We start from the raw sequence: 576,716 nt of genomic DNA, 5'->3' as shown, positions 1-576,716 counted from the left end.
AGCAGTCTTTGACATTAATCAAGGAAGAGTCAGCGAGGCATCGCTCATTAACAAAGCTCATCTTTCATTGCTTCTGCCCTGTCATAAATTCCACTTTATGTTCATGCAAAGAGTATGCAGCAGGTTCAGGTACAAACATGGCTTAGAAACATCAACTGGTACTTATGCCTTCAAGAGGTATTTTTTACAGTGATTTCAGCCAGGGAAGCTGATTTTCAGAAAGCATAATAGTTATGGCTGACTCAAGTGATGAAGACATAAAGAGCATTATGCAAGAGTGTGAAAGCACAAGGATGTCAGAAACACTATAACAAACTGTTCCAACTCTGCATTTAGATCAATCTCTTCAAAGGAAGAAAAGTAAAATTAATGCTTTTATACCCCTCAACTGGTCACCAGGAGACAGAAATCCCTCTTCTTCTGCATATTGGAGGGACAAAAGGAGCTAATAAACAATAATTTATGGAGCTATCTGTAACCAAATTATAAAGTTTCAGCACAATATTTCTGTCTACAATCTGGTAACTTGTGTACCATTAAACATCTTCCAGAAAAGTTCACTTGTATCAAGAAGTGGTTTTTATCTACATTTTCAGGCTTGAGCCTTTTGAAAAAGTAAGAAAAACAGTTCAGTCACACATTGGCTATAGGGATTTATGTCCTACAATTTTTAGTTGCATTTGATGTCTTATTCTTCCTGGTCCAATAAAGCTACACTGCACTGTCAGAGAAACATAAATTGGTCTTAAAGTGACACTTTTTGGCAACAAGGGATTGATTTTAAAAACCCCTTTGTCTAGTTGTTTTCCCAAATTTAGGTGTACTTAGTCCAGAATTTAAATGTGTTTTTAAGCCCCTGCTAGGCACATACTTGCTTTAGGACCAATAACCCTGCAGATTAGGGCAGCTTTACAGGGGCTCAGCCTCAAGGTCAGTTTGGCTGCTCCTGGAAATCTCAGGGCCAAGAAAAGAAACTTTGAGCAATCTTTGCCTCCAGCTGCAGTTCTGCCAAGGCTGTGAGGCTATAGAAATTTTCTGTTTCTAAAAAGCTAGGACTAATAATACTTTAAAAAATTACCTATACATTTCAGGCAAATCATATTGCACTTCTAATTGAATAATTAGAAAGCCCATAGTGTTTTATTTGAGGTACAGGTTGTATGAACCAGCTAAATTAAATTCTTTGAAAAAACAAACCATGGAAACTAACAGCAAACAGTACCTTATCAGAATCTATGTGTTTAGAGAAAAATTTAGGTACCAAATCTTGACATCAACATTGACCTTATGTTTCCCATTTATCAACAAAGTTCATCACTGAATTATTAGGGTGTGATTGAGATACGTATTTCAGATCCCTCACCAACTATAGTCAACCATCTATAGATGTAGCTCATCTGCTTTACAGAAATTCATTATCATTATAAAGTAAAACAATAAGAAAAATGTGGAAATGACAGTTTGGTCAGAGAAAGAGAAAGCCAGATAAGCTTTCCCATTAATTGGTCTGGGGAGTTTTAGGGAGGCAGAAAGGTTCACAAATGGTAAACTATCTGCAGGTAGTGTTTGTCATAAGTTGTTTTTCTTATGTCTACCAATGGGTGTCTTCTTAATTAGCCAATCATGTGAAATGTGTTGATTAAATGACCAATCAGGTCCATCTGTATCAGAACAGTTATAAAAGAAGGGGTTCCAATAAACTGACCTAGCATCTGTGTCATCTATTGTCTGTTCCTGACTCAACAGTGACAGAAAAATACTTCCAATGGCTGAGATAGTGAAGGACTAAAGCAAATGGAAATTACAAACAGCGATGCTACAAATTTAAATTTGTAATGGAGAATGCATAATGGAATATGGGACAAAGGCATTTTTCTGGGATCAGACAATAAAAATTCTGAGCATTTTGTTTGAAATTCAGTTGTTGAGACACACAGAAGATAACAGATACCTTATATGAAGAGGTCACACTCTTTTTTCTCCAAAGAGCTGGTGATCACTAGCTTTCTTCATGATTGTGCTAATAATTCACATGCTCTTAGGATAGTGAGAGGGCTCATGTCTGAAATTCAAGCTCACGGATAAGGTACAAGAGCATGGATACAGCCTACAGCTCTGTGTTTGCCACTTTGGCTGAAGTCTTGTACAGCTGCCTGACCTCCCCATGAAACTCAGCACAAGGGCTGGAGGCATGGGACTGCCCTGCTTTGCTTCTAAAGGAGCAGCTGCCACTCCATGGTGTGGCAATCAGTCACTTTTTCCTCAGGTGAACAGGTATATTGGACCACAGTCCAGGCTCCAACTGACAGTCTGAAGGCATGCTTAAGTAAATTTACAGGATCAGAGACAGCCTGAACAAAACTGAGCAACATCTTGAGCCAGAGTTGAGGCACTTCACAGGAAATCCTGAGGTCTATTTTTTTTCTTTTACTGAATTGCTTTTTATCAGAGAATTTGTTACTATGTAATATACATGCAGAGCCTGGAGCAGAGACAAGATAAACTTAATCTTTCCTCCTCCCCCGTTACATTTTACATCAAATGACCTGATATGAGGATTAATATTCTCAAAAATTGTCAGGAGCTCTGATACTGCAGTGACAAGGCACCATAAATACTGTAAATAATCCTCCATTTCTTGTGAAATTACTGGATTCTGAAAGGATAAAATTGGTAACATTTAACTAATATAATTAATTTGTACTGAATTGTTTGGCTAATTGTTAGAAGAATAATGTTAATAGAGAGTACATGAGGATCTCTATCAATATTGTTATAGATGGGAATAAAACCCTCCTGATCAGAACAATCACCTCACTGCTGTATGCAGTCTGAGTCCTCCCAGGTGTCCCAGAGTATTTGATTTAGCTTTTGAATCTCCAGTTGAGCTGCAAGATGTGTGAAAACTCAGGTACTCAGACAGTTTTCTATTAGCTCTACATCTGAGAAGACTCAAGAGTATAAATTAATCCTTTCAAAGTCAATTGTAACTTACCTTCATTAAATTGGCTCAGGATCATTGTGCTTGACAAAATAACATATGACTGACTTATTTAAACTTTTTGCTAAACACTGATTTTTTCCCTTACCTCCTCCCTTAAAAATCTGTTTGCTTTTGACATTGACTGTCAGAGCTGAAAGAATAGGCACATTTCAGAGTTTTGATTTCTGAGAGGGGGACGAAACTCTGATGCACATGAATGTGTGATGTACTACTATATAAATACCTGATCCTGAAGAGTCTCTCATCTGACTGGAAGGAGAGGAATCAATGCAGAGGAAACAGCAAAGTGGAAATTGCTGTGTGGCCTCTGGTGGCTCTCTACTTTCTACCAATTTAAAAAGTTTTTCCTAGTATTTTATGCCCTCAGAGCTCTCAGTTTCCCAAGGCAGTGGCAGAATATAATCACTCACATCTTTGTGAGGGCCAATGCCAGTAGAATGAGTTCTGCTGTGGAAGCAGGTGAAAACAAGCAGTGCTGAGGTACAGCAGAGTTCTTTTCATCTTTCCTTCAAACATTCTGAGCTCTTCAAGATCTCCTTTACTCAGTGATTTCTTTCTCCAAACAAGTTCATTTAGAGGAACATCTCTGAAGGGCAATGAACTTTGAGGGGCTGTCCTATAACTACTACTTGGTCTGAATGGATTGCTATGTAGCATAAAGGTAGCATCAAGCTTTGGAAACTTGAGGAATTGCAGAGGCACATTTACTGCTGATGCATTTGGATGAATCACCTTATTCAATTCAGTGAAACAAAATGTCAGTTTCCAGTCAGTCTCATCCATATAGATTTATTGTACTTTTTACAGTAAAAATGCCAGTAATACACAAATTAGATGAGAATGAATTTAGCACCTTAACTTTCCTAATACCTCACATAGATGATCTTTCTTGAGATAACCTTTTCTTACCTTATTATTGTCTAGTCTCAAATCTTTATGACTTACTGTAGAATCAGCTTTTAAAGACCAGTTCATTTTTCCTTTATTTTCTGTCTTGAAAATATAGCTATATTTTTTGATCAACATCCGTTAAACTTCCAATGTCTATAACTCAGAATATTATTTTTAAGGAGTATCTATTTGCTGTAAAGTGCTTCTTCATTCCAAGAATTCTGGAAGAGGACATTCTGGATCACTTTCTTGAAGGCATGATCCTATTTCCAATTAATCCTACCTGAAAGCCTGTTCATTCTCAAAAAATAACCCAATTTAAACAACTGGTATATATTTCCCATTTTGACAGCAGATCTCAAAACCAAACAGGTTTCAAAAGAAAAAGCTTCAGTGTTTTAGTTAATGTTTAAATTAATCAAATGCAATCATATCAAGTAGGAAAAGCTTACACCAAGTTATTGAATGCAAAATGGAATTGATTTTTTAAATACCTTAATTTATATCTTCCCATCTAAACTGTAATAGAAAGATATATGGGTATCAAATTTCTCACACCATCAGTTTTCCACACTGGAAAAAAAAAATTACAGTGGAATATGAATTTTTGTGCATTACCAGAGTACAGTGCCCTGGTAGATGATAAAAATTCTCCAGAAGTCATGGAGAGAGAGAAACAACCATGCAACTTTTGACTTGAAAATGGTGTAACACCAAGTAAAATCTTCTGATCATTATACTGATACCATATGAGTGTCTGGGGGGAAAAGGAAGTATGCTTAGAATTTAATGTCAGAGTTGGAGTCCTTATTCTTGCCCTTTTTCTTGTTTGGATTTCCAGTTCCTGCTGCTCAGTACTGACTTCAGTTATCTCTTATCCTGGTTCTTTGGAATGTCTCACCCTGATTTCAGCTTCCCAACTTCAGCGTGTCCTGCACTGACACTGGCTTTCTCAGCTGAGCCTTCTTCTGAGTGTGACTCCAAGATCCTGTAACCCTGCTCATGACTGTGACACATGCTACTCAAAACTCCATAGGTTGGAGCACCTCAGATGTGTCTAATCTCCCTCTTGTGTTGGTAGAACAGGGGACCAGACAAAAAACAAAAAAGACCAGCTCTTTTTTTTTTTTTTAAGGTGAACTTTCTATTCTTTGAGTATTTAAATGACCCAGTAAATGACTCAGTTGCAGGACATAGATATGGTATTTTATTTGTAAAGAAGAGCTCTAGTTCCAAATGTAAACCTACAAGCAATTTGGCATCTTGGATGTGTTGGTATCTGCCTTACTTCTGGCTGTCTTCTATTGATAAAAGATATATGGAAGCCATGGAATCCAAGCTTCTGCAGGAATTTTGAGATCATTTGAAGGGAGTTCTATATATAGGAGTTCAGTTTATCCTCAATTTTCTTTACACTTTTGAAACAAACGGGAAAAATCATTGATGAAACACTCTGTTAAAAGCTTACAGAACACAAACATTTCAAGAGGATAACAGCAACAAAAAAATTGATTTTTCCTCTAATAATGCCAACGCCCTATTTTTTTGCTGGAAATTGTGAAGGATTTACGGCTCATAAAAAAACCAAAAAAAACCAAATAAAACCAAACAAACTCACAAGGATTTTTCTTAGTAACTCTCCACAATATGCTTTAATTAGATAAAATAATGTAAGATATTGATGTTGGCATAATCTATATAAGCTTTAAAAAGTCTCTATATTTCTTGCTAACTCTCTCAAAATTTAAATATCTTCTCATGGTGCAATAAATATTTTAAATGGAGCAGAAAGACATAAACATAATTAAAAAGTAGTCTTGCACCATCTCCTTATAAATATCTTATAAGTTTTTACATTAAAATAATATGAGTCTGAACATAGTGAATTAGAAGGGTATTAGAAGCATCTGCTGAATACTTGATAAAGAACAAATTGAATTTCATTGAATGATAATTTGGAAAGCACAATACAAATCTTTGGATCATAGGGCATATTTCAGTGTACTACATTGTTTTTTGTACCTCAAGGAGATAAGGATGACTGTTTCATTTTGTTCTGTAAATTTCCAAATTCATTTTGTAGGAAGTTGTCACTTTAAATTTTATAGGCAAAAATTGTACATCAAGAAGAAATTATTAGTGTACAATTTAGGATGGTGTGTTTGCATACAAAACACTCAAACAACTATGCATTAGGTCTTTCTTTGGGTAATTCCATCAAACAATTTACTTTTGTCATAAGGAGAAAGACATAGCAAAATTTACAGTGTATTGCACAAAACCCCTGACTGTTGTAAAATCTAAAACCAGAACAGGTAGAAAACCTATTAAGACTGATTTTCAAATGTTCTGAAACCCTAGTTCCCATAAATTGGTGTCAGCACACTTACATACCAAATGTAGTGTGTGAACATCTTAAATATGAAGAGAGTCAAATAACCACTCTGATGTAAATCTAATTATGCAACTGTATAAACAAATACATTGTGTTTAAACATGATAAATAAAGAGACACAAAAGACTATGTTAAGGGCATGGGATTCTTATATACATGTTCTACTGTTCCAGTCAAGAAATTAATTCAAAAGGATCAATGAAGGTGTACTTTCTAGTTACAAGTCCACTTGGTCATTTGTTTCAAACAAACATCAGGAAGAGGTGGTCACCGTTTAATGAATAGTATTTATTTCATTTCACTTCCAAATGTAGCTGGAGGACATCTGGTATGTTGGACAGCCCGTTTCATTTAAGGCATTTTTCTCTGGTGTGGAAATGAAGAAGGATCTGTTGGAAGCATGACTTTGGAAAATTTTCTCTCAAGGTAAGTTCTTTTTCCAGTATGGTTTATTAAGTGTATGTGTGTCTAAGGTTGTAAAGAGCATACTTCAGGGTGTTTCACACAGCTCTTGGCTTTATGTAGGTGTGCTGTTGTGCAAGTTAACAGTAACCTGAAAGTTATAATTTCATGTATGCTGACCACTATGCCTAGGAAAAATATATAACACATACATTAAATTTTCATAGAGGTATAATGGTCAGTAAATTCTGGCTGCAATAATAGACTTGCAATCCAAATTTTATACAAAAGATAAAGAAATTTTGCTGCTGCATTGCATCATGGACTTTATGGTAATTTACTCAAATATCTTTTGAACGTATTCAAAAATCCCTTGATCAAAATGACTTATTAAAATTTCAGCACATGATGAGACAATCAGTTATCTGTCATAATCTGAAAAAATGTGTTGCTGTGAAAAGTAACTTTGACATGGATAAGGATGAAATGAAGGGGTTTAGCATTGTAAGAATCTCCACACAAGATGTGATTGACAGCATCACAACCTGAGTACCTGAGGTACAAATTGTTCTAGACCATCCTGATAATGAGAGAAAGATGTATTTAGTTGAATGGTTTTTACAGGAAATCTGATCTGCCTCACAACAAACCTTTTTACTGCTCTTTCAACTCCAGAGGGTTTAATAGGAGTTTTGTGAGTCCTGCTAATTCTTCATGGAGAGTATAAAAGTGGGCTACTAAAAGCTTACTACTTCTTGAGAAATATACTATCAAATGCTATATAGGAAATAGGAATGTGGGATTGTGTAATTTTCCCCACAGTATTAGAGGAAAATATTGGATATTAACACTGAACTGTTCTAGAGCTCCTTATGAAAAATTGCTATAAGATGTTGACATGCAGAGACAGAATATTTATCTTAAGTTTTCTTTTCTTAATTTGATTTTTTTCTTCTTCATTTTTCTAGTATACTAACATATTTCATAAAACCCTTGGCATGTTTCATGAATGTACTTTAATCTGTAGTTGTATCCTTTATATCTGTAATTTTATAAAGGGGACACAATTTAAAAATTTGTTAAAAAATTTGGAATTATAATAATGTCCTCAAATTGCTACCAAAATCCTCCAAATGAAAGCATATAAATCTTATAAATCTTATATTAAAACTTTCTTATCTTTCAAAATTAAAACCACCTCATGAGCTTTTCAATAAATTCCGGTCCACTCATATAACCTACTTATAGTCTTCATTGATTTTTATATTCCTAACAAAGCAAATCTATTTATTTCTTATGTTTCATATGAAAACTTATAGCAATTTAAACCAATCTGTTTCCTCAAACTGTCCTCCTGCTTAAGATACTATGGTGGCAAAGATCTTGGAGTAGTCCATGTTATTTGTGTGGATATTTCCATGCAAAATTTCAATGACACACAGCCACTACTTTTATATTTTAAATGAAGGCCATAACAAATTTTACAAAGCATGAGAAACTATATTAAACAAGAAAAACAACAACATTTAGTGTTTTGTGATACAAAACGTGAGATTGGGCACATCTAACACACAGGGAGATCTGATAGCTAAACAAAGGAGAGAAGGAAGGAAATAATTTCATTCTAAGTGACAGATTTGAGCTGAAGGAATTCTTTACCTTATTTCTTCATCCATTTTGCCACCCCATAGCTTCTGATTAGCTGCCATCAGACCTTACTAATTGTTCTGTTGCAGTAATATTTGGAAAGAAAATCTCTTAAGCCCAGTCCAGGTGCAGCACACAGCTCTTTTGCAGCCTCTGTTCCTCTTTTCTCACATTTTATTTTTGCAGGTTCTCTATATTCAGCACTGTTTACATCTTTTCTTTTGTGAAAAGAATTATTGTGAACTATTTGTGAATAAGCTAGGTTTCTATTTAAAAATGTAACAAGGTCCTTGTGCTACAAATGATCTGTAACTTAAAACTTTATGTGCCAAATTTCATTCTTGAGGGAAGTCACTTGATACTGCTGCTTGACGCCCCTCAACTGATAAATTTCTCATTAAATTAGACACATCACAGATGTGAGAATTGGCTTTTATGAGTCTACACCACATTTTTAAGTATAAGTGCAAGGAGCAACTATCTGTTAAAAATTATTCTATAAAACATGACTAAACTCTGGAACCAGGATAAGGATTTCAGACACTACAGGATAAAAGATAACTGTTTTATCCGAAGGACGTTTATTTTGGTAACTACTTCCTGGATAAAAATACCTTGTTAGACATTTGATAAATATTTTATTGAGTGTTCAGTTCCTAGAGTACATGAAGTACAATTGCACCAACTCGAATGAAAGCAATTTCCCTGATAGCACGTAATATTAAATATTGGATTATTTTGTTCATAGTTGCATCATCAAAATAAACTATCAGATGAAATAAAGTTAAAGAATTCCACTGTCTCTGAGTTTTTCTGTTGGCAGACCAGAAAATGTGTTCTGTCTGTCACCTCTGTAAGGCAGTCAAATATTCAGCTACTAAATTTTGGAAGCAAATTTACATGGAGACCAAAAGAATCCCCAAAAATTCACATTTGAAAAAAAAAAAGAAAATGAATCATTAACTCCCTACTTGATATAAAGACGAGAAAGAACTTGTATTAAATTAAGGGAAATTAACACTATCTTACAGAATACAAAAATAAAAATCAATCTGCATATATATGGCCTTACAAAACCTGAATTACAGAGAGCTATGGCCTATATCATTCAGAAAGATCTGTAAAATATTATAAAGTCTGACGATAAATATTTATCATTCCATGTCACCTGAGAATCCTGTAAAGAGTTGTCTGCCACCTGCAACATCCCTTAACATTTTCAGTAGCCTGCTGCAATCCTTAGCAGGGACAGCATTTCCATCTGCTAAGATACCCTGCCTTGTTACAGGTAACAACGCTATCTCATTTGAACTGGTCCATTAAAAAATCCAGCAAGAATATCTGCAGCACCAAGAAAATATGGACGATCTGTGGAGAGTGAGGGTTCAGTGAAGTAATAATAAAGTTGGAAATTTAAGCTCTCATGGCCAGTGATACCCTGCTGGCTTGCATCTCTTCAAGGTCACATGAGTAAATATTTTTTTTTCTCCATCTGAAATCTCTGGTACAGTCTCTTATTCACTGACTATCGGTGCTGCAATATAGTTATATTTCTTACAATTCTGAACATTAGAAGGATTATCTAAATATTTTAATATTTATTATTCAAATTAAATATATATAAATTAAATTACTCGCTTGCATACCAGAGTATGTAGGCAATCATTACTAAAATTCACTCAAAGACCATTTTCAAGCCACTCAGTATCTTCCAAAAGTTCATCATATTATTTAATTTATATTGGAAATAATGGTTTCAATCCTTTCAGGGATTTGAACATTGCACAGTACTGTCAGCTTACCATGATTAATGTGGGAATTGTGGAATTTTATCAAGGTTGTCCTGAATCCTAAGTTTTCCAAAGTGAATGAGAAAAGCAAAGGAGCAATTAACCTTGCAATATGGAATTGTTAAGGGAAAAAAAAGTTCAAACATACAGTAGCAGTCTGACAGGAGATAGAATTACATCACTATATGCTTTTCAATTACATGACCACTGAGTAAAACTTTGGCTATAGACATAAACTTTATGTTGTTTGTCTTTCCTTAAGACATTTTCTTTCCTCTACAAATATTTTTACTAATTCTATTGTTTGCCTCCTTTTTTTTACTTTTTTCTCTATAAAACATCTAACTTTGCCAAGTAAAATGATTCATCTTCTGTAACAGTATGCCTAACCTACAGCTAGGAAGGCAATATAAAATCAATGGTTTCAAAATTCCATGACATAAAGTTCAATTATTTGAGCAACAGATAAGATGATATGTCAGTCTTTTTCCTCAGCAAGGATGTGTGGGAGAGTAGAATTCAAGAACAAAATTATCTGCTTTATCTTTTCTTACGTCTTTTAATTTCACATGTATGTTTTCTGTTGGGGAAAGTAGCATCAGGCTTCAGAATACTTTGTTTTTTTCTTTGAGCATAGTTAGTTAGCATGTTAAAGTGAAAGAGAAAACAGGACTGTTTACATTAGATACATAATTAATTTTATAATGCTGTAAGCAGGTTTTTTTCTCAATTCTGTGTCTTCACAATAGCTAAATTTTTCTTTTGTTAATAATGACATTTGATACAATGAGGGATACCTAGGGATGTCTTGATCTGAAGAGGAAAAGTATAAAAAAAATTATTGTTACGATTATGAGTAGGAATTTTTTCTTTTCCTTTTTCTATTTGTTTTAATTACCATCTCCAACCCCTTTCCTTCTTTTTTTAACCAATTGCTAACTCTTTCAATCAAATTACAGAAATTTCTTCTCTGAATAAAATCTTCTCTCAGGTAATTTCAAGTAAAATATGTCTTATACAGCATCATCTGTAAATTATATCTGTTAGAGGCAGAATAAACCATCTGGACCATTGGGGCAGCATAGCACAGGTTTTCTTAATGTTATGAACATAAATATCTGTTCAGAAATCTTTAAACACTATTTCAGATTGAATAAAATTTCAAAATAAATAGACTACCTAAAAAATACATTTCTGCCTTTCAAAAGATGAATTTACATGTGCTCTGACTCAAAAATATTTTAAGACAAAATCTATTTCAAAGATTTACTAAGTCCATTTCTGAGTCTAATTTACTTGTGAGAAGTCAAAACCCCCCAAAGATTAAGATTTGGCTGAAAAATTAAGTAATCTAGGAAATTCCTTTTTTTTCTTCCTGTTCAATCTGTTCTCCCCCTCATGCCCTAGTTCCTTCTTCTCATGTAAAATAGAATTACAGTTTTAAAATCAAAGGATCGAGGTATGTCAGACAATCAGCTCTACACAGGATAGAAGAAGAATTTTTAAACCAGCAAACAAGTTATAATTCATGCGGAGAAGTATGAGTTGTTGTTGGATAAAGCTGAAATTTTTCTATGGAATAAAAAAGGCTTGGCAGTGATAGTTTTCATTTCGTTTTACTATGCACACAGATTGCCACAAGCTACAGGGACTACCTACTCTTCAATAATATGCACTTGGAGGTGGATTAGGGATATGTTTACAGTCTTACTGAGTATATATTCTCATTTTGCATGCTTAATTGGACAAATCAAATCCTAGGAATGTTGATTTGCATACACTATATGTCTGATAACATAAAATAGATAAATCCCAAAAACATTCATGAGGAAAACAAACTTCAATCACTTTAAAGTTCATCAGCCATTCTATTTTTTTTTTTTTAATTTTTAAATCAATGCCTCAATTTCTTTTGTTTTGGATCTGCAAGCAAACGTTTTTGTTTAAAACATTTTGAAATATTCCCTAGTTTCACGTCATGCTTGTCTTGGTTTCTTGCAAAAATTATAATGACACCATAAATATTCAAAGACTCTATACACCATTGCATGGCTTGTTAATTAAACCTTGATATTTCTCAGGTGCTGACGAAACTTCAAACATCAATCTTCTGCAACACTGTAGTTTTGCATGATTTACAAATAGCACACTCATTTTATATTTAGACTCAAGCCCAATTAAAGAATTCACAAAGAATGTGAAGAGTCTTCACTTGGATGCTGCAGACAATGGAAAACCTAATGCCCTGTAATGAAAAAACCTAGTACACAGTTGGAGAAGATAGGGAAATTACTGCCATGATACCAGTCCCTTCTAGACAACTGTGCAAGACTGTACACAATCCACCACTTTTATTATTTTAAAGAGAATTTTAGTCTGTAATTGTCAGAATAATGGCATTGTGTAGTCAAAAGTGCAGTCAAGTCCCTGCTCTTCCATATGTTCTGGTTTTGAACTCCTCAGGGTCAAGAAATTCCTCCCAGCAAACCATCTTTTATACAACTGCAAACAAATAGCTCTGCTTTACCAAACAATTCAGCAGGCAGATGAAGACATTACATTAATTATTACATTTAATTATGTATATGTATATGTATATGTATATGTATATGTATATGTATATGTATATGTATATATCTGTTCATACAGGTGAGATTATGAATCAGTGACTATGACTAAGAGGGGAGAGGATTTGCTTTAGGATTCAACACTCATTAACTTCCAGCAAATCACTCTGACAACTGCAGGCTGTGTTCCAGGGTAGGGACTTGGTAGCTATCACAGAGAGTGTCTTGGTCCTGCTATTGAAGCCACATGCAAGCTACTAAAATAGCTCAAATTACGAAGTTCACTAGTAAGCACATACAAAAATTAAAGCACACAGGTTATAGCACATTTGCAATATTCCATCTTGTAATCATCAACGTATTTTCATGTCCAGACAAGGCCTTCAACCTCAGTAATATGAAAGGAGAATTTATTACTGACTCCATACGTATCTTTCAAAAGTTCTAAATAATATTTTTCTGTCCTCATGGAGGAAAGAGAAAAATACCCCTCAGTCTGGAATTCTGATCAGTTTATTCTCTGAATACTAGAAATGTCATTTTTTCTCAAAGTTAATTTCACTTGTTAAAATGTATATATACACACAGGTACACTGTAGCCCTATTTTACAGAGATCTATAGCTACAGCAAAAATTTATTATTTTGATTTTTCTAATCCAGCTTTTGCCACCTTTTAATTTTAAGCAACTTCAGGACAACTGAGTATACAATATTTAGGCTTACATCCAATGTTAGATAAGGAATGATGATAAATCAAAAAAAATGTGGACAATTGACAACATGGAAAACTTGTATGGAGCATACCAAACATATCTATAACGAAATATTTTCAGATTATCCCTTTGTTGCATGGGATCCATTAGGAAACTATTTCCAAAATGCCTCCATTCTTTTGTGGATAGACATCTGCAGCTCCTACAGCTGAGTTAAACAGAGTTAAATTTTCTTTAATACTGTTCATGCAAAATGCATCTCAAAGCACTTTATAAGGGTGCAATAGCAGACAGAATGAGAAATTAAAATGTAGTTTTACAATGAAGTGACTATGAAATGGTTCTGTGGGGTTTTGTGTTTATTGCATCTCACTGATCCCAGAGCAAATTTGCTTAGCTTAGTTTGTGGATAATATATTGATTTATTTATCAACTACTGTGCTTCAGAATCCACCTAGCCCTGCATTTCAAATCAAACTGAATTATTTCCTGATACTCATTCTCAAGATTAATAAAGCATTTTACAAAGGGAAAAAAATTGTGTTCAAAATGTAGCCTCACAACTCAACAACTGGTCTTTAACAGAGGTGGGAAGAAGTGTCTGCATTGTTTCACTGGTCCCGTTTTACTCAATGTCTATTTCCATCTTGATTTAGCCTCAGAAATTTTCAAAGAGAATTTCCACTAACTGCAGATTATTCTATTAGGTCATAAATTTATTTTCTGCAGACAATGGATGTTAAATCTCTTCCTTTTTAACATTACTAAGATTTTTTTAAATAGGATGTACAAGCCTCTGGAACTTCAGTTTAGCAGAAACTGTTTTCATTGAGAAAGAGAAAATTGATTATTTCACTAAATCTTTAAGTCTAGTAGGTACTATGTAAGTAATACAAAGCAGGACTTAGTTTCAAAAGTCATACAAAATAATTGTTAAGGTAGGCAATGAAGGATAGAGCTAATATAAGGTACAGCTAGAAAGAACCCTGCTCTAAAAGCTGAAATAATGACAGGGTAGGCACCATCTTTCTGGCAGACAGCATGACAGGCGTGATTGTTCCACAGGTATCTGAGACACCTGAAGACACATATAAGTCAAACGTAGATTTTGGCATGACATGGACAACCTGAAAGAACCATAGGTATGATAGTGAAAGAAACATAAAGAAGGTCACAAAGATGTGGTCATTAACAGCAGATTCAGACATGACAGAAAGTTGTCTGATCAGTGACAGAACTGGGGCATGCAGGACTGTTTTGAAAGCAAGACCAGGGTGTCTGTGTTAGGTCAACTCTACAAAGTCCATCACATTCCCAGCTCTAACTGTTGGCTTTATCACTAACACACAGTGTGAAGTACTTGGTATTTTTATGCTCTTCACAGGTCAGAAATGCAATCTCAGAAAATTGGAATTTCTTTCCAAGGATATTAAATAACAAATTGAGGCAGGATCTTTCTCTTTTTCTTTTTTTTTCTTCTCCTTTCCTTTTCTTTGAAAAAAGAGCCGAAGTCAATCAAAGCCAAAATACCTTGAAATAAAGTTTTCAGGTGTGTTCTTGCTGTTTGTTTTGGGACTGTTTGCAGGTTTTTTCCTTTTATTTTTGTATTTTCCATGCTGTGTATATCAACAATAATTAAGGTACTTATTTTGATTTTGTTAGTTAAAACTATAAATATATTTTCATTTACTGCTATAACAATAAATTTTAAAAGCATTGCTGTGAATTAAAAATTTCCATCCTCTAATCAGTCAGCAGAAATTTTACAGAATTCACCCCCACTCAACAATTCTGCATTAAAGATTTTAGATCAACAGCCCCTTAGTCTTCATCTAGAATATGTATCAAAGACCATACATCTTATTGAGCAGATGGTGTACAGGAAACCATTGGAAGAGTTTCATTCTTCCTTCTATGAGAAAGTGTGGGCTGAGAAGGAATTTTTTTAAAGTCCAAAGACTTTTACTGTTATGAAAACTCTCTGAACAGAATCAGACCTGAAATGCGGAAGTGTGAAAGACTCCCCTGAATCAACACTGACAAGAAAGATTGTTTGCAAGGCAATTTGCTATTCACAACCTGCCCTGCCAAAAAAATAAAATTTGATATGAAAGAGGTACCATGTGCAAAATATTTTTTGGAAAGGGCAGTACTGAAATAAATAACATTCCATACCAATTCACATTATCAGCATATGACACTGTAATGCAAGGCTAGTGTATAATTTAGCTTCCTGTATTAGATGTCAGTCTTATAAAATTCCTTTTAATGTTCCACATGAGAATGCATGAGTTGTCACAGGAGAACAGACCAACACACTCCCAAACAAATCTCACAGAGGGCAAAATGATGTATGAATACATTTGTGAAATTTGGCTCAAGATAGAGTTCTGATGCCTGTTGTGTTTTTTACTTCTTTCTCTTTTTTTTTTTTTGTTTCCTCAAAGTATTTCCATTCTCCTATGTGCTTCACTAGAATAGAGTTTTCTTACCGAATGCAACTAGGAAGAATTATTTAATACCAAATCAAATGGTTTTATTTTCTACATAGTGACAAATTATATCTATTTGTTCTAATTACACTGTAGAATATTAAAGCGTTTCTCGTGTTGCTACAATGACTTTTGGGTTTTGGGATAGTTTTATTCTGTTTTTGGGTTTGATATTACTTGTTTTTATCTTTAGTTTTTGAGTAACGCACAATTATCATAGAAGTATACACACTTGTTTGTTTTACTACTATGCATCATTAATGCAGAAATAGTTCTAATTAAAGGTCACTGAATGTAAAATATGAATAAAACTTTATTCCAATCCATGATATTTGGATTATGCTGTAGAAGATTTTTTTATGTGTTTGACAGCATTTGGGTATGATCAATAACAATCCATCCTGACTTTTTGAAGCACTCACATAGCTTGTTGTTGTGTCAGTTACCTCAGAAAGGCACTTGTGTTACTAGCATTGGAAGCCCGGGAGTCATACAGAGCTTTCCTAAATAAGGTCCACCACGGAATACTTTAAAGTAGCCAACATTGTTTTCCTTTTTTATTTTTGCCTGACTCTTGCTTTTGTAACTAGTGTCTTTAGGAAGCGGAATGTATCACCATGGCTCATCATCATATTATATTTTATAAATAAATAAATGCAGCAAATTACTAAGGAGAAATTTCAAACCATTTCACTGAAGACATCCATTCAGTATATGGCAGAAATAAAAAAAGTAAGTTGATATGGCGTTTAGAGGAAAAGGTGTAATCTTCACTTTCTAGAATAAAGAGTTTGAGAAGTGAAACTAGAAGATCTTACTCCAGTGGATTTGGTCACACGAGTTTTTGTTTTCTCTTTCACTAAATTTGAGAATCTTCTAAACTTGATTGTATTGTTGCTCAGCTTCAGAAAACTTTAGATAGGGAAGATATTACAATAATCTTGACATTCTATATCCTTGAGGAAGATCTGATTTCACAGGTCTCCAGATGAGAAGGGATGCAATAATGAGTTCTTTAAGAAGCCAACTATCTATGAAGTGGGCAGCATGACTCCTGGTGAATTATCTAAATGCAATGGTGTTGACCTTTGTTTTAGAGGGTAAGGCAGAAGGAAGAATGCTGGTACCAAATGGTGTCCAGAGATCTATTTAAAAATCAGTATAACTTCAATTATCACATGATTCTACAGTTAAGTTGTCTCAAAATGAGTGCACAAGTCCTTTGCAAGTTATTGACACATAATTAGCATTAGAAGCACAACTAAAGTTAAAAGCTCTTTGTCTTGGGATAAATGAGTAGAAATTTCTGTATAGAAATGTTGTGTATAGCCTTTTGGCTGGATGGAGTCACCCATATCAGAAATAGCATTGTTTTTGAGCAAGATCAGAGAATATTAATTCCTATATTCTTCCTGCGAATCACAAGCGGGAGGGTGTGGATACTGATCCACATTACATTTACATGATAGTGGGTACAGATATTGGTTATGTTAGACCTCATGAAAAAACACCTGTAAGTGAAGAAAGCTTTTGCAGCATTTCTTGAGCACTAGATCAGATTCCTATAATGACTCGACTCAGATGCCTGTAATGAATTAATTATCTGAGGAGCTAAGTGTGGTTTCGTACTTTGGCTGTTACCTGGGGTTATTTTCAGCTTAAATGGAAATACAACTTAAATTGCAACTCGATGACTACTTTTCATTTTGTTACACTTCTTCCCAGAATCTTATTGATGCTCATGATCAGAATGAGTATCATGCTAAATTGGGTTTTACATTTTGCAGTACTGTGCTTATGATTTAAGTTTGATACATTCAAAAGCTAAATATTACAGATTGAGAGTTTGAAATTAAAAATACATCTTTATGTAGTTGTTTTCCAATAATATTTTTTGGGGATGACAGTGCTCAGTTTGGCACCATTTTTGCCACTGAGGTTTTTCCTTATACTGTGAGACAACATGGAAGACCATCAACTCTGTTCTTATCCATCTAATGACTAGAAAAAACTCTACACTGAAACTGAAATCCCATCCAAATATCATGAGAGAGCCAGAATATATTTTCATAAACGTGATATGTAGACATTTATATTTCTCTCCTAGATCATTCTTCAAATCTGTTTTCTACGTCCATAGTTCCATTACATAAGAGTAGGTGTTATTAAATGATTAAAAGCGAAGAGAGCTGACCGTTACAGGAAAGCACTGCAGTTTGTCATTTTAAAATCTTCCTCAGAGGAACATATACTTTATTTGACATTCATTCCTTCCATCTCCTTAGATTATCATGTACAGTCTAATAAAGAATACCTTATAGCTTTCTAAGCTGCTTTAAAAGCATGGTGTACAAAACAGTATTTTCTATCATGCAACCATAACACAACTCTGTACTCCTGCTTTCCTACTCTTATCTGTAAGATACCAGGCCTCTTGCTGAGTTATGTTTAGCAGTTTCATTTTGTACCCTTAGTGGAAGAGAGGTACAAATGAAAATGCTGTCCAAAGATATCAGATAGAGGCACTGCAATGCCTCCAGATCAGGACTGAGGTATGGAAGAACTTCTAATGAGCTTCAGTCTGTTGCTCTGGTAATTGCTACCTCACTCTCTGTTTATAATGTGAGGGATGGCTCAGCTATTGTCATCTGACCAACTATACCTTCCAACAAGAGAAGAGGAGACTGGAGGATGATTTTATCCCTCTCTACAACTACCTGAAAGGAAGTTTTAGCCAGGTGGGGGTTGGTGTCTTCACCCAAATAACAAGTAACAGGAAAAGACAAAACATCCTCAAGTTGAACAAGGTGAAATTTAAATTCGATATTAGGAAAAGAATTCTTCAGTGAAAGTGTTGTCAAGCATTGGAACAGACTAATCAGAGAAATGATTGAGTCACCATTCTGGAGGTATTTAAAAGATGTGTAGATGAGGACTTAAGGAAATGGTTTAGTGCTGAATTTGGCAGTGCTGGTTTAATGGTTAGAGTCAATGATCTCAAAGGTCTTTTCCAAACTAAATAATTCTATGATTTTAATCCCCTGACCATCATTTTCTTGTTTCAAATGAGATATTTTTCCTATTTAATCATTCACAGGGTACCTATTTAGATATTAGGCAACAGAGATATTGTAGTACATTTTGATGCACTGGTTTATTTTACAGGTTTTAATCCTCTGAAATTCACAATAAAAAATTGTGAGAGCCATTTCTGTCTTACTCCTACTGAAAAACAAAACTGTAAATAACAACAAGATGAGGTACTTTATTACACTGTGATTCAATTTATAAGAGGAGAGGAGTCTTTTTTTTTTTTACATTCATAATATCTGTTTAAAAATATAAAGATATGGGATCTTGGTCTCTGATTCAATATTGGTAATAAATGGGGAGAGGGGGAGAAAATGCTGCTGAGGAAATGGGATATGAATGGGAGTGAACAAAATACAGCATAACCAATAGGGAAAACAGCTCTGTAGAGAAGGACTTGGAGACCCTGGTGGAGCACAAGCTCTCTGTGAGCCAGCAGTATCTCCTTGTAGCTAGGGAGGTCAAGGGAATCCTGAGATGCATTAGGAAGAGCATTGCCAGCAGGTCAGGAGAGCTGATCCTGCCCCTCTACTCAGCCCTGGAGAGGCCACATTTGAAGAACTGCCCCAATTCTGGGCTCCTCAGTACAAGAGAGATGGAGCTTCTGGAGCAGGTCCAGTGCAGAGATGCTAAGATATTCAAGGGTCTGGAGAATCTCTCTTACAAGGAAAGACTGAGGGAGCTAAGCCTGTTCAGTCTCAAGAACAGGTGACTGAGAGGGGACATCATTAATGTGTATAAATGTCTAAAGGATGACTATCAAGAGAACGGAGCCAGGCTCTTCTTGATTGTGCCAAACCATAGGACAAGAGGCAACGGGCATAAAATGATACACAGTAAGTTCTACCTGAACATGAGGAAATTTTTTTTTTGTGGTTTGAATGACTGAGCACTAGAACAGGCTGTCCAGAGAGGTTGTAGGGTGTTCCTCACTGGAGACATTCAAGAGCCATCTGGACACAATCCTGTGTCCTGTGCTTTAGGATGGCCCTGATTGAGTGGGGAGGTTGCACAATATGACGCACTGTGGTCCCTTCCAAACTGACCTAGTTTGTGATTCTGTGAAAGTTTTCCCTTTTAGGTAGAAAAAAACCCCCACAGAATTCAATAAATAATGTATTATAGGTCATAAAGACACTAAAATATTTTCATTCACCAAGGAACTTTAGTTGTAAACTGGGAGTAGATTTAAAAATATGTTAAGTGCATAGTAAAAAAATGCTATTTCTTGATGTAAAACTGAGGCTCTGGAGGGTAGTTTCAGCTTTCACAAATTCTTCCAGCTTTCCTTTTAGGAGCAAAATCATGGGGACATCAAGGCACTTTTTCTCTCTTCATCAGTCTATTTGACTTTCCTAAAGAAAATTCTTTTTTTTTTTTTTAATTTCTGTAATATTTGAAGTTCTTTGTGTGTCATAGAAAAACAACATAAACAGCTAATCTTCTAAAATGTTTGAATTTTTTTGGCTCACACTAAGTCCTCCTACATCACTAAGAGGTACAGCTGATTCTGCGCTTCTTCATAATCAGTAGTTGGAAACTGGAAATATATATCTCTATAGTAGTTGCTTAGGATGCAATTTTTGATAAAACAATGAGAAGAAAAATAAACTGCTTCAAAAAAAGAATCCAGCTTCCAATTAAGAATTCCCCTGTCTGGGAGATCCTGAGCCAGTGAATACATCTGCAGATTTGAATGACTAGAATCCTTTCAAGACAAAGAGGACATAGTTGGAAGCCTGTTTCAATGACCCTGAGAGATGACCAGGAGAGACTTTTCTCCTAATCAAACAGAAATTTCATTGCACAAAAACTAAATCAAGATTAAATCCTTTGTTGTGCAGATTTAATGGGTAGCAGAAAGTTAAAATCTTCTCTTGGTGACAGCATAATTTATATAAACTCTGAAATAAGCCTTGGGAAGACAGAAATAACGCTACTAGGAAAAAAGCCCAATGCAAACCCAAATATTAAAAAAAAACCAAACCAAAGAATGCCCCAAACCACAAATAAACCAAAGCAAAAAAAAAAAAAATCTAACTGTTCCAACAAAGAAAGGTGTGAAATAGGAATATAGCATGTTTTGAAATTGTCAAATAATAGACCTTGAACATGTACCCTTTTCATAACGAGAATTCTGAGAAAATAGGTTCCTCAAGTTCAGAAGGTCTTTGCTATTTAATGGAAGAAAATAGAGAAGATATTTTACAAGAATCAAGGATATGAGGAGCAGTTCTAAAATTTGAATGTGATTGGCCTTGATTCCATCAGGAAATTCTCCTAAGACAAAAAGCCTAATGACTCTATCAGTTTTGGGTTTACTATCATTGCATATGCAGATACTCTTTTGCAGTAACAAATCAAAACTCAACAGGAGAGAAAGAAGAAATACAGAGGCTGGCTAAAGAGCATTAAGTAGTATAAGACCTAATTTCAACATCCCTAAAAAATAGTTTGGCACTCGGCATGGGGACAACTTCTGGCACTGATTTACAGAAACAATCTCTTGATGCCTCTCACTACCAAAACAGTGTCATATAAACTCAGCATAATGATCAGCATGGAAGCATCTTAAAAGTATCTGGATTATGATCCATGCATCCCCCTACTGGATTACTAGTCTAGAATTTCATAAACACTTTTGTGAGAGACTTTATTCTAATTTCCAACCTAATTTTATTTATGGACATGGAGCACATAAAGTATATCCATAGGAAACAATTTAAAAATGTTCTGCCATAGTCAAGAAAAATGCGTATTTGCTTCAAGAACAGCAAAAAGTTGCTTAAAAACCAGATGAGGTTCACAAATCTGTTTCTTATTTATCTCTGTATGATTTCTTAGCAAAATTAATACAATTCTGCCTTGTGCAGTCAGGGCACAGATACAGAAAATGCACTTAGATAAAAGAGATTAATCTAGTTAGCACCTCAGTCAGTAGCACAGAATTTAATGTTATTTAATGTAAGTAGCATTCAAACTAAAAGGTTTGAAGCTTACATGGACTTAATATATTTTAAAATATTTTTAATTGATTGGAACTTAGTAAATTATGCATCTTATTCTATTTTTATACAGATGGCCTTATTACTGACACAAATACTTATATCTATGCTCCAGTCTAAATTCTGTATTACACTTTGTAGAAAAATAATGTCTTATAATTTCATGTAAAGACATTGTAATTTGGATGAAATTAGAATATTTGCTTCTCCCTGCATTTAATTATTTTTCTTCACATTATTTCTTCTCCATACTGTTTTGTTATTTTACAGCTATAAATTTGCCATATCAATGTTTTCTTTTTTCTCTTTTTTTTTTTTTGTGTTTTTCTGCTGAATTGATAATTTCATATTGCATTTGATAGCTCCTTAGAAGAACTATGTTTTATGAATTATCCCTTTGGTAATCTCCTAGAGCCTTGATTAATATTTAAAGAACTTACTGAGAACAGCAAAGATATAATAGACTTTAAACTCTGTAGTTATCCTATTTCACTGCTTGATATATGCTATGTGGCTATGAGTTTAGGTATTGAAGTACACAAATGGCTGAAACTGAAAGTTAGGGATTTACTTTTGCTGGTGAGTGCCTATGACATTGCAATATCTCCAAAATATTTTCAATGTCTGGAAAGTGTGTTTGAAATATGATGTCTCAATAGATAAAATTTCAGGCTATATGTTTCAGGGTGTTTTTATGCAGAAAGAGCAAGTATCACTTGGATAACTCTTAGTTTTGGAACTGTTTGGGTCATCTTCACTTCTTAAGGACTGCTGCAAAGCACATCTGGAAGGAACAACATCTGCAGTTTGAGATCTAAAACATAATCTTTACACCTACCCCTGAGAGGATTCCCATGTGCCGCAATTAGTCACTCTTTGATTGCATTATTTACTTCCTGAAAGCACCTCCTTTTCAAGTTCCTCTATGTCTGATAATTCCTTCTGAAATTCTTTCTTTTGTGACCTCATTATGTCTTTCTGAGAAAGACACTCTGGAGACTTATGTTCAAACAATCTTTCATATTAAAAGAAGAGTTTTCAACAGCCATGTACAATGGCAGCTCTTGTTTTTCATGCTTTGTTGAGGGAATTATCTGTGGTCCTTTAGGGTTGCAAACAATTTAACAAATATTGTAAAGCTGAGGTATTTGTCTCCCAGAAATAGGATTAAACTACTGTCTCTCTTGTTTTCTTCTGCTTTACTTTGGTGATGTCCTTATTTTAAATATGTTTAAGTACTGTACCTTCTCAAGTGCTAATTGTGCAGTTCTCCAGAATAATGTGGCCTTAGTCTATTTTTTTTTAAATAGTAATAGCAAAAGAAAATAAATGGGCATAATCATGTATTGAATGATCCCTGCTGTTGCTGACTTAAATGAGAAAAGAGTTAAACAGACAGAAAAAGCAGAGAGGGAAAGAAAAGGAAGGGAAGAAAAGTTCTTTCTCACTAAAGAGCAGCATGAATTTTTGACCGTGAATCAGCAGACAGGAAATGCACAGGTAAAGTGTGATTTATATATAGTATTTTCTGAACTATTGTGTATCAAGTCTCAAGAATATTTCAACCTACACTTTGTACTGGAGAAGAGTTTGGCAAGGCACTGGGACAACCTAGGGGCAACCAGTAGCACTCTGGGAAGGCAGTTTATCACCTACTGGTAGATGCTTTGATGCATCAAATCCAAGAGTGTTCATCCACTACTTCACTATCCATGCTCAGTAGGCATGGAAAAAAACTACAGCCTGGAGCAAGGACCACAGAGAAGATCTGATACCCTCAGTCAACCCCTGCCAACATGCAGCAATTTCAGTGCACTTTCAGAGAGCATTTGATGTAATTCTGAGATTTTGCTTAAAATAAATCTAAACGTATATGTCTTTATAATTAGTTTAACACAAGTCTGTGTGATAACAAAATGCCATCAAAATATACATCCTGTCGATTGAATGTGGGAGAACATCAGGGTTTCACACAGAAATCAGAACTCATTCTAATAAAACTCAATGGGAAGCCAATTCTAATCACACGATTTAATTTTGGTCCTGAGATTAAAAACGGGGGGAAAACTCACAATTCATTAATTCCTACAGGAAATCAACTCTAGATTTAGGAAGACAAAAAAAATGAGATAAAGAAAATATCTGAAATCAAATATAAATTGCACATTTGTATTATAAATACTGATTTTAAAAATAAATGTTACTTTCTACTTAATGTCAACAATCCTACAGCTCCAAATATATTTACCCTAACAGACTGAAAAAATCAGATACTATTACACAAAGAACTTTATTCAGTACTTTTAAAATGACCTGTTGCTTTAATGGCTCAAGCTGACACAGAAGTTATGAAAGATATACATAGAAACTCAAATATTACTTGATACCTCACATGTTGAAAGGTTAAGATAAAAATATATTCACCTTGCTTAGTTTGGGAGGGCAGAATTTTCTCTTGGTTTTTATTTGTTTCCTTATGACTTTCTTGTAGTGTGTGGTTCAAGTGAAACTTCAATCAGTGTTCAGAGATTTTAGTATGTCTGGGAGGTTAATCCTACCAAAATGCACTGACAAATATTTGGCAGCTCTATAGATTATGCATTTTTAGCTGTGTATAAACAAAATCACAAAATGAAATGTTATAGAGTTATTCAAGGATGAAACCTGCACAGTATGCACAGTATGTAAGCAACAAAATCCTTTTCTCATGTTTGACAAAGATCAGAAAGCTTCTGCTACATTCTATCCCAGTTTTTATATACACAAATATAAAATTCCAAGTATTTTTCATGTGGTTAAAGACCTCTCACCAGAACATTTTTACTTGTTTGTCATGTGAAATGGGGAGATTTCTTTGACCCTTAGTGTGGGGAGATTTCCTCAACCTTTAGAGTTGGATTTGTCTGTCAGTGCCCCAGGAAAGATGTGACTTGTGCCCAACCAGTCTGTCAGTGTCCTGTTATGGGGACACTGTACTGAGCAATTCTGTGCTAAAATCCTAATCATCATCTAAATCCTACATCATCATCATCTGAACAGGACTTGTGAATCAAGAAATAAATGGTATAAATAAACAAGATTATTCTTCTGTGAGAATACAACACACAAGATAAACTTCTTATTGAACAGTGGCCTGGTGATGTGGTCTTTGTTTCCATGACTGCTTCTGCTTTTTAATATTTAATATAAAATATATTCATCTGTCAGGGATTAGCATCTCAAATGCTTCTTCCATTCTCTTCCAGTTGAAAGATTCCCTCTGGCAGCAATTCAAGCAGCAAATTGTAAAGGTGGCAAACCAGTATGAGAGGGACAGTGATCTACCTAGAACTCAGTCCAACAGTTTCTGCTGCTAGTACTGCTGAGAGCAGAAACACATCGACTTTCTTGTTCTCTCTTTCTACAGGTCCATCCCTGCTGGTCCTTCCATTGTCCTGTAGGCTCTGAAAGCCTTGGTTTAGATTGTGCTCTAAACTCCAGCAGTAGGAGATTTTTGTCCATGACCATCAAAGTTCTTGCATAAACTGCTGTCCAACAGGAAGCTAGGATTTCCAAAATAATGTAAGATATCTTTGCCTGCTGATAGTTGTGCCTTTTTTTGCAATCGCAGCTCTGAGGCTTGTGCATGAATGAAGGGTAACTGACTGATCCAATGTATCACATAAATTCACCAGCATGATAACCTCACAAATCACAGCATTCCCAATGTAAATAAAAATTTTTTTTAAAAAACCCAAAAACAAAAAACCAAAACCATAAAATTAAGAAAACCCCAATGAACACACACCAAAACTCAAACCAAACAATGAAACCCAAATTCTAGGATTTTCCACACATCTCTAATGAAAGCTCAAAACACCCTTACCCAATCTTCTGTAGAGAGAAAAATGTTTTTCAAATATTCAGGAAAGACATTCAGTGTAAATCACAGAATGATAGGATAACTCAGATTGGAGAGGACTTGAGTCAAAACTCCTCAAATCAGGGAAGAGTTGTGAGATCAAATCAGATTGCTCAGAGATTTATATAGTTGGGCAAACACCTAAGGTTGGAAACTTGGTAAAAAAAATCTTTCTTTGGACAACCTCCTTCAAGGCTTTATTATCCACATTTATTATTTATTATTACAAATGTGAAAGCATTTATTCTTGTATCTGATTAGACACTCCTGTTTATGACAACTCTTATTTAAATGAATATCCATTGTCTCTTCCTCTCCTGCCTTCAACTGCTGTGATGAGCCTGGCTCTGTTTACTTGGTGACTTTCTCCCTAATAGAAAAGTGCTATTCAGCTCCCTTAAAGCAGCATCTTTTCTCAGCCAAGCAGTCCCTCAACCTCTCCTCATCAAATGTTATCCTGTTAAATTCACAAATAAATGACGGTTTTAATTCTTCTGGAGTTGTTGTGTTTAGAGCATCCATTTTATATTCCAAAGTTCTCTTTAGGAGAATATGAAAGCTAGATTAATGATAAAATTGAAAATTAGAAAGATGTATAAACATACATGTTCAGACACTGTGATTTGATCAAAAAAAAAGAAATTGAGTGATTGTCTAGAGTCGACTTAGTAGTCACGGAACTTTTCATGCTTCAATTCTGTGGCTTGTCCTTATTTCTAATTTAAGTTAATAAGTAATGAATTATATCAAGTTTTCCATGATGCTCTTCCAATTAAGTTTATAAAAGAATCATGATTTCATCTTTTCTCTTATTCATGGTCATAAGTATGTTCTAGTTCCTCTTGTGCAAAAATATTCAAAAGGTCTGTGGTTTGCATGAGCCCTTTTAGCACTTTAAAGTTCCCTGTCTTCACCCTTACTTGCCAGTGAGTGTTGGCTTTGTCTGAAATAGGGCTAATTTTTTTACAGTAGCTAGTATGGCTCTGTGTTTTGGATTTGTGCTGGAAATTATGTTAGTAACACAGGGATGCTTCTCTTATTGCTGTGGAGTGCTTGCACAGAGTCAAGGCCTTTTCCACTCCTCACCCCACCCTGCCAGCACAGCAACCAGGATTGCACAAGGAGTTGGGAGGGGACACAGCCAGGACAGCTGACCTCAACTGACTCAGGGGATATTCCAGAGCATGTGGCATCATGCTCGGCATATAAATCTGGGGCAAGAAGAAGAAAGAGGAAGAAATTCTTCCCCAGTGAGCATCAGGTGTGAAGGAGTCCTGGTTTCCTGGGGAGGGCTGAACACCTGTCTACCCATGGGAACTGGTGAATTAATTTCTTGTTTTGATTGGCTTACACACCTAGCTTTTGTTTTACCTGTTAAACGGTCTTCATCTCCACCTTGAGTTTCCTCACTTTTGCTCTTTGCATTCTTTCCCCCTCCCTACCAGTCAGGAGTGATCATGCAGCTGCATGGTGCTTAGTTGCCATGGAGAATCCAACCACAACTGAGAGAAGGGAAAATACTTAATACCACTAACTTAAAATTATTTTAAAAGCTACGCTTTTGAGATTGCAAGATTCTGTAAGACATATCAGAGTAGGATGAGACTGCACCTAACATTTCACCCCTCATCTCATATCTCTGTATATTTTGTGCTGAGAAATGGATATAAACCCATTCATTTTAGGAATAAGTGCATCATTTATAAAAAAGCCTGGCTGCATCTACATTTAGTAACTGTGTTGTGAAATTCCTGATAGTTAAAGGAAGTTCTCACAGACAGCTGAGAATGAATCATAAGAGAAAGTCTGTAACATTCTCCTGCCTTTGAAGACTTTATATTCTCCACTGGAAATGCTTTTAGCCAACATAAACTGTCAATTTCTGATTTTAAACACAGCCATCCAGCTGAAAGTGCATTCAAAACATTGTTCAAAAAATACTCCCTTTTTGCTTTGCACTTTCAGTTTTAAAGGTGTGGGTATCAAAGGAGAAAGAGCCTACAAAAGAGCCCTGCAAAGTGTGTTACACAGTAAGAAGCCCATACCTGAAGGGAGTCAAGAAGAATCCTATAGGTGTTCTTGATCTACAGTTTTAGTGAAGGGAAGGGTCACACTCTGGAAACATTTATAGTTCTGACACCCTCTGGCTAGAGTCATATGGTTGCTAGGGTTGTTGAACTGAGTAGACCAAGAAAACCAAGGCTGATTCAGCTCCAGAAGCAAGACTGGGCACATTTTCTCAGTATGCACACAGACAATTGCCTGTATTTTATACACGCATTTTATGTATCCCCCTGGCAAGCCACACAGATCAGCACAGGCAGAAAACACAACACACATGCAAGTAGAAACAGCATCAGTAGCCTTATCTATTTCCCTCACAGGCTGAGCAGGCTGAAGATGCATTAGTGAGAAACATGTCTATGTACATCTCTGTGGATATTGTGTCTATATCTGTGTGATACACATCTCCCCAGGAGCTGGCCTTACAGTCTATGTGCTAATTAGAGCCCTCATGTCTTCACTCTCCCAGCTGCTGGCACCCAGGCTCTCAAAGCCCCAAGGCACACAGATACACACACGTGTGTAAGCCTGCACTGCAGAACACATCTGGCAGGACCTGTGGCCTCCTGGACTGAAGGGCCCATGCTGGAGCAGGTTTGCTCCTGAAGGTCAGCACCCTGTGGAAGGGACCCAAGCTGGAGCAGTTAATGAAGAGCAGGGTCTGTGGAAAGGACTTGTGTTGTAGAAGTTTCTGATGGTCTCCTACAGGATGAACCCCATGCTGGAGCAAGGGAAGAGTGTGAGAAGTCCTCCCCATGAAGAGGAAGGAGTGACAGAGATAATGTATTATGGACTGATTGCAGAACCCATTCCTCATCTTGTGCTGCTGGGAAGGCAGTGCAGGTAAAGAAAACTGTGAGTGAAGTTGAGCACAAGAAAAAAGTAGGGATGAGGGAAGGTGTTTTTAAGATTTATTTTTTACTTGTCATTATTCTATTCTGATTTGATTGGTAATAAATTGCATTAAATTCCCCAAGTCTGTTTTGCTCATGACAGTTACCACTGAGTGATCTATCCCTGTGCTTATCTTGACCTGTGAGTCTGTTTCCGATTGAGGAGGGAGTGATAGAGCAGCTTTGTCAGGCACCTGGCATCCAGTCAGAGTCAATCCACCATGCTCCCCCAAAGCATGCTGCAAAAATATTTGTACATTCCCAAAATATTCTTCCTCTGGATTCCATACTGTGTTCCATATACCTAGGCTGTCACCATGGTCAGTGTGAAAGGTGACCTGAAGAGAAGCTCCCACTGTCTTATGGTGGTGAGTGTAACCTGGTCCATGGGAAGGAAACTCTCCTGAGATGCACTTGGAAATGTGCATTCCCAGAAAGGTGCATTTCCATTCCCAGAAATGGAAATTTTCTCTGACTGGTTTGTCGAGTTACCCCCACCTGTCTTTGTGTCTCTGTATGCCTCTGTGCATGTAGATCAGAATCTTTTATCATAAAACTTGCCACTGCAAGGACCTCAACCGAAATTGAGATCCCCTAAAAGACATTTTGCAGCTTCCTCTCCTCCTAAAACACCTAAGCATCCATCTGATATTTCAATAAGGGCTTATGTCTTTTTTGTGTTCATAGACATGCTGAAACATCTGCCTATTGAAACTGTGGAATGAGTGGCTTTATGGTTCTCAGCAACAGTCCACCAGGTTCACAAGTAAGGCATTCTTCATCCATATTACTTTCACAGTAGACAAAAGAAAACTTACTGCTAGTTCATTTCTCCTTATTGGCTAAAATAGGAAATCTAATTGGTTAAAAAAGGAAATCTAATTAATTAATTTAGGAAATCTAAATTAATTTTCCCCATTGTGGTAGGATTTGAACTTAAAGACATCTTAAACTCAGAGACAAAGTATCCCCCAAAATAATTACACTGAAGAATAAAATGTATGCTAAATATACATAGTCAAGAACACAACCAACAGAAACATCACCCCTGTAAAATAACATAAGGGTTTGCTATCATAGAAAATGAAAAATTTCAAGCTACAACATTTCTAGAAGAGAAGTTCATGTACCCTTATCTATACTTTGTGTTCCCCAAATATGTCACTTCAATGATCTGAAAAATAGAGAAGCCTTTTTTTGCTCTTTGGATTGTCAAAACTCCAGTATTAACTTAAAAAAAAAAAATAAAAAAACCAAAATAAAAAAAAACCCAAACAAAACCAAAAAAACCCACAAACAAACAAACAAATCCTAACTACAAAAGCATAGAACATGCAGACTCTCCCAAGAATGAAATTGAATCTGGGTTATCCACTTGGTCAGCCGGGGTTTTTTGAGAACTCTTAGCTGAGTAAAAATCATCCACTTTTTAGGCAGATACTAATTTCTTTATATTTTCCTGTAAGAACATGTAGTTAACAGTTCTGTTTCCCTAAAAATTGCTTTAATATAGAGGTGAAAAATAATTAAATCATAAAGATTAAAAAAGAATGTATGACTTTGACTTCTTACTATAGACTTTGTAGGCATCTGAAAATGTCTTAAAACTGTTTAAAGACATAGTGGAAAGGGAAAAGGGGCATAATAAAAAAAAATTAAAAATCCAACACCCTACTGTCTTGTCTTTGTCCTTTGAAGACAAATAACGAGACTAAACTTTTCTTTTGGATATGGAAAGAGAAATGGGAAAGAAAACTTATGTATCTATCAATAATGAAGTCACCAGATAGATGGCTTTTGGGTATTTTTAACAGAGTGCCGGTAGGGAGAGGAAGAGGGAGAGGGAGAAAGAGAGGGAGAGGGAAAAAAAAGGAAGAGGGAAGAAAAGGGGAAAGAAAACGAAAAAAGATAACAAAAAAAATTGAAAACACAGTGATTTCTGAATTAATAGAAGCGGAAGGGACTTGAGAAAAGAAAAGAATCATTATATCAGTGTTCATCTTGTTCTCAGTACAAAACCATCTTAATGATACATCCTTCTTCTTCAAACATGACATATTGCTCATCAATGACTGGAAAAATCAGGGGTTAACGTTTGCTGTTAGAATTATTTCAGTTCTAATATTAAACTCCCATAATATATCAAATAGAGATGTTATTTTGTATCAATACACTTTTTCTTCCATTTAGGCTTTTTTTGTATTGGCTGAGCTGGAGCTCATTTTCCCCAGCAGCCCTCACAGTGCTGTGCTTTCCCTGGTAGCTGCAGAGGAGCTGATAACCCTCTGATAACCCTGCAGGGCTTTGGCTGCTGCTGGGCAGGGCTGGCACAGCTCCAGCGCTGGCTCCCAGCATCCCGGCACCATCGGGGGCTGCGGTGGGAAAGGTCCTGGGAGGGGGCACAGCCAGGCCAGCTGGCCCAAACCAACCAAAGGGCCATTCCACACCTGAGACAGCTCAGCTGTAACAGCTGAGAGAGGAGGAGGAATGGAGGGGTGTTTGTTATCGGCAGTGTTTGCCTTCTGGAGTGAGTGCTCCATGTGCTGAAATCCTGCTGCTGGGGAAGTGGATGGACACCACTCACTGATGGGAAGTAGAGAATAAGCTTTTTTCTCTTCGTTTATCCCAGTGCAAACTTTTGCTTTTTTGCTTTTGTGAACTACCTTATCTTAACCTACAAGTTGTTTTCCACTTTATTTTCTCCCCTCTGTCCAGTTGGTAGGCACTTTGCATCCAGGCAAGGTCAACCTACAGTGTAGTTCAGCCTGGAAAGACAAGTATTAGCACAAGTTTCCTTGTTTCAAGCTGCTGAATTCCTAATAAAACATTATATCCATTTTGTCACAGCAATATGGCTAGAATTTCTCAAATTTAGTACCTTGAGTACACCAAGAACGCAAAATCTTAAAAATCCTAAAATACTTCAGTATTTTTAGGCTTTCTTTTCTCCTTTTGCCTTCAGTCTCACAAAGCAGAATGACAAAGACAAAATACATGTGGCAAATACATTTCACTTAAATCTAGAAAACAAATCAGAAATCCCCTCTCCTATTCTGTTTTTAATTCTGTATTTTTGTGGTCTCCATATTTTCTATTGTGCAGAAAGCTTGTATGTGTTTCTGTATTCCACATAAATTCAGAATAATTTTTATCAAAATCTGCTTTGAAATATTCATCAAAATGAGGCAGTCACAAATTTCTAGGTGAAGAGGGAGCATTGTTGAAATTACTTGGGATGCCTTGGAAACAGACTGTGGTATGAAAGAGAAAGGATTAAGAAAAAAATGTTACTTCAAGTAACCAAGTAACAGGAAGTGGTCTTTTTTTTTTTTTTTTTTTTTTTTTCTGAGCACAGACAGAGATGTCAGGAATTCTGATTATATTGTTGTGGAGCATTCATAGCAAACAAGATATTTCCTCTGAACAAATTGACCAAACCTGAGATTTTTTGCCTTGTAGAAACCAACAGGGAATCAGAGGGCCTCAGGCATTTCATAAAACTATCTTCTTGTTATGGTGATTGATTGACTTAGCAGAAATTTGAACAGCTTGCAAATCTGCTACAGGGTAAACTCCCATTTAATGAAAGTTTTCTGGAGTTATTGGACCAAGATTTTCTGGCACAATTTTGCTGAAGATGCACCAACACCAATGAAGTAATATTCTGTCTCTGTGTTTGATTTCTAATGAAAATACTAACTACAGGAAAATGAAGAGCATGCAAGAAATAAAGCATGTGAAAATGAGTCTCATAGAACACAAAGAATTAGTGTAGCTTTCTTCCCAACTCAAAATCTGCTGAGATTATTTATGCTACTGTTGTCTTTCTATCTACTTCAGCATATGAGAACAGAGCTGATTCTCTGCAGAGATATCCTAGAGATGTCCTAGGGATAGGATCTCCTAATGACTGTCTTGTGCAGTAAATTATTGTGAGAAAATAATTTAACTGGTGAATTACCATGATGACAGCATGATGTCATTAAGCTACCCCTGTTGGCTACTCCAGCTTTAATACTTTAGAAAGAGTCTCTAACTTTCATTTGTCTGAGCCCTATAAGCAACAAAATAAAAATTCACAGCATCTCTACAAACAAAAATTTTGAGTTTGATGCATCCATGCAATAGCATGTGCTTTCATTTGCAGTAAGAACAGTCCTCCATCCTCCAGCAGGAAGACAACTGGCAGCACACTATAAATGAGAATTTCTTCTCATCTGTCTAGTGAACCACACCTCCAAGGAACCAAAGAAGTCAAGCTATGCTATTTGTCTATTCCCCCCACCAAAAACAAATATGTAGATATTTTTTTTCAACCCAGTGACTTGAGTTGAGATCCTAAAACTGTTGTAACTTACCAATATGAAAGTACATCCAAAAAAAACTATATTGTAAATACATTATTGAAGCTGCAAAAGCAAGTGTTGAAGTGCTAAGAACCAGAAGATTCCTTTTCCCTGTAGAAACTAAATTCAAGCTTCTAGCACATTTCTCCTACAATGTGAGTAAAAGAACCCCTTTAGGGAAGCAGTATCCTCCCATGTAATCAACAATCACTTGAGAGAAAGTGATGGCTCTGAAACTGCAACTCCTGCACATAACTAAACACACAAGCACACTGCTCCATCCTTTCCCAGGCTTCTGGGGTGCAGCAGCTCTCACATACAAACCCCAACACTCAGGGTGAGGCAGTAGACAGTGTGTCCTAACTCTGACAACTCTTTGTAGACTGGGTAAGAAAGCAGTGCTTTACTCGTGTATTTGCCAATTATCAAAGCAAAAATCACAAATAATTGTGTTTTTTAGGAGCCTCACTCTGAAGCATCTGTACGTTAGAGATGCTAGATCCCACCCAGTTTCAGATAGCATGTTGAGGTAACTAGATACTGGCATTACAAAAAACCCAAACAAAGGATTTTTGCCCTTATTTTAATCACAGCCATGGGTAGGAGATAATTCTGTGTCCATTGCCAAAATGAGCCTAATGGTTCAGAGTTCACTCTATTGTGTAATCCATTATTTCTTCTGTACTAATGCAGTGGCTTAACCTTTTTGCACATTATCAACTATGAAGAAATCTTAAAAGACTTCATCTCTATTTCATATGAAAGTTAATTACAGTTTGGAAAAGATAGGAAAAAAAGAGAAGAAAATTAAATTACTTGTGACAATGTTGTGACAGGCTTTTTGCATATGATGATTTGCAATAGCCTTTGAGTCCTGGGTGCAGCTAGATGATAGTAATGTCAAAACTATCTTGAATATGCAAATGTGCATATCTATAACAAAACTATTTATTTTCTTGTTGTTACAGGTGCAAACAGTAGGGATAAAACAATTCCCTGGAGTTTTCATATCTCTGATGACGATCCCAGACATTTGAAATTCTGAACTAAAGTATCTTCAATATTTCTAGGATAGCTACTTATACAGTCACAGCTACTTTGTAAAAAAAATTAATCCTATTAAAATTCAGACAGAAATATTGCTCTTTTTCCTTATTTTTATGTTTTGATTTGGAATAAAAAGAACATAACATTTATGAGAACACTGTCCATAAGAAATGTATATGGAAATGTATATTTTTAAAGAAATGTATATTTTTAAAGAAAATAATTTCTATAACATATAAGCAGTTAGTTTTTTACATACATAAATTTTCTAGTTTAGCTTAATTTTAAATATTTAAATGTCATAAATTTGCATTTATTAAATTTACCATTTGCCAAAGGTAAAATGAAATCAACACAAAATTCCAGTTCATAATCAACTTAGTGAATATTTTTATTGAGACTATATCAAGGAAAGGTCAACTTTTACACATGAATAACTTGAATTTGTATCTCAGATTCATATGCTTTAATCCCTACAGCAAAACTCTCAACTGAGCAGAAAATATTTTTTCAATGAGCCATTTACTAAAACAATCACATAAATGTACTTCTAACACTGCATGAACTACCACTGTGACAATTTGCCATGATTTAACTTTCAAATTTGAAATTGCTGACATGACGACAAAAAAGACAAATAATGAGAGCAAACACATTACAGGAAAGGGCACATTTTTTTTTGTAATTGTCACAGAATTGTGTCAAAAGGACACATAGTTCCTGTTGTGGTAAATAATCTTGTATCTTTGTTTGATTCCATTTTCATACTGTGTATAATAATTTACAGCTCTTGGGGAGCAAGTGTCATCTACACAAAGCAGTGCATTTCCAGTCTTAAAAGCTTCTTCATGTTATTGCTTAAAGTTTTCATTCTCAATATTGTGTTTTGCATATCAGTTGCTTTTTGCAATAATTTTTTCTCTTTATACTTACAACGTATTTCTAAATAAAACAGCATTTTATACCCTCAAAGTATTAGCAATTTCTCAACTTCTTTTTAAATATTATTTTGAAAATGAAGGAATAAACAATTCTATAATATCTTGTTATTAATGATCATTTAAGGATGTCTTAGTATTAATTAATTTTATTCAGTAAAAGAAACTATTGACTTAAGAGACTTTTCCACCGATATAATGAAAATAAAAGAATGTGTGTAGCTTGCCCCAGAAACAGGCAATCTTACTGTTGTGAGATACAATTTTGCCTTCACAAAGAACATGTCTGATTTCATAGAACTGCAGATACATCAACAGAGGATCTAAAGACATGACATGCTTTATGAACTACTAAAAGCAATTGTTTGCCTGCTATTAAATCTTATTCTAAATACACTTAAAAGCTGCTCAAGTTTATTGGTAAGGGTAGATTTTTTTTCTTCATGAAAGACTGTACTTCCTGAAAAGAATTTACATGATTTTTCTTTTCCATTTTCAAAGTCATAAGGTAATCAAACCATTTTTAAATAGTTTTAAAAGAAATTTTATCAAAACTGCCTTGTTCTGAGGCTTATGAAAACAAGACAAAAATGATCAAACAAGTTAGTTCATTACTCAAAAGTGAATTTGGAATGCACCCAACTCACCTAAGAAAATAAAAGACCTTACAACATTGAAAATTTTCCATTTCATTGCTATTTTGCATAGGATAAAAAAATAAAAGAAGGGTTTTTTTTAATAAATGGATTTACATGCAAAGATTATCTTTGATAGAAAGTAATATGATATAACTATTCTTGACAATAAATATGCATAGAAAAATTTGATATTAATTGAATATTTGAAAATATTAATTGCTGGATGATTTTTTCAAAAATTCCTGTTTAGTTACTTATATATCGTAAATGTTTTTTTCAAGATTTTCTTTCTTTCATGCAGTTTGCTAAACATTAAAAACACAAGAACATGGTTTTGTTATTCATGAAACTAGGTAGAAATAAACTTTTAAAGAAATTGATCTTACTGTGATATTCACCTTTTTTCAGTTTATGACAATATAATGATGAATTGTCTTGCAGTAACACTCACTGAAGTCATGAAAGGTTAATAACTCATTTAAACATTCATTACATGTCCCTATCAAAGTCATCTTAATTTCACAAAGACATCTAAGTTTCTCTTTAGGGAAACACTCTCTCAGGATTCAAGTGTGATTCTTTATTAACAAAATGGCAAGTGCAAAGTTACATGTCAAAACCCTGACTGATGATGCTGCAAATTGGTTCTTCCACCAAAGCAGAAGAGTTTAAATTACTGCTTTTTAAAGGTGTGCTCCCTCAAAGGCAATTAATGTGTCAGTTGTCAGTCAGGATTATTTAATTTCCCAGTGAGGGCTAAGAAAATGGGTACAGCAGATTGATGAACAGAACGTGGTGATGCCCAAAAGAGAATTCTAATAATGCTGGTGGTTTTCCGCCTTTATTTGGTCTCAGATTTAAGAATTGATAGTTGTGTGTCAAGTAGAATTTGGAAATTTCTTTTAATACATTCAAAAGCAAAACCAAACCAACCAAACAAAAACCAAGCAAAACAAACAACAAAAAACCCAAAAGCACAAGAAAACCCATATAACAAACCAAATCATCACAAGGACATGAGCTTTCAAGGAACATGTTCCTAGGCATTCATAACTTTCCCCATGCAAGTCATAAACAAGCATGATAAAATTTCTATTTCCAGTATATCTGTTTTGTTATTTATCTTGTTGACAAGCTATGTCCCACACAGCCCTATCTCAGAATGAGCAATAGCTCACCTAAATGTTGTAGAAAGACTTTAAATACTCTTTATTCTGTGATTCAGGACAGTGATTTTCAGCTGATGGCCTATGATTTAGGAATGTCATCATGTTCAGAATTCAGGACTCTGCACCTGCGTTACTAATTCTTCCTGGTTGAAATCAAAAGTGTTCTCCAAAAGTGAATCTTGAAGTTAAATACGCTTATATACTGTTCAGCTCACATTGTGGACCATTCTTAGACTACATCAGCTGAATTTCTTGCAAATGAAATTGAATTGGAAAATGCAATAAATCCAGGATTATGAATCAGTCAGCTCATGAGTCTGTACTGAAGTCAGCCTGGAGTACACTCTCAGAAATTACATGCACATGAGATTCTCAGCACCAAGCAATCCACTGCATAAATCCATTCCAACTCAACCACATCATTTGCTGATGTATACATAGCTCAGATCTCCTCTGCTGGTGCTTTTCCACTTGTCATCATGTAGTCAAACTTCCAAAATATAAATATTTCTGTAGGAAAATATTTCTGTAGGAATGCAACGAACACTTGAATTGAAATCAATTCTGAGAATTTGAGAAGCAGAGGCCATGCAGAAGAACTTCAGTGTGGAAACAGTCATCCCAGTTATGTTTTGTTCTTTGCAAGCCCTGATGCCTCAAAAACAAACAGCATAAAAGCATGATCCTGCCTTTCAATAAGATAAATGTTTGCTGTGTATACAGATGGGATTTGATAAACCCAGAATGGTAACATACAGATAAATACATGACTAAGTTTTCTGGAAAAATGAGGCCATATGCAGTAGATTTTCATTCTCAGAATAAGATCATCAAAATTGCTGTCCAGATATTTGTCATATTAAAGTTTGCAGTAAGTGATATTACTTACATCTATCATTTTTCATTTTATTGATTCAGAATTAATTTTTTTCAATCTTTCAGTAACAAAATGCAGTGTTTCTAAAGATAGCATATTTAAGTAATTTCCCTTTAAGCATGTAAACATGTTGAGTTGTTTAAGAAATCATAATCAGAAGAGCAGAGTGTTCCCTTGAAACTGAGGCTGTTGCATAATGGAGTGTAAAAAATATGGTCTCTTCATAGATTCTGCTCAAAAAGAGATTTTTTATTAGAACAGGGACCAGAAAATCCTACATGCTTTTTTTTGCATGGCAAGTTTTTACCTAAGAAATGACATGAAACAATTAAATACGTATGGTATTATTACTTATTTAATATAACATTTAGAAAATGCTTAGGGCTGTCAATTGAAAAATAGATAAGACAATTTGAGTTTAAGTTTTTACACTGGAGCACTTGTGTTCTGCTTGACAGACAAGTAAAAGAAAGTAACATTTAGTTTTCTAATTTATCTTTTCAAAGACCTCTAAGAAAAGAAGAAACCTTGAATATTTGAAATATAATGCAAATGGCAGAGTTTTTGTTAATCCTTACAGAATTTCATATTGTCATGAAGAAAGAATGTCTTATCTTTCAATAATCTAATCCAAAATGCTTGTGATGCTTTTACAATCCACACAACATGAGCCTTTTAGTTATTTAAAGCTGTAGGTATCACTAGGCAGCAGAAATAATGACCATGTAGCCAAGGAAATGTGTAAAACCAATGCTGATAAGGTATCTGTACCTTAAGGATAGAATCATAGCATACTTTGTAAAATATATTCATTTTCTTTATTAAGTATTTTAAATGTGTTTTTGAGTGTGAACAACAGGAATGTATACAAGACACAATTCATTAGGGAAATATTTAACTGAAGAGTAATATTTCTGTTTCATTAATGCCAATAGCTTTTGTTTTCTGAAAACTTCTCTGATTTACAGATTTGATTGAAAGGTCATTTTTTAACTTTAAAATTAAATCCAGTTTCATAATCTTGTATTAATATTTATGTTTAGAATGTCTATTGTTATGAGCATGTGAGAGTACTTTGATAGACTTTGTATTTCTTTTCTAAAACATGTTTGACAGGGACTCAAAGACACTCAATAAACTTAGCCACATGTATTAAAATATTTAATAACTGGAAGACACATTTGAGGAAGTACTATATTCTGAATCATCTACATTATGGCATCTGGCTTGCTTTAAAATTCATTTTTATCTGAGTCATCTTATTCTTTTTTGCAACTTGACAGAATAGCTTGACTCATTTTTAAAGATACAAAATGTGCTTTTAATTCCTCAGCATGCGAAAAGCTCTTTGACTGATAATGTTTTCCCTCATTCTTTTCTTCCAGTATTAGAAGTTAGCTGGTTTTCACTGCACTAGTCTGTACACATTTACTTTAAAAAAGTCAACCAGATTTAAAGCTCTTTGACAAGAAAAAGAAAATCCCTGACTTCTGCACTTAACAGGCCTCTTTCTTGTGGGGAGTCTTTGTGCCGTTCCCTTTCTGAAACGTAAAATTTGCTTCATGGATCAACAAGAGGAGAAAACTTTCTTTGCATAAAGATGGAGCTGAAGCAGACATCAACTGCAGTCTGAAATCTAATGGATGGAAGGATCTTCCCTCTGTTTCATGACTATGTAAAAGATTTGCATATATTTAGAATATTGTGAAATCATCACAAGTCAGGCAAAAAGTTTTGGGAAAAAAAAGTTTATTCTGAAGAGGGTTATGCAACATCCTTGGGCTGGGGTGATATTCTGCCAGTGATTCTCCAGAATTACATGAATGCTGACAATTTTTATCTTATTCCAGGGAAGAAACTTGCAGGCTTGATACATCTTTTACATTTAACAGCATTCCTGAAATTCTACCTGTTAGTTTAACTTATTCCAAAGATATGCCATTCATGGAAAAATTGTTCCTTATCTTAAAATACATGCCTAAGTGGAAAGATGGCAGCTGGCATAGAAGAAAGAGCAAGACAATAGTAAAAATAATAAAAAATTTTAAAAAAATCATACATTTGTATAAATTGAGTCTCATAAATATATATTTATTATATATTTATAATGTTTATGGTTTTCCTTTGGAAAAAAATGGAATGCTCTCCAACCCGTTGACAAATAGATGACGGAGGTTTCCACACTTCTGCTTAGGAAGCAGGTTTTTGTTCTGAACATTGGGATTAAGGATGCTGTAGCATAGTTTGCTTACAAACTTTTTCCTGCCACCAAAGATGAGACACAGATGACCTCCATGACATCTTTTCTGGTCTGTTATCTCTGACTTTCTGTCTGTCCTCTCAGGACTAAAATGAATTTCTAAATATTTCTAAAATATTTAATAAATATCTAAAATATTTCTGAAATGGATAGTGCAACCATTCACAGAAATATGGGTATATATGGAGGACTAAGTAAATTTTCTTTCAGCATTCTAAATGCTTTGTGTATTTCATTATTTTGTGTATTTCATTCCATATTCTATTCAAATGTAGGAAAAAAGTTCTGATCCCATTTAAACCAGAAAATTATGTTTCATTAGTTTCAAAGAGAGAAGAAACGGCAGGAGACAAGACAAGAAAAGGGAAAAGGAAGGGAAATTATTTTGTTACTATTCAGACACAAATATTAAATGAAAACTATGAACATTCCAGAGGGAAGCTACTGCTGGGAAATCAGAAACTATGCAAATTAAAATGTATTTGTTTAAATTGCCTAATTTCCTTGGCATTTTTTGAAGAAGAGCTAAATCTTATTCTGAGAACACAAACAGGACAGCCCTCAAGGATTTAATAATGAAGCACACTTTCCCTTCAAAAAATGTTACAATTTGCATAGTGCAAAATGTATATGTGGCTAAGTTTTAACATATTGCAAATAGGAATGACAGAAATGCCAAAACTACAAATAAAAAGGGCTATTCCTTTACTGAAAATAATTCTCTGAGGACCAAAGATGAAGGAAATAATAAATTTTGTAATCATCTTGCCCCTTTCCATTAGCATCACCAAGGTCAAGAAATAGTAATATGCATAAGAAAACACATAATATGCTTCTCTTTTTTCTCTTCTCCTGTCTGAGAAGTGATGGATCCTTACAAATATTTTTAAAAGGAATCCCACATCTTTAGCCAATGATCATTACACACATATGATTATTAGTCTGATTATTGCCTTTTCACCCAAATACTTGTTGCTTAATTCTGTGCCTTTACTTTGCCAGTGAGATTCTTTTTTAAGAGCAAAACTACCTAGCAGTGAACTTGAAATTTAAGAAATCTTAACAGCTCTGAAAACAGCCTCCACTGACCCAAAGAACTGGAAGAGCAGTCGTTACCAGAGAACTGTACTGTTAAATTGTTAGAGCGGATGCATAGATGTATAGCTGTGGAGCAGAAGAGAACCAGAATCACTGAATGGTTTGGGTAGGAGGGGAGGTTAAAGACCACTTAGTTACAAACCTCCTGATGTAGCAAGGGACATCTTTCACTAGAAGAGGTGGCTCAAAGCCCCAATAAACCTGGCTTTGAACACTTCCTGGGAGGGGTGTTCATATTTCAAATATTTCAAAACTGAGTGCCAAGATGGTGCCAGACTCTTTCAGGGGTGCCCAGTGACAGGACAAGGAGTAATGAGCAGAAACTAAAATACAGAAATTTCCACCTCAACACAAGGAAGAACTTATTTACATTGAGGTTGGCAGAGCACTGGAAAAGGCTGCCCATGGAGGTCATGTTGTCTCCCTCTCTGGAGACATTTAAAATTCAATGATCAGTTGACATTCCCATGTCAATTGATCAAAACTCATCTGTCCCCTTCCTTGGCAGGGGAGTTGGACTAGATGATTTCTAGAAGGGCCTTTCATGAATAACAGTTCTGTTTTTCTCTGGGAAACTTGTTCTAGTATCTCACCACTCTTACAGTAAAGAGTTTCATCTTAATATCTTATCTAAACTTACTCTCTTTCAGTTTCAAGCAATTTCCCTTATCCTGAGACTAAATACCCTTGTGAACAATCCCTCTTCAGTTTTCTTGTAGGCTCTCTGGAAGCTCTCCCTCTAGACCCTTCCCTTTTTCAGGCTGAACAACCCAATTTTGTCAGCCTCTCCTTATGGGAGTGGTACTCCATCCCTCTGACCATCTTTCTGGCCTTCCTTTGGGCTCACTCCAACAGGTCCATGTCCTTCTTGCATCAGGAGCCCCAGATCTGGATGCAGTACTCCAGACAGAATCTTACATGGGTGGAGTAGAGGGGAAGAATCACCTTGCTTGTCTTGCTGGCCACGCTTTTTTGGTGCAGCGCAGAATACATTTGGCTTTCTGGGCTGCAAGTGCACATTTCTGGGTCATGTTAAGCTTTTTGTCAATCAACACCCCCAAATCCTTTTCCTCAGGGCAGCCCTTGATGCATTCTCTGCCCAGCCTTGGGACTTGGGACCACTCTGGCCTACACGTAGGACCTTGCACCACTTGGCCTTGTTGAACTTCATGAGGTTTGCACAGGCACAAATTCCAAACCAATCACAGTCCCTCTGGATACAATCTCTTCCCTCTAGCCCATTAGATATTCCATACAGCCCGATGTTGCCAGCAAACTTGCTGAGGGTGCCCTCAATTCCACCTGTTTTGTGAGAGGAAGTATGTCATGAAGAAGAAAGCAAGTCATGAGAATGATGCAGAGACATGAGTTGAGTGCCCAACAGCCTTAAGTGTTCTAACACTGGATTATTAGGTATTTTGATGTGAGACTTCCTAAATTCTTCTTGCAAAACAGTTCTGCTCATAAAATACATAAAGACCCTTTCTCACTAGTACTTAGCCAGACCACTGGAGTATGATAAGTATTATAGATTTTCATTGAATATTTATAATGAGCTGAATAAACCCTTTATAGATTTGTGCCTAAAATTCATCTAAACCTAACCTTTTCCCCTGAGTGCTTTAAAAAAAATAGCAACAGGAAAACCTGTTCCCATTCTGAAGTGCTTCTTATCCTCATAAACAATACAGTAAGCTTAAATACTTAATTTTATCCTGAAGGTTCAGCTAGGAGGTGAAGAACCTCACTCAAATTTTACATAAATATTACCCATGCCTTAAGTATTGCACTGCACCAGAAGGTTTATGCATATCTCACCACTCACTTCAAATCCCAAACCAGTTTCAGTGCAGCGCAGCGTAAGCTATATGTGTACCTCTTCTTTAGATAACACAAAATCATTGAGAGAATGAACAGACACAAGTATTTTAAAGAAAATATTGAGAGAAGTACAAAAAATGAATCACTATATAGGAAACTAGTAATTTCTTTTAAAGGTGATTTGGGAGAATTTTGATAATATACTTCATCACACATTTTTCAGGTATAACACCTTTAAAGTTATCAGCCATGTAGATCACTCCTTCACATTCATTATGCATAGTGCCTTAGTGCCTGTGTCTTTTAAGTTGTAGAATGCAAGATGGCTGGAGGTTAATATCAGGTTTCCTAGGCACACTATCTTTGAAACCAGCATGCCGTACCCATTTATGATTCAGCAAATTGAACAGAGCACAAAAAGTGCTTTACATATATTAACTCAGCAACTCTACAACAAAATTCACTTGTAATGTAAGAGGAGACAAATATCCGCATCACAATTCAAGTGAAAGCTGATGCAGGCCTTAAATCTGCAAGCAGGAAGGATGGTTTAAGGCGTGGAGTCTAAAGAAGAAAGGATTTAAGGAGGATAAAGTGTGCTCAGAAATGAAAAGTAGTACAAGTAAGACTGAAAGCAGAATGTGCTACAGGGATTGTCAAGCAAAAAGCAGAGTGAACCAAAGTAGACAACAGTAAAGAAAGAACATTAAATTTGTATATAATGCAATTATATCTGTATATTTTTAAATACAATTTACAAATTGTAATTTGTAAATTACAATGGCAATTATGGGTAGGATCAAAATACGCACATGATGTGTGCGTTGTACATCCAGCACCGGCCTTCGTAACGAGGGCTCACAGCTCCTCCTTCCAGATATGGCACAGATGCCTTCAAATCCTAATGTCTTGAATGTGCTCCTTTAAAGCCCATGTATAATCCAGCCACAGGATGTTTCCATCTGTGTTCTCTCAGCCCTGATACAGCTCTGCCAATGAGTTTCACAAAGACAGAAAAAGGTGAAGGATGCCTTGTCAGAAGAGGAGCATCTAGGGCCACAGATAGGCAGGAATTCAATGCAACCACAGGGTAAATTTGGGAGGAAATCGGTGTATTTACAGCGTGCATGGCTGTACTTTGAGGCCAGGTATCTGAGTAGGAGAGGTGTGAGGCAAGAAAGTTCCTGGAATCCCTCCCTTCATCCACCCACACTATGCCTGATCGGGGCAGGACTTTTCATGAAGGACCACAGCCTACTAAAAGGGCATGCAGAACATATCCAGGGATGCACAGGAAGAAGCCTAAAGTATTTCAGAAAAGATAAAGGCAGAAAATGCTCTAAAAAATCAGAACTTTTTTTGAACAGTATTTCTTTATTCACAAAACCACCCCAGTTTAGTGGAGCATGTATTTGACACAAAATCCAATACACTTCAGGCAGCACTACAGTGTCCCTCAGATGAACTACTAGATAAGATCTATATATTTGGTGATTATAACTAATTTATAGCATTGGTCAACAAGGATATTAGAGGAAAGGAATTTTTTTGGTATCTTCTAAAATACAGCAGTAACAGAAATATTTTCTAAATGTGATTAGTTTAGCAGTACTTTTTTAAAAAGCATATTCTTTATTAGACAGACTATTAGACATATAGACACACATTCCTGTAGCATATGTGACAGATTAAATATTTCAAAAAAATTTTTTAAAAATTCATTTTTTTACTCAGGGTAATATTTTTTACCTTTTTTAACACAATGTAGTCTTTAATTAATTTTAATTTTTATCATCTGAAATACTTTCTCATGGAAAATTTGAATAATGTGTACCTGCAGTAATTTAAATTATGACACCATGTAATCCCAGTTCAACTGACCCTTAAATTGAGTTGCATCTATATTCATATAAAAATAATTTAGAAAACTCACAGCCTAAACAATTTAAAAATCAGTAAATAATAAAATGTGAACATACTTATAAAATATCAAAAATTTCTATTATCCTCTGTTTTTGCAGGCAAGATTTTCTTTGGTTTTTTGCTATGTGCAATTGTGAATTTTGAACAAATATAACTGCCTCAGATGTTGACTCTGAATTAAAATGGAATGTGGTATGGACAAACTGAAATGTTTTCCCTGTATGCAACTACTTATTTCCTCAGCCTAAATAAAGATATTTAGCTGACATTATTTCTGCAAACTTTATATATGTCATTTATATGAAACCACATAGAAATTTCCTAACAGTGTTTTCAGTAAGCTGGAGGCAAAATAATCCCAAGATGATACACAGGGGAAACATAATACATGAGAAAAAAATCTGTCATCAATGTTAAACAAATTAACTCAAAGCAGAAAGTAGAATATGATAAAATGGAGCTGAAGTGTGTTTTTTAAAATGATTATTAAAATAGATACTTACCTTAAAATGCTTAAATAGATCAAATTAAAATACAGGCTAATAAAAAATGAAATTAGACAACACACAACATATCTAAAGAATGGATTAGATATGAATTTAATTAATTTTTATGATTCATTCATATTTGTCTTATGAATGTAAAATAAAACATGTACAACATGAATGCTAAGCAGATTTTATTTAGACTGAGTAATTGACTCATGCAAAGTGAAGCAATGTTGTAGATTATAATAATACTGCATGTATGAACACCCTTAAAGATGTTTGGACACCACTGCTCCTAAATGAAAATGCACACTGTTTTCCTACTCACTTTCTCCATGTCATATCAGTAAAGTTCAATGCAAAACTACAGACAACAAAAAACACTCTATTCTTTCACGTTTGAAAAGCCAACCACCTGGAATGAGATAAGCTGGGGCTTATCTCATATACATACAGTATCGCTAGTTTCCTTATGAAACTCTTTCATTTCTTCTATTAAAATATTTGAACAGAGAATACACTGGTGTTATTTCAGAACAACTTTCTGATGCCAATTCTCAGCTTCACTATGTATTCAACACAGTTATCAGCAGAGTCATTTAACCCCTGCTGTCAGGAGGCTGGGTTTATTAATATCAATAGAGATGATAATATGTGATATAAACCTCAGCAGTACCAAAATAGAAGGGGTTTCCTTGACAAAACAGAGGGGAGCAAAGAGGCTGTAAAACATTATTAACTTTTAATGAGGAATAAGCTACAGCATCAGGATAAAAGGATGAAAGGATAAAGCTTTCAGAACAGACATTAGGTCAAGTTAACTGAAAAGAAAAAAGTCCCATTCATTAGTAAGGAGAAAACTCTTATCACATGTTACAAAGAACTTAATACTGGGTTGTTAAAGAGAAAAGGATGCATAGTTTTCAGAATCAGACATATTCAATCGATATAAAAATCTTTGCTTGCATAACTTTTTCACAGAATCCACTGGAACTTTCATATTCAGAGACAGTTTTAGATTTAGATTATATTGCATTCACATTTACATTTCACAGACTGTAAAAGAAGAACTAAATAAAGTAAAATGATATGCCAAATCCTGCACTAAATTGAGCCTAAAAATTAAATCATCTTTCTCTTTTTAGCCAATTATATTAGAAGAAAAATATTATTTCTCTGTTTTTTCTAATAATTCAGCATTAGGCAAAACTTGCCAATAGAAGCACCACTTTCTGCCTCATAAAACATAGTACAATATTATGAAGCCAGTAGGATAGCTGGACTTGGTTCATTTTTTAAAATAGATGGATAATTGCTTTCCTATTGAAACTCTCTTTGGACTTAGTGTGTGTTCCCACCTTTCATTGAAGGCGGTAGTAAAACAGGAAAGACATGGGAGACAAGACCATGCATCAGCAGTGACTGTGCTTTTCCTCAATTCTATTTTCTCTCTTGTTTACAGATTGTGTAGGGAATGAAGAAGACAGAAAAAAAAATCAGTACAGAATTAGGATTTTTCTCAATTACCTGCAAACATGGTGGAAATCAAACAATAAAACAAAACAAACAAATGAACAAAAAAAAGTGAGTGAATAAAACAACAAAATCACCCAAAAAACCTCCCAAACAACCAAACCAAAGAAGATGCAAAAGCAGAAAACCCAAATTACTCTTTTTTAAAAATAATCACATTATTTCTTTCTCCATTGCTAAAGCATTTGCTTGTTTCTATAACTGTTTATTGAAAATTATATTATTGTATCATTTAGATACTAACACATTTACTTCTTCAACTCTATTGCAAAATATTTCCAAAATGGTAGATTATTAAGAAAAAAATAAATGAAAGTGCATGAAGTTCCAGACTCAAGAATCCTTCAAACATTCAAAGCCCTAAAGGCTCTTTAATATGCAGTAAGAAAAAAAGCAGTAAGAATACAGAAATTAGTGGTCTTGTCTTTCAGATATTTCTTTTACTTTTGTGAAAAGCCGCAGCTCAGAGTTCTACCTGTGACCCACTGCTTGTCCAAAACTACCCAAAGAATTTTTCTGGAAATATCTGCAGTTTTCAACAAATTGTGCTGTTTTTTAGAGAAAAGTAATTTCAAATATGCCTTCAAGTTTTCTATCTCAAAAACACTTCATAAAAATCACAGAGCTATGAGAAACTATTACCAATTTGGTTAAAAGCAAGGGAACTGACAAAATAAGTGACTTTTTTAATTCTATGATTCTTCATGAGTTATCTATGCATCATTTTTGAGAACATGAAAATCACAGAATCACAGAACTGGTGAGGTTGGAAGAGACCACTGAGGGTCATACAGTCCAACCTCTCTGCTTAAGCAGGGTTGTCCTCGAGCTTGTTACTCAGGTTTGTGTCCAGGCAGCTTTTGAACATCTCTAGTGAGGAGGACCCCACAACCTCTCTGGGCAATCTGTTCTAGTGCTCAGTCAACCACATAGTAAAGTTCTTCCTCATGTTCAGTTGGAACTTCCTGTATTTCCATTTCTCCCTGTGGTCTCCTGTCCTTGGCACAAACAAGTGGAGCCTGGCTCCATGCCCTCGACACCCTCCCTTCAAATACAGACATTGGTGAATTCCCCTCTCAGTCATCTCTTCTCAGGGCTCAGCAGGCCCTACTCTCTCAGCCTTTCCTCATAAGAGAGATGCTCCATTCCCCTAGTCTTTGTTGTCTTCCCTTGGACCTTCTCCTGGATCTCCATGTCTCTCTTGTCCTGAGGAGCCCAGAACTGGACACAGCACTCCAGGTGCAGCTTTACTAATGCTGAGTAGAAAGGCAGGATCTCATCCCTTGAGCTGCTGGGAGTGCTCTTCCTAATGCATCCCAATGGCATTCCTGGACACCAGGACACAATGCTGGCTCATGAGCAGCTTGTCATACACCAGGAACCCCAGGTTTTTCTCTTCAGAGCTGCTTTCCAGAACAATAAAAGAAATAAAACTAAGTGATCTACATTCCTAAACCAGTAATTTTAATATCATGTCTTGCTTTATTTATTTCCAAACTTACGAATTCTCTTTTGTCATTAAATGTAATGACAAATACAAATAACTACAAATTCAAAATGTAATGTGGTAGCAAGGCACCCTATGCTGCAGTGCCAAAATCAGCATGAACTTTATGCTGACCTGTAAGTAGAAGTATCAATATTTAGTCTTAATGCAGTTTACTTGGTAACAAAGCTTGCTTCAGATTTTTAGCCCTGAAGTCAGAAGGTCCAGAGAGGTTTTTATTGCTATTTTTTGAAAAATTAAAAGTATTGCTCCACAGAATTTAATTTGTGTAATTTCTCCAGGGAGATTTTAAGTATAGAATGTAAAGGAGTAGAAGAGACCCCCCAGAGTGTTGTTAGCCTAGGCAAGAGCTCTATTCTTGTGCTAAAGGGTTTATTTCCAAGCAGTAATATTTTTCTCAGAGGCCCTAAACACTCTTGTCTCCAAATGTACTCTGTGCCAGAACCTTTCATAAAGGTTTCTCATGTGACGTATTTGCTGTAAGCGCTGTCATAAAAATCATGTGAGAAATAACACAGTAGAAGAGCTAGAGGACTTCCTGAGACCCACTTTCAATGCTCATCTTTCTGAAAAGCCAATCAGTTGGTCTAATTGAACACAGATTGTCTCAAGGACATTTGGCAAGTGTTTTCTTGAGGTCTAGAGACTAATCCACAACAGAATATTTGATAATACTTAATTTAACCTGAGAGTCAGGTCTAGTTACATGACATAGAATCTTCAGCTGTTTTCTCCCATGTTTATCATGGTATTTTCTCACTTTATATCAATATCCATCTTTATAGTCAGTCTTTTTTCAGGACTTGTGAATGAGAAAGTTAGGTGTCTTAAAAGAGCTAACGAATTCACACTCATACTTTTGAAGCTTATCAATGTAAACTGAAGATATCTTTCTAATTGTGAAGAGACAATTAGTTATATCGACCTTTGTTGCTGAGAATAAGCAAAGGATTATGCCCTCACATTTTCTCCTTTCCTCCTGTGTTCAGATTGCCATTTACTGCTTAACCTAAATTCACTCTTTACTGTAATATCCCTTACAAAGGAAAAGAAAATGTTGCAAAAGTGGTTCATCTGCTTATTTAATCTTCTCACTTATAATTTCTGCTAAACCTTGATTAGAGTGAAGTTTTTTCAAGGTTTTTTATTTGCTCTCTCTAGTGGGTTGACCCTGGCTGGATGGAGGTACCCACCAAGACACTCTATTACTCCTCCTTCCCAGCAGGACAGGGGAGAAAAAAATAAGATGGACAACAACTTGTAGGTTGAGATAAGCAAAAAAATCTAGAAAATGTATAAGAAGCAAAAACCCACAAAAGCTCGCACATGCATAAACAAACAGAAAAAAAGTTGAACCTCTACTTCCCATCAGTGAGAGAAGTTTATCCACTTCCTGAGAAGCAGGTCTTCAGCACATGGCACAGTTACTCCAAAAGGCAAACATAAAATAACAATTATCCCCTCCCTCCCTTACCTTTCATACCTCAGCTGACATGGAATAGCCCTTAGATTAATTTGGGTCAGCTGGCCTGGTTGTGTCTCAGGTTATTGCCCTCTGCCAGCCCCCTGATGGGAAGGGAGAGGAAGGGAGATGGTGCTGTGCCAGCCCTGCCCAGCAGCAGCCAAAACACTGGAGGGTTATCAGCTCCTTTCCAGCTACCAGGGCAAAGCACAGTGCTGTGAGGGCTGCAGGGGGAAAATGAACTCCAGCTCAACCAGACCAGATAGACCCTCATTGTTGGAGCTTGCCCTTGTAAAAAAAAAGTTTAAATTAACCTCATATTTTGTCACATACCAACGTTAAGCTGTGATAGTGCAATAGGTATTGCCTACAAATTAGACATTTAAACATGATTTTTTTTCTTACTATTTCTGCCAATACCCAATCTGTGCGCAGGAAACAATACAGAAAATTCCATAGCCATGGGAATGGTTAGTGGTGCCAATTTTCAATGACCAAGTTTCTCTGGCCATAATTTAAAATAACATAAACTTCTTGACAACATAGAAAAAAAATTCCTTAAAGATTTGAACTATTTTTCAACTTAAATTTAAAAGTAATTCCTACCTTTGCCCATATAAAGCAATTCTTTCACACATCTTGGCATGCAATCAAATCAAATCATACATATATGAAATAGGTTGCACCATGATAGACTTTTGGCATTAGTGATAAATGGAATTCCTCTCATTCACCTTAGACTTTTATATCTGCTTAACAGTGGAGATCAAAAGGCTTCTTAAGGGAGCATTTCTCAGATGTAATTTAAATATTCTCTCTTGGAACCAGATCTTGATCTCTAGCTATTGAACTCTATGTTTCATGGGCTTTTCCCACCCCAGATGGATCAAGATTGCAACAATCACTTTGACAAACAGGCATTAAAAGTGCAACTCTTAAATCTCATTGCTAGATCATGGTTGGTGACTACCTTTATGTATCCTTTTCCTCTCTCTTTCTTCTCTTATCTTCGTCTCAAAACATATTGTAAGCAAGGCTAAAAAGTTACAATGTCTTAGTAAGTGCATTGGTCTTTGGATAAGTTAAACTTGGCAAAGTATAAATTTGGTAACTTAAATTTTGTGAAATGCCTTATTTTGTCTGGGTGTTGTTTTAAAACTTGCCAAGTGCCTAAGCTAGCATAATGTTCTAAAGAAGTGTGGTTTTGAACCCCTTGAGAATTTTGTTGTTTCTTCTGTGCACAGCCCAGAATAAATCAACCAACCTTCCCCTAAAACTACCAAGAAGACTGGGGCATAACATTCACCAAGAACACCATACCATTTTACAAATTGTTTACCAGTGACTTTTTCTATTTTCCAGATAATTTCTTTCCCAACTTAGCTGCAATCATTAGCAAGTAAATTATGGTATCCCAAAGTTTGTTTGGAATAAAACTCCAGATTTTACCTGCCAACTTTATATGTGTGAATAAAATTGGTATAGTAAGAAGAACTGTACTGGATGAATTGTAACTCATTTTTTCCCTTCCTGATAAGATCTTGGCTGTCTTCTTAAGTTTTTATAACAGACTAATAAAAAAGCCATCTTCACAAGCTACTAAGTGATAAACAGTTTTAAACAAATCTACATTCTAACTCTGCCATTAGCTATTTCAATTGCATTTTCTAACATTTCAAGAAAAATTCTTGTGGGGTGCTTAAAATGTAGGCTGATAACAAGCATAAGCTAAGTGTGGAATATGCATATACTCATGAGTTACCACGGTTAACATTCTCTGTGTTATCCACAAAACACAGAATTGTAGGCAAGCTACATTAACTGAGAGAATCTAGTCCCACATTCTTACAGTTTCCACTCTGAATACTCATTTTTTCTGAAACTGAACTTGGTTATATTATCTCAAATTATGCAATACCTTAACTCTGGTATATTAAGAGTTTTCTACTGAAGTGCTGAATTTCCAGGCAAAGGACTAGATCTATTAAATGTCTCTGTAGAAACATTTCACACCATAAACATTAGTGTTAAATTTATAACAAAATTCAGACACTTCTAACTGCCATTACTCATTCAAATATTCCTTCAGCTTCCATGTTGCAGCTCATTTTGCAAGTAAAGACTTGAAATTCTTGTGTATATGCATACATTTTATTTCCATCACCTTCACAGCTTCAAATTATTCAAGGTAGAGTAACCTCTTGAGCTAAAAGTAATTTCTTTGTATTTTCTATCTCTCAAGGTATTTTCTTTCCAAGTACTTCCTCAAAAGCAATAATTAAAAAAAAAAAAAGCCAAATTGGAGGTATTGGGTATTTTTCCCTTTGGTGAATCTATATAAGCAATATTTAGTAATTTTAAAAGTAATTCTATGCATTAGATTTGTACTAGAAGCCAAACTCAGAAGCATTCTTAATGGTCACAGCAAAGAATGCTGTAACAACCTTTTCTCAAGATCTTATGTTTTGCAGATCTTGTTAAAATAAACATAAAATTATGGTTTTCACCTAGGAATTTACATTCCACTGAAGTATAAGGAACTCAACAGATTTCCTTAATGAGGTTTTAATTCTTCCATGTAGTTTGAAACTACCAAATTCTACTGATTCCAGCAAAATTAAGACAATGATCCCTTTGAAAAAGGTAACTAATCTGAGGCTTAGTATGATTGACCAAGATTCCTACTCTCCTTCTGCAGTCTCCTCCAGAAGGCAATACAGAGAAGGAGTTTATCTGTGGTGTTCCAAATTACCCCGTAGAGGAGCCAATTTCTGAAATTGGACAACTCAGAAAAGAACATCATAACAGTTGGAAAATAACATCATAACATAGACTCGTAAATCTTATTTTAAAAATCCTCATACAGATGAATGCATTGCCAGAAAACATTTAAAAACAAGTAATCTTTAGAAGGAGGACAGCGAGGGAAAATAAATGATCACAAGTTTTATTTTTTTAACTTTACATTAAAAAGTAAGCATAGTGAAATATTGGCACATATGGCAGTGCAAGCAGGTAGTCTTCTTTGTTCTAGGAAATGTGTTCATGTACATCCATGTCTACATATGGGAAGAGGAACAGAATGTAAACACAGAAGGATTATTTGGAGCAAGTAGAAAGTAAGATAAATATCTCCTCAGCAAGCTGCCACTGAAAAGGACAAGGATTACCAGAATTCAGTTTTTAACTGGGTTTGACAGACTTTTGAGAATGGGAAGCATCAGCACTATAGCTGTCACCATGTTCAGGAAGCATAGCCAAGAAACAATAATCTCTGAAAAGCATTAGCATTTTCTGAGGCTCTCCAGTTTTGACTTTTGATAGAACTGAGCATCTCCTGTGATTCTGAGGATTCTGTGCTTCCACTCTGCTACCTAATAATGAAAAAGTACCTGGAATGGAAGCCAGGGATGTGCTTTATTACTTTTATTCTAGGGAAGCTGTTGTTGTTCTATCAAAATTTACAGTACTGCAAATTCATTAATCTCAGCATAATGAAAGGCTGGGAATGAAATCACAAGACACACTCCTATAAGAAATCCCTGTTAAAAGGTCCGTCTTAAAAGGCTTTCCCTAGTGTAGTCCTAGCTTGATATTGAATTTGTATGGGTACCTTTGTATGGTTGTCTATTTTATGAAATTGTTCATAGAGACTAACATGATAAATTAAGTGAAAACTTTGGAGAGAAAATATTTTTCCTGTCATTCTGAACACGGCACTTAAAAGAGCTGTTACCTGGGTATAATATTAGAAGGGGAAGAGATTTTGTGCCATGTCACTTGCATGTATTCAGCCAGAGAAGCATTCCAAAATTAGACTAGATAGTTTGGAGCATAAAAATAATAATTCCCTTGATAATTAAATACTTAGCACTTCTTAATCACCAGTCAAATTTGGAGATCTTCATTCACTTTCACTTGGGCTTGTGAACACTAAGATCTCGAGGATTAGCTGGAAGCCATGTGAACTGTTCAGCTGTTAGCACAGTGTGTAGCACCCAAGCAATATAACCAGGTACAGAACCTAAGAGGGGAGAAAAAGAGAAAAAAGGTTGCTGTGTTATTTGCATGCCTCACAGGGAGTATGAAAGGTCTTGTGGATGGGACTAAAGCTCTACAGCTCTCATGATTGGTTGTTGCAAAATTGGGTTTTTTTTCCTCAGGAGATGAAATGTTCACATCTACCTGGTTAAGAAGACACCATTTTACTACCTATATAGACTTTTGAAACAAATTTATTTTATAATTCCAATTTTGAACAGCAAGTTCATATAGCCAGTCCTCCTGATAGTAAGGAAAGACAAATTTATGAGAACAGTGCAGCATCCTTTGTGATCCACAACTGTTCCAAAACCAAATGCTAGCTCTTTTACATCATCTACTTATTCTGACATAGCTGCAATCTCCTGAAACTCTCTTTTTTGTAACTGATTTAAAAGCAAACTCTTCCAGAATAAAAATATGAATAACATACTCTATTCACCAAAAAGCAGAAAGGAAAATGTCAAAAATTCAATAAATATTTTTAAATAATTTTTTGTACTTTTTATTTTATTTTAAATTCACAAAAATATGTAAATGACATAAGGACTTATTTTCTATAGTTGAGCACACATCCTTAAGGTTATCCTTTACATCTCCTCAGTTGTATCTTAAAAAAGGTCCCCAGAGTTCAATAGTGGAGCAGTGAAGCAGCAGGACATCTTCACAAAGCCATGTGACTGTCCTCGTAAAAGTTCTGTGTTCATTCACACAGTGAAGAGAATCATTATTGTTACTAAAGCTGAGAAAAAAGTACTTTAAGGTAAAAAGAAACTTACTTTATTCATATAGAATACCTCATTTCCCACTGCTGGTTATTAGTACTCTTTTGCTACTGCCTACAGCTTGTCTATATTCACTTTCACCACAGAAATTTTAACACCCTTTCATCCCACTCTAATTTTCCTTCTTATTCCTCATCTTCAGAAGATTTTAGTCAGACCACAATATTTTCTAACACCTAAGAAGCATTTAATACAGAACAGACAGAAAGATTGTTTGGCAAAGAAAGCACACACACATACACAAACACAACTATTAGGATATTTCTTGCTTTCATTTACTTTTCTCATAAAGATTATATGTTAATATCTTCTTTTTCAAAATCTTAATCTGGTAAATTGCTGGAAATTTTGTCTGTAATCAAACCAAAGATACAAGCACATGCTTAGCTAGAAACTTATAAATCCATTTCTTTGAAGTCACCCCACAGAATTCTAAAATGAAAGTCTTAAATACTCTGATGAAAAGGGAGCAGAAACAAACTTACAGTTCTTATTTCTAGAAGAGAAAAGACAAAGTACCTTCTACATGTCATACCTCTGATCTTGCTTGTGTATATACATATATATATATATAGTTCTATTTACCCTGATAGTTTGATACAAAGAAAATCAACGGCATACGATTTCAAAGTGATTTTGTTTTGTTGTTGTCAGGGTTTCTTGGTGGGTTGGTTGGTTGGTTGTTTTTTTCCGTGTGGTAACTCTCTTGACAATTTCAATTATCTTTCTTTAGAATTTCCTCAGCATCATTACTCATCATATGAAAATTTACTCATGACTTCACACAGTTTGTAAAGCAAGAAGTGCATTGTGGAGAGTCACTGCATTATGCTGGTTTGGGCTGATACGTACAGCAAGTCACAAAATTATTTTTATGTATTCCTGTAGAACAATAGGAGTAAAAAGTGCTGTAGATTTCTAACATTGTGTTTTCCAGGAATCAGGAATATTCATAATGTATACAGTTTTCCTCTTCAGTATGAAAGACATGAAAGAAAAATACCCATTATGTATAGAGAAGATTTTCATGCTGAATATAGTTGTAAAGGATATACACTAGTAACTAATAAAAATACAACACCCTAAATTGTGACTTTTAACAGTGGAACCAGGGATAACATAATGATGTTTCTCATTGCACATTTGCTTATGCTTTGGTTTCTAAATCATACGTCTCACAATTTTATTAATGCTGCATCTAGATGTTTATTAGCATAAACCTATTGAAAAAAAAGCCAAACTTTTCTTTAGCTACTCTTACCTCTTTCTTGAACTTCCTTACTCAATTAGTTTTCAGAAAAATACTAACAAAATACAGGTAATAAACAACAGGCAAGTAATTTTCACAGCTAACTAGTATTTATATATATATAATTCTACAAATTCTAAGCACAAATTCTCAGTCTTTAAATGTGAATTTTGAAGAAAGAACTGTTTATATCCAGGGTATAAACAATTTCTTTCCAGGGTAGAGATGTTGAAACAGCCTTGTTATTCCAGTACACACTGGAATAACAGAGCACCAGATTAAATTTTTTAGATCAGGTGACTTTGAAGAAAGAGGTTCCCTGACAGTAAGTCTCGTCCCCCATAATTTTAACGCTTTATCCATTTTGTACATCTAACCCACAATAGAATGAATTTCCTCATACAGTCCAATGATCAGATATGTATCTTGGAATACCCAGGAAAGCTAATTATTCTGAGCTAGATCTTAAGCCAAAGGAAAGATCTGAAAAGCACTGTCTACTTTTCTTACTTCTACCCCCTATCCTTTCTTGTTGATTACAATGATAGGAATCTTGGCCAGCCATAAACACTTACACAAACAATAAACACACCTACACAAAGTTTGCAAGCAGAGAAAGACATTTAAGCTAAGTGACCAACTCATTCCATTTTCTGTCATTTGCACGATGCCTGCCCACATGAAATGTCAACTCTAATCCATTTTCAGATGTGTCAACTATCCAGTCTAAGTTCTGCTATCTTAATATGGTACATTACAGAAATTAACTAATGTCTGTTAAACTCATCATAGTCTTTGTATGGTCTACAGAAGTATCACAGTTTGTCACAATTCAATGGAATTCCTCTTCCAAATGAATATAAACTGCCATGAGCTTCAAATCACAGCAGAGAAAGAAAGAAAGAAAGAAAGAAAGAAAGAAAGAAAGAAAGAAAGAAAGAAAGAAAGAAAGAAAGAAAGAAAGAAAGAAAGAAAGAAAGAAAGAAAGAAAGAAAGAAAGAAAGAAAGAAAGAAAGAAAGAAAGAAAGAAAGAAAGAAAGAAAGAAAGAAAGAAAGAAAGAAAATTTGAAATCCATTATTACTTGCATATCCTTCACGTTTGACTATAAGCAATTATTTAGCACATTTTTGAAATTTCAGTTTAGCACTGCTTGGTGTTTAAAAACAAAACCCAAACATCCAATGATCAGTCAGAAGCGTATAGAAAAAACATACAGCTTTTCTTTTTCATTCTATGCGAGTTCATTCTGTTGGATCTCATATTCCTGTAATAATTTTGGTCACAATGAGAAAAGTCACACCTTTTACAGCTTAATTTATGAATGCACTATCTAAAAGTTTTATAAAGCATCTTGTGAATTTCATATTCTATCCTTTTAATACAAAACAACAATAATGAAAAAAAAGAATACTAAAGCTTTTTCCTCTAAGCTCATGCAAGTATGCCCAGCTTTAAACCAAAAGAAAGATGTCATTACGGACTGGTAATGTTTTCAGAGAGGATGCATTAGCATTAAAAATAAATATTATGCATTGACATAAAAGCAGAGATCTCTCTACACAGTAAATCACACTTTTAGATTCGTGATATTCAACAGCATGCAAAAAAATGGTAAGAAAAAAGCTTTTACCATATATATATGTATGAGTACACAATGCACTTAGTACTTTTAAGAAAAAAAGATGCTAATGCTTTAGCAAAGTGGGATGCAATTAAATTCAAGGAATGTTGTTCTTTCACTAATGTGGAGTGTGGCTAACAGACCACCAATTTACTGAATTAGGTCCATGTGAAAAACAGCTTAGTAGTATGTGTTCATCTATTCCAGGAACTCATCATTAAAATATATTTAAATACAAACTATCATGCTGATGAATGTTTTTTCTAATAGGACTTTTTACAAGAGTGTAAGATGTGACTTTGCAAATATTTGATATAAAAACAGATGAGAAAAAAAAAACAAAACAGAAACCTCCAGAACCCAAAACCAAATAACATTTTTTTCTATGGCAAAAATTGTAACACAATAAATTCTATTTTTTTTTTTTTTGCCATTTCTAGTAAAAGGCTTTAGGCTGTTCCCTGAGCTCACAGCACCAATCTCAGGGCTGGCTTGGGCTCACCTTGGCCAAAGCTGGGCTGGGCAGGTTACAGCTCCTATTTCAGGTCCAAGTGCCTGTTTCCTCCCCTGCCTGAGCCTGGACTGTGCCAGTGCCTCCATGGGAAGGGTCTGGCAAACCCAGAGTGTTCCCATATCTGAGCATGGGGAAATGGTGAGGGTTATGCTCATCCCTCATCTAGGATCAGCCAGGAAGCATCAGCCAGAGGTAAGGAAGCATTTAAAAATAAATACTAGCATATCAAACTGGAGAGGAAAGACGCACCCCACCCTTGCACACAAATCTCACATGCACTTCATAAATTACCTATTCCTCCTGAAGAGACTTTTGATGTTCCAAATCCATTAAAACCTTTCCATCCTGCAGCTCATGAGGCATAATGAAGTCCTGACCACAGATCCCAAAGACATACTGAAAGGATGAGAGTAAGGCCAAGTAAAAGGGGTAGACCCTAGCCTGTTCACATACAAGGCCTTAAAAGTATTATTGCTATTTTGGATTGTTGGATTGTTAAATAGTTAACTGGATTAGCAATAGGATCATACATAAATGTATATTATGTTCATTTTTGTTTTTAAAAGATTTTGAATGTAATAGATAAACTGCTTGAGAACAAAGCTGGAGTTTTTTTACTGTTTTCACACTTTGACTAAAATAATCTGCAACCATAACATGAAAAATTAAAATCTTGGAACATAAAAAATAATTAAAGTCATAGTTAGGTAATAGTGCAGCTGTTTTCTTTAGCTTTGTTCTCATGCACTGCCTGTACCAGAAAATTTAGCAAAATTTTTTAATTATTTTTGTCAAGAAGGGCTGTCTTCCCAACACACACTGACCACTCAAAAACAAAGTTAGGAAGGCAAATAGATAAGATATCTAGGTCGATAGAACATGCATATGGCATCACAGGAGCAAATGTGTACCTGTGAATGAACTTGACTATCTGCTTGTCCCTTAATACAGGGTAGAGGAATCTGTCCATCATTACCCTTAATAGCTTTGCAGAGACTTCTTTCACTGGAAGGAAAGAAGGGAATTTTACAAAAGAGAAGAAAGGAAAGAAGGGAGGATGGAAAGATAGGAGTTTTGTGCAGCATGTGATGATTCACTGTAACATTGTTATGAGCAACCTCACCCCATTAATAGTCTTCCTAAGCCAGAGGTCTCTTGGTGAATATTCTGTAGTGATGGTAACAAGAAGGTTTAAAAGCACTTCTCTGACATACCTACACAAGATTAGTCATATGTACTGCAGGATATTCAGTAGTGGAACTTAACAACAATGAACTTTATATGTCACAAGGGACCCGCATAAATCCACTTCAGCATGAATCAAGCCCACAGTTTTTATTCTAGTCTTAAATACTACTGTAATAGTTTTCACCTAGAGTGCTCTAATTCCAATAAAAAGCATGGGAAGTTGTGTTTTGTGAGGGATGGTGCTATTATTGCATTTGTTTTAAATGGAATGGGTGAATGCAAGATATTAATAGACATACTTATCTTACCTATTTTTGTCTCCCACTGCATGCAAAAATTCACGTCTTATCCTCTTATTTTTTGTGAATAGGTATACCCTCTTAAAAGCCCCTCTTTACAAACTATTCCCAGTGGAATCTTATGACTGAAAAAAAAAACTACAGACAGAAACAACTGTATATGCTTTAACTAGACTGGAATAATTCCACTACTATTTAACTGTTTATTAATGTCATAGAGTTAAGCTCTGTTATCATTAAATACTTGTCATTATAATGAGACTTTATGGAAAAACAGTTGGACATTCAAGTCAGTTTTTTAAAGTGAAACTCAGATAGAGGATAGGCTTTGACAGAATGAAAAAGAATTATAGCTAAAATTTCACAGGTTTTGGAAAAATATCTATCTGTCCTGTTGTTTTGCTTCCTTCCTTTCATGAGTTTGATTATTTAAAGACAGAATTTTAACATAAAAATTCTTTAAAAGAAAAATAAATCAGAAAGATAAAATTTTCCCAATCGTGAATTATGATACAACCTGTAACTTAATGATTATATTTGCTGCTGCTGTCATTGTGTGTTATGGACAATGTCCATTAAATAGTAGGTATGCAGTTGCTATCTATTTGTGTTCACGGCCTCTCACTCTCTCAATGAGATTTGGATATCTATATTCAAAACTAGGTTTGAAGAGACAATTCTTAATATATCATGGACATTCTTTTGCCCCATATAAAGATAAATTTTCTCTGGTTATAAGTGACTTTATTTCATTGCTGTCTTATGAGAGAATGTGAGTTATTTCAATTTTACAAATATAGAATGGGTACATATGGATGTTAAGGTTTACATATTCATCAATGACATATCAGGTAATAAATGTCATGCATGAGAATATATTTCCAATTACTAACAAGCAAATTATTGTTACTCTGTACTGTATGCCAAACCCTGCTATCAGTCTCTTATCTGGCTTTTTGCCAGTGCAAGTGCTTACTTTCTAGTAAGGTATTCAGTCTACACCAACACAACATATTTCAAATAGCTTGATCATAGTTGCATATGCTGTGAAGTAGCAAATAGAAATAAATATTAATTAATTTTGTAATTTCTGTGGATAACACACTATAGCATGTGGCTGTATTGAGCCTTACATAACAGGTCCTCATTCTCAATGCAAATCGCAAATTCTGTGGAAATACAAACAACAGTATCATGTTTGAAGCCTGAGAGGTTGCACAGATAAGAATACATACCCAAAAATTAATGAACTAAGCATGAGAAATTCAAGGAGTTGAACAGTTTCAGAGCAGTCAAAAAATCAAAAGAAATCATGCAGGCGTAAACCTGATACTTGATTCAACAGGGAGATGAATGAAATCTCAGTTCTAATTCTATTTGTGTTTTACAGTAAACATTAACTGGATTTTAAAGAATTGGATTTTAAAGAAAATTAAGAGTAAAGCCTAGAACCTTGATTATTTCTCAGCCTCTAAAGGCATGCTAACAAGTCAGAAGACTATATTTATTCTTCTATCATTTTCCAGGCTTGTAAAGTCTCTGCCAAGGGATGTTCAGAGGAGCTGAAAGCACCAGCTTACCTCTGATAAATAGGAAATTTCCACAGAACATGAGATATGTAGATCAGATGTGAGTTTACTAATTATTACAAAAAATTTACTATGTGAATTTAATAACCACTGGGTTAAGGGAAATATGTCTCCTTCGGCTGCATGTCAGAGGCAGATCTGTAACTCCTCCTGCTAGAACTAGAATTGGCTTTTGCCCTTAGCAGAGGGCTCTGTGTGCTCACCTCTTACACAATTTACTACAACTTTACACCATGCCTCAGGAGGGTGACCCCAGGACAGAGGATGAGAGTTAGACCCAATATGAGGCACCTAATTCATGCCCTACAAGAACCTTTAGAGTGTAACACTCCTCTTTGGTTTCCTGTTTTAACTCTTTGTCATTATCTAGTCTAAAACTGAAATCAGCAATTTTCTGCTCTGCTGATTTCAATGTGAATAATGCCTAGTGATCTATAACCCCAGTCATGGGCTTTTTGAAGACTTTTCATCAGTTTCAAAAATTTGGGTTCATTCAATTTAGAAATCATTTTCAATGAGGTATACAAGTCTGCATAAGACCTTCATTGCACAATGGTCTGAAAATCCTAAGTGCAAAACTTGTATGAAATATCCAGTCAGAAATCAATATTCTGCATGTTATGTAATAAATAGTAGTATTGTGAAAATAACTTAAAAATAAGAAAATAAAAAAGATAAAAAAAAGCTTTGTGTGTATAAATTTGAGACCAATGTATCATGAGCTACTGCTTTTATTGACTTTACCTGTAACATTTTCAATACTGCCATAGAAAGCATACTAAAAGAGAAAAAGATTTCTTAAGAACTTAGGGCCAGATTCCAAATATTTTTCATTTTATAAAGTTGTTTATAATAATCCAAAGGGCAGAATTATACTCAGATTTTAGAAGTAGTTTCTCATTGAATTATTGCTTAAATATTATAGATACCTATGGTTGAATAGAAAATAAATATTAAAGCCGCACTTCTCATCCTTTCCACAATTCAAGAGGCATTGCCAACAGATTATTTCAGAATTAATTATTTGAGGCTCATACAAAATAACTTAATGAAACTAGACCCTTTTTATCTACTCTTTCTGAGATTATTTTTTCCACCAGGAAAAACAATTTCTCATTAGTGAGCTAAGTAATAAGCAGTGCTCAGATTAAGAGGAAATAGTGTAAAAGGCTTTCTACATATCTTACTTCATCTTTCTTTTTTATGTTGATAACTTCAGTTTAATGATACTTTGATATAAATCATGGGGCAAAAATGTCCGATCTGACAAACAGCAGGAAGTATTAATGGGCCTGCTATTTAGTCGCAGCAACAATTCTCTATAAATGACCTTTTTTCACATGTTGGGAATTGAGCTCTCAGTATGTCCTTGAGAAATGAAAAATACCTCTGGCATGAGGAGACCAACAGGCAGCGCCTCAGATATTTTAAATGATAATTGCTACAGCAGGCCATCTTACAACAGAATGATGACCAAAATCTGTAATCAGTTTTATAAACAACATGTTATAAGGGTATTTCACAACTACTTTTATTTTAGCACTTCATAAGAATCATTTACTTTTATTAGATAGCTCTCTTCATTGGGTAAAAAGGGAAATCCAGGTCTACAACTCCATCATTCTTCTTTTGAAGCCACTTTAGATTAATAGGACCCTGGTGATTTCATATAATTTACCCATCAGCCACTGGTAACTTTATAAGAACTTCTCCCTGGGGGCTGCTGGGTGCTGAACTGCTGAGTCTGATCACTAACAATACATTACTAAGTGGCTGAAAGAGGTAGAATTAGATGAGAGCATTTATGACACTGCTTGGTCCTTGCTGTTTTCCAACAAGAATCCCTGTTGTGCCCACTGTCTGAGATCAGGGAGAGAGAAGATACAAATTTATAGAGTGACCTGTTCATTCATGAGCCAGTGTTACTACCTGCATTCCTATCTGAGGAAAAAATACTCATCAACCACAACATTCTAGGCTTGTAAAGGCTTGCAAAGGTGGTGAAAGAGCAGAATGGATTTTACTTTCTGACTTTCATGTCAAGAAAGATTAAAAAAATGAAGACTGAGAAATGTTATAACTTATATGTGTCTGTAAGTCTCTGAATATAATAATTTAGACACAAATTTGATATAGTAGTGGTTATTTCAAAAACATCATATAGAGAAGGAAGGAATCAGGAATCACTGAGCGTTCATGTATTTCAGAAGATATAATCTTAATCCAAATAAAGCAGTGTCTTTAAACCTGTTCAGTTCATAAAATGTCACCTTTGGCACTTGATTTCAAAATCAACTACTGGAATCCTTCCCTTTCCAGTGCAGAACCATTATCTTCAATATTACATAGAAAAAGAAAAAAGAAGCTTGTTTAAGCAACAGCATCAAGTTGTTGAGTGTGGGGATTTTTTGTAAATATTTTCTGTGATCTGTATCATTGATCTCAGTCATTAGACTTGTGGATGTTAATTGCATTATTACTCTGAAATTAATAGGCTCGAGTCAAGATTTTTATATGTCGCTTCCTTAAATTGGGAAGATTTATTTTGGGTCTACAAAACTTCAAAACTCTTTACAGAAATTGCAACAAGTATATTATATCATAGGTCTATGGTCTGCAGCCCTATGTCACATTTCTCATTAATCTTACCCATTCCTTTTAACCATGAGAAATGATCCATGTTTCTATTTGACTGGGAATTTTGCCCAGCATCTGTGGTGAAAATTCCACAGCATGTGAGCTTTTATTTTTTAATCTTGTCTGTAAGTTAATGTTGGAAGTCCCTAAAGCAGGACAAAGAACTTGTGTGGAACACATGATGTAAGTACATGCAGGTTAGAAATGGAAACAAGTTGACATGATCTTATTGACCAGAAGCCTCTGCCACCATGATATATAGGCTTTAGAATTGAACTCTATAGATCATCTCAATTTCTGTCACTGGGCAGTTCAAAGTTTTGCAGGTCTCTTGTGGAAAGAAAGACATAACCCCTTAAATCTATGTAGTTGAGACAGGGATGTTTCTCATTCAAAAAAATGACCCTCGGATAAAAACAAAAATAAGATACAACTGCTCATCTCAAGAGGTTATCTCAGCGCCTACAAAATGAAATAGATTTTTTCAAATTTTTTTTTGCTAAAAAATAACAATAAATTTATTAGTACACATGTTTTAATGAATTTATATCATATGTTATTTATATAACTCCTATTACAAACAAAATTAAGGGCAAAAGTGTTGCAAGAAGCCTTCTCATTCAGATTAGGGAAAAAAGCATCTGTGACACTGCCCTTAAAAGCCTTATCACAACACTAGTGTCACAAGCTCAAGCTTGGTGTGTGCACAAAAATATCTCATAATAAAAGTTTCCAAACAGCAGGAATTTGAGACCTGCTCACATTTTTTATTGTTCGACCATTATCCAACACATTTTTAGAATGAGTCTTCATTTTTGCTGATTTGTTGTTTTAATAAAGTTCCAAAACCTGGGAAGAACTGATCTCTTTGGTACATCAATCCATATATGTGAGTTACAGACATTTTGCCACCAAGAAATTGCTCGTTTTGTCTGATAGGCCTCAGTAAAGTAACGTAAAGTTTTCTGATATTAGCTTTCATTTGGATATGATCAATAAGAAAAATTCATTTGCTCTCCATAGCTGCCATATTTCAGGTAGAATGCAACAAGCCCATGATTTACATGCATGCTCTAATTTCTGAATAGTGACTTAGAATTATTAACTCAAAACCAGTGCTAAAAGGGATAGCACAGCTTTCCCCTTCATGTGCTCTTTGGATCAGCCCTACTTGCACTAATATCAACATCAAAACTCCTGTTGATTTTCCTGAGAGAGAGATGGGGCCCATTTACTGCACACTCAAGACCCTAAAGGATCTTTTAAAGCCTTCAATAAACCAAGCCCCTGTTGTACTGTGGCTGTTTAATTCTGTTAGAATTGCTCCCCAAGTAGCACTGCACTGCAAAACATCTTTTTTTTTTAATTTCAATTTCTTTTTTCTCATACCATTTTATTGCTTTTAAACTTAAATTCCCTTTTCTTCATCTTTCATAATCAGCTCCAATGTCTTCTTAGGCTAGGACTCAAATTTACTGAGAGGGCAAGCAGCAGGCAGTGAAACAAGGGCAAACAAAGGAGTAGAACATGGGAATAACTGGGAAAAGACATACTAATTCAAATAGTTTTAAGTTATTCAGATGCATCTACTTTCATTTTTGTCTGGATCTTGACACTAAATACTTGACTTAGCTGAATATTATGGTCATCTCACTTTCAGTAGTTTAATATACCTTAACAGTGATATCATTTCCCCTGAGAGGCACAAACCAAAACCACACAGAGATAAATCACTGAAGTTTGGAAATAATTAATATTTTAATGTTTTTATGAAACAAAATTAATCTTCAAATATACACATTTTATCAAGCAAAATAAGTATTTGTTTATATTTACCAAATCTTATTTCCTCCCCTATATTGATTAGTAGCAAAGATAACAAACAACTCATATATACCCAGGCACATAACTGTAAAAACACAAATGAGCATTTGTTGAACCACATGTGTTGTGTATGTATATACATTCTGTCCCCATAATGCTCCTTCCTTTGCAGTTTATAGCTCCATCTGCAAATTGTCCTCCAAATACACAGTATGTGGCACGACATAACTGCCAATTCTCTTCTCCAGATGCTCAGAAAAGAGCAATGAATACTGGAGAGAGAGTCAACTTGAAACGCCTAAATTCCTTTGGAGGAATAAAACAGAAAGGACTTGACAGTACATTTCTGATTAGACCTTTCCACCTGAACCCATTCTTCATTCTCTTTCTGCTGGCATCGGGTTTTATTGTAAGGGGATAGCTTTGTGCAGGCTACTTTGTAGAGCTAGTGAGCAACTAAGGCAAGCTGGGCAGCTACTGTGAAGTGCACAAATTACAGTCTATTAAACTATGTCTCCATATGGGATTAGCTGGATGATAATTAAGCCTTCCCTGCTTCTAGATGACAAAAACCTGTCAGCAGCTCCGGATCACTATTTTTAAAGTGGTTTGTAGTGTCTAGAGCTGACAGAGCTCCATCCTTTTGTGAGATGCATTCGTTTCCTGTCTGGATCAGGGATCAGGGACCTGGGTCACTTGCATTGAAACACACACTGTATTGGCACTTGCAATACTTTTTTTCCAGACACAGGGTAAGACCTGGAGAGATAGTTAGTAAATAGAACACAAAACAAAGCCACACAGCAGGAATGCTACAAAGCATTCCACAACTTCATGAAATACAGTTGTGCTTACCAAGGCGGTCTGGCAGGATGAGACTGCATGTTACTATGGGAGTATTTCAGAAGGCATATATCAGTCCTGTGTTCTTAGGTCATCTGCTCTTACTCCTCCACTGTGCTCCATAAAAAATGTTCCAAAGGGTAGCCAGTTTTTCAAATATACCTTAGTTTAACTTCAAATGCAGGGAATGGCAACCACCTGTGTGCCACTGCTCCAGCTGAGGCATTTAACCTGGAACCACAGTGACTGACAAGGGGTGAAACTATGAGAGTAAAGTCCTCAAATAGATGCACCTAGTCCTGAAATCTGTCTCTGACACAAGCTGCTGCAATAACCAGTGGCTTAACTTTGTTTAGTTCAAGAACAAGAGAAGTCATTGCCTTGAATATTCTTTGACATTACAGGATATAAGAATAACCCATCCTAGGAACTGAAAGCTGGTTTAGAGTTTCAGCTGTGATAAGTTTCAGTAAGGCCATAAGGTGTTGTTGGGTTTTTAGCAATTTTTGTTTTTCAAAGCATTTTATTTTCTTGACATATCTGCTAAGATTTTTTTTTCTCCATTTCATCTACTTACACTTCAAATGAAATTCTCCTTTAAAGGAAAATGCTTCTGAAAATTAAATAATATTTTATGACATAAACCCTGATATCACTCATTTACATCACTTAACAAAGTCTTATGCAATTGGAACCACTGGATCTGAGAGGAAAATCCAAGTCAATGTCAATGATTTTCTTTCTACTCAGGCTTCAACAATTATCTGAGTTTTTGCAAATATAAAGCTGACTTGTTCTTCATTATATAATGTCCAAGTATTCTCTTCAAAGATTAAGAATAAAATGTCCTGAAACTATCAGCAATCTGCACAAAGTACTGTCACCACCAACATGTGATGAAATAGCATGATGGGTCAGTATTCAGGTTTGACAGTTTTGATTGTTATCTAATGTAATTTGTCTAAGTTTCATGCATATTTGAAAGCTTGTTTATATTTTCTGCACCATATTATTAGTGAATCTATTTTGAATCTTTAAAATCTTGGGTAATAGTTATCTTAATTTTATGATGATATTTATTTGAAAGATTGTGATAACAAAGAAACAGTAAACCAAGCTATTTTTGCATAGCAGGTGAAAACACAAGGCAAAAAATAATGTGATGCTTCCTTTGGGATTGGTGTGATAGTAATTGCACTCCCATAAGTTTAATTTTGGGAATCCTTTCAGTCACTGCAATTCACTTTAACAAGTTCATTCATTCAGTCTTAAATGTTCCAGTGCTCGATGCCCTGTGATTAGCTCTGCTTTTTTGTGTATCCAAAGGGGAAGAGCAGTCAAATAATTTGAAGCAGGCTACAAGACTATTGACATATGCATTGATGTTACCCATGACAGGATAGGCCCTAGTGATGGTAATCCACAGGAGGCAGCACACAGCCCTGAATACCATAAACCCACTAAGCTGAAAACAGTGTTAGAATTCAAACCAACCTAATTCAATCAAATACAGCTGTGCTACAGACTGTCCATAGACCATCTTTTGGAAGACTCATTAGAAACAAACAAAATTATGGTGATCATTCATTTTATTTTACATTTGATTATGACAGTATTCATATTATGAATCAATCATGTATATTATATAGTTTTTAATAAAAATATAATGCCAAGAACACCTGAGGGAAGTTGAAAATACATGCTGCTTTTTGCAATATATGTAACAAAGTGCTGTTTCAAACTGTAAATACTCAAGCTGGATTTCAGAGCTGTTTCTCAAGAATTAGAAAACCTAAAAAACCTGGAATGCCTTACTGTGAAGAAAGAGAGAGAAAGAGAGAGAGAGAGAGAGAGGAAGGAACAGACAATTTTTCTCCTTTCCTGTATGAGAAATGTTCCCATCTACCAATGACAGATATGTGCATTATGGAGAAACCCAGAGCACATGACCTGCTCCCAAATGTCACAGTCAAACAGAATTCAGTATTATATTCTCATTTTTGACCTTAACTCAAGGTACATCCTTGAGGATGCAGTATGACATTGATGGTAGTGATAGAGAATGGGGAGTCTTAAAAAGATTTGTTAAGATGATTTGGTCATGCTTGTCAAATCTCAGGCATCTCTGACTCACTTCATTATTTTTATATTTTACATTTAAGCCTGGCATGTTTTATACTGAATGCTAGGATGGAAGACTATGATACAAATTTAACCTTGTGCAAGATGGCCCAGCCCTGCAGAGGTTGGCAATGGTTCCTGATCCATGAATGTGTATGTGTGATTGGTACTCACTTTGCCTCATGATGCTGTCAGTTCTCCAGTACTGCTCAAGTGTGACTGCAAAATCTGTCCTAAAATTTTGGAGAAATAATCTGTGCATGTGCAAAAACATGTGGAAAATCAAGAACTAAATCAAACTGTAAGCCCTCGGAACCTTGTCACCAGCAACAGATATTTGGTAATTCATATGAGTAGAGAATTCATTTGTTTTGGCAGTTAATTTGTGTGGTAGTAGAAGAAATTGCATAATTGCATTCAGTGTCTCCCAAGCTATTTACTGTTGAAACAGATTTTTTTGTAAATATCAGTGTTTTCAGATGCTATCATAAATTAAGTATTTAATAACACACAAAAAAAATTCAAATGTTAAATCTGTTTAATGTAAGCTTAGTATATTAATTGAATAGAATTTTCATCAGTCAGTATTTTCAAAAGAAAATAAAATCCTGCCAAATGTAAGCAGTATAGGATAAGATATACTTATACAGAAACAATTTTCACATACCTGTCTTTAACATTCATGACCTTTCCCTATGAGCGTCTCTTTATTACAGCAAAATAGATCATAAACAGACACTATTTCAGCCTTACTCAAAAATCATAAAAAATTGGTTTAATCAAAATCAGCCTTCCGTAACTAAAGAAGGAATATGAATCAGTGTGGTGGGTTAACCTTGGTGACTGCCAGTTGCCAAACCATCCGTTCTCTCTCTCCCCTTTATCAGCAGGACAGGAGGGGAAAAAAATGCGAAAAGGGTCACGGGTTGAGTTAAGGACAGGGACATCACTCACAATCTACTGACTCAGGCAAAACAGACTTGGGGAAATGTATTTAATTTATCATAAATTAAAAATAGAGTAGAATGATAAGAAACTAAAATAAAATTAAAAACACCTGATTTCAGCCTGCTTTTCTGCTCAGACTCAACTGCATTCCTAACTCTTCTAAGTCTCCTCCTAAGTGGCACAGGCTGGCAGGTAATTGGGGTTCTAGTCAGTTCATAACCTTTTGACTCTGTTTCTCTTTCCTCGTAACACTCTTCTAATCCAATGTGGGTTCCTCAACAATGGGAAGAGTCCTTCATTAACTTCTTCAGTGTGGATCCTTCCCATCAGCCTCATGAACTTCTCCAGAAAGGTCCTTTCCATGCACTGTTCTTCAGGAATGGTGTAGGTTCCCTACAAGACTATAGCTCCTGACAGGAGACCTGCTGCTCTGTTCCTCCATGGGCCTGGTCTTCTCCACAGGTTGCAGGAGAATCTCTGCTCTGGTACTTGAAGCACCTCCTCTCCCTCTTTCTTCATTAACCCTGCTGTCTGTAGGGCTGTTCACTTATTTTTCCTCTCTCACACAACTGCTACCCAACATTTTTTCACCCTTTCTTAATTATGTTATGACAGATGGGCATCAGCTCGGATCATGGGCTCAGTTTGGTCCAGTTTTGGGGTCTTTCAGAGCTGGCTGGAACCAGCTGTGTTCAACATGAGGCAGCCCCAGGCTTCCTCTCACAGAAGCCATTCCTTCAGCGGCTTCCCTTGCCACGTCATCCCAATACAATGAGTTTAACAAGAAAAGAAAACACAAGGCATTTCGCTAAATCCAGTGTGACACTCTACAGACTTTTTCATTCTGCACTTTTAGAGTTGAGAGTAAAGCATCAGCAGAACTGGCAGTGGCAACAGCAGTAGCCAAATTTTCTGTGTAAAAGATTGTTCAAATTGCTATTAGTAGTATCAAAATTATTATTACAAAAGTATTTATTTAATTTATTCTTCTTTAGAAAGACAGAAAAACACACAAAAAAAAGAGGTAAATTGGTAAATTGCTCTTCTGGAATGAGCATGCATCACATCTTTTACTTCTCTTGTGGCAATATAAAAAATATGGAAATCTCAATGCCAAAAAAAGCCCAAACCAAAAATGTAATAAAAAATATATAAGTGACAAATAAAGAATGAAATTCTTTCTTACATATCACAATAGATATAAGAGAATCATCCACCTAATATAAATGCTCTTTTAATATTAGAATGCTCAGCATCTTTGGACTAGTTGTTTAAAGATAAAAGGTCGTAAAAAAAAGGATATTCTGTCAGATTTCACAGAAGCACAGATACATAGCCAATATTTATCTGAATTCTAAAGAAATGCTCCAATCTGTCACTTATATTTCTGCTTTCCTTCAGTAAGTCATACTCCTGTTTTTGTTTCTAGCAAAGAATAACTTTTTAGAGATAATTTCTGTGCTATCTATATGGATGTGAGTGCACCATTCCTTACTATAAAAAAATATTCAGAGGTCTTGGATCATGTTCTTTTAAAACAACTTCTATATGAAGAATATTCTATTGAATTCAGAGCAAGGATGTTATTGTCCAGTTTTAGAGTGACCCAGAGCAGCCACAGGACTCTAAGAAAAAAATTAAGAGTCCTTTATTTTGGATTTAGAAAAAAGAGAATAACACAAACCTTCCATCAGATACAGGTATCTACTTTGGACTACAGTTTTAGGTGCTTTGAAAGCAAACAGGCTGCTACTTACTGAAGCATCAAAATCTGTGTTTGTTTTTGAGTCAGTATGAATAAAGGCCAATTTCCATACACCAGTTTTAGTTGTATCAAGAACAGTAATTTATGAATTTTTGCAAATACTCTGGAATTTTCCCTCTAAAGAGTATACCAGTCATAGAAGTCTGCCATCTCTTTTTTAAAAAAATCAAAGTTCTGGATAAAGCATCTAAAAGGGTTGTTAAACTAATGTTTGGGTAATATTGGACAGTATCTATGAATACTTTTCTGGGAGGCTACTTGTATAAACCTAGTGAAACCTTCCTGGATTCTACCTGTTCAGATCTCCCTATTACAGTGTTTGCCTCCAACAGATGGTAGGAGACAATTTCATGTTCAGCCTCCAATGATGCTCTTCCAATGAAAGTAGAAAATCATACTCAAAGTGAAGCGGTCCAGGTGGAGAAAGATTGTCCTTCTCGGATGTCCCGGCTGGCTGTCCAGCACCGCTAGCAGTACGGGGGCACTATCCCCATCTCCGTGGTTCGGGACAGCGCCTGAGGCAAACGCTCTGTGCTGTGACAGCAGCGCTGACCTTGTGGTAGGACGTGGCTTGGCTTACGGCTACAGTCAGCAGAAACAAGAGAGAGAGCGCTCTCCAGCTGTGATGAATCCAGGTTTATTGGGTCCCAGGGGAACCGACAGCCAAAGAGACAGAGGGGGAAGTTGCAGCAGCTTTTAAGGACGGAGGGACACAGGGGAGGAGTCAGTCCTTGGACGAATAGGGTTTCAGAGGAGAGTGGGAGACAAAAGATTGAATTAAGGAGAACACCAATGGGGATAACTTGAGGGTGGAGCCCCAGTCCCTGAGCCAAAAAAATTATTTGATCCTACACAGATAAAGGAGAAAATAGAGGAAAAAAATCCTTCCTGAAAACATTTTCATTGATGTTCAATTACCAATGAATGAACAGACCTTTTAATGCTGTTTTTTCTGAGATATGAAACACATCTGAGAGATGTGTTTAATTGAATTTAAATGTGATGCCTTAGTCATCAAGCTGCACAGGTAATACGCTCCCTTGGCCAATAGCATCTCAGAAAATGTCATGTGATACATAACAAGGTCAAATATTGTTTCTAAAGCAGACATTATTTTAAAGAATTGTGGTATTTATTCAACCATTCTCTTTAACAGCAGAATCTGTTTCAATGATAGGATCTTCATTTCAGGGAGTTCAGCAGTATGAAAGCAAGCAACTCAAAGAATTCTGTCCTTCCAATCTGTGCAAGATATATTTCTTATGTGTTACCATTTAAAATGGTGAAAGATTCTGCTATGAAAGCTAAATGATTTATTGCCTTGATATGGAGCACAGGTGAACATATTTCTTCCTTTTTCACTGATACCATTAAAAAGTATTGCTTCATTTGTCTTATATATTCTACCTTCATTTATCTTACATATTTTACCTTCAACACTTGTTAGCAAGCTGCAATACAAACTTCCTAAAGAAATTTTTGATACTGAAATAATGAGAGTCCTCTGTAAAAAATGCAGTTCCAGAGACTCTGGAACACTGTTCTTTTCACTCCTTCTGTAGGAAGAATATTTAAAATAAATCAAAAAATAAATTACTGAAAAATCTTGAAAGAAAAGAAACATTAGGCCCCATCTTACTAACTATCCTTTTATATGTAAATAAACTAAAAGCATTTTTATATGTAAACAAACTTTAAAATTTCTTAGCTGTGTAGTTTATGATAGTAGGTGAAAATATTTCCTACTTCAAAGTTTTGCTACTGAATGAGAAATTACATTATTTATTGATTCATATGGTGAATAAATCAACTAGATAATTAGTAGTACAATTAAGCCATGAGAAAAAAAAAATCAAGAACGTCAAAATTAGACATTACAAGAACTGTTAGAGAAAAATATTAAGAATCTAATTTTTAAATATGAGAAAGGAAATCATTCTCCTCTTGCCTCCCCCAAGATGTCAAGAACTAAGCTCCCTGGGGCAATACTTCAAAACTCAGCAGAGATTGGTTTACATAAAACAAGTGTGTACCAGGCTGGAAGATATTCTCTGCACATTTCTATGAATGGCTTTCAGTGAAGTTCCAATAATAGCATACATGGGAGACATGCAGCTAAGACATCCAAGAGGGAAAAAAGGAAATATATATATTAGCTAATGTAAAATCTGCTAGCTGAAGTAAAACAAATTGTACGATCTGCCTTCTTTTCCTAGCTTTGTCACAGGAGTCATGACAATCTGTGCAAATTAATTAAAATATAATTGGTTCTACTATTGAAGGCAAAGTCTGAAAAACCAAAAAATGTCTTTTAAATAAAGTAGTGTTTCTCTGGCCATTCTTCCATGTTACTTCTGTTACATAGCAATCCTAACTGTCACTGAGCTTCTAGGTATTCCTGGTAGTTCTAACCAATAACAGTCTATATGTCTAACAAAGTGTTTCTGCTTCATTACAGAGTCATCAAACAATATTTCTCAGAGGAACCAAGAGCTTTTCTCTGAACTACCTCTTCTATGTTTTTTACCTGGAAAAAGAACAGCATGTGTTTCTTTTCATTTGGATGTGTCATGTAAGTTAAAACAATATAAAAATATTACTATGACAAAAACTATGCTACTTGCAAATTTTGTTTCTCAAACAGTTAAGTGATTCCAAGCAAGCGACAGCCACACTTCTGCTGTGCTTATGATGCTTTCCAGGAATTGCTGTAGAAAATAACTTTTAGCAGAGAGTCTATTTTTTTTCAACTGCAAGAACTCTCATGCACATTATGTTGAGGAATATATCTGGTCCAGGTAGCTGGGCTTGAAAGCTGCAGATGGAGATGCAGATTGGGCTTGGGTGGGAGTCTGACAAGAGGCTGTGAACCGTCAAACTTTGAGATAACAAAGGTCATGAAATCTGGTGACATCAACCAGGTGAATGGACACTGGGACACACAGCTGGAGCTTGGAGTTGCTGAAGAGATAAAAGGGAATGAGCAGCCAGTGAGCTGGTTGGACATGGAGAAAGGCAGGAGCAGGGCCCCAGGAGGAAGAGCAAGACTTGCAGACAGACTGTGAGGATGTAAAAGCCATGGGGTTCATTTGTTGGGGGTCCCTCCTCAGCAGCAGCAGCTGGAGCTGTTTCTGTGTCACTGCCCTGTGAATAAATGGCTTTACAGAATGAGACATCTGAGACTCTGCAATGGGAACTTGGGGGTCAAAGGGGTGAGGGAACCTGGTCTGCCTGGCTGGGAGTGGGGAGTGCAGGGAGTCAAGGGGGCTCCCCTCAGGCCCTGGAGCTGCTGCTGCCAAGGGACTCCTGTCCCAGCAGTGAAAGTCTCTGGCCTTGGGAGTGTGACTGCCAGAGAGGCTCGAGAATGGTCACACTGGGCTGTTTCTTTAACAATTTAAAATTTCCATTTTAATTTCATTTTAATTGAAATGTTTCATGTATTCACACATTCATTAAGAGGCACAACATCCCCACTCCATAAAAAAAAGAACCACGATAGCAGAAGAGCAAGACACAAAAATATACACATAGTTTAGCCCACAGAAAAAGCTCAAGCGTATTGCCAAGGTCTCTGCTATAGTGGAAAAATTAATTAATGCAAAATGACCCCAACAAGTGAACCATGTCCTCTGCTACAGAGAAATGGCATATTGTATGGAATATCACTTTTGGTGAGTTAGAAACAGCTGTCCTGACTGTCTCACCTACCAACTTCTCCAACCCCAGCCTGATGGTGAAAGGGGGCAATGCTGGTGAGACAGTGCTGATGCTGTGCCAGCACTGTTCAGCAGCAGCCAAAATGCTGGTGTGTTATCAACACCTGTCCAGCTACTAATACAAAGAACACCACCATCTGGGCTGTTACATTGAAAATCTTAATCTCAACCAGACTAAATTCACACCTCTTCTCCCAAAATCTTAGGATAAATTATTACTCTCTCATTCTTCCTACACTGAGTTGGGTTCATCATCTCTCTTTTGATATGACTGTGATTATTTTTTGGAAAACAGAAGGTACTGCTTGGACTTATACTGAATCAGCATGCTAGGTTCATTTACCTCTTGTATTATGAGCAGCAAGGATTTAAATTAATTTTTCACCCTGAAAATTGCTAATTTTTATTAAAACATTAAAGCTGCCACTACCTGACAACTGTGTCTGGCTTCTGCATACATGAACATGACAAGCAGCTATTTTTTTATATAAGAAGTGAGTGGAAAATATATATATAAAAAATCCACTCTTTTTTATGAAAAACAGCCAGAATGTTTGTAGAGTTAAATCTCTCACTGTGAAAATGCAAAACCTTGGCTCACTCTATATGTGGCAAACCTCCAGAAGTCAACATTCTCTTTGGAGGTGAACCCTTCAAGCTTAGCTCCTTGGTATTGATTGTGACATTTTCTTGTCAGTACGAACATCCAATATCCAACGCAGGCAATATTTCTCATTAAGTTGTATAGACTATGGACAGCATAAACTTAAACAAATGTGCAGTGTCAGATCACAGGCTAAGTGTAGCACCTAGTTTTAATAAACTGAAAACAATCCAGCTGACAATATTCCCTAATTTTACCTTTGACTTTATGTTTTGTTCCATCCTGCATTCCTCCTTTCATCATTACTTTAGCTTCTGCTTTTGTAATCTTTCTTTTTTTCCCAAATGAGTGCATTCATAGACAGCTGCTTCACCGAACTCAGCAATAATCCTCTCATTGGCAGCAATAGTCCAGTATCAAGCTCATCTTCAGCAAAGTAAAATTTTTATTGCTATTGCTCTGTTAAGGGCTGAATACTCCCATCTAGCAGTATAATTCAAGTATTAATTCTTCACTAGACTGACGGATTTTAAATCATGAAGAAATCAACAAGATCAGCTAATCTAGTACGTTGCATAGCATAAAGCATATAATTTTGCTTCATTTTTTTAATGCTTTCATTACTTTCAGCCATACTATCTCTTTCCAAAAGTCAGTTCTCTTGAATGAATGACATCATATAATACAGAATGTATCCTGGTCTTTCATAAGTTATTGCAATGGCTCATTAAATCACAAACGAGTTATACTTCAATTTTCAGTATGTTTCATTTATGATGAAGTCACCTCTGAAGTTTCTCTTGAATAAGCTGAAAAGCATGTGTCTGTTTAGGTCACTGTCAAACCATGAATACCTTTATCTGTGTTTTATGAAGCTGTTTCAATCTTTCAATCTTCAAGCGTTAACATTCTTCCCATTGTTTCAATCTGCCATTTTTGCTCTAAAGAGCTTTACATAGTCAGTATTCAGGCAATGACCTCACTAATGTGGCAATACAATTTCCCTCTTTCTACTCAACAGTCTTTTGCTTATTGACACTCAATAGTCTGAAGATATTGTCTGCCATAGGTATGTTCAAAGTGCTTTCTGATTACTCACATTTCAAAGATGTTTGAGTTTTCCCACATTTTGTTGGTTAGTTAGCTTGTTTTACATTTAACTTTCTTAAAGGACAAGTGAATTTGGTTGATGAATAGCACAGAGTTGTCTGTTTAAGAGCCAATATTTTTGTTACCCATTTAGTTCACTAGTAATGACTTTGCATTTTCCTCTAGAGACCTTCCAGCTACTTGAATATTGTCTCAGAAGTTTCTGAAATTGTGTAAAATGGCCTCTTTTTTTCTTTGTTTTGCTGTTTGTTTTGGTTTGATTTGTTGTTGGTTTTTGGGGTTTTATTTTGGTTTATTGGTCAATATAGGGAAAAACCCCATCCTCTAACATGTATTCTTATAGAACAGCCTACAGCTTTCTTTAGTAGAACTCCCACTATCAGAAATACAAGAAATGGGGTTACTGTGGAAACAGTAAAATCAAAAAGACCAAGTGCAGGAAGCTGTAATTATACAGTCATTTTGGTGTCAGAGTCTCTGTGTTCAAATGGAGATAATGTGTCTGGGGGGGACAGCCTAGGCCTGTCCTGTGATCTCAGAAGCTTCTGATAAACCTTGACCAAGTTGACTGAACAGTGAAGCATCCCTTGATTGGATCAGCTGGGCCATGAGTCACTCCCTGATTGACCAGAAGCTCTTACATGCTAAGGGTGGAAACAGCCAGAAACATCAGCTGCCCAATCAAGCTGGAAAACAAAGGATTCGCAATTATCCTTAGTTACCTTGGTAAACCATTTATCTGAATTGTAGCCTGAGTGGTATGGTACCCTTGTGAATTGTAGCCCCCGAGGAACAGTATCATTGTTACTGTGCTTCGGGGGGAAAAAAGCCCAATAACAGCCAATTTGCATTATAGCCAGGATTGAAACTTACTGCTGACGGAAGTTGTTAGTCACCTTGGGACCACAGGAGGCTGTGCCACCACCTCCCTCTGAGTGTGACACCTCTCAGAGCTCTCAAAGTCAGTTGTACTTGGAGGCCTGGGCTGATGGTTCACACCCTCATCTCCACACTCCTTGGTGTCCCCCTCTTGTCTGTGAGGAAACACAAACAGATTTGAGTGAGGTGAGTGTTTCTCTAAACATGAGAAGAATTTTTGGTAGGTACATTTCCACACATAGAAATAACTGTATGGATCATTTTACCTCTATGTGTATGAATTGATTATTGTGTGAATGTGTGCTGGTTTTGTCTGGGTTAGAGTTAACATTCTTCCCATTGTCTGATATGGGTCTGTGTTTTGGATTTATGCTGTAGACAGGGTTGATAGTACAGAGATATTTTTGTTATTGATAAGCAGGGCTTACACAGAGCCAAGGCCTTTTCTGCCTCTCCTACAGCCACACTGGTGAGGAAGTTGGGGCTGCGTGAGAGACTGGGAAGAGACACAGGCAGGATAGGGAACTCAAATTGATCAAAGGAGTATTCCAGATCCTATGACATCATGCCCAATACATAAAGGGAGAGGAAAAAGGAAGAAAAGAGGGAATGTGTTGAGTGATGACATATGTTTCCCCAGGAATGTTCCAACCATTATGCGTGATGGCACCCTCGTGTCCTGGGGATGGCCTGCCCATTGGAAACAGTGAATTAAGTCCTTATTTTGCCTTGTTTGTATGCATGGCTTTTGATTTCCATACTGAACTGTCTTTATCTCAATCTAGGAGTTTTCTTTTACCCTTTTGATTCTCTCCCCAGTTTCACTCGTAGGGGAGTGAGCAAACAGCCACCTGGGGCTGGGTTGACAGCAGAGGTTAAAACAAGACAGAATGTTACTATTTCAAACCCATAGTTAAGTCATTGTTGTAACTGTAATGAAATCTACTAAATCACTTCGTAAATGTTAAAGTACATAATGGTTAAGAGCTACTACACACTTTTGTACCCTTATCTTTCCATCCAAATCCTTTTTGCTCTTACCTACTTTTGCATTCCTGGATTCCATGTAAATACTTCAAAATTACTTCTAATTTGATTTTCCCTTGTATTAGTCTTTGTAGTAAGCAATAGAGTGAACCTTGTCATTTAACTGTGTAAAACTGTATTTTCACAAATTTGTAGTAAACCCTGCTTTTGACAGTACCATTGACAATGTTTCTTAAAATGGCCAAGCAACTCATCCACAATGTTTCAAAACAAGTTTTTGTTGTTGTTGTTGTTTGGGTTTTTTTACTTTTGTATTTAACTTTGTTAATAAATATATCAGATTAGACCTTGCAGAAAGCACAATCTGATCAATTTTACTTACCAGCTTTGAGGTATTAAACACAACTAAATTTCAGGAATCCTGTGTATTCTTTGCACAGAGTTAATCTGCGTTTTCAAAGACACAGCAAATTAGGCATGTAATCACAGTTTACCTAGCAGAGTCACAGAATTATTTTCATAACTTTAGATAAATTTCCAAAAGCTTAGAAGACAATATCCAATATATATATGTCAAGGAAGAAAAAAAAAGATGAATAGAAGAAAAATGATAGAGGGAAAACCCTAAAAACCAGAGAAGTAATTTGAATTACAGCATTAGGAATGAGGGAATAACTTTATGGTTTTGTGAAAAAGTTCAACATTGTAGTTGGATGAAATTTAAATTGTAAAAGGCTTTCCATTTTAATGGGAAATAACAAGGTTGCTAAATAACCATATGATAGATGTTAAATCAGCAGGTCCAGATAACTTTGCCTGCAAGTGCTGTAAAGAGTCAGCTGAGCAGATCTCTTGATCATCAGTGATTATTTTCAATAAGTCTTGGAGCACTGGAGCATTTCCAAAGGGTTGGAACGAAGCTAATGTTATGCCAATATCTTAAAAGTATAAATGGGACATCTAATTATAGGCCTGTCATTCTGACATTGATCCCAGACAAATTATGGAACAAGAGATATGGGATTTGATGAATAACCAATTAAAAGAGGATAATATAATTAATGGCAATCAGCATGGGCTTACAGGAAAGACATTCTTTTGAACTTGCTTGTATGCTGATCAGGAAAAGTTATCAATGAACTTGTATAAGGATGATGCTGATAATCTTGTTTTACTTCTATAGGTCATTTCCTTTCATACCGAACATGCTGATTAACAAAGAAAAAATTGCAAACACCAACATTATACATACTAAACTGAATAAAATGTTCTAGCATGTAGGTTTTAATATACTGTATTTAAAGATTTATCAATGGGTATGTGTTCTAAAAAATGCCAGAGGGCTTATTTTTTGCCTTATTTGCAGCCTCAGTATAACAGCGTTATTGCTGGGGAAAAAATAATGCATAACACTGCAACTGGAGGAGGGATAAACGAGCAAAAGGAAAGATTGCTGACAAGCAGTTGGAATCCACCAAATATCAGGTATAAACAATTATTTATTATAGACAATGAAAATTATGTATCTTGGGACAACAATGTAAAGAACACTTGTAAAATGGGACCTCTATCCTAAGAATTAAAACTCTAAAACCTTGGGGATGACAAACAGCAACCTACTGTGCCTGGAAGAGCCTAATACAGTCCTGGCCTGTGTAGGATTCAGTCTCTCTTTCTTGGAATATGAAGGCTACTGCTGTACTCCTCAATTAAAGAATGGCACTCATATATTGAAAAACAAGTACTGAGAAACATTGCAAATGTATCTAAGCATCAGGAAATAAATGTTACACCTAACCTAAAGGAACTGTTTTAAAAATTTTCTGGTACAGCAGTTCCTTTGCCTCTTTCAGCATAGAGAGCATAGCAACAATTCTAGTAAGTCAGCTTTCATGACTATTCCCAAGAAATTCAATCTGCTTAAGAATTACAAAAGAAGGTAAAGGATTCATTTGACCATAAGCTGTCTGTACTTACATTCAGAACAGAAATATGATTGTGGAAAATGTGATAACCAGAATCCATTTACTAGACACTAAAGCTTCTCTTTCTTTTTCCTCTAAAATCATACACTAATTCTAACAAAGTGTTGTTATGTCATTAATTGTGGGCTTGTTTGACTGTGATAATTTGACTTCCAGAAGTCAGCACTGAATCATTCCCACAGATTTTGCTTTTGCTAGGTGCTGTCCTGACTCATATTTAATTCAATAACATTTATGAGATTTATGGTTGATGACAATCCACTGTATAAACCCAAAGTTAAATACCCAAATTTGAATGAATTATTTCCCTGCCCTTTATATCTTCTTACTCGTCAAAAATAGAAAAGAGAAAAAGGAGGAAAAAATATTAAAACAAAAAAAACCAAACAAAAACAACCAAAAATTAAAACAACAGCTAAACAAAACCCCACAAATAATCTACAGAATAATCCTGGGCAGTAGTAAAAGAAGTAACACAGATTACTTCTTGAGAAACAGGTATTAAGAGTGTGACATGTAAAGTCAGAACTTGCTACTCAGTTCAGCTTTTTTCATTCCGCTTGTTACATATTTCCCTTCCTTTGGAATGAAACACAAGAAATATTATATTCTAAATGCTTGTTTTGAATTCTAGAGAACATTATGTGTTTCTGTATTTTACAAAAGAAATAATAGGTGTTCCTCTTTATTATAATAAAATATAATGCTATGAAATTATTCAGTTTCACCCGGCTGTCTATGCAATAACCTATTTGGAACTCATTCTCTAAGACTTCAGATCTTCTAGCCTACAGTAAAATGCAGCAGTTGTTTGAGAACATTCCCAGCCCTTTCTGAGAATTCTTGTGAATAAAAATTTACATATTATAACCATGAAATTTTACTTTAATGGGTACTGACCATATCAGTTTCCATTGAATTCAACATGATATTAACTAAAGCTCTCAGTCAGGAATGTCAAGGAGAAACGTGATTCCATAATGCCAACAAATTCAGGACTTTTCTGCATAGAAAACAAAAAAATACTTGAAGAAATAGCTGCTTCTTTCAGTGCTGATTGTTCCACTGCTGTCCTTTCATTTTGAAAACAATAGGAATCTAAAATCCAAACTAAAGAAATCTTCAAAAATAAGAATATTTTGAAAATCAAGCTTAGCATAAAAATGAGCTTGCTTTGCAGCTCCAATGCTACCATATTGCACCAGTACCAGTATGACAAGTGAAGTTCATGAAAAAATTTATTGGTTCTCCATGCAAGGAGAGCTATTCTTAAAAAGAGTAATTAATAAAACTCTTATTTATGAAATACTGTTTAAAAAATATAAAATAATGTCAAAATGTGATAGAGCAGTTAAGGAGCAGAAACATACATAAGAATATAATTTTCCAAAGATGCAATACCAGAGTTAAATTTTCACCGGAGAATTATTTTATAACAAGCAAAAAATACTTTATCCTGCAATTAATTGATTGGCAAAAACCGGCATAATGACTATGAATATAACAAATTATGTGGTTCCTAAGTGTTTCACAGATGCACACTGCCAAGGTACTGGAGTGTGAAATTAGTGAAGTACTTATGTAATATACAGGCATTGTGAATATGATTATATCTAAGAGATGATTCTAGTAATGATTACTTGAAGTTCACACTAGAACAATTACTCATTTTCATCAGGTGATAAGGGTGACAGTTTTAATGTTCAAGGTCTTTATCTTGATCCCCCCAGCATCTGTACTGATGTAGCCAATGCAGCCATGCAGTAGTGTAGAAACAATTTATTTTCTGGTGAGAGGGATAACCTTATCTCAGTTCTGTGTGGTGTTCTTAAGGCTAAAGAAATTTCAGTGTGGTATGCAGAACACTAAGCTATGAAATATATTTAAAGAATAGGATAGAGTAGAATAGTTCAGTTTGAGGGGAGCTACAAAAGTAATTTAATCCACCTGCAATATTTTGCTCATGTATGTGACAGGCCAAAAGCTACTATTATATGGTACACCGACTGCAAAATTATAAGGTGGGTCAAAATTATGCGTGGTCTAAAATAATGCAGTAAAGTGTATGAAATGAGAAAAAACATCTGGCTAAGGCTAGATACTGGTCACAAAGTGTCTATTTGGATACTTGGGGTGCACTACTCATGAATGCAAACAGATTGTGCACATAATTCAATACATGGAAATGTCACTGTTGATCAGCAATAAACCAAAACCATTTGTACTCAGGAAGGAGTTAAGTTTCTTTCTCTTTTTCAAGGGGATCATTCTGGAAGATGTAGGCTCTCCACCCTATCAGTAAAAGCACAGCAAGAAAACCTATACCGACAATACTCTCAGGTACATGGTATGACTCTTGGGGTGTTCTGCAGGGGGGCAGAAGCTGAAGTCAGTGATCCTGATGGATCCCTTCCAACTCAGCATATCCTATGGTTCTATGAATTGAGACCTAGATTAAAAGATTAAAAAGAAACAGCATACGTATGAAGATGTATCTTGAATTTTGCAAAGGAGTTTTGACCTTTGTTACAAACTCCAGAATAGCTCAAGTATGTATTCAGTGTGAACTGACAGTTCCTTGAGCAGTTGAACGTACCATCAAGCATTCCTAGAGCTCCAGTAGACAAAGTCTGAGCTTTAAAAGAATCCCATTCTCTTGAAATCTATAAATTATGAAAATGCACGATCACAGTATTTAAAGTTGTTTTTATACAGTGACTGAATTGACTAACCTCTTATTCTGTCACTAAAGCCAATTTGCATAGAGTTTCTCAAGCACTAATGTTTGAAAGGAAGAAAGCCTCCAACATTTATTTGAATATGGGCCAGAAAATATCTTGTTTTTCAGGCAAACACAATCACAAATACGCAGAGGTGGTTGTCCTAGGCATCCTTAAATTTCTACTCCTTTGTATTTATGTCCTAAAGCAATAATTCTTAATTTCCTTTTTGAACATATTACCTACTGAATTATGAATCTAGAAACACTGACAAGTAGCCTGAAGTAATATAATCTGAAACTTTTATTTGGAACCTATCTTCCTCCAATGGCAATATAACCACCAAGACAATTTGCATGATTAGCTGGAAAACTCTTTCAATACTAAACATGAATACATGAAAACCCATGCTGGTTTATTTTTTTCTGTATTTGAAAATGAAACTAAACATGGTCCTTCCTTATTGAACATAAGAAGCATGAGTCTACAGAGTAAGAAAATTTTTAAAAAACATATGAGGGAGCAGATGGCTCAGGTATTTCTGTAGCTTTCATCTTTCCTCAAAATTTTAATAATAAAAGTGGGTTGGATCTGTAAAGGTCTCATTCCAACAACTGTCCAATTCTGTGGCTTTAATATGAGCCACAGAATTAATATCTGAGAAGGTAATATATTGTTTCATTCTAAGCTGACCATGAGCTCCAATAACTCCAAGAGTTCCAGCTGATGGAATTGAAGGTCCTTGTCATCCAGTTAAAGACTCAGGCTTTAAGGCAAATTGTATCATATTTTGGAAATCCTTACTTTCTTACAGTTGCTTTTACAAGAATATGTGTGCAAAAATCCACAAGAACACATGTGCAAAAATCCAGAATGCATCTGCAAATATGACATTCAGATACCCAGATTTCCTGGTTGACCTGACACAGAAGATGCAATAATTTGTAACAAGACTTTAAACAACATAAAGAAAGAAAATGTTCACTGAAAAAAAAAATATTTGTAGGTCAGATACTGGTCTTGCCCTCAGGAGACCAGTATTCATTTCCTGATTCAGTAAGAGATTCATTTTATAATACTGAGCAGATCTGTGTCTCCATTTTCCACTTTCAGAGCAAAGATAATGCTGTTTAACACTCTCTGACCACAACATCCCAAAACCTGCTTTGAGTTGTTGAAGCTTTCTAATGATTTAATATTCACAGATTTGTCTGTACAGTCTCTCTTAGGAAGATGTTGAAGGGAAGGAATAAATCAGCATCTCCTTTCACACCAAAAATTTCCTTCTCCTGTGATCATCTAACCTGACTGGTTTTCTTACCATCCAGATGGTCTCAGTCTTGGCCTTGTCTTTCCTGGTAACCCATAGTCAAACTCCAAGGACGTTACCACTTTGGGGAGTCCTTCAGCTTATAGATTGTTTTGTTTATTCTTGCTTCTACCAAGAATATCACATTCTCTGTGGCTGTAAATTCTAGCTTAAAGGAAAGTCAGAGATGTAGGCAAGTGTGTGTAGCTACATCCTTAGAAACAGTTTGGAGCTGAACAAAAACCCACCAGAAAGCAACAGAATAGGTTTGATAGGAAGATGTGGACAAAACACTACCTGGTGCTCAGCAGACAGTCTACCTCTGCCCAACACCCTCCCATAACTCATAACAGCTCTCGTTAATTACTTATTGCAATTTGTACCAGAATAACATTCCATCTGAGGCTATGACCAGAAAAAAACCCAAAATATCAGTAAGTGACATCTTTAAGTACAGAAATAATGTTTAAAAAATACTGCTTCTAAAAAAATGTTTTTATTTTATTTAAGCAACAGTGCAAAAAGACCATTTCTACACTAAATTATCTCAGCTGGATGTCTAATGTGTTCTAGTTTTGAAAAAGTGATGCTCAACTGACGCTATAAATTTCACACAAATGTTCCAGTTATTTACGAAATGATTAAAATCAAATATATTATTGTCATATTACAGATTTTTTTTTTCTGGAATCTTAAAAATGCTGCTTCAGACATGCCCTTTACTACTATTCATCAATCCAGAAAATGTTTTATTCCCATATGGCAATGGTGGAAAGTTTTATGAGTCAGCAGTGCCCTGGCAGCCAGGAGGGCCAAGCGTGACCTGGGTTGCATCATGCAAATCATCACCAGCTGGGCCAGGGAGGGGATTGTCCTGCTCTGCTCTGCAGTGGGGCAGCCTTGCCCCAAGTCATCAGGGCAGTTTGCAGTGCCACAGTGCAAGAAAGACATTAAACTATTAGAGAGTGTCCAAAGGAGTGTGAGAAAGATGGTGAAGGGCCTTGAGGAGAAGCCCTGTGAGGAGTGGCTGAGGTCACTTGGTCTATCCAGCCTGGAGGAGACTGAGGGGAGACCTCACTGCAGTTCCTCACAACTTCCTCATGAGGGGAAGAGGAGGGACAGACCCTGATCTCTTCTCTGTGATGACCAGTGACAGGACCTGAGACAGAGGCCTGAAGGTGTGTCAGGGAGGTTTAGGTTGGATATTGAAAAACAGTGGGTAGTTGGGCCCTGGAACAGCTTTCCCAGGGAAGGAGTCACAGCACCAACCTGGCAGAGGTCAAGAAACATTTGGACAATGCTCTCAGGCACAGGGTGAGATTCTTGGGAATGGTGCTGTGCAGGACAGGGAGTTGGACCCAATGGTCCTTTTGGGTCCTTTCCGATTCAGCTTATTCTGTGCTTCTACGATAATTTTTCTCATAAAAATGTTCTGAAAATGTATTCACTTTAATAATTTAACAATAGTACTGATAATGTAATGTTTTAAGTGCCTATTTCAAAAGCAGTTTAGATTTTTTTATACTGCAGATTTTTATTATGGAATTTTCTGAGGTGGGGAGATTAATTTTTTCCACTCAAGCTTTTTTAAATTCATAAATGAATTTATATTGATAGAAAAAATTTCATTGCAGGCAAACTCACAATGTCAAATAATTAGTGTTGAATTGCTTTCTTTCTTCAGTTGGATAAGATCTCCAAAACTAACAAAGCAAGTTTGAATGTCGTTCTTTTCTTCTGTCTCAGATATCTGGCTTTGGGTGAGAAGACTTTCCTTTGGGAAGTACCTGTCTTTTTCATTTGAGTTTAGAGCTTCTGTAAGGGGACAAGGACTCCTTTGTCAATGTTTTAAGTCAGAAATGAGAGCCAGAAATTGCAAGTCCATAGAAGTGAGTGCCATTTTAAGTACTCTGTCTCTGAGATACTCCTTCCCTTAATTTAGGACACATGGGGCGATCTATTATCTAAATATCAATAATCTAAACAAATCAATGATCTAAATAAATAAAAAAAATTATGTAATGGGACTTTTTAATATTTTTGTATTTCAAATGTCTTGAGGAATCAACCTTCTGTTGCCTGATCCAAATCAAATACAGGGAAATGTGAGTTCTTCCATTAAATTCCAAAGCATAACCATCAAGCTACTGTTTTCAGGTGGCACACAACCTCTCTTTCGTGAACTGACTATTAGCCTTGATACACCATTGATGTATTTTACTCAGAAACATAGCAGAGATGATTTTCTCTTCCCAGAATGCTAGTAAGTACTAAGTACTTAGCACTTCCCAGTACTAAGAAAAGCCATCAAGTTCTTCTCAGCAATTTCCTTCTTTATTCACTCTTTTGAAATGTCAACATGGAAAGAAATTTAAATTCTGAGGATGTATCATTATATGCATTTTAAGAAAAAACACAAGTACCAAAGTGGTAAGAAATGCATTATTTGTAGGAGAGGCTTTTCTTGTCATGCTCTTGTCATCTGTTAATGTCTGAATTGAAGTAATTCTTAAATCTTAATATTACTGTAAGCCAATACTATACTGACAGGTACTGCATTCTCTAAGTGTGTGCACCTGCTTCAAATGGACATCTCATTGACTGGACATGCAGAATCAACTCTTCCTGTAGGTTTATGTGACAAGCAATAGAGGTGAGTATAGAAGCACCTGTGTTTTACAGTAGCTGCAAAGGATGGGCAGGGTAACACTTTTATATCTCCAACAAATTGTACTGAAAATCTGTAAAGCTGATCAGAGAATTACATCTCAAATAATGTCAGTGGCAAGAACTGATGCTATTGAGAATTCCAGTTTGAACATTTTTCTAAATAAATCGTTTAGCTACACATCCGTGTGAATGGGGGTGTGGGGAGGTGGGTGGTCATTTTTCTGCTAAAGGCACCCTGAACTTTTCTTCCTGGATCTTTTTCTCTAATTTATTTAAGTTTCATAAAGCTACATGTTCATTGCAGTTGGTCTCCGCAGCATTAGAAAGTCTAAACTTCAAACAGAATATTTAAAAAAAAATTCTAGAACCAACCAAGCTAATTAAAGTCTCAAATACTCTCTCTTTAGGTAGCAAAACAAAACAAAACAAGACAAATAAATAGTGTTAAAAATCAGGCTGCCCTGCCCTAAGTAAAGAATAAATATTTTTTTTATTGTGGAAGTGCTGACACACTTCATTATTTGTTAACCTGATCCTTCCTAACTCAGTGGGGCACAAAAGTGTAATCGATGAAGCCCAGATGTGTAATTAGAAGATGAAGTGTGGGGCAGACAAATCTACTATTACATGCTGGAGGCTGCTGAGAAGCCATCACAACTGCTCACTAGTGTCAGAAAAAGTGTGTTGAGGTGCCTGATCAGCAAGGTGAAGGGAGAATTTTATTTTTCCTTTCCCCCAGCATCAGGGTGCATTTGTATTGTCAGAATAACTGAATAAAGGTAGTTTCCAAAAGAAAGAACCCTCAGAATTCTTCATACTGATCTCAAAGGATAAAGGTGCTTTACTCTGAGCTCAGGTGTATCTTCCACTCACACTTGAGGTAGAGTGCAAGTCCTGTGCACTGACAAAGGCTTCCAGTGTCAGGGCTTTTCCATAAAAGCTGGAAATTAATCTGAAGGATTCACATGTTTTAGCTGAAAATGCTACTGCATGATAATCTGCTACTTCTGTTCCTTTCAGAAAAGCGAAAATATGCAATGGCACATCTGTAGCTATCTATATCTGTATCTATATCTATCTATATCTGTAATCTATATCTATATATGTAATCTATATCTATATATCTATAGGTGTCTCTCAGAAAAAATGTTCTCCCTTTATGTCAATTTGTTGCAACATGAAGCGAAGACATACCTGCTTCTTTTTAAACCATGTTTCAGATAAAACAGTATTTTGGTCAAATGGTCTATGAATTTATTATTTCTCTTTGAAAAGTAATCTCTTTGTCAATATGGACACATTAGCTGTCCATCTGTGCCAGAAATACCCAAGCAAATTCTATTGTGTTTTGCAACATTCCAGAACCCACTGAAATGGAAGTAGATCAAAAATAAAGACTTCAAATTTATTAGGGCTGATCAGAAAATGAAAATCTGCTATGGAAAAATTACTGAAGTTTGCAATTTACTCAGTGTAAATACTGTACAAAATTGAGAAATTTCAATTTTTAGATAAAGAAATGCATGTGAAGATATATATATATATATATGTATATTAATAAAAGACATGGTCAAACTTGTACTCTAGATGTTCTAATTGAAGCTATTGGATGCTTGAGGGTTTAGGCTCAATCTATAATTCTCATTTATTGTGGCTAGAAAATGCTTTCTTAAAAAGAAAAAAAACCTCTTGAATTTTATATGCTCCCACTAACTTTTTCAGTCTGAATTAATAGATGTGTTTTGACAAAATTTATTTCATCACAAATTCCAAGCTGTTCTTTCTCCAATGTTCTCAAATTTTAGTGATTTAGATAAAACTGAATGTAAATCTAGATAGTATTCATTTCAAGATCTAATCCAGATAAACCAGTGTTGACCAGAGTGAAAATAAAAGCAGAATACAATCTCTTTAACAAGCTGTGGTCATAATAGGCTTAATCGCATCAGAAGGTTAAACTTAGAATTCTGCTTCTTGATTTCTAGAGTTCCTGCATTCTAGAAACTGAAACTTAATTATAGGCCCTGCCACACACTCATACAGTTAAGACAGATGAGACTAATAATAGTTTTTTTTGCTTGATAGCCTGCTAATGAGATTGCATGTGCCATCATGATTTTCCCACTGCCTCTTCTCTGAGGGAGAGGATACTTGATTTGTTTTATTTGTATTATATCCCACTTTTAAAAAAGACATTAAATCAATTTAATTTTAATAAAATAATATTGCTGAATGGAAATGTATTTTATTACTCTGTATCATTTGATTGGTATTGATTTAAGAGGTAAAAATAGATACAATTCAAATATTATATGATTTCAAAAAAAAGAAATCAGAAATCAAAATTCAATTCTCACATATGAGATTTTAATCAAGTAAACATACAGTGCCATATCATATACAATTACCAAGAAAGTTTTATTGCCAGCAAAATATAGAAAGAACACAGAGTCATGAACCTGTAACACACAATCATTCAAATATGAGCACAGCAAGCCTGAAATAATGCACAGATTTCATAGGGTCAAATGTAGACAGTCTGTTTCCAGTGTTCCAAGGGATTCCAGTTTTTCTTTCAAGCACGTGTGGCTCATTATTTTTTAAATGGAGCTCTTGTCAAGCACTTAAAATAAATAGATTCATCTAACTCTTTCTCTTGACAGTCACTCTCTCAGAGGATGAGCTTATATTCTTTAATTCCTTGCTTTATTTAACTCTTTCAGTGCCATATGATAACTAAGAGAAAAAATAACTTGAATTTTGAAAATTATGGAATCTGGTGCAGAGTCTAATACTTTCAATGGTATTTAAAACTAGGTCTCCCACTGCAATGCCTAACTATGCTAGACATTCTCTCACTTTATAAAGTATGAAAATCTTGTATATTTTGTTGAATACAAATAGTTATTAAAGACTATTTTAAATATATAAGCTCTATTGTATGTGATTGAGAAAAATCAGATGTATGTAAAATCTGCTTATGTGCTGTTTTTTATCCAGTTGTTCTGTAAAAAAACATATTGTTAAACTCAAGAACATAAAAAGTTATACCAGGCCCAAAGGTTCAGAATTTAGGATATGTTCCTATAATAAGGTGTTTGGAATGAGGGAAGCCTTGGTAAGATGTTTGATAATATTCATGGCTATGGTCAAGATTTTGATCAGCACACAAAAGAGAAGCCTTACACAGCATAGGGAATTTGTTTGCACAAGTCAAGGACAGCTTACATGCAGGATTGAGGTAGTTATCAATGAAAGCTGGTGTCTTAACTTCAGGATGAAAGAAACAATAGTAAAAGCTTAGCATTCAAGTTCAGTGTCATTTATGATCCTGCAAGGTTATTCTGATGCACCGTTTACAGATGCAGTGCTGCACCATTTGGATGTAGGCATGAAAGGACATGTAGTCCACACAGTGAGGAATGACTCTGAGACAATGCATATTGCAAGCAGGATAATTCTGGTAATAAAGGAAAATAAAAATAAAACAACCACTAAAACAGATTTGTAAAGAGAGATTATGTAGGGAATTTCTTTCTTTTTATGATCAGTGTCTCAATTTTCTACTCTAAATATTTTGACCATCCTGTATGAAAAGACATTACCTTTGACTTCACCCATTACAGTAGAGAAACAAAAAATCAACTTTTGTTTTGGCAGTCACAGATAAAAATACTTTCCAGAGGAAATGCCTCTTATGGTCACAATTGAAATTTTTGCTGCACACACTTATCTCCATGAGTTACAGTATGCTTGCACACCCTCATTTGATGATGGTTTCAGGATATCCAGGAAACGTTTTCAACTATCCAGGAAACATTTTGATGATCTACAGAATATAGCAACTTCTGTATCTTCTGTAAGGAATGTCTTGGTTCAACCCTAATCAGCCACCTGCTCATTTCCCTCTGGTGCATTTCTCCACTGGTAGAGAGTTACAAGAGTAAAAGTAACTCCAGCCAGCAACTCCAACCATTACCCGATCAGGATTTTAAAACCGGAAAGACGGAGGAAAAACAGTATACTACATAATGAAACCAAACACATTCATTTGAGATCTGAACAAGGTACATTTCCAGTTTAAATGTATTGAGCTTCTTATCATCTATATATACACTGAATCTTTCCTTTGGGGGCAAAAAAAAAAGTATGAGCAAGACCAGTGTGGGAGAAAAAGCATCAATAAATACAAATTCTTCCTACTTTAAACTGTTAGGAATATGTAACAAATACATGTTTCTCAAATATGAACACAAATAGAGGAATCTTGTAGTTCTGTGGCTCTTGAAAGAAGGAAATGAAGATGGAAGAACAGCTCCTGAAGCTGCATATTCCAGATTAATATCAAGTTGCTCCTAGTGAAAAGAAGAAAAATAATGTAAGATTCAAATAATGGAAGTTATGCAGCACCTTTTATATTTTAACAATTCTTCATAAGTAGTTCACCAGTGAAATTAAGTCAGTTTGGTTTCAGCAGTGGTGACAAAGGTTTCAACTTTAATTTCATGGTCATAAAAAAAAAAAGTAAACCAAAAATCTTAGGATATAGTGTTTTTAAACTAAATATTAGATGGGCCTCTGGTCTCGTCTCTGAAACTACATGTTCTTAGTTGTTCTTAATGAAGACAGGATGACAAGGGGTGGAGGAAATATAACTTTTAAGAGGTGATTTTTTTTTGTCACCTAAAGACAGAGTGATAGAATAGTCTTGCAAACATTAGTATGTTAAAAACACCTTTGCAATACACAATTTATCTTAATGAAACTGCAACAGTTACAAAAGTTCATGAAATCTTCATTACTTGAGATGACTCTTCCCCATCAAAGTGTTCCTGTGGGTTTCCAGCACATGGTGTACATAATTTCATGTCAGTCCAGCATTTACAGCTGAAGCTGTGGTCAAACACATGACATCTAACCAATATATGCCTCTTCAATGTCTGTATTAGGTGTACTTCCTATTATAATTAACAGGGTTAATTAATAACACATACATGTAAATCAGTATCACTCATAGCGTGCTCTTGCAGTGTTTACTATTGACCTTATAATTTAACTGTTAAGAGGTCAAGATCCTGAAGGTAATATATACTGCTAAAAAAATATGCAGCTTTGCTATTCAATAAATCCTGTATTAATATATATATATAAACTATTACCATTATGATTTCCTGTATCTTCCATTTACAATTATTGTTACTTGTAGGAATTCATATAATAGCTGTTTTTCAGGGGAAAAAAGGTCTTAAATTGTCCATAATTTACATTAAACTCTGTTTATTTTTAACTGTTGTTTATTTTGAATTTATACTTATAGCAGGACCAAAAGTTTCAACTTGAATGGTGTCTCAGAAAGCAAATAATATTTCACAAGAAGTAAACATACAAAAAGGAGAAGACATTGGATAAATACAAAATTTACTTATAAAGAGAGTGAGTAGCCTTGTTTAACTAAGTCACTTTAGGACTATAAGTAATACCTAACAGGAGTGCTTGCTAGTTTTCTCATTCCACTTTGGAAATTTGAATTATTCTGCATCCTGTCCAGTGACAGAGTTCCCCTGGCAGCCAACTGAGGTGACCATGGCATGGCAGCCTGAAGTGAATATTCCATTTCAAAGCTGAAAGCTATGAACAGCTACAAGCTGCTCTAACGTTTCACTTCAAAAAAAGTTGGTGTCCTTTTCTCATAACAGTGTTCCAATTTTCTTTTTTTTTTTTTTAATCTAGGCGGAAGAAAGGTACTTCAGTAAACACATGGGAACTGTTTCATCACAGAGATTTAAATGCATGCTAATTAAATCAAAATTCAATCTAATAATTCTTCAAAGTGAAACTGAACAGAAAATGCTTTTCTTCCTTGGAATTTCCTGCATTAAATACATGATGAATTAATTTTTAATTTCATCTCTAATTTTGTGGAAATCATATTTCTTTGACTTAGGAGCCTCATTCTTTTCTGGGTCCTCTATCATGAATAACACTGTTATATTTTTATTCTGTGTTGTGCATATTTTGCAATACCTTTTCATGTCAAGCCTGGAAAGCCCTCCCATTTTTTTTCAAGTATTGATATTTAATGTATTTTGCTTCAGATATCTGAAGAGAAATTTTCTTTTTTTCACTCAATTTAAATTCTCAGTAAGAGAATATTTATCTTCCTGAACGTATTTCACTGGAGATACTTTTCTTTGGTAATATCCCTGGCTGCAGCTTTTTAAATAGAGACACACCCTAAATTTTGAAAATATTATGGAAGGAATTTTGCTTGAATAAGCCAAAGACTTGTTGACAATGATTTAGAATTTTCTTTAAAAAAAAGAGAGAGGCCAGAGCCATAATTAGCAGGCAATAGACTGCAGTGTAAAATCAGCAGATAATTATTATTAGTTATTTACTTCCACACTTTCCAGGTGGCTTTAGTCAGCAAAAACAATTTGTTAGTAACAAGCTTATGCATTTTCATAACTCTGTATAATACAACAAACTACATATCTTCATGGAAAATTTTGAAATAAGGAAATTCCAGACCATTCCAATTTTATATGCTTATTGTTTTGAAAAAAAATTTCCTAAGTAGACGGCCAGCTATCTGCAAACAAACTACAGAATGTTTTGCAAGAGTAACATTTTTCCCCCCCAAAATAATAAAATTGGTATCAGAAAAGCACATGTTTAAAGTGGTATATATGTTACAAAATATTTTTTATTGTCTTTGTCTATAAATATGCAAGCACTTAGGTAATAGGAAAGACAAACAACAAAGAAATAACCATTATAAAAATTATAATTTTGTCTATTTGGGTTCAAAATTGTGAAGTCTGGAATTTCTGGTAGAAACTGTACACACACAGTGCATTGTAAAAACTCTATCAGTTAGAAGGTCCTTTAAACTGGGAGGAAAACTGAGATACAAGAATATCTTTTGAAAGGGCAGAATCTCACTCCCTGTATTGAAACAAAAAAAAAAAAAAAAAAGGAAATTAGACCTTAGAAAGGTAATGGAAGAGAGTACAGAGAAGATACAGGGAAGTCATAGTCATAGTCATAGTAGAGGATATACTGAATCATTGTAGAGGAAATGCTTATAGTACATGTCTTTAACCACCAGTTCTTGGGATATTTTCTTTTCACTACTATTTTAAATTACCTCTCTTCAGGCTGAGAAAATTAGTAAACTGAATATAAAGTTTTCCACTGAAGTGACTTTATGCAAATGATTCATTAATGCAGTCTCCAGGATGTTGTCAGCCCAATCTGTTTCTATCTCAGCATTAACTTCATAACATATGTTTGCATCTATTTTATGATACTGGTAACACTTCTATCATGTGAACCAGGAATTGGCCCCAAAACTTCTGAGTAGTAGCAGCTTGCTGTACAATAGAGGAAACTGTTGTGCAGATCCCTTAAAAATTATTTAAAACATTCCCAATACGTCATTTAAATAGATTGCTCCTTTAAAGAATTATAAAATAAGTAGATAAATTGGTTCTATTCATTACACATGCTGGTGAGTTTTCTACTTTGTCTCCTTACTATTTCAGATTTGATATGCTGTTACTGAGACTAATGCAACCTTACAGGGCTTAAAGAAACTTATACACCAGGAATCAATAATAAAGGGTATCTCTGCTTTGGTTTGTACACCTTTATTTATTTAAAACAATAAAAATATCTTTTTCTTAGTAACAGAGACTATACTTACTAGTACCTATTGGATATTTTTTAAATAACCAAGAGCTACAAAAAGTGAATAACTGTTCTAAATAATATACAAATGAAAATATTTTTCTGATTGCAGTCTTTAAAAAAAATCCTTCTTTAACTGACAAAAACAGATATTTGTACATAAATAGCCAACAGCAAGCTGATATGGTGTCTCCTGTGCTCTCAATAAGAATGAAAATTATAACCCCAGAAAGCTTTCTTTTTTTGGAACTATTAAAATTTTGATAGCTGCCTTTACACTTCAGTTTGAAACACTGTCTGAATGATTTCAAATGAATTTTTTGAGAGTAGCAGGTTGCAAGAGCTCAGAAATTTTAAACTGTTACCAGTATAAAAGGCATTAACATCCCACTGAGCAGGGACTGAAATACTGGGTGACTTCTTAAGCTGTCTCATGAGTTTTTGAGTGAAGAGTTATTTTTCTACTGCAAGAAAGAAGACCAAGGGCCGGGCCTGTTATGCCACAGAAATGACCTAGTGGATGTACAAAGCTCGTGGTTTCCAGAGCACAGCCAGGGGGAGAAGGATGAAGAAAGAACTGACAGCTTCAGAAGGGAGGGTCTTCTCCCTCTGCAGAAGCTGTTGTCCCAGCTTCTCCTCTTGGAGCTGGCAGCAAAGGGAGCCCAGCTTTTCACAGCTTTGATACAGCAGGAAATGAAACGGTGCAGTAACTGCTGTCTGTGTCCAGCAAAAAGCTGGCTTGGAAACCAGTACAATCAGAAGCTGATCAGCCTTCTTCCTAAGTTATCATTTGTAACAATTGCACTTCAGCTACGCTCCCACTTTGTTCATTTTTGCCCTGATCTCATGAATCATACACTTTGATTTGCACAGTGATGCAGCTTTGTTATATAATTAGCCTATAACAAGTGGTCATGGTGAGATATGGATCTGAAACTGCTGGACTGAAATGGATATTTTATCTTTATCACCAATTTCTTGCATGATTCATAAAACTCTCTATATAAAGTTGGCAGGAAATAGTGGCCCGTGGGCAGTAATTTATTATAGATACTCAGATAGTCTACAGTCATTTCTTTTTAATTTGATGAGCATATCTACCTGCAGATATGGCAGAGTCCTGAGACTGAAAAGCAATAGGATTTCAGGTACTAACTCTCTGTTCCTCCATATTTCCTAAATCCCTAATCAACACATGTGTATTTTGAAATATCTAATTTCTCTATGCAATGCACAGGCTTTCCCATTCACACATTTGACTTCTACTCAAATAAAAAGGAGGCTCTAATTTACAGTTCCTAAAAAAGTGTCAGCTCAAGAATAAGTGTGGGAAAATTTCCATTTCTAACCTCATTGCAGGATCACAGTTCAAAGTAATAAGAGGTTGCCTCATCTTAATTTCTTTCAAGCTACAAATTTGCATCCGGATACTTTAATATTCAATATTTGGGGCTATAATGTCATCCTGGATTTTTCTCATTGACCTGTCTGTGGTGGATTTCATCCTTTTTCCCTACAAGTTTTCAATATTGCTATTGTTGCTATGACTGATACTATTTTTTCACTGATAAAATACAAAAGCAAAACAGATATGCTCCAAGTTTAAATGAAATAGTCACCAGGGACATCACTATAAGGGGCATAACTAGACCCTTGGGAGCACAGCAGAAGATTCTGCTTCTGAAGTTATAGCTGTGGAAAAGAAAATAACAATCTATATAACAGTGAAATCCAAGAGTAACAGAAGAAAGCAGAATGAAATGAGGTAAAGAGACTCATTAAAGGTATTCTTTAAGGAACAAATTAAAGACTATATCAGAGATCAGAAAACAAAAGAAAGTTACTGTTACTCTGCTTTATCAACACTTAAAGCATAAATGCATTTTTATTCCCTAAATGAGAATATTTAGAGTAGATCCTTGCATGAGCAGGAGCTCACAAGGTTACTTTACAAAGGTGATTTTTTCTCCTAGGTTTGAGTTTCAAAGAAAAATTCCTATAGGAAATAGCACAATCTCTTTCTGACATAATTACTTAGTCATAAAAGACTATTGAAAAATAAATATTGGCTAAGCATTTAAATTTAGAATTGTATGTTTAAATATAAATATAAACTCTGGGTTTAACCAACTCTATATATTGTGTATTAATGTACAGCTGTGATTTTAATCTTTAAGTGCAGCCCTTCTAGTGCTCTTCAGGAGTTTGCACATATGAGAAAGAATGAGTTCATTTGAGAGATTTAACAAAGGAGTTATTTGAAAACCTTTCTAGAACTTCTTCCTCCTCTGTTTATGGTATTCCTCCTTATGCATCATTAACTCTAGGATGATTCTGCTTTATATAAGATAATATTAATTCAAATTGTTTTCATAAAAAGACATCTTCAATCACATTCCCTCCTTGTGTTTCATCTGGGGTTTTTTGTCTTTTTTTTGTATTATGTGATTTACATGTGTTTTCTCCTCTGAAGCAGCTTTAGTGTGGTTGAAAATAATATATGAGGGTAAGTGTAAGGGGCTTGTCTGTGCCATTAAGGTTATCTGGTCAAAGGAGCCATAAACAAGAGCACACAGAGACAAACCTGACCACACTGACAGCAGGGGTTCTGATACAAACAATTGTGGTTAATCACCCAAATCACTAAGGGCATATGGATGGTGAGAATGTTCCTCTATTCAGTTGGAAGGATAAGGAAGGAGAGGAAGACAACACACAGACATAAAACCTGAGCAGTTAATGTTTACAAAGAGAACAGGAAACATACCTGGTCATTAGCACTAAATGATGTGCTCTCAGGAATCTGTAGGCAAATCAGAACACTGGTTTTTGGTACACGAGAGGAGGTCAGTGGGACTATGGCAGCTGGTGAGGCAATGTGCAGGGCCATACTTTTCACATCTCTAACATGGCATGTATGCGGTTCAGCAGAATTTCTTTATTAAGCTTACTGAAGGAAATACTACACCCTTTAAATCAGTGCAGTTTTTAGTTGAAAGACCTGTATGTTGTTAACATGTATTTGTAAGTGATGCTGCAATACTTACCAATAAGTGTTTATTAATAGGCTCCTATTAAGATATAAAAGAGTCTTAACATTGTACCTGAAGCTAATAATGTAATTTTAGCCTTCTCTTTTGTCTCTCAAATAAAGATTAAAAGAACACAGTATGATAAATTGTTTGCATATGTCGAACTATTTTTTTAATCTCTATTTTGCTATGAAAATATAAAATTATAGACCTTTTGTGGATAAAAGATTGTTAAACAGCACCAGTCTTGATATTCAGTCTGTAGTGACATATAAGTCAATGAGCCTGTTATTGTAAGGCTTTTGAACCAAGGAGCCAAACACATGTCCAGACTCTGATTTGATTCCAAATCAAGCTGTTCATTTTCTTTTCAAATTTGATTTTCACAATATGAAAATGAAAGGAACATAATATAAAGGCAAAAATATTTCTAGATATTTAAATGCATTCAGTACAAAAATAGGTTCATGATGCTATTTTCAGTGACAAGTTAAGATTGTGTCTTTCTTCTTATACTTAATTAAGTATCTGTCAAATTTCCTTTTGAAATTGTGGAAATCCACTGGATAAATAATTTTTGTGTAACTTTAACCTTAGAGCAAAGACCACCTGTGTATTGTTTTTGAATGGCTCAGATTTGTGTAGAAACTAAATGTTCATTTTATGAAATAAGGGAGTATTTAGTTAGAAAGCTGATACTTTTCCCTTAGGTGCAATCTAGGAAAAAACTTATTTCCAAAATTGCATTAACTATAAAAAATGTGCATGGTTTGGTGTCTTATGTAGACCATACAAAGAGCATCTCAAGGAACCTGCAAATGTAAGGATATAATGCAAATGCCTATCAGCAAGACAATAGAACATTCTCTCGTGTTAGGACCAGAATGTCTGTGACCTGCTGAAAGACTTCAGGAGTGGAAAAAGGAGTTAAGATGTTTCTAAGTCACATTTCACCTTTCTGAATCCCTCATCTTGTCATTCATAAAAGTTGCCCAGAATAATTTTGTTTGGCAGAGCAGTATAATTCCTTTTTTCTTTTTAGCGATTCCTCCATTAAGGAAAAAAAGTATATATATAAATATTAGAAGTTATAAATCAGAGTAAATGATGCTCACTAGGTGGATCTAGACTATCAGAAAACAAATTTCTTAATCCTTCCAGCATTTGTCAGCTCCTCCCACTCATCAAAACAGAAGGTGGGTGTTCTGAAACTTTCATGATCTTCAGAGACTTCAACAAAGCATAAATAGTGTATGTTGCACAAAGGGAGTCACAGCAGAGAAGCAGGACTTTTTCCAACAACTGTTTGACTCAGGGCATGGATTCATAAGCTAATGCCAACTAAAGACATGCACTGTTTGGTGTGGAATCACATTTTTTAATCAGCATAAGGAAGAGGGAGCTGAGCCAGTGCAAAATAAACAACCCCAAAAACATTTCAGGGATAATGCAATCAATAAATCTCAGTCTGTGTCAGGAGTCTGATTAGCATACCCCAGATGTAGTGCAAAGGACATACAGGGCACCAATAAAAAGGTCAGAATACAGCATACAGCAGTAATTGTGTGCTGCTTATAAAGAACACCTACAGGGCTGTGTACTGCCCTCAGTGAAAGATTGAGAGAACTGAATGTAGGCATTTTTAATTTAAGAAAATCTAAAGTACAACCTCTTTTTCCTTTTTTCCTTAGAAAATAAAATTAGCAATTTACAGAGCTACTTAACAAAAACAAACAAACAAAACCAAAGGAATCGCCTCCCCCAATAAAATTCTAACTCCCAACAAGAGCTGATATCTGATCATCTATCTAAATATGTGTTCAGATCTTAGGTCTTCATCTCCAAATTATTATTTCTGTTGAGGTTTAACTCTAAATATTAAAATAGATGAGCCAATTAACTATGTTAGATTGGTGTTAACATCTGCTTTAGTTCTGTAATAGCACTGTTATTTTTAATAAATGATAAACAGTATAGTGTTCCTCAATCTAAGAATAATACAGTTTAGATTTATGTACCAGTTTAAAGATTACTCTGTCTTTACCACTATTGGAACAAAATAAAAACTGCAGTTAAAGAGAAAAGGTATTGTGAGAGACTGATAATATAAGCATTCTCTGGCTGCAGGTCAGATGAAATTAGTTTACACACCTTCCTCTTGTTGAAAGGAAGTCATTCACTAAGAGTTTCTGGCTCTTAATGTATCTGTAATTTTTAACATAAGAAGCCAGTATCAATCTTCCAGATAGAAAATTGAGAATATGAGAAGGAAGAGGTGTTTTTCTGCCTGCATTCAGCATAGCTGGTAGTCTCCCAGTCATTCGTGTCTATACCTGCTGCTCTAGAAGCATGCCAGCATAAACATAGTCTGCAAAGTCTCATCCCAAAATAACTGTGTAACGATCCCTGTGTTACTGTGTTCTTTTTCTAAACTAATTATAGAAGTCAGAAGAAACTGATAGGGACCTAAGGAAAAAAAATTACATCTTTCATTCTGTATAATATCTATGGATCAAAATCCAGCCTGTTCTACGGGAGAGACGTAGTTGAACCGTTGCAACAGACTAAATGAAATACCTGTGTGAGAGTTTTTCTGGTCTGAAACCAAATCTTACCTGAGTCTAATCCAACATGTCAGCTTAGTACCTATGCAAAGGAAAGAGCCATATTTATGGCACATATGTTAACTATAACCTGTGACCGTGGTCACAGGGGTTTTCAGGTGAAGGAAGAGACGAGAATGTTGACTCTATGTTTAGAAGGCTTGATTTATTATTTTATGATATATATATATTATTACTATACTAAAAAGAAAAAGAAGGACAGGGTTTTCTCAGAAACTAGCTAAGCTAAGAATAGAATAAGAAGAATGACAACAAAGGCAGCTCTCTCACACTCTGTCCGAGATAGCTCAGTCCTTGATTGGCCATTAATTATACACATCCAAGATGGGCCAATCACAGGTGGACCTGTTGCCTTCCACAGCAGCAGATAACCATTGTTTACATTCTGTCTCTGAGGTCTCTTAGCTTTTCAGAAGGAAAAATCCTAAAGAAAGGATTTGTAATGAAAAGATGTCTGCGACAATAACCTTCTTTCTTTTTATTGTGTTCTACTGTCAGAATCTCAAATTCCTCTCCTTTGGGACATTAGCTCTTTTGGTGCCCACTTTTCAGCCAGTAGCAGAGGTAACATGAAAAATTAGTCCCTAGTGAATTAACAGTGAATTTCTAACATTTGTATATCTAGGGCCTGATGTTTCAGTACTGACTTGTAGGTTCCTTGTAACTGCTGTAACTATTTATAATGAATTGATTAATGCAAGTAAAAACATAGCCAACAGAATATGTAGCATTTGTAAAGTATAGGTATTCAAATATACAACTAAATTCATGTCATTAACGTAGGTAAGTGATTTGGCTCCTTCATAGTGATTCTTCCAGGCAGAGCATATTGAAGAACATCACAGAGTTTCTTGTGTAAAACAGAAGCAGCATGTTCACACATCCTAGCTGGCTGCAATTGCATGCTGAGAGTAGTATATGTGCTCACTGGTGAGGGAGGCTGGCTACAGCCCAACAGACATCTTCTTCTTCCCTGTTTAGATATAATGTACATATTTGTAAATCTGCCTACCATGATTCCTAAAACACTGCCTTTACTTAAGGAAAGCTTAATCCTGTTGAACATGCCACAAGAGAATAGGCTTGCATAAGCACAAAAACACACAAACAAAACCAAAAAAAAGCTCCTTACTTTTCAGAGGAATTCTATTCCCTTATTAACCTCTCACAAGTAGCAAGAATTCATATTTGCTGTTTGCCTCAGGGAAAGAGGCCTGTAACTATGGTTGATATGGAGATATGGTTTCTACTGTAGCCTCACATGCAAGTAGATTTAGTCCTTTCAACTCATAGTAGAAAGGAAACATTTTATGCTTTCCTCTCCATTCCACTCAGACTTTAGTAAATGGCAGTGATATTGTCCTTGTGTTTTATAGAAGGAGGTACAGTAGCTCATACACAGCCAGCTACAGCCATTTTTTTGTCCTATGATGACTCATATGTTAATATGAAGCTTTCAGACACAATCCAGGAGTTTCAGGAGACTAGCAGTCTTTTGAAGAAGCAGCTGGAAGCCAAGAGAGGGAGGCTAGGGCATACACCTGGCTAAAAAACAGAGTAGATGGAAGAGGGGATTCTGAACACTTTGAAGTTCATTTCTAGATCTGCAATTCATGTGCAATATGAACACAGCAACTGATCCTACATCCCTTTAAAAATTAACTTCCACCTTTGACAGCAGAGTAACATAGCATTCCTAAACTGCTGCATTTTCTTCCACCTTTCTACACACTGGGAAGATTTGGGGTAAGGATTGAACATGCACATCTGTATGCAGCCTATAACTCTCTTCAGACAGCAGTTGTATGCCTGTAAATGTATTAAAAAAAATAAGTGAACTAGTTTTACTCTTAGTTTTACTCATAGTTTTACACTTGTTTCTTGGGGGATCACACTCCACATCTAAAGACAATATCTCTTTCTTTCTATTGTTCTGAGGATGACAGCATGCCCAACAAATGAATGATGTGGTCCCTTTTAGGAAGGTTCCAAGTCAATCAGAAGCACAAGGGGCATATGATTTGCCCTCTCCTGCCTTTACCAGAGTTTAATTCACAGGTATTGCATAAGAAAAATAAGTCGGATGAATGAGGCTGGAAATGTGGTTAAATTGTTTGACTTTCTGTCCTAAAATATTTCGTATCACACACATTTTATTTTATCTTTCAGGATGTCTTTCTTTTTACACTCACTACTTTGGCATTCTGAAGGGCAATGCTCATTTTAAAATATGTATTGACTTCATTTAAAATAAATGAATCTAAAATCCTCTGGGGCAAAACCACGTTTGGTGTAAGTCAGCTAACTTCAGTGGAGTTACACCAAGGTTGAATCCAGGCCTACATCCTCTCATCATGAGCTTAGAGAAAAACAAAGAGACACCATTAAAAAGATAAGGTAATTTACATTCTCTCATTCATTGACTAGCTTTGTTTTATGGCCTTAATAAAACCTTATATTAGTGGGATTTCACACATTTATCTTTATGTTTGATATAGTTTTTGAGCACTGTGATAAAATCAACAGAAATTAATGTAATTGTTTCCAGCCATATTCAATAACTCTAATTACCAGCATTTCTAGTCCAACTGCATAATATGCTTAACTCTCCTATGTACTGAAGAAAATTTAACTACTGCTGACTCAGTGTTCTTCTATATTTGTATAGAGATAACAATCAGAAGAGTAAATAAAGAAAAAAATGTATTTGCAAATTTCTGTTCATCATAGAGCTATCATTATTGCTGAGCTCCATAGAAATATATGAAAAATCCAATCAGGAATCTTTTTTCATGGTGCATTTACAATTAGAGAAAATTATATGAACCATTATATGAAGAGATGTGGCAACACAGTAATGCATTTTTAAATTGAAGAACATCTATGAGATCCTAAAATAGCTAACTCTTTCTGGTATGATATAATCATGACTGTTTTTCTACACTTTTACATCCTTATTTTTGTGTTCCTCTTGGCTGAAAATTTCTTCAATAGTATCATGTGCTGAAAACAACACAAAGAAAAAGATTGAGACCTGATTATTTATCTGAATTTGATCAAGAGAAACAGAAGGAATTATAACCTACTTTTATGCAGAAAAATTTTAAACACACATCCATTTAAATAATATTGTTGCTAAACTGTTAAAAGAAAAAAAATTGGTTTATCACTAATTTATGGATATTTTGGTTTATGCAGATATTTCTAGATGCTTTCATCTAGAAAATACACTATAAAACACAGGCACAGGATATGGGAGTTGCTGGCATTTTTTACCTTATCACAGCTGACTCATGTGACTCTAAACAGTATATCTACAATATTTTAAGTTACCAAGTAACTAATAAGGGTGGTATCTCTGTTACCTTAAGAGGACAGACTGAGAAGAAAGACTGAAGAAAAAAGATCATAACATTCACTTGTATGATCAGCAGAGATGGAGGAAGTCACTACCCTACCATATGATAGATAAGCAATATACCAACTTCTTCCCACTGAAAATTCAATTATTTATATTTCAGAGACAGTCGTGATCTGGAAAATGCTTTTGCATTTTCTATGCAAATTAAAGTGTTTAAAGCTTGTTGTGGATATGGAATTATAATTAATTCTTCTCAAGGCTGCTAATACACTGATTCACTGAGTTTATTACATGGGGCTCAACAAACCATGAGATTCAAATATATATGCATCACACTCTACCTACATTAAAATAATCATTGCCATTATATGATAAACACAAAGTGTAGATTTTTTTTTCTAAAATCTCATTTTCTATGAGGAATGTTTTCTGTTCATTCTTGAACTTTCCAATGTAAGTTTCCTATGCAGTATCAGAATACACCCTAATTCATTTTACTGCCTATATGTTCCAGCAGTGTATTTCAATGTGCATCCCTATGGTGTTCACTTTTACTTGTCCACAAACCCAGCTGAGGCATAACAAAAACACAAAAATCTTCAGATCTTGTATAACATACATATCCAGAAGCTCAACTATCCATGACTGTTTATTCTGAAGCAAATATAAGGGAGAAATTCCCAGTTAGTTTGACAAGCTCATCACATCCTTTTTTTTTTCTTGAATTGAAAAAAATAATTTCTCTGCAGAGTAGTGGCATAGCACCTCTACACTGCTCACATTGCTCTAGATCCCTGATCTTTGTACTGTTCCTTTTCAAAGTCATCAAATTTATCAAATTGCAGGACTGGTAAATAGTTAACAGTCCTGAGTGTGTCATTTTTAGAATGACATGCTAGGTCATGTTTATGTTCTCAGCTTGCTTTGCCTATTTTGGTTCTTCTCCTACTCTGGCCTGCTGCTATATTTTGTTTACTGGTGCTTGTGCCAAGCCTATTTTTTTCCTGTTCACGTGGAGACCATCACCTTTACAGTGACTGTGATGATTTCAGTAAAATCCAACATCTCAAGGAATCAGAACACTTGGTCTTCTGTAGCGTTGCAGTAAACATTCAAGTTTAATGATGTAATTAATATTTTTTTAATTAATTTATTTAAAGAACAATGACCAGATTCACTCAAGGAGATGCAAGGAGCCTCAGTAACTCTGAACATCAAAGCTTAATTTAGTTCTAAAACTGCAGAGTGATACAGTGCCCTAAGGAAGGTCAAACTACCTGGAAAACCAGGCTCCCTTTAGTAGAGCCAAGCTGCATATGTTTATTTTTTTTTATGTTCAGCACTCTAAGGCTTCCTTTAAAATAATAAAATATTATTCCCTAATAAAAATATCCCCGATATTTATTTCCATAAAAATGTTTACTTCAGTAGGTATTTTTTTGAAAATCAATGCTTCAAAAAGTGCTTTAATATAATTTGACCTTGGGTTTGGTTTTTATCTTTGTAGCTAGCTACGATTTTAGTACCAGCCTTTTGATCCTGGTCTTGATTTTTTTATCCCTTATTAGAGTTGCACATCCTCATCTGAGCTGTGTCAGACAGAAAACACAACTGTAGGTATCACACAAAGAGCACAGTCTCAGCTGCTGCTCTAACACCCTTCAGATTGCTGAATATATACAGTAATGGTCACTAACAATGACAGTGCACAACTTTACATAGATCAAATTGCATGCTGTAGAGCTAAGGAAAATAGTGATGTTTCACTTACCTTTTGGATTCTGCCCTTTTTAGTTGCAACCAAGATTAAAGATGAGGAGAGGAAAATAAAGTAGCAAAATTGCTCCATAAGGAAGTGTAAAAGTTATTGATGATTCTAATGAAAACAAATTTACTATAATACCTAGAAGCTAGTAAAACCAGGAGGAGGATTTCTTTTCTTTCGAGCAAAGTAATTATTAACAGTTCATTCATAGATTATATTGTCAGAGGTGTTATGTTTTTAATAAAAAGAGTTGAGCATTTTTGCCCAGATGTAGAATACAAGTGCTTTAAAGCAATACAAATACTTTCAATTTTATTATTTTTTCTCACTGAATTTGTTGGGGGCTTTTTTCCCAGTATTCAAACACTCTGATATTATTTGCCCTCCTTCAAGGAAAATGTTTTAAATTACTACAGACCCAGCAGAGTTCTTTGTGCATCCGTCTTGGCATACTTCCCTGTGCTCTTCTAGCCTCAACCCTAAGGGCAGCCAAAGGCAAAAGTATTTTCAGCAAACTAAGAAACACTGTAAGCTTCAGGGATTTCTGGATGACAGATTTTAAACTGTAACCAAAGTAGAGGTGTGATTAAAAATAATGAGCTAAAGCCTCTCTCTAAATTGTAAAGGGAAGTGTACAAATTTATCATTCCTCAACATTATAACTGATGACTGAACAATTTCTAAGTTATTCACAAAAGTTAAAACCAGAATCCATCTATAGGCCATTTGAGCCATGTTCTTAACAAGCAGTAAAACTTTACATTAAATTTTGTCATCTTTTTTTTGCTGTCAGAATTCAGGTGTTTTGAAAATGCCCTTGCTGTATATAAGGTGCTGATGTCAAATGTCTGTGCTTCTCTGGGCTCTTAAAGATTTTCATTCCTTAAAGTCTGCAGAAATATCATTGTTTAGTCTGGAGAAAAAGAGGCTCATGGGGTACCTCATTGATCTTTCTCAACTATCTGAAAAACTTCTGCCTAGTCTCAAGTAAAAACACAAAAGGAAATGGCCTTAACTTGTGCCAGGAGAGGTTGATATTAGATATTAGATTTATTTTTTTTGTCCACTAAAAGTGTGGTTAGACATTAGAATAATTTGCCCAGGGAGTTGGTAGAGTGTTCAAGAGAGGTCTGGGCATGCCTTGGGTACATGGTTTAGTGGTGATTGTGGTGGTGCTGGGTTGATCATTGGCTAGATGATCTTGAAGGTCTCTTCCAATTTCAATGATTTGATGATTTTTTCATTCCTAAAGAGTGTATAATCACAACAATAAAAATTTTCGTCTTCTATAGCTACCTCGGTCTAATTAGCAAAGCTACTTTTAGACAGGTTATGGAATTAAAATAAGGTAAAGTCGGGAAATTTATGGAAGCATTTGTGGAATTAGGAATTAATTCAGTGTAAAAAAATCTTTATAGTTACAAATTTGAAATATATTGTGCACAAAAACCCAAATCCATCTGAGCAATTGTATATATGCTGAAAATTCTGCCACACATCTTTAGAGTAAGTGTGGTAGAAGAACATGGTACATTCAAATTTATAATAAAGTTTCCTATTCCAGACAAAATAGCTGTCAGGTGTTAAAAAATCAGGAATCTTACGATGAATATAAAACAAAACTGGTTGTATTTTAATCCAAGTTCTCTGTTTCCTGTCTTTGCACATAAAAAATTTAAACCTCTTCAGCAGGTCTTGCACCCAGGATTAGACATGAAGAGTTCTTGCTTTTCTTGGGTCAAAAGGTCCTGACTCACCAACTCACAAAATATTGTTCTATCCCAACTCTACATCCAAAATAATTTGATTGGTTAAGATTAAGACGTCTTTCCAAACATTCCTCATTCAACCAAAGTGGGTCTTTATTTTCTTATTTTTCTTTGTCACTTGTAGAGTGTAATAGCTTTCCTTTATCCAATCCCTACAAGCCTTTCCCATTGAAAAGTATCTTAGGAAGAAATTGAACTCACTTTAAACTCAAAGTCAACAACATATCTGTAGTGTTAGATCTAACTAACCAAAGAATTATTTCTGCTCCAGGTATAATGATACTAACAATTATATAACAATTATAATTCAAAATATGTGACTTTAAAAGGATAAATACTAACTGTACTCGGTGTATTGCTCATCTATTCTATGCCCATCTGTATAATTCAATTTCACTGCATAAGGCAGAAAGAGAATAAAAATATTATTATATATTATATTATATTATATTATATTATATTATATTATATTATATTATATTATATTAATTATGAATTCTCAGGTTTTTTGAGACTATGATCGTAGTCTTGGTGATTTCCTTTTTACCTCTGGGAGTTCCTTAAGAACATTTTTATATTTTATATTTTGACACCTTACTCATACTTCAGTGGTCTGCAAGTCTACATAGATGTGAATTTGTTGTGTATGATGTGTTTCTCTTATGTTGGATACATGTTCTTTGTTGTGTTACCACACTGCTCCAATGATAAGAGGTGGTTGATCACTGATAGGTGGTTTATGGTTTGGAGCCTCCATATTGTCCTGTGCCTGGTTTTTCAAGATCCTTAAATACAAGTATCACATCACCAAGTCTCCAGCAGCCTCTGCAGAAGGGTACAGACTGATTTACTACTTCTGTCATGTCTGCCAGACAGAGTGTCTAAAATGGAGCTACAGGTTTAACCTGGGGCAACTGAATCTCTTCTAAAGTTCATATAACTTTTGTGAAAATCTGTAGTCTAATGAAACAGGTAATAAAAATACAGTAATTCCCCAATTGGCAAGAACCTATAGAACTCAATGCTTATTTGTCCAGAACCTGTTTGTGAGAGTATGGTCAATCCCACACCAAGGTCAGAATCAGCTCTAAGAGATGTTGCCATTTACTCTGTTATTAATATTAGGTTGCCAAAAGGAGATGAACATACAGCTGAGGAGTTTTGTGGGGATTTCTCTTTTTTTGTCTTCTGCTTCTGGAATTCCTGGTTATTCCTGAAGTGATTTATGTAACAATAAAATTTGCCTTGCATGTGTCAGAAAGATGACTTTGGTCCTGGCTTAGCACCCTGACAGCCTTGAAGGATTTGTTCATGCTGATCCTCTGGAATTAGACCTGTTCCTCAAAATGATTCTGTCCTTCAGACCATTATTCCTTTTCATTTCATCAATTAAGCTGTCCAGTTCTCGCAGTTTCTCAGCTATTCTACCTACTTCACAGATTCCATTTTTATATGTAAGTCCTACATCAATCACTTTTTCATCAGCTGGTTAGTGGTGGATTCACTTCTCTTCCCCACCAAATTTTCCATTCTGTCTCCCAGAGTCAGGGGCAGAAGGAATTGCTTACAGCAGGACTTTCTTGGGCTCTGATCCAAGACGGAAGGAAAAGTAAGAAGTTTCAAAGCCTTTTGATCACCTTTTCCTTTTCCTAGGGAAGAGCTGCAAGGATGTGGAAAGAAAAAAGAGAAGGAGGAAATATCTTTGTACTAAAAGGACAAAGAATCTGTCCTAAAAATCTTGTTATTTCTGTATCTTCTTTCCCATTTACTTTAGGCAACAAAAACTTCATTGTTTATACCACAAGAAGATAGGTCTGTTAAAAAGTCTTTTTCTCCTCCAGAAAACTCACTGATTAGACAAATTTCCTAGGTTACTGAAAAATTCCTAATAGTCCCTGAAAAAATGTTATTATTAAAATTTTTATACTGTTGATTGGAAACATTGTCATGGTTAGAAATATATTATAGGTAGATTTCTTGTACATTTGCATTTATGCAGTAAGCAACAACAATTTTTCATTTAGTTATAATTATTATTATAATTTTATAATTATTTTAAGCCTCCAATTTTAACCAGATAATTTTAAAATATACCATGTTTCCTTTCAAGACATTAAGAAATTTCTGACACAGAAAACTGCAGCAGTTGTAATTCACATATTTTAGCTTTATGGTTTTTCTTTTATTTTGAATGCATCTCTGGACATATCTTTTTCAAAGTAATAATAATTATATGCTAAATATATAAGTATTGCAACTGAATGTATTTGTCTATAGGTTAAGATTTGTATCAGTTCAGGAATTGGAAATTGTATTGGGAGTGATGCTAAGACCAAAAAATAACAGGTCTGTGGAGTTTTTTTCTGCATTGTTAGCAACAATAGCTATGGCCCTTGGTGATGCTAAGTTCCTGTAACCAAGGTGAGCAGGCTTAACAGGTCTTTGACATAAAAAGTCAGACAATTAAGTGGAACTGTGATCTTTCTCCATCTTCCTTACTTATTCCAGATGCACTTATACTACTCAATCCTCCACTCCAAGAGGAGCTTTTATTTGCTCCTTATGCTGCTGTTTGTTTGTTTTTCTTTTCCCAGTCATCTTCACAGACTTAGTAATAAGTGCTGCTTATTCACAGTCTTTTGTGCTTACCTTCTTCATTGTTCTCTAACTTGAAAGAACACTGATTGGATACTTCCGAGGACCAACTACACAACTATTCATTTTTCTCTCTATGTTGACACATTGCATATGTATTTGTGCAAAACATCTATACATTTTATTTGGCTATGTCATCACAGTACTACAAAGTACCTATATACTGTTATACACTGTCATATAATTACTATGCAACTTTTGAATAATCTCATTCTTGGTAGTCTGGACTGTTCCCACTTATGATCAACAGATGAATTTGAAAATCATTGCTTTTGTTTATTTATTTATTTATTTGATTTTGGTATTTAACCATTTAATACAGATTAGGATTTATCTGAATCTTTTTGTGTACGATGTTGATCATTCTCACATATTAATGGATCAAATTCATGTCACTTAATATCTGTGATGAGCACAAGCCATCAGTCACATTGCCACGTCATTCTACACCAGACCACAATGGAAATACTCATCCTGTGGGAGGAACTGTTTGCAGCATGTTCTATGCACAATGGCTGGGTTGCATCTTGCTTTCCTGAAGATAGCTACAGTGCAGAATTCTATGCCTCAGCTAATTGCCTTAGGATTTGGTTAGTCATTACCTTTTGTGAACAAAGAATAGATGTTTTTAGGGTGTCATTCAGCTGATGAGATGAGGCATAACATGCCATGCCATTTTCTTTCCATTGCCTCTGAAGGTGACTAGCTGAGGTACCTGCATTAGCAAGACACCCAACTTGATGCCTAATACAGCATAATTGCAGAAAGTCCCCCAAACTGAAATAGTGTTGCCTGCGTGTCAATCTATTTTTCTGTGTAGCTGAGTAATAAGATTCTAACATCTCCATGTTTAACTTGAAAAATGCAACTATACAGCAGGTAGTAAGTAAATGGCTGAAAATCCTGACCAATTAAGATTGGTAGAACATTGACCCTATATTCATTGTCTGTAGGGTCAGAAAAAAAGGCAGATACATTTCTTTTCTGCAGAAGTAGCTGTAGTAGAGTTATTCAACTCTTTTCTGCCTTTTTGATTAAGTCAAAGCCAAAAGTGGTCTTGTCTTCCTTCTTTTGCATCAGCTTGGTAAGCTATATTTGCTTACATTACTTATCTTGTCATTTAGAAAAAGGTGTTACTAAAATAGCATCAGTTTATAATTTCTGTCTATTTTAAAATTTATCTTCTATCCTAAATTTATCTCATATTTGATCTTTCTTGTGAAAATAGATCTGAGTTTAAAAATGTGGGAGTATATTTCTTTTAAAATGCTATCTTTGCATTTTGCCTAAATGCTACTTGGAAAGACTCCCATGAATTTCAGATTTGTTTTAGGTCTTTGTTAAGGAAAAACATTCTATTTTAAGAATTCTATGTTACCAGTTACAATATTTTCATATGGAAAATAATTTTCAATTTAATTTTTAAGTCAGCATGACACATAAACATATGACAAACATAACAAACATACAGAGATGTATACAAATTGGAAATCCTTTATAAGCAAATATGCCAAGAGCAAGTATTAGAATATATAATTTACATCAGTATGAAAGCTGATGTGACTTAAAGCAAGAAGTAAAAATAGATGTCTGAGATAAGAGTGATTGAAAATTTGATAAAAAACTGATATGATTTAAGTCCAGAAATTGAAGCAGATGGTAAAAATTAAGAAATTAAAAAAACTGATGCTCTAAGTAAACAATGGAAATAGCGAGTTAATTAAACTTGAAGAGTCCAGAACCTGTTTGTGAGGTTCTGGAAACTTGAAGAGATTTAAAATGTGAAGCAGCTAGATGCATCTGAAAAATCTATATGACTTAAAGAGAAGACTGAAAGAGAGGACTTGAAGTAGAATTAACCAAAACACTTACTTAGGTGGAAGTGAGAAATAGAAATAATCAGCTGAATTATGACTGGTAAATTTCAAGGAAGACACAGTATTAGATCACATGCTATGTCCTTGTTGAAGTACAGGATATATTCTACTTTAAACCCATGCCAGCTTCCAAATATAAATGCCAAATGCTTTTATGAGAATTTTCTTGGATTTCTTTATCCTTTGCATTAATTTTTTTTTACCTTGCAGTTTCCTGTGGAGCCTCATATGCTTCTGCCTTGTGGCTCCTTCATTTTCCAATGCAAGATTTTGACTCAAGCACCTGTTCCTTTTTATGACTTAACCATGGCTTTCATACCTACATTATGGTCCATGCTCACCTCTGTTTCTCTGCACCCCAAAGTTTTAGAATATTATGTGACTTTGCAGAAACATGCTGGTTTCCTTTTTTTTTTTTTTTCCAGTTAGGAACTTTCATGGACCTTAAGTGATATCTTGTGTTTTGAGGACAGGGATATGAAGTATGAGTGAATCCAACCTTGGCACTAACTTTGGCAGCTCCATGGTACTGGAGAAGACACTTCATGTTTCTTCATCAATTTCTCTTTTTGCAAAGCTGTGATATAAACATTTCTCTGTAGGCTGTTTCAGTGAATAATTGAATTTTTAGGTGTTCAGACCACTATTTCTGCCAGTTTTTTGTCACAAAAACTTAATGATGCTGGTGCTATGAGAAGAGTGACAGGGAAAAAAGGGGCATATGGGAGTGGGGTTGGGGCAATAAGTCTGACCCTCATTACTGGATAAAACTCTTAAATGTCCTAGGAAGGACAATATCAGTGGTGTGATTGGAACATGAAATAAATCTATTATTGAAAGAAGTGCATATATTGATATTCTATGGGGTAACATCAGATTTTCTAGACCTTGGTCCCCAGTTATTTCTCTCAAAATCCTGCACATTGCATGTATCAACTGGTGAAGTTAATCTCTGCAGCTTAGTGTCCCATCTGAGTTTTAGGTTCTTATGTATCTGCAAATATAATTCTGACTTAGAAGAAATTTGACATTTTGAATCTTTTACTACTGGACACAGATATGACTGTTCTGGTTATGATTTTAACTCATAAATAAGCTGTATCAGGATTAAAAGCACGTAAGGTAAAGGGTACCACAGCAGTAAGGGTGGAACAAGTACTCACACAAGGCACATTATTAACTGCAATTCACTTTCCTTCCCTGCTGTATTATCAGGAGGAAAATAAAGTGACCATCTTACTTAGGCTGCCCTGTTCCCAGCTGCACTTCACAGCACAAGTTTCTGTAGTTTTCTGTGGAGAGTTAAGCAGTGAAGGAAATCAGGAGAAAGGTAACAGTAAAAAAGATTATTTACTCATTCAGATATTTGACTGAAAATCCGGGGATAAAATTTCATAATTCAGGAGGTTGACTTGAGTTTGGGGGGAAAAAAAAGAAAAATATTTTCTATTCAGGAATTTATTTCTTTTATTCTATGAAACAAATTATGAAAACAAAGCTCAAAGGAACTTAGATAAATTCTGTAACTCACTACTGTCAAATGAGTAATCTACTCATATGGCTGACAATTCCAAGTGACAACTTCATACAAAGTCAGACTTCTAGCCCTTATGCAAACACTATCTTTAACCAAAAGTATATGGATTAGTAGGATGGCAGACATGTTTTACATTCAGGAATATATAGAAGCATTTTCAGCAATAGGGCCGAATAAGTAAATAATACACTAAATCTGAAATAAAATAGTAATTTATCATATTTTTTATGCCGGGGAAAAGGTCTCTGTGAATTTGCATACCTTATTACTAAATCAAAATGTAAATTCTATTCCTCCTTTGTCTACTTTTGGTACTGCTTTGAAGATAATGTTGAAGTAGTAAAATGATGATTAACTTTGATATTAATCCAAGAATAAGATCCATGACTAGGGTAGGGAGAAAAGATTTAATGAGCATCCAGCCTGTTTACTGGTGGATATATTTTTGTTGTTAGTACTTTTTGACGGCACTCTGCCTCTTACTTAGTTCCACTAAAAATCCAGATATTGATGACAAACCAGTTACAATGTTAGGAGCTCCTTCTGAGCCATACAGTTTGAGATCAGTCAAACCGTTCAATATCTAGGCATATATTTGTGTGTGTGTATATGTGTAGTCATCATTTATTGCTTTGACAGAAAATTACCCAGCCAGTGTCTTAGGTTGTTCTTTTCAGGTAGATCAAACAAAGAAATTGCAATTTAGTGTACTTGAGACTTAATTTCTCTATTTTCTTCAAGGTACATAACAATAGGAATGAAATTCCAAAGACCTGGATCCTAATTCCAGTTTTACTATTATTAGGTTGCTCTGCTGCTTCTCCAAAATCACTAAAATGTGCTCAAACTTTAAAGGGAATCTGGACAAGTATGAAAGATCACTGGCTGGGACTCTGGCCTTCAAGGACCTGCTCAGTAGCAGGTCCAGTATCATTAAGGACCTTAATGATAGCTAAAGGTCCTTCCAAATCTCACTGAATTCAAGGCAATCACTTCCTTCGCCTGTGCTGGAAAGGAGTAAGAATTAAGCAGAAGGGAACTGACATGGCAAAAGACTATAAAGACAAGTGAAGATAAATCTGAATGAAAGGAAAGCAAAAGCAGATAATTAAATTAATAAGAAAAATAGCTGAATGAACAAGAAGATAATGAAAGAAATGAGAACTGAAGTATATGAGGCACATAACCAATAGAAGGTACAACACAAAAATTAGCTTGAAGCAGTTAAGGGAAAATTGTCTTTTAAAGAGAAATCTGAAAAGTGCAACAAAATTAGAAGGATGAAGTATATAATTGACTAAATCTTGCTTAAAAAATCTTCCATGGGTTCATTACTGTTCCTCTTTCCCGTCTCCTCATTTTTCTGATTCTTTCAAAATTCTGGTGCTTAATTTTCTTTTGCAGTGGTCAGCAGTCCAGGAAAGTAGGAGGAGAAATAATGTCACTGTCTTAACATTGTTATAAAACAGGAAACCTTTCCCTATTTTTATTCATTTGCACTTTCAGATGAAACATCAATTGCTTTTGTGAGGAAAAATCATGTCAGTTATATTATATTTACTTTGACTGACACACTGCTTGCATATATAAATATACATAAAACATTAGGACTCATTTTAATGGCAATTTTCAAATCCAAATTAAGTGCTTTCTCGGCATAAGTCACCAACTACTGATAGACTGATACCTCTGATTATTTAAGTACTCCAAAGCCAGAAATCACATTTTCAAGAATACAAATGCATCATGCAGCCCAGAAGAGATACATCATAAATGGTGGCATTTTCCTTCTCTGACTCTAAGCTAAATTCTTACATTTTCCAGAGACTGAAATCTAAAATACAGACAGGTGGCACTCTTAGTGATATTCAGCTGGCCTTTCCCCAGCTTCTTCCAGGAGATATTCATTGTGTTATAAAACACCTTTTTATTTTATTCACTCCTTCTTGGTGAATAGCTAATTTCCTTATTGTGAAAGATTGGTTAGTAATATATCTACAGCATTATGCTATTATGCAACTGTCTCTCTTTCTTGATTTAGAAGAAAGAGGGTGACCTCCTAATATAGCTAATTTAATCTGCAAAAATAATCTTGCAAATTGACTTGCCAGAAACTAATATAAGATGAAATCTTTGTTCTATTGAACCTGAATGTCATTTGTGATTCTCCATAAAAGGCTTAATCTGCAATTTTAAAAAATCTCTACTAATGTTGTCAGGTTTCATAAAATATCTATTCTATTAAAGAATTAGTGATGCTGATTCTGGTGGATTTGCAATATTTGGGTAGAAAACTTGGATGTGATTCAGATTCAAATCACCTTTTTGTATTAGGGTTTGGTAGAGCTGTAAATGTGTTGCAGTAGTTAATGTTGGGATAAGTCAAGAGCATATGGTTTAAGAAAATGCTAATTCTTCTAGGAATGTGAAGCATTTTTTTTTTCTATGATAAAAGAAAAGTTAGATCATTCAAATCTTTTTCAGCAATGCCCATTTGTGCCTGCAATTTTCTTCTTACCTAAATAACTCTACTCTTTGTTTTAGATTCCCTATTTTACCATATAGGAACAATTAATCTTCACAACAAAACAAATATGTGATGGTGCTGCACATTATGGGTAGTTCTACAAATTTCAGTATTAAAGCAGCAAATCAATTTGAAATAGATTTTATAGCTAAATATATTTAACTTGGCTAAATACTCAAGCAAAGATACCACAGCTCTATGGAAAAGATAAAATTCTTTGTGCATATCTGGAAAAACCCCTAAAATCATATAAAGATGAGGATAAATAGGAAGATGATTCTCTAATGCCTAGGCTGTGCAGTGTTTGAAGTGATCTCCCACCAGACAGGGTGAAATGCTAACACCTTTTCATTTAAAATTAAAATGCATAGATCAAAGTTATAGAGAAAAATAAAGCTTTGACTGGGTGCAAAATAGATGGGACTAGCTACTTGTGACTTTTCTATTATTCTTTTTACTTAGAGATAATGCTATGAATTGCATGAGCACAAAGAGTATTAATTTTTTAAATTTGAATATAATGGAGTGTATTACACTAGTGAACAGACTGTTCTGTGAACTAACCAATGACTATATGTATGCTCTGTACACAGGCATATATTTTTTGCTACATCAAGATTGGAGGCAAAAGACAGGTTTTCACAAATTTTCACAAATTTTTGAACATGAATTCAGTTTAAAATTCAGAGCTAGATGTTAGAACTCTTCCTTCTAATGCTCCATTGTATAGTACAAGAAAGTACTGAACTTCATCTGAGGCCACAGCAATATCTATATCTGTATGTATGTATGTGCATGTCTACATATTTTTATATGTCTTTCCAGAATTTACCTGGCTTACATTTTGAATCTAACCTCCTGCTTAAGTACTGTTTTCAGTATGTTTGAAGAGTGTCATTGGACTTTTGTCTGTCACATCAAGATACACCTAAGCATGAAAAATACAAAGACTTATATTTATCTGAAGTGTGTATATATATATATATTTACATATACTGTTCTTTATAATACTTCCATTTTTAATGCTGTCAGTATATGATTATACAAAAACATGCAAGCAACAAGATACATATAGTTGGTTATGTCTGCAAATAGCTGTGTCAGCACCAACAAATTGCATGTATGTATTTATTAATATCCTTGTACAAAATACAACCAGGTGAGTCTATTTTGTAGCTGCTTAGAATTACAATAATATTTTTAACATTTAAGTCCTTAAAAGCTACTCAGTAAAGCCTAATTTTGGACATTAGGCTTATAATAATGGATCAAACTATCATACTGTCATTTCTTTTCAAATTTAATAAGTGAATTCAAAGGTGATATTTATTTTTAAATTAACTGCCAACATTGTATAGAATAAAGAAACTATTTTAATAGAGAAGAAATAGTAGCAGGCTTCTGTGCTGATATTACATAGAATGTGAACAACAAATAGACATCAATTCCAAATAGGCCATAATAATTACCCATTTGAATTGCAATGTGTTTTATGCATCATATTAAATAAATAAGCATTCTAATGGGCCAAATAACTTGTGTTCATATGAAAAAAAAGGTCATCTGTCACAGTGTATGCTAGCACTTTCCATTGTTTCCTATATGCCTGGATTGAACTTGGGCTATAGTTATGTATGTTTTATATACAAAACACCATATTTAATTAGCTTTTAGCAATCTCACGTTTTCCTGGTAAAAAAAAAAAGCCACAGTAGGAACATCAATGTTTCTCTTGACAGTATCTTTTCATAAAATGATACAATCAAAGGAAAGCAATTTGCATCCTTATAGCATGTCTATCTGAATCAGGATAGTCAGTACATTTCTCAGATATTATGAAAATTTCCACCCTACAGTTAGAAATTATTGTTTAAGAGAAAAAGCTTTCTTAGGGAACAATGTGAGTCTGAATATGAAATGAACTACAAAAGGATCCTGGGACCTTATCATTTTGCTATTGCTGCTTGTTATGGTGACTCATTCCAGTGGGCTTTGTTTCTCTAGCAGGCTGCAGCTAGGTCATCTGGAGAAAGTCACACATTTTGTGTGCTTCAGCTGTAGCAGTCTGAGTCACCCAAATCCTCCAGAAGGTGGAGGTGAGAGAGGAGCTGTTCACATTTGGAAAATGAAAGGGTAGGACAAGGAGATGGAATGACAATAAGGGTAGAACCTGAAGCACACAGAGAAAGGTGGAGTTTGCTAAAATGAACCATGGACTAGGCTCAGCAGTCTGGGGTTGAGTAGGGATTATGTAAACTTCGTTGCAAAGCAGACACAGCTGGAAATTTTTGGGCTAAGCCTTCAGGCTTGAAAATATTACATCCAAAATTTTGTCATGGTAAAAGAAAACCAGATACATGGAGCAAGGAATATTGTCTGTTAGTGTTTTAATGGTCCAAGAGAGTAAATTATCATATTGTAACAGAAAAACTATATTAATAATTCAACTAGAATTGTATGTTAACAACCCACTACTGTTCCTGGTTTATATTGACCTTTGCTCTAGATCTTGAGTGTGAAATTTTCTATCTTTCTGAAAAAGCACTGGGTGTCTGTAAACAGATGATGCATGCTATGTCATCAAAATCTAAGAATTTCACAGGGAGGAATATGGTGCTCACGGTGAGAGGCCCCTCCACTGAGCCTTGGGGGGTCCTGCTCAGGCAGTTTCTATGTTCTTCCTTACCCTGGGCTCCTGCCTTTTGGCTGCTCCCAGCTTGTGCGTGAGTGTGGCCCTGCAGCCTCCCCAGGCTCAGCCACAGGGGCTCTTCTTATTTGAGTAATGACCCCTGGCCTGGCTCTGGCAGAGCTCAGGCTCAGGCAGGCGGCTCCAAGGCAGGAGCTGAAACCAGCCCAGCCCAGCTCCTGCTGAGGTGAGCCCCAGCTCTGAGACCAGCACTTGCACCTCAGGAGTGTGTGATTTCTCAGCAGGACTGACAAACCTTATTGGTCAGGCTATGCCAGGTATATTTCTTAAGCTCCCCTTGCACTCCTTATGAATTGCTGAGATCAGAGACAAAGAAAAAGACCAAGGATGTTTAGGGATCAAGCATTGCCCATCCAGAGGTCTTGCCTTAGACTCCCCTCCCTGCATCAAGTTGCTCATAAGCACTTATGTACCAACTTATTGAAGGTGGACATTTTTACGTTCATTTACCCAGGCACTTGGTAAAAAATGTAGGTGCAAAATCACACCCCACTTACCACAGAATTATTCATTCTGCACAGGAAATTCGTAATAATATGCTAATTCTTCATACTATACAGCTTCAAATGTACCCAATCTTCATTTTCTTGAGAGCTTATTAACATAATATAACTACACATCAACACAAACATAGTCCTACCATTAAGCTCAGAAGAAATGTGCACAAAAGGAAAAATAATACGATAATTAGGGAAGAAAATAAGGGAGGAAGAAGTTTGACTAAGATCATCAAAACATCTTCAAGAGGCAGGAAGAAACCTAAAGCTTTTTCAGAAACCAGCAAAAAACCCCATCATAACTACTAGTCCTTTGAATTATCAACTAATGAACAAAGGAATCAAAGCAAGGCAAAATGAAAAGTAGCTTTCTACACTCATATTTGCTGTGAAGGGCAAAGAGGAAATTTCTTGAGTCAAAGATAATTTTTATAAGGAGTTAATGAGTGGACTTAACAAAGGTTGATGCCTCTAAGAAAGATGTTATTGAGCAACTCAAAAAAAAATCCAGGGCAGTAAATCACTGGGACCAGATGGTGCTGATGAAAGAATTCTGTAGGAACTGAAGTGTGAAATAGCTGAGGTAGCAATGAAGATATGCAATAGATCCTTAATAAACCACACACTGTTCCCAAAGATTGGGAAGTTGTTATCTTAGGTTAAAAATAAAATAAAAAAAGCCATATATGACCCTTGGCATTACAGACCAGTAGGTCTCATATTTGCTCCAAGGAAACTGGTTCCAAATTTAATTAAAGACAGCATTCATGCAATTATAGCCCAATAGGGTATGGCTTCTATGAGGGCAAACCTTTCAAACCTCCTAGAAGTTTTAAATGACAGTGGAAAAAAAGATTTTTACTTCTTAACTGACCAGAGTAATAATGTTTTATAGGTTCGGCATATTGCCAAACACGTGGGGATTACAGTAAACAATCTAATAGATAAAAGTGCAGGAAAAGTACTTCATTTTACCTTCCCTGGGTTATGGTGTCAGAAGAGGCAACTGGGTGCTTCTGAAGTGGTATAATTACCATCTGAAATGAAGATGATCTCACTTGCCTGCTCCTTAACACTGTAATCTCAGGAGAAAGTATTGTCTGACAACCTTTCCAGAATTGCACAAGTAAATTGACTATTGACTTCTCACTGATACATATTTGAACATGTTTTACAGCAACTGTAAGGGAGATGATAATGAAAATTTAATTTTGAATAATCAGACATGTACTTAGAAAGGCTGAAATATGTTGCTTTAGGGGAACTAATAACAGTTTTTTGTTATGGTCTCTTTTTTTCATTGCCAAAATTCTCATCTTCTACCTCAGAGCTTGAAAGAAGGTAGCTGCTAGAGGCTCTGAGGTAGCAAGAATTCATCATAAACCTTCCCATCATTTCATCTTTCTTTCTATTCTTCATACCTAATTAGAACTGTGCAGAGATGGACAATTGCATTTTATCAAAGAATGTATATTGTGAAATTATGTTATGGAACAAAAAACACAACCAAATAACCATTTCTTTTGGGGGAAAGAAAACAGAGCCCTGTTAAAAGAGTGGAAGATGTGGGTTGTCTAAAAAGTTTGCATCCTAGAAGTCCCAGAATCCATGTTTCTGGGTTCAACCCACATGGTTCAAGACTAGAAAATATGGAAAAATTGCTTGGTGTTACAATACTAAGGTGGGATCCTATGGGATCCTCAGCCCTGTGGCAATCAAAGTGTCTGGCAGCTGCATCAGCCAAGTTATCTCCCTCAGCAAATCTATCTCTGAAATGCCACCAGTGCACACTGGAAGACCATGCAGATACATTAGCACAAATCCCAAAGCAATATATTCAAAGTTATATTGAATTCATTTTGAGGTCTTGCTTGTTCAGCACAAGAGCATGGCTCTGGGCACCATGCAGAGCCACTCTTACAGAACTGCACTCCTAGGAAGCCAAAACTGCTGATGGATTGTGCACCTAAATTGCCAGGAGCCTTAACACGCCATATATTTAGGGCTGATTTACAAGACTTACAAGGTTTACATCAGATTATTTTCTAATAGAATTCCTAAAATTCGAAAAATAAAAATACTATGCTTGGGATAATATGACACCAAATTAGTATGTACCTGATGCTTTGGTTCAACCTGCTTCTATACCTCAAAGCCCTCATTGGACTTCCATCTCCTCGCTCCTCTATCATTTTTCTTTTCAAATAAATACTATATCATAGAAGGTGGAATTCTATTTTATACACCCTATATTGCACTGAGTTCTTGTACAGGCAATACTTTGATACGTATGTTGAATAGCAGTAACAAAGATTTCATGCAAAATACAATTATGTCAGAAGAAACTTGAGTTCTTACTGGAAAAAAGATTATATATTTTCTTGTTGTATGACAGGTTCATTTTTTCTGTCTTGTAAAATAGTTATCTGGTTCAAATGGTCAATATGTTTTCACATTCATATTAGCCTCCCTTGTAAATCAGTAGTACATTTATAAATGTTTATTTTTGACATACTGAATGTTATAGCTTCGAAACAAATTATTTTTCAGCATGGTATAAACAGAACAGGGGAGTTAGTTATGAAGGCTGTTGAGTTTCACAGTAATAACATATCTGTCTTCATATCACTGTTCTATTGTACAATACTCTTTTGTAATGCAAATACCAGAATAGTGTAAGCATAATGCTAAGCTTAATTGCCTTACAAAATCTTTATCCATTTCTCAATATGCATTTTAGTCATTCAGCTATTCATTAACAGATAGTTTGCTTTGTGGAGATGATATTTTTAATATGTAAGGCAATTTATAGAGTATAAGAGTGCTTACACTACAGAGCTCTTATACAGGTCATTGACCTGTAAGGAAATTAATGAAGAAAGCTTCTTAACTTAAGACTGCCAGTGAAAAAAATGAGACATGACAGCAATGCAAATACATAACATTTATCTATGTAAATCTCTTCTATATACATGAAATCCTAGAAAAAAAATCAATAAATTAGACTCTTTTTTCCTTTTTCCAGCAATCACTCTGGAAATCATTAACCAAAACAGGGAAACAAGAAAATGATCTTCAAGTATTATTCATTATTATTTAGGGTAATATTTGAAAATTAGGATCTACCAGTCATGAACCTTCTAAAACAACCCTTGCACATAGATTCAAGTGTAATTAAAATCAGTATCAGATCTTGGTTCTGAGGTCATCCTAATTATGTCTTAATACTAAGACAGGTGCAGGACCTTGGACTTATTGAACTTCATAAAGTTCATATAGGCTTATTCCTCCAGGCTGAAAAGGTCCCTCTGGATCCTTCCTTCACATGAATCAACTGCATGGCTCAGCTTGGTATCATCTGCAAACCTGCTGAATGTCCACTCAATCTCAGTGTCTGTTAATAAATATATTGGTTGATACTGGTTCCAGTATAGACGTCTGATACCACTTGTTACTCATCTCCTAATGGACAAAGTGCTGTTGACTGTAAGTCTTTAGAAGCTTCTATCTGTTCAATTCCTTATCAATTTTATATTTTATTCCATCCATCAAACCCATATCTCTCCCATTTAGAGACAAGAATGTTGTGTGGGAACACTTCAAAGGCCGTACAGAAGTCAAAGTACATGACATCCACAGCTCTTCCCTCATCCACCAATGTGGTCCAATCTACAACGGACTGATTACACCAGATTACTCAGGCACAATTTTCCCTTTATGAAAACATTCTTGGTGTTTCTAATCACCTCTCTGGCATTCACATGCCTGGACATAGATGCCACAAGAATCTTTTCCGTGATATTACTGGAGATAAAAACAAAGCTGTTCAGACAGTAACTCCCATGAACTTATTTTTTATATAGATTACAAATTTTGGACATATGAATTCATTGGACATATGAATTACAAATTTTTGAAATGCTAAGCATATACACAAATGCTACTAGTATTTTATTTAATACTTTTTGACACAGGTGTTGTGGAAAGTACTGTATACTTTTTTTACAAGCATACTTTAGATTTCAGAAGAGTCCGCTAGCATGTACTGGCTATTTCAGTGATTGATACTGTGCTGTTTCTTGGCACTAAATTAATCTGCTTTCTGCTTTTAATTTGTGTTATTTTCATACATTTGAAATACTATCTGATTCTGTAGGACATCTGTAGAGTGTTTAATGAGATTTTTATTTTCAGGGTTTCTCTAGTGTTTTAAGTAGTTGTAAATAGGTTATAATGAAATTCTTTGAACTACTTTATAAAGCCAGTTAGTTAAGCCCTTTATTCTAAAGCTTTGAAATAGGGTTTCCAAAACTTGTCTCACTCTTATAGCTCTTTTCAAATCCTGAAATATTTTTCTATATACTTTAGAGGAGTGGAAGTCAGGAGCAAGGAAGCAAGGATTATCAGGTGATACATTGAAAACCTTGCACCAGGTGAAAATCTGTATCTGCAGATGTATGAAGTATTCTTGAACATCTGTAATCATTCTCAGTCTTTGCAATCTCTGTATTCACACTTAGTATCACCATAGAGTTGTGCAGCATCACTTTCAAAATGCATGATAAACGAAGCTGTTTATTATTTCTGCTTTTGCAAAATAATTTGCTTTTTGTAATCCTCTCCTTGTAAGTGTAAAGCAAATGCTACCTGTGTGATTCAAGCCATTTAGCATGTCCTGTAGAACTGACTTTTTCCATTTCAACTATTTCTAGTGAGTTCTTCAGAGTGCAAGACTATTCATAGTAATCTACTCAGCTTTTTTAAAAATCAAAAGCATTAAGGATCTTATTTTCTCTTAGAATTGTTAGGAATAAGTTATTCAAACCTGTAGATCTAACAAAAAATAGTTTTCCATTTAGAATTTGCCTAAATATTTCTGAAACAGAAAATATGTCTTTTTGATTGAAACTATGAATATGTCATCAAACTCTCCTGCAGGTGCAGTAGAAAAACATTTGTTGAGCATCTTATGCACCTTCCCATGCCCTTATTAATCTTCTACAACCCTTATTTAAAGAAAATTGAAAACAAGAATCTGCAACACAACAGCATCACACTTTCCCATGTTTAAAGTAGTATTCTCTTCCTGTACTCACTTATGCATTGTCTTTTGCATTCCTGGTTGAATACTTAAAAGCATTTCTTTCATTGGCACAGTCACCTCTACTTGTGATCTATACAAATATAGCCAAAGCCAGTGGAAAAGTGGATAACACCTACATGCTCTAGATTCCTTGTCTACTGTTGGCTCTGTCAGCAGACCTCATGAAGACTTGTCAATATGATAAGGATCCAAGTACATAGAAATTCAGGGTTATAACAAGGGAAAGATGAATTTTGTGGTAGCTTTCTTGTCATTGCTGTTGGTACTGTCACATAAAAAGAAATACTGAAGCTTTACAGACCCATGGTTGAAAGAAAAGGCAAGAAAAACAAAAGGAACAGAATACTGTATAAAAGACTGTAGGAGTATTAATCCTAAGATTTAAGATTACATTTTTATCATGTGTTCTCCTTGTTATGATGGAGATTGTTTTCTTTAGTTATGTTAAATTCAAAATTTTAAGAGACAGTTGAAAGCAAGCAGATTATCACCCCCTGTTTCCAGAAGGAATACCTGCATAAAATCTTCTGGCAGCTTTGTAAGCAGAAAGAAACTGATCACGATTGGCCATTTCAGCACTGAATTCATGCATATTTCCCTCAATATTCGCAGTTCCCATCCCTAATGGGAGCTGACAGAATGTAAATGAGTTCCTAAAGGAACCAGCAAAAGTGGCAATTTTTCTCATTTAATCTTCAGATGAGCTGTCTGTCTCCCAGCTGCTGAGCTTCATTAGAATTCTGAAACTAATTTCACCTATCAACACATGATTATTGGTTTGAGTGAGGGTTTTGGGATATTCTGAGTAAAAATCACTACAACGCAGAGTTGGCTCAATAAAAAAAAAAAAATAAAGGATTTGAATAAAACTGGCAGGCTTCAGAACAGTCAGTTCTTACCCTGAAGAAAACTTTTGTCCATCTTTGGAGTCTGGGAAAATTTCATCCTATACAGATCAGCAAAGTAAAAAAATTTGATAACTAGGAAAGCTAGAAATAATTACACTTTATTTATAGCATAAAACAAGTTAGAAATTATTAAAATATTCTGTCCAATGACAAAAAGTATTTAGCAATCACTGTTGTGTTTACCCCAAAAAAATTACAAGTAATAATGAGATTTAAATGACAAAGAAGTAGAATATACTGAAAAAAAATAGAATTACAAATTGATTCTTTTCTGCAAAGTGAGAAAGTTTTCAATATTATAATCAGATGAATGTTGTCTTTTCCACTTCTTCCCTGAAGTCATGCTTTGGTCATCTCCAATATTTGTTTTCTATCAGTCGTTCTAAATCAAGCAGTCAGGTGTGTCTGTTTATCTGTTTCAAGATCTATGATGACCACTAATGTATTCAAAAATTAGTCATAAAACTGTATGTATACAAAGCAAGAAATAAAAAATAATTACTTTTGTACATTTTAATTTTTCCAGAAAATTATATATGTCTACAAGAGATGGATGTAATTGTTACCATGACTGTTTGTCCTTGACACTGGACAACGGTGTTTTGCTGTGATTGCCTTCCCATTTATTACCAAGAAATCTGTTCTCTGTCATCCATTTACCCCTGCGTTTTGTCTTTATGCTCATAACAAGATGTATTTCATTTCTCTCACTGTTTTCATTTGGGAAGTCAAGTTTTCCCTAATCTTGCAAACTATTCAGTGCTCTCTTAAAGTACACAATAATTCAGCTTCGACCTAGTTATCAGTTACATCACATATAATTTGTCTCTGTTGGTCCATCTGTTATCTGCACAGCTTATACGATTTAGCTTTATTATGTAGGGGTAACAGAATGGCTAATAGTCTCAACTGGCAGCCTGTTTCTTGTAAAGAAAATTCCTTTCCCCTGTGATATTATTGAATGCATCACAGCGGTCTTGAAATTTCTAAGTGACTTTGCCTAGTATTTTACATTCCTTTTCTTTCTCCCAAAAGAGCATTGCTCTCAGCTTGCAAGACAACATTTTGATTGTTTCCAATTCGGATTTCTACACTATTACCCATTTTAACTTGATGCAATTTTACACCAGGAACCCTGTGACACATGTGTTAAAGGACCATAGAAGCACTGAGCAGAAAGTACAATGTTGATTTCTTATCCCTCAGTCCAATGGCATGGGGCAGTTTGCAGAAAGATAAATATACCACAACAGAGATTAGCATAACCTGATACACCAGAGATGCAGTACAACAGAAAAGGAACAACTATCTCTAAAAAAGAGAACCTGTTTTTCAAGGTCAGATCATTACATTCTTTTTAGAAATCAGGATGTCCCAGAAAATGAAAATAACTTCTTCAATACAGGAGACGTGGAGTTAAAATAGCTTCATGTTCCCTTTTCATTTCTAAGGACAATGAAGTAAAAGGATTTCTTGCAAATATAAAATTAAAATAAATTAAAATACAAGGAATAATCATAGATACAACAGTAATTTGTATTTACTAATTAAAACTCAACAGGCACTTTCCATAAAAGTACTTATAAGAAATGAAAAGTAAAATTTCAACTATTTCTAATTCTCGTGCACATACACAGGCTTGAGAGGTGGGCTCCTGCAAACCTCATGAACATCAACAAGGCCAAGTGCAAAGTCCTGCAAGTGGCTTAGGTCAATCTAAAGCACAGGCACAGGCTGGGCAGAAAATGGATTGAGCCCTGAGGAGAAGGACTTGGGGGTTTTGATTGATGAGAAGCTTGACATCACCCAGAAATATGCAACCACAGCCCAGAAAGCCAAATGTATCATGGACTGAATAAAAAGAATCATAGGGCCAGCAGGTTGAGGGAGTTGATTATCCCCCTGTACTCCACTCAAGAAAGGCCACATTTGGAGTAATGCATCCAGCTCTGGGGCCACCAACGTAAGAAGCGCGTGAACATGTTGGAGAGAGTCATGTTCAGTCATCAGAGGACTGGATCTCACCTTTCATATGAAGACAGGCTGAGAGACAGTGCTGTTGCAGCCTGGAGAAGGCTCCAGGAAGATCTTACAGCAGCTTTTATTACCTGAAGGACACCTACAGGGAAGCTTGAGAGGGCTTTGTACAAGGACATGTAGTGATAAGAAAAGGGGTAGTGACTTCCAACTGTGAGTAAGTACAGATTAAATACCAAATAAAAATTCTTCACAATAAGGGTGGTAAGGCACTAGAACAGGTTATTGTCCAGAGAATATTGGTTATTATCCAGAGAAGTTGTAGATGCTCTGTCCCTGGAAGTGTTCAAGTTCAGCTTGGATGGAGCCGTGAGGAACCAGGTCTAGTAGACGGTGTCCCTGACATTGTAAGGGATTTGGAATTAGATGGTCTTAAAGGTTCCTTCCAACCCAAGGCATTCTCTGATTGTACATCACAGAATGCATGGTCAGTAAGCCATGTACTATGTGCAGATTCACATCACAGGCTTAAAAAAGACAAGTCTGAAAAATACTACAAGAGAGATAATTGCAGTATCCTACATTTGGTATGAAAAATCTGTAACTCTCTCAGAGATACTTGTCATTTTTCCAAACTAACATATGTAAGAATTATTTATTACACAACTGTACTTTATGAATTTGTAGTTCTTTATGGGAGGTTCTGCAGGATAACTACAGAAAGTCATTATTATTCCATACATATCAAGTGACTTTACAGGACTCTTTTTCATTTCTCATATTCACACATTTTGTATAGCTAATAACCCATAAAGCACCTTTACAGTCAATTTAACCTGCTTTAAATTTTATTTATCAACTGTACAACACACTCCCACTTGCTGCAGTTGTTTCAACAGGTTACCACTATACTAATACATTGAAACAACCTTCTGGGACCTACACAGGGCTTGGAGAAAATCTGAATAGGAACTCTGTAGAAGGGTATGTAGTGACAGGACAAGGGGGAATATCTTCAATAAGAGAGAAATTTAGATTATATGTTAGGTAGAAATTTTTTACTGTGAGAGTAGCAAGGCACTGGCATAGGTTGCCCAGGGAAGTTGTGGATGCCCTATCCCTGAAAGCAATGGAAAACTGGGGTGGGTGGGACTTTGAGTAACCTGGTCCAGTGGTGGTGTCCCTGCCCATGACAGTGGGCTCAGAACTTGATGATCGCTAAAGTCCCTTCTAACCCAAACCATTGTTTGATTCTGTGATTCTATATTACAATAAACACAATGGTAAAGGATTTGACATATCATAGGAATGAATCTTAACAAAGTATTATCTGTGCTACCACAGTGTCTTTCCTGATGAATGCCCTTCTTTTTTATTGTTTTACTGCTTGCTTTAATTCTTTTAGTAGGTGTAAAATGAACAAAACTCTTCTTTGCAAAAGATTTCATAACTAGCTAGAAATGGCAATTTTTCAACAGGTTCAGTTCAGAGGCTCTCACTAACAGGATTTCTGTTCCTTGTAGATAAGTCAATGATTCTTAATCTCATAATGAAAAAAAACAGGTCCTGGGAATAGATATTGTCACACAAATTATTAATATGTGTACTGTGTGTTATAGAAAAAAAATATCTCATGACAATTCTCTAAAAGGTAATAATTATTGTAGGAGAAAAAGCAACTCATTAAATAATGCTGAAATAAAAAGCACCTTGAATTGGACAATCAGCTGAAGATTAGACAGCTGAAGATGAGCAGCATACAACATTTGTATCATAGGAATACAAATTCAAATTTTCATTTCTAATAACTTACTTTTACCTTTTCATATGATTTTGGCTATCTGAGTGGTAGTTCTTTTTGTCTTATCTACATATAATATTTTTTAAAGAAAGCCAGAGTGTCAAGGGTATGTACGGGAGAAACAGGACATTAAAAAAATTCCTGCAGTCTCAGGGATCACTGCTATTTCCCTAAACCCAAGGAGATGACTTATGTTGTTTCCAAAGCGGACAAATCAATCCTAGAGACCTTTAATCAGACAAAGCTGGAAAAATGCACCTGAGATTTTATTAAATGAGTCTGAGTTGCTTTTTTCTTGTTCTTTTTTTTTTTTTTTTAATGATGAGAGGTTTTGGTTTTTTTTCTAGGGAGGTTATGCATAGATTTTTGGACAGTAAAGGAAAAAACAGGATACAGGTATTATGGCATTCCACTTACTTTTACAAAGGGACATTCAGAAAGAGCATGAGTCATTGCTACATTCTTCTGCCTGTGAAATGGCTGATATTAAGAAAACCTCAGAAGCGAAATAACCTTATTTCAGACTTCTTTACCCCTTGTCATCTTTATACACACAGAGCATGCATTATACCGGGCCACTGCCCGTGGTAAAATTTCATTTACATAAATGTGCTTCGTGAATTGAACTTGTATTTTTCCCATCCTTTTTTTCTGGTTTTCTAGAACTATTAATATGGATATGAAGGTTTTTCATAGTGTCATTCACAGTGGTAGGTTATACTTATTCATTTGCTTAATTAGTTCATTTATCAAATGGATGTGCTCCATTGTAGAGAAGGCTGATTAAAAGCCTGTCTTTTCTGTTGGTTGGTTGGACTCCAGCTTGGCTGTGAGTTGATTTCACTAAAACCATCCAAAAAGTTTATAGAATGAAGACATGAGCCTGATCGATCTCCAGTTCCTCCTGTTGTGTTCACAAGAACATTAATAACAAGTATTTTTTCTGAAATTACAGAAAATGAGGAATTTTCTGTCATTTGTGTGCTGAAGACAGAGTTAAAATTGGCCTTATTATAATTATTATTTATATTGCAGTAGTTTCATTGTGCATGCTACAAATGTGTAATACACTCTTTTGAAAACCCTAAATTCTAAAGAGAAGAGACAAAGGGGGAAACAAAAAATGGAGACAGAGAAAGGTGAAGTAGCTGCTCAGAGACCACACAGCAAGTCACAACAAAAACAAAAATAGAATGTCTCTTGTCTTTCAGTTCACATTGTCTGCAAAATCCCCAGTAAAAAATCATAAATTCTCTGAAATAAGTTCTCTACATGTTGAATATCAGTTTTCTTGCTGTCGATTGAATGAACATCTGCTGTTTGCTTGGCAACAGTTCCAGCCATTTTGAGGCACATAATATGTTTTGTTCCTTTGCAGTATTCATCATGGTACCTCACAAAAAATAAATATAATTTAAATTATGCTAACATATAGAACATATATTACAATATGTTTCACCTAAGGGTTGACTAGAATCGGCACAGGAACAGATCAAATTTTACACGTGCATTTGTTATATTTTATGCCCATTTTTTGTTGAAAACAATACACTTTAAAGTAAAAAAAGAACCATATTTATGCTGTGAAACACAAGAGCAAAACAGTACTAAAAGATAAAGAATTCTCTCACAAATAGCTGCATTTAGTTGACTTTGCATAAATAAATTTTAATCAAACAATCTGAGTGATTTTGACAAGATAGGGAAGTTTGCTCAAGAAATTGTATATTTTTAATTAAGCTGATGGTTGGATCTTGCTCATCTTTCTTTTCCAATGTAAATGATAGTCTAAAGCAATGGCAGTGCAAAACCATTACATAAAAAGCTTGAAAGAGTCTTGGAGTTTGGTCACTGTTTTAGTTGTATCCCTACCCCATATAAAACCGAGATTGAAGTCTTCCTATCACATTTCCCATCCAAGACCTTCATTTCCCTGGGAAATAAATCTGGAAACACAGAACAGTAGGAAGGGAGGCAGGTTTGAGCTGGTTCCTGGTCAGCACACAGAAGATATAAGGCACTCCACAGTGTGCACCAAAGGGCAGAGAAGGAAGCTTTTGTCCTACTGGTTTGCTTGCCAAACTAGGGGCTCAAAAAGCTTGAATATTAAGACTGTAGCCAACTCCTATGAAGTTTCCTTTCACTGAATTTTTAAAACTTGGGAGTTTAGGTTTTGGTGACATTTTTTGGGGTGGGTTTTGGGAGGGTTGGAGAGTTCTGGTTTGTGTCTTTCAGGGTTTTTTTTTTGGTTTATTACAGGATGCTTCCTAATAAATAGGCACAAGGCCCTATTTAATTAATATAGTGTGACATTTTGAGCTTAAACATGGCACAAAATGGAGATATAACAGTACATGAAGATGAAAGTGGGAAATGAGAAACAGCTTAAGGTAAAAGTCTCTGAAGCCACTTAAACTTTGTTGATAATTTTAGCCTAATTTTAACCACCTCCAAACCAGTCATGTAATTGAAACTAATCTCCACAGTTCCAGCCACAGAGAAGTGAGAGTTTGACATCCCCTCATTCACTGTTAATTTTGTATCTTCATTATTTTAAGACAGAATGAAATATTTTCTAACACTTTTCCACTGACATTGACTCTGGATGGAATCCACATCTGTGCACCTAAGGAAGAGCAAATGCACCTTAGAAAGTTATTTCTCTCAATCTGATGTTCTCTGAAGGTAGAAGGAGCATCCTAATGCACTTGTTGCTCAGTCAGTGATTTATAATCTATTATCAATATATATTAAGATTATTGATAGCTCATCTCCCTTCTTGATTAGCCACAAAAATTGCTGAACTTTGAATTAGTAGAGAGGGGTGTACGATAACTAAATGAAAAATAACTACCGTAACCCTTGCAAATGTCTTCAGTTAATAGAACAGGATCTCAGATAAATACCTCAGCAAAGAATAAAGCATCACATGGGCAGATTTTATACACTTCAAATTTACTTGCATATTCACTAATGTTGCTGATGTAGTTGGGCACAAGGCTTGCACAAAGAGATGGACTCCCTTGTTATTCTAAAAAGAACAGATTTCTTCCCTTATCTTTCAATCTCTTCTAAATAGCATCGTAATTTCTCTACTTAATTTCAGTTATCTTCTCCACTTCAGGCTTCTTGAATTTAGTTTCATTGCATTTGGCTAAACTCACAAATATCTTCTTTTATAAGTTTCCTTATGAGTCCTTAGTGTTATTACTCTTCAATGTCAAATTCAGTTTTGTAACCCACATTGCTATGTTGTTCCCTGCTGTTCAGCAATTTCAGTCAAGTGATTTCTATTCAAAGCTAATAAAAAATTGTTTGGCATCAGCTAACTATAGGTAAAATTGTTTCTAGAGAAAGACAGACAGCAAGATATGCATATACAGTTTTAATTTTTTTTTAATAATTACTTAGTCTGCTAGATTTTTAATTATGCCAAACACAGCTTCTTATAAGCCTAAGGCCAAAATTATTTCTTGCCCCTTACTTGCTTTCATTAACCTAGCCAACAAGATGGACACAAATGAGCATTAGATCATCTACTTAGACAAATAATTTTTCTTTAAAAAAATCTATAAATAACAATCTAGATAACAAAGATAGTCCAATTATTAGGATGCTCATCAGATGATAGAGGAGATGTGGATTACCTACAAGCAAAAACATACACCATCATCACAAATGAGTTCTACAAACATCAGGTTCTGAGGTAAACCCCTTCAAAAATCCTATCTTTGTGAACATATGTTACTTTTTTGAAGTACAGTACATAATTATCAGACTGAAAAGACTGAACAACTAAGCAGATAGTCCGGTGACTTGGCTATGATCAACTTTTTACATAAACAGGACTTGTATGAAAGAGTGAAGAAAAGCCACTACAGGATTCCCACTAGGGTGGTAATAGCATAATCAGAAAGAATTAAGAGCTTGAATGCAGATGCCCCTTCTGTTGGGTCTGGGGTAGCCACACTCACCTACTGGGCTGTGCATGCAGAGTATGCAAGAACATTTGCAACAATTTCATCAACAGTCACTAACCAGTTTGAACTGATAGCAAATTTAATGTCTTTTTTTTTTTTTTCACGTGTCTAAAATAACTTATGGACTGGTGGAATATATTGTTTCTAGTAACTTACAGCAGCTCTGTCAACTTTGGTTAAAAAGATCAAACAAGGGAGGTTGTACCAAGGACAAAGCAGGACAAAGTGTCAGGAATAAAAGACTCATGGTTTCTACTAAGAATGATGGCATGAAGGTGTGAGACATTGAATTCACTTAAAATCTTAAAGCTGTGAAAGAAAAAGACTTAAAGCAAAGAGAAAAGGGAATGATACAAAGCTCCACAGAACAAAATTGGTGAAACATGAGAGCTCCATTGCAGTGAGGGGTTACAGTACAAAGACTATATAAGACACTACTATCCTTCACTTCATGGCAGAATGATTTGAAATAGAGAAATATATATAGTTGTTAGGAAATACTGTTCCCTTTATGACCCTATGTTATTCTTATTAATTTCAAACAGATCTAAGCCAGTTGTGATAGCTATTGTAGATTATTTTCATGCAACATTTGTTCCTAAATCTTCATTTTATTTATATCCACAAGGATTCAAACAAAAAATTAAACAAATCATTATGAAGAGCACATTTTGTAACATGTAGCAAGACTACAGTCTCTCACATCTCTTTACGTACTTCTAGTGAAGAAAGCATGGGGAGTATGTATATATACATTTAGTTTTCACATATATATAATTTTTAACAGATAAAAGCTGTAGTTTTGGCATAAGCTTTCTAGCTATGCATATAGTACAAAGCATTTTCAATACTCTTTATATCTTTTGGATCCTGTGACACATATAGAACACAATGATTGCATAGCTGTAAATGAAATGTTGCTTTTAAAGTGCACTAAGATTTTTTCTCAGATAACTGAAAAGACAGATAATTCTAATGGATTTGGAGAATTGTTGCATTGTCTTTAAGTAATATTTATAATATTTCATGCATCTTTGGCATTTCTTCGAGGTAGTGTCTCCCTATAACTAGTCTGACACAGGTTTTTAAGGAACTTGGAAAAGCACATTTCATTATTTGCTTCAAGAATTTTGGCTTTAAGATCACCTACTTGAAGGTAGTATACTTGAAAGAGTATTCACAATTTAGAATACCTCTGAAGCTCATCCAGCTTATGTCCAGTATAGGCTTGACCCATCAGCTCTCTGAATACATGCTAATAAGGCCAGCTATGTTGTCAACTCCCTCCCTTACCCGTGTGAAACGAGCCGAGTGTGCACAAGAAGGCATGTTTGCACACCCCATTATGTAGTTTCATGTCATGTTCCAGAAATATCTCGGTAGTTCAGTGTTTAGGAATTCACTTCTCATTGCTTTCTACAGCTGATTACACATATAAAGACTCTGCTATTGAGCACACAGTGCAAGGGACTGTTTTGTTAACAAATGTTCTGAGCCACGGATGAGATGGTACATAATTACAAAAACACAGATCTGCTTTTCCTTTTGTTATTTTGTGAATACCTGTTTTAAAACAAGCAGTGAAACATTTTTATTCACAAAATTATTTTCTGCAGCAATTTAACTTCATTTCTAGAGATTAACATTTGTGGTTTCTATAGTTTCCAGCTGTCAAATAGTACTTTGAAGAATGTATGATCACACCTTTTGTTACAGCAAGTCCTTCTTCTCATAGCACCATAGCTGTGTGAATAGCTGAGGATACATTCAATCTTTAATAATCCTCAATAGCAGCTTAATGTGGATATATAGCTTTCAAGACCAGAGCAGACATCTTGTCATGGAGCTGTGCTAACCCAGGAGATAGCTTAGAGCTGAATCTAAAAGGCCTATATAGAGCGCTCTATTGATATGGCCTTCTTTTTATTTTGGCTTCTCTTAAGTGTGGAATGAAATTCATAGGAACAACTCTAGTCTACAAGAGGAAACATATATCATATAAATACCTTAAGAAGATAATTGTGAAATAAATGTCATGTATATATTAAATCTCTATTGCATTACATTGTGATACTGAATTACTTAACTTCAGAGAGCAGAGCAGAACAGATACACCTAATTGAAGTACCATGCTCTAAACTGTCCAGTGATTTTGACTCCCTAAATAAGCACAAGAATGTGTAAGTTCCTCTATTGACCAAATCTTGACTTCACTCACAGTCAGACTGTTGGTCTAAGATACACCTCAGTGTGAGGTGTACACTGTGAGCAGCAGAGAGGAGCTGATCATTCTCCTCCCACCAGTGTTGTGCTGCTTGAGGGGACAGCGGAGGAGATAGAGTTAGGAAGGAACGAGTGAAGGTGAATCTGAGAAAGATGAAAGTGTTTCTTTAATTTTGTCCTTGTTTCTCACCATCCAAGTCTATTTTAATAGGCAAGAAATTAAATTTGTTTTCCCAAGTCAAGTCTGTTTTGTACATAACAGAAATTGGTAAGTGGTCCACATGTCTTTCCCTTGACCTACAAGGTTTTTTTTATCTTGTGTCCTTTCCTGCTGAGGAGGGGGAGCAAGACAACAGCCAGGGCATCTGGCAGTTGGCCACAGGTCAATTCACCACAGTCAGTAACAGAAGAACAATCAAGAGCAATCACAAACACAAGAATATCATTCCCAATTTCCCAAAGAATTTTTTATGTAATTTCCAGGGGTAAACATATATCTAAGGAGAACCGAAATAAGTTCTAAAATAATTAGGCAAATTATTTGCATGCTAAGAATCACATTAGTGAACAGGAGCCCTCAGAGTTCTTTGGATCTTTCAGGTCAGCAGCTTTAAATATTACAAGTTCTTAATAAACAAATTTATAATATGTTATTATATTTCCCTGATTGCACTTAGTAATTCAATCTGACTATTTACAAAGTTAATATCTTGGAGCCTTATCATAGTAAAATTAGACATACTTGAAAGGCATCACACTACATACACATTTTCAATAAAATATTTTAAAGATACAACTTCATCACTAGAATAATGGCATTCACCTCTTCCCAATTTATTTCCATAGAGATATCCTAAATATGCTTGAAGGTTAGAAATATTTTACCTCTTTGCCTTTAAATTGTGTCTACTTATAATTAAAGGAATGAAAAAAAAATCTGTTTCTTCTCTTAGTCCTGCTCTGGTTATTTTGTCTGTGGATAAACACCTCGAAGACCCAGAATGTTTGAGATGCCTGGCAGCAGATTTCAGCAGTTAATCGGACGCCACCCAGCGTAAGAAGAAGAAATCGCTACTCCCTAGTTCCACTCCAAAATAAGATGGGCACTGGAGAGTGAGACAAGAGGAAGGTTTACAAAGAAGGTCGAATTGCATTTTATTTTTAAAGTAAAATTTTAACATCTGCTTACTGCTGCTGTGCTATTAAATGGAAATAAAATTAGATAACAAATAGAAGAGTAGACAAGAAAAAGTGGGGGAAAGAAGTTTAACATTCAGATTTTAATTTTTAATTTGAATATCTATTTCAGGTAGTGTTGATCTAACATGTAATACTGAATGCATTAACTAAGAATTAAAAAAAAAATCGTCAGTGTTAGCCCACATTATATAAAATTCTTTCTGTCTTTTGAACAATAGTAGCTCTTAAGAATTAATGGATATTAGTGGAGACAATTTTGAAACTGTGTCTTGAACCTCAGACATATATTCTTCAAAAATTAGCTATATTATTTTAAATTTGAAACAAAACAAAACAAAAAAAAAAAAAAACAAAACAGAAATAAAGTGCCGAACTATTACATAGTTAAAGGAAGTGTGTGCTGGAAAAATAATTATATCCATGAAACTCAGGAAGTTTCTGAGAAGAATAATCAATACAGAGATATAAAAAGCAAGAATTTTGAACTCATTTATGGACATGCCTCATAAAACATGAGAGAAAGGCAACAGAATATTTGGGGGTGGAAGGAGGTATTTTGCCTTCAGACACTCATGTTTTGAATATTTGTGACTTATAACTCATTTGGATGTTGCTTCTTTTCCTGGTCCCAAACTGTTGGTGAGCAACTCATGATTGTTTCACTTCAGTTTATTTTTTGCTGAATGACTGCTGCTATTGGTTGATCTCTTGGTTGTTCACATTCACTTTGTTACTCTTGATTCTAAATTAAAACCTGCCTTCACTACCCACGCAACAAATCATCATGAAAGCAGAGAGCCAAACCCAAACACTTTGCACACTGTGCAGTACTCAGTAACAGAAAATGAAATATCCAAGAAAGCAGTGAAATTTACTTGGTCGGTTTGGGGTATTTTATATATTCATGTGAATATATAATTCATTTTATTATTCAGTTTATAGTAGTTCATTTTTATATTCATGTGAATACTTGTGCTGAAATCTGAAATCTTTTTATACACTTTAATTCACCACTAGGACAAAATCTTTCTCTAAGAAAGTACATGTGTCTACTCTTCACTTTTCTTACTATCATTTCCTAAAAATGATTGCTCAGAGCTCAAGAAAGAGGGTTTTATATATTATTTTATACTATATGAAAAAAATAAGTCTATTCCCTCAACAATATGCACCTAGCAGATTTGATAATCACCATGCCATATCTACTGTAGTTTACATATGCTGACAATGTAAGACATTTCTTAATGCCTTTTTTAGCTGGTGTATGAGGAAATAGAACAATGAGTAGTCCTTAGAAGCATTTAGAGGAAAAGTCAATTTTCATGAGACCTGTATAGGCCAATTTTTTACTGAAGCTCCTAAGGTTATTTAACATTTCAGTCCAAAACCACCTTTTTTCAGTAGTATATAAACAACCCTTTTTATGAGAACAATCTCTGCAATTATATCATCACTTTGTAATAAAGGCTGTTGAATTCTTAATTCTAGTATTGTAAGTGAATATAGTGGGTACCTCAGTGAATGAGAATGAAAATCAACAAGCTAGAATACATTAAAAAAAAAAAAAAGAAGCTGAACTTATATTGAATTTAACAGTTTGAAAGGAAATTCATACATTTTGTAGGACAAATCAGAGCCTCTGCAATCTGCTTTTTCATGATGGTAATGGCTACCTAAGAAAAGTGAATATTCTTCATAAGCCAATAAACATGATGCTTAAAACCCATTTTATTGTTTTTAATTTAAACTTCTAGAAGTTGTGGAAGAAATGTCAAAGACACTACTGTTTGCCACTAAAGAGATTCAACATTTTCTAAGATGCTGTAATTTCAGCATATAGTAGCACTTAGATTTGCATTTACACAAATGCCTGCACTATAAAGTCAAGATGGACCCCAGATGCAAATGTAAAATTAGAACTAAATCCAAAGTTTTTCAAAACAGGCCTCAGGGTTTCGGTTGAAGTTTAGCCTGCTTTATACATAGCACATTTGTTCACATAAACATATTTTATATCCCAAAAAGAACAGACAAATATATACTCATCATCATTTTCTATTCTAAAAAACAGATAACTGACAACTGTAACAAAACCAATTTTTTTATATTGCTATGACCATAAAATGTAGCTGTACTTCCCAATTTAAAGGAATGGGAAATAATGAATGACTGCTTTTTTGCAGTGTTTTTCTATTTACTTAGTATCTTCTTCATTAAAAAAGTCCTGAACTGATCAAAATAAAAAAGTAGTTCAATTATTATCAGCACTAAAAAGAAAAATAAATCTGAGGGGTGGGATATATCTATATATAGGGTTAGCAAAGCTAATGTTCTTTAATAGGAATCTCCTTCAACGGGATTTACTCTGAGATGACGGGGAAATAAAACCAGTAATTAAATGAGTTTATGAGGCAGAAATAAAATAATAATATAATAATAATAATAGTAGTAGTAGATTAGTCATTATTTAAGCAAAATATTATACCAAACTTGCCATGTTCATCTTTTATTCCAAATGCCATGTCCTTAGCAAGGAAATGCATCTTAGGGTATTTTTTTAGATTTATTTGTAGAAACTATTGTATTATTTGGAAATACAGTATCTCTATATTTAATATATGGATTTTTTTCCCTTTAAGAGTGGAACTGGTTAAAACTTAAATGATAGAGATTAAATATATTTTCTTCAACAAATTTTCCATTTTAATGAAAATAGAGCTCAGGAGAATACGTGTCATTACAATTGGGTGGGAATTAATCACATCAAAATAGTCTGCTTAAACCATAATCACAAACACTTTAGTATTTATTTATGAGACCAGAAAATAGATGCAGTCATTATAATCTGTGATTTGAATTGTTCTCTGAGTCTGTCTTTCTCCATTGGTACTGAAGAAAACTCAGTTCAGTGATGATGGTGCCCTGTTAGGGCACATGGGTTTCTGCAGTCTGAGCTCATAAGAAGAAATACAGAAGAAGGGAAAAAAAATAAAAGGGAAAAAATAGTCTACAACAAGGAAAAAAAAGTGAGATGAACGAGGTCTGGATTCATTCCACTTAACTTGAGATAGCCTGCTAAGTTAGGACTATCAGTCACTCTAGGCTCCCTGCACAGAAAAACAAATTAGAGATAGGAACCTTCAGAAGGCAATTTGTCCCACCTAAGAACCAAATCATCTTCTGGTGGTTTGTCTCACACTGCTCACTACAGGGACAACCCTTGCTCCCAGACGAGGTATGCCACTTTATTCCTATAGGTGTCCTTGAGCTTAAGAAAGAGACTACAAAGTGAACAAGAAAAGATTAAGCACGAGCTAATCACCAGGGAAGAGAAAAATTGCAAAGAGAAAACTGAAGAACCAAAGAAAAATGCAACAAATTACAAAGAATTCAAAACAAGAAAAAGCTTTTCTTTCTATTTATAAATTCAAATGAGCAGAGATAATACTGCTGGTTTTGAATTAAGAGGCTGTGTTGCATTTATTATGTTTTATATTATTTTTATGTTGCAGTAGGCTGGAATTTCTCTAGCCAATTGGCAAATCTTTGTCCACACGTGTGGTTTGATGAGCTATAAAGGTGATGATGATTTCAAGTATGCTGGGACTTGTAATATTTCAAACATCTCAAATTACAGCCAAAGAAAACTACATCCATCCAGATAGGCAAAAATTCTCTAAGCACCCAGACCCTACTGAGAAATTCAAATGAATAACCTTTGTGAAATATTTATATTCACTCACTAAGAAAGGGGTGGGGAGAAAAGTGTTCATAAAATGAAAAAGCATCTTGAACTAATTTTTAAGCCATCTATGCTAACACAGGTTTACAAATAATTCAATGTCCATTATTTGTTGAGCCATGTACATCTTGTTAACTAGAAGGATAAAATACTCTACTTCCCCCATTGAGCAGAACACTCTCTTTGACTTGGAAGTTGGGCAGCTACTAAACCCATTTAATTTACACAGGCTATATAAGATGTTAAATGAACCATAAAGGGCAGATGACAGAGACAAACAACCCTTTTCCCTGAAAGTGCCAAGTTTCAGGGCCCTGGTCTCCCTTTCACACTGATGCAGTGTGTGACACTGGAGGACGTGGCTATCGCTTTCTATAAATGGCTTAACCTTCAGCTTTGTGTGGTCTGTCTAGTACTATACCCTGACAATTAAAGAAAATCAATATCTGGCACTTCGATGCTGAAAACATGGAACCCACTTTGGAGGTAAATAATTAGTTCAGAAATGCTTCAGGCAATAATTAACTAAACTAGACTTATTAGGAACTCTTGCTTAAAGCATTTTTCCTTTTCAGAGGTGTTTAATATCCATAACTTCTAAATTATTTAAATTTAGGTATTTCAGCTCTTAACAGTGTTATAATTAACATTGTTTGACTATTTACTCTTTTACACAATAAATTATTCTCAAATCACCACCTTAGCTTCACATTAGTGAAGCTTTTGACCTCATGCTCATTTATTTCAGTTTTCAAAGATAAAAGCACAGAAGTTATTTGATTCAGAAGCCTCTGATTTACATTTCTATTTAATACTTATGGAAAGGGGGGATTGTTTTATATTTTTCTGTTTGAATCTTAGGTTATACATTTGATTATTACAACACATTTGCACAAAGAATTCACATGTAAATCACTGACCATGAAAGTGAAAGGCTAACATCTTTAGTTGTCTGTGGGATCTTTTCCTCTGCCTTTAGAAGGAACTTATGGAAGACTCTTATGATGAAGTCCAGTGATGTGTCCAACATATATCAAGTTTACCTCATTCAACTCAGAAAAAAAAATAGTCATTTCTTTTGGCTAGATATATTATGGCTCAACAGCTGGCTGGAAATAGAGAGTGGGAAGAGGTAACTTTTGTCAGACTAGATGCTTGTTTTTTCATGATCAGCTGTTGAATTCTTATCCAGGTTAAGTCTTAGCAATTGCTCAATTTTGAAAACATTTCTATTGAAGTCAGCATTGCTTCTAAAGTTAAATAACACATGTAAAAATTTTCAGGATCTGGGCCCCTAGGTATGTTCTGCTGCTATTATATCACTGGAGAAGTAACATTTTGAAGGCAAAAAAAGACACTTCATGCTTCTGGGTGCAGTGGTTCTGTGGTATCCTCACAATCTAAGCTATTATCCTACCATGATTCTTGCAAGTAACAAGAACAAAACAAGAGATTTCACAAGGCTGGGCTTGGGGCTTGTATGTGTGTGTGTGCATGCACATGTGCATGCGGCTCAGAAATCCATCCTTCACCTTCAGAATTCTACGGAAAAAACTTATACTAGAACATTTAAACTAAAAAAAGGAAAGAAAAATCCTAAAGCCCAGGTTTGTGGGCCTAAAGCTAAAGAAATCAGTCACCCACAGCCCCTCAGAGATCAATGGAAGGAGTTACAGAATCTCTATATAGAATACTACTCTTTTTTCTCCTCTAATTGAACTGCTTGATGGATAAAATTAGTATTGTATATAATGGATCTTCTCCAGTGCCTCATGAATTTAATGGGTACAAAAGTACACTTCATCTTACACTGCTTTAAAAAACCTAAACACTGTAGGAATTAACAGTCATGGATTACTTTCTATATTATATATCACCATTATAACAATTTAAAGGTGACTAGTTGGGAAAGTCAAACACAGAATCATAAAGTTTTACCTTATAAAGCAAAGTGAATATTTGTGGAAATTGAGACACTCTAACGCAGAAGAGAATTGTCCTGTTTTATTTCACCTACCAATCTTGAAATGCAGAAGTACAAATAATGCAAGCAAGATATCTGATTTCAGTAACACACTTATGCTTCCTGTATAGTCTCTACAAAGAGATTCAGTTCTCTGACCATTGGCACATATTCTACACTAGAATACATAACTTATCTTCTGGAGTTGATATATTGGCTGTAAAAGGGTTATAAACAGCTTATAGTATGGGAAAATTGTGACCTCATTTTAGTAATATAGAATGCAAGCAGCTACATCTATAGGTTTTTAAGCTCTCATAAGTCAACAGAAATTAAGTTCATGATTTATAAGTTGTTCAGAGGGCCAAATGCTTGTGCCTCCCTTAGGATAAGGTAAATTGCTCTCAGAACACTATTAAGAGTACTTACAACTTCTCCACAAACTATATAGAAGGTCTGAGAAAAGTTGCCTGTGCTTGAGGCAGTTAAGGCCAAGGCAAAAAATTCTATTCAAGACTTAACTTTTAGGCATACAAATTTAGGTAAGACAAACTTCTCTCCCCACTATCTTGTAATTTTTTATATGACTGTCATATAACGTGATTCCTATTTTTGCTTATTTCTTACAGTTTTATATCACTGATACATCAACACTCACATTATATTAACAGTGTGAATGTTTAATCTTCTTTCCATGTGTTTAAATTTTAAAGCTTAATTCAGTTACAATACTTAAGGCTACATCCATAAAAGGTTTAATTGAACACAATTTATTTCAGAGTAGTATTATTTGAGTGATTTTTATTTATTTTCAGAAATTGAGGTATAACAGGAACAAAACTTTAGAAAATGTCAATACCTACTATTTTTTTAAATAAAAATTCCACCAAGAGTGTAAAGTATTCATTTAGTCAGTATGTTCTATAGATACTTGGGGAAAAAATCATAAGGTGGGTATGCACTTGCCTTTTCTAAGACTATACATTTGACTTCAGTATAAGAGTAGAAAATATTAAAAATAAAACATGCAGTCACCTGAAATTATTGTAAAAACACTCCATGGAGGATAAAATAGGTTTGCAAATAAGTTGTTATAAGGTTTTTGTTGAAGGCCAGGGTTACAAGAAAATAAAGTCAAATGGTGCATTTTATTATTTCATACCCATTACAACCTCATGGATAGATGAGGTTACTGTGAAAACAGATTGATTAATTTTCCGTATACTCCTATATTTTTATATTGATCTTCACCTTATTTGTGTTCTTTTGCCTTTCATGGATTGTTTACCACAGAAAGTTTGGCAGACCATTTTTAGTGCTACTCCCATGTTCAGTGTAGAACTTCACTATGACAAGCATTTCATTCTGGTTGTAATAATTCAAGGAAAGTCTAAACTGAAGAATGAAATCCTGGCCCTTTTCAGAATAATTCATCTGAAGCCTTAGACATTTTAGACACAGTCAGCCAGCTTCTACAACATTTGGTTGGTTTCCATATATTTTTTTTATTTCTTTTCATTCCTCCTGCCCTCAAGGGACATTTTAATTCTCAGTAAACATTGCATCTCATACAAAAATATTTGCTCTGTTGTGTTGAAAATAGTGAAATGTTTAACACAGAACAAATGGAAACATTGACAGTCTAGAAGTAGGATGCCATTCAAACTGAAGGAGCAGGAGGAAACACAAGTGGAGGAAATAATTCTAAAGCAGGTAATATTTCTTGTTTCTGTATGACCACAAGTCATCCTCAAAAGCATTTTATCATGAAACAATCATAAAAACCTCTTCCCAATTGGGATAAGAGCTCAGTCTAACTAAAATGTACATTAGCATGAAGGAAAGTTTAATTACCACTCTCAAGACTGTCAACTGCAAGTTTTTTGAACAATAAAGATTATGTTCCTGTCTCCTCAATAAACTCCCTGCTGTACTACAGGAAGATTTCCACTGGAGTTTGTCTAGATTTATTGTGAAACTACATTCATATAAATTTATTATAAAATGACAGCATTTAGATGTCTTTAATGTAAACACATCCAACAAGTATTTAATGACTGAACTGTCCAACATTTTCCCAGACATTCAGGTGGTGTTTCTGTGCTTGAAATCAAAGATGTATTTTTATTTAATGATATTCCACAGTTAGTACTAAAAATACATTTATATTTATATTTACATTTATATTTTTATTTTCTGTCATATTTTTGAACATGCTGTCACATGCCCAACTAATTAAGGAACTAAATGGAGAATTTAGAGCATCCTATATCTCAACTGACCTTGGGTATGTCAGTGGAAAAGCAACAGAACACATGCATGAGATCAAATTATTGGCTCTTTCTCTGACATGTTAGCAGTGATGAGGAAAGCAGATGGAAAAAAATATTAGATATTGATCTCTTTCTCATTCCTGCATACCCTTTAATTAGATTTAGATTGTAAATAATGCTATTGTATCTTGTGACAATATACATGAAATGATGGCCTGAACTGTATCTATGTATATTTTGAGATATGAGTCAAACTGAGTAATTGGGAATTTTATGCACTAGAAACATGTTTTTCGTGACATTGCAAATCTTCTTAAAAATTAACATTAAAAAAAATAGAATGCACTGTTGAATGCATAATCAGGAAATGGACAATGAAAGCTAACCAGGACACCAATATCGTCAGGATTTGTGTCCTTTTGTACATGCCATGGCTGTCAATGCATCAGCATCTATCAAGCCAATACCATGCAAACATGCAAACATGCCCCTCCATTTTACACACACAGTGGTACCTCACTCACCAAATTATCCTTCACAAATCTGATGGGAGTCCAGCAGAGTTTTTCAGCTTAGATCTGTTGTCACATGGGGACTGCTCTCTGACTGTAAAACAAGCTCTCTCCTACAGTAGACCACATCAACAGCCTGATCACAGGCTCCTATGATTTGCCAGAACAGCAGCACACCTGAGCAGCTGAGCAGTCTGGATAATTCTCCTGCATGCTTTGAATTCTGGATGGGCTTATTAGCAAGAGATCTGTGTTATAAAACTGCAATTACACGTCACAGGGTGCTCTGCTAGTTCCTGGCACAGAGGCGACCCCAGATATCTGTTAAGACAAGCTAAATTCAAGAGTTTGGTGCAGAGAGACAAGAATTTCATACAGGGACAATTCTATATTGGTTCACTTCACATTGTTATGCTCTGTTAATCTCAAAACATCATCACTTCAATGATATTAAAAACAAATACATGAAAGTATACACCTGAAATGAAATATAGAGCATGTAATTAAAGTTACCAATTTGGAGTTCCCATTCTGTTAGATAGTGGTGCAGAGTAGCAATGAAGTACACTCTTCTCAGTGGTGGCAAACAGGACAAGAGGCAAATTGAGGAACATAAAATTCCATATAAAAACAACAATTTCTCTTTTACTATTACTTTTTAGTGGTAGGATCATCAAACAGTGGAATAAATTGCTGAGAGAGGTTGCATTGTCCAAAGCACTCAAACCTGATTGATCAAGGTCCTGAGAAACTTGCTTTAGTTGACAATCTCCACCAATCCCTGCCAAGTTCAACTATTCTGCCAAAAGATATACTTTAGTGAATAAGTCAGCTGCTTTTTTAAGATATAATTTTATATATATATGTACTCTTTGAAGAGATGTTGCATGAATGTGCTGATGAAAGACCTTCCAAGTATTTTCTACTAGGGGATCAAAACTTAATTAAATATTTACTTTTTTAAAAAGTGGGTTACAATCCCCCAGATCAAAAAATTCAGGACAGATCAAAAAATTCAGCATGCCACACATGTTACAAAGCTTCCCATTTAACACCATCGAGTTTAAAAAAAAAACAAATAAAAAAAACAAAAGAGTTTCTTGAGATTTAGCGAATCCCTTTTTGTTTCTTTCATTTAAAATACTATTCATTGCACTCCATTCCACACGCCATGCAATCTACTTCTCTGTTCCTTCCTCCCAAAGCACCACCAAACCTAAGTTATAGGAAGGATTTTGGAGGAGGGGAGGACACGGAGAAGAAGATCAAAAGAGGTTCATCCAGCTGTTTCTCTTATGGACTACCTGATGCTAGTGACTTCTCAGCATATGGATACAGCAATGGGCAGAAGTGCTGAATCTTAAAATAAACTCAGTGAGATGGTTTGAATGGAATAGTCTTAATGCGGTGGCTCTTCTTCAGTAAACATAAGCCACTGGGAAGTCATGGATTGCATTTGGGTATTAGTAAGTGCACTACAGTTCTCCATGGCCTGCGATGTTCTGTCAAAGTAATTCCAAAGCCTCAGATATCTGGAGCTGGTTGCAAACAGGAGACAGCCATAAATACAATGTCAAAGGCATTTCCTTTTCCTTCTTTAATCCACTGAAAATACAATTATCCCCAGAGACAGGAGTTGAAAGAGACTTGGGAAAAGGGAATTTTTCTCGGTCCAACAGGAGATTGTCAAGAAGGGTGTCTTGTCAGGCTCTGTTGGCTTTACTAATTTACTTATTTCCTGATTTCCTTCGGGCCTCATCACCTTTGTCAAGAAACAGTACTCTACTTTTTTTAAACTTATGTCTGTAGTTTGAAAATTAATTTTTTAAAAGATAGTTAAGTGGCTTTGAGGATCAGTGGAATTTTGGCTTGGGTTTTTTGGGTTGTTTGGGGGGGTTTGTTTGTATGGTTTAGGTTGTTTTGTTTTTAAAGACAGCTGCTAATAAAATGTGCTGGATTAGAGACTAAATCCCTTGCAATTAATAAAGAAACATGCTAGTGTAAAACCCCCAAACAATTACAAGTTAAAAAGAAAAGCATCTGCCAGGGACCTCATTGAGGAGGATCAGGGCTGCCCTAGGCCAGCTCCACCCAGCTTGGCGAAGTTGAAAACATCAATGGAAAAACAGATTTAACAAAGGTCAAAACACTGCACAGCAGTGAAAAGTGAGGTAAAACACTGGGAGAAATAGTCCTGCAGACACCCAGATCAACAAAGAAGGAGAGGAGGTGCTAGAGATAAGATTCACCTGCAACCTGTGGAGGAGACCATGGTGGAGCAGGTGTTTCCTTGCAGCCCTTGGAGACATACTGCTGGAGCAGATATCCACACTGTAGCCAGTGGGAGATGACACATGGGATGGTGGAGGTGGATATCCTGGTTTTGGGCAGGATGGTGAATTTTTCCACAGTAGCTGTGAGGGGGCGGAGGCTGAACGCATGTGGATGTGTGGAGGTTGTTATTCTACACCACTCACTTCACTGCCAGGGAGAGAAAGGAAGGGATTCTCACTTCCGAGGATGGGAGTGTGACTGGTACTTGTAAAGAACAAGATGGCCTGTGGAGGGTCTGCTGCCATTTCATTCATTGTCTCAGGGGTCATTAGGTGCTGGATTGGTCAGTGAGCATCTTTTGCGTGTAAACCACCCTCATTTTGTATACTTTTGTTAATAATATTGATTCTGCTTCCATTTGTTTTCTTGTAAATGATTCTTATCACAACTCAGGATCTCTCTTTTGTCTCTCTCACCAGAGGGAATGAGAGAAGACGAGAAGCTTGTGGTTTGCTTTTTAGTGGAAGAAATTAATTAGGGAATATCATTCCTAAACCACCACAGTGGATATGGTCTGAAGGAACTGTGGCATGTGGCAGACCCACACAGAATAGCTTTCCCTTGAGGACCGCAGCCCCTTGGAAGTAACTGTGCAGAAGCAAAGAAAAGTCTCAGGAGGCAAGAGCAGCAAAGAGGCTTTTATGGACTCATCACTATTCTCCCACTCCACATCCTCCCTGTGCCTCCTGAAGACAGGAGGAGGAGGAATTTGGAATGAAGTAGTGAAGTTGAACTTTGGGAAAAAGAGGGGAGAATAGGTGATCTTTAAATATTGTCTTTTTTCTTACTATCAACACCAATTTATTGTCGATACCTTGGACAAATCCTCCCAAGTTCAGTCTGTTTTTCTTTTAAGATTAATTCATAGGTTATCTCCCTGTGCCTGTCTCATTTTCTTCCACTGTCCTGTTGAGGAGCAGGAGTGAAAGCAAGGCTGTGTAGGTATCTGGCTGCAGGCCAAGGTTAATCCACCTTGGTATAAAATCCAAAGAAAGTTACCTTGAATATCAGGAGCAGCAATATTTTTAAATTCATATTCAACATGTAGATAGATTCTGTGAAGAATTTGTAGCCTATGAATATATATATATGCATAGTATATGCAGTACAGGAAGAATCTCACTAAAAGTACCCAACTTTTGTTAACAGTCCCATAGAAGATGTGAAGACAAAGTTTCTGTTGTAAAGATCAGCATCTTCAAAAGGCCAGAAGAACCCTCACATATGGAAGACTAAATATTTCTCCCTCTACCACATAAGCTCTACAGACTAAATCTTTAATTTTTTTTACCAATGTTGCTGTAATAACTCCTGAGTGTAACATCTATGAGAGCAAGAAAGACAATAAGCTCAAACCAGAAACAGTGTACTTCACTATATATGGAAACATACATTTATCTAATATATTTAAGATAACTTTATCATTTTATTATTAATTTTTTTCATTTACCTGTGCCAAGATTATCCCACAGGGTTTTTTTTTCCTCTTAATTACCTATTTTCATATGATTTTAACCCAAGAAAGATCTTGTATTGAGGGCCTTGAAATAGGAAAGAGTATTTGGTCTTTCAGTCAATTTGACACATGTTTAATATCTTCCCACATTTTCAGGTAGCAGAGGGATCAAGGTGTCTCATTACATTAAGAGCATTTTGATATTCTAAAATGGTCCTGCAAGGTGTAGCATTTCAATACTTGTCCACTTTTAACTCACACTTATTTAAGCCCTGCTAATGGAATTAGAGAGTTATGATGTTTCCTCGCAGTAGGTATATTGTCCTGTAGATTTTTGCAGAACTTCCATTATCATTAAAGGGAGTTACACACTAGAGTACCAATGTCTATTAATACAAATAGCATCTTCCACAAACAGTCTTTTAAACAGCAATTTGAGTGTCCTAAAGCTCTCTAGTCATTCAGGAGGAATTACTCTGATGTCAACACTTTAGCAGCAAAGAAACATCCATTCCTCTATAACCACTCACAAGAGACTCTCAAGCAAGACCTTTTTTTTTTTGTTTTAGTTAGTGGAAATGTCTTCTATTCTTGAGCCTATTAACTTGTAACAATAGAAATAATAGGAGCTGAGACAGGTGTAGAAAGTTTAATTCTCTTCTCTCTTGTGAGCTTCAAATTCAAAAAGGGAGTTCAGAATTAATGATAAAAAAGGTTATTAAAATTCATGAATGCCAGTATAATATAATTTTGATCTGCACAGTTTTTCAGGGATTGTTGTCAGTTTCTATTCCACTGTTAGCCATCATTAACAGCAAATATGACAGATACACTAATGAAATCGATTTGGTCATGTTATCAATTTAATTCAAAAACGTAACCCCATTTTATTACCGTGTAAGTTATAAAGGCTTATAGGCTAATGTCATCTGTCACTGTAAGAGTTCTCTGCTGGACTTCTTAATAAATAAATGTATGCTTATTTTATTTTTTTTTATTTTGAATTAATTACTTCAGTACAGCAGTAATGCTGGTTTAGCTCATAGTAGGACTGAAATATTGGTCAATGCACTCTAGTAGGGGAAACCTTCAGTAAAATGAAAATAGCAATAGAGTATTGCCTTGGAGCCTTGCTATAGCTGAGCAATAGATCACTGTGCAGCAATATTCCCTGCAGCCAATTCACTGTCTAAGAAATTAATACATTCTTCATACTCCTATAAGAGGTGTGCCTTGTTGTAAGGACATTTTTTAAGGTACAGTGAAAGCAGGACTGTCCTCATACACATACCTCCCTCATTAATAACATTAGAAGGCTCAGCAAGATATTCCTCCTTATATATGTCAATATTTCTTTTAAGCATTGATTATCTGATGAAGCCACTTTATAGCTTTTTTATTTGTTTGGAAAAATAACAGACAAGGTTAGCTATCATTATGACAGGTGTTACGAGATGGCATCATTAGACACAGACCTCTGAAATATTTCACTGAGTAACCAAATGTTTAAACTTGGGAAGCTTCTCAATTATGAAATAAGCTAAGGCATTATCTTAAAAACTAGAATGAATAGCAATATTTTTACTTCTGGTTCAAGTTTTTTCTTCAGGAAAATTGGTTTTGGAGCACAGAAAAGTATTGTTGGATGTAAATAGCTGTTTTACAAGCTGATTGCCTTGTTTCTAGACCAAGACATCTTTACAAGTAGAAAGTGAACAAGCTTTACTGTGCATCTATCTGGACTTTGTACTTATAGTACTTATAATTCTTGTACTTATAATTCTTCACAAGACAGTAAAAGAATGATAAAAGACTTCTGAAAAAGCAAACATTTTTAACTGGAGAGAGATCCTGAAGAAATCTTTCATTCCTGTTCATCTCAGAAAGCTATTCAAATTGCAGTGGTTTCATATTATGCAGCCTATACAAAATCCCCTCAAGAGTAACAAACCTGAGGGCCAGTGGCCACCTGGCATCCAAGTGCTCAGCTAGAAGCAACTAAAAACTGGCCTTTCAGTTGGTACTGCATCAAACACTGCCAAACCCACACCGGTAGCCAAATCCGGATGACCAACCTTAAAATAATTCCTTTAGGAATTCTGGTTACCATTGCAGTGGGTATGTCTACACAGCACTACAGGGTGCAAGCAATGGGAGAAAAAGGAGAGGAGAGGAAGCTTGCTGAGTTTGTGAAAATGCCTAAGGTGACTGCCTACAGTCACCATCTAAATAATACAAAATGGCCTTGCCATGGAGTCAGACAAGATTTCTTCCAGTGATACTTTGTTAATCCATGAAGAACAAGTAATAAGTATAGGGAACATTAACCTGTAGTGTACAATTAAACACAAAGATTTCACAATAACTGTTCCCTCTAACTTGCTTTATTTGTCTTTGGGTTTAGACAGTTTTCATGTGTTCCTAGTTTGGAAGAAACTCTACAGCAACACATGTAGGTTCCCAGGAAAGCCTTCGTCTCAAGAAAAAGACGTGGCCATTTGCTCTTCTCAAGAACTCTCCGTGTCATTTTCAGGGGTGTGAGTTTCCTGTGCACAATGTGGTCATTTTTATTTACTTAGCTAGAATTTTAGCCAGTCTAGAGCTCACCTCCAGAGCTTTGATTTGTCTTGCATGAGCTGAAATTTACATTATCACTCTCATGTTGTGCTGTTCAATATTCTGAGAAGAAATAAATCTGTCTGTGGAGAAAACCAAGTGTTTCATGGCTTCATTGAGGCAGAAATTTTAAGTTGCGTCAAATTGAATATAATTATCTTCAAGCACCAATGAACATTTTTGTTTGCTAATAGCATGCTATTTAGGCATATATGTTTTAAAGTTGCCATCCATGTAGAATTTCTGCTTTGGAGTCTGCTTAAATACATCTTTGTAGAAAGTGTAGACAGAAGGAGCCACATTAATTTTCATCTATCCAGGTGGAGATTGTCTGCTTATACAGGAAGAAATATATGACCCTTGCACTTGCACCTCCTTTAGTCTTTGCGCTGGGAAGGCCCTCTTTACTGCCACTGGGAGTCTGTGAGCTGTTTTGTGCAATGTGTTTGTACATTAACACAGCCAGGCTGTTAATGTGCAAACACATTAACAAACACATCAGGCTTCTACTACCCACTTTTTGTTAGCACCTTCACCAGGTGTATTGCTATACCTGTGTGAGAACCCATACTAAAGCATCTGCCTCTCTTCTTGGGAACATAGAAATGCATACATCAGCTTCTTCCAGTGCAGTAAAGGAGGACAGACACAGCTCACAGTGCTTTATACAATGGTTTTGAGGTAGTGCTCAAGCTCCTTAGATAATGTAAACTGCTCTCTGTATATGCTAACAATGTTCCTTCTGTTATGTCAGACTCTATACTAATATAAATACCTTTGGAGTATTTACTCCTAAACAAAGATCTTTGCAGAAATATTCCTTTTTCATTCTAGATTTTGGTGTGGGTTTTGTTTGTTTGTTTGTTTTCTTTTTTACATTAACAGTCCTTAGGCGTGTTTGGGATTTTACTGAAGCTGTTCTTTGCATGCTACTGGTGTTTTTGTATCACTGCAGCACAATATAGTGTTTTAGTGTCACTTTCACTAGCCTGATATTGGCAACATCAAACTTAGAAAATTGTGGGCATGGTCTGTGCAAGCCAGATGTGGAGGACATCAGTGCCATGAGCACATTGTGCTTTGTGATTACAGATGCATATTGTAAGGGTACTCCAAAGGCTTGCTGGAGCTCTGAAAAGGCATAAATAACAGAGGATTACCATATGAAACCAGTGACTTGACCTTGACTGAGTAGCTTGAAACCAACATCAGTATCTATTTCAAGAGCAGAAGTCCTTTTTCACATATTTCCAAAATCTGACATAGTTGAGACTATAATTACTTTGATGGTGTAAGAAATGATAAATTGACACTCCCGATTTTCATTTTTCCCATTTTCTGCTAATATTTGGTGATCCATTTTGTCTCTGCATGTCTTCATATGCCTCCCATATCATCACTAATCTGTGTAATTTACTGATACTAACAAACTGTGCAATCTCAGTACTTATATTTCATTCACAGTCAGAAGCAGTACAGGAACTTGTGTCGATCCTCCCACAGAATGGCTCACTATTAGTCACTATCTATTCTGGCTTATTGTCATTTCCACTTTTTAGTTTACTTCCCAGTTTTTCATTTATTTTTAATCAGTGACAGAATTACCTTTTATATATTACCCATGGGTCTCTAAGTTTAATGGGATTTATATCTCAAAAGAAGACAACAACATTATCAGTAAAATTCTCATCTCTGCAGTTAAAATAATGTTTCCTTTCTTATTTCCCTGTTTCAAATAATACTCCTTTTGACTCCCCTACCATGTATTGAATACTAAAAAGCACTTATTAAATCCTACATACTCTGAAATGAAAAATTTTATTTTTCTCTGGTCTTGGTTGTTTTTTTTCTTCAGTTTCTTTCTTGACCTCCTTTCTCTGCTCAAGCCCCAGTCTGAAAGAAGTAGAATATTGTGATTTCTGTCCATCTTTATTTGTTTACACCCAGTGTGAGAGATTCATTACTTCAATGTAGGATCAATTCTGTGATGTCAGAAAAAAAAATAGTCAAGTCATTCCTCATGTCTTTGTCTGTTACTTATGTATATGTGATTCTTGGTATACATCATACAAAGTTGTTTAAAGAGAAATGCATTATTATGTATTTTTTTAATTGGAAAAGATATTGCATATATCTAGGTTTATGTGATGAAAGACCTGGTTCTGGGTGTGATTAAATATAATAAATATTTCAATTTTGGTTTGGGGTTTTTTTGTGTTTTTTTTTTTTTTTGGTTTGGTTTGTTTTGGTTTTTTTGTTGTTGTTCTTGGTTGGTTGGTTAGTTTTTTGTTTGTTTGTTTGCTGTTTGTTTTGGTTTTTTGCTTTTTGGGGTTTTTTCTGGGCTTCTTGTGCTACATCCACTGCTGGCTTGTTCATTTTTTCTTTCCACTAGTTCAGTTCCCCAGGCATTCAGTGCTATGATTTTTCTGTCATCCAATCATTTACCACCTTCTAGTTCAGCTGTTCCTCACAGCTATAGAGGCTTTTCAGACACAGTGTTGAATTCTTTATTTTCTTCTCGAAACTCTAATTAGTAATCAGGATTGTGATGAGTAGGCTATATGAGATAGTAACTGCCTGGCTTAAAGATTTATGCAACAGCACATGGGTACAATTTCAGTAAACAAGTGAATGATTGAGAATACCACATAAAACCTGAGCTGCAGCTAAGAAAATGAATTGGCAAAAGAAAAAAAAAAGGCTAAAAGCATAATTATGAAATTGGTGAATGATGTGTCACATTGATTGCTATAGTGTGCTAATGTTTGCTCCATTTGATATCCCAGATATTAAAAGCAGTACTTAAATGTGTCCTTGCCCAGGCTAACAGAAAGCTAGAGAGAAGCTTTTTTCAAAAAATTTTTGAAGGTTTACTGCATTTCTGGAGGTTGTTTTTATTAGTCTATTATGTATTTTTATGTATTATTCTATTCCTTTTCAAGCATGTTTTGAAAAAGTTACTTGTGTGCAAGCTGAGAAATGATGGATATTTAATAGCATTCAAATAAGACATTACCCTCTGTGTTTCAAATTCTGCTTTGGAAGAGGCACATAAAATACTTTCAGAAACAAACAATTTTTTTATGTAACTTAGTCTTGTAAAATTAAAGTTCACAATATTCTGAAAACATATTGTTCCTGAGAGAGAAACATTTCACCACTGCTCTTAGAGTAGTAATTCACAGTGACAAAGGCAGCCAGTATATTTTGTTTGTTTAAAACTATACATTCTGGGGGAGGACGGAAATGCACAGAACACATTTTAAGTGCCTTGAAGTGTCTGTTGTACACAAGAGACACAGAGACTAGAACGCATCTCTGAAGAGCAATCAGAATCTTTTTTCTTTGATAGTTCTCATCCAGAGTAGACCTTATAACCATGTACATCTACCCTTTTTTGAGTATATAACGTAATTAGAAAACAAAGACATAAGGTTGCATATTCAGAACTGATTGGACTGTATGATTCTAGATGTAAATATTTCAGATGTCCATTCTTAGATCCTCTTGTTCTTAGAGCATCCGTTTTCCTGAAAACAAATGACCGTAATATGATCTATAACTGAACACACCAAAATGAAGGTACCCAAGACATGAAAATGGAAGGGTAAAACTTCAAAACACAGTTCATGTCCTCAATTTCCAATTCCATCTTCCTCTCTGTGTTCCCACATTTCTTATCATCTAGTGAAATTCCTTTGGTGATGTCATGCTCAGGGAACAAGTCTCACTTATAAAAGGATTTTCTTTATTTTTCATAATTTAGCTGAACCAACACAAAACTGAATACTGTAAAGCAACAAAAATGATGCAACATCTTTCATTTTTTCTGTGTTTACTAGATAAGGCTACGAAGCTCCCTTTAAAATAAATCAAAACAGAGAGTTGGTAGAGTGAGGGATCTGGCTCTTGAGGTCTACATGTACAGTAAATCTATTTACCATCATTTATTGCATGACATTTTAAACCTGACATTGGTCATTTATAGTGCACTCAGTCCATAACACTTTACAAGTGGCTGGGCTTTAATTGCTACTTTGATACTGGTCAAAATCCTATGATTAAATAAGAATTTTGTATATATTTATTTTGCTTGAAGACAAAATGATCCATAGTTCATATTTTCCTGCAACCTCTGCATTATATAAGCCTCAGTGTTTGAGTAGGCTTTAAAAAAATTCTTTAATCAACTTTTTGTTTTTGTATCTTTCATCTATGGTCACTTGAATAATCTCTATTTCTTTTTCTTTAGTAGAATAGAACTAGCATAACACTAAAAGTTAATTGGAGTATTAGGTAGTATACTTGGAACCGTAATACATTTGCCAGGAAGAAATTAAGCTCCCTTGTTGATTGTATCATACCAGTATGTACTAAACTTATATGCCAAAAGGTACAGTAAAAAGAACAAGGTTTTGTTTTTGTTTTATCATAATTTCTCCCTTGTCTATGCTGTCTTTGCTAAATTTTCACTAACCAATAATGCTGAAAAAGAGGGCTTTCTAACAATGAGGTAAAACACTGAAAACGGGATCAAGGAACAGGCTTTAAATTGTCCCTTACATAAAAGTAGGGAAGAGAAGAAGAGAAGGAAGAGGAGGAAGAGGATGAAGAGGAGGAAGGGAGGTAGGGGGTACAGGGGGATGGGGGGAAGGGAGGGAGGGAGGGACAGAGGAAGGGAGGAAGGGAGGAAGGGAGGAAGGGAGGAAGGGAGGAAGGGAGGAAGGGAGGAAGGGAGGAAGGGAGGAAGGGAGGAAGGGAGGAAGGAAGGAAGGAAGGAAGGAAGGAAGGAAGGAAGGAAGGAAGGAAGGAAGGAAGGAAGGAAGGAAGGAAGGAAGGAAGGAAGGAAGGAAGGAAGGAAGGAAGGAAGGAAGGAAGGAAGGAAGGAAGGAAGGAAGGAAGGAAGGAAGGAAGGAAGGAAGGAAGGAAGGAAGGAAGGAAGGAAGGAAGGAAGGAAGGAAGGAAGGAAGGAAGGAAGGAAGGAAGGAAGGAAGGAAAACCTTGCTATGAAGAGCAATGAGTAAAATATTTTACACTCTATTTTTATCAGTACATAAAGACAAAAAAAAATAAAATTAAAATAAAAAATGCCTTCCAACAGTGCAATGGTTGAATGCATTTATGTAATATAAACAACATTATTCTTTGCTTTTTCTACACAGTCCTCTCTGGTCATGCTTTACATCCAGAATGTCCCAATGGAAGAAAGCAAACGACACTGGTCACTTCAGAGACAACTGAAGTAATAAAACACAACTTAACTCTGAACCACTTTTCATGACTGTCAGAGTTATCACGTTAATTGTTAAATAGGATTTTCTACAAATATACAACATATAAAAACTGTTAAATATATAACTTTAGGCTTTTCAAAATACATTTAATGATCTCTTTCAAACAAGTGTTACTTTTGTTTTCTCTTTAATTTGCTTTCTGGTGCTAAATGGTGTATCAGATGAGACATAGGCCACAGATGACCAAACATGCTCTTTGCAAATACTGTATTATCCAACTTTAACTATCAAAAATGGAACTGTAGAAGAGGCATGTTTAACTGGTTAAAACGGAAAATGATTTTAGTACGAGAAAGTCAATCTAAGTACAGAGGAATAAAGGTGCTGTGTAGACAGTTTGTGTTCTTTTTGTCCAAGTTTTTCAAACATAGGTCATTTTCTCTCAGTGCTCCGTTATGTTCTCTTGAACATGGCATTTCAAGAGCAGGTCTCTGAGTTAGTTTTTACTTCAGCTTTCCATAAAGACTTCTGCTGGACAACATTTCAGCTTTGTGAAAGCTGGAATCATGTCTTTGTGGAGACCTTCATTTTAATGACATAACTCTCTTAAGAGTAAGATTGTGTCCACTTTAAAATAGATTTTGCTCTTTGGTCTATTGTAAATACTGAAAGTATAAGAAAATAAAAGCAATTCAGACAGTTTAGGGCACAAGAAGAGTTTCTCTTTTGCACCTCAGTGTCCTCCCATAGGCAAAACAGTCTTCTCTAAGGCTGATTGGATGATACTCTTCATTGTAGCAGACTCTTCAGATTGAAACATGTAGGTAACAGCAAGTCCAGTAGTGGTGTATAACGCAGATGAAACGTTAACCATGAACTTTTTTGTATTGCTAATGCCCAAGCATATCTCTTTTTCTATATTCCTTAGTCCAGTGATCCTTAGAATGGTAGAACAAACTTTAGCTCATAATGCAGAGGAATTATGCTGTCATTCATGAGATACAGAGAAACAGACAGTTGAGTTGATGACATATAACAGATGATGATCAACAGCAGTGAAACTTGACTAAGTTAAGTAGCTCACAGAGAGCCTAAACCACTCCTACGAGGATTCTGTGTTGCTGCATTTGTCAGGAGACCTGTAAATCAATAAGAACAAATGAGTCAGTGTTTTAATTTACAATTCTGCTTGTCTTTGCTGTCCATTATCATAAAATATACTGTACTGAGGTTTTTCAAGGAGACAGTTAATGAATTAGAAGATATTTATTTTGCACAGCATTTTCCCTGAGAAAAAACATATTAAAAAGCATATATTTTATTATAAAAACTTTATGCTTTAATAATTATTTCTAATAATATATAGCTTACAATAACTTCAATGCCATCTAATTTCTACTAAGTTTCATGCATATTCCTTCTCATAAAAATCACAGAATATTCTTTTACACACATTAAAGTTACAAATAACAATGCCAAATATACATGGTGATTAAGATTACTTTTACTTTTTATGTTCAGGATGTAATGAAAAATGGACTTGAAAGCCATGACCGCGTATTAAAAATGCAAAGATGTTTCTACTGGAGGCTTTTCTGCAGTTGAGTTTCCAAAGAGCACTAGAGTGTGCCTAATTTAATCAATACTGCCCTCTAGCGATGCTATTACAAGTGCAAATTAATGTAAATAATGGCCATTAATAGTCAATTTAATCGGAAAATTGTTTTAGTTACGCACCAGAAAAAAAAAAAAAGAAAGAAAAAACCTCACAAAACCCCACAGAATATAATAAAAATGGGAAGAGTACTGCCCAATGAACCTGTTGCAAAGAAAATTGAATGGAAGTAGCATTTCTAAAGAGAAGCAGAACCAAAGTTCACACTATTAAAGAAAACAAGAGTACTGGAAGACAGCACAAACACAAATGAGAAAATAATGAGTTATTTATACAACAAAGAGCTAGCTACTCATGCTTACCCAAAATATGAGTTTAGAAATGGTTCAAAAATTCCACAGATTCTGTATACACCAGAATGTTGTGGGGTGTATTAAGCAAGCATGATTGTTACAAAATGCTGTTTGCATTTTCAAACACTATCTTCTGCTTCGGCATTGTTCTGTCTCCAAGTAGTCAGAACTGTTATTACTGATGGAAATACCATGCAAAACTCCATAAAATACTGAACAGTGAATGTAAAAGAGCAAACAAATAAGAAAACACAATTCAATTGGTTTAAGCCATATATTGAATTTTTAACCTAATCTTCAGAGCAGTACATGAAAGAAAAATCTGCCTCCAAATCAATTTTGTGACAGCTTGAAACATATGGATCTCTATATATATGCATGTAGAAAGAAAGAAAGAGAGAGAAAGAGAGGCAGATAGACAGATGAATAATTTCCTTACAAGGCATAAAGTGTACGTCATAGATTTCTGCTTTTGTCCTCTCACCTTTTCCAGGAAAAAACACCCCGGAAATCTTGCAAACAGCCTTTCCTTTTCGGACTAGTGATCAGATCTCCAAACCACATGGCCTCAGACAGGCTGAAGGCAAAAAACCTGGTTGATTATTGTGATATATTCCCCTTCTTAAATATACTTTCAGCAAGAGAAATAATGTTTTGCTTCTATTAATTGCCCTCTTTCCTCTTTAAACTCTTTCTTGACCTTCCTGCTATGCCCCCTATTTTCCTTCCCATTAGAAAAGAACACAAATTTTAAGGTAGTAATACTTTTTAGGTTGCAAGACACAAAGCAAACAATTCATGATTTATTAGGTCTGAAAGTAAACTACTATGTGCTAAGAATTAGCTTGACATAGCTCCATCTTTCCTTTATAATGCCAGAATGGCCCACAGCTAAAAGCAACAGTGTAAACTGCTGATGGACTGCATGTTCAGTGTTTTCACAGTGTGCTTCTCTACCATACTGGTCCCAGGAAGAAGAGAGAGTTCAGGTACAACAACATACATTCAGAGATAACCTTCTGCTTTGTCACTCTATGGGGATAAAAGCCTCCTTCTTTCCTTCCTTGCTATCCCTGTCTCCACCTTGAACACCCCTGCTGCATGAATATGAAATTAACACTTTAAAAGAAGACGAGAAGAGGGGAGAAAATTATGCACTTTAAAAATGCTGAGGAAGGGCATAGAGCAGGCTTGAAATAAAGTGATGACAGGAAGAGGAACAGATTAGAGAACAGGAAGTGAATTTACAACTTTGGACAATGACAGGAAAAAATGAAATGAAAAGGGGGAAAACGTATGTTAACGCATATGTTAGCGAGGGAAGTATAAACATCACTTATTAATGAAGGCATGAAAAAGAAGTAAGATAAGTAATAAGATTAACAGATAAAAAGGAGAGAGAAGATGATAGGAGAGAGCATGATGAGTCCAGAGAAGAGGAAGAGAATGCACACCTACCCTCCCACCTCCTGTTTTTTCCCTTTCGTTCCTCATTACAGGTAAATTAATCACTCCCCAGAAAAACAGACAGATCAAATAAGAGAAAAGAGGGACTCCTAAAAAAAATAAAAAGGACTATTTTACTATTTATAGTAATAGTTCAATCCATAGAATAGAATCATACAATCAGTTAGGTTGAAAAATACTTTTAAGACCATAAAGTCCACCCCAGCACTGCCAAGTCCACCACTAAACCATGCCCATAAGGACCACCACAAATATTTTAAATACTTCAGGGATGGTGATTCAATCACTTCCCTGTGTAGCCTTTTCCAAATCTTGACAACCCTTTTAGTGAAGAAATTTTGACTAATATCCAATATAAGCCTCACCAGTGCAACTTGAGGGTAATATCACTCATTCTGTCACTTGTTACTTGTGAAAACAGACTGACCCCCTTCTGGCTACAACCTCCTTTCAGAGCAATAAAGTGTCTCTGGTCCTCCTTTTCTCCAGGCTAAACAACCTCAGCTCCCTCAGCCACTCCTCAAAAATCTTCTGCTCCAGACCTTTTCCCAGCTTTGTTGCCCTTCTTTGGATATGCTCCAGCACTTTAATGTCTTTCATTTAAGTGAGAGGCCCAAAACTGAACACAGGATTTGAGATGTGGCCTCATCAGTGCCAAGCACAGGGGGAAAATCACTACCCCGTCCTGCTGACTATTGTGGGTGCAACCAAGGATTCCATTGGCTTTTCTGGCTGCCTGGGCATAGCTGGCTTACGTTCAGCTACTGTTGATCAGCATCTCCAGTCCTTTTCTGCTGGGGTGCTTTACATCCACTCTTCCCCCGCCCTCTAGCACTGCATGGGGTTGTTGTGACCCAAGTGCAGGACTCACCATTTCACCTTGTAGAACCTCCTATACTTGTCCTCAACCCACCAATCCAGCCTGTCCAGAGCCCTCTGCAGAGTCCTCTACCCTCCAGCAGATAAACACTTCCATCCAACTTGGTGTCATTTGTTAACTTGTCCAGATCATTGATTAAGATATTAACCAGAACTGGCTCCAATACTGAGCCCTGGGGAACACCAGTAGTGACTGTCTGCTAGCCAGATTCAATTCTATTCACCACAACTCTCTGGGCTCAGCCACCCAGTATTTTTTTTTAATCCAGTGAAGGGTGCACCTATCAAAGCAGCCAATTTTGCCAAGAGAATGCTGTGGAAAACAGTGTTAAAGGCTTTACTAAAGTTCAGGTAGACAGCATCTTCAGCCTTTCCCTCATTCACTGAGTCGGTAGCCTTGGCATTAGATGAGTTTGGTCCAGCAGGTGAATGCCTTTCATAAAGCCATGCTGGCTGGGCCTGATCCCCTGAGCATGTACCACAGGATGACACTCAAGATGATCTGCTCCACGACCTTCCCTGGCACCAAAGTCAGGCTGAAAGGCCTATAACCTACCCCATGGAAGCCCAAGGTGGCAGTTCTGCTGACCTCCCTCTTTACTTCTCTAAGAATTGAAAACGTGAATTGAAACACATGAAAGTACCACTTCCCTAACAGGCAAGTTTAAAGTAAAATGGTGCTCTTGATGGCTGTTTGGCATTAATTTTTAGAATATTAATTAGCTGATCAGCTTGCAATAATAACTGTAAATTAAATAACTACTACATAAAACTGCTTCAAAGCCTGGGAAATTGGTTTTTACATTGATTTGGTTACTTTTTTCTCTTCACTTAGGAAATTTGTAGCAGCATCAAATTAAAGAAAGGCTACATAACTATCACATAGAACAACATTTCTTCTGTTCATACACAGAACTCATGTCATATCTAGGTACCAAAGCACAGGTCTGTTTGTCACTGACTTCAGTGAAGTCAGAATTTCTTCCCAGCTCTTCAGACAGCAGGTTCTGCTTCCTTTGGAAGGAGACAAATATTTGGGCTGTTAGTTTGAGTTTCTTCAAATTTGAGGTACTGAGTGTGCATCTAGTACCAGAGATTGAAATACTACTGTATGTTTTCTGACTGCTTACATGGGGGAAGTCCAAGCCCCTGTGTGCTCCAAGAGAAAAACAAATTCCCTGAGTGTTCAAGAGGAAAACAAATTTTCCTGCTAATAATCCAAAACATAAGAAGCAATACAGTTCACATGACCATATGTATCTTACTGTTGTTCTTGGGTGGCTTGAATATGTCCCGAGAGTGTTTGGCTTATTAGAGCAATTATAACACATTCCACTTAATTGTCTTACTCTGGAGGAAGTAGAATAAAGGTCAGTCTAGCCCCAGTTGTGCCCTAATGGCACACAAAATATTTTATTTCTTCATTTTTATGGTCAAAACAGAGGAAAAAAAGTTATGCAAGTCACCTTGAGAAGATAAGAATATATGACACTTTGCTGACTTACACAGGCTTTCTATCAAAAGAAATCCCCATAAAAACCTCTCTTTCAGTGTAGTATATAGGATTTAACTGAGTGACAAAAATGTTCGAATTTCTCATCACAACCAGGAAGTTGAGCCAGGCTTACTGCAAGTGGCAAATATTTTCAGTTAGGATTGATTTTCAAGTATGTCTTGACCTTTCACTTTATATGGAATCCACATAAATACCAACAATTCCATGTCAAGCCTGATAAAACTTTAGCAGTTTCACCTGTTTTCACTCTGTTTTTAGAATAAAGAGTTCACCAAAGTTCTGGTTTTTGCTACAGTAGCCAAGTGCTCTTACATGACTATCTATTGCAGTCACATTGGCACTCTTTGATGACAATTCTATCATGTTTCCAGAACTGATTTTTGGAAATTATCTGGATACCTACAAAGTAATTGGTCAAAGTAATTGGTCAGTGTTGCTTAAGAGCTGAAATACTTGTTTAAATTGTGTGTTTTGCACTTTCAACTACAGTCTTCTCCCTCTGTGAGTCTTAGGATTCTGTGCAGCATGAGTGCAAACAGCTTTTTTTTGTTTGGGTTCTTTTAACCTAAGAAAATTCACAGAGATGAATGCTGGTTGAACCAGCCTCTGACTCACAAATCTACTCATAATAGAAACAGTTCCAAACCTTTTACCAACTGACTGCAAGTCAGATAAACAGCATGTCTTTCCCCTCTGCTTCTGTGGCTCTCAGTTCTAGGTCCCTAAACAACTAAGCATATATGATGCAGAAAGAAAGATGTAAAAGCATTAAAATGCCCTAGGAAAACCTTACACTGCCTTGCAAGATACCTCCGGCTTTATGGGAATAAAAATGTAAATTTCTGGTGATGATCCAAGGAGCAGCAATGATCTGTTTCATTCATGAGAACTCCCATAGTCCCTTCTGAAAATTTATTTTGTTTCCCTCCCTTCCTCTCCTTTTCTCCACGCTGTTCATAAATGCAAACTGAATTGCTTAGTCTTCAGAAAAAAAAGACAAGTTAATCTAACTCTAAAGTATCTGAAGCTATTAGGAATAAGAAAAAGAAACATGAAAGCTATCCTACTTAATGCTGTATTCTGTCTCACTGAGCTAGCCACAGGAAGAGACATTTCAGAGTTCAAACCACAGCACCTACAGAATTAGGAGTTATAAGATTGAACAAATTTAGTGTCTGTGCTTCTGGATGAATATTTATAAAAAGAAGTCTAATGTATTAGGTAGTTTATATGCAGGTATATTTTCCTGTGCTGCACTCCAACAAAGTAGCATTCCTGAGTTACAGATAGCAGAATCCCATTATCAGTGCCCTTCAAAAAGAAGATGCCTTTTAACATACATCGTATGTTTCTTTTCACTTGCACTATTCAGCCTGACACAGAAAGAAGTGTTTATTCCCAGTCTGAGACTCTTTGCATGTTTTTTCCCCAATAACTATTTTAATACCAGTCTGTCTCAAAAAAACCCCAAAAAGTCTCATTTCCCCTGAAATAACACTTCTAGTCCTATCTTCTCAACTTCCCCTGACCATCTGTCAGGACTATCATCATGATCATTAATTTCCTTTTCTGTTAGAACTCTTTTTGTCTCATAGTACCTTTTTTTAACTTACAAGATCTTGGAATACACTGGGTCATATCGTACACTCCTTCTGAATTGCCTATTACTTCATAAGCAATAGCAGTGAAGGAAGTGGGATTGCTGTTATAATTAGATAATCCTTACAATGACTGAAAATGTTAGAACCTCATGTTGTAAACAAGCTGAAATACATTTGAACCTGGGTCATGCAGGTAGCCCTTGTTTAGGAGCTCAGCCTTAAGCATGTATAATTACACAAGTTTGGTTTGTGGCATCTGAACACATTCTAAGGAAAAGCAATAGAGGGGGCAGAATCACAGACTCATTTAGGTTGGAAAAGGCCTCTAAAGGTCATCAGCTCCAATCTTTCATCATCACCTTGTCAGCTAGACTATGGCACTAAGTACCACGTGAAGTTTTTTCTCAAACACCTCCAAACATGGTGACTCTACCACCTCCCTGCACAACCTGTTCCAGTGCTTGACAACCCTTATGTGAACAAATTCCTCCTGACAGCAAACCTGAGCATCACCAGGTGCAGCTTGGAGCTGTGTCCTCTCCTATCACTAGTTGCTTGAGAGGGTGATCCCTACCTTTCTACAGCCTCTTTTCAGGTATTTGTAGAGAGCAATAAGGTCAATCAGAAGCCTCCTTTTCTCCAGGCTAAACACCCCCAGCTCCCTCAGCTGCTCCTTACAAGGAGCTCCTTGCGCTCCAGCTCCTTCACCTGCTCCATGCCTTTCTCTGGACATGCTTCAGGACCTCAATATCTTTCTTGCTGTGAGTGGCCCAGAACTGAACACAAGATTGAAGGTATAGCTCATCAGTGCTGAGTACAGGAGGACAAACACTGCCCAGATCCTGCTGGCCACACTATTATTGACCAGGGTGACACTGGCCTTGGCCACCTGAGCTCACTGCTGACCCATGTTCAGCCAGCTGTGGACTTGCATCCAAGGTCAACATTGGTCCAGAAGAGAAAGACAGCAGCAAGAATATCTCTCCTCAGAAGATTCAAAACCCTTGGATACAAAGGTGATCATGGGAGATTTTTGCTCACAGTAGCATTTAAAACTGTTGTGGATAACAAAAGAGCAAGGCAGGCCTCATTTTGCCCACTGTGAAAGTCTAAAATCAGCTCCTTCAAGCAACATAGGTGGAAAGAGGGAAGGATGAAGAGGACCACACATCTTATAAGGCACAATAATGAAAACAGTATGTTTTCATCTCTCACTAAAAGCTAAAATGGCTAAAATGTTAAATATCCTTAAAATAACTCCAGATAAAGGACTTGAGCAAGTGACTCAATTTTATATGATTTCTTTCTCCTCTTTTAAGTTGGTTAGAGCTGTGCACATATATGAAGGTTAACAGCAGATGAAACTAAGGGAGATTTGTAACTGGTATGGAATTGTAAACTTGAAAAATTAATACTTCTCTGTCACCCTTTAACTCTTTAAATAAAAAACAACAGCAATATTAGCATGATTAAAAATGTCTAAGAATAGCCATGGGCTTTCCTCAGGATACTGAAAAAAATAACTGGAATTGTTTTATATTTATATATTTATTTAAATTTATATGTAAATTTCTGACACTTTGAGGTAGGAGCCAGGTTCAGATAAAATTACCAATGTATCTAAGAATTTTTTAAAATTAATTTTAAATAAATTTTTAAATGCAATACTTACTTTTTACTGAATTCTGAATGTTCATACATATATATCTATATTCAAAGCATACCGTTTATAGACTAACAAATCTTAAAGTTTTAAGCTTAATTAAATTAAATCTTGTGAAAAAAATGATTTAAATATTTCTGTGTGCTAATAAATCTATGCAATACAATTATATTCCATAAAATAATGCTTTTATTGAAACAATAGAAGAGTATTTTATTAAGAGGGCGATGTGATTTTCATTATAAAGTTTAAAAAATAATCTTCTCTATAGTTAAATTTACTAGTCTATGTCATGGGAAAAAAAAAAAGGAAAAAATATGAAGAAGACCATCAGCCAGCACTGAAGTCCACACACAAATAAAAATTTAATTTTTCTTTTCTAATTAAAAGAAGAAAATTGTTCAAGGACATCTGGGAGTACTATCTGATTGATAGTCTTGGTTCAGCCAACAGGTGGTTGGGCTGAAGCAAGGTTAGTCTCATACGCAGTAAAAACTGGAACAGTGTTTTACTAAGACTGATTGTGAAAAAAGTTGAATAATACATCAAAAGTGCAACATGCTTTTAAAGGGAATATTTAGGATATTTCACCCATTAAAAGAGCTCGTTCTGACTTTAAAAGCATGAGCTTTAAACTGGAAGTTCAACTGGTAGTGAAGGAACTGCATAGTCAATGTTCACCAGTGAGATACTTTGTCTGCTTTATGTACTCCATTTGACAAATGATTGTTTAGGAAAGCAGTCATGTTTCACACCATTCCAGAAAGCAATGCAGCACTGTAAATTACTTCCAACAAGCAATCCTTATAAATATTTTGTTTATCGGAAATAAATTTTTGGCCTTTCTCTAGAACTTGAGGAGAAAGTCATTAGTGGACAATTATGGGAAATCAGAGTAGAGGAAAAATATATATATGTGATATAAGAAGAATGAAGGAGGGTTTTTATTGTTTCAGAGACATGTTTGAAAACAAAAGCAGGAACATACACAACATTTTTCTGTGGAAATAACACACGGACATTCACTGAAAACAGAACAGCAAGTATGGTCTTCAACACAGCTCACATGTAGGTAGATAAGTAAACAGATTAGAAAAGAAAGTCTATTACTGCTCTTAGTCCTTACATTCTCTGCAAAGGGTAAGTCCTCTGAAGGTAAAATTTTCTAAAACTGAATTATTAGACAGTCCTCGAATATGTACATGGAAAACAAAAAAAGCATATAATAGCATAAAATAGTTCAATTTTTTAAACCTTGATCCTATTCACTTTCAGTGAAAAACGAAAAGGTCTGGGATTAACAGATTGTTACATCCTTGTTATCAGGTTTATGAGGTTTAGTTCCTGACCCTAAAGATGATTTTCAAAATAAGAAAAAATCTTTCCCTAAAACACCTCACCACAGAAACAGTGAGGTTCTTCAGGAAAGTGAAATGGATATTCTTCAAAAAGTCAACTAACATTTTGTATCAGATTAAAGCCAAGCTTTTCTTTCTTCAATCCATCATTCAACCATGGACATTCTGAAAGGACGGTGGAAAATGTAGTTACAGTGGTTTTTTGACAGTTTGAGGAGGGAGAGAATATTTCTTGACAGGGTAAGGGGAAAATTGACAGATGTAGGGGATGGTGCATACAGCAATATATGCTGATCTTCTGTTTAATGACAATGTATCCATACTTTTAAGTCCTAGTTTTCTTCACTCCAGGAAAAGTTTATGTTTGTTTTGTGATATATTCTTATAATCCCCAATAAAATGTCCTTTTGCACACCTATGCTCATCCTCCAGTTTTAAGTTGTGGATGACAATGGCAAAGAAGTGGGAAGAAGGATGAGACAGGGAATTTAAGGATCATTATCCCAAACTAGCCAGTTAAGGCTATTTGATTCTCCTAGAGTGACACACTTAAGCATAACAGACACCTAAATGCATTATACTGTGGAGCATTCTGATTGACAGTGCAAATATATTTAAGCTTAACACAGGTTATGGATGCAGTGTCTCAGAAAGAACCAGTGTTTCAATGACTACTGATGCAGAGCACTCTGTGCACTGTGCAGCATATTGGATCAAAATTCTTTGGCAAGATCACCACTACTCTCTCTACCCTGTTTCTGTGCTATTTTGGCAAGCGGTTCCAGTGATCAGATTTCTGCAGTACCCTGAAAACAAACAACAAAAGAGGAAAAATAAACTGTAGCAAATTTCAAGGAATTTTCTGTAATTTGCAATAAATTTCTACAGACAAAACACAGAACTACATAAAAGTAGCCTCAATAAAACTTTTGGGGAGCAGAAGAGGAAGCAAATCTTATCCTCTCTCATGTGCTTTTCCTAGAAGTGGGATGAATCCCCTACCTTGTAAAACCTTTCTCAACTAGATTTTAGATATGCCTAATGCAGTGTCTCTTCCATGACAGCCCTTAAACTCCCCATTATTAAGGATCCTTGGGTCAAATTCAGAGGTTATGACACCTGTATGTAGGTATTGTATGTGATGATTGTGATCTCAGTCAGGATCAACAAAATCTAGAGCTCAATTCTACGTAAGCATAGGTGCTCTGTGTCTATTGGACATGCTTGGGTATGTCTCTTTTTCTACAGATGCTACTTAAAATCCCTTGTTGCACTCCTGAATATATCTTAGACTTCTGGAACATATAGGCTGCCCTGGACATATGAATTAGGGGAACAGAATTCTGCCCTTACTCTCTTTTCACAAGCCAACAATTCCAAGCAGCTCCTGCTTGTGGCTCAGTGAGCCTCCTTTAGTCGTGAGTGACCCACTGCACATGCATCAATGCCCAAACCATGTCCTTGTGACTGAGCATTTTGTCTGGGTTGAATGATGCATGACAGGGAAGAAGAAGATACCAATCATGATCAGTCACTATGTTGAAGAAGCAAGTGATTGTGGTTCAGTTAGTCAACATTATGAGACAGACCATGAAACATTTCTGTGGGTCCATCCTTAAGAAAGAAATGTCATTAGAGCAATCCCACAGGATCAGGAAGATGAGATCACAGATAAGTGTCTTATTACACTAAGCATAAGTATTATAAGAGCTGTCAGTTTCTTTTTTAAAAGCATTTATCTGACCTTTATTATCTTCCAAGCTTGTTTTCACATTTATAAGAATGACAACTAGTAACATCAGAACCTAAGATTATTTCAAAAGTGACTGAGCTATTTGAGAGATACTTCTGGGTTAAATCACAGTAAAATGCTTGTTCCAGTCATACATGTGGAACAGAAGTTGTTGGTTCATAAAACAGTTACTCAGATGAAATGCAATGAACCTGAGAAGGAAATAAGCTTCAGGTGAAGACAGGGATCAAGCTATAGTGTTGACAGTGTCATCAGTGAATCCATTTTAGTGGGTCACACTGTTCCTGTGCTGGTCATCAGAGTACCATCTTGGTGTTCATAATCTAATGCAACAAATCAGCTTCAGGAATCACTGGCATGAAACTTATTTTTAATAAAATATTTTATGCTTTAGGACTTTCAGGCCTTTCATTATGGTAAGATTTTTGCTGCTGAGAATTCACAGATTTCTTTTTCTCATCATAGATTTTCCCAGATTTGAAAAAATATAGAAGTGATCTGAAAGAGTTCAGCTGCTGGCAGTATCAAGCCCTTGGTTCCTCTGGTATGTCTGGGTATATGAGGAGGAGGTTCTTAAGACAGAAGGAAGAGATATCACCATGTTTTAGCAGTTACAAGAAAGTACATCAAAGTTAAGGGGATAGGTCCTAAAATATTAACTATAGTCCAGATGGCCTGCGTGGGTGAAACTTGAGAATGTTTAATGAGAAATCACATAAAACTCAGATGCTATAGAAACAAGAGACAAAACAGGAAAAGAGGAAAATGTATTACTGACTCTGCCAGACATGCTAGGCACCATTTCATAAATATCAGATGGAAGTCATGATCAATCTTTCCCTTGAGGTCAGGAATAACATGCCATGTAGAACAGGACTGGTGCACAACTGACATTGCATGTTATGAGTGTCTGCTGTAGAAGGATACTGGTATATTGTCCTCATACTAGGTCTTGGCTTGGGCTGAGTTTCTTGGATATCAGTTGTATCAGAGTTAATTAGGAAGGAATAGTTTGTGTTTCTCTAACACTGGCCATTTTTCACTAATTAATCAGAAATGAAAAAAAAAGGCACCTTTTATTTTTTTCCCAAGTGGCAGCAGAAATCTGGTCTGTGTAGGAGACAATGTGGGTGTGCTCTACAGATTCTGCAAGATTCACAGGGACCACTGTGGGAATGACAACATAGACAGGAAAGTACTACTGAAAGACAACCTTGCAAGGTAAAAGTATGTTTGTCCCAGCAGTCACATCCCTTTGGAAAGCTTAGCTGCAATTCTTTTCTATATGCAATTAATAATAACTGATCAGAAAATATTTATCACTCCTAGACACGATAGGTACAAGAACAGTTAAAAACTATTTTGAATAATTTTGTTTAAGAAAAAAAAATTCCAAAAAGTTAAACTTCCATTCTAAAAGTTACATAATTAATTTTTAATTTTGCATTCCAGAAGTAGTAATATGCAATAAGATATGAGTTGATTTGAAAAGTAGACAAAACTTCCAATAGAAAAATAAAAAACCTGGTCTGCAAATATTATCCTATTCACCTCTGGGCATTTAAAAGCCCAACTTACAATTTTGTTGGTCTCATTGACTACAGCAAATCTTTTCTGAAGTCATGTAGGTGTTAAATGCCTTATAAGGAAAAATGAATCTGGATGTCACAGATTGTTTCTTTGATATTTTAAAAATCATATTCCTTGGTTTTATTTTGTTTTTGTTGGTTTTTGAAAAAATAAAGAAACCACAGCAAAAAATACACAAAAACTCCCAACTGCATGCTATGCAACTTCTAAAGATAAGATGACATTTTCATCTTCCCAGCAAAAAATTATTTCAAGCTAAGATATTAACAAGAAAACAGCTGCCTTTCTAATTAGTACATTTGATGCTAAGCTTCTTTTCATTACAGCACAGACAGGGAACACTTTGATCTAAATGTTTTAATCAGCTTTAAGTAGCATCAGGCCCCAATAATTTAAAAATTATATATATATTTATATGAACATATATATGTATACACAAATAAATGCATATACATACATATATATATATATATATATATATATATATATATATATAAATTTTATGAACACCTAAAAGTTGATCGGATCAAGACATTCCCTTATAACACATCAGCAGGAATTGAGAACATTATAAGTGCTATGGATAGGCCATATAACAATGCCTGAACTGTAATGCTAATGAGAAACATTGTGATAGAACTGAAGTTTGTTTTGGGTTCTGAAAGTAAAAATACAAAAAAAAAAAAAAAAAAGTAAATATACTTAAATATCAAAAAAGAAGAGAAAATTCTAAGTTGTACCAAATATGGTTAGTTGTTCATCTGACTGTTTGTTGATTTAACATTTGGGCAGAAAAATTTGAAATTATTCCCGAATCTCCTCCCTTTCTTTTTAAAAATTCCATACCAACACACCATCTGACTAAAAGGTAGGGGTCAGGAGGGTTTACTTTTTTACAATATATGCATTATCAAGTCTTTAAATTTACTCCAATAAAGTGTGCTTAATTAACCAGTGGTACTTATTCTTCATACAGACTTACAAAATGCAGAACAGCTATATCAATGTGTAATAGAAGACATTTTCACCGTAATTTTCTATTTAAAGGTGCACTTACATTGATATTTGATTACACTAGTGTTCTTCTATAAATAGCAGAGTATCTGCATATTCCCCCAACAAGCTCTGCTCCCGGGAATTTTTGTTCAAAATCTGGCATGATTGTAAGTCAGAGCTTTGACATCTGGAGCACTTTGGGCTACCTCCAAATGGAAAAAAAATAAATCGATATTTGTCAGAGGGCGTCTTTCTCAAAGATGGACCAACTAACCTTGGCCAAAACCCTATAAACAGAAATTGAACACCTTGCCATCAAAATTAACAGAGCAACTTGAAAATAATGCTGTCACTCCTAGCAATGACACTGCTTTGATCACTTTTTAGATATACAGTACCCTGATAGGCCAAAATGACACAAGCTCTGTGTGGACAAAATTGACAATAATTATAAGTAGACATAATTCAGAAGCTACAGATTTAGACCTTTATAATGTCCATGAAGAAAGAAATACATTTTCATTTAAAGCTTCATACATGGTTTGATCAGAAAATAGTGCCAAGATTCATCAAAAGCTGTCAATTGCCATTTGCTGGGCTAATTCGAGACATTCATGCACTTAAATATACATTTTTTTGTTTTACAGAAATCCTGCTGATTCTCCTGAGACCATTATAACTGGCTTATTTCCCAGACATATCTGTAAAGGGCATTTGGCTCATAGAAAATATAACATATAGTATCCTAAGTGAAAAGTGTGGTAGAACACTTCTGTCTGTCAAGTTTGTGAGTTAAGGGAAAGAGCTGTTCCAATCTCAAGATTCGAAAGGTAAACTGAACTCTTGGCTATGTCCTTAAAGCTTAAAAAAAGACAAGTAAAAAAAGCTCCTTGGTCCTTTTGCCAAATAAATATAATGATTTATTGTCAATTAAATCCCTGCTTTTTATTATCTATAATATAATTTATGACCGGTCAACTGTACAAACAATAACTGTAGTTCTCACAGTTTGGTTCCTACTGCAATAAGGCACAGAGTCGGATGTAATATCTAAAGCACTGGGTAACTGCCACACTTTACCTTAAACATAGCTCACAACTACCACCCAGAAAGTGAGAAGAATGTTATTCACTGAGATTCTGAAGACAGGATAAGGTATACATATCTGTAACACTTTCAGTCACAGAAAGAGATAAGGGGACTAAGGATATAATTAGTATATCAGTATCTGAAAGCAGTATGGCCGTTAGCACAGCAGAGTTATTAAATTTTATAACATCAGAGAAGCACTTAGCTGAATTGTATGAATCTGCAGGTTCTGGTTACTGTCTCAAAGCACAATGGGAACCTGTTCACAGATTGAGGTCTATTTTTAATCAGATGATGAGTAAAGAACTACTCAAATAGATTTTTGGTTTTTTCTTTCTACATTTTTTTCTTCCTAAGGAGCCATTCAAAGGACTGTCTTCTTTGCTAGATTGCGGTTCCAAATTCTCCCCCACTCCTTCCAGTGTTCCTGGCTGCACTGTGGTACATCTACACAAGAAAGATTCAGCATTCATTTTCTCCCTTTTCTCCTTATCTATAGACTAGAGACCAAGTAGATTTCAATTCCTACACTGAAAAGAGAGCAGAACATGAGTTTCTTTTCTCAACAGTAATTATTTTCTATTTGGTCTAGCCACTAATTCTATGGGTTCAGTTCATTAACCCCAACATGCCATGTTTAGATGCCTCAGTGTATTGAGTGCTGATGGACCTGGTCAGGCTACAGTGACCATGGATACCTATATTTCATGGATACCTGCCTATATTTCTTCACCAAATACTGTATCTCCTAGTAGGAAGACAGGTAGGCAGCTGTGGGAACTACCTCCCATAGGAATAAATTACAGCAAATGAGCCACTTCCTTGAAAAAATTCAATTTTGTACAATCTTCTGCCTTACACGTGTGACAAAAAGTCTGCACAGGGAGAAGTAGAGCAGAATACCTGACTTCTGATAAATTGACTCAGTAGAAGTTTGGACAGCACCAAACCTCAGAGGTTTCTAGAACTATTAGTCCCCAGGCAGGTAACTTGCAAAACAATGCTCAAACTCCATGAAACCTCTGACAGATTGGGTCCTGGTTTTCACTCTGAGTCCTCCGTGATATTGTTACAAAAACACAGCTGGTGCATTTTTCTCTTATTCTAGTTTTTGAGAAAACAGCTTTTGGATCCAGTCCTTTGTGCAGTAGCCCAGAGTACCAATATGCACAGGATCACTTCAGAATTAAGCCAGGGAACTTGCACTTAGAGGATATCAAACATGCTTAACCTCAAGGCAGCACTAAATTTCTCCATTTTGCCACAGTAGCCAGACCTCGGGGTGCATGCAGAAGTGAAATTATATGCCTCTGTGTAACGTTACTGGAAAAGAATGTGTTGTTTATAAAATTACAATGAAAAAGATACTAGGCAGACCATGTATCGAACACCATCCTGGATTTAAGACTCATCAATAAAACAGGAACAGCATGAACACAAATATATTGCACTAGAGTATTCAAGTAGAACATGGTTCCATTCAAGAAAGCCTATTTCCCTGTATTCTGTCTCTGATAATCTGTTTCCATTTACATTTGTGCCTTAATCAGCATACCAAATGTATTGGAAACCATTTTTGAGCTCACCTTTTGAACTCCCTGTTAGAAAACTCTCACCTCAGTATCTACCATGGGCAATATTCCTGAGGAATTATCAAAAAGAAGTCAGAGTAGATAAAGCTGAGTGGTTTCGAGTCCCCATGGGCTTTAAATTGCTTGTGAAAATGATCCTGGACATTTTGAATGCTTTGGCATAGTAGAACTTTTATTCAGTAAATATCAGTCAGATGCCTTTCAGTGGAAATATGATAAATACAGCATCACAAGACTCGAATCAATGTCTACTCTAGGGACAAGGAATGCTGACAGGCTTTTCACATGAGGGAGCAGACATCCTACTGCACATCTCTTCATCCTCACTATTCACCAGTCTCACTCTCCATGTTGTCTTTGAAGGATGTCTCCACCAACAATGTTTCTCCCAAAGAATTAATTCTGAAGCAGACCTAGTTTCCTTTCTTAACAGAGTTAAGTTGCTTTGGAATTGCTGTAGGATGCAGAGCAGAAATCAGTAATGCCACTCAGCAGTCTTTTGTAAAAAGGTTGCACTGTGGGCATGCTGGACTAACGGGAACACCTAAGGTCAGACCCTCCCTTAGAGCTCAGCCAGATGCTCTCAACAAACTCTATAAGATGTTCTGGAAACACTGAAATGTGACAACAAAAATGATAGAAACTTTCATAAATGTATCAAACTGTCAGAGGACTGCACTAATGCATACTCTGTAATATTGCTAGTATGATCCTGATGTTTTTTAGATCCAAAAAAACCCCATATATTTTTAGTACTTTTTGTGTATTACCTCTATTCATGAAAAATGAATACTTGACAATACAAAGGAAAGGGGCAATAAAAAGAAGTGCTGGCAATTTCTTGTTCTGTCTTTTCAAACAAATATATTTTAAAATTCCCTAACCTCTACTTCTTTCCACTGGACTGTATGTAGCATCTAAGATCTTATTTTGCATTGCAACATCAACTAGCAATGGGTGATACTTCACAAAAGGAGGTGAGTATTGTTCTGTCTCATACAGCTGCCTGAAGTACTGCCTGTCTGTGGTCCACCCCAGGGTCACAAGGAGTTCATGTGTTTGTGGCACATCTCTTCTTATAGCACCTTCCAGCTTTGTACAGCTTCCCCTCTCACTGAGGCCTGTTTCATATTACAACACAGTCAATTCCCAATTTATTTCTAAAGCTAATTTGGGCCCAGTACTGCCCATCAGTTTAATGCCCATGAAGTGTATCAAATATCCCCAGTCAACAGGACAGATAGGGGATGACCGAAAAAAAACCTATGGCCCTGAAAAACACCTTCACTCCAGCCACTGCATCAGCCCATGGTTGGTTTGGGGAAGCAAATGGAAGTCATATAACTCCTTATGAAAAATTAAAGTCATAAAAGGTGCATGACTGACTGACCACTAAGACAAGCTTAAAAAATCTTAAAAAGGAAAAAATCCCAAATTTAAAGCCTTCTCCTGTGCTTTAAAAATCTATTATCTTAGTTTCAGAGGCACACTAATCCATTTATTTTCCTCTTGGAAAGAAGAAAGGTGAAATTTAAGGCATTTTTTGTGGGTGAGTAGCTATCAAGGCAGAGTACCAAAAGTTTCTCAGTGTTTTTGGATGTGGTGGGGGATCAGTCTCTTCTCCCAAATAACAACTGACAGCATGAGAGGAAATGGCTTTAAGTTGCATCTGGGGAGGTTTATATAAGATGTTGGGGAAAATTTCTTCACCAGATGGGTTTCAGGTATCGGAGGAGGCTGCCCAGGGAAAAAGTTGAGTCACCAGTCCTGGAGGCATTTAAACAATGTGTAGATACAGCACTTAAAGACATGGTTTAGTGGTGGACTTGGCTGCTCTGGCTTATGATTGGACTCAAAGAACTTTTTCAATTTAAATGATTCTATGTTTCTATGATCCCTGATGACCATCAGAATAACTTGGGCCAAACTTCCTTACTCCTAATAAAAAATCAGCCGAACTTCAGTTGTAGGTGAAAATAAAAGAGACGCCAAGATGGCACCCAATGGTTGTCCATTGATTCTTGTACCAGTGAGGAGCTGTGTGTTGAGCTTTCTAGTCAGATCTGAAGTTTTGTTGATTCTGACTTTGACTGTAAATGGGAAAAGGTTCTGTACAAACATGTTGTCATGTGCTATGCACTGAAGGATCAAGATCTACAAAACCTTCTATTGGCAGAGGAATATGTACAATATTGACATCAGTAAAATTCATGACACTGACCTAAGGATATGTCACAAGGATATTAAGAAGGTTTTTTTGGTATCCACAAACAGCGACTACAGTGCCTATTACCATTAGTGTTGATTAAAAATTCAGGAAAAAGATATTACAAATATTCCTTTTTAAAATCAATTTCATAGAGAAAATGCATTCGTTCTATAAAATAAACCTTCCAAATGTTCTTCTTATACAGTCTCTTTCTCAGACTTTCATGTTGTCTGGATTTAATTTTGGTTTCCATCTTAGACAAGAATAATCCCCACTCATTCTTGGGTATTTTTTCTGTCAGAATTAAAAAAGTTATATTTCTGGAGAAAGTAGATAACTCTGTCATTCTTAGTGATGGTATCACCACAACAACATTTCAGGCACTTTGAACAGCACTCGTGAAGATTATAATGTATTTCCATTCCACTGTGTACTCATGGCCTAAACAGAAAATTTCAGTTTCCATTCAAAAGGCAAAATTTTTGAACTTCTTAAAGCATTGGAACTATATATATACATCATATTCAAATTTGAATACAAAGATATTTTTGTAATAACTTTTTTGGTGTTCCTAATATGTTAAGAAAACACTAAAAAAAAATCAAAAATATCTTCACAAATCTAAACAACATTAGCATACAATAAATTCTTTTCTGTACATCAGTTGATTTCATCTCTCTTCATTGCTTCTCTCATGCTTTGTCACACAAGTGGAACAGTGAGATAAATCAACTGTTTATTTGTTTTATTGCATAAATCTCACAGCAGTAAAACAGAATTGATCACATAAGGAAGTTTAAGATGGGTTTCAGTGAATCCTTGAGACACTGTAAATTAATCATGCACGTTGAAATTGTATTTCCCAAGGGAAATATATTTTAATAGACATTTTCCAAACATTTTCCTCCTTTAATATATTTATAAATATTGTTACTACTCTTGTTTTTTTCTAAGATGATTAAACCATTATTTTTCCCTAGTCTTGTGTATTGAAAAACAAGTCAGGAAAATATCTTTATTACTTATAAAAATATGCAACAAAATAACAGGGAGATTTAAAATGAAGGCATGTATATATCTTCAGCAGCAATTATGTATTCCTAGCCTTTGTTTAGACCAAAATAGATGACACTGCAAGAAGATCCATAAAAATGGAAAGCCACACTATATGTAGCATGTAATACTACCCTGAGACGAGTTTTAAAGAAATTAAAGAAAATTTAACTAGTCAATTCATCCTTTGCATTGATTGATACTGTCCATAATATCACATTTTAAATAATTAAAATTTTATTTTTAATTAATAAAAGTTAATTTCAAAACTTCTTGATTTATAACACTAGAAAATATAGTTTTAATTCCCATTTGGAAAGTACGGATTAATGATTTTATGTGCAAGAATATAATTTAAAACAGGACTGCTACTAGCTCACAAATAGCTACTGTGTGAATGTTTTCAGTACATGATCATCTTCATTGCCATGTCTTCCTTCTTCAGGGACCTGAACTATGAAAGTGCAGTCTCTGCTTGCTCTTGAGAGCCTGTACTAAAACCTTCCAATGTCTACTGATTTCTGCAAATCATAATAATTTTGTTCTAAAAGAGAAGACTGAAACGAAGCATGAACACTTTTATACTTGTCCCCACAATGCAAATTGACATCAGCAAAAGGAGGGAACTGGGTTAAACTAGGACTGGAAATTAAAGCAGTTTCCCTATCCCCAGTGTTAAACAAATTAGTAAATCTGCCTAGCTTATTATGGAAATACAGTGATAGACAAAGTAACATTAATTCCTTTGATAGTCCAAATATGGTTTTAGTTTGCTCAAAGTCTAATAGCTCTACAGTAAGAATGAGCACATCTCCTTGGCTCTTAACCATCAGCAATAAAAAGGAAGTCTGGTGATAACGGTTGTTGTTGTTATTGTTATTGTAATTGTTAATAATAATATTAATAATATTAATAATAATAATATTTTCCTTTTTAACAGATTTAGAAAGGAAAGGTTAGCTAGCTGGTAAATTTGGGTTGAAACACAATATTGTCACATAGCCAAAGTCATCTTAAGGCTGATTCACCAGGAAGTGATTTATGTGAATGGAAATCATGCATGATTTTTGTCATGGAACAAGGCCAGAAAACTTTGTACCTGATTTCAGAGTACAAACTAAGGGCTACTTGTGACCAGAGATATGGATAGGGTGGAATCTAAGACATTTTTGAGACAAACTAGTAACACCATGGAAAATAACACTGAACTTTGCTGCACAGGGTTGTTGTTGCCAGTAGGATTTCTACAGGATCCTGCAACAAAACCATTATCTTTATGCTTCCATAACGTGTTTTTGTTTTCAGTGTTATTGAAAGGAAATCCAAACAGATTAAGGGTATGGTAAATGTTTGTTGCAGTATTTTGCCTTGTTACCATAACTTGAAGTGAGTGATCCCTCACCATCTTCAGACAAAAGAGGGCACATGTAAAATAAAACAAAAGGATGAAACAGGGCAATTGATTGCAATAATAAAGCCATTGTTAATCTGCTAACTCTTTCACTTTGATTAGTAAGCTTTCCAGATATAGAAATAAAGGTGTGGTTTCATTATACTCTATGCCATAGTTCACTCTTAGTCTATTCAATTCTTCGCCAGCTTTCTTGCACCATACACAGTTGCTTATCCACTTGTTTCAAATCTAATTATGGTGCAATCAAAGAAGGAAGTGGAACAGTTCAATGATCTGATAGAAAATTAACTCATTAAAAAAAGGGGAAAAAAGACTTTCTGTCAGAGCAGTGAGCTCAACTGATTTATGCACACAATTGCTAGTTGCAAGAAATGGACATGAATTTCCAGCCAGGCCTAGGGAGCCTACTTTTCAGGGGCAATGTATAGCTGTACTGAATCAGGTACAATCTCACAGTAAGTCCTGAGAAAGATAAAAATAAGGCTAATGACTAGATGTGATATGATAGGAAAACTTAGTGATTAGAAGTTATCTTGATGCTTTGACATACGCAAAATACAATGATTGCTTCTATAGAGACTTTGAATACCCAGGACTCAAAGTAGAAAATTTAATCAGGTCTGTAGGTCTGCCATATTTGAATTGGGCTAAGAACCATAACTTTAAGCAGAAGATTTTACTATATTTGAAGTATTTATCATATGATTTCAAACAATGCCTTTTCCATGACAGCTGTGGTTCTCATCTTCCCAGGATCAGCCAGCTATATGTTTCATAGTATAATCATTACTTAACTAATATTAACTCAACTCTACAAAGGTAAGTGGTCTTCTTAGCTTCACTTATCTCCTTTTTTTTCTTTATCTGGCAGATTGCTTCCCACAGATTTGAAACTGAAAGTTTTGAAGACAATAATATCTCATGTCATATGTGTACAAGAGCTGAAATAACAGTTGAAGATCATTTTAGATTATTTGTATATAAATCTGTGCTGATTTTGTTTGTATTAATAGGAAAAGCATCAGCTGATACCAAGGTTCAAGAAGGTAATTTGTAATTTTAAAAAGGATTCACAAGTTGTCTACCATCTATGCAACATGTTCCAAATAAAATTTAATGATAAATATAGGTGTTGGCCTTCAGCCCTTTTTATTTAATGAGCTAACAATGCTTCAATTTGCTGGCCAGCTCTGAGAACATTTTGATTTAAAGTAGATAAAACTGGATAAAATATTTACAGTTTAAGCTGGAAAATCTTTCTTCAGAGACAGACTAACCATATCCAGCTCCTGGCTAAAGAATTTTTAATCTATTTTCTTATCAGAGGTCAAGCTTGTCAGCTATTTTTGCAATGGCTCAACCTGTACTGCAGTTTCCACAGCACCTGGAAAGAAAGGATTAGTGAATAACCTCTTTCCACTATGGAGATCAAGAGTCAAAACACTCTGACAGTTGCCTCTGAAGTTCCCTCAGATTATGATCAATGAGTTCATTCTAATTTCCTGATGGCTCTTCAGTTCTCTCACTATAGGTTGAGCTAAGAGAAGCCCATAGTTTCTTTGCTCTAAAGAAAACTAATTTCCAAGTAGTTTGATGGCTACTACAGTTTTGCTGTACAGCACACCCCACTTCAGAGTATTTGTTCAATCAACACAACCAAGATATCTGGGTAAACACACCAGATGAATAAAGCAGCAAAAAGAAAGGGAACATGGCTGATCAAGCATGAAAATGAACATTTCTTCCCTTAAAAGTCTTTGTGTTATCTTTACATTCAAAAGAGGCATTTCTATTGGAAAAGACTCTTGTCATGACAAAACAATAAATACAGTTAAGAATACATCACATAATCTTTAGCGAAGTTCATTACTTGTCTCACTACAAGGAATTAATACTGTGAAATAGGAATATGAATGACCATTTCAAGTCTTCTTTGGATTTGCTTAGCACAAAAACTTGGTATTACCTCTGGAAGAGATGCTTTTTAATACATGTAATCAGGTTACTACTCATACATGCTACTATTTGGGTACTAGTATACATGTACAGAAGAATTTACTGTCATATCACATAAAGACACTAATTTTTTGCCTGTTAGTTGAAACATTTCACTTGTATTTTCTTCCAAAAAAAGGAAACTGCTTTTAAAAGAAACTTTAAATGAGAACTTTGGCTCTAAGTTTATTCACTGAGTTTACTCACTGAGTAGTTTCACTACTATGAAACTAGCTTCCATGCATACAAGATCAACTATATTTTCCTTCTATGCCACAAAATATTGTTCTTTAAAAACTACACTGTTCTTAATTCAGCAGCTGCTTCAGGCTGTAAAAATTTAGAAACCATTCTACAGTGTGAGACAGGATGGACTGGAATGGCACATGCCTTACATGAATGCCATACATAGACACACCAAAGAAAATACCTGAAGCACATTTGTGTTGCCAGTGCCAGTTTAAATAATTAAATCTTGTTGTTCCACCAAAAATGAAAAATATTGAGGATATTTTTGTTTTGTTTTCTGTCAGATGTCTTTTTTTAAATACAGTGATAATGCTGAAATCTCCATTCTTTCAGAAGCTGGCAGGTCTGAACATGCTACATACTGTCATATTGAAGTGACTGAAGCAAAGCCAAACATCATATTTGTCATCATATTCCTGCATTTCCATTTTTTTTCCCCTGGCCTATCATTGGAACAATTTGTCTTTGTCTTTTTCAGAAAACGCTCCCTTTCCAAATCACCCCTCAAACAGAACAACCTGCCAGGAAGACTGAAAGGCACATACAACATGGTCATGATAGGTTGTAATGAGTGCTGTGGGTATTAGACACTACAATGGGTGCTTTTGCTGATCCACTTCAATGGTACTTTTCAAGATGATGTTTTTACAGATGGTTACTTCCAGTCTATATTGTACATCATAAATAAGGATTTTCTGGGAGGTATATTAGGCATGCTGACCGAGGAGGTACAATATTGTTATATTAGCAAGCCTCTGTTACCATTCATTTCTGTGTCATTTCACTACTGTTTTTTCCTGCATTTCATTCAGATTGCACTAATAGTTGAGGTGACATACTCATTTCTATAGGTTACATATCTCTACCATATATTGTATGCCAGCATCCCAACAAAGCCACTCAGGCTTCTTTAGAGATATTTTAGAAGGTTTTTAGAGGATGTAATGTGCATATCTAGATTTAGCATTTTTAATGTGCTCAAAGTAGTGGATTTACCCAGGTAACAAACATTTTCATCACCCCAGTATCTTTCTAGTTTGAGGGAGATATCTTGGTTAGATACATGCATGCAGACTGTGCGCTATAACCATGTTAGGAATTACAGAAGTGCTGCTTTCCACATTTCCCATGTCTAATAGAAAAACACCTTTCACCATTCCAGTGGTGTAAGACTGTCACCTGTGACTCCCCCCACTCAGAAGGTGCTCTCTGGCATCCCCTCTGCTTAGTCAGAATCTGGGTCAGAAGCTCTTGAGGAGTACCTCAAGAACAGTCTGGTGTACTGGTTCCACTTCTCCTCTGACTCTCCTGTTGGGGGCTTCCATATGGCATTTTTTCACAAAGAAGCAGGGGAGTCTCTGCCTCTGCATGGATTACAGGAAGCAGAAGGACATCAGAGTGAAGAACCGGTACTCCTTGCCTCTTACTCTGAAGTGCTCTGACCATCTGCAGTGGGCTCTGCTGCCCTCTATGGTGGATTTATAAGGGGCCACTATGAGCATCCTCTGATGCCTTTCAGCCTCTTCAAAATTCCAGTATTCTGTAAATGCTGTTCCCAAGGGCATTCTTCATAGTTTTGCTATGGTATACCTGTATGACTTCCTGGTGTTCTGCACCTCTAAAGAGGTTTATTAACAGCATTTTCAGTGACTTGCAGCAGCACTGGCTGTGCTGATCAGAAGAAATGCTGCTTTGACCAAGAGAGGGTAGAGTTTCTGGTGTAACTGGGCAACCCTGAATTGCACATAGACTCCAAGGAGACTGATGACATCACAAGTTGGCAGCACCTTCTAGCACAGGTGCAATGGTTTTCAGGATTTAGCATGCTCTAAAAATAGTTCAGCAGTGGGACTGTCGGTTTGTAGCTGAAATAATGGCACTCACCTAAAAGAAGGCTTGACTTTTATGGATGCCTGATGCACAACTAGCTTTTCAAAAATGGGTATTCACTGTAGTTTTTATCCTATACTCATTCTTTTAGTGTAGGACCAGATGCTTTAACCTGTACCTGCTTCTCTGGGTAACTCACCTCACTAAGATGAATTATGCCTGAGATAATGAGCTCCTGCTAATCAAATCTAACTTTGAGAACTGACAGCACAGCTGTGAGAGGGAGCAGAAGGACAGAAAATGGCGATGACCAGCCCCCCAGCCTGGAAGAGTATTGAGGGATGAAGTGCATCTCTCTCTGCTTTGTGTCCTGGCCTTCTTTTTTTTCCTTCCCTTTCCCTTTGTCATCTAGGAAGAGAATTTCATGGCAGGTGCCCTGTCATGGAAAAGCGACACAGATTTGAATGCACACCTCATACACAGACCTTGTTGTCTTTTTCTCTGCTTCACTTCAGCTGTGGCAGAGGATGAGCCCATGGCCAAAATACACCAGGTCATGGCAAACAACATGCTTCTGGCTCGGCATTGTGATGGCACAGCATCAACCAACCTCAAAGCAGGAAGGGACATATCTCACAGGGACAGCTGAAAAGATGGCTCTTCCATTGATGCCACATTGTATCTGAGGACGGAAATGAGCTTTAGCGCTTTTGTATCCAATCCTGTAGGTAATGCATTGTATGCAGAGGTGTGGTTGATTATATTTGGGTCTGTAACATCTGTAATTGGACCAAAAGGCTTCTGCAAAGACCACATCATGTTGTATAGCCATGGTAAGAAAGGGAGGCAGTGGTCCCTCAATGGTACCTTAAGATTTGTCACTAATCAAGCTAAAAATGTAAGCACCTGTATTGTTCTCATAGCTCTCATTGGAGGAGGTGGAAAGACAGATCAACATTTCCATGCCTCCTTCTCTCCATACCAGATCATGGATACAAAGGAGAAGAAAAGAACTTTCATTTCCATGCTCCAGGTTCTGGGTTAGAAAATGGCTGTGTGCCATTTCACTGGTGGTTTGAGTAAAGGGTGCTATAATGAGAAAAGACAACTGCCATGGAGCCTTTTGATAGATTTCCTCCAGCAGTGCAGATTGCTGGCCAGAGAGCTCCTTCTTACTTTTTTACTGCAGTCTTAATTTTTGAAATTTTGTTATCTCTCATCACTATTTCAGTGCACATAAGGTAAGCAGAAAGGAAGAGTCATCAAAATGTCTGTTGCATAAGCACACACAATTTTATGGACAGTTTCTTCTTTCCTTTGAATGTGAGATGCTCTATTCAAAACTAAATTTTAAACAGTATATTTACATAGCAAATTTATCTCCACACATTATTACTTTTATATTATTCAGTATTAAATTTATAATTTCTTTTAACAATTAAATATTTTTTCCATGGGACCTTCTTTGCTTTTCTTGATATCATGACCTAATGTAAGAGAAAAATCTTTGTGCAACACAGTTTCTATCAAAGCATCATAATTAGCAATAAAAGTATCTTAACAATCTTTATTCTTCATAATGAGCCTGTACCTTCTAACAGTTTTGTTGGCTTGCATACTCCCTTCATTCTGCATTGCTCTTTCAGACTTGGTCATATTATTTTTCTAACTGGAAAAGTGCAAGCTGCCTAGTGCATACTCCATTAATTACTAGTTTTAGTCCACAATTTGCAAAAAAGTCTTGGCAAATTGTCAATATAGAAAAAAATGTCTATAGTAAAAAAAAAAAAGGATAAAAGGTTTTCTGGTGAATTTCCTTTTGATCAGTCTGTGATGTTTTAGAATTTTGCACAATGGAATATCTCTTAAGAGAACATTAAGCATTTTGGTTGGACTATAATTTCTCTGGAAAGGTCATATACACTTAAATTAAAAAATAGAAAAATCTTCACAGTTGCACACAGAAAGTGTAGAAACACAATATGAAAACAAAATTATGGAAGAAATAAACTAGATATGAATATGCAAAATAACAGAGATTTTAATAGCACCAGCTTTCTGTAATTCAAACTGTGAGGTGCTATTCGCAAAGTGAGCAAAGGTAAAAAGAACACTAATATTGTAAACATAGAAAAATAAAGAGATGATGGGAACAGAGTAGTAAGAAAAGAACATAGTTTTTGGGGTTTTTTTGGAAGCTCAAGTCATGACTTTTCTAGGAATATTGGTATAGAATACTGTGGTTGTGCCTAGTCATGTGGAAATTTGATTACTGCAATGACCATTTATGATTTCTGCCCTGCCAGCCTGACAGTGTCAGCTGTTAAGTGTACAGGTCCCTGTATACATCACTGAGATTTTGACCACACAGCTTTGTTGTTTCTGTTCTTACACTGCTCAATGGCAACCTCCTGAGCTTTGGCTCTGCTGCATTTTGTACTGTAACATTTCAGGCTGACATTTCTGCTATGGCACCTGATTCACTGCTCCTGCAGACAGTACACCTGAGCTTCCTCCATGGGCAGAGTTTTCATGGTGCTGCTTCCCTCTATCAGCCTGCCAGCCTGCCATTGAGCCCAGATGGAAAATAAGCACTATTTAGCCTCTCCCTCATCCCCCTCTCTCCCTTGCTGTTGTACCAATTGCTCCTCATTATGCCCTTCTGACATAGTAGGGTGCTAGGGATACCAGTCACTGTCAGCTGAACCACTACCAGACCTTATTCCCAATTCATAGAATATCAGATGAAATTGGAGAAAAGCTTTATATTTCTCTTAATGCACAACAGTAATTTCACTCTGTCCTTAAAATGTCCCCACAGGCTTGAAAAAATCTGTAAGCTTTCCATTTTCCACATGTATCCAGATAATATAAAATACATTCTGGCATGTAAGAATAATTTTCAACTTTTAGACAACTGGATTTATTAGATATGCATAGGGAGAAAGATATTTGGCATGCACTGTCTGTGGCAATGTCTCATATAGGGCTCTCCTGGATACATACATACCATCCTGCAAGCCCTATTAGACTGAAAGGAAAATATTTAGGTCTGGGAGCCAGGTTCAATCTAGACTTTGTGCTCTATGTCAGAGAGCTCACTTTAAGCACCATCTGTACCTCAGCTATCTCCAGACACAGCATAGGACATTTTCCCTTGTTTCTCCAAGGATTGAATGACCTTCTGCGTTACAGTCATTCAACTGATTCTTTTAACGTTTTGGTTAAATGCAAAACATTTCTCAGAGTTATTTCCCACTTGATACTATCCACAAGGCTACATCTGTTATTCTTTCCTAGTATTGCCCCCTGGTACATGAAGGACAGATGATAAATCTGGGCTAGATTGCATCTGGCTTTGCATGGGCTTGCAGTGAATCAGACAAAAGGATACAAGGATCTCCTGCTTTCTTGAGCATTCAGTCAAGGGGCAGACACAAGACACAATTTCATCCCTGATTTAGTAGAGCTCTGAATGTGCACAACTTTTGTATTTAATATTTATAGAAACACTGAGTGCCAAAAAAGGATCTAAGGCCATGGTCAGCAGTGGAGTTAAGCAACTTTTTTTACTAATTTCACTCAGAAATACAATCCAGAAGAGAGCAAAAATACTAGGATAGGTACTTTGGATTTCTTGACTACATTTACTCCACACTTCAAAACAAAAACACCAAGTAAAACATTTTCCTTCTCCCTCAAATAAGAATAATACAATGGCAAAAAAATTATTCCATTTCAGTTGTCTCTGTGTCTTGTTTTTTTTCAATTTGACTAGAAAATTAAAAACAAAACAAACAAACAAAAAAAAACCCAAAAAAACCCAAAACCCCAAGCCCACACAACTTTTTTATGCAGTACAGGCAATGAGAAAGGCCAATGTTTAAGGAAAACAAACTGTACCCTTTAAAAAGAGCAAAGCAATACAGCACAGTAAAGGTCCACCACACCCCTGATTATATAAATTTCATCCCTATCATACACCAGTAGCACCAATCACAATATATATCAAGATTCATTACATCATCTTAGCTTCGTTTTCTTATTAACAGGCTAATCCAAAGCCTGCTTCCATTATTAATCAAAACATTTTAATTTTAAGATCTCAATTGTCCATGGCTACTACTATTATCCAGTTGATCTTGTACCAGTGTAAACAATTCTTTCCCTTTGGTGTTTACTTTCTAGCCTATGCCTATCTTGCAATCATCTACCTTCACAGGCTTGTTCTCCAGACAGGGCCAAAAAGCACAAAGTCTCTTGTATTTTTTTTTTTTTGCTGGAGGGGCGGGGGGGGGGGGGCGGTTGTTCGTTTTTGTTTTGGGGTTTGGTTTTTTGGTGTGTTTTTTTTTTTTTCTAAAAGGAAAAAAAAACCAGTTTATTTTACAAAAGTGCTTTAATCTGATTATTACAGTAGCCCTCTTCTTTACATGCTCAACTTTGAAATAACCTTGAATGGTGAGTAAAACTAAACTTAGGATTCTACATGAAGTTTCATTCGTGTCTTATACAATATATTATTACTCCAGGATGTGGTTCTTCTGGTGCTTCCAAGGGCTGGTAATATTTAACTTATCACAACTCACATTTGTTGGCAGGCCCGATGCAGAAGTGATGGAGTTAATAACAAAGAAAAGCTTAAGAACTGAGTGTACTCCTGAGGAGTTAGAGGAAACTATTATAATAAGACTATTAACTTTGGTTAAAAGAAAAAAAAAACCAACAAATAAAAGACAAATGATGTTGGTAAGGCTTTGGGTCAGATAATCTAGATTAAAATAATATTTGTTTTAGCCTTGGGAAAAGACAACTAGCAAACTGGGAAATAAGAGTTATTACAGTTAGAAATGGATAAATATAAAGAAGATTAGTTGAATAGTTTAAACCAAATAATCAAGGATGGAAACATTTCTGCATTGTGTTTATGAGGATATAACTGAAAGCAGGAGTTAGAAGTTCTTTCCTTAGTGTCTTCCAATATGCTCGTGGATTGATTAGCCACCAGTGATTCTAATAAGAATATAGTGCTCACTAGAGTTTAACTTCATTTCTCAAACAGAACAATTTGAGCACATAAAGCTTTCTGTCTGGACACTGAAACTTTGAGACATATTACCATTCCTCTTCAGCATTACTTGTGCTGAAATCAAGGCCAAAGTAATTTAATTTGAGGGCAACAGTTGTAGTAGTTTGAATGTCCCTATAAATGGGTGGTGTTTTTTCACTTTTCCTTATTTAATTTTGTAATTGCATGGTCAATAAGCACATTGTCAAACTTAATACCCCATAAAAGTTTCATTTCAGTTTGCTCTCTGGAAATCTTGATTTTATTCTAAAAGAAGTAAGGTATTGCATCCTTTGCAGTTTTCCTGTTTAATCTTAATGTTTAATTTGTATTGGTTATTTATCCATTTTTGAGCTTTTGAGAAGACATTTCTGCAATGTCTTCGACCTCTCTGCTTGGGATACGTGTTCAAGAACATTTCTGGACATTCAAGACAAAGGACTTCCAGGCCTCTTTCACATCCAAGTCAAATATTAATCTGAGTTAATGTATGAGTAACTAATAAATTTTGTTTTTCTTAGTTTGCCTCTTCAAAACTGATATCCTTTACTACATGCCTCTATTTACTCTTTTACTTAAATGATTGTCAACTGCCATATGACCATGCAATCCAAGTCTATTTTCTACAACTGACATTACTTAAAAATCCAATTTTATAGGCAAATGAGCTTTGCTGTTTCATTGGTGGAAGCAACAAAATTCTGTATTCTGAGGGAGCACATGCTTTATGAGTAGCTTGTGGTCAGCAGCTCTAGCCAGGAAAACAAAATCTGCTGTACCTGATTTTCCAAAGGTACACACTTGACAAGATTTTGCATATTTACTCTCAAGAGTGTGGTGACATGAAACTCTTTCAGGACAGGTAACCTCCTTTGAGGCATCTGCCTCACAGACAAAGCTCTGGAATACTCCAAGGCAGTGGAACATCCTGGGATGCTCAGAGCAATATTGAAGGGACTCTACTTACACTGTTCTTTCACAACCAGGCACAGTTTCACTTCTATTACATTTTGCTTCTTTATTTTTTTCACACTGCAAATCAAGAACATGTTGATAAAGCAGGTATGTTCTCCCCATTGCTATATTTTTCTTTCATTTTTCCATTTTTCTTTTTCAAACAATGAAAACTGATATGTTTGAATAAACTATAAAATATAACTCTGAGTTTTAATTAATAAAGACTATGGAAATAATCAACTAACACAAATGAATTATCAGCTTTTTACTAGCCATTCTGTAACAAAGTAATTTCAAAGCTGTTTCAAATTCCCTCACATTTGAGATGAAACTGGGTATTAAATAAAAAGGCACTGGGTGCCTGTGAGATGCAGAAGGAGTGGCAGTAATACATTTGTCTTACTTATTTTCATACTAGGCTTACACAAAGGAGGTCCTCTAGAACTAATTTAACAAATGTTCTGCTCTTTTGCATTGCTTTGTAATCTAAAAGGAAAATTTCTATTATGCTCTTTCTGCTCTTTCTCTGAGGGTCTTTGTGGTTTCAGCTAAATAATTTTTCTTTGGAAACCATGACATTCTTTCAAAAAATTCAGTCAGAGTCAGGGAAGATCCCATTATTGTTCCATGGACTGTGTGGCTTCATATATTGGTACTGAATGAAAGACTCCCTGCATTTCATCAGTATGAGAGAACGAGTGCTTTTTAGGACAACACTGGGAGGTCATACCTTTGTAGGGGACACTAGCAATGTTAAGAAGTATTCAAAATGGATTAAAACCTACTATCCAAAGACTACTTTTTGCACAGTGAATACACCCCCTTTCATTTTCATGGATCCCTTCATACTGACTGAAAAAAAGAGCATAGAAGCACATACTCAGTTTTCTGTCAATGTGCATGTAGCAGTCTGAAAGCAGGACAGTGAATCACATTTCCCAGAATTAGTTAGTGGTGACTGTTATGTGGGGGCATTGCTTCACTGTAACTCCATTTCTTTTCTCATATGGGGTCCTGATTTATATTTCTGTAATTCTAGTGTAGCACTCAGTCTTTCTAATGAGATTTCAGCCCAAGTAAAATCATGCACAAGCAGATTTTTATCTTCCTGTAAATTAACAATTCTGCAAGAAAGTCAAATGGTTCTGCTAAACACACAAAACTGGCCATGCTTGAAAATTAACTTTCTAGTCATTGCTCCAGCCGATGTGGCAAGCCCACTTGACAAGTGCTATAACACTCAGAAAAAACCATGTTAATTATCACATGACTATTATTTATATCTCTATTTCTTGAAACACTATTCAGTTATTAAAGATAGTGAAAAATGGCACAATCCAGAATGAATATGAAATGAATATTCATAACACAGCTAATTGTCACTGACATCTCAAATTTCATTATAATTTCTGTTTTGCTTAGCACTTTCTCACACTTGCAATAAACCCGTCACTGTGCTATTCAATTACCGACTATAACACAAGTCCAGACAAAATTACACATACACAGTAGGATTCTACATTTCACAATCAGCAATATAGTTAGGATGGTTAGAGAAATGCTTCTTATATAAGTATAGATGCATATATGTAGCATACCAGATCTCAACTTGCTCCACAGAATCCCTCTTTTTTTTTTTAAATAGTCATTGTGTGTTTTAATTCACAGCAAATCTAATAATTCAAGAGTTCTTACACTTGTTAGTGTAACTAAAATCAACTTCTCCCTACTATTGGGACATTTTAATAGGCTATACTTATTTACTCAGTGCATTTCATCACTTCTTTGAATGTGCAAGTAGGAAAATGAAACTAAACAAAAAGGCTTACAAGTGAGCCATACTAATGTTTATCGAGACCATTATTTTTCTTGCAGGCTTGTTAAGCTCTTAAATATGCATTTGTATCAAGCTAATGTAGCCCATGCTTTTTGTGTAATATAACCTGCTTCACATACAGATAGACAATAAGGGAGCTTAATTTAAAAATTACTGTGGTTATAATGCTGGCTATACAAAGCCAAAGGGAGATTATTTTAGCTTTAAAAATTGACTTGGGGAAAATTAACACAATGAACAAGCATATTAAATACTAACTGCTTCAAACCATACTGATTTTTGCTGCTGCTAAAGAAAGGGTTATCTAATTTAAAATATCTCTCAGACTTCAATGAATACTTCTCTTAGAAGCACTTACCTTTACAAGCACTATTATTTGAACTGCATTAAAAAAGAAGCATTTTATTGTCAGCTGTTTAGAGCTGAACGTTTTGAACTGGACACTGTGATGAGGAAGTCTGTCACAGGTGGGAAAGTAGTCATTTGTGAAGGAGAATTTTTGATGGCTTTATCATGACATATTTGCCAGAATTCCTGGTATTATAAATGATCAAATCTGCACCCAAATTTATAAGAAAATTTAACAATGATTTATTCGATCGTTAACAAAAATAGAATTTCAAAAAACCACCACAGCCAAGACCGCGTCAACCTCGGGTGCTGGCGCTGGGTGAACCTGGATCCGACCCGACAAAGTGCCAGCATCTCCCCAGTGGTTCACCCCGACAGCTTCATGCAGCTAGCTTATATACAGTTTATTCTGCCTGAGGCAGGGATGACCAAATGAATGTGTCTCTTCACATGTAGAACTGGGGCCATACATGTGCAGAAATAGACAAAGGTAAGTCCAGGTGCCCAGACGATCTGAGCGTGTCTGAGCGCTTCGGAAGAGCCTGTATTCGCCAACCCGTAGCAGAGTGGCGCCGGGTGCTTGAGTATGGTAGATGCAATCTTCCCAGGTGCAGGTCCTCCTGAGTGGCTTAGACATTCCAAGGAAGTCAGCACTCATGGCTCGGGAAGGTTTCATTCATACGTTAACAGACTTGATATTATCTTAACGTTGTCCGGGAAATACTTGAATAAACATAAGACTCTGCTCCTAGCCAGGGTGGTCAAAGACATACTTTGGATTCTACAATATTTTATACATCTATAGCATGAATTATCTCTACCATATACTACAATGGGACTGTGGGTCAATAGATCCCCTTTTCCATAAAGAGGAAGAAGTCAACTCCTAACTAGAGGGCGGTCAAGCCACACGGAGCTGCAGAGCCAGCTGCAGCATGCCCACTGGCTTCTGCTGCGATAAATGTCAGCCTCTGAAGCAGTTATTTACACGCCCTGTCTGTGGTAACCCTGAGATTCCCAAAGCATGGTTGGCTGCAGCATTATGCATAAGTTCTTTCTATCAGAGCAACCAAGGAAACAGAGACTGAAGCTGACAGGTCACAACCCCATTACACTTTATGGTGACTGACATTCTTTTTCATTAATGGATACTTTTAAAAAATTTAAAACATTTTAAGAAACATTTTCCTGAGAAAATGTTTGTGTATCTATAAAAAAAATAGCTTCTCTCAGCTTCTCTTGGGTGTGCTATCATTATTTCTTTTACTTTCTGCTGCAGAAGATGCACAGAGGTATATAAGCAGGAAGGACAAAAAGAGCTGTGTGTATGAGAAAGTTTTAGACTAACTGTATATTTTTGTTCTCTAAAAAGGGTAGTGGGTAAAATTTTAAGAATTCTTTAAAGGGAAAAATCAGTGCAGACACGCAGTTTAAAACTGATTTTGCCTGTCTGGTATTTACAGAAGCGATCCATGATTATTCTAACTTAGATAAATATTGAATAGAAAAAAATAAACTCGAACAAACATCATACAAAGAATCTTTCTTTAAAAAGAATTGTCTGGTGACACTCACAGGCCTAGTTAGCTGTCCCTCTCTGAAGAGGGACTAACAGCTAATGACATTCTGCCAAAGAAGTTCTGCTGGAGGTCATATTTGATACTTGTGACATTTAAAACAGAAATGTAGAAAAAAAGGTGTTAATGCTGGGAAAAGAATCAGTGAACACAAACTGAAGCACAATTGAGTTGTTAATCTTTATATCTATCTACAAACACCAGTATTTTATTTATATTATGATGCAGCTAGTGGTCTGATACATTCTTATACTGTTTAAATATGCTAAACATAAAGACCTATTTTAAGTGAATTGAAGAATACAACGGGAAATGTGTTTAAATGAGATTTTACACAAGATTGTAAATACGTGTTTCCTTGAACTCCATCCTCCATCATCAGTTAATCAGCTGGGACAGACTAGCTACACTGTGGAGTGCAGAAGTATATGAAACAGGGCATAAGATTCAATTCATGGCTAAAGTACTCCCAAAGATGCCAGAGTCACTGTTAATGGCCAGGATTCAAAGTCAAAAAATCCAGACAAGATACCTTGAAAATTCAAATGAACCATGGAAATTAGAAAATGTTCTCATGAGAGAACAATCAGGTTCTGTAGCACCACACTGAAAAAATTCACTGAATTTTTTCCTAATCTTTGTGGTTTGGAGATAACTTTTCACAGGTGATCTAACAGCAAACTGGTGTTTTCTTCTTCAGTTTGCAGTCCATCAGGAATGTGAAGATGTTATAGAGCTTTTAAAGAAAAACAAGTCTTTTAATGGGAATCCTGAAATTTCCCTTTTGTGTGGTGAATACTGCTTTTCTGCTTATAGTAAATGTTGAGTGAAGCTGCTATCAAGTCCTTTATGGCTCCAAACTGACAGTACTGAACTCACTGAGAGAAAAAGAAATTGGTTGTCAGAAAAGAAATGGACAAATAAATAAATATACTAATATACTGGTAGAAGTCAGAGAAAAATAATTTGCAATACAGCTATTGGAATTGCTGTAAAAAGCATAGCTTTAATCTACTAGAGAAACCCATTCAATGTGAAGACATGATTTTGACCAGAACAATGGGAGTGTGATTACATCCCAGTTTATGACAGATTATACTATTAAACTGGCACAGTAGTCATGTTTGACCTCGCCTACAGAGTAGTTTTTTACAAAATAAGCAAACAAGAGAACAAAACATAGCACCTATAATAATAACACAATGTACAAAAATACTATTTAATTGCAAATTTTGATCATGGAAAACAAGGCAACAAAAAAAAAGTGAGATGATAAACCCTTCTCTTCTAAACATTCCTTGTTCTACTTAATATCCACAGGATATTTGAGGTCAGAAAGCAAAAGATCACCTCCTCTGGACATGAGATTCTTCTCATTCAGATATAGACATTGAAGACAATGAGATTTACCTCAGATGTTTGAGACACCAAATTTATGTATCTATATGCAACTTACATATCCAAGACCTCGGTCCAGTCAGTAAAAAACTGTAGTTTCAGTCAGCTGTCTAAACACAGTATTGCCTTCCCATTTAAAATGTCTTCCAATTTAAAATGCCTTTTTAGAGTATCAGAGAAAACCCATGGGACTGGTAGACATCACACAGGACTTCAAGGACACTCATCTGAAGAAGAGGCTGGAGAGTAGGCAGGAATACCTGAGGTACTGCCCATAAATTCAACCTCTGTGCATGGACAACTGGAGCAAAGCCATTTGATCAATGGATTCAAAGGGCTATTTAAGCCCCTCCAAAATGGACATCTTCAGCAGATGGAATGAGCTGATCCCTACATGCCCCTGCAGAGGGCCAGGATAAAATTAGAACTATGAATTAAGTAATGTGCATCTACTTTCTCTTATGCATACATATTAAGTGGTTGGTTAAACATTATTCTGCAGTGCACATGTTCTACAAATGAGCCAAGCCTTGGATTCATTATTAACCAAGTGAACTCCCACAGCACTAACTTTTACAATCTAGCAGGTAAATCACTGGAAAGAAAGAGGATTATTGTCTTGTCATATGAAGCCACTTTATTTGGAATACTTCATTCAAATGAAGGAACTGCATTCTTAGAAACAGATTGGCAAGTGGGAAGGAGTTCTTCAGAGAAGAAAAGAATTAGGAAAAAATACCTCAATTTTCACTTATTAAATCACTTAAACATTCCAAAGAACTCAGTGCTCCAACAACCACAGACAAGTGATGGAAAGGAAGAGTAGTATCAGCTTGATATAGTACAACTCCTTAGGAAAGAAGGGGATTATAGTATGCAGTACTAAGGGGTGTATTTAGAAAACAAAGACAAGAAATATAAAGAGAAACTTTTCAGTCAGTGATACTTTTTAACCTCTGAAATACAGAAATCCTGCTTCACAGGATACTGAAAACCAAACTCAATTTCGTAACAGAAAATGTGCTTTTGGAGAGCGTCCTATATCAACAGGGAGAAAGATAGGATAATCTGAGAAGCTCATCTATTAGCAACACCTATGATTTTTTCCACACACTATTAGTTGTCAGATATTTTGTCAGGAAAGCAACTATCCTGAAAAAGAAACAAGATTTGTCAAGAGAATACCAAATAACCCTTACTCAGAATTCAATTGGTAAGCCCTTAGCATGCTGCCTTAAATCATATCTATCCACCAATATTTCTGTTTAGCAGATGCTCCTTGGCTAGTACTTATTTTGGACTACCTTTAGAGTAAAAGATTAAGGGCATTGAGTATTGATAACTAAATTAAAACGGCTGGCTGCCAATAGCTATAACAGTAAGTAAAGAATAAAGAGCATTGCCTGCTCTGTGTCCTCTTGACCACACAGAACAATCATTAAGAATTAAGTGCTGTGATTCAGTCCCCCTCCTCCCTTTTCCCCAGGAGGCAATGCCTCACACACCACCAAGTATGCAGTACTCTGGGAACAAAGCCAAAAGGAGCAACTCGTTCTCTGAATGAGAACAGCTCAAAAATAGGTCTTACCCAAGACAGAGGGGCAGGGGGAGGGGAATGGCAATATTTCCTGCTATTGCTTATAATGCAATTTTTGTAAATGGAATGAAATTTTTATTAACCCACCCTTTACTGGCTTTCTTAAATGAAGTTCAGGATTTTAGCTGACAGGCTACTACAAAAATTTGTAATAAAATGATACTGTTTCTTTTATTCCTTTACTTTTGCAATCATATATATATATATGTAAGCTAGATTTTTTCTTAATGTAAATTACATTAACTGATAATGTGTGAAGTTTTGAAGAAAATGCCTTCCACCATCCCATATCCCTCCTTCTTTTTTCCCCACTTATATCTGCTCCTGGTACACATAAACAAAAAAAAAAAAAAAAAAGCCACCAAACAGCTGCATGATACATATTACAAATATATGTGCTTTATACACACCAACCTATAGGTGTATGTATAAGCATAGACTTGTATTAACCCTTGTAGATAAACTGAAGTTCTAGTAATAATGGCAGTAATGATTTGAAAAAACTGTTTTACAAAAAACTAAAGTGCAACTAAAAATAATAGCTGAGAAACAGATCCCCTTCTGTTGGCTTGAGCTTGCTGACTGAGACCAGTTATACTAAAATAAGGGCACTGACTTAATTGTAGTTGAAAGCAGGAACAAACTTCAATAAAAGTTATGTAATGTTTGCATCTCTTTAAGTTATTTAATTTTATCTTGGTAGAATGAAACACAACTGTTGATTGTCTCAGTTACATTTTCAAAGGGTTTCTTTTTCTTTTGCTTAAAATCAACAGTTTTATCATTTCAAATACATGTTATTTTCCATTTGGAAAACACATTATGATTTGAGGTTTTTTTCTCTAGGCATTCATTTCTAATGATGTTCAACATTATCACGACTTTCCTATTTACTCTGCTTACAGATCAACCTTGATTGTCAGAACAATAGTGTTGCTGGATGTGGTTTTTAAAATTAATTCTCTTTAGAGGACTAATTGCTCTAGAGAGCAAAAAACAGGGATGAAATCGGCATCATTCAAAAATCCTCCTGTGGCTCTTGTTTATGTGTTTTTAGATTCTACATTGATGACTACAAGGTAGAATAGGCTAAACACAAATGGTATTGAATTCAGTGATATTATACTGATGATGCATTTAATCAGGCATGTTCAGCATAAAGAAAATATTAAATACTCTCCTGGCTGTCCCTGACATGTTAGTGGCCAGATGACAGAAAAATTTACTCTTGCAGGTGAGAGCCACAGGAATACTGGGGAGGGCAGTCGAGGTTAGCAGAATTGAGCTGAGCAGTGAAAAACAAGCTCTGAATCATTTCAAACTGTGGCTGAACTCCTCCTCCAGCATCCCCTCTCCAGAGGTCTGGCACCCTCTGAAAAGGCTTCAGTATGTGACAGATGAATCAGAGAGTATTCCTTGAGGGAATTCCACTGTTGCAGGGCTCCTCTTTGTCTCTTGTTCCCTCTAGCGTAACACAGTGCATGCAGTTGTCACGTTCAAATATTCAGACCCTGGATTTACACACAAATACAGATGTTTGCATCTGCATAATGAATACACCTCCAGTTTTTAGGGTATGCTCAGAATAACTCCAGCATTTAATGTCTGATTAAATTAGGAAGATGTGCATTGTGACTTTATATAAACTTCATGGAACAATTCTCAGATCAACAGCCTGTGAATTTTAACCAATAAATACCAATGTATTTCAGTTGTTTCAATATTTTATTTTTATTCTTTTTTAATACTCTACATCCTGGAATAGGTCATGTCTTAGATATCTTTTAGTATGAAAAAAGTATTACAGTAGATGTTAAATGTAATAGTTGAACTTTTTTTTTGACTGAATAGTTTTCCTGATATCTGACTTTAAATACCTCAGAACAAACTGGACACTAAGCTTACATTGCAGTCACTGGAGGGGGAAAAAAGTTCTCATCCAGAGAGCAATCGATATTATTTTCCAATAAGCATCTGAGATAGGTCAGCACATTGGTAAGTGCTCATTTCTCTGTGTAATTTACAGGTAGGAGCTAAGATAGATATCTGAAGCTTGTATATCTACATTTTTGAAGACTGTTGTCAGAGAAATCAGCACAAACCCAAGTGACCAATGCAAGTTAAAAAATGTACCTCTCTGCTTGTCCTATTCTCTTTTTCCCTAGACTTCATCAAGGAATCACAAAATCTCAGTGGTTGAGCTTGGTGCGGATATCTGGAAATCCTTTAACACCTACACTCAGAACAGCTAAAGCAGATTGCCCAGAGCTGTGTCTAGGTAGGTTCTCACACAATCCCACTGTGTTTGACGACTCTCAAAGAAAAAAAAAAATTCTTCTGCATAAGTGAAATTTCCAGTAATTAAATTTCCGTCTATTGTCTCTTGCCCTTTCACTGGGCACCACTGAGGCGAATCAGGCTCTCTCTTCTTTAGAACCCTCCCATCAAGTACCTCCAGAAATGGATAAGAATATGAGCTTTCTTATCTCCAGGCTAAATAGGGCAGATGCTGCAAGCCCTTAAAATCTTTGTGGTCCTTTGCTGGACTTGCCCGAGTAAGTCTATGTTTCCCTCTTAATGGGAAAACCAGTACCGGACCTAGCACTCCTGATTTGTCTTTCCAGTGCTCACCAGAGATGAAGGCAACTCCTTCTGACCTGCTGGCAATGTCCAGTCTAATGCAGTCCAGAAGGCTCTCGGTTTTCACTGCAAGAGAGCTCAGCTGGCTCAGGCACAATTTGCTGCCCATCAAGACTTCCTCAATTCTGCAAAGCAGTTTTCCAGCCAGTCAGTCCCCAGCCTGTACAGACGCATGATGCCATGTTTCTTTCACTGCAAAACTCAGTATTTTCCTTTCTTAAACTTCCCAAGATTAATACTTCCATTCATTATAGCCATCAAGAAGCCAATTAATCCAATTTTCTTAAGTCATCCCAACTAATTGAATGGCAAATTGCTTCAAAGAGCAATTCATCCATCTATTGCACCAAGTCATGCCTGAGAGAAAGGGTCACATCTCTCTCCACATCTATGGCCAATCACAGACTGAGGAGTACTTTGAGGAGTATTTGATGTTTTCCTTATGCTGAATATGTTTGCTTGCTTCACAAAAAATCACTCTTAATGCCTTATGCATTCTCATTTCGAGAAAATATGAATACTAAATTTCTACTAAATACGGTTGAGATACTGCTCAGCTCTTCTTTGATCCCTGGTATTCAAAATACAAATGCTCCTCCAATAGCAGCCTTCCCCCAGTTTAAAGCATGTCTTTTATTTGCTGTCTTATTTTAGTTTTTAGTTCCCTCACCCACTGCGTCAAAAAGTTTTATTTTTAGTTGCAATAATTTTAAGCTATTTCTGTAATATTTTATAAATCTCATGTGATAAATATTCACTATTCCTACATCCAGTCAAATTCAGTACCTTTAATATATCTTGATTTTTTTTCACACACACCACATATATTAGGCCTGATTTTAAAGTTTCCTTAATATGAACTACTTTTTCCATGATACTTTAATTACTTTTAAGAGTTCATGTTGTGGTAGCTTTCAGCAAAGAGAGAAAAGAACTGAAGCTGGTGAATTTAGATTATTTTTTCTAAAGCAAATGTAGAAAAGTGGCTGTTTTGATAATTTGCACTAGTCATTGAAAAATGTTTGTATTGCCATTGGCAGTTTAAGGTCCAGTGATAGCTCATACATTAAAATCATAGCATGAAACTCACTTGTAATTAAAATATAGATTATTTTACAAGACTGTCTGGGGGTTTTGAAAAAAGAATTGAATTATAAAGATATAGGTATGCAAGTTAAAGGAACAACACGGCCAAGTGGAAATTTATATGTAAAGGAAAAAATAAGAAATAACTATTCTTGCACCCCATAGGTTTTGTAAACACTTACGGCTAAAATTATAAATGCTGTTATTTGTGGAAAGAAGTTCTGATCCAAAGTACAGTTTTATGATGGAATTATATCATACTAGACTCCTTCTGGAATTTTTTTTTCTCAAAAATATTTTCTTAAGAGTAATTGTCACGCAAATCACCCCATTAAGCCAGGTTCTGAAATTCTCATTCATTTTTCCATCTACTGAAGTGGCCTTCAATAACCCTTTCAAAAAATGACAGAGCTCCCCCTCTGGCATGCCCTCTCCAGAGCTGTGACTCCTTTTGAAGAGAGGTCAGCTTGTGCAATATAGACCATGGAATGCCAAAAGCAGACTGCTGAGATAGGCCTATCATTTGAAGTCATGCATGCTTTTCTCCACCTTTTTGTCACCTTCTCTTCTTAATTTTTTAAGGCTGCTGGGAACCAAACTGGCCCCTGGCATAAGTAAGGCAATCTTAGCAGCCACTTTGCTGGGCTTAATTATTGCATTGATGCAGAAGGGCTGTGCATTTCTTTTTGTATTTTTACTGTCCTTGGTAGAATATTACTGAAGGACAATGCAGATGATGTAATATATGTCACAACATATTACAGAATTTCTATGAGGCCATATATATATTTTTGAAGCAACTTGAAAAAGAACTTTACACTTAAAAATGTAAATCTCTAAGAAAAAGATAAACTCACCAAACCTAACTGGAGGAAAAGGACAGTGTTTGAGGATCGTACTGTGTCTTCAACTTTATTCCTGCTAAAGCATATTCTGCATTCATATATGAAAAAAAACAACAACAACAAAACAAACTCCCCCCCCAGAAAAAACTACCCAAAAAGAACTCACCTCAAAACTGAAAAAACCAAACTAATGCCCAAAGCAAAAGCAAACACAAACTGCTTCCAAAAATATTCTAAGTTAAAAAGCTTAGACCAATAGGATCTGGTATCCTGGAATATACAGGTGTTTCCAATACCTCCTCAAATTCCTCCTTGATTTCAAGACACTGCAAGGTTTTTTTTAAAAACCACCAATAACATTTTCACTAAATTTCCCTTTGTTCTTGCTTTCTTCATTGGTGTGAACTCTGTACTCTTTTCCTTCCAGGTCTGTCATCAAGCAATCCATGTAAACACTTGCCTGTCATTGCTTCCACCTGAGCAGGACTTATTAGTACATTTTGTTAGCTTTTTATTTTTTTATGTCATAGGAATATAAGTTGATGCCACAGAGAAAGGCTGATGATTTCTACTATTGCTATGCTCCTTTGTTGAGAGAGTACAGGACAGCACGTTATTTTCCTTGGACCAAAATGGCTTTTTTGGACCAACCTGGAGTCAGATAAGGGATTGCACTTTTCCTGCTGATCACAGGTGTTCTGTGGAATGATGAGCAGCTGCATGGCTGCATCCTGAGGCTGCAGCTCTCCTTGCAGCCACACGCACAGCAGGCCCCAGTGCCGTGGGCAGTGGCTGATTCTGTTACTTTGAAATAACAATTCTTTTCTTGACACCCCTTTTCTTTTGAACTAGATATTGCAGCATCAATAGTAAAACACCTTTGAATTGTATTGAAACCTACAGCTTTCTATAAAGGCTGTCTTTTCCCCTGATTAATGCAGCTTTTCTTCAGCACTCTACCTCTGAATGGTTTGTCTGCTGTGTGTTTTCCTTCTCTAAACAAAAGCTGTCACTGCAAAATGCAAAAATGTTAAGAATATGAGCAGGAAGATTTGACTAATTTAATTTCTAACCTTCTAATTTCTGACTGCCATGATCATGTATAGATTTTAATGTTATAACATGATTATAATGTATGTTTCCATCAGATTTCCTCTTTAAAAGTCGCCATTTAAAGGCATCACTCTAATGTAAAATCCATGCTTTTGTATGAACTGTTTTTAGCTATTATTCTTGAAAAGAATATTTGAAGTTATAATCTCAGTGAGGAGAAAAAAAATTGTTCTGGATCTTCAGTCTTTATTTTCTGCACAGAACAACCTTCTTTTGCGTCATCATTCTGTTCCCTTGTTGCTTTCAGTTTAAATAAAAGCATAATTTCGTTAAGTCTGTAAGAAATGACAATATAATAATTCATAGCAAAGTCTACGTTAAATATTTTTTTCTTTCTTGACACTATTACTGTTAAGCTTAAACCAAATTCCTCTTTTTTTTACTCTAGTAGAAAAGCAGAAAATCTGCTTTACCAGCAGAACAGTTAATCATTAGTGAGGGCCAAAGAATCATGTCCTGTTTTAATCATGATGTCAAGAAAAATGTTTCCATTTATTTGAAAACATGTCATAAGTGAGAAATTGCAGGATGCTTTGTTTTTCATTAAAGGTATTGACATTTTATCTCTGATTCTTCACAAAGTAGCACCAGTTATTTCATCCTTGTGCTCATCAGCATTAGAATCATTAAAGACAGTGAAAAGCAGTTAAACTTTCTAAGACTAGGATATTGATCTAATTAAAAAAAAATCTTCCCAGGTTTATTTTTATTAGATTTCTTAATAAGAAATAAAAGTGCAGGGTCTGCACAGCAGTCATGCTATTCTCTATTAAGTCTAGTCTGTCTCTTCTGTGGACATGTCATCAGGGATGTCAGATTGAGCTCTTGCATTGTTTTGCCTATGCAAATCTGATTTGTAAATTAATATACCCGAGCTGCACCTTTTTCCATCTAAGATATTTTAGAAGGACTATGGGTGTCTTCTACATGATGTATTTCATTATATTTTGCCTAGAGTTATACTTCACATTATCTATACTGTATTTCTATTCTCAGATAGTCACACTCAGGCTCCCTCTGCAGCCAAAAACTAACAGGAAACTATTAATTTACCCACATACACTAGGTACTTTAAGGATGAGAGAAATCACTCACTGTTACGGTTGGTTTTGCTCCATAGAATTTAAGTGTAATTCTTGATATCTACACTTCAGTGAGTCCAATTCCTTGTCTGTCTTTTTTATCCACAACTTGCCTAATGTGCAATTAAACCATGTCTCTATCACTCCGCAGGAGTCTAGTCAACAACTGAAAACTAAACCCGCATATCATATTTAATTAGGCAATTTAACCATGCTGATTTCTGGATTGCAGTTCTCTCTGATTCACATTTGAAAACAAAACCCAGACTGCTTAGAAAGAAACTGTCACATTGAACGGCAGCTGAAGGAGCTCTCCAAATCATAGTATCACTTTTTCCTGATACATCAGCTCTTGAGGAGATTTCTCCATCACTCTAGGAAGACAGGGACTTAGCAGATAAATCGTGATGTTGAGGTCAGGAAAGTGGGGAATTTGAATTATACTGCAAGCCAACAGTACTGAGAATTTTAATAGAATCTACTTCTGTTGCCTTTCCCACATAAAGGTCTTTGGGCTTAGCTTAGGTTCAATGTAAAGAGATATTTTTAAGAATTTATTAGTAAGGCAGTATAATTTTAGTATATACATCTTGCATATGAGGTTTGTTCAGTTTGCAGTTTACGGAATTGAAAGATCAGAGGTGGTTATAACCTTGCATTTCATGTGGATAACCACATGGCTCACCCATCTCACCAGAAAAAGCCTGAAATTTTATGACTGAACACCAAGCAATAATGTTCTCATAGATATTTTCAAAATTTAAAGTACTGAAAATGTATGGCACGTTCTAACCTCTCAAGTCTGCTCTATTCAGGAAGAAACAATAAAAAAGCAAAAATTTATTGGAGCCAGGATAGATCTCTTGGATGTAATTTACATCAGTCTGTATCTCCTAGATTATATTCCTGGGTAAATACTGATAAAGCAAACCTAGATATAATTCAAGGCAATTTCAAGCAAGATATGTAGTTGATTATCTAACATCAAACCTCCTTCTCATGAGTCAATCTGTTAAGTTACAAAGCATTATTAGTGGCATATTGTGAGATTTAAAGAATTATTACATGTTAGAAGAAATGTAGGAAGTTCATTTTTTTTTCCACTTTGGTTATGAAAACTATAATTTCAACTTTTGGAGAGTCATCTCAGTAAATTCAGTCACCAAATGGTTTTCTTTTGTTTAGGAGCTGTATGATTGACTGATTCTTAATAAGTGCAAAAAATAGCTGTAGGCAAACAACAAACTAAGCTTGCAGTGCACAGAAGTAAGCTGAAAAACAGATGCCAGCCCTCAGCTCTTCCTGTATAATTTGTACATGGCAACGATAGTAAAGTGATTCCTTAAGCATATTTTCTAGCTTATTATTCACTCTATCTTATTTCATGTGGCACTTCAAAATGCTCTTTTATACCTAGGTTGCTAGAACAGGATATCAGCAGCTTTTTCCTAGTGCATAAAATTGAAAGGCTGCTACTTTATGGAGGACCCATTAAAAATCTGAATTTGCCAGCAGTCAAAGCCCAATTCTACACCTAGAATAGAAAAGCAATTATGATATGCTGCTGTATTTAGAAGTATTGGCAAGTCTTGATCTCTTAAGGGTGACTTCTGTTCATAATAAGCACAGAAGCAATGCAAGTAGGTAAAATAGAATGAAAAAAATTATCAGGATTTAAGCTTCAAACAAAAAAATTTCATTACATTTCAAAGGTACTTTCACTTTCTAAAAAATTTTGTCAGTTCTCCTGATTTCAGAAATTAGTTTGGAATCACATCTTTTTGTTTCTGTTTTGTGAAAGCAATCCCAGTGTTTGACATGAAGTACTTAATCCCACTGTTCAGCTTTAAAATGAACACCACTAACCACCACTAACAATTCCTGACTATACAGTGCTCAAAGGGGATGAAAACCAAAAGACTTAACATTCTAATTTTTTCCAGAATACAATCCTGCTGCCTCAGGTGAAATCAAAATAAATTTCCAGTACTGCAAAGAATATGTGTGTTCTCCCATACAGATGTGTCCTAATGGCACTGCAGAGTGCAGCATGTTGAGCACATTTACTGCCCATCTTGCGCATTTGTTAAAATAGAAATGTACCTGGCGCTTTTGAAGCAGACTCAAAAGATTAGGAGGATAAAATGATTAAGAGCTGTTCCTTTTGTAGCCAAAAAAGGTCTTATATTTGAAGGGACCAGTGAGCTGACTAGATTCCAGTATTGTAGCACATAAGCAGGATTTGCACTAACAATACAGTACTGATTATACCTTAAAGCAAGATTTACTTTCCTGTAGAAGATCATCCCTCTTTATTTACTGAGCTAAGCACTTTAGAGCCATTGCCTTGTCTAGCATGAAATAAAAGAGCTTGTATTGAAAAAGGCTGCTGATGAATGAAGAGTTATGTGTGCTGTAATATATTTTAATTATTTACCATTTATGCATTTAAAATGGTTGTAAGAAACACACTTTTGTGAAGAATTGATACTAATGTTGTCAATTACCATATATAGCCTTTGGGAATGTAGTGACAAAGTTCTCAACTTCTGTGTTGTCCCAAATTGGAGCATGGATGGATGTCAGCTTGATCAATCACATTCAGGTGAGATTTTCACCCTAAAAGTAAAAATCTCTGGGTTTTTCTTAATACTCAAAATACTCAAAACTTGTATTTTTATCTAAATAAAGAATGTAATTCATAGAATCATAAAATCTTTGTTAATCCAAGGAAAACAAAATATTCTTTAAAAGCCACAGCAATTGCAAATGAAAGGTAAAAATACTGATTTTTGTTTGCTAAAAATGAGAAAACTTACTTGATACTGTAACTGTGTGGTCACTGGAGATGGACATCTTCATATGAGTCAAGGGTTTTAAAACACATATTTTATTTTATTGCTACAGCAGCCTCTCTGGTATTAAACCACTAATTTACTACTCAAATGATATGTTATTAAATCAAAATAATGGCATTTCTTTTACTTTGTCAATAGAAGGTTTGTATTTGAAATGCAGCTACAGAGAAATACTTCAGTTAAACCAGGAAATTTTCAAGAATTCAGGAAAAGTGTCTTCACATTAGCCTGAACAGAGCTCATTCTATCCCAGTTTTTTCTCCATAACTTACAAGAGGATTTCAGCCCTAAGATCAAGGCATGTCCTCATTATCCATTTTAAATCTAATTTCTATTCTAAGAGTTTAAAGATACTGTGGAGTCAAAAAAACTGGCACGCAGAAATCCCACTAGCAGCACAACACTGGAGCTCAGGTACCTGAAAAATGACACAAATCATAAGAAAGAAAATCCAGATTCATTCATTTGATTTAGTAGATGAAAAGGGAACAGATTTCAAAGAGAAAACTCTAACTATAAGTTGCCCTCATTCAGGCCAGTTCTCATGAGCACTAGCATGAATTAAATCAAGACAAGATCTAAAAATTTGGCTTAGTAGGATTTGTAATTATGTGTGCCAAGGTTTGGCTTTTCTGTTTCATTGAAGAATATCAATCTTTCTACATGCTTTTGCAAGTCTGTGTTTCTCTTCAGTACCAAATGTTTACAAATCTGTAGTAATATTCAAAATGTTATTCACTCTGCAAGTGTACTTTGGACTTAATTGACAGCAGAAGTGGTTGTTATTTTGGATATTTTGGGTCATGGAAGAGAATGATGAATTTCAGTTTCATGACTGACCTTGTGCAGAAATTCCATAGAGGAGTTCTATGCACATAAGTAGATAAGAATAACAGTAACAATGGTTGTGACTCTGACCTTCAGTGGTGTTAATCTGAAAGTCTGCAGGCAGACATTTCAAATGTCATAATTTGATAGCAAATGACTTTTGCAAAGTAAGAGAAATATTTCCTCCTGTTATTCCTCTTCAAAAAAGTGAGACTAATCCTCATGAAAGGATGAGCCCCATTGAGGAGGTCTTTCATTCTTTATATTTTAACTGCAAGTTGAATTTGTGAAGTTTCACATTGTCTTACTTTTGATCTGGTAGATTAACTTATATCTTTGATTGACTTTCTCACAGTCATGGGTAGCCATCTAAAGATATAGATTTTCCAGGCATAAGAATGCCAAGATTCCCTAAGTAGTCTTCAAGAATTTTGCACAGGTTTTTCTCTACTGCTACTGCAACACTAAGAATGTATAAAATATCTATCACCGACTAATGCTCTGATTTTTTCTATTACTTGCCATCAAAAAAATCCAGTGTGTGATAAGTTGTAAAATTATGCTGAAGTCATGAGGTACTCTAACTGCAAAACTAAAAGCTTAACTACTTTATCAATATTAATGCAGATGTCTAAAAATCTGTTCTTTATATCAAAAATAGGAAAATCTAAACTTAGAATCTTAGAAAGGAGTACCACTTGTAGAACTAGATTCCTCTTAGTCATTATATGAAGCTTTTATACGTATCAATTATACCTAAAAACCTCTTGGAGAAAATATTAACAGCCTGCAACCAATCATAACTGTTCTCTCACATTCTTAATTACTAAAAGTCATAGTATGTTCTTTTAATTTTACAAAGGAAGAAGTTTCTTCTACCAGCTTCTAAAAAGTAGAAGACATGATATTTTTAAATGTAACTGTGTTCCTACCCAGATGGCTCTTAAATCAGATCATAAAGAAATATACACTGTACATGAACTTTTGTTACATAGCATTTACATTTCTTCCATGCATGAAAAGGAATCCCCAGTCCAATCAAAATACTGATAATATTCAGTTTGGAAATTGGGTTTATTTGAAGGATATCTAGATTTTAAAAAGCAAAAAAGGTTCAAAAACAACAACAAAAAAGAAACATTTAAACTAGCTAGCTGGCTACCTAAAAGAATTGCAAATATAAACAGAGGTGTCTCATTGACTGCTTCTAGAAACATTTTAACCTTTTTCTCTTGCAAATAGGTTACTTCTTGGCCATGTGATTTTTAACCATAAATGTAAGAAACTTGCAACACAAGCACATCTAACATCACCTGTAGTAAGATATATGGTAACACAAAGAGTACAGCCAGGTAAATGAGCAGGTCTGATCCCTGCTACAGAGCAATTGTTGCAGGGCTGATAAACTGGTTGATAAACTGTTAACAGGAAAAATTTCAAGTCAAACAAAAAAAAAAAAAGGAAAATTAGCATGGCCAAAATAAGATTATATCTGTATGAAGAAAGAATAAATGGCATTGATGTAGGATGTTAAACTAGATTCTAAACTAAACTCAGCAAAGTGCTGTGAGACTGGGACTGGGCTGAATATCACTTTCCTGTAAGAGACTTATCTCAAATGAGTATAAAGGGAGGATCTTCTGTATTGAGTCAATAGAGCACTGCAGTCCAAGACACAGTTAATTTTCAAAAAGTCTGTTCAGTTCTGCTAAAACCGAAATAGCACCAATCAAATTGAGAGGTTTCAGAAAATATTAGAGAAAATAATTAAAGGAATGAAAATAGGCCTTCTGTGCAATTCAGAGTCCAACTTGCCTGATCAAAGGAAAAGAATAATGGGGAAGAAGGGACTTAGTCACAGCCTGTTAAGATCTACAGGTTTTTATCTTGCATTTTCCTATCCAGAAAAGGTATAATAAGATCCCATGACTGGCAGTGATGGCATTGATGATAGACAAGTTTACCTCAAGAGTGTAATTAAATTTTCTAAGAAATGTCTTTTAGAATTATTTATATAGTATTACTTTTGAGTCTCCCCACCTGATGATTTAAAATAATGTTTTTTAGAGCATTGTTTAATAACATGATGGTCTTTTCCAAACTAATAACCTACAGAACAACTTAACTGATAATTAGTGCTTCTAATATTAGAGGGTAAATTAATTCAGTGAATGATTTAGAGAAAATACAAGGCTAATTCACTAACAATCTAAATGAAAAAAATGAGCATCATAAACCCATATTTCATTAAAAAGATCTATGATTTAAATATATTTTTGCAAAAACTCCTAAACAAAAATTCATTTCTCTTGGGTCAAGAAGTACGTTTCTTTATTCATGAGTCCACAGTTCTTTAAAAACATAGCATCCATTCTAATTTTGTCATTTGGGAAGGTAATATGCTGAGTTAAAATCTTGTCTGTTCAGGCTTTTTTTTCTGTAGGATGTGGACTACAGATAATTTGAACAGCAAAATCTCCTGTTTCTTGGGAAATACTAGTTTGCTTTAAAACTCCAGTGCACTCACTGCAATCATGCACTAAAGCACCATATTTAAAACATGGAATGCTGGATATATTTAACAGGTTCAATTCTGTTTTCTGGTTAAAGATTAAGAGACCAAAAGATGGCATCTATTAACAATACTGTATGAAGAAAGGAATCACTGCAGACTGAAGTAAGTCCCACTGAGGCCCTAACAAGCACCTGCCATTTTCTCATGGTGAGAGATCAATCAGTCTCTGTGTGCAGCAAGACGACCTGCCAAAAGCTGAACCAGAGGGGGAGAGAAGAAAAATGATCAATTCCCCAAACTGTGTGCTCTGCAGTAATAAAATACTGTTCTCTAAACACTTACACTCTCTTTGCAATTGTGATATCGTGGTCAAGATCAAAATTTGCAGTGAAACCCCATGATGATATACAGAAAAAAAGATATCCAAAATGTATTAGAAAATGAATTCTCTCTATTGTTAATGTGCAAATTCTTCACATTATGAGAAAAAAGTTTTAAGGTTTTCAAACTGACAGTTGTGGAGAACAAACAACCAAGGTGTTTCCTCATGTACAAGACTGCATTTCAAATTTTCCAGACTTCAGTTCATTGCTTATTTCATTTCTAGTTGTCATGGAGGACTGAGTTGGCCAATGGAATACTAAAATGTTCTAAATACGTATCAAAAACACAATAGTGACAACTGGAAATTAAAACAAGAGATTAGAACCTGGTATTTGTCTATTTGCTTGAAAGTGTTGTACCAATATCTCTATAAGTTCACTTATTAACAAACAGAAGAAGAGGCAAAAAAACCCACAGCATCTTGCAGATAATTCTAAGACCTACCAAAATCTCAGAATATTATCAGTTTGGGTTGGTGCCAGAGCACCATACATTTACAAGTTAAGGTAAGGATAGCCAACCTCTATTTGCAAAGATGAGAAACCATGAATGAAATCTCTAGAGAGTACTATTCTTTCCTAGGAAATTAAGTACTCAAACTCATCTTAACAGCTGACATGAGCAAACAAAATTATCTGGAATTTTAGGGGAAGCACTTAGGTCATGTACTTCTTATGTGATTAGCCTGGATTTTTTTAATATTTTCATGTTCTCTCTCAAGTATTCTTAAAGCCACTCTCCGACAATATGACGTGTGATTTTTCATCTCCTGTTATACAGAAGACAGCTGTGGAGCAGTAGTATAGTAGTAAATAATACAGGATGAGAATCTGTTTGGTATACAGAAAAAACCAAAGAGGCTTATTAGAGGTATTTATTTGCATTTTCCCTTCACTATGTTAAGAGCAATGACAGTTATACTAAAACCCCTCAATTAGAAACATCCAAAGATGTCTTTCAATGTAACAAAAGAAGTGCAAACTAGCAAAAATGAAAAATAAAGAAGACAGCCAAAAAATTCAAAATAGTGTATTGTTTTTCGTTAGTTGATTAGAAAGATACTTCTGTTTGAAACCAAACAATGCAAATGGTCTGAGAAAACAGCGTGCTTCTCATTCACTGGAGAAATTGTTACAGAAGTGTTCATCCTTATACAAATATTACCTTTAAAATGCTGTTAAAGTCCTGGTCTGCAGAGGTTATCTGCTGAACAAGTGAATGTAGTGTTAGCCCAGGAGAGATGATCCAAAGATGGCTATAACTGTTATATCAAACTTGCAGAAGAAAAAACATGACCTTCTCATAGACAGGCTTTTAAACAGCTAGTTCAGTTCTGCCAGTTCCTGCTTCAGTCCAGTCTCTGTGACTGCAATTAGGTTTCAGCAAATCCATCTCCCCATAAGTTTTGCTCCCTAAACACCATTATTGACATATTTAATTTTAATACCACACCTTCCATTGTCTCACAAAGACAAATGACACTGGGTGGACTGTACTGCTCTTCAGTCTGAGGTAAAGTTCTGATTTTAATGAACAGGTAGACTTCCTCTGATTTCTGTGGTATCTTGGTTTAATTCACAGACTCTACAAGTAAACATATCTCTAGGGTTTGCACCATAAATCCTGTTATCATATGCCCTGACCAAGTTCCATACATTAACTCTCAATAACTTAACTTGTACAGTTAAAAAACCCCAAAAAACATAATCAATGACAGTTATGTAGATAATCTTTAAGAAAACACTTAAAACAAGCTCTTGATAAAGACTACAAAGATAGAAAATAAAAAAAACAAAACCCAAAGCCAACAAAAAAACTCTTCCTATCCTCCAACAGAACTGCGTATATGAGGAGGTAAACAGTAAATAATTTCTTTCACACAAAACAGAATAGATTTCAAACTGCAATGTGTAGCATACTTGCCCATTAAAGGAGAAGAAATATATTTTTACTTTTGGCCACAAACATATATTCTGTACTTCTGTGTTAGAGCTGAGTACAAAAAATGTTGAACAATGCTGAAGTCTTCACTGGTTGCTTCTTTTTCAAAAAACACTTCTAGGATGACATAACTTACTAGCAAGTTCTGTGTATGCATTGTGTATCACTTAGGCTTACTGTGATGCAATGCCTGTGGAAGGGATTCAAACCTATAGCTGTGCAATAATACTCAGAATAAAAAAATTAAATACTCCTCTTTCTAGGAAGAGTAGAATAAACTAAATAATGCCTAAAATGATATTCAGATATCTTACACTGCATGTATCTTAATATCCAGCTTTACCTGGTCCTGAAAGCATTTCTCTGCCCAGTTCTCAATTTGATCTCAACTTTCCTTGTGTTTTTATATTAAATATCAGTGTGTGTACCTTGACACTGATGCACTGGGAAGAATGTGCTCTAGGGATGACCCTGTCTTTCTCCTGCCTAAGCTTCTCTATGATCTACTGTGCCTAAACTTATTCCACTTAACTCCCCAGAAAACTGCAAACACTTCTATAGTCAGTCTCAATCTAAAAAGCAAGGGAAAACACAGTGTTTAACTCCTAGGAAGCAATATAATGGGTATCATCCATATTCCTTGCAATCTAAGCTATAAAAGTTTATATTCACAGCCTGAACCATATTGAAAAGTTTCCAAGAGCTCTGCTTAGAAGTTTGAATAAAAAATTGTAAATATTATCTCTTAGGTATTTTTAAAGAATGTCAGTGTATTTTTCCTGGATCATTAGCAAGCACACTGGCCAGTTTATGCTGAAAGAGACTTCTGTTATCATTCTGAGTATTTTAAAGTACCACTGTGTAAAAAAAAATTAGATGGATTTCTCAAAGTATCCATAATATATATTTATATATCACATTAATTAAAACACATATCTCTGTATTTAACTTAAGGCCTGTATTTCAATCTGATGCCTTATAATTTTTCAAGGTTCCTGTACCATATGCACATATATTTTGAAAAACAAATATAAATAAAATATGACAGAATAAACACTGATTAGAACATTTTGTAACATCATTAACATACTCAATTTACATGGCACAAATCTGCTAACATCTGCAGTGATTTAGAACCCCTCAACATCTTTCACATCATGAAGAATAAAACAGCCTTTTAAAATTTTTTTTTGCTTCATTTGGTACAATAAATAAAACAGTGTATTTCATTTATTTTGCATTTAACGAGAAGCCAACGAGTGTTATTACAGCATATCAGCATAGAACATGAAAAGGGAGAAGATGGAAATATGATGCTGAGCCATTCAAGTAATCTGTTAGCCCAGGACCTAAAACAAGAGATTACTTCCATCAGACAGTCATTCATTGTTCTGGAAGGCTCCAAGATGAATAACCTAGACTACAGCATCACCTCCCTTGGCATTTTTCACCTTTCTTCATTTTGTTCGTCCAGTATGGATGAACAAAATGAAGAAAGGTGAAAAATGCCAAGGGACAAACAGTAGAATTGCCAATGTATGAACAGTGGAATTTTAAACAAGGAACAGTCTATCAAAACTGATGAAAGACCTACCTGTGTGTACACTAACATGCAGAAGGTTCTGAAACCATTGTTGTTGACTATTTGTGACAAATATTAAGTCCTTCTTTATTTAGATGGACGTTGTTGTTTGGCTAACTTTTAACTGGGAAAATGTTTTCTTGACTCTTACCAGGAAAATAAAATCTGCCAAAAATGAAAATATATTCTGAAGGGTGCCAATTCTTAATGTAAAATGAAATTATATTACAATTATATCCATAGTGTGCTTGCACAAAGATACAATGAGCATCATCTATTCAGACCTTACAAAAGAAAGCTCAGCTTAATATTCAACTGCTAGATTTGTGCATCAGTTGAACTGTTTTACTCAATATCCATTTGTATTAATAAATTAAATACTAGTCTTTATTCAGCTTTAAAAAAAACCTATAATCTTCCCCTAATGAGAGTGGAGTGTACAACTTCCCTAATAGTGACAGATCTGTGATCTGATACTATAGTCTGTCCATCTGAACATTTTTAAAACACACAGTTCAGATACATTTCAGATCTGCAAATGTTCATTCAACAAAATATTAAGTCCTTGGAAACAAACCTCCTCTGCAAAGTCTACAGACTAATAACTATTGACAGCCTCTTAATTTGCAGTTCTTTATTCCCACAGAGCCATGTGGCAGCAATCTATCATCCACAAGGTTTTTAATCTCTTTGCTCTTTTCCATTGTCCACATCCTTTGTCCCAGGCATTCTTCTGCTGCACAAAAATGAACTGCTTGTATTTCAGAAAACCTGAATGCAAAATGTTATGCATTTGCAAGCTTCCACATCCAACAAGGCCACTGTGCCAAAAGTGAGCACTTAGATTCAGGAGACTGAAACCAAATCACTGAGACTTTAAGCTCTTAACCTTAAACTAGTTCTGAAACGAAAAAAGGCCAGAGACACCTTGTACAAAACCACTTTTCCATGGGCCACTGCAGCTGTCAGCATTACAGGGGCAGCTAGTGGACAGGGTATTGAGCAGGTTGTTGATCAGATACTGATTTTTCTACTTGTTGTGCTGTTTGCCCATGTTTCCCTTCCATTCAAGTGAAACCATCTCAGAATGGTCTCTTCCAAGCCATCTCCATGTGTCTATTCCACACCCTATCAGGTGTGGAATCCCACACCTTCTCCCACACACTTCCCAGGTGAAAAAGTATTACCATACATTAAGATAACCTAGCTAATTTAAGATAACAAGATAACATTAAGATAACAAAGCTAATATCTAATCATAAGATCAGTCTGAAAAACAATTTATTACTGTTACAGATTTTTCAACTACTTATCCTTTGTAACTCAGGGTTTTTTCTTTTTTAAAATTATCTTTCAGATACATCACATACTTTTCCAAGGACAAAAAATGAAATGTACACCAAAAATAATTTTCATGTGTACATGTCATTCCTCACATAAATTAATGGAAGACTTAGTCCTTGGCTCATAAAATTCTTCCTTATTTGCCTTTTTTACCATGCATTACCAATGACATATAAGATACATCCCTGTCTGCTATTTTAACAAGCACTTTTACTAAAATAATTGTAATTAATGATGGGCCCTTTATAACAAATTATTTTGGAATTTCTACTTCAGAAAACATTATCAACAGTCAAATCTCCATCACTAACAACAGATCACTCTGCACCACCAGGCAAGAGATAGGTAACTTCAATAGAGCAAATAAAATAGCAAAATTAACTTTTTTTAAATAAAAGGAACTATAGTGGCTGGATGGCCCATATTGGTTACATATTTCTTGTGCTTTCTGCATTTTTCATGTTCACCCTAAGTTTTAGAGGAAATGGTTCCATAAGATTATAAAAGACAAATCATTCCTCCTAGAAAGATCAAATTGCTCCTGTGATCAAGTCAAGTAATTCAGCTTGCTCTGGCTCTATGGGAGGCAGAGGACTCAAAGAACAGCAGCCCCTTAAATCACTGGGTCATTGGGTCACTGTCCTCTCTGTATGAAGACCTAATTCAAATGACCCAAGTGACTAGCCACTCACTGTAAATGCAAACTCTCTGATTAACCCTTATCAGGTCTGTTATCTTCAGACGACTCAGAGCTGTTCATGCAATTTCTGACATTTAAGATGCAGTTCATCATTAAGCAGCAATGGGGATCTACAGCACGACCTTAACTGAAGCACCACTGTCTGTCTGGGACAATAACCATCTCACCTGAAACCTGACTGAGTTCACAGATGACACTGCAGGAACAGTAGAAACAAGGAAATCTAAGATTTTGCAGGAAACTTTCACAGAGATTTTTCCAGAAGTTTTAAGAGGGCATTGGCATGTGTAGTTGTAGTAATAACTCTTGTATAAATGCATTAATACTTTTTGCCCCTTTCCAAACCCTCAGTTCACTTCTGACTCTTGTCATCTACACTATGGAGTCCTCTCTAGAGGCCTAGTGCAGGAAAGTACATAACTTTATGGTGGCAATTGTAAGAGATATGGGAAGATTTCTGGTTTTAAGAGGCACAGCTGGACCAAAATATTCTACTGGAGCATGTACTATCAACACTACAAAACCAGAAATGCATCCTATTTTATGGGGTTAATAATCTTTAGTGCAGTTATCTTATTCTTTCATCTTTTTATTGTCTCGTAATGGAATACCATTTTTAAAGGATATTGTTCCAGATAGTATCAGAGATTTAAGAAATACAACCTATTAGTCTCTTTCTGCACTTATATTAGGCCCCTTAAGAATAACTCACTTGGAAATAACTTGTGAGAAATAGTATCTCTATCTTATGGGCTTTTACAGAACTCAGTTTTATTTTTATGGACGTTGTTCATTTACTGAAAAGGTTAAAGATCTTTTAAAGTGTTTCTTTATTCACAGCAACAGAACTTTACACATATTCTATGAACAAAAAACTTCTGCCATACCACCAGCAATTTAATTGCTTCTGCCATTATATACTAGCAGTGAAAACCCCAGATTTTTCTTACATTATACAATAAATTATAATATTATAATTTTATATTTCATCATACTGCTCCTTATAATTATAATTATAATATTATAATTATAATTATAAGGAGCAATATGATGAAATACACACATATCGTTCTGGTCAACAGAATATTACTGAATCCAGCTCAATAAGTTCTGATTTTCTAGGTTTAGCAAGACTCAGGAAAAAACCCCACCACCATCAGCAAATAAGATAAATGATTGGGGTTTCAGTCCTACTATCATGGAAAAAGAAAAAAAAAAATAGGAAGATTTCACCCTGCTGAGGAAAGGTCATACAAATCACTTCTGCTTCAATTGCTGCCTTCCCTGAAAGCACAGGCCACGCATGAGGGTCAAGTCTTCTAGGGCTGGATCACACTGTAGACCAGAGGCAGCTGTGAGAAGTGGAAGCTGTCTAATCCTGAGCCTTGAAGGTGCCCTCATGCACAGAAGTATATGGTCAGAGACAAAGGTCTATACTAGCCTGGAGAAAAGGGGGCTGAGGAAAGACCTTATCACTCCCTGCAACTGTCTGAAAGGAGATTGTATCCAAGTGGTGGTTGGTCTCTTTTGACAAGTCATAGAATAAGAGAAAATGGCCTCATATTCCACTGAAGGGGCAGGATGGTAGGGGAATGTGTGTGTGTGTTAGATTGAATGTTAGGTAAAACATCTTCACCAAAAGTATTGTCAAGCATTGGAAGAGACCACCCAGGGAAGAGTGGAGTCACCAGCCCCAGAGACATTAAAAATATGTGTAAATGTGGCACTTAGAGACATGATTTAGTGGTGAACTTGGAAGTGCTATGATAATGGACTCAATGATCTCAAAGGTCTGTTCCAGTGAAAATGTGTCCACGATTCTATGATTTTATCATTCCTGTCATAACAATTGTCAACCCCTGCATTTGTAAGTAGGAACAAAACTGTCACTGAAAAGGAAGGGAGAAAGTTTATTAGGGAACATTCTTCTCTCTGAATATGAATTAATGGTCTATTGTTGAACTAATGGACAGAGAATTCAATGCAATTTTTTAATACAGCATGCAGACAATTTAAAACATGTACCAAGAAGTCATACTTGATGCTATAGTCAATATAATACAGTATGTCTTCAGTCTTGTTGATACTAGCAAAATTTTCACAACATGTACATGATTTGTGAGTAGAGCTATGCCTGAATCAAGGCCTCATTAAAAACAGAATAAAATAAGTTAAAAAAAAGTTAAAAGAAACCCCAAAAATAGAAGGAATTGCTGAATTATTTATAGAACTCTTGTGAGCTCTGTCATATCTTTCCAATGTATCATTTTGCCAGCAAAGTTGTAACAACCTCAGACTTTAGAAACATGTGATGTGTACAAAATCAATCAATAAAAATCTGTCTGAAAACATCAGGAATAACACACTAACTTTATTACTTAGTATTCCTAACTTGGTTTTTGATCATGAGGTTTACTAGTCTCTTAAACTATCAGCTTTCAGTCTCTGGGCAATAGAATTAGACTGCTAAAGGGTTGAAATGGACCTTAAGGATCATCTAATCCCAACTGCCCCTGCCATGTGGACCCCTCCCACTAGACCATGCTGATCAAGGCCTAACCAGTGTTCATTCTGGCCTTGAACACTGCCAGGGTTGGGGCATCCACAATCTCTTGGGCAATCTGTTCCAGTGACTAACAACCTTCACAGTAAAGAATTTCTTCCTAATATCTAACCTAAAACTCCCCTCTTTCAATTTTTACCCACTTACTCTCTGTCCTGTCACTACAGTTCCTGATGTAGTGACCTGTAGGCAGGCCTCTTTCTAATACTGGACAGATCCTATGAGGTGTCCACACAACCTTCTCCAGCCTGAACAGTTTCAGCTTTCTCAGTCTTTGTAGGAGAGGTGCCCCCATCCTCTTATCAGTTTTGTGCCTCTCTTCTGGACTTGCTACAACAGTTCTTATGTTGGGGACACTAGAGCTGCATGCAGCAATTCAGGTCTCACAAGAGTAGAGCACAGGGGGCAATCACCTCCTTTAACCTGCTGGCCATGCTCCTTTTGATGCAGACCAGACTGGCTTTCTGCGCTGTGCGTGCACATTGCTGGCTCATGTCGAGTTTTCCATCAACCAACACCCCCAATTCTTTCTCTGCAGGCCTGCTTTCAACCACTCCTTCACCCAGACTGTGTTTGTGCCTAGGATTGCCTCAACTCAGATGTAGGACCTTACACTTGGGTTTGTTGACCTTCATGATGTTTACACAGGCTCACTTCTCAAGCCTGTCCAGGTCCCTCTGGATGGCATTATCCCCTCCCTCCAGTGTTGACTGCCCCACAGAGCTTGGTGTCAGCAGCAAATTTGCTGAGGGTGCACTTGATCCTACCATCCACAACCAAAACAAAGGTGTTGAACAGCATTGGCTGCAGTTGTGACACCTGAGGGGCACCACTCAACCCGTGGACAATGAGCCCCTGGCCACAACTCTCTGCATGCAGCCCTCCAGCCAGTTCTTTATCCACTGCATGGTCCATCCATCAAATCCACGTCTGTCCAGTTTGGAGACAAGGATGTCACATGGCACAGTGTCAAAGCCTTTGCATAAGTCCAGGTAGATGATGTCAGTTGTTCTGCCCCTATCCCACAGTGCAGTAGTCCTGTCATGGAAGATCACCAGGTTTGGCAGGCATGATTTCCCCTTTGTAAAGCCATGTTGGCTCTTACCAGTCATCTCTTTGCCTTCATGAGCCTCAGCCCTCAGCAGTTTCCAGGAGAATCTGCTCCATGATCTTGCCTGGCACAGAGGTGAGACTGACTGCTATGTAGTTCCCCAGGTCTTCTGCTTTTCCCATTTTAAAAATGGGGCTTATACTTCCCTTTTTTTGTCATCATGGACTTCACCTGACTGCCACAATTTTTTCACTGATGATGGATGGTGGCTTAACAGCATTGTCTGCCAGCTCCCTCAGGACACACGGACAAATCTCATCAGGTTCCATGGACTTGTGCACATTCAGGTTCCTTAGATGTTATTGAACCCGACGCTCTCCTACAGAGGGCCTTCATTCTCCCAGTCCCTGCATTTGCCTTTTTCAAGTTGGGTGGCATGACTGGAGCACTTGCTGTTGAAGACTGAGACATAGAAGTCATTGAGAAACACGGCACTCTCTTTTTCCAGGGTAGTAAGGTCTCTCTTTTCCTTCTGGAGAGGGCCCACATTTATCCCTAGTCTTTCTCTTGCTTGCAACATATCTATAGAGGCCCCTCTGTTATCCTTAAATTCCCTGGCATGCAAATAAGTGTGGCTCTGTTGTTTTTGGTTTTGTTTTGGTTTGGTTAGGTTTTTTTTTGTTTGATATTTTTTGGTTGGTTCATTTTTTGGGGTATTTTGGTTGGTTGGTTTCTGTTTGTTTTTTGGTTTGTTTGTTTGTTTTTCTTATTTTTTGTTTAGATGTTTTTTGCTGTTTTCTTCAGATTTTGGTTTAGATGAATAATACTGTAATGAAGATTTCCTTGAAAAGCCATATAAACCCTGCTGTGCAGATATTTCACTCTTTACAACCTAGCTACAATACTCTTCTAAGCTATGGTGCCAAATTTTTATGCAATGTTCAGTTTCATGGCACAAGTCTGCATGTATACAGACATTTATATGGCAGATGTTTTGTGCATGATATTTTTTGTCTTCCTTTAAAAAATTGTTATGTCTATGCAAATTCCCTGTACTTCAATAATTTGGTGAAGAGCTGACAAATATGCTCAGTACTGTATCTTTCAACAGGAATAGTACTCAAATACAGACTGCTTTGTCAACAACATCTGCAACACTTTAGGAGATGCTTCAAAATTTGTTTCATTTTAAGATTCATTAATTTGAAGCATTTAAAATAAAAATGTATTATAAAATCATGCATTTCTGGCTTTCATTAAAATGTTTATATTGCAGAGAATGTGATTTTTTCAGTACCCTTTTTTTCCTTCAAGTTCACATTTAGTGCAATACAACAGTTCACCATTAAAAAGACAACTATTCTTTTGTTAGTGTTAGAATAAAAAATAAATAAAAGCTTGGCACATAACACTGTAAGAGGATGTTTTGACCCAGTTCAATTTTGATGTTCCTAAATGAAAAATAAAATATTACTTCTAGGGGATAGAATGGGAGTGGATTCCTACATTACTAAGTATATACATTGCTCTCATAAGAGCCTGATGACAACACAATGAGAACACTGTGACTATTTCAGCAATTCAGGTGGAGACATTTTCACACTTCCTTGAGCAGAACAGCTGCAGAGTATGCTAGCAAAGAATTCTTGATTTGATTTTAAACATCTGCCAGTGGTCTTATATTTTTTATCATTTATTATAAGAAGGACTAAGAGATTTCTGATGAAACACAGACATTTGAGAAAGCATTCACACTGTAATTAGAGGACCTTCTATCTAACATTATTATATAAACACACATTTATTCTTCAAGTCATACAATTGATTTCAGCAGAGTTAGTTACATCAAGAATAAGACGAAAGAGAAAACAGCAGTTCACAAAGGAAAAACAAAGATGAAAGGTAAGATATTTAACATAACAAAGCCTACTGAAAATCAGATGATTAAGTTCAAGTATGCACTTAATGAAATGAAGGCGAAAACAGCGCTGCTCTCAGTGTCAAATTGTCTTCTGGAATGAGAGTAATGGGATGATTTGATTTAAATATAAAGACATAAAATGTGACTATAAAAATAAAGCTAGGCATCAAACCTAAATCTTTGGAAGCTTCCTCCCTCAATGCATTTTGCATTGCTCCCCCAGCCTCCACTGAACATGTTTCCTGCAGCACTATATGGGTAAATCTGATCCTCCGGATTGCCTGCAATAGCCAAGATATCCACAGCCTCTGTTCAGACTCCTTAACGGCTCCAAGTTCTTATTTTTCTCCAAATAGCAACTTATTATGAAAAAAATTTCAGAAGTCAGTAGAAAATTCTGCAATGATCACCATGATCACTTAGCAAGTAACATGAAAGGAAAAGTTAAGGCACCTAAAAGGTTACATGATAAGCATCTAAACCTCCCAAATTCAATCTTTTAATTTGCATGTCTTTTAGAATTTACATTTATTAGATCTCTCTGAAGCTAGTATTAAATACAAAATGTTCATTCACATTCTAAACTGAGGCCCCTCTACTATTTTCCAGATTTAGGCAGACAAGAATATGAAGTCTGGGTAAACCACCAGGACCAATCAGGGAAGACCTGGCAGTACCTCAAGCAAGGACAATGACAATAGGACAATCCATCATTTGCATATCAGTCTAGTAGGTAGGCCAATCATCTGGGCTGCATCTAGACCTATTTATGACAAGGGTGATTGAATCTCCTATTCCTGCATTCCAGGAAAATGCCATGATCACCAGGCAAATATCTCAAATCAGAACATTTTATCAGTCCCTTTTCAAAAACTAAAGCACTGTGCAGCAAATCTGAAGTCACCTGGAGATCTGAGGAGATATTGTTCAAACTCAATAGTTGACATTCATCAGGGGAAAGAACAGAAGATACAGACCTCTCTCCATGAAATATAGATACATTTTTACATTGACATGGGATAAAAAACAGTTTGAAGAGATTTAATTTTCTTCTGGAGATCCCTAATCTGACTGCAAAGCCACTGGGGACAGAAATTTCTGTGTCCTGGTGGATGTCTGGATAGATACCCACTGTTCTGACTGGATAGTAAAGTTGGCCACATTTGCTCAAGTCCTTGTGAAAAATACAGTAATTGGCTTGTACCTGATCTTTCACATGCTACCTCTACAATTATAAGAACTAAGTATCGGTCTTCCCATAGCCCTGACAACTTTCTTTTTCTGTTTACATATTTGACATTGCCACACCACAAAATGTCTCTTTCTTTCGTGGCTAGAACAATTCTAAGAATTGTTCTGTAAGGAAAAATTCTCAGGACTTCATGGAGAAAAAGGAAAAGTGGTAGGAACAAAAAAGAAAAGAATAAAAGAGGAAAGAAAGTAAAACAAAACAAAACAAAAAAGTAAATGCATTAGAAAACAGAGATGCTACCTTTAAAAGCCCTAGTTCAGAAAAGTACAACATCCTCCGCAGATTAGGATATGGACTTTAGGACATGGTACACTGGTGTATTTCACACAAGCGACGAATTTAATGCACTTTGTCTTTACTTCAGAGGCAACTTTGGAACTCTTTGGTAAGTGCAAATGGGGAAGAATAGCAGTGTTGGCTGAAAAAAACTAACAAGGTATCCATCAGCAATTGTTGATGGCCCAAAGGCATTGGAACTATTTAATAAAGACAGACATACTCCATAGATTTTGGCCTAGAATAATTAAATCTGCAGTATTGCAATCAGAAACTGATGTGGCTGAAAACTAACCTGGCAAAAAGCGATGCCCACTTTGGCATCCCAGACACTTCTACAAGCACTTAGTGCCTGACCAAAGCAGAGGTCAGACATATACAGACAGAGCAGAGTGAGGTGGGAGAATAGGAATGGGTCAGTCTGGCTTTAGATTGGTTTAGAGTACCATAAAGCTGCACTGTCAGTCAAAAGAAAAGGTCTTATGGTGTATGTGCTGATTGATTTTACTGTCCCACCCTTGCCTGGCTTTATTCGGATCAAGTATCAGCCAGTTTTATTCATTTCCAACCTCTTGTTTCATCCATGTAATGAGATTGCTAAGATCTAATGAAGAACAGGAATAGCCCGAGCTTTGGGCTATCACTTTCCTATGACAATGTAAACTGAATTGTCATTCTGCATACCCCTGCATGCTCATATGCAAGTGGCCAGGAGGAGTAGCTGAAAACAAAACCTCATAGGCAGGAGCTAACTAGAACAAAAAACTGGCAACTTTGTCCTTAAGGTCTGCCCCCAAGGTAAAGAAATTTATGTGCAGACATAACATTACTGAGTATTTCTATTCCAAATGGTTAATGAAAATATAGCAAGGGAATACTAAAACCAGAAATGTCTGGTATGTGTCTACCTTTCACAGATTTTCAATAACACTTAACAGCTTAATACCTTTTATGCTTTTGAAACCATTCTTAATAAAATACTGTTAGACTTTTCACAAGTCTGTCACTTCCTGGGCCACCTCGACCTAGATCAATACACTCCTGTTAAGTGTTATTATGCACTGTTCACAGGTCCTTCATCAGTATCTTGTTGAAATGACAGTTTTCAATATGACAGGCCTTTCTGAATTAATTTTCAAGTATGGTTTTAAGAAATAATGTGTCAAATGTTATTATAAAAATCCCTGAGCTAAAATACCCTTTTCATTTTCTTTATTCACTGCTTGTTTTTTTCAGTCCAAGAATTCTAGCTTGCTTTGCATGATTTAACAGAAATCTTTGTGGCTATTCTTAAAAATGGAAATGTTCCAAAATGGATATGCGTGTGCAACAACTTCAGCTTCTAACACTTGTGTCATGAACATTTTCATTGTTTAAAAAGGTATCCATCAGCAATTGTTCAAAAAGGGTGTGTAAGAATTTTAGCATTTTAAATTCTTGGTGTTGATATCACATACCAGTTTCCAGCCTTCATAAATTTACATTACATGCCAACAAAAAAATGTTTTAAATTAAATACCAAGTTCTGCTTTAGTCTTTCCAGCTTTCTTCCCTGTTTGCATTATCAAATATATTTTTCTTCCACATGTACTATGTATCCTGTAGTCCCCTTTAGCTCAAATATATGGCACTCAGCATCTATTGAATCCCTTCTTACAGTGCATTGTGCTACGTAGTACAAGAAATTGCACAAGTAATCTCCAGGTTTGTTTCCTCAGATAGTCTCTCTTTGCAGTTGCCTATTAAATGAAAATTGATTTTTTCCATATTCATGCAAGAAATCAGTAGCTTCAGACAATATCAATCTATCATGAAGCATACATGGTAGGAGCAGACAGCACTGTCTCAAATTATCTGATCTAGCAGATGAGGAATGAGATTTAGTTGCTTAACACAGACCATAAGTGAACCAGCACCTTCTGCCTGACTTCCAGCTGACACCCCACAGGGGCAGTGGTCTATAGGATCTATCTTACAGATGCTCACTCTGTGCAAGATGCCATCAATACCCTTAAGTATCTGAATGTACTTAAATGATAAGTTGAGAAAAACTGAATCACAATTAGAATGTCTGTTTTGCTTAGAACTGTCAAAACACAAAAAGCCCCAATATTACCATTACTGATAATGATTTGGTCTGTCTGATGCTTTTAGTCCATCTCAGTACTAATTCTTAACATGCTTATTTCTTAGACCGATTACCATGCTATTTCAGTATTTGGAAAGGTTTATTTAGATGCAAATGATGACCAGGGTGTTAAACAATAACAAAAAAAAAAAAAAAAATAGTATCAGGATCTTTACATACACTCTTTGATGGGCCTGCAAATTTTCCAGGTAGATGCCTGAACCATCCAATATAGGTATGAAATTTTTATGCCCTGAGCCTTGCATTTTTAAATTTAGGCTAATTTATATTTGGTTTTGGGAAGGTGAAAGACAATCCTAGCCCCACATAAAAACATAATTCTCACTGGTGTCTTGAAAATGATCCAATTTAAAAAGAATTTAAAATGAAAGTATTTTCTGTTTATTGGGACCAATTTAACAATTTAGACATTCCTTAAAATGCAGGTTTTAAAGCCTTTGAAAGCCTGAATATTCTTAGATATTCACAATTTATTGTGTGCATTCATACTATCATATAGTAGTCAATGAACTTGCCAAGTTACAGATGTGGTTTTATTTACATTTCAGACTTCTGATTTCAAAGTATAGGAAAAAAAAACCCAAAGGCTTTGCTTGGTGTTTGCTTAAACCCATGAAATAGATTATTGAAAATTATTATTATTGCCTTGGGTAGAAAGAGCTTTTGTTTACTTGCTGAAACTGATAGTTCAGACCTCAAACGGATCAAAATGTAGCTCATTTTACAGTGCAGTAACTGCTTTCAAATATAGATTAATCTATATATCAAAGAAAAGCCAAAGTTCGTAAGCATTAATCAGAAACTAGATTTACCTCACTAAATCTAAAACTGGCCTGTCTCTAAGTTAGCATAGTAAAATTGGACTGAATGCTAGAAAACCCAATATGAATATGAGTTAAGTAATAGGAAACATGAAAGAAAATATCTGTCTAAAATTCTTATCTCTCTAAAAATTGTTTATTTATTTTCACAGTAATTGCAATATCTTTGAAATAGCCCATGCAGAAGTGAGCATTCATATTTTCTGTAACTTTAAAAAGACAAAAGAAATTAGTTCACTTTATTTCCTTACAATCTGAAAATACATATTCTAAAAGTGAAGAACAAAACTTGAGTTTACCTAATTTCTTCCAATTATTTGTTTGAGATGTTAACAAATTATAATTTCACTTTGCATGCCATTTTACTACAAGTCATTTTTGGTGCCAGTTTTGGTCTCTTTTCAAGCAGTATGGATCAGTGAATATCAATAGAACCAGTATTCAGCATTCATGACAGAGGAAGGCGGTTAATCTCTTTAAGGTAGTTCTTTAAGTATCTGACAGCTCCTTTCAACCTAAAGTCTACAAAAATCACAAAATCTTTGCTAACATTTTGGCTTAGGACTTGAAGATTACTTATTTGACATGAAGAAGTGTATTTTGATAAGGATAACAGAAAATAGAATGTGGAGGTTTCAACACATTGGTATGACAAAGAAGTGCACAGCTTTGAAAAGACTGTACTAGCGGAAACATTACTAACATGCAAGAAAACCTGTGTATTTTGAAGGAATAGTACAGCCCCTTCATGAAATGCTTCAGCTTCATGAGGATTTTATTTCTATTTAGATTTCTCTGGGCATGTAGTCCTTAAGACATGGGGCCACAAAGGCATCCTACCACTCTGCTTGTGAATTGTCTAAAGGGACTATTCTTCTCCAACACAAGAATTAGAAACATGATATTTAACTTTTCTGAGAATTACGACATCCAATTCCCAAACTACCTTTCTTGGAAATTAACAGAAAAGAATCTATTTCCAATACTGTCGATTAGGATTACACATTTGCAGATTAGGATACCTTTTGTAAACAATGAGAATAATGTAAACTCCTCAAAGCATTAAAATATCTTGTAAGCCATGGAAATAAATAGGTTGAATGTAGGCCTTGTAGCACACATCTATAGAGTGGCCATTGAAGCATGTTATAACATGTAAAGAACTGGTATTTTTCTCTCATAATTTATGTTAGTACTACTAAGAACATCAAATTAATACAAAACTATTAAAAGGCTCAGTTAAACCACTGCACAATGACTAGGACTGATTCTATAGATATGCTGTTACGTTAGAACAAGATGCTAATTAAAAGTAACCTAGTTCTGCCAGTTCATATGTACAGCAACAGATACAGATATCATAACTTTTTTGATCTCAACAAGAACTGCTAAAGTTATTCTGCAGAAAGTGTTCATGTTCTACCCTTTCTCAGTTTGGTGTGTATATATGAAAAGTAGAACACATCAATGTTTTAACATATGAAAGTTATTTCAGGCTAACTTCCAGTTATGTGGTGTGGTCTCAGAAAATCTTAATCAAATATCAATTTCAGAAGCACACTACTGAGATGTGAGTTAGTTTTAAAGGACCTTGTGATGCATAATGCTTGGTGAAGCAATGGACTCAGAGCTCAGAAAACTGGCTGTCACAGGGACTTAAGAATGCAAATGATTCTTTGTGGAAATAAAAATAGAGGTTTTCATAAACCAGATTTCTAGACAATGAACTAGAAATGAAGAGTGAGTATATCTGAGCATGATCCAAAAGAGTTAATGATCTATTTCACCACAAAACTGTATTTGTGAGAGCCCTTTCAGCTGCTGTTAAGATCTCTCACAAGACAGTGGCAGGTGTGCCATCATGAAGAGGGACACACAGAAAAATAAAAGACAGAGAAGACATAGGGACTCAAATTGTGTAAGCTTATGGGCTTTGAAGCAAAGATAGTGCCATAGGTTAAATACAGACAAAGATCCCAATTCTCCAACAGTTGACTATAAACAATGAAAAATTCAGGATCCTAATTTCTGTCTTGTTTCTAAACGCTAATACTTGGATTGGAGTGAGGGGATAAACCAGGCTGTGGAAAAGTGTCTTCTGTAATCTTGGTCCATATGTAGTGTTCCTGTTACAATTTGGAGAGTGAAGGAGCTTAGCAGATGAATTGCTGACAGATCTATAGAGTGGACGCTGAAGCACACGGCTATGATGTATAAAGAATTGGTATTATTGTATCTGTTTCATAAGTTGACCACTTCTGACAAAAGGAAAGGGTGAAAATTAATTTGGCATGGCATGCATGCAACATTTCATTGCTTTAATCTGGTGCTGCCTGAAAGCTTGTTTTGGTAGGTATTGTATCCTGGAATGACACAGAACTAGAAATGCTTGGATATCAAAATACTTCCAAAACCAGCTTAACCAAATGCAATCAGCTGAGCTGTGGACATGTGAAATGCACATTTAGAAAGACTCAGAGCTGGAATGTAGGTGAGGCTAAATACAGGAACACCAGTGTTATGTGAATACCTAACAACAGCAGGAATATTACCAATAAGGACATTTATACGTAACAATATTTTTATTTCTAAGTTAATCTGAACTGATAAGCCTCTTAAAATGTAAAGTTAGGACTCCCAAATTCACTGACCTATGGAGCTAAGAATTGTTAATCTTACTTCTTCTTCTGGGGAAACTGAGGCAGAGAGGTTCAGTGACTTACCCAAGGCCACAGAGGTAGTCACTGTCAGAGCCAGGATTAGAGCTCAGGAGTTTCTGGCTCCCAGTTCCCAAGCTCAGACCACTAGATCATGGCCTCAGGATATATCCAGCTGATCTTCAGTCTAAAAAAAAGTAAATTCTCAAGTATGTTACAAATATGTAACATATATATATATATATGTATATTTATAGGTGTATACATATATATATATATATATATTTCTTTTTACCTGAATGTAATGATATGAGTGAAAACACATTGCTCATAAGTCAGTGCTGAAAATCATACCAGTATATTTTATCTGAGTTACCTTAATCATACATATATGTATGATAAAGCTCTGCTGAAAAAAATTATGATTTAAATTGCAGCCAATACAAATACGTATTGTATTTTTCAGGGTAAGGAACAAATTGCCTTTCCAACCCAGCCAGCATGTCATTTATATTAATGGTGAGGCATTTGTATTAATGATAAGTTGCTCTGTGTATAAGTAAACTCTATTAAGAAAGTCAGGTCCCTTGGTGGAGCTAGATCCTTAGTAAATTTTACTAGCTAAGCACTGAGCTCCATGTCAGAGTAATTACACCTTTTATCCACTGTGAGCTCTCTCTTAGCTTCTCCATATTCCTTAATTTCCCACTTCAGCTAATTTAGCAGTAAAATCACAAAGGTTTAAAAGGTTAGCTACCGAGGAACTGGCGCATGAATGTTCTGTTAAGCTCCGTGCATTGAAATCGCATTATGTAGAAGAAGGAATTAATTAAGTAACAATTAGGTAGTGATGGATCATTGGCAACATATCTACACTTGGGTGCTAAAAATTAATTTCCCCTGTAAAAACAATACATTCTGCATCTTCTCAGCTATACACAAGCAAGTTTTACACTTGAAATATAAAATGGAAAGGCCCTTCAGCAACCTATTTAAAAAAAAAAGAGGCATATCTTCTGACACTATTAAAACTATAAAATATTTTTAAAAATCATATAGCTTACTTTTCATAATTAATTGAAAAGTAATGAGGATAGCAAAGGGGGAAGAAATTTTTAAAGGCAGGAGATTTTTAAGTGACTGTAAGGACACTAGTTATATGAAAGCACTTAGTATGTTAAAATTGCTAACAATTGTGTAGTATTCTCTTGCTATCTTCTTTTGCAAGTTGCCATATTGTTTCCTTGTATTGACAGTCAGCCTCTTAATACACAGATTGGCAGTTAGCCCAGTTGGTCCTCAATTCTAAAAGCCTCTTAGCAGATGAAAAATCTTTGGTTCATTCACACCTTGTAGAAAGAACAACAGGGCAGAAGTGACATCCAGATCCATTTAGAGTATACTTTGAGTCTGATTTTCCTTCGCCTTGCACCTTGTGTAGTCATTTATAGCTTTGCAAAGTGAGCACAAAATGGATATAAAACACTGCTACTCATGTGAGGAGAGAATTCTGATTTGGTTGCATTATTTCCAGAGGTGATCACAAAAAGTGCCAGCCAGTTGAAAAATCTGGCTCTGTATAGAAAGTGTAAACAATTTTGACACAAAATATAAAGTAAAAAGCAGCAGCCCTTTCCAAATATTTTACATAAATTGCACTTTTGTTTTGCAGCACTAGATATGTTCACTTGCTATTTGCTTGGAATTCTCATACAAAGAATACTAAATGCCTAACTCATCTACAGAAAACAAATCCTATCTTTCCTTGCTTTTAAGAACCATATTTAACTATGAGCCCTAAAGTATATTCTCACTTAAAAGGGAGCTCATGCCATCTATAAGATGACATCTATAAGATCTCTACAAGTCCTATCTTCCCACATGCTGCTTCTAAACCCACTACTTAAAAGGTTTCATTTCTACAAAACCTCCTGGAATCAATGTGAAAAGCTGGTATTATCACAACAGCTGGTGTCAGTCCATCAGAGTTCAACACTGTTCTGACTTTAGTATGGGTGACAAATTATTGTCAGCATTGATCAGTGATATCTCTGCTATACAACCTACTATCAGTATGATAACTCAAGACCTACTACCAAAAAATTCTTTAAGATGCAAGCTATATCAGCAGGAAAGGGCTGCTGATGTTAGATTTATGAATGTGTTTTAACAAAACTGACAGTTAAAAAAATGAAGGACCTAATCTAGCTGTTGCTGGAAATGTGGTCACATATTATTTCTACTTCAGAACAGGATACAGTAAGTAATTCAGTATGACTGGACATTTTTTCCCCATATCATCTTGTGGTCATTTTTCTGGCCCTTCCCAGCCAGACTTTCTTCTTAGTACACTTAAATACCATGATGCCACGATAGTGCATGGCAACTCATGTGTTGATTAGGAGTAGAAACAGCAGTTACTGCATTAGCAGCTGTTGATATTTCTAACAGTAAATCTAGCTGTTGAGAATATTTCTAACAGTAAATAATGCCTCTTAGTGTTTCTGTGGGAATTTTTTTCTTTCTTTTAATCACAGTCATGAATTTCATGGAGTCATCTTATGACACAGTTTCCAAATCTACTACCATGGTCCAAAGCTTACTCTTCAACCAAGTAGTTAAAGAACATTTTTTAAAAATTCTTAATATTTTACTAATAATGTATTATAGGCTAGAATCTATTGCAGGGTTTTGCATTTGTATTTCTTCTTGTCTTTTTTTCCCCTCTCCCCCTTCTGCATTCAGAGCTTCTGTAAGCATTCTGAGTTGCTAGTCTGGCTTGACTGGAAAGTACTGTGTGTTTGTTGTGTGTCTGCATGTGTGATACCAACTGTTGAAGACTGCTTGATGTTAGATGAGGGCTTATGCTCAGAGCTGTTCTACAGTTGTCTCTCTGGCAAAATCTTTCCTTACCAATGACAATGATGTATCTGTGTGGGGAGAGTCTGTTTTACAATATTACACTTGCCGTGGTCTTAATTTTACTGATGGGGCATGATTATGATTTCCTTTACATTAATCAAATTCATGAGTCATTCCATTCATGTCAATAGCATTAAAGAGCTATAGAGACAAGTAAGAGTTCAGAATCAGGCTTCTGGTGTTTAATCTAAAAGCATATCTGAATCACTTCATTCAAGACAGAAACTGAAGGATAGATCCTCTGCTTACTTTGCATTACTCAGTCATGCCATTAGCATTAAACATCAAATAAAGAGCTAAAACGACAGCTGGCAATGTGTCACAGTACAAGGGTTTTCCGTTTACCTCAGATACAGAAAATACCCCTGAATTAACAAGATTTAAGACTACATTCCAAGTATGACAAACTTATGGTATTAGATCTCCTTGCCCTTGAATGCTGGCAATAATGTTTAAGAACTTTTTCCTTCCCTTGTTTTTTGTTTGTTTTTTTTAATGCCACTCTTACATAATATGAATGTAAAAGATTTACATAGCTTGAATGCAAAAGATCTAAAGGCAAACTATATTTAAGTAAGACCTGAGAGAGGAGTTAAGTTTTATAGCCCTGTCCATAAGGAATATCATATGGTAAATACAGAAGCATAAAAACTGTGATCACAAGATGTAAAATTTGTTTTCTAGGTATCTTATAAAGCATTTTCAAATCTCCTTTAAAAAAAATAAGTGAAATAACAATAATTTTCCAAATACAGGCATTCTAAAACAATGAAAGTTTTTATACTGCTGTCTGTCTCCTGCTCAGAGAGAGAAATTGTGCAGGGGATGATGGGCATTAATTTAGTCCTCAATGATAAGTACTTTTAAGACTAAATATTCTTGAAATTGCACTTATTTAAATTATACTCAAGCTCCCTGTAAATCTAAAAAAAGATTATAAGGAGGGGAAATAATTTCAAGAAGCCTAGCAAGTTAGCAGAAAATTGCTCTATTATATCTCTTCAGGTTTTTCCATTTATTAAGTCAAAGAATTACTGGCATTTGAGAACATTTTCTAGAAATCTGTTTGATACATTATAGGCCCTAGAAACTATTACAGTCATATATACTGTCAGCTTCACCACAAGCATATGCCCCAAGATACCTAATCACAGAACTGAGAACTAATACAAACCAGGGCCAAAGCAAGCTGGGAAAAGGGATCTTTTGCTGTATTTTTTGTAGATCTCACTGAAAACCAAAGATCTATCTGAGCAATTTGTTTTTCCAGTAGAGCTGGAGTTGCAAAAATATTTTCTTTGGAACTTCCAGAGAAAGCTTTCTTTTCACCCTGTTAGACCATACATTGAGTTTTACCCCCTACACTAACACAGCATAAGTTTCTGTATGTTGAAACAATAAGATACTGTCTTCAGGCTGGATACAAATGTTACTTAAGCAACTGGTGTCTTACCAGAAAACCTTGATATAATATCTACTCTTGGTAACAATGGTTCTTACTCTTAGAAACCATGGGAATCATACATTTTCCTTTGTTATCTTTTCCAGTGTTGTACTTTGTGATAATATTGCTGTGTATTTCAGCATACACACTTGGGCACACGTATTAATTATGAGGCAATAAACTTTACATAAAAGTGCTGAAAAACAATTAAAAATTTCTCTTGTTTTCAACAAACCGAAGTGAACAAGAAATTGAAGAAATATAGAACAGAGAAGTCACCTACCGTGGTTGTCTTTATCCGTCCTCCTGGTTGTGTACAGGTCCAGCCTGATTTATTGATTAGCAAATCACAGCCTTCTCCTTCTAAACATGGAAGCATTTCACACCACTGTTTTGTTTTGATAATTCGTGCTATGAAACAGAAAAGGAAGAAGAAAAAACAAAACCAAAAACAATTGGCAGGAGAATTCACATTTTACTTATCTCTAAACACTTTCTCATTTGAGTTGTCTATTTGCATTATCGGATAATTCAGCAATGGTTTATGATGTAGACAGCCCTAGGCAGTTTACAAAATTATTTACAACACCTGCTGTGCCAACAAATTTAATTTCAAACTTAAAAACCAACAAAAAACCAAAAGACAGCTTTATTATAAATCAAAAGAAAATAGAAAATAGCTCTTATTCTAATTTCACGTTCCTTCCAATGAAGGAAACATTGTTGGGGAGGATTAATAATTGCAGACCTACTATCCTAACTAATCATTTTGGTGCCCCACAAACGTGATCCATTGTATCAGACTCTCTACAAACTGAGCAGATAGTCCTTATCCTGAAGTGCTTACACTGAAAATAGACATGAAGCATCAGGGGAAAGAGAAAAGCTATAATAAACAGAAGGGTCAGTTTAATGACAGCTATTGAGAAATTCTGTGATACTTGCAATGGTGGGGTGTAGTCAAGGGCAGAAACTAGGAACATAAGAAGGACAGGTATTGAATAAAGCCAAGGTTGAGAAACCATGGGGAGGGAGACAATAAGCTGAGGGAAAAGACAGGACCAAAAAGCCTATTACTACAAGGGAAAAGAAGCCTAGTTAGGAAGTTGTGATACATGTTTTGTGTCTACTCTCAATGCTTGTGTCTCTGGCAAGCCAGTTCTGCAAAATTTCCACAAGGTCATACACAGCATGTAGTCTTGGAACAACAGAGACCTGACTGCAATAAAGTAAAAGCAAAGGAGTTGTGAGGAGAATTTTTTCCTCAAGGTAGGAAGAGAAGGGGCTTTAATACCTGTAGACCTCTTTCTGGACTATAATACTGCTTCTTTTGAGTTCACCGTTGTAGTATCTGGGTTCCTTCTCATAGAATAGCAAACAATATTACTAATATCTGGTATTCTGTTATTCTTTCACTCTTCACTGAAGACAATATTGTACAGTGGAATGTTTAGCATACTTTTCACAAAATGCATATAGAGACACTCACACGGGTGCCATATACTCATGCTAAACAAGGTAAGGTCTCCCAAACTAACTTTTGCTCAAACTGTAAGGCTTTCAATCTGCAGAAAATGGTCCTCTTCCTCCACAGATCATCTCACCAGTTCTTGGTTGCACTATAGGAAAGCTTAAGCACTTCAATTTATACATAAGTGTCCTAGCATGCAAGGCCAGAACTTGTCCCACATAGAGGGACACAGATCATGCCTTCCTCCATGTTGATGTGTGACACCAATACACCTAAAACACCTTCAGTAATCATAAGCCGAACAAAAAGAGAACTACAGGAGAAGTACTTAATGAAATAAGAGTACAAGAAGCTTATGCTGTACCAAATTAATTTGGGGTCCAAGGAGACTAAAATTAGGCATTTATCCCAGTGGCAGCTGCAGCTTTATGCTCACCTGAACGTGTGATTCAGCCTGACTTCTTCTCTCTGGAGCTACTTAAGAATACAATTCCCAATGCCACTGGATCATGGCAACAAAGAGAAGTGCAATTTAAAGTTTTTAATAAAACCCTTCCTGATATTTTTACACAAAACAACTTGTGTCCTCAGTTCTGGTATAATTGTTGGTAAGCTCTAATAATATAATAAAACCTGATTTCCTTCAGTGGAAGCACAATCTGAAATTCATATTAATATTTTAATTATAAAACCTCTTTAGCACCTAAATGTCTACATAGGAATTTGCACTGTTCATTAGGCAATATATAAATCAATGGTGAAATGATTCATAACTACATTTTTTTTGAAACAACTCTGCTAGGCTGTTAAGCACATAATACACAGAAATGTGGATTCTACTTGGGCACCAGAGGTACTGCTCTACTGATAACTGGATCATATCAGTTTCTGAGACTAACCCCTCCTTTGTAACAGATAAAAGCCTCATCCTTTCAGTAAAGGCCTGCGTCCAGTTACAGGCTTAATAGAAAAAGCTCACTAAAATGCTAACACCAAATCTGACCTACTTGCATGCATATCTTTCTTAATTCACATATCAAAATGGCTATTTCTATTAATGTTTCAACAATATGAGGAATCACTGAAAGACTGATTAGTAAGCTAAATTCAGAAATATCCACTAGCTTGGCTTTACTATATCAGCTAGGAGGTTTTCCTGGAAATATGACTTGAAGTAATTTTATTTTAAAAAAGTATCTCTGAATTATTCTTTGTGTTTGCTTGGTTGCTATTGATATTATCACAAATCCATGGGGTCTTTGCTCTGATATATTGGCTATATACATACAAATTTAAAACACACCAAGGGCATTTCACAAAATATAAATTCTAAAACATTTCTGTGCTGTGTATAGACCAGCTCACACATTTAGGCTTGAGAATCAAAACTTCTTTTGTAGGGAAAAGCTAGCTAGCTCACCTGATTTAAAGCTAATCAGTATCAAAACTGTGCCTCCTCAGCCTCCACGTCCTCTTCCAATCCTGTTTCCTGCTGAGATCTCCTCCCCATTACTGGTTTTATGTCCCTTTAATTCTGCTATTCCACCCACCCATTGCTTTGCTTCAGAAGCCTCACCAGCACACAGGCCCTCACTCACAGTGTCACGAGGGAGGCCTGTTCTACAGGACTACATCTACTTTTGCATTTTCACTTTTCAGTTTGCACATTGTATCACAGTACAAGAGTGAGGCTCAATGTGTAATATAGGAAGGGAGCAAAATGTACAACAATTTTTATCAGCATAATATCAAAGAATTTTCATCAGTAATTGAAACTGAGTTATACTAGTCAAAGCAAAGGAATATAGTGTATTTCCTGAGGCAGTATAGTTGCCTTTTTACTGTGTATATTCACCAGGGGTGTAATTCAGCCCTCTGCAGACAAGAGAGCAAAAAGCCTATCAGCTTCTTCAAATCCACTCTGAGCTCCATTTTGAAGAATTAAATGATGCACAGGCTTTTTTGCAGAGCTTCTGCAAAGAACTGAATTTCAGCTTTAGAATCTGTGCTGACACTACCTTGCATGTCCTAAGAAGGGCTGTGCCTCTTCACTCAAACTGGAGTTAATACGCACTGACATTGCTCAGCACATGGTAGAATTGCTTTCCTGCGTAGTGCTATTTGAACTGGAGAACAAATGGACTCTATCCAAGGGGCTTTCATGAAAACAGTTTTGAGGCATTGGATGCAAGCAGATGTTGTATCAACACCATGACAAACTACCCACCAATGCGATCTTAACTGTTTTGTCAGACAGAGAAACTTGTAATCCAGTTATTTGTAGAAAAAGTCATCATTCATGATCAGTACAGTCTAATATAATACTGCTCAACTGAGTAGTTTCAGAACACCACAAATTGTTTTCTGCTAAATACTGCAACTAGATAAGCTTTGTCAATAGGCCTCTCACCTGGTTTAAAAATATATTAATATCATAATATTAATATAATATATTCCCTATGGAAATATAATTAATACATATCTATTAATATTATATATATTTACCATAGAAAATCAGGTTTATTTTCTAGATATTCTTTTCCCAGATTCAACCCACACTCAGGGAATTATCAATCTCTGCATCTCTAGTCAGTCCTTTAACTGAAAATCATCAACTGTTTGTGACAGGAAAAACTAAGATAAGTCTTGTTCAGAAGCAGTAAATACAAAAACTTACAGCCATCTAAAATATAGTAAATTAAAACACTCAGATTGTTGCAGTTTGTTGTCTTTTTTTTTTTTTTAATGTTGGGGAATGAATTAGGGAAATAAAAGTAAAAATGTACTTTATTTTAACTGAATAGGAATATTGATTGAGATAGCATTTGGACACTGATACTTATGATTTCAGAATACATTATGCTTCTATGCATAAAAGGTGGTGTGCAAAGTGAATATTTGTAATTTTTTCATGTATTTATTAGGTATAATCAAAACCATGATGCATGAGCCTAAATAAAGTTTAAAAAAAGTAGCAGAGGAAATACATTGAAGTAGGGACTAGGGAGAATTTTTCCCAAGCAAAACACATTTTGAAACATACTTCTTAAATGAGAACTTAGCTCAACTATACTTTTTCCTGAATGATGTTCTTCTTCACGTTATTTTTTATTCAATGGTAATTTTTAGCATTTAATGCAACTTGTAACATATACATTGGAGAAAATATTTCCTCTTTGACTTTCATATATTATTTCACAGTGGTTTTCCTTAGAAAAGAAGAAAGCTGATCAGCATAGTAAATTCCCAAGGTTCAGAAAGGCCTTTGGCTTCATCCCTTTTGAAGTACATAGACAAATACTTGGTGCATTTTGCTAGTCCTATTAACACTGCATAGGACCATATCTTTTATAATTATTCACCTTCAAATTATCCCAGCTGGTTTCATAATCCCACTCATCTCCTAGCCTTTTTTAAATTTTATCTGATATTTTTCCTTTTTCCATTTTTTTTCAACCCTAGCTTTTTTCTCTGACCATTTCCCTCCTCTGCCTGATTCAGTACATATACACTATCTACCTATCCAAGATCCCCAAACATCTTGCAGAACTTCCTATGTTTAGCTAGTTTTATCTATGACTGGTAAATGCTGTTCCTTGCCCCCATTGTGCACAGAGGCTAATCATCTTGACCAAGGTCACACAAGAATTTGTTGCACAGCTGGAAACAAAACCTCTGAATTCTTGGTGATCACTAGACTGGAGACCTTTCTGTGTCTCTTCCTCCTTCAGAGAGACAGTGTACTTTAATACGTATACATAAAGAAATTTAACAACAATAAAAATATGCAAAGTAATATGCTTTCAAAAGCATATATCAGTTAAATTGCAGCAGCAGGATAAAGGCCATCTGAAAGACAAACTGAATCACACTACTCTAAGATACTGCAATCATGAACTGTCTTTAGAGCAGCAATTTGACTGTAATAGTGTAAAAGCCCCAAATGTCAATCTATTTTACAACAAGGAAACATCACAAAGCTCAGATACCTTTTACAGCAGTCATTCTGCTTCCTTAAAAAGAATTGAAGCACTGCTAATTCACAAAGAGTTAGATTGACTCAATTATTTATAGGACATCTAGACCAAAGACTATTTAGTTCTAAGAACAGCAATATAGCAATGTCTAGACACCTATTTTATCATTTAGCTCTTGCTGTCAAGACTGGGAGGGATGCTTTAGCTGAGGTTGAGAAATATATGGGAAACAATGATCTCCTGTGGGCTACAGAGACCAGGCAAATTGAGACCTGGTAACTAGATCATGAGTAAAAGATTGAATGACAGGGCAGAGGCTTCTCCTACAGCTCATCCAATCATAGTTCCACTGAGGGATAAATCTTATTGCAACCCCTGGGTTGTGAAAATACCATCACTGTTCACCTGTACCCCAAAAAAGAATGACAATCTGGCTCTATCAGGAATTATGCAGATTGCACCTTGTACAACGTGTATTTAGGAGGAGCAGAATAATACCTAGGAGACAATCTCTAAATTATATAGCCATCCATATTATCCCAAACAAAGACTCCTTAAGAGACATCACTGCCAGTTACATGAGTGGTCCCTAGGAATTTAGCTGATTTACCTGGTATGAGAAGTTGTTGGGTTAAACTGAGTGAAAGCAGGAAGCTTAGTAAACCACTAATGCAAAAACTACTTGAAAACACTTTTGAAAAAGTAAGACCAAACTTAAACTACTCCATTTAGAAATGCATTAATGTGTTTGTTCAATTTTATGATTTACTTAATGTTTTTCCGTATCTTCATAAGACTCTGAAATAAATATATAGTGACAGCTTAAAAATAATTACACAAAAAAACCTGAAGTATAATCCAGATTCTAGGAGCACTCTCATGAAATTCAATAGCTCTTATCTTTTTTTTCCTTCAAATAGAAGAATTTCCTCATTATGATACCCCAAACAATAAATAAATAAACAGTGAAAAGCCTATGAGACTAAATGCAAAAGAACATGATACCTGTTTGTAGTGTAGAAAGTAGAATGTATTTTTCTGGCCTCTGTCTTTTCAGTTCTTGGAAAACTTTAATACTATGTGACTCACTGATATAGTGATAGGTTCCTTACATTAGTCTACATCCAGATGTTCAAATATTTGTATGACAGAAGCATTATCCTAACACTGAAAGTGTCCTACAAATCAGTTTCACTGTCACCTCATGTCTGTTTCCACTTTAGTTTTCAAGGGCCAGTATTCTTCTAATTGCTGTCATTTGAGATTGTAATACATCTCTGCATTTGTTCTCAACTCCTCAGCCTCTCACTGGCAAATAGTACTCTCACTGGCAAAATTGCTTACTTGGAAAAGTAATGCAGCAAATATAACATGTATTTTCCAACTGCCTACAAAGCAGTCAAACAGAAACAGAAAAAAAAATAATTATTATCATTTAATAAATTTTACAGGGTCACAACAAGCATCCTGACAGTTATAATAAATGATGAATACTGATAAAATTTACATGTTGAATTCAATTTAGGGACAATACATGTGCTTCTAGTCTCTTCAAAACTAGCATTTTCTAACTAAACATTAAAATGTCAGTCTTTTGAATAGGCAACCTGGCCTACAACTCTGCCTAGGATTTCAGCATTTGTCTGAATATCCATAGATGTGCATATTCAATGGTTTTCAATCTGTGAATGATCTTACTGCTTTGTTGTCTGTGGGTATTTAGCATTTGCTATCTAATAAGAGATGCTAATAGAACACCTACCCTAGAGAAAGCCTTTGTCAGGACTCAGTGTTTTCTGTTTCTGTCCCCTGCTGTTCTGCTCTGCTGTATTCAATTAGTGCGCTGTAAGCAAAGTAAAAATTACTAAAAATCTGATCAGTGATATGCCAGCAAAGAATCCTTCAGAGATCAGGTTTTCATCACATTTCACTTTGCTGCCAGCACATTGAGAACAGCAAATTTCACTGGAGAGGGACAGCAATTTCAGAACCAAAGAAGAGAATTTGAAGCTTGCAACAAAGAATAGACAAGGGCTAAAATAGGAAGTAGCGGGAAAACAGATATTAGGAAAAAAAATTAGATGAAAGAGGACAAACTCCAGCTATATGTAGTAGCTACTGAAGCTAATGGGCAAGGTCAAAAACTTGAGGAAGTTGTTCAGTGGAGTCAGTATGACAATGGAGGTAAGTAAAGGCAAAAGACCAGAACATATTGGGTTTTCTTCTCTTAAGTACACCAGTTTCAGTCCTCCTGATGACATGAGCAGGGGACTGCAGTGGAAGACCAGATTCACTATGGTTAAAAGTCAATGAGAACTGACCCGATCCTCACTGCCATCCCTACACTATGCAGAGAAGGCTGGGCAGCTGTGGAAGAGGAATAAGGACCCTCAGAACTCTTCTAGCTCTGAAACATGGGGACATACAAAAGTAACCACTGAATACACAGTGAAGCAAGAATTTTAAGGAGGACAAGACAATAATAATTAAACTTGCTCTGGGTTACATGGTCAGAGTTCTCACAAAACGCTAAACACACACTAAAATTATAGCCAAGAATCAAGGTCCTTCTTGGGACTCCAGCTGTAAAGCATTCATGTATGCAGCCTTACTGGGTACCATTAATGAACTCTGTACATGCTTAGTAAGGAAAATATAAAAATAAAGAGAAACAAAAAAAAGGAAAAAAGAAAACAAGAAGCACTCTATTTTTGACAATTGCTTTTGCTTGGGCAAAACAATGAGAATCAGAATGTGAGATTTCATGTGCCTGAGGACAGAAATTTGTCAGTCTTTAATCTTTTGACAGCTGTTTCTGGGAATTTTAGTTAATGTTCTTCATGTGAATTCAAAGGACAGGCATTTAGTTGAGTGGTTCTGCTGTGGCCCTCACTGCTTTTAGTACTTTCCAAGTCTGGTGTCAGCATGTGTACTGCTGCTGTGACATGGTGGTGACATTTTATTGTACACTGAAAGAGATAATAATTCAGCTGTTCTCAAGTACAATGGGCTTCCTTTGTCAACAACCAGAGCAATGGGAAACTCTGCCCTCCTTTTGTCACGTATGTATGAACAGAACATGGAAGCAAATTGAGTTGAAATGAGCTCAAAGACTAGCACAGAAACAGACTAAGAAGTTGCTGTGAGAACAATTAAAAGTACTAGAAAATGGAACTCAGCAGTGAAGCTGAACTTATCTCCTACCCAAAGTGCTTTCCCCCTATTCCACATGACTAGATGCTCTGTTAGAGTAAACTATATGCTTTTTGGGGTAAGTTGGTGACTTTTTGCTTTCATGAAATATTAAAAATAAGCTACAATTATACTGGGGATTTTGACACAAATCGATGCTTCAAGAATGAAGATTAAGAAAAAAATCTCAATAAAACTAGTGAAACAGGTGAAAACAAAGAAAATGGGAACTATATTTATGGTATCACTTTTCATAATGAGAATACAATTAATATAAGCACTTGTGATTCTTTTGACACTTGTGTCAGTGAGCCAGGAAACTTGCCATAGGGAACTGTGATGTTGAGCATTAGATAGCTGGGAAACTGGCCTTTCCTTATGACTTCTGCTTTCACCAGCCAGTGTTTGACCAACAGAGGGAAAAGAGTGTTAAAATACAGCAATGCTAGTTTATATAACATGCATTGTATTGATACTGTCCATGGTGAAACCCTGTTACACATGGATCTGCTATATCTCAGCTGCACAGTCAATCACACATCTTATCAGACAACAGTTTGATATTATGGCTGTGCAGAATGATTTTCCACCGACAGGTTAGGTCATGTGAATTTTTTTAAGGTGGCTTTTCATATGTACAAAAATATGTTCCTTACCCCAAAATTTTATGCTCTTATACAATTTTCCTAATTTTGTAGTTTATTTGGCAACTGTCTCATTACTTAGTCAAGATTTCTCTGTAGAGCTTCTCTCAGTATTTTGTAAGAATAAAAAATAAAATACAAATGAATACCTTCTCATTAGGTCCCTATTTTAATTTACAATGCACATAAAATTGGGAGACAGGTACCTTAAAAAGACAATGCATCTCTAAAACTCAGCAAATGCATGGACATTTTTACTTTGTGTAACTAATGGAACAAAAAATGGATTTTCAAAGATCCTCTTGATTCTACTACATAAAAATTATTAACACTACATTTCAGAAGGAGTTATATAACAGAAATAGTCACTGATTAGAAGGAATAGTCTTCCTTGACCTAAGAGGCAATATTTGATGTATCGGAACATGTCTGGCAAATCTATGAACAGCCACATGTTTTCTTGATATTGCTATCTTTTTCACCATCAGAAAACCTAACTTTAAATTTTCAAAATTATTTCTGTTAAATCAGATTAGAAGGACTGGCCACAAGGTGAAAAGGGAAAATGCTGCCTCTCTCCTAGGGCAGGCAATGCATCTGCTCCCATGCTACAGCCACTCTCTTTGCAAGCAGGAGGCCCGTCCCTGTCAAAAGCTGCACAGTGGAGGCTGGTTGGGCCAAAGGACACAGTAATAGCACAGAAAATCTACTCTGACTTACTTATCTAAACCATGAATTCTTAAAATTAGGGCCTGTAAGTATTTGTGGTTCTGCAGCAACCACACCAATTGTTAAAAATCAGACCACCAGGCACAAAGCAGTTGATCATTGAGACTTAAAACTACTTTTCTGCATTGTACTTCTTTACAAGGAAATATGATAGAGTCATATATTTTAGGGACAGAAACAAAAAGTTTTTTGAAGGCCATAAAATTTAATCCAGCAAGTTCTATAAAAATTTCAACAATTTCTTGTTGACATAAAACATAACTTTTAGAAAGACATCCAGTGCTAACTTTCAGAGAATGCTCACATTTCTAAAAACTCTAAGGCAGCTTATACAATTCAATGGCAAAGACAAAACTTCTCAGTTCTATAAATTTCAGTATTATTCCTATAGGACTCATTTAACTCTCATAGGGTTATACTCGTCTTCCTTTACTAAACTCCAAATGATTGAGTAGTCTTCTGTCAGCTGTAGTAAAGTCACATCTCTAACAAAACACTCTGTGTTTCTGAACGTCAATAATGCAAATTTTAAATCTCCTGCTTTTGCTTTTTTTTTTTTTTTAACATTCAAAAGTATCTTAAGGAAAATAAAAGAAATTAAGTATCAACACTGGACAAACAGTCACAAACAGGAGATAATAACCCACAAAATTAACTGGAATAGAAGCACGTTAGAATACTCCATATGCAGGAATGTAATTGTTTTCTTTTAACAGTAACTGTCTGAAAAAGAGCTTTGTCAAGTGACTCTTACTTTGTAAGAGCAATGGGGAAACCTCATTAGAAATATCTACAAATTGTAACACTGCAAACAGTACAAGTTCACAGTCCTGACTCAGGCAAAACCTACAATGGCTTTCTTGAGAGTTCTTCTGAATAAAGCACTGCTTGACTGAGTCTGCAGCTTGGAAATAGCCCCTTGCAGATTAAGAAATAACAACTGCTAGTTCTCTATGCTTCTCTTAAGTACAATACTGAACTATTTAAGTGTTCATTTAGACTCAACATTAAACATACAAAAAAAATATCTTCAAGAAATCCCCCAGGGAAGCTCAACTTTTTTTTTTTTTAATATATTTTCACACAGCAAAATGGCCCTTTAAATTATCCCAGTATGCCTAATTATGATATTAAGCATGTATGCATGTAATTATGATTAAGCATGTATGCATGCATCTACAATATCAAGAATAAGAGCTGCTGTTACTACATCACTGCAGTGTTTTACTCTGGTCAGCAGGATACCCTGTTCAACCACTTTAGTTATATTGGAATAATAGAATACTTTGTATTAAAGTGTAGAATAATGTTCACACTTTCTCCTGTGGAACTGAAAAAAAAAACTTTCATAATTCCATAAGTGTAGAGCCGATTTACACTTGTTAAAAATTCCTTTATGTTCAAGAATGGAAGTATGTATATATTAGAATATGATATTTTTCTTCCTTATAATATTAGTAAACATAAAATTATTCAGCTATCTTATGCCATCATCAGCATTTTGTGTATTCTAAAGTAATCTTCCAATTCCTAAATGTTGGCTAGTGAGAAGGCAGATATTTTTAGCTGCCTGTTACAAAGATTTCTCAGCTTATCAACTTAGAAATATTCACCAGATATACAAAATCTGGGAGAATAATTTCATGAAAACAGATACATAGTCTGATAGTATGGAGACTTGCAATTTCTACCATGTGCATAAGCAGGCACTTCAGTTTTCTGACAATCAGCCTCAGAGCACATGTGACAGAGGTATGTATAACACACACAGATTTAAATTTGTTAGCAAATTGTTCAGCAGCTTTGCTGTAATATGAATGATGGGGGTTTTGTGGGTTTTGTTGTTTTTTGAGTTTTTTTTAAACAAAATTGTAGTGGATGATACAGCTTCAATGCCCTGTTTATTACATGTATGGTCTTGACTACTTGAATCTGTGCAATCCATTCAAAAACAGACTGCAAAATGCCAAAGACTTTCATTCACTTCCAGCCCTGCTCAAGTTTTCTTTGAGGCAGTGCTCATCTGAGTCATTGCCTGTTTCTTGCTTACAAAACATTCATATTCAAAGCACCATTAGCACAATAGCAATTAACAAAGAGCCTTTTATGCCAACGTGCTACAACTTCATCTCACACACCCTTTACAGGAAAAAGGTCTTTTCTCCTCTTTCCAGTATCAGTGAAGCACTCATGCCATGTGAAAAGAATGCTCCTTTCAGTGCAGAGGGGACATGGCTGTGCCTTATGTGAATTTACGTACAACTAGGGGAAGACAAGGTGACCTAAGAGATCTTTCTCATTTCTAACCTCTACGAAAGTTCATGGTATTGGGAATTGCATATTAACAAATAGATGCAGATTTTGTGTGGAAATGGCACAGTGCTTCCACAGGTTGTTTTTTCTTAATTTTTATCTGCTGTAAAGGATAGGAAAAGCACTTTTAGGTTTGTCATAAGTATGATCAACAAGAACTAGAAAGGACAGTAATTAGCCTTGAGTCATTCACAGCAGTCATTCTCAAAATATTGCTAACACTGAGCAGTAAATGGGAAGCAGGAAGAATCTGCAGTTATATCACGTTAGGAATAGGTGGGGTTTATTGCCAATACTATATCAAGTTGCCACATTGGCACTAAGACAAACACTGAGGTTTCCCATGAAGTAAGACTGTTTCTTTATGGTATGCTGTAGATGCAATGATCATATTAATTAGAGAAGAACAAGAGAAAGTGGAAATGTTTTATAATTCCTCCTAATAATAATTTATAGGCAATTTCACAAGACAAAAGAGTGAGTAGCACAGGGTTGGCCAGAAAAACAGAGATGACAAACACATTTGCAATAATGGCATATAGGCAATATAAAAGTATTTTACAGTAATGTAAAGATAGATATGAGAATCTAACTTCTAACTGCCCCAAAACATCTTCAATATCAGTCACAATATTTCCCATACCTGAACTACACAACCCTGTGACATGTTAATAAACTCAATCATTCAGGAACAGCTGTAACATTGTCCAGAATGTGTTACCCTGAGTTCCCACTAGCACAACACACACTCATAAAACAAGAAACAAAAAAGAAACGACCCCTCAAAGGCTCTTGTGTGCCTTTATTTCACACTGAATAAGCAGGCACAGTAGAGCCTGCTGCTAAGCTTTTCCTTACCAGTTGGTCAAAACATGGATAGACTCTTGGTTACAGCTCCTAATGTGTTGATCAACTGACCCAGAATAACAAAGGCTAAGGGTAAGCAACACAGAAATTACTATACTGGATCAGACCTGAATCAGTCTAGTCTAACATCCTGCCTCTGCAAGTAGCCAGAGGAATGTGTAAGAACCCAGCACCAGCCAGCTGCCCCTATTTCTGTATGTTGTAGCAAGAACTGTTCTAAGAAATAACTTAATACACCCAGATTTGTTTCTCAATTACTGCTTTGCAAGCTGTTGATTGAGGGACAAAGGGTGGAAATTGTACATCTCAGAGGAACAATTAACTTTGTACTTGATTCCCTGAGGTGTACGGTAAACCATAATGCCATAAATTAATCCAAGAGAATTTACCATAATAGATCTAAATTGATAGCATTAAAAATGTTCATACAGTTGTGTTTGAAATGTTCATACTGTTGTGTTTGAAAGTGCCTCTTGTTTTTTGTTTCTTTTTTTTTAAGGATTTTTCATTGCCAGTTTGAGGAAAAAAAAGCACTATAATTTTTTTCCATTAAAATACAGAAAGCACTGCATATGCACCACACATTAATCACAGATAAATTAAGGACACAGAAAAACAAATATGATAAATCACACATCCTTTTGCCTGAGATATAAAATACAGCATCAGGCCTCTATACCTCATTAACTGCTGTATTTGCCATTAACACTTCACAAAAATGTGTGAACATATAGCTTCATCATGAAGCTGTTAAAAAAGAAAACTGTCTAATTTTTTCCGCTTCATCTTCCCCTACACATTAGATGAAAATCATCCATACTGCATACATTTCCTGGCTTAAAATATAAAAATTCCCTTCACAATGGAATCTACAAGGTATTCCATTCACTGTAATACCTACAGCACATTATTTCACCTCAACCCCCATACAAAATCTTTCCTAAATAAGCTTGACTTTCTAATACACTGTTCTGTTCCATTCAGCTTTTTACACAGCAATCAGCTGTGCTGGACCCAAGAGCCTCATATTTATCATGTGCACTCTCACTCCGAGGACAAGTAGACAAGTATATGAGGTAAATGTTTTGTCCAACATTTTGTTGCTTCTCTTTTTCTTAATGTGAATATATATATATATATATATATTTAAGTTAGGGAAAACAAGTCAATAAAACAAATCCTGGATGTAGAGTGGAAAGTGCTGAATCTTATCCTTAGCTCTTTGAAAAACTTTATTTCAGTTGAAGTTAGGCCATAGACTGCTTTCCTTAGTACAGCCACATGCCAAAGGAGGCTGCTGAATTCACTCTCATTCCTGCCCTCTCTTGTCAATAAATACATGTTTAATTATATTAACTTCAAGAGACTTTAAACATTTATCCTCTCTTCCATAGCAGCTCTCAAAATAATTCTAAATTTAAGAAATCACATTCATTTCCTGAAGTTCCTAAATATAACCCATGTTTCAGATATCTGAAAGACTATTCTATTTAAATTCATTGCTTCAGGAGAAAGATGACAACTGCTTTCATCAGGCTCCTTGGCACCTACCCTTAATACTGGACAATTTTAAACACAAACATACCTTTATTATAAAGCAAAGTGTTACAGTTGGAACATGAAAAGTGAATATTAGAAGAATTCTGAATTCTAATATCCAGCTTCATAGTCGATGCTACTCCAGTATCTTACCCACTTGGGGTGCTAGTGGTCTACCTTATTATTTAACAGAGAGGAACTTACTGGAGTTAAGGAAGTCTCTCTGTTAATTTTTTTCTGATTCTAAAGACTAAAATCTTTAAAAATGAGGAATTGTTTCTGCTTAGCAGAATCTCTGGTAATCACACTCATACCCTTTAGTACACTCTTTCAGTCTTACTGCTATAGTTTCATATAATTTTTTTGCAGTTCATACATATATCATGACAAATATTCACACATGCCAGTCAGTAAATTAGCAGTATATTTATACTAAGAAATGTGTAGCCTCTACCTTATCCCAACAAGCTTGACAGGGACAATACACATTAAATTAATGATAAGCAGTTCAGAACACCTCACAAGCCTGTACTCCTTCCTTCACCTTTTGTGAACATGAAGAGCTCCTGCTTGCACAGCTTTTTGTGAAGCTGGAGTCGAACTGAGAACCTCCTCTAGGTACTCTGACTATACTGGCTATTTCACTCAGTTCCTTTAAGTTATGGTGTAAAATATAAATAAGATTTAACATCTTCTGGTGATGCAGGCACTAGCAAACAAATCAGCTGGTTTGTCTTGCAGGGATGTATGTTGCCAAAAACACATTTCATGGGAAGATTTTTTTCAAAGGCTTCAGGATTATACTTCAGTCAAAAATGGTTAAACTAGCTTGGCCTTAACTCATACAGTCAACATAAGTAACCTGTCATATAAAACTGACTCATTAAAACAATGGGCCAGGAGTAACCTTGGAAAAGAATTTTGAAATATTGTTAAAATAATGTAAAGAGAAATGTCTCGATATAGGAATGGATAAAAATAAACCCTGGTTAGGAAAAATGTATATTTTTACCAACTCTGATTTAAATCAAAGGCTTGCCAGAAATACAATTCTCAATTACTATCTCACAGTAAGAATCACTGAAGTTTAATTCCAAAGTTTCCAACAAGAGTTTTTAAGATCTCTGCTTTTATATCCCTTTTTATTTCTTTTAGCAAGTTACTAGAGTATGATGTAAATTAGATAGCTATTATTACCAATATAAAGAGCATTTGTGTCTTTTTTTTAAGTGGTATAAACCAAAATAATACCACCAAACAAAATAAATCAATTTACATTAATACTAAATGTAGAACTGCTTCTGTCTATTAAGTGTTGAGATTTTTTATTGAGATTTTATGTTTATAAATGCATGTGAGCATATCTTACAACTGACAAAATTGTAGTTGCTGTTGGAAACAAGAAAATTCAAAATCTATGTTACTTGAGAGAAAATTAAAGCCTGTACTTCACATCTTAGCTGCAACAGTTGTTCCTAATACAGCAAATAAAAGCAAGAATCAGCTTCATGCAAAACTGTAAATTATCTCAATCATTTTAATGTGTGAACCTAACTAGGCTAAGAATGAATAAATTTATATTTCCAAATACATACACACACACACACACACATATATATATATATATATATATATGTACGTATTTGGAAATATAAAAGCAATACAATTTGAGAAAAAAAATCTGAAACTGGAAGACACAAGTGTTGTTAATTTATTTTATGGATGGCAGATTGTAAGACGAGCAAGAATCATTGCAATTCTATATTCTGACCTCCTGTACAATGTTACCCAAAGGAATTCTCTGCATTCATCACTCTATTCACCAGAGCTAGCAGTAGCTCTCATAGAACTAGAGAACTGTTTTGGAAAACAGAAAATCCTGAGTTTAAAATTTTCAAACTGCAACTTCAGTGACATGTCCCAAAGTACAATGGCAACTGTGAATAGAAAAAAATATTGTGCTTGTTCTGCATTTTTTAAAGTCAAAGTTACAACATTGGTGCCTTAAAGTCTGTACTCCAGAGTTAAGGATGGAAGAGGCCTCCAGAGATTTCTAATTCTCTTAACTCTTAACCATTGTCTTGATTAGCACAAACTTCATACAGTAAAGCATGTTATTTTCACTATCACCAAGACTGCTCTCTGAACTCTTTTAAATTTTTCAATATCTTTATTGAGTTGTGCATGTATAAGAACTGAGCATACTAATATATTGAAATCTGCCCAATGTCTTGAAAGTTCAACAATGGATTTTCCTATATTCACCTGAGCTTTTCCAGACTTTTGTCTCTAAGATATTCACCTTTATGAGCATTTTTCTTCTTCCAAATCTTTTATTGCAGCATATATACTGGATCTGGCTGGGTTGGAGGTAGTTTTCTTCATAGCAGCTGGCATGGTACTTTAGACTTGTTATGACAAATGTCTTGGTAACACACTGATGGTTTAGTTATTCCTGAGCAGTGCTGCAAGGCACCAAGGCTTCCTCTGCTTTTCATTCTGCCCTCCCCAAAGAAAGCAGGCTGGGGACAACAAGAGTTGTGAGGGGAACCCTTCTAGCACAGCATATTCTATGATTCTGTGATTCTAACAGCTAATCCAAACTGACCAAATGGATATTGCATGTCATGCAATGTCACTCCTGTCAATGAAAAGCATGGAGTAGTTTTTCCAAGGTAGACACGCTGACTTGGCATTGGTTTGTTTGGGGGAGGTGGTATGCAACTGTGCAACTGCCTTTGCATTGCTCCCTCACCCTCTTGCTATCACTTAACAGTCTTAATATTGACTCTCAGTATTTTCTTTTTTTTCTTTTTTCTTTTTTTTACTTTTGCTCTTCTCTCCCTTATTCTGTTGCAGGGACTGGGAGTGGGGGTCAGTAAGCAAGCAGATAGGTGGGTGCTTAAGTTACATAAATGTAAGTGACCTTACATTTTCTCCCAAGTTAAGAACAAAGATTAGGCACTACAGATTAAAAGATCCACTAAAAAATACAGCTGTTTGATGTGACACTCTATTTACATTTACTTATTATTGCTATTAACCCAATACAGCCTAGTAAAAGATACAGTTCACATGGTTACACACTTTATACCACTGGACAATGCCCCTGAAGCTTTAGTGGATAATTCCCAGTCTTGGCCTTTGGAACATTTTGAAAAAAAATGGTCTTGTGTAGTCTTTACAGTAATTTATGCTGTCTACTTTCTAGAGCAGCTCATGGTCAGAAGTGACTTAGAGCTGCTTGAGCTCATGAAGGCATAATCCTCCAGTGCAATGCAGCAGATCCCACACAACTTTCTTTCCATATCATTCTTCCATCTCATTATGACTTCACATATGGTTTATCTTTTCAGGGGCAAAATGTAGTAAAAAATCTTACTTGTAAGAGCCCAACACAGCACGATACTGCACAGGAAAAACACTCCATGTGCAGCCACAATTAGAGCCACAAGCTATAAGAAGTGCCCATGATGATCACTAAGAATAGAGCAATCTCACACCTTCCAGCACTTAGGTTCTACAAATGCTTCGCTTAGCTTCTATAAATGCTAGTCTTGGGCTCTTGCCCTGACATTGTAGGTTGAGAGCTGAAATGGGGGTTTCCCAGGCAACTCAAATCTGTCTAGCAACCACCCATGTAAGCACTCATTACAAGGTCATGGCAGTGTGTTTGCTATTTCCCATGGCATCATCTTGTTCCTTGGCAGCTACAGAAGACAGATGCGCACGGTGCCTGCTCAACCTTGGCTCCTGGTGCCAGCAACCAGAAGCCAGCTGGACCTGCAATCTGACTTTTGACAGCCAGAAGCACTGTCCAATGCTGATACAACACCCAGCAGAGAAAAGTGAACAGAAAAGGTCCCTATTTGGTCCATACATTAGATGCCTATGGACCCAGTGCCTGGTGCTGCCTGGTCCTGGGGCTTGTCTGGGTCTGCCAGCAGACAAGGTAAACTAAGCACAAATCGGATATCCACAGAGGCATGTCAGGGAGAGCTTGATGTATTCAGGGGATCCAGGGGAGGGGAAAGTTCTGGAAAGACTGTGTTGAACTGGCAGCAATGGCATTTGGGACATCTGTCACTCTTAAAAGCTTTCCTTTGCAGAATGCAGTGACTGGGGTCACCTTAAGGGCTTGCAGTAGGAATGTAAATAGCTACTTTAGCACGAAGTGCCACCACAGGGGTTACATAAAGTTATCTAACACAGCAGGATGGGTAAAGCCATTAGAACTACTGTAGCCATTGATGCTTTTTTTACCTCCTTTTAGTTTGTGAATCATTCACAAACACCAAAAGTGACCTTACATTTTCTCCCAAGTTAAAAACAAAGATTAGGCACTGTAGATTAAAAGATCCACTAAAATTACAGCTGTTTGATGTGACACTCTATTTACATTTACTTACTGATCTGCTAATTAATGACTCTTTTCACATATTATGTGGCATGGTTATTTTTAATTGTACATTGTTCTTCCTTGCTTCCAATTTTTATGTCCATTGAGGAAGCACATTATATTAACACTAGTACCATTATTACATAAAAATGCAATTGCTTTGGAAAAAAAAACTAGTATACTAGCTGAAAATCTGCAATTTAAACTAGCCCAAAAGATCTGCAAATTTAACTCACCTCATTATCTTATTTTTGAATGCAGATTGAAGTAAATATGCTTCCATCTTTACAGAATAATTCTCATGTTTAAGACTAAAGAATTTCAGAAACACTGTATAAGAGGCCCACGGAATAATCACTGACACAAATAGTCGTTTGACCTGTTAGAGATACAGGCATTTTTTTCAACTGGGATTACCTTTTCACCTATTGGAATGAAGTATCCATGTTTGTACTAGACATTCCAGTTGTGACAGTGTTTGTCCCAAGCTGCCACTAGATTATCAAGCAAAAATGCCCACAAATTCTTTCGAGCTGTCCCTGGTCATTTTCCATATTTCCTTGACTTCCTAAGTTCCATACTGATATTCAAAGAAGAGTCTTTACCTGGGCATTCTTTAGTCTAAGAAAGAAGGTATTTACTACTACTTTTTTCCAAATTAAGCAGCTCCATTGCTGCTGTAATGAAGTCTTTCATTGTTTTCATCTTCATCTAATATGATGTTTTCTTTTTACATAATTCTAGACATAAATAAGAAGTTTTTCAATATAAAGGACTGCTATAATTATAACAGACACACTGAGAGAGACATTGAGTTTATTCAGTAGCTGAGACAGCATTTATGGTGAAAGCATAATTTGTTAAGGAAGAAAAAACAAAATCCAAAATAAATATTGTTTGATCAGATTAAGTTGCCAAATACCATTGTTTACATACCCACAAAGGAAACTATTTTATCTGCCATTCATTGCTTGATACATGCAAGCAATGTAATTCAAAGCAACAAACACAAACATAAAAATGCCTTCCATTTCACTTAGCAGGTGCCTTAAATAGCAGATTCTATAAACCATAAAAAACTTTGTCTTGCATAGGCTCAAACAGGCCAGTTTCTGCAAGTTTCTCAAGCATATCTGAAAAGGTACCTTTGAGAAAATCTCAGATTACCAAAAGGATTTGCTTTTATTATTATTCAATATAATTTTACTTTCAAATTAGGCAACACGGTCCTCTTTAAAACTAGTGAAGTAGTAATTTATTTCATCACCTGACATCAAAACAAAGCTTTGGGGAAGCTTTTAAGAAAAGATACATAATCTTTAGCATAGCAGGCTTGTACCAGTTTGGAAAACAAAACAGTAATAAGAAAACAAAGGAAAAAAGCCAAAACTCAGGTTCCTGTGTAGAAAAATATGCTTTAGATTAAATATTTTTTTAATTTATTTGGATAAAAATTGAATGAAAAGTGTAAAATTGTTCTAATAATTTGGAATAGATTAAAAATTAAAACCATTCACCTACTGCATGGGACTGAGGTATTGATGAAATATTGATGCTGATTTAGATAAAAAATAATGTGCTTTTCATTTGAGGCAGCTCTCAAGATCTTCTTCCCACTGACTGCCTAAGACTATTTACCAGTTATGAATTATACTGGCATTCCAGCAGTTTTACTTCATTCACAACTCCTTTAAGAGGATTGAACAGTAAAGTAATATTCCAGAATGCACTTCAGTATTTGTCTTTACTGTACTAGGACTTCATATCCATATAGCCTCAGCCACCTACACTCAAATCAATGCTTTGACTTTGATCAATTTAGAAAGTAAATCAGAGCAAAATAGTGCCATTTGACTTGAGTAATAGGGTTGTACAGTCACAGTGTGACTCCGGGATTTCATGATCTGCACAGCTTCCACTTTGGTTTTAACTTGAAGGGAGCTTTGATACAAAAAAGCTCCAGATGTGCTCTGTTCAATCTACTTGAAGCATACCACAGCTGGTATCAACAGAGAAGCTTAGCCTAAATTCCTCCCACTTTAAAGAAAACTGAGTGTCAATACACTGCTTTTAATGGGAACTTTCTGCTCTATGGGACCCAAACCAACCAGACCCTTGAAGCAGAATTACCTTTGCCTCCTTACCTTCTTGAAGTGAATCCATCAAATGACACTTTACTTTTATTCCCTACAGGTGTGTTTCAGTAGAATAATAAAATACTGGGAAAACAAAACTAAACAAACCCCCCAAAAAACCAAACAAAACCTCTTAAAACACAAAAGTCTGAATGGCTGGGTGAAACTTGAGATGCTTGTAAATAAATCTATCCCTGTTCACTGCTCTCAGACTAAAGTGACCTTTCTTCTAGCTCTCCTTTTCAGTGTAATAACTTTAGTGAGTTTTTACCTTGACAGGCTGGAGAGATGGGCTAACAGGGGCCTCATGAAGCTTAACAAAAGGGAAGTGGAAAGCTCTATACCTGGGGAAAAAACCCAGTAAATGTTGGAGGATATCCAGATGGAGAACAGCTTGGAAGAACAGAATCTGAAGGTGTTGGTAGAGAACAATCTGATCATGAGCCAGCAATGTGTCCTTGTAGCCAAGAGGGTTAGTGGTATCCTGGGCCACCTTAGGAGGAGCATATATTCTGCCAACCATGCCTTAACCTGGGAGTGGAAACAGCAAGTCCTTTTCTCTCTATATTTACATGTCAGTAACACAGATAAAATCATTACAGAATTTCAGAGGATATAGAACTGGCACAATTATCATAATTTCATTGCAATAGTGCAAATTACACTAGTACAATAAACCAATATTTACAATATTTCAGTGCAGTACAAGCCAAAGGAAGCCTTGCTTCCAGCAGTGGGAAGGAGATGCAGATTTAATATTTAGTCTTTTTCTCCCAAGGGAAATGTCAACTTTCCTGCTTTAATTCTCTTTGGCACGAAACATTCACTGGAAATACACCTGGTTCAACAGAGAATGTTACAATTAAATACTGAATTCTGCTCTAAAATAAGCAGCTCGATTTAAATATCTAATGTCTCTTCATATTTTTTGCATCATTTTTAATTATAATACTACATGCAATTACTATTATGCAGTACTTTTCAGCTTCAGAATTCCACAGCCAAAATTAGATCATAATAAAATATTTCTTTGGAACTTTTTTTAATTTCAATAAAAGGTTCTCTTTCACTCCTTTTTAATGTGGATGTTCATTTTAAATGCATCCAATTTAAACACTATAGCACTTTGACAGTGTATTACAATAAAACATAAAACTGACAGAATTAATTAATGAACAGTAATTACTGTAATTTACAGTAATTCTGTCTGACAGCATCTAATTACCAACAGAGCACTCCTATGACTATAAAGGTAAGCATTTTATTGCTTCTCATTTTTTGATGGGGAAATTGAAGCAAAAATGTTAATTAAGCCCAGAATACTGAAAAATTAGATGTCCAGAATTTAGTCTGGTATATATCTGTGGTAGATTTAAAGCTTCTCTTTTTTTTTTTTTTTTCAGGATGGCTCATTAGTCTCTAGATTCTCCTATTGCTTCAGCATATTTTCAGTCAGCAAACAGTCTGATTGGGAGGGGCAAGAAAATCTTCTAAATTATATATTTTGCCGGAGTTTTAATTTCTCACAAGGGGGAAAATCCCAAATATCTAAGGGGAATGATTAGATTTTAGATTAGCTTGGACGGATTATTTATCAGGAATTCAAGTACAGCAGCATTCAGGCTTTTAAAAGAGATTTTTCTTCCTATCAAACTCCCCAGGTCTCATTCTGTGGTGCCTATCTCCAGCATCTCATTTCCCAGTCTGTATGGAATTCAGCCTTGCCCTCTTCCAGTCTCAGAACCCAGCATTTGCTTTTGATCATCTGGCTGGGGATTGCACAGCCCTCTAATTTGTTGAGGTCTCTCTGCAGGGCCTCTCTGCTTCTGAGGGAGTCAACAGTTCCTCTCAATTTACTGTCATCTGCAAACTTATTGATATACCCTCAATTTCTCTGCCCAAGTTGTTTATGAAGATTTTGAAGGGCACAGGAATGAGGATGGATTCCTATAGAACCCCACTGGTGACAGCTCACCAGTCTGATGTCATCACATTCCCTATAACCCTTTATGTCCAACCCATGAACCAGTTGCTCACCCATCCCATGATGTGTTTATCCAGCTGTTGTGTCCTGGACATTTTGTTCAGAAGGACCCTGTGACAGACGGACAGCAAGGAAAGCTTTACTGAAATAAAAAAGTTGCTTAAGAGTCCTACCTTAAATCTCATGTTTTGCATTGTAAAAGTATATCAAAAACAACCTTGAACTAATCCAAATTGCTAAACTGAATACAGATAATGGCAACAGAATATCCTTCCTGATCCCATTTTCCCAGACAATGGGGATGTTTCCATTATATTCAGGAGCAAAATATGCAAGTATATGAGTGTGGGTGAGAACCAAGATCAGGTAGTTTATGATCATGTGTTCTTTGTCTGCCCATTTGTTGTAATTTATGGGAAAAAAACCTAGAACAACTGAATGAGATATTCAGGCTGCTGTATCACTTGTATAATCACCGACTAATCTTCTGCTCTTCTTCATTAGACTATTTGCTTATCCTTTCCTGTCACTGGTTCATCTTTCTGTCCCAGAACAATTTTCTACTATAATGGAAGCTTTTCCCTTATAATACCACATTATCCCATACTTGTATCAATCCCTGCCACTGAGTTATTGGCAATATGAAGTACATCACATTAACAGAAAGTTGAATTGGTACGAGTCTATAAAGTAACATAGATGTTTTGAACATGAGACAAAATATGATTCTCACAGATACATTCCTTGGACAAAGGAATGTCAAAGAGAGCAGGAATTCTAAGGTTTAAATTCCCCACCCAGGCAGTTTTACTGTCTGTGATGGTATGCATTCCCACACCACAGGCCAAGCCTGCAACTGGGTTTCTCAGCTCTCTGTTTACAGAAGAGCTTGCCATTATCTGTTCTTTGAAATTACCAGAATGCAATTCAGTAAAAGCGCATTAAATAAATATGTTGGAAATATAGTAAAGACATAAATACTTCTGGACTTGAAAATGAATGGTTTTCAAAGCAACACTATATTTCATCATGCTATGCAAATTGAACCTGTCCCCTTGGAGTTCGCTGTTTCTTGGTTTCTGTTAACACACGAATCTGCTTATTCAACTAACTGCTGGAAAAAAATGAATCACCTAGAAAAAGACCTGTGAGCCTGCACTGAAGTCCTGCATGTACCAGTGCACACTGCTTAATTCATATATGCCATATATAGAAAAACTGCCATTATTTTTCTTAAAGGTATGGAAAATTTGCACACATTGTTAGAAGTTCAAAACTACAAATATTTCTTCTAACATTGCCAAAAAGCAGAGCCTATAAAGTCACCTTGCTTTTTTTTCTCTTTTCCTCAGAAAAGATTAGGAAGGCAATACCGAAAGCTCACTTTCCATTTTCCAATCCATGGGTAGTGCACAAATGCACAGTATCGGCCCCAAGTTCTCTCTGACACTGAAGAGAGAAAACTGAGGCAGCACAAGAAAAGATAACAGCTTCAACGGAGTCTAGATTTGGGTATAAAAAGACATCTGCCAAGCTTTCTCACTGTTTTTTAAAGATTTACAGTTATAATCAGAGGTAATTAATAGATTACTAATAGTTTCTCCTGCATCTTCTTCCCCTTTTGGTTCACTAGCAGATGTATTACACATGCTTATATTCACACACACTTGTAAGTCTGGGAAACTGCTGACATTCTTACTATTCACACTGTGTGCACTATGGTAATGTAGTTGAACATGTAAATAAAATAACTACAAAAAATTACATCAAGACTTGGTGTGAATTATTCACTCACCTGCATGCACCTTTGGTGCAGCCTCTTTCTTAGTGAAGTGCAAATTCTGAAGGATCTCCCTTTCAATTGAAAAAGAAGCAACCATTCTGGGCCTCTTTTGTAGCACCAGCCACACAAATGTGCACAGAGAGGGATGCAATAAAGGGATATTGCTGTGACTCTGTAATGCTCACAAGAGCCAGCTCCAGTGCCTCTGCCACTATTCCTACCTTCACCAAGCTGCAGAAGAATAAAAGCTGACTTGAATTTTAGCATGTTTAATTGAAGATACTTTCAGCATTGTGGAAAATAGAGTCACCTAAGAAAAGATTGATAAAGCAATCTGAAAGTCATGATTAGGATGCTTACCCACCACACTGAAATAGGTACTTGGCTGTCAGCAGCCTAACTAGTTAACAGTGCATGTTTGATGGGGAGCCCCATCAGACCCTGTGTAAGACAACAATGAAAGGAGACACCTTTGAAAAGTTTAACAGCTGCAGAAAATTACAGTGTTCTCCTGTATTACAATATTATTCCCTATTTTATCTATGCAGAAGGTCAGTCCACTTCATGGGGGAATCTAATAGTCCAAAATCTAATTTCAATCTGATTAAGAACAAGAAAATTCAAATACTGAAATGCTCATTTAACAGGGATGCATTTATTGGATGTGAAAGCCCTGGAGCAGTTTGCATAGAAGTTCTAGGTTAAAAGGCCAGCTCCTGAAATGCTGTAATCTGTCTCACAAAGCACAGATGTCCATACTGACAATTTACCAGTATAATTTATTAGAGATATTTTGGCCAAATTGGACAATTTCTATGAAGTATTCCTGTTTAAATATTCACTATATTCCAATGAAATACAGAGATTTTTCTTTTCTTTCTAACTTTTCTCTGCATTTGTGAGCTCTTCAGTTTCTCTGAACTATGCTTCCATCACTCAGGAACCACTTCACTGCTTAAGGACAAAGCAGGCTGCCTGGAATGCCATATAGCATTTAAACAAAGCAAGCTTGGTAGTGAGAAGCAATATATTCTATTAGCCCTGTTGCTTGAACTCATCTAGAAAAGCTAGCAGACTTGAAACCTTTTCTTTGGACAATACAGGGCCACAAAAAAAACACTCATTTGAATTCAACTTGGATTTACAGTAGAACTTCACTGTTCCATTCTGCAAAGAGGCAGCAGCCTTGGAATGCAGTTCATGCAGACTTGCATTGCTTCATACTGTGGCAACTGCAAAAGAGCTGCAGTGCAAATAAAATTCAGTGTTTTCTTTTTCTAACAACTGCTAGGATCACTTTTAAATCAAGACTTCATGTAAAATCAAGAACAGCTGTAAAACCAAGAACTTGAAAGCAAAGCAGCAATGTAAAGTGAATTCTAAGGCCTTCAGATATCCACACTTTTTATTTGCTTTTATAGGTTATATAGAGTAACACACCATAAAGCTTTAAAGAATTATGTGAAAATATATTTCACAGTGATACAAAAGAGCTGCATAACAAAATACAACACACTTATGGCTCAGAAATAACAGACCTTTCCTCCACTGAGGAGTAGATATAATGTGGGGCAGCCCATGATTTTTATCAGGTAGCATGAATTTAAGTAAAAACATAAGGAATAAAGGGAAAAAACACCTTGGTTTACATGCAGCTTGCTACAGAACAATGCTTCAAACCTGCATTTAGATGCCATTTCACTAACTTTATTATCCCCTGTAATCCATCAATATATATGACACTTCAAAGTTAGACTCTAATCTTTCAAATTAATATTTTTAAAAGATTGCAAGTGGTTTTGTTTGACCCCTTGGAAATGCTTTTTATTTTAATGAATAGAAGGCAGACCTCATGATGTGGGCTCATAATTTTACTGGTGCACTGCTGATACGGCTTTCTTGACTCAAGAAAACCAAGATACTACAGTTGCAGTTAGTTTATGTCTCTTATCACATACTAGCTATCAGTAAATTTCAGATATGGTTTCTCTGGATTAAAATCTACCACTAACCAAGTCCAGATAACAGTGTTCATAATTTATTTTATTAAATTATAATTCAATTTGGAGCATTCTTAGCAGCATTATCAATCTCTGTCATTTTTGACAGCAAGGCAGCTAAGTCTCATAGAGTACAATTGGTAGAAGTTTTTATTATATCACAACATCCTAAAAACTAGGGAATAGTGCTTTCTCTTTTGAAATCAATTCAAAACTTCACAGGCTCTGTGATGAAGACACTGAATCTGTGTTACTTAGATCAGTGATGCAATTGCTGTTAGGTGAAAGGTGGGTGAGGACTGCCACAGCTTTATTTTGTAGTCCTGTTATTTTGGGCCCATTGAGTATTGAGATGAGATTATTGTGTAGCTAGGAAATGTTATAGCTCTAAATAACAGATCATTATTAATTTCTTTTCCACTCTTGGTTCATTAGTTGCAGCCATATCTTTTCCCACTAAAAGTCCCTTTAAATGGTTTTTAATTTGCTGGTACAGTTTCACCACTAACTGTGAGGGAAAGAGGAAAGGTTTTCACACCTCCAATTGAGTGCTACATCAGCTTGTCTTAGCAAATGGCCAAAAATAAATCAATTGTAGTTTGCTCTACCTAAAGAGACAAATCATTCTAATCAAAGTGGTGATTTAACAGACTACAAGTTAGTGAGTTGCTTGGTTTGTTTTTTCTTTCATTAGACCAACTAAAGATTTTGTTCCTTTAATCTTTATTCATTATGTGACAGAATCCTATGTGGCACTAGACTAAATACCAATTTACTCCTTACTTGTTTAGTAAGTTCTTGTTTAACAAAAACTAGAATACTCTCCATTTGTCTTATAAGCCTCTAATCTATGCAAGAACTTAATAAAAAAAACAAAAACAAACCTATCATGCTCTTTTCTTTTGAAATAAAGACAGAATAGACAGGACCACTCTAAAGAAGTGACATTTAGTGATGTTCCACAGTAGTTCTAAGAAATCTCCCAAACACATGCATTTGTTTTTCTATCAACATTGAAATAAAATAAATAGACAGTAGACATTTTTTTGAAAACAAAATATTCTGAACCATTTTCATTCACCAAAGTCACAACTTTTCAATGTTTATGTCATCATTAGAGTTCAATTAAAACATTGAGAAATTTCCAGTACAAATTTATACGACAGGAAGGTCATGGTGAAGGAGATGATGATCTCCTATTGGAAATGAGTTTATGTATATGCTGGCTATTGTGTGGACTGCAGTTATTTGATTAGAAATAGATTATGCTTGATTACACTACGTAGAATGTTCTTACCAAAAATTGCTTCTTTGCAATTTCTAAATGTGTTTGTTTGCATTTTAGTTGTATTTGCAATAGCTTAAAGAATAACTAAGATTAGATCATATCAAAAGTAAATAGATGATAGAGCCTCAATAGTTTTCAAAGGTAATGTATTTGAAAGTTGGAAGAATGCTTCTTCACGCAGCTCAGGTTGTTGGATAATTTTTTATCTTTTGTGAAAACTAGGCACACCATCATCGGAAAATGAAGATATTCTACTGTGGATAATAGACAAATCTACAAGGACATTTACTAATCACCTTTTGTCTTTTTTAATAGCTATTAGCAATAAAAGTTCATGATTACCAAATTTTTAATTAAATAATAGTAAAAGCATTATGAGATACCAAGCTTACTATTAATGCAATAAGGATCTATCACAAACATATTTGAACTCCTTTTTCCTGGAATTTATGAACATTTTCCAAAGCAGCAAGGAAAAGTATTCCTCCTTATTTTATATGTTTTTGATAAAGAGCCTAATCCCTTTTAAGACAACATAAATATGTCTTATTACTTAAGTGAGTAAAGGATTTTACCCAGAAAGTAAATAACAAACAAATCCATAGTATCTTAAAATTTCACACCTAAAATGAGATTAACTGCTGTCTCATCCCAGTCTTCAGTATGAAAGTATTGTTATTTGATACAACAAACTCCTATTTCAAGCTATTGCCTGTAACACCATTTGGACAATGTATGCTTAAAAATAAAGACAAAAAGTAATTCATCTTCTGAAACTACAAACACTAAAGGAAATAAGTTCAAAGACAGCAATAATGTGAAAACTTAATGGGCCACATTCCCTGGAAATCCCACTTTAGGGCAGCTTTCTACAAAAATGAATTCAGCCCAATACTCTGTGTTTCATGACTTCTATTGAAACATGAAAAGAAAGGCAAAGAAGTAAAAAAACTAATGTCTCTAATATCAGACAGACAGCAGTAACAAGGAGATTTTAAACTGTATTTATGCACAAGTAACAAATGCTTTAACTTGAGCTTCCATCCTGCAAAACTTGTATTTGTCCATCCTGGTAGTTTCACTGATGCCAACGTGATCACAAACGCTTTCAAAACTAGAGACTGGAACCTTGTCTACACCAGAAGACAATTTCGCTTATAAATACACTTGAATATTGAAAACAATCAAAATTTAATCAGTGTTCCTGTTACAGCATGCTTTTACCAATCTAGCACCCAGTAAAAGCAAGAGGCTGCTCTGACTGGCATTAATTCTATCAGTCAAAACCAGACACGTACCTACAACCTTGTCTGCAGTGTAAACTGAAAAAGAGAAAGCATATCCCTAACTAACTCAATTATGCTGGAAAATCACTAGTACATTTGGACTTATTTCTAATTTTTTAACATTACACAAATATTTACAAATGACAATATATACCCCCAGAGGAGGGAAAAAAAAAAAAAAACAAAAACAAAAACAAAACCAAAGAGAAAGAGAGAAAACAAAATATTTTTGAATGCAAATTGAAAAATAGAGAATCAGCTGAATAATTCTGGCATGTCACTGTGTCTAACTATAACACTGAAGAAACTGCTAATAGTTCAAAAACAGACAGCTGAGGAGGTAAAGAGCTAGCAGCAGGAGGTGTCTGTAGTAGAGGCAGCCTTAGTTTCAGTGATAATCTAGACTTTCCAGCTTCACAATGTAAGATATTTATCTGATTATGGAATTCAGAAAGATAAGAAAAAAATGAGTTCTTCAAACAGCAAAGTAAAATTCCTGTGTAAGTAATTCCAACCAGCTCTAAACAGACATATTCATAGGACATATTTCAAATTTTACTCTGTATCATGACTTTTAAAAGGTAAACAAATCTCAGTCTGTTCTAACCTCCTTCACAAGTTTTCCTCCCTCAATGTGGAATTCTGTCTGAGATGTTATCTGTGAATAACTGAGCTATCTGAGAATGAGAAATAATTCTGTCTGAATGACTAATTTCCTCTCCCTTCAAAAAAGACTTACTTCTATTGTTCTGGTGGTACTAATAAATGGACAGTGGAATTGGTCCAGAAAAAAATACCCTGCAATTCAAAGCAAATTTCAACATCTCAAATCACAATGACCAAATGTAAGAGCTCTGGATCTTTATGAAGTATTCCATATTTTACTATGTTGATAAAATATTTTATTATAACAAATATTTTACTATAAAATATTCAATATCATTGCTTAAGTGTCTAGGACTTATGCAGTCAGGAAAGTTTTAAAAGATTATTTCAAATATATCTAAGAGTGAAATTAGGAAAATAAAACCAAACCAAACCAAACCAATTCAAACCAGCTTTATCTGTATTAAGAAAGAAAAGTGTCCTTGATTTTTTTTCTGGGCAATTTCTAATAGTTCTGTGCTCCTCAACTGGCGACTGATAGTGGGTTCAGATTTTATAACTCTCTGAGATGTTCTACAGGGGGGAAAAAAACAAATAAGGAAACAAAGAAACAAAAAATAATCTACAAAAAATATTTAGCAAATTTAAGGGTTTGGCAGCTGAATTCTCTAAAGTTACTAAACATGCTTCCTTTCCTTCTTGATCTCCCTACCTATTAATGATCTCTGAGTAGAGCTCTTTTATGACACAGGATAACACCTTCATTACAAAGGAGAATTTTCCTCATAGTTTGCTGTTATTGAAATCTAAAAGAGAGAAAACTGGCACAAGGCAGTGGAATCAGTCAGCACAGGAAGGACCGAGATGGGCAAGAGAGACCAGGTGGACATGAAACCAAAGCAGGATATTGCCTTATTAAACTCAAGAACCCTTCTGCTGGCAGATGTCCTGAAACAACAGAAAAATGTGTAATGTATTTCTAGGGGCTGATACAAATAATCTAAGATTGTCACCAGTCACTTTGTATCAAAGATTACTTTGCAATATCTAGGAAACTTGTAGCACTAGCAGGAAAATGATCCAGTACCCATTTTTACTGCCTTTGCCTTGAGGGTACTCTTCTTCAACCCAACCCACCTGAAATCCCTTGCTTTTCATCAAATCTTTAATACAGAAAAAGTGGGGCATAGACCCCATGGACTCTTCCATAATTTTTAACTCATGTGAAGACCACATTCTTTTTATAGACCATGCCTTTTATAGAGAGCAGGGAAGAGGTTTGTGGGAAAGGTAATGTGTAGTGGCAGCCATCATCACTTAAAGGATGTGCTCATTACCTTTCTTGACATTAGAATATTTGATTAATAACCCTGGCATTTCATATTGCTTTAGGATTTCTGAAAATCATTAATGAAAACAAGATCTGGGCATTTTTAATAGCTTACTTTCATTTAAAACAGAAGGGTCTCAGATGACTTCTGAACTCATGCATTCTGAAATGCACGATGGGTTTGGGAACTCCACAAACTCCTTTAGTTAGTGTCAAAGCATAACAGTTATGAAAATTATTTTAAAGCTTTGCTTTTGGTCTTTGAAAGAATATTAATCAAGTAAGCATACTACTAACTACTAAAAATACCGATTTTTTAAATTTGTTATTACACATGTTAATAACTAGAAATAATCACCTATTGTTTTTCTCCAGCTTTTGCAAGTAATCGTAAATGTGACTTTCATCCTAATTAAACTGATCTACCTGTGGCTTTCACTCGAAGTATAAACTATAACCTGATTTTGGTCTAGTTAAAAAATACATTAATTCATCTCAAAATAAGACATGCTTTTCACATCAGCAGAACATCAGTTGTGGACAATGATGCTTAGAAGTGATGGAAAGATCTGCCTGAGTGAGTATGCATGCCAGTGGACTCAGGCAGGACATCCCTAATACCTTGGGAAGACACATCAACATCATGCCTGTAATATGAACATCCCTTCACAATGAATTATCAGCCACAACAAGGCAGCAGCTCACCTGCTGGTACACACCCCTGAAAGGCTTCCTCCACAGCTGATGGCCAAGTGGCCATGGGCAGTCGAAGCCAGGAAATCAGTGGTTATAACAGACCAAAATGAGTAGGACATCAAGGAAAATAATCACAGCCTTAGATCATTACAAAATAAGTGCAAATTTGATGGGACAGGCATTTTTTCTCACCATGCCATTCAAAAATAAGAGAAGTGAAAAATTAAAAATAGGGGCAAGCTTCGGGTCAGGTGCAGAGGACTTGGGGAGAGTCATCAGAGAAGAAGGGGAAGAGAAGCAAGAAGTGCCAAGGAAATAAGAGAGGAATAAGAGCTGTGGCTGGGGACTGACCAAGTGGACATCATTCAAATTCATGTATGGGTTATTCAAGGGAGGGAGAACAACTCTTCTCTCTACACCAGAGGCTCATGATAAGAGAATACAGGGAAGGGAACAGAGGGCACCGTGTACTCTCTTTGTAACATATAGCACCTTACCATTACAGATGGGGGTGTACTCTGGGAGCAACCAAAGAAGCAGTAAAGGTCTACTCTATTTAAATTGTTCTAGACCTGTCCTATGGGAGTTGTAGTAAAACTAAACTGCTTATTTTGCCTACAAAAGTAAAGAGCAAGTGAAAGATTTATCTTAAGTAAATAATTTCAGTAAGAGGAAAGCTATCTTTTATAACCCTTCAAAATTCTTTGCAGAAAAAGAAGTGGTTTACTTTCAAAACTACTGGTTATTGGGCAAATTGACAACTTAGTCTTTGACTAGATTATGAATATACAAATAAACCCATTAAACATGGTGGATTTTGCACACTGTAAATCAAAGTTCATATCAATTCACATTCAGTAAGACAGAGTATCTTTATATTTACATGTAAACATGGAGGGATACTAACTCTGCCCTAGATTCTGAATTTAATACGTATGAAATTTGATCCATAATCATTGCAACTAACCAAAAGATATGCTGAAGTTTTTGTACACTCCAATCAGGTGAATAATTCTTCCTTATATTTATCTGAATTGGAAGGTTTTGTCCATCCTCTCAGGGACATGAGTCTTTTCAATGGATGAAATTAGATGACGGAGCTATTGTGAACCATGACTATTGGTATACAGTTTCAGCAGCATAGAAAACCAGAGCATTTACTGTGAATCCTAACAGTGTCACAATGTGGTAATGAAACAGCCCAGTAAGACTTGGCTGCTGTGAATAAAGAAGGCAACACTATCCCTACACTGAGGTGAGTATGGAGTCTTTTGCCAGCTTGCACTTTGTTTCATAATGAACACAATCTCATTATTATCACCTCAGACCTTGACCAACACCAGACAGCAATTGCCATTAGTAACAGTAGTCCTTAGTTATCATCCACTGATGATAATTCTCATCAGTGAAGAAGATACAATTCACTCCAGCAGGGACATGAGAAATGCCCATCCTTTCACCAGGCTTGGGGCAACCATTCAGCTCCCACTGAGCAACACTGCCACAAAGATTTTTTGTTTTTTCTGATGATAAATTTCTCCATGCCGTTTTGCAAATGACTTCTTAACTGATGATGTTAATTTTGTTTTCAAACCATGTTAGTTTTCCAATTCCTAGATTAAAATGGTCATTTACTGTCAGTATCACTTTGCCTGAAAACACCTAGAAAGGTCATGTATTAATTAGGCCACGTTTCCAGAAACAATTTAAGGTAAAAGTAGACTTATTTAGATAGGCCTATTTTGAGTCTTTTGCCATAAAATACCATGTGCTAGTCAAGATGCATTCAAAACTGAAATAGTTATGTGTGACCAAGCAAGAGTGTTTTTAAACATTAAAGAAAGGAAATGCACTGTATACAGCTCTAGATGTAGCCCACTTATAAACTTTTTTTTTAAGGCAAATTGGATTATTTTATATACTCTGATATAAATTGTCAGTATAAGACAATCTCCCTGTGAGAGATAAGAATGCTCTGTAATTAGTGTGCCATCTGATATGAGTTTGCATGAATACATACTTAAGGTAGAGCAGCTTCTCTGGCAATAGTTTTTTGGTATTATTTTATGTGTAGCAAAGTTCATTAATGTTTCATATTATTAAAAAATATATATTTTCAAGCTAGGGTTTATCAAGTTCTCTTAACCCTGATATGAAAGAAACCTTGACAGAATACAAGTCCAGATTAGAAATATTCTAAATAAATCAGTCTCCAATTAATTTAAAGAGCTCATTTAAACAGCCATGCAAAATTCAATTTTTTGCTTATACCAAACTGGTTGCTTCTTATTTCTTTTTAAATCACGTATATACAAATATTGATTATTTTAATTTTTTATTGTTACTTTATAAAACATTCTAGGGGAAAAAAATCTTGGAGGATATTTCATTGGTAGCCTTTACAATAAGAATTCCATATACAAGTGACTTCTTTCAAACATGTACTGGTTGATTGCACAAGAAAATTCTTGCTTTCTCATGACAAATATATTGCTAAGTCAGGAAAATCAATTCAGCAAACATACAAAGTATTTATATTACACATCTTAAAACTGAGTCAAATACTGTGCTCCTGAACAAAAGGAAGCACATATCATTGCTGGTTGAGGTATTTGAAAGATAAATAGGAGTGGCACTTAGGGGCACGGTTTAGTGGTGGACTTGGAAGTGCTTAGTTAATGGTTGGACTTGATGATCTTAAAGGTCTCTTCCAACAAACTTGATCCTATGATTCTGATTCCATAAACTACTCCTGTGTGAATTAGATTCTTTACCCAACAAAAGAGATGTGGCCACTGACAAACAGCTATATAACATTTACTAATGCATTTGAACATTTATCTGGATGCAAGAGGGTAATTTTGTTATCAGCTTAATCCCTTGCTAAAAATCCCTTGCATCCCTCTGTGCTAAAACTGCATAGCCAGCTTTTGCCTCTCTGCTGAAACACCCAAAAGTTTAAATTTGCATTATCAGAAATGGTGTCTTACAGTGTGTTCTAGTGTAAGATCCAGTGTCCCCAGTATAATCAGTGGAAATGTAATAAATACAGCCAGATTGTTCAAGGCAGTTCAGCTCACCCCAAAGTAGACAGTTAACACTGGGTGAAAGTTTGTCCTTGTACTCCATTGACTAGAGTAGGGTTTGCTTCACTTTTCACACCAAAACATCCTGCAAATTCTGAAATAGCACAGGGAATTCTGCCTACCCTCCCTCTGACCCTCCCAAAGGGCAAAATCTTGCACATTTTATCTCATATCAGCCACAGGAATATTTGAACATTTGAGTATCATGGCAAGAAACGCCCATGACTGGATAACTAAGCCAAATGCTAGATCTCCATCAATAATAACTGGAAGTTAGACACCTGCTGACATGCAGATACTTGTATTTAAATACTTTAGTACAGATATTTTTCAAGTGAGAGCTGGGACCTACTCTTTTTTTCTCTAGCCATTGAACTGACCTTTCATTCTTTCATATCATGTGGGCACATTTTGAGATTTACACATGATAAATTGGATTTGAACAGAAGCTGATAACTTACAAAAAGCTCCAGGAGTGGTAATAATCTTTTAAAGTCAGAAACTTTAGGCACTATGTTGCTTTTTAAAACCGTCGAAGGATCTTTTTCAAGAGTAATCAAATTATATAGAAATGCATGGAAACAGCAAGCATAAAACACAAACCAAAACCAGACAGACAAAACACATGGAAGGACAATATCACTTCAAATATTCTGAACCCATCAACAGAAATACACTTCACTGTCATATGTGATAAAATCCAGGTTCATACTTACCAAAACCAAATTTCCTGGTGAAATGGGATGGTGATAACATAATTTCTGATAAGAAACAAAATGAAAGGTGTCTTCCTGAGAGGTTTTTCTAACTGAATGCTAGGCCTGTGGCATAAGGAAAGTATAAAAAGAAACTCATACCTTGAAATAATGCAATAAAGTTGGAGAGTGAGGGGTAGAAGGGATGTATTCATTACAAGTATTTCTACATGATATTTGAAAACTAGAGAGCGCTGGTATTTTCTCTTTTTTTTTTTCTTTAAATCTTCAGCACTGCACGCTGAAAGTGACCTACATCACTCTCTATACAGTACATCAAATAACCCATTACTTAACAAATCAGTGAAGCACCTCTACTAAATGAAAGGGACCTATAGCTTTAATCCCACTTCGATTAACTTTGTTCTTCTCAGAAGGCAGACCTTAATTTATATCAATTTGCAGTAATCTTTACAAGAAAATTCTACTTCACTCACACATGCTGTTTGACAGAAAAATGAATTTCTCAGGCCTGTGGATACTCTATGATGGTTCCAATAAAAATTGCCCCTAGTAACAATGAAAAAGCTGAACACTTTCTGTCTGCTTAAATGATTTCTTTGGTTAGACAGATGATGAGGTTTAATGATGTATGTTGTGAATTCTCTCCACTAACAAATACAAGTAGCACTTTGATCAGCAGAAAGACCTCAAGGACATTAGGTACAATCATTTAAAGTTTCCTGTACATCTCTGTAGAAAGGCATTTTGTTACTGTACTCTCAGTCATACTATTACATGTCTCTGTAAAATAAGTTAAATATTTATAAAGGTCATCAAAACAGCATGTTATTATTACCAATGGGGAAATAAAGAAAAGAAATCTTTCAGGATAATGTTTTGCAAGTGGAACAAACTAAAAGTAATCCCTTAATTGCATAATTAGGCATTATACTTATTTTAGGTGCCCCAATTCTTTGAGAACCCACGCTTCTCAAGGTAATTGATTATTTTTCACAAGTCATATATCTATATGAGTGCAATTTCTCAGGGTCTTCAAAGACCAGGTTTGCAAAGACAGACAAATATGTATCTCTTATGCATTTCCTTAAGTATAGTGGGATTTAGAAGCTGAACAGAAATAGAAGGTATCATTTGTGTGCACACTTACTTTTGCAAATCTAAATCCATAACAAGAAGATGCCAATGGGAGGCTCAGAAGTCCTGTTATATTATTGCCTAATCCCTTAATGATCTGAAGCCACAGAGAAGTCACATTTTCACTGAATAACAAGCATGCAACAAATTCTTGATATGCCAAAAATGTCTGGTGCTCAGATGCCAGGAGATCAGCCAGTTCATTTCTTTTGCATCTCAAAAGTTATCACACTCGAGGAAGTATATGTAAAAATAGATGCTAGAATAGTTTTGGCAGCAGGAGCAGACTACCTGTGAACTTGTTTGTTAGCACATACACAACAGCCAATGACTCCACAAGAGGAAGAGTCAAAAAAAGAAGTAGGATGCCTGTTTTCAGGTTCATATGCTATCATGAAGCAGAGCCTGAATCTAGACTGTGAATGCCTTAGCATTGAAGCTGTAAGACATGTATCATCTCTGTAGTTTTCTTTATTCAAATTACTATTAAAAAACCTATCACCAAGTGGAATATCTGCAGCAGAAAGGACTGGGACAGCCTTTCACCAAAACAAATGCTTTCTGAAAACTGAGAAAACTGAGCCTCAGATTTTCAGGTTTGAAATGCTGCTTCACCTCTGGCAGAACAGTATTACAAAACATGTGTTCAGCCATCAGTGAGATGCCAAAGCAACCACAGGGCTCCAATATATTATGCAGGTGAAGGAATGGTTGCTTATATTCAAGTTATCAGGGCTAATGACTGGGTGGTCTTAAAAAACAACAGACATCAATGATCCCAACAAGTAGGAACAGAACTAAACACCTCACAACAACCTGTGTGTAAGCAGAGTTAGATTTGACCTTAATCTCCGGACTAAATTTTGACATCTGAGTCCGTACTCCTGCTCAGTAGGTCACTCACAGGTATATAGTGCTTTCTGAAGTGCCATGAGGTGCCCTAACCTTCAGCTGGGGATTCAAAAGGCAAGTTTTCTGTCAGAACTTCAGGCCTCAGGTTGATGCTTTTGACATTACAGAGCAACTCAGGTGTGTTAGGTGGTTATTGGGAGATAACTGAGTAGAACCTTTTGTTTATGCAATACAAAGAGTTTAGGGAGTTATTCACCTGACCAAATAAAGGTATTTATTTTATGTGGAATGGCTCTCTAGATTTTCTTGACTACAGAATAGGCATTAAGATGCCAATCTAGGTTCTGAAGCAGATTTATCCATGATTTTATCTGCCTCACCACAAAATGCTTGCCAAAAAAAAAATCAAATAAATGAAATTGTTTCACAAAGCTGGAAACCCTCACTTCTGGTTTTCAATTCTGTGGTTGACATAAAATTTTAGAGACATTAGTGAAAGTAATAGTAGGGAAGGGTTTCCTGAATGGTCTTTCTCACAAACAGTTAAGGAAAAGATGCTATCAATTCAGCTTAGAATTTAGGATTTCTAACCAAAGAAAGAGATGCCAGTCCTGAAATTCTTTTTTATATCATTTTAGATTATTTCCCACTGTGTCACACTGTGAACACATGAATAATTAATGTGGCAGCAACAAATCCAAACATATGGATTTGTATGTTTTGTGTTGGTCTTTGTTAAAAGGATAACATTCCGTACAAACACAAACAAACCCTGTTGCCCTTCATTCTTCCCTCCCTCTGGGATTAGCATTGTACCAAGAGTAAAGGCAGACAGTTTACAAAGCCTTTTGCTGTTTAAATACATAGATGCCTAAGTAAATGCTATAATTTTGCAGTAAAGTTTTATTTATACAAAATCTTTTATTGATTTATAGTCAATGAATAAAGCAGTGGGTATCTGACCTAAGTTTGGATAAAACGTTGCTAGCACAAATATGGATTTTGATGTGGATGTAGTTTTTTGGTTGATTAGTTTTGGTTGTGGTTTTTTGTTTTAATCCCTCTATTTCAAATATAGTTCAAGAAGAGACATCCCACTAAATCTATATCCGTTCAAGAAATGGCAATTAATTGCATTTCTAATGTGTTTTTCAAGCAATTATTAGTTCAACTTTGAAATAATTTTTGTAAGAAAGACAGTAGGTATCATAATACTCATACTAAAGTGATGATATTTTATCAAGGCAATTGAGGTCAAGAGTACAAATTGGCTTGGATGATACTCAGGATCCAGGAGGAAGTAATTTTTAAAATGAAAAAGAAAAAAATGAGCAATCATAAACAAACAAAAAGACAAGAAAGTAGCAGTTTCTGAGCACAGTTTTCATGTGTGAAGGCCACTCAGGGGCTCAAATATATTTGTAGTTAGAGATGCACCAAAGCAAATTACAGCTTTCCTGAGGACAAAAGGAGGGGGTGGAGGGACTACCATGTGTTTAAAATTAGAAACTCTTCTCAAAGCTGATGATTACAGTTAAATATAAATGAGGGAATCCAGCCCATGACTGTCAAACAGAAACAGCTTCATAGCCCTAAGGGCCTTTCTAAAAACCATCTGAGTTCTAGTCTGCTACAAGAAAGGTGATCAGTCACGCATTCCACACTCATACAGGGGAAAAAATACTTAATAAGAGTCGTAAGATATTTGACCCAAAAGATTTGATCTAATATTCTTTATATAATATAAAATTATCTTGCATGACTTCATCAGAAGTCCCTGAGGAGCTATTGCATAGTCACTGCAACCCTGTTTGGTTAACTGCCCATTTTTTCCTCAAATGAACCTTGTTGAAGATGCCTACTCATTTCAGCTTTCAGAAGGTCATTTCTGATTTTTGAAATCATGGACAAAATGCAAAAAATACTGATATACTTTGTCTATAACTTACTCATTTCCCTGCTCACTAGTTCTTTTTCTTCCCTTCACTCTCCCTTTTTTTCCTTTTGGCCCATACTCATTTTTTGCATGGATGCCTGAGGTGAAAAAACCTCAATTCATAGATGCTTTTTCTCTTTTAACAAGTTAATGAAGAAATAATAGTCCAGGATGAAGCTACATTGGAAACACAAAGTCTATTTCTTAATCTGACAGATACAATCAGACTGTCTTCTAATCAACAGCAAGATATCTAGCTAGAAACTCTTCAAAAGATATTTCTTTTATTCAATGGACAGTCATTCAATCAATATAAAATGAAATTTATAAAAAATATAAAATCTCAGATGAGAAGGGAACAAAAAATATTTATCAATCTTAAGTGATCTGAAAAAAGCAGAGCAAACAATAGAAAAAAAGCCAGGAAGTATATAGGCTTGTTTCTCTGCTTGTTTGCATATTTTTCCTCTGGTGATATATTTTCCAGTATAAATGAGTTCATGACTAGTGGCTGAGATTAAAATTTATTCTTCTAAAAACCTCCAAGAAACCACAAGTTATTCCTCTTGCAACTAAAACATCTGCACTGCCATGAATTTATTCCATATTACACTCTTAATTAACTCATATGTGCATAAAATTTGAAGATGAAAAATGTATTTCCTAATACAAGCAGGCATAGTTTTCAATGTCTCAGATACAATTTATTTTTCTCTCAGATATGTTACAGCACATAAAAAATCTGAGGGCTGCCTGAAAGACTATGTGTACTAAAACCAAGTGTTTCTACAAGTAAGATTTAAAGTCATGAAGTAATAATAAAATGTCTGTTTTGCAATTATTTACCTACAAGAATTCTTACTGCAAGTGACAACTAAACAATGGCTAAAAAATGGCTGCTTCTACCAACTCTGCCAGCACATGATGTCTGGAATTTTTTAGGTGTTTTTGGTTGATTTGGTTTTGGTTGGTTAGTTTGGTTTGGTTTCGGTTGGTTGTCTTTTTTTTTTTGTTTGTTTTCCTAAAGACTGTACCCTTAAGAAAGCAGGGAAAACCTTATATAGGATATACCACGAGGTTGCTGAAAGACAAGAAACTGAGAAGGGCTTTTTTTCCCTCAGATCTTTGCTAATATCATAGTTGATCTTTAGGTACTTATTTTTCAGGCAGAAGTGATTTTTTTTTAAGCTATTGCTGACCATTGAAAATTGCTAAAAGGTTTCCCCTTGTTTCCAGATTTGAATGTTTTTTAAAAATTCATCTTCAGTTTAAACTGTCAGAGCTCATTCTCAGCCCAAAAATAATTCAAATATACCCAGAAATGTCTTCCTAACTAATTTGACATCACAAGAGACAGTGATTGGGAGGGGTGAAAACACATAATTAGCAGAGCTTTATAATGAATAAACCACATCACATTATGTGCGAATCTGTCTATACTATACAGCATCTCCCTCAAGCCCTCAGTATCAGACTGGCTAATAGGAGACTCTATCCTGATTTTAAAATGTATATGCAGTGTGTCTACTCTATTTTCTTTCCAGAAAAAACAAAACAAAACAAAACAACAACAAAAAGCCCAACAAAACAAAACCAAAAAAAACCACCAAGAAAAGCCAAAAAAAACCACCCCAAAATAACCAAAAAAAACCTCAACTTGTTATAAGCAAGAGTCACCCACTTGATACTCTGCTTGGCTGACAGGGGAAGAACTTATTTCACCCATCAGTAGAGACTAGAATGCAGGAAATAAAAAAATTCAATGAAAGAAATAAAACAGAGAGTGATTGAAATTTCACATCTGGACATGCTCTGTGATGATCTGCTAAGATTTTGGCAGAGCATAATGAAGAACCATCTTCTTTGTGACCTCACTGAACATTTCGTCTGCCCAGTTTGGCAGGCACATCTGCTCCTGAAACAATTTGCATGAGGCAAATTTTAATTGAGTCACTGAAACACAGAGTCATGATCTCCAAAAACGAAATAGACCAACACTTCTTTTACATCAGATATGGGAAAAATGCAACTCAGAAAATAATAATGATTGATCTAGTAATGTTAAAGTATTTCCATGCTTTGTTGTTTTACATACTTATTCTCTTTCTATTTTTCAATTAATCTCTTTTTTTTTTCTATCTGGAATAATATTTTCACTACAGCATATGTAGATATGCATCTTGCCCTATTAACCTGCTCTGAAGTAGACCTCATTGCAGTCTTCGACATCCTCATGAAGGGAAGTGGAAGGGCAAGTAGCAATGCTTTCACTCTTGTGATCAGTGAAAGGACCCAAAGAAACAGCATGAAACTAAACCTTGGGGGTGGTTTAGGTTAGATAACAGGAGAAAGTTTTTCTCTTGTCTGGTAGTTCCAGACCGGTGGAACAGGTTCCCCAGGCAGTAGTCACAGCACCAGCCTGAGAGAATTCAAGAAGCATTTGGACAATGATCTGAGGCATAAGGTGTGATTCTTGGGAGGTTCTCCACAGGGCCATGAGGTGATGATGGTGATCCTAACAGGTCCCTTCCAACTCAGCTTATTCAATGATTCTTCCAAAGGGAAATAAACTTAGTGATCAAGTTAACCAGCAAAAGAACAGCATTAGTAAAAAGTTGAAATTTCACTCCAGCTGTCACAGTAAAATGATAATTTCATCCCCAATTAAGGATGGTTACCTCTGACATGAGACCTGGACAGGATGGAAATCTGGGTGGAGAGGAATCTATGGAAGCTCAACAAAGGCAAGTGTATGATCCTGAATGCAGGGAAGAACAACCCCATGTGCCAGAACAGTGTTGACCTGCTGGAAGGCAGTTCTGTGGAGAAAGACCTGGGAGTCCTGGTGAGCAACAAGTTGTCCACAAAGCAAGGCCAGTGGTACCCCAGGGTGCTTTAGGAAGAGCATTCTCAGAGGGTCATGGGAGGTGATCCTGCCCCTCTACTCAGCCCTGGTGTGACTGCGCCTGGAGCACTATGTGCAGTTCGGGGTTTCTCATTTTGAGAAGGACAAGAAACTATTGGAAACAGTCCACTGGAGGGCAACAAAAATGATTAAGGAGCTCGGGTACCTCTCTTTTGAGAAAAGGCTGAGACAGTTGGGCTTGTTTATCCTGGGGAAGAGATGACAGAGGAAATCCTACCAATGCACACAAACATGTAAGTGCAGGTGTCAAGAGAATAAAGCCAAGCTCTTTTCATTGGTGCCCAGTGAAAGGACAAATGGAAAAAGGCACAAACTGAAAAATATGAAGTTCCATCTGAATATGAGGAAAAACTGCTTTTCTTTAAGGGGAACAGAGCACTGGAACAGGCTGCCTAGAGAGGTTTCCGAGTGTCTTTCTCTGGAGATACTCACAACCTGCCTGGACAAAATCCTGTGCTACCAGCTCTAGGGAAACCTGCTTTACCAGGGAGATTGAACTAGATGATCTCCAGGAATCCCTTCTAACCCCAACCAATCTGTCATTTTGTGATTCTGTGATGATTAAATTGTATAAGCAAAACCATTTCTGTTCTCTCATATCTGGGAAAAAACCACAAAGAAAATAAAAATATAAAAACAATTATCTTAAAATAAATGTTCAGCTAACATTTTCTTTAAATCTAAATTCTGACATGAGGATTCCTGCCCCTGCAGTCACACTGTACACCCAATATTAAAGTGAAAGTTTTTGGTCTTTAAATAAAGTCTGAACCCTGTAAGCTATTTTTAGGAGTATATGCATATGTTTGTGTGTATGCGCACACAGATCACACTGTCCACTATGTTCATAATCACAAAGTTTTCACAGCACTGTCAGTGATCAGCACTAGTGCAAGATGACAAACTGGTAGCCACATACAGTTAATGAGAAATTCACATCTGGTTCCCATGCTGGGACTGTAGTGTGAGGCCAGTCTGTTGACATGAAGATTCTGAATGATCCAAATTCTCTGTTAGAGCAAGTGAAGCAGCCAGATTGTGGGAACAACACTAGAGTCCACTCCAGTACTGAGCTGGACACCTAACCCAGTCCTGTGCCACAGCAAAGCACAAATAAGGAGTATTTTAATAGCCCATTTGAGAGCTGCTTTCAGAGTAAGCCTTCAAAGAAGCCCCACTAAGTGAACAGCACTCTGAATCTTGCCCACATGGAGATGTTGGAAACGTGGCTCATGCAGCCACAAAGGCTAGCCAGCCTAATCTACCCTGCAGCCAAGCTGGTTGACATCAAACATTGGTCTGAAGCTAGGGGAGAAGATCCCTCATCAGCTCTGTCAATACATGCTGACCCACAGCAATGGTCTGAGCTCTGGAGATCTACAAATACTCTAGAAATAATCTGCAAATTGGCAGAACAATGTCTTTAATAATTAAAATATTTTTCACTGCATGTACACAGAGCTTGTTTACCAACAAAAAACCTCAGAAATACATTGTAGTAAAAGGGTGGGAAAACCCCCCACAATTGTGAAATGGGATTGTATTAATACTGCCACAGGAGTGCTAATGTTTTGCCATTTCTAATTCCATTCATAGTTGTTCAGTTCTACCAGAGTATTAAAGTGCTTAAAAATGTTTTTCATGCTTTGTGTACTATATCCTTTCCAGGCATATCTATAAAGTTCTCCTTAAAATGTGCTTATACACCTAGAAAAGAAGCCACCTCTTTTACATTTGGCTTTATTCAAGTATCCTGACAATTCATTGAAAATATTGCAATACAGTTCTCATGCAATACTGGCTGCAGACCCTTTAGAAATAGGAAATCGAGTCAAGAAAGCATGCAGGTAATACACAGTGTTTTCTAAATACAGAGATCAGGCCAAAAGCCAGCACAGTGTAAAATGGGAAAGCATCCAAAAGAGAGCTTTATGCTGTTCTCAGGCATAAATATTTATCAACCAGCGCAAGAGAATGTCACATTCCTCCTCAAGCAAAGAATTTGCCCAGAAAGCATTCCAGAAGAGACAGAAGGGAGAGGGAATGAAGAAGAAGGAAAATAAAAAACCGTAAAAAAATGTTGCCTTTATGATGTAAAGCTGGGTTATAGCACAGAGCCCCAAATAAGAAGCTGAACTAATCACTGTTACTTTTGTTGTCAGGGAGAAAGAAGCCTCTTCCAGAACACCAGCCACCTCCATGACTGGCCAACACCGAGTGCAGCACAATCAAAATGGCAAACAGACATTATGCTGTGTGAAAGCTGAAGGTAATTTAGAGATTGAGGCATGTGCTAAATGAAGAAAAGCTGGCTGTGAGTATGCACCATACTCATCTCATTAAAGCATCACACACCTTTTGTAGCTTACATTTACTTTCCTCTCAGAGAAACACAATCAGCTTGCTTAGTTTCCTAATGAGTATAATAGACAATCATGTAAAGTAGACTATCACTTGGTAAATATGTAATGGAGAACTGCAAGCAGTCTGTTAGATGTAAACTTGTTTAATTCTTTAATTATGTGTCTTTGATCAAAAGCAGCTCACTTGGAAAGATTTTTTAAAAAGCAAAGTAATGAGCACTCACCTTTCATGTACACTATTGACTGTTAGGCCAACCTGATATAACTGTGGTTTCACTGCTTATATGTCAAGCACACCACTAAAATTAAGATAATAAATGTTACTCACAGCTATTAAAGCTTTTCTCTCAGAGACACAGACCTGTAAGAGCTGTTCTGCACTTTTAGCTTTTCTTTCCATCTCTGTCAAGTATCTCAGAGAATTTTTAAAAGAGCTAATTGAGGCCATTTATCTTTATTTTTTTCCTTTTTTGTCCTTATCCCCTCTCCTTTCCTCATTAACCTCAAAATCTCTGTTGAAGATCTCTTTCCTATTACTTTCAACACCTTATACTGTTCCTTGGACTTCATCTTCTGACAACCCTTAATCAAGACACAATCTCTTCAAGACTCTCCTGTGTGCTACCTATTCATCACATGTGGCTATTTCCTTTTCATTGCCTTCCTACCTGGTCTTTCAGATAATTCCCTCTGTTCACACCTGGTGTGATTTTGTAAAGGAACAAAAGAGTTGCAAACCTAGGTAATGTCATATGCTATTTAGTTTTTACAATCATGGTAAATTATCAGCCTGAAGTGGTGTGACAACAGGAAAAGTTTCAGAAACTGCTGCTCCAACCTTTTGGCTATAAGTATAAATAAGTTTCTGTCATCTTTGACTGTCCAAGGCTCTGGCCCACACTGTCAGAGACTGGTGATGAAATCAGTGGCTGCATAACAAAAACAAAGAAGTGACCATGAAAAGGCTCTGAGCCCAGTCTGAAACATGTCATGGTAAGTAGAGTCTAGAATGGAGCAAAAGCCCCTTTCAAAGGAGTAAAACTGGAAGTTAAATTAACCAGATGTTTTCATTATAGAATTGTAACTATCTATCAACATGTCTTAGGTAAATTTCCACAAACATGGAACTCTTGTCATGAGAGAATAAGCATACTACATGTTCATTACTGGTTCTTCTGTATAGTGAAGTATTAGCAAATTTATGACTGATATGGAAGACAAGGCTTATTCATGCTGCCTACTTCAATTTAACTTTACTGGAAAAAAATAATAATAAGATCAGCTAAAGACTGAAACTAGGCAGAAACTAAAATAGAAGGATGCATAGGTATGGTCTCTGCACCATTCCTGCAACTTACTGGACATCAGGAAAAGGGACTGAGACTATTCCTCTCCTGTAAGTATATCTTATACACAGAAACCTGTAAGAGTACTAAGCACACAGTTTGAATTCCTTTTAATTGATTACATGAATCAATTGTTAATCTAATTTTTCTTTTCCATAAATTAAAAAAACCCAACTCTTGCTGTATTCTGTTACAACCAAGGGGTAAATAAATACTCCTCCTTTTCTGTAAGACTAAAAGAACCTACACATTTAACAGAAAGAGCCTGATTTGTCTTCTCAATACAGACACAGTTTGTGTAAATTACTGTTTCATAAAAAAAAAAAAAAGCTAAACTGTATTACAGGAGGGCTTACAAAACCTCAAAATGTCAAAAGAAGGAAAAAAAAAAAGAAGAGAAAAACAATTCTGAAAACTTTTTTAAACTTTGTGTGCTCATTTACTGAAACTACAGTACAGAATTCATTCATTATTTTCTCCTGAAAATAACAGCTTATATTCTTATCCTGTTTCTGCAGTTTCTTCTCTATGTCAAACATAATGACCTAATTATCTGAAATTCTTGTTAGGACACATGCAAATCAATATCATGTTTTGCTACACACTGCCTAAATTTTTGGGGTAAATACATACATAAAGTTACTAGATCATCGAGATTTACTTGGATTTTAGTCAAGAAAATTTTTCTTGATTTGCATGAAATGTAGTTCTTTTTTAAAATATATTCTTGGACAGTTTTCAATAACATTTCCAATATATTTGTGATTTCTGACCTTGATGATGGTATATAATGTAATTTACATTAATTGTAAATTTCAGAAGAAAAATTTTTTTATATAAAGTACCAGAATGTTTCAAATATTCATCAAATTTCACTTGACTCTCAGAATCACAAATCACATAATTAAAAATCAGCTCAAGTGCAAATACTGATATTATGTTAGAGAATAAGTTTGACGAGAGTAAGAACTGCAATTATGACATGCACTAAGCAACTGTTTCAACACAAGTAAAAAAATTAGATTTCTTATCACTGAAAATTGATAGAATTCAAAAAGCGAAACTTCCATTTAAAATAATTTCTAATTGCCTCAAACCAGGACCTCTAAGAAATCCTGCTTTGTCTGTTTTAAAGTAATAAAATTAGTACAGATTTCCTGCCCCATGTCTGTTTAGTCTTTCATTTCTTCTTCTGACTAAGCTGAGTTTCATCAGTTGACAGCTGCTTGTGGTAGAGTAAACCAAATAGTTTTGACTAAATGAACAAGAACACTCCATTGCAACCTGTCCTGTTCTGACATACCTGTGGTAATCCAATCAATGACATACATGCATATCCACTGCAGGCAGCAGGAAGAGCAAAAAGTTATGAATATAAAAGCCTGAGTACAGGAACAAAGGGAAGTATGTTCTGTATTTTTAAACTTTTCTTAATTTTTTTAAAATAAGGTAGAAAATACAGAATTCATCTCCTGAGATTCGATAGTAAATTTCAAGGGAAGATAGCTAAGAAAAAATGGTTCTAATGGTAAATTCAGCACTTCTGATTACACTGCCTTTGAAGGATTGTTTAGGTTTAGAGTAAAATATTACACAGGAAATATCTTCAAAGTAGTCTAAAAATACTACTGTGAGATTGCAGCGTTAATTCTCAGAACACAGGTAAACAACAGTGTTTCAGCACTTTCTTTGAGTCACTAATGTAACCTAGAAATCTAATTTACAGTGTCTTAGCAGTTTTACAGAAGGAGTGCTACCCTATGATTTTTCACGCTTCGTGATTTTCTCATCTTTTGATTTCACCACATCTTCCCGCTCATCCACAATGCTGGTTTTGCATCATCCTATGCCTCAGAGTTAAAAAAGAAAACTTAAGTGCCTGATGTAATTCAGCTTTTTGTTTCCCCCACAAAGTTAACCTGCAAATGTAGTGAAAAAAACCAACAGTTCAGAGCAGGAAGGTGCTACATACCTGTACTGACATACTGGCACATCTGTTTCCATTGTCAAAGATCAGCTCAGACTTAGCCTTCATTGCATGTACTATAAAGTACACATTCCTACACAGTCCTACACATACACATACACATTTGGCTTTTGACACTAAATCCTTCCTGCAGCCTCTCTGATTTACATATTTCACTAATTACACTAAACGAGGAGCATGGTCAACCAAATTTCCTTTGTCATGTGTGGAGGGAGACCTTTTTCTCCTTAGAAAGAAACTGAGCATAACTGAGAACTTCTCTTTGGAAATTCTTTTGTCTCTCCACTGATGATGAAGGGTGTTTAAAGGGACGTAGATCTTGACACTGGGGACTTTGAAAAACTTCAGAAGACAGGTGAGATCAACTTTGGCCCCAAGCACTGCTGGCATATGTAAGGGGCTGCATGAGGCAATGACACGAATGGTCATCTCATGAAACTTCATACAAGGTTGTCCAAACAATCTGAAAGAGTTTGTACTACAAGTACATTAAGTCTTCAAATTCCGAAAGGCTGCCTGTTCAACCAATAAATTTAAGCAGGATTTAGAAGACTGAAGAAGGAGGGAAGAAAGAGAAAGAGAAAGGAACTAAGCAACACAGACAGACATGCATCTATCTACAAGAATTGAAGTCTTCCTGTCACACTCTTCTTTTTCCGTTGACTTCTTCCTTAGCCATTTGAGCAAGGACAGGAATCTAGATTGCCAGAGAAAGATTAGCCTTCCCTTAACAATGAGATGAGAAGAATATGAGAAAACATTGTTTACTTAAGCCAAGATGACAAAGAAAAGGGTTAAACTTCCTCTCTTTGAACAAAAGTTATGACCTAGTGGTAAGAATGGAAGACTAAGACTGTGGAATTTGTTCTCTTTCTTTCTCCAAATAAGCTGTCTGAACTTATTTTCATTTTCTCTGTGCCACTGTTTCCATGTCTCTATAATATTAACAGTTCCTCATAAGGTTACGGGAAAGTTTAATTCATTAATGTGTGTAAAGTACCAAGCAATTCTTAGAAGGGACTGTAGACATGTGAAATATTATTAATCTGTCAGATATTTTCCTATAAAATGAGACACTTTTGTCTAAGTAAAAAATAATTGGTATGACAACAAGACTGAAAGCTTTTAAGTATAACATAAAAGCTTCCTTATAATGATGAGGTTGTCAACTGACACCACATCCTCCAGAAATTGTGATTCAAAGACCATAGCATGACAACAAAGAATTATTTTAGCTAGCATAGTTCACATTTTTACGTATTCCAATATTATTATTATACACACAAAAAAAAGAAAGTACAAGCGACAAAGAAACAAATGCACCTCTGAGAAATCTCTGCCAGCCTGACAGTTAAAAAGATACTGCTCCTCTGCTAGAGTTTTTGATGGATATTAGAGGAGTCAAACTTTGGAGTTCTTTAGCAGACATTCAAAACTATTAAAGCATGAGTTTCAAGGAACTGCACCCAGAGAGATGAACTATCAGAATTAAAGAAGAATAGTGAAGAGATATTTGATACCTGTAAAAGAAGGCTAAGGTTTTATCTCATGGGAATTCTGGCAAGCAGTGTGCCTATGTGTTATAATAAGGACTGACTATGAGGAAGGCAGCATGCTGGGAATACGCAGAAAGTTGACAAAGATGATGAAGGGCAGATTTTGACACTGACTTTTTCAGACAGGCTGAGTTTCTTATAACAGAAAGCATGTTTGAAGAAGGCAGATTATGAGCCAAAGAGTGGTAGCATTAATGAATAAACCAGACAGGTAGGAAAGGCACCATGTGTTCTTTTTATCATCTTACTTTAGACAGGAGCCATGACAGAAACTCAGCCTGCCTCCTATCTTTCTAATCCTTATATGTGATAGCAGAAGCTTGGTAACACCACTTCTCCCCTAGCAGTGAATCATACTGTGTACTGAGGTTCACGCTAGCGCAAGAATGAGTATTTGAAATTCCTTTCACCACTTCTGTTGCCTTCAAGGGGGTAAGGACCAGATGTTACGTTTAACACAGATGTAATGCCACAGAGCCTCAGACTCTGTTTGGTTCTGCAGCTCCCATAGCAACTGCTATTAAGTGTTAATAATATGATTAGGAAGAAAGAAAGAACTGTTTGAACGACTAAAAAGTAAGAGAAACATTTTATTCTTACCATGCATATCTTTATACCTGACGTTCTAGGAAATACAACTGAAAACCCTGTTGATGACTACAAAGAAAAAAGGAATAAAGTACATCAGATAGTGCAATAAACACTTGGTATAATAAATACTTCTATCTCATATTTGCTGGAAGGTAGCAGTGTGCTAGAAAGCAGAGTGACAAGTATGCTTTTAAAAGTATAAATCAACTGATGATAAGAGAACTGACTCTCTTGCAAACCAAGTGATCCTATCTACAAGCAAAAGAAATGGAATCCCTGCATAAAATGTCCAAACTGGGATATTTTATGGTTGTACTGAAAAGGAAGAAACAGGAACAGGACAAGGAAAATAATACATGGTGGAAAACAAAATTCAAGACTGTAACTCAGCTGAGGTCTGCTGACCCCGCAAAGCACAAAAGCCCAACTCAAACAGCTCCTGAATGACAATGAATGACTGAATTCCAGCTCCAGTATTTCAGCTAAAATCAGGATGCAACATAAACCAGCAGAACTAGACTCTTAAATCTGTTTCTTACAGTCTGAAGGTGAAAAATGTCAAAAAGTCAAAATGGCAGCAGCTACCATTTGTGAATTTTAAAATAGATAATTAAACGGAAGAAAGGCTCCTGTACACAGACAGGAGATTTAAAAGGTTAATGAAGGTATAATAAAGATGGAGATCTGACTATGAATGCAATAGTGTCTTGAAAAAATAAATGTGAATAGGCAGAAAAGAAAACTGATTAAAATAATTTCCATTGGACTCTTGCCTTCCCACTTGCCATCTACTTTTCTAGTCATTCACCATACATAGGCACACACATAAACTATGTATGACCCCACTTGTGGGATCTCAGACTGTGACTATCTCCCATGACCCATTCTGAATCAGTAAGGCCACTATGAGAGCATATGAATATTTATTAAAAAAATCCTAACAAATCATTTTTATTTCAGCCTTTCTATTTTACCTTGCCAAGTTTCCATAGCAAGCTGGATGTTTATGTAGCATTAAGTAGCTATTTTAATCTTGTCAAAATTTTGAAATTATCTAAACTAATGGATGGCAGAAATTATTATGATGTTTTACTTTTCCAGCCAGGAAAGTTGGAGGTAACGCTGGAGGTAAATACAAACTTCCTCTTGCTGACTTTCAACATCCTCAGGGTGGATGGTTATTTGTTTCTTCACAGTAAGATTTACAAAATGTATGACATAGGGTTAGGGTTAACATGATAGGTCTTAGAAGTAATATCTTCAGGCAAATTCCATCTTAGGCAATATTTTAACTTTTCAGAGCCATTGGATATATAAATTAATGCAACATGTTTTGACAGTGTCAGGTTGTCCCCGAGTTCCTCATTTTCCATAAAAGCATTTTTGTGATACTGCATGCCCTGTCTCCTCTTCATGGAATACCTCAAAAGATCAAAAAGAATTCTAAACTTTTCTCTAAATCCCTGAAATCTCATATTGGACTTACTGTCTGTAAGAAATTATTTAAAACAATTTTAACTTTGGTTTGGATTAATTGAAAACATGCAAAATGAGGTCAGAAATGCATATATATTTGATTGCATAGAATTTGTTCATGGCATTACAGTTCTCCCTAAGGCCATACCTTACAAAGTGAGCTTTGAAAGAAAAAAAGCTCTTCTGACTCTAAGTACCACAGTGTCTTTGTGTAGATGCTAGTGTAAAAAATATTTATTCTGAATTCTGTATAGAGTTGAAATACTGTTCTTAACCAATGTAAATAACTTTATAGTTATTAAAAAAACCATAATAGTTGCTTAAACCAACCTTATTTCAGTCCTGGGAAAGTAAAGAGAAGCAAGAAGTTTCACAAAGTATTTTTAATGACAGAAGAACCAAAGCACAGGGTTTGCCTGGAATATCCTCTAGTTCCAAATTCAAGTGGCACTATCTCAGTGTACCTGAAAGTGCTAAAATGTATGCTTAATTTATAAAACTTTTCATCAACACAAAGAGACATGATTTAGCTAAACCTGCCTGGAATTAATGCATTGGGCCCAGAAGTTGAAATCTGCATGCTCACAGAAAGGTGAATTTAAGTAATTTTGTATTTCCATCTCCTTTCTAAGAGTACTTGTTTGCTGAGTTGGACTTCAAAATAGGTTAGAAAGGACTCAAGGTGTTAAATTTATGTCTCCTTGCCAAAGTGTCAGACTGACTAAAACCACCACGAGCAATGGCTCCTTTTTCCTAACTATGCCCCTTTATCAGAGAACAGGAAAGCAATCATGTCAAAATTATAGAAGTGGTCCTAATCCTTTGAATATTTTCTGTGTAGGAGGAATTTGGGATAGTGGTAGGTTAGCATATATTGCAGGAAGAGTGCAGAGCATCCTCAAGAAATTTCAGCTTTGGCAAGCATATTCTCACTGATTTCATAATTGCTGACAGTTGTCAGTTGGCTGGGACCAAGCTACAAGAGGATTGGAGTCAAGAGTAAGCAAAACAGAGAAACTGCTTAAAAAGGGAAAAGGAAAAGAAAGGAGTGCTCTGGCATCAAACATGAAATGAATCAGTAAAAAGCAGGATCCTAATACTGATGATGGAAATAACAGTGGAATAGTCTATAATACACCACTCTGCAATGCCCCAGTGCAGAAGAAAAGGGGCAAGTCTCCAAGGCAGCATCCAAGTAAATCAAACATCATACAGACCACATACATGATCTATATACAACCACGCAGAGTCAGGGTGTTATGGCACACAGACAGACGTCCTGGCCTGAAATGCAGCTGACTCAGTCAGCCACAAGAAATTACTGAATGCAGTGCAAGGAATTGTTGGAGCTGGTAAAGAATAGCAGGAGAAGGTGACAAAAAGGACAGAGTAGTGGTGATGAGAGGAGTCCCATGAGAACAACCAAACTGCATGTGTACTTGAAGGGCAGAACTGGAGACCTTTTGCGGAGAGAAGAGCCCCACAAAGCAATATCAAGGAATGCCATAACAGATCAAGATTACTTAGGTAATGGGTTTAGAGGTACTAAGTTTGGGTATGGATGCAGGACAAGAACACCAACAAGCTGTTTACTCATCAGCTTAACGAGAGATCACTGTGGGTGTTCACAAGGGTGTCACTTGGGCATGGTTTGGTTTCTTTTCCATGTGCCTGGGTGTGCCTTACATTGAGTATGGGGATGTGCACAGGTTCAACTCTGCGTACCTGCACAAACACCGCTGTAATGTATGCTGGCCCTGCCACAAGCTGGACCTGCAAATGGGAATGGCAGCAGACAGATTCACAGGAGAAATCACCTGAGCTGGAAAGCCCACTGGATTAGAGTTGCCATATAGGAGCTTATCTTTCGAAGTCCTCTGCTCCCACTCCATAACAGGGGGCTTACAGCTTGAGATGGAGAACTTGTGTTGATATAACAAAACTGAAAATCAAACTGGAAGTTTAAAGGAGTTGCAGTAGTGGAATATATGTGCTCTGTCTGGCTAAGAAAAAAGAATTCTTTATTTATCTCTTTCTCCTGCCCGATGGTTATTTGTGTTCATGCATGCATGCATAAATAGGTAGATAAATCAAAATAAAGGCAGATAGATGCAAAAGAAGCAATACATATCTGTTGAAACACTTTTTGTTCAGCTTGAACTCTACAGAGGAGCTGGGTATACTTTTGTCAGAAGGGGCAAAAGCTTCATACTACAGGTGTTACCAACTGTACTGTATTTACACATAAAGCTTCTTTTTGTCAGTCATAGAAAAGATTAATTTGCATTTCTCTGAGATTTTACTTACTGGTGGGGTTTTTTGTTATTTGTTTGTTTGGGGTTTTTTTGAGAGAAGTTGTTTCTTTGGTTTTTTTTTATGTTGGTTTTTATTTTCTAATAATTGCTTAGTAATTTAGACAGAAAGTGCATGAAAAATTTGAATAGATATACAGCCTTCCCTCTTCCTAGATTTTGACACTGTTTTCAAAAATGTCACTCAAAACATGAGTAATTTAATGGTGATCATATATTACTAATGAATCCAAATGCTTTGAGATGAACCAAAGTTTTCCTCTTGAGTGGTTTATCAATAGTACAACCTTGTCATGAGAATATCCAGGAAAATTTACTGATATCAAAATAATAAAATAATTAGGCCATTATTACTTACTTCATGCATCTGCCCTCTTATTTCTGGATTTGCCTAGGTGATTAGATGGAAATAGTATCGGAATGTCCAATAACACCATTCAGTTAAGATCCATTTTTGTATTCATAGAATGTAGCTTTATATGAGACTTGAGTAAGTAAATGCTCATAGACAGCCACCCTGAATGTTACCCTGCCTACTATGAAAGAAATCACAGGATTCAACACACTGAAACAACTTTCTATGGAGCATTAATTATGCCAGTGCCTACTCAGTGGGCAAAGCTGTTGCACTTGGGTCCCCAGTTGGGAGATCTCTGAGGCTGGACTCCTAAAACTAATTGTTATCTCTGCTTCACATGCTTGTGAGATTTGTACTTTGAGCACTTTGTCATTATCTATATATTACAATCATTTCATGGAAATTTATATTACACCATACCAACAGTTGAAGGAGATAAGAAAATTATATGGCACATTTGTCGATATGTTGCAGGAATCTTCATGCAGGGTTTTTTTTTTTTCATTTTTATAGTATTAATTTCAGAAAATTTTCTCATTTAAAATAGCAAAAAATATTTTTATAGACATTCCACTTTACATTAAAAACCTAAAGTTTCTATATGATAATTATGATGGAATAAAGTAGAGGTTTTGGACTCTAATATTAAATTTATATAATTAAAACCTAGGTTTTCAATTTTGAAGATGCCAACAGACGAAAGTCTATGCATGAAACAGCATTTGTGGGTGAGGGACCATTTGTGACTGACCATATCTGTCAGTCATGAGGCCACTGCTGCCATGGTCAACATTATATCCTAGTGCTGGATTCTTCCCTGTGCACTAAGCAATAAAGCATGAAAGAAAAGATTGCTCGTTATCCTTATTGGCCAGAATTGCAGCTGGCTTAAATGGCTACATCTTTACTAACCTTAGCATAGCTATAGTAACATGTATTACCCATTGCTTTAGAGATATCATTCATGATGTCTTTCTATTCAAGAAAACATGATCAAGCATACATGCAGTTCCTAAAGCTGCATCAACTATAAAAAACACACATAGTCATGCATCAGAACTTTCCTGTCTCTGGTATAGAATTCTTAAAGCTTAAGTGTAGAGATAGACAAGATGATTGCATTCAGATGATATAAATTCAAATAAAAATTCTGCCTGTGAAATTGGTTTGATCTGTAGACAAATGTCAGCTCTGTGCCCTATTAAACTTGCAATTGTTTTAAAAGGACATATCAGTGAGCTCTGAAATGTTGAATAAATGTTAATTGGAAGTCAAAGAAAATATCATGAGTAAAATAAAATATGCAAAGAAAAAGCATTTTCAATCTGTAACTCAGTAACAAGTAGATCCAAGAAAGAAAAGCATTACCAAACAGTCAGGCTCCATTTTAACAGAAGACAAGACAAATACTGGAAGCTAGTTGAATTTAAATGAGCATTATCCTGATGATTATTAATTTTTAAAGTTGTTACCATGAATATATATTAATTTTAAAGATTAAATTGCATGATTAAATTGATTGTTGCACTACCTATTAACAATCCCATATGCTTAGTAGGGTAAAACGCAAGGGATTTATGATTGCCATACCCTAATATACTCATGTAAAGCATCAAGGATTTGTATAATCTAATTAGAATGAGGAAATAACAATTTGTAATGTTCTACCTTTTTTATTATTCATCCAAGACTAAGTATTATGAATGATTTTTTTTTAGGTATTTCAATCATTTTTCTCTGGTAAATTTGTACAGTTTGACAGCAGCAATTTAAAAACGAAGACAGAAGAGGGATTTGATTTTTATTTTTAATTATGGAAATGCAATCTTCTTCACATCTACTTTCAAAATGATGACTAGAGGCTATTTGCTTAAGTGAACAGTGAACAGTATGATGAGTGAATAATCACACTTACTGCAGGAACTGTATAACTTATGAAATTATGCAAAAAGGCTGCTAGATATAATACTAAAGGGAAATACCATCAGAAAACTGTATTGTATATCCTCTTGGAGTAAAAATAGCATTTTGATGGAATAAAGTAATCACATCTTCATGTGGGATAGCAGTAAAGGATTTTATGGGTATACTCTTTCCAAAATTCTGCTAAGAATTTTATAATGTGGAAAAAAAAATTAAAATATTTTAACTCTAATAATAACACAAAATCTGATTATTTAAATTCATGTAGTATGACCAATGTAATCAACATAGACCTTAAAAGACTCAAATACAGCAATTATTACAATGTTGATGGATAGGGGGAAAAAAATCAGCATTAGTTCAAATGATACCTATAGTTCAAAACAAATTTTGTTAGACTATGACAACAAATGAAATAAACTGACATTGCTTATTCTCTGAGAAAACAACATAGAAAAGCTTGGTTTCATATGATTCAGTGAGAAAGTTCCTATTGGCAGAAGCTAAGAAACTATTTGATTTTAGGCTTTAGGCTATTTTTTTTCCTACCATGATTAGTCCAATTTCTGTTTCTGCTAATCTGACACTTTGATTGCATGTTACTGAATTTTGTCCTGTTCATACTCTTAGTGAAGAAAATATCCGATAAACTACTTTCTGAATTTCCTAACAACAATAAAAAAGACTATTCATATAACTTCAAGTGCATCTAGAAAGAATATAATATCTATTAAATTTTAATTCTTGGCTCACTACCTATACAGACCTAGTTCACATAGTCTCCAGGGAAGCTTCAGTTTAAGTCTTGAAATATAACCAACCAGCTACAATGGAGTCAGTCAATCAATGTCAAGAAGGCAGTTTTAGCAACCTTAACTAAGCACTCAGTTTATTTTTCAATTGTAGAGAAAAAAGAAAGAAGGAAAAAAAAAATCATCTTTTCATCTTCTTTCCATTCCTCTCACTTTGTTAGGCCTTATCTGAGTGACAAAAAGTTTGGCCACCCTACAGTTTTAATATAGCAAAGGCTTTGTGACCTGGTTTGTTTAAGCACATGTTAATAAAAGCAATAAGATTATACATATTGCATGGTGTATATGCATATGAAAAAAATCTCTTTAATTCAAAATAATCCTCATTTGGTGAGATGATTCTGCCTTGTGGTAGTTTTCAGCTTTCCCATCCTCCTATGCTTCATGGAGCGCATCAACACTTCAGATCAATCTCAGAGTCTACAGTCATGTATTACTCATCCCATTTCTGTATATTCCTTCTTGTTTGACTCATTGTCCACATTGCTGCACATTTATGGGGGGAGATAAATCAGAATCTTTGGGGTTGATGGACTATCCAGTTTCATCACCTTTTGCTATTATTTATCCTTCCTTTTATGTCAGTATGGCAGCTACAGAACAGCACCATCTCCTTCATTTCCCAGACGGGCAATGTAACAAAGGGAATGGAATATATCTTGAGCAACTTCAGATATTTTTCTCATCTAAAATTGGCTGTCTAAAGCAATTCTGATGAACCAAGTCCAGTAGTGCCTATTTGTCTCCAATGAGTAGGGGAGTTTAGGATGGTTAACTGAGATGCAGTCATCTGAATTGAGGAAGATGAATCCAAGTCCACCTGTCCAAGGTCATCAAAGTAGCCTGAAAAGACATTTCAACTCACATCTCAGGTTTACATTTTTTATTCCAGAATATCTGAGAAATAAAGTGATGAAATAGATTTGTCAGCCTAATGAAGAATGGTTAATGTTGTATTATATTCATATGAACTGAAAGAAAATATTTTGTTTATGAATGTCTTCAGGGTCCCATTTGATATAAAATATTGTAATACCCTTGAAAACTTTAGATCCCACAGTTATGGTTTATGTTATTAATTCAATTTTGTTTTAAATAATCAGCTCCTTAAGAAGGAAGTGCAGTTAAAAAATAAGTTTGCAGGTTTTTAAAATTATATACACAGATTTGAGATGTCTCTGCATCTAGGACCACTTATTACTTTTAACATAATCAAAATGAAGAGTTGAATGATGAATATGTGAATACTTATTAGTACTTAGAGTTGTACAAAAAGAAGGGATCTAAATATTGTTAATTGAGCCATTGATGGTTGGCTTGCCTAATAACAAAGAATGTCTCTATAACACTGAACAATGCTTCCTCTTGACTCAGACAATGGTACTTTATGCAAAAAAGTGCATTAGTGGATCCATATCAAAACCTGATAATAGTTTAACTTGTATTTTTTGCTCTTGGTACATTCCATGATCCAGACCTTTGAAAATGAGTTGAACAGCACATTTGAAAACGCCAAACAACAGATGAAATAAAGATAAGGCTAGAACTGAACAAAGTATTTATCCACTTTGATCTCCAGCTCTCAAACTATTATTTATAATAGGTACTGTCCTTCTCAGGTGAAAATGTGACTCCTATTATCATAAGGTTGTCCTAATGGCAACACAGGAACACTTTAAGTTCCAGTTCTTACTAGGCACTTATAATAACAACATAAAAATTAATTGTTTAAAAAAAAGTTGCTTTTTTGCATTGTTTTTGTGGGGTTTTTTTTGTTTGGTTTTTGTTGCTGTTTTTTTTCTTTTATTACCTACTTTCTTAGCCTTACAGAACACTATAACAGAGTAATTGACTGAAAATGAAAACTTCTGTATTGGTCACATCCACTCTTAAGGTTAGAAATTATTTATATGTATTTTTGAACAGTGTATTGTTTGCTTTGTTTCATCTTCTGGATGGCTCTCATATTCTTCTACCTGTGTTTCCTAAAGAAGACAAAGGGCTGCATTTTACTTGCAAACATAAACAAATTCTAAGCATCTCTTTCCTGCACAGATCCTTTCTGTGCAGCTGTCATTGCAGGGGTTCACATTTTACAGTTAACAATGCTACATTTTGCAAATGAGAAGCAAAAGCTGAGCAAGGATAATTGTGAGAAATCCAATCTTGACTTGCATAAGGCATAAACTGGCCAGGACCCTACAAATATCAAATGCCTTGTGTCAATCTTTTAGTTTTTCAAGCAGTGTTTTTTCTTTAACAATATGTTATGACAGTCCTAATAGGGACTGACTGATATGGAGTTACACTGCTAGAGCCCTTGTAGTTGTTCTGGCATCAGGTTCTCCAGAGTTTCTTGATGGCCATTGCATAACCAACTCTTTCTCTTACTAGAACATGGTACATAATGGTGAAGCAAAGATACGCCCTTGCTTTTCCTCCTGACACTTCTCAAAGAGTTTCTATGTTAAAAGTAACCAGAAAGACCAGAAGGCTACAACTGTGCCATTTAACAGGGATAAAAAGGATGAAAGCTTTTCAAAAATCTTACATGGGAACAATTTAGTTTATAAAGAAGTAGCATAAAGAGGTTGCACCTACCATCTTCCTTATTTCTCAGGAAGCCCACCTGTACTAGAAGCTGAGAATAGATTTCTGAACCAATTAAATATGTGTCTTCTCTAAACTATACTTATCACAAGAATGCCTGCCCACAATAGGTAATAGAACTAAAAGCTGTAGGTGTATTCAGTCTCAGAAAATCTCCAATTTCCTCAAAAAGAGAAAAAATATGCAGTATTTCTGTACACTAAAACACTGTAACTGTTCTGGAATGAATAATATTCCCAGTCCTCACGATTATTTCTAGCAACTCAAAACAGCATGTTCTGCTTGTATAACGAGTATTTAATTTAGACTCATATGCACATTCACTTCTATAGAAGCTGAATGCCATCATAAGCATCCTCTGCATTTCACTTACCTTGATTTACCCTCAGAATCACTTTGAATACTGCAATATACAGAAGTGATTAGAAGGGATTAAAAGCATAGAAGGGGCCTGATCAAGAAATAAATGTATAAACAGAAGATAGTACTGCAAGGATTTTTTAAAAATACTTTTCTTCTAGAGGCAACAAGCATGCCACATTATGTGATGGATGGACTATAATTTGCTAGATGGCCTATAATTTGAGACTTTTTTTCCCTTGTTCTTTTGACCAAAAAATACACTCCCATCACCAATCAAGCTCTCCCCAAAACTCTAACCCTCCAAAATACTAAAACTGTTCTCAAGTGTACATTTTAGTATTACAGGATGATTGTTAATCAATAAGGTTCATAAATTGCAGGCTATAATTTCCTTTTTGCAAACAGGATTTCTTTCACTGTTGTTTTAGGTTACAATTCCCAAGCCTAATCTCTGCCCCACCCTTCCCCCCACCAAAAAAAAGAAAAAGCAAGAGAAGAGAGAAAGAGAGAGAATAAACATTATCCAATACCTGTAATTCAAGTAGGAGAATATTAAATTTCCCTCAGTTTATCACTTTCAATTGCAATTGAAGTTGCTTCTAGAAATACAGCATATGCTGAAAAGCACACATTTTTCTATGTCTTTGTACACACCTTCTTGACCCTGTTTTTTTTTTCATGTATGACTTTGCAATGCAATAATCAGATTGGGAATGTAGCATCAAACTGCAAAGTCTGTATTGTGAAGAAACACACGCTCAAATGCAAATACAATAGACATCAAAAGTATTCTTATCTTCATATAATGATGTATATGTTCAAGAGAAGTAATAGAATAATTTTAATTTCTTGACCACAGCTGTGATTTGAACCAGGTTTTGTTCAGTGCTAAAGGAGGAAAAAGCAGTTTGCTACCTCTGCCATTCTTTGAAGTTCTGTTTTGGAGGACTGAAGGATGTGTTCAGTAGCTCTAACTAGCTTTATTCATAATTTGTGACTACCAAACAATGAAAATTTCAAAGGCAATATAAAAATATAGGATGGTTATAGGATGTTTTCAAACACACACAATAAGGGTTTTATTCTTCTATTACTTATGCATCATAGACTTCTGGCTCAAACTTCTTCCCAATGTAAAGTAAAATGCAATACATTCTTACACCTGTGTGACTGATAGGAGGGAGGTCTTGGCTTTTTGCTGGTTTTGCTAATCACTTCTAATACAATGGTGAGTAGCTTAACAGATGCTGCCAGTAGTCTCCAGGGAAGTGCAAGTACATTAAGTTGACTTTGCAATGCGTCACTCCTGCTTACAATGTAATTAAGTTACAGTTTTCTGTATATAATTTCATTAATATGGATTAGTCAAAATATCAATGCACAAATAAATGCAGACTTGCAAAATGTATATGTCGATAAAATAAACATAGCACTCTAGTAATAAGGTAGGAGTGTAACTTCCACAAGAAGCCAATTCAATACTGCTACTCAATTGTCATTCACACGAGTAACTGAGGTTATCTGAACTGTGCATTTATGGCCAACTCCTTTTGACAATTTCTCACTATTCTAATATACTGTGAGAAATGCTTTTTTCCCTCCAGTTCTCTGAAGGCAGTCTCTTCTGTTTACTCAAATCAATTCTCTGGGATAACATTCTGTGAAAGCAAAGGTGAACAGGAGCTCTGCAGGATGAATCAAATGAAGTAAGGCAGCTCAAAAGTGAGCCAGAAGCCCATCACAAGATACCATAGAGTCAGCAAAGAATCTGTCACATTTATGGTCAACAGGAAAATTAGACTTTAAGGAGACGTAAAAGAAATCTCGACTGTATACCTGGTGAGACATTATGTGTCCAAAACTAATATGGTTTTTATACAGTGTACGTTTGGTTCCCTTCCACTCTTTCATTTTCTACATCCTATTCTGCTTTCCCTTTGAAAATTAATTACACTTATAAGCATGTATGGTTCTATTTGTAACAAGTCCAAAAAAAACAAACAAATAACCAAACTGTATAAAAATTAACATTTCCACTCTCACCATACTGGAAAAGCCTTTGAGAGGACAGAATTGTCATTGGCTAATTAGGAATATGTAAAAGATTTCTAGTTACTGGCCTTTAGGTTATTATTACACTTAATGTCAAGGTAATACATAAAAAAGCAAAACCATAAATGCTGTATAATGGAACATACTTTTAGATCCCTCAGATCTAAAAGTATGAGAGAAAAGGAAGAGAAGATATATAATCTCCTTGTTAAGCATTTTTATGCCAAAATATTTTATATATATATCTTTTTTCAGTCTGAGTTTATACAGAGAAATGACAAGCAACATCTCCTGGCTCAGTTGTGTTTGCAGATTAGTACTGTTTGAGTCAGAGGGAATTAAGCTCTTTCACTTCCCACAGCAAAGGTAAAGGTGACTAGCTTCTATTAGTATAGCTAATAAAATCCTACACTGCAGCAAGCTATCACAAATAAATCAGGCATTTCCAGCACCAGGCATTAAGATGTTGTACATTAAAAATAAGACTCATGCAAAGAAACGAGACTCAAGCTTAAGTATAAACACATAGAGATTTACAGTGTTGTTCTACAGAAAACAAAATGGCTTACAGTTCTGTACAGCTCCTTAAGAAAAATAAACAGACAAAGCAAATAGAAGGCAACTGCTGTTCTCTAAAAAGACAGGGGGGTAATACACTCTTCAAGCATAAAATAAATTAATAATTATGATAATTCATTCATTTGAGCTTGTTTTTGAGCAGGTTCCCTGTTGGTTTCTTAATGAGGATAATGATGTATAATCTTTACAACTGAAAGTCTCAGAGGAAAGTTTACACTTCAGAAAAAAAAAAAAAAAAGAGACTGAGACAAAGTGCCTTAAGAGTAACCTAAAGCCTCACTGGGATAGATCCAAACAAGTGATATTGTAAGGAGAGGCTTCTACCCAAGTTGTGCAGCCTTATGAAGTCATGGAATAACAGCATCAACACTGGAATAACACTAGAGCTCCCAATTCCCAGAAGGGTCTCTTTTTAGATGCCAAAACCACAGTAGAATCAAAGACTAGGCAGTGCAACTGTAGTACTCTGCCTCATATGAATACTATGAAAGAAATGGTCTTTCTATCCATCCTATTCCTTAGAAAACCATGCAAGATTTTATACCAAAAACGTGTATCTTCCGAGTACTGGCTGACTCTGAGCTTGTGTTTCAAGGGAGGATCTGACAGGCAATGAAAGGTAGCCACCTGCCTGCAGAAAAACAAAAATAGACATTCAAAAGTGCAAGCACAGAGAGGATCATAGATATGTAGAATCAATGAAGCTTTTAGATTGGAAAAGACCTTTAAGATCACTGAGTCCAACATTAACCAAGTCCACCACTAAGCCATGTCCCTAAATGTAGTCACAACTACATGTGTTTTGAACACCTCCAGGAATGCTTACTACACCACTTCCCCATTCCAGTGCTTGACAACCCTTTCTGTGAGAAAGAAATGTTTCCTCATATCTAATCTAAACCTCCCTGGTGCAAGTTGAGGACCATTTCTCCTATCCTAGCACTTGTTACTTGGGAGAAGAGACTGATCCCCACTGGATTACAATCTTCTTTTAGGTGGTTGGAGAGAATAATAAAATCACATTTGAGACTCCTTTTCTCCAGTCTAAACAATCCCAGTTACCTTAGCTGCCCCTCATTAGAGAAAAAAATAATAATAAAAAAAATTATATATATATATATATATATATATATAACAAGAAAATTGGTGTTAAAACTAAAATAAAAACACAACCTAAGAAGCCCAAAGCACTTAGTCCTCTTTATGTCTGGAATTTTAATTAAAATTTTAAACAAAAATAAGCGTGACATCAGAAATGTAGCTATTACAGTTGGGCAAAGGAGAGCGATGCTTGTTTGATATGGTATTAGTAAGTTAATAATGTGATAAATCTACTTATTAGTTAGCATTAATCCAGAAACTATTGAGAAGCACTTGATAAAATCTGCCCTTAGAGAAATGACTTTCTCCTTGTTTGAGGAACACATCTAATGGGGTTTGAAAATGGCATCTGATCCGCTAATCTGACAATTTTGAATGAATTGGGTCTCTCAGGTTTTATATACTGATAAATCTACAACTGCTGGGCTTTTGGTAGCATTCTCATTTTTAACAGTTTTTGAGACGAATCAATGCACATTTGGACACATCACTCTCTCTCATCTTGATTAATTCATTAAAGTTAATGCTTTAGACCTCGTCTGCAGCAGAATCTCCTTGAAAACCTGGTAAGGCAAGTTAATAATGGAAACAGAATGATGCCACATCACAGTCCTTAATATGACCCTTCTGATAACCTGATTAGTAGATCAGGTTATCAGAATATATTAGGGAATTATTTTTAAGATACAAGGATCCGAGTTTCCAATTTAAACTTTGCACTACTAACTGCAAGAATTAGGTTAGTAGGAATTAGGTTGTCAGCTATACAAAAATATAAAAGAATACAACTAAATTACTTTGGTTCAATGTACAAGCAGTGAAGAACATTTCTAGTCAAGTAATGTTTGTAATATAAATATAGGTCAGTGACCTAGAGTAAGTAAATTGAGAGTCGTATCAGTGGTGAAGACACTAATACAGAACAAACGCATCAAAGTAAAGAGTACAGTTACAAGACTACTCCAGTTTTCATCTTTTCCCTCACACATAAGAAACCTATTTTGCTGCTTCTGAACATGGTCAACTAAAATGTTTCCAAAACTGCACAATAGTAGCAGTTATTAAACGTATGAAAAAATTACTGATAAAGCAATGATAAAATATGATAATTAAAATAATCTGCTTATAGCACGGGAGTCTCTTGCAAAAAATTAACTCCAAATATCAAAGAAGTCCAGAACAACCACTTTCTGCATCCAGTAGAGTTTTAAAATCTAGGACACTTCAAAATACATTTTACGTCTCCAGCAAATACTCTGTAAAAAAATCCTCACTAAAAATACATTTTTCTAATGAGCTATTTAGGTTTAAGGAAGATGCTGTCCATCTATTAAACTAATAATGCACTCAGGTGGATATTGCCTTATGTGGAATTTTTATTTCTTTAGGTATTCCCTATAGGTGAAATCAGTGTTTTGAATAAAGCATATATAAACATATATAAGCATATATAAACACATTTAACTTGCTAAGAAGTTGCAATTAGAACATAACAGAATACAGGAAATATCTTTCACATTCTAATTCAGCATTTGTTTTAGAAAACCTTATTCCTTACTCAAAGCTGAAGCAGGTGAATAACATACCACGCTCAAAGGAATTTCAGAAGTTTTAATTATAAATATAGCCACTATTCTTAACGTTGCTTTGTTTTTCTATTAATCATAGAACATTCATCATATGCACATAACAACAGTGGACTGCCACTCCAGTAATATGCATCAGGTGAAAACATTAGTTCCACTATTTTGAGAAATTTAAATGGATGAAAAACTAAAAACCATCACATGTCACAAAAATCTGAAGTGTTAAATTCTAGTAATTAAAAAAAATCCAAAATGTTAAGTCATTTCAGTTGGACTAAGATATCATCCTCAAATTTAGAAATTTTCAGAGCCACTCTTCTTCCTTAACAGAAAAAAAAAACCAAAAAGGAGGGGAAAACTAGGAAAAAAAAGGGAAAAAATAGAGAAAAAAGAAAAGAAAAACTATGGAAATTCTCATTTGTCTTACTAAAATAGGATGGGTTTTTAATTCATCTGAACAGAGGTTGGCCTCTAAGGCACTTTATTTACAGGATTTTAGAGTTTTAGAGTAGAGAAGTACAGAGGTTTCTGAGGTATTTCAGTGGAAAGAGGCACACTCTGATGAGCACCTGAGTCACAGCTATAATAAACAATTAGGAGATGCACTATAAAGACTGGTAAAGAGAAAAGACAAATTGTTAAGAAAAGCCTTCCTCTAAACAGAAATCAGCAGGAGGGAAGAACTCTCAGAAACCTGCAATAACTTCTAAGTGCAGATTGATGGTATTTACCATTTTGTAATGCTTATTTTGGAGTTCACCACCTTTTCCACTGGTTCAGAAAATTCACATTCCAGACACAGGGAAATTTTTTTTATTGGTTTTTTTTCTGGTTTGAAGTGTCTGAAATAATAGAAGAGTCGACTGCAGCTAATGGTGGTATTTTTTATAGTATGCAACCACTTCTGTGACATACTCTAGGATAAGACATGGCAACACATGGGAGTATTTGTTGGTGAAAACATGTTGAGATAGTTATGGAAAACTGTGGAGGGATCCAAACTTTATTTTATCTTGTTCACAGTGCTTCTTCAGGAATCATATCTGGCATTTACTCTCTCAGGCAATGTCTCAAGGAGCACAGACTGGCCCAGACCACAGATGTGCCAGGGACCATGCTGATAAGAGGGCTGGATGAGTGCAGGTCAGGGCCCAAGCTGGTGCTCTGACCCTGTTTTACTTATTATAAATATCCCTGCTACAGAGCCATAAGGACATAGAGATGGGAGAGAGACAGAAGAGTTGGATGTGGACAAGAAATTGTCCAAAGGGTTTCACTGATTTTTACTAACAAAGAAAGAACAGTAAAGTTTGTAAATCATATTTGTATGGGATCATCCCTCTACCTGTTTTCTCCAAATTAAGTCCATATCAGAGAATCACAGAACCACAGAATATGCTGAGTTGGAAGGGAATCAGAAGGATCATTGAATCCATCCATTGATGTCTGTCTTCCAGCAATGTCATTCCAAACTGTTTTATTAATTTCTAGCTCTTCACTGTAGCCCCTTTCTGCTTAGTTCCCATCCTCTCTCAATTGGCTTCTACCAGTGTCTTCCCTTTCCTATCCATTCCTGGGCCCATGCTTAACAGAGAAGAATGCATTATTTCCTCAGTTTCTTTCTTGGAAACAGATGAACCATATTTAGCCTCAAGCAAGCAGCTGTAATAAAAAAAAATCAGTCCAAAACTAGAAAGTTTAATAAAGTTAGAAACAATCAAAACCAAATATCCATCTTTGTGGTAGACAACTAAAAGATGTGTGCATAATACACATAGACTTTTGCATACTCAAAATAAAGAAACAAACTCAAAATCCAACCATGCCTGACATCTATTTGGCAGTGTAGCCTCATTGGAAAGATTTATATTTTTGAGACTAAAATTATCTTAGAAAAACAGTTGCAAACACACCAATGCTGGGCATATTTTGAACACTTGGCAAAAAAGAAAAAAAGTAAAAAGGAAAAAGAAATAGAATGAGATTACCTAATCAAAATCAGAACCCCATACATTTCCTGCCTCACAGGTCACCTAATACTCTGAACTCTGCCCTGTAATTCTTCTCAAGCCAGGGGACCTTTGGACACTGGAAAATAAATAACCTCATTTCTTCTTCAGCATGTTGTTGGATGTGCCACTAAATAGGAGAGATGTGGCAGCTTTGACATAAAAATTGAAATAACTTACTTTAAAAAAAAGGAGAAAAGAAAAACACCTCAGCAGAAGCAAACCACAGTGTTTCTTTCCTTTTTGACACACTTATACAAACTGTAGAAAGGAGAACTATAATTTTTCCAAGTGTGAGACAACTGTTCCTAACATAATGGTCAGGTTAAGTCCAGTCTCATATGGCAGCAAAACAAAGATCTGGAAAACAAAGACCTTTAAAAGGACTGGAAAAGTTTTATAACTATGTGATGTAAGACAACAGTTTAAGCTCATATTAGAGAATGCAAAATTATTATTACAGAAGTAAGAAATTTATAGCCATCATTGATTTGCACAAGACAATGACATAAGTTGTACTGCACAAACCTTTTGTTTTAATCTTTTAAATTAAGAGTTTTGTGTCAGTACTTAAGGTAAAAACTAAAGCAGTAAGCAGTAGCCTGATTCTATACAATAAATAGTCTAGTTCCCGTAAATGAAAAAAAAACTTCTAAAGCCTAAAAGTTTCAGAATTAAATATTTCATATATAAAGCTATCAAGTTAATGGAGTATCTGAGAGCTAAAGACCTCCATGTGACAAATGTGACAAATTTGTGTGAGTTAGTGTGAACGGTGTTTTGGATATCTAAGATTCCTATCCTATCTTATTCCTATCAAAGGAACTTTGCTGCTGCCTTAGTGAGTACATACAGGCAACAGAAATGAGGAGGTTTACAATGTGCTTTCATTGGATGTTATGAGACAGTGGTTATAATTACATTGTGAAAACAGTATTTTAACTGTGATATATATTGAGAAAAGTATCTCTTACTTTTCAGAGCATGCTAATGAGACATAGGATGGAAATTGTCTAGATGCACCATTTTAAATTTCTGCTAGGCAATCTGTATTTCTATGAATCTGCCAAGACTACCTCATAAACCAGATTACACAAAGAAATTGTTGAAAGGTGGCTAAATGGGCTATTTGTAATATTCAATAAACTCTGTAATATTAGATAAATTCTTTAACAGTGCATGAATGGTAACAGTTGGACAACTGCAAATTCTTTATCTCAAAATATTACCTACTGCAATTGTGGAAGGATATGAAAGTGCATCAAGGATTTAAAGGATAAGTAGAGGCCTTTGTAAATACTACTACTGTATCTCAGTTGTATTCTTGTACTTCTCAGTATTAGAACAAATTTTAAAACTAAAACACAAGCATTCTCCTTTAAATACTATATAATATACAATAATATAATGAATAAGAAAACTTTCAAAATATAAACCAAATATGTTCCCTGTAATCTAAGTTTGAAAATAAAGTGATGTCATGTGTTATAAGAGGTTGTAACGACCCCATTCACCGCTGTATGGAATGCATGAGAAAAAAGCAAACATACACTACAAACATTCATTAATTATTGTGAATAAAAACTGTACATTTATAAGAGGATTTCTTATAACTACACACAAATCAGTAACAGACAGGAAAGACTAAAGGAGAAAAAAAAAAGTCAGGGGAAAAAAGTCCCTTCCATAAAGGAGAAGCATTTGAGAAAATATTGTTTTTCATTTGTACTTTGCTTCAGTTGAGTATTGTACATATAATTGTTATAAGTGGAGCTGCTATTAATTAATGACTGATTACCATTCAAAATATTTGAATGTTAATTAATGTTTAGAAAATTCACTGTTTTAAATATATTCCTATAATGCCTTGTCCTAATCTACAATTTTTTCAGAGGTTGTTGATTACATCATTGTGAGTATGAAGACAAAAACTAGCAAGTTCCATTTCACACAGTAAACTGCTGGGAATTTTCCTTTATTTTTCCTTATTATTACATTGATTATTGCTGTTTCTTAATTATTGCTATAATCTATTTAAAATATGCTCAAGGCAAGCACTAAAAAGTTCAAATAAGAAATCTGAAAAATAGTGAATGGGGCTCCAGGAGAATCTCAGAAATGTATTTGCGATTTCAAACAAGATAAATTAGTTCATGTCTTCATTCTTTTTTGTTTTTGTTTTTTTTTTTAATGTGGAGAAACAAGCTATTATAAGAACAGAAATAAATGTTGAGAGAAACTGTTTTATTGAAAGAGAACAAAATTGGAAAATATTTTGTTAGGTCTGTTGCAGGACAGGGGATTTTCAGTCATACAACATCCAAATGTAGCTAAAGAGAATTTCAAAGAATCTGTGCTATTTTTTACTGTCATAGCCTTAAGGTAATTTATAAAAGCCAGTGCTTTATATGCTGACTGACTGAAAACCTCCAGATGCATCTGTTCATGTGGCAGAAATGGTCGGATATGAAACAGTATTTGTGAACTCAGATCTGACTTCTCTGTATGTAAACCAGCTTCATCTTTCACACAATTTCATAAATTCAGGGGATGAAGGACTTATTAGTTTGAAAAGATAAATTCTAAAACAGAAGAATACTTTGAATTATTTTGAATATATTTTCTATACATGTGATAAACCCAAATCTAAATCAAACCCCCCAAAAGCTCTGAGACTATTTCTTACCCAGTCCCTCATAAAATATAAAAAACTTTAAAACTTTTCTTTCTCTATGAAAGACTTTTGATATAAAAGTGCAGTCAAAATACAGAGAACTAAGTAAAACAGATCAAGCTTTTTTCGACTTAACATTCTTTAAACAACTCTCACACTGAAGTTTGTTCCTCTTTGCTTTGAAAGATTATTTGTTGCAAAGATTGAGAGAAAAAAATATTTGAACAGGAAAACTAGCTGGGAAAGACATTAACAATAATCATGTTTTGTTAGTAAATATTCCATTTTTGCCCTAGACTCTCAAGCCATTTTACAAACATTTCCTGTTAAAACATTTTTATCAGTTGTACAGATTTGCATGCCAACATTTACCAACACATATGCTTATCATCAGCCAATTTTACACAGTTATTCAGTGATTACATCAGCTTGTTAGAATTATATGATGATAATTGTCAACTCTTCCCCATGCTGGCATTTTTGGATTATCTTTTTTATGCTCTTCACACTTCAGGACCCAATTCTGTTAACATGAGAAGTTTGACTTTATTTTTTTTTAAGATTTTAAAATTAGAAAAGAAATTATAAGAAACAGAAAACAAAAAAATGTGTCCTGTTAGCAGAACTAGGAAAATGATTCTGTGATGATGTGAAAATGTTTCACTTCTGAGAGCAGACTAAGACCTACCTTGGTAAATAACCTGAGCATTAAGAAACAGTGTTGTTTCTGATCCTCCTGGTTAATGAAGACCAAAAACAACAATGAAGCAAATGAAATCTGAGGTGTGCACAAGATCTGTCAAGGGCAAGACAGTCCCATGTGTGAGACAGATCCAACATAAATCTTGAAAATATTATGCATGGATGATCAAAAATTTGCTTAGGGGGTCACATCCATGTTGTATGCAGTACTCATCTGTTTCAAAGCCCTTTGGTCCAAAAGAAAAATAAAAGAAAACCAAAAAATTTGCACAGATGAGCTATCTTAGTAGGAAGGACACATCAAAGTATCAGGATCTGATTAAATGAAAATGTGCCATTAGTTATTACCTACCGTGGAACTTGTGTCCCCTACGTGATATACAAATAGTCAAGTCCTAATCTGGTATTTCCTTAAAAATATAAAAAGAAACTATAACAACTTCAAAACTAAAATGCTTTTAAAGTGAAGTCTTAGATTCCATAAAGAACATTTTTACTTCATACTAATTCCAGGTTAAACAGCATAGATGAGCATTGGTGCACTTTAACAGAAAGACGTATACTCTGCAACTCATCTCGGGACCTCAGACAGGTGTACTCCTTACTATGTGGAGGGGGGAAAGATTAAAATTAAATAAACTCTTGGCTTAGAACTCATGGGCCTTTGAGATAATGACTTTTCTAAGATTTAGACTTCCAACTCCTGTGTATTTCGCAGCGCCTGAAATATCAGTGTTACCAGGATGTAGATGCAAAAATAAAATGACAATTTCAGGATGTGAACCTTGCTCTGGTCAGCTGTCAGATCCTTAACTACTGGCACTGGTGATAAACTTCAGACAGCTACTATTCAAGACATTTTAGAAGTTAAGCTTCCTTCAGTGTTCCTCAGACCGGACATATGAAATCACAAGCCATTATTAAACTAGGAGAATTTCAAAGGTCATGCTGTGGGATGTGACATTCCATCCCAGCTCTGCAGGGTATTTACAGGAAACCCTAAGAACAAAGATCCTGATGTTGATAATTTTGATAAATTATACACTGACTCCTTGTTTTCATGGGTGTAACAAAAATGGCAAAATTAAACCCAATGCAGACCTTATGAAGAAATATAAATAATTGGGAGAGACATTAAAGTCTTCTCCCACAGCTCTGCACTGGATTGGACAGAGTCTATCTACCATATATGTTACTTTGGGATAATATAATATCTGAATTTATACAACATATATATATATATATCTACTCTTTGAGATGCTATTACTAACTGCACTTCATAAAATATCCTATTTCTGGCACACAGTATGTCGTATCTATCCAATTGGTCTAAAGCTGGCAGACAGATGTTGCAGGTAACCCATATCATACTCATCTCTCTAGAGCCTGTATATGCAACAGCCAGCCATCTGTTTTCTGGACTCTCTGATCTCCCCAGTCTTTTAAGGCCAGCTCTATGGAGAATGGTGGCAGCAGTGGCTTGTCATCTAGTGAACAAATATCACACCAACTCCTCTACTTTTTTATACTCCCTGCATAGTACGGCATGGTTTATTTTAATTATAAGACACCTTGTTAACTGCATTCTGTTTGTTCAGTTAAACCCATGTAACCTGGAAGTTCTCTAAAGAGATATAATAAATTTGAATTCCATAAGTATTTAGCAGTTTTCCAATTATGATCAACATCTGACAGGGAAAACAAAGGCAAAAAAAAAATAAATCATAAGTTACATTTATGTCTCTCATCATCTGGCAGCAAGTTTTCTGCAAGTCAGGTAAAAAAGTAGCATATTAATAAATGTAGTACTTAACAATAATAGTGATAGAAATGCTTTTGGACACTTAAAAATGTCATCCATAGAACTCTAGATTGTTCCATGTACACCTGCTCTGAAAATTCTGCTTTATAAGGATAGCTCTTTCTCGTGTAAAACCTGCCTCACCAGTCTGACTTTGCTTTGATTTAATATCTTTATTCTATCTTACCTCTGTGCTTTGGAATAGACCACAGAAATAGAAATATTATAAATATTTCATCAATTATACATTCTATTCTAAGATTTAAATATGACATCTTAAAAAAGAAAAGCTGTTTGGGATTTACACAGAATCATGTTCTTGTGTCCAAATGATTGTTCTAATGCTTTTATGGACTTCAGTGTTTTCTTTCATCCCTTCTTAACTGCAGCATGTTGAGTGCTGATTTGATCAGCACCTCTTACAGCTAGAGATCTTATAAAGACAGATGAAGGCAGTGTCTTTTGGCAAGAAAGTGGGAAGACAAATTGAAGATGGGAAACAAACAAGACATTTAACTGCTTTACTAAGAAAACCCTCTCTTCTCAGGTACGCTTAAGATTTTTATGTTCTTTTAGTTGATAATCTGCAGAATTACTTCATTGCAGACAACAACTAAAACAAGAAATCTCACACAGTTTCAAATAAACTTTGTTGCTTTATGATCTTAAATATTAAGTAGGGAGAAATCAGACAGGAACTTATGAATTTCTTTTTAATGAAGATTTTAAAAAGCTATGAATATTGAACACAGAATATTTTATTTATCCATATTCTACTCAGCTGATAAGAAAGGGTAAGCTTTTTCAGCAGTACACTAAATATCATAATTCTACAGGTGTCCAGAATGCACCATGAAGTAAATCAGCTTGTCTGCTGGCTGGAATTTAGACTGTCTTGCCAAAAGCCTGCCAGTTTAACTGAATAATTCATGATGTTTTATGATGTGGAGTACTGTCCACAGAAGAGACAAACAGACTCATTTTTCTTATGCCCTGAAATTGGACTCAAAATGGGAGGTTAAGAAGAGAGGAAAATATGGTTTTACTCTTACATTCAAATAAGCTTCTCACCTTGTGAGAAATGCATTATACAGCTACTTGTGACCAGTCATGTCCTATGGTATAATTGCTCTGATGAAGATGTTGAAGAACTTGAAAGAATGAGAGTTTTCTGAGGAATGTTTTGCTAAAACTCAGAGGTAAACTGTAACAAAAAAAAGTGACAGAAACCAGACCAACTTTTTAACCCACTATTTTTGGATCTGTTTTACTGCCTAGTTCCTATAATGGAATGGTTATAATGGTTTTGTGTTAAGCATTAGTCGTGCTCCTAAAGTCGTCCTCCTTTCTGCAGGATATAACAAGGAGGTTTCTTGGGTAACAACCTGATTCTCAGTAATTATTTTTTAAAGTTCTATGGCAATTTGCTTTAACAAATGGCACTTTTTTTTGTGTCAGGCCTCTCTAACCTTTTACACATGACTATATTCAGTATGGCATTTTCTGCAGAAGAGAATGTTAGTATAATGTCAGCAACACCAATGTTTTTATCTCCAAAGTGTTCCCATCAGAGCTATGGGGAGACCAGTATAATCTTATTTCTAACGAATAATTTCAAAGATGTCTATAGCTCTAATCCACTGAATTTGTGGTGAATTTCGCTGAGTTAAACCACTGAAAATTCGAATATGGAATTGCATGTAGATGCAAAGCAAGATGAGAAGTAACATTTCTATTTCTAAATATCTTATTTATCATACTTGTTACTTTTTTTCTTAATAACTTTCAAATAACTTACTACTACATAAGATATTCTTATGTGATGCAATGTCTGTGAACTTTAATGTCTTATTTATACATGAATATAGGATATTTTCCTCTGATCTATAGGCTATTTAATGGGGAAAGAAAATATAATAATCACAAAACCTGAAAAATATGTTGACTATATGCTTTCAAAATAAAAATATTAATATTATTCCTTTCATTTTCCAAACTCCATGGATTTAAAATCAAAAGATTTGTCACTTAGCAATGTAATAATCAGTTTTAAAATCTGCTTTCATACTTCTGTATTACAAAACATCTAATGTGCTTTAACAGAAAAAAAAATATATATTAACATGCTCTAAATAAACTATTCCAGACTTTTACTTTCCCATTCCTCATAAAATGACATAGGACAGAGAAATTCTTCAGAATGTCACTTAAAATTTTTAATACAACTTTAGTTTTCAGTGTTCAAACTGGTGTTGATGAGTCTTTTCATTCAGGTAAAAAGCAACAGGATAAAAAGAAATGTCCTCAAGTTGCACCAGAGCATGTTTACATTGGAGATTAGGTAATATTTCTTTCTTCACCAAAAGGCAAAAGGGTTACTAAGAATTAAAAGAGGCTGCCAAAGGAAGTGGTGGAGTCACCATCCCTGAACATATCTAAAAGACACATAGATGTGGCAGTTAAGGAAGTGGTTTAGTGGTGAATTTAGCAGTGTTAAGTTAATGGTTGGACACAATGACCTTAGACACCTTCTCCAACCTCAAATGTTTCTATGATTCTACCAGTGATCCTCTCAATCTAATGGTATCTGCAGACTTGACCATTGGCTCCTCCAGATAATTAAAGGTGTTAACAAGACTGCCCACAGATATCTGCATTTCATGACCACAAATGGTGCTCTGGTTCCTCCTGCCTATTTACCAGATTCCATGCTGTTCTGTACTTGCACTTGAGGCAGATATCCATTTGCTATTTTTTGCCATTTCTGAGGTCCCTCTTCTTCACATAACTCAGAAGCATTTGCTTTCTTGATCGTTACTTCCTCACTTGTCCCCCAAATTCCTGGTTTAGAAGAATCTTGTTACCATGTTGGCCAGACTGTTGACAAGGATGTTGACAAGGATATTTACTGTTGACAAGGATGTTCTTGCCCCACTTTCAGGTGGATCCTGTCTCTCTACTCTGGAGTCCTCAGTGCTCAGAGTGAATCTCATGGCCATAAAAGCCAAATCCCTATTGCTGGCACAGGCTGTTGAACTAGGTGTTATCCAGGAAGATTCATCTGCTCCCACCTAAGCTTTTCTTTTATACCAGAAGGACTGAAGAGAGAACATCTGGGGACCCCGGTCCTTCCATCCTAGAGCTCTGTAGTGATTCTCGGTGTTATACAGCCCTTCCCTGGCAGAGAAATTCAGACAATCAAATGTAGAAAGTTTCCATACAAGCTATTTTCACATTGGAGATACGTCAGAAAAGCTTTTAATAGGAAATGAATTCTGAAACTTTCATTAACAAGGGGAATTACTATGTGATTTTTTGCCTCGTCATATCCATTTTTTTCCTAGCTTCTTTGAAATGACTTAAGCCAATCATAAATTACTAGGCTGTTCAGGAAATACCATTTCCACATACAGTAAGTCATAAAACAAAAAGCTGATTAAGGTTTAGCCTGGTTCAGCCTGATTTGCTGAAGCTAACAATACTTAAATGCATACTTTCACCTCAGACTGAGTTTACTACCAAGCTATGAGGATATTATAATTATTTAACCCAATGCTGAATTTCTGTTCGCATCATGGAATGCAATTCCATGGAGAACATAGTAATACAATTATGCAAAGGGACTATCTCATTCATTTTTGGAATATGAAATTAACAACAAATTGAAGTAATAAAACCCGTCTCTCTGCAACTTGCCTGTAACAATCTGGTTAAGAAACCAGTGGTGTTATGGTATATGTAGTTGATTCACTGGACAATATGTGAAAAAAACCCATGGATAATAAATATTTCCTTGTAGCTTGACATACATAAAAAAAAGCTTATTTGTTTTCTCATAAGCAGAATGAATGAAAATTATCTTACAGCATAGCGGACATTGAAGGAAATATTTTTTTATTCTTATAACAGGAATTCCTACTTTAACTGAGTTTTGTATCTGATGATGCCTCTGAATAGCAATTATATTATCAGTAAGATATGTTAGAAATTGTTCAGATATTTTAGTTTTCAATCACAAAATGCAGATGTTAGGCATAAGCATCATACTGAGTAGAATCAATATTAAAATGAGTAAAGATAGCACTGTACAAGTCCAATGAAATTGCTGTTTTCTCATGCAATCTGTAGTAATCCTACTCTCATTTATAAGCACAGCAATTTTTACATTCATCCCTTATAGCTAATGCCATCAGTGGTGTGTAAAGATAATAACATTGCTGTAGACTTCAGAAATAAATTGTTTAAATAGGATTTTGTAATTTTTCTAATTCTTCCCAATTCTATTCTGTTTATGGGCACCTCTGGCAAAGGTTAGATGAGATGTGTTTGATTGAATGGCTTCAACTGCCTTGCTGCCTTTTTTGGTGTTATGATCTGTAGCAGAAGAAGCAGCAGGGTAGCACTCTGCTGTGTTTAAGCAGGATAAGAGCTGAACTGTGTGCTAGTCTGGACAATGCCAGGAGGGGCAGCAGCATCTTGTACAAGGGGACTTTGCTGCATGTACTGTCTTATAGAAACACACTAACATTTCCAAGCCAGTATTTCAGCTAAAAAGAACAAGCCTGGTGCATTTATGTGATATAATATATGCTTTTGAACAGCATCATTTAACTACTACTCTTTGTAAAAGTTACTTTCTCCACCTTCACTGGTTTTCTTGTACCTTCCTCAACAAACATACTCCTCTAAAGAAGACCGAGAAATACCACTAGTCATTAAAAAAAAAAAAAAGAAATATATCCACCAAAGAAAAAATTGCTTGAAATCCAGAAACTTAACTGTATCCTGTACAAATCATCCTCATTGCTGGAAAAATGGGATTATGAAGGGATTTCTACCAGGATACAATAGTTGGAAGAGAATTCATAGGACTAATATTTCCTATCTGCTATGAAATGTAAGCTATTTTAATAATGCCTTAAGAGACTCATGTTTTTTACTTCATATGTAAAATTAAGATAAGCTTATAGGGACATGTGATTATGTTACTTTGTTAATATGGATAGCGAATGTAAAGCTAACTGTTGGGAAGTGAAATCCCTTGGAAATACTTCATAGATCTACTTCTGTGAATTTCTTTCAAGCATAGCTTAAATGGAACCAAAAGGAAGTATTTGCATGTGCTGATTGACATAGGGATAGTCCTGGAGGAGTTTGTACTTGAGCATACAAATGTGAAATAAAATCAAATTAGCATGCTAAGGAAATTAACACTAATATAAATACATTCCTGAATAGTCCCAGATAGCTAATCCCTGGGAAGAATAACTTAAATTATGTTTTTATTTATGAAAATGGATTCTAATAGAGTTCCACTTGCTAAAAATGTTCAGAGCCTTAGGCTATGCCTAAAGGCAGAGACACTATATGTACTGAGAATCCCAACTATTTCAAGTATTTCTTCTTAAAGCTACCCTAAATGTGGCAAAATTTTAATACCATATAATGAGCTTGACATTCAGTTCCATTAACTGCATATATAATGAAGTAATTTCCTGTTTGAATTATTTGATAGGTCTAATTAAATTACAATTTAAAATGCTATTAATCTTTGCTAATCAACAGCAGTGAATGAAGATACCTCAAAGATAATAGGTTTTATATTCTCTTAAAAAGCTTCAAACAAAACTAAACCAACTTGTTCTAGCACTAATTCAGTAATGAACATTAAAGCACTTAGCACCTAAATATCTGTAAAAGGAGTACAAATATCCAATAAGAATGAAGAATTAAACACCTATATATCAAAAAAGCTGGCATTTTACTCTAGTAGAATTAAAATTTTTCTACAGATGCCAAAAATGTATACTCTACATAAAAAATTACAAAATATAATAAACACTAAACCAAAAAAAAAGCTTTACAATGCCAAGGAAAGATAATTATTTAAGAATATGAATTTCCAAACTGAACTTTTTTTCTGTCTCTTATCCTAAAATTTACTTGAATGTTTGACTAATCCAAAAACTTTATTTATTTTCAGTTCAGATGATCATCAGAGAGTTGTTTTAACATGTCACACACAAAACCCAAAGTAAATAAGCTGTCAAAATAACTATTATCTTCAGCTTACATCAAACATGACAACATGCCATCTCAGAGATATGAGGTCATAAGTAATTTTGGCTAGAAGCTCAGATTTACAGTCAATTATTTTACAAAGGCATTTAAGAGATAGTGAGATTATTTATAAATTTGCTGATGGTAAAATATCCTACTGTTTTAGTGTGTATTGACTTGAGAGAAAAGAAACCATCTTGACTCCTAAGACTTTGAACTGACTTATGTTTTAACAAATTGCCAGGAATAGTATTTTATTAAGGGTAAAGGATTCTTGTAAACAGGCAGTACACATTTTTTGTGTGAATTTGCATGAACTAATACCAGATGTAAAAGGCAGCCTCCATTACACTTCCAACCACTTGATTATCATAACAAGTTTTCAGCTTGCAATAAATTAAAGCTTATATTACAGAAAAAAAAACAAACAAACAAACAAAAAAAAAAAAACAAATGACAAGGAAAATTTTAAAAATAATCAAAATGTGGAAAGCAGTCAGGTTAAGTGCTGGTCAGCAAAGTCAACTGATTATTCTACAATAAAAATAAACTTTCCAAAAGTAATTGACTGCTGGCATCAGGCTAGTAAAAAGACCCAATATACTGATAACAATTCCCAACCCAACAGAAATGTTCTTTTCCAAACAGCAGTGAGTGATATTATTACTTTATGTTACATGAATTAACTTATCATAGGCATGTTCTCTTTGCTTTTTTGCATTCCTACAAAGGGGCATGGAGATCAGAAAGAGTAAATTTAAGAAAGCCAAGGACAACCTGAATTTTAATAGTTTTACTCAGAGAAAACTGCAAAACTGTGAAACTTGTTTAGGCTTAATAAACAACACAAAATACAGATGAACAGGAATCAGAATGTCCAAAGCCTGGAAACTGTGATGCTGGAGCTTTTACTGAGCTGGAACTGCAAGGTATATATGCTGATGTCAATAAATTATTCTGAGTGGTAGAAAGAAAATTGTGAAAGCTGCCAAGAGATCGTATACTGCTGTGAAATCAGATGATAAACTGGCAGCTGAAATCCAATGTCAATAAAAACAAAGTAATGCACATGGAAAAAAAAAACAGCTCTAGCTACAGATACACAGGAATGTGCTCTAATTTAGCTATTATCATCTCAGAGAGAGATTTGGAAATCAAACCAGAAATGTTTCAAAGTAAATATCAAGCAAGGGCTATGTAACTGTCAGATTTGGAAGCAAAATGATACAAGTTACTAAAAAAAGAATAGAGAACAAAACAGGAAAAATAAAAGCACACCATTGCAAAGCTACATAAGCCCCAGTATCCACCTTGGCAGTTTTAAAACTGAAAAGATGCAGTTGAAAGAAAAGTGTTCACAGAAAGGAACAAATAAGGTCTTATTACTGGAAAACCTCATGAGGACATGTATATATATACACATACACAATTATGAGCACCACAGGTAAAGTGAGCCATTGCTTATGACAAGACACAACAAAAGAACAAAGGACTTATTGCAAAATTTACTGACACAACAAACTTTGAAGACTTTGAAGAGACAACCAAGTGGCTGAAGGCCTAGCAGAGGAAGCAATGTCTTTACCAGTAAGTTGTTTGAAAGTGCTAGTGTTAAAGGAATACTGCTAAATTCTTGCTGCCCTCATTAGCTTCATTCTCTCCAGCATAACAGAAAAATGGACTACAGAGAGCTGCCACCTTCTAACTTTGCCTTCTAAGCTAATGTAATATGACCATTACTGGAAGCCTTTCAATCCTCACCAATAAGACTTCTGTGAACTTTATTGTAAACTCCTGAAAAGATGATTAGTCAGTATTATGACAGGGCAGAAGGATGAAGAATAATGGATTTTAGCATTTGATTAACTATTCTCGAGTTATCAGCAAGCAAACATTTACTTTGAAGCAGATATGACATGTCACTCCTCTCTCATTTGCAAAACTGCAAATAGTTTTCTATTTAATTACCTATCTCTCCATATGAGATATTTAGTATCACATCTTCTATTTTACCCATCCTGACATTGAGCATACTTCAGTCTTCTCCACTCTAAACACTCTATCCACTCACCTTGTCTCATGAAGCTCAGGAGCTATCCATATTTTTAAACCACAAATTTATACACATATGTATAAAGCATACATTGAGGATAAAAACGGGTCAAGAAGATGAATGTCTATGAAAACATTATCTATACTGTCCTTGTCCTACTACACAAGCAATGAGGAACAGATTTATTCATATTTTAATTCACATTATATTTAGAAATATGATTAACTACTTTACAACAAAAATAAGGACACCCTGGTCTGAACAGTCTACCCAAGATAAATGGGAGAGAAAAGTAGCTGAAGAAACCTCTGCACAGCAGTTACTTGCAGGAGAAAAGGTTTCCTCATCAAAATGTCGAAGATACTTTATCATTGAACATAAGAAGAGAAGAAACGCAATTAAAAGTCCTACACCAATTTGGATGTCAAGTAACTCTGGATGGCAGACATATTTATCTTGTGTTTTAGGTGATGGCTGGTATTTCCATGTGCTTTTTGTAAGAGGATGAATAACCGATGAATATCTGTTAATGGATTTGTGAGCAAAGTGCTAAAGGTTGAGGAAGTGAGCAACATGACTAACTCCACTTGTTCACTAATGTCTTCCTTTAGGAGTTTAATTAATCTATTTGATTAAAGACTACATTATTGGTAAAACCAAATACTGTTTCTCTTATGCTAAAAAATTAAAAAGCAGCTCAGGAGAAAGCAAAAGTAAGTATATATTCAGAGGTATATAGCAATATTAACTTCTGTTTCACCTTCCTGGTTCAGGTTCTACCATCCCTCACAAATATGAGAACAAAATGGCTTTCTGTTTCTATCTTCAGGTGAATCTGTACCTGTTCTTTTTATTCCTACTAAATTCAGAGCTAATTACAGCTTTTACTCACTTGGAAAGGCATGCTATTACCACTGCAATTATTCAGTTCCTCTGTATTGCCTTTTGATTCACCTCATTAGCCAACCTCTAATTTTACTTAACCAGGCCACAGTGTTTAGCTTCTTGTCCTTGACTCCACCCTCTCCTCATCCTTTATGTCCCTCTATGTCTTCTTGCTTTCTTCTACATTCCTGCTTCTTTTTATAGATCCAGTAGTCCAGCATGCAACAACACTACTAAAATAACAAAAAAAAAAAAAAAAGAAAAAACCACCAATGAACAAACCAATCAAAAGCCAAAAGAAAACAAAGCATAACACAAAAAGTAAATTTCACAAAAAAACCACAGTCTAGGATAATATCCTAAAAATAGCATAGGTACATATTTAATCACCAAAACAAAATATTTTTGGAAGCTCAAAAATGTTGTTAAAATGCTGATAGGACTTCCTCTACTCTGTGTTGACTTGCTCTGGCCCTTCACTCTTTGTTCTCTTACACACGCTTCTCTGCATACCCAAACTTCTCAGGGTCCTTTCTACGGCTGTATCCCCTTCACACCTTTTCCTTTCAGAATCTCTTCCCATCATGAATTGTTTTCATCTGGCTCTATATCAGCTCTCAGCACAACTTAATTCTGCTACACCCCACAGAAATTAACAAAATCAAACAAGCATGGACCAAGATTATTTGGTCTCATATTTTCTCTAGTAAGTTTTCACCCTTTCCCCCTCTTATTTCTATCTAATTTTCAGGAATGGGATTAACTTTTATTTTGAGTTTCTACAGCATGCAGCATAATAAAGGACTATGATTGTCCTTGCACACTACCATGATAGACATGAGAAACAATAACAAGAATCTTTTATAGACGTATCATTTTTTTTTCTAATCATACTAATTTTGACTGACCTAAGAAGTCGAAGTCTTTGACATGTACCCAGTCTCATTTTTCTATTGAGGATGTGATATATTTTTGGTGATGAAAGAATATAACAATGGTAAACTATGAACACATTATATTTTTTCCTAAAATGCCTTTATAAAAAACAATGTAAATAGACTACTGAACAATCTTAGAGACCTTTTTTTTTCAGTAAAGGTATGGAAAGTGTTATTTTCTTTTTATGTTCGTTAATCCAGCAGCAGCAACCAATTTTCAGAAAAGATCTTTATTCTGATTACATCTGCAACTCTGTTACTGAATGTCTACCAGAAAATGGTAGCTATGCAATCTGTACCTGAAACAGATATCAGCACTGCTCTACTGAGATCAATGATTAAATACTTTGGTAGATAATGAATCCTTATAAAATGTATTAAAAAATCCACAAAAATTTGGTTTCAGTCGCTACTGGTAATCTTACAGAAAACAGGAAAGGCCTTCAGAAGTAGTTATGCCTTATTTTTCTCAAAATGTCTATGACTGTTCTTAATGCAACTCTTGTAAGCTACTGGTTATCTCTCCTTACTCAGCTGCTGCGCCTCTGCAGCATAATGAAATTCTGGGGTGATGATAGCACATCCTATTAATGAAAGTATTATGGACACAGATGGCTATCAAGGCTGCAGATTGCTGAAAACCAAGACTGTAGCTGATTTTCTAGCTGATATCATACAGTATTTAGAGTCAACAAATCTGGGACACAAATAATTTTGAAGAAAGTATAATCTAGTGTTTGGTGGAAGCCTTTTCTGTTCAAATCAGGGCATGCAAAGGATATGGAGAAGAGGAGGAGAGGGTAAGGTAAGGAGAGGGAAAAGAGTGTCTACCCCACTTCCGTTCTCTTGAATAACTTTTTTTTCAATCGCCAAAATCTTTTGAAAACCATTCAAGTGAATTCAGCTTTACATCATAAAGGTAAAATCTAGGAAAGGAAAAAAAAGTCTAAATTCAAATTGAAAAAAAATCTGTTGAAAATCCAATTTTTTAATATATTTGAGCATACTTACTAATATTGTCATATTTTTCTTGAACCTCACTTTCAAAGACATCACAAGAAATATATACTGCTTTAATTTCAATCTTTACCTCCTTTTTTTACTTTATGCTTATCATGTGCATATACATACTCTGATGAATTTTCATAATTGATAGCCTGTGAGCATTGTATTATCATACACAACTTTTCTGTAATTTTTCATTTATGTTAAAATATGTTATTCCACTGTTTTTCAGTGCAGAAAATCTCAATATTTTATGTTATGGGAAAATAAAAATAAAAACCAACATGTTATACACAGAAAATATTATATGTAGCCACTGTATTCTGAGGAAGTAAAAATTTGAATATTGAATATTGTGCAAATTAACATATAAGTGAAGTACCATAACTTTGAAGAATACCCTGCAGTTAGGTCTAATATTGAAGCTAGCAGGGGCACTCTAACAGGATGTCACACCTCTAAATCTCATCATATTATGATATGAATTCAAAGATCAAAGGAACACTATTTTTCATTATTTTAATAAGCAAACTCAATGCAAAATAAATTAAAAAAATAAATAGAAGCAACTCTTTATGCTAACAGGCCACAATATAATTAAAAAAAAAAAACAAATTCAGAGTACAAAAAAAATCCAATGCAAACTGAGAAGCAGTTAGTCTTTCTCATATAAAATTTTTTACTCCAAATAAAAGCCTGCAGGTGATTATTACCAGATACAGTGAAAAGTACACTATTTAAAGCAATTGTTATATAAAAACTTAGAAAAAAAGGGAAACCACTTATACAAAGAATTTCAAATTACTCTTACATGAATCTGAACATCTTCAAATTTCTTTCTTACGGGAAGCTTGTCACTGCACTGATCCTGTTATTTTTCTTTTTTATTATATCTAGCTATCCAGAAGAGTACTGATCCGGTAAATCCAAATTCAAGGAAACAGGTTCATTAGCTTCAATAGCATTCTTAATTTGACTAAGAGGTTAAAGTATGTGAACCTTAAATTATAAGAATATCAAGATAGGAATCATGTCTCTCTGTCTGGGTAGGCTATTTTATTAATTCTATAATAGGATCTAGACTCATGTTCCAGATATAGTCATCAACATCTGAAAGAGAAGCAAAAACTACTTCAAGTACAGAAACCTTTCCATAATCTTTATTTGCATGCTGAACACAATGTCATTGTAGAATTTCCTACACAAAGAACTGGCACCACTTAATTCATAATAAATTAGTTTAGACATTGTAATAGATGGATGGGCTCTTACACTGGCTTAAACCTGTCTTGAGTCCTCTGGCTTGTCCTGGAAACTACTCTCATGGGTGTAATTACCAGCTTAGGACAATTACAATTGCTAGGTAACTTTGTACAACCATGAGGCTTTTTTACTTGCAAAGTCATCCTTGACCAGGAATGTAATATTGGAGCAGAGCACTAAATGTTGGGGAAGAATTTTATGTTTTGGCCTTTCAGCTTCTAATTTATTCACTCCAATGCCACGTAATAATATAAATACAAAGGAATTTTCTATTTTCTATATATTTATACATAAACAAGGTGTGTGTATATGTGTGTATATAGATATACAACTATAAGATAGAGATAAATATGAAAAACACCATCTAATTACCAGAAAATAAAATCTTATGCTATGCACAGTACCTACAGAACTGAAGTCAACACGATACTCAGCATATATATTTTGTTTCCCCATTAACCAGAGGGTTTTAAACTGTGCAAAGAGGTTCAAAATTAGTTGCCCTCGGGTTACCTTAAAGAACAAGAGGCAGGGCAAATTCTGTGAAAAGTGAGGCATGTACTGTTCCACATGGCATCCCCTGGAGCCTCTTGTCCAGCCCAGAGTGACCGTCAGCCACTGGCACACCAGAGGCCCCACCTGGAGGGGAGTGCCCCAGGAGACCAAAGCAGATGAGAGCAGTTGCACAAAGGCACACGTGGGCAAGGCCCGGCATTTGGATTTCACAGTAGCTGCAATTGCACTGGAATTCAAGCAGTGATTATTAACCTTTCTCTGTCACTCCCACTCTGCTCTCTGTTCTCCTAATTTCCTCCTCTCAAAATCTGGGTAGCTTAAAGTTGGATGGGTTAGAGGTTTCTAAGTCAATGACATGCAAAATGCTTAATTTGGATTGAATATTTGCTTTAAAATTTGCCAAGTAACCTTATTTTCTAAAGTTTGACAGCAAAAGTTTGTTGTGCAAACCTCCTGAGAATGTCATGTTCTCCTGTGCCCCTGCCTCAGGATATAAAAACCTAAACCCCTTTAAGAAGCTCATGAAACAAGTCTGGGGCTTAACACCAACCAGTGCAGATAATGCCATTCATATCACTGGTATAGGAAGACAACACTAAGTCAGCACATTTTAGTGTAGGATGGTGAAACCACAAAAATTAAAGTGTGATGTGAATTCAAATGAACAGAGGTCAGGTATTTAAAATATTCATACAGACCAAGATTTCCACTTCTGACATGTGACAAATGCAAAATTGCAAAACCCAGTTTGTTAGCATAACATCTCTTCAGGAAATCTGGTACTAAAAACCCAGCAGTATTTTCTAACAGTGAGGACCTACCGAGCTTTTTTCAAACCCAAATGTCCTCCTACCCCAAGAGTGTGAGGCAGTTTATCTGCCTGCAGCCCACCACTTCAACAAGGAGCTTCTAACATTCACATTGAAGTTACTAGGCAGGCTTCCTGCAGTTGAAAATAAAAATTCAGATAGAATCTATACAAAAATACAGATTCAAAGAGACAGACACCTGTGGGAGTTCCTGAACTTCTCTAACATTAAATGCACAGAGAAAACCTTAATATTATTAGCTGAAACATGATACGTTCCTGATCCAGTTTCACAAAGTCAGATCACTATAAAATTGGGTTCCAGGCACTTTGTGGGTAGCATGATTTGTCTTCTGAAGGAAGATTAAACTTCAGCTGGGAACAAGTTGCTGATGCTCTTCAGACAGGCAACAGGTTCTAGAGGGATTCCATCAGGTAGTGTCCCACATAAACACACAGTAAGGCAGCAGTGGATGTGTCAGTGTACATGACCAGGTGACACTGAATCTGGGTCATTTATCTTTTGGGCAGGGCTATGCTGGGACCTACACTCAGAGCTGCAGCCTTCTTTTTCAAGGCTGGCATTTCCCTTGGCTTTATACTTATATATAATGATTTGACTTCCAAAACTTACATCAAAATTCTGACTTAAGGCTGTTAAAGCAAGAGTGTCAATACTGTGTCTAGGGTAACTACTTACTTTTGAAAAGCTGCTTAGAATTCGTCAATATTCTTAGCAAGCCCTCAATTTTTTATACTTAACAAAATTAAAAATTCAGTAAGGCACTCAAAGCTGAAGCCTGAAATTTAAAATATGCTTGCTGTTTTGTGCAGAAGATGTCTATCCTACCAAAGAAAGCCTTTTCTTGAATTATTTTAATCTGTATTACATGTACCCTGGACAGTAAGATTTAAAATACAATAAAAAATAAAATAAAATATATTCTCAAGGTCAGGAAGACTGAGTCTTTCAATTTTGTAGACTGTTACATGATATAATTGGAGAGAAAACAGGTGATTATTTCCATTGGTTATTGTTATTGTAATGCCACTACTATTTAGTGCACCAAAATTATCCAACAACAACAGAAAAAAACCCCAATTCATAGGCCTTTCCTTCCTTAAAAAATCAAACTCCAAATCAGTTCTATTTTTTATCTGAAAAACTTTTTTTTTTTCCTATCCCAAAGAAGAATTTATTTCTCCTTTTGATGCACAGTCTAGACTGATAAATCTTCCTTCATATTCAATTAGGGCTGAACCTTGCACTCTCAAAAGGGATAAGCACAGGTGGAAGTTCTCTGTGTATGCCCTTCTCAGAAGGATGCTAGATGAACCCCTGAAGCTCTCAAAAGACATACTCTAAAACAAGTGGATGGAAATTCTACTTTTCCACTTCCACCTCATCTGAGAGTACAAAGAAGCTGTGAGGGCTTTCCTCCTTATCCTGCTCCCTAATTAACAAGAAGAAGCAGCTACACATCCTTATTGCCTTGTATCGCCAATGAGGTCTATCCTTAGACTGCAAGAGCTTTTAGTCTAGGACTGTGTGAGACTGGCTTATGAAGTACAAGTCTGTGATAATGTAAAATAACACAGCAGCAAAACATAAGCAAAACAAGTTAGAGAAATAAAAAATAAAGACATAATAAAGTTTATTTCTCATATGAAAGTGCCAGTTTTTATGATACAAATATATTTTTTTCCTCCAATATGGCCTCATCCTGCAGGGGAAGCACAACTCCTTCATATCACCATAAATATGCGGCTTTCTAAGGCTCTGTCTTCAGAAAAAATATTTTCCCTGAATCAGCACTGTGCAGACTATTTTGAAAGAGATATACAAAAATGTAGCATTAACTACACTGTCTCAGATGTTTGGCATAGTAGTGCTGTTAATGTTGTCATTAATTTAGAAATAAATATTAACATTTTCTAGGACTCTTCTGACACATCATCTATCACCACAGATATTAAACCTAAGTTTTAAAAGTAAGTTAAAAAAAAAGTGGTACATAGTTTTAAAATGCCATTTCTAACCATGTTATAGCCTTTCTTGAGCCTCACTTTTATTAAACTTTTTGTTGATGTTGTTGTTTATAGTTCTTTGTGCTTAATGGGAGTACTGGCAGGGGGGGAATATTCCTTGACCATGCTACTTTCACATAGTGTCTGAAATGTCATTTAGCTATAGTTATACCTCACCCATGAATGGCAGGGGTATTTACAAAGGTTCATCTCTCTATATTCTCTTACTCTCACTGGAGACTAACATGTTGCCCTGGCAGAAGCCCACCTTCACACATGAATAATTTTGGAAGTTTCTCTTTTCCCACTCTTCTGGGGATAACTGGAAGGTAGGCTAACAACCAGAGGGGGTAATATAAACATGTTACATTTTTTTATAAACTGTCTCTAATCAGTGAAGACAGTGGCTTTTCCAGAAGGCAATCTGAGCAGCTGATGGCCTCAAATATTTACACACATTACATTCAAGCAGAAAACCTATCTGCTAGTCATCCTATGTTCTCTTTACTGCCATAAAAGAAAAAGAGACAAGTTTTCAGAAGTGATTCTAATATTCACACTATGTGATCTCTGAAATGCCCATCACAGCCCCCTGTCTGCAGAGGGAGGTGCAGAGGGAGCTTACAGTGACCAAACTCCTGAATTTAGGAATGTCATGTTGTCCTACTGCCTGAAGTTAGGTAATGAATCAGACTGCAATCAGACTGCTGTGGTTGTTGATAGCGCCCTGCCGCAAGATATCAAGCACAGAAAACTCTACCCAGTGATTCAGTGCATGCTTATGCTAATGCATAATATGTTCTCTAGTTATTTTGTCCACTTCAATTTAAAATGTCTGTAGTAATTAGGCTTCTAGTCACTTCCTCAGGAAATGGTTTCACAATCTGATGTCACATAACCTCTAACCATTTTTCTGTGCTGGAACTGCCATCAGAGCGCATAGATGAGAGAGGATTAGACTACATGGGTGGCTGCATAGGAATGTCAAGGAAGCAAAGGAAACAAAGCTGTTAGCATTGATGAACTAATGCATCCAATCAAACACCAGGAGGCTGAAGGTGTTGTCTTTCAGATGAAATGTGAAAGCAAGGCACTAAACATTAGAGGCAATTAAAGTTCTCTCAGCACTCTTTGCACAGTATCAGTGCTAACCCCTGGTTCCTGGCCACCTTCCAAATCACATAAATAATTCTGCTTTCCTAAATATTTCCCTGCCCTATAATTTAAAAAGGCATCCATCTCTTCACTTGAAATAGTATATTGATGCCAGGTTTAGCCTCGAAGTAGGATGCTTATAAGTGAAAAGTGTTTCCAGGTCTTTGTTATAAGTACAAAAAGTATTTTATTTTCAACGACATTTTATCCACTCTTATCCTGGCATTATTTCCCTTACCATAAGTCTATACTGTGCCCAACTTGTAAGCTGTGATCAGTACTCACTCCCTGCTACTTGACTGCTATGAATGAACTGTTCTGTGGAAAAGACTAACATTATGCAAAATGTTGGTCTGCAGCTTTATGCCAGGTCCAGTCACTGAATCACAGAACGATTGAATATCTCAAGCTGGAAGGAACCTGTAAGGATCATCAAGTCCAATCCCTGCTCCTCTCAGACCTAGACTAAACCAGATGATAAATTTTGCTTCATCTGTCAGACAGATCACCACCTCTAAAATCAAAAAGGAAAGAATGGTAATTGTGGCAGGTGATTCCCTTCTGAAGAAAACAGAGGGCCCCATATGTCGACCAGACCCAACCCACAGGGAGGTCTGCTGCCTCCCTGGGCCCCGAGTACAGGATGTTACTGAGAGGCTCCTGGGCTCATTCAAGCCTCTCATTGAAGGTTTGACCTGACCCACTGCTGATACTCCAGGCTGGCAGTGATGAGATTGAAAAGAGGAGCATCAGGGCAATTGAAAGGGACTTTAGGGCACTGGGTCAAGTGGTTGATAGGGCAGGAGCACAGGTAGTGTTTTGCTCAGACCCTTTGGTGACAGAGGAAAATTATGAAAGGAATAGGAGAGCCCACATGATCAATGAGTGCCTCAAGGGTTGGTCTCATCAGCAGAATTTTGGGTTCTTTGATCATGGGGCAACTTTTACAGCATCTGGCCTGCTGGAACAGGATGGGCTCTATTTCTCTGTTAAAGGCATAAGGATTTTAGTCCAGTTCATGAACTAAAGTTAGTTCATGAACTAGCAGAACTCATTGAGAAGGCTTTAAACTAGGTTTGAAGGGGGAAGGGGATGCAGCTGGGCTGTCTGGAAGCAGGCCCAAGGGTGGTGAGCCTGAGCTAGGGGTGAAATCAGTAGCCCAGCTGAAGTGCATGCATACTAATGTGCACAGCATGGGTGACAAACAAGAGCTGGAGGCAATGGAGCAACAGCAGAGCTATGATGTAAATGCCATCATGGAAACATGGTGGGATGACTCACATGGCTGGAGCACTGCACTGGATGGCTACAAGTTTTTCAGAAGAGACAGGAAAGGTGAAAGAGGTGAAGTCATGGCCCTTTATAATACTGACGCTTTTGATGCCATGGGTATTAAAACTAATGACGATGAAGTTGAATGTCTGTGGGTAAGAATTAAGGGGAAGGCCAATAAAGCTGACATCCAACTGGGAGTCTGTTATTGTCCACCCAGTCAGAAAGAAGAGATGGACAACTTATTCCTTAAGCAGCTGGAGAATGTTTCAGGATCACCAGCCCTTGTTCTTGTAGGTGACTTTAACCTACAAGAACATCTTCAGGGAACTTAATACAGCAGAAAAGAGGCAGTCCAAGAAGTTCTTAGAGTGTGTGGAGGACAGCTTTTTGTTGCAGCTGGTGAGTGAGTCCACTAGAGGAGGGGCTATGTTAGATCTGTTGTTTGCAAATAGAGTTGGGCTTGTGGGAGATGTGGTGGTTGGGTGCCACTAGGGGCAGAGTGATCATGGAAGTATAGAGTTCTTGATATTTGGTGAAATCAGGGGGGGCATCAACAAGACTTTTACATTGGACTTCTGGAGGGCAGACTTTGGCCTATTTAGGAGACTTATTCAGTGAGTTCCTTGGGAAGCAGGCCTTAGAAACAAAGGAGTCCAGGAAAGGTAGGTGTGCTTCAAAACAGAAACTTTGAGGGCACAGGAACAGACTGTCCCTGTGTGCCAAAAGATAAGTTGATGAGGCAAACCCCAGCCTGGATGGGCAATGAGGTTTCAGAGGAACATAGGAATAAAAATAGGATGTATCATCTTTGGAAGGAGGGTCAGGTCCAAAGCTCAGCGCAAAGTTAATTTGTCAACTTTTGTATAGGATAATAAAAAATGTTTTTACAAATAAATTAAATGGCAAAAGGAAGGGTAAGACCAACCTTTTTTCTCTCCTGGATGCGGAAGGGAACTTGGTAACTGAGATGTGAAGAAGGTGGAAGTGCTTAATACCTTCTTTGCCTCAGTCTTTAGTGGGAAGATGGCTTGTCCTCAGGACAGCTGTGCTCCTGGGTTGGTAGATGGTGTCAGGCAGCAGAATGGTCCCCCTGTTATCCAAGAGCAGGCATGCAAAGAACTGCTGAGCCACTTGGATGTTCATAAATCTATGGGACCAGATGGGATCCATCCCACAGTGATGAGGGAGTTGGCAGATGAGCTTGTGAAGACACTCCCTATTATTTACCAACAGTCCTGGCTCACTGGTGAGGCACCAGTTTGGTGCTGAGACCATTTCCCAAAGAAACCTGTTTCATTGCCTGACCATGCTCTCAGTGAAGAACCTTTTCCAAATGTCCAATCTGCCTTCCCTATGATGCTGTTTCACTCAATTTCCTTGAGTCCTAACACTAGTCACCAAAGAGATGGGATCTTACCCTCTGCTGCCCATCTTGATGAAGCTGTAGACTAAGATGAGGTCACCCCTCAGACTTCTCCAAGCTGAACAAACCAAGTGACCTCAGTTGCCTCTCGTTAAGTCTTGCCCTCAAGACATTTCATTATCTTGGTCACTCTCCTGTTGCAGTGTGATGTAATAGCCTGTTTCAGCTATCCCAGTTCCTCCCTCAGGTGTGCCAACAACCTCTCCCTTCCCTCCCCTTGCCCCCTTGCTAAGTGCTGTCCGTCAATCTTAACATTCCAGCAAGGTCATCGTGTGATTGGCGAAGTCCAAAAGATGTCTCTCAGCCCTGGCAACACTGGGCCATCCAGGTGGCACTTGTCCCCTGAGAATTCCCCCCTCCCACCCCTTCCCTCCCCCTCTCCTCAGGATTAAAAGACACGGGGACCACGAGGTTCTTGGTTCTGTTGGAGCTGTCGCAACGTTCAGAGGTCTGTGTGCCAGGAATAAAGCTCTGGATCAAACCCTCCAGCAGGACCCGTCTCCTTTTTCCTTCACCATCGCCTAAAGCCTTTCCACCAGAGGCAAACCTGAGTTCCTGCTTGCCTGGACTTGTCCCAAGTGCCAGCTGCAATACCCAGCCAGCCAAAGGTGTTTCTGAGGTGAGACCACCACAGCTGCCGCCTTTGGTCCAGCAGCAAGGCCAACGAGCCCAGGCATGTTCCACCCAGCAATATTGGGATCTTAACCCCAATATTTTGGTTCCAAGACTCACTGCAACAGCCTGATGTCCATCTCATATTGAGGCACCCAAAACTGCCACAGTATTCAAGATGGGTCCTCTGTTGTTTGAGTTTAGGTACCAAATATTTCAGAACATAATGAAACCCTTACCTACCCTTCTTCGTTAGAGTATTCCTTTAGGGTAGTTATCAATCTGTGTGCCACCTTCTTTGGCAGGGCTTTGGGTTTATTTTTCATTGCTTGCTTGCTTTTTATGTCATGTGTTTGATTACTCCTTTTATGCATTCTCAGTCAAGAGAGGAAAGCTAACTTTCTTCCCTGTATTTCTTATAGACACATCTTTGTTGCCATTGATGGTGCAGCTATTGATATGTTCCATTTAACACTACTCAATTTCTGTCTTAAGGTTGAACAGCGGCATTTCTTCCCCAGGAACACTTCAGTCGCTAACTGACACTTGACATTCATTATCAGAGAACAAAGGTATTCAATGTGAACATGCTTACATGATTTTACTAAGTTTGTGATATTATTGAGACAAGAAATTTCACTCAACTTCTTTTGGAATGTCACATGTTGTCCTCAGTTTGGAGCTGAAAGCAAAGTAACTGAAATGAAACTTCCTGTGTGTTTCCAAATGAAACGTGACCTGCAAGGTGGAAATTGTCAGACTGCATGCATAGGAAAGGGAAGCTGATGAGTAATAGAAAAAATTTTACTTCCATATAAGTAACTAGGAAAATCTGAAGTTCTGATGGAATTTTCTAGAGGTAGTTGAAAGAAAATAAAGCTTTGTACATGCTCTGGTGCATCTATACATACAGATGCATTTGTGATTGCATATGTGGGAGTTGTGATGAGGAAAGGAAAAAAAAATATTATTACTTCTTCAAGCCATGTCGAAAAATATGTTTGATATGCATACTAGTTTTCCTTTTGGTTTTTGTTTTAAAGAGACATTTCTTAAATACAATTAAGTATAACTACAGTGAAGGAAGATTTGAAATATGAATCTACAATAAAATAAGTATAAAATAACAAATATTGCAATAACAAGCATATTAAATACTCTAAATGTGAAAGCAAAAATTTTCATTTCTTTTAGTAATTATAGTTCTGATTCCTTTTTTTCTCTTTGCTCCCTGCAATATGTCTAAGATTCTTTAGAATGATGAAGCTTTCCAGTTATTAAGCAGTTTTGTTTGAAGTGCATGACCTAGGATTCTATTAATGATCAGTTCTGACCCCTACGCCTCCCTATAGAGTCCCAGAGATAATAAGAAGAACAGGGAATTATTGATTGAAACTAATGTGGCTTCCTTGTAGATCCTGAGTGTCTGTGTTAAACAAAATCAATCAATGTCAACCGAAAAGCATGTTAATCATAATGTATGAACAACTTATATATGCTAACATCCTATAAAAACAAATATTGCTACAATGTTTGCAAAAGCAATTAAATATTACTAAAACTATAAAAAGTAAAAAACAAACACACAAAAGACCAATCAAACTGTACTTTGATTTGTAACAAAAGGTGTCTGAACACTCTGAATTCACTTACCTGACCTACAACTGTCCAAATTTAAGATTTTTTGGATATTGGGATTGATCTCCTGGAATTTTTCATAGCACTTAGTGGACAAAAAAGTTACTGGTACTCAAATTCAGAGCATAAGAATCTTCTAATCACAGAATTCAGGTAAGCAAATTAATAATTGCCATCCTAATTTTCTCAGGTAAATAAACAAATTCTCTCATACCATTTTTCCTCTCATCAATGATTTCTATTTTCTGAACAAAATTACAATTTATTTCATTTACCAATAAATATATATTCTACATAAGTACTGGAATTATTAAACACTTAAAAGTTCTTTACACACTTCTCAGGATACTATCCTTGTATTCAAAGAAATGCTTTGGCATAACAAATCTTTTCATATTTATACAACTCTTGTGAAAGAACCCAAATCATGGGTGCATCTGTCCACAAATTTTTATCAAAGACTTTTCATCACTTGCTTTAAAACAAATTTAAATTAGCAAAGGTACTGAACAAAACTAAAGAATAATTGCTATCTTCCAATCTCTCACTGGTTCCAGCTTAAAAACTGATGAAGCTTAACTGACACACAGGGAAATTACACTGGTCATAAACCAGATGTTATGTTGAATAAAATATCTTATCAAACTAATGCAACTGAGGTCATTGCTATGGAATTTGATCTCAAAAATGGGACTAGGGAACACCAGTTGCAAATAAAATAATATAATGAAAAATGCAGGCAAACCACTGTCATAATATCACAAACCCTACATTCATGAATAAAAATTACATCATAACAAAACATGCCAAATATACATTATGACTCTGTGGGTGTAGAAATGAAGCAATCAACACTAAATCAAGCTTTAAATCAGGGTGAATATCGATACCCTTTTTTCAGAATACATTAGCAATCTGCCATAGTTAAAGACTGCTAGAAAAAAATACAAATCAAATCAACCTTCTCCATCATATGGAAATATAAGAAAATCTCTGTTCTTCGTGTACTGCTCAGACCAAGTTCTAAACACTCTATTTCCATTTCTAAGAATTTCATTTTTATCTATCTGACATTCACTGTGTTTCCTTTCTTAGGAAAAACCTTCAGTTGAAAGCAGAGTGGATTTTGATAATCAACTCAGGACTTACTCTAAGAGCGATGTTGACAAGTGCAATCTCATCCAATGTTTGTAAAGTTTAAGAGCCCTTAAATTACCTACTCCTTTTGCTGCAAGAATTGACACTTGCATTTCAAAGCTCCAGGAAATATACTACACAACTGAATATATTCTAAGGTGCTTCTCTCCACTGAACATTGTAAAAATGGTAGCAAGGTACAACATAATCCATTTTAAGGTTGTAAAAATTACCAGCTTTGACGCTGAATTCTTAAACCACTCTCTTGTTAGAAGATGCAACGAAATTGTTAGCTAATATTTTCTCACTATTGGGTTAGCAGGTCACACTTACTGCGCCTGCTTCCTTCACATATAACTTTGCATTAAAGGTCTAAGGTCCACCTTCACTTTTGAAATAATTTCTTCAAAATCAAGACTATGTAAGAATGAAATGGACCAAATTTTTGAGGGTTTTTTGACAGCAAAAATTAAATGTCAAATAGCAATTATGTACTTAACATCAACTATAATATAGATGATGACAAATTTGCAAAAGTACATTCTTCATCCTATTTAAGAAAGCTCAGGGAAGGATTTGTTTCAAAAAATGGGATTCTTTACTGTAAAAAAAAAAAAAACAAAAACAAAAAACAACCCAGCAATTATATTTGGTTGTTACATTCCTAAACTACAAGTGTTTGACTTAATATTGGAGAGAAAACCAGCTTTCTGCTACATAATTTTATGTAGCATTCATGTCATGTTCAGAATAAAGCTTTGAAAAAATTTACTCCAGAAATGTGTATAAAAATATGGAAGAATTCAGTGTTAATTCTTTAAACTATGAACCTGGTAAATTCACAGATAGATACTTGTCAGTCAGTGGCCAATTTATCTGCCAGCATTACTTGCAAGAAGGTTAGAGACAAGATAAAATGCTTGTTTATTCTTTCCTATGTAATTGTGTTGAAGTTATGTAAAACTAATTTTTTAACTCCATTCATGACAAAAACCTCCTGATCAAAGGTTTGATTTTTGCCTTCATTTTAGTCTGGAAACCTGATATACAGTTCTAGGTACTACTAACCTTTTTGAGCTCTGATTACAAAACATCCCCAACAGTGCTGAGGAAAATAAAGTAGCATGTCCTACATATCTTGTAGTTATTCTTAGCAAAGGGCTCAACATCCTAATTATAAACATTTCAGAAAATAATGAAAAAAACATGTTATTATATCTTAATATGTCACAGAATCAAAGAATACCAGGTAGGAAGGGAACCTCAAGGATCATCTGGTCCAACCTTTTTAGGCAAAAATGCCAGTCTAGACAAAATGGCCCAGCACCCTGTCCAACTGAATCTTAAGTGTACAATACTGGGGAATCCACCAGTTTCCTGAGGTGTTTCAAATGATGTTTTTTCTCATTTTGAAAAATTACCATTTTCTGTCTAATTGGAATACCCACAGAAGAAATTTGTACCCATTATCCCTCATGTTTTCCATGTGACTCCTTGCCAGCTTTAAAAAAAATAATTATGGTATTTAGACACAAATGTTCAAGGGAAGTTTTATTTTTCAACTGATGAATTTCCCACTTATTTTTCAAATGTGAAGTATTACATTAAGAACCTTCTCTGACTACATGATCTCAAACCATGGATCCTGTCATTCAGTTCTCTGTTTTCATAAAATGATGATCAAGCACATTGAAAGCACAATCAGAATTTGAAAGAGACTTTCTTCATGAGTTTCCCCCAAAAACTAAGTAAAGAAAGAAAAAATATTTTCAAATATCAAATTAACTCAAAGCTTCCATATTTTGAAAACAATCTAATGTAATAATCAAAGGATGAAGTGCAGTCATGTCTTAGTGACATTTACATTCCAGCTAAGTTTCATCTTAAGACACTAACAGGTGTATCAAGGCAAGGCAGAAAAACAGTGTGTAAAAGAGAGTGATGCATCTGACTTATCCTAGGGAGTTAAGATGAGATAAATTACTCTGAGAACGTCCATTTTGCTCTTTATTGGGCATAAAGAAAAACTGGAGTTGCTAGCAGCTACCTTTGGATACCCAAGTTACAGCAAATCAATCTAACCATAGGCCAAAACTGACTGATGAAAAATTATATTTTGTTCCCAGCTGGTGCAGAATTCTTTTTTTTCTTGCTTAGAACTTTGCTGTTTTAAAATAGGAAACATGTGTTGAATATTTTAATTGCTAGTTAGTAAGCATTTTTCCTAAAGTTGCAACTATAAATGACATAATAAAATCATTCCTTTCTTAAGCAATTATATCTTATGATCTAACAACAAAACATGAAAGGAGAACTACTGGATATAGTATTATATTATGAAAGAGACAGCTAAGAAACTATCTTACAGAATAAGAAAAACAGTGAAAGAAAAATGCAAAAATAGAATGTGCATGATGTTCTATATTTAGCTTTGTGGGTTGTCTCTGAAATCTCCTTTTGAGCTGTCTTTGATAATCACTGGTAAGACCAAATTCTGAGGCAACAGTAGGGTGTTCTCCATAATATTTTTATCTGAGGACTTAAACCAGCCAGTATTCAGAGCTAATCCATATTTATTATAGTTCTATACATAAGCATACTTTTTTTTTACTTCTGTTAATGGAGACTAGATCAAAACATATAATTCTACATCATTATTTTCAACATGTCTCCAATTTCATTTTTAATATTAATGCTTGCTAAAAGCCCTGCAAGGCAGACCTCTCTTAACTCTCCCACTGTTAAAATACCAGAGAATTTCATTTGTCTCAAAATATTATTTCAAAGTGAAACATTTTCATACCTCCCTGTATGTGAGCAGTTTTCCAGCTACATGCTATCAGTGCATCTGCAGTGAATCATACAGAATATCATTTTAAAGAGAGAAGAAATACTGGACATGTGATGTACATTCAGATACTGTATTCCAATTATAGCATCAGTGCTTTCTTCAACAGCATTAAATATCACACAGGAGCAGTCACATTAGCCTCCCAGTGGCATAAGACCTTTGAGGCTTGCTTGCAGCATTTTTTAATGTCTTAAGGAAAAGAAGTAGAGGAAAAAAGAATGCCATTTCACTGCTGATTCTGTAATCACATGCAGAATATAACAGCACCATGCCCTTAACATTCAACTGCCTATCAAGTTAAAAGAAAAAGTGAAATTTCCAATGAAAAAAATGAAATTGTAATATCTATACTAGTAGTCAGGTACTTTCCTTTGGCTGAATTTCAATGCTATTGCCATTGTTAGTTGGGACAACATGAAAATTTTCTCTATAGGGTTTTTATGGTTTCTTGGGGTTTTTTTGTGAGACACAATTCTTATATTGGCAGACACTGATTGAATAGATTTTTGCTTCTTACCATCAACACATGCTGGCCTTGCTCTTGTTGTACCGGCAATCTGTCCTTTTTTACATGCACAGCGAGCTGTTTGTCGGGCTATAGTCCTTCGGGGCTGACTGCTATCTCTGTCCAAAGTAACAATCTCACATGTACCTGCAGCCAGTTGACCTGGAAAAAAAACCAGCAACAGGTACCAGAGTCACTGAATGCACTACAGGAAATCTATTACAGCCAAATAGAGCCACGGCCCTAAGTCACAGCAGACACTCCACAACAAATGGGCAGCCAGCCAATGGATATAATAAAACTGAGATGACATACAATTTTTCTTTGTGGTGGACATATGAAAACCCTGCACACTGGTTCTGTCAGAAAATAATTATTGTTCCACAAAAGCCAGAGAGTTGAGGTTACACAGGTTACTTTTAGTTATGTTGGCTAAGTAAATGAAGAAACTTTCACGGCAATGGAATTTAAATGGTATGCTCTTTCCATACTTTCAGAAAAGAAATTATAAAGCATATAGGAAAAAAAAACTTCCCCAAATTTCCATGAATACAATCAAGTCCTAACTGCTTTGTGTTTTGCTTTTTGAAGGAAAAAGCCTTTCAAAGCATGCCCACATTTGACAAACTGTCAGTCCTCTGGCTCTTGCTTCATCTGAACTGAAAGGTAATTAATTCTCTTATTTACTCATATTTGATGTAGCTGTTATTTTCTTTTTTTTCTTTTACTAAATTTACTATGTAACTGTCAAAAGTCTTAAATGACACCACACCCTTAGCTCAGTAATTACTTCCTTTTAATTGACTTGTCCAACTTTGTCCTTTTAATTGACTTGTCCAATATAGATAGCTTTTCCTAAGTACTAAAATTCAAACCACCTAATTCTGAATAGGTGGACTATGCTATGAGAAACAAACAAACAAAAAAAAATCCAAAAAATTATTTTATGAATAACATTAGTTTGAAGTTAATGTTATACTTTTAAAGCAATGCACTTCATCTGGTACAACCAATATTAGGCTAGTAGAATACCAAAATATTACCTTTTACAGGCAGGAAAGATACATTCTTGAATGTCAATGTGTAGAAAGACCAAAAAAAAAAAATTCCTGACTACTACTTTGCATTACATACAACTTCTGGACTTTATAGTGCAGTAGTAAACATGTGCAACACCATCTGCAAATCACGAGCTTTCCATGTTTTAGTTTTTATTAAAAAAAAGAAAAATTCCATATTGTTTTTAGAAAAAAATGTAGTTTAAATAATAGTCACAGTAAATCATTTTGTGCTGTAGAAATAAAAAGAGAAAAAACCAAAAATTCTATAATAACATCAAAACTAAAAGAATAAAACCAAATCAACCTGAAATATATATGAATGGCCTTTAAGTCAAAAGGTGCAATGATATTTTTCTATACTCCTTTTTTTTTTTCATTCAGAATACAAGTTTATCCAGTCTATTCTTCTCAGAAGCAGTTAAAATGCTTGTTGTGTGGAACAGCAAAATATCGCAGACTGTCACCAGCATTGTGTCTCATTCACTGCTAAGGCACCTAAATTCTATGTTTCTATGACTCTTACAGTGCAGTGAATTACAAAATGACAAAAAATAAGATCTCAAAGATGGGTATGAAACAAAGTACTACAAATTCTTGCAAATATATGACATATGTAAGTAACATACATTAGGCACTTATAAACACATATATTATATTCACAATAGTGAACATTATCACCCCAGTGTTTAAGGGCTGCTGGCAACTAGACTCATGAGCTATGGTCAGTCCTGTGTTTCTACCCTTTTCCACTCAGTCTGTTAATAAAAACGTCTTACGATAAACATATTAATTAGAGGACTTCACTCTGTTATATGCTGCTTTTTTTTTTATTCATTCAAAAATATTGGATTAGATGCAAAGGTTTAGCAAGAAAGATAGTGGCACAAAATTTTCTAGTAAAAGACAAGGGAGATCCTGCTACACTCAAACATGTTGAACTGAAAAAAAGAAAAAAAAAACAACAAATCATTTGCCTTGGTGCTAACATATTTCATTCTGGGTTGTAGGAGATGTATTGCTCCTAAGGAATATAGCTGTCTTGGTAGATCATGTGAAAAAAAAAGATAATGAGAATTGTATTTAGATCCTGATGCCTTAGGCCACAAAAAAGTGGAAGCATAAGTAAGACATGTAAGTGTACAGCTTTCCATACTCTCAACTATCCATGAGTCTATTTCTTTCATTAAAAGCTATGATAAATCATACAATCTAGGTGAATAATTGTATAAAATCTCATTTCAGAGGAAAGGAACCAGACTTACAGCACAGTGAAGGCAAATAATGACTATAATCAGAGAATAAAAACAACGAAGCTCTATGTCAAGATAATTTGTGAAGGCAATGAGTTTTCCAGGGACTGCAAGCTATGAGTATCAATAAGAACAGCTAATGGCATTTTCTGCTTTTGGACCTGTAGAATTTTAGTTCTGCTTTGGTTTTCAGAAATGATAATTTCTTCCAGGCATAGTAACCTAATTTTCTTTATGAATTTTGAAAACTAGGATACCTACACAAGAGTAATTGCTATACAATTTTGTCTGTTGCTTTTCTTTTTTCTATAGCAGAAGAAAATTGTAAGCTGTTGTAGAGGTACAGGAGCTCTTACATACATGACATAAATATTTCCTCTCGATTGTGTCACAGGCCGCAAAGATTGCAAGCATATTAAGCACTGCAGCAGAGAGTACATCCAGTGTTACTTGGCTTTAGATGGCTGTAAAGCATGAAATGTATTAGTTAAGGTTATGGAAGGCCATCTCCAGAGAGAGAGAGTCATCCTGGTGTAAAACATGCCCTCTCTGTCTTTCATTAGGTGGAATGGTAAGTCTACAGGAGTACACTTAAATGACGTGTGCTACATTGGCTTTTTAGCAATTTAATCTAGAAATATAAGGTACAAAGTAATGGAACTAAATGAATATGCTTCTTGCAAGTACTGAATTGCAAAAATTAGGATGCCTTTCATTTTCAGGGAAGTTAACACAGTGACCTCTTTCAGAGATGTTAATGAAAAAAGGCTCTTCATCGGTGAGCCTCTGAACATGCTCCACTTCACTCCTAAAGCCAGAGAAGAAATCTCTAGGCATCAATGGCTGGAGTTTCACTGGAGTTTTCCAGTTGAGAGATTAAGAGCCACAGTCCATGAACAGTCATAAAGGCTCCACACTTCCATTATATTTTCTTTATGTGTTTGCAACACGCAAAGCAACTCACCACCCTCCAACCTAAACAAAATAATCTTGGTGGAAAAAAAATACAAGCATCATTAAAGAATAGAGTCATACTAGCCTTGTCTAAAAGTTTTCTTCCAAGAAAATTTTGGGTTTACTGTTTTATGAAGCAAATATGAAGATTATTTCAGAAGTACCATAAAACTAGAGCTTTCCAAGTTAATTAGTAGATATTTCTTTGTTACTGCTACTGTTATTAAATATACATATGTAAATATGTTAAATATATCTTTTATAATTTTAATCCAATAATTAAGACCTCACTGGCAATTTATTTGATTTTCTGTTGTCACCATCTGATTGCTAAATAGAGAAAAGTTTCAGTTCTTTAATGCTGCTTTATAGTGTAGCACTGCATTCTTAAAATGCCAGTAGGTCTCTCCCCACTCTGTCCCACCACAAACACGAATGCTTCTATACGGAATTATTTCAGAAAAAGGGAAAAACACAGGATTCTGAATTAAAAATGCAAGTCAAAGTAAACAAAAATTAAAAAAAAACACAACTTGCTAAAATTTTAAGTAAAAAGGACTGAGCTCTTGGCTTGTATCTTGAAATTGTTTACAGTAACTGCTGTATACATCACTTTTTTTGGTTTTTTTTCCTAAATGAAATCCATTTGTGATCAGTCCTCAAACTATTCTTTGTGAGATTTTCATGGAAGTGTGGGAATCATGAGTATAGGCATATGTATTTAGCAAATGTGCAGGAAATATCTCAAGGTAAAAAGAGCATATTTTGCTCTTTTTATAGTACTTGCATTCTTGAAATAAAATAATTTGTTTTTGAAAAGCTTAAGAACAGAGGGCATTTTTCATGTTTACCACTAAGACTCTTCTGTAAACTAAATGTCATTGTTGAAAGAACAAAGATTTTTGAAAGATCTGTATTTTCTGCAATAGTTAAAAGCCTTAAATAGTAGATATATTTGCATTACATGGAGGATACTTGGGTAATATTTTAATATTCTGTGGCTAAAAATTATTTCTTTAATTATCAACATTAACTACAGAAATTAAGTTAAAGATTTTTTTTAAATTTATGCTTATTGTAAAGCTGAAGGCTTTACCTTTAATTCATTTAAAGAAACAAAATCAAATTATGAATTAATGGATCTGTAGGTACAGTGAAAGTAAGTCTTGATCTATATATACAGATTTTTCCAGGAGTTTAGATTTCATGCTCATCCAGAAAACCTACTTGTGATTTGTACATGCAGGCTTATATTATGGTTTCAGTGAACAATTTTTCCATGCATCACCAATTTGATGCCTAGCAACACAAGCTCTTTTAGTTCAAAATGCATTAAGTTAGATGGTATTAAAATTCTTGGCTGGATTCAGATATGCTTTTGTCAGTGAACACAATGCAGGAGTTGTTTCAAAATCAGATCATAGGAATACATTCAGTAATTTTCTATTACAATATTGAAGTCTTTCTGACAACAGAGCCATGCCAACCCCTGAGCAGAGCTGAGGATCAACAATTCCTACTAAAATAAGGGGGAACTGAAGTACTTAGTGTCACTCATTATCTGCAGTTTGACATTAACCTGAGTAAAAAATATTTAAATATAATTCAATTTAAAATATAAAAAGCATATGTTTAAGTGGAACTCAATTTTTGTCATATATTCTTCCTCAAAGAAAATATCCTGAAAGAAGATCTCTTACACTGAACATGATCCAATTCCAGACAGTCCAATTACTTTTTCTTTTTAAACTTTAGTCCATAATGAGGGAGATTATGGCAAGGAATTGGTTTTCCTCAAAGAACCAAACTCATGTTTAAGCTGCAATAGTAGAATCTGTGAAAATCCAACTAGCATTAACTAAGAGCAGGTTCTAGGATGCTTCTGGGGAAAAAAATATTTAAAATAAAGTAATAAAGTAAATAAGAGCAGAATTGGCTTAGTCAGTATGGGGAAAAGTTTTTTTTTTTTCAAATTAATCTGCACTATTCAAGAATAACTATCAAATAAGAAAATTGTTTCCATTGTTAACTTATGTGATACAAAGGCATTTTAATTTTTTAATAGATTATGTTTAAGGAAATAAACTTTTTCCCTTTCATCTTTTCAAAGTCAGTGACATTAAAAGCATTTCTTACCAAGATGTTTCATATACCATTTTGGATCTTATATTCATTTCATTGAAACAAATTTTTTGTCTGTTTAAGTAACAAGGCTACACTAAACAATTCTTCATGCGAGTAGAATTAGACAACCTGTTTAAAACAGTCTTTACCAGTTTTTCTTGAGGGTATGATTATGTTGTCAGTGGAAGACAAGACCGATGAAACAAAAAACTAATTAATTTAGATAATCCTTATCTATTGGTGTAACCCACAGGTTCCCACTAGAGTAAAAAGCAGTACAGTCTTTCCGGAAGATTCCTTACATTTACTTCATTACAGGTTCAGAGCAATACTTGATGAGAGTCAACATTACAGTGTGATCTTTGTAGCCTCTCAATCTTAAAAGAAGTGATTTTGAATTTTAGTGGTATTAAAGAAGAAGATGTGTCTTAAAAAGTGTGGCTTGAGTGCCCATTTTATGAAGAAAAAAAATCACTGTAGAACTTAATTGGTAAAATTTATGAATAATGAGAAAAATATGATTAATGCCTTCTCCTTTAAATATTTAGTTTAATTTTTCAGAGTTCCACTGCAATGAAACAGTATATTATGATATTATGTCCCCCTAGTAATTACTAATCTTACTGCAATTTTCAGACTACCACTTAGCCATCTCAAGCACATAAACAGCACAGACATTAGGAAAATAGTTTTCAGCTCCTCCATTCTGAAATAAGCAGTAAATTTTAATTAAGATAGATCCTAGTCTTCTAAGTGGTTGCACAGGAAAGAAAATCAAGTCTGTGGAGATTCAAGATACATTCAGGGCCCATTTTGAGATTTCATTTTTTTCCAGATAAGAGTAATGCCCTAACTTATTGCACCTGATACTGCTACTTCATGTAATTGCTAAATGTTTTGTTGTATAATTAAGAATAATTTCCCCTCTATCTGACTATTAAAAACACAAGAGAAAGAAAAATAAATGTAAAACCCAACTGCAGTAAAAACAAACTGCAATATTTCAGATTCCAAATGGGATTCTCAATCAGAATTGGTACACAAAGGGGAATTCCAGACCAGGAAAAGATCAAAATCAAGGATGTATGAATAAATATAGAAACAAGTCATTTTTACATAGGAACTTAGTTCTAACCAATTTTTCCTCCTTTATTACTTTAAAACATATTTCATACTGCATATGTAGAAATGACAAGGTGTTTGAGTCCTTTTTCTTCAACTAATTTCTGCCTCTGTGTAAGTCAGTGTGAACTGCAAATCTCAGCTGCACAGAGCTGCTCCAAGGAGGACCTGCAGCTCCAAGGGGTTAGTTAATTGCTTCTGGAGGCCCCAGTTGGTTACAGAAAGGAAATAACTGCAGGAATCCAGGACTGAACAAAGCTTTGCTTATTTGCATAAGCCAGGAAGTGGCTGTTATTCTATTACTTTCCTAAAAAATATTAAAAGATGTTTAAAAAAAGATGGAAGAAAAGGAGAGGGGAAAAAAAAGGCAAAAGAAAATTAAAATGGAAAAGAAAATTAAAACCAAAAAAAAAAAAAGAAATAGTAAAAAAGAAAAAAATCCTTCTATGTCTTTACCAGCCTCTACATGTAAAATAAACCTAGTCTGTTTATAAAACCAACATAATAGCCATAGGGGAAAAAATGTTATTGGAGGGATGCTGATATTTCTCTTGAGAAAGACAGGGATAAAAAGCACAGGTTTGTCTAAAAAGCTACTGACATTTGTTGGAGCCAGAAGCTGTATGTCAGGAAGGAACAAGTCTGTTGTGTTAGCAAAATATGTCACTGCAGGGAGCATGAAATCAGTTTGAAAGAACATGCAGATAAAGTCATATATCAGAAGTAGATATAATGTAGCTGCTCAGGTAAACAGTGTTTTTAACTTCTCAGGCTTTCCTTTGCACTATCAAACCGTTATCCTAAGATTACCTGATTGCTATTCTAGAAGGATTTGAAACTACTTACAAATGAACAGCCTTTAAAAACTCATCATACAAGTAGCCATCCTGCTTGTATCAAGGTATGCACTGCAAGATTCTGAGTTCAGAAGGTGAGCAGGTTTTGGGTAAAATTTGGTCCAGTAAGGGCCATGCAGGAAAGAACTAACATACTGAAATTTTGTTTTCTTGAATCCCGTTGATTTGTCTCAGTCCTTAAATTGCAAAAACAATAACCCCGAAGTCTAATTAACATCCACCAGGAACTAAGTTATATCCTAAGCAAAAAGAACTGTGTCATTATTCCGTGCCTGTAGCAGGTTTCAAAACCTGAAGGCCAAAGCAAGCAGCTGAAGACAACAACTACCTAACACTATCCAGCCTTGTTAACATGCCATATGGTAACTCATACCTATGTATGAATAAAAAACTCAGATTATGAAAATTTTCTGTCATTTTTGTAGGACAACTATTATCACAGTACATAAACTACTCTCCTGTTAAGTAGGTCTAAATGATTTCTTTAAAATAAGGCTGTTTATTTTCACTACTGCCTGTAACATTACTCTTCCCTTTTCTCAAAAGACGATGACAAAAAAACCCTAAAATATTTTCTTTCTAGTAATGGCACTGAAATGCAGTTGTTTTTTTGGTAATCTAGATGGCAGGCTTACCCTGAAGTCACTACATAGCAGACAAAATGTTCTAGTAGCTAAGGCAATTATTTTGCCATCTTTTTTGTTCATGGAAAAGGTCCATAAACATTCTCCATTTAAAATAAAGTCTCTCAAGACATGGTTATGCTGCACTTGCTGTGAACATATAGGTACAACAGCTCACACATAACCACAGGGAAATATAAACTTATCTTAGGAACACAGCAAAAGTAAACACTGGAAAAAACAAAAAGAAAAAAAAAAGGAAGCTGTCCAAGAAGGAAACAAAACTCAACAATTTTTAATGCCTTACTATCCCTGAGAAGAAGTAGTCCCACTGAAAATATATTATATTAATTAGAAGTATTATGGATGAATCCAAATCAGTCTCATGCTGGGAATCTTGAGAAGACAAAGGATTCTCAAGCCCAAAGCTCCAACAGGCAGAATTTGCATCTCTTGTTGTGTGTCTGCAGTGATCATAAAGGAAGTTTATGGTGCATGTGTTCAACTAATCTGGATGCTAGCATGAGTGCTCAGTTCAAGCACATCATCAGGACCAGAGCAGAACAGCTAGTCCCTGCTGTGTCTGATGTTTCTTCTTGCTTTGCCCTCCCTGTTGTCACTGCTCCCAGCAGAGCAGTTCCTCCACGTGTACAGCAGGGCACAAGGGAGGCCCTCATTCCGGGGCTCTGCTGAGCCCATGGCTACATTCAGCACACAAGCCCCACTACTGCAGGTTCAGCACCAAGGTAAGTTAGAAAGACAGATATAGTATGCAAAAGAATTATGTCCTTTCTGTTAAGCTAATACAAAACTTCAGCTCCAACCAGAAGGAGTGAACTTCAGACCAGGCTTCTTAACTGATTAATTTGAGTGATGGCTTTCATTTTAAAAGTTTGGGAACAGGGTTTTACGCAAGTGTGACAGAGAAGCATGAGTATGCTGGCTATTATTCTCAGATGTTCTGCAGACTTGGAGGAGTGATTTTCTATCTGGGCCAGCTTCACTGCTGCATTTTCCATTTTTATCTGTTTTGCTCAAAATGACTTATGAAACAGGTGCATGCCGAAATGAAAAGTTTTCATGGATAAAATCCATGATTTTTATATCCTTATTTCTAGTCCTCCAAGAATATAACCATTTATGGGATAAGATTCTCTTCTGCACAACTCAGAGGAGGGTGTCAGAAAAAGAGTTTTTAAGTTGCTCATGTATCCAAGGCTACCCAAAGAGAGAACAGTTAACGAGGACGACTGTCATCCCACCCACCTTTACCAATCAGTAAAGAGCTCAAGATTAGAGACATACACAATATCTCCTCCTGTGTCCCACTAACCAGGAACAATACCTTCCATTTACACACCTAAGTGTTCAACCATTGCACACTCACAACTCCATTATTTCAACTCTACAACATATGGAGGGGCTTCTGCTTAAAGAAAGTACATAATGTGTGTTCACACTAGTTGTAGAATTAATCTCAAGTTACTGAAAACCTGAAAATATCTTAACTGTACAAATTCATTTTCTTCTGGACTTAGTGCCTGCAAAATAAACACAAACAAATCTATCAACAGAAGCAAAAATTATATGGCATGATATATGCTCATATTATAGAAAGCAATGTCACAAAGATTTTATACACTGATGACCTTTTAAAAACTTTAAATGAACATTTATTATTATTATTATTCCCTCTAAAGCAAGTTCATCTTTTTATGTACTGCTTATCAGTTTTACTAGCTAATAAAAAGTTAAATTATGCCATCAATTTCCCAATGAATGCCTAATAAATAATACTTCCTTAGTTCAAGGTCCTTAATAAAAAGGAATAAAAATGAGGCCTGACACCATTTTGCTTACCATTTTGATGAACTAAATTTGCTATTACTCATGGTGTATCATCATGAAATATGTTTTCTAAGATGTAGAATAGACTGTAGTTAAGTTTTCTAAACACAAGCAAACTTGCATAAATTTACACACATATACACATACAGATATTCTTCACAGAAGGGTGTGTTGAAGATCATGCATTGAAGGCATTGCTTCTGATATTGACCATAAGATGTAAGCTATTTTCCACGATTCCTCACACAATACTGTTATACGAAGAACACAGAGTGGATCATTAAGCCTGCTCTTTATCGTACCATAATCAATGGTGCAATATCTTTACTTTAAAATATACAACTCTAAGTCCAACCCAGAGAAAAATTCATAGCAGAAACTACCTGTGTAAGACTTCCCACTTAATTCAAAGGGAATGCAAAAATCAAAAAAAGCCAGGTCTGAGTCTGGTGTTGGCTATACTTTGCATTGTTTGTTCCCATCTACCTGCTAGAACTTTAACACCACAGTGCTGACTGTAAACCATGTTTCAGTGTTCTGAGTGTGCCTGGTAGATGACACTAAATTTTCCTCTTAAATTTGAGATTAAGTGCATCAGAAACCATTATAAACTATATTCTATCTTTCATCAGCTAAGACTTTAATAAGAAAAGCTAAGATGTGAGATTGGATCAACTCCGTGGGTCACACTGAAGTAGCACTGACCAGAATTTTCTGGAGCAGAGGACAAAAAGAAAACTCTCAAGGTAAAGAGCACTGAGTGTAACTAAATGATGCTCCTCAAACAGAGGAAAAGCTGAAGGAAAACTGCTAACATAATGGAGAAGCATTAGCATTTTTTGCCTTCCTATTGGTGAATATATTTCAGTTTAGATCAGTGGTACTGATATTGTGCTCCTGTGGTAATGGTACGTAAGCAGGAGAAAGTATAAAACTCACAGAGAGGAGAATGATCCCACAGGGATGAGTAACACAGCAGTAAAACAAGATTTATTGAATGAATGTTTGCACTCACCAGATGTAATAAAACTTGAATGATATCAAGCAACTAATGTACATATATGAGATATACATAGTCATGTTGATCACTTATGGCCTGCCCTTCTTATTTTAATTTTCCCAATGGCAATAGAGAAACCTGAATGAAAACTGAGGATAAGCTGATAGGAACAAGAACAGAAAAGCTAGCAATAATATTTCATTAAAAAAGGGTTTCTGAAAGGCCATATAACCTTTTGTCTAAATGCCTCAAATCCAAAATGTATTAGGTTCAAACAAAATAAAGTTATTTTGATTAGGTATAGGTAATCAGAATTTATACAGCAACAGCTAAAGAGAGAGTGATTATGACACTAAGACAAATCCAATCATTCAGATCAAAGATTGGGCAGGCTATCTCGACAGAAAATAGGCCAACACAAGTATGTATTACCTAAGGGGCAAGTAAGTGTAGTGAACTGAATGATTAATCACAGCTGTAACTATGCATCACATTATTTGTATGTTGATGCATAAACATGGATATTTTGGTCTGATATGAGGTGGACAACAGCAGAGGGACACAGCAATTTTGTAATAAGGAGAACATCACAACCACATTGCAAGAGAAACATGAGCCTATTTATATACAGAAAGCAGTGACTGTGTTTTTTATCATTGAACTTAAGGACTGTATTAAACAATGATTACATAGTCTTGGTTCTAAACAGGTATGGTAATCAAAAGATGAGGATTCATTTTCTGAGGTTGTCATATATCTTCTGGACTAGCTAACCATTTTGCTCTGGTTAACAGGATTATAGAGCACTGTTTGCAGTGAAACTACACCACCATCAAACTCACAGTAGCCCAGAGTTGAAGCCATAAGGATGCAGTATTAATCAAAATTCAGTTTTTCTAATCTGCTAAACCCTAATGAATTAAAGAACAATCCTTCCCTAGTCTTAAGTGAAAACAGTAGTACATTTTCTGTACAACATGAATCTTTTCACAATGACTAATCCCATTCCCAATAAAATCAATGGAAGTTTTACCACTAACTACATGGACAAAAAAAGAACTGGCAGCATAAAAGTCTCCACACTCCCAGCACCAGTCCTTTAGCAAATTGGTGTTACATCTTAAATAACTGTCATTCTAACCAAGGACATAAGTCAAATGAATTCTTAAGCCAACTGAAAGCTCTATTGTAAGAACTATTCACTTTGTATGACTTTGTATGTACCACAAGTCATGGCAGCAGGTTAGAAAGTGCCCTGAGATCAGGAGGCAGTGGTACATGTAAAACCAGAGGCACACTTGTTCAGTGTTGCACTTGGCTGTGCACTGTATGACAACTCCAATTTTTTTAGAGTCTCTCTATTTTTTTTTCTCTTTGTACTAGATACCTTCCAGGCACCCGTTCCAACCTAAGACATTCTATGATTAAATGATTATAACAATATCCCAGAATACTCTAGCATGCACTGCAGGTATAAACGAGTACACACAGTATCTACACTCCTGTATGCATAGCTGTTGACATTTTAGTCTTGAAAACACCTTAGATACACCATATCTATTCTAGCAATTTCAAGTAGACAGTTTCTATTTGCTACTGCTTCCCAATTTCAGATATTCATATCAATTTTCTGTAACACAACTTCCCTGTTGATACGAGATAAGTGTATTCCAAAGTTATTACATTTAATACCTGCTTTCTGGTATCTGCAATCAAATGAAGCTGGTCAATGTTGGAGAAGCAAACACAGTAATAGATCCAAAGACTTATTAAGAGTAAAGTATACAAATAAACTATTTCTGAAAATGTAAAATCCTTAAAGAGAATACAGAACTACATGTATCAATGATCTGAATATTGTATATATGTAGTATCTGTACGTATAATGCAGAATATAAATTGTGGATACCTAGAAATTGTAGCAGTTTTTTCCATACTCAAAAAATTTAGAGATGTATAGATCCAGATTTAGTCTGTCCAGATGCCTCTGTAGAACCTTCCTACCCTCCAGGAAATAGATACTTCCACTCAGCTTGGTGTCATCTGTGAATTTACACTTGATCCCATCATCCAGATCATTGGTAAAGGTACTGAACAGTGCTAGGCCCAACACTGATCCCTGGGAGACACCACTAGTGATAAGATGCCAAGGGGATGCAACGCCATTCACCACCACTTTCTGGGACCAGCCATCCAGACAGTTCCTAACCCAGTAAAGGGGGTACCTGTGGGCCACCAGCTTTTCCAGAATGCCATGGAAAATGGCACTTAATGGTTCCCTTTTCCACTTCCTGCTAATTAGCTTTTTCACCAAGCCTAGCAGTAAAGACAAAAATAAAAGTCAAGACTGGATTTGTTGCTTAACCCTTCACATAAACTTATGCACTGTCAGGCAAATGTTATAAAACCTAGGCACCATTTCTCCTCTCTTTTAAACATTACATAACTGATATCTCATATCCTCTCCTACACAGAGAGAGTCTCATAATGGTTGCTGAGATTTTATACATTCTTACACACATAAAATTCATGGCTATACACACAAACCCAGGTGCATATCCCATGCATATCCCACCCTATCCTGTCGTGGGATAAGCCATATCTCAAGTTCTTTTGCCTCCCTCATATTAGAAAATCCACTGATAATAGTTACTGCATGATCAGTATGCAACTGGAAAAAAAAAAAAGAAACAGTAAAAAAGAGAAAACCCTCAAGCTGTCTAGGCAACCAATCCTTTCCACATTGCGACAACTTTCAAGTAAAGAGACTTTCCTGGAGTTGGTGAAAAATTAGAATCTTTGCCAAAGCCCCTTGGTGACAAAGGAAACGGATTTTGATATTTAATCCCTTAACACAAAATAGAATCAGCAAAACATAAAAGAAAACAAATCTATTTAATAATCTGATCAATTTTACCTTCTATTTTTCCAGTGATGGGGCTGTATCCAGTGACAGTGCAAACATTTTAGTTTGCACAGTACAAGAGCCACAATAGAAGAGTGTAATTAGCACTGGAAAGACATTCTTGAGGAAGTACTTTGATTTCAAAAGACTGTTGTAGTGATTGTCACCTCTGCTGTGCTTGAATTCTCTCTTGATGTGCATAAAGTGTGAATGCAGAACACATTATTATGAAACTCACTCGTCCTTGCATTTGTGTGCTCATTGCTTTGCCATCTTGTGGTAACCAAAAATAGAAACCAACAGAGCAGCATATAATTCACACTAGAATAATGCTGCTGTATTTTTTAATGAATTCTTCAGTGCACTTGCTGGAAATCTACAACTCAAACCATGTTCTGCATTTTGTCATTTATTTAACAAATGTGCAGTCATTTTCCTTTTAAGATTGAGATCACTGGAAAATAAAAACTCTTGTCTAAACATTAAAAATAAGCACAAACATTAAATGATTCAATGTTGCATGAATGACTTCCAAAGAACTTTCCAAAATACACTATGAGATCTTTTGTCTAAAGGAAGTAAAGTGATTCTATTTTCTTAGCATATATAAAAGCTATACCTGTATAAAAATTGTCCAACTACAGGACAGTTTAATGTGTTATACAGAAAACTGGATGCGGACTTCATAAACTAGTCAATAATTATTTATGGAACAAAGTAATTTGCTGGCTTTAGTTTGGGGTTTCCCTTTTAAATTATCATAGGATAAAGCATTTACCCCTTCTAACCTTAACTTTTAAAAGAAGTAGCACATTTTTGAGTTAGCAGTCCCAAGGGAGAGAAGATGAGCCCTTCTGTTGCTAAGCAAGAGTTTGCCAGTTATTTCAAGCTTTAGCTGAGTACAAGCAATAATCACTACTGCCTGAAATATATTGGAATGAAAGTACATGGGACCATTCATGACACTTCATCAGCATGCAGGAGGCAAACAGAGTGACTGCAGTGATTGAATACAGGCTCAGAACTACTGGCTTTAATCTCCATCTCATTCATTCAGCCTTTACTTTTGGCACAGCTGTATGATAAACATTCTGACATTTCTTCCTTGCCCACCCTCGCTTGGAATCCCATGATTGCTGTGTGTATGTTTGTTATGTATTTAAGATCACCAGGTTTGTTGTTTTTTCTTTCTTTGTGGTTTTGGTTCCACCCCCTTCTTCCCCACCCTCCCCCCCCATCCCCCCCCCCAAATAAAAAAAGCCAACAAATGCCTGGGTATGGGAAAGGTATAACTGGCTTATAATGGCATTATATAGAATTCTAACATTACTGATGCTAAAAAATTCTGATGTTAAAGACAATACAGTTTGTTACTCCATAATGGGGCTTTTGTTTGATTTCTTTTCTGCTTGTTGGTTTTTTTTTAAATTTTTTGCTGTACATCACTTGTCTTGACAAGAAGAGCACATATGCAGTTCCATATCCCCAGTTCCTTAAATCTGCCTCAGCTTTGCAGCCACTGGGTTCAAAGGGCCCTGAACACCTTAAGGCCTAATTGGTACCATAAACAACCTACAGTAAAATAATGAGTTATACATAAACCCAGTAAGCACAAGCAACTGGGTAGCAACTATTAGAGTGGAGTAACACTGGTGTCAAAAAACAACTTCTATTTTATATTACTCCTTCCTCATATTAAAATACCCAAGAGTTTTGGGAAAATCTGCCTAGTCTACTAATAGAAGTTGGGCTGACATACTGCTCAGTATGCCAGACTCCTTGAATCCACAAATCTGCTACATGAAACTACCTGCTTTTCACTCATTTTGTACTGACATTGATGCTGTATGATCACTACAATAGCTCTAATTAAATAAAAAAGATAACCTTATGACAAACAAAACACTATAAAGAACCTATTTAATACTCTCCACTCTGATATGGGAAAGTATTTGCAGTTTTGCTGACTGAAGGCATGTGGCCATTCCTTTACGTCCAGAGGTAAGCGGGATAGAGCTCTGCAGAAGACTGGCAATACAGTGCCTGTTATTGATATGAAGATGCCTTTTCTCTTACTGAGCAGTCAACATAATGAAAATGAAGAGAAAAAATCACCTACACCCTTTTCAGGCAATATGCAACACCATCTCACTCAACTAAGTAAAAAGAGCAATTGATACACTGCATTGAAATCTGGGGACAGCAAACAGATCAATGAGAGAAGGAGATAGATGAACTTTGCAGGTTCCCAGAGAGATGCAGAAATATCCTTGGAATAGCTAAAATAAATACTTTAAGGAAAAATTTTTTTCATCAACTACAATGCCATCTAAAGACACAGGACCTAAAATCAGTCTCCGTAAGACAAGGCAAATTCTTTGCTGGTCTTCAGTAGCAGCAAACAATCCAGCACCTTCCTCCTAAGCATTTTTACCATACTTTTAAGGATCAGGTTTCATTAACTATTCACTTCAATCAGGAGAAAACACAAACCCTTGAATATGAAGGAAAAAAAAATGGCCCATCACTTGAGACATGAAAATCTTCTAAGCAGCAACAACAAAGGAACACAACACACAGTGAGGCAGACCAATCTCACTGCCTGTATGTTTATGGAAAAGGGAGCTAGGATGACTACATCTACACTGCAGTGCAAATACATTGAGATGTCAGCCAAAGACTGATACCAGTATATTTCTTGCTGTGACTGTTCTATCTTTCCTGAAAACAACCATTCACTAGCAGCAGTTGGTTAGCAATATTTAATTATTTGACTATACCAGCTCACATTATGATTTTTTATTATTTATTTAAAAACAGAATATCATTGGTACAAAAGCACCACAAGTTCCAGAGTCCTCTTCAAAATGTTCATACTGGCTGCTTAATTCAAACAATTTCTTCTTAATTAAAAACAACAGGTTTCCTGACAAGAAGTTTAATGTACTACCAAAAGGAAACAAAACCAAACACATAAAAAGCAAACAAAAGCAGAAAAAATAAACCAAAATTGTCAATAGGGTGCACAATCTGATTTATGACAACTATGAAAAAAAAAAAACAAAACCAAACATTCTTTTCTCATGAGACCTATGTCTCCTAAAGAAACCATTCTATCAATTGTTCTTATTTTTAACGTAGAAGTTATTCAGGATATATTTTAACTGGTGGGCTAACAGACTAAACAGACCATAGAAAAGGAAAGCTGACAAGTGATTGCAGGCAACATAGTACCTTACTGGAATTATAAATTATGGATATCATAGGAGATATCATCAGTGCATTGTGACCTGTTTAAAAAAAATTAAAAATAAAATCCTATGTTTTCAATTACAGTGAAGTTAGATCTTACTTTTAGCACCATCAGGCAAAAAAGCCTGCTCTTTCTTTTTTTTCATCTTACTTCTTTTCCTCATTAAATGTAGGGCAAGAGCAACCTTGCTTCCCAATGTCAGGATTTATGAATTCCCATTCACAGTGTCCAAAGATTTGCAAGACAACCATCCTGACCTTGGTTAAAAAGGAAATCACTCTGAATGAGTTTAATGAGGATTTGAAGAAATGTCCTTGGAGGTGTAGCTTGAATGAAAATGTAATAATGTCTACATTTTGCCTTGTACCTTACTGAGGAAGCAAGAAAGAAATTTTATTCAGTGTTTTGCACTTGCTACTCTCAATCTCACTGAAGCTGCTTAAACAAAGCTAATAGAAATTGGCTCAATGAGGCATCATTCCTTTCATCTGCAGTACTTAGTTCTATTTTTTATGCTGACTTCAGAAATTATGTATTAAGAGAACAGTAAGTTAGTATCACTGTGGGTAAACTTATCAGACTTTAAAGTTAGCTGATGATTGTTAGTAACTGAAATGTTTCTTTTGATTTTAGCTGAGAAGTTTTTGTGGTTTTTTACTGCTCTTCTGTTAAGGGGTTTTTTTTAATGTTTTAGAAAGATGGTGTGTTTTTCTAAAACATACATTACTGCTCCACTGACATTCAGACACCTATTCTGCCTTTAAAATAAACTAACTCATCAACAAAAACATTTCCCCCCATTTTAATACACTTCAGGCATGTGATCTTATTTGTCATGTTCTCTTTTTGGATGTCAAGAGCCATAAATGACATCAGTCTGAATTTCAACTAGTATTGCACAGACACATCAATATCAATGATGCAAGAGATGTTTGCAATAAACTTGTGTTGCTGACTCTTAATTAGCTACACAAAGCTAAGAACTAATTTGTGTAAGATACAGCACAAAGACACATGCTTACCAGAGAACAATCAAATCAGATGTCTTATGACGAGCTTTGGTGAATAAGAACTCAGAGACCAGAATGTTCCACGGTATTGCTTGGGAACACAGCAGGGTCTTTCCACTGACTTCAGAAAGAATTGTAAGACCCAGTATGATACTACTGTCTGCTCATGTAAACTAGTCCAAATTCAGTGTTGAGAGATTCACACCTCCAACACAAATGGTTTAGTTTAATTTTAACAGATCCTTCTATGGTACTAATTTACATGTCCCCATAAACAGAGTTTGAAAAGATCACCAAAGTGGTGGAATTTGAATGTGATCTTGTTCTGCAACTGTTTGGACTACTCTCTACTGCTCCAGTGCCTGACCAGAAGAGAAAGAGAAAAAATAAAACTTCCACCTCTGTGTAATAAGCCAGAAAATAAAAATCTGTATCAGTCAAATGCTAACCTATATTCTGCAGGTATAAGTTTGAAGACCACATGCTAGGAGAAAAACTTTTAAGTGGAAGCCGCTGCCAACCTTAGCTGGAATAACCTGTGTTCTTTAGACTTCACAGCTTGTCTCTTGAAAGTTCTCTGGCAACATGTGCTTTTTCACATTTGTCATCTAAATCACAGATCCAAATGTAAAATATAACATTAAGGAACAGTAAGTGCATTTGCGACACTCCTTGGAGAAATCAGGTACACATAAGGCAATGATTATATTACATGGAAATATAAGCAGCCCCTAATGTGATTTTGTTACACTAATTTAATTGAGAAAGATCAGTTGTCCTTCCTAACATCAGCACACACCACTGATACTCTGCTTTTCAGAAAACTTTGCTGTCCCTAGGTAACAATGAAACAAGATACATGACAGTTTGGCGTGATAGTTCAAACCACATACTGTTACCCTACTTATTCACAATGCTCTACAAGTGCAGACAAAGAAGTAAGAAAACTGACTCCTCAAATTGTGTGTTCCACTGATTGTGAAATGCAAAGTAAGAAATGTATTTACCTTTCATCTGTGACACTGAAACAGCTCTACTGAAGAACTTAAAACCAGAAATTTCCAGACTGTTTGGACTAATTTCTCACTGTACTCTACAAAATTCTCTGCAAAAACCCAGTACACATAAAGTGTAGGCCTACCACAAAAAGTTCATTCAGAATATGGGTCAGGTTTTGCAGAATTTGATATAAAAACAGGCAATCCCCTTGCCATGAAATAACATTACAGAACATTTTATTGCTGAGTTATTAAATCTGCTGCTCAGTTCAGAAATTAGCTGATGATGAGGAAATTCCTTAGGCAAAGGACTGATGATGTGGCAACATTTACACACACCCCATGTAGGAAAAAATACGCAAAATACATAGTATGATGCCTTATACAACAAATTTTTCATCAGAGTGAGATAGCCCATATGAGTTTTGCACTTCCTAAATGCTGTCCAGGATCACTTCATCCTAGCAAACAAAAATACTATTTAAAAAAAAATTATGCTATGGAATGACAGCCTTTAAAACTGCCAATATCATCAATGAACAGTTCTTCCATTAACAAAAACTATCCCAACTGCTTTTCAGAAACAAGAAGCACTAAAATGAAATAAAATTTAGCAAAATGCCTGAAAGGCATTGCAGCTGCAAATCCAGCTACTTGCTTGCCATAAAACCATATGCTAGTATGCATCTCACTGAGTACTGCTCTCCAAATTTATTCAAAAGTCACATAGAGTACAATTCTTACAAATATTTTACTGTTTTATGAGACATAAGGCATATAAAATTTCACATCAGTCACCTTTTTTGTGTGTTTTTTTATTTTTTCTTTTCCCAACAGCAATTTAATAACATATATATATTAGCCATTCTTACATAAAAAAATATATTTCAAATCTATCCTAAATGGGGCTAATCCTATCACTACTATCCTTCAAAGGGTTTTATAGAATGAAGCTTTAAATCAAGGACTTAGAAGAAATCTTGATCTTCTATTTATTATGTCTCTTCTATCTTATAAATCTTCTATTTATTATGACAAATTCAGTTACTATTATCTCGAGGAGAAACCTACAGTTGTCATGAAAACACTAAGTGAATATACTTTATGTATTTCCTGAATACAAAAAAAAAAAAAAGATTCTCAACAATAAGATCATTTAGAAGCAGGTAACTGATTACCCTAGTCTTCTTTTCTGGGCAATACACTAGACAAGAATATATTGAAAACTTTATCTTTCTCCATGTTACTTAAAGATTTCCAACCAATTTTGAGGAAATTGTGACCAATTCTGTCTGGTGTTAGTGTCACTTCACTAAACAAAAAAAAACAAAACAAAACTAAAAATCCTATCCTTTGAGGGAAAGGTTTAATTCATCTGAAAATATGTGTGTGCTTCAGTATTAATCCTATCTTTCTAAATATATGGTTTATGTTTTCTTGATCTTCTTTAATACTTGTTGCATTTATATGTCAGTCAATTTTGACTAACAAAAACAGTACTTTAAAAATTCTGCTGAACTGAAAATAAATCTTTCCAGCAGCATTGAATAGTCATTTTGGTTTATAATTCTGATTCAAAAATGCACGATTACAGTCTTTGGATAGAATGCAGCTATCGCTTTTGGCAATTTTTTTCCCGACTTGTTATTACTTTTCTCTGGTAAATTTAGTGTCTGGGTTCTGAAGGCCTCTAGTGCATTTATTTTGAGCTCCTACTCCCTAATTTGTCTTGAGCAAATTTCCTTTTCTTACTTTTCTATCACATAAATCCATTTCCTAGGATGATTATGTTCAGATTCAATTTTTAGCGTTTTTGTATATGCAAGTAATTTATCTTGAACATTTTCAAATAATGGAATCATATTTTCCTAAACATGTATCATTTAATTACATTCTAAAGATTACTTTGGGGTTTAACTGTTATAATGCATAGCCCAGGCAAACAAAACAGTGAAATGAAACATTTTGACCACAAATGTATGCATTAATTAAACACTGGTTTGAGAAGTAAGAGAATCTGCACTCCTATACAGTTACCTATATAGGTTTGTACAGCAAGTAACTGAGGCAATGCTCAGGAAAAGGTGTTGTGAATAAAAAATAAATAGATACATTGATTCATACAGAAATGCCCTGTATTTTAACAGCTTTGTTTAAGAATTTTGAAATTTAAGGTTATTGCTGAACATGAGTTTATTTCAGTGGGAAACATGCCTTTGGGCTAGTAAGTGTTCTGAGGACTGCCATTTGAATCTGTCCATCTTAAGCTGAAAACAAAGGGGAAAAAACCTCAACCCAACAAAAAGGCAAGAAAAGTTGTCTTCAGTTCAAAAATGTAAAGAATTTCAGACTCCTCCCCCAGCTGCATCAGATAGTAAAAAGATACTACAGTTTCATAATTCAACTAAGAGCCAGTCTACACTATATTTTACATAATTCTGGGGCTTTATTGTTAATTGTATGAGAGAAATCACTATGGTGAAATACAAACTTTTCTTTGTCAGAATAAAGTACTGTATCTACACATAGTGGTTCACAAAATAAACAAATAATATTTGTAAATATGAATGCTATACATATACCCCTGATATTGTAAGTTACTTAAAGATTCAGAAGTATTCTGTTTGCTCTTTAATACACAAAATTCAATACATGCTTTATATGTTATGGGAGCAATTAAAGGGATTTATGTGGAAGAGAACAATCTTGCCCTTGTCACTTGCTTTTAAATAATCTATTTTGAAAGAAATAAATTACTTAAGACACAATGTTAAATTGTGAACTAAAGCATAATTAATCTGTATCCTGACTCTGCTTAGATGTAGGAAGGAATAAGAATTGTTTAAACACATATTCTGAACTGATTCAGCTTACATGGCCTACAGAGAAACAGAGAGAGCACATCTTTGAGATATCAAAGCACTTTATAACAGCATTACAAGAGCTCTACTGACACCCATGATTAGATGGAGCATATGCTGACCTCTTTCAGTTAACATCATTCCATTCTGCTAGTACACACGAGATGAGACAAAATAACGCAGCCCAGAGGGCCTTTTCTAACTTGGAAGGAATATATATATATATATATATGTATATATATGTATTCAGTTGCTTTCTCATCATAATCCTGCAGCAAAGCAAAATAAAAGTAAGTCACTCTGTAATTCCTGCTTCAAAAAATTTTTTAATATTTTTTGTGTAGAGTTCGTGTGACTTCAGAAGTCACACATCTCCACAGTACTGGTTATGAATCAGAACTCTATCCTGGTCTTAGGTTTGAAACATCCAAGCAAAAAGAGGAAAAATTATGAATGTGCAGTCAGATAAATTCCTGAGGAAGGAGACTGCTACAGTGATGTGATCCTTCTTCCTCTCATGCTGCTCCTACTCAGTGTAGTAGTCCCCAGAAAACACCATGCATTTGAAAAAATCTTAGGATTCAAAGTTGAATAAGGACTGGGAAAGGTCTCCTACAAAAGCAGCCCCACACCAGGTAGGTGCATTTGTTGCAAGCTTAGTGGATTTCAGAACTAAGCTCTAGGTGGCAACTAGATGTGCAGACTCCATATGCTAGGGATGGAGGCATCTGAAGAAAATAAGACAGCTATGTTAATCTAAGGTGGCTCCAGTTCAGCAGACAAACTGCTTCCCACATGCTTAGCTATCCAGTAAGACAATCTGTTAAAACAGCTGATTTCTAGCTCACTTTGTTGTCATATGGACAAACACGGATTCTTCCTGAAAGGCCTCATCCTGGCAATATAAAAAGAGACAGCTTGCCTGGAAAAGTGTAAGAAGAACTAGTATATACACTGGGGCAAAGATAGGAAGCCTTGGCTTAAATAAAATCCAGTGTCTTAAAAAATAAAGGGTGTTTTCTGAGAATAACATATCACAGAAAAATGAAGAGGAGGAGGCTGTAAATGTGTATATATACCATATTGGTTTATAAAGACTCAACTGCAGAAATCCAGAATTTTCCCCCCTCTTTTGGTTGAAAGGAATATCCTTAAGGAAAGATGACAGAGGCTAAAGTTTTTGAAGGCTCAAAGCACTGACCCATCTCAAATCTAACAATTAGTTAAGGTACTGACTGTGTATACTGGAGGAACAAATACTAGTTTCTCCAATTGCAGATTCACAATAATGTTTTGGAGGATGCCTGAAGCTGGTCTGGATCTTTTAATTTCCTTTTGGTACTCCAGTCAAAAGCAGGGACTTCAAGATGTGCCTCCTCCTTCTTCACCTTTCCTTTATGTTCCTGTTTGTAGGAGCTCACAGAGTTTACAGTTACTTAATTGTGTTTACAAACTCCTGATTTAGTTGTATGGTGACTGAAATCTGACTGCAGTTTGTACTGAGTCACACCACCAAAAAGAAGTTCATGTTATTTTTCTCTCTGTAGGGCAAGGAGCAAAATATGCATTTTGTCTACATTATTTGTAGCTGAACTCCTTTCTACATAGGGACAGAAAACCTGACACATCTCATTAGCGTGAGCTTCAAGACAGTGACGTATATACTGAACTTCAAGGTCAACTGCAGCCTCCAATCTCTGAGATCACTGAAGTGAAATACCCATCCAAGGAAGGCAGAATTAATCACTACTAACTTTAAAAAAAGTAAGTGGAACTGATGCCACTATGTGCCACCCATAGGGAAATCTTGCAGAGTTCTTCACTACCCCATCTGTACTGGCAACCTGGGGGGAGCAGGATGCCCACCCATTTGAACAGTGATTTGGGGAGCATTTTCCCCTATTAGCATGTTCTTGGAGACACTACTTACCCAAAGGGTTCTTGTAAGATCCAGGAACTGAAGCAGAACTTAACTAATTACTAAATTTCATCACAGTTGTTTGCATGTTTTCTCAGTAGATATTCTCGGAATCTGTACTGTCCAAAATTTAAATCCAACCTAAATGGTGGGATTTGATTGAATCACACCAGTCTCTAAGGCAGAATAAGCAATTACTGTGAGTACAGTTTGAGGAACAGTGGAAGAAATGGTAGATTAAGTCTGTATTACTAGTACTTTACAATCTGCACAATCTTAATGAGGTAGTTGAAAAGAACTGAGGATGTGGTATGCGCTTTCATTTCCACTAATGGCTAAAAAACACTACTCTCTAGGACTTCAAATGTAGGTTCTCTGGATATTTCAGAGGGAAAAGAAAGTCTTCTATGCTCACCAAGAAAAAACCTTTTAAGCTGCGTTTTCCACAATGTTTCCACTGGATACTGCTATATCAACAAATCTCATTGTCATCAAGCAACTATTTATTACTAATAAATATATTTTTTCAACATTTTACATCTATAGATCATCCTAACAACCCCTGCTGTTAAGCAAATCACCCAAAACACTTTCATGATTACACTTCTGTTCAATTCTTGTCACCACAGATTGATGTCTTACTGATAATTCTAAAAATGTCACTGAAACTGGCTTTTCTACAGCTATATAAAATGACATTTTTGTTTAAATTTCCTGTCACCATAATAATTTTTCAGTTATGATTCACTGAAATTGCAGGACATTTTCTGGCTAGGAATTAGTCGCATTAAAGACTGGCAAACTATGTAGACTGATGGTAGCTGCATAGACTTTGAGCTGTACTGCTATTTGCCATGGGATAAAAACTAATGAAAATACTATCTATAAAAAATGCCCATCTTATCTTAAAACAAGATTTGAAAAATAACATGTGTTTGTTATATCTGTGCTCCTTTGTCTTATGTCAAGTACAGAATTGGATAAAATTTGGCAACTATGCCATAGGTTGAAAGTATGAACATCTAAAGTAACCCAGAAAAAAATAACAATAATACAATGCTTTAAACACAGTATAATGCTACAAAAATAGTATAATGCTAAAAAGATTCATTGTTTAAGATCACTAATAAAATTTATGCTATAATTTCATGATACAGGCAGTGGAGGCATCTTCCCTGGGGAGATTTAAAAGGAGAAAATATGTGGTGGGAAGTGAACTGAAAAATCTAGTAACTTTCATCTTTAATTTCTGCAGGGTATGATCTACTTTCAGTTACCCTGGTGTAAATGCCAAAAAAAGAAACCAGAATTGCAAATTCAGATCTTTCCTCAGTTCTTCAGTACACCTCTTATAATAATAAGGACACGTCAAGTGATAAAAGACTGGATATTCCTAATTTGGGACACTGTTTGTCCCGCTAGCCACTCTGCAGAAAGCAGATCCTTAAAGACCACTAAATATACTTACTACACTGTAAGTGAAGCAATATAAAGGACTATGATTCAAACAAGAATAGATTTCTAAAATACGAACAAAATGATAGAAAGTTTCATTCAAACTTAATTTTCCTGAATTTTCTTCAATCTGAGGAGCATCATTCTCTAAAAGTGATCTTGAAGCCCATGAAATGGGTTATTAAAAATAAATAGTTACTAAAAAATATTTTGGCAGTTAATAGGAGGCGGGTATCCTCTTCTAAGCCAACAGAAAAGCCAAGAAGTAAAGGAACATACAGACAGAGGTTTGGAGGAGTCTGCGTTTCACAGCTGAGGAAAATAATCTCCACTAGATTCTAAAAAAATCTACAAAACAAAACCAAACCAAACCACCAAATCCCCATCCCCCCAAAAAAACCCAAGAAAAAAAACCAAATCGATTGTGAAAACACATTCAGAATGTGTATGTCCTACAGCTGATGTTCCATTTCACCGTTTCCATACACACCTCTTCACTCATAGTAATATCTATCAGATGTGCACATGATGGCACTGTTCACAACATTTCATATCTTGTCCAGCATGATGTCATCACTGGTGAGACAAGAACTGCACCATCACTCCCATCTTTTTACATGCTAAGAAAATGTGGTATTAAAGAACCTTGGGCAGCCTGAAAATCTCTGCAGCAGAGATCCAAAGGCACGACAGTGGGTCTGATTTTGTCACTGTTGGGTTCTGTCTTTAAAATGCTGGGACAGAAACTCCTTACACTCTGAGGGATACTACATAATCACAGAAAATGTAGTGATCACATCCTGGAATCAAGATGAGCAGTAGGACACCCAGGTAAAGACAAAAAAATATAAAACTGACAGATAGGGTAACTTGTGAACGTTTGCTTCAGCCCTTCATGTACTTTTAAGTATCTGCGTTTCAGCACTCCTCTCAAGAGGTTGTGTGTGTCTGTGCATGTAATTATGGTATAAAACTGATGATATCAAGACCAGATAGAATTAATAACCTTTACTAATTTTACAGTACAAATAGCAATGTAAATATAATTCAGCTTCAAAATTTATGTCTGATGGTGTCCTGCAAGCCCATCCATTAATTCAAGGAGTGAGTTTATTAATTTTTCTAACAGCTTGGAAAGCATAGGCATGTGTGCTAAGGCTGGCAGATCAATCCAATTCACTTTGCATCACTTTCCCTTCAACATGGTACAATATTGTTGCATCTCTGAAACATAAAGCTATATTTGAAATTATGCTCTGAACTTAAATGGTGGAGAAATTAAGCCCTGTAAATTAAACCCTTACAGTGAAACTGAGACTCAAAATTGTCTTACAATGCCTGCTGAAGCATCACTAAGATCAACCTACACAGTGTCCTGCTGATGTCACTCCCACTGCATGTTCACAAACTGCAGACATGAGGCATCTACTAAATCACACACACTTCCCTATATACCAGCTCAGTCTGGAATTTCCCAAGTGATTGCCAATACAGTACCATCACCTGCCTTCTAAATATTCTCATGCACTTAATAGAGACTCCTTCAATTAATCTTTCAGGCAGTTAAATATCCTTAACTTACACTGCAGCATTTAGGTAGAAGTACTGAAGAAAGCCCAATGATAGCCAACTGAACTATACATCTAACCACAAAAGGAGAGTTGAAAAGGGACTGCAGGATTTCTGCACTAATTCTCTCAGTTATTTCTGCATCATGTGCTTGCATATTGCAGTAAGATGTGTGCGTGCCACATATAGTAACCAAGACAATTCCCTAAGTTCAAAGGCATGTACCTCCCATTTGACCCACTAAATAAATTTTGGTGATACTCAGTGATTCTGGTCCACTAAGACCACGGAATTTAATATTTTGCTACGGCATAAATTACTGACTTTAGTTTTACTGACAGAGCTATTGACTCTTTTCAAACATTTGCTTCTAAATAATGAACAACAAATAAGAGTTCATCATTGAAACCAGATGTGATGAAGTAGATAACAAATGCACATCTCCTGAATGTTATAGCATGAATGGGAATATGCCATGAAATAACAACACACTATCAACTTGAAATTGTACCATATTACAATGAAGTTCCTGATGTTGATAATAATTCAACAATTGCAAGTCAAGTAAAGTATTCCTTATGATTTTACGTTACAAAACAAAGGAATTATTTGCTCCACTATCTCAACCACCTGCTTCAAAATTTGATCCGGTTAACAATGAACTGAGACCAATAATTTGTTCTTGGCAAGAGTCAAATAATTTCCTGAGAGTTATTTAGTTCTAATTTGACAACCTCATGTGATGGAAAAATCACTTGTTTCTCTTGGCAATTTGTCCCAGCAGTTAATCACCTCCCTACTGAAAGTGTTTGCCACATATTTAATTTGAATTTTGGCTTCAGCTTCTACTAACTTGCTTTGCTAAATTAAAAAGCCTTTTATTACTAAGTGTTTTAGACACAGTTAGCAAACCACCTCTCAATCATATCTATGATAAGCTAAACGTATTCAGATGCATCTGAAACTGTACATCATTTTCTCCTACCAAGAGCTCAGCTTTAGGGGTCTTTTCTTCACTCTTTATTTTCAGTATGAAAAAGAACAACTGCAACTGAGTATTAGTTCTGCCACTGAGGTAAATAACTCCACAATATTTGTTTATTATTTTGCTCTACTTACTCAGACAGCTCAATTACTCTGTTGTCACTGTTGATGTCCATTCTGAACTAATTTGAAATTACAAAGAAGTAGCCTAATTTAAAGACTTACCACTGATATCTTCCCTTTATTTCAAATCTCCCTCCCCAAAATGTTTACTACCTCATTGAGCAATGGATTTTGCATTTTAAAAGTCTGCATATGATCAGCAATTGTTTTGGGCTGGCATGACATTAAACATTTTACAAACTTTACAAAGTTCATTATGCTACATTTGCATTGCCATACATCAACCAGTCTTGTTATTTCAAGAAAAAAAAATTAATAGGTGAAATGTTAACTGCCTAGAAAAATCTGCTATTCTTTCTAAACTACACCATTTCCCCTTAAGTCTCTATTTATTTCAGTCTCTTATTACACAGACTGTTATTTTGCCCACAACTGATACCAAATGAATCAATCAAGAAACTACCTCTCACTTGAAATATCCAGAAATGTTGAATCCTTCTGTCTTCTGGTGCTGTGGACTCCATCAAACAAGAAAGTCATGAGGTTGGAGATTCCCTTACCCAAATAATTAGTCATGGCTGATAACTATCCATAAATTTTAAGGCATTGCTCAGATACATCATCCTCAAGACAAGTTAGTAACATAGACATGGCAAGTATTTCTGTTAAATACAGTACACTATTTAATACAACACAACTGTGTTTAATGTGTAAAGAACCCTACATATGTGATTAGTTTTGTTTATCATTTTTTTACTTTAAATACTTCTTAAGGCATCTCCAGTGAAAGATAAACTTAATATCTTTTAAACTGATATGGAGGAGGAATGGTTCAGACAATCATTAACTAAGTGAATATTTCTCTTCATGATCTGAAGAAGTATTATTCAGACTACATGGCAATTTTTTTCATGCTATCACAGAAGTCCTTTATGATTACAGTGCTTCCTGGATGCAAATTTACATAATAAACTAACAATACCTTCCTATAAATTATGTAATATTATGTATAGAAAACATGTAAAGAAAGAAAATAAAATGTTTCTGTAATGTTCATAATTACATGCCAGACATCATTAATCTGGTTGCTTGACCAAGATTTGTTATATTGTATACACTGAAGCTGTGGTCACCTTCATATAGAAACTGATGGAAGAGAAATCATACAATATGATATCTGGGTCTGGCAATCATTGTTGATTTTTCACTCCTCTCATTCAAAGATTTTCCCTATGAGAAGCAAAAAAATAGTTTCCTCTTACAAATATAGCTTCGCCAGAACTAGAAAAAAAAAAAAATTAATATCAGGCATAGGTGAAATTAATTTTCCATGGAAGGAAAAAAGTAGTTTTGTTTCCTTGACCAACAATTTCTCCAAAAGAGCAGGCTACTAATAATTCTATGTTATTGATTCTGGTTTGTTGCTTTAAATGACTTATAAATGATTTAATAGTTAGTTATTAAGCATGAAAAGGTAATGAAAAATGTGCCCATGCTAGAAGTTTTATATTTTTATTAAACAACTATTAGATATATTCAGTGCTGTTCATGGAAACATGCAAAAGTAGTGTAGTAATGATATAAGTACTTAAATTGTACCTAGAAACACAGGTTTAAAAGAGAATTCTCTAATAATGTCTAACATTACCCAGTGTTTACCGACTGTATTGGTTATTTTGGAAAAAAGATATAGTTCTCATAAGAAAGATTCATAGTCTATGAACCAACTTGACAGAAAAGAGCAAGACTTTCTCAATAAATTGTACTACAATTAACAAAAAAAATATTGTGTTTTTCTCCCAAGATCTACTGCCCTAGAGCTTTACAAAAAAGTGACTTTGAATACAAGCATTATCTACACTGCCAGATAAATTTAATAGCACTAAGTATTACCTCCCACACTGCATTCCAAAAAGATATAAGAATGTCATCTTAAAACCCCTACTAACAGAACAGGTTTTGCTGTCTAAAGTCCACTTCACTATACCAACATAAAACTGCAAATATGTATTCATATGGAACACATTATTAAAATATGCAAATATAATGCAAATACAAAACTACTGATAGATGCCTTTCACATATTTTTAAAAATGTGTTCCACAAATTATATAATAACAAAATAAGGCAGCATTTCAGTCGTATCTATTTCAATTCTTCACTGTAATAAATAATTACAAGAAAAGAATAATTAAAGAAAGAAAATGAATCACTGGCAGCTCAACCAGGGAGCAATGGTGTCCACCCAGCAGAAAGCCATGGTCTCTCCAAGCTCTGCCCCAAGATGACTCTGCAGGTGCTGCCAGCCTGGTGCCAGTGCCAGGCTGCAGGGTGTGCCCTGCTCTTAGGGCAGCACTGGGCCAGCAGCAGCGGGCACAGCAGTGGGAGTAGGTCTACTCGGTCAGCAGTAACTAAATTATCCATCAACAATTTGAAAAGTTGCTATTTTTTCTTCCCAAAATGATGTTATACTTTTCAGAAGAGGAGCATGACTACTTTGCTTCTTACAAGAAAAGAAGAAAAGATGAAGTTATGAATCCAATCTCAGTAACAACGTACAAGGGAGCATTTACAAGGGACAATCAGATATACATGAAAAACCATAAACATACTCCACTGAGTTGCAAAACAGACATTTTCTTAACCAGATTTTCTTCAGTATGACCAACGAATGCTCAGCAGTTTAAAAATTAGGTCATTGAGAATCAACTGTTTAAAGAGATTATCATAATATTGGTACAGTAAAAATATTATCTGAAAAAAAAAGAATAATAATGAACAAACCATATAAACACCGGACCATTAATAGACTCAAGAGTGCAATAGCATTAATGTCATGATTAAGCTATTTCTGGACATTCCTGTTGCTTTCTGCAACGGGTAATTTGTTTATGTTCTGGGGCTCTTTCATTCATTCATATAGATAGAACATGTCTACCTGAAGAAAACGTAGACAGCCTTTCCAGCCTTTCAAGGACAGCTGATTAGTAGGAGACAGAAGATGAAAAGTCCACTTTTTGCTCCATGGCACAGATAAGTGGGGTTTTTAAACCTTCATTTAGTTATTCAAACATGAGCAGAAATCAGGTTGCTCCTTTGATACAAACTCTCATATTTTGGTTGTCCCTTCAAGACAAGGTCATACAGTGTTTTGAAGGGTACCACTCTAACAAGAGCACAAGCAAACATTGCATTTTAAGGAACTGTTTATCTGGGAGCTATGAAAATTGAAGTTATAGTGGAACTATTTTTATATTCTTCCTTTTTCAAATGCTACTACTTCATTTGATTCACAGGACTCCGCTTTTGCTGCTGGTTTGCATGGGTGCAACACGAATTGAATTGTCCTGTCACAGAATTTGGGGCTGTCTGTGCCTCCAGTGGAGAGTCCATGTGCTGAAGGAGTGATGGGAAATGTATCATATTAGGCTTTCACAGGAAAGAATAGATAGAAACAGAAGAACTTTACGTAATCCTTCATAAGCTTCCTTGGGGAGAGGAGAAGTCATCTCCTCTAACTTCCACACAAGCAGTGAGGACATTTATCAGAAAAAATGCCAAGAAATAAAATCTTTTCCATTCCTATAAAGTTGACTCAAGTAACTGCTGACTCAGGTTGTCTAATATAAGCCAGAGATAAAAAAAAACTACTATTTAAAAAAAAAAAATAGAAATTTGTTACAAGAAAAACATTTCTAGGAATTCAATACCTAAATGTCACATTATATAATTTAAAAAAGATGTTATATATGACAATACAGAATCATATATATATATACATATATATGTATATATAATCATTGTTTCTACAGGTTAAGAAAGCTATTCTGAATTCTTCCAGACCTGACTATTTATGTTAATGACACAATGACAGTAATAATGTGCTGAAAGAGAGGATAGCTGAGTGTGAAGGTTCTCAAAATATGTTGCTGCATACTTCAGAAAGACTGTATGGATTGTCATCAAAAGGCATAAATGAAAATAGAACCCAGACAAACAAACAAACAAAAAAGTAAGACTATTTTGTGATCTTTTGCTGCTAACTCATGAACTGGAGATAATGTATCTGGATTTTTTACTGAAAAAAAAAACAAAACAACTAAATCAGAAAACATTGTAGGTTAGGGGAAAAATTTAACTTAAAAAAAGGTGGAAAATACCCAGCAGATGGTACATCTGAGCTGAAGCTTCTGAAATCAAGGAATAATAAAGCAGGAAGAAAATCAACACCTTTTGGGTTTTTTTCCTAATATCTGTACTAAATAGAACTACTTACATCAAGCCACATGAAATACCAAGAAAAATCATTTTCAGGAGCTATATATGTTCTCAAAAATCTAAATTAACTGAAGTAATATGTTTTTCTTTTTTGAAGCCATAGAAAACAACTCACATAATAATAAATAAATAAATAAATTAGTGATAACGGCTGTCTGCATCTAAAGGAATAAATGCTGGCCATCAAATTTTAAAATATATCAAGTTTTAAAGTCCAACAAAAGCCATTAAAATCAGTACAATCACTAGTATCTTGAAATCACTTTATCAAGCAAAATTTGCTTGTTCTGTACTTAACACTGGAATATTTTAAGCCTGTGTGAAGCAAAGGCCTCAACAGATCTATGTAAAAAGGACTAGAGGGGCAATAACACCAAATACTTTATGTGACTACAGCCATTCCTATTCTCTAGTATATTAAGCTGTTAACACTTTATAATGAAAGTGCATAAGGGAGATTATGGTACAAATTGGTGATAATAAAAACAATACTATTACATTGTTCCTCATTTGTTGCGACAGACTTTTTATGTGCAATTATGTAATTATGATTCCTAAAGAAAATTGAGGTCTTCATTCCTTTGCTGTTGAGAGGTTCAAATCTTACATAATCCAAAAAGGCAATAATCACATATCTGTTGCTTCTAGTCCATTATATTCTACAGATATGATGTGATGAAAAGTTCATACAAATTCAGATTTCAAAAATACATTACTTTGAAGATACATCTAAAACAGCTACTAGATTACACATCATAAATTTAGGATGTTTTGTATATTTTTAAGTACCTCATCCCTAAAAGTTAATTCATACACTTGGTAAGAAAAAATGAAACCAGTTTGGTGGCTAGAAACCATCAGAAATCTCACCTTTGGAATACTTACAAAAATAATGAAAAAAAAAAAAGTATGAGATATTTTCCCTCATTTCATTTTTTCATTTAAAAATGCTGACCAAATGAAGCTTTTGTTAAGATGGATAGCAGTTATTTCCTGAAAAGATGCAATGCTCCTTGTAAAAAATTGAAAAATCCTATTTGAGTCCAACTTTTAATGGAATAAAATGAGCAATTACTTTTTGTTTGCTTTGAAATTCTGATTATAAGTGAAACAGGCACAAGTAACCTCTTCTACAGTGAATTCTTTGCTCTATTTCCTTCATAAATTTTCAGTATTGGAATTAATAGCCCTAGAAGACTGGAGAAGCCGAAAAAAAGAAGCCCTCATGTGACCATATAATTTTGCTTGCTAATATGGCAGCATTTACTAAAGGGTATTAAAAGAAAATATGGACACTTTTATTGTTCTCCTTGAGGCAGAAAATACTGCAGTGAAGAGGTTCATTACTAAATATTTTACCACTGTCCAGCTGCCTCACAATCAATTATGTTTAGTTAATGTGCATATTAATGAAGATCTCGACATAGAGTTATAATCAAAACTGTCCACTCCAATGTCAGTCTTCAGTTCATGATTGGTACTTTGTTGGCATAATATAACCAACACTTCTAATAACGTTTCTGTTCATTAAAATTAAAACAGAGTTCAATAAAAGCAACTTGCAACATGCTATTTATTTTAGTAAAGACATAATCCTATTCTAGAGATGAAGATTCAAGAAGTAATAAAAACGTGAAAAATGCACAGACTAAAACTATTAATATTATACCTGCTCAGTACTGAGGATCACTTTCATTTGGTTATTAAAGTTATTATGCAAATATTCCCCATAGTAAATCAACACAATATATCAATGTTGTTTTTTAGGGGAGGACATATATGAAGAAAAGAATGCCCCCAAAACACAAAGGTACTTCTGCAGTAGATTTCCCTGTGATGCAGCCATGGAGGTTGCTATGCCTGAAAAACAGATAATCATAGAATTATCTATGACATAAAAAGATAGATAGAATTATCTATCTTTTAGATAGATAGAATTATCTATGATAAAAACCAGATAATCATAGAATTATAGACCTATGAAGATGATTCAGGAAATGAGAATACTGTTCAATGACAGAAAATAAGACATGTAGAAAACTTGCTGTATTGTTTCAAATGAAGATTTTCAGTCTGAATATATTCTCTAAGTTACCATTGGTGATATCATTACAACATCTGAGTTGCAGGTTGTGAGCAGAGTATTAACTAATATGAACAGACCCTGATATCTTTCACCAGGGAGGAAGGGGATGCTGTCCCAGGCCACAGGAGGGGGAACACTTCTCTGGCAGCACCGTTGACTAAATCAGCTTGAATACAGATTATGCACCATGAAATTACCTTTATTTGCCCCTTTTTATATGAAGGTCATTCCATTAACTCAAACTGGCAGAAAATAAAGAATGTATTTTTCAAGGCATTAGGAATAACAGGTAAGTTTTGGGGACAGAAATGGGATGAGAGGCTGGTCCTCAGCTTTACTGTTTTATAAAGGTACAACTGAGACTTCAGCAGATTGCTTCTTCACAATGTTACTGAGAGGAGAAAAGAATCCCAGCCTGTAATCAGGAAATTACTGTGGTAAAAGGAAATCATATTTCAAAATATCATCTCAGTGGAAGATATGTCTAGTTACTGCACTAGGAATAAGAATATCGTTGGTCTGAGAAGAATATGTGAATTTTACATGAGTATTTTTACAGCAGAAAATTGCTATTTATCACATTCATTATGCAGTTCTCTAATTTTATCTATTACCATAGACCTCTTGTGTTAAATCTTTCCTAGTTTCCTCATAAGTATGCTCTAATGCAGTAGACTGTAATTTTTACAGAAGTGCAAAGAATAATACTTCAAGATAACAGTTCCAATATTCATAAGAAGACATTATCAAAGTGATGGAATTAAAAGATAACCCGTCTAATTTTAACTATTTAATGTCCATGGGGGGAGGAAGGAAATTAAGAAATTATTAATTCTCTTGAACTGCTAATTAAAACAACAATCCAATTTTTCCCACTTATCCTCACCTGACCCTAAGCGATATTGCTTAGACTCTTTGCAGCCTGGATATTTTCATGACATTTGTATTACCACTGTAGACTTCCAGTCAGTAAAGACTGACTAGGCAAAACACAAAAATGCTGGAAAATTCAGGCAGTTGGAAAATTCAGAAAAGCTGGGTCTTGCATATTTAGCACCTTTCTTTCTTTGAAGAAAAAAAGTGAAGCATAATGTTATCACAGACTTGAAAACCCATTCTCCATTTGAGTGTGACTCAGGTTGTGAAAGAGTTAAAGTTTAATAATTTGAAATCCATAGAATGCCTCAACAGGAAGAATTATTTTATTTTAAATCTACACAAAGTTTGCAAACGTGAGCTCTGCTAGCGTTTTCTGATTGCATTTGTTGTGGTATTTATTGAAAAGAAAGGTTAGTTTACATGTGTATCCAAAAAATACCATTCTTCCTTTAGACCTATCTCTTGAATGCCTCTAAGTGCTGCAAAGGTCTTAAATCAACATGAAATTGATTTTTTCTTTAACCTTTGTTTTACCTCTATGTTAATTTTCTCCTCTACCTTCTATAAGAAGAAATGGATAAATTCCCTTTATGAGAGAAACATTAAAACATGTTTGATTCATCTTCCAATTCCAAGTCTTGTTAAGGGAAATGAAACTGAAGAAAGGAGATTTCTCCCTTCAACCGAAACTTTGATTTATACTATGTTTCCCAAATCTGGCCTACTTGGGCAAGCAGATGCCACTTCCCCAATGATGGGGAGTAGTTATTTTTGTTTTGTCACAAGTTCAGAATGTAGTCAGTGCTGTAGAATGAAACAAGTCTCAAAACACATGCAAAGATTTAAATGATTCAGCATTTTGTAAACATCATTCTTCTATTGTTCTGCAAGAAGGATTAGTAAAGTTGTGCTAGTCCTGTCATCCAGAAACTAAAATTTCACAAAAACTTTCCCTGGCGTAACAAGATTACTGAGAAAAAAAATACTGATAGTGGTTAGGCCCTGTCTGCAAAACAAAGGCCCTTCACTGCAAAACAGTGAAACATCACAATGTAAAGTTCTCCTAGGGATCAGCACAGAAAATGTGAAAGCTGTGAAGTGTACGAGTAGTTGTGCCAACCTCAGTAAAGAGGAGAGAAACAATTATGCCTGCTCTGCTCAACTACATAATTTTCAAATTGAGACAGGAAATTCATGAAGGAAACTGATTTTCGTGGGAAGCTACAGCCTAAAGTATTCTAAGTATTTGCCAAGAATCCTCAGGAGTGACTATTAACTGCTTGAAACATTTTTTTTTTTAAATCCAGAAAAGCCATATCCCACATCAGTTTGTAATAGACACCAGACATTTTGCTCCTCTTTTTAGTACACAAACCTGCAGGCACACACTCATGCAGACACAAGCACACACTTTCTTTCATTGGGAAAGAAAATAAAAAAAATATTTTTAAATAATTCAAGAATTAACTATAGGTTAACCCTGAAAACCTTAGGAAGAAAGATCAACTAATCTTTTCAATAATAAACCGAAACATTTTTAAAGGTTAAAAGCTTGTGAAAACAGTAAGGGCACCTTCTTTATGAGGTACTACTACATAAAACAATGAGATAAAAAAAACATCACACAGTGACTTAAAATATTTGCCCCTGTATTTGCCTTCATGTTCTGCATATACAGGCTGTGTGCTTGAAGCTTGCAGCAGAACTGACCTAAAGAACATTCTGCAAAACAAGGCTCAGCAGGGCTAGGAAGTCATTCAATGATTCTACTGAATAATACAAGGTATGATTACACGAGTTGTTCATCCTGCAGTGAACAGTGATGTAGCATTTTTTTGGTCCACAATTATGAAAAACACCAAAACCCATGAAAAACACGTCAATAAACAGCAAAATTGATGAAAATCCACACCCATGAAGAGAAATAATTTGTTTTCCTACCACGCAATGCACACAAAAGACCTGAGGAGAGCCAACCTTTCTCAGTATTCTCCTGGTCTTCCCCATAGTACCAGGCAGTGAACAATTACCTCCTTATTCCCAGCTTTGCTGGCCAAATACATTTAGACTTGTATCACTATTGTACAGGGGTCTCATGTAGAAGGTCTCATGTAGAAACTTTCCTTCTTAGTTGTATTTCTAGATTACCTCTTAAAGAAGACTTTAATGTGCAGTGCAACTCCATAGCATCACTTCATCAGCCCACATTGAAATATACCTTAATTCTTATCTTAGCAATTCCACTATTTTAGAATTTAAATCCTGATTTGAACAGGGATGTTACAATAAAAAACTGTATTTTTATTACTATTTAATGTGCATATTACAAAAATATGTCAGTCATATTCTGAGTTGCTATATGGTAACCAGTTGAATTACTAGAAATGGGCACCCAGAACATCATATATAAAAACCTGTCACGAAGAAAGGAATTCTAAGCTTCTCAGGTTACTTAGGAAATGAGTTTATTCAAAATCAAATGCAATGTGGTTTTCAGCTGCTTTAGTTTACTAAGCAAGAGACAAAAACAAACCTCTGTCATCTAAGTCAATAAAGAACCAAAATTCTTTATAAAAATTATTTTTGATCACACTTGATCTAAACAGCATTCCTTCAGAAAGCCTGTCATGAAAAATGTCTATTTTCTTTGTAAGTCTAAGATAATAAAATGTCTTTTTATTTCCTTTTCTTTTCAAACAAAACAAGCAGTTAGGGAACACAGGTATTTGAAGACTACCCTAATTCTGTCAACCAAATGCTTGTAAAGTTTTCAAGTGATTTTAATTCCAAGTCGTTGTTTTCTGAGCCCAAAAACATGGGCTTTTTCTGGAAAAATACTGGCACTGGGACGAGAAAACTGTCACTGTGAACTTATCCTCAAAATAAGATTCTGATAGGACATTACTAATTTGCTAACTATTGAATCTTGTAGCTTTAACGAGTGCAATAAACATATAAGCACAAACAGACAATTGACCTCATTTTCTTTGCAAACAATGTCCAGAGAATACTCTTTGTGCTATCATTTACTATATAAAAACAAGCTAGTGCTGGTGAGTTTTTAAGATACAAAGAGGTTTATCTGTCAGCAGCATTACTTTGAAATATCACATGCTGCTCTACAAACTGGAGAAGAGGACCCATGTGAATCTCCTGAAGTTCAACAAGGCCAAAAACAAGGTACTGCTCCTGGCTCAGGGCAGCCTCTGGTATCAATACAGGCTGGAGGAAGGAGGAATTGAGAGCTGCCCTGCTGAGAAGGACTTGGTAGTGCTGGTGGATGAAAAGCTGAACATGACCTGGCAACGCGCACTTGCAGCAGAGAGCCAATCTTACCCCGGACTGCATCAAAGAAATGTGGCCAGCAGGTCGAGGGAGGTGATTCTGCTCCTCTACTCTGCTCTCACAACAGCTTACCTGGACTGCTGCATCCATTGCTGGAATGCTCAGAACCAGAAAAGCATGGACTTTCTGGAGTCCACAGGAGGGTCACAAAAATGATAGGAGGGCTGCAACATCTCTCCTATGAAGACAAGCTGAGAGAATTGGGGTTGTTCAGCCTTTAGAAGAGAAGGCTCTGGGGAGATCTTGCTATGGCTTTTCAACACTTAAAGGAGGCTTATAAGAAAGATGGGCACATACCTTTGTAGGGCCTGTTGTCAACAGGACAAGGGCTAATGGCCTCATACTAAAGAGTGGTAGATTCAGTCCAGATATTAGGAAGAAATTTTTTATGGTGATGATAGTGAAAGACTCACACAGGTTGCCCAAATAGGTGGTACATGCCCCATCCCTGGAAACATTTATAGTCTGTTTGGATGGGGCTCTGAAAAGCTGATGTAGTTGAAAATGTCCCTGCTCATTGCACAGGGAATGGATTAGAATGCCTGTAAAGGTGTCTTCCAACCCAAACAATCCTGCCATTCCTTGAAAGATATAGACAAATCCTAGGCAAATATCTTTTATCTAGACAGAAATAGTTCCATACAGTATTACAGATGAAGGGCTGATTGCCTAGAAAACAACTTTGTATACAAAGATGTGGGGCCCTGCTGGACAAAAAAATGGACATGAGTCTGCAGTGTACCCCTGGAGCAAAGAAGGCCACCAGCCTCCTGGGCTATATTAGTATGAGTATCAGAGATAAGGAAATTATCCTTCCAGCCTATTTACCATTTGTGAGACTCTAATCTGGTGTGCTGAGCCCAGTTTTGACCTCCCTGGTACAACAAAGAAATAGATGTACTGAAATGAATCTGCTGGGAGTCACCGAGCTGGTCATGGAGATGGAACACAGGACACATAGGAGAGGCTGGGAGCTGCATCTGGTCAGCCTGGCCAAGAGAAGGCTTGGGAGTCTGCACCTACTGAGTTGGAGGGCACAGAAAAAAGTGTGCAGAGCAAGAGTCAATGGACTTGGGAAGCTCCAATTAGATACAAGGAGGAAAAAAGCTATCCTGCAAAAGCTCAAATGGTGGAACATGACCCAGAGATCTCCACGCAGGATCTCCATGGTGGGAGATATTCAGATTCTGGACATGGCCTTGAAGTATTTGATCTAACTACATTGGCTTTGTACAAGTAGCTGGAAAAGATGGCATATGGAGTTTCCTTTCAGCCTACAAAATTCAGTGAGTCTAAAACCATTTTTGGTCTTATAGTTCTCAACATTGTCTCTCAGTAGTCAAGTTTATTTTCAGTATATTAGCTAAACAAAAACTTTTATACAGTTTTTCTTAATAAATCCTATCCCAGATGGTAAGATCAGTCCAAAAAAAGACACAATGCTTTAAAAACCCTAAGTATCTCTCAGGACATAGTAATGGAATTGTTTAATTGTATCTTAATATTAAGCCAGACTAGATTATGTTAATGCATAAATTCAGCATTATAGGAAGTTATCCAAAATATAATAGTGTTCATAATCTCAAAAAATGATTACAAATAAATATATATGGCAATATACAATAAATTTGCAAGGCAAATACTGAAAGAAAGCTGCCTAGTATCCAAATAAATGTTATATTTGTAGATGTCAAAACCATCTTATGGACTCCCAGATACAACTGCTGTTTCATAGCAGAGTTCTGCAACTAAATACACTCTTCCTTAGCTTTTTTTTCTCTCTCTTCCTGCTATGTTTTAAAAATATTCTTTTTTCCTGAATGAATGTGAGTATCTGTGTAGTTTAACAGTTGGTTGCAGTAAGCTCAAAAGAACAAAGCTTTTGTCTTTTATATATCATATAGGAGAAGTGAAAACTTTGCCACAAAAAGCTTACAGTGATTCAGAAGAGAGCTTAAGGAACAATCAGGATTTTTTTTTCCCTTTATCTGCAATACCGGGTCCTTCTGAAAAAATTTGGAAGAAAAACAAGAATTAGTAACAAAAGTCCAGAATTTCTAAAAGTCTGTCTAAATTCAATAATCCTGAGTGACCAAGGAAGTGGTTTAGATTATTTTGGCAGAACTAACGAGTCATTAAGGAAAGTTTTAATATGTATTTATACAATGAAAAAAAAAAGTTTGATACAAGGATGCATTTAAACCATGTCGTAGGTCAGGAATTTGGTGCCCAAATAAATGCACATGTCAAAAGGCTGTACTATATGGCACAGCATCTTCTTTTCAGTGTAGCGCTCTCTTGGCCTGCAGGATTTTTACTCTATCATTATCCCATAACCTATGGACACCTATAGTTTCTCCTTTTTTTCTACTACTGCTTCAGTCAGAATGTTTCTATCCTTAAATTAATTCTCCAGTGACTACACCTAAGCTGTGGCTGCTAGAACAGGAATTGAAGCCAGACCTCCCACAGCCCGGGTGAAAACCCTAATCAGCAGACACTGACTCATGATGCTGCTCACCCCTCCTTGCTCCTCAACTTGGCAGTTCCTGGCTGTGCAGAGGAACAAGTGCCTTTGCAGAGGTGCTGGGACTGCCCACCACAGCGCACACGGCACCCAGGTGCCAGCCTCCATCCCCAGAGCTGCGACTGAACCTCCTCAAGGTGAGAAAGGAGCTCATATGGAAAAGCCATCATCTCCAAGACAGAAAATGTAGGTGCCACTCACCGTCTCACACTAACATACATCCGTATCTCCTTCCAGTTAAGGGCAACAATAAGAATTGATCAGGGTTGCAGAAGTTCTGTTGTACCTATCGGGTTGCAGATGGCAAATGAGGAAGGTGCCGTCCTGGACATACTGTGATAGTATGGAAAAGGAGCTTGCTCTCCAGGGAGAATAGGAGTTTCAGACAAACCAGCTGTGTTTATCATTTCCTACAGGCTTCTTGCAGACAGTACCAGGCAGGCTAGGCAGGTAGTCAGCAGTTTCCTTTAGACCTCATCCAAGGCACCTATTTTTCCCCCAAAATATACAAAAAGTCTAGGAATTGTAATATAGGTTTCTTATTTAGCTACTAGAATCTTGTCCTCTACCTTGAAACTGGTTTCCACTAATAGTCAACAGTGAATTTTACATTTTTATTTTTTTTTAATTTACCTGGTCACTGTCATGTCTAAAATCTGTAACAGGATCTACATGACCTAGCTACAGATTTCACAAGTGTATTTTGTCTCCTGAAGTCTACATCATCTGTTCAGTCCTGAACTGCCACAAAATAGGATTGTTACACAGCTTTTAAAAAGGAAACATGCAAGACTTTTGCTCCAAAAGAAAATAAAGATGCTAGGAAAAAAAAAAAAGTTCTTTGCCTATGTCAACCAATGAAAATATAGAACATGTATTCTAAAAGCACAAAACAACAGGGGGACATTAATTTGTTTTTTAGAAACTGCAACTTATTCACTGAGTAGATGTCTCAGTAGGACACTATAAAATCATAACAACAGATATCCCATAATAATCTTTAACGACACAGTACAAATGTAGAAAACACCACATAATTCCACACGATGAGGCTTTTAGTAGGGAGAACTGGCTATACAAGCAGGAGTCAGATGACCCAGATTCAACCCAGCTCCTCCACTGGCTCTGAGCTTATCTAACCAGGGAAAACAACCTATAATAGCTTCTCCCACAGACACTCTTATTCCATTAGTCCAAAAATTTCTGTGTTCAGGTAATTTAGTTCACTTTAGTTTAACTGAAGACAGCATGGAATACTCACCACTTTTAAATTCATATGCCAGCCTATATTGCAACAGGTTCACTGTATAGACAAAACTTAATAATAAGGCTCAAAATAATCATTATATCACTTGGTGCTTTGATTTATTCAACATGTAGATGACAATAATTCATGCTACATAAATCAGAATAATATTTTGAATCTGTAAATATTCAAGAACTATGTTTGGATCTTCAATTAATGTCATACATATATAACAGAGATATGTAATTGGCATTGTTTTCCTAAATTGTATAAAATTACTTAAAATACAATTTTATGACTTCTACCCCCGCATAACCCAAAAATAGTTCTAAATACAGAAAAATTTAGAGATATATTTCTGGCAAAAGAAGGGAGAAAATTGGTTTCTCTGTGGGAAAATTAAAAAGGCAACAATTACCTACGCATAACATTTTTTTGTTAAATTGCATGTTAGAATGAAGTCAATAAATACAGTGGATTTAGAAATTATTTTCATTTAAAGTGCACTTTTCTCTTTTTATGTAGCATCTTTGAACTCTAATTTAAACTCAGAACACTTAATAAGTGAATATAAAAATTTTGTGCTACACCTACATAATACAGGGAAACCAAAATAGGCAGTTATGTCTTATTCTTGATCAAAACAATTTTAACTTATAAAAGTGCTTGGTTTCCACCTGAATTACATGTCTGAAAGCCACAGGTATTTTTACTACTTATTTATGTTTGTTATGCAACTGACATGCGATAAGTATGTTTCCTCTTATCCCTGAAGTTTCAGGAATCAAAATGCATTTTTGCTTCTTTGTTTATACTAAGGCTACTTAGTCTGAAGAGTTTTTTTTCCATAAAAACTTCACCGAAAAAAGATAAGGTAGCATTGTCTCGTGAAATTAAAAAAAATCGATTACAACTGAGTATCACAAAAAAAATAGCACTAGGGGAATTATTAAAGAGACATATTTCTGTTGAAGTTCTCCTGCACGGAAGTTTTGATTTCTAAATCTTAGAGATTAAGTAAAAACTGACTTTGGCTTGGTCACTTGAAATTTCATCATAGTGGCTGGTACAGGGATGTGTTTTAGATTTGTGATGAACAGTGCTGATAACACAGGGATGATTTAGTAACTGCTGAGCAGGGCATAGGCAGCATCAGGGCCTTTTCTGCTTCTCAGGCTGCCCTGCCAGCAAGGAGGCTGGGGCTGCACAGGAAACTGGGAGGGGACACAGCCAGGACAGCCAACCCCAACTGGCCAAAGGGATGTTCCAGACCAAATGGCATTTGTGTTCAGCAATAAAAGCTGGGGGAAGAAGGAGGAAGGGGAGGACGTTTGGCGCTCTGGAGTAACACCTAATGTCTGATAGAGCCCTGCCTCTTTGTCAGAAAACTCTGAGAAATACAATGTGATTAAGCGTTGAAATTTGCTAGTTACATTATTTTTAAAATTCTTCATATAATGTCTTGTAATGGTGAGATTTTCTCATACTTTTTTCTCTTTTTGATAAAAGCTATTTTTTTACATTAAACAGTAAGTCTAGGTCTGTCTCTCAGAATGGTAAATTAGGTTTGCCTTTACATCACATGAAGCTTCAATGTGGGATATTAAAAGGAAGAGGAATAAGGACACTTTAAAGAAACTGACTCTTTAAGGACTTCAAACATTTGACAATTCTCAATTTCCCTTCCATCTAAAATGCATTTAAAATATGGCCTTGCAAGTGAGCAACCAACCTATTAAGATTAGTGGACTGATTCCAGGAAGCTACCTTCTCCTCTCCCTTAACACTAACTTATAGATATTTTAAAAATCAAGTTGTCATAACAGTGTTTCCCTGCTCCACTAAAGTTAGACTGATCACTGTTATCAATTACTGAGGAAAAAACTACATCTGATTTAGCAAAATTCACGTGTTCAGGTGAAATACATTTTGTGTCCATCCCCTCTTGCATACAGACATACAGAGTTTGGGGTTTTTTTTTAATCCTAAATATATGTGCAGATTCAATGTCTGTTTATTGGTAGGGTAAAGCTAATAGCACTGGTATGGTTTTCCTAAACACAGTCTTAGTTCTTCCTTCTGAAGAGGAGGAGGATATGCAGGAGGAAGAAGGAGCTGTAATTTTGCAGCAGTCTAACTCTCTTGTTTCTAACATTATTTCACTTGTTTTTATGTTACCAAAACTTTACATTCACTATTTTACTGGCACTATTGTTGTACCAGGCTATCAAGGCTTTAGATGGTCCCTTCAAACAGTGATGAATGTTCCTGGTATTCCATATGTTTTGTGACATTTGAGACAAATACTACATTTAATCAGTGCAATATGCTTCAATGGTTCTCATCGTCACACAATCTCTAAGTCAAAATAACAAAACAACCTCCCCACAAATCCTTTTAAATGTGATACTTTATCACAGTTGCCAGCATAAATTTTCTGTTAGTGACAGCTCAGTTTTTCTTCCAAATCCACACATGTACCATTTAAAAATATTCATTCTATTTATGGAACACATAGAACTATGCAGTGACTTGTAGTATGTGAACACTCATAGCCAGATTTAAATCAATGGATTTCATTGAGACATGTGGAACACTCCTAAGAAACTTTTTTTTTTCTGTTATCTAAGGACAGCATAATTAGTTTAATAAAATGTCATCTAATTAGTTGATGAGAAGAAATATTTGAGTCTTACTAGCTTAGTATATCTTTCTACTCATGTCAAAACCTGTTTAACTCACTCCATTGGAAATTCAATAAATTTCAACTCCAAATGTAAAATAATTAGATCCATTTTTTCAAAGTTATTCACTGGAACTTGAGGACATGGTGAACACTGTGGTGGTGCTGAGCTGATGGCTAGACTTCATGATCCTAAAGGTCTTTTCCAACCTTAACAATTCTATGATTCTATGACTACTGATTATTCATTACATCTTCAATATTGTAGGATGTCCTACCTTACTTCTATTCTTTATATATAGATACTATAGTAAGATATCAGAAAAAAGTACTTCTAATTAGATAGTCTTAATGGCTTGACTCATCACATGAGATAAGAGTTGCTCTTCAGAAAATATTTAATGCTGAGTTTTTTTTGACTTTCAAAAGACCAGTATAAAACCCTGAAACCTTTCTGAAGTTATTTAAAAAATCATAATACTTCAACATTCAAACAGTTCTGAAATTTCTACCAAAAAAAGGGAATCCACAGAGATCCTAGAGTAGTGTAAGATATAAAGCCTTCTTTCCTACCTATACTTACATTTGGAATTCTCAATTTAATAAATCAGGCATTTTCCAATACTCAAGGCAAGAATGGGACTTTAGGAAACTGAAAACACATTCAATCCCTTTGTGCTGTAATTAGTGATTTCCATGAAATCTGCATCTGTAAAAAAAAAACAAAAACAAAAAACAAAAAGCCCCAAAGAACCCCAAAGCCAAATAACCCACCCATCCCCCCCCCAAAAAAAAAACCCAACAAAACACAAAAGAGAAAGGAAAAAGACAACATGGAATTTTTAGTCTATCTTAGTGTATGTGTACCTCACAGAGGTGCTCTACTGACTGCTAAAATGAAAATAAGATACAGATCCATTCCTTTATTCTTGGCCTGAAATTGTATCTCCACTGGACATAGAAGCAGAAGCACAAGGGAAATAGAAGAATTTAGAGTGATCGTGAAATAAAGAGAAATGGTTGCGCAAAGAAGAAAACATTAATATCAAATCTTCATTCATTTCCTCTCCCAGTGCAGCACTGCCCCATGGGAAGTTCTCCATATTCTAAAGAGAGATGGTAATTACTTTCTTTGGTGCCTTATTCTAACTGGAAATGTCCATTAATCTTTTGGGTAGGCCTTTTCCCAGCAAGAATGCTGGGCCAATATAAGCAAAACTTTCAAAAGAAATCTATTTATATTTTAAAGTCCAAGGCCAGTATCAGGATTATTTCCACCGGTAGCTCTGGCAGCTGGTCTGTCTGTCCTGTGTTTGCTCTTTCTGCACAAGGCTGCCAAAAGCACTGATATGGAGCAGCGCTCCTGAGGTTTCTGGCTCAGTAAGGACGAAGGGCAGCCAGACCTCCAAGAAGACTGTTTGCCTCCTCAGCAAATACATGTTGAACTAAGACACAGCTGATTCCGTTCCTGAATCTCCTACCTGCATATCTGGCCAGTTCTTATAGGCAACCAGCCCCTGGCCAACAACACGGACACTTACACTACTTTTTCCAGGCACCAAGACCCCTAGAGCACCTGGGAAGCAGCTCTGGCAGCCATTCAGGCTGGCAAAAAGATCTGATTTTTATGTTTCTATGATAATTTGAGGTGGTAAAAAAAATGAAGGTAAAGCGTTAGCATGGACATTAAACTACATCCAATATTCTAGCAACACTCAATAAAATAATTTAGTAAAATAAAATGACAAAAAGACCCCACAATAATAAAAAAAATCCAGAACAGCCAAACATAAAAACAACAAAACAAAACAACCAAACAACAATCAGAAAAAACCCATACAAGCAAAACCCAAAAATCCACAGATAAAACAAATTCTAGAAACTAGAAATGAAGAGAGAGAAAAATATATGTCATAATCAAACTGTATAAATTTTTGTGGACCTTGTTTCCTCAAGGTAATCCAACCTCAATCTGCCTTATTCAGGCAGAAAGAATTCTCCTGGCTTCAGAAAGCAGAGAGAAGGCCACATGCTGTCTGTCTCACAACAAAGTATCTCCCATCCCATTAAAGCCCTTCTAAACGTTCCAGAGCACCTACTGTAACTTTTCACATGCTAGTTTGCAAATATCAGGCACATCAATGTAAAGGTAAGACCATGTTTTCAAATTGGAATAGCAGCTCTTGCTGTTTTACATGCCTTCAACAAGCTCAAAGATTCAAACACACACCTTGCTGACTCTCATAACAGCTGTCAGGTGTTTTCATTCCAAAACTTTATTATGCTCCTTGAAACATAGGCTTAAAACTGTCTTGCTAGAATGCCCTCTCTTTCTTTTGGTAATGTAAAACAATGCTCAACAGAAATACCTACTATTGCTTCTCAAATCATCTGATGAATTAGTCAAGAGCAAATTCTTTCAGGATGTATTTAGAATCTGTTTCAGACCTGCCACATGTGTGAAATTCTGGAGGATTTTTCCAAGTGTATCAGTTACTCTAGTAAGAGACACCTTTCCTTCTTTCAGCAAAGTACCCAACAAGAGAGGGTAAGATGAGAATGTGCTGTAACACCATCCTGCCTCCTTCAACTCTTATCTCTCTGCTCAGACCGGAGACTGTCAGATCTTTGGGGCAGGAGTTTCTTTTTGTCCTGCTTTAGCACAGCAGAAAAAGATTTGAGTCCAAGACTGAGCACTAGCAATATAGCATTACAGAATAAATCCTATTATTCGGGAATAAAATTCAATATCTGAGTTTGAGCTGAAGTATGATTTTAGAGAAATATATATGCATTAATGTGCATATATTTTCTACCATGACTTCAAGAATTTTGCTGTTCAGAAGAAAGCATACAGTAAATTATTACATTTATTTGAAGAGACTTACTAGGATTTACTAGATCAACATTGTATTATCTATGTAATAAACATGCACATAGCAACAAAGTCTATACTTTGCAAACTTGAAGAGAGTAACCACTATTCTTTTAGTATGACATTTTAAGAACTTTCTCCAGGAAAAATATACTATCTGAGCAAGTAAAAAAACACAAACCAAAAACCAAAACAAACAAACAAACAAAAAACCACAAAAAAAAACCCCAAAATTATGACAATTTTGGATGATACTGTCAAAATTATTCAAGAAAATTTTATTAAGAAGTAAACAAACCTGGACAACATAAGGATATTAAAACTAGAAAAATAAAATTGAATACAGCTGTAAGGCTGATTTACAAGTGTTTTTGTCTTACAAAATAAATGCTATACTACAATACAAAACCTAGAGGTACGAGAAAACAGTGAGTGCAAAACAGTTGTATAACAGAATACAGCAATCTAAGAGCTAACCACTCCTAAGGGTATCCCATGACTGAATTTTGTGTAAAGGTCAGGAGAGTTAAAAGGCAGTAGAAGGCAATGTGGCATCCCTGAAAAAGGACTAAACTAACACAGTAGCTTCACCGGTAATTCAGTCTGTAACCTTAGGCATATTTCCCTCCTCCTCCTTCCTTTTCTTTCACTCTTTTTGGCAATTTGAATATCTGCACAGATGTGGACGGACACTGAACTCATTCTGACTGCACTGCACAACAGCTGAATGGGAATCATCCCCAACCAGAATGAGATTTAATGACACTGTGCTGGGGTGTCCAAGCCAACAATGCATGCTGACATCTCTCTACATTTACTATCTCTCTCTACCAAATGGATCATAATGTTTGGTTTTGCAATGTAAATAAAAATATTTCAGACATCAACAAAATGACAGCAAAAAAACACCTATCAAAATACCCACATATACTGATCTTCATTTGTGTAAACAGAGGGAGCGTAGCCAAAGATGCATAACATGTGACAATGTTATAGATATCTATATATCTTTTGGAAAGGCCTTAAACACTGCCCCAGTTTGCAGATTAGAAAATGACCCACTGGGGAATTTATTTTCAGATTAGTACCGTCTGTGTCTTCACTTATTTTGGACACTCCAGCATCCAGTTATAACAGTCCCTGAGACATTACAGTTCCTGTAGACAGAATCAGGCAGTGTTGATACTACCAAACTCAAAAATATAGTGTGACAGATTAATGGGAAGTCCAGTTCAGGCTTAAAAGCTTTCAGGTTCAGATAAATATTTTTGTGCTTGGTGGAAGCCATGCTGCCTGCGGCTGTGGTTATACTTTGATCAGTACTCATACCAGCTGTATGAGTATTCAAAATTAGTTTAAGCGTAAGATTTGAGAGGCCTTCATATCCCAGTGTGTATCATGATCTGGACAAGGGGATCAAATCAATCATTTTACAGATGACACCAAGATGAGCAGGAACACTGATCTTCTGTGGGGTAGGAAGGCTCTGCAGAGGGACCTGGACAGACTGGATCAATGCCAAGAACAACTGGATGAGGTTCAACAAGGCCAAGTGCCAGATCCTGCACTTGGGTCATGACAACCCCATGGAATGCTGCAGGCTGGGAGCAGCATGGCTGGAAAGCTGCCTGGCAGAAAAGGATCTGGGGGTGCTGGCTGACACCAGTTGGACACGAGCCAGTGCGTGCCTAGGTGGCCAAATGGGCCAATAGCATCCTGGCCTGTATCAGAACCAGTGTAACCAGCAGGTGCAGGGCAGTGATTGCCCCCCTTTTCCTGACATGGTGAAGGCACACCTCAAGTGCTGGGTTCAGTTCTGGGCCCCTTAGAATGAGACATTGAGGTGCTGGAGCGTGTCCATAGAAAGCAACAGAGCTGGTGAAGGGTCTGGAGCACAAGTCTCATAAGGAGCAGCTGAGGGAGTTGGGGGTGTTCAGCCTGGACAAAATGAGGCTCAGGGGAGACCTTATCACCCTACAGCTACCAGAAAAGAGGTTGTAGCCCAGGGTTGGTATCTTTTCCCAAGTCAGAAGAAATAGGACAAGAGGAAATGACCTCAATTTTGCTGGGAATGAGTGTGTGAAGACTGGATATTAGTAAAAATTTTTTCACTGAAAGAGTTGTCAAGCACTGGAACAAGCTGCATAGGAAAGTGGTTGAGTCAGCATTCCTGAGGGTATTTAACAGCCATGCTGATGTGGGGCTTAAGGACATGGTTTGGTGGTGGACTTGGCAGTGGTGGGTTCGTGGTAAAACTCGATGGTCTTACAGTTTATATCAAATTAGATGATTCTACGATTTTATGATTCTAAGATGACCACCATTCCAGTTGTCTCTTTCAGTATCTCTTAAATCAATTTATCTTTCACTAATAATTTCTTCCACTCATGTACTTATTTTATGGAAAATTCAAGGAGTTTGTTTCTTTTCATAAGCTGGAGAGCCTCTGGTCTTATTTCTGCAAATACAGGTTTTGAAGTGCAGCACTTATCTAAGAAATCTTGTAGAAATTGTTCCTTTACTAATTAACAGATAGGAAAATACTAATAGACTTCATGCAAAGCCTTTGCACTATGACAATTATGCTAATGTTCTCTGATGCTTTTTCTTATTTTCTTTTTAATTGTAGAGACACAGAACATAAGCCTGTGAACATCCAAAATTGATAGCACTTATTATCAAACTGAATACTAGGCAATTTCCTTTCTGAGTCCTTACATTTAATGCTGCCAGTATTTTTTGTTTTGTTTTGCTTTTGAAACGGCTGTCTCTAAAGACTCACAGGCATGAGCAGCTCTAGAAAAGATCCTCTCTTCCAATACTTGGCTCCATTATTCAGAAGATGCAGCCAGCATCCTCTCCCTACAGACATTCATAAGGCAAATGGGAAGACTCCTGTGAGTCATGGTACAACACAGGCTAAGTCAGCCATTCTTCCTGCACTTCATAGATTTCACGATCAGGAGTGTAGCTATCATATGCACAGCATGTGATTTACACACAGATTTGTCTCATGTATACCTATGATAGGCTAAACCACAAATTCACCAGCACTAGCCATAAAATCTGAAAAAAATTGCAATGTTTATGCATAATACTATAAATAAACACAATGCTTTAAATCAGTTATCAGAAATGGAAACTTATGAAAGAGTCAATCACATAACTGCAGAATAAACTTCCACCAAAACTGTTAATTGGTAAGCAATGCAGCCCTATTTTCACTCTCTGTGTTGGCATTTCAGGGCTCTGCTCTTCTCTCTCCATTTGTGTTTTTCAAATCTGTAATTCTTAGGGTTTATTTTCATTGCAGAAGTACATCTGGTGCTGCTAAGCCACATTGCCAGTGTTGTTTGTACTCATCCAACAGTACCTGGGACAAAGATGATGAAATATCTACTCTCAGCAGACCATTCTGTGGCATAGGAAGACCTCCTCAAATGGTTAATTAACATGTTAGTAGAACATTTTTCCCTGAATTCCCTGGCCATACTCTGAATGTCTGTCTAATTCCAACAAGATTATTTGGAGTATGAACTAGTGGTAACAATACCCAAAATTCAACAGCCTACATGAGTGCAGAAGTAGTATGGATGTCATACTTAAACATGTCTTTAAAGTGTGCCTAGCATCACATTTTAATTGAATGTGGCTGTGCAAACAAGTAACTGCCTCACTTGCCCTTAAACCAGTTTTAACAGTTTTCACATTAAAACACTCAGAAATGTTTCCGGGGCAGTACAGGATTGCACCCAGCCTGCTCTGCCAGCAGGTACACTGGCCACAGCAAACCCAGAATGTCTGTGGACATGCCCACCTTTCCAGACCACAACATACCTTAATGCAAAGCCTGCCTCTGTTTGATGTTTAAGCTCAAATGCCAAGGAAGTTGCTGGCATAGCTGAAATACAGGACTGGTGTGATTGGTCTGTGTTCTGCACCACCAATTTTGATGCAATGAGCAGTAACTTCCAAAAGAAGCCTTTTAATACCTGAGAGCTATAACATTTTACGAGGGTGCAGACACATTTACTTTAACTTGGCTATCAAAGCACGTATTACCACAAAGGCTTAAAACCCTTCTCTCCTTCAGGTGGTCATGGCATAGACAAATAGCCTTTTTTAAACGAGTCAGCAAGTGAATCTAGAAGCTTTTTTTGCCAAATCAGACAAAACATTATAGCAAATTACCTTAAAATAACAAAAAAGCTGACATGCTTACCTAAGTTTCCTAATCTTGTACTTAAATCCAGCCTGTGTTATATAAGCTTTCCTTTGAGTTATGGCAATATAAATGACAGTTCTAATTTCTCTAGAAAATATCACAGGAAGTGTTTGCCCACTTCAAGGTTTTCAAAAAGGCCAATCCTGTCCAGATAAAGCAGAGACTGCTTTTTATATGCAGTGATGGCTGCTAACACTGGGTTAGAACACTAAGTCCTTCTTTTGTCTCAAAGTGGCATTCCATTAGCAAGTCCAACAGGCCCCTTTGGCTGAAGCAGAGCTGCTGTAGCATTTATGGCTGACAGTGGTAGCTCTTGTCCTTGCAGTGGAGCATACAGACCTACCTTTTCTCTCTCTCACTCCATCCTTCATCTCCAGGCACGCTGCTGGCAGCACAGCTACGCACCTACTCTCAGACAATCATTTTCCAATGTTCATACAGAAAGCTATTACAGGACCCATCATATTTGTATAGTGTCTTTCCCCTATTAACATTATAGTGACTTATACTATTTTGAAAGCAATATCCTTCTGCCATTTAGCCAGGATGTCTTTTGCATTTATTATGACTGGAAGAGCAAATAATAAAAACTTCTGTGATCCTCAGATCAAAGGTTCCTAATCTATGCATGAAATACCTTCTGCAACAGATTATAGCTACATTTTGAAATCAATACTTAGAAATTTACTTTATATTTTATATATCTTTAGGCTAGGATTGGTATTATTTTTGCTGTGTTAAAATACATGCAAAAGCTGATATTTACTATTGTAAAAAACATTCTTTCAGAAGATGAGAAGGCTTAAACCACTTCTGTTACTAAACTTCTGGAATAGTCACAACGCATTAGCACTTTCAATAATAACTAAACTTGATTTAAAGATTGTGTACCTAAGAACCTGTGGTCTAATTTTCAAAAACTGAAAGAATTTCCTCAGTGCAAAAGGTTCAGTGTAACTGAAGAACAAGCTGGGAACCCAAACCTCCTCTCATCTGCCTAATTTAAAACAACCCTCCACCCTAGCATTCTTATCATCAAAATTGCCATCAACATATGCTGCAGTAAACACATCTTCACCAGAATGAAAAATAGAAAATGTGCCCTTTCACAACTGGCATAAACACCTCTCATAACAAAGCCATCAATGCATGGATCCTGTGCGCACACACACATGGGAGGCACCAACACTGGTATAAAATTATGTAGGGCTAAGTGAAGAGACCTTCCTGTAGCAGCAGAACTCACATATGAAAAAGACAAGACATCCACTTAATGGAAGAACAGTTTTCACAAAACACTTCTTACATTTCAGGTTGATGATTCAACCTCTTTCTCAACAGAGACATACAAAATAATTTTAAAAGATCAGCTTTGGGACTAAAACTTATAGCTTTTCCATATACTAAAAATCACAGATCTAACAATTACACATTATTATCACACTCACATCTTCTCCCTAGATAACTTTTCCATGTTCCACAGGTAATAATTATCTGTCTCTTTTCATCCCACAGTTAACAACTTGAATACCTTCAGCCTTGCTAGCAGCTTCTACTGTCCCACAGGAAAAAAAAAACCCTTTCCATTGTTTCTCAAACTGTATATTAAATTAACATAAATAAATTAAACTGAGCAACTATTTCCAACATGTAGTGGTTTTTTTCAGTTTTGAAGAGATGGTTTTGTATCCAGGAACTGGCTTATTTTTCCAACATCTCTTGCTTATAAAGCTCAAATGCCCACACACACACACATCTATCCAAACATATATAATGAAGACTTATTAATATATATTTACACATTGTAATGTATGTATGTATGTGCATATTTATGTATTTTAATATATATATATGTGTAAAATGTCTTACTACATCTTCCTAAAAACCTTGTCTTATAAAATCATTAAAATATTTTCAAAGCTTACATTATCACATCTCAGAAACACATACTGGCTTAAATAGACAAGAAAAGATAAAAATCACTAAAAATTAAAACCTCATTAAAATCTCATTTTATTGGGCTTGTGTGGCCAGGTTTCGGTAGTAGGGGGACTACAGCAGTAGCTTCTATAAGAAGCTGCTGGAAGCTTCCTCCATGTCCAGCAGAGCCAATGCCAGCCAGCTCCAGGATGAACCCACTGCTGGCCAAGGCTGGTCCAGTCAGGAATGATGGTACAGCCTCTGTGATAACACATTTAAGAAGGTAAAAATAAATTTGTTGTGCTTTTGTAATTGCGGCCAGCGAAGAGCAGGGTGAGAATACGTGAGATGAACAACAATGTAGACGCCAAGGTCAGTAGAGGAGGGAGATGAGGTGCTCCAGGCAGGGATTCCTCTGCAGACCATGGTGAAACAGCTGTGCTGATGCAGCCCATGGAGGTCCCCAGGAGTCAGAGATCCACCTGCAGCCCGTGGAGAAGACCTATGCCTGAGCAAGTGGGTGCTTGACAGGAGGATATGACCCCATGGGAAGCCTGCACTGGAGCAGGCTCCTGTCAGGGACCAGCAGAGGGGTGGAGAGAGGAGCCCACACTAGAGCAAGTTTTCTGGTAGGATTTGTAACCTTGTGGGTGATCCATGCTAGAGCAGCCTGTCCTTGAAGAGCTGCACCCATGAAAATGTACCCACTCTGGAGCAGTTCATGAAGAACTGCAGCCTGTGGGAATGACTCACATTGGTGAATTTAGTGGAGAACTGTCTCCCATGGGATGGACTCGTGCTGGAGCAGGGGAAGAACTCTTTCTGAACAGCAGCAAAAACAACTTGCAATGAACTGACAAGAACTCCCATTCCCCATCTCCCTGTGCTGCTGGGAGAGGAAAGCATGGCCCAAAAAGGGAAGGGGGGGGGGGGTGGGGGGGGGGAAGGTGTTTTCAATATTTGTGTTACTTATTATCCTGCTCTGATTTTTGCTGGCAATAAATTCAGTTAATTTCCCCAAGCTGAGTCTGTTTTGTCTGTGACAGTAACTGATGAGTGACAACTTTCCTTGTCTTTTTATCAACCCATGAGCCTTTTGTTACATTTTCTCTCCTCTGTCCAGTTGAGAAGGAGAGTGATAGGAGCCTATGGTAGGAGTGGTAGGAGTCTGCTTCCTACCTGGCCTCCAGACAAGGTCAAACAGCTCACTTTTGATGCCTTCTGAAGGCTGACTGAGAACAGAGGCTAGACATAGTTAAAGGATAAAGTAGGTATTTATTAGAAAGCCTCAGTGGATACACCTTGGGCAGCACAAGAGCCCAGCCAGGGCTACACCCAAGATGAACTCAAAATGGTCACAAAATGGATGACCCGTCACGGGGTCTCGCACTTTTATAAGTTTTGGTCCATTAGCATATTGGAGTTAATTGTCCAATTATAGCTTTAGATTATGATGTCCCATCCTTATTGTTTTTCTCTGTTCAGTCCACCCTTGTTTATGCTCTTGGACCTGTGATTTGGATGATTTATCCTTAGTTCCCAGCTAGAAAAGGAATTGTTTTGTCTACCTACTCTGTGTAGAGAGCTTACTAGCCCCTAATATGAAGCTCGGAAGTACACACTACAGCAGTGCAAAATCTGAAAAATGTAAAAGCTAAACCCTGAGGCATCACTTATGCATCCCCCTTACTCTGGGGGAGGGCACCACACCCTTGGAATATTCTTAATGCAGATTTGCCTTACCTATTTTAAGCATCCAGAGACAGAGACACCCTAGAGTTTTTCCAAGTATTTAGCTGTCACATAAAGAGTTTTCTTGTCCCAGATTCCCAGTGTTATGGAGCATGCTGATTATTTTTGTTCAATTTGTTATCATTTGGGAAACAGAACCATCATTGCTCATGCTAATCTTTCCTACATTAGAAGATAAACTTTTTTTGCAATGATATTGACATATATACCTGTCAACCTTTCTACTGAGTACTAAGAAACGTTCTTTTGTCCTTCTAATATCTGCTGCTGATTATTGTTTGTCTCCTCTGGAGGCCATCAAATTCATCTGTTTCTTTCTTTCAGCCTAATGCCCAAGACCATGCAAATTGCTTCTGTGACATCCCACTCAATGAAAAAAAGGAAAAATAAGCTTAGTAGCAACTCCCATGTGTTACAAATTACATTCCTGTCTGCATGTCCCAGGGCAATTTACTCTTTTTTTATGCAGAAGAATCACATCATTAATTAATTTCAACTGGTGGTTATTCTAACACCCAGATATATTTATACACTACTGATGTCTACACATTGATTTCCTATTTTTAACACAAACATTTGATTCCTCATTTCTAAATTTAGTAGTTTGCATTTATCTTCACTGGTCTTCATCTTACTGACTGAAAAACATTCCTCCACTCATTTTGATCTAAGACTAAGTGCTTAGTACACTCCTATCAAAACAATAGAATTGCTATCAAACAATAGAATTGCTTTCTGTTGCAAACAAAGGACCTCTACCATTCTCTAGTTGTATCTTATTATACTCGTGGATCAAATGGAATATACAGTTCTCTAGGTTTAATAAACTTTATGATCACTGTTTAGTTCATGGAACATGCTGTTTCTATATAAGGTGCATATATTCAATCTCTAACCAAAAATGCTCATACAGTACTGAAAAGAGGAATGATATTAAAAACTTTAAAACCAAAGATAATTGAACTTGCAAAGAAACAAAAAACTGTAAAGAAGAAGAAATAAAATACCTCAGAAATCACAGGTTATGACAAAGAAAAGAAACTGCTATGACTTTCTACATGAAAACACACTGCTAAACAAAAACTGACAAAAAATCCCGCATAAAGACAAAAATCCATAGAAAAAAATACCAAGAGGAAACAAAGAGCAGCTGTATACAGGAAATTCTACAAATCTTTCATGAAATCCACAACTAGAGATCAAGAGTTCTCCAAAGCAGATTCTGGGAAAACTTTGTACTACCTTCAGATTTTAAAATAATTACTTAAAAATACAGAGACACGAATTCAGCACATAATTTCTGGGAAAAATATCTATTGAGCTAGATAAGGCTTTTCACATTAAGGAAAAACACATTTTAAAGAGAAAAAAGTGTAAATGATGATTTTTCACAGTCTTGAGTGTCTTTCATAATGGTACAGATTCAGGCAGAGGAGGGATAGAAGAGGAGCTAGGGACAGGAGGAGATAATTCATGAAATTCATTCACAGCTGTCAGCCACATAGTCTCCAAGAAAGGGAATGTTGGTCCAGGAAGGTCAGCAGGAAAAAGTGAGGTGTAACAACTGGAGAAAGAAATTTAACTAAATAAAAGGGTATGGTAAAAGATTTTTGAACTGCACAAAAAAAAAAAGTAAGAATGAAGAACATATAAGTAGAACAAATAAAAAAAGAATGCATATAAATAACCCAAAATGCTGTCTTGCCAGTGAGTGCAGTACACTGCAATAAACATTCCTACACTCTAAATCTTATGCAACACTTACAGTAAATGATACTGTTTTTTGTCCAAATCTCCCAAAACTTCATTCAAATATGATTAATTATTTTTACTAAATCTCTACAAGGTAACTATAGTTTGTACCACTTTATAAATGGATTGACAGACAGTGTGCCTTGTCCAGTCTCACACGACAACTATGAAAGGATGAAACTATTTAAAATCCCAAATCTCTTCATCATCTATAATATCATCCTTCCTCTACACTTTTCCAAGTATTTTCTGAAGACTGGCACTATCATCAAGACCTACAGCAGAATATTCTTTTCATGATGTGCCCTCAGCTGTACCACTAGGTATATAAACAGAGTCATACAATCCACTTCTTTTGGAATAAAAGACTTACTGAAAAAATGCTTTTATAGGTGGGCAACTGAAGCTTGGCAGTATCAAAAATAGATGCAAATACATTCTGCCAGTTCTACTATGCATAAGCCAAATGGAAACCCAACACCCCAGCTCATATTCATGGCAAAACATAAGTCAACTCAATCAACAGTAGAAATAATTGCTTAGAACAGTTCATAGACAGTGATCTTTGGCAGCCATCTTCAAACCCTTCCTCTCATAGCAAACCTGTTTACTTTCCAAATCGAAGAGGAGGATTCAAAGTTTTTGACATTAGGCATTTCAAAATTACTATAAATGATGCATTCTGTAACCACTGAGTGAAACAGTTCTGGAATTGACAACTCAAGCATTTCACAAGTTAAGAAGTAAAAAAATTTGTTCCGACATGGGGAGCCAAAGACCAGTTAATACATAGAAATATATGAATACAGGAAAAACCCCAGTATGAATAAGCAGTAAGCAAATTAGCAGGCAGTTTTCTAGGAAACTCAGGTCTTGCATTTGATGGATCATTGATTCTTAATATTTCTCCATAATTCAGCACTTACGAATAAATGAACAGCAAAGCCTCATCTATTACTATTAGAATTGGATAGTGGCACAATAGGCTGACACATGTTTCCACCTACACAGGCACATGGATTTTTCCACCACGCACTGAGCAGGGTGCAGTGATCAGCTGTTGCTTGGAAAGGAGCTGATACTGCAGTGCAGTGCAGCAACTGAAAGCTGCCACTGTCGTGTTTTGAAGCTGTTACTTCTGAGGGCAAGGATGGAGAGAGATATGCTACAGCTCCCTCAAACCCACTCTGGGATTCTGATCAATTTTCCTACCTACCTCTCTTGAATGGAAAAATACATAAATAATAATGAAAAAAAATGTGTGCAGATTTTTCAGAGGCAAAATATCATTTCTCTCTGTCTGCTGAAAGAATAAGAGACTACTTTCAGAAGAATGTTTCTTCATATTAATTTACCCTTCAAAACTGAGACTGAGGAAAGCACTGCTGTTGCTCAGTGTAGAACTAAAGCTAACTAACAAGTGATTCCCAATTTAAAGAATCTCTCAGATTCTCAGATTTTTCTCAGTATTATTCCATTTTGAAACAAAACTTCAAACCAAGACTTCCACTTTACAAGCAAATTGCAGGAGCTACATAAGCATTGGAAAATGGGGAAAGAAATGGTTCAAAGAAGATAAGCACTCTGGCTTGAAAACTCAACTTTAAGTCATCAGTTAGTACATAATGAACGAAGTTTTTACATACCAGTTTCTTCTTGGCAGAAGGCTACAATCAATTATACATTTTAGGACAGCATATCTTGTTCTACTTGTCTCTAGAGATTCAAAAGTGCAAGTCACACCAAGAGTCTTAAGGGTTAATGAGAATAATTCTTTTTGATCCAGGACAACTATTCTAGCATACTATACTTAAGGAAAATATAAATAGTATTTCCAGAACTCCACAAAAAGTCATACATTGACTCTTACTCCCTGAAAGACTGACCCAAACTCATGACATTTTTTCTTTACAGAAGACAAAATTATTCTAAGAGAAGGGTTAATCTATCTCACAACTTTTTTTATCTCTGCTCATCTTGTCTATCACTATGTATATACAATAGCTTCAGGTTGAAAAATCAAATTTTAATGCACTCTAACACGCACATATGTGGCTTCTCCACAAGAGACTCCACTGTTCACCATTAAGTTCTGAGAAATGCCACTCATCTCCCATTGCTGACCTCTTTGCCATCCTGTATTAGGGCTATTAATTAGAGATACCATATGATTCTATGCCAGTCACTTTCATGTGATTAAGCAGTAAAGAAAAACCTGTGGATCTCACATAAAGATGGAAGCTCATGTGGCACGAGGAGACAGGCAGGCTGTGCCCTGCTGCAGCTGAAGCTACTGCTTTTATTTAGAGCTCTTTCCAGTTCCACACATCTCGAAACAGCATGAGAACTTCTGCTTGTCAGTGCAATTGCAAATTCCCTCCACGCACACACATGCATCAAATCCTCATTCAGTAACAACAGCCTGCACCTCAGCCATCCCCAAGAACTCATTGCCTTCATTGCTTCAGCAGCACTGAATTGCTATCCACCCTCTTTCATCCTGTACCTGTATCACTGCCCTCGGTGCCTCCCTTGCTCATACCTAAATCCATGTCCTGTCAGCAACCCACGCATTGCTGCTCCCACTTGCCATGAACCTTTCATAAGGATTTCAGTATTCCTTGCAGTTCCCATCTTCTATTTCATGTTTCTTAGGCTGCAAAGAGTGCTTACAGGCAACTCATATACTCAGGTTCAGCAGGAAAATAAGCTGCTGCCATAAATTAAAACTACTCAGCTATTTCCAGTGTAAAGATCTCATATTTGGAGGGAATGGTAAGACAGACCATGACACCTGGAACAAATAATCCAAAATGTCTTGGAGATTTAAACCTGACTATCTGAAGCATTGGGATAGATGTTTTGCTTGAAGATATAGATTCATCCTCACTGAAATCGATGTGGCTGACACTATACAAAACCACTTTTAAAATAAAGAGTAGCCCAGGAACTACTTCTGTCAGTCCTAGTAAAGGCCCACAAACTGCGCCCTGAGCTGAAAGCTGCCAGAAGGTAGCAGCCTGGGCAAGGAAACACAGGAAAATAAACCCAAAAAGGCCCCAGAAGTGAAGAGGTGGGGATTCTCCTCATGAACATCACAGTTTGCTCAGCAAAAACCTCATGACAGTGATTGTACAGCTGTACTGACTGTGGGCTAGGAGAAGCCATAAACCATCAACTGGAAACCCAAAAGGAGCCTTGAAGGGTGAGCACAGGACTAGAGAAAAGACACTAGGGTGGCTTTTTTTCAAGAACCATCTTTATAAGGACTTTAAGGCTGCTGTTATTGAGCACGTTTTTGCTCCTCACCTCTTCAAGGTCATTACAAGATTAAAATAAAACAAGAAAGGTTCTAGCGCCTTCAAGGGCTTGACACTCATCAAATTTAACTTTGGAATTCCTGCAACACTGAGAGGCTGATATCACAAATATCACTTGCTTGATACTCCATAGATTCATAGCTTAGTTATATAAGCATGTCAGGGAGGAAAGGACATTAAATAATGTAGCATTCCACACCTTCTCACATAGCTATGAATGACCATGAGAGCTGGTAGGCAATAGATAATTGGGTCTATGGTAACTACCAAGTCCAAATGAGGACATTTATGTGTTTTAAGCCATCAGGCTGAATCTAGACTTTATCCATATATATGTCTGCCCTGTATAATATAAAGCACATGAGCCAGTTTGCAAGTGACAGGATAATGCTACTGAGTCTGGTGACTCTGGGTTGCAGAACTTCAGAATACTGTAAGGATATGCAACATCTGATGGACTTGAATTCATCCTTCAGCAAGATGCAAGTGGAAGTAAGTTTTAGTGTATAAACTCTACTAGGAAAATGATGGGAAACAAAGACAGTACTTGTGATCTTGTATTACCATACTGCACACTGAAAATTCCACTGAAGATGAGGAGTCTCCTTTACCATATAAACTCCAGGGAAGGAAAAAGCAATTTTACATTCTATAGTGGAAATGATTTCCATGTTCATTTAACACTATTATTTTTTTGTCTTCCTTGAAGTGCAGAATATAGTCTTTTGATTGCAAAGCTCTGTCTCCAACATTGATTCAGAATATATTTAGAAAAGCCAGACAAGGTAGAGTGTAACTTTACACAAATCTTAAAAATAAAGCAGCTTGATATGACCATTTCATGAACACAAAAAACTACCAAAGTTCAGAGTTTTTCACAGATGGGATCTGGCTTGAACTCTTCATTGATATTAAAATGAACATCAACCAACAGAAATTACTTCCCTGTAGTGAGTGGGGCTTTCCTGGCAGTCACAGACTATTGTCAAAGGCCAAAATCACTGCCAGGGACAGCAGCTGTACTGTGCCAATGCTGTGCTCAATTTCATCATTTTTTAGTTCATTGTGTTGCTTGTTTTCACACTTCTAAAGGTGTCTTTCTATGCTAGTTACTTTCATAATAAAAGCCTGACTGTGATCAAAATGTTGAGGCAATTTCTTCATGAATTGCTCACAGTGGGCATAGCTTGACATCTGATGCATTTTAGAGGTTGCATCAGAACAAAGAGAATACATTTTGGGACTTAGCTTCCCATTCAACTTCCTCTACGTGATAGTAGAAGATGAGCGCAGGAAATGTGGGCAAAAAAAATAGATTCAGGAAAAGAGGTACCTCTTTTACAAGAAATGCTGATTTAGTCAGGAAGATAAGTACTCTTATCCCAAAGAAAGTCACAAACTACAACTTTCAAAAGTTTAAAGTAAAAAAGCTCAAAATCTTCTTGACCTTTTTGCTTAAAATATATGAAGGCTTTTAGATATTGAGAGAAAGCAAGCATATTTTAAAAATCTGCTATTAACACCACAGAACTCAACACATCTTCCAACATACAAAGATGCATATCCTCATGTGGATTAGAAATGCTAAGGAAAAATAGCAGGCTGAGGTTCACAGGGATATACAGGATAGAAAGCATCACCCAGCAGGTCGTTATATGAAAGCATAGTCCAGAAATACCTGGGGAATATTTTCTAATAAAGAAAATACATATTTTAGTCCACGCTCACAAGCAATACAAAAGACAGACACCAGAATGTGTGCCAAATACTACGCAAACCCCTACGAGTTCTGTGATTTATCACATTAAAAACAACATATGCTTTCCACAGTAACAAGTAACTGACTTTACCTTACATTTGTAACATTTTTATTACACTTTGGTCCAATAATCCATCTGTGATCCTTCTAATGCCTTGACTGCTAGAGTATTCTGCCACAATGCTTTAGAAATTTGCCTTTTAAAACTAACTTATAACTTAGGAAGATTACTCAAACTCTCATTTAGGAAAAAAAAATACATGAAACAAAAATAAAGGGGGAGAAGCTAGTGAGTTTTCTGGCTATAATTTTCTGAATTAAAAAATAAAAATAAAAAACCACCAAACAAAAACCAAAACAAACAAAACCCAACAAACAAAAACCAAAAAAAAATCCAAAACACTAGAAATGATGTAAAAAAAGTAAATCTTTATTTTCTTTCATTCAATATGTTCAATATGTGTATGCATATACATAATATACCTGCACACACTAATGGGTAAGAGATTAGATAAAAAACTGAGCTACATTATACTGTAAAAACAGAAATAACTTTTTCTTAAAAGACTAACTGTAAATTTACCCCTACACTTTCTTCCTTATGTTACCCAGTTGTGTTTCCATGGTTACTCAATTTTAAAAAATCACTGAGTCTTACCAGAACATGAATAATGATAATATTCCTTTATCAATACATTTTATGAAAAGATCAACCAGGCTAGATTTTGAAGATGTACAAAGTAATTTCTCCTTTTTTAAAATTATTATTTAAAGTCTGCATTAGGCACACATCTAAACAAAGCAAACAAATGGAAAAGAATGTACAGTAATATTGTAATTAAAATTGATTTTGAGCTCTGATTCTAAGTTTAAAGAATAAAATTCTCAATTTCTATTTAATGATGTGTATATTTATTAAAGATGTTTTTGTTGGTTTCTAGCACTGACATTCAAAAGGGAAAGAAAAGGGAGGGAAAAGTGGTTAATGTTCGATAAAAGCGTGGCTTTGTAGGTTACAGAAAGTAGTCCAAGCGACTACTCTTGATTGAAAGTTGTTGTTAGAGACAAGATATTGTATTAATGCTTTTCCTAAATAGATCACAAAAACAACCCTTTATTCAAGTTCTTAGCTGAAATCAGTGTGTTGTAGCATGTACACAGAAATCTGGCTGCAAATCTGGGTTGTCATGATACAGACACATAGAGAGAATCCTCTTTCTCTGAGCCACCATTTTCAAAGTATAAGTCATTTAAAAATTCCTTCCATGTTGAAGGGTAATAGGGATAAAGAAAGACAGATGGGGTTCAGAATCATTGCTTTAAGTAAATAAAAGACATGGGGTAAGTGCATCCTCCTTTTAAATTTTGTTTACCCCAAAGGTATCACTGATATCAATGCATTTATTTACCCATTTTTTGAAGGCACTAGAAAATACCTTTTAAATGTTTCAGTGTAAGCCAGCTACACTTTCCCTTTAAAGAGACAGGCTTATTTACAACTTCAGTGACTGCCACAATTTTTGAAATGAGTGGTTTAACAACTACAGCAGCCAGTTCCCTCAGGACCCTGGGATGCATCTCACTGGGTCCCATGGACTTACACACGTTCAAGGTGGATTCAAATGTGATCTTCCTCTACAATGGGGGGGGACTTCATCCCCCCAGTACCTGCCCTGAAGTTCAGGGTCTGGAGAGATGTGAAAAAAGAGATTACCATAGAAAACTGAAACAGACACACACATACACACACACAAAACCTACTAGAAATGCTGTTAATTCCACCCTCTGCTACAAAATAACACTACATATTACTCTGTTTAAATAAAAAATCAGACCTTTTATCTCTTTAGCTATATGGGAATTAGATACTTAATTCTGAAAAAAAGATTACCAAGAATGTGCATAAAATCTCAGTCCCAAGCATCCTAAATAACCTGATAAATAAAGGTTCAGTCTGCTAATTCAATTGCAGTATACTTTTATCACCAGGTTCAATTTTCAGTACTTACTCTTATTCTAGCCCCCAAAACTTTTAATACATTTGCATAAAAATGTAATGTACTCATACAGGCTCAAAATCCCACTGAATGAAACATGTTAGAATTTTATCAAACTGACTTTTGACTCAAGGGTCAAGCTTAGGTCCTTCCATGTAGGACAAAAATCAATTCTTAGAGAAAGCAGAAGTATCTTACTAGAGCAAAAGTAAATTGATCTTTCAAGGACCGAGAAGGTTTTCTTGGTTGGTTGGGTTAGGTTTGGCTTTTTTTCCCCACTTCTGTCCATGTTTTGTCTGCATTTCAAAACAAAACCAAAACAAAACATAAAACCCCAAACCAACACAAAACCTAACAAAAAAACCTCAGAACTAAACCAACCAAAAAAAAAAAAAACCACAAAACAAACCTCCCCCCCCCCCAAAAAAAAAACCCAAGAACCAAACAAAACAACACAAACAAAAAAAAAAAATCCCAACCCAAACCCATGAAATCATTACTTCTTTTCAGTGATGTCAGGGCTGAACACTGTTTATGAATCAGGATGCCTAGTGACCAACCAACTGTTACATGACTGTGAGAGGCAAGAGCTCAGCAGTTTCCAAGGCAGCACTACTCTTTAGAGGGATGTATCTCCAGGGCCTTTCAGGATGGCTTCTTTCAGCACTATCAGCTGGGAAAATGTAGAATGAAATCAAGACTCCGCTATACTCTGAGAGGTTCATATACAGCACAAGGCTCCCATCACTGTGGTGGCTTAACCAAGGGCCACTCTCACCTCCAGTGGCACAGGAACTGATGCTCATGGTATGGAATGCACTGTCCCACTCTCAATGGGACAACTGCCTAGAACCTGCATCAGGAACCAAGGACAGAGAGAAGGAAAGATGACAAATCACTTACCACTGCTATTGGACAAAACCAGTCCCGGTTCACTGAACAGTCAGTGCCCAGGCCTTGGGGATCTGTGATGCGAGGCTGGGATTGCTTTGGGCTGGACATGCTCAGTTCCGGATGACTCCATACCACCCACAACAGGGCATGACTGAGCCCCTTGCCCACAAAGGCAGCACCTCTGGGAACTTGTATTTAAGAGCAAAACCACCGCAAGCGAAGTAGGACAAGGAAAACAGTATGAGAAACAGCCCTGCAGACATCAGGGTCAGTGAAGAAGGAGAGGGAAGAGGTGCTTCAGGCACCAGAGCAGGGATTCCCATGCAGCACCTGGAAAGGGGCAAAGCAAGATCAACACTCAACAGCCCAGGGAAAAGACCACAGTGGAACAGATATCCACACTCAGCCCATGGAGGAGCCCCATGCCAGGGCAGGTGGATATCCCTTAAGGAATGCGGCCCACAGAGAACCCATGTTGGAACAGGTTTATCCTGAAAGACTGTAAGCTGTGTGGAGGATCCATGCTGGAGCAAGGGAAAAATCTGAGGCTGGAACTTGGATTTTAGCATTCAGGTTCTAATTAAAGAAAAAGGTTTATATTTTTTCTTTAAAAAAAATTCTGTTGGTTGTGACTTCAAAACTTTTAGGAAAAATACACTAGATAACCGAAAAACTACATAAAGGTACGGAATGCATAAAGGAAAATGTGCAACATCCAAGTAACTTATTGGACCAGCTGTCCTAAATTGGCTTTTTACCAGAAAGTAAATAAGTAAGGAATTGGATGCTCTCATAAAATGAACTTGGTTCAAGGAGCTCATAGCATAGGAAAGGAAGAAAGCAAGAGCCATCAGTGAGTTCAACATAATGGAAAGAGAAAAAAAATTTTGCATCCACACTTATGATTGACTAGACAAATGAAAACAGATTAATACTATCTAATGGAAGATGTAATAAGGTCAGCTAAAATTCTAACAGGGTATTAAAAGGAGTAAATTCAAAGAAACCAGCAGCTTACCACAAACTTCAAGAGGTCCCTCTAGGAAAACCACATCAAATAATTCATGTTAAAAAAAAAAAAAAGAAAGAAAGAAAAAAAATTCAGTTTCATATAATAAATACTCTTATGGGAAAGATAAGGCTAAAATCAAGAGGCTGGCCCTCAGGGCTTTTTCTCTTTCAAAGTGGTCTTGATATCTTAGAAGGTACGAGAGCCATGATGTTCTCATGACAGATTCATTTTTCCATTAACTCATTTTTTGGTTTACTTTGCTTAAAATAATTTCTATTTTAAATCACATAAAGGGAGCTAATGAAACATTTTACTCCTAAAGAATGTCTTTTAAGGGCAGTTATTTTTTACAGCATAGTTACTGAAATAGCAAGCCAGCATGACTATTAAACCAAGTAACTAAGTTTACAAATTTCTGCACAGATTTATATTTAAATATCAGCAACACCATGACTTTCAAGATCCCATTAAAGGTCTATCCTTCAAAAAGCTCTGCAAGCATCACTCTTTCACATCTGAACATCTGTTCTGGTCCTCTTCCCAGAAGTCTTAGATACCTCCAATTACCAACGTAAAGGTTTTGATTATTCCGTTACGTCCAGAAAATGAGTTATCAATGACAAGACCACAGTACAAAACAGTGGGCAAGCAAAATGTTCAGCCTTTGCCAAATCACATTGTTTGTTCTAAAGTTAAAATGGGGGGTGGGGGCATGGGGTTGGGAAAGGGAGAGGAGCATATATGAATTAGATGGGAAGAGTACTTGGACATTTAAAATATACCTCAGTCCAGTTCAATAATGAGGAGAAAATGACATATAACAAAACATGAGAAAGCACTGACTTTACCATTGTTGATGTCAGAGTAGAAGCATTTTAAAGTTTATTTGAGCCTAAGCATTGTACAGCCTGATCTAAAAGAGATGAAACAGTATCTCAGCAAGGACATTTTATACAATTGTAGTCCTTGGTGCTTATCCTCCTTGGTCTATAACTCAGCTGGAGGCTAGCAGAAATAAACTATGCTTTGTAGAGAAATAGTAAATCAAAAATCCCTCATTTTTAAAGGGTTTCTCCATATGTTATTATTCTTCTGAATTACTGAAACCACAATAAAACTCATTTTGTCATATAATTGATTTCTATATTTTTTGCATTATATATTCAGCTCAAATACTAAGGCTTGTCTAGCCATTTTATTTTATGTTGGTTTTTATCATACATTAGCCTTTTTAAAAGGTGAAATTTTAAATAAACTAAAATACATTCAGTTATAACTGATATTGACTAATCCTTTGATACACAAAACTCCTTACTGACATCTAACTTGAGGTGATGGGTGTCCCTTCACACTTCACTAGCCGCTGTGATGATTCCAAACAGCTCTTGATCTGCTCTCCAAGCAAACAGATGTAGGTGTGACTGCAGACCTAAAGTTTCTGTACTCTCACAGCTATTTGCTGTGCTTATTAACAAGACATGTCAAGCTGCTCATCATGTGTTGACTGGTGAAATTTAGTTAACAGAAACTATGTGTAATAGAGCCAAGAATAGCCCTGTTTTCAGTCATGATTAAAGATGCTGGTACTTCACCCTGAGATAATTTTATTCAAATATGAACTTCTTCCATGTAGAGAAATCCCAATATTTCATGTTACATACGACAGGTACCCATATAACCCATTTAAAAGCAAAGCATGCCTGTAACAGTCTATTTTAAACTTCTGAGCTCGTGTTTTGTTTATTGTAACAGGCATGTTTTCAACTTGAACTGTTATCAGAAGACTGCAACTCCTAACTCAAGGGAACAAGACTGCTGACAAAATAGGTTTGCAATGTAAGAATTTGCTTAGTTTACCCAAAATGAGAGCATTAGTATTTACAAAAATAAAATCTTATTATTTTCACTTCCTTCAACATCTGCTTGGGCTCCAAGAAAAATACTAAACTAAATGTGAAATATATCTCTAATAGTAGCAGGTTTTCTCATTTACAGGCAATTTTTTCTCTCTGACTTTGAGACAAAGCAAAGTTCTAAGTAAAATATTCTAATTATTAGAATTATGCAAAGATAGCTTACATTTATGAAAATGAAATCATTTAGCAACTTGTATATGGTTAATGAAGCATAATAAATATTAAACTAATGACATTGTAAGTCCACAGAAGATAATATGTCAAAGCAATTCACAGCCATCATTTGCTATAAAGACAAGTCTAAATTTTCACAAGCATAGTCAAATCCTTAGGCAGATATGAGGGATTTATTATTATTATTCTTGTTATAGCTAGTAGATGTTTTTCAAAAATTTTTAATTTTGTTACACAGCAACATTTAGACACCCTATGAAGACCTAGACATATGAAGGGAAAACTGTAAGATTAATAAAATTTATAATAAAAATTTGATGATAAAATTAGATCAAAAGATCTGTTTACAGAAGATGATGAACAAAATGAGAATGTTTGCAGAAAGCATATTAGTCAGCTTTTAATTTTCCTTTCAGTCTTTTGGTGATGCTACGGCATTTTCAACTGAAATTAATAATGTGTTTTATCAGGGTTGGTTATTATTTAATACACATCAGGAACCTGTCTACTTACAAATTAAGTATTTCAGAACTCAAAAACTAGAAGCTTTCCTTCCTCCTTTCTCCCCTCCTCAAAGCCAGTAAAATCAAGTCTTGGACTATCAGCCAGAAGACACGTGATTTTCCACCACTTAGGGGAGCAGATCCCTTGTCTTTGCTATCTGCCAAAGGACACAGAAACTCTGCACCAAGTAGGAAACAAAACACCCTCCCCAAATTCAAGACACTGTGTTCCTGTCAGTGCAGAAACTGGATCTTTGTTCCTTGTGAGCAAGCAGAAGTCATGTCCTCCGAGGATCTATGCCCTTCCTAGCAGCAAGAGGACAGTGTGCAGCTCTGGCAGCATCACCGCAGCCCTGGCTGCCTCTGAGGGGCCCAGTTCCAGCCCCAGCCCAGCAGCTGAGCAGAGCAGCTTCCAGCCTGGAAGGGACAGGTCTGCAGCAGCTGAAGAGCGGGAGTCGGAGCCAGAGCCCTCGTGGCCCAGCGGAAACAGCCTCCAGGCGTGCTTGGAGTAATCAGATCAGGCAATTCCTTGTCAGTGAAATGTTAGTGTTCATGGGGCAAAATTCATGACAGTCTCACAATTTTAATAAAGTTGGCACATGCTTAAAGTCCTGATCTGGGAAATGTCACTTGTCTTCCGACTCAGGTTATGAGACCAATAATGTAGCTCATGTTATATACTAATGGCTCTCCATGTGCTCTGCCTCCAATTAGTCACATAATAATAGAAAAATCAAGTAATCTTCTCTTTTGCCATAGATCATCACACAGCGGGAAAAATTGATATTTAAGATGTATCCTTACATCGAAGGGTTTTCAAAATGAATAAGGCTTAGAAAACAAAATGCAAAAACTTTTCAGTAAGAAGATGACTAAAGAAAAACTCAGAAATATGTCTTATTTTTACATAGGTACAAAATTTAGGTATACAGATATAATATTCTATAAATTACTGTACATATATATATTTAATAACTCTATAGCTTATAATTATATGATTGATGGATGATTATATAGTTTATCATAATTAAAATTTTTGGTTTATATATATATGATTTTCAATGACTGTGTATCTGTTCCAAAAAAAAAGAAAAGTACCCCCTTCCTGAAATTCTGACATCTTTTTAAAAGTTTGAATTACATGGATATTTTATTTTTTTAAGAGTTATTGAATAACTCTTCCCAAATATTATTTTGATTAGACAGGAAGAAATCTTGACAAGAATTATTGTGCCAAACCTCCCTTTGAATCACCTAGTGCCAGACCTACCATCAGTCCTTTGGTAATTACATTCTCCAATCTAGAAAGGAACCTTACCACAATACCCAGTTATTAGAATAACAGGATGCATGCCAAATTAGTTTTGTCCAGGTCCTGAAAGACACACATATAGATGCACATATACACATTTATTCCCACAGACTCTACTATGTGCATCCCCTTCTAACATACAGAACCAGTTAGGACATCTATCAGTATTACAGAGAACTTGGCTTTAGATTATACTCACTGGTTTTCAAATCAATCAGAGAAGCAGAAATTAATGAAATTCCTTTGTGTTCACTGAAATTTGCATACAAGCTCTAGAATCCATCTGATCAGGGGGACCTTGGTCCAACAAATGTTTTCTACCACTGCATTTGAGCACCATGACTGTGCTTTATAAACACTGCACTGATGTCTGTGACTCAGGAGGAACCACTGTGTCCAAGGGACAAACATTGCAGTCAGAACCTCAACAATCCACAAAATTCAAGGTTGATTTTGACCAAAGTAATTGTGTCCTTGTATGTTTATTTGCTTCTCTTGTCTTGGGCAGGGGAATAAAATGGCTGAAACTGTTGATGTAAGTAGACCTGAAGAAATTATTTCCTCGATAGTAAAGCTTCTTTCATGCATGGTAATCTTTGGCTTTTAGGAGCAGATTGTGAATCTACACAGACTGACAGATTTTCTACAGCACCAAAAGTCTGTTGGATGCAGCAGATCTATGATGGGATGCAGCCAGGAAGTATTTTCTGTCCCAGGCTTAAAGAATACGAGGCCTAAACAAGGAAATGCTTTTACTTGTCACAATCAGGAACAACATGCAGTCATAACACAACTAGGGAGACAGCCAGAGTATGCTGTGCTCCAGCTACTTCCCTGGCATCTCCTTCACAGGAGTAGAGAATGATGACTAGCACTGACTAACTCTACTGGCATTAGAGAAATTAAAATAGGGAGCCACCCTGCATGGCTCATCTTCTCTGAATGGGAGATGTTCCAGTGGTGAACTGCTAATCCTGGGATGAACTGACTGAAACAGCTTCCCTAAATGTCTTGCATGATACACTCCAGTGTTCTTTAGCAGTACAGATATGAGCACTTCTGAGTGGAAAACAGAAGAGTCATCTCATGTAGGTTTGCAGTGGCAACCTCCTGAGCTAAAAAATACAAATGCCACTCTCTGGCATCAGACATACAAAGCCAGGCTGGCTCTGCCAGAAAGGAGGAAAGGAAGTCAAATAGCCAAAAACCTGTCCTTCTTTCAAAATCTTATGACCCTGAAAATGACTTCTTTGGTTCCTCTGGTCACTGGACAACATCCAGAATAAAATAACTGTTTACATTAATGCAAAAACTTTTGAAATCCTAAGACTCTTCTCTTGATCAAAACTCTTTTTATGCTCTGCCCCTTCCATGAGCAACATTGGAATAAGTATCCATGAGGATACTTATTCTTTTAGTAATGTTGCCAACAGTTACAAGATGTTCCATTCTTGGCTCTAAGGCAAATCTATTCACTTATTAATCAAAAGGAACAGTCTCCTTAGCACTCTGCTTTTCAGATCTACTGATTCATGAACCAAAAAGATAAGGAGGGGAAGAAACTTCCAAGGAAGCTGTCAGAAGCCAGAAAGTAAGGGGTCACAAAAATGTTCAATAGGTTGCACTAATACTCTGAAAGTTTCCTGTTTGATGTGTGTGGATATAGTTTCCTCCAATTGAATTCCCTTTGATATCTGAAAAAAAAAAAAGCTCAGAATATTACTCCTTCTGATGCAGAAATGTCAGGAGGAGTAGGAGAGGGAGGAGGAGTAAAACTGACTCATCTTCAGAGTTAGATTCAACAAACCCTAGATACATTATCCATCAAGAAGACTCTAATCAAATATATGAACAACAGATTATGCTACATGATATACATATGATATCTATGATATGGATGATATACAAGGAATCAGAAGCAGGCTGGATGTAAGCATTAAGGGAGGTCATTTAGAGATACTACAGGTAATACAGCTTTCTATCTCCTATAGTCAGATCAGATGGTAGGATTACAGTACATTTTCAAGACAAGAAAGGCAAAAAAGGAACCTATTAAAAATTATTATTTACCTTCCTAAAGACAGGAGGGAAAGAAGTTATGGCTGTAATGTATAAAGTTTACTAGTCCGAAAAAAAACCCAAAAAAAACCCCAAAAAACCCAAACACCACAAACCGAAAAACAGGCAAAAACCCCCAAATCCTAGCACTCATCGTCTTATTGGACACAGCTGTGGCCTATTAAGAGCAGGCCTGTTCCTAATCTTGGGTGATTGGTACAGCTGCAACTCCTCAGGGGTGAGACTACCTTCTGCACTATCTTTATTTTCTTACATTCTATCCCTCCACAGTCTCCTGCTCACGAACTACTTAGAATGAGATAAAATATCAATCAAAAAAAAAAGTCCAAGTAAATTTTAATGCCTGTTGGCATACAACACCCCAAAAGGACTCTTTCCTGTAATAGTGCTATACAGAGAATCAGGATAATGATCCCATTTAATTAATGAAAAAAAAAACCCAACTTTGAAGGTCCTAGAGATCCCTAATGACCAAACATTTGCTCAAGATCAGGGGCACAGCCTATTTGCAAACTGTGTGATGCCCAGAATCTTCATATTGACTCAGAGTGAACTGGTGTAACAGACACACAAAAGAACTGTGAAAACCCATGGGGCTCTCTGACCAGGGACACCTTGAAAGAATAATTTGCCTCTCTGAACCCAGGAGATGTTTGCCCATAAAGTGGCTGTAAAAGCAGCTATACTAGGAACAAGCATTATTCCCTACATGTCTGATTCCAAATCCTTTACAGCTGCCCTTATAAAAATAGAAAAACAGCAAGAAGAAAAAAAAATAAAAGCAAATACTGTACACATATTGAAAAAGAAACAGAAAAAGAAAAAAAATCTCACGAATAACAAATAGATGCTTCTCATTAAAAAAAAGCAGAAAAAAATGAGTTGGTCTTGTTTGCTTCAAATGTGTTTGAAATATGTGTATTGCATACAAATACCTTTTTTTTTCTTTTTATCTTCACATTAAGTTTGTCTCCTAAAACTAAGCATGGTTTTCACTTTATTCAAATAAAGTAGTTTAATTACTTCTGCTGGCACTAATTTATAGCCTGTAGATACTTGCTAATTAAGAATCCTAATCACTGTTTCAATCTTCTCCATCATACCTCTATCACCTGGTGTGATTCATACCTGCTGATTCCCTTAGGCACTAAAGCCATACATCAGAAAGACATTTCCTAGGATAAAAGTAAACTTTTTAAGTATTTAAGAATTAAATCAAGGAGCCTTATATACCAAAATTTTATCCTTAAAATTTTTAAACAAAACATCACAAATCCTGCACTCTACAGAAAGTCAGTGCTCTAAAAAAGTTTGCAATTCAACTTCAAAAGACTTTTGACTTCTAAACCAATATGTTTTCAATTGTTTTTCATTGATTTGCTAGTTCTTCATTGAAAATGAAAGGTCAAGAATGGCAAAAATCATGACTATCAAGAACACTAACACCAAAACCCAAGAACATCAATTTTTACTCATAAGATTTAAACAAAGGAAAAAATTAGCAATGGAAAAACAAAATGAATTTCAGAACATTTTTTTTTTGCTATTAACTCACTCTGTTTATTAGCTCTTCAAAATTTCCACACTCACAAAGTCCTGTTCAGGGGAATGTAGGGATTTTTCAAATATAGTTATAATAAGACTTAGACCTGCAGTAGTTTAATGCATATTCATTTAAGCTTTGCATGGATACCACTGTACTCCTGGAATAGAATGTGCTGTACTTAATCCTTTGCAGTTAAGTTCCCAGTTTTTCACAAGCATAAGTACTATGAAGAAAAACAAATCAGCAATAACAAAAATACAGTATAATCAATATAGATTTTAAAATAAAAATACAGGATATCCTAAAAGTGGACAACACCACATTCTTTTGCTGAAATCCTTACAATGTTATTCCCAGGGTTGTTTGTGGGGGGATGGGTTGTGCAATATAGCATTTCCAATTCTTTTTTTTTTTTTTTACTTTAAATAAATTATAATATACAGTCCTTCCTATACATAAAGAGTTTGAAACAAATGAAGGGATGGCTTAAAACAGGTGGGACTGGTTTAGTTCACCTACATCGAATTGCTATTCATACCAAGGAAAAGAATAGAAACTTCACCAGCACAAAGTATGCTGGAATAGGCCAAAATTAACAGAAATTCCTTTTTACATTTGCCAGTCTCAATTTGAGATTTTTTTTTTTTTTAAGGCTAGATATTTTCTATAAAACCATAGCAATGAAAACCTAAAATGAAAACCTCTAACTTTTAATAAAGACAGTAAATCTAAATTGGATAAATGGAAGTAAGGCTTAGTTTGCTTAATTACAGCTAAAAGATCTAAAGTCAATTTTCGGTTATTTTATGATTTCTTATAAGACAATACTTTTAACACCAAATATTATAGCCTAGATGTTCATGTGTTACAACATAACACTCACTCTGAAAACACATTAAAATAAGAGATACCCCCATTTGAATAAATGCTATTACACTTGGTAAAATTTTACTTTTCTCATTTACTAAATTTACATAATTCTACACTACCACATGTGGGTGGAGTAGGAGTTCAAAACAAATGAGTCAATATTTTTCTTCAGAAAAAATACCATTAGCAGAGCATTCATGAGCAATCATATAATCACAGGCAAGTGTCCCAGACCCATAATATATGACGACAAACACGCTTCAGAGAAATATCTTAGACAGAGAAAAAGCTCTCAGTATGGAAAAGCCATGATGTTATTCCAAGAACAATGAACTTAAGCTTGACAATTTTCCTGCATCCAGTTATAACACAGTCTCCCCGCCTCAGCTGTAAAATGAATTTATTAGCATTGCTATTCTGAATTTTTTTACATCTTTTGCCTAGTCATACTTGAAGCTTCTCAGTGCAAGAACTTTCTCTTATGCTTTCAGCTCAGATCTACCTCAATGGGTTTCATTACATTCTGTTAAAGAACAGAAAAGATACACTAAAACCACAAATTCCCATTGTAATACATTGGAAGAGTTCATACTCCAGAACTGAACAAGTTAATTGACCAAAGCTCCTATTTACTTTTTTTTTACTGTTTCTTGTATGCAGGAATTTATGCAGAACACCCACAGAAGAGACTAGTGTAAATAGATTATTTTGTTCTTTAAAAATTTACAGAAATCCAATCCACTATAAAATTTCTAGCTCATGTTTTGCATGATAAATTTGGAGAACATCTTTCTGTCAAAATTATTGAGAACATTTTGCAGTAAATTGCCCTGCTGTCTGTCAGAAAGCATGTATAACTGCAGCCAGAATGATCACTGAGCCGAGTTCAACACAGGGTCAGCAGTGACTGCACTGGTTTCAGTGAAGATACTTTATTGCCACCTTTTTAAGCAACAAAGTTTTTGTGCCAAACAAGAAACACTCTGAAATTGTGAAAGTCTGGATGTGAGCAGTCAAATAAGGGCTTATTCCTGCAATGGAAACAGCAGGTTGTCAAATGTCACTTCTCTTTGTCATCCTTTACTTATTCCTTATCCCTGTGAACCTCTGCAGCCCAGAAAACACCATATTGTTCCTGCTAGGAACAAGCCACCCTGCCTTTAAAACCACCTTTGCATGGCCTTGGGACTGACACCTGTCAGACTTGCTTTGACTGGGCTTGTCTTGGTCTGCCTGGAGCTTTGCTTTAACTTTTCTTGCTGGGAAAACAAATTTTCTAAGGTTCAGGTGGCTACAGCCTGATTTGTGTTTGAATAATTTTGTGGAATATTCATAAGTTTTACAGTCAGAGTAATAAGTCATTTTCTGAAGACAGAAATATTAGGCCAGTGTAATGGTGTAACAGAGGCATGATATGGTAACAGAGATCTCAATAGTGAGGGCATAGAATGTAGTGAGGTGAAAACATGAGACAATAAAAAAGTGGGTCCTTTAGGACCCCCAGAACTGTAAAAAAAAAAAAAAAAGTTGGTTAAAGGAATGGAGACCTGGAAACTGGGCAAAACCAGATGCTGGTGCAACAAAAAACATTAAAGAACAGTACCCTCCAGTGTGTTAAGACACTCCAATAGATTTGATTGTAATGTGAATTTGCAGACTGAAGAGTTAAGCATCAGAAAGAGATCAGATTATTATGAAACAAATTACATGTAAACTTTGTCCTATATTTTCATATTGCTTGAAGAAAAGATCTTGAAACATAGTTGCTTGATTTTCAGGGACACTTTCAGAACTCAAAGACAAACCACCCAAGACAAAAACTCAGTCTATATAGAGCACTTTGATTAGAAATGCTTTGCTGTATTAATTTAGACTCATATTTTGAACCTCCTTGCTGTCTTTTTGATTAGGTTATTAAGATTTAAATAGAGCAGTAGTAAATTCTTGGGTGCATGTTAAAGTATTTTTCCCTTTGCCCAGACTAACATTTTGACTGTAAGAGGTCATCATTTATTTTTGGTACAACAGAAAAAAAAAAATTCTCAGATGAAATAATTAAAACTTATAATTAACTACCCTGCCTCCTCAGGGTCTGCTTTTCATCAGCCTTCTCTCTTATCTGGCTGAAAACCCAGAGCCTCTCTGGGGTGAGGGTTCACCCCTCTGTCTTACACCAATCAGAGGTTTTGGCATCACACATCCCAAAACTCACCTGCTGCCCTTAGGGGAGCAAACCCTGCCAAAGGCAAGGCACCCTGGCTCCTTCTCAAAGGGCAAGGGCTTTGAGCTATTACCATTCCAGGCTCCCACAGCAGGAAATGGTAACTAAAAATCCTGCCGAGTTAAGATACTGCCTACATAGAAATAAAAAGGAAACCCTAAGTTAGAATGACATCAGCAGCAGTAACAAACTTCTACAAGACCACACATAAGCAGTACAAAGTGTAACAAAATGGGTTTGGGAAAGCTTTTAATGAGTCCGTGCTCTCATGCTCTCAGCAAAGCATTAACTTACAGTGAACACAAAAAGACTTTTCATTTAGTCTTCATGGAGTAATGTTCTGTATTTGACAGTGAGAGGGAAGGAATGGCCATGAATTCCCATACTTCTGGTGAAACTACACAGCCCTTACATCCATAAAAAAGTACTAGATATAGTCCTGTCCCTAAACACCAGGATCTAGCATGCAGAATCTACTGTGACACATTGACCACATCTGTACAGAACTACCACGTGTAACTAATTCTAATTTAGAATGCATAAATGAAAAGTGACAGAAAAACCTGTGAATATTTAGCCTGTATATGCTAAAGATATGAGTACACATAAATAATTAAAACCTAGCCTTGCTGTTGGACACCTGTTTCTTGAAGCATATTAAAAATTAAAGGAATACTATGGATGACAGAAGGAAATTGCATGTTTGCACAGAGCAGTATGACAGTAACAGGAAAGCAAATGAGTTTTTAATTCCAATGGGCTGCACTTAGTTTAGCCAAAAGTTGTTTTTGGTAATTTAGTGGAGTATACTAATTCTCCTCTGGGCTGCTTTTTTATAACTTTAAATATTGACCCTCTGGAGTAGCTCATTAACTACTTCTCTCTCATTTAGGTAGTTATGGAAGTTTTTATCACAGTAAGTTTCTTTTCAAGCTGAGGAAAATATGTATTGTGTTTGTTTAAACAGAGCAATATTACTATTCAATATTTGTAAACTCTGGAATGTAAATATTAAGATTTCTATTAACTGAAATGACTAATCAATAGGAAAATACATAATGATGCAAACACTGTATGTGTCCCACTTACCCACAGATATGAATTCTCCAAACCTTACCAGAACTAATCCCTGGGCAACCTCTGTGTTTGTGCAATGATACATTGCATGGGAACACTGAAGGATCAGGCACCAAAGCTGACTTCAGTCTCTTCAAAAGACTGCTCGAATCACTAGTCTGAGATCTTGTGACCCTTATGCAGTTTTTTTGTTTCAAAAATCCCTCAACCCCTGGTTTCACTGGGGTTCAGTTTCAACAGGCACAAGGGGTATCTTTAGCAATTTAGTCTCTACTTCATAGGCTGAGGGATGTGATTAGGAAACTGGTCTAATCTTGTATGTAGAGAGACACAAACCCTTCCTTCAGGGGCTACTCAAAGGTCTGCTCAGAGAAGTAGTCCAGCAGACACACTCAAAAAACAAGAGAGGTCCCTGACATCCAGCCTAGGCATTCTCTTTTGGTCATCTCTGCTGAGGCTTGATCAATTTACAAATGCATTTAGTAATTTTTATCAGCAAGCATACAGAAGTCCTAGTAAATCTACCTGCATAAATTAGCTGACATCTCTATAGGTGCTAAAGCCTAAAGAGAGTCTTGTTCTTTCTTTTTCTGACTCATCCTCTTGTTGTTCCCAAACCTTATTCAATTTTCCAGCACTGAAAACATTATCAGATATTCAGGGTAGGATTAAATTTATAGATTAGGATGGCCAAATCCAGGTTTGTATTTTAAAGCAGTTCCACAGACATGCAGACAGGCACACATCAGCAGGCAGAATGGCAACCCCTGCCAGAGAACAAAGAGTAAAGCTAAGAGAAAGGTTTCCGTAAACGAGAACCCCAAGCATTATGCCTGAAGTCTCTGTTTTCTTTTGAGCTATGAATGAGAGGAAGGGTACAGGGAGTTCAGCTAAGATGTTGTTCTTCAGATCTCCCTTACATGCCCCTAACTCTGCATATCTCACACCTAAAGGTTTTAATTTCCACATGAGCTAGGGAATATTTCACTTCTTCTACAGACATTAAACATCACTAGAAGAGAAGGTCACCAAATACTTCATTTTCAACATAATTTTTACCATTTCTTTTTCCCTCTTGGATCTTCTTGCTCCATTACTACACAGAAATGCCAGTAGCATGTGGGAAACTTGCAGGTTTCAGTTTTGGAGAGAGATTGCAAAAAACAAAAATTAAACAAATGCAGATCCTGTGCTAGTGGCACACCTCCTGTCTTTACCCACATGCACAGGAATGAAATTACTGCCTATCTTCAAGCTTGATAAAACACACTGGTAAATGTTCATATAGATTTCCTATCTTTAACTGCAACAGAATCTCAAGAATATTTATTATTAAACCTAAACATTCAAGTCCCTAGAAATGGCAATTCCTAGTTAAAAAAAATGTAATACCAGTCTTAAATGAAGTATTTTCCAGATGTTTTTATCCAAAGTAAAAACGTTTCAAATTTCTAAAAAAAAAAAAAAATAAAAATCTGCTGCCTCTTGTGTCTTTTGTGAAATGCAAAGAAGGCAAAGCAGCAGAAATACATCCTTGAGACATCCTTCTAGACTTTTTTATATCTTTGGCAAAAGCACCAGACAAAGTTTGCAGTCAGGAAGTGTCAGTGGTATCTGATTATCACCTCCCACTGCCACATGTATTGTTACTTGTCTTTTTGCTGAGCCAAGTGGGAAATGCAAATATTTATTTTTTATCTAAAACCCAAGATATGCAATTTCTCTTTCTATTTCTATGCAAAGTGTTCTAAAAGAAAAATTTAACACAGAGAGACAATTTACCCTGATGGTCCACTAAATTTCTCTGTTTAGTATGAGCCAATGAAAGAAATTATTGTAAGGAGTTTTCTATTTTTCATAGCATTGTTACAGCCAGTCTTGTTTGCTTTACTAGATTCCATATCTTTCAAAAAATTTCAAGACATAACAAACTTCCCATTCTCAAAATGGTGACAGAACCTTATAGCTATATCAGCTTCTTCTGAAATAGGTGTTCTGCATGAAAAGATCAGTGAAAATTATTAATCAAATCATATCCTTGGAGGGATAATCATAGAGGGAACCCTGAAATTCTAGCAGACAATTCTACACCTTCCTAAAACTTCTTAAAACCTCTTCCTAAAACTTTCAGTATTGTCTCTATTTTCCATGATTACTTACGATTTCCTTGTAGAGTATGAGCTGCTCTCCTACCAGGAATATTTAAAAAAATAATCATTCTATGTGCTTGTTATATGTTTTATATTAGAAAAACATAATAATAAGTTACCGAAAATTCTGACAAGCCCTCAGGAATGTATTCTGACTTTATAAATGCATGTTTGATTTTGGCAATGTAATGCCTATGCAATTAAGATAAATGAGATAATCATGCGCTTAGAACAGATCACACTGAAACTTTAATTGTAGATATCACACAACCCAATAACAAGTTTCTATTCCAAATGGAGCACACTAATAGACGTATAAGAAGGTTCCCAAAAACTCAGCAGTAGTGCAGTCGTGATATTGCAATATTGCAGCTCTTTATTGGTTTCACACTGTGAAAGCCACTAACTTTCAATTTTGTGATGTTATTCAACACCATTTGATCAGCTTTTTTATGCCACTGTGGATAACAACAACAAAAGATATAAGAGAAGTAATAAAATGAGAATTTGTTAAAGTCAACCGCCTTGTCCCATTATAGAGATGATAGGATGAGCAAGAGGCAGTAAGATTCAGAATTGTCAGGCTCTTTAAAAAAAATTCATTTTGCTCTGTTTATGCCAATGAGAGCAAAACAAAGAAAGAATTAAACAAGACAGCATGTTTTGCATTAGTTGAAAAAATACATAGTTCCATAAAGAAAAAAAGTCAAAGAATAAACGCTACATTTAAATTATAGTATCTAGAAATTTCTTCACTTTGAACTCCTGAGATGTGATTCTGAGGATATCTTCCATGCTGACATAATCCAATGGTGTAACCTATGTGTTTTCCATGTTTTGTAGTTTCTGCTATTGTTTTTTTAAAATATAACTAATTTTTCTTTTTATTTGCTTAAGATATGCACTAAAACAAATACATATAAGATGCAATTTTCATCTCTTTTGACTACATGTTTACAAATCTTTCAAAGATTTGCAAAAAATACAGGATAATGTTTTTTGATTGTGTTTTTCAGCAGATAAAACAAAACAAATCCACAAAAACAACAACAAAAAAACAAACTAACAAAAACACCAAAACAAACAAACAAAACAAAAAAAAGGCAAACCAAAACAATCCAAGATCAATAAAATGCTGACATTTTTCCTTATATAGATACTACTGATAAAACTACCTTATTTGATTCCTACAGTTGTGGTCTAGCATTATTAATGAACCAGTCTACAAACAAAAAATGTCAGAGAGCAACTCTCTTTCCTTAAAGCACCTTAACATTCAACTAGCAAAAAGTGATTAGCAAGAGTCTGGTGTTTTTTTTAAAACAGTTTAATAGTGTTCACCACCAAAACCTTCTAAAGATATATTGGTACCTCACACTCTAAAATGTCTCTGAGAGTCCCCTAGACACTTATAGAAAGTAGCTCCCATAAAGACCTTTATAGCTGAAGAGTTACTTTTTTTCACAAAGAAACAGATGTGTAAAATCATATGATACAGATAATCAAAAGCAAATTTCAAATACCTAGGCTAAGCTAATATTAATGATGCTATGCTATTAATTACCTCAGAGTTAATGTCAGAAAATTTGTATTAAAAATATGTACTCTTACAAAAGTCAATTTATTTCCATCTAATCTACCCACAAATACACTCAAACTAGCAAAATAATATTAACTTCGTGACTTTGTATTTCATGTATAATACATTACATAAATAAATTTGTAAAAGTGAAGTTTCACTGAGAAGTTTTAAAGACCAAACCAAGCAAAACAACACCTTCCTTCTATTGCACGCAGATTATCCCCAAAAATTCAAAGGTAAGCACAAACAACCTTGTCAAACCTAAAACAGACTACAGAAGTAACAGAGCAGATACAAAAACTTTATGAAAAATCCAGTTCACTTCTCTGTCATCCGACAACACAAATCAAAACAATAGATCAATTATCTGTTAAAGGATCTTATTAAATAACTCAGTGTGCTGCTCATTGTCTAAATGTTAGAGGAGTCTTTGTTGAACTGCAACTTCATTCAGTTTGTCCAGACACATGATAGTTACCAAGATTATTGCGAATTTTTACAACAGAAGTCAAACAACTCAACCATCCACTGATTCCTGTGCCTTCATATACTATGCTGTATTCTTGTCTCATCAGAATGCAATAATTTTCAGTAATGCATTATCAGAAGATTAAAAAAAAAAAAAGCAGTATGTCCCCAGGTAACTTACAAGGAAATTTATGAAAAATGAGCCTCTTACAAAAAAATCAATATTTCTAAACCATATAGACAAACTGATAGAAGGTAAATTTGCCAATGTTGATTTGACCTTCTGTTTCCCTTTGGAATTAGTACTCCTTTCAGAAGAAGCAAATATAGCCACTTGGGCTATTCAAAAGGGTCATGTACTAATGTTATGACAGGCATTGATTACAGTATTTTGATAAGTCAGCTAATGAAATAGCACTAAAACGAGCTTGCAGTGGAAGCCTGCCAAGGTTCTATTTAGAAAACCACATCCAGATATATCAAAAACTCTTTATAGATTAATGAAAACAAAACAAAAAAAAATTGGCAATATATTAATTATGTTCAAAACTAAATTCTCCAATTAAATGGAAAGAACTGCACTTTGCTTCTCCACATATTCTCATTTCAGTTTTAAAAATAACTCCTTGTCCGAAAGGCAAATGGGAGCTAGTAAAATGCCCTTTAAGAAAAAAAGGGAGCATTCTTGGAAACTTCTACCAAGTGCAAACATACCAAGTACGTGCCATCTAACAGAGCTCTGCTCCTATGTTTATGATTCAAATTAACCCAGTGATACCATGACATCCCAAAATAAATGGTAATAAACCATGAGAAGACATTTACATAGAAAAACTAGTCCAAGAAGGAATAAAGGCTTCATTCACCGGGACTACAGTCTAATCCTAAATTCAGTGTAAAGAAACTTTATTTCTCTGATTTGCTTCTGAAAACAAAGCTCCCAAGCACAGTACCTCATTTCAAGCCATGGAAACTTTTATACCTTTTAAGTATGGACTCTACTTGCAGTAGAGAGTAGATGCATCTCTAAACCACACAAAAACACAACAATATCTGTCATGGATGCAACTTCTTGGTAGATATAGAGTACACAAACTAATTTTACATTATTACTCTAGAACAGGTTCAAAATTGTGAATAGCTGCAGATGTTGGCAATGCATTCACCCCGATACACACCTACTTGTTTAATTAAGATTTTTTTAATGATTCATATACAGTCCATTGTAACTCCTTGGAAATGTAACATACTTTGAAAATATAACTGCCTCATAAAAATATTAAGTATTAGCTGTAAAGCAGACTGCATTGAACATGAATTATGGTATCCTTTAATTCTTGAGGGCTGCAGAAATAAAAGTCTAATATAAAAAGCTCAGCTAAATCAATCTCGAACAATGGCATAATCTTCCTCCTGTTCTTCTTCAACTCCATTCTCATGCATTAACATCCACTTCACTTTGTTCAGCCCTCCGCTAAATACATACTTAGCTCTATAGCCAGTATATACACTGCTCTCTGGGAGCACCTTCAGAGGCAACCAGAGTCAGTCCCACTGTTCATGCTGCATAGCTGCAGTGCACCTTCAGGAGACGGCCCACCTCCAAGGTTCATCCTTGTTTCCAATTAACACACCCTAAAGCCCTGGAGAGAAAACCACATATTATGGTCTCCACCACAGCACGTGCAACTAATGGTTTTTGTTCTGTACAGACAAGCTGCATTGATCCAGAAAAAATATGAACGGAAGCATGGCAGAACTCCCCAGACAATCAAAGCAAAAGCACATGAGCAAACAAAGCCAGAAAAGCCAGTCCTGCCCAGGTTTCCTACAGGCAATTTTTTTCAGATGGAGAACCAAGATTAGCTCAGACCACACTGCCCTTGCTCTATCTACACTGGAAAACCACTCACCAGAGCATGCAGAACCTGACTCATAAAAAGACAACCAGGAGTATTTCCACCAGGCCACAGAAAACATTGCTATGAAAGAATACTGAGGCACATCACAATTAGAGGAACATCAGTGACTATCCAAGGAGTATCTGGGAATACTCTAGTACTTGCAGTGAACCAACATAGGCAGCCAAGCACTTAAGGGAGCTTCACTGTCTCCACATCCACACTCTGCCTGGGCCACGATGATATTTATTTCTCCTCACTGCTAACAGTACACCTTCACAAGCTGTCCCTGTCTAGGGTCTACAGGAGAGGGAAAGCACAAACAAGTAATCAAAGAAGCTCCTTAGATTGTCAGTAACTAAAACAGTCAAAACAGCAGCAGTGGGAAAAGCGTGGAAGCATTTGCTTGGAAGGTATCTGGAAAATGTCAGTTGTATTAACTGTAATAAAAGGGTAGATACCTTCTCAAGACAGGATTGGCTGAACACTTTTATTAAAGGCAAATCTTCAGCTGTCAAAGGCCCAGTCTCTGGACAACAAGTGGCTCAAGGATGTGGCTCAAGACCTTTTAGACACTACAATTCATGAGAATTTGTTTGGGTAAGCAAAACCAGCAAAGCAGGTAAGTATCGTCACAAGATACATGTTCAATTCATGTATATCCCTAGGAGGAAAACAAAAAAAACCAAACCAAATAAACAAATTTTAAAAATTATAAAAAAGAAAAACAAAAAACACCTAATATTCCAGGTAAAACTCAGATATGTAGAAGATATTGCCAGTGATCAACAAGGTCATGAAGTGAACATTGGGTTGGGTCAAGGATGTTTCTGATATGCATGCAGCAAGACTGTAATGATTCCTGAGACAGCAACCAGGGGAAATAGTACTATGTAGAGGATGAGCTGTAATGACAACGATACCCATGCAGACTCACTGCAGAACTGCTGTGCTACAGACTGGCACAAGCCTGGCTATGGCGAGTTTCCAGAGCACAATTCCTTTCTATTTCTGGGCTCTGATTCAGAACTAGAAACAAATGTGCAACCTTCCTTCATGTCAAAGGCAATTAATCACTAAGAGCCACCAAGGTTATCTTGCACGTTTAAAAATTATCAGTCAGTGGGCGGTTATTTCATGTCTGATCCCAAAGGGTTTGCCAGAAATATGGACAGCCTGTAACAGTCACAAAGTTTTACAGTGCTGTGCAAGACTCTTTAGAGATCAATATGGCTGTGGTGGGTTGACCCTGCCTGGATGCCAGGTGCCTACCAAAGCCACTCTGTCACTCCCTTTCTCAACGAGACAGAGAAGAGAAAATAGAAAATGGCTCACGGGTTGAGATGAGGATAAGGAGACATCACTAAGCAGTCACCATCACATGCAAAACAGACTCATCACGGGGAAAATTAATTTCATTTACTGTCAAATTAGAGGAGGATTTTGAAAAATAAAACCAAATCTTTAAAATATCTTCTCACCCCACCCCTCTTCCTTAATTTTGCTCCCCATTTTCTCTGCTTTCTCCCCCTCAGTTGTGCTGGGGGATGGAAAATTGGAGCTTCTGTCAGTTCATCTCAAATTTTCTCTGCTGGACCTTTGTCCTCAGGGAGAGGACTCCTCACACTCTTCCCCTGCTCGAGTGTGGGATGCTTCCCATGGAAAACAGATCTCCACAAACTTCTCCAATGTGTATCCTCCACACAGGCTGCAGTTCTGCACAAACTGCTCAAGAATGAATCTCTTCCATGGGGCACAGTCCTTCAGAATAATCTCTTGTGGGGTCACAAGTCCTGCCAGAAAACCTGCTCCAGTCTGGGCTCCTATCTCCATGCATTCATAGGTCCTGCCAGGAGCCTACTCTAGCACAGGTTTCCTACAGGGTCACAGCTTCCTTTGGGCAGCCACCTCCTATGGCTGCAGGGGAACGTCTGCTCCAGCTGCCTGTAGCACCTTCTCCCCTCCTTCTTCACTGACCTGGGTGGCTGCAGGACTGTTTCTCTCACATATTCCCACTCCTCTCTTCTCCAGCTGCAATTTACCTCTGTGCAGTAGCTTTTTCTCTCCTTAACAACTCCCAGAAGCGCTACCTCCATCACTGATGGGCTCAGTCCTGACCAGCAGCAGGTGCACCCTTGCAGCCAGCTGGCCTTGGCTCCATTGGACACAGGGGAAACTTCCTGCAGCTCCTCACAAAAGCCACCCTAGCAGCAACCCCCACTACCAAAACCTTGCCATGCAAACCCAGTGCAACTACCCACGAGATAAGGCAGGCAGCACAGACAGACAGCTGGTGGCCCGATTCCTGCTCCACTTCTAGCCCTTTTCTTCCATTGTTAACACCTGATTGGCTTACACTATGATTGTAACAAAAATATGCCAAGCTGCAGCAGTTATCACATCGCCTGAGAACTCCATGACTCAGGGGTTGTACGGAGTAGGTCAAGACCAGCACACCTAAGAAAGCTTTATAGTAAATCTTGTTGGAGTGGTGCCATCCCTGAAAGCATCAGCTGGACTTCCAGTAAAGACATCTGAACCATTCTACAAAGCCAATGTACCTGAATGATGAACAAGAACTTCAGGATGAGACACTATCATTAGCATCATAAACTTCTAGGTTATACTTTTAAGTAACCAAAACAAGTAGAGCCACAAATTCTAGGAGAATCCCTAAACCTACAGCCTCTAACTGCATATGCATTCTTTATGCTCCAATGCTCCTTAGACTGTCTTTAGCAGACAGCTCTGATAGCACTAATTTCTCTCATCATAAATTATAGCAAAAGAGCAAAATCAGAGCCCAACCATTTCAACTGACTTGTGTTCTGCTTTTAGCTCCACATAGGTCTCCCATGGACAACTAACCTGCATATATTGTAATTTAAACTCTCAAAGCATTATAATAAAAAAAAATACACCACTTCAAAGGGTATTGTGATAATTAGTTCATTCATTATAAAGTATTATGAATTTTTCAAAAGAGGAATGCTGCAGAAAAATATTGTACTGCCATGGAACTATAACAATCTTACAGGACAAATATTGACAAAGTGCAGATAGGATTATGACCTTCAAGTAAATAATTTTTATTTTTGATCTTGGCATTTTTATGGACCTTATCACTGTAAAGTCTGAACAACTCACAAATACTAATTAACTGGGACTTCTTAATTATTCTCCCTGCTTACACAAGGGAAACCCTAGACCCAGTCCAATCTAAGTTCTCCTTTAACACTAGATGAGTCAGAAGAAAGGAAGGACAAAGCACAGTATGTAATGTTGATACTCACTGACCTAATACATTCTTCCAAGAAGGCTGTGAGAAATGGAGCAATCTCTGAATTATCTGAACTCATACACAAGGTCTCATGGTGCCATACGTGAAACATTTATAATCCTCTCAGCAGTGGGTCGGAATGCTCTATACTGTGTGCACAAGCAATAAGGCTTCAACTTGTAAAACAAGCAATGTTAATATATTCAATGCTCATTCCCTTGAACCCAATACTGTTTCTTGAAACATTTGTAGTAAAGGATCATAGATTAAAAAAAACCCAAACAACACAGTATTACAAACCTATCTAACAGATCAAAGTATTTCTTGCTAATAGCAAGACTGTACCAATCTGTCTGATTCTTGTACATGCTTCACTGAAACTACAAAGTAAGCACTGGTGCAATCACTCTGTTTCATTAAGCTGCTGAAAAAAAATCTGTAAGCATATATAACACAAACAGTTATCAGGTGACTATAACAATGCTTAAAGTCTCAACTCTTTCATTCTAGTTTTGGGGGGAAAAAACCAACAGAGAGATGGAGAGGTTTAGTTGATTGAAAAATAGTGATTTTCTATCTACAGTGTAGTTATATTAAGAAAAAAAAGTGCTATTTTACTAAGCCAGTCAACATGCATCTTCACGGAAGAATGTAACAGATCTCATCTACTTTTGGTTCACGTTTGGTTTGGTTTTGCAACATTTGGACACTTCAGTCTCTTCCCTCTTTTGAACAGCAAGGGACTGATCCCACAAACAAATTACTTTAGTGCCAAACTGTAGCTAATATTTCAACTAGGAGTAGGAATGAGTGATGAAATAACTTCTTTTGAATATTGAAAAATTAAATATATATAGATATATAATGAAAATATTCCTTGTTTTACTTTTTTAAACATAGAATACATGGGCTGCTCGCACCTGTCTCTTTGAACACAGACTCTTTTCTCTGCTCTTTCTGCCCTCTTTATTCAGATATTGAAGTCAATAACAGTTTAATTAACCTGCCCCTGTCTTGTCTTTGTCTTTCTTTTAGCATGATATGTATAGATATTTTTAGGGCAGAGCCTTTGGTGACAGAAATATTGTTTCTATCAATCTGCAGAGCATAACTAATATAAAACAACATAATCATGTGAAATAATGTCTGGGAAGGATAGCTATGACAAGCTCAGAATGCAGTATTTACTAGGGAAAAAAGAAAGGAAATACATTACCAATTTTCTAGGTGTATTGTCAGTGTCAAAGCACCACAAAAGTTAAACACTAGCAGAGTTTCTAGATACCAGATACAGTTCAACCAAGCACAAAAGCAGGAGCTGAAGGATTGATACACATCCTTGCAGGCAGAGTTTTGAAGTCCTTATTGCATGAGATGACATAACAGCGAGAATTCAACAGGGCCATTGCTAAAAGCTCTGAGAAGCAGAGGGCCTCTTCTTACCCCCCAAAGCCTGTGTCCACACATGAAAATGGCACTTCATGAAACAAAAATACCGGCATGCTGGATGCCACTGTGCAGCCTTGTCAGACACAAATCCCTTCTCTGAGGAACACAAATGGCACCCATTCTCTCAATGGAAGTGAAAGCAGTATTTTAACTGAGTTGCATGCTCTGGCTTTGGGGTGGGATGGCATGCAGTCCTGAAAAATACTCTCTCAAAGCAGAGCTACCCATGAAGTAAAGTTAAAGGAATGCTGCAGGATAGCATATGCACCCCAAACAAGAAGATTCCCTATACAGACATGTAACCATGACAAATTATAAACTGCCCATTTTGCTGCATTATACCAGCTATTCTCAGATGGAAGCTGAACAAGACACTTGTGCCTACACCAAACCAGGGCAGAAAGGGGGCTGCTGTCCTCATAAATCCACCAGAGAACGTTTCCCACAATGAATATCTAAGACAAGGAAAGGATGAGCAATCATCAAGTTTTGGAAAAAAGTTTCTGCTCCTTAGTAATGACAACATTAGAGTCATTTGTGATAATACTCAACCCTTTTTGTTTCAAGTCCAGAAAATATTCTGTTCCAAATCACAAAATCCTATTCTCTAAATCAGTCATTTGCCTAAAAACCTACCTTCCATTAAAATCAGAGAGTTGTAAAACAAGTTATCTGCTGGTTTAATTTGGTTAGCAAGCATCTTCATCTGGACTGTTTTTTACTGGAAATTGTGTGGGTTTTTTTAAACAACTTAATAACAAGGCTCCCTCAGTTCTTAGATTGAATACCAACAGTAAAATAAGAAGGTGAAAACTCTTACAATGTTCCATTCCAACCTCTTGTAGGTTTATTTCTAGCTAATGAAAAGATAGCTACGATTTCATTTGTGTACAATGAAATCATCTATCAGGTCTACTTTAAAAAGACGGCAACAAACTCTGCCTTGCTCTCTCCAATTGGTTGCATTACATGCAATTATTATTCCCATCCAATATTAACCAATGAGATCTTCCTGACAGGTAGTATCAGTATCTTCCACATACTCCATGACATTGCATACCCTTGTGTAGAGCATCTAACAAGGCAAAGCTAACTAAAAGATGGCTGACAAGCTTCATATTTTCATGACAGAACACAAGGACAAATCCTGTTATACTTCATGTGCATGTTCACAGCTGGCACACTGTCAAGGGGCATTGTAATATCAATTAAGGTCAGCATATGAATCACAGTGTCGGTGCATGCACAGCTGGACTCTTAAACAGACTCATGCAAGAGACTCATGTCTTCACACAGAACCATATCTACTGGTTTATATTTTCAAAACAAACAACCAAAACAGCAAAACTAACATTAAAGTGTCTTTCGTTGCTTGATACTGCCCCCTGTGAATGTAATTTTTTAACACAGAGAGTAAATTGGTACCATTCTCAGATTATTTAGTATTAGATCTATATATAGAAAGATCCTTATCCACATGCATCATTCTTTCCATGGAGTACAGAAGAACCCTGGCCTGTCAGCAATTCTTTCAGGTTTTCCAGACAATTGATGGTATCTTTGATTACATTTTAGCAGCTGCCCTGCCAGCCTCCATCCCTGGCAAGAGGAACATAAAGGCCATGAAGTTGATGTCTGTGATGTAGAAGAGCAATCAAGGTCTTTGCCCACAAGTAGAAGATCTTGGATACATGTTTGCACTGGGGCTGGACTCAGCTTTTCTACAAGAGTTAAATGAAGAAGGGGATAATCTCAGTTTTAATAAGCTAAATTCAGTTTGTACTGTTCTCCATCAAACAAAAGAAACCCTCCAGGGAGGTGAATCGCCAACCCTATTGATTTCATAGCAATGGGGCTAATTTATGAGGTTTTTTAGCACGGGCTGCTGTTTTGCTGCAGATTGTTGGCACAGCAGCACAGGTGCTGTCAGGACCCTCAGCAGCCCTTTGCCCTGACTTCCTCATTCCCTGGGAGCAGTGTGATCCAGCCTCCTCCAAAGCCATCCCTGCTGAAACAGGGACAGGCTGATGGCTCACCTCTGCTCTTCCATCAGGCAAAATGGAGCTGCCAAACTGAAGACCATCAGGCAGTTTAGATTAAATTAACTCCCATCTCCGAAGGGCAGCCTTTCCCTCTTCTGCTTGACAAGCAGTGTTAATATGCCAGCTACATTCCAAAATTATTCAAAGCCCAGTCCTGTGCAGACTAAATACACTGAGTATTTGGTAATATTTCTTATTTAAAAATATGCCATTTGTGTTAATATCACTTTCTTCTGACTGGAATTAGTTTACACTACATTGAAAAGCCTATTCTATTGACCAAGAAGCAGAGTAAATTGAGAAAATTAATGATATGTTGAAAAAAATGACTGCTTTCTCCTCTATTAAGCACATTGAATTTAGGAAAAAAAATACGGATGTATGACACAAACTGTGGAGCATGGTCTTCTTAACAGTAATACATTAAATAATAGAAAAAAAGTATGCTAATTCTAAGTGGAAAGGAACTTAAATGTTAAAAAAAGGAAGATAACAGAACTTTAATGAGTATTTGGAAGTGTCCATTTTCATACTCCCAATTTTTGCATAATCACACCATTTAATAAAGCTGCAGAAAGATACTGTGCACTGCAAATTTTAATTTATGCAGCATGTAGTTCAGCTGCAGTTCTGAGGCAGTCTTACTTCTTAGAGGATTAGAGCACAGTATTATTTTAATGTTGCTCCACAAAGACATCAATTAAACAGTATATTGATACGTTCAAAGCTGGTTGAATTTCAGGCCAAGAAAGCTTTCTAGCTATCTTTTTAAATGTCTTTTGTAGACATTTATCAAATTCTGCAGGTTTGCTTGCTGACACTGATAAATCTTATTTACATTTGAGGAGTTTTAACCTAGCCTGTTTGATGGCTCAGATGAGCAGTGTTTAGATCAGTTGCACAGCTCTCCAACCTGCACAGAATTTCTTCCTGTGAGAGCTCTTGCTACTGCCAGAATTAGTCTGTGTATCCATTTTCTATGAGCCATGTTTGTGTTAGAGAAACACACGCCAGAATCTTGTCAGCTGAACTCGCTACTTGCTGTCTAAGCACTGCTGCTGCTGCAGCCACTAAGAATATTTTGATTTGGAGGATAAGATTTATAGCATCTCAAGTTAGTAAATAATGAAAAAGCCATAGCATATACAAATCACCCTTGCAGGTTCTAAATTCGAGAATAGTTTTACTTTTTTCTTTCTAAAGTTTCAACAGAAAAAAACCAAAAAACCAAACAAAACCCAAGATTTGAAAGGCATTTTGCTGCAGTATTTGAAAAACATACATTAGAGTAAAAAATCCCAGTCTAAAATAGAAACCCTTAGTCAGCAATTACTGTGGAGCAATGTAAATCCTGATATATTTACAGATGAAAGAGGGTCACACAACTCAGCCAAAATATTTCATTTTCTGAAACTCACAATTCCAGTTGAGTTTGTAATATTTTAAAAAATCCTGTATATTTACAGCCAGCTTATAGGCAGCTGGGGTACACTTCCTTCTCCAGTAAAATATGTACTTTCATATAAATCAAGTTTATAGTTCACATGGTGCTGTAAATGCGTTAAGTCTGTTCCTTTTAAAAGCGTTATTAACAATTTTCAAAAGAGAGAAGAAGCCATTTGTAAAGCACATGCCTCCAAAAACCTCCTGAGGGGAAATGACAGGATAGAAGGGCCAGCAGGAGATAACACTTTCATCACTCTCTCTGACACAAGGGATCAGGACAGAATTTTGAAGTCAGTCCATAGGATAAAGGACATACTGCATGAGAAAATTAGACAAGAAAAACAGCTTACAGGAAAACACTTGTTAGGGTTTTTTTTTTCCCCCTCACTGCAGGTCATGTGAGTTCATACCCTAAATTCTGCAGTTAATTTCAGGGTTAGATATCTCAAGATCTCAGATGATCCAATTTTTACTGGTATTGAATAAAATCAGAAACATCTCCTTGATATACGGTTTGGTTCAAGGCTGAGTCATGGTTCACCTAAAGAATCATGAACTTCTGTTAACCTTTCTCTGAAATTAAGTCAGTTAAGTGCTTCCTATAAAAAAATGGGAACTAGTTTCACACCATACAACTGCTCTAACCTTCCACTTCAAAGCCAGCAAAAAGTCAGTATTTGTAGTCACTCCAAGTGTCTGAAAAAAAAGTTGAGACGTTCCTTCTCAATTGAAAGGGGCAAACAATGTGAAACAGTCATCCTTAGGAAAAAAATACATATTTGGTAATCTAATTTCACCCACTCAATTGCTAAAAATGGTGAGAGGGGGATTTTGGGGGATTTGTTTATGTTTGTTTTTTTTTTAAATCAAGACAGGTGTTTTGTTACCAAACCCCAAAGTTTTTCTCCCACAATTCATCTTTAACTGTTTCCACTTTATTTGGTAGGGTCCTTTCAAGCCTAGGCAATTTACAGGAGTTCTTAATTAAAAAAAATAGCAAAACTCTGAAATTATTCCTCTCCCTTCTCTCCTACACCCTGATCACCTATTTGCAGTAAAAATACTGAAAAATAAAAGAACAACTTGAAAAGCCTATGTCCCTAATACACTGGAAAATATGCAGTCTAATTCACAAGACACTAAGCTTTTCTTTGTAGACATAAAAGCCGTAGCAATTCCAAACTACATTTCTCAAACAGCAGGTATCAAAGAAGAAAGGAAAATATTGTTGTGCAACTGCCAGAGAACAAACAACCCCGCTAATTCTTCTGTTCATACCTTTTCCTAAACCCACTAAGTGAAAACCATTGCACATTTTGAGTGGTTTTATAAGTACATATAGGAAGACAAAATGCAGAGCATAAAATGAGAGTTGACTAATTAAATATTAATTGACATAACTAAACCAACCACTGAGTTCAGTTCTGAAAAAAAAAAAAAAAAAAGATGATGGTTTTCTAATTTACTTATGAAAGCCTGGAATATTATAAGATGGAAGTCCTAAAAAGGTGATCTAATAATACCATCATATACTATTCCTGATCAAGTCTTCAGACGTGTAGACAAGAATTGTAGTTTGGAAATCTAAACCCCAGAAGCCAGTTTAAACCCACATCATATCTTAAATTTTGCTTTTTTTCCCATTTCTTTTTTATCTGAAAAAAAAAAAAATTACTGCAAATTTGGTTACTGAATTCTTTTTATTGTACTTCTGAATTAGAAGCTCAAAAAAATTCTGAAACACAAATTCTGGATGCATTGTTAATACAATAAAAGCTTAAAATATAACATAGGAAGAACTGAATGCCTTTCTGATGACGGGTTTAACAGAAGTGGGATGAGAACAATGAAATGGAAAGCCAAGTAGGTAGGAGCTAAAAATAATTCATATGAAAAATTTGGGAATTTACTGGTTGAAAATGACAGGAGAAAAAAACGATGAACTGATGACAGATTCATAGTACACCATCACCCTTATGCGGCTGTGAAAGGACAGCTGCTGCCCTGACAAATGGGAATGGGAGAGCCAATGCTAAAAAAAGGGAGGTAAGTATTAGTATTAGTGTTCACACCACTGCAAGATAGCTAAAGGTAAGATCATACTTTTTCAACCACTGTTTGTGGGGAAAAAAGTATGACAAGGGTACTACATGTGCACATTCTGAAGTAAAGCTGGAAATATATCTATTTTTCTTCAGCAGGACAAAATAAAGGCTAAGAAGAAAAATATTATTAATAATTGAATTATTTTAATTATTAATTAAATTAAACTAATTAATAAACCCACTAATAATAATTTACGTGGGTACACATACTGGAAGGAGGGAAAGTACAAAATAACAAATGGACATATACCACTTATAAATTAAGGTGGAATATAACCTCAAATTCCCAGTAAAAACAGCAATGAAAATCTGAAACAGCCTATGATGGGATTAAGAGGTGAAAAAATCTTCAACAAACTCAGTTTATAGACAGAATATATTGTAGTTGACTCTTATGGCCTACAAAGTTCTGGCGCTCAACTTGAAAAATTTAATTAGATGAACAAATGTAGGGAAAGGGTAAAAGAGAGAGCAAAAGGGCTTGAGCAACAGAACAGTTGTAGAGCTGATCAAAAGAGAGATGGGACCTACAGTGTTTAAGACTATTAACTTTACATTTGTAAGGAAACACTATAGTTAGGGCTGATGAAGCTTTTTGCCAACAAATGCATTAGTGTGCAAGTTCAGAGTTCACTGACTATAGGCAGCAATTGTCTTTGACTAGCCAGCAAGTCTAGAATTAGTCTCCATCTTCCACCCCTTGCTACAAACCTTTGAAAAACTAAGCTCATTAAAACTAATGACATATAAGTATCTAGTAATAACATTCAAGTCCCTTCCATACAGTATTTATGACATATTTTTAAGTTTCATGTTCCCAGTATACATACACCTAATACCTCAGAACATAAAGATATACTTCAAACACGTTAACTCAGGTTTCATCACAGAAAAGTAAAGATATATAAATAAGAATGTTTTTGCCTGTGTAAAATGGAAAGCATGCATCCCAACTATAAATGAACCTTTCATCACTTTCTTTTTTCTTTCACTAAAAATTCAATACCTTGTATGTGATCACAAGATCACATACATTTTCATCACACACATATTTTCATCCAAAAGCTAAATTTTAGTTATTATATACAACTGAAAACCAAAAGCACATTTCACATTCTGAGATGCAAAGAACATGCAAGGAAGATATCTTAGAAGTAAAGCACATCCACTCTGCTGCTAGCAGTCACTTGCAGCTAAACTGAAATTTGGTCAAACTACCATCCACAAATGTGCATTTAAGCCTGTCAAGCCTCAAAACTGTACACAAATTTGCAGGACAGCTGGACTGTGATATAACCAAAATACAAAGTAAAGCCTTGGCAGAGAGGGATGACCAGCAAAGCTTCACTGTATATTGGACATTCACTGCACACAGATATGAGCTGAGATACTTGCAGAATTTAAGAAGAGTACACACTGTTCAAGCTGAATTAATTTCTAAGAGTTCTGGTTATTCATTTACCTGCAGCATAGCACAGAGCTATCAAACATCCTTTGAGAAATCATAATTGCAGACTATGTAAATTGTGTCCCAGAAGGACAATGTGGGTCTCATTGACATTGCAGCCTGTCTTTTGCATACAGTAATACAAAGGACACTTAGTATTACTGCAGTTTTAATGAATCAATATGTTTATATATGACTTAGGTATACAATATCTGAAATATAAGCTACTCTCTCACAAGTACAGTCAAGTATCACTTTACTTGAGGGGATGCAAGTCTTATTGTAACATCACAATAAGCAATACAGAGAGGAAAAAACAATTCAACCATGCATAATTTCTACAATTTAGGATTGCAATGTAAAACCACATATTTGCACTACTTTTAAATGTGTCCTTCTATGTGATACTAAAACGATTCCTAAATTCTGTGTCATGGCAACACAGTCCGTTCATTGTAGATGTAACTATGCTGTCCCATATTCAATGTTATTCATTTTCTGAAGCATCAGGTGGAATAAAGGAAAATGGAAAGGAGATAAAAGTACTAGTTTAAAAGTATCCTGCAGTGGATCCTGCATCCCAAAATGCTTCACAAAGTCACATCCACAGCAGACAACTTCATACCTTTCTATAACTTTCAGGTACTATTAAAACACAGCAAACCTTTCATTTTAACACAGTTTAGAGAAGGAGGACCTAACTGATAACATCAGTTAGATAACATTAAAGGAAGCCCAATACAGTTCAATTCAGTATTAACCCTCCATTCTTGCATTCCTTTTCTATTCTTCTGAAGAAGTGACATTTTCAGAAGCACAGATCCTACTTCCCCGAAGAACTGACACGGTGCAGCAATGTATCAATCACTCCAAGCACAGGGCTCAATTTATCTCCAAGTGCCAGTCCACACTGAGCTGGTTCAGGGCCCATTACCCCATCCACAGAGTAATGTGCATGGCCTTCAAAAGACAAGTATATATCTGCCACATAATATGCAAAAGGCAACGTGTCAATGAATGCTGGTAGGCTCCTGATGCATTTATAGCACACACAAGGGACTTTCTTAGTGGATCAGCCACAAAAGCAGATCCAACATCAGGGCCCTGAAGGTTCCAAAGTTCCTGTTTGGCGCACCATGTCCACATCCTAGAACCTCATTCCAGCCCACAGGGCCACCACAGCAATGCCACAGCAGGACTGGTCTCCAGCCCCCTCCAGCCCTTCACTGCCCAGCCATGGGCCAGCCTGGCCTCTCCCTGCTCCCAGGGAGGGGACGGATACCCAGGACCAGGGCTGTCCCTGTGCCTCTGGCTGCCTGGCTCTGGGCTGTATTGGGAAGGGTCCTGACCACCAGGTCTCCCAGGGGACCCCAACACCCCCTGCACTCCATTCCCAGAGAGCTGCCAGCCTAGCAGCACCCTGATACAAAACTGAAGAACATGGACCTTAGCAGTATATACATGGACCTAAGTATATGCAAGGAATATTTCCTCATAGACTTTGCCCCCTAAAGTGAAATTTAGTTACCACCTCTATCATAAAGAAACAAGCTAGATATTTGCCAAGACTTTAGAAAACAGAAACACAAAGTGAGGCTGCACAGAGCAGCAATTAGAGATGGATGATTTTCAAAAATATTCAAGATTGTCAACAGTAGCAACTGCGTGCCCTAAATACTCCTAAGTACCAAATGTTTCCATAAAAATGGATTTCAAACATGACTTTTTATATCTCATTGGACAAAGATTTCCTAGTGACCTCCTTCAAAACTTTGAGGAGAGCAAGATTTGCTGCTTTGGATACCTTCAATACATGAGTTCCTCTTCATTTGCGGTATTTTTAAAACAGGGAAAAAAAGTCAGTAAAATTCCCCCTTATACATTTACCTTTCCATGGGAAGCAAAACATCAGCAGAAAAACATTAGTCACAATATCAAATGAATTGTTATGAACTATCAAATGAATTGTTATGAACAAGAAATGTTGCAAGTCCTGGACAACCACAGGGGTGGTCAGAGCTTCATGGATGCCACTCCTAAACAGTGGATGCACAGACTCATGTGTAAAAGCTCCAGAATATCTTTTAAACAGCAAATTAAATTGGCAACCTCTAAAACCACTAGTGGTCTGCTGACCTGGGATGTTTTAGGAAAGCAGAGGATGAGTACTCAGGGCAGTACAAGAAGCCATTTTGATGCTGCAGTGATGAGAAGCAGGGGCCTCCCAGGATGTAAAATTTTGAGGATGGGAGCAGAAACACCAATCGTGGCCAGTTACTGGTTACTGAAGGAACGTTAGCTTTGCAAGTTCAGTAGAAACAGCATAACAAGGAAAAACAGGGAGCATGCATCTCACACATGTAAGATGTGTGAGATGCATGCTATTCTTTTAAGTTTTTTGCACCTCCACCCATGATGGAGGTGCAAAAAAATTTAAAAAATAGCCAAAGAAAAATATCTGCTGCTTCTTCAGGGGCAGAGTCCAAGGAATAATAGGATTGTCCAAGTCCTTCTCAGCTAGGGATGCCACCCCTCACCACTGGGGTCTCAGCAAGTCTTCCTCCTCCCCAGCAGTGACTGAACACTGCTTTATGATTCGCTATTCACTACATTCTGCAACTTCAACCCAGCAATCATACATAAAGTACTATCTTTACAATTTAATTGGGTTAAGTATGTTAGGATTTCAAAGAGCTCTTTATGTGTGTGTGCTTTCTGCTCCAGCCTTCCCACATGACAAAATGATTGATACCACAGCAACCACTCAAGAGTAAATGCAGACATAACAGATGAGTGCAGCATGAAAATCTGGGAAAGCTGTAGAATCTCCACCATGAGAGGTCTGAAAGCAAAATAACGGCCCAGGTGTACTCAGATCTGCTGTGTGCTTTTTGACTTATTTTTTATGAGTCAATAGGAAAGAATAAATGCTAATTTAAAAAAATATACACTAAAAATTTATAATGGGAAAGAAGACTTTGCAATAGAACTGCGGCTGAAAAATGGTAATGGTGGTATACATTAGTGCTATCTAGTCATAAGTTCTTCCTGTTATTACATTTAACATATGTAAAAATGAGATCTATTTTTAAATCTAACACACCATTGGAAGAATTACCCAAGCTATAAAACTTAACTGTATCAGACATCGGCAAAAACTTCAGCTTGAAAAGTTACATAGCTCAGACCTTCCACGAGTCAAAAGGTCATTGGCAATCATCAGTAGGAATGGGCCCAACACAGCAATACTTAAAGGCATTAGACAATGGTTGGGTAAAAACATTATTTCATACATAACTCCTAATCAGTTTTAAATATATAAGTAGCACTGAAAATAAAAACTGGCTGTTTGCTGAGATACACAGTAAACTAATAAGTAAAAAAAATTGACACTACATATAGCTCATAAAAGTTATTTGCTCAGTTTGGCTGCACACGGAGTTAGCAAGGCAACAGAACAGCCCACGGCACTCCGAACTACAGTTTACAATACCCGCAGTGCATAGTATTAAAACTGGCCTTTTAAAATAGCAAAAATGAATCCCATTATTAAACTCTATCTCTTCATCTGTTCAGCAAAGCCCTGTTGAATATAAAAATATTCTTGGTAAGTTTGTTCTAGAGAAAAAAGTTAACCATTTTAATAGAATTCTGTTGTCAACTTATTCCAAAAGTCCCATACCTTCTCGGTCATTTCTCAAAGGCAGCTCCTCACAGCACTGACGCCTTCTTCTCAGCACAACCAACAAACTCCAACTCTCTCCTCACCCAGCTAACCCACTCTTTTGTAGCATTCTTCTTATTGGACACAGCTGTGGCCTATTAAGGGCAGGGCTGTCCCTAATCTTTGGTGATTAGTGCAGCTGCAACTCCTCAGGTGTGAGATTGCCTTCTGCACTATTCTCTTACATTCTATCCCTCCACAGAATTAAAAAGAATTTATGGGGACAGAATATAGTGCCCAGCATGTTTAAAAATCATCAATATTAACTGCACAGTTACTGAGCAACAGAGATGCAACAAAATCTTATACTGAAAAGCACCTATATATTCCACATTTTTTTAGAGAAAAAGATTCAAAACAACAATTATCTTTGGAACAACATAATTAGAAAGCTGATTGGAAAAGACTCCGTTTGCATAACTTACTAATGTCTGTGTATTTTTTTATGTTTTGCACAAATTTGTGGCCAAATACACAGAATTACGCTCTTATTCACAAAACTAGAGAAACATGTCATGCAAGTTAAGAGTTTCCTCAGTCTAATGCATCAAATTCAGAAAATTTTTGCAACCTACGTGTTACCATGGCAACTCTTTTGTTTCCTCAAAATGTAAATTAACTTTGAGGCTTCATTACAAACTCTTTATTTCCTTTGTGTTTGTACATAATTTCTTCTCCTATATGGAATCACAATAGCTTTTTACTTTAAATGGCTACATTTTTTATTAAAAAATGAAGTTACAGTGAGTACAAATTGGGATTAAATCAGTTTGTAAGCACATCTCTGCTTAACCTTGACTTTTAAACCATAACAATAAATAAGTGCAGGAGAAAGCAATCAAACAAATGAATTTTATGGCAAAGGTTTCTCTCTTTGACTTTTACAATTATAAACATCTAGAAAATGAAAATATGCTGCAAATTTCAGTCCTTTTCTTGCTCTTTTTACTTCTAATTCCATTGAAAACCCATTTTACTGGGTTTTTATTCACTTTTTTGTAACAAAAATTTAAAACATCTGGAAAAGAAAGTATGACTGCTCTATTTTTAATGAAGAAAATTGTGTTTTGATATGCCTCTCTGGTTCTGGACAGGCTTATTGAATTCAAGAACCTGCCTGCCTTAAAATGCACAGGTGTCTGCAGCTCCTGTTACAGTGAGCATTACAGGAATTATGTAAACCCAGAGATAGATCTGACATCTTCATCACCATGTCAGAGAGTCATAGCATCAGAATGAATCCGAAAGAAAAGCTACTCCTTTTAATTTGACTCCCATTTCTTGTCTGCTGAAAAAAAGAGAATAGCAAATCTCAACTTGTCAACTGACAAGAATTTTCAATCTACTCATTAAAATACCTGCAATAAATAGAGACTTTCAATTCCTTTTACACCATTACTAAACATATATAATTTCTATTAACTGAGCTTAATATTAAAAATTCTTGTAAATCTAATGCCTTTAGCTTTTATCATAATGGAGCTCAGAAAAGTGAGGAAGAAAACTTTAAAACATGACAATACAATAAAATACACATGAAAACGTAGGAGGCAAACAACATATAAAGCTTGGTCTCCCCACCATGGGCAACTAAGCAACCTGGTCTGGTAAAAGGTGTCCTGCCCATAGAAGGGGATTGAAACAGATCATCTTTATATCTATTTGGAATATATAGATAGATCTATTTATAGATATATGTACATCTAGTTATTGAAGTACATCATCCCTTCCAACCCAAAGCACTTTATGATTCTGTGATCTGTGCTGTCTTCCTCAGGGAACAGTTGCCCAGATATTTGCAACCAAGTAATCTAGTGAAAAATAACCATCTAGCAAAGACAAATGACATATAAAAAGGGCACAAAGTCCATCTTCATCCTAGTTCTCTGTCACATTAGGAAAAAAAAAAAAAAACCAGACTATTTTCCAACAAAATTAAATCAGGATACTGGTAATTCATTAGCTAGTACAAAAAACCCAATGCCCAGTGAACTAGATTATGCAGCCAGCCCTATTCTAAGCTAAAAATCAGACTGTAACAATTTTATAATGGGTGAAGGGACAGTCAAGGCTATACTTGTAGTTATATAAGCATACAGGCAGAGGGAACATGGAATTTATTTCTAAGAGAACCTAGAAACTAAGGGAAAAAAACCCCACAGTATTCAGAATCATGAGATCCCTTGACCATCTCCTTTTTTGCCCATGTTCCCATGGGTGCATGCTGGAGGAAGCTGTATTCTCTTTGGAGAGCATGCAAGAGAGAAACTAAAAGTAGACAAGAACTATTAAAGAAATTCAGCATCTAGATGAGGAAAATGCCTGTGAAGAGACACTGAGGAGAAATGATATTTCATAACTTCTGTTATTTTAACTACTTGCTCATGTATAATTTAAGAATCTTTTTCTTGCACTTCTTCTGCAAACAGCGAGCGTCTCTAGACTTGTTAAGTGACTGCAAGGATATGGTCCTGGCTCCAGATAAGGCCTAAGTGCATAATTAAGTAGAAGCACATACTACTAACACTAATAATTCACTGCATTGGAGTATGAAGTTGCACAACAGCCATAATTTTTAGGGTCTGTGGAATAAGAAAACTAGCCTCACTTTACCATCAGAAAACAGTGTCATCAGGAGCTGCAGTGCCCAAGTATGGGACAAGGAATTGTGGCATGGAGCGGAACCTTCCCAGTTAAATACATGCTTCAATCAGGTGTTTTGAAAGAGTTTCAGCATAGATGATCTTCCAAAGATATTTACCTCACACACCTTACAGTTGGAAAGGACACTATCCCAAGTCAATAAACCAAGGCAAAAATATACCAAAGTAAAATCTTAGTGCTGTACAGGAGCATAAATGAAAACAGCAAGAAGTTCAACATCAATTTCAATGGAGACAAGATTTCATTCCTAACATCAAACAATAATATTGTTCCCTTCAACTTTCATATCTTACAGATCTACTTTCTTAAGGCTGTTATCAAAGTTTAAGTTTGGTTAAGTGAAAAGTCATGTGTGGTTTGCAAAATGCTTTTGGGATCAGAAAAGCGCAACAAAAAGGAGAAACTGCTGCTAATTAAGCGTAACACCTTTTTTTAAAAATATGTAACAGTACAAGGGATGCCTATATATCAAAACAAAATGGATATTTGTCTATTTATGAATTTACCAATAGTTATAATAAATCTGTTGGGCCTTGACATTAAATTAGTAGGTGGACATGGCCACAAAAATGGTCAATCCATGTTTTATTATACAGTCTCTAACTGCAGGTAATGGGAGTTCTTGGGTCTTCAGCCCACCTGAAAATCATGTCACTATTTGCTAAATAACAGGTAAAACACACATTTAATGTTTTAACAGTCTTTAGGAAAGACACAAAACTTCTTAGTATAATAAAATACAAGAAGTTTTACTAAAATATTAATCAAAATAATGGAAAGTTGAAAAGAGTCAACAAAATGGGGCTGTTACTATATTCTACCAAAGAAAATAACACACAGCAAAGTGATTTTTATCTTTAAAGGCTTGCATCTAAAACTCGTCAGCATCCATTATAATTCTATAAAATAAGATAAGGCAGCATCTGGTACAATCTATATAGTTTTATAGCCAAGTACACAAAAATGCTTAAAACAGTTACAAGATCTTTTCACAATAAATGAAGCTGAAGCCTCTTTACTTCCTCTACCAGCATGCATTATAAAAACAAAGGCAAAAGCTAGAACAAAAGAGGAATAAAAAAGAACATTCATTTCTCTTAATGACTAAATAATACTTTTAAAGGATTAACAGATAACGGGACCTGCTGATACACAGGAAGAAAAAGCATCTTCACAACCATTTTAGTTTAATCTCAATTAGTTCATAGCCATAAGCACGGTGATACTCAAGCATTGACCATTTCAAACAACTGTTTGATTCTCTTGAGGCTAAATCTACTCCCAGATTCACAATGCACATCTCCAAAACGAGCAAGTCTGAGTAATGGAGCAGAGGTTTGTTTTTTATTCTTCCTTAAAGACATAAACTTGTATTAAAAGAATAATGCAGAAAAAAAGGTAATTTAATACAATAAAGAAAGTAGCAAATTTCAAAAGATATCATAAAACATCTTTGTCAGGATTAATTAGCAGTCAACACAAAACCACATAAAATGCAAGTGCTTTTTCAAAAGCTGGTGTAGAGGGACAAAGAAATTTTAACTTGTCATATAGTAACTTCAAAAACTTTTATTTCTTGTCTTTTAAGAAACATTAGTACTGCTCAAGAAAGCAAGAACTAGTACCCAGGTCTCTACATCTCTAAGCAGAAAAACTTGGTAGTGCATAACTGTTCCACAGACACAAAATAATTCCACACAAAGCTTGCTCCAAGCACAAGCTGTGGACTATGAATATATTTGGTTTGCACAACAATGTTTGGGGAGAAGTGGGGGGGTTTTAGGGATGTCTTCTGTGAGAAGCTGCTGGAAGCTTCCTCTGTGTCCAAGGAAGCCAATGCCGAGCGGTTCCAAGATGGACACATCGTGGCCAGAACTGAGTCCATCAGTGATGGTGGTAGCACCTCTGTGAGTACATATTTAAGAGGAGGGGGGAATCTGTGCAACACCAGCAGCATCAAAAAAGAGGAATGAGAATATGGGAGAGAAACAGATAGCCCTGCTGACACTGACAGCAAGGCCAGTGAAGAAGGGGAGAAGGTGCTCCAGGTGTCAGAGCAGAGATTCCTGTGAAGAACATGCTGAGGCAGCTGGCCCCCAGCAGTCCATGGACATCCACAGTAGAGCAGAGATCCTCCTGCAGCCTCTGAAGGACTCCTCCATGCTAGAACAGAAGGACAGATGGATGCCCAAGGCATGCTGTGGCCTTACAGGAAGCCTACAATGGAGCAAGCTCCTGGCAAGACCTGTGGATCCAGGGAGAAAGGAGCCCAAATGCAGCAGTCTGCCCCTGATTGACTAACCCCATGGAAGGACCCATGCTGGAGAACTTTGTGGAGGAGTGTTCTCCATAGGAGGGACCCCATACTAGAGACAAGGAAGAGTATGAAGAGGAAGGAGCAACAGAGACAATGTTTGATGAACCGACCGCAACCCATCCCCCTGCACCACTCAGGGGAGAAGGCAAAAAAATTGGGAGTAAAGTGAAGCTCAGGAAGAAGAGAATCAGGGGGTGAAAGTCTTTTAAGAGTTAGGTTTGTTTCTTGTGACTCTACTCTGATTTTCATTGGCAATAAATTAAATTAATTCTTCCCTGAATTATTTCTTTCTTAAGAAGAATTTGTCTGTGACAGTAATTAGTGAGTGATCTCTCCCTGTCCTTATATCAACCCAGAAGCATTTCTGTCAGCACAACTTGCTAATTCTCCTTTTGCTAACAGATTTGGAACTACATAGACATCTAAAAATTGGACAGAACTGCATCAAGATAAACATCATTGCAGACTGCAATGAACCTAACAGGCACATGTTAGCAGAGAACTTTACAAAGTCATTTGCAGCTCACCCTGTTGTGGGGCAGGTTCTGTGTTTCCAATATCAGATGTCAGAGTAGCCATAGGATAACCTGGAGATAAGCCCTTCACATGCTGGGGTAACAAGAGCAGACTGGCAGAAACAAAGAGTCTTTAACACAAATCCACATCTTGTAAGGAATATCAGAATGTGAATTAGACTAATATCCACATTTCACTGCTCATTTCATATGAAGAAGTGGAAACAGAGCACAGTCCTGATTCAGGACACCTTTGAATCCTAAATAGCTTACAAGACAAACACTACTTAAAAAGTAATCTTCATTTACATGAATCATGATATTTTCTGTTACTTTTTTTTATTGTTTGTTTTTAAATTACATCTGCAACTAAAAAAAAAGGTATGATTCAGCTAATAAAATACTTAAAACACTAGCTGATTTCTTGGATTTTTTTTTTGTTCTCTGATAGTTTCAGACCCTAGGATAATTTCTCATGAGCCTATTGACTTCAGCAGCCAACAGAAAATTGCCCTGAAGTCAGATGTTTAAATATCTTTCACCTTCGTAAGTTTTAGGTAAATGCACATTTCAGAGAATCAGACTTCAAGAAATCACCTAGTCCACCTGTCTGGTTCAATTTAAGAATACTGTTCCCAACAGACAAGATTGTGATCTGAAAATAAAACTCTCCTATTCCACCACTTCTCAAGAAAATCTATCTCAATGCTTAACTGTTCTTGCCAATAGCAACTTCTCCCTACAGCACCAGCACAAATCTGTCCTGCTGCAACCCTTCCCAATATCTAGCTTAAATTTTCTTCAAACCAGCTTGCACTCATTGCTTCTTACGATCTCCCCACTTCACAGAAAGGATGGTTAGTTATTCTCAAGGAAGAATTTTACCCACTGAAATCTTTTATCATTCTAGTAAAACTAGCTCTTCTCTAAACTTGGTAATACTAGTGTCTTTAGTTCTTTTTTCTAGGTCATATCTCCTAAAGATTTAGCTATTCCCTTTGTTCTCCTGGGGATCCACTTAATCTTTTCTCATGTGTGACTACAATTAAACATGCAGACTTTCAAACACCACACAGCCTTGTTGAACATTAGAAAAAAGCTGAGTTTCAGAAAATACTTGCCCATTACAAATAATTTTTTTACCTGATAAATTAATACTATCTCCTTTCCTTTATATGGTCAAAATAATACATCACTCATGTGAAAACACACATTAGTACGCAGTCTGCCTTAAGAAAATATTAGTACTGTTTATTTCTATATTAATTTCCTGTTTGGACATATTCCAAACATTCCACTCACTGCTTCTCACAAGACTAACAACAATTAATAGGAAGATCTATTGCTCTGAGTAAGATTTACTTGTGAACTGATGTGGTGCCAAAGGTAAAATATAACGAATAGGCAGATTCACTATATTCTGTTGGATTTCTAGAACAAGCAGAGAAAGCACATTTAGGCAGATAAAAGAGTTTTTTTAAACAGAAGCTACTATCACTATGGGTTATAAGTAGCACATGGATGTAATTTCCAAGAAAAATAAATCTTAGCTAAATGCAATATTGGGTGGAACAGACAGCCCAGTTGGCCAGTCATACTTGGCTGAATGATCAATTTCAACTGGGATATCTAAATACTACCAAAAAACAAATACTGTTATTTTAGTTAGTACAATTGTGTTGTGTCTTTTCTTCATGTGATTATATAGAAATTTTTTAAAATATATACATGAATAGAATAATTTCATCTATGTTTTGACTAGTGAATTTTAAACAAAAATATGGCTTCTCTCAGCAATATTATATTGAACTCGTAAATACATGCCTTTTTTTTTTTAATTTGGCATTTTTAGTTCAGTTTCAAAAAGTCTCAGTTGTGTGTGTCTTGTTTGGGCAGTTTAATATTTGATACAGTGTATGCCCACTAAGAAATGAGAAAAATAAATATTAACCAACAGATCTAAAAAGCATGCACTTTTGTATGATGTGACTCACTCCAGTCTGCCTTTAGGAACAGGTAGTGCTGATAAATGCTCAGAAAGGTCAATAATTCATCACTTGTGCTCCTGGGCTATGAAAACAGGCAATCCTAAAAAGGCTACTGAAAAATCTCTTGCTAATGGCTTTTTTTAAGTTGCTCAGTGGGGAAAACTGGGAGATTTATACCATCGATGGTGCAGTTCCCTGTGAAGACATACAAGTCGTTCATATTAAACACCCAAAGTGAAAGACTATTTCAAAGCTTCCTCCCATGGGCAGAAAACCTGTCAGACTCCCCCTCTTGGTACATCCCAGCACAGCAGATGCCACACAGAGAACATCATTCCTGCCTCCCTGAAAAGAAAATGATTGAGAATTTTGTCTGCATTGCTTCCTTTCTCTGCTATACCTCTCTAATCCTATTGAAAAAAAACAAGCAAACAAAAAACAACAGACTGGAAACATCAAAAAAAATTCAAATACAAAGATACTTTATCTCAAAGCAGGACCTCCTCTAATTTTTCTGCAGCTCCAATGAGCCACACACCATCACACAACCACTGAACTGAGTCTTAATTCTATTTAGTTGCCATAAAACTACATCAAAAATGCAAAGAGAGATTGGATACCTTTCACATTTTCATTCCTAGGTAGCCCTTATTCAAGCTTAGGGCTTTTCAACCACCAATTCTGTTTCCTGGATGGGAAGATTAAATTTTCCACTTCTGCATTCTGTGCTTCTCTCTACCCTGATGTCCTGCACTGAAAATACCATTCATATCTGCCTCTCCACAACATCCCTCCAAAAAGTGTATGGAAGAGAGACAGTAGAAAAAAATTATACTACAGTGCATTAAATGTAACAAACCCTTCAGCAAATTTGCAGCTGGGACATGCTGTCCTCAACTCAGTTTTACTATATATAGGTAACATATGTAGCACATCTGGTATGCAAGGTATCTTACTGTTTTGAGACACAGGTAAAGCATAAAAGGGAAAACTGAAAAAATAAAACAAAACAAAACTTCTTTTTCCTCCCACATTCTTAAAAGGAATTATCCTTCTGCATTTAACTAATTCAAGTATTTTTTAATATTTTAAAGATAGAAAAAAAACAAAAAGATAGCAATATTATCTGTCATACTAAGTCACATTCAAGTTCTTTCTAGGAAAATTTTGAGGGCCAAGGGCTCAAAACATTTTAGAAGATAACAGCTCCTTTCCTCAAAAGGTTTTACACAGAAGTAAACATTAGCAATACCAGCTTCCTCAAGCCATGAGGTTATATGAGCAGAAAGCTCTTTAAAAATCATCTTGGGTAAACTGTCAGTAAGCATTTTCAAACATTAACAGAAGAAGCAGCAGAGTTCTTTGGGGTTACACAGGTAAATAGAATATGTGCCCTATTATTGCCAGTGTCAAAACGTACATGATAAAAACAAAAATATACAAAAAGCTTTTTCTGTAGTTTTAGAGCAGGATAAAGTATTTAAATCTGTATAAAAAGTGACAGAAAAAAGATATTAAGTATAAAACTTAGCCAGGTTATTATGTATAATACTGCACCCTTTTTTAAAAAAGTGCTATAGTATTTTTCACTATTGTGACACTAATTTTTATAAATAGAATTGACACAGAAGTGCCTACAAGTGTAACCAATATTTGCTAATTTTTGCCTGAGGAGAAAAGAGAAGATAACTATGAAAAATTTGCCAAACAGATACCTTATTCATATATATAAGTATACAGTAAAGTTGCACAAATTACACTAAATTTTGGTTTATAGCCATTATCATCTGGTTATAAAAGAACCACTGGAATTCTCTTGTCTCAACTACTGCAGTGTATCAACATAAAATCACCTTATTTTACAGAGCTTATTGAACATGTACCCAACAGATTAGGAATCTAGTTTTGAGATCTGAATATTCCAATCCTCTATACTTTAAGATTCTTGAGATTTAATCTGCTCCTGTTCAGTCCCTCTCCAAACAAAGCTAACATCAGCCAAATCTCCTAAACCATTCAAAACATCAACACACCTTTTGATAACTTAGACATTTCTATGCCCTCAATGAGCTATCAGCATGTAAACAAAGCTTTAAATATATCCAGGGCTGTAACACACCTTGGCTGCCATGTACACACACCCTTTTCAAGTTACTCCATAACTGCCCTACTTTCCATGAGACTCAAAGACACACTTGGAAACTGTATCCTTTACCTTTCCCCATCACTCACTGCAGTGAGTGAATGGTTAAAACGTTCTACTACATGAAAGAGGTCCTTGTCAGGGAAAAAGGAGTTCCCACAATTGATGGGGTGTAACATCAACTCAAATGTTTTTAATTTCTCTTTGAATAAATGTGTTAAACAATATTAGATAATGGATCACCTAAAATCAGCTGTGCGTAGTGAATATACTTGGTTACTTTTAATTTTCAATAGTCTATGCAAAAAAGTTTTAGATACTGAAATTTTAAACACTCTTTCATACCGACTGCAGCTCACTAGAGTATGTTAAACTGCTTTGCTTGAAGATCAGACAGGCATGGGACTGCAATTATATATCACAATACCCTTTTCTGGGTTCACAGCTCTATTCATCTTTTAGAAACACTGAAGGACAGATTGGACATAGGGGAACGGATTAGCCACAGGACGACCTGTATTTCCACACAAAAGCCTAAGTGTGGAAAAATGGCACCCTGTGTTACCCATTCTTCACTTCCTGAAAAAAACATATTCATGAAAATAGACATTTAAACAGCTCTTTCCCACTCATCTCAGAACAAGCGTTCATTGTTTCTTAACACCATTTATATGGTAGTAATGTAATGCTACTACCAAACTGCCTCAATCCACAAATGTATATAAAAATATTTAAAAATTAGGACAGGCCCACTTCGGCACAGAAACTGAAATGAAATCAACACGAAATTAACATTAATTATGAAAAAAAAAATCTCAGTTGGCTATTGCAACATACAACCTCATATTTATGAATGGAACTACAGGAGGGTTTGGTTCTGGTAATAAGTTTCAGCTGGATGTCATGGAAGTTCTACACACTGTAGCCATGCAGTACAACTGAAATTATAAAAAATACCATGTGTTAATAGGCCACAAGACCACAACCTACTACATAGCATGAGTAATTCCAAGTAAGTAAAAGGAAAATGAACACAGAAAAATATATGTAGTAATTATATAATTTTGTATGAAGTGAAGATTTCTGATCAGTTTTCTGTTAAAATCTAGCTGTGGAAAAATAATAAGCAGTAAATATTTTGAAAGATGCAAAAATTGAAAGAATTTGCATTAATAAATCAGGTTTGAATTTTAATTAATTTTACATGCCATTCTTCTGAAATCAATTGTCTTGCATACAACAGAGATGCTTGGTGTATAGACTTGTACCATTAACTTGTCTCAGGAGATAGGTGTTATCAGCTAATCTGATCAAGCTACTCAAACTGGTGTCTTATTTGAATGTTCTTTGGGACAACAGAAAATTTTGCCATCTGCACAAGCAATAATCAAATTAAAATGTCCAAGCATTTAACTTAGGAATTTGACCACACAGCTGAGTTACAAACAGCAAGCCTGTGTAGCTCATTAGGCTCCAATGGGAAATTAATCCTTTGGCCAGGAAATCAACAGTCTAACATCATGTGCAATGAGACATGGCATTCCTGACTTTTTATAAAATTATAATGTAAAGGGATAACTCTGACATCAGAAAACTATTCCAAATCTTATAAAGGTAGTGAGGTAATCTTCTTTATATGTATTCTTCTTTATACATATTTACTTAATAAATTAATATGGTTGGCATATGGTTAAATTATTTGCTAGTTCTTTCCTCACACTTTTTTTCTTATTGAAATAACATAAACTACCAGGTTCAAAAATGGAAAAAAGTAAAAGTAAATCTTATTTTGCAAACTGCTTACAATACATAGTTTAAATCCAGTGTTATCTATTTCTCATTCTTTTCTATTCCTTCATTTAGATATCTTATGCTTAAACCATTCACTTTTATTGGATATTTTAAAAGTTCTTCATAAAAAAAAAGCTCAGTCATACCATGCAGACTTTCATTCAACTCCACCAAACTATTCCCTGTCTTTATTGAAACCACAGGGAGGAAGGAATACATACACTGCTGAAGTAATTGCATGGAAAGGGCCAAAATGCTATCGTGGAGATTAGCACCTGTCAAGAAGAGTCTGACAGCTGTCCCAATATATGCAATTTACAGTCAGTATATAGTTTTCATTGCTAAAGAAAGCAGAAATGGTTCAGGAACAAATATAAACAAATTGATCTAATTAAGTTATCCAACAAGCTAAAGAGCTTTAGTTTGCTGTCCGCAGTTCATGTTAAAAATAGTTATAATTGCTAGAAAATTGTAAAATGTGTTAAAAGTCCTTCATGTACTGCCATGGGTTCTGTTTTCATTTGCTAGCTTTCTATTCCTACAAGGCAGGATGAAATATTTTAAGGGAAACAAAATGCTTCTTCTTTTGAGGATTTCTTACAGTAACACAGACCTCAAGCCCTAAAAGACTGAAGAAGAAAAAAAGCAGTATAATGGCAAGTAGAGTAAAAAAATAGCCTGAAAGTCTGCAAAATCTCCTCAAAACAGGCCATGTCATTAGACAGATACATAAAAATACAGTTGTCTGAGCATTTTAAAAAAATGTTAAATAAGTTACTATGTGGGAGGCATTGCACACAATGCAATTACAGCACGGGTAGGTTTCTTAAAGGAGAAATCTTTAGCACTGGAGGTATCTGAATGATGTTCCTAAATTAACTAAACAGAGTTTGTTAATTTCAGAAAAAAAATATCTGTGAAAACATAGAATATCATGTTTTGCTAAGACTGACACTAAATTTAAAGCAGTACTGACACTTCAGAGGTTGCAAGGTAGTCACTTTGCCCAGCCTTGAGTGAAACTTTGTCCCAGTCACAAAAAAGTTTTTTCCCTGTTTTACACAGCCAGCACTCCAAGCTAAGCTTAGCTTCTTTTTTCTCCAGCTGTACTCTCAACTACAATGGTAAAAAAAAGAAAAAATTGATTCACCAAAACCCCCATATTGTTGTGTTATTTTTGTTAATACTGCTTAAAAACAGGACTGGACTTTCCCATACACCACAGAGTATGCATACATTTTTCTGGATTCACACTTGAATCTCAGACTAGAGTTAGCTATACAACTAACAAATGGACTAATTATTTTAGCAGTAGAGGAAAAAAAGAAAATACTAAATTCCTGAGGAAAGAAAACAAAACAAAAAAGGACCAATACAAGGGTTACTCCCCAGGAAAAATCCCTCTACTCACTTAATCAAACATTTTTTTTTCACCCAATTCAAGTACGGGAAAAAAAAAAAAAACAAGATGAAAAAAAAGAGGAAAGCCTGCCCGACAATTCAAATTATTTTCTCCTAAAAATTGTAATCACGGTTTTCTGACCAGAAGGTGGTAAAAACAGGAGCCTTGAAGCCACGCAAAGGCCTTTTCCCGTTTCGGGGCAGTGAAGAGAAGGAAGACGCTGAATGCCCAGGATTTGCTCTGCCCTGCCCTTTCCATAGAACTTTAGTGCCATCTATTGAAAATGTACTGAATAAGGAAGAGGCAAAGGATGCCTATTGATTTGGTATAAAAATAAGACGTTTACTTGTTAAGGGGTTTTTTGGTTTATTAATATTCCCATGATGACTACTGTTTTGTGGTCATCTGATAGCAACAAATATTTTCTATACACTATACGTGCCCCATAAAGAAATGAGACATCAGCTAAAACATCGAATATAAACATCATACAGATTTCATATATATATATATTTATATATACATATAATATATATACATTTAGCAAAGATGTAAGTCTAAGCCTACCTATTACCTAAAGCAACAAAACTGAGAAGGTTTTAACGGAAAGGAAAAATAGCGTGGAAGCACTGCTGTAAATAGAACATACTGGAAACAGTAAAAATAATTAAGGCACCTCGTAAAGATCTTAGTATTAAAGAACAGGATATGTAGACATGCACATACAATTACCTTCTTTAAGAAACTGTGAGTGGATGACAAATATAAGAAAACAGCAGATCGCTGCTCCTGCTAGTGCCCATAAAGCTTTCAAGAGCTGCATCTCGGTCTGAAACTCAGTAAATACCCAGAAAGTCACACAATGAATTTCCACAGCGATGCATCAACGCTTCCCTCTGTGCGCCAGGCGCGGCGGCTCCCGGCAGGGACCACACTCCCGAGCAGGGCGGGCGAGCCCGGGGCTGCGGAGGAGGGGCCGGGGCTTCACACCCCGCGCGGGGGCAGCGGCAGCGCCGCGCTCTCCTCGCCGAGGCGGCCGGCGCGGGGCCCCATGAATCAGCGCTCCGTCTCCGCGGGAGCCGCGGCGAGCCGGCGGCGGGGGCAGGGAGCCGGCAGTGCCGGGCAGGGTTGCGCAACAGCGCCCGCTGCGCCGCGGGGGCGCGGGGCCGCCGCCGCCGCCGCTCAGGGCGCGCCGCCGCCGGCCGGTGCGGGGCGCGCAGGGGCCGGGCCCACCCCGCCGAGGCTCCGCGGGAGCCGCTGCAGCATCGCCGGGCTGCGGGTGCCGCTCGCTCGTCGGGCCGCTGCTCCGCTGCTCGCTGCCACGGCTTGGGGAGGAGAGAGCGAGCGGGGAGGGGAGGGAGCGGGAGGGAGGGATCTCTCTTTACTGCAACTTCTCCCGGCTGGCGGCAATTTGTTGCACCCCCTTCCTCCTCCCCCGGCTCGGAGGTGCTCTCCAGTGCGGGTGCGAGGGGCGGGAGGGAAGTCAGTTCAGCCCGCCGTCCCTGGCAAACGCGGGGCCGCTCGGGGGCTCTCGCACAGATCCCTGGTCTGCCTTTGGGCTCGCACCTTCGCCGCTGGGGCTCCTCGTCTCCCCGTGGCCGGCCCCGCTCCCTCGCCCGCCGTCCGCCCGCGAGGTCGACCCCGTCCCGGGGCCGCGCCCCGGCGGTGGCACCGCAACGCGCCCTCCGAGCAGCCGCGCCGGGCTACGGCGGGCTCTCTCAGTCTACAGGTTGATGCCTCTGCTGCAGCAATCCTCAGGAAAACAGGAGCGCAAATGAAAGAATCTAATAAATCAGCGTGAGGAAAAAAAGGAAAAAAAAAAAAAAGAGAAAAAACACAGCCTACAATAAAAAAACCCTAAACCCCGGAACATCAAGGCTGTGATTTTGCTGCCGCCCTCCCACTCCAGGGGAAGGAGCCTGCCGCGGCCACGGCTGCCGTAGAGCAGCCGGGCGGGGGGGCGGGAAGGCCGGGGCGGTGCTGCGATACGGGGCCGCTCCGCGGGGACTGCGCGCTCGGCCCCGCCGTGGTGGGACGCGGTGTAGCCGCGGCCAGGGGCAGATGTGGCGCGGCGCTCCGCACCCCGGGGCCGCCCCGACGGCCGGGGCTGCCCGGTCCGGGCACCGAGCTCGGTGCGCACAGGCGGCGGCTCGGCGGTGCGGGGCAGGGCAGGGTTAACAGCCGCACGCCGAGGTGCTGCCGGCCGTACAGGGGGGCTGCCCGAGCCGAGCTCCCTCCCGGTGCCCTCTGCCCGCACAGGCTCCGCGCCTCTCGTGTTCAAACACCGCGCAACCTCCGCGGTGCGTGCGTGTCCCGCAGCGCGGCCGGCGCTGCCCCGCGGGCTGAGCACGGAGCGAGCGGCGGCCGCGTAACGCGGGGCTCGGGCTCGCAGCGGAGGCGAAGCAGGGCAGGTGCGGTTCGCTGCCCCGCGACGAGGCTGCGGGCACAGGGCTGGCGGCCAGAGCGGCCGGCGGCCTCGGCGGGCCGGACGGACGGCGCCACGGGCGGCACAGCGGAGGGGCCGCCCGCCGTGTGCTCCGCCGCACGCCGCAAGTTGCGGGGCTGCTCGGGCTGGCTGGAGGCTCACTGCACAACAGTGACAACCACGGTCACGCACCGACAGCCAGTGAGCTACCCCGGTTTCTCCGGGATAGACATCCATAGGTTTGGAGGTTTAAACCAAGTAAGGGAATACTTGCACGCTGAGAGCTTTGTTTTCATAGCACCTTGGTTACATCTGCATTTATGATGTGGATTGCGGTTTTGTTTTTTTGGTTTGTTGTTTGTTTTGGTTTTTTGTTTGGGTTGGGGTTTTTTTTTGGTAATATTTCATATTTATTTTTTTTTTTTAATTTTAAGAAACCAGGAAAGGGTTTCCAGACGCTTGAAAGGACAGATTAATAAAAGATCAGTATTTTTATTGGGCAAACATTCCCCATGCTGTTGATGATGTGTCTTAAACTCATCCCTATGCCTTTTCGTTTTTCACAGATAGCTCAGAGAAACATTAAAAACAACCATCTTTTGAATTTTAAACTCCACACAAATTCCTATAAACCCATGTATTGCATTTACTATATTTGAAGATTACAGCAATGCAATGTTAAAGCAATGTCATAGCTACACTAGAGGAACTCCACTGTAAATCTTTCATTCTGAAATGTACACTTTGGTGAGAAATTTGCCATGCTTGGGCACAGTTCAAGTTGTGTTTTGTTTGTTTATTTGTCTTCTGGGTGAAAGAAAAAAGTGTCAAGTAGCTAAGGAAAATTCACACATTTTGTACTTAAGCAAACAAATCTCTCCCCCCCCCCCCCGCCCCCCACCGACATACCAGCTTTAAAATCCACAGGTAACTTTAAAATCCACAGGATTTTAAAAGTATCAAACTTCAGAGTTTACACAGTCCACAATAAGTATCTTTTAGTCTGAAAACATTTAGAGAAAAATCCTCTGAAAAATTTTACTAATTGCTTTCTTTTTATAACTAAAAGCATATGAAGATCCACTGTCAATGGGTCAGAGCCCCCAACAGCATGTTCCTTGCTCTTTTTGAGGTGCAAGATGGTGCTTTCTCTCATTTTAAACCAGTCTTACTTCTCTGAGCTACTGAATTAGACAAATACGCCTGGGTTTCTGTGGCCTTTAGGTCAGACCCTTCATAAACAAAACATCAGATCATGGCATTGTGTTGTTCCCTGGCCACAGCAGAGTCACTCTACTTGCATACTAGTGGAAGTGGGAGCAAAATCTGGTTCAGCACTCACACTGTACGGACATATTTAGTCTCATAGCAACAAAGAACTCCAGAAGACTTCCCATTTGAGAGGACAGTGGTACCTGGCAACGCCACTTGCTGTACTACATATGGTTCACTCTCAGTTTTGTGTTTTCTAAATAGCTTTGGACTTTTCAAACAGGGTGAGTCCTAGTCAAAAATATCCAACTTCAATTTCTTTACTTGTTACCTGCATAAAGATTTATAAAATATTAAAGATAACTCAAGTTACCCATGTAGACTTTTCAGGAAGACTTTTCTGAATAAATTCCACTGATAAAAATTCCCCCTTATCTTTCAGCCAATTAAGATTTGCATCCCCAACTAATGAAATAGCACCTGTCAAACTACTTCTAAGCTGCTTAGGCCATAACAGATTTGCAGATCTATCTCTGCATTTCCAGGTTTTGTCCTGACCCCATTCATCTCCAGAAATACAGAGGCAAAAAGCTGTGATCCTAGCAGTAGCTCCTTCTAGGGAACCACTCCACAGGGGTTTTCCCCATTGTGTTTTCAAGTTGAAGGAGCAATGCTCAGCACCTGAAAGCTGGTAAAGGATGGTGTGGCATTGACAGACATTTCTGATATAGAAGGCTTTTGCAGCTGGGAAGAGAAGTAAGGAATACATTTTCCTGGAGATCAGGGAGCAAGAACAAATGTGTAAGACATAGAAGATCTTCTGAGATCTTACAAGAAAGCAGCAGAAAAATAAGTGCATAATTTTCAAATGTGTGTTCTCTTTTGGAAATAGAGCTCATTTTTTCTTTTTACAAAAAATTCAGTTGAGTTCTACAGAATTACTAAAACTGGAACTCAGTAGCAAAAACAGCAGCCTTTGCTCAAGTATAGAGACTTGAAAAAATTATCCATACTCTGCATTTAATTTTGTGAAAAGATTCTACCAGACTCTGTAAGATTTATTCTTCACTACTGAGATATTTTATAAATAAAGATGTGCTAAAATTCCTGGAAAACAATCATGATCAGATTGTATTCCACATACCTAGAAATAAAGTCCTACTATTTCCAGCTGTGTCAAATGCCTTTTGCATAACCATTTTATTCCTGTTCATGCAATAAACCCCCAAATTATGCATGGCCAATGCAGATCTAAATGCAGGAGCTCAAGATGTGACGTTAGCCTATTTTAAGTAATGAATTTGGAAACTACTTCTGGCTTTGGAAAAAAAAATAAAGAAGACAATAGCTATTATTAGGTTATCTAGACCAAACTTTTGCTAATGCCCACTGGATTTCATTTTTGTTACTTTTGAGTTACTCAGGCAATAGTCTGTCACCAGCCACTTGAGGTGATTATTCCAGCCCAGTGGTTCTCTCAGCTGGAATGTTTCTTTTGATGCTAAGTTTAACATTTTATTTTGTTGAAATTCACCCAGTTCATCTTTCACATAAGCCTGAAGTAGCATAATAAATCCTTTTCCATTTTGAATCTAACCAAAATATAAGATATATTGAATATATAGGAATGAGTACAGACAATTATATTTCCACCAATTAGTTTTAGCATCATTTAAGCATTTTTTCCCTCTTCTTTTCTCTGCATACCAATGGCTGGCTGGCATTTCTTTACTTTTGAGCTAGGCGCAACTACAGCAGTCCTCAAAATTTTATTCCTGGTCTTCAGCTGATGCTGGGTAACTGCCACTGAAGTAGAAATTAACATCTAAAGAGATGCTATTGATCTCTGGTTTGTGACATGATGCGGCTACCATAGTAATCACAAGTACATTTGATTATATCTTTCCATGAACACCTAAAATTTTCATTTTTTTCCCTTGACTTACCAAAGTAGGTGATACTTAATATATCTTTAATATTTTTGACAGATTATATGCTGCTTCCTGTCCTGTCTCATAGTGGCAGATTCATAAAAGGGATAGCACAGCCTAGTTAATTTAGAATTACCACTGTGTAATCTCCTTGCTAACAGTGCATGTTTACTTAAGAATTTTTGACAGTTTAGGGTTTTTTTTTAAATAATTTTGTTTAATTTTGCTTCTCAGTTGCATTACTTTGCTGTTCATGTCTTCTTCCTACCATCTTACTGGCTTTCTATTCAGATATGATTTTCTTCCTCTTTTCTATTTATAAAGATTCGTGCCAGCAGTTGATGCCATGTAGACAGTTTTCCACTGGGAACTCACTGAACATTCTCCCACACAGCAGTCACCATTTGGTAACAGCTTTTGGCCACTACCAAAAAAGGAGCTAAGTTAGAGGTCCTGTGACACCACTCTGATCCCTTGAACACTGGTAAATTCTCCCAAAACACAAATCACACTATGCTCCAGCACAGGCACTATGCGTGAGTGTAGTGTCCTACGTTTGCTCATGGAGGGGGAGCCCTGGGGCCTGGCCACATGGCTATTCTATAGTGCTCACATCATGCCAGGGGGGTTGGTTCCAGGGGAAGGAAAAAAGGGGAAATACTCCAGAAGTTCACCATTTTGTTCTGTTTCTTCCAGAGCCCCACCAAGTCTGCGCCACAGCACCGGTGCAAGAAGCAACCAGGGGAATGGAGCAGCAGAGCCTGAGCTGAGCCCAAGCTGAGCCCAAGCCCAGCCAAGCCCGGGCTGTGCAGACGGGAGCTGAGACAAGCATTGCTGGCCACAGTCAACCCCAGCAGTGCAGAAAGCAGGCAGCACCACAGAGAGGATTTTGGGGGTTTGTCTGTCGTTGTTTTACATTGTCTCAGGCTCAGGGACGGGGAATGCTGGCTGTGGAGTGTCTGCCACCTTGTCTCAAGAATAATTGTGAGCTGCTTCCAAGCTGCAGGAATGTCCCCCATCTTGTCTTTGTCTCAGCAGCCACATGGAACTGAACTGAGGTGTTAGTGAACACCCTTTGTGTGTAAAGAACCCTCTCTTCCATATACTTTTGTTACTAATATTGCTGCTGCTACTGTGCATTTCTTATTCCACTGCTGTTTGCTTTCAGTAAATTGTTGTCTCAACCCAGTCTCTGCTTTTCTCCCTCTCTAACCAGATGGGGGCTGGAGAAAGGGGAGTGACTTATTAGAAGTTTAATTACCAGCAGGTGTTAAGCTGCCACATGCAGTCAAATACTGCTACCATATTCCTTCATCCATGTTGTACTCCTAGATCATCATCCTCACATCTGCCTACCAAGAAATCTCCCCTTATATAAATCAAATCTTTAAGCAGTTCAGTTCTGAAATGTTGCTTTTGACCTCTCTCATTTTGCTTTATACACTCCACCTGTTACAGGGAGCACCTCAATTTGCAGTAGCTGCTCTGACACATTTAACAGCACAATTATAGATGACTTGGTAACCACCCATTGACTAAAAATAACCTAGCAACTGAAGACACACTTGGGTATTTATACTTAGATATCCCAGAGGAACCCTTCACAGCTCCTGTAGCTGGGGAAAACATATGTATCTCACCAAATGCAGTAGGCTAGGAATCCTCAGGGGTGGGGGCGGAGGGACGTAGGGGAAGTGATAACATTGCACAGCTGAAAGATTTTCCAGACAACACTCTGCCAGCTAATCCAACTCTCATCCAACTAGCTCTGCAATTAAGGTTTCCTACTGAGAACAACGACAGCATTATGACCTGGGGAATTTTCTACATAAAAAACCTCTTTGCATCTGGGATTGAAAAATTTAGAGCCTTAAAATAAAGCTCCTACACTGATGGTATTTCCCACCATCACAGATCCTAAGGAACTCTAATGCCAGTATGCATATGAGAAAATACATGAGCTGCGATGAATGAACTGCCAATGAGGAGGGAGACAGGCAGCTTGTCCTCTGAGAAGAATCTGCAGTGCTGAAACTCATTCTTGCCTTCCAAAGTATAGATCATTTTATTTTTTAATTCAAGATGTACCAAGTTGTCATACAACCTGTTCAGAAAGAAATATTCTGATGTCTGAAGAAAAAGATATTTAAATGATGTGATTTAATTTCTATTATACATTATTACATATGCTATGGCTGCCTGTGGCTAGTTTTATATTTGAGCAGAAGAAGAAACTTGGAATTTAATGGAAAGAATCCCCTGCGTCTTAATGGAGAACTTGTATTACTGCAGCGTCCGTCTGCCCATAATTTTTCTACTCCCTGTTTTTTTCTGGTTTATTTATGGTGTTCATCCATTCCTGTCTTCAAACTATGCTTTTATTCACCCTAAATTGTTAGCAGACTACAGCAACAAAGAGAACTACTAATCTCAAAGAGAGACTGGACAAGGTCATAAGGGCCTTTCTATCTGCCTTCAGTTGTAAGATTATTGTCTTGAAATGAGAAGGAAGTGTTCAAGATGAGGTTGGATGGGGCTTTGAACAACATGATCTAGATGTCCCTAACCGTGGCAGAGAGCTTGGACTAAATGATCTTTGGAAGTCTCTCCCAACCCAAACCATTCTGTGAGTGTATGATAATTCAGAGAGAGCATCGAACTCTTGAAACTCACAGTTAAGACTGTGCGAGGCATAGGCTCAAACATTCCAATGACTGTAGGGCTATTCACAAAAATCACAATTAAACTCAGAGGGCACTTAGACACTTCTTGAATTACAATTTTTCACTCTTTCTTTCTTTCAGAAAAGGGATTTGTATTTTAACCATGATGATTAACCACATGAAATTAAGGGAATGTAGTTATGATCCATGTTTTCAGCATCAATTCTTGAGGGTCTAGCTTAAAAACACACAACTAAAATGCTGCAGCATTCTGGGAGAAAGTTCTTAATTGAGAATGAGACCCACAGAGAAAGCCACACTGAATACGCACAAACTCTATGAGCCATGTCACAGCAAGCCTTTATAGAATGGCCAATACCAGTGTTGCATGGAAAAGTGAATAAGCTAATGGATTTGTGATGTCTGTTGTTTTCCTCCATCTTAGTGGAGGGGAAAATGGAAAAAAAAAAAAGAAAAAAACAATTCTACAGAAATGAATTCTGCTATACAAACTCATACTCACTGGCAACTTTAGCAATGAACTCTTTGACCTGTAGTTTTAACTTTAACCAGAGAACCTTCTTCACATTACTTTAGATTTTGACTTTCCACATTTTTCAAAATCTGAATGTTACAAAAATTGATCAGGAGCTGAAGTTAGGCCACTTGAATTCTTTCCATTAGCAATTCTTATTGTAGTATGTATAAAAGGGAGCTGCAGCAAAAGTGGTGCATATGCAGAACACCACCAGGCACGTCCACAGTAAGGTAGAACGGGTTCTGAACATATAGGGAAGAGACAACAACTGCCTCTAAATTTTGAGCATGTTGGGTGATACTACTGAGAGAAGTAATCTTTGGTTGCTATTAAGCTGGTGAAGGGGAAACAAATATTTTTTCAGACAAATGTTAAGTGCAGATGATTTAAAATTATTCAAAACCTTAAATAAACAGTTAAAATTGTTACATGCACAGAATTAACAATTATTACATGTTACGTATAAATTAAAATGGGTTTACCACTATGGCACTCTTTAACCTAATAATTCTCATGTTTTCAAGAGATTATCAGACTATGACATTAAAAGAGACAGAGAATTTTATAAAAGTTTCTTCTGGGTCTGTATTCAGGAATAAGTAAAGGTTAAATGGATAAATCTTTAATCTGAGTATAGAAACTTGTTTGTCATTCTGAAATATAAAACAATAATTTTACAAGCCATTCATGTATAATATAGTCCACTTGATAGTAAAGAAAAAGTATTAGTGAATCTCTAGCTATTATTAAATGTGGCCAGTTAATACTAAATGGTATAAGACTTCCTTTTTTTTTCAGTTGGAAGAAATTGTATTATTGAAAGCTAATCTCAGTTTTATTACTGGACTCCGTGGAATTAACACACTGGAGGCCTCTCTGTTTACACTTGGGTAGGATAATGGCAGGAAAGGCAGATTAATAGAACTTTCTCTTGCATGCACAACCTATTCATTATTTGCTTGTCTGTTTGTTTTTGTAGGAAGTTTACTTCTTCTATCAGGAGTCCTTAACTTACTGTATTTAAGGAAGTAGCCACTGCATAGAACCTTTTTCACAAAACCTTTCGTGAAAAACATATTTTAAGTGCCAAACAACCTCTTTGGTTTTATTTAAATTATGCTGTCCTAATAGGAACCATTTTTCTGCATGGTTACATTATTTTGAAATAGAAAGCTTTAATTACATCATGAAATGGAGCATCTTAGATTTTTGGCATTTAACAAAAAAAAACAGTACTAAAATATGACCCCTGGGTCATGGGGCAGTGACAGTGCACAGACTGAACTAATTTCTGTAAAAATCATGGAGATATTGTAGCTGATTCAGCTGCATTTCAGCCAAGGCATTACAAAGAGCATTATACAAACATTGTAAGAAATAAAACATCCTTCTCTACAGCAGAATATACTCTCTCATTGGACACTGCTTAACCTTAAATAGGGAAGGAATAGAGTGCCAAGTCCTCGGAGGTTTTAGCATCACACCTGTCCTGGAATGTCTCAATTATGATCATACTCATTTTCAGGCTTTTAAACAAGAGATAAAAAGCTTTCTCTGATTTCTTAGAGTACAGTCAGTGAAAGTCCCACATCAACAGCCTATGTACTCCACAGGTGAAAGTTCACAAGCCCTTAAGTTTTCAGTTGTCTGTACATAAATGAAAGGGGAGATGAGCCATGATAACTAATTGTTCCTGACTGAAGAAGGGTATGCAAGGTAATATATAGATAGTAAGGATGATACAGGCATTACAGCTTGGATGAGTATAAATCTTAAACTAGCAGATTGGTTAAGACATGCCTGCAGAAACAGCTTTGACCTTAAAGTCACCATAAAAATCTCTTATTTACCACACCAGTGTACTAATATATAGGTGTAATAGGCACTAGATTAGCATAATATTATACATTGAATGGCTACTATATTTAAAGTAGACCTATCAGAAGTGGGAAATGATGAATTGAAGTTTTCATGCATGAATTACCACATACAGACTATATACTGTATTATTTTTTTTAAATACTTGTTACCTTTTTTTAAGAAAAATATTTATTTTGTTTTGTTTAACATTTCAGAGGGAACTGAAGTCTATTCTGTCAGTAAACAACAGAATAATAGGTCAGTAACACAGTTTATAAACTATGCTCTCAATCCATGCCATAGTGCTTTGAGAATGTGTCAACACTCAGTGATTTCCTTACCCAGCTCAAAAGCATCTTGGAGGCACCCCGGGCAATGTCTCATATACAGCCATTGAGGGTTATCCGCTCCAAAATAGCTGTTATAATCTGAATGGAAGAACCATAAATGATTCAATTGAAATCATGCCTGAAAATGCAAAAGGAAATGAACACAGAACAAGCTATAACATTAGTGGGTCTAACAGTGTACACACCTGAAGGTCTAGAATTGAAGACTTTGGTGTTTCCCTTGCAGTCATCCTACTCTATGAGAAAGTTACTTCAAGATGCTGAGAATAGTACTTCAAAAATTGACCTTTACCATTGTTTAGAAGAGTTATTTTGCATCATTTCAGATGTAAACAAAAACATCCAGTCACCTCTGACACAACTGAAGCTTGGTAGAGGCTCTCTCCCCACACTTTCTTCTTTTCTCTTTGAAAGACTTTAAGTGTTCATATCTCTCCTATGAAGCAGTTATAGTATAGTACATAGCACCTACCTAGTCATAGCCTTCATAGGAAAACTGTTTTAAATAAAAACATACAGGCTAAATACTGGATCTAAGTGCAGCTTTGTGATTTTTTTTTAATTTTATGAAGAACTTGGTTGGAATTTTTTTGTTTTTCCAACAGAAAACTAATTGAATTCTATACATTCAGATCAGATGGAATTCCCAAAACACATGACAATTGCTTCTAGAATTGAGGGACTAGTAAAAAGCTGTATACTTAGTAGAATAATTGTTAGGGTTAAAAAGGATATCTTGGATTTATTTTGAATGACAACTTCTTTTTGAATTGTTTTCTCTTTGCCTAAACATAACAAATCTTTATTTTCTTCCATTAGGAACCATAAGGTTTTAAAATACTTTGTTTTCAAAATCACTTCAGAGCAATAAAAGGGGGATATAAGAAGCAGGTGTATACTTTATGTAGTAAACTGAAATATCAAATAGTATGAGCAAGATAACATCTAATTGTATATTAAGTATCGCCCGAGGGATCAGCAAGGCGATCTGCAAGTAATCAGAAGTTATTTGGTTGAAGTAAACATGTGCAACTGGCATCAATCCTAAAGACATTCCAAAGGTATGAAGATCTTTATCAATAACGTCCTATCAAAATGTATAGAATCCCCATACGACCAATGACCTCCTATTGTGAGAAATAGCTGCAATTTACTATGCCATAAGAGAAAGGCCTTAGTCTTTCCAGATTATGTACCCTGCTGCTTCTCATACAGAAAAGCATTCTCAAGAAGGCAGTCCTTAAATAAAAAGAGGAATACAGTAACAGTTTCATTGCTTTTCACTGTTTTTTTTTTTTATTTTTCCAGGTATACTATAAAATAGTTGTCATCTTCTTTCTGACAGACACAACATAGAACAAAAATTCTTTAACAGAAATTTGTATTTTCCAATGTTAGTGGCGATACTTTTTAATTGGTTGACTGTCAGACCTGAGTTTTGAAAACGGGTATCCTTTCCTTTTAATTTTTTTCCACACTACAGTAATCTTTAGCATCCCAATTATTTTTGTGTGATTCATACCATGTCTTAAAGAGGATTAAATTGACACAAAATATAAAATATTTCCTATTTTTTGAGAAGATAAAAATAGTCTTTTGAGTCACAGTTTTCCTGAATATTTTGGTAGATATCTTAGTGTTGCTGCACTATGACAAAGTATTTTTACAGGAAATTTCCAGTAGCAATGGATTTTACTAAAATAATGTTCAATAACCAGAGACATGAATAAACCAAAAATTGAAAAGGTGTTAGAGTGTACAACAACTGAGACAAAATATTGGCTCACTAACAATTGTGAAATGAAGCTTCCTCTCTTGACTTCATTGATAATTTTTTCTTCAATCATACATCAACTTGAATTACAGAATCTTGAATTCTGATAAAGAATCACGTCCTACATTTACAAAAAAACTGAAAACCAAGATGGTACTGAGTCTTTTGCTAAATCCAGAAAATAAGAACACATGACACTGGGAGCAGCCTGATGGTTGTGAATTCAAGTGAAGATTGGGAGTTGATGCTTGTGGCTCCTTTTGTGGTAAGCTTTTACAACACTGCAATAGTATACTTCTTTCATTTTATACTTATTCTATCCAGAATAGTATATGTTATGTATGTATAATAGAGGATATCAACCCTATTCAACCCCCAATACTCAGAGAGAAAAGGAAAAAAAAAATAAATTACAAAGCTCTTTTCTTTTGCATTGTGAGGAAAGTCTCAACCATAGCAGAATATAATACTCATCTTGAGAAGCATTTATACTGTCACTCATATGGGAATGTTATTAAAAGCAATTCTATTCACTACATATTCAAACAACAATAGAGGAGAGATGGACTTCATGGCATGCAAGCAACCTCATGAACCCCAGCATGAATGAGGCCTGTTCTTTTGTATGTTTACATCTTCTATTTAACTGCAATTAACTGAATTCCTACAGTTCAATACTTTTTAAGACCACGTCAATTCTCTACATTTAATGCAATAGGAAAGGACATAGTATGTGCCCACCATTGGGACATTTATAGAGTCTCTATCATCTAATGGTGATTTCATAAACATTTTTGTTGCACTCAACCATTAAATTAGAAAGGTTTACATGGAAGCACAACAGATATTTGTTTTTCTGAGCATCAAAAGTTGCAGAGCCCTCTTCATTGTCCTTACTGACAGCTCAATTCTTCCAAATCTTTTACTTCTACAGTGTGTCTGCTGCTACTACTGTCTACAAATAAAAACAAAACAAGCCCTAGTTTGGAAATCTCTCACTAAGTCCTTTCCAAAAGCCTTGGGAATATTGAATACTCTTTTTTTGCTCCTTGGTGCTAATGTCCTGAGCCCCACACTCAGATTTTAACACTGACCAGCACTCAGTCAGGAAAATTAAAATGAAGTTATAGTGGCTTACCAATTTACCTCCCATGAGCACCTTGTTAACCTGGTGTAATTGTGTGTTGTGTCTGAATTCACACATGTGAGTGAAGGTTATTTCAGAAAGAAAGGACAGCCTATATCCAGAAGGAAAAAGTAGAGTAGACTTTTGAGCAAACTGTTTAACTTTAAAGGCAATTAGGCAATGAAATTACTTGCCTGAGGAGGTAGTTTAGACAATGTAATGAGAAGTGCTTAAAATAGAATAAACTGTTTGCAAGACAGATACAGATGTAAATAATCCTCCATGTTTTGAGCTAGATGAATCAGGAGAGGTATCTTTTCTATTCAAATGTCTGACTAAAAATGGTATTCTCTTTCTTTGGGAACAGCTCTCTAACTTATGACTGTTTACACCTGTTCTGAATACTAAAGTGAAACTGCACTCCAAAAGGCAGTTTAACCTCACTGTATCATTATAAAGTGCATTTATTCATAACAAGCATCTATGAAAAACTTCCAACAAAAAAGTCCTTAGTCAGGGAGATGCACATTGTTGCAAAAATGGATTGTTTCTCTAAGTGCTTATATGGCCCCATTGCTATAGCATCCAAGTGCCTTACAAACATTAATGAATGTATTCTCACAACACCCCTGGGAGATAGAGATAGTATTATTAGCTAATGCACAAAGAGTAGCTTGTCCAAAGTCACACAGAAAGTCTGTGGCACAGCCAAGACTCAAAACTGTGATTTCCTGCCCACTGCTGTAACCATGACTATATTCTCCTATCCATATACAGCATTTCAAAATTTGTTACATATAACCTCAGATCTTTACACAATAAGCCTTTCTGTTCCGCTGTAGATCCAATCACTGACGTAATAAAGAAAAATAACTTTGTTTATCTGGAAGCTTCATTACAGCAACAGGTTTGCAGGTTACTCAAACAATGACAGTTATATGGACCATAACTGGTACTAATATATGAGAGCAATGAAAGAGAATTCCCTGATCATCACATTCAGAACAGAAGGCATCATATCCAGAACATGACTTTGATACCTAAATATTTTCCTTCAGATAATGTACATTACACAGAGAAATCTTGTTTTGAGAATAAAGGGAAGAAAAAAAAAAGAAGAAAAAGAAAGGCTAGCTGTATTCCCCAAGTAGTTCCTTGTGGGTAAACTATTTCTGCAATAAAAGGACACACCACTGTATTTCTAGATGTAATGAGGTCAGATCTGGAGGGACAACTGCAGTAAGTGTACTTATTCCTGAATATCAGAGAAGAGAATATGGCATATATTTGATATTATTATCATGTAAATATATGATACTGAGACATGATAGATGATAGATAGATAGATAGATAGATAGATAGATAGATAGATAGATAGATAGATAGATAGATGATACTTATAGTTTTGCAGTCATTTAATGAATTCATAGATCTGATCAAATGATAACAGGATTATTCTAAATCAGGAACATAGCAACTTATCTTTTATTTTGGCAAAGGGGAAGCACAGGCATTACATTTTTTCTCAAGTGCCAAACAATTAAAAAAGAGAAAATAGTGGACACTGCATAAATAATGGAAAATGGTATGATGGTATGGTGGATTACAAAGTGAATAGTGATCCAAAAAATACAGTATTATTGTAACAAAGAGAAGTATAGTATTGGAATTTATCAGCAGAAACAGAAGACAAGGTAGTGTCTCCTGAATTTCCAACAACAGCACTTTTCTCAGTTCATGGCTTCATCTTTTAAGAAAGATGCAGATAAATTAGGCCTGGTTTTAATTAGACCTACAAGATAGGAAAGGGGGCTACATTAGATGCTAACTGAAAACAGCTCATCTGTCAGGACAATTAAATAAATAATGGAGCTGTTTATTATTGATAGTGAATCCACATTTCAACACATATTTAAGAATAAGTTAATCCCATTGGGGTGATCCTAATTCTCATAAGAGGATAGACTAGACAGTGTCCTCAGATCCATTTGAGCCTAACACATTTGATCACTGTTCAAACAATTATTCAGATAACTTATTATTCAAAAACTCATATTGCAGAATCTCCTATCACCTCTCTTTCCATCTCTATTACTTTCTTTTCTTTTCTTTCTTCCTCTTTCCCCCATCAATTGTCTGTCTTTCAGCCCTCCCTCTGTCCTTTCTGTGTGCACTTAAAGTCACACATCCTTATTTGGACTGGAAATTCCTGAGATGTCTGCCTTTAGCAACCTTAGCATGTTAAGGAACATCCTATTCTTAGAGATCAGATATGTGTTCCCTACAGACTACATCAAGGTCTAAATTTAGATAAAATATTCTTTAAGCTGCTCATACTCTCACTACAGGACCAGAAAACTGCAATGAGTCGGTACTTCTGGGTAATTTTTATTATAATTTTTATTACCAAAGTAATAGGAAGATAGACTGTACATTAGCAAAATTATCAGGTTAGAGAAAAAGAGACTCTTGATACTGAAGAGCTTAGGTGCTCAGTTCAGCTGCAGGAATAGTTTCTCATTTTCTCTGGTTCTCCCAAGCACAGGGTCAGATTTTTTTGCCTGTTCACTACCATCATAGCTACCTGTTCATGTTTGCACATGCACAAAACTTCCTCTGATTTAACCTGTGGATCATTCTGTTTCATAAAACCCAATGTCAAAGAAAAAACCAATGTGAAAGACAAAAACTGTCCTGTACCATAAATTTGTCTCCTTTTATTTCTTTTGACACTGTTGACACAGGGATTGGGTAGAGATAAATGGAAGTGCACTCAAATGAAAGGATAATAGGATTTAATAGTTCCTAGTTCGAGGTGAAATGCAGTCAAACAGGAGTGTAGGAACTGTTTCTAACAAAGGGCTAAAGGAAGACTTTACACTTAGAGCACCCTCTTGGAGATATAATCCCCCCTGGGACTATTTCCTAATACTGAAATCAGGCCATGTTATCTGGTTAGAACAGGTTCTCTGCCCTACTTTGTTCCCACATACATAAAGCTGACTGGGAAAAACTATCTGTTATCTGAAATTATACAAAAGCTATAACAATATCAATAAATGTATTTTAACTTTTTGAAATAGCAGTCTGCATATCTCCCACTAAGAAGGAGTACAGTCCCCTATACAAAAAATCCATATTCACTGGCACAGAGGTTATTAGAATAGCTATATTTATGTGCAGTTTAGAAGGGACAGTATAAAGGATTGACTAAAAGCTCACATGTCTGGCAAGTCAAGAAGTGCACACATGAAGAAAAATCCTTACTTGATGAGAAAATCAGCCTTTGCCTAGAATGTGCAGGAGCCTGCAGGACGCTTTTCAGACAATCTGGAAAGAAAGACTACAGAAGTTACAGCGGGTACCAGAGAGCCCACTTACAAGATGTTAGCAAGGGCCCTCTGCTGTGAAGTGTGTGGAGTGCCTGGCCAAACACTAATGAAGAAAGCCACAGGAATCCCATACTGGAAACTGAAAGTTAAGCAGTTAAATATGAACATATGGAGCTAGGCAAGCTGTAGGAGCCCCAGATAGTGGTGATGGTTTAGACAATAGCACTCGTCATTCCTCACAGGATGATCATCTCAATGAGAAGAGTCTCAGAATTGAATCAGTTAAAATGGATGGCTTCACTTAAAATGGACAACCACCATCAACAAAATCAGTGAAGGGGGTCATGATGACTCAGTGAAAAAAAAACCAAACCCATAAAATGTCTCTTGGCATTTGGTCATGATCAGCATTGTGCTAATTTTATCAGGAACTAACAGACTGTCAACAGCATAGAGGGGGGAAGATCTTAGAGAATGGCATGTGAAGCACATTCACTCTTGTGAAAGGTGATACTTTTCTTCTTTGTGTTAATAATCTCTGATATAATATGACAATACTAAAATACAGTCAGAAATTTAGTTGCGGAGTGATGTTCTGTTACTTTCGATTTTGCTTGGTTTATTTTGTGTCAGTGCTTGACTGCTGGAAAACACAGGGACTTTCTGACTTTCACACAAAAAACAAGGGCCCAATGAGTGAGTAAGGTTTGAGGAATCACTGCTAGCTATCACCTAGAATCTCAAATGAAAACATGAGTCTGCTTCATGTAGCTTCATATCACATGGTAACAGATAATTTCCTCTCATTTTACAGTCTTTGAGTCACAGAGTAGTTGAAGTTAGAAGAAACTTCTGGAGAGCATTTAGTCTAATCTTCCTGCTCATAGCAGGGTAAGCTGGGGATACAGGTAACTCAGAATTTTCTGTGAGGATGCAGATCACCAAACCCTGGTGAACATCCTCTTCTAGTGTCCAAACACCCTTACAAATAATAATAATAAAAATTTTAAATTGCATTTCAATTTGTGCCCATTTTATCTTGACTCATCATAATAATTTAGTCAAAACTCAACCAAAGTGGAAGCAATCAAAGGAGACTGTTTCTGAGAAAAGGGGGTGACAGAAGCTGTTGCTGTTCAGCTGAGCAGTAGCATGCAATACTAACTACCACATGGGTCTACAGGCCACCATGGCAAAGAGGTCTTCCATGAGCTTCCACATCCACAGAAATTTTACTGCAGTCAACTCCACATGAGTCCTGGCAATAAGATACATGGATAATGTTTTCTTGCTCCGAAACTTTATCTAGAATTTATGTTATTTGAAAAGGACAAAAAATGACACCTACTTGGTGGTCTATTTATAAGAAAAAGAAATTTGCAAAGCACTAACATAAGTTAGAGCTAAGGCAGCTTACAATATTTATTGCTAAAACAAAGTTTAAAGGAACATTTTAAAATCCATGTAGAACATGCATATAGCATATAAAAATGAAAATATCAATATGATTTTCAAACTTCGCTCAAATTATCGGAGATTAAATTCTTAATGACTGAGTAAAGAGGTTAAGAAAAATAAGAGCAAAGTGTTAATTGCATCTTTAAAATTCTGCTGATTTTATTTTGTTTAATTAAAGATTAATAGTTTGAACTCTTCCTCAATAATGAGTAACATAACAGAGTAAAATCACTTTCCAGACATTACCAAAAAAAAGGTATTTGCAGGGAAACTGAGAGACATATCACATCATGTTATTTTTTTTTAACAAAATAAAAGGGGAAAAAGAAGAGACATAATAAAAATGCCCAATACCCAATATCTTGGTTTGCTTTCTCCTAAGCAATAAAGCAGATTCATTTTGAGCAAGGACTTTATCACAACCCTCCTAAATGTTTCCATGATCCTAGAATGTAGCGTGTTCCATAAAGAAGAATACTACAAAGAATTGTTTATAATCAATGATATTTATTATAAAAGAACTTTAAAAACTCGTCTCTGATCATTTCAATATAATTATTATATCCTAATGCCTTCTATGCCCCCTGCTCTATCCTCCTCCTGCAGTGCTGCTGCCTCGCCCTGCCATGAGCTGTCCCTTCAGCACCACAACCACCAGAGCAGCTGCTGAACGACTTAAAGCCCTTCAATCAACTCCATCAGTTAATTGTCTCATGAAAGAAGACTGCTGCCATCCTATTCAGACTCTATGGATGTATGTTTAAGAGACATAAATCAAACTATTCAAATTGAGTTCTGAATTATGCATATGTAAAAGTAGTCATTTAGAAGAAACTATAAACACTGGTAATTTTATAAACCAGTACTTGTAGAAAAGACAAAGAAATTCCTTCAAAACTATATATTTGATAAATCTATATGTGTTTGAAAATCCTGTCAGAATTTCAAAGGAAGAAATAATTTCTTCTCAACAACTTAGAATACATAATAGAATTCCTTTAAGCAGCTAACTAATTTTACTAAATCCCACTTTATAAAACTTCATTTTTTATATGGGTAATAAGTGTATATTTTCTTTCCAAAACATTTGAGTGTCTATATGATACGAAATTCCTTCTCTGTAAGCACTAATAAGATCATAGGAAACAATGTATTTGATGTGCTGCAAAACTGTGTTTCTTAGTCAACAGAAAAAATGAAAAAGAAAAAGAAATCTGAGACTGTCACCTATGCATATACATTACAATATGACATTAAAAGTCCAGGTTTAAAACCAGCACTAAATGCTTTAAAGTCTAGAGAGACTACTTAAATAGCCACAAAGTTATTGTCTTCTACTGTATGCTTATACCTATAAATATTATAGCAAATTTCAGATGTAACTGAATGTCCTGGGTTCAGCTAGGGTGGAGTTCATTTCTTCTCAGTACCTGTTTCAGTGCTGCATTTCAGATTCAGAATGAGAATTCTGATCAAAACACCTGCTTTTCTGAGCAGTTGTGTTTATCCTTAGTCAAAGACCCCTTTTTTTTTTCCTTTTCTCATGCTTAGGCAGTGAGCACAGAAGAAACTGGCTGGGAGCACAGCTAGGACAGGTGACCCGAGGAGACCAAAGGGTTATTCCATACCACAGAACATCATGCCCATTATATAAACTGGGAGAGTTACTCAGAAGGGGAGTCCAACCTGGGTTCAGGAAGGAAGATCTAGAATCTGTCAGCAGGTGGTGAGCAATTGCATTGTGCATCACTTGGTTGGTTGGTTGTGTTTCCTTTTCTTCTTTTTATTGTAATTCTTCTCATTATGTACCTTTCTTTTTTTTTTTTTTAACTGTATTTTCAATTATTAAACTGTTCTTTCCTCAACATACAAGTTTTACTTCAATTCTCCTCCCCATTCAGGGAGGGGGTTTGAGAGTGTGGCTGCATGGTGTTTTATCTCCAGCTGGGCTTAAAACAACAGTCCTTTTTGGCACCCACTGTGGGGCTCAAAGGGTTGAGATAAGGACAGATCTGACCAGGGGGTGTTAAAAGTAATAGAAGCATTCATTGCATTGGTTTAACAGTTGCTAGTTACAATGTGGACTTATTTGCTCTCATATTTTTGTCTGTATTATACCAGTAATACATTCCTTGCAGTGCATGTTCTCAGTGAAGTAGTTCATAGGATGGGCTAATGATGTGACAGTGCTGCTGGCTGGGACACCAGTCTGGTGTCTGCATTCAGTACTGCAGGCACTCTGTGCTTTGGGAGCCATCTCCTGAGAATGATTAATAGTCACATCTTTGTTGTTTTCTCTGCAGAGGAACAATCTATAGGGAAGACACCCTCCTAATTTTTTTCTCCCCTCTTTTTTTCCTCTCTTGTCCTGCAGCCTGACTACAGTAGTTCAGAATTTTAAAGATTTTGGATATCCTTTGACTACCCTTGAAACCGAATTGCTTTGTTTCGGTTTTTTGTTAGGAGCGTGTTGTTCTGTATGGTTCAGTTCTTCATTAAGGTCAGAAAAATAATTAAGATTATTTTCCAGAGGTCTGCTGAAAAGCTGGATATTTCAGAGTTGTGGTGTGTGTGGGATTGTATGGAGAAGTACCCAGGGCAGTTGGTACATCCAACATGCTTGCACCTGACCTCTGAATAAGTCCAGAAGCCAGAAAAATGAGTAAATTTTTTTTTAAAGTGTCCTGACACCTGGCACTCCAAAGAGAATCCAAATCACTGCCATGTGTTGGGGCCTGGCCCAGGTTTATTGAGCCATAGTCAACCCTGCTCAGTGCCTGTAGGAGAGAAAGAAGGTCTCTAAATCTGACAATGAGACAACAACAGGCCCTGCAGCTATTCCAACCACTATGACAGACACTGTGGCTGCAGTGCAATGGTTAAGAAGAAATTGCATTTGCTCCTTTTTGATGTAATGAGGAGATTGTTCGTGCTGGAAAGTTCAGAACTCCACCTTGTGGTGGTAATTTTAACTGTAAGTTGAAAACTGGGGAGATGAAAAGGAACACTGAGATGCAACCAAAAAAGCAGGAGAAATTCAGGTTTGAACTACAGTGAATAAATTCTGTTGAGGTTTAGTTGAAGAACCTCTCAAATTCAATTGAAGAACCTTCTCAATTCTTAAACTGTGGGGCAAAGAAAAACTGTATAAGGATGTCTTTATTTGGGAAAAAAAAATTACAGAACACCAAAATGTGTAATCACTGTGGAGATAGGCTTTCATCACTGCTCTACTCCTTCTTTCAAGACAATGCCTGAAAGTTAGCACATATCTATGCTTACAGAGAGCATTCTGTGGGTTCCTTTAGCTTTCTTCTAGCAACAAATGCCAAGCATTCTGCTGGACTTGAACTGTTTAAGGAAATCCGGACTGACCATCTCCCACCACAGACTGCAATAAATACCTGATAATCAACAGCATAAATTCCATCACTCTATGTTTCTATATGAAAAGCAAATAATCTACTAGAAAAAGATCCATGCTTTTAATTTCTAAAACAATATCTACGTATATAATAATTTGGAATTTTTCCCCAACTTAAAACAAATTGGTCATAGCATCAGTCTGATGTACAGAAGTTGAAACATTCATATGCTTATATTAACAAAAAGTTCCAAGCTCTACCATTTTAATTATAGTGTTGTGGTTTCATTTTTCATTATCCTACAGAAAAAGAGTTTTAAGGGTGACAAGTTGGCCAAGCAAGTTACTATTCCAAATTCCTAGAATTCCACTGATGCTCTGATTTATCTGTTTATTTTTGGAGAGAGCACAATGCATTTTGAGGATCCCTGTTTCCTTTCATTATACTGCTGACTTGTAACTGATAATCGTATATCTACTGCTGTTGTATCTTTGCAGAAAGCATAGAGTGAATTATCTAAGTTACTAAAAAAAAACCAAAAATGCTACTAATTTATAGAAAAAATACTTGCTTGGTGTCTTTGTTTGTTTACACTGTTTAACTAATTATTTTACTTGGAAAAATAATTACCATGCCACAGAAAGTCTTTTCCCGGCGAAGAGGCCAATTCTCGTACATCTTCAGTCACAGAAATGCATAAGGTAAAAAACCCAGAGTGTTAACTGCCAGCAATCCACAGCTGTTCAGTGTAAGTAAAAAACCCTCATATCTGGTCAGATATTCCTTAATTACTGGAAGTATCAATTTGTTGCAAGAGATATGAATAGCTCTACGTATCATCACATACAAACAGAAGAAGAAGACGTCATCAACTACTCCTTTGTATTCTTGTCTAAGCCCTTCTATGCCATCAAGAGTCTCCTGCAGAAGGAGGGTGCTGATAGCAAAGTAAAGATACTCTGACAGAGTTCAAGACACATTTTGCCAACTCTCCCAGGCACATGGTGTGATTCTTGAGGCCCTCTACACAGGGCCAGCACTTGGACTCACGATCCCAATGGTTCCTTCCAACTCAGCATATTCTATGATTATTCTATGATTCTATGCTAATCTTCTTAGATAAGACATTACAAATAGTCTTAGAAAAAGTATTTCTGTGTTTATTGTACACCCAAGAACATTGTGCCACAACAGCTCACACTAAAAACATGTCTGCACACAAGTACTGTGCACTCCTGACTTGCTAGTATTTCAGAAAACCGTTGTGTAAAGCTTAAAAAAAAGGACCAAGCCTTTTCAACAAATAAATGAGTTCATACCTGTCTCTGGAGTATACCCTCATGGACCACCACCAGGCTCTTTAAAATTATTCCATAACTATAAACAAATCTCCATCATCCTAATACACAAGACCCACACACTGGTACATTTTTATCCTGACGTGAAACTAGTAGCAAAAGCAATAAATAGCTTACATTCAGGGGTTGCAGAAATCTATAAACATTTAGACCATGATAGTATAAAAGTTTTACCCACCAGAAGAGAATAAAATTAACAATGCTGCTATAAAAATATTAAAATTTCATTAATTTTTAGCATGGTAGCCTCTTAATGAACTGTTGCTACCATTATTCCATGCTGCACAAAGAAATCAGAATGAAGGCCTGCCAAACTAATGTGTGCAATTGCAGCAAAACTCTGTAAGGAAATAAAGGTTTTAGTAGAAGAAATTAAATACTTATCTTTCTTTGGTTCCTATACTGATCAATGCACCCTACTGTGGAGGGATAGAATGTAAGAAAAAGATAGTGCACAAGGTAGTCTCACCCCTGAGGAGTTGCAGCTGTACTAATCACCAAAAATTAGGGACAGCCCTGCCCTTAATAGGCCACAGCTGTGTCAAATAAGGGGACAAGTGCTACAAAAGAGTGGGTTAGCTGGTTGAGGAGAGATTTAGAGATTATTGGCTGTGCTGTGAAGAGGAAGAAGGAGTCAGTGTTGTAAGGATCTGCCCATGAGGAATCACCGAGAAGGTATGGAACTCTTGCAATAAGATGACAACACTCTACCTTGAGGCACCTGAATTAAAATTGAGCTCATTGTATGAATTATTGAAGCGTAGTAGATATTAGCCAGAACAGATAAGCAAAAAAGCACATCATACCAAGACTTCTCCAAAACCCAAGCATCTAAATTTGTGGATTTAGGTACCTCAGTCGCCAGGGAAATAAGAGGTTTCCTAGAGCTCCTCTCTTTTCAGTCTCATCTTTTCCCTCAGGTTCCTACTCCCAACCTGCCCACAGAGCTCTCCTCACTTTAGAAAAATAGGCAGATGTTTCATTTGGAATTTCTCTCTCTTATTTTCAGAATTTCCAAGTTCAAGATTCACCAGATACCCGTGCAACTTTTCTACTTTTTATGCTCATTCTCTCTGGGAGTAGAGGATAGCAAGCAAAGCCCTATACTTGGTTATTATCTTCTTGGGTCTGATGGCTTCCCATAGCTTGTAAATGTATTATTTTTGTTACGGTATTTCGAATGCCCACTTTTAAGGATGGTTTATGTATTCACTCTGTCTGTGACAGCACTTAATGTTTTATTACAATTTTTATGATACAATGAGTTTTAGAGAGGGAAGCTATTGGCAATAACTTAGGGTCAATTTCTAAGTGAGAAATTGTTTTCTGGAAGAATCTCAGCCTATATGCCTTTCTTACAGCCAAATTCCTATATGATACAATTATCAGAGTCCATGTAAAGTGTTTGTTTTCATTGGTGTTAATTTGGTAGGAGCAGATTTTCTACAACAATTTCCATAAGTTTTGGGGTTTTTTCAGCTCCTCAGGGATTCCACTCATCTGCCAAGGGCCAAGGAGCTCAGCTGAGCAGTGTCTTGGTACCTTCTCCTGCACTGATTCCCCCAAGTATTGCCCTGTCCTGGGACTGCCGCTTGCTGATTACAAGATTCTGCCTTTGATACCTCTCTTCTTTGTGAAGCCACCGTTTGTGCCTTACTCAGCACCATTAGTCAGTGTTGTTGGCAATCCCTCACATTAGGAAAAAATACAGAAGTAGTCTAAGGAAATATACTTTACAGAAGAAATTCCATTGAAAAATGAGATCAAACTCATAAAAAAACTAAACAAAATAAAGTTCTGTAGGCAGAACTTTTGTTTTTTGAACTAAAGAAATTAAGCAATTCTAAAAAGCAGATGTATAAAGAAAGAATCTTAATTATACATGTAATAAATTCCACACAGTGTTTCTGATGAAATGCACACTACATTTCCTACTACATTAAAAAAAAACAAAACTGAATGACTTTGTCAATAATCTTAATTTGAATTTCCTATGAAAGTTATTTAGTATTTGTGTCAAAATCTGTATATTCTGTTGTGAACTACCAACAACAAAGCCAGCTCACAACTTAGAACAATTAATTATGTTAACATATTGATCATTTGCATATATTAATAACATTTTCATGTAGTCAGGAGAACTCTTCACAGTCATAAGAATTTAAATCTAACTTTTGCAATTTAACATTTGTAAGGATATTACTGCAAAATACTTGTGGCACTGCATATATGACTTTCATTTTCCAGAGACCAATTTTTTTTCCAATTTATTAAATATTTCTGATATATATGGCTACAGCCACAGGTACCTTTCCCTTCTGTGAAAAAATGCAGGCAATAAAGCACAGTAATACATTAGAGTACTATTCTTAAAGCAGCTTCATTCAAACTCAGATACTTTTCCTTTTAAAATACGTTATCTCATCAAATCAACTTCTCGCTTGGGTATGATCTCATTTTCAAGAAGCAGTAAGTATGCCCGCTTATGGAGGACAACTTTAAAATTACTTATACTGTAGAATAGCTTTATTTAGACTTAAAAGCGCAACCACAGAAACCAACACACAGGTTAATTATGGCTACATTTTTAAAAGTATTTCTGAATTTTATATATATTTTGTTATATAGAAATATATGAGGAGAATGTTTTTTACAAAAAATTCAAGTTTCTTTAAAACCAAGCCAAATTAAGTACCAACTGAATACAGGTATGTTGCTAATACTTGCAACAATAGTACTTGCTAATTTAGTAGTTTAATGTTGAAAAGAGAAAACAATATTTTGTTTTAAATATCATCGTTTGATTGCAAATAGCACAGTTTACAATTAAAAGCTTTGATACAAAATCTGGTTTAATCTTACTATCTATGCTTTCTGATATGTTATAGATAGATGAACTGTAGTATATTTTTAAAGAAAAGTAAATATGTAAAAAATTATTTCCTCTTCTTCTTAATGATTTGATTAAACTAATAGAATTTATGTAAAAAAAAAAGTGTCAATTCTAAAGGTTGTGCTTTCTTTTTGGTAGAAAATTCCTAGGCATAGTACCAAGAAGCCAAATATAATGCATAACAAACCTTTTTATTTCCAGGAAAGGAGGAGGAGGTACCAGAAAAGGTCATTTGAAAATGTCATGGGAAAGTGTAGTACTGACTGCTGCATTTATAGTAATTACTAAGGAAATGAAAATAAAAATAAAAATCAGCATTGAGTCCTTCTCAAACATTTATAATATTCCAGGTGAAAAAGTGAACGTACTTCTGAAAAGTTGTTTTCGGACACTAAACAAATTTTTGCCATTTTTTTCCAATCCTTATCACTACTCAATTATTCCTGACTTCAGGATGTCCAAGATTTGTTCACTGCAGTTTTTTTAAGTTCCCAGTGCTGCAGTAAAAATAATTGGACATAACCCCCCCCCAATACTGTGCAGGGTAGTTGTCACCAGTCAATTGTGAAGGCACAATATAAGCATGACAACTGTTTCCAATTTGGTTCATGGCTCAAAGCAGATACAAACATTCCATTTGTGGTTGTTGGCAAGGGAAGGGTAAGAGATACTAGCAAACACCTACTGCTGTTAGCAGTGTGCCAAAGCAGAATTCTGCACAAGAAAATGTTACAATTCTCTTTGGAAATAGAAAATCCAAAGGACATCACTCTAATAGAAAACAGTATTTGCTCAGAAAATGCACGTGCACATGCATATGGGCTTATAAAAAGTTAATAAATAATGCTTTGTTCACATTTCAATCATTTTTAAAAACTCCAAGTCTTCCACACTGCTTTAAGAGTGTTGCTGTGAGGGTGTCCAACAGAAACTATGTAAAATCTCTACTACAAAAGCACAGCATTAAGGTGTAGAGTTTTGTACACCAGTGAACTAACAGTATATGACTACATGAGCAATAATGGAACGTAACTTCCCTGCCTTTACATGCCCTTTACATATTCATATGACTTAGAAGAGCACTTCAATGGAAAGAAACCAACCAAAAACAAACTAAACTATAGGAGGACAATCCTAATTCACATTTTCAGGTAAGAAATCACAGGAAACTCAAATTTCTCCCAATATACAGCCCTCAACCATCTGGCTGAATTAGAGGAAGACACTTGATGTTTTCCCATCTTAAAATGGGAAGTGGCAGGTTCACTCTAACAGTGCTAAAGAAAGAAAGCTTACTGAGCCCTGAATGATAGAGCCCAGTATATAAGGTCTTCCAAGGAAAGTCATACAAATAGGGTGATATGGGGAGTGTTCCCAACTCCTAGGTCAGTACCAGAATATCTCTAGCATAGGTTACAACACTACAAATAGTGCTAATTGAAAGTTTTCTGATGCACATTTCTTGCTATTAGCCTAAATGCTCAAACACTGGTAGCTGGTATTATTGTAAGGCTTAGTCAGTAAGTCCATAGCAACAATGATATGCAGGAACATTTATCATGTAAATAGCAGCTAGGCAAATATCAGCACTTTTTAAAAGCAGCCTCTGATTATACCATCAATTCTACTATCCCATCAATTTATAACCTGGAAAGAAAGAAAACATAAAAGAAAATATCATGAAAAGTTATTTAGGGAGTATCAAATGAAGCTACAAGAACTTGAGAGTTTCAAATAAAGCTGGCAGCAGTCATGCTCTAGGGTAACAAAAGTACATGATTCTCAAAACAAACACCTTGTGATGTTGTGGGTTCAAGAGAAGACAGGACAAGTATGGAGAAGAAATTTCAGCTGACAGTAATGTAAGAAATCACATCACAGTCAGAAAAACACCTAATATGGGAAAAACTGGAATAGTTGTTCTGACATACCATGTATGCTTGTCCTGTTTTCAGTTCCTTGAATACCAACGAATGAATGTTGAGATGGGAGGAGATGGACCATTGAGCTGAACTCACGTGGTCATTCCTACGTTCTTGCAGTCTTGCTTGAAATATTCCAGTTTCTTTGCCATAAATAAGCAAATGAAATAAACCCCCACATTTTCCTAAACATTTTACACTTTGTGGTTTATGACCATCTGGCAATCAAGCCCCACACAGCCACTTGCTTACTCCCCCACCAGAGGGATGGGGGAGGGAATTGGAAAGGTAAAAGTGAAAAAATTCATGGGGTGAGATAAACATACTTAAATAGGTAAAGCAAAAAGTGCCCACAGGCCAAGCCAAACAGGGAAATCATTCACCATTCCCATGAGTGGGCAGGTGTTCAGCCATCCCCAGAAATAAGGACTCTATTACACATAATAGCTACTGGGGAAGACAAACACCATCACTCCGAGAGTCCTTTGCTTTCTTCTTCTTCACCAAGTTTCCCCCAGCTTTTATGATGACATAAAGTATAGAATATCCCTTGGGTCAGCTGGGGTCACAGCTGTGTCCCCTCCCAAATACTCGTGCACTCCCAGCCTCCTCCTTGGTGACATGATATGAAAAGCAGAAAAAGACTTGGCTCTGTGTAAGCACTGCTCAGCAATACTGAAAACATCTTTATATTATTAACATTATTTTCAGCACAAATCCAAATCATAGCTCCATACTAGCTACAATGAAGAAAATTAACTCTACCCCTGCCAAAATCAGCATAGTTTGCATAATATCCTTTTAATGTGAAGAGTACCTTTACATACCAAAGAATGTAGCCTTTTTTAGTCTATTCAGGAGACTACATTTTAAGTACTCCTGCTTGTTAGTATATGATTAGGATGGCCATTCATACAAAACACATTTTCACTTTTATTGGAAATATAATCAGTGTATTAATGATCCATGTTGCAGGTCACTTACATACTGCCATACTTTTCTTCTCACAATGTATTTTCAATAGGTCTCTGATGTCCCTATAGGAAAAGCCTGATTGTCATAATGATGCAGCAGCATGGAAGCCAATTGTGATTTCATACTAGAATACTACACTTTCTGCAGCCTTTTGCAGTAAGCACCACACTAAAAATAATTACTTACATTTAAGATCTAAGCCAATTTTTTGCTGCCACTTTCACTCATCTTTGATAAATTAAAAAAAGTAGAGATCTTAGAGTAGTTGTAGTCCAAGATGAGATCTTGGCTTATGGTATACATAATAAATTGTGTTCAGCTGACTCTTCTTATTCTGAATTCAAGGAAAGTTCCAGGGTGGTGCAAAAAGGGGGTAAATCAGTTTTCCAGGGCACAGATAAATAATTTTATGAAATTTTAGGTATTCAATTTTGTATTATTGGAAATAAATAACATTGCTGGTATCTAGTCTTACATTTGACTTTTTGTTGGTTTTGATTTGTATGTAGAACTGCCTTCTGTGCAAGGGCTTTTAAAATATGCTATTTTTTTCATTTAGACCATCAGATTATCTATTTTACAAATTTTTAGCTATTGAGGTTGTGACACTAAAACAGATAATTATTTCTTCACTGCTATGTATGATACTTTTTTTTACTATTATTATTATTTTATTAACTTTTATTTTTTTTAATATTACATTTATATCTTAGATTCCAAAAATTTGATTTTAGTAATCTTGAGAAATACATTAGATTGGGTTTATGATTAGTCAAAGGATATTAAGCAGCTTCAGTTCACTCCTGTGTCCTCCAATTCAACAGAACATTCCCATAACTGAATTGTTTACAGTACTTCAAAGAGGATTTGTGAAATTCATATTTAATTTTCAAAACATTATCCATACTTGTAGATTGTTCTTAAAAGAGAGAATACATTTCTGATTTTAACAAAAGTGTGTTATACTTACAGCATTTAATATGTTATACTATTAACATTACTTTCAAACAGATGTAAATGCTTCAAAAATGCTGTAAAAATAATGTAAACAGAAAATCAGAACAACATTATGTTTTATGTCAAACACTTAAGTAAATACACATCAAAAAAATAAATTAATAAAGAATTTTGTTCATAAGACCTCAGGATCTGTTATTAAAAAATTCATCTGGTACTTGGAATATTTCTATGCATGGATTCTATACTTTGGATAGACTAAGTTAAAAAAGTTGTTTTCTAAGAGTTAACAAGATTATAAATAAATTTAAATCAATAAACTGACCCAGACTTTGCATTTTCCCCAGAGACACAACCCCCAGACAGAGCAGAAAGGTAGGAAACTGAACATGCATTGTTAGATATGACTAACAAAGCTAATCATAAATGTTAAGTGCTTTAAAAATTGCTATGATATAAAGTTTGTTGAAGACATTTGGGAATCCTTCTTCTTTGGCAAAATTAATTAAACGAGAAACATTAGACTTTCATAGTACAATAGAGGGGAATTTTATTATGAGTAAGCTCTTTACAACAAGTTCATTTGGGAGTACCATGTCTCAAATTGTACCTATTCAAATAATTTTATTTCTAAAACAGATCATATATATCCTTCCTCTATGGCTCATAATACATAAGCAATAAATCATTTGAAATGCTTAGGTTTTTATGGTTGTATTTGATTCATTTACACAGAGTGACTCAGAATAATTCAGAAGAAGTCTCCCTCTATCAGGATTTCAACTTCTAGAATTTCATTAAATTATTTTAGTAGGTATACTGTAATTTAACCTCATTAGGATGTTTGCCCATGTCCATAACTTCTAGTGCAATAGATTCCTTTACATCCATTGACCATCCATTCCCTTACATCCATTCTTGGCCTAGGTCCATACTGTCTGTGTCTCTCTGAAGAATAAAATATCAGACTTAGCAGCAAGTATGTATTTGTTGTCGTATAAACCATCTTTGTGTTCACATTGTTCATACTGGAATTGTGAGGTGGGTTTCCATCTCTACTTAACTCAGAAATACTGAATCCCTATCTCACAAGATATCCATAGCAATCACCATGTGTGATTATTTGAAACTAGGCTACTGAGAAATCAGGAGAGCAAGCAACACTTATTCTAAACTAGTAGTGACTAAAAGCAGAAATGCATTTATTTGTTTAATTACTATGGTAAAATGGATTCGTATTCAAGGAACTGCATTTGGAACCAAACCTATAGCTCCTGCAAATTCATTGCTCATTCCATTAGACTAAAATATTTACTATCGTCTGTTCTGATCATTGCATCCTTTGTTGGCATACAGATTCAACTTCTAGAATAATCAGTATCTTTATCTCTGGCCCTGTAGCCTAGTTATTACACTTGCCAGAAATTTGAAATATTAAACTTAATGTCCTTTCACCTAACAGACTATTTTAATCATTAGCTCTTAAGCAAAAGAGGAGTATTGTAAGCACAATCACTCCCCCACAAAAAGTCAGCAGATAGAACCTTCACTGTATGAGAAGTTATTTTTGATAATTTCCTATGGACTGGAAGAAAAAGTTTGGGGAAGCATGGCTAGAAAGCTACCTGGTGGGAAAACTGCTGGGGTGCAGGTCAACAGGAGCTGAACATGAGCCTGTGTGTGCCCAAGTGGCCAAGAAGGCCAAGGGCATCCTGGCCTGGATCAGAAATATTGTGACCAGCAGGACCTGGGCAGCGATTGTCACCCTGTACTCGGCACTGGTGAGGCCACACCTCAAATCCAGTGCTCAGTTTTGGGCCTCTCACCTCAAGAAAGACATTGGTGTGCTGGAGCATGTCCAGAGAAGGGCAGTGGAGCTGGGGAAGTGTCTGGAGCACAAATCTGGTGAGAAGTGGATGAGGGAACTGGGAGTGTTTAGACTGGAGAAACGGAGGCTCAGGGGAGACCTTGTGCTGTACTACTGCCTGAAAGGAGGTGGTTTTTGGCATTTTCTCCCAGAAAGCAAGTGGCAGTACAAGAGGAACTGTCTTCAGGGAGCACCAAGGGACATTTAGATTGGATATTAGGAAAAAAATTCTTGAGGAGAAAAGGCTATCAAGCATCAGAACAGACTGTCCAGGCAGGTGGTTAAATCACCACCCCTGGAAGGGAGCACCTGTAGATGTGGCACTTAGGAATATATTTTAGTGGTGGACTTGGCAGTGCTGGGTTAATAGTTTGACTTGATGATCGTAGAGGTTTTTTCCAACCTGAAAGATTCTATGATTCTATAAGAATGAACTTAATTTCCTTCTGGATACACAGTCAAAAGGGAGTTCTCTAACTCAGAAAAATGCAAACTGTCCACAAATCTTGAAAGTATAATTAATGTATGTGTTTTATATCTTGACATCTAGAATTATTGATTGCAGTGGATTCAGATTGTTCAGTAAGTAGAAATGTAGATATGAATATAGAAAGCAGGTTAGGGGTTTAAGTTGAACCTCATTTACTTAAAGAAGGAAAACACGAAAGACAAAGAAATGAAGGAATAAACCATAGCTGATTTTATATATAGGCTACAAAGCATGAATTGTAAAAACACTTATGTTATGAGAGGATAATAGGTTGTCTTTCTAAGTGCTAAGTTTCAAGCACTTAACAAGTCAAAAACAACACAAGAAAGAAATTAAGATGTCAAAATTAATTACTTCTCCCAGCTATCCATTAAATAAAATCAATATCTATTTTCCATACCACCAGCTCAGAAATAAAACAGCAAAATACAACAAATGTACTTGTAATTACATTTCATTTCCTCAGGTCCTAGGTACATGTTTTCCTCCTTGAATTCGATCACCTGTGCTGGAGTGCTGATATGGCACAGCTGCATAACCTCAGCTCAGACTGCTGTGAGAAGCAGTTGCCTCCCCCCTCCTTTGCTGAGAAACTTGAGGTCAGGCTCTTGTCCTTGGCTGCTGACTGAGCTTCAGTATTAACGTGTCTGTGCCTGGAGATGTATCCTGCTGATCCAGATCCTGACCTGGAAACTTGACTTCCTGGCTTGCATTTCAAAACCTTGAGTTGCCTTCTCACCCCACACCTGCCTGGGATCCCTGCAGTGGGACTGAGCTTGGTTGCGTCAGCGGACCTGATCCACACTTGCTGACTTGACTTCTCAGCTTGACCTGGGACACCCTTCATCACTTCAGTTTTGCCTGGTGCTTTAGACTCTCCTCAGACTCACTAATGCAACCAAACCTGCTTTGCTCATCAGGTTTGGGTATTGTAGGATCAGGCCCTTGCTGGTGAGGGCACTGCTGGCACCTTGCTTCACACTCAGCACCCAGCTTGCTTCTCCTCATGGAGCAGCCCATTCTTGCTGCTCTCTGATGTCCCTAATAATGGAGGGGGGTTAGAATTAAATCAGGGAATCATCTTCAATCATTTTCTTTTCCTGCATATTAGAAGATACCACAAAAACTAGTAAGGTGATTTGCTTTCAAAGTACTGCCATAGGGTTATTAGAAATAAGGAATGGGTTAATAACTAAAATAATAATTAAATAAGTTAAATTAGAATAAAATTAATGATACAGTGGAGAGATATTTTAGAAATAATACTGAAATCACATGTGAAATTCTAGTATTCAAGATTTTTTTTTTTAATATAGAGTATTACGCTCAATTGAGCACTTTCAATGGGAAATGTACCTTGATAAAAACAGTATTAATTCAATTACTAATGGCACCAGAGGTATATTTCTACTCAGCTCAAATAGACCAACTGCCATTCCAGTAGCTGCATTTAAATACACCAAATAAAAATTCACTGGAAGTAAAGCACGGATAGTATCCTATAATGCAATTCAATACAAAAGTTCTTTTAAAGAAAAAATTAAAATGTAAACTCCTAAGACAGGTAGGCTAATATAATTAAAAACATTATTATTATATAAGGTGTACATCTCACAAGTCCTATCAGTGTTGCTTTAAATGTGAAATATTTCTCTTATTTTAAATGTAAGCACAAAATTTAAGATTAGCTCATAGTTATCTAGGCACTCCACCATGAGTTTATGCATAGTTGACAAACACAACCCTGGCTAACCACTGTTAAAATGACAGATTGAAGGAACTAACTTTATACACACAGTATGATGGTTCTAGAAGCAATTTAGGGTGTTTCAACCATTACTGATCTAATGTGAAGTTAGTAAGAGAGAATCAAATGATGCAAGTAAATCATAATTTAATCACATATGATGTAAAGTATGAGATTAGAAAGAGATAAAGTGAAAAAAAAATATAAATAGAGAGATAGATTCAATTAGAGACCCTGTCTTAAAAATTCAATTTTACAGTCAGATCATTTCTATAAGCAAACTCCATAAATTTCAGGATAGCTAAAGTACAAAAGATATATAATGAAAAGCATAAAGTTTTTTACTATTCAACTCTGATAAAAGTAAACTGGTACAAACAAGATTGATCTCACCAAACTTTTGAGCTTTGTAAAACATAAATGCCTAGTCTCCCTCATCTAAACCTTAGAGGTAGGTGGCACCATAAGTGCTTTCACTTTGTGTTTGACTCCTATGTGAAGACAACCACGTGTCTCCTCAAAGTTTAAGCGAAGTCCAGATGTTTAGCTGTGCTCCTGTACCTACAGTACTCTAAAGACATGGATGAAGCAAAGACTGGGAGTTGAAATATGTATTTAGAGTATTCTAATTCATTGGTCTAGAATGTAAGTATTGCAAAGTTAGTGCTGCATTTGGTTGGTGTTATCATGTCTGCCTTCATACATTCTTCAGCTCAAGCAAGATCCCTGCTGGAACCAGAGAAAGATGAGGTGAGTCACTCTGAGTGAGTACAGTGGTATGGAACTTCAAAGCCCCACTGCACATTCTTGCAAAGGAAGACAAACTTCTATAGTTACTGACATATATTATACAACCTCAGCTGAAAAAGCAGCAACAACAACAACATCCTGCTGCTGTTTAAGGTACACAGAAATGAAGATTAAAGAAGCATTGACTGCAGTACTTGGACAATAAGAAAAGACTTCACAGCAATAAATTCCATAACCCATTATAAGAAATAAAGATCTGTGTGATAGTAATGAGGTGGAGAGAAGATTGTAATATCCTCACCTACCAACCAACCAATCCAACGTGTACCAAATACTGAAGCAAGCTTTGCTCAGTCATGAGCAATTGATGTACAGTTTGGACCACAGGACACTGATACCAGATCTTCTTTCTGACTTACACCACTGTGCATGCACACACATAAAACGACTGCCATACTATGTAACTCATTTGACAAATTAGGTGTTGCTACCAGTTCTCTAATATAATAGGATTTTTCCCTGCTTTTGAGATGTGCATTTTTTCACATGATAAAGATTTACCCTACTTTTTTCTTACTTAACCCTGAACTAAAATCGGTAATATTGATAGCATTGTTTAAATTCTTAATTTAAACTTGTTTGTAAATGCCCAGCAGTAATGTGTTCTATGCTTTCTAGATTTTTCATCCATTTCACAGTTTGAAGTTTTCCTTCACATAAAATTTTTATTATTATTTAACACTACCCATAGGGCGGTTTCATGCATTATGAAGTTAAGATTCTAGATTTAGATTCCAGATCTTGATATTGCAATGAAAAGGTCTTTGGGGTCTTTGTCTTATACAGACACCAGTATTACTAGATTTCACTTTTTCTCAATTTCTAATATAGCAAGTGGTACTTAAGACTATCTGAGACTAGAAAATTTCTCAAGAATTGTTTTCTTAATTTGGTTCTTTGCTCACTATTTTTGGGCTTGTCTAAACAGTTCGGTGTAGAAAGTATCTCATAAGTACAGCCCACCCTACAAGCACATATGCCGAGAACTATGCTGTGCTAATGACTCTTTCCTTTTACCTTGTTCTCTAGATATCCAAAAGAGTGTAAATTATGGGAACCATTACATAATTGACTTATTTTAAGATCAGGAAGCTTTAACTGGCCACATTCCTAGTGACTAAATATTTACACATTGTGGCAGTGTGGCTGGACATCAGGTGTCCATCAAAGCCTCTCTATCATTCTCCTCATCATCTAGACAGGGGAGAGAAAATAGAATGAAAGGCTCATGTGTCAAGCTAAGGGCAGGGAAAGATCACACACTGATTACCATCACAGGCAAAACAGACACCGCTCAGGAAAATTACCTTAACTTAATGCCAATCAGATCAGAGTAAAGTAAGGAAAAATAAAAACTAAATCTTTGAACACATATTCCCCCCCCAGCCTCCCTTCTTCCTAGGCTTAACTTTGCTTAAGATTTCTCTTCCCTCCTCCTGCCTGCAGTGGAGGGTGGAGGATGGTGGCTGCAGTCAGTCCAAGTCTCTGCCACTCTTTCCTCCACAGAGGGAGGATCCCTCACACTCTTCCCCTGTTCCAAGGTGGTCTTCCCTGGGCTGCAGGGGCACACTTCCATGGGCTGCCTCACCATGCAGCACGAACTGCAGGGGAATCTCTGCACCTCCTTCCCTTCGGGCATCAGTGACCTGGGCGTCTGCAGGGCCGTTCCTCTCCTGTATTCTCACTCCTCTCTCCAGCTGCAATTCCCTCTTGTGCAGTAACGTTTTCCCCTTTTTAACTATGTCACCCCAGAGGTGCTACCACTGTCCCTGATGGGCTTGGCCATCAGTCAAGCAGCAGGTGCACCTTGGAGCCAGCTGGCCCTGGCTCTGTTGGACACAGGGGAAACTTCCAGCAGCTCCTCACAAAAGCCACCCTAGCAGCAACCCCCTCTACCATACATTTATGTTTAATAGGTGAATAATAAATATATTCAAACTGGCAAAATAGACACTTAAGCAAAATAAAAGAGCTTAAGGACTGTTTGCTTTTTTGAGTTCTTCTGCTGGGGTTTCACAAATGTTTGGGATATTTTGGGATAAGAAGATTATTTTCTATTTTCCTTCTCTGGATAACTTTCTGTTCTTGTAAATGATATAGTTTTAGGCATGTATTTACAAGGTAGAAAGAGATCCAAATTAAATTTCAGTGAGGTGATTTTGCCCTAGGAAATTCAGGATTTTTTTATTCAACATAAAAGAAGCATATCCATGTAACCTCCCTATTTTTTATTGAAACAAATAATTTACAGTTGCATCTGAGAATGTTAAATTTTCTTTTCAGGAAAAAATTATACTTTAGGCACAACCATAACACACTTTTAGAACTCCTTTTAGAAGGCCACATAAAGTCATTAAAATGTTCATTTTAAAAATACAAACAATCACTAAATAGATTATTCTTGAATTTGTAGATAAGAGTCAAACACATAAAACTGCATGTGTTCTGGTCAAACTCTAAAGCAATCATGATTTTGTCGTTTAATCCATTAAGACAACAGTTTTTATTAAAACTCATTTGTTGCTTGTGAGAAGTTGCTGACATAAATTGATGATTAAGCTGCTATGACCTTCACTGAACCTTAGTAATTCTCATTTGCATTCTCATTAAAGCTGTGTTTCAGTCTCATCTTTTCATATTTGTAATATAATTCTACTCAAGTCTTTCTAAAGTCTTCCTCAAGAACAATTATCTGGTCTAAAACCAATGTTTAACCTGTAATTTATAAGCATATATAGTTTTATATAGAAATATAAGTAAACATATAATTAATAAATATATAAGCAGGTATACAATTATCTATACTTATATTTATCTTTATATATATAAAATATTTAAATGGATACAAACAATAGTTTATGATATATAACATTACTCTTCTTTAACCTGAAGATTATGGATTAATTTTATTTTTTTTTCTAAATCAAGGTAAATTAGGAGAAAAATACTGGAATAGTATTAAAAGTGGCCAAGGCAGTTTTTATTATGGATAATATAAACTACTTTGGTATTCTGAATTTTGGTAAATTCTGTATTCCTATTTTATTTGTGCATTTAACTATGTTTGTTTAAGTATTTGATACAGCTTTTTCATGGCAAGGTAAGCTAAGCAATTTGCCAAAACTAATTTACTTGATCACACTTTGACCTGTGTTTCAGAGGAGATCTATTCCTTTATGAGCCTTACTTCATAAAGGAATAGATCTCCTCTGAAACACAGGTCAAAGAAGACACAATTTTAAAGATAAAGCCCCAGACACAACAGTTTTCTGTGGTTCAGTAAGATTCAATAGCTAGTGCAAATATTGTGGTTTCATGCACAAAGATTAATAGAATTATTTTAAAAGGTCTTTGATATCAGCTAGTAGGAATTCTTCAAAAAGGACGTGACATCACATCTATCTGAATCACATCAGAATCTAGTATTATGTCTCCCTATACCTGTAGTGTGTTAAATTTTTCTTAAGAAAAAAGAACTTTCAAAAAAAGAACTGATAGTTTTTCTTCAGAATCATAGCCTTTTCATATAACAAACCAAATGAAATCTTATTTCTATTTGCATGCTGATAAATGAACTATGTGAAAAAAATCTATTCAGACAGCTTCTGGTGCTGTAAAGAATGACAGTATTCCTGATTTTGAGTTCACATTACTTTTATAAACAGAAAATTTGCAGAGTATTCAACTTAAAAAGACAATCAGAATTAAAGAAAGACAAATGCAGTAGCTTTTCATCATGTCTACTTTGACATTCATCTTTAAAATTATATTTTTTAAGAATATAGAATCTATTTCTAGTGCATCTCGTAGTTTGAAGGATCTAGACAAGTCAAATATAAACACTTCATTAAAAAAATTATTTGCTTTTTAAAAATTATAAAAATAGGCAAGTGACTGAAATTTTTTAAGGTTTCTTTCTTTTATATCAATTCCTATAACAGAATTCAAACTTGATAAATATCTTAATTAAAAAACACCAAAACAGCACAACACCCAAATAGGTTCATTAATAGATATTAAAACATCCTGAAACTATTTTAGGCATCATGTGCTTGGCAAAAATGCTGATAGAGTATCTGAAATGATTGACCTAATTAAGCCCATGCTAAATGTACTCAACAAATTCTAACTAATTCAATATGCATGACTGAGCAGAGAAGAAAGTAAAGGGTAAATGACTAAGGCATTAAGGCAACAGAAATGTGTATACCAGTGATGCCTAAACTGCAACACTAAACAGCACTAAAAAGTGCTGTTTTCCAGCCCCCACAAACTTATCCAAAAGCCCAAATGACTGGATCTCATGACTTCACCTTGTAAGACATACAGACTTCCAGAAGAATTAATGAATGTCAAATTCACACAGGACATTCACAGACAGTCATGAAGGTGTTCATCCCTTCTGATGGGGCAAAACTGACTCAGCTATGCTGACCTGACCTCTCTCAGGCAGAGCCTGAGAGGCAATGTCTCAGAAGGTGCCATAAGCACCACACACCCTGAAGCACCCCCAGACTCATTTCTGAGACCTTCCACCAGAGGACTGCACATGAGCCACAAATGTAGTGAAGACTCAGTGTTACAAAAGATGGTGCAAAGCATCCCTCCCCACAGGGGAGCTGTCTGGGCACTCCCTTCTATACCTGAAATATACTTACCCACTGAACACTATGTTTTGTGGTACCCCCACAACCATGTTTTGTGGTCCCCCACAACCACTTGGATCCACAGTGGTGGTGACTGCTGTTCTACTTATTCTGTCTCTCTCATACTCTTTTTTCTATTTCTCTCTGTCTCTCTTGGTAATCACATTAATGGTTAAATAAAATCCATTCTACTGGCTTCAGCATAGGGTCTTCTTTGCATCTTAATTCAGGTACAGGCATCTCTCTCTAGGGATTAGATCTTAGCCCTGTAACCAGAGCCATCCCAGAATCTTCCCTTTCACATTTTCCTCTTCATTCTGGGCAGTAGAAAGAAGACATGTGCTGTGGTTAACATCATTGGGAGATATTTTAAAAATTTTCATGATATCCAGCTTTTTCACAGAAGGCACTAAAGAATAAGATTGCACAGTAAACAGAGAATGCATTTATATATTTCCTGTTCCAGACATTTCAAGAATAAAATTTCATTCTATTCTTTCATCCTCTTGAATTCCTTCCCTTGCTTTGAACAGAGGTTGAATTTTCCTGCCGTTGTTAACAGACTCTAGCAGATATGTCAAGTTGAGAATGTCCTATTTTGAAAATCCTTTAAAAAAAAATTAAAAATAACATTAAAATTTCTTGCCAAGACTTAAACATAATTTTTTCCTGAAGTGGTCCACTGTTTAGCACTGAGAAATGGTCACCTCTTGGATGTCTTTTATTTCTTCTTTATTCAAATAATTAAATCAATATTATTTCTTAAAAAAATTCTAATATGTTAGATTTTATTGAGAAAAAAAACATATATATGGCAAATATTTTTATACCTGCAGTATCACCAGATGGTTTTTATCACATTGCATTTCCTCTAACTCAGGCAAATTGATAACATGTTAGTAAGAATTCTCAGCATTCCTAAATACCACCAGATGACAAAGGATGGAAACATCACTTCTTAGTTCAGTGAATCAGTGCTTTAAACAGCTTATCTTTTATAAATAAAATTATGGTAACTAAGGAATTAACCGTGCTCTTAAGAAGATACCAAGAATAGGGGATGCAAAGTATTACTTCAATATTTACAGGATTCACTCCAAACCTATTCAGGGGATTTTTGGAATACTTGACTAACTTGTACTACATCTAATTGAGCAATTATTTTGCTGCTGTATGTTTATATTTGAGGTAATATGAGAACAATCTCTCATTTTGATCAATATTAAAAAAAGAGAGAATAAACTAATCTTAGAAAGCACTCAGAAACTGCCTTCTCTAATTAGTTCTTCATCCAATACTCTAGTAAACTCTTATTCCTGTAAGTATAAATACACAGTAATTATGACTAGTAAGGAAGTTTGGTTTGTTTCATTAACTTTCCTACAAATCTAGCCAATGTTTGGTCACCTTCTCCACAATGGGATACTAATGCCTTGTCTAATAAAACATCAATTACTGCAGGATAATCTCTTCCACAAGCACTGTACCAAGTATTCATAGAAATTTCATTTACATTGGATCACATAAGCTTTCAAAAAAAAAGTAACTTTCCAATTTCACTTTTTTCATCTAAAAGAAGTCTAACAAATAAAAAACACAATTTCCTGGAGTGTTTTGGCACTTCCAGGATACAATCCAGTCTCCTACCACATGAGAGTGATTTCTGAGCAGAACATAGGAGAAGAGAAGAGAAGAGAAGAGAAGAGAAGAGAAGAGAAGAGAAGAGAAGAGAAGAGAAGAGAAGAGAAGAGAAGAGAAGAGAAGAGAAGAGAAGAGAAGAGAAGAGAAGAAGAGAGAGAAGAGGAAAAAATATCCATGTATCTGTTTCTCAGTTCTGATAAACTTACATATTATTTTTGCTACCATAATATCAATATTTCCTAAGGGAAAAAAAAAGTCGAAGGCTTGTATGAGCCACAAAGTACACTGAACCACTGGTAAATTGCATGGACAACAATTTCTTTAAAAAAAGGGATGTTTAGCTTCTTTGTAGTCATCTGGATACAGGAATTTTTTTCAAGAAGGAAAAACCACCTTCTGTAATTAAAAAGAAGAAATAAGAAGTGTCTCCTAACTAGCAGTTATTTAGTGCATAGTAGTTTTCATAAAGGTTGAACAACACTCCCAACCCCTCACCCTCAGAGGTGAAGGTGGGAAGAAGGGCCTAGCTGTGTGTACTTACACAGATATAACACTGAGAAGAACTGCATTCTTCTTTAGGTCAGTTCAGTGTAGTCTGCATTCTGAGGGATCTGGTCTTGTCAGATCAATGACTTAGACACAACAAGTTTTTAAGCTTGGGTCAAATTACCTCTCTTTTGAACTGAATTTTACTTAAGCCAAAGCCAACAATAGTAGGACTTAACTGCACTGCACTGCACTGCACTGACAAAATTGGCCAAACTGATCTCATGTCAGCATTTTTTGGAGGCAAAGATTACTAGGGAGAAGATTAATAATAATCTCTCAGTAATAAATAGAGTCATAAATCCCTCTCAATAATAAAAAGTGATGACTATATTAATAAATTAGCCCTGATGTCATGAAAAAAAACCCCTAAAACCTTATAAAGGACTGTTTTTACAGACTACATCTGTATTGCCAGTAAATAGATTCATTCAACTGTATTTAATGATTACCCAAAATACTCCAATATTTTCTTGATTTTATGTATTTTTACATTAGTGCCAAGTTTTTAATGGTTTAGAAGACAGTTTACTAAGGAAAGATACAAAATCCTACAGGCTTCTTTTCCTCACAGTATATAGAATACTTGTGCAGACTTCATATATTATAGCAACTTAAAAAATGAATCCCAGGAAACACAGTTGAAAGATAAAAGTTCTGATTTATCACTAAATTTCATGTACTCTAGGCATGAATGTAGTAGTTTATCATTTGGAATATGCCCTTCTTGTTGATTTAATTTCCCCCAACCAAGAGGCAAGACACATAATTGAATAGGCATTAAAATAATGCTTGTACATGATATACAAACCTTACAATATAAGATAGTCATTGGAATCCTAAATCAAATAGGGGAAGGTAGAAATAATTAAGAACAGGATAATTCTCAGTCCAATTCATCCCTTCAGTTTTGATTCTATGCATGCTTATTTTCAAGCCAAGTTGATAGAATTCTTTTAAGAACAATCCAGAAGACTCCAGTAGTAACTAGTCTGAACACAAGTTTTGTACATGGTTCAGCATTGATCTCCTATCTAATCCTAAAGTGAATATCCCAATCTAATTTTTAAGTAAGACTTAAATGGACAAAATATTATTAAAGCCCATTTTGCCTTTCTCTTTTAAATGAAAATTTTATTTTAGTTAGTGGCATTGTGATTATGTTTTTTATTTCTTAATAAGATACAAATACAAATGCTAATATACAAATACTTAGACTTTCTTTAAAGGAAGAGAACCCTACAAAATACTTAAAATACCAGTTTGAGAAGTTTGATCCAAGAGCAGAAAGGAAACCTGCCTGTAACAGCATAAAAACAATATTGTTGCAACTCATGACAATAAACCCTACATATTTCATGACATGTCTCTTTGCAGAAAGATAGGAAGAAATTACTGTGGTCTTAAATAAAATTAACAATTATTTTTCATTTTTGCTTTAGTGTTCACAGTAATCAAACTGGAATCTTTCTTTGCAGGAGTTTGTGCACTGAAACCAAACATCCTCCTTTGAGGAATATTAATAAGCAGATAATTAACTAAAACAATTTCATGTAGGCTATTAATTACCTATGGAGTAAAATACTACAGAGAATTTTGTAGAGTAAAAAGCAAGGATTCTTTCCCAGAGAAAGCAATGGAGGAAACCATTGCTTTCTGTGGGAAAGAACCCTAACTTTTCAAATCTCGTAACTTCTCCCTGTTTTTTTTTTTTTTAATTTAATTTAGCAAGAATTATCATCTAATAGTTAGTCATCAATTTCTTACTGACCTCGATGTCTCAAGTGCTTAACATACTCTCAGATTACTTCTATTTTAATATTTTTTTAATTCTGTTAAGTAAAATAATTTTCTATATTAGCACCTCCTAATACTTAATTTTTTTAAGTTTCTTTACCTTCACTTGATCTCACGTCTACCTTTTGAACCCAGTACTTCTTTTCCTAAATTGGAAAGCTCTCACAAAATTAATTGTACTTTCCCTATCATATTTCCCTTCCTTCAAGGCTAGTCCCTATGTTTTGGCTGCCAGTCACAGTGAGTAAAAAAATCAAATTGTTCTACATGCAAAGAATTTCCAGTCAGAGTCTCTGATACCAGCATCTCCTTCACTCTTGAGTTTCTCCCGCTGGCATACACAGTGGCAGAAATTGAGTAATAAAAAGCTTAATAACCAAGTATTTCACTACACTTTTTTTTGCTAAACCCTCTAATTATCTTCGTTATCCACTCTCCTTCTTTTAGTTTTATCTGTTGTCATCTTCGAATCTTTTAAGTTATGAGCTGTTTGAGTTACCCATTTGAATGATGTCCTAATAAATGGAGTCTGAAATAATTGAGTTATCCTTTATCAGCCATTAATGCAATAAATACTAAATATATTATTATTACCCCATTAGAAACAAAACAAAACAAAAAAGTTATGTGCATTCCTTTATTGCCATTTATCTATTTTAGAACCCTACAGCAACAATTAGGAGATATTGGAGGTAAATGAGGCACAAAATAACTACTGTGACTTTCTGTTCTTAGCACAGAAATGTCACAAATCTGCTAAAAAATGAGCCCACTGGAAAAGGCCAAATTCCTGGCAGCAATGGCTTTTCCCCATCCTGCCTTAGGAAATGGCCCCCCTTTGACTGTTGGTCCAAAGAGCAGTGACTCACCATTTCCAAACTTGGGGAAGGATAGTTACTGGAAGTAATATGTGCAGAAAGGCAACCAATACCTTTCTTCTTAACAAAGCAGTTTAGGAGGAGGCAACCATTTCCTCTTAAAGTGCTCCCTGCTGTGTTGACTCACAGTTCTAAAAACCACAAACATGAATCAAAACATTAATATCTTGCTGAGAAATTAGGATAACGAAGAAGTTTGGCAAACTGTTTAGGATTAAACTCAGTATATAATAAATATTGTATCTTGTAAATGTAAACACGCAAATCCTTGTCTCCTTTTGATCATAATGGAAATATTTCCCCTCCCAGTTTTTTGTCTTTTAATCATTATTTTAGAAACATCTATAAGGGGCTTCTCAATTCAACACATTATTATAATGTTGTTGAAATTTGCTTTTTTGCATTTTGCTTTCTGTGATTTATATTTTTACTCTTTATGGACGTTAATAAAGGAAATTAGCATTTGTAAGCATAATTTCTATTGATGAAGTTTTTATCTGATAGATAAAGCAGCACTATAATGAAATGTCCAGCTATTTAGGAAATGTCCAGCTATTTATGAATTACTATCCAAGATACAATACGAATATGGTTAATTTAACTCAAAACTAAATGTGCTTTAACTCAAGATCAGTCTAAAGTGAAAGAAGAAAAGTTGAGTATTATATTAACTGAAAATAAGAAGATTTTTAATTAAGAACTTGAGAGAAACTCTTTCTGGAAGTACCAAAGTGACAGAGGATATATCTTGTTTTCAGAATTGATCTAGGGTACTTCCTGCATTTTAATTACTGAACAGCTCACAAGGCCATAACCTAAATGACTTCAAACATGGTATAATTAACACAGTCTCAGAAGCCAGACCTCAGCATAAACTACATAGCAGATAAGTATTTGCCCAGCTTTTCAGACTCTGTATGTGGCTCCAGGCCACATTCAACTATAGGAAACCCAGTAAAAGCCCTTCTCTTAGACAGGTTAGAGCTAGTTAGTACCTAGATGTAACCCTAAGAAAATATGCATGATCTCCCTTGTAAGGATATTCAGGGATACGATTACACATTCTACATGTCATAGGCCCTGGACAGACACTACTTGGAGCAAGGACAAAACCTGTATGTCACCTGCTTCTTCTCTGCCCAAAGCAAAGCCTCTGTAACCCTGTTTTGCACAGGGACATTTTCATCCCTCTTCTCTTCCATGAAGCCCACTTTACAGGGCCACTGTTTGGAGCAGTTTTAGGTGGGCTTAAAAGCTCTCTTCAAACCAGAAGAAGAGAATAAATGCAATTGGAGAGCACACATTTCACACAAATTATTAAGAAATAAAACATGTATTATTTTGATCAAAGACAGCCATACAAGTACATAAATTCAGATATAAATTGCCAAATTTACATCTCAAAGGACACAACTGTGGGACTAACATAGCTGAACAGAGAGGCTGCAGGCTGGGGTGAAGGTTTAGGGCAGGTTTAGAGTGCAGAGTGACACTGCTGTGCAAGACTCACCTGTGTCCCAGCATCTTTCATCTCCATGCACAGCCTGCTGGCTGTTAAAAGCCTGATTCTTACCCATTGACCAGGAGCATTTGTACTCCTGACACCAGGACCTGTGTGAGCATAGTTATACCATAAAATGCAAGAACCTTTCCTCCACCTCCTTATGGAGTTATCTGACATTCAAAGTATAGCATTTCTTATCAGGGGCCACTACATTTTGAAGTTTAAAGATCTAACAAAGATTTTCTCACAGATTAATAGCTTTGCTTCATGTCAGAGAAATTCTTTAATTTACCTGGCAAATCTAAGTAGGCTGCCTGCCTAATGCCAACTGCCCCAAGGAATGTTTTGAAAAGTTGACTGACATTTGTGCTAAAGTGTAGCAGCAGGTTAGAAAGGGCACTTCACATGATGGAATTTTACATTTCTAGGTGAGATGGTGCTATGGATTTCATGTTAAGGAAGCTGAGATGAGAAATACTGAAATAGAGAGAGGAATAAACAGCATCTCAATTTAAATTAATCAATTATTTATAATAATGGAACCAGAAGGATTCTTTTCATTTTCAATGAACATCTTAATCAGGGGAAAATTTTTCTACTAGGGCATTGGGCAGGGAGAGTGGTTTATGTTTTTCAGATGTGCAACTAAATTATAACCATACACTCTTGCAGGCTGTTTCACTCAACCTCTAAGCAGAAATCACCATGAACAGCATTAACATTGTGACTACTGTGAATTATATACATGGAACTCCTCAGCGTCCAAGTAACTGTTATTTTTCCACAGAGATCACATTAGTGAAAGAGGAAATGCCAAGCACCTATAATTCAAAATACTGCAGTTCATATATCAATTGTTCAAAGCAGTATTTACATGTTAAGTATTCCTGTATTTTGACCTAGTAACAACATGTTCAATACAATATTTAATAGTTGGAGAGGTTCAAGAAACAAGTAGAAAACCAACACCAGAGAAATTAAAAAAAAAAACAAAACAAAAACAGAAAAGGGTGAAACATCACACCCTAGCAAAATCCTAATCCAATAGTTCAGATTAGAAATGTAGTCCTAATAAAGAATTACAAGCATATTAATTTTGCTGAAAATTGCAAGCATATAAGTAAAAATGAACCATTTAATAGTTTTTCAAATTGTTTTATGTAGACACATAAATGTTGTTTGCCATGGTTTGACAAGTAAAACATACAGAGCAGAAAGAAGGGTCTGATAGGACATCTTGAAATGTACTTCAGAAACAAGCAGAATGCTGAAGTATGAGGGTTCTCAAATGGAAGGTAGTTTAAAGACCTCTGATTTTCAGGAGAATAGAGTGCTACTATTTGCAAATTTCAGGCTTTTCTTATTCTACCAGTAAATATTTTATATGTCATCAATTCATGCCTTATTTCTCTTGTGGGTCTTTTTCATCTTTTTATAAAATCACACTAATAAAATACACTCTGCGTTCCCCGGTGAACAAGTATAGCAACAAGATCTATACTGCATCCTGCTGGCTATGAACCCTTGGCAGGCCTTTCATCCTGCCCACTGCTCCAGGAAGAAATTACAAGTTATGGACACGGGATTTATTTAGAGCATTCTTAGCATTCCCTATCATTATATGCAGCTGAATCACCAGTATCCTGAGGCAGTGAAAATCCTCAGTCACTAACTCTTCATGTGGTTGTTGCACCACGTTCTGAAATACACAATGAACTTTTAGCCCCAGGCTAGGCTCCTTACAAAGGTTGTTCTTTCTCTGCCCTACTTTCAGTTCATTTTATCATACAGAGCTTAAAGCCTTTCTCCTAATTTATTTATTGGTCTGAACACCAAAGAAGGTTTCTATTATGACCTGCAACCACAGCTGTAATATCCTGCTAAAACTAGCAGGCATAATACATGAGATTGTGTGAAAAATACTGACCAAGACAGGGAGTGATTAAAAAATATGTACACTCAACAAGAGAAGGTAAAATTAACAGAAAAGGAAGTGGCATAGTTGACTTATCTATTGAATTCAGAATTCCATTTGCTTAGCTGCACAGCTAGTAAGTAAACTAATGCAGATGTTAATTATATATTTTGTCACACCACTGGCCCTGTAAGGTAGTTGGAGATGGCATTTGGCAGACTTGCTCCCTGTAATCCTGTTCATTGTTACCAACAAAATCAAAAGTGGAGAAAATTAGGCTGAATGCGCCATTGAATACACAGAAGAATCTAAAAAGAAATTAATCTCCAAAAGGGGCACTGAAAATTTCAGCAGTTTTGCAAATGCCACATCATGACTACAGCCACCCAAGAAGAAGAAAAGGAGCCTTCCTTGCCTCTTCAGAAACAGATTTATCTCATTTGCAGTACTTAGTGCTGGCCAATAAAACAGTTAAATAAAATAAATCACTAAGAGGAATGAAAAAGATCATAATTTTCAACACTATTACAGACCATTTGTTTGATGATGAAAGTACATTATTGAAACTTGCCACTTTAAAAGCACAACCTGAAGCACTGATGTCATTGATACATTAAAATGAAATGGCAGTCTTAAAAACAGTTCCATTTTAAATAAGTAAGCAAAATTATTTGGAGTTATTTTAAAAACCCTCATATGAACTATATTAAAAGAACACCTCTTTACGCTTAAATACATAATCCTAAAAATTTATAAAAGACCAATACTAATTCCAGTCTTTATGATAAATGTTCAAAAATGGCAAAAAGTTCTTCTAAATTGTGTCATAACACCATTAATAACCATTATATCAGTTTCACAGGAAAACCAGCATGAATATTCTCTTAACTATGTACTATTTTACTCTCAGTCTTATAGACCATACTTAATGGTCTATCATGTTGAAATTTCAACATATTGTGAGCATAGAGAATGTTTCGGCATGGTAAAACAACAAGGAATTTTCTCCTATTCTTGCTTTAAAAAAAAATCATATTTAATTTAATTTATTCCAGTACCACAGCACTTTGCTAAACAATTAATGTAAAGTTGAGGGCAAATCTGCAGAAGCTATTAGTGAAAAAATTCTAACTCCAAACATTTTAAGAATAAACAATTAGCAGTTTTTCAGTTTTCTAGTTTTCTGTGTTAGAAAAGTTATGGGGTGGGGGGAAGATTCGGTAGTCTGAATTAGGTCATGATAATGATTTTCACATCCTAATAAGAACTTTTCTGCTTATTAAGTGATCTTTGACAGAAAACTGACCTCTTTCAAGCTTACGTGTTGCCTGTCTGAAGTATACACAACTGAGTTTTGGTTGCTGAAAGGTTTTCATTGCACACTGACTGGAGAATAAGATTCCACTTTCAGTTGCAATGGTGCAAAAGCCATCATGACTGAGATTTTCTCAGTTCTCTGTAGAAGGATGCTGATAGATATGAAGATTGTCTACAATTCACATATTAAATATATGTTTGAGACATGTTTTTCACATACTTCCTTAAGGAATTCAAGACAGTTGCTTGACTCCTGAAACTCAACTCCTAAAATGTTGAGGGCTACTGGAGATAGGTGCTAGAACAGTTGGAAATTTCTGGCTAGTGTTTATAGAATGACCAAGGAAAAATGATGGGATAGGTTTGATCATGTTCACAGCTGACACTTTTCCCTTTCAGGAACTGGATGTGAGGGTGGGTGGAATGGGATAATGTTGTCTGGAACAACCTCAGAGATTGTTTTCTTTGCAGAAGTGTGAACAAAATGTTTGATGCTGAACCAACAGTGATTCTGCTGCTGCTTCTCTGCTTTTCTCATGCAGGAACACGAGTAAAATGAAGTGCATGACCATAGTGTCTGAAGTCAGGTACCAACCAACCAACATCATTAAGCCTATTTTGTATCACTTCATAATGTTTAACCCCTTAAAAATGGTACTGTCCCAGACATGACAATTAGTAACAGCTTTTCATTTGCCTAGTACATAAGAAATACTGATTTAAGTAAAAATCAAGAGAGGATCACTTCCAAAAAATAAATTCATTATGATAGGTAGATAGACACTTCAGAGTACTGATGGATGCTGGTATGTAAAAAGAGGGCTGGGTTATTTAGGCAGTGAAGAGAACACAACCTGACCCCTCTTGCTGCTCATGAAAATGTTAACATTTGCTTCTTCTGTATTCAGTGTAAGTAAGTGTAACTTAACCTTAAAGGAAAGTAACTCCATCTCTTTACCTCGCATGCAAACATGAGTTCAGGTTTAAATAACTTCGCTTTGTAAGCAACAAAACATTTATACTCAGAGAAGTACACTTCAAAGACATGAAGAACTAAAGCTTCTAAAGATGCATAGCAGTGCATGTTAAAGCATGCCAGGTCCATGTTAAAAAGCAATTTTAAACAATAGAAATAGGGCACTTAGTATATACCCTGCTTGTAAGTAAATTAACAAAAATATGGGTTTGATTCATCAGTTCAGAGTGGTGTAGCCCATAAAGAAGTAACACCAGTTATAGAGCACACATGGTACAGTACTCTCCACAGCATGTTATATAGGTCTAATTTTGCTAGCATTAATATTTACTGGGACAAAACCATAGGTGCTTTTGAAACCACAATTTCATCTCTGGTCCTTGCTTCTTTGGAATTTGTATCATTTCATAACAGGTAACATGAGTGTAGCATAGCTTGATACAACATTTTCTGCTCCTAGATACCTCACCATCCTTCCCCCTTTTGAGACCTCCCTTACCTCTAAAAATCTTGGGACACCACAGTAAAAACTCATCTCATGTTGGATTTTACAGCACAAAAAAGAAACCAGGCATAAGAAATAAGCAATACTGCATGATATTTCCTTGTGCTTGTTTACATTTTTATATGTTTATATTTAATTAACATTTCAATATTTCTGCTACTTGCGAGGGTTAAAACTTATTTTTTTTTCTTGGTACACTATGTGGTTCCAAGATACTGCATTCCCTTGAACCAGTGGGCAGTGATTACCATGAAAGAGAAGGTAAAGCAGATTATGCTGGTACTTTGGCAGATATCCTCTGAAGTACTTTGTCTCACATGTTCAGGGCTTAATCAGACATAGGACTCTCAATCAGAGAAAGGTTTTTCTTTTGTCAGGTGGGCAGAAAATTGGCTCTTCTGTTGTCCAGGACACAGTCCACTTTGAATTTCGGTTGGGTAGCTCATCTAACAAAAATGTTTTACATAAAACAGTATTTTTTGACAGCATTTGAAGTACTAAATTTCTTCCTCCTTTATTCTTATAGCACATTTTTATTGTGATACTTTATCATTTTCCAGGTCTAAAGTTTATTACAATATGTTGGGAAATTGTTCTAAATTTGGCACATGGTTTCATTGACTTGTCTGGATAATTTTTTATGGCATTAATGGCTCTAGTTACAGGCTTCCTTCTTTTCCTTTAATTTCTGTATTTTTACAACAAACCAATCTACATTATTACAGTAAATCTAATGTTTCATTTCATTCTTGTTTCAAAAGAATAATAATCCCTTAGCTCAACCTTAGTTTGTACTGAAATAGATCCAAATGAACCTATGCACTGAAGATCTGGAAGATAAACTGTCAAACCTACAGAAGCTTTACAAAGAGACTGAGAAAGAATCTTTAATGTTGGCCATTTGGAACAAACTGCATAGCTATTATTGATCAGGAATAAAACTAAAAATATAGCAATTTAATAATAGATTAAAAAAAAACCAGAATGTGAAAAGGAAATCCATGCCAAGAAACTGAATTATTCTGAATTATTTTCCTGGAACAATTAAAAATCATTGACTAAAATGAATAAGGCATGGACCATGACATGACTTTATTATTTTAATTATATCCTTTTAAAATGATGTTTCATGATAATGTTAGATGGTGTTTCAAAGACCATATGATTTATAAGCCAGTGAGACAACATGATCCTAGGGTGGCTTTGGATATTTGGGATCTTAAAAATGTGAACTTCAGATTACAATAAGAATTTGAATAACCGAAACTGAAACTGAATTGCAGAATCCCAAAATGAAAAAAAAAATTAAAGAGAAAAGGAGTTGTGACAAGATATACTCAGTTTTTTCCAATAATTTTTACCTATATTGAGAAATTAGGCTACATTTTGTAATTATAATATGGGTAGATATTATTAAAACAATAACCCAAGGAGTCTGCGTAAACTAATGTTAAATTTATTTGTTATGCATATCACAACTAAATTCTCTCTCCACAGTTCTGATCCACTGGTACTGAAGTGTAAAATGTAAGAAGCCTGACTCAAATATTATTCAATAGTCCTTCATTTCTTCTGGTGTATCTTCATAGCAAGTACTTCAGTAACTTCAAGATGGAATTTTAATTTTCTGGAATTTTAAAGATTATTCACATTTCCATTTGATCTATGTTCTGTAAATCTTGCAGAAAGATTTCCCTACATGAGATAATCCACAATACAGAGAATTTGCAAAAGTGGTTAAATATTAACAATGACAGTGACAGCAGCTGCAAAGAAGACAGAGGCTCTCACTTCACAAGGAGCCATATGGAGAGGACAAGGGGTGGCAGGTAAAAGTTGCACCAGGAGATGTTTCAACTCAACATAAGGAATATATTTTTTCACAGTGAAAACAATTATTCACTGCAGCAACTTCCCCATGGATATGATAGAATCCCAATTGCTCAAGGTTTTCAAGGGACTGCTTAAGGTTTTATTGGACTGAGCACTACATAATGTTGTGTCTGATTTTATGTAGCGCTCAGTCCAATAAAACCTTGAGCAGTCCCTTTTCCATGAAATGATGGGTCAGAGGATCTTTTGAGATTGCTTCCAGCCTGGGATGTTCTATCACTCTGTGACTGCATATCTCTAGATCTCACCCTCTAATATGGAAGGCAGTATCAGTACCTCCATTTTCAGACAGAAAACCTGAGGAAGAGAAGTGACTTGGCTATCATACAGCAAGTGGCCAGCAGAGCTGGGACTAGAATTTCCCAGCTCATGGGAAATTGCTCAGTGACACCCTTTTCTGGTAAAATTTGAAATGTCATTATAAAGGGATTATTTACACTGATTTATTTTTACTTCTTTCCCAAATCACTGATTTGCCAAACCAAGGCAAAAAAAAAGTGAAAAATCTTTAAGATTTCCAGTTCCAAGTGGTATCTATTTATTGAATAATTTTCTCTAAAGCTGAATCATCTAAATAAGATCTAAATTTCTCCAGAGTCAATATTTACATGAACAAGTGACAGAATTAAAAATATTTAAAATGGGAAGAGGAAGCAATTAGTGGGGGGTAGCAAGGTTTTCAAAAGAAGGCAAATGAGTCCAATATCCCATGTAGTAAGATGCTCTTTTAAACACATGTGGAAAAGACACTCATATCAAGCACAATGAATGCAAGACATAAACGTATGCAAGTAAAAGATAATTGTATGTCTCTTGGGGGTGATTTTGTAATACATTTTATCTCAAAAAATTAATTTATAAAAAACTATCCTTGATGCCTTCCCATTTAATTAGATGCTATTATACAGGTGACTATCATTTATAAGAAGTTTTCTTTTTATTAAATTGTCTATATACAGAAGTACCACACATAATTATTGCAGCTATAACTACCAGTACATCAAAATCTTTTAAATCTCTGGAATCATCAAAACTTGATTGGAATGATGGGAATGGTGAACAGCTATGTTGACGTCAGCAAAAACAAATCCCTAGCAAAGGTCTGTAGCCATTTAACTATTTAGAAAGAAAAATAGAAAATGAAAAGTTAATAAAAAATGTTTATAATGGATCCTATAAATTGTTCAATATAAAAATTAAGGCAATTTGGTACTTTAAAATAACTAATGTGAATTGTAAAATTTAGGAATAGCATACTTAAGGTTCTACTACAAGCCATTTTCATTGAAAAACTATTCACTTTATTCAACTTAATAAAACTTACTCATCATTCAAAAATGTCAAAGACAGATGCTTTCCATCATGCTGAGAAGAACTGAGAACTATTTGATCATATTATTTCAATTATTCCTTGCAATTCCATGTATTCAATTTTCTTAATATTTTTCATTTAAAGAACAATTCCATAAACATCTCTGAGTAATTTTATTGTTTCTTCTATTAGAACTATGATTCAAATCAATAAAATAACCATCAAACACTAGGTCAAGTGGAAAGCGTTTGGAAAAGTAAGAATTCTCTAGTATGAGGAGTGACAAGGATTTATAATTTTGGATATGGTGCAGGATTAAGAAGAGTGAAATTTAAAAAGCACCTGAAAGTTTTAAGGAGTAAATATATTATTTCTTATATCAGCTAACTGTATAAATTCACAGACTACTGAGACTTTGCAGCTACATATACCTTGGTTAATTGAAGGGCTTAAAATGAATTTATAAATATTTGAATACTTATGGAAATTTTCATGTCTCTTTTTTTCAATTTCTTTTCAGGCAGTTTTAGTAATGATAAAACAGTACAGTGAACATGATCATCTATGGGCCAATACATGCTTCTCTTTCACCAGCTATCCTGCAAGATTTGTGGAATGGGTATTGCAGAAGTGGACACAACTAAGCATAGAACGTGCTTTCCCCTGGCCCAGAGCCCCATTACTGCTGGAAGCAGTATTGCTTCTCCTGACACTGACTGCATTAAAGACAGGAAGACTCTCTCAGCTTGTGCACAGCCCAGCACAGGGGAGGCAAAGGGGAAGCAGCACTGCCTTGGCCCATGGAGTGTCCCCTCTCCAGAGGTGGTGTTACATGAACATTGTGCTCAAGCACTGCTCAGCAGAGAGAGCAACAGTACTAAAGCATAGCAATAAATACAGTAACAAAGGTTCACAATCTTTCTTGCAATATACAGGCTGTTCTCACTGTAAGGATAATGAACTATAATTCAAAGGCATTAAAATCTTAAACCTGCATTTAAATAGTAATTATACTGATTGTTTTTAATATCTGCCTAATTTATTTTCTTCAGAGCAGCTGAGCATCTTGCATGATTAAATACAAACTCTGCAAAGAAGTCCACTGTCTCTTACTACAAATAATATCTTATAATTGCAGCTATTTTAATTTTGAGACATCATGTAATCTGTTAAACACAAAAGTTGAATGAGGCCTTTTGACTTTCAATATGCTGCAGCAAGTCATCTGCACATTAAATTTTGTGAAAACTCTGTAAAGCCACCATAAAAAAGGAAAATTGCCTTTTTAAAATCACATTTGTATGGAGATGTGTCCCTGTGGCTTCCTCGTATCAGCTGCCAATGACAGAATGCACACCAGAGGTAAATGGAACTGAGCTGCCCATCTGCGTGCTTCAAACACAATTGTGTGCCAACAGCTAAGGAGTGTACACACAGAGACACAGATATAGATGTGTACAACATCCAGCTCCTTCATCCTGGAAAATGCAGCCAGAAGAATAAAGCCATGGTAGTAGTCCAGGACTGCCATCACAGTTAACAATGCATCAATTGCAGCACCATTTGCAACTCTGGGACAGAAAGCATCACTATCACACTGATTCCAAAGCCTTGCCAAGATGAACATGTGTTGTCAGGGCAGACATCAGTGGAGAACAGAGCTTGACAAGCGAGCACTGATTCCACCCTCTTGGTGAGAATCACTTGCCAATTATGTGGTAAAGGAATTTCTGAATTTCATAAATTAATTTCTATATGTATAAATTTTTTTAAAATATGTAATTAATGCTCTAATCTTCAATTGTTTCATTCTAAGATCCCTTTTCTACAGATTACATTAATATCCAAGGAAGTATGGCTCAAATTAACACAGACTTGCATTGAGTCTACATAGATAATTAAATAATGTTTTGATTGCATTCTGCTACCATAATTTTCTAATTATGAATAGGTATGAAATTTTTGCAATTAAAAAGTTGAATATACTGAAAAAAAAATGCAACTGAAATGTAATTTGGTCATCTTTAGTACCTAATCTATAGTTATTTATGTATTTATTTTTCTTCCATGCTAGGTTTAGTTGGCATGTAACTATTAAAAGACATTTCCTAAACCTCAGTATAGTCAAGCTGTAAATGAGTTCATTACCCATTGGCCTAATTCCACCAGGTTTTCATATGACATCTTTTATTATGTATATTTTGGAGCAAAGGTTTTAAAGTGATGTAAACTTCCACTTTACACACTGAGAAATAGTCTTGCGATTAAATTTAAAGCCATCTTTTACAAGTCATATAAAACATCCTGAGCAAGTTATGTTCATTTCCATGGGTGAACTAACAAATCTGAGCACCCTAGCAAATGACTGTCTAATGTTTAAACTTCCTCCTTTTGCAGCTTTAGATTGACTAATTTCTTATAGATCTTTCACTCTATTTCAAGTTAATTTGCTAATGTCCAAAGAAATCTTTAAACTCATCAAACAAATGATTTCTCAATAACTACAGTACTGCTTTTTTATTGTCTGTGTGTCATCCCATTGGTCTGCTCAGCATTATGTCCCCTCAGGAAAGTGGTTTGATTTTTTTCATGAAAGGTAGTGTTTCAACTCCACTCAGACTGATCCTTTTTCTATGAATTGCAAAACACATTTTAAGATCAGGGTACTACAGTCTAATAATCTAAAATGCATTAGATAATATGGCTCAATACTGAAATACACTTATATGAAGGTTGTAGGACTAATTTTACAAGTTTATATTTTACTTTGATGATACTGAGTCAGTAGCAAACTGATCAGTTGGAAAATCTGATAGGTCCAGGTCTTCAACTACATAGACAAAGGGAGGCAGAAGACAAATTATGGCAGTTAGTCAGAACAACACAGGACAATTGAATTCTTTGCAGCCAGATCTATGCAAAACACAAGTTACAACTATAGAAGACTCCTTTCTCCCTGATTAGAGTTAGTAAATAAACAGATACCTATCCACAAGTATGCTAACAACTGGAAAAGATCAGCACAGCAGCAGAATTTGGTACTCAAGGCACAGGGACAGTACCTGTCAGGACCTGACCTGCTGGCCTTGCCAGTGCTGCTCTGCATGAACAGTTCTCAAAGTGGCTCTGAGCACACCATGCACATCTGACACATCTGCCTCTTCTGGCTTGTACCTTTGCTCTGGCTGTCTCCTAAGTCATCACCTCACAAAGCAAGAGAGGATCTTAAAGGTGAAATTGTGACACTCAAATTAAGTTTTCTCATGTAAATTGAAACTTCCACAGTATAGATATTTAATATCTTACCTGCCAAGGTTCAATTGATAGCCAATGGAGAGAAATGGATTTTTTTGGAAATGCCACTTTCCACTTCTTACAAGGTGTGTCTGGGAAAGGTTATGTGAATTGCCCTCAGAAGAGCCTTTCCTTTCATCAGTTAAAGAGGAAATGTAGACAACTAGCTCAGATGTAAAAATGTACATATGATTGCTATGTTAGATGAGATGAAGCTCATCCACCCCTACACTCTTCTGTTGAACCAGTGTAGATCATGTGTCTGAAACTGTCTAAAGAGCCCAGAGTCTCACTGCCACAATGAGGACTGTTTTGCCAGTGCAGGTACTATAAAAGACAGTTTTAATAATTCCTACTAAAGAGTAAGATAAAGCTTGGCATACAGACAGTGTCATATTCTTAAAATCAGTCAGTCCCTGAAGAAGTGTGAGGAGATACCATAACCTGACAACCAATACTGACATCCCAAAGTTTTAAAAGGTCATAAGAGGGAAGGGATGAAAATAGCCTCCTTACAGCTTTTTTTTCTCTCTAGGTATTAATTTTTTCCTCTCTAGAAAACAAAGTTTTAATGTGTTTAACCATGATTCTAAAATATTGAAAAATAAAAGACATGACTTTCCATCTATCAAAATTTTACAGGTAGATAATGTCTGTGAACACTTACATTCCAGAATATATATCTTTTTCAGTGATGAAGAACAAATCTTTTATTAATTTATTCCATCAAGTAGGATACTAAATATTAAGTGGTTTAGAGGAAGTATACTGTAATAGATTAAGCCTACCAGCTGAGTCAGCAAAAAGCTTCTAAGAGAATATATTTTAGAATTAAATCAGTAACTCAATATCCAAACCTCTATCATAGTGCTAATGTTTAAACCACTTGATCTCCTCAGATTAAAAAATTTCTAATATTAGGGTATTATGCCTGGCTTACCTGAGAAAATTACTAGAATTATCCTTAATACAATAACATTTTTTCCATGAACAGAAGGTCCACGTGGGAATTATTTGAAAATAATTACAGCAGAATAACTTCTGGTCTATTTCTCCACTACAGATGAAATCTTTCTTTTAATATAATTCTACTGATTTCAGGAGAACTACTCTCAATTTTCCCCAAGTGAAAGATGACTCAAGCTCATTTTGTTCTCATCACTTACACATGTTAAACCTACAGTGGAGTCTACAGTTACTAATATTTGTTGTCTCTAGATATAGAGATCCCATTCATCAAACTATTATCATCCATTAGAGAAATTTTCTAAACATCTCTGTATCTAAGAACAGGACATGGCTTTATCCCTTTCCACCTTCATTTTTTTCCTAAATATGAAATCGTCTCTGCACAGAATATTCAATCACTACATTTTTCAATGTCAATTTGGAATATAAACCTGATCATTTCTCTTGTATCTATTTTAAGAAAAAATAGAACAAGGAATGGATGAATGTCATTTCAGAAAGATACATGCTTTTTATGGGAGGAAATCATATTTGCTTCAAGGAACTATATTTTTTTTTTACATACACTAGTAGGACACAGACTGTCAGTCATTGCCTGCAGCCATCTTGAAGACCTCACTGAAATACCTGACATTACACCTATCAGGTGCCAAAATCTACCAGATTACATGATGGAGAGCTCAGAAGGTGAGGCATGTAAGAAGTGTATTTCCCTCTTAGATCAGCTAAATTAGAAGCAATGGCTTACACATCAGGGGACAATTGGATCAAATTCAAAATGCTGCAGTTGATTTAAACAGTCTAATACCTGTCCTTGAAAATCTTTACTTGAAAACTCCATTTAATATAGATAGATCTTAAATACTTATATTTAATAGTTACTTACTTAAAAGTGAAGAATAGCAAAAGATAGATTTTATCCCCAAGAGGCTTTTTTTTCTTAGAAGGATACCTGAAGTGCGATGTAAAAGTGTCCTACTTACAAAGACAGCTACCACTTTTACCATTATTGTTACACAATGACCTTACAACATTAGAATTAATCTTAGGATTTGCAACCTATATTCCAAAGACCTATATCTACTTATCACTGTAAAACATATTGCCATTCACATGAAAATTATGAAAACAATCAGCAGTGTTTAAACTCTATTTTAAAAAACCTAATATAGGTCAGTGCTCCCTATTGATTTAAGTTAGTCTAACCCTTGTTTCTGTCAATTAAATGAGAGCAGAAACAAGCCAAATCAATAGCTACTAATCTTAAACATCTCTGCAAGAAGTACTGGTACTTTAAAAAAAAACACTGACAAGATTTTGTTTGTGCAAGTGTGTGTGTGTGTGTGTGTGTGTGTGTGTGCGCTTGTGTTCACAAGCAACTGCTAGGATCTGAATCTAGGACTTTGACCTTTCTATGTAAATCTCAGAGAAATATCTATAGCATATTTCAACAAGTTGTAATCCTCATAATTACCTAAAATCCAGGTAAAGATGGAAAATAAGAATCTTTAAAAAAGAGAGCATATTCACAAAGTTGTTAAAATCACTCCACAAAGACTGTCTTAATTGTTATATCTTTTAATTTTGGAATACTTGAAATTGAGACATGAATAATATTGATGAAGTATATTTTTAGCTTATTTCTTAGAGGAACAAGACATAAATAATTGTAGCTCCACATTTCTCTTCACAGAGAAAAGCAAGGCACAATACTTCCCAGGAATATTTCTGTGTTTCACATTCTCTGAACATCAGAGAAAGAAAACTCAGTTCTTATCATCTGCTGTGCCTGTGTTTGTGCAAAAGTAGAATGCAACATGGAGACTGTTTACCCAGAGTGATGGTGTTTTGTTTCCTTGGCCTATCAGGGCCAAGTATGTGTGTGTGTGTATGTCAGGACTGCCAGCTGACAGTCATGAGATTCAGAGCAGGGTGTGTGCAGAGTTGTGTGCTTGGCAGATTCAGTTTAGATGTAATATAATATAGTATAATAAAGCAATTAATTAGCCTTCTGATATCAATGGAGTCAGATGCATCTTCTCTCTTTCCCTCGTTGGGGGTTGCCTGTGAATAATTGCTTTGAATATTTGATTTTCCATTTGGCAGAACTTTTTAAACATTTGGATAATTTCTGTCTATCTATCAGACATAGTCCATTGCTTATCTAGAAGTTTCCTAAAAGTGGGTTGTTAGGGAGAGAGTCTTACTAAAAATGTGATGCAGGGAGAGCAGAGCCCGTAACAGACTGACAGCAAACAGCTGGCCATCAGATATGTGTATTGGCCAGATGATCAATATATGAACAGGTCTAAATGAACCACAGTGCTGTCTCTTGCCTAGAGGTATTCCCATAGGAGAAAGCTATACTTACTGCAGCAGAAAGAAGAAAAGATTAGGGATATAGAATACAAATCCCTAACAAACTCAGTTGTTGTTTGTCCCACTTCTCAGGGAACAAACTGTTTTCCACATACTTTTATTAACTGTCACCACAGAAATCTAATCCTAAAGCACTGGTGAAAGAGTAAACACGTATTTTCGATCTTTTATATGTACATGCAAAGGGCACATAATCCAGAGAGGAAAAGTATTTCTCCTTCTAACACAAAGTAGGTTCTGACTACATGGGAAATGGAGCTTTGTCTTCACTCAGGGACAACAGGAGTTGCCAGCACTTGTGCCTGCATCACCTGCTCAAGGCACCTTCAGGTGGCAATGTATTCAGCTCTACACATCTGATTTCTTCTTTTTCTTGCAGAGGGGATAGTTTAGCAAGCTTGGTGCAGGGAAACAATGGTGACTACAGAAGGAGAATAAATGACACTTTCTCCCCATTTTCATGGATGTGGGTTTTTTTGTTTGTTTTTCAGGGTTTTCTTTGTGAATTGGAAGAAGATTGGTTACTTCACTGTGATTTTCTCTTGTTAGAATAGTATTAAGAAGTTATTTTATTTATTAGGACAGACAGATAGCGTATGTTTGTACTTTCAAAGTCTTTTAAATGAAACCTGAAGTTCCTTAGGTCTATGAAAATTATTCAGTACCTGAAATTAATCATTCAAAATCAGAGAAACTCAAAACAACCCCATACTTTGGTTTACAATTACTCATATATTCACAGTGAAGAACAGAAAATTTACCTCTGTGCTCTTAATGTTGTTCTTATATCACCTATTTTAAAACTTTACTTATCTAATTGATGACATAAAGTATCATTGAAGCCTGATTATCATTTAATCGTGTTGATTACATAAAAAATATTCTGGCCTCAGCAGATAGATGGTTTATTTTCTATACAATTAGCACCGGGTAGTAATTGCAGTTCTGTGCATCTTCTGCCGTGAAGATGAGGCAAGAAAGTCTCGTGATGATTAAATATAAAGCAGTGTACTTTGTAATTTCATGAAGGGTGTGGCAAAATGCCTGAGGGCAAAGAAATAGAGAAAACTGGGAAGATTCACATTCTAACAAGTTATAACAGTACAGAAATTACAGGCTGAAATACAGTTGCTACTCCCTGGATGGAATGAAGCCACGCCAACTTCCCACACACAATCCATGCAAAGGAGGACTAAAGGGAGGGTGGAACAGAGTGGGTGGAACACCACAGCAGGATGGAACACCACAGCAGGACTCTGCTAAAATCCTTGCAAGAGGGAGAACTTGGTGGCATCTTGCAAGTGATAAGCCACATGGCAGCTGTCAAACAAGGGAAGAAAGGAGATTTCTTGCTGTTGAATCAGCATATGGGTAAGATCACAGATGTACATCTCTATCCTAAAGGCTACCTCAGATGTAATACTGACATTATCCACCTCCAGGCTTTCACCACTGAACATCATGTATGACCAGAGTCACACAAGCTCCACCTAAATGCAAACCTAGTATAAAATTAAGTAAAAATGGGGAGTAGGCTCCATAACTGCTGGGATCAGTCAATGAGAACCTGTATTCTACCCCGTAGGGGTGCCTTTCATGGGGCACTGACAGACTAATCAAACACAAAAGGTTTGACAAAATCTTTCCTTTCATGTAGCAAATGACAAAGATAAATCATAAAGACAACTGGAAAAAAAGAAAAGCTGTTGTCATGGAAACATAACAGTTAAAAATTTCTCATGCTCTTTTAAAACATCAAAATCTGATAATCAGATTGAATTCCCTGCTCCTCATAGCAAACTATTTGATGAAACAAGTGCTGGTATGAGTCTTTGACAACACATCATCTTCAGTGGTTGAGCAAAGCCATATGTCTACACTGCACTGTAGTACAAAGCAGAAGTTCCTCGAATTCCTTGGACAGCACAGTGCAGGAAAAACATCAACATTTTCATGTAAAACTCCAGTTTTAGACATCCAGTTATTTTTGTCAGAAGTATCACTTGGGTTTTACAGATGCTCATCTAGCTTCACTGTGCTCAAACAGAAGTTAAATTCAGCTCCTTGTTTGCATACAGAGCCACAACTGTTTATAATAGTTTTCACTTTAATGTACCCAGCAGTGTAAATTTCTGCTAGTCACACTTTTCCCTAAAAGGTATTTATACAAATTCTAGCTCTGACTAATTTCCCCAAAAAAACAAAAACAAAAAAAAACCCAAAAAAACCCCAAAAACAAAAACAAAAACAAAAAAAAAAACCAAAAAACCAAAACCAAAAAAAAAACCACCTGTGCATGTTGATATGCCAGTAGATACTTAGTTGTTTTATCAAGAAAAAGAAATAGCACTGTTACTAATTGACTTTTGCTTAGCTCAGCTGTTTCATCTGCTCTCAGTGCTCTCTAAAGTTGGCTCAAATGAATGGCAATTCCTCTATGAAATCAGCCAGAGAAGCACGCCTGCAGATTTTCCATCAAATCTCTTATGTAGCAAAATAGTGAATACCAGACAAGGTATTCAAGCTCTGGTAAGGGACAGAGATATAACATACAGGCTCAGTGAAGTCTAATTATCTCCAGAATCATTCTGTATGGTGAAACAACTTGAACTGGAAATCAGTTAACTTTAAAATAGGAGATAAACATTTAATTGTCTCCTCTTCCACTTACAAGAAAGTGGCAATGGTCTAGATGGAGAAGAGAGAGTTCTACCACTACAGATTTGGCAGAACTAGGAAGGAATTATCCATGATCTTTAGAGGTGGGAAGAAGGAATCAAAATTGCACTAGTAAGTAATTTCTGCTTCAGTACCACTGGGTTTCCAGAGGCAGAAATATCTCCAGGACATCAACATTTTATGATAATTCACAAGGAAAACAGTCTACTGAAGTACAGACATACTAAATCCCCTTCAATCTATTGTTGAATATTGATTCTTAAAATGCCTTCTGCCTTCAGAGATAAGGACATCATGGTTGTCTTTCTTTTTTTTTTTCTTTTTTGCCAAAATCTATGCCACACAGGAGTATTTTATTTTACAACATATGAAGAAAATATTGTGTCTAGTACCAGCTGTATTTAAAATTTGGGAAACAGATTTCAAGAATACTCTGAAACTTTCCGTTTGCAGATCTCCGTGCAAAGCTCCTAAGTGTAGAAAGCAATATTTCTCATCATTTTCTTTGCCTAAGGCTATTGGCATGAACAGCACGACAGTACTGTAATCTAACAATTAGAAAAAGAAATGGTACTATCCAAATGCCTAAGAGAGCATCTGCAACCAATCATTGTCTTTGGAAAATACAGAAAACAACTGCTGCAGTTAAGTGTGAATGACACTAGAACAATACTTCTCTTTCCAATCCAAGGTCCATGTATTGTCACACTTACAAGTGATGATAATAGAAATCTATGAACAAGCTGCTTAGGAATTCTCATCCAGATATGTAACCATATAAAACTATATCAGAAAAAAATATCACCAGGCTTCCTTAGAATTTTTCTTTTTCTTGAAATGCACATGCAACTCAATCAACTGAAGTAATATGTACATAATTTTATTAAGAGAAAGTAGACTCTGCAATAGTTTTGGCAGAGCTTTTACTCTGGGAAGGAAGGATCATTTTTGCTAGCTTGGCTGCTTAACATTTAAATGTAGAGTTCCTGAAATGTACCTCGTCTTTATGAAGAAATAAAATACCAGTAGAGCAACATAAAAAATGCACTAAACAACATGAGGTTAAAATTACTTTCAAAGTATCTTTTTTTTAAAAAAAAAAACCAACCTTGATTATTTTACATAGCCTTCTAGATTAACTCTTTAGAGACTGAATAGGAATTAATGATGTTGGGATTTATCATCCATGTTTAGAAAGACTGACAGGTCGAAGCATTTTTCTTTCTTGCAGAAGAAAGTTAATTTGATTAGATGCTTAGCTGGGTAAGCTATCAGCAGAAGTTTTGACTTGCAATATAATTTAAGAGCACTAAAAAGAAGATGGATGTTACCTAATCCTGCTTCATGAGTAAAACGTACATTGACATAAAGGACATTAAGCTAATATTTGCACTAGGGAACACTTGGCAGTTTTCTGGGGACAAATGGCTAAAGCATTATGATCAGTGCAGTAAGCACGTGCAGGCCTTGGAAAAATAAATGAAAAGTTAAATTTTAAGACAAACCAAGTATTATTCTATCCTTTAAGAATTTAAGAATTTTGATGCCAAAAAAAGACTGTCTTGGTACATAACAGAAAACAAGTCACCAAAACGTTCTTTCTTGTCAAAGCTTAAATATAAATAAACTAACCAGAGAGTGGTCCAGGCTTACTATTGGCAAAATAATTCAGAACTTTAAAGCAGCATCTGGCATTGCATCCATCTTTCTGAAGTAGTAATAAATTTGGCTCACCCAGTTAATTCAGTCATCAGGTATCACTATGAAAACTAATAAAAATGTTTTGGGAAGAGAAAGTATCAGGAATCCCAATTCATGTTCAAAGTGTTATTTTTATGCTTTTATATGGCTATATTTCTACAGATAATAACCAAAATGGCAACATACCTACTTTCCATTGCAACCAAATTGTTCTGAAATAAACCTACCATATGCATATTTATAAACACCATGATTTAGTGTCATTTCACTCGAATCCTCCCCAAGGGATCTATTATCAATGAGAACCTCAGTTACTCCCCCTTCAGCGGCAGGTTGTAACAACAGTATCCTTTGTTACAAGGCCTTTTGAAAAAATGCCATTCTTACTCATCTTTACTGGAAACTTTACTATTGTTGTACTTTCTTCTGGCAATGATGATAAACAAAATTTACTGCCTGTTTAAATTGTACTTTACCAGACTAATACAGCAGCAATGATAACAGCTTAGAAATTGGATTGCATGTGACTCTGAAAGTGGGACATATGAGCGAAAGCTTCTGCTTCTCATATATTTGCAAAACAAGCTCCAGGGCCCAAATTTAGAAAAGCAAGGTACAAAGGTCTGAACATATGTGCTCTGGGAATGTTTAGAAAAAGGATATGCCACATCAATGAACTGCAAGATGGCTTCCCCCAAGAGAAAGCAGACAAGCTCACACAACTCTGCCATTTAATTCTCTTGTCTGCCAGCAGGATATCTATCACATTTCTTTCACTTCATTTTCACCAAACTATTTCATTCTCTTTTTTCTTCAGAATGGAGTTTCAGAAAAGCAAAAAAATATTATGAGATGCCTGAAAGGAAACAACCTATTTTTTCAGGGAAAAAAATGATCAAGGCATTAGGGGAAGTTATTCCACTAAAACAAAACAAAAAAGGACATACATCCTAAATGACATCTAAAAATCTAGCCCAATCCAAAAGAGACCATGAGCAATCTGTTTCCAGAAACTTTATTGTGTTCTGTGAAAATCCTTCTGTAAATAAACCTGTCTAAATTATTTAGATTAGCTTGAAAGATTAAAGTTCTATTTTCATGGGATCTCATATAAAGCTTTTACCAGTAAGTAATCACTTCTGGGACAACATTTAAGAAATTCTCCACATAAAACCCTTTAGTACTAAACACATAATCTTCCTGACAAACACATCATCTATTTGCCTTCTCCATCTATTCTCCTTATGAAGAAAAAAAAAAAAAACAACCAAAACCAAAAACTTTAAGGAAGTTCTCATCTCTTGAGATTTTAGTTGCTATTTTTAATCTTCCCTTAAGATTTTTATTTTCAACTTTAATTTATTTGCTACCAAAGATGAAAGACATGCAAATTGCCAGGGTTGCACAGAACAGCTTAGAAGGTATAACAAAACGCATAAAAAACCTGTGTAAACTAAGTATCTCAAAATAGAAGAAAAACTAGAAAAATCCTGAATTACTGAACCTATTTTCCCCCCAAGTCTTATTGAGGCTGGGTTGTTACTGGGTTATGTTGAACTATGCACTAGAATCAGAACAAGATGAACTAATTTTATGTTATATTGAATAATGTTTGATTTCAGAAAACATCACTTAATTCCTTACAACTTCAGTTTTCACCGTTGAATAATAGGGGCAATGTTTTTTACGTTATCATAAGATACTTCAGAGAAGTGGAAGTGTTATTTCCACTACCTAATTTTGGAAAAGCCACAAAGAATTCCTAATATGTTCTGCATTTTGCTACACACTGGCAATTGAATAAAACAATACTATTGCCCTTTCCTGCTTCTTCATCTCCTTTCTCCCCTCAAGGATCAGTCAGATGTCAGAGAAAATCACATATCTTTGAAAGGCAAGGAAAATGTCTAATGGGAACGATGTCTAATGTCTAATGCATGAGAACAGAGGGTTGCTAAAGTTACACAGATAGCAGTAGAAACTGAGGTATCACAAAGAAAATGAGTTATTGAATAATTTTGGTTCAAAAATCTACTATGAAAAACTTGCTAATGGATAAAAATGCTGACTCCATCAAGTCAAAATGCTGAACTTGATGCTAAACTAGATACAGGTGGTATCCATGTCATAATTTAAATGTCATTATGTTGGTTTTTCACCTCTAAAACTTAATATCCAAAAATAAATACAAAACAAGTAAAAATTGTTGCCCCACTCTTTCAGAGAGGTGGTTTTATGATGGCATTCATGTTTCATGTTCCCAAATTAAGTGCTGGCTTAGAAGCACTTCTGTATTTAGTGCTCACCTGTCTGGTTATTTTTTAGAGTACAATATTTCAAAAACACCACAGTGGATTACTTTATATAAAAACCTGCATTCTTATACTCCTCTTCTAACTGCTCTATGAAAATGACTGTATCAATCAAGAGTCAGCATTGTCAAAAAAATACTGTTCAGCAGAGAATTTTGAAATTCCTAGCTGAATTCTGCTTTAAGAGCTTCTGGATCCAGGATCCTCAGAGGACCCTTGGGAACTCTCTGAGAATCTGCTGCCAGATAAGGATAAGGTAAGGCCGTGTGTGTGAGCATGAGAAAGCTCTAGCAGCTTCTAACAAGCTGAACCAGCTGTCTGTGACCCAAGCATACCCAGTGCCTTTGGTACAGATGCCCCAACCAGGGAGTGTCAAAGACCCTTTAAGTGTGGTTGGGAGGGGCCAGGGCTGAAGCAGAGTGTAGCTAATGGATGAAGGAGCACAAAGAGGGGGTCCCATCTCAGTTCAGACCACCTACATGCTTTCAGGTACAGGCATGTGCCACAGCACAGGTTCCCTCAGGTGGTGGAGCAGCTGCCTCTACCAGGGCAGAGGCTTCAACCCCAACAGAGCTTCAGGCAATGGGTGCAGCCCTGCGAGTCCCAGGCTCCAGGGAATCCTTGGGGCCTCTCCCTGGGGCTGAGAGGTGGTCCCCTCTCCTCAGCAGGTGTGCTGCTCTTGAGGAGCTGTGTCACCAGTGGAGGAGTTACAGAGAAGTGAACAGTCAGTGCAATGTCAAAGAGGATTAGAGAGTGATCCACAGAAGCAACCAGGACAGGAAAGAAGACCAGTATTGCAGAACAGATGGTAATAAATATCTGGTACATATTAAATCTCCCTGAAAAATTTCTATTTCTGATCAGATCAACCCTGGCTGCACATCTTTTGAACTCCTTTTGAAAGGAATATGATTTACAAGCTTCAAGACCATCGTGCAATGTAAGGACTGTAAACCTCCTGACCTACATTAATGTAAATAAACTCATTTTATCTACATTATTTACATCTTCTATATCTTTTTACTTTCACAGTTGTAATGCTGGTTTCAGGATTTCTTCTTTCTCAAGCCTTTTCAAAAATTACTCACACTAGAGGGGGGAAGAAAGTCAATTATTTTTGAGGAAACCCTTAGAAAGTTATGACAAGATACAAAGAAACTCTTGGTTCTAGTTTTCATGGAAGTAGCACTTAACAAACTTTAGGAAAGCCCTATTAGAGATGTGTAGTAATTAATTTAGGCCTACCTTAAACAAATGACAGTTTTAAAACCTTTCTTCAGCATCTGACCAGTATATCTAATATGGATGATAGACAATGGTCATAATATAATGAGATGGCTACTCAGACTGGAAAATTTATGTGACATGCCAAAGCAACTTTCCATATGGTTCATACACGTTTTGCACGAAACATTTATCATGGAAGATCCTCTTAACAGCTCAAGATGTAGCCAGGTAGGTGCTGCTTGCCTATGGTTTAGAAGCTGACATATATGATGAGAAATACAATTATAAAAAATATTCTGGACTGTCTAAACATTATCCTGATATCTGAAATAATAGCTGTGGGGGAGAAAAAAATTTATATATACCTGTATACATGTGAATACAATAAAAAGAAAATGTTGGGATCATGCTGCTCTAAATATGTTTAATTTTTCCAATTTATTAGGAAAGATCCTTAAGATCAGGGCTCTCTTAAGAAGTTTATTGTTATTACATATTGGAAATATTTATCTATGCTTAATTTAGCTTGTTTGGGAGTTTTTTCCATAAAAAATGTATTTTCTCAATCTAAAGACTTTGTGTTTGTCAAGTTTCTTATACACTTGCATTCTATGCAAAGTTTGTCAAATTTGATTTGAAAAAACTTCTTGAATAATGTGTCCACCTTTTTCTTTCAATTAGCAAAACATCTCCTCAAAAAACAGAATTTAAATTTCACCTACATAAAAATATCCTATTTTATAACTATTAGTCTGATGCTTCAATATTATAGATTTATTGCATATATTACATGTGGACTGTTCTGTCCCATAAAATTAAACCTCAGCCATTTAATTCTTTCATGGTGTGGTTAGATGGCTGTTGAAGAGATACAGAGTTACAGAGGTGTGGGAGGAACAGAAGACCTTTTTGGTGATGCAATTCTGTAAGCAGCCAATTGCAATTGGAAACCCACATTCTGGATGTACAGAAAAGTGTCAGCTGCATCAAAACACAGGACAAGAGGTTGCTGGTAGGACCCTGGAGCCATTCAATACTGGATAGCAGCACATTAGATGACAACCAGAATGGAAAATAAAAAATTTTAAATAAAACATAAAAAAAATAATTTTTGACAAATGTCTGAAATGTTTTGTCTTTGTAAATCTATCTATGCCTTGTTCAGTGGTGCCTTCCAATTGTACCTAGAGGAGCACTAGTTCTTCTGTACACCAAACCAACATTTCCCCTTTGAACAGCTGATAAAAACAACTCTACTGGGCTTTAATAAAATGTTAAAACATAAGTGGAGCACTTTTGTCTGATTGCTGTCTGCTTTCAGCCTCATTTCTGCTTGTGCAAGATTGTTGCAAAATGCCTGCAAAATTGAATCGAGGTTTTCTTAATCGCCACTCTTCATGCCATAAATGATACATTCAACTGTGGGTATTCAAAATATTTTTACATTAAAAAGCTTTTAAGTTTGGTTGCTTTTCTTCATCTATGTATTTCATACTACACCAATAACACCTTGAAATACTGTTGAGAAAGGTTGATTCCATGTTCTTCTCTGCTCTTCCCAGCTGCTGAGGTATCTGCAATGCACAAGGTCACAAATTAGGAGAAATAGGCTCTGGGATAGTCTGAGGCAGATGACAGGTAGTTTTTAAATGTCTCCTTTCCCTTGTCCACACTGTTCCCCCAATCATTTTAAGTGGAACAGTACTTTTCTTTAGCTTTTCTATCTGAATATGCACTTAGCAGATTTACAATACCTCAGCATCTTTTCCTACTGTTGGTCTACACTAGCATTGCCTGTGTCAAAAAGGCATTATTAGCAAAATTCCAATTTCATCAAAAGACTGATTTCATCCCCTGAAACATTTTGAGAAATTATATGAATCTGATTGATTAAATTGTAATTTCATAACATTCATTGTTATTGCCATGTTCAATGGTAATTTGTAAAGAACTTATTTTCTGCTTTCTTACTTACTATCCTCACTAATCCTTTGGTCCAGGTTTTATTGGTTGGTTTGGGTTTTGTTTTTAATCATCAAAAGTTCTTTCTTTATCATCATAAATACTCAATATTATGATGAGAACTCAAGAAGCTTATTTCAAGATTCTTTTGATATGTAAAGTGTTTTTATTTCTGCTGAAGGGAAGAGGATATCTTTTAAAACTTAAAATTATATTCAAACAAAAATTTGTATGAGGGAGTTTAAAAATTTGTATATTTAAAATACATATCTAGAGTAATATATCTTATCATAATATTTAAAGTCATTTCTCTTTTAAACCAAATCAGGAATACTTTCCAAAATTTTTGATCTGAAGACATGCATCTTCAAATTTTAAAGTATTTGTATAATCACAGAGGAACCGATTGAAACTGAGATTATTTGTTTTTAAAAGCATCTGTTGTTATACCTGTTTATTCTTTTACTTTGAACAAGGAAATAAGTCAGTCATCAAGGTTAATAAAATTTCTCACTTAGAGATGTGCTAGACAGATTAGTCATATCAGATTTCAGCAAAATCTGAAAAAGCCAGCAAACACATGATGTTCAGTACAGAGGCAATTGGGTGACATTCTATGGCGTATTTAACATGAGAAGATCCTGTAATAATCCCTTCTCATCTCCAAATATGTATAAGGAGAGTGTTTTCTATAGGAATAAAGAGAAAAAATACAGAATACCACACTTTATAAATGTTCTCTACAGAATACGTTTGGGTCAACCTTTCCTCTTCCACTGAAGCTACTTCTTCTGTAGCTGCAGTCTGAAATGATTAAGCCAGACCCCTAGTCTCAGATTTACTTGCTGCTCTAAATATATCATGATATAGTAACACACTCCTCTTGTAAGTCACTAGTGGTGTACACAGCAGGTCTGAAAGAGCCTCTGCTGTCATGAAGCTTTAATTACTGCTGAAAATAGAGACTACTGAGAACTACTGCAGATAACTTAATGGCTCAAACTAGCCAACATGTTCTGATCAACAGATAAATATGGATACAGTGGGAGGAATATGTAGCTGTTTAATGACAGATAATCTTGTGTGAGATGGAAAAGTTAAGATTCCAAAAATCTACGGCATAATTGCATTTTTTACTCACACAACTGATTTAGGAGCCTACTGCATGAACCTTGACCTTTTAGATCTTCAGAATATTGAATAAAATTTAATGGAGAGCTTGATATTTTCTCTTGGAGAACATTTTAGTTATTAGGAGGTATCCAATAACAAAATATATTCAAAGATATAGTTGTATGTTAAACAGACCATACCCATATGTCAATGAAATGAGATGCATTCTGAAAAACTACTTGAAATTGGAATAGTCTTGTATTATTACTGCCATTCTCCAAGAATCAGCTAGGTTGGAAAAGAGCTTTGAGATTATCAAGTCCAACCTATGATCTAATACCAGCTTGTCAACTAGACCGTGGCACTAAGTGCCATATCCAGTCCTTTCTTAAACACCTCCAGGGAGAATGACTCTGTCACCTCCCTGGGAGCCCATTCTGTGAAGAACTTCTTCCTAATGTCAAAAATTATATACATTGAGAAGAGTAGTTACACAAACTAAAATTTCTTAGCCTCAATGTTAACTTACGTTTTTTGGCTTATTTTTAGTATGAATGTTTTCACTTCCAGACTTTGGAAACAGGGCGTCCATGGAAAGACCTGTAGAAACTGCACAGTGCAGAGTAAAAGAATAATAGGTTTAACTGAAAAAAAAAATCAGTCTACAAAACAATTATATGCATATTAAACTGTACCTTCTGAGGATCATCAGAGGATTTACCAACTTGAAGCACTAAAGTGAATCCTCTGCAAAGAAAAGTGGGACAATACTAATGCTATTTTTTTCCCTCACTTTTTAAAGAATGATTCATGCATTTTGTTTAGACACAAAGGTGTTTTTGCTGTCTCCCTGAAAGATCTATTCATCAGGTTAATATTCTAGTGCTTGAGTACTTCAGTACAGTACAAACATTTTATTTTTACAGAATAAACTGTACAATTAGTCACAAATTCCTTGCATATGCCCTGCTCTCTGCCTCCTTTTGCAAAACGTATTTCATTATTGTCATGCACATTCATGGTAGGTTTTTTTTCAGGCATTCAAAGAATATTTTTCAAGTGATTAGTCTTCTTCTGATGAAAGGTCATGGCCAAGGAGTTCTCATTATATAAAAGAAACTAACAGAATGTGAAATGAACAAGACAGATGAAATATTCTGTGTCATATACCAAAATTCAACTATCTGAAAAGGAGTATGTAGGATGGTTGGGTAGACACATGATTAAAAAAATGTTTTTCAAGCTAGCAGTAAAACCGCTAAGAATGCAGACTGTCAACACTTTCTTCACCACAGGTTTTTAAATTTTCTTCAGTAAAACATTTAGCTGAGTAATCTTCAGTAATACATTTATCTGACATTAGTCATCTTGGTTCAATTGGGGGCCGCATTCACCAAAAACTATTAATTCTGTCATAAGATATATGCACAAAATAACAGGATGTATCAGAACTGGTTCTGCCTCTTCTTTTTGATTGACTGGAGAAAGTCTAGGGAAATGGCTTAAATTAGACAGTTAAATGTTTTGATGTATACAAATTGTCCAGATCCTAAGTAGGTATAGTTTTGTACTTTTGTTATTTTCAGAATAGGAAACTGTGAGGCCTTCCAGAACAGAAACCAAAAGAGCAAATAAAGGAAAGCCACCTGAGCCATACAGATAAACACTACAGACTAACAGTATGAACACTGGATGCTAACAGCAACTATGAACACTGTACACCAACAGAAAGTCTGAGAGGGGAATGACTGCATAAAAAACCAGGTAAGGCACTTAAAAGGGAGGAACTTCAAGGCTAGTTCCTGTTTCAAGGCATAGGAAGGAACTGAATGTTTGTGTCTCCAAGAACCCTTAAGAGGTGGGACACCACTACAGCTTTCTCCCAACAGCCTGTAATTTTAGGTGCTGCGTAATTCTGTGGCTCACTAGCATAAGTAACTGTTACCATTTAAAAAGAGAAAAAAGTGCAAATACATTCCATGTATTTCACTTACACTTAGTTTGAGATATGCAAGCCCACTGCTCCCAATTTAGAAGTTACCATGCAGAAAGTGTGGACCCTGATCCTTTCAAACCATCAGATAAATTTGAAGGTGAAGATCTGTGTCCTGAAATCACCGAAAAACAGTTAAAACCCAACAAATTAAAGAAACTGAAGGAAGGCTACCACATATCGTTACATGGTATTTGTTGATATTTGTTGATATTTGATGATATTTGAATGAGCAAATGAAAAAGTCACCTTCAGACAGAACAGGACTAAGGCATTATCACAGTCCAGGCCTTATCAGAAAGATTAAAACTGAATCTCAAACTCAGCATAAAAAAATAGTATTAACCACTTCTACAACAGAACATGATATTTCTTTATGTTACGACCACACCAAGAGAGTTCTCTAAAATTCTCTAAAGAACTGTACCTGTAGTGATTTTAACCAGAAGACCACTGTAAATTGAGGAGTTAGTGATCCACACAACAGTTAACCTGAGCAGGTGATGCCTGTGTTGCTCTTGTGCTACACATATGTCACTGTGCCATCACACCTCTGCTGTGCTGTGCTGTGTGTATCTCCTGGCTACAGGAGAACCATAGCCTACCCACAGTAACACAGGAGCCTGTGGGCAGCTACTCACTATGGGGATTGTATTTAGGCAAAAAAGGCAGGAAGAAGTTCTCATGTGAGCATCACTTTTTTTTTTTTTTTTGACAGTGTAATTTATGATTAGAATAGTTTTCTTTTAAGAAAATCCTGTAAAATCTCAAAAGACCTTCTCCTTTATAGTCTTAGCTCCAAGAAATGGCATTTTTAAGTGATGTTCTACAGTGTGAGTGCCCTCCTTATTATGATGGTAATGAACCAGCACTTGCAGCTGCAACACACTAACCAAGATACCTGATGCTCCAGCTGAAATTACAGTCTTTAGAAATAAAAATATTTCTACTAATATTTCTGCTGTTAATAATACTTTATCCAGTCCACCACATTGTTAACCTACCATTTTTTTTTGAAATACATTTAATATATGTCTTAAAATGAAGGGTGGAATTGGAATTTTTTGACTAAGCTTCAGGTGCTGTCCATAATTCTCACACTCATGATGCTGAAAAAAACTGCTTAAGAGTGAACTAGCTGCCCAGCTTTTTAAAAGTATATGAAAATCTTTAATAATGTCACCATTTCTTACTCAAATGACCATAAACTGTAACCTTCACCTCCTTTTTACCTACATTTAACAGAAGCATCTACCTACAAGAATGACTGACTCTCATCCAAGTCACTACAAGTTTGTTATGGAAGTTCATTTGAAGAGATGTCCAGATCAGGCTGAAGAGATCTCAGTGCCATCTACTCTCTCTTAAGTAATTCCAAACATAGCTATTCAATTAGATAATAAAATATATACATCATTCTCACACACTAAGTCCCTTTTCTGAAGTTCTCAAATCCTGGCAGCTGAAAAGACTTGCATATTTAGGAGGAGCAACATTGTAAGAGAATTAGGAAGGTAAAAGTTCTAAAGTCAAATTTAGTTCTTACATCTCTATAAATTTTGACGAAGCCACAGACTACAGGGAAATACTCCAGATGTCGAGTAAACAAAGATCAGGCACTAAGACATAAAACTCTCATAATAATTCCAGTAACTTCTGTCTCCTCTAAAATATGCAATTACTTAGGTGTTGTGAGAAGTCTTGGGTACTTTTTTGTTCCCAAAGCTGACACTACCACTGATTGTTTTAAATCTTTTTATTTTTACTTGCTGTATAAACAGGTATAGCTAGTAATTATTTTTCTTTATCTTAGATGCTTGAAGATATATGCTCCTGTCTTGAGGGAAGCATACTGTCTATGAAAAGTCTCTCTCCTCATCTGCATGGTAATTAAGCAGTACTCAAGGTGCTTTTAGACAGCATACAAGAACAGGGCTACAAGGCAACTAGGGAACAACTGCAAGAGACTGGAGTGCTGGACTGGAAAGTTAATGCAAATTTTTTTCATGAAAACTTTTCCATCCAGTTCAAATTGCTTTAACGGGCAGCAATTCTGAATTCCTAGTTTCTTTTCATAAAAAAGATGTTTTGTAAAAGATGGACAGTCAAAATACAGAAGTATCAACCAATGAAGGAAGAAAACCTTGCAGAATATAAAAAATACTAAAACGCCTTGAATGCTCACTGTCAGACAAACCACAGTTCCAGCGAACAGATCTCTGTTAATTTCCTAAATGACACATTCAAGAAACAAAAGCCAAATAAAAAGAATCATCAGTTCAGCATTTAAGAAGAACACATTTGATAGTATATTTTTAAATGGAATCTCCTCTTCCAATAAAAGTGCCATGTTGCAATCTAGTTAAGTCTATTCACAGTACTCCACATTGATCATCTCATTCTTCTCCTGCAAAAAAACCTCCAGAGGACACATAATGACAGTGTAATCAACAATTCAATGAATTCACCAGACATTGTCCAATCTTGTAAAGACCAGGAAAGATGTAACAATAAGCAGCACAGAACTTGTCTTCATTATCCTCTATGGATGAGTTTCCTAAAAGGGACTATCTCAAAGTTGTAAACAAAATTAATTAATAGAGAGATAATGGAAATAAAAAGCACTTACAGGATTATCCAGACTGATGCTGAGTCTCATCATCTTCTATATCACTCATTATAAGGTGAAGGCACTGAGCAGGATTGGTATGCAGGATGATTCTTCACTTATACATATATTCCACATCCTGGTGTTTATTCTATCTCATCATATAAGAGAATCTAGAATGCACCTCCTTTTCATTTTGAATATGATTTTTTTTTTATAAAATCATTTGTTCAAAAAAATAAAGTTACAGACTTTGTACCCTAATTTTAAGATGAAAAATGAATATACATCAAAACTACTGATATAATTCACCCACCAAGATCCCTGTAACTAAACTCTCCCCATGCAAATAAAACTCCTAAAAAAGAAGATTGCATTTTGCATCCAAACCTTTGAAGCCCAGAGGATCTATCTGACTGCACCAGAGAAATGGATGCTAATCTTGCATTCGGGATCTTTAGTCTTTATCATCCCTCTCTGAAATACACAAAGCTACTAGTTCCATTTAGAAAGCTGCTAACTGTATTGCCTCAGAGGAGCAAGTTCTGGAAAGTCAAGTTTCAAGCTCTGTAAGACTCATAAATCAGTATCAACTCTTATACTATACCCTGACATAAACGGGAAAAGCCCCTACACTGTCATTCCCCTTTCTTACATTACAAGTCTGTATTAAGAAAATACTCCACTTTAGCATATGCATGGCATGCTGTGACTGCCATTCTTCATACTAACCTTATTTCCCTCTGGTCCTCTCAGAATTTATTTTCTTATCTGTCGTCTTACAGCTGAATTGTAAATTTTCTGGAAGGAAGTATCTGTATTTGCCACTTGTTTGGTACCTAAAACGAAATTAACTTCCTATGACTGTTTCAAGCCCACAACATATTTGCACAAGGCAGACTTTTAAATCTACATTAAGTGACATAGTTGTCACTTAATAGCATGCAAAATAGAAGAACAATTTTTTGTTTCTTTATAAAGAGAACTAAACTTTAGGTTTATGTGGTGACACAACACAAAGGCAACAGACATTTCTAGTGTTTAGGACAGAAAATGTTTCTTTCATGTAGGATTCATTAGGGATACAAGAGTCAGTTATCACATCCCATGCAAAATATCCACAGACTATCCAGAGAGAAATCTAGTCCTAGGCAATAGTAATTCACAGTTTGAACTTTGGAAGTTTAATCTTCTTGAGCCTTCAACAATTTTACATGAATGCATAAAATTTAACAAGAGTAAGTGCTGGATTCTCCACCTGGGATTGGAAGTTCCTGGTTATACATTGAAACTGGGGAATGAGAAGCCAGAGAGCAGTCTCACAGAAAATGATCTGGAAGTCCTGGTCAATGGCAAACTGAATATGAGTCAGCAGTGCCCTGGAGCCTGGGGGGCATCAGGCACAGCATTGCCAGCCGGGCAAGTAAGGGGACTGTCCTACTCTGCTCTGCACTGGAGTTGCCATACCTCGAGTGCTTGGGGGCAGTTTTAGATGCCTCAAAGGATATAAAGTTCTTACAGAGCATCCAAAGGAGGTCTAGAAGATGCTGAAGGGTCTGGAGGGGAAGCCATATGAGGACTGGCTGAGGTCACCTGGTTTGTTGAGCCTGGAGAAGAGGACAATGAGGGAAGACCTCACTACAGTTACTACAACTTCCCCAGAAGGGTAAGTGGAGGGACAGGTGCTGACCATTGCACTCTGTTGACCAGTGATAGGACAGGAGGAAATGGAATAAAGCTTCATCTGAGGAAATTGAGGTTGGACACTAGGAAAAGGTTCTCCACTGAGGAAGTGGCCAATCACTGGAAGAGTCTCCCTGGGGGAGTGGTTGTGGCACCAAGCCTGTCAGAGTTCAAGAAGTGTCTGCAAAATACTCATGGCCATATGATTTAATTTTAGGTAGATCTGCAAGGATCAGAGTGTTGGACTCAGCGATCCGTATAGGTCCCTGCCAACTTGATACACCCTGTGATGCTATGATTCTGTGATTCCATTTTGGCAGATTTTTTTTTGCCTTTACATGGCTTCACGATTTTTCTCCAGGAGATGAAAAGCCAGTATCTGTAATGAATTATGCTATTAAACTAGGAGAGCTATTGGAGCATAAATACATGTAGTACATGCTTAAAAACCATACAGAAAACATCATAAATAACAAGATCTATATTATCTTTGTGTAATCTATTGGTTTTATTAAATTCTGCTTAGACACTGAGAAAGAAGAGACTAAACTAGCCAAAGAGGATTAACACCATAAAAAAGAACAAGAAGGATTAATTTAAAAATGCTCAGAGAAAAAATATTTTGTTTCAGAAGATGATATTACTCTATAGTTTGGCAAGCTGGTAGCTTGAATCACTGAAAAATAAGTAATTGCCTTCTTGGCTTCGAGTGCTACATCTGTTTAATTGACTATCCTCTGTCCTTTGTCATTTCAAAAATTCTAAACACATAATTAAATAGTTTCTAGCAGACAGCCAAGCTTATCTATTCCTCAGAAGATATCAGGTAGTTTTATGTGTTTTTACATCTTATGCAGACAAAAAATGGCAATGTGCTTGGTAAGACAGCTGTGCAGCAAATAATAGGTATTTTCCATTAGTGGATATACAGCCTCATAGTTAAGCAAAGTTCTGCCATTCAATTAATCAATCAGTTCAGCTGGGATCAGATACCCCTTCTCCTTGCTTCATTACTGTCTCCCATGTGCTGAGGTACTTCTACCTAAAAGGTTAGAAAGAATCACTAAACCATATAGCTTGCATGAAGTGCACACATTACAGCAGTGACTGTTGGGTGAAGTTATAAATATATGCCATGCAAGAGCATCAGTGCTGGCTTATACATGCTGGGTTCTTATAACTCTTATGCCTAATATTGGTTGAATGCACAATATTTGTGGTTCTCATATAGTGATGGATGCATAAATAAGCTCAGAACAACAGCTAAAATTATTTTTGATGCTAACTGTACCCTTAATTGAGATTGGCCTCCTTAACATTGATATTAAGTTCTTATCAAGAATAGTTTATATGGATCAAGTTTATTGTGGTATTTATTTTCTCTATTTTAATGTTTGTCCTAGTTGATCTGTTTCTGCTAATTGGATGAGATAAAAAAGTCCTTGGTCCTATGCAGAGCTTTCCTCGACACTCACAAAATGTTTTACAAACGTTTAGCATTGTGCTCTCCACTGCTACCAACAGAGAAACTGACACACAGATAAATCAAGTGCCTTTTAAAGCATGCTCTACACACAGCTCAGAGAGCTAAGCTAGCAGGACTCGAGTCTCAGTCCTGTGCAATATTAAGACAGCTACGTTCTCTCCCCTACAGACAGAAAAAGCCAAAATCAGGGGCTAATTACAAGTAACAGCAGACAACCAATAATCCTTGAATAATCCAGTTTCAAGCACCCTGAATTATTAGATTCATAGATTCCTTGTAAGCCTCTGAAGTAATTAAAGCCTGACTGAGAAGCTAAGCGATCCTCTACTGAAATCCTATGAACAGATTAGCTTGAGAACATAATGTATGATGACTTTTAATGTACTATTTTGCTGTTTGAGCAGCAAGTGTCATGCAGCAAAACCTTACCCAAATTGTACAGTATTAGATTCACACTGTATTTACAAAGCTAAAGCTAATGTTAGAAGAAAGCACCAAAAAATGTGATTTAATCTCTTACTACATCAATGAGATGCAGTGATTGACAGAACACAGCCAGATACTTCAAGGCTCCAAGGGGTGAAGATCTGTGAGTCTTTCAAAAAATTAGAAAATTGAGCAATTTCTGATGAGAGCAGTCTAGTAACAGGAATGGGAACTTGTTACTTGATCCACCATTTCTAAACAAAGATTCTCCATAATTTGGAAAGAAATTCTAATATTTAAGGGCTTCTAGAATTATTAAACTACTGTTAATTTTGTATGTTTTAAGACAAAATACGCTTGGAAACTTACTATAGTGTCTAGAGGAAGTTAAACATCCTTGAAATTACCTGTAATCTCTCCATTCACCATGCAAGAAGCAGAAACCATTTATTAGACTCATATTTAAACTGAATGTGTTGAGCAACAAAATATTTTTATCATAACTATTGGACTCTGTTCTAAAGAAATGTTCACTAACTCATCTTCATGTCTGAGCTCATTAAAACCCCCATCACTTTATCAGAAAATAAGAGATTGCTTTTTCTAATTCAAATTGGACTCAACCTAAAAATTAGGTTTTAATAGTTACAGTCACTGGGTTTCTGTCAGTCACTAAGACTAGAGCCTCCTTCTGAGCCATTAAGTACAATTAAGTACAATTAAGCTCAAGTGTGAATTTGATGCAATTTGACAACAATAACATCCATCTTTGCCCAAATTCTTGGCTTTTTTTTTCTACTTTCTGCATCCATTTTATGTAAATTTTTATTGCACATTTCTATAGAAAGTACAATTCCTGGCATGTCTGTTAAAAAAAAAAAAAACAACATCATTTTTAGTAAGACTATGAGGCTAGAGCCACTTTGGACCACAGCATTAACAGACCAGTGCTTAGGTTTGTCACAGCCCTTCCTCTTGAGGAATATTTTTTTGCTAAGCATCTGTTACAGAGCTTTCACAATGCAGAACCCAGAACCTGAGACATGAATGAGTAGCAGCATCTGCTTATATTACAACCAGCAGCATACACAATGAGTGCCTTAGGGAATGTGCATTGCTCTCCTAATCTTATCTTCCTGCCTGCCCAAATCTGCAACTTCACACTCCATGGAGCCACATCTTCCATTTTCCTTTCTCCTCTCCCAAGAGAATCTGATGCAAAATGGGGCCAGCATGGTCTAGCTGCCCAAGAAGGAGCAAAGAAAAATTAAAAAGCTAAGCCTCATAAAAGTGCTGCAGAAAAACAGCACAGCTTTTCATCCTCCTTTGGGCACTTGTCCCACATCTGTGTTATGATGCCTCTTCAATGAAAGAAACCAGTGATGCTCTTTCACATACTGGACTCACATCTCACTCACTTCTCTGTTCTAGTCACAAATTCTATATCCTCTCATGACTTTTCTTTGCTTTTCTAAATACCTCCAAACCTTTTGTTCCTTCCCCATGTGGAGGTCCTTATGGTATTTCCTAACTCTTGGTATCATTAGGACTAGTCAGGTTTACTTTCATGTTAAAAAACTTTCTTTAAGGAACTTGTGTCCTTTTCTAGACAGAAAAAGATTAGGGGGAAATCTCATTTCTAAACATAAAATGCAAACATTATATAGTTCAAATTTGAAAATTAAAAAAAATTCATTTCAATTAGCCTAAATTTTGAAAGAATTCTTCATGCCTATGCCAGAAACTATCATTTCTGATCTAATAGCTATGGTCCTGAAAATATGCAGGTGATGAAATATTTCTAAATTTCCATTAGAAGCTTAGATTACAATGGCAGGTTAATGAAAGACTAGAATTAACCCCACTGAAATGCAAAATTATACTAGAAAACTCTTTATATTACACTAACAATGAGGTGAGATTATACAAGCTTTTGAGACAGGATACTGTTGGGTCCAATTTTTCAGCTGAGCCTTGCAAAGATGAGGAAAAAAAACCCTATTATATCTTTGGTGCACTGCTAAGAAGCACAGCATACATATAGTTAAAGTGAATAGGAACAATAGATCAGCATGATGGAACTTGTGAGGAAAGAAAAGCTAGGAAATGTGGAGGTCTATAAAACTAAAATATATATATATCATCCCTGAAATGATCTTTGGACTCATGCATTATATGAAAAAAAAAAAAAAGCACAACAAAACCCACATATAAAAGGCAAAATAACAGAGAGCAACATAAAAGTGATAGAATTTGCAACTACAGTAATTTGAATCAAACCCTGAAAAACTTCAAAAGGTTTCAAGAACTTTATAAAACTTCTACAGAAATTCAAAAATAATCTGACATCTGCTCTTTCTTCTGACACTGTTACACTTTCAGATGTGCATCCCATATATTCAGTTAACACCAAGAGTGAGAGAAAATTTAAGCCAACTGACCTGTATCACCTCAAAAGATTTCTCACTATATCATCCTATTATCTCCCAATAATCCTATAAAGCATCTCTCTTATTTGCAACATAAGAAGAAAGTTACTAGACTAGTGATTCATCTAGTGTAGCACCACGCTGCTGACAATGGCCAGGTTCACCTTCTGTAAGAGGAAATTCTGCTCCTAACAGATACGCAATAAACTGTCTGTGTGGAGGCTCCTCCATAGATATTAGAAGCTAGCTAGTATGACTTACCTTGTAAATTGTGAGGATTTAGAAGACTAATTTTGTTTTTATTAGAATTAATAATATTTACTTTTTCCAAAGAACAAACTTCGTTTCAATTTAATCCACTTTTCCATATCCTTGATTCCTTCTTGAACTAAGTTGAATGGTTCATCATGTGCTATCTAAAAAGAGGATAATTTTATCAATTTTGGTGGGTTTTTAAATTGTTGTTAAAAATTTGTTCATTCTTTAATCATTAGCATAGAAAGAGGAAGCTATAATAGATCCTCTATTAAAAAAAAAGTTCTTATCTTTATACTAGCACTGTGCTCTCCAGCATCTAAACACTCATAGCTGGTCCACCTTTGCTCAATATACTACCCCTCTTTTCTCTGTAATGACGACAAGCCCAGATCTGCAGAAGTATGCATGCAACTATTGTTCTATTTGGATGCTAAATTCTCATTTATCTAATATAAAATAGGAACCAAAACGTTCCAAGATTTCATTCTTTGAATTTTAGAAGTTAAAGAAAAATAATAATTAGTTATATTTGTAATTCATCCCACTGAAAGTAATTTGAGACAGATATCTGAGTTACAAACTGTAAAACCAAAGAAGTAAAAATATTTCAACTATTATCAACAATGAACAGCCTAGAGCAATTAATGATTTTTTAAATAACAAACAGAAGGAGTTTGACTATAATTTTAATCCCTCTGTCATACTTTTACTTTCATGTTTAATAGATTAGGACCATTTGTTGTTTTTAGTTACAGCTCTAAAGATGTATTAGGAAATGACAAGATCCAAGCAGCCATACTTTTAAATAAAACTTATTCATCTTGTAAATATTCCTTTAGAATTTCTGTCTTTTATCATCAGTTTAATGAAGTCTAATGGATCTGTTATTATCCTTTCCCTTCAATGGGGTGATAAGAATAAAATATAATTAAGTGTGTTTGAAATAAAAGAACAAAAGCTGACAACATGGGAGAAAAAGAGATAGATACAGCAATACTACATGAATGAGAAGTCAGGCAAGCTGCAAATAACTTTTCTGTAGGCACTCCAAACATAGTCATTCTATGATTCCAAAGCTTATTCATAAGCTTTTTGCAGCCTTCTAAACTGGGTTACATGACCGATAGAGTTATGAACAAAATGAAACAACCTAGGTGAACCTGGTAAATTCATTTTTAAGAGAAAACCAAGTCATATTTTACTGAGAGTTAGCTGGATGTATGAAGCAATAATTGTGAAGGCAAGGTTCATTTTTTGCACACTGTGACTGTGTTTTATTTAAATTAAGGCGAACCTACATGCAAAAGGATGTCTGATTAGTGCCCAGTAAGAAGAGAAAAATTTATGTTAAATATCTGCTTTCAAGAAGCTTCTTGTCTGTATTTTGTTTTGGTGGTTTTTTTTTTGCTATATTAATTATGCATTGGGTAGAGGAAAAATTCTGAATTCGAGGAAAAATTATTAACAACATAAGGATGCATATGCAAAATAAGCATTTAAAAACCCCCTATTTGTAGCGTCGGTATTTTTGTTGGAAGTTATCCTACACTGAGACATTTCTACATTGAACATTTCAAGGCATTATATGAAAATGTTTTGCTTTTTTCCTAAAAAACTGAAAAATTCAGTTTGGATTTGTATGAAAAATTGTAACTCTACCACAAATAGATAAACAAAATCTTTGATTTTATTTTTCACATTTTTGAATAAGGAAAAAGCATTTAAGTTACTTCATAGGTAGCATGATATTTCCTTTTCTTATATAACACTAGAAAACACACCATATATCTTGTGTTACACATTTCTCATTAATAAAAGAAATAATCGGTTTTATCACAAACCTATGATTCCCATCAAAGTAGTACAGCTTACAAAAAAAACCCCATGAAAATTCATACTATGCTGTCTTTGTTTCTCAATTAAAGTACGATATTTAAGAATTTTATAACTTAACATCCTACAGTAAAATTACTTAATATGGTTTCAGCACAGTCAAAAATAGGGTATGGGTTTAAAAAACAGAGGAAGGGAAAAAAACCACAGGGTTTGTATATGAAGCAACAAGGAGGACCAGATTAAGTAATTTTATATTGAAAGATCATAATGAATCTGATCAGGAGCTGCACAGGAACGTTACTGGTTTTCTCCTTGGACACTTTTAGCTCCACTACTTGTTAAAGAGAAGAAAACATCTGGATGTAGATCAGAAGGTAGATTATTCTTTGCTGTGATGTTATTTCAGCTCATCAATTAGATCAATGAAATGCACCAGAGAGAAATTCATTTAGTCTTTTGCATTCCAAAAAAGCAAAAGTTACCCAATTCCCCACACTGTTTTCTCCCTACACCACCCCTTGAAATTCTTTCTAGATTTTCATAATGCTTGTGGCTCCTTTAGTGATTAAGTCCTTTGGTTTATCATTTCCACTATAGAGGATCTACACTTTTCCTTGAGGCCTAAGGGAATTTTACCAATATAGTACAACTAAAAATGCTGAGCAAAATGAGCAGTGAGCTGAATCTCTGCATAAAACCAAGTTGCCTGATTTTTTTCTACAAAGTATGAATTTGAAATAATATAAGGCCATTTAGATTTCTATTTCATGCTTCATAAGTAGGGTTTTTTTTTGTCAGAAACAGATTATCAGTATGTAATTAGTGTCATTTTTTCAGGAAAACATTGCTAAATTTTTTTAACTCATTTTCTTTTCTAATACATGGAAAACTAAATGCAATCTATTTTTTCTTCCGTTGTCATATATACCTAAGCTAAATAGAGTACCAAAATAATTTTTCAGCACCTTTTGTCTATTTCTCACTTTGATGGATAAGTGGCCTGAAGGAGAGCATCAAGGTGGGCAATGATTCCTTCATGACTTCTTGGTTTGTATGAGTTGAATGCATGTCACCACAGCAAGACTCTTGGGCTGTCCTATGCAAGGATAATCAAACATTTGGTAAAGAAAAAAAGGTTATGCAACTCCTCCTTCCCTGCCTTTCACACAACGGTAGAGCCACATGGGTGTTCAAGCTTGTTATGCACAATCCTGTTGTTGTTACAGGAAGAACTATTCCATAAGAAGATTAGATATTAGCTTAAGCTGCCTTGATACAACTGAATAAGCACGAGCCTGCAGATATACAAATGCTAAATCTACTGGCATTATAATTTCTTAAGCATTTAGAAACCTCCGAGCTCTTCTAGATGGTAAAGCATCCTACTACACATAAGTCTATTTCACAGACATACCAAATCTGTTTATTTTGAACAGAAGCAGCATTGTTCAAGCTAAGTTATAATGTAATAAACAGATTAGGGCATTAGGCAACACTATTATTAAAAGAGTAAGATCCTCAAAATGAAGAAACAAAATGAATGTGAAGCTTTCTGTCAAATAAAAAATGTAAGGAAATTAAAATTAAAAGGCAAGGAAACTCAAATTAAATCTAGCTCAAAATAATTTACCTTTTGGTATCATACATCCATAATTCAGGTACTAGTTCAAAAAGTAAATAACATTTCAGGTTGAATGAAATTGCCATCTCTTTTGAAACAGTGTGGATTTTCAATTTAAAGTAATCTGTAGTCATGTATTTAGGGCACATTGTTAAAGTATTGTTCATTTCAGAAGACACAGGAACTTTTAAGATTGCAACTTGTTCCTGGAAATCTAATGCATTTCATTTTTTTTTTTTTTTCAATTGTTCTCAATAGCTTATGGGAGAATTGGCTCATTGAAAATAATGCAAATGGACTATATGTAACATTTTCTTTCACCAGCAAAGGTAAAATTCACAGAGAAAAGGTTCTTCCACTACCCCTCTTAATCAGAGTTTAACTAATAAAAGTTTAGATCCTATGCTGAACCTTGACACAGAACTGTCTGACATAATTTTTATCATTTGAATCAATTCCATCTCTTTTGAGACCAATTTCATCAATTGTTATTAAAAAGGGAAATATTACATCAAGATTCAAAAAACATCAGTGATCCTTTCTGAGAAGTTTTCTTTACTATAATATAAAGGTGACTATAGCTGTGTTTCTATCTCTGTGTATCGGTATTGTCATACTGAAGTACAAAGCCTGAAGACTAAGAACATGAAGTGTTTCAGTTTTTATAAGAAGATTTTGCAAATGCTACCAGAACCTGCAGAAGCAAGGTTGAGTGTGGGAATGTGGACTGCTTTCAAAAACTTATGAAAATCTAACTGTTTATAGCCTCTTCCAATCAAAGGGACTTTATAGCTGCCCTGATTCACTTCAGAAAATTGTGCCAAAAACAACTACAAACCAGTATTTTTTTTACACCTAAACATCATTGACCTAAGTTTCTATAACTTTCTAAACTTCACCAATATTAAAAATCAAATTAAATGCTGAGAAACCATAAAATATTCAGGTTACAAGATAACCTGATAAGGACAAGAAGCTCAGGCATCCTGTTTAAGCTGTTTCAAAAGAGTACAACTTACTGGCAGCTATATGTCTCAAGAATTCATGTACCTCCATCTCTAGCCAAGAAAGAACTTTGTCTCAGTGGTAGAAGTATCAGGCCTTAAGAAACTGAACAAAACAAACTGCTGAATATTCATGGGAAACAAGTATAGATAATTTTCTCCTAGTTGCACTATTATGCAAATATTTGGAAATATTTGTTCAAATCATGTTTTAACTCAAAACAACCTATTTGCAATATTTAGTCTGTGTTGTCACATAAATGGGGGAATATCATAGTGTGCTGTTTAGATAGCACAGAAGTCAGCTCTAAAGGCAGTAACTTCTCATACGTATTTGGAGTCTCAGACTTCCCTGCTATCTGTGGACACAGATGCTCAAGGTAAATAAATCACACCAAGAGACTCCAGACTGCAGTGTATGGTCAGGCTTGAATGTTGTCCAGCCACTGTGAGAGACAAAATACTAGACTATTTGGTCTCTCGCAGCAGAATTTCTTATACTGTTACCCCTGAGCTCAATTTTGAAGTCTTATCTTCAAATGAGAACATTATCTTCTAGGTTTGACTACTCTATAGGATTCTATTCCACTGAATTATTTCCAACACCTTCAAAAGATTAGAAAGAATTGATTGATGATGTTTCAGACATTTGAGACCAACCTGGGAAATTCAGAGATTACTATAGTAGGATTTTTCTGATCTTTCATTAAAAAAAAAACAAACAAAAAAACCCAAACAATTAATGAGTTCTTTTCTGGAAGACTTCTATGTGGAACTATTTCTGTATCAGTAAGTCAGGGAGCATGCCTGTTATCAAGATTTGCTGCCTCCAACCCTTCTAATCCAGAGCATCAACAAACATATATCATTCAATTTTCCACCCCTACCTTATCTTATACTTAAGACTGAATATCTGGAATGAAAGATTCAAACATCTCTATAGTAAGTTATACTAGTTCTTCTTCATCTTCTCATGCTAGCCTTATGGTTTCACTGCATTTATTCTTCTCTATCTCATTGTTCTGTGATGCGGAAAACTTCTGTATACTGTTGACAGTACTAGTTGCTGGGAAACTGACTGCAAGAATTATCCCCTCACTAGCTCCGTTTTCAAAAATGGAGTTTAAGAGAAAATTCTTGAGACTCACTCTGCTACTGTGCCCTACTTTTTCCTCTTGCTTACACGTGTCATATTTTAAAAACAACCTTGGTTTTGTAAATCAGGAGGGATCTACTTGAAGTCAGTGTTACTCATTTGTAGAGAACAAGCTTGCATTGGCTTTACTGGTTTACATTTCAACTACCTTGAGACACCATAAAGGGCAGAATTATGCAGCACTTAATGCTATAGAATACATGTTGTATCTTTCATGTGAGTATTTTATGTCAAATCCTTTACAGAGAAAGCTAACATAAGACTAACCTAATTGAGTGAACAGAAGTGATAAAAGAAACTGGGAAATTAAGGCAAAGAAGAAAAACTAGCTTGAAAGAAGCTATTTCAGTGTGCAAGTGTGGAACAATTTTGGAATATACCCTTTTCCTTTCAGATGCTGAATGCTTTCTTTGATTATGACAACAATAAGAAGCACTGGGTTTTGCTAATAACTAAAGATAACATGGGGCAAGATTTCTCGTTTAAGAATACCACAAGGCCAAACTTTTCTGAAAAGGTCTTGCTGAACTTAAGATAGATTTCTATTAATGAAGAATTCTAGGAGGTTTGCATGGAATTATGAAATAATTTCAAGACTTTTTAAACATAATTTCTGAAGGCTTTAGTTAGTTCTATCTCTATAAAACTTTCTATGGAACCTCGACAAAATGTGGTGATTGATTTCAAGCACATACTAGAAATTTGCACACTTTGTACTTGGTGTAATGTTTGTTTGTTTTCTTTGTTTTGCTTTGGGGTTTTTGTTTGTTTTTCTTCATTGTAGTTCTGTTTTTTTGGGGGGGTGGGGGGTTTTGGCTTTTTTTGTTGTTGTTTTGTTTTGTTCTTTGTTTTTTTGGTTTTTTGTGCGATTTTTTGGGGAATCGTTACTCTTTGTAGCTCTTTTACAACTTTTTCATTTCTTTACCCACTGGCTTGAAAATGCACTACTGGTAAATGATCCTGTGACGTGCCAGAGATATCTCTAAGTAGAAAAGACAAGACTTGTACTTCAGGACATCAGCTGCAAAAGAAAGCATGTGAGTAGGAGACTCCCTGAGAATTGCTTCATTTCATAGATTTTCACAAAACAGGTTATTTCCAGCATTTTCAAAGCATTTATCATTGCCAAATTTAACAAGGACTCGTGCAAAGATTTTCCATATAGTCCTTTACTTGTTCTATGAATCTCTGTGTAGGGTAAACCTATAAATTTCTTCAAATTACATTAAAAGAATATTTCTTCTTGTGCAGAACTTATTTTCTTATTTTTAGGGATTTCTAGGCAGGAAAAAATTGGCATTGTCTTCTTTCTTTTTGTAGCTTATTCTGCATCCTCCTCTAGCAAAGTTTCACCTTTAAGTCTTACTCAACTGTTTTAAGCCACAATAATCCATGCTCAATGAAAAGAGCAGGTCTCTTTTCTAACCAAAAATAACATACTGACTTGGTAGACAATAGGAGAGCAATGGATATTGTCTACTTTAACTTCAGTGAATATTTTAACAGCTTCTCCCTCAAGACCACCACAGAGAAGCTGTTGAAGAATGGGCTGGATGAGAAGACAGTAAGCTGAACTGAACAAAAGCTGAATGTCTGTGGAGGGATAAAATGTAAAAAAATAAAGATAGTGCAGAAGGCAGTCTCACACCTGAGGAGTTGCAGCTGTACTAATCCCCAAAGATTAGGAACAGGCCTGCCCTTAATAGGCCACAGCTGTGTCCAATAAGAAGAATGCTACAAAAGAGTGGGTTAGCTGGTTAAGAAGAGCTGGAGTTTGTTGGCTGTGCTGTGAAGAGCTGCACATGAGAAATCACCGAGAAGGTATGGGTGTTTTGCAATAAGATGACAACAAATGTCCAGGCCCAGAGGGTTGTGATTAATGGCTCAAATCCTAGATGGAAAAAAACAGCTAGTGGGGGTCTACCCTTATAAGGGGCCCAGTCCCTTATAGCATCTTCATTAACAATTGGAATGACAGAGCAGAGTGTTTCTTCTGCAAATTTGCAGGTGACACAAAACTGGGAGAAGTGGCTGATATGCCAAAAGGTCATGCTGCCCTCCAGACAGACCTCAACAGCCCGAAGAAATGGCCTGACAGGAACCTCACAAAGGTCAAGAAGTGCACCAGTATATATTGTACACCAATCATCTGGAAAACAGCTTGGCAGAAAAGCAGGCGCCAACATGACTAAAAGCCAACAATGCACCCTTGCAGTAGAAAAGGCTAACAGTATCCTGGGCCAAAGCAAATGATTGTGGACAGCAGGTTAATGCAGGGGATCCTTCCCCTCTACTCAGCCCTGCTGAGGACACAGCTAGAGTGTTGTGTCCACTTCTGGGCTCCTCAGTACAAGGCATGGACATACTGTAGACAGGTCAGTGAAAGCATGAAGATGGTAAAGGGACTGAAGCTTCTCTCCTGTAAGGAAATGCTGAGAGAGATTGGCCTGTTCAGGTTAGGGAAGAGAAGTCTCAGGGGAATTTGATCAATACCTCAATAACAAATACAATTTGATCAAGGGAGTGTTTAAAGACAGAGTCAAGGTCCTTTCAGTTGTGTCCAGTGACAGGACCAGAGGCAATGGGGCACAAATGCTGGAGGTTTTCTCTGAACATCAAGAAACAATTTTTTTACTGTAAGGGTTACTGGGTACTGGCACAGGTGGAGTCTTCAACTTTAGAAATACTAAAAAAAAAATCTGGATATAATCCTATGCAATCAGGCTTGGATGGACCTCCTCAAATAGAGCTGTTGGACCAGATGAACACAGTGGTCCCTTCCAACATCAACTGTTCTGAAATTCCATGATTCTGTAATGCAGACTTGTGACTGAAGCCCAGTAAAGATACAGAATTCAATAAACATGTTCAAAGCATGATTAAAAAAAGGCAGCAACATCCTACATCAAATTGAAATGTTAATTGCATCAGGCTTAGCTTTGGCTGACTCTATTAATCCTCCATTTAAATGAATATTAAATCCAGTAAAATAAAGTTATTTTCCACATACCAATAGCAACACTTACTTGTTTGGTATTACACTATCTGTATGCAAACACTGCTAATACAAATGCCTTCATATAAACACTCACATGAATGTGCTCTTTGGCAGGAAATCAGTGTTTTGTTTTTCATAGGAAATCACTATACCTGTAAAGTATATTGATTCATCTTTTATCACATTGCTTCTCCATTTAGAGACAAACAAAAGATCAAGAGTCTTTTTGTTTAAATTCATCTTTGTACTTTATAACAGTAACATTGTCAGATGGGTTGAAAACTCATACTGGTGCTATGGACTTCCTTATAACTAGAAGAAATTTAGAGCTGAAGAATATAATAGGCAATTATAGATAATATATTGAGATAATTTTTCTCTCCCACTTCAACCAACTGAAGCTCTCCCAGAAAAAAGTATGGCTCATCCATTCAGGAGAAGAGATGTTCACTGTTAATGTTGTTCTACGAGTTGTTTGAACAGGCAGTTTTGACTAAGAAGTAATTTACACTAGGAAGACAAAAGCATATAAAATCATCAAGCTAATGAAAGCCCATTATTCAGAATCCTTCACAAAATCAAAATACAGTTAAGTTAATTTTATGAATATTTTCAGTGCTTTTAACAGCACCTGGATAAGGAGCAGCTGTGAAGATAAAACATTATTCCATAATGTTTTATGATCATAAATCTCATTTGTGTGTTTCCACTCTCATTTAATTTTATATCAGTTCAGGCAATGGGACTGCATATTTCCATGAGATGCATTCCATTCATCAGACAATCTTTAGGAGGGAAATACAATCAGTATATGAAAAGAGTTACTGGTATGAAAAAAGTAGGTATAATAAAGTGTTATGCTTTGGGGAATAATGGGAATAAAATAATATAGTAATTATTTGAGGAATAAAAATAACAGCTCCACTTATCGGCAGCAGAGAGACTTTAGTCATAATGTATGTGGTGTGGTGTGTTATTCTGTATTATTAGCCCTGCATGGCACTGCTAAAGAGAAATGGTGGCAAGTCTGGACTAATATAACAGGAACTGGAGTATTTGTAATTCCCTCCTCAACATCTGTTGCATAAAATGTAATTTGCTCATTTGTACAAGCTGTGCTTCTTTAGAGGCAATCTCCAAATCCTTTTTTTGGATGTACCTGCCCTAATTTTCACAATTTGAATGTGGCCCAAAATAGCTTGCATTTCGGTTTCACATAATTTGAGGATTCTGCAGTGTGCAAATTGTTTATTTAAATTACATAAAATACAAAGCAACACAGAGGTATGAGTGACCAGAGAGTCTGAAAAAAAAGAATTCAAACAGGATTTTTGTTGGGTTTGTTTTTGTTGGTTTTTTTTCAAGAGGCAGAGCTCTCAAATCACCAGGAAGAATATTAAGGAAAGCAGTTAATATGTAGTTAAAGGAATCGTAATGCATATGAACATATGTTGTTTTACCTAATTTTGATCAACTTAAAAGTAAAAATATCTTTATTCTTTCGGTTGGGTTTAACACACCATCTGGTTTAATTATTCCTTAGGTAGCACACCATAAAGTTAATAGTAACAGTATAGTTAAGCCAATCAAAAAGAACATTTCTGATGTGATTTTTCACCAAGGATGTTTCTCTTAAACCCATTGACTATAAGGTCAATGTAATAAGCTTTTGCATAAGGATTATGTTACTGCCAGTGCTTGACAGATGTTAGTTGCAAATAATCACCTCTCAATTGACTCAAATCTGCTTACTAAGTGAAAGAATTTAATCATAATCTAAAGTGCTCCTTTAATCTAGAATTTTGGGCAAATTTTCATTTAAAAATTGTTGAGAAGCTATAACATTAAAACCACAAAATCCTATGGGATTGTCTACTAAAAGGAAATAAACTGGAGTTTATAAAAGTCACGTTGATTAAAGAGATAGAATTCAAAAGCTAATCTCAGTCCCCATTTCAGCAAAGAAAGATGAAGCCTTCAGAAGCCCAGTGAGCCTTCTGAAATCCACTTCTTTGATCAACTAAGCAAGTGAAATATGGAGTGTTATTACTCATTGTAATACCAGAGGGACAGTAGAGATTTAGGGATTCACTTCAACATCTTTGAGTTGAAAAGTGACTTCAATCAGTTTTGCATAATCCCAATTTTAAGGAGTTCTAGTGAAGTTCACCATTCTACTCGTGCTGACTTTCAACAGACTTAATTATTGTTTAAAATTTTAGCTAGAAATTACTTCATGTTGTTTATCTTCAGAAGTATTATTAAAAAAGAATGCTGTAATAAATTCTCACAAAACTGAATGCTTCTTTATGATCCCCAAAAAACCTGTTTCTGAACTGACCAGAAAATTATAAGAAGGTGCTATAAAACAGAATTTCATCTCAACAGGTTTATAAGAATTACTTTATCAAACATACAGTATGCTATTCTCAATTTATCGAAAGAAAGGGAGAAGATCTAGAATACAGTACGAGTGCTTGATATTATCATCGCAACATATATTTCCATTTAAAAATTTAGTATTATATGTTCTCATTTCCTATTCCAGACTTTAGCTATGTGCGTGATAAAAAAGGCTACATGGTGATCATGCATTAAAAAATCAGATATCAGTCATACTGAAAAAAAGACCACATTAAATCACTTTAATGCCACAGTTAATCATTGTTTTCCCAATTCCTATACTTTGTTGTCCATTGTCACAGTACACAATTTATGGTATAGCACGGCCATTCTAAATCACACGAGTCACAGTGGAGTCCAGTGACCCCAGGAAATACAAGAAGCAAAAAAATAACTTAATTTCCCACCAGCCATGCTAAATGGAGTTAATGGAATTAAATTTTCATTTACTAAATGCCCCTAAATTTCATTCAACCGCAGACTTCCTGAGCACAAAACAGCTTGGGAATGGAGAACTTTAGAGACAAGTGTCCCATAGCCCTGTTCTGTCCTTAGATTTCCCTAAGTACACATTTGCAACTACCTCTCTGAGTACTGAGCTGAATAAATGGTTGACGCAACCAAGTAAATTTGTTCTTGTGTTTCAGCATCAATAAAGAACTGAACTAAATAGAACTGTAACCCTGTAATCATAAAATGATAAATTACATCAAGACATCTCTGGATACCTAAATGTTCTCAACCGAAGAAATGTTACACAGAAGACACGGATCTCTCCTAGGACCCATTTGGGGAAGTCCTACAGATAAGAACATACCATATTGATGAACAGAAGTCATTCCATCTGTAATATGAAGCTTGCATTTAAAAAGCCTTATCAAACAGTCCAAAAGAGCTAATCAACTTGTCAGAGATATCAGGAGATGAAGACAGCAATCCATAGGTAATTCCATGATTAAGTGAAGATTTATTGGAAGAAGTAATCTCAGCTACATGATTCTACACATTCTTATCCAGCCACAGCACTCAAAGCTATCTGTCTGAAGCCAATTTGACTAAAAGAGTCAGCAGACAAACAGAAGTCTATGTGAGATCTCTTCAAGTAATCAAATCAGGTGCCTTGGTACCACAGGCCTTTATGTAATAAAATCCTATTTCTAAATCAATTAAATTTCACTTCCACTTAATCCTGAACTAACAGTCTTTTTTTAAATCTTTTTTCTTCTTTATTCTTCTGATGTTCTTTATATCTCTCAGTTATTTGTTGACTAAACAAGTCAAGCGATTTTCAACTTTATTTCTAGAAGGGAGATTCCATTTTTCCAAATATCCAGTTGTTTTTCTCCCTAGTTCAGTATGAGTTTCTGAATAACAGAAATTATTCATGGCTCTGCTAATCAAGGCTAAACAATGCTGTCTATAGTGACATTAATGCTTCTCTATTTTCTAATTGACCTTGGGGGTCACACATCTTTTTCACAATTCCAGTAACGATTCACAGTTCTCCTGCAACTAACCACCATGCCAAGGATTCCTGTTGCTGAAAAATTATAGATGAGCTTTCATTTTACTGCAGAAATTCATGCTGATAATTAAGAAACAGAATCACAGAATAGTTAGGGTTGGAAGAGTCCTTGGGTGAATTTCTGTTGCAATCCCCTCCCAAAGCACAGTCATCTAGAACAGGTTACATAGGAATGTGTCCAGGTGGGTTTGGAATATCTCCAGAGAGGGAGACTGCAACTTCCCTGGGCAGCCTGTTCCAGAGCTCTGCCACCATTGATGTGAAGTTCTCCCTCATGTTGAAGTGGAACTTCATGTTTTTCAGTTTATTGTCATTGCTTCTCATCCTGCCCCAGGGCGCCATGAAAGAGAGTCTGGCACATCCTCTTGGCACAGGCCTTTGAGATATTTGATGAGATCCTCTCTCAGTCTGCCCTTCTTCAGACTAAACAGGCCCAGCTACCACAGTCTTTCCTCGTAACAGAGATGCTCCAAACCCATAATCATTCTTGTGGCCTCTGCCAGAACCTCTCCCTCACCAGGGCCAAGTGGAGAAGCACCATCACCTCCCATCATCTTCTCAATGAACCTCATGATGCTGTACTTCATCTAACTGTAGTTGATCTCATTCTATTCTCAGTCTTTACTAATCATGGCCTTGGTGTTACACTTTTTCTTACAGATAACACATCAGTACAATTTTAATATGCAAGCTAAAGGAGGTATTTTCACCCTAAATGCATTTGCTTCTTCAAGCATTAGATACAATCCCTTCTTCGATATTGCTTAGACCCTATACTTCAATACAAAACATCCCAGGCTCATACTGTAGCAAATGCCATGATCAAATAATTTGTTCTAAAATAAGGAAACCAGTCAAACAACAAATTCTATATACAGAGATTATTACAACAGCTATCTGATTTTATGTGTAATAGAAAATTCTTAATACTTTGCATTTAGTAGGAAGCAGCTGTACTCTTAACTTTACTATGTGGAGAACAGGAGGGGAAACAGCTGTTTAAAAAATTGCAACATTTGTAGTGAAAAATGGCTTCAACTTGGGGAATAATTGATGTTGCCAGTACATTGTTTGAAAATTACCAGCAAAGCATTGAAACAAAGTGCATTAAAATTCAGTAGACTTTTAAGTAATTTTCAATGTGAAAATTAATTATAATTATTAACTGTTGGTCTGTTCACACATATTAGTGGTCAAGAATACACAGCTGCAGCTTAAAATAAATTCTTCAGTCATTCACCGGTAGCTGTGACTAGAAGCTACCTAAATGTATCAGGAAACTCTTGCAAAAGGGAGCCTTGAAGTATAAACAGGAAGTTACCACTTTATCCCCTTCTGTTATTATTTCTTTTTCATTGCAAGTTCTAATAACTTGATCAATGAAACAAGATACCCAAAATTATTATGGGTTTTTTACCATCAGTTTTCTAAGAATTACATAGTTGAGGAACAAAAGAAGCACTGGGATTCAGTGAAGATTAAGCCTTACCCTCTCTTTTGTTCCATTCTTTTTGTTCCCATTTCAATCCAGTAAAAGAAAATATCAATAGCTTTTTTTCTATTTCAATAAGTGTACTATTCTTTAAAAATGAGTTCAAACCAATTATTTTCCTGTAGAGAATCTGACACAATATTTTCTAATTAGTGAAGTGCCTATTTTTCTGTAAACACAGTTACAAGACATCGATGTCAAGTTTTAATGTGCATGTGCAGAATCTTATATTTATGTAACTCAAAAAGACTGGCCATTCGATTATGACTGCTGGCCAGGCATTAAAAGTACTAAACCATACAACACTTTGACGTCTCAGTGCTGGACATGTTCTCAGCTGCTGGCCAAAATCTGATCACCTTTTTCTAAGGAAAATATTCAGTAAAGTAGTAAAAAACCCTTCTGTCTAACACCACCTGTCACCTGGGCTTCAGACCAGGCCACTAGCCTGAGACAGCACCTGTGGCTCTGCTGGGTGACCTCTGCATTGTAGGGAAAAGAAAGACAGTCATATAAATTCTAATAGACTTGGCACCTTTGATACAGCTGATCTCCAAATACTCCTACTTTCATCCCAAAGACAGTTGCAGACAGCAAACACTAACAGTCTGAAATTACTTGGGCCATTTTTCTCTAACCATAAACATGGGAAAGTACAGGCATGAATTTTCTCTACCATCTTCAGACTCTCACTGTCATTGCACTCCTCCTATTTACTTTTCATCAGGATCTAGATCTGCTAAGTGCAAGAAGCAGAATCCACACACAGCATTCAACTCTACCTGCACCAAGTAGGAACATAAACAAATTTTGTGAAAAGCTCCTGTTTAGAGAAAAGGTGGTGAGAACTGAATCCCAGAAGGCCAAAACAATGCTTGGAGCATGACAGAAGTGCTCAAAAAAAACCTTACTCTGGAATAATTTCCATTTAGAAATACATTTGTGGCATTATAACAGGCCACTGCTTCAAAGATATATTTTCTTCCTCATATTTGGCTCAGATACCATGGAATCAAAAAACGTTTCCCTGGATTTCATCTGAGATTTACTGGAACTTACCAAGTATGGGTTGGTCCTGGTGAACTGGTCAGGCATTTCCCCAGCTCTGTACTACATGTATGAAAGGAGGAGGGAACTGTGATTTTATGTGGAAATGAAGCTTCAAAAGAGACAAAATTCAAAAGAACCAACTAAGAAATAAAAATGTCTACAAAGATTAGTTCAAACTTTCAAAGACCTACACTGGTCCACGACTGTAACTTCTGTACTCATTACCATTCCAAGAAAACAATTATGTTTGTCATTCTTCACAAAGAAGTGTAAGCAACAAAAATTTTATGATGGTATTAGCATCATAGCGATACTAATTCCCACAAGATTAATAGAATACAATCCAATTTATGCAGATTAATTTACCTTCATTTTCTTCTTTTACACACAAAATGGAAAGACTCCTATAAATTAATTGAGCTATTTATTCTCCAAAGGAGAGAGAGGGACATGCTTGTTGGCAGTGTTTTATGAACCTGAAAGGTAATGGGGCCCATAAAACTCCTTGACACATGTTTTTGAGCTTCACATAATTAGTCTGTACCTCATACTTGAAGTGTAAAAAAAGACTAGTTTCTTTTGCCTGATCATGTACCAGCCAAATTTGCTGCTCACAAGAATTTATGTCATAGATTTTTACTCCCTTCTCTTTAAAAAATAACATTTAAGTTCATGGAGGTAGTACATCTTTTATAAAAGGCAAAAATAGCAGTTGCATTATGCCTTTCTGCAAAAACACACACAGCAACCACTCTTCTTCAATGTTACTGAAAACATATGAAGAAAATTAAGTTTAGAAACATCTTATTAATGTACAATCAATATTCTTCATGGAAAATTGAGATTAATCTTCTTGAATGAATTGAGACTCATCTGTTCTTCACAGAAGGAGTGTCTGGGCATTGGAACAGGCTGCCTGGAGAGCTGGTGGAGTCACCATCCCTGGAGATGTTCAATAAAACACTGGATCTGGCATTTACTGCCAAGGTCTAGTTGGCAAGGGGGTGTAAGGTCATAAGTTGGACTGCATGATCTCAAAAGTCATTTCCAACCTTATTAATTCTGTAATTCTGTGTGATCTTACATAGATTTGGTTTTTTATCTGTATAGAATCTAGTAAGTCAATGGAGAAGAAATTCTACTATAAAATGAGGCTTATGCTGTGTGTACATGGACTATACTTGGTACAGATAGAGTCACTCTCCAAAATAGGCTGTAGAAACAAAAGTTACTAATTTCTGGTATTCATAAAAGTTTCACATTTAGATGAAAAATTCTTCAAATAAGGTATAGAAACGAAAATGAACAAAGAACTAAATCACATTTAAAGTAATAGCTCAAAGTTACCTTTAGAAATCTAGCTTCTTTCAAAAAAAAGCTGTATATCTAATTTCAACAGAGTTAGAAATATTGAGAGTTTGCTACTCTCAATATCAAGATAATATCTTGATATTATCTGTATGCATTTCTTATGTGGAAGCTCTTCTTCCTTTGTTAGTTCCAGCGGCTCTGACACCACTGCAAATTTCCAATGTGTTGTTTCAATATTAGTCATCTTAAATCCAAGTAAAGAAAAAAGAAGTCTTCTCTTTTCACCATTAATACTTTTTCATCATCTGCAATTAATTTAAAGAGAAGCTTTTCAACTGTTTACATAAAATGAATCATTCCTCATCTTTTGTACTTAAACTTGCTTAAGTTCCTTGTTTTTAGGAAATCAACATTGTAGTATTTTTCCTAGAATAATATAAACTGTTAATATATGTAGGTGTTAAATGTATCAAAAAACATGCACTCTGTCTGAGAACAGTCCCAGCAAGAACTACTTTCAGTGCAGGAGAAAATACACTTTTATGCTTATCACTATTGTGTTTTATAGATGCAAGCACTGCAACATTTCATGAACTTTGTGGCCAAGATTCCTGTTAAGTGTACACAGCAAGTAAATGAATTTGCCAATACAAGTTCTGTAAGATCTTGATTTTCCTGTCTCTCAGCTAAAATACTACAAAAGGTAGGAATGAACATTTTGACAGATTGTAACCACTTTAACTCCTGCGCTACGACAGTTCTTGCATTGAGCAAGGAGGCACAAGTGTATGCTCTCAGCAGGTACAGCTTCCTGACTAGCAGTAATGTTTCAGACTCAGGTGCCTGTGGGAAACCCAGAGAGACACATTTGTTCCCAATGAAGCAAAACTGAAGTGGGTGATCCAGAGTATCAAATGGTCTTCTCGTATGTGTATCCCTCTGTTTATTTTGTTTTTATCTGAACTGTGAAAGTCTGTCAGAAAAACTATGTTGAACTGAATAGGAGACCAAGACAGGACGGAGAAAAAAAGAGATATCTATAACATAAGGGAGATGTAGATAAGAGGAAAAGTAACCAACACACAGATAAGCTTCAGTGTGGATTCAGAAACTTTCATTATTTAATGACAGAATTTTCTCTGAAAGTTCTCCATCACATGTACCTGATTTAACTCAAAATTTTAATCCTCCATTATTTCGTGAAATGCATATTTTTCCCTTCTAAATAAACTTAAATTAAAAATTGAAACAGAAGCAACAATGCCCAACTTAGGGCACTATCTCTGATCATCTGTGAAAGAAAAAAAGGTGCAGATTTAGAGATGTAAGGAAAAAATGCTACATTTTGATCACTAAAATTCAGCTACAGTGTTACACTGTTACATTAAATATGTGAATTTATAGAAATATAGACTGAGAAAAGTAAATCAGAAGCAAAGTAAGAACAAAAAATTGGTCAAAAGCATACTTCAGAAATGTTGCTATTTGACTTTACAGAAGAGCTCTGTAATTCTCATTCCATATGCTTCATGTCACCATCACCTTCAAACAAAGACCAAAACCAACTAGCTATGATTTAAGTTCTAGCTTCCTGACACCCACTTTTACAACAGTTGTTTCTGTTCCTGCAAAAATGGATACTATTCAGCCAAACCACAGGTGTCCTTTGTCACATGAAACATATAGGAGGACCTCAGCAATATTGACAGCCATCTGAAACTTAGGGGCTCTTGTCATGACAATTGGTACATAACCATCACATCTACCAGGGCTCTCCAGCATTCTGGCAACCTAAAAGGCTTGTTCAAATTACATGCACTGAAACTGAAAGCATATTTTTTCCTCAGCACTTCAGTACTACTAACCTTCTATGCAAAATCATATCTGTTGCTTAATATACTTCCAAAATAATTGAAAACAGCAGAAGAAATTTTAAACTAAATTCTAACAAGGTATTAGACTCAAGACTACAGTATGCTGTATCACAGACTTTATAATTGGGCTCAGAGAACCTGATGTAGGAAGAAAAAAAACCAAGATAAAAAAGCTCAATTCTCAAATCTCTGCAGATCTAGCAGGTGGGAGAAAAATTCTCTACACATATATCAAGTTAATTTGTCTGAGAAGTCACTGACAAACTGTGATTCACATAGCAGTAGCTGTCATGCCAACTAACAAAAAAGCACTTCAGAAAGTGGCAAGACATACAGTAGGGGCAATTCACCTGACCTTAGATAAGAAAAATAAGGAAGCAAAACTGAAAAATACGAAAGATAGAAAACTAATATCGGAACTCAATGCCAACACTGAACACTAAATTCAAAAAGAAGCCCTCAGGAAGGAAATGGTTATTTATTTTAAACTGTGAAAGGAAAGGTAGTGAAATAAATTGGGAATGTGCTCTAATTAGACAATGTAGGAGATGTTTTCTTCTTTTCTACATATTTGGTCTTAGATGGAGACAAAAAAAAAAAAAAAAAAACCCACCAAAACTATAATTTCCAGGAAATTTACTAAGAAAATGAGACAGGTGCACCATTTGATATTTGTGTCTATGCTTAAATGAAAATACTACAGGAAAAGATTAGTTTCACTCTGTGAAGTTGAGGATTCTAGAGGACATCCTTTTCCTCTATAAAGAGATTAATTATTGGAGAAAACAACAGAGAATGATTCTTAATATTACCTATTGTCAGTACAATGTCAATCCTATGAAGCCAGTGTACTATTTATACCAAAGAATATTTCAATGTATACCTACAATATGCCAATGAATACCTACATTGCCATCAAATGTCAGGGCTAATTTTTAGCAGTAGCTGGGAGGGGGCATGCCTAGGACAGAGAGATTATTCCATAAGACCTGAGGTCATTGCCAGGTGAAGGGGAAGGGCACTCTCACTTCTGGGGAGAAGGGGTTCCTTCTGGTCAGGAAAACATGGCAGGGGAACTGTCAGGTCTTGTTTATTCTCATAGAGTCCACAGTGACCATTTTTGCATGTGAATCACTCTCTTTTGCACACTTCTATTACCGTTGTTGCTGTTACTGTTCACTTCTTATCTCATTTCTGTTTCCAGTACATTGTTCTTTTCTCAACCCATAATGTTTTGTGCCTCCAACAGGAGGTCGGGTGGAGGGGGGAACAGTGTTTGGGGTCTTTTTAGTGAGAGTACTAAATTGGAGAATACCATTTCTAAACCATGATGAGTAAATCATTCTACATCTGTAGACAGAATTAAAGTAGAGGTCTTTAGTTACACAGGCAGCACAACCAGAACAGAACAGCTTTAAGACAAAGAATCCATGAAGATATATTTACGGTGAAAAAAGGTGAAAAGCAATATATTCCTTGAACAATAACATATTTATAAAACAATGAACTATAGAGGCAGCAAATCTCTCCAGATGAAAAGGACTGTAGAAATAGCACTTAGACTGAAGAATGGAGAACTGAAGGAACATCTCAGGTCATAAAGCCCAGTATCCTCCCAAAAATAACCACATAACATTTTTCATACTAAGCTCCTCTTTTCTTCATATCTCCTTTGATATTCAAGGTAAGCATTTCAGGTCTTCTTTGTCCCTGTGTTCTTATAAACATGTACACATTATTCACCTTTAAACTTTTTCTTACCTAAGTCAGTAGTAGATGAAGGTGTTTCAAATGTTTTAACCACACTATAAAAGTTTGCATGGTGAAAATGTGTTCAATATTGTTTCATATGGAAGAGGCTTAAAAAAGAGAAAAAAGGGAATGGTAAAGCTGATAACCTTTGGCACACACTGAAATTCACACAGGTTCCAACTTCTGGGGGAAGACAGAATTTTTAGTGTCCAGAGTGTGACAATACTGTCAAAGAAACTGGAGAATTTATAGTAAGACAAAACATTGCAAAAAAATATTTGGGATTAAAACTGTTTGCAAAGATGTCTTCAGAAAATCTCAGTAATTTATGACAAATACATCCCTCAAATTGTACAAATCCTTTGCTGCATTAATTCAGTACCTTGACCTACAGTCTCAATCAATCTGTATCACAAGCCCATTTTTCTGTGTTTTTCTTCCCTATAGAAATACTGAACCAGTTACTTGGCATTAAACATTTTAATATTAAATGTGGGCCTTGAAAATAGGAAGAGCAACATCCTAAAGATGTTGTAATGATGGACTGGATTAATGTGATAACATACATGTTAAGATCTTAGCAAGTTGTCTATCTGCCAACAAAGACAAGCACTTCTGCAGCACAATTTACATCAAACTCTAATCTCTATCATGTATCTTAATAAGGCCACATGAACTGCACTGTGAAAATGTTTATGCTTTCACTGACTTTTATATGGTAAATATAGATGACTACACTGCAGAAATCTAAAGTAAGGAAAAACCTGTCTTGTTCAGATGAAACTGAAATCCTTTGTCAGCTGTTTCTTTTAATCTATAAGGATCTGACTTTCAGAACATTTATATTTGGGTTTGGTGGTTTTGTTTGTTTGTTTGTTTCCCTGGCTGCAGCTGGTAACTTAAAATGAAAATATCTGTGAAAGTTCTTTAAAATGATACCTTAAAAGAATCATAATTCCAGATATTATGCTCTACAAGCACATGTTATGTCAAATGCTTTAGAGCAGGTAATTTCATCAAAATTATTACCTTTCAGTTACATTTGGTGATATCAAATTTTAAAGCCTCTTATTTTTATTTTAAATATTGATGTGGTTTTTACTGAGCACATATATACACAAAACCATATATACTCTCACCTTAGAATGAATGTTCAATAGAGCATTACTGACAGAGAACCTAGTGAACCCTTTCAGTAACGCAAGAGAATGGTATCAGTAACAAGTAAACCCTCAATATCTGTTACACTTGTATTTGTTTAATTTAAAGCAAGAGAATGAAAGTCATAGACTGGTTTGAGTTGGAAGGGACCCTTTAAGATTATCTAGTTCCAATCCCCACTACCATGGGCAGGGGCACCTTCCACTAGACCAGGCTGCTCAAAGCCCCGATCAGCCTGATCTTGAACACTTCCAGGGACTGGGCATCCACAGCTTCTCTGGGCAACCTGTGCCAGTGTCTCACCACCCTCACAGTAAAGGACTTCTTACATATGAATCTACTCTCTTTCAGTTTAAACTATTGCTCTTTGTCCTGTCACTACAGGCTCTGGTAAAACATCTTTCTCCATCTTTCTCACAAGCCCACTTGATATACTGCAAGGTATAAGCCTTCTCTTCCCCAGGCTGAATAACTCCAACTCTCTCTAGTGGTCTTCATAGGCTTCAGCCCCCTGATCACTTCTGTGGGCTTCCTCTGGGTCTGCTAGAAGAAGTGCCAGAAGCCACTGTTCTCACAGCATTTCAAGATTTCTACGTTCAACTGAGCCATTTAATGAACACTGCAACAGCTTAACTTAAACTCACTTCTGTCACCTGGCTAAGATGCTCTGCCGAACTTTCCATTGGTCTAGTTCAATGGAAAAATTAAATATCCCTGAAAGGAATATTGACAGCTGAAAGTATGAAGAGTGATAGAGGTATTCAGGGTTAAAGGTATCTCTATTAGTCAGTTTATCATCTCTTAGAACACATTTGTCATGATCAGCATTAGAGGATGATCCGAAAAAAAGAGTTCCAAGAGCAAAGGTCAAAGCCACCATAAATTATACTAGGATTGGCAAGAACTCAGAAAGAATTTCCATCTACTTTAGTTAGACTTGTTTCATATGTAGCGATTTTTTTCTTTTCCATATGTAGTGATTTCTCATTTCTGTAAGAATTAAGGACCCTTCTCTCAGATGACAGAGTCATCAGGTTCTAAAGCTATGCTTAAATAAAGTTGGTCAGTAAAATTCTCCCCTACAATGGATGAAAAAACAGGAATTAACCCAACAAATATAACTTGCAATCTAAAATATTTCTGATCTCATAGGCATTCTGTTCTTGGCTTTTACTCTGGGCTGTTTCTGGTACAGAAAATACAAACAGAACACATCTGTTAACTATGTTCTAGAATTAACCTCCACACAAAACAAAAACAGAGACAGTCCCACTACCAGACCTTCCAAACACTAGAATGAACAATGGGGTCATAGCATAGATTACTACAGTCAGTTGCAAGCAAAGGCAGAAGGATGCTTTATTATGTAAGGTATGTGATCCTAAAAACATCATAAGATCCTGCCCTGTTAAAACACTCTCCTCTTGGAAGAGCAGGACATGACAGTGGAGGAGGATTCTTGAAGCCAAGGGTCAGATAAAGGCCTGGGTTAACTTGGACTGCAAGAGAATGAGGAAACCTGGGAATGGGACCTTTTATTTGGCCATTTAGTGATAGGATAAGGAGAAATGTTTCAAAGCATTAGTAGCTTCAAATTGAAAGAGGGTAGGTTTAGATTAGATATTAGGATGCACCTTTTTAATGTGAGGGTATTGAGGAACTGGAACAGGTTGCTCAGAAAAGTTCTCACCCCTGAAACTGCTCAAGGTCAGGCTGAATGGGGGTCTGAGCAACCTGGTCTAGAGGAAGGTGGCACTGACCATGGCAGGGGGTTTGGGACTAGCTGACCATTAAAGGTCCCTTCCATCACAAGGGCAGAGGCAGAAATATACAAAATAAATAAACATATATAAACAAACTAAAAAACCATCAGAACTATAAATAAGTCACACCAACCAACAGTCTTGAAGGGCACTGTAACAAGAAAAATTTAAGCTAGAGGTCTCTCTACATATAGTTTATGTTTTGTCCAACAAGATATAATTTGGCAAAATAAATAACAATTTCTTCTAGAGAAGCAACTTCCTTATTGCTGTAATGCTCCACAGGCAATGAAGAGAAGTCTTAGGACTTCTCCTACCACTTCAAAAGCAGAGATGATATTCAGTAAGTGGATGCTACTCAGGAGAAAACCAAAGGGGTTGTTGCTCAGAGACCCTTTTAAAAAATAGTCATACTCCTCACTCTTATCTGAAAGCAATCAAGCATTTGAAGAAGCAGTCCGTTCAGAGATCAAAATAATACCCAGGCCACATGGTTTGGAAGAGATCCAACGATCACATAGATGCAAAACCCTCTACCATTTTACTTGTTATGACCAGTCCTTTTTTGAAAAACATGCACAAACTCTTTGAAATAAACCTCTATACCAAAAATATTGGAAAACATGGTCTAAATACGGGTCATATATTTTCAAGTAGTCACCACATAACATTTTCCTATTTGTAGGGCTAACACAAAAGCATGAAGAGATGACTTTCAAAACATAGACAATAAGCATATTTGCCAACCATCTGTCCAAAAAGCAATCTAACTTAGATTTAAACTCAGAAAAAAAATTAAAAAATAGATTCCCAGCCCAACAGTGGAACAACACACCCAATCAAACATGAGATCAAGCATGGAAACATTCTAGTTTGAATTTAGCAACAAAGAATATGCAGACCAGGAAGATTGTGGCTAATCAAACCACTTGGATTTGCCTATGTATCTAACACTTCTATATGAAGCTCAGTATCCAAGTGCATTTTTGAGTTATTGACAACATTCAACGCACACCTCTAATAAAGAATATTTGACATGCCAGATGCTGGACTAGCTGTCAATGGTTATTTTCCCATGTAATAGCCTTATGGTTAGAGCACTCTCTAAGAAAGTACTAAATTACATCTTAAAAACTGAGACATTTCATACCATCTCCTCCTAGCAGAGAAGAATGAGTAGGAAAATACACACTCATAAAGGCTAGGCTCAGTGAAGGACTTTCTACTGCTTCTTCAGTGGCATCAGTAAAGAAGACCAAAAGATTAATGGGACTCCAGTAAAAGAAAATCTAATCCAACTCATGTTTACACCCTTAGCTGGAGCAGCAGAGCTCTACTCCATGACCCCAGTACCATCTTCATAGTATATGGAAGAAAAAAATAGTACATTACATAAATAGCACCAAAAAAAACTGTCAAAGAGGTCCCAATCTCTGTCCTGTCAATCCAGCTGAAAGACATGGAATACTTCTCTACTATGTATTTAATTGAAAATATCATTTTCTTCTAGTTTCCCCCCCCTATCTACTTCCCATTATCCATCCACATCAGTGGTTATACTTGCAATGGAAGTATGAATAGCCAGAATTCAAACACATTTGAGAAATTGTAACAGTGCTTACGTAGCCTTAAAGGGTCAAATTCAATATTCAAAGCAGTAAGAAGACATTTCTTACATTGATGCCAAGGACTTCTATGTAATACATCATCTGGACAGACTACAACAAACTGCTGAGACAATCTTGGTGTCAACTTGGTACCCACATTGGCAGGTAGTATGTTGTAGAGGCCATCAAGTTCTAAGCAATAAAGCAACCAATTCTGGTTTTATCACAAAAATTGAGCCTGCTTCAAAAGGAGCAACTGGGACAGTACATAAAGGAATAGAATTTTAATGTTTTACTTATCCTATTTAATTTCATAAAAGCATTATTCTTTCTTTCTATATACAAATTAGACTGAAAAAAGTTCAACTTACAACAGTTGTTCTCTATGTCACATTCTGCATACACAGTTTGGGAAAAATATGTACACAGTAATTCTCGCAGAAAATATAATAACATTACAGATCAGGTAAACAGATTTTTTAAAAATCTGTGGTTTTCAGTTTTGAAAACAGAAGGGACCCGAATGATAACAGATCCATAACAGGAGCTGTAGGCTTTCTTTCAGAGCTGATTTGTTTGCATCCAACATAAATGGGCAGTCACCATTTACCATCTAACAGATGTTCAGTAGCTTATGCATGATGATATGGTAGCCCCTGGTGTAGAAGTGGCCAGATGACAGTCACAGTTAATTGCCATTCCTGCTGGCAGTCTCAAATAAGGAAACAAGACCTGGAGACCATAGTAGCCCATGCCTTTTAGACAGAAAGCAACTCCAGCACAGGACAATGAAAAGGCATTTCTCAAATGAGCCATGTCTACCCAATATGTAGCAGGATCTCAATTTAAGGTAAGGTTAACATAGTATTTTTTTGTGGTTTAGCCCCATCCAGGAACCAAACCCCAGGCAGCTGCTCACTCTCTCCCCATGAGCAAGACTGGGGAACGAATCAGAAAGGAAAAAGCCAGAAAACTCCTGGGTTGAGAGAAAGATAGTTTAATAGGGAAAGCAAAAGTCATGCACACAGGCAAAGCAAAACAAGAAATTACTTCATCCCTTCCCCTGGGCAGGCAGGTGTTCCACCATCTCCATCATGTACAACAATGGAAGACAAACACCATCACTGCAAACTTCCCCTTCTTCTTCCCCCCATTTCACACACTGAGCATGATGTCACATGGTCTGGAATATCCCTTTGGTCAGTAGGAGTCACCTGCTCTGACTGTGCCTCCTCCTAACCTGCAATGTACTTGCAATTTCCTCACCAGTGTGGAATAAGGAAAGCAGAAAAGGCCTTGGTTCTGTGTAAGCCCTGCTCAGCAATAGCAAAAACATCTCTGTGTTATGGGAATTACTTTGCATTTTGGACATTTAGATTCCTTCTTCCTAGTACTATAATTATTTAGTAAGCATAAATTCTGAGTTTCATACTGCTCTCTTCCATACACTGTACTAAAGCAAGGAGGTCAATTTTCCAAGTACCATTCAGTTTTGGTAACTCCTTTTAAAAAAACCCATTTACTTACCCTCAGAAGTATTAACTTAACAGAACAGCACAGGGCTCTAAAGTTCAACTCCTTAGGCTTAGAAAACAATATAAATAAGGAAAAGTAAAAGCTTGTAACTGCCACAAATTTGCTAAAAGCTAATTCCTATATTGCTTTTAAAAGTTACCATTTACATATTAAAAGCCTTTCAGTATTTATAGCAAAGTCAACTGAATAAATGCACTAAAAAGCAGTTCTGGATCAAAACTATGTTATTTAGATTCCTGATGTAGCAGGCAGCTGTGATACCACATAGAATTTCCTTAATTTGACAAAACTTTCAAGCATGGTAAAATACTCCAGTTATAAAGAAGAAAAAAAACCCAAACAAACAAAAAAACCCAACAAATCTATTCATTTTACCTTTTCAACAGTAAAAAACACAATGTGAGGTATTCACTGTAGGTATTTCTGTCTGGTTTACTATTGTTTATTAAGCAAGTATGCAAGATACACGTACGGAATCATAAAATGTCACAACTCTTAATTCTGAATTGCCATGAAGGTGGCCACCCTCTACCAGGAGAGCCTTCTGAGGCTGTCTTTGCATTTAATGATGCTTCTGCTTAGCAAAACAACTCCTTGTTGGTCACACCAAGGACCACACACAGTCTATTTCTACTACTTTGTTTTTGCCTTCCCCTGTTGAGAGCCTATCAAATCAGACCATTTTCCTCCAGATGGAGAATATTACATTATATTTATCACTATAGCAACTAACCTAATTGATTTGATGCAGGTTTCTCTTCCACCATAGGATGGAGCCATTATCCCTAAGTATAATCTAAACATTTAAGAAAGAAAAAATTATCAGTTTATCATTTTACCACATCAATAGGAACATAACTGGGCTTCAGAAACTAAAGCATAAATGAAAGTCTAATGGGTTGTACATGTACATCCAGAACATTCTTTATAAATAAGCTTATCTGTCAAGTAGAACTTACAGTATGGTGTTTACTGGTTGCTCCCAGTAATAGGAATGACTATTGTACAACAAATACACTTCCAGAAACAAAGATTCACAAAGTAACTAGGAGAAGGAGAAGGAATGTTCAAATAACTGATTCAGAAATAAGCTTTTTCAGACTAACATTAAAAATGGAAATAGGCAAGATACATCAAAATTGTATTTACAGTGCTATTAAGAAAGGAAAAATGGAAAAGTTATTTTCCAGATTTTGTTTAGAAGCTGCAGGGTTTGTTTTCAGTAGAATGATACAATGATATAACAAAATATTAAGTTCCTGTAATTAGTTTGATAATATGTTCACCTTTATTGTTATACTTCTGCACTCCTGACAACAAGGTGTGGGGGAAAATAGAGACCACCTTACATAGTCAAATTTCTTTTCTTTTACTTCCTAAGAAATATGGCAATCCTGTTATTTATAAAACATTTTTAAAAGTCATCATGTACTCCCCAAAACCCAAATTTGCTTTTCTTCAAAAACAAGCATCAGATGTAAAAAGACTGATTAAACACTAGCTGATTATTAAGAGAATTCATAAAATCTGAAGTGCTGCTTTACCTAGAAATAGCTTCACTTTTTTTAATCTTGATTTTTCACAGAGCAAAAACCATTTTTTTTCAATGTCTCAAATACTACCACTAGAGAAAATGTTCATGATGCTTCATTAACATTTGGAATTGCAATTGTCAAATCAGTGAAGCATTACATAAATGGTGGAGTGTTTCGACACTGCATATTTTAAGCAGCATGGTGCTTTTTAGTGCTATATGAAATGAAGAGTGTACTACATATTTGAGGAACACCATCTACACTGTCTGAAAGAAATAATTAGAAACTGATCTTTAAGCACACTAGAAAATGCCTTGAGATTATTGACCAACATTTGCATTTTTCATCAGTAAACAATGAACAATATGTAACAATTCAAATGGATGACTACATTCCTTAGGATAAAACATCCAACTTCTCATTGCTGAAAATAAATAATTTCTGAAGTGTCAAAGTTCACGGTTAACTCTTTTTGAGGCCATGCTGATTGAAAATGTATGCACAGAAGATCTCATATCTTCTCATAAGAAGCCTGTGATGCTTTGGACACTTCTAACACAAACTTAACAAAATATTTCCTATCACTAATACCAAACTGAATTCCCTTTGCTATTGAACTATTCATTCTGTAATATGCACTCCCGTGATACGATAAATTATTTTAAAACTCACTATGTTGTTTAGTATATCCTCTACATTATCACATTGAATACAGTATTATGTACAAAATTATATTATTAAAAGTGTGGCCTGTTTAATATAATTTTATTAATGAGAAGTGTAATGCAAAATGTGCTAAATAACAAAAAAAAACCCCAAACTATTACAATATATGTTATTCCTTTTGGCATAATTAACTTTCAGTGTCGTCAGTATAAAGAAGCCCTGGAATACACAAAACAGAAGTGAATTAAAGGTTCTCCTAACCAATTACAATGTTGTTTTGAAAAAACCCCAGAACACATACATGGCAAAATGGTCAGTGTAATACAGCTGGAGGAAACGGAATACAGGGTTAAGAAATGCAGCAGGTATGCTCCTGCAAACCAGCATCTATTTCCTATTCATCAGAGCCTACACCTATTACAGTTCAACCAGACAAGACTAGTGCAAAATCTTTTATGCTACAGCTGATGAAAGCAATATGCACCATGGGTAAATTACAGACCCCATTCAGCTCAGGGTGGGAAAATGCAGCATAGATTCATTTTGGCAAAGCTGTGTGGGTCCTTCCTGATAAATTGTGGGGTTTTTTTTTTTTTATTATTGATTAAAAATTGCTTTTTCTATTCTCTTTGCAAGTTTCCTACTCTGGTGCTATGGACTAACTTGCATTCCCTAACTTGAAGTGTGGGCATTAACTCCATTAACATTATATAACTGCTTGAAAATTATTCTTGCTGAAAGGAAAACAAACAAAAATTACCAAAAAAACAAAAAAGCAGGAAAAAATAAAGAACTTTTAAAGTGTTTATAGTCCAAGTACTTGATTCTTACAGATACCTTATCTGCAACACTGTAATTAATGGAAAATCTAATCAAGCCTGAAAAAAGAATATAAAAAACTTTACTGATAACCTGAGATGCAGCTCTAAAACTGGCAACATGGACTTACTAAACTGCTGAGGATATGCTAAGAAAGTGCCAACACTTGCTCCTATGGAATTTCAGAGCATCACATATGATCCCAGGATGTTAAGACATCTGCCACTTGATGAAGTACGTGCTTCCTAAAAAAATGAACATAAGCAAACTAGCTCCCCTTCATGGAAGGTGGACAGAGTCAGGAGAGTGTGTATGTGGAGGGAGCAACCTCAGAGGAATCTGGTAACATCTGACAATAAACAGTGAACAGTGGATCAGGGCTACTACCGCTAGAAAGTTTGTTTCTAAAATCCAAGAGATGATGCTATTTGGACTGGAAATACCACATTTACAACCTAAGGACATCTTACTCTCCTGAGAAGCAGCAGTATTAAAGTGCCGGTCTGCCTGCTTTGCCACAGGGGAGTGGGGGGAGATGTGCTGAGGGGCAAGTCTAAGGCACAGTACCTGTGCCTGCCGGCTTCAGAGCTTGGCCCTCGCCTGAAGTGTTACCTCACGTGGGAAGGGTGTAGATGTATGCCCAGCAAAAGCACCAGGACAAATATGTACTTACTGCAGTAAGCGATTAGGAGACTAGCCAGGATCATGATAGCCCAGAAAGTTGAGGACATGCTTGGCAAGGCGCTGGCATCTTTCCTGCTGCTTCTCCTGGGAGATGGAGCCATTGAAGCCACTTCCCCAGCGGGGGGAAAGTCAGACAGTTTCACCAGCCAGCTCTCCCCTCGACTGATGGCCTTGGTCCACGTGTAATCCTCAAGGAAGGCATTTTCCAACGACTCTGCTGTTCATCATCAGCAACATGGTCCTGTCGCAGGAATCATCTTCCAGCCAGAAAGCCAAGGCGACTTTAACGCAAGCGGGGCTTGGGAACAGCGGCCACAGCCAGCTTCCCTCCTGTCACTGTGGTGGGGTGCACTAGCATGGAGGGTTTCACTGCGGCTGGGATGCCTCGCGTGGTACTGAGCTTCGAAGATTTCCCACGAACAAGCCTCTCTTTTTTAATTTTTTTCTTTTCTGTTTTTAATTTGCAGAAGTTGTTCCGCTTGCTGTCCTTCCCCCTGCCTCCTCGTCCCCGGGGGCAGCCCCCGCAGGCGGAGCGCGGGCCCCGGCGGTGCTAACGCGGCGCCTCCCCCGCCCGCCCGCGGCTCTACGGCGACCCCCGCTCAGGGCGCGGCCGCCCCTCAGCCCAGGCCAACATGGCCGCGGGGGCCACCGAGGGGCGAGGGCAGCCCGGCGCCACCGCCGCCCGCCGGGCAGGGCTCCGCGGGCAGCTCCGCGCAGAGAGGGCGATCCGCGCCCCGGCCCAGCGCCCGCAGGGCGAGGACAGCCCCGTCCCCCCACGGCCTGTCCAGCCTGAGCTGCCCTCCCGACAGGTCCTGCGGCTCGACGGGGCGGAGGTGCGGGATGGGCCGGGACACTTGAGGCGGAGGGTCGGCGGCGGGTCTCCTCCTCTCCGAGCGCCGCCCGCTCCGCTCTCAGGCTCTGCCGCTACAGCGGCGCTGGCCCTTCAAGTAAAGGGAAGCGGGAGGAGGAGGAGGAGGGGGGCCGGCGGTCACGCCCACAGGTGCTCAGCGCTCCGAGCAGAGCGGTCCTTCCCATCTCCGCTCCGCTCTCCTCCCAGCCGGAGGTGCGTGCCCGCCCCGGGGCTCGCATCGCCCCCCGGCCCCGCGCCGCTCCCCGCTCCCGTTCCCGGGGCGGCGCCCGCCGGGTTTAGGGAGGGAGGAGCCGCGGGGCGACAGTCCCTGTCCCTGTCCCTCTCCCCGCGGAGGCTGCTGCCAGCCCTGCGGGGCCGGCGGTTGGAGCGGGCTGTGCGGTGGGCAGGGGCCGAGGGGCGAGCCCTGTGCCTCGGTGGGGTAGAGCCGGCTCCGGCCCCCAGCGTCTGCCCACGGCGGGGGAGGCGGCGCGGAGGAGCCACCGGGCCGGGAGCGGAGCAGAGGGGAAGGGAGCGGAGGCGGTGCCCGCCCCGAGCCTCCTCTGGGAATCTTTGCTCTCGGCTGACACCGGGTCTCGACAGAAGAAGTGGCCCAGGGAATTGTCTCTCCCAGTCCCCTCACCTGCACGGTGCGGCTCGAAATCTCCACGATGTATTGCGCCTCGACACGACCACAGATGCTAAAGGAAACAATTCCTCATTGTATATCCATCTGCGGTCCTTATGGGCACTGCTGTTGGCACGCGGTTTCTGTCGCTGAAATGGCAGCGATGCATCGGTATGAAACCCACTTTAGAGGGCTTGGGTTCACATGTGTGCCAGTATCCCTTATGATTAAAAGCTTAAATATTTAAAGAGGGACCAGGTAGTTCAGCTTTTCTGTTCAGAGTCTCCATAGCAATGTCTTCAAATTAATATTTTAAGTTCTGCAGAAGGTAGTCACGTTCCAAGTACAGGCAGGATTGTCAGACTAGAAGAGGAGCTTAGTCACAAAATGTCCCATTATCTCCTCCTGTGTTTTACTTGCATAATAGAAATGCCATGAAAAAGCTGATTCCTATTCCTTCACAAGCCCCAGGTTTGTCTGATTGTTTGCCATTTAAACATACGAACTTAAAATTGCATATGAATGATGCAATCAATATTCACAAGACAGGACTGAAAGGACCTTTTTTAGTACAGCTGCACTTGATTAGGTACTAGTAACTAAGTTCAGTTTTGCACCATGAGGACATTGCCAATGTTATTGCTTTGATTTTAGAGAAGATTTTTCTACCAGAATAGTTTCATCCTGAACTGGTAGGACAATAGATTAATGTGTTCAAGCATGCTTTAGAGATTAAATTTTAACTATTGTTTGGGTACAACTACATTTGGGTACCAGAGCATTTCCTTCCAAGATGTGACTTTCTTTTCCTGTATTTTCATGGGAATTTCTTTTCTAGTATATTTGAAAACTAGAATAGAGCACAACACAAACATTAAGACAATATGCTAAGCTATATTCTCCTTCCCCCGTATCATTTGAAAGAGCATTTATACATAGAGTCAAAATCTTTGTATCACCTTCCATCCCGAACTTAGGCACCATATTTTCCTTCTAAGTCAACTTTAATTCATCATCCCTCTTGGAATCCTGAAGTATTTCTTCAATTTGATGTTGTAAAGTTGTACAGCTTCATGAGTTTTTTTAAAAACTAGAACTTTCAAAATTCCTCTTCTCAGACTAAATGTAAATAAATGATAAGCAACAAAAATGCCTCTGCATGTTGTGCTGCTGTTTGTTGCATTTCCAGGACTAACATGTAAATGAAGCATTTTTCTGTATTTATGAAAACATTTTATTTCCATTATAGCTGTAAGTAATGAATGCCTACTTAAATAGCATATTTTAAAAATTACTATAATACAAAATCAAAAGGATCTTGAAATGAGATATGTAGTATGATGTAAAGATCAAGAGACTCTAAAGCCATAAGGGACAGCTGTAGATGTATACAGGCAACCATACCTTTCAGTTGAGTCCACAGAATTTTATATAGTAAAACTTACAGTTTACCTTGTGGTTAGACAAGAGGATTTCCCTTGGAAATGCATCCAGCTTTCAGTCTGAGGAGTGGGGATCCTGATGACTGTTCACCTAAATAGAGCTTGAAGGTTCATGCAGAAGCTTAAGTCTTGCTTTGATAATTCTGAAAACAGACATACTTCACTTGAGACCAGGTTAATTCCCACACTGGAGAACTACTCAGTTACTCAGAAAGTAAGGCACCATTTACTGAATATGGAACCACCGAGCTGGGGCCGTTGTGTTTCTATACATCTACCTGTAATAATTTTACAAAGAAATTTTAAATTAATAAAGATTTTCAAATATTACATTCTGATTTGATTTTCAAAGACAAGACTTAAAACCACTCTTAAAATGCAATTTTATGTCGCTGCTGACTTGTTTTGTAGGTGCATGTTGATCTCCAGTAATGGCCTGGTTGTTCTGCAGGGTCTTGTATTGAAAAATATTTAATCCTATTCACAACGTAATTTCACAGTATGCACAATGTAAAGTCCTACTTTAGGAAGAAGTGGTGGGATTTGATCTCAAATTAATTTGCTTACCCCTTTCTTGATATGGTCCCCACACTGATTTTCAAGGAAAATATGTGAGGTCTGTCTTTATTACCTCCCTAATCTCCCAAAAAATTCCCAGTATTCAGACCTGTGTGCACGGAAATGTAAGAAACAATAATTAACGTCATGGACAGATGTCTGAAAGCTGAATAGAAAATAGACACCCAAGTTAAAGGCTGTATATAAAAGTGAAATACCCTTTTAAGAAATCAGATTTGTTCCCATATAGTCAAAGACACAGATCTCCTATTCTGCCATTACTGTTGGAAGAGTTAATATTTGCAAGGAAATTAAAATAATATTTAAGCTCTTTGCTAAGATAGGCTGTGCCATTAGCCACACTGAAATTATAAGCAAAATATATCTATTGACTAGAAAAGGCATAGTTTGAAGGCTGTTGTAAGCTGTATCTACGTCAGAGTTTGTCCATGATGTGTGTATGTATCTCTGCTCTCTGCTAGGATGTCAGACCTGTGAGGTCTGTGTAGTGATGTTGATCTCTATGACAAGTGAGAGGATAACCTCCAGAGGATAAATCTTAACATTCATTTAGCATCAAGTATGTACATGGTAGAAGGTAGATAATTTTCTTCAGGTCTTTACAAGAAGACCTTCTGTTCTTTTTGAATTTGCTTATTTGCTCTGAAAATAGAAGGTTTAAATAAATTGTGAATAAGTTACATGGCATTGCACTGACTCAGAATACTTCAGAGAGAATTAACAATCAATAATATTCAAGCCAACAACTGAGTTTTTGCTTGGGATAAAATAAAAATAGTCAGTTGATTCTATATGTTGATTTCAAGGAAACAACAGACTATCTGAATGGACATTTCTGATTAGATTAGTTAATTATGAAATAAATATAAGCAAAAAAAGATGTAAAAGAATAGCAGTATTTAAAACTTTTTTTACAATGTTAAAACATGAATTAGATATAAGAGCTATGTAATATAAGCTTGTTGTTATATCTCAAAAGAATTTTTAAAGGAAGTACAGTAGAGCATAATACTAAGAAAGCAAGCTCCTCAACTTTATTTAACCATTTATATTTTCAATAAATAAGTTAAAGAACTCTATATGTCTCTTTATAAAAATCCATAACAAGTCTTTTAGGACCTAGCAAATATAAGAAAGAATGCAAGAGAACTGCAATTTTCTTCATCTTCCTTGAGATGGAGACCAGTCAGGGGATATGAATTCATGGTTGAAGATTTTATGAGATTTGTTCTCTTTTTATTTACTGATCTTAGGCCATCTTTATAAAAAATATTTTATCTAGACACATGCCTCCATTATTTTTTTAATACCTGTTAAGTGCCCAGAAAATTGACCATCTATTTAGTAAGAAAGTTTTTGCTATTGATTTACAAGAAGGAGAAAATTATTGTATTTGTGAACAAAGAAAGAGTAAGGAAGAAAGAGAGAAAGTGTGTATTTGAATGCTTAATTCATTATGAAATTATAATTTAGAGAGTTCAGTTCTTCAATAACAGAAATCGTATTTTAGTCTAAATGGCAGCAAACTGCATACATCTGAAACTGTGGGATAAGAAACTTAGTTCTCATCCACTATTTCAGTAAAAGTCTTCATTTTCAGAGTACTTTCAAATTTGTACAGAGATATTTTGATGCATGTACATGAAAGAGCCTTTATTATCGTCAGTAACAGTAAGGTTCTTAATAAAAATTCTGTTAATTCATAGTCAAAATATATTTTGAGGGAAGCCATTGACCAAATCCAAGTCATGTTGTTTTATTGCATTGTACTGTCTGCATGGCAGGTATTCTCACTGAGGAATGCTTTTGTTGATTTTTATAAATGTAAAACTACAGCTTTGTTACTTGTAGATTGTGCCTTTTCACTGATCTTCTTTCTTTAACAAGGTACTTTTTTTTTTTTCTGGCTATTATTAATTTAGCCGGGTTTAGAGTTTTTCCCTAATTTTAATTACCTCCCAAAGATATTATAGATATTGTGTAATATAGATACAATTTGAAAAGCTGTATGTGGTTTTGATTTAACATGAAAGCTTTCAGAAGTTATGGGAAATCCTCACCCTGTAAAATAAAATCTATGAAGGTGTTCACTGACAGCTATATTAACCTGTCCAATTATGTGTAAAGCCAAATGATTTAAAAAAGCAAGGAAATGTGAGTGGGAATATGTTGCCAATACAAAACATTTTTATACCTGTCTGTATAGCTGATGGGGAGTCACAACATCCACATTATCATCCTGACTGAATTTTATTTGTAGACTTTACACTAAAATGCCTAAAAGCGATGAAGAGAAATACTTAAAAGTGCATTTTTATTCCGCTTTGTGTCAAAGACAAGTCTGAAGTTTTTATTAAAAAATGAAACCAATATTATATCTTTTCAAAATGTGTCTGCCATTTTTTAAAAGAAATATTAGCTGTAGATGACAAAGAGATCAAACAAACTTTTTGTAAAAATACTGCATTCTCAGTTAGGCCTTAAAAATATAGAGATTGGAAAAAACCACTTAACTGTTGTCATGCAAGTGCAAATATCACATCTAAAGTTGGGTTAAAATGAACTGCGTCTTTTCATATCATGTAATAATAAAATGTTTATTTTTTATGGTGTAGGTGTGTAAAATTGTTTCTTTGCATTGAAATGCCTACAATGATGTGACAAATAAGTACATTCCTGTCACTTAGCAACCTTTACTAGTTCAGAAAAAAAAATTGGGGGGGTATCTTAAATGCTGTTATAAAACTTTCTGGAATTTAGCAAATTACCAAATCATTCAGAAGTGAGTCATTACCTGAGCTACAGTGATGTAATGCACTGGATTTAACAGCAAGAACAAAAATAACTAACTTGCATACATGGATAATTTAGGAGGTGAGTTATTTAAAAAATTAGGAAAGAAATCAGAACATGAAACAGCAAACAAACCTGAAATAAATCCAAATATGGTAAATTGCTTTCATTACAGCAAATAGATAGAAAATGAGAGGGCTATGAAATCATGACTATGAGCAAATTTTTGTCTTGGAAACTACATAAATTATTAATCAGATCAGATCTGTTGTGAGTCTAGTTTAATTTTGTGCAATCAAATAAAAGGGATGCTGAATTCAGTGCCTGTTCCAAAGTGTCCAGAAAAATATGCTTTTGATTACATGACAAATAATACATGCAATTCTTTTACAATATATTTAAAATGAGAAAAGAGTACATTACTTGCTTGGGAATGCATTCCATTTTGTCTATTTTCTCCTCTAATTTCCCTTTTTTTTTTTTTCCTTCAGTGACTAACCACAATTTGATAACTTACACACTTGACACACGCATTAAGAAGTGTACAGTCACAAATATCTAATTTTTTTGGTCAGTCCTCTATTTTTTTCTGTCCTGTGTCTGTTAGCTTCCCTGCACAGTATTCTGTAGGAGAGAGAAATCAAAGTATCCTATACTTGTCTGTATATACAATCAGCAAGTACCCATTCAAGAGAAAAAAGCATCACTGCAGATCTGGCAACTGCATGATCCTGTTTGTCAGGGATTGTTCTCTGAAGCCATCTATGGATTTGCTAAGTCCTTATTTCTTTGGACATTTTAACACACATATGAGATACATAAAGGCATATGGGGCTATGTCTTCTTGCCTTTTTCTGGAAATCTTGTCCCTTCTTAACAAATCTTGCTATAGGAGAAGAAACAGGTGGTATTGTCTGGAGGTGGAGTACAGGGTTATGTTTGAGAGCTGAATTCTTTTGATAATGAAGCCAATACATTTTCTGAGTGGCTCATTGAAAATAGTTTAAATGTCTCTTGTTGCCTTAGTTGCTGCTGGAATCATAAATTGTTAATGTTTTTTGGTTTGGTTTGGTTTGGTTTTTTCTGTAAAAATCTAGATAATTTTGATAAAATATTTTAAGTGTTCTGTTTGAAGTTGAGGTAACCGACAAACATTTAAAAAATGTATTTTTGAGAACTCATCTCTATGATGCAGTAAGTTCAGATGTGCTGAGTGTAAGCTGATACTTGAATTCTTAAATTCACCATGCAGCAATATGTTTGATCAGTGAATAGTAGGAAATCTTCTTAGGAAAATAAATTGTGACAAACCATGCATAGCTCCAGATTTAAAAGCTGACATTTTCCTCTAGAGTTGCTTAGACTAACAGAGAGTGAAGTTCCTTTGCATTCTCTCATTTGCCAGTTCAACTATGTGTTCTTTGGAGCAGGAAGAAATGTTTCTGGTATCAGTATCCTGTCTTTCAGACATCAACTAACTTTTTGCAACCAAGAAAGCCCTCAAAAAAATCGTTGCCTTCCTGAGTGGAAATTAGAAACTATTGGTTTACTCTAAACTGTAGCGTACAAGCTGCAACTTGTGAGCCTGATGGACTGATTTTGAGAAGCAGACAAGCTGTCTCTTGAACAATATTGCTGAGGAACAGACAAGGGTTGAAATTGCCAGTGTTTTTCTGGTGAGCTGAAGTGCTCAGTTCATCATCAAACACTATCTGTTTCTATCATATAAAATAGGATTTTAGATGTAGGGTAGGAAAAAAAAAGGCTACTGGAAGGTGAAGTAGACAACAGTAAATTACAAATAGGAGCAATTTACTGGAGATCTTGCTGGTAATGTAAGTTTTAGTTTGGAATTTTTTACTTTGGGTGAGATTTTTATGGGGGGCAGAGGAAGTGAGAACAAGAGGTGGCGAGATAGCAGTAAATGCTGGATTAGAGAAGGGTATTTGTTCATAAGGCAGTAGACATATTTTATGCTAAAACTGTCACTTCCATGTACATCCTGCAAAATTTTGGCAATGCTGAATTTTGGCAATTACTTTGGATAAAATGTTTGGCTTTCAGAGAACACTAAACTCCTAAAGTTCAAAATTGGGAAATGTGAAGTCCTGCATCTGCAGAGTCCACCACTATGGACTGGGGCTCATGACATGGAAAGCACCTGTGCAGAAAAGGACCTGAGAGTCCTGGTGGACTTCAAGGTGATCAGAAATCATCAATGTGCTCCTGCAGCAAAGAAAGCCAGCAACCTCCTGGGCTTCATTAGGCAGAGTGTTGCCAGCAGGTCAAGGAAGGCGATCCTTCTCCTTTAATTAGCACTGGTGAGACACATCTGGAGTGCTTTTTCCTGTGCTGAGCTGTCACAAGAGGTAGTACAGGAGAGCACAGCAAAGGTATGTCCAGCTCTCTCTCTAGCACAGCAAAGAGCTGAGAGTGGTTAAGGAATCAGAATATCTGTTTTACAAGGGCAGGTAAAGAGAGCTGAGATTGTTTATCATCAAAAAGAGAGGGGTGTGGGGGTATGAGTGTTTTTGTGTGTGCATGTATGTGCATGTCTTACTAATGGGTCCTGGTGGGGCAGGACAGACTCTTCCAATCCAATGAAAGGAAAAGAGACAATAGGTACAAATTGAAACTGAAGAAATTCCACTTAATTATAAGAAAAGATATTTCACTTTGACGGTGATCATGCACTGGAACAGATTGTGCAATGACATTGTGCAGTCTCCATCCTTGGGAATTTACAAAATCTCTTTGGATAAAGTCCTGAACAGTCTTGTGTAACTGAGCCTGCTTTGAGCAAGGAGGTAGAGACTAGATAAATTTCATAGGTCTTTACCACCTTCAACTGTTCTTTAAAAAGTTATTGAATGATGCTAAATATATACATAAATATATATTTTAAAATTATCGTTCTTTATCCTTGCCTCTTTTCAAGGTATTTGACTGTTATCTAAGACATCAAGTAACATTTGTGCTTTCAGAGACAGCATGATGAGGGTTAGGTACCTCAGCACAGGATCTGGCCATGAAGTCAGCAAATGGTGCAGCTTAAGAAATAACATGGAGATATCCTCTTTAAATAGCTTAGGACAAGCGTGACTCCTGTCCTCTTATTAGGACTCTAAGTGCTTTTCTATCCACCTGGATAACCTACTCCTGAAGGCTGTTACCTATAATCCCTCCTTCTAACCAAGTATTGTGTTTAGAGGAGAATGAAGTAGTGGCAATAGGACAGGTGTCACACCACATCCTCGAGGCCTCCTAGTCATTACAACATTTATTCAGGATGTATGGGAGCTCACTTCAGTTCTCCTCTCTGCCAGGGGCAAATCTGCATCAATCAATGGTTCTATAATGGGGCACTTACAATTCCCTTGTTGAAACAATGTCACTGCACATATAAGAAATCAAGATTTACAGGGCAGAAGGAGAAAGTATAAAAGTGAAACTGATTCTGTAGCTGTTTATGTGGGTACTCACCTTGAGAGGAGACCAATCTTTCCTGCCAGATCCCAGGACAGTTGGTATAATTTTACCTATGCCTGTGCTCAATTACAAAAAAGACAGGCCATTGAAAACAACTGATATCTGAAAACTTAATTTACTAGGACTTAGCTTCCATGCTTTGTCTGAAAATTGAGTAATACCTAGTGTAAGTATGTAGCCTTCGTGGCAAATTTCTGAATAGTTACATCTAGGACAGGTTTCATTAAACAAGCAAAAAAATGAAATTTTTACATTAGTATTCATAACAGTGTTTTCTGAAAAGATCAAACAAATATTATAATCAACACACTGTTATTCACTCCACTGAACATTTTCTTCCTTAGGTTTACATTCTTTTTTATCCTATCCAGACTATTTTTTTGCCTCTTTTATTAATGCAAATACATCATTAGGTTACTGGAAATAATACTTTCCAAAAAAAAAGGAAAAAAATCAAGTTGTCCAAAACTTGTTTGCCTTCTCCACAGCTTCATTGTTTACCCTTTAAAATCTGCAGGTTGGAATATGAGAAGTCAGGTGCTTCTTCACTGTCTTTGGGACTATTGCAATCCAATTTAAGTAGCACTATATACTTCTGCATTTAATTTCTGCATATATTGCTGTTTGCACAGAACCCATACCTAATGCTGGAGCCACTGTGGTGAGCAGGAATACGGACAGGCTTTCCTCTGCCACACCTGTGGCACTGCACCACTGCTGCCAGCTCTGGTAGGGACACCACCATCTCTGCCTCACCTTTGTGAGGTTCTGGGTTTTCAGAGCCAAATTTAGTGCAGCTGAGGGGTGGACGCCTGGCATAGCAGCAAAAAGGAGTGTCAGCATCAACTGCCTGCAGATCTGTGCAAATTTTGATTGCAGCTGGCTGGATAGATGCAGGAAGCTGGGGAAGACAACCCTTTGTGAAACCTGCCCAGAGGGCAAGATAACACTATTATCTCTTTTCATTATAGAAAAGTATATAATATTCAGACCTGTGGAATACCAGCATTATAAGTAGGAAGAAAGAATGGCTCAGCTGTGCATAGTAACTTGGCATAAACACATTTCATAGAATCATGCAATAATTTGGTCTGCAAGGGACCAAATTATTGGTCAGGTCATCAGGTCCAACCCTCCCACAATAATCAGGGACACCTTCAACTAGATCAGGTTGCTCAAAGCCCCGTCCCGCCTCACCCTGAATGCTTTCAAGACTGGGTCCTCTGCCACTCTGGGAAATCTGTTCCAGCATTTCAACACCCTCACTGTAAAAAAAATTCTTACTTAAATCTAGTCTAAATCTACCCTCCTTAAATTTAAAACCTTTAGCTCTTGTCCTATTACAACAGGTCCTCCTAAATTATTAGACCCTATATTTCTTATGAGCCCTCTTCAAGTATTGAAAGGTCAAATTAAGTTCTCCCAGAGCCTTCTCTTCTCCAGGCTGAACAGCTCCAAATCCCTCAGACATTCCTCATGGGAGAGATGCTTCAGCCCTCTGGTCATTTCTGTGGCCCTCTACTCGACCCGCTCAATTTAGTTCACATCTTTCCTGTGCTGAAGACCCCAGAGGTGGATGCTGTACCCATTGATTCACAAGACTGATAAGTGGTTATTTGCCACATGTTCAGCTTATTAGGACTGGTTCATTGGCACCCTAGGAAGGCATCTTGGTTCTTTCTCCTGTTGGGCACGCTAATGAATGCCTGAGAATATTGATTTTGTGTGTCTCTTGAGACATTGCTTTGCTGCTCCCCTATGGAGCTTCATTTCCTCCATCATGACAATATCCTGCAATATTATCTCCAGTTGAATGGAACTGTTTTGTGTTTGGAGCAGCATGAGCCACAGAATCTGTTAATACACTTTTAGGTACTGGACTGAAAAAAGGGTATAGAAATTTTTTAAAATAATTTAGCTTAAAATGAGGAAACAACATACTTACAAGACCACTAATGAATATTTTAATTCACTTCTATTCTGACACTGAGGGTAGCAGGACAATAAAAATGGAACCCAAACACATTTTTGTGTCATCATGAATTAAGGCAATTAGAAAAATTTCTTGACAAGCTGCCATCCTTCATCATTAGGGACTTCTCTGTGATGCTCATTCCACAATGAATTTTTAAATCTCATCAGCTGTGTGAACCATCTTTGTCAGGCAGGAAGAACTTTAACAATGTCTTTGTTTATTATCTGGACCTCACATGAAACTAACATGACACTTCAAGTCAGAGGTGAATGTCTCTATGTCCATTGGCTCTCTTTCACACATGCTAAGTGTTGATACCTGGTATGACAGAAACTTTCAGTCATCTGTGTGACTTAAAGGTGCACTGTACTGCTCCTCTGTCCACCCCCAAAATCACCTACTATAATCAAAATGCCCCCTCTCACAAAGTTCTCTGTGTTTTATGTCAGATCTGGATCATATTTTAAGCACTTAAGTCATAAGAAGAATTGGCTTCAAGAAAAAATTGAGCAAAACCCTTATATATTTTAAAATACTAAATTGAGAAATTCTGAGGATTAAAAACTGCAGATTTTGGCTGATGTGCACATGTTTCAAAATTCAGAAATGATAAAAATTGAAGATAAAGGAATTTTTTTGCCCAGAATATTTCGATTATGCCCTCAGAGGTTATTTCTCCTTCCTTATGATTAATGGTGGTGCTGGATGAAGCTTTTCTATTCAGTATTCTTTTCTTTCTGCCTTGCCACTTTTAGTTCCAATATAATTTTAAGAGATAGCTATTGAATCACTAGATTTTTCACCTGATTGCAAAGCCAAATTACAGGCAGAATATGGCAAGAGCAAAGTCTGTCAATGCACCTATTTCTTTTAGTTTAATTGTACTCCATCTACCTTAGCTTCTTTCTGGTCTACTTTTAAACTTAGATGACATTCTCTATGAGATTTCCCATAAACTAAGATGTCATTCTCAGAAACTGTGATACTTTGCAAATGCTGAAAATCATGCACATTTTTTTTAAGTTATTCTGATGCCAAATGAGAAGCAAGATAGTAGATATCTTTTAAATAATGTCAGAAAATTGTCATCTTGCCTCTTTAAGGAAGATCTGGTGAAAGTAATTTTGACAAAAAATTTTTCATAAGAAAATATTGTCTTGATGAAATCAAAGCTTTTCACAGAAATCTATATCTTTTTAATAAAAGTTTCATTAAAAAGATTTTTTTTTTATGTCCAGGATAGCATTTCTAACCGACTTTGACAAATTGAGATGCACTCTGTGATCAGGGCAAATTAGGAGGTCTGGATTTAAACTGTTTACTTTGAGCTCCAGAATGTAAATGAGCCTGGGCCTAGCACTCCAAAAGTGATGTGCTCAGTGCTTGAATGCTGTTTTTTGAGGTAAATCAATCTCAGAGCTATCTTCAGAGCTTTTTTATATATGTTTCCCCCCTACATGGAGGTAAAACAGAAGGGAAAATGTCAACTATGATGACTAAAATAAAATTCTTTTGGTCTCAGGTCCAGCTATTTTTCAGAGTGCAAACAAAAATGCTGTGTGGATGTATTTAGTTAGGAAGGCTCATATGGCATATTTTAAATTCCAGTTAGAATTTCAGGTCACAGGTCTGTGTTGATTCATAACACATAATTCTCTTTGATTTAAGTGAAATTATCTCTATAGGTACATGTAGACTGCTTGAGTATTTCTGTTTATAAACTTTGGCAAAGAAAAACCCTGCAATTTTATTATGAAAAAAGATTTGAATTTGTCATTGGAGTAAACATTTTTATGCACATTTTATATACCAATAAAATTCTCTGCTTAAAATACCATGCTAGTCTTTTATGGCATAGATTCTAATATTCCATTTCACAATAATATAAAAAAATTAGATCAGTCAAGGATTTAACCAAATAGCTGAGGATGTAGGTTCTAAATAATTAGAAGTGTTAACATTGCTGATAGCCACTATTAGAACAGTCAAAGAACACAAGACACATGCTATAATATCTTCTGTTTTAATCTGAGTCACTCAAAGTTGTGGTAGATGACTAGAACTGTCAAGTGGGCAAATGTACATATAAAAATATCAGAAGATACTTTTTTGAATTCAACATAAGATTTGTGAAACACCTTGGCTATTGGGAATGAATGACAAAATTTTATCTGTTTAGAAGCAAAAGAACTGTGCGAAAACCAAATTATTTATAGTTTTACAATAAAGATAAGCTGCTATATGATAATAAAATTAGTGATACTGGACAGTCTTACACTGGTATATTTAAATAGAGGGAGTATTTATTTATAAGATTTTAAAAAGTAAAAGCTTTTTACAAATTGCCTTTTAAACTGGACTAGAAGTTTTCTAGACCATGAGCAAAATGCTATTTTTCATGTAGAGCTTCTTAACCATCATCATTTTAATGCATTTTGACTGAATGGGAATTGTCTAGCAGTAATTGAGATCTCTGAATTCTGAAGTGTGTGTTACTGAAATAAGGAAAAAGTTGATTTACTGTAAAACTGCAACTTTGTTAATTACTACTTAGCTACCATCCATCCCAGGATCAGTCAATTACAGCCGGCAAAGTCTTGTTTAGCTCACCCCAGTTTTTACTGAGGCTTTAGAATTCTCCACCTGCACATAACCTGAATTGCCTTACTTTGGTCAAGTACCTATCTTCTGCCTGTGACCTGCTGAATCTGTGACAAAGCCATGGCAGGGTTCATATCTGCTAAGTACTCTCACAGCATATCAAATGCACACTATCAAAACAGCTATGATAAAGCGAAATCATGTCTGCATTCTTTCTAAAACCTATTATCAAGATACAGAGGGTAAGCTGTTAGCTCTCACCTTTGAATATTAAACAAAGAATTATGACCATTCCCTCAAGAAACCTGAAATAACTTGTATTTTAATCCTTTCTCCAGAAGAGCAGCTTCAGATCTTCAAATTCACCTTTCTTGTTTCCATAGAAAATGAGCAAGTTTTACTGCATAGAAAACATTTTGAAGAGGAGAATAACTCTCTCTGTGACCATATGGGCCCGCCCTTCCTTCCTTCCTGCCTGCCTTCCATTTATATACAGCCCAAGATGTAAGTACTCCTTCCCTTATTCATTTAATGGTTCCATCTTTTAATTTCTCAATTATAAAATAACTAAAATAATTACACTCCTATCCAAGCATCTTGATACTGTTGATGAAAGTGATAATTTAAAAATGCATACATCAAAAGTGTCCACTATAATAATACTTGATGGCATTTCTTTCTAAAATTAATTGATTATGATAATATTTTGTAAATGTTGACCATATTTACATATAAAAGATTAATTCTTTCACTTTTCTCCAATAGGCAGACAAAAGGTGATACACTGCTTGATTCTTTCTAGATACTGGTTTTGGCTGGGATAGTTAAATTTTTTCGTACTAACTTGTGTGGGGCTATGTTTTGGATTTGTGTTGAAAATTCAGTGGTAATGTTGATAACCCACTCCTGTTTTCATTTTTGCTGAGCAGTCCTCACACAGTGTCAGGGAATATTCTGTTTCTCACTTGATCCCACCAGCAAGGAGGCTGGGGGGCACAAGAGGTTTGTAGGGGACATGGCAAGGATGGCTGACCCAAGTGGCCCAAGGAAAATTCCATACCACATTCTCTTCAGCAATAAAACTGGAATGGCTGGAAGTGGGCCAGAGCTGCTGTTTTTCTGAGATTGACTGAGCATCGATCAGTTGGTGGGGAATAATTGTTTTCTTTTGCATCACATGTTTTTCTTAATTTTTATTTTGTTCCCTCTTTGTTGTGTGGTTTTTTTTTTCCCTTACCTTTCTCCCCCTTAATATTATTAAACTGTCTCTGTCTCAACCCATGAGTTTTCTCACTCCACTCTTCCAAGTCTCCTCTAACCCATTGCAGGGAGGTGAATAAGTGGCTATGTGGGGTTTGGTTGTCAACTGGACTTAAACCATGACAGTGGGCTAGACACTAACTCTCAGTCTATTCACTTCATTCATGACTGCATGGGAAGGAAGGAGAAAAAGGAGGAAAGAAGAATGAATAAAATGAATATATATATATATAATCACTTACAATAGTTGAGTAGTTCTATATCCATAGCAAAGAAAATCAAAAGGGATGCATATATATTCTCAGAGCACGTAGACTGAACAATTCAGTGGAAGGCAGTATTTTTCTTTGATTTTATTTACTTAATATTCATTTATATTCTCAGACCTAAGTACAAATAACTTCCTGAGAATGAAACTAAACAATCAAGAGAAATGACTGAGAGCATGTTCATTTGCATCCTTCTCTCAAATGTTCTTCAGAAGAATATGATTCTAAAGACCAGCAAATGAAATTTACAGCAAAGTTACAGCAAAGTTAGTTAGTATTGTAGCAGTCTCTCTAACAGAAAGAAATTTCCTTTCTTGGCACTTCACAGACTGTTATTCCATTGAGAGTCATGCTCAAGAAATTGTAATTTACTTACTTTTTTACATGCTACCACTTTCTGGTCACTGTGTGGCTACTTCAGCTACTTTGGCAGAAATCAGAGCAGCTACATTAGGAGCAGAAGTTTGCTATGAAGTCAACAGAGAGCACTATACACTGCTTGGGGCCAGTTCAGAATGCTTAAAATTAATTAAATTGGTATTCAACTAGTCCCTATAATCAATGGAGATTAGCACAAAGGTTTTATCATGATTGTAGCAATGGTGAGTTCAGCTGGGAACTAAATATTCTTTCTCTTGATTGCAAAGCTAGCCAACCTGTGACTAGATCAGACAGTTACAGACATTTAAATTGAGATGAGGTGGACTTCTAAGCTTATCTCTTTCCTCACCTCAGACAATTAGCACTGGACTTTGCAGCTGGGGATCCCACATTAAAATACCCAGGCCAGACTACATGGATCAGAATAGGTGACATCTTTGATCTGTCTGCAGCTATTCCCCTCTGAGGAGTTTAATTTCTCCTTTGCAAAGGCTTTGATTGCTATCTGGTCCCACAATACACATCCATTCTGGTCATCATTTAGCACATAAGCACAGTGAGAGTTAGGAAATCCAGATCGAAGAGGGGCCAAAATAATAATTGCACTGGGGAAGTGGCATTTGTGAGGACACAATAATCGTGTTCTGCAGATCTGTTTGAGAATTTCAGTGTGTCTCTCCTCTAAATTCTCAGGGACTTACTATTTTTCTGATGCAGTTTGAAAAATTCAGTCTTGGTGCATACCAGCAGTAAACAATCACTTGGATTTTTTATTCAAGCATTTTAATTAATTTAAATTTATTGGAAGTAAAAATAGAGATATTTTTCATGTATCAGCAGAATGTATCAGAAATTATTGTCCTTGAAAAATTTGTTCCTTTTTTGTCTCTTCTGTGGATCATCCAAAACCTATGAAGTTCCTAGTGAAGTACCAACATTAGACCCACTTGGAATTACAAACAATGGAAAGAAAGTGAACAAGGTTCTGCCATGTTATACTGGTTTCTTGAGTTTATTTAAGAAAAAGTTCCACTAACATGTTTACCACATTTTTCCCCCTGGAAAACTGTTAATTTTCTGAATTTAACATTAATTTAAATTCTGAATTAAATTTGCAATCTCCATATATTAACAGCCTATACATATATAGGTATATTTAGGTGTGCATGTATATATATATATAGCGGAGGAATTGTATTAGAATATCTGTATGGAGGCTTTGCCCCAGAGGTCCTGGTTGCCCTTGATGGGCTGCAGCTGCGATGTCCTTAACTGGGCTGCAGCTGTAACCAATGAAGATGACTGGGATAAAAGGCGGCGGGTTAGCCAGTCAGGGAGTGCCTTGGAGGAGTCCTGACCTGAGAGAGAGCAGCATGCAGCAGAAGGAGTCAGTGAGGAGGTAGGGACTTTAGAAGTCTGAGAATATCATTATGGACTCTAGAGAAATAATAATAGCAACATATATATATATCATTCACTAATCTGTTTATACCTAATCAGTTTCAAAGAGATTGGTTTTCTTCATTGTTTACCTCCACTTCATATTTACAAAGACAGAATTATCTCAGCCTTAAATGAGCCATGTTTATATATAATGCTATTTTGACTCTCTCTAGCTAGGACTTTTCACTCATTGAGATGAAAATGCTGTGAAGTATTTTAAAAGTTTGTACTTCCATTAATACTGATCTCTTTATAGGCTGTGGTAGGTTCAGAGCAAAATGATAGGGCAATGAATCATTGGCCAATGAAAAGCTAGTGTTGACTGTAGTGTACTTAAAACCCTGAACTTAGTTATATGCAGGAAGTAAAAATGGTGGAAGTCATAACTGAGGAACACTAGTTTGAAATAAAAGAGAAATTACCTAATTTAGAAAGGCACATATGAACTAAAATAAATCTAGAAAGGGAATCTATTACTTGCTGGATATCGAATCAAGTCACTACAGGCATTTCCCTGTCCTAGTGTGAGTTTTGCAGGGCTGTTATCCTGTTTTCCTGCAGTCAATGTTGATTGAAGTGCCACTTAAGAAGGTTTACCCTTTAAAAAACTCACCATACTGATATGTACAAGAATCTGAGTGGCTGTAACATACAGGCCAACAGGACACAAGGTTTGAGATAAGTGCAGTGGAGTAACACAGTAACTCCTCAGTAATATATTTTTTCACATGTGTAAAAAATGGGATGTTGTATCTGACCTGTCTTGCAAAACACCTTGAAGTGTGAGTGATTTTAGCTCTTGTGTGGTACTCAGATTTCCTGAAGTTTTGACCACAGCATTGCTTTATTGAGGTCTGTTTTGAGGTGACAAACCACTATACACAGTTCCATGAAAGGAAAATAACTGGGGCTAAGCACACTGTTGTAGATGAGTTGTTTGAGATATCTGCTTTGAGAACTTTCCCCTGTGGAGAAGAGAGGAACACAAACCCTGCCAAGGTTAGTGATGACACACATGCATTGCTATGAGCACTGGCAGCTGCCTGGAGCCAGGTACCAGGAGACATGAGGGATCCCTCTGAGCCTCACCAGCCAGGCCACATTCCAGAGCATTTGGACAGGGAGCAGGGCAGGCCAGGGAGGCAGCTGGGGCATCCCCAGGTGTCTCTGTGGGAATGGGGATGACAGGCTGTGGGTTGGCTCTGCTAGGCTGTGGCTGGAGAGCCAGACCCCTACAGCACCATGGACAGCTCTGGGCTGGGCTGAAACAGAGCCCTGGGCCATGGAACCAGGATGTGGGAGCCCCAGGGAGCCTGGACAGGGCTGTTGAGGGCCATTACTCCCCTCAGTGCCCTGACATTTAATGACCTGTATGTGGAGCATAAAAGGTCAGTTTGTCTTTGTCAGAAAGAATGGTTACATGCATCTTGATCTTCTGGGCTGATGACCTTTCTGTTCACATTGTTTCCACAAAGATAAAAGAATCTGGCAAGGAAAAATAAAGAAACATTAATGTGACGAGCCATTTTTTGACATTTCCTACCTACACTAGGGGGGGAAAAAAAGGATGACAATACACTTATCATTTTTTTAAAATAAACAAGCTAATTTTAAATTGAAACACTATGGATTGTAGTAATTTAAAAGTCAAAATATTGCACTTCTTATTTTTCTCTTAGTGTTCAGGAATCTGATAACCCCTTTATTTATTTAACACAGAGATCTGTTGTTTATGGATTACCTTGCAGATGGCTTAAAGAAATGAACCATCATTATCTCTTTCTTACCTTTCCTTTCAGAAGTTCTCTTCTATAAAAAAGCACCTTTTATTTTTTAGCAATAGACTATCAAAATGTCAAAAGTGACCTATATATGTATGGCATGACTGCTATAAGAGTATGTCTTTAAAATCTTGGTAATGAAAACCTTATTACTTATTCATGGCATTAGTTGTTCACAAATACAATAAATCACTATTTTTCATTTACTGACCTGCAAGGGTTTTTCGTTTCTGATTTAATTTCACAGCTGCATAAATGACATCAAAAATCAACACATTTAAAGCACTCAGGTAAAATAAGGGACAACTTACTACCATGAAATGGCAAAGTGTATGAAAATAGATGAATTTGAATTGTGAGCTGAACAGTAAAAAAATCTTTCTTAACAAGGAATTACATATCTTTGCAGTTTAATTACAATAAGGACTGTCACTATAAGATTAATGAAGAGCAGTTTTTCACTTCAAACAATTTCAATTGAGTTAACGTAGTGTCATTATTCTTAGACTGACAAGGTCAAGAAAATGAGGCAAAAGTGGGCAAAAAAAGTGGAAAACCAAACTGTACTGAGAGAACATTCTGTCCTATTCTGTGCTTTTTAAAATATTGCATTACGATGATAAAATACTAAAAATTTTACATTTTTTTTTTAGCCATGTAAAATCATAGGGTCTAATATCATTTTCAGAACTATGAATCAGAAATAATTTGTGCATTGGCATCTCTCTTTTCTGGGAATGTGATAAATTTTTCTAGTACATATATTATCAATACAGGGTGACCCCAATGTAGGGAATAATGTGCTCTGACTCCATGATTCAGAAGGCTGAACAATTGCTTTATTAAGCTATACTATATTACACTAATATACTAAATTACATACTAAAGAGATACTATACTAGAGAATACTGCACTAACGAATACGATACTAAAGAAAAACCTGTGACTGTCTGGAGACAGTCTGGACACAGCTTTGACCCAATTGGCCAATCAATCCCAATAACCAGTCACAGGTGTCCAATTAATAAATCAATTCAGGTAAATAATCTCCATAACACATTCCACATGTACCAAACAATAGGAGCAGCGACTAGAGATAAGAGGTGTTTTCTCTTCTGAGTTTCTCAATGCCTTTCCCAGGAAAAACCCTGGGAGAGAGTTGTGCCTGCTGCTCTCTGTGAAGAGAGCTGTGGCCACAGTACATATTACCTTCTCAGTTAGATATCTCATACCAGTACTCATAGGCAGGAAGGCCATTTGACCATATGGTGGGGATAAACTCTGAATTGGTGATTGTGAGGTAATCTTTTAATGCACTGGTAGTGTGACCTTGGGAGTCACTTTAGTTTGTGCCCTTATACCTTGATATAGAAAAGCTGTAGCCCTTTTACTTAGGGAGA

The 576,716-nt window shown here is 36.0% G+C and overlaps 1 protein-coding gene across 9 annotated transcripts; it reads right to left on the bottom strand.

Annotated features, from left to right (window-relative positions):
• Positions 1-89,718: 89,718 nt before the first annotated feature.
• TAFA5 (TAFA chemokine like family member 5) lies at positions 89,719-556,948 on the bottom strand. Of its 9 annotated transcripts, none has more exons than XR_008508408.1 (7): positions 555,818-556,943; positions 454,504-454,590; positions 330,969-331,118; positions 231,995-232,122; positions 227,412-227,532; positions 160,160-160,257; positions 156,596-157,872 (listed from the first exon to the last, which is right to left on the bottom strand). XR_008508408.1 is itself a non-coding variant. In XM_036400615.2 (5 exons), exons 1-5 carry the CDS (start codon positions 555,927-555,929, stop codon positions 91,567-91,569), a joined length of 633 nt encoding a protein of 210 aa, XP_036256508.1. In that variant the 5' UTR covers positions 555,930-556,948; the 3' UTR covers positions 89,719-91,566. The 9 variants fall into 9 exon arrangements, 5 of the variants coding, with proteins under 5 accessions (XP_036256508.1, XP_036256510.1, XP_036256509.1 ...); XR_008508410.1 differs by lacking the exon at positions 227,412-227,532 and adding an exon at positions 159,186-159,278 and having other exon boundaries at positions 555,818-556,942; XR_008508409.1 differs by lacking the exon at positions 160,160-160,257.
• Between the last annotated feature and the right edge of the window lie 19,768 nt (positions 556,949-576,716).

This window comes from Molothrus ater, chromosome 5, assembly GCF_012460135.2.
Source record: "Molothrus ater isolate BHLD 08-10-18 breed brown headed cowbird chromosome 5, BPBGC_Mater_1.1, whole genome shotgun sequence".
In the NCBI taxonomy this organism is placed as follows: Eukaryota; Metazoa; Chordata; class Aves; order Passeriformes; family Icteridae; genus Molothrus; species Molothrus ater.
This window is presented reverse-complemented; position numbering and strand designations above follow the sequence as displayed.

Excerpts from the sequence above, each read along its gene's own strand:
- TAFA5 (XM_036400615.2), bottom strand. The coding sequence starts at position 555,929 with ATGGCTCCATCTCCCAGGAGAAGCAGCAGGAAAGATGCCAGCGCCTTG. Across the intron at positions 232,123-330,968 it reads AAGGCCAGCATGTGTTGATG|CACGAATTATCAAAACAAAA; the intron begins GTAAGAAGCAAA and ends TCTGTTTCATAG. Across the intron at positions 91,723-231,994 it reads GACGGATAAAGACAACCACG|GAGCAACTTGATATTAATCT; the intron begins GTAGGTGACTTC and ends TCTTTTCACTAG.